General features: G+C 39.0%; 6 protein-coding genes across 7 annotated transcripts in view; all 6 read right to left on the bottom strand.

Moving 5' to 3' along the window:
- Window positions 1-13227: 13227 nt before the first annotated feature.
- Window positions 13228-44488, bottom strand: FGF18 (fibroblast growth factor 18). The gene is made up of 4 exons (XM_036749747.1): window positions 44450-44488; window positions 41695-41875; window positions 22832-22938; window positions 13228-13534 (listed from the first exon to the last, which is right to left on the bottom strand). The coding sequence occupies exons 1-4, from the start codon at window positions 44486-44488 to the stop codon at window positions 13268-13270; spliced, it is 594 nt and encodes a 197-aa protein (XP_036605642.1). The 3' UTR covers window positions 13228-13267.
- A 22985-nt stretch (window positions 44489-67473) lies between these two features.
- Window positions 67474-78640, bottom strand: NPM1 (nucleophosmin 1). Its single transcript, XM_036750688.1, has 11 exons — window positions 78355-78640; window positions 76900-76979; window positions 76394-76513; window positions 74805-74898; window positions 74344-74450; window positions 74194-74255; window positions 73233-73293; window positions 72764-72847; window positions 71819-71920; window positions 69608-69682; window positions 67474-68521 (listed from the first exon to the last, which is right to left on the bottom strand). The coding sequence occupies exons 1-11, from the start codon at window positions 78410-78412 to the stop codon at window positions 68483-68485; spliced, it is 882 nt and encodes a 293-aa protein (XP_036606583.1). The 5' UTR covers window positions 78413-78640; the 3' UTR covers window positions 67474-68482.
- A 57109-nt stretch (window positions 78641-135749) lies between these two features.
- On the bottom strand, window positions 135750-139185 carry TLX3 (T cell leukemia homeobox 3). The gene is made up of 3 exons (XM_036752711.1): window positions 138606-139185; window positions 137814-138057; window positions 135750-136423 (listed from the first exon to the last, which is right to left on the bottom strand). Exons 1-3 carry the CDS (start codon window positions 139162-139164, stop codon window positions 136213-136215), a joined length of 1014 nt encoding a protein of 337 aa, XP_036608606.1. The 5' UTR covers window positions 139165-139185; the 3' UTR covers window positions 135750-136212.
- A 10126-nt stretch (window positions 139186-149311) lies between these two features.
- Window positions 149312-498848, bottom strand: RANBP17 (RAN binding protein 17). The gene is made up of 28 exons (XM_036752901.1): window positions 498823-498848; window positions 488090-488236; window positions 468465-468555; window positions 464796-464962; window positions 451950-452015; window positions 448691-448795; window positions 445998-446163; window positions 445255-445328; window positions 442738-442857; window positions 438212-438358; window positions 437826-437998; window positions 437245-437438; window positions 405291-405396; window positions 401480-401615; window positions 258740-258813; window positions 257551-257631; window positions 243575-243638; window positions 243380-243488; window positions 230889-230992; window positions 224759-224847; window positions 209851-209958; window positions 206961-207043; window positions 193772-193986; window positions 191404-191542; window positions 177244-177410; window positions 154243-154341; window positions 150611-150738; window positions 149312-149548 (listed from the first exon to the last, which is right to left on the bottom strand). Exons 1-28 carry the CDS (start codon window positions 498838-498840, stop codon window positions 149452-149454), a joined length of 3267 nt encoding a protein of 1088 aa, XP_036608796.1. The 5' UTR covers window positions 498841-498848; the 3' UTR covers window positions 149312-149451.
- Window positions 498849-503809: 4961 nt separating this feature from the next.
- LOC118842113 (kazal-type serine protease inhibitor domain-containing protein 1-like) lies at window positions 503810-526097 on the bottom strand. Its single transcript, XM_036749746.1, has 4 exons — window positions 525662-526097; window positions 508747-508907; window positions 505361-505508; window positions 503810-503949 (listed from the first exon to the last, which is right to left on the bottom strand). Exons 1-4 carry the CDS (start codon window positions 526095-526097, stop codon window positions 503810-503812), a joined length of 885 nt encoding a protein of 294 aa, XP_036605641.1.
- Window positions 526098-563573: 37476 nt separating this feature from the next.
- Window positions 563574-576716, bottom strand: part of LOC118844887 (gamma-aminobutyric acid type A receptor subunit pi) — a 22438-nt gene continuing 9295 nt past the window's right edge. The window contains exons 5-9 of one of the 2 annotated variants that reach the window (XM_036752896.1): window positions 575455-575537; window positions 568263-568400; window positions 566002-566154; window positions 565149-565336; window positions 563574-563876 (exon numbers count right to left, since the gene is read on the bottom strand). In XM_036752896.1, the coding sequence (XP_036608791.1) occupies window positions 563574-563876; window positions 565149-565336; window positions 566002-566154; window positions 568263-568400; window positions 575455-575537 (865 nt within the window). The remainder of the gene's footprint in view (window positions 563877-565148; window positions 565337-566001; window positions 566155-568262; window positions 568401-575454; window positions 575538-576716) is intronic. The other variant, XM_036752897.1, reaches the window with a different exon arrangement.

Raw genomic sequence — 576716 nt, 5'->3', positions numbered from 1 at the left:
GAATTAGAGATCATCTGGTACAACTCCCTACTCTACAGATGATACAACTGAGACCCAAAAAGGTGAAGTCACTGACCGTTTTCTCTTACATGGAGAGTAAGTCATAGAATCAAGATTCAAGCCAAATTACCCTGACCCAAAATCAATTTTCCACTATGCCATACTGTCTTGTTTGGAAAGCCAAAAAATCTGTATGTCAAGTCATGTTTTTTCATTTCCTTCTTTCTATGGAAAAAGTTTTGGTCCTCAGAATAAGAATCTTAACATTTACTTCAAGGAGTTTTTCTCTTTCCTTCCTTCCTTTCTTCCTTCCTTCCTTCCTTCCTTCCTTCCTTCCTTCCTTCTTTCCTTCCTTTCTTCCTTCCTTCCTCCCTCCCTCCTTCATATGAGCCCTTAAAGTCTTCCCCCTGAGGGCACAGAGGTAAGGAACCCAAATCCACAAGAGTTCCACCAAGTATCCTGAAAACTATACTTCATGTGAGAAAATTTCTTACCTCATTTTCTTCCTCATACCAACATCTTCAGGGATCTTGACCAAGAAGGGACCTTAGAGACTAATACAACTCACTTATTTGATAGATAAGGAAAAAGACAGGTTTGCTAATTTGCCCAAGGTCATAAAGCTAAAAAAAGACATAGCTGGGATTCAAACCTAGATCCTCTTACTACAAATCTAGAGTTCTTTCCTCATGCTGGTCTGCATCCTCATCTTCCTCTCCTCATTCTTATTCTCTTCAGATAATTTTATCTTTTCTGCGAAGACTTATATCTGCCTAGTGTATCTGACATCTCCAAGCTTCGTACTTTTAATACTGACCCTAACAGCATCCCTTTACCTCAGAACATCTCAGATCTGGGAACTATGGGTGTGAGGGGAATATGTGTATGTGTGTGTATGAAGTCAGTCAGGCTCTGCCTGTGAGCACACAGGTGTGGGGCTCTCTGGGTGGGTTTGTTTTTCTCCACATTTGGAATTGTTCCCAGTGGCTGAGAGTGTGAATCATTCTAAAGAACTAACAGAATCACATGACTATGTTTATGAAATTCCAGAACATCTGTTGCAACTTTTTTTAGGGGGGGAGGTGGTATTTATTCTCTTTGTATTTCTTCTTTTTGTGGGGATCAAATGAAATAATATTTGTAAGATATTTAGGCGGTGCGAAATAAATGCTAGCTATTATTCTCATGTACTCATTAGATTGTGAGCTCTTTGAGGGCAGGCATTGTCTTTTACCATTCTTCGTCTCCCCAGCACCTGGCATATAGTAGGCACCTAATAAATGTTTATTGATTGACTGACATATATGTCCTTGTAGTCTCCTTTGGTAGAATGTAAACTCCTTTGAAGAAGGTATTGTCTCACTCATTTTATTTGTATCCCCAGCACCTGGCACACAGTAGGCTCTTAAAAAATACTTATTCATTGATTGATGCAACAAACTGTACTATTGGGTAGGAATCAGAAGCTTTTTGGTTTTGTGCTTTAGGATCCAGAATACTCCTGGTTCAGATGGAGATCCCTAATATTCTGATTCTGGCTTTTTGATCAATCATTCAATCAGCAGTCAACAACGATTGATCAAGTGTTCCAGGCACTGTGCTAGGTGCTGGGGATGCTAGTGCAAAAGAATGAAATGATTCCTACTCACAGAGAGCTCACATTCCAATGAGAAAGAGCACAAGTATGCATAAAATGCATAGCAACATAAATATGCATTGAATAAATCTATGCAAAGTAGCTTAATGCAAGGTAGTTTGACAGGGAGGGTTTGAGCAATTGGAAGGAGGGATCAGGAGAGGCTTCATGCAAAAAATGGTGCTTGAGCTGGGTCTTGAAGGAAACGAGGACTCTGTGAGGAGAAGGTAAGGAGAGACTGCATTCCAGGCATGGAGAATGGTCATCGAAAAGGCAAGGAGATGTAAGGAACAGAAAGAAGGCCAGTTTGACTGAATCAAAGAGTGTGAGAATGGGAATAAAATCCAAAAAGGTTAGAAAGAGAAGTTGTGAAGGGCTTTAAAAGCTAAATGGTCAAAGGATGAATAGACAGTTTTCAAAGAAAGAAATCCAAGATATATGAAAAGGCTATGTTTTTTAAATAGCCCAAATCACCAAAAATTAGTGAAATACAAATTAAAATAACTTTGAGATTCTACTTCACACATTGGCAAAAAGAACACATAATTCAAAAAAATTTATAAACGTCAGAGGAGCTTTGGGAAAACAATCACTCTAATGCATTGTTGGTTGAGCTGTGAATTGGTACAGACATTGTGAAAAGCAATTTGGAATGATGCCCCAAAAGTCACTAAACTCTGAATATCCTTTAACCTAGCAATACTTCAAAGAGACCAAAGAAACAAGAAAAGGCTTTGTATGTACAAAAATATTGGTAGAAGCTCTTTTTGTAATGATAAAGAACTGGAAAATAAGGGTTCATCAATTGGAGAGTGGTTGAATAAATTATAGCATATGAATGTAATGGAATACTACTGTGTCTTAAGAAATGAACCCTAGAGAAAACCAGGAAGATTTGTATGAACTGATGCTGAATATTTTGAACAGAACCAGAACATTTTATACAACAAAAACATTGGAAAAGCAACCATGACTCCAGAGGAGCAATGATAAGCCATGCTGCCCACCATGAGAAGTGATGAACTCAAGATGCAGAATGAAGTATATTTTTATGAACATGGCCAGTGGAATAATTTGTTTTGTTTGATATGAATATTTGTTACGGTTGTTTTGTTTTAATTTTTTCAAAGGGGGGGGAGGAAAACAATGCTCAATTGAAAAAAGTAAAATCAGTTACATATTTAAAAGCTCAACAGGGGAGTTTATTTTAGAGGTAATAAATGGGAAGCTACTGACCTTGTTTGAGTAGAGGAGTCATATGATCGGATCTGTGCTTAAGGAAAATTACTTTGGTAACAGGGTATAGGATGAATAAGAGAGGTGAGAGGCAGTTTGTATGTGTGCTAGTAACTGAAAGCTACAAATTCAGGATTTGAATCAGTACTGATGTCCTGCCTACAGTAAGCACATGATTGTTAAATCATTTTCTGGATCCACTCCTACCACCGCATCTTTTAAGTGATGCTTTAAGCCATCCTGTGCATCTAGGTGTGAATGAGTATTAGTGCATGATGGTGAATGTAAAACTAAGTATGTGTGAAGGAGGGTATAAACACTGTACTATGAATTCATATGGTGTATAAATCAATAAACATCTATGAAGTGCCTACTGTGTGCCAGGCACTGTAGTAGGTACCAGGAATACAAAGACAAAAAGACACTATGTGGACTCTGCGTGTGTGTTTGTGTGTGTGTGTGTGTGTGTGTGTGTGTGTGTGCGTGTGTAGAGTGGGCTAGATCATAGAATCAGAGATTTAGAGTCTAAAGGGGCTTTAGGGTTCGTCTAATCACCTTTTCCACCTTCCTCACATTACAAGTGAGGAAACAGAGTCCCAGAGAGGCTAAAAATGACTTTGTCGGAGCCAAACAGGTAGGCAAGTAGATGAGCCAGGAAGCGAATGACTTCCAAGGTCCGGTCCAACTTGAACATCTTTGATGCTTTAACTTGAGAGAGTTTGTTCGCCGCGTGAGTGTTCTTAAGACGGAGTGACTCCGGCCTGCCTGGGGGGTGGTGACTGTCCCACAGCCACAGTTGCGGTCAGACCAGTGGGCGGGAGAATTAAAACCCTATTTAAACTTCTCTTTATTCTCCAAGCGGAGAAGCTGGGGGGAAACTCTAGCAAGTGCTAATTAAGCCCATGGGGTCGACTCAAACAAGTGAATGGAATTCTGCTTTAATTACAAGCCCAGGAAAAGGGGAGGGGTGGCATTTTGCGGGTGGGGCCCAATTCCTGCAGCTACCTGCGGTTCCCACTTCATTTCCCGCTGCGGAACTCTCGGGCCGAGCTGAAATCCCAGGCCCTGATACCCGACGTCCCCGGGGAGGGCGGGCAAGCGCGGGGCCGCGAGGCCCGGGCCATCTGTTTCCAAACTCCCGGCCTAATGTTTGTAACAGACACGATACCTAATTAAATAGTTAGAGAACCGGCTTTTATATCTTTAGCACCTAATTTACTATTGTTTCTTTGAAAGCACCCGCTTCCCCGCGGCTTTGGTGCCTAGGTCCCCCCGGTTTTATGGTGGCTTTCAAGTCTCCGCGCGTTTTTTGCGCCCGGGATTCCGGGCGGCCGGAGGCCTCGTTAGGACCCCGGCTCTGCTCAGGCCGAGGGAAGCTCGGGTCCATTTTATGGGGGCTCACGCTGGGCCAGTTACCACCGCTGTGCTAATTGTGTAATGACCCCCGTTTTAACGACCACTGCCTGGCGCTTTATGGGCCTCAGCTATCCCTTCCTTCCGCGGCCGCTCTGCCCGGAGGCTAGCTCCAGCCCGCTGACCCACGCACGGCGTCTCTCACCCCCAGGAGCTGCGCTGGGGGACCATCCGTTTCCACAGAGGCTCCACGGAAACCCGACACCTCCTGCTCCAGGCTGACCAACTTCCCCCACCAAGTACCTCGAGGAACTCGGGGTGGAAATCGGGAAAGATGCTCTAGTGCAGGAGTAGAAGGTTGGAGAAGTGTTGAAAACGCACCCTCCCGCTGCTTGGACAGAGGGGACCGGACGGCTGTGAGAGGGAAGAAGGTTGCAAACTTCTCTTGCCCTTGGTCCAGTTCTACCAGGCCCAGCCCCTCACTCGGTCTGTTGAGGCCGGAGAAGCCCGCGGGCAGAACCGGTGGCCTTTCACCCAAGTGTCCAAAACGCCAGACTTCAATCAGCCTTAGGAGGAATTGTAACAGTTCACACCCTGAAGAGTTAGAGGCGCGTGTGAAATGCTTATCTGCCGTGACCTCTCTCTTAGTTGGGGTGGAAGGTGGGGAGTTTAACATAGCATCATATAAATAAAGGTGAAAGGGATCCTAGAAGTTTACAAATAAAGGAATTGTGGCCCAGAGAAAGGATATGATTTCCCTAGTCCCAGGAGCAGATGCGCTTTTCAACCCAAATCCTCTCTTCCCAATTCTAAGATCCTTGCCCTTGAGGTTAGAAAACAGACTTAGTAATATCTACAATGGTGATAACTTGCATAGCCGCATTCACACAGTTCTGAACTGTGTGTGGAGGGAGTATGGGCATGGAGGGGTGATATGTCTTAGCACTTAAGTTCACCCAGACTACTGTAAACCAAATTTTCATTCTGTGGAAGGTGGGACATACTGGGGCGTTGGAAAGAGGAAGGAAGAGGTTTGTCTCCAGGACATACACACATGCAAAGACTCGTCTACAAAGACTTGTCTGAACCCGCAGCTGGGGAGATTCGATCACACCACCGCAGGGGTGAAGAAGGAGCGGCGAACGGGTATCTCGAGCTGCCACCTCCCCTTCCCCAGTAGCTCTGTGCTCAGTGGTTAGCGTCCCATTTGATGGTTGCTAGGTAACTGTCTGGAACAGCTCGCTGCCCCCATTACACCCAGGTGATGAAACCTAGTCCCTCGGGCAAAAGGGTTAGGCACCCGCTCCCTGCATCCCCCCTCCCTCTATCATCCTTCTCCACACTCTTTCCCCTCTTCTCATCCCATTCCCTTCTTCTCAGTTCCATTTCCTACATTCACTCCACTGTCCTGCATTCTCATGCTCTTCTCCCTATACTTTCTGGATCTCCTTTCTGCCTCCTAGCTAGTGGATGCAATCTGTTCTGCCCACCTGTCAGCCTTCAGATGTGGCTTTCTCAAATTTAGGTCATCCTTGCTTTCCCGACCCCTAGAGGAGGCTTGGATTGAGCAGGTGGGATTGTGACTCCGGGAACCTGGCCCTGTCGCTGAACCCTGGGAGTAGAAGTCCTGCTATGATCAGCCCCGACGCTTCTGCTTTCCTGGGTCTAATCTAGGGTGGGAAAGAGCACTGGAAGAACCTTAGTGCCTAGGATGCAAAAAAGAATCCAGGCTGGCCCCACTTTAGCCCAATCCTGAGGACCAGAGTGAGGGTAGTGGGAACCCTGAGGATGAATTAAACCAGAAAGGTGATTGAAGCCGAAGAGCCCCATTCCCTTGGAGAGAATCCTTCCCCGGGGCTATTCCAATCATCTGAATATCATTGAGGGGGCAGAAACACATCGGGAGCCAGGTTTGGGCTTTTCACTCCAGTGAGGTACAGCTGGGCCACAGGGCAGACTGACGGTTGTAATACAAGGTCGCTTTCCTTATGTTTATATTACTAATGGAACATCATTTACAACTGGGAAATATTCCCACAAGAAATATGCAACTGGATATAATTAAAATATTTCTCATAGCTCAGGAAATTTCCAGGAAGGTCTACTAGTAAACAAAATCATGGAACCACATTTTCCAAACCGATAGCGCCTTCATTTGGGGGCCAACAAAGCAACACTGTAATTGAACCCCACCCCATCCAACCTCCAAATTTTCCTGAAATTTATGGTTTTTCCCAGAGAATAAGGAAACTAGGAAATGTTTACCCCCAAAGCACGAAGGACTTAATCCTGATGTGAGGGTTGATTAGATGAGAGGAAGAGGAAGGTAAAGGAGGAGACAATGAGGAGAAAGCAGGATTGGGCCAAGGGCATGCCCTAGTTGTAGGATCATATACTTTAGACATGAAAGGATCCTTAGAAAACATCAATACAATCCCTTAAATGTGTAATTGAAGAAACTGTGGTCCAGAGAAGCAAAAAAACAAAAACAAAAACAAAAAACCAACAACTTTCTCCGATGTTGAATAGGTAGCCTGGTGTGTTGATAGGGTTTGGTATCAGAAAGACTTACATACTAATTTTCCCTCTGACACTTAATAGCCGATGACTTCTCTTAAGACTCAGTTTTCTCACCTGTAAAATGGGGATTATGATATCTGTAGTGCCTTTCTCATTGAGTGGTTGTGAGGCTCAAATGAAATAATGTCAGTACAGTGCATTTACAAACTTTAAGGAAATTTATAATATGTCAGTAGTTACTGTAGGTAGTACATTATGAAGCCTGCATTGTAGTGGTTAGAGCCTTGGAATTAGAGAGGTCTGGGATCAAGCATTGCCTCTGACTTGTACTCTTATACTGTTGGCATGTCCTAGAGCAAAATGATTCAACCTCCCCATGCTCCAAGCTACTCTCTAAGATTGTCCATTACAGATAGTTGCTCATGCCTCTGAGAAGGGAGTTTCCATATTTAGGAGTTCCACACACCAATAAACGAACACACTTGGACTCTATTGATCTTCTATCCATTCTACCTATCAGTATAGAAATCAATACATATACATATATTAGAACATACACACACATATGGGGTGTGTGGGGTGTTCAGGAGGACTAGCACCTCTGGTATTATGGCTTGCTGAGCCCTTTTCAGGGCTGCTCGTACATCTTTGGTGTCCACCTCCACCCAACTCTCACCTGTGGCTCCAAGAAGTTGTACCATTCAAAGTAGCCAAACCCCAGTAAAATCATCTGGGCAGATGGGCTAACCCAGGTTGAGGCCTCAAACCCCTTGGTGAGTTGCACACGAAGACTTCCCCCTGTGGAATGGGCTAATGGGAGTTTGTTCCAATGGCCATGAAGCAGGCACTGTGGAACACTTAGAGCTTGGTCAGACATTGAAAATGCCAAGGTCATCCACTGCATTCTGGGCCTTTGCCAGTTGTCTTGACTTTTGTCTTGCCATTGAATTTGAATGACTCTGGAAAATCAAGTGAGGCTGACAACTTTCTGCAACTTTGCCTTACTTAAGTCCAATTCAGGAGCAAGTCAAGACCTCACCCATGATGTTATTGGTTCTCTTTGAGAACGAAGGAGGAACAACAACAAAACACATACATACATATACACACACACTATATACGCTACTATATATATATATATACATATATATATATATAAACACTATATTTATATATTTATATCTATCTATTGGAAGCAGGATTCAAACCTGGGTTTTCTGGATCCAAATCCAAAGCACTTTACAATGTTCTTTAGAAAGAGCCAAAGACCCTGAGGACCCAGTCTAGATGTGGTTGTGTGGTTTATCCTTTGTTCTCGAAGAGGACAGTGACATCAGGGAGATGATAACATGACTTTCAATTGACTTTGATTTGAGTGAGGGAGGGCTGTGCAAGGGCACCAGCCTCACTTTCTCCTCTAGCCATCAGGGCTCAGAGGCACACATAGTGTAAAAGTCTTGAGTCATAGCTGTTTGTTGAGTAGGTTGTTAATATTCAGAGTACAGGTTGCCCCAGGAAGATTTCAGATGGGAAGGGAAAGAAACTGTCCCATTTGCTCTTAGCCTGGGAAGCTACCCCTGTGGAGATGCACCCCAACAACTGTTCCCATGGATGCTCCAGCCACAGCTACTAAAGAGCCAGAAAAGAAAGCTCTTGTCACCCAAGTCCTTGGCCTTATCAAATGGTTCAACATCAGAATCTGATAGAATTTTACTAGTGGAAATGCCATGAAAGAAAAGCCATTGTCATCTGTTTTGTTGCTGGCCCCTAAAGAGCAGGTTTGTATTTTGTATGTTATGGACCTTTTCATGAGACTTGCTGTGGAAACCTCCTGTATGTTTTGTCTCCCTCTTTAGAATAGGAACTCCTTGAGAGGAGGGACTGTCTCGATTTTCCATTCATCAGTGCTTTGGATTTAGTGAGTGTTTAGTAAATGTTTTATTCATTCATTCGTGTTATTCAAAATCCTCATTGAACAGAATTATAAGAATGAGTAAGCAGAACAGTATGGTGGGAGAGAATAGAAGGACCTGGGTTTGAGTCTTAGCTGACATTTGTGACTCGTGTGGCTTTAGGAGAGTCCCAACCTCTCTGGGCCTCAGATTCCTCATCTGTGGAGTGCAGCTGATTGGACTAAATGATCTCTATTGTTCCTTCCTATGGGTCCTAAACTCCAGAATAGCCTGTCATAGGCATAGCATGTGTAGAGTTGCCCCTTTTACAGCAACATCAATATACTGGATTCAATTCAGAAAATTTTCTAAACATCTACTCTATGTAGTTTCTGTACTCTAAGCTAGGGATAAAAAATGTGGCAGAGTTCTTTCTCTCAAAGAGTTTACAGTGGGGGGCTGGGGCGGGGGTAGGGGGAGAAAGACACATGTACAGTACAAATATAGTCCCAAAAGAACACACAAGACAAAATTCTCTAGGAAAATTTAAGGAGGAAGAGATCATTTTTAGCTATTAGGTGTGGGTGGTGGATGAAGAAAGGCTTCATAGACAAGGTGGGCCTTCAAGGAGAAGGACCTCACCCCAAAAGACAGGAAGATAGATTGCTTTATGGGCACACAGCGGACCATCTACAGGGAGTCAGAAGAGGCAAGGACAGCATCAGGTAGTAGTATGGAATAGGAAGTGTATATTTAAAAAAGGAATATGTAACAAGGCTAGAAAGGTTTTTATTTTATCTAAGAGGCAACATGGAGTTCCTCAAAGTGCCACAATGTGATAGAACCCTACGCTGGGAAGATGCCTCTGATAAACTGTGGGGGCTGGCCTGGAAAGGGAAGGGGCCAGAGGGCAGGGAGACAAGTTAGGTGGCTACTTGAATAGTCCACGTGAGACATGATGAGGAACCGTGCTAGAGTAGGGACAGTGGATTGAAGAAGAGGCCATGGATGGAAGAGATCTGACAACTGATTAATTGGCTGGGAAGGATGGGGGTCAAAAAGCAAGACAAAAGAAGTCTGAGATTTTTGAGTTTGGATCTACCTGATATACAATAAGCAAAACTTATCTTAAAATCGGGGTGTTCAGCCACACACTGTTTAACTCCTCATCCCTTTAAACCATTGTTCCCGATGGCATTAACAATCTTCAATAATTTGGCCTTTTGGCTTTAGGCTTTGGATAGGACATGCCTTACTAGGCCAAGTTAAAACAGCAGACATGCCATTTGCTTAGTACAGTGCTTGAAATAGAAAGTATTATTGGCTGTAGTTTCTACCTCTCCCAATTGTCTGCTAGGCTGTGTAAACCAGTCTTTTGAGGAAAAGACTAGATGAGGTACTAAGACAGTGTGTGTAACAAGAAAGAAAAGGTAGGTGACAGCCAAACTGTCCAAGTCCTCAAATGCTAGGATAAGGAGTTTCTATTTTACCGTTTAGATAATTGGTAAAAACTGGAGGTCTCTGAGTGGAAAAGAAGGGGTTACATGGTCAGGCATCTGGATTTTTCCAGCAGTTATGTGTGAAGGATGCTGTAGCACCAGCCCTTAGGAAAACAGGCCCTGGAATGTGCGATATGTTTTTACCTGCTTATAGAATCCAGACCCGTTGTGGATCTGAAATCATTTTTAGCCACATCTCCCAAGAAGCGAATCATCTGATTTGATTATCAGGGTTTTATTCCACTTATATGTATAACCATGGAAAAGAACTCAAGCCATTGAGGTAAAAATGTGGGTTAATACAAGCAGGTGAATTGGAACTGACTAAATGAGTAGATGAAAAGAATATTAATGATTTCAATGGAAACAAAATTTAGGATTTTCATTCCAGAGCTGGAAGGATTCTCCATTTAGCTCAACTTAGTCATGACTAAGGTCCCGGGAGGTTTATTTAGTTTTGGAGGCAGTTGGGGTTAAGTGACTTGCCCGGGTCACACTGCTAATAAGTGTTTGAGGTTGGATTTGAACTGAGGTCCTCCTGACTCCAGGGCCCATGCTCTATCCACTGAGCCACCTACTTGCCCCCAGGGAAGTTTAAATGGATTGCCTCAAGATCACCCAGGTAGTAAGCACTGGAGGTTAGAATCAAACCAACATCTCTTGACTCCAGAGACTATTGGCTGTACTGTACTGCTTTATTGATGTCAACCTAGAGGGAGATCTTTCCTGGTATGCCCTGGACATCTGCCTTTGGCTCTGTCCCATTCCACATTTTAATCAATGATTGGGACAAAGGCATAGATAGCCTGCTTATCAAATGACACAGACTGGAAAGGACAGCTAACAAACTGGATTACAACCAATATTCCCCCTCCTCCCACCATCACTACTAATATTATATATATATATATATATGCATATGTATATATACATACACACATTATTTCAGGCTAGAAGAATGAGCTGAATCTAATAAAATGAAATTTAATAAGGATGAACATGATGAGGTCCAAAAAATGAACTACACAAGTATGGGGTGGGAGAGATGGAGCTGGACCACAGTTGGCATGGCATTTTTATGGGCTACAAGCTCCCTGTGAGTCAACTGTGTAATGTGGAACCAACAATGCTAAAGCTGCCTTCATGTGAATAGAGCACAGCCAGGAGGAAGGTGATAGGCTCATTGTCCTCTGCCCTAGTCAGACAGATGGGAGCGTGGAGTTTGTTTCAGGGCACCATGTTTTAGGAAGAATTTTGACAAACTGATCTGCGTCTAGAGGGCTACGGGATAGGGAGGGGATTAGAAAATGTCTCTGGGCATAAATGGGAAGAATTGGGGATTGTTTAGCCTTGAGAAGAGAAGGGGTGCTTAGGGAGACAAGATTGTCTTCAAATATCTGATGGGCTATCATGCAGAAGAATCAGTCGGCCAATAAGCTATGAGCCAGGCACTAGGGAGGAGACTTGTTTTCCCAGAGGTCAGAACTGGGTGCCTGATGGCTGGCAGAGACACAGATTAAAGTCTGATGTAAGGAAGAAGTATGGAACTCTGTTAATTGTACTTCTACTCCAGGGCACACCCAATACATACAGAGCAGTCATTTGGCGTTCTGATCCTTTTTGTAATACATTTAAAATGTGAAGAAGAAAAAAAACAGCCAGGAAAACCAGTCTCTGTCCTCTTCCCCACCATCCTCACATGTTTCTCCCTTAGTCAGGGTACAGATACTCAACTGCCCATTTCAAGATTTGAGAGCAGCTCATACAAGTCAAGAAACCAGAATTCAGAGCTAGAAGGGACCCTATGGCTTCTCCCTCACTTTACAGAATGTCAAAGTGATTTGCCAGGATTCAAAATTAATACTCTTTCCACTTTTATCAGATGAGGTTCAGAACCCCATCCTCTCAGAACTATACCAGTTTCCATAACTTATTCCAGTCTTCTTACCATGGCTGGGGGTGAAATGGGAGTAGAGGCAGAAGAGGGAGGGTAGAGACAGGTTATATAAGTCAGGAGAGTTTCTAAGAGAGTAATCCTTCTCTGCCATATACACACAAACACCATCCCACCCCCCCCCCCCGCCCCAGCTCCTTCCTCCAGGCTCCCGAGGGCTCACTTCTATGATCCAAGAGCTGGGTATGTTTAGAGATACCTGTTCCCAATCTGATACCTGCATCGGGCACAGGGTCAAAGAAAGGATCAAAGCAGCAGGACATCTATCCAAACCAAATGCTGTATAGGTCACAGAATGAGAATAAGTTGGCCAACCCCAGCCTCCCAGAGCCACGCACCACGTCATCTTAGATAATTTGTTGTTTGTTTTTAATTGTTGAGGCAGTAATACTTGGTTCATGGAACTGCAATATACAGAGAGGTGAAATAAATAGCTTATATATATATAATATATATATAATATAGCTGGTTTTAAAATATTCCCTTATCATTGGTGTACTAGGTCATCTGAGTCACTGAATGTAATTAGCAGCATTCTCCAGAACTGAGAGCGATGCAGGGTCACGGAGCTAGGACGGAGCCGTCTGTCGTCAGAAGGTCGATGCGCTGAGAACTCCAAGGACACGCCATCCCCGCGCGGTGTCGCCATCTTGTCTCTATGCAGCTTGCAGCAGACAATAAATAAATGACTGCAAACCAGAGATTTTTGTTTGATGGAAGGGTGGGACAAGGATGGGGAGAGGAGAAGGGTAGTCTGTGGAGTGTGTGTTTGTTTTTTGAGGAGGGGGTGGGGGTGTTTTTTTTTTCCAGTAACTTTGGAAAAAAAGGACTTTGGTTTCCCTTGCTTGTTGGTTCCTTTAATAAAGTTCTCTGGGGGACCAGCTTAAAGTTGTCTGTTCCGAAAGAGAAATGAGCACCCAGTCCACTTAAGTTAGATAAGTCTTTTGTTGTGGGTGGTTTCAAGTCAACACTAAATCCTTATCGCTTCCCCTAGCGTTTGGGTTCAGTTTTTTTTTCTTTTAAACACAATGTACAAAAATAGAACTTCTTTCCTTATTTTAATGTAAAAATATTTCTCTGATGCAGTTTTTGTGTGTGTGTGTGTGTCGGTGTGTGTGTGTCGGTGTGTGTGGCTTATGGTTGCACCATCCTGGTGGGGCTGGTGGGGCTGGCTGCTCTAGCCAGGGTGCGTGGGCCGGATGCGCCTTGTCCGCTTGGTCACCGTCGTATACTTGAAGGGCTTCTGCAACTCAGCTTGGCCCTTGGGGTAGCGCTTCATAAAGTGGACATCCTGCTGATTCTCCCGAGTCTTGGGGCCCTTCCTCGGTCGCCCCTTCTTGGTGAAGCCCACATACCAGCCTGTGTACTTGGCAGACATCAGTGCTGTGTAATTGTTCTCCAGGACCTTCTCAATGAAGACGCACTCTTTGCTGGTGCCATCAGGCTGCAAAGAAGGGAAAAAAGAAATAAAGAGAGGTAAGAAAAGAGTGGACAAGGTCCTATACACTCCTCCCCTGCCCTCTGTCTGCTGCAGCCAGACGGGTCTCCTTCCTGTCCTCTCAAGCTGCCTGGGCATGCAGATGCTATCTCCCTTCCCTCCCACCTCCAACTAATGTAAAAACTCTCCCCTTTTCTTCTCTAAAGGGACAAACTCTACCCATCACTCAAGGCCCAGTTCAAATCTCACCCCTACATAAAGATTTTTCCAATCACTCCAGGCCACAGGGATACCTCCTACCTCTGAACTCCTGTAACGCCTTCATTTCACTCTCTCATCTCCTAAGGCTCTTGTCCTGTGTCTCTTCTCCCTTTCATAGATTAAGTCCTAGAAAAAGCAGTCTAATACTCTCAAATTGCATCCATTTCCTCACCTCCCCCACTCATTTCTCAATCCCTTCAAATCTGGCTTCCCATCTCACTCTTAACTGAAAGGCTCTTTCCAAAGTCATCACGAATTTATTAACTTGGATTCTTTTCTCATTTTTCATTCTACTATAACCTAACTGTAGCTCTTGATGTTGTCCATCACTGGTTAGACTTGGACATAATCTCTGCCCTTGGCTTCCATGACACCAGTTTCTTGGTTCTCGTCCTACCTGTGTGATCACTCCTCAGCCTTCTTTCACCAGCTAAATGTGGGTGTTCCCCCAAGGGAAAGCCCCAAGGACTCTTTTCTCCTTCTTCTCTACACTTTATTCACTGGTGAGTTCATCAAGCCCCAGGGATTCAATTATCATCTCTCTTCAGATGACTCCCAAACTTATACAGTCCTAAATTTCTCTCCTGAACTTGGGACCCACATTATCAACTGCTTACTGAACACCTCCACCTGGATGTCCCTTAGGTATCCGAAACTCAATGTGTTTAAAACTCTGTACACTTCCCCTCAAACCCATCCATCTGCCAAGCTTGCCTTTGGTAACGACACCTTTTAAAGTTTCACATCCGTGGAGTTGTCCTCAACCCTTCCTGACTCCTCAGCCCTACATCCAATCAGGTGCCAAGTCTTTTCGATAATCCCACCTCTACGACATCTCGTTTCTGTCCCCTCTCCACTCACAAGCCTGTCCCCCAATTCGGGCTCTTACTACCCCTCATTCAGACTACTGCAATAGCCTCCTAATTGATACTCATGACTCCGAACCCCTATCCAATTCATTCTCCACACAGATGCCAAATTAATATTTATAATTTAAAACACAGATGTGACCACGTTTCATACCACCCCCCCCCAAAAAAAAAACCTTCAATGACTCTCTATTGCCTCTAGGATAAAATATAAACTACTAAACCTAGCATTTTAACCAATCTAGCTCTCCTTACCCTTCCAGTGTTATTTCATATTATTCCCTTTCCCATATTCCCTCAAAGTGGCCCATACATGACATTGTATCTCTCACTTCCTTTGGACAAATAGTCATCTATGTCTAGAATTCTCTCCCTCCCTCTTCTGCTTCATCAAATCCCTAGTTTTCTTTAAAACACAGTCCAGGTACCACCTCCTACATGAGGCCTTTCCTGATACATTGTCCCCCATCCCCCTAGGTTTTAATGTTCTCCTCTCCTGAAACTCCTCTGTACTTATTTTTGTCAATACGCTGGATTCCCAAGTAGAACATAGGTTTCTTGAGAACACAGTTTCATTTTTCGTCTTTTTACTTCTAGCGCTAAAATAGTGATTTGTACATAGTAGGCAGCTAGATGGTGGGGTGCATAGAGCGTCGGACCTGGAACCTGGAAGACCTGCGTTTGAATCCGTCCTCAGACACTTACTAGCTGGGCGAGCCACCTAACCTCCCTCTGCCTCACATTCCTCACCTGCAATATGGGGATAATGACAGCATCTTCTCATGGTTGTCCTGGGGATCAGATGAGATATCTGGAAAGTGCTTAGCACAGGGAGCTTAATTTCCACTTATCCCTTTCCTTCCTTCCTTCACATCCAATACCTGATCCAATGCACCTTCTACCAACTACTGCTTCTCGTTTATTATCCTATTTTAATTCAGTTTTTGAAAATAATACACGTGTACGAAGGCAGCCCTTCAGTCTCCTAACATTTCTTTGCATCCCATAAGCTTAGCTCATGCATTGACTGACTAGACGTTTGTCAGACTCCTGCCACATGCACATACATGATGCAAGGATGACGAGGATGCTGTCCTGCTCTCATGGAATTTACGGTCTAGCGTACTGTAACACGTGGCACACATTAGGAGATCGATGAACATCTGCTCGGTGTTCTGCTCACCTCCCTCTTTCCTACGACTTCTCTCTGTTCTGTTCAGGCTAACTATTGCCAATCCCTAAGGATTTACTGAAGTAAAGATCAAGTAAGATAATATATGTAAAGTTCTTCATAAACTTTAAAGTGCTATACAAACGGACAGAATGCAGGGACCGGAATTCAAATCCGGCCTCGGACCCTTACAAGTTGTATGACACTGAGCAGTCATTTAACCTCTATTTGCCTCAGGCTCCCCATCTGTAAAACGGGAGTAGTAATAGCCCCTACCTCCCCTGGTTGCTATGAGGATCAAATGAGGTATCTGTAAAGCACTTAACACAGTGCTTGGCACACAGTAAGCATTATAGAAACATTAGTTATTACTACTACTACTACTACTACTACCACCACCATCATTATAGACCTCTGTCCTTGAGTACCAGCTCCAAGGTGGAATAGGACCCACCCAGCCAAGGTCTCCTTACCTCAACTCCCATGCTTTTTCCTCAATGCCCACATGCACCTGGGGTCCATAGGTCTGGCCCAGTCCCCCCCTCTCAAATCCTCCCATTGGATCTGCTCCTTTGACAACTTCTCTAAATCCTCCCTGCTTCTCTTTCTCTCTCTCCTACCCTTATTTCTCTCCATTTCCCCCATTTTCTCGGTCCCCTCTCTCTCTCATCCTCCCGACATCTTAGCCTTTACAGGGGCTCCATTGTTTTTTTAATACACTGCACCCAAAGACTCCAAATATGCCACATGACCCTCTAGGTGGGGCTAGAAAAGAGTAATCGAGGGGGTTTGGAAACAACAGAATGGCCATTTAAGGCCAACCAGGGTTTTTTCCAAGTGACTTTTATGATCACTCCCTGGGTCTGGGCTGCCTCTGGCCTCATTCTAGCTATTGGAAACAATTCACTAGATTATAAGCTCCTTGAGGACAGGGACTCTTTTTGTATCTCCAACATTTAGCACATAGTAGGCACTTAATAAGGTTTATTGAATTGAGATGCCACACAATCTGTCTGGCAAGGAAAGAAGGGGATCTGTAGGAAGGAAGAGCCCCAACTTTTCATCTAACAGGCCTGCCCTGACCCTATTCTCCCAGCAGAAAGGGCCTTAAATCTCCCTTTTCCAGAAATCCTAGTCAGCCCATTAGGGGCCTCTGCACAGCCCTGACAGAGATCATTGCAAGGTCGAAAAAAACACAAATCCCAGGCTGGAAGGACATATTAATATTGCTTGGGTTTCCAAGAGCTTCTCCAAACTTAGCCAGAACATACTCCTCGTTATGGACCAATTCTCAGCCAAGTTGGAAATCTCAAGGTCGGTCTGTTTTTTTTGTTTTTTGGGGTTTTTTTTAGATTAAGTAGAGAGTTCCAACCTTTTGTTTGAAGTGGGAAACTGTAGAGTTTTTTTTTCCCTTTCAGGTTTTCATAACTTACTGATGACTCCAAGAATTTCTCCCAAATGCTTCCAGTAACATTCACCTTTGAGTTGAGAATGAGCATGGGTACTTCAGAGTGCCGAACTTTTTGAAAACTTATAAACAAATACAAAATGCTCTTCCAAGATCAAGTGTTTCATGGAAATTGCTGAGAGTTCAGGGAGTATGTGGTAGGGGATGTTTGTATGCATGCGTGTCCCTCTGTGTGAGTGTTTGCATTCAGTAGGAGGAAAAGAAACTGGGAAAGAAGTTGGCCATTGTAGAGGGAGCTTTCACAGAGGACTCAGGAGGTAAATAATAATGACCCACATTCAAAGGTACCCAGATTCTTGGGGATGCATTAAATGTTAGAAGGAAGAATATGGATATTAAGATCCCAAGGGACATCACATATGACCTAAGGCCAAACAATTCGGTCACTCAGGAAAATGTCAGTGGTGTTAAATAACCTAAGGAAAGGCCAAGAAGTTCAAAATTTAAAAAAAAAATTACCAATTCCTGCTTCCATTAACCATACTAAAGGAAAAGGGAGAGATACTGACTAGATTCTGGAAGAAGAAAGGTCTGGAGCCTTGTCATCAGTTCTTTTCTCTCGCATTGCTTAACTGAATTCCTATTCATCCACTTAAAACTCATCTCAAAATCCCCCGTCTCCAAAAAGCTTCCTTTGATATATTCTCATTCTCCCTCCTCTTTCTCTCTCTCTTCCTCTCCATCTCCTCTCCTCCCACATACCACCTCAACCTGATTCAATAACAACCTTCCCCGACACACGGACCCTTCTTTGAGTGTGCCTCCTATAGCATTCTGTTTTGTTGTATAGGTCTTTCTAACACCAAGAGTGGAGCTGGCAGTGCCTGGCAGACCCCACATCCCTCCCTCCCAAGGGTAGTCCTCTCCAGAACAGGGACGGGGGCTTCAGAGTGCTCTAGTCAAAGCTGTCACATTGTGCTCTTGGTGGGTTACTGGCCCACTGGAGGTTGTGAGCCTTCAATTAATCAATAAACATTGATTAAGCTCTGACTACCTGCCAGGCACTGTACTAAGTGCTGGGCAAACAAAAAGAGTTTGTAAAAAACCATCCCTGCCCTCAAGGAGCTGACAATCACTTCTCAGTTTATCAAGAAACACCTATAAACCATAGAGAGCAGAATTCTCTGGCATCCAAAATAGGAGATTATAAAACGTGTCACGTATTTCACTGCCTGTTGACATGTTGCACCCTTAAGAGGCTATCTAGCTTTCCTACCCTTAGTTCTGTCTCTAGTCTGCCCTCAAGTCCCTCACCATGCTCATTTCTCTTCTACTGAGTTTTCCCCCCAGGAGCGATGGAAGCCAAATCTTCTCCAATAAATGCAGGCTCACAGGCAGCCCCCAGTTTACCTCCTGCAATGGAAAAGGAGCTGCACTCAGATGGGGCTTATGAGACCCAGGGTGAAGTCCCAGCTTAGATGCTCACTAGATAGCTGACTCTAGGCAAGACAGCCTCAGTTTCCTCTTGTGTAAACCAGAGTTTATCAATAATATCTGCTCCACTGACTTCAGAAGGATGGTTTGAGGGAAGCACTCAACGGAAATAAGAGGTGTTGTTATAAAGCAGTCCTGAAGAAGCCTCATTGGTTCCTTCACCAGCACAAATAGGGCAGAGAGGTCAGGCCCAGGTGTGCCCCTCAGATTTGTCTCTCCCTTTTCACTGCTTCAGCCACCACCCCAGCACGGAACACGGTGACTGCTCGATGAGACCACTGCCAGCAGCCAGCTCCTCCCTCACAGCCGCCAGAGAATCTCTCTCAATGACTTGTTTGTTCCCTTTCTAAGGTTCATATATTTGAAGCTACAAGAATCAAAGCTAAACTCAGCCTAGAAGCTGCTCCTTCCACAAACTTTAGACTAAAAATTTAAAACAGTTACGGACTTCCCAGAATATCTGGCCAGAGGCTCTCATTTTCTCCAATCTCAGCTCTTGTTACCCCCCACTTCCCTTCCTCCGGTCAGGTCAAAATCTATCCTTCCCTTCCCACCCCACCTCCATCCCTCACTTCTCCTATTTCTCCTCTGCCATTCCCCAGTCTTGTCCTGCCCTCTCTCTACCTCTACCCAGGCCATTCATCCTCCATGCCCAAAACACGCTTCTTTCCTCACATACACAGTTCAGAAAACCTCTCTTTCCTCAAGTCTGCCTAAGCTGCCTACACTAAATATATATATATATATATATATATATACATACACACACATACATGCATATATCTATTACTGTATATATATAGTACTATATATGTAAATGTATATACACACACATATCTAATACACAATATTGACACATATTGCTACATATCTGTAACTACTGCTGCTCCTCCAGTTTTGCAGCTCACTTTCAATTTCTACTTTGCTGTTCTCATTCATCACTGAATCATATTTAGATATGTATATGTCTTATTCCTCCCCTCCCCTTGTCAGACTGGAAGCTCACTGAAGGCAGGGAGTCTATAATTTTCATTTTCATATTCTTGGACCTAACATAGGGCCTTGCCCATAGAAAGTGCTTAAGAAATGTTTATTCGACAATTTAAATGAACTTGTTGTAATGTTAAGAGCACTGGATTTGAACGCAGGTCTTATATTCCACAAGGAAGGATAAGGCATGTATCCAAATAAGTATGATGCAAGTTGAGCTACGGATTGGTTAAAAAAAAAAAAGGCATTTTCAGGGATTTTTCTTCCTCCCTTCCTTGGGTCTCAGGCACCTCACCTGTAAAACTGGGGAGGTTGAACTGGTAATTTCCTAAAGTTCTTTCCAGCCCTAAACCCCATAATCCTTTGGGATCTTTCCTTTGTCCTTACTCATTCTACCTGGCTTCAAACTTATTGGGGTTCACATCACACACTCTAGATTATCTTATCCGTGAGGAAAGAAGCCTTTAGGAGGCAGCCGGAGTGGTATGGGATGGAGGGAGGTTTCTTCACAGGGCAAGACCAAGACAGGTGAATTTTTGGAGGATGACTCATTGGCTGAGAGTCAACATCATGCTACTGAAGATTCTGCCAGGAGCTGGAAGAGGTGACCCAGGAGGGGAAAGTTGGGGGAAGAGACTAATGAAGAGAAGGAGAGAAGCTAAAATGGAAGAGGACCCCGTCTGGGAGGAGGAGAGGAGGTTAGGAGAGAGAGAGGTACCTCTGAGGGGTGGAGGGATGAGGGGTGGGAAGGGAACAGTGATCCAAAGTAGGTGCCAGCTGTACAGTCACCAATATTAACGAACAGGAGAGAGGGTGAGAATGCAGGAAACAGAAGACGGGCTCCCGTGGAAGGGGTGAGTCAGCCAGTCAGGCGGGAGGGGTTCAGCCTGGCGGGACTGGGGCTGCTCTTTTGACCCCGTGGATGGCTAGCCTTGGCTGGAATGGAGCTGTACAGGACTTGAGAGCAGCTCCTGCCTGGCCAGGTCCCATAACCGTCCCTGTTGGGTCTAGCTCTTTGTAGGTGATCATGAGAAACAAACAAAAAAAATTATTATAATAAAATAAAAAGTACTAAACTCAAAGCAGGTTTGTGCCTGGGAAGCATCCCAAGATGCTGAGTGGGAAGGAGAACAAAGCAGGAGTAAGGGATTATGCAGGGCAAAGCAACAGGAAACAATTGGAGGAGAGACACAGTCACCACCCCCAGCATCCCTCGGGAGTTCCTCCAGTGGCTGTGGGACCAACTGGGGCTAGGTCCCCAGGAAACTTGGGCCACCATGATCTACTATACCCCTTAGTTTAGAGAAGTACCCCTCCTCTGACCCCCCCCCACACCCAGCCACAAAAACAGTGGAAACTGGATCACTAATTAAAAACACTCTCTTTAGCATCAAGAAGACTTACTATGATTTTTTTGCTCTTGAGAAGCTAATGTGGGCAATGTGTCTGGAATCTTTTCCTTCCAAATACAGTATTGTACAAAGCTAGTGAGGATCCTTCCCTCCTCCCCCTGGCTCTGGCCTCCTGCCTGCTACACATTTGTCATCCACCTACACCTACTCTATCAGGACTGTGAGGGGACCCCAGGGGCTAGGGGGGTTAGTCCAGCATCCCCTGAATGTGTTAAGACCCACTGCTGGGCAAAAGCATTACCACCTAACCATTCAAAGGCTCTCACTGCCCTTGGAGATGTGTGGCTGGAGACCCAGACAAGTGCTTCAGATCTCCTCCCCCCAAAAAAACTACTGGAGGCCTCTTGAGTCACAGGATCACATAACTGGGAGCGAGGAGAAGCTTTCAGACTTCATCTAGCCTTAACCTCTTCATTTTTGAGGCCCAAGAAAGTACAATTTGCCTGGGGTCACAGAGGTGGTGTTTGCCATAGCGGCTATATGGGTTTAGCATCTGGTTCTCCTGTCTTCAGATCCAGTGCTCACACCTTCCCAATCTATATTCTAGAAGTGTATCTTCTAGAATCCAGCTCCAGAACCCCTGCTCCTAAACCAGGAGGTGCCAGGATGGGGAAAAAAGGGTCCAAGGTGGGAGGGGGTGTCTTAACAGTGCATGTGCCCAGGGAAGGATGACTTCACTCAACATGTAACCATCGGCACTAAGAGGTTGCCAGAGAAACCAGATTGTTAACAAAATAATAAATAATATTTTTCAAAAATATTCCCTTTTCCTCTCCCTCATAAAATGAAAAACACAATAGAACATTTTTTTTGGCTGGGGGGAGGGGGGGGGTGGACACAAAAGCTCACCACCATCAGTAAAACCCCAGTGTGCTAACCCAGCAAACTTTCTCCCTAGTCACTTTGCTCAAAATAATTTCTTTCATTTCACTATCGTGCAGGGATCCTGCCACTGACCGGTAATAAAATCTCCCTGTAATGTTAGAATCACGAGGCCCCAGTGCCAATGTAGACATTCGGACTGCATTGTTCTGCAGTCCCACCATGGTTATTAAAACAAGCACTGAGCCTCTCACCTGCAGAAGCTCCCTCTCACAATCTAAGTGAAAAAGGAGGCCAAGTCACCTATCCTAGTCCTGACTAGAAACTCCCTTACTTTGGAAGGGGACAGCCCATTGGTCAGCCAGGTGGCGTCATAAATAGAGCCCTGGATTTGAAGTCAAGAAGAGCCGAGTTCAAATGCATCCTCAGACACTACTGGCTAGTAACCCTAGGGAAGTCACCTCTCTGACCCCAGTCTCCTCATTCGTAAAACGGGATAATAAGAGGATTTATCTCCCAGAGTTGTTGGGAGAATCAAATTAAACAATATGTGCAAAACCCTTAAAGTCCTATATAATTGTGAGTTATTTATCATCTTTATCATCATCATCGTTGTCGTCATCGTCATCACCATCTTGCTCAGAGCCGCCAACAAACCAGTCCTAATCAGTAACAAACCCTGGCCAAGGTGTCCAGCTTTACAGTTTGGGGCAACGCCACAGATGATAGAGACAAGGCAGTGAGAATTCCCCACTCCCCGCGCCCTGCTTTTCATTTGGGGCTGACAGGCAGGGTCCTGGACACACCATTGTGGTTTCACAGTCATCGCTCCGAGGTGATGCTCAAGTTACAAATGAATTAATAGGAAACACTTACCTTGCCCACGAGCTTGCCTTTCCTATTCATGCAAAGGTAGAAATCTGTCTCCTTGCCTTTGATCCGGACTTGACTGCCAAATGTGTCTGTTTCCACTAGAAGCTGAGCTTAGAAAGGGAGGGGGAGAAAGGGCATTTTTTACCAGGCTGTAGGAACACTGAGGAGAGAGATCCTGACCAGGTAGTTCTTGTTCCCCTCCCTGTCCCTGTCCCTCTTTCCTTCCCCCACCCCCCTTTCCAGGATTCCCCAGTGGGAAGGGGATGGGAGAGGAAGGGTCCAATGTGGAATCTCAGGAAAAGCATAATTCCAGCAATGCCCCCAACACCGCTACTATTTATGAATCACAGAGGGAGAGGCCCAATCCTTGGCCTCTTCCCCATGGTCCCCACCCTCTAGAGAATGGGGTCCGGGGCTTCTCCCCCCATCCCCAACTGAAGCAACTAAAGCTAATTCAAAAAGCTGGCTTGATCGGCTCCTCAGAGATGAACGGCAGCACCCAGTCCTCTCTGCTTCCTCCTGACTCCAGTAATTCTTTCTGGAGGAGTGAGGAGGGTGGGAGGGAGGGTAGATGTATGAATAAATAAATCAGGGCCGCCGAGAACAGGAGAACGGATGGACTTCAGGGATAGATACACACAGGCACACACCTTGCCCTCCCTACGCATCGTCAGAACAGCTGGAACAGGCCCCCCAGGGAGAACATCTGGAAGCTGGAGCACCTGCTAGTGCCCCCCTCCTTTTTCCCCTCCCGAGGCCCTAATGGCCAGGCCAGGGCCACGGGGAAGGGAAAGGGTGGGAGAAGGGAAACATGAGGACCCTGGAGGGAGGAAATGGGGTGGGGCTGTTCCGGAACAAGGAGTTACCCCACCCCGAGTCAGTCCCTGAAGCTCTGTGGTCACTAAGATCATGAGTCCCAATGACCACATTCAAAGCCAAGACCTAATAAATAACCTGAGGGGGCAAGGGAGAGAAAGCCTGCTCTCTGATCGCCTGGGACCCTGATCCAAAGTGAGCAGTGAAGTGACAGTCACAGAGGTATCGAGAGAATGGAGTGAGAGGGAGGGCAGGAAGGGAAGGGTGTTCGGGGCTGACTACAACAGGGCTTGAAGCAGGTCTGGGGCCTGGGAATCCAGAGGGTGAGTGCTCTGAGCCCATACCCTCCTGAGCCTGTCTAAACTTTACCTTTCTTCCCTCCTCTGGCCCTTCTGCCTCCTCTCCCGTTTTCTCTAGTAGCTGTCCTTTCTCCATACTGCCCTCTCCCATCTCTTGTCATCCCTCTTCTGTTCCCTTGCCTTCACACTTCATCTGCCCAAAGAAATTTCATTTCAGTGATAAGTAACTTGCTTTTCCTTAAATCACTGCCTTGCATTCCTGAGTGCAGTATCCTTGGAGCTATAGCAAATGGACCACATTGCCCCTAAAACACACCGGGGATGAATAATATCCAGTCTGATTTTAATAAAAACACGCACACGCACATACACACCTTAGGAGATGCCAGTGCCCTGCTGTGAAAATTAAAACCATCTGGAACTCGTGATTTCCAATAATTAATCTAGCCCTACTTTGACACCACCACTAATTAAAATCCGATACCCTCCTTTACACACATATACACACATACACACACACACATACACACACAGAATTTACATAAAATTCAAAGATCTAATGAGAAAGTAGCAGTTCCAGAAACAAGTGGAACCTCATTCTGCCTTCTTCCCTTCCTCCAATACTCCAAGGGTCATGGACATCCAGGAAAACTCACAGTAAAACAGGCTAAAAGTTCTGACCCCTTAACCTCCTCCATTCTATTTCCTCTCCGAAGGCCCCCATCCCTGAGGTTATAGGACCAAATCTTCTCTGCTCCATCCCTGAGGTTATAGGACCAAATCTTCCAAAGTCACTGAGAACTGTCTAGCCTCTTCCCCCAGCCCCACCCCTGGTCCCCGGGCCCAGGACATCTGACTCAGTCCAGGTGCCAAATAGAGGGGACGTGGTAAGGGGAAGGGAGAAGTGCCAGCCATGACTCTTACGCAGGAGGGTCTTCCTGTTCACTGGAAAGGGGGTCTGGAAAGGGGACTTCTGATTAAAATCCAGAGTAAGCTGGGGAAAACCTAGCCTGAGAGATCTCAGCATTTAAGTCAGAATCAGCTAACTCAGTTATTATTGTTTAAAATTCCTTAATGACTACATAGTCCAACATATTTTCCTAAAATGAAAAAGAAAGAGGTGTGTTGGGGGAGGAGAGGGGTTGGAGGGTTTTCAGCTGCTGTTCCTAGCCCAGACACCTAGACCATTCACCCTGAAGCCGATGAGCTCTCCATGGATAGACAAAAACATTTCACATACCCACATTACACTGCATGTACGGAACCCTGGACTGGGAGCTGGACGTTCTAGGCTTTAGTCTCAGCTCCACCCACTCCGTAGCTATGTGATTATCTTGGAGGCATCATGGAGGAGTGGGGGAATGCTATATTTGGAATCAGAAGACCTGGGTTCAAATCCTAACTCTGCCTATGTGACCTTGGGCAAGTCAAATCAACAAGCACTTATTAAGTGCTTACTATACCCTAGGCACTGTGCTAGCCGCTCATACTCTATGGGCTTCGGTTTCCTCCTTTGTAAAATGAGAGCGTTGTGTTAAATGATCTCCAAGATCCCTGTCACTTCTAAAATTTGGCTTTTTTTTTTCAGTTGAACATAAGGAACAACCTCCCGAGAGGTGGGGCCATCCAGAAGGGGAATGGGGACTGCTCCAGAAGGGAGTGGGGCCTTAAAGCAGGGGTGGGCTAACCACCTGTAGAGGGATTCTGTGGTCCTGTATTGCTCTTGGTACAGAGTACACACACCAGCAAACAGAGATGCCAAGGAAGCCTCTAAGAAGGACACACAGACTTCTCTTGCTGGTTTGGTGAGCAACATCAGGGCCCACCAAGGAAAAGAGGTGAAGGAAGGAGAGTTTGTCCCACAAACAAATGATCTGTGGGGGTTGCAGCCTGGGGTCTGATGGGGTGAGGGAAGGCAGGTTGGGAGGATTAGGGAGGAGACAGATAAAATATGAGATTTACAGTGGAGAAGAAGTGGGTGTGTGAACAGCTGCTGGGATTTCTTGGTTTGGGCTCGGAGAAGACATCTGGGGAAGTTTTCCTAGGTTGGTGTCCAAGGTTTACAAATCTGACCTGGCCAAGGGTTCAGAGTCCAGCTAAGAAGAGGCTGAGACTTGAGAGCCTGACTAAAGGAGGGGGTGAAGGGGCAATAGAGAGGCCTCCTGGGTGGGGGGGGGGGCAGGTACTGTCAGAGGACTATAGGCTTTATGCTTGGGTGATGCCAGCAGGGCAGAAGAGCTCTTTCACTCTTTGAGGTGAAAAGAAAGAAAAGAAAGTCTGAGAGAGGAAGAAAATGGCAGTAGCCTGAGCCCCTGGAGACCCCTGAAAGCCTTGCCCCCAGTCAAGTGCCTCGCTCAGGGTCACACAGGCAGTAAGTAGCAGGGATGAGAGCCAAACCCAGATCTGTGGCTGCCAGGTCTAAGGGGGAAGGGGAGAGAATCAGCATTTATCTATAGCCCCTACTATGTAGGAACTATGCTAGGCATTTTACACATATTACCTCATTTGATTCTCATAGCCACCCTGTGAGGTAGGTGCTATTTCTTATCTCTATTTTACAATTGAGGAAACTGAGGCTGACAGAAGTTAAGTGACTTGCCCAGGGTCACACAGCTATTAAGTGTCTGAGGCTGGATTTAAACTCAGGTCTTCCTGACTCCTGGCAGAATGCTCTATCCACTTCACCACCTAGCTGCCAATCTAGTCCTTTTTCCTAAATTGAAACCAATTCTATGTCCCCTTAGTAGACTATATGCCCCCTGAGGGTAGTTACATCTTAAAATCTGTTTTTGCAGTGGCTACCTAGCACAATGCTCTGGTACAGAGTAGATGCTCAATAAATGCTTGTCTAACTGGATTGAGTACCTCAGCCAGTGGTCTGGAGTCATGGGGACTAGTCAGCCTGGATTAAGTTGGCTCTGTGGATGCTAATTCTTCAGTACTATGAACCCTGAAGATGATGTTCTCTCCACAGCCAGGGCAGAGGAGAGGGTGTCAGCCTCCAATGTAAGCAGGAAAAATTCTGCTTTGGCCTGACTTGTCTAGAATGACTGTGAAGACTTGACATCCTCCTACGTTTCCAAAACCCCCATCTTTGGATCCCCCCTTAGACAAGACCCGGCCTCCTCCACACACACCCCAACCACAAACAGTCTCCAGCCCAGGGCCTGAGCTAGGTTCAGGGAGAGCTAGAAGAGGCCACTTTGCCAAGGGAGGCCGCATCCTGTTCCCCCACCACCACATGGGATGGAATGACCTTGACTCCAACTCAGCACTCATGACATCATGGGGAGGGAGCTGGGCCAGAATTATGTAAAGTCTTTGGGGAGTAATATCAGCCAGGGCTCCAAGAATCCACCCTGAGCTCAGTCCCGGAGCCGGCACGTTTCTGAGCATTCCCGAAGCGGGTCCTTGGCTAAACCTGCTCCCCTGCCCCCTCACCCTCTCCTTCTTCCAAGTGAGATCAAGATGCCAAGTGTCGCTCAGGTTCCCATCACAAAAACAGGGTATTTGCAATGACCTACTTACCCCCGAAGACGCCCGGAGGGTGGGTCAGAGTATAAGGTAGGGGCTCTTAACCTGGTTGATGCCATGGGGTCCTTTTGACAATATGGTGAAAGCCTCTGAACACTTCCGTTGTTGAACGTATAAAATACATGGGATCACAAAGGACACCGATAGTGTTGAAATAAAGTTATCATAATATTTTAAGAAACAAGTTCACACGACCCCAGGTTAGAAACGCCTGGGCTAAAGGAAGACAGGAGAGTCAAGAGCTAAGGGAAGGCTGAGTAAGATTACATTTCTGCTCCCAAGGGTCCAGAACAGAGTGTGGGGTCTTCATCTCTTCTCTTCCTCTACTCCAGGATCTCCACATACCTTCCACTGCCCCTGCCTCGAAGGAAACTATCAGCCATTCTAGGTCAGGGCTGAGCCTCCAAGCTGTTCTCACCCCCTGACCTTCCAGAGGGGTTCTGGGTGACCCAAGCCAGGTATAGTCCCCTGCTCCAGAGTGCTCATAGGATAAACATACCGGATAAGAAAGCCTTCCTTCTCTCAACCCATCTCCACCCTCTGATAAGCAGTCCTGGCCTGCCCCAGGAGGACTGAGTAAGAGACTGAGATAGGAAAGGAACTCCAGGTAACCAAGGACCTGACCCAGAGAGGGTCAACAAAGAAGCCCAAAGATGAGGGCAGCAGAAAGTTAGCCTTCCTAATTTCCTTCCCCTCCATCCCCCCACTCACATCTTTTGCATTTCTCCCCCTGTGTTGGGCCAGTCACCAGCTTCCCTCCCTTAGCCACACTCCTGGGGCTCCTTGGGTCTCTGCCATTTCCCGGCCAGACCTTGGAGAGCGGCCTCTTTATTACTGAGCAAACTGACCCCTGGGCCTCTCTCCCTTTCCCCCTTCCCCCTCCTTCCTCAGCCATTAAGTGCTGCTAATGCATTCTACATTAGTGCTCCAGGGCAGGAAAACACCACTTCCAGAGCCAAGGGGTTAATTAGCATTTATGCAGCAGGCTAGTTGCTTTCTGCTAATTAAGAGGTAAGTTTACCTGGGAGGAAGGGAATCTTTGGTGCCCAACCAGCAGGGGTTCTGCCTGGATATTCTCGTAGTCCCCTTCCATTGAGCCACTTCCCACTCCCCTCAAGAAAATAGACTCCTACTCTCTTTATCCCCATCCCCCACACAGTGAGAGCTCTCTAAGGATGAGGCCTCCTCCACCTCTCCCTAGCAAATTAGAAGCTCCCTGAGGGTGGCAAATGTCTAGTCCATCAGACTGGGAACTAAGGAAGAGGGGCAGGGGTGGGTGGAAGGAGAGGAGGACATGATTTCATCTATACACTGAGGGCAGAAACCTACCTGATCCTCCCTCCCTTACCACTTTTTGCCAATGCCCTTTCCCTCATTCAGGAACAGAAGAGATAACAGCATTTCACATTTATTAACCTTCCGGAATATTTCTCATTCTCTCAGGGGAAAAAATGGAACGAAATTAAAAACTCCAAAAATTATCTGAAATACCCCTGTATGTACCCCATCCCTCAACCCCTAGCCCCTGAGGAAAGTCATGAGCTTGGGCACCAAGGAAAATTAGATGCTTCATGTTTAACTGTGTAGGCACCAAACAGGTCAGAGGGGTGGGGGGAGGCGGATGGTCTTCTTTAAGTGACCTCCTCTTCCAGAGGGCAAAGGTCGCTGGGTGGACATGCCTGAGAGACCTGGGACCAAAGATGGCTAATGTTTCTGCCTCTCATGTGATGGTTCCTGAATTGATTTTAGCTCCTCCCCCTCTCCCTTGCTGCCAAAGACTTCCCCCATCCCACACAGAGCTCTTCTATATAATCCTGGGGAAAAATTGGGGGCTTAGAAGAAAGCCTCTCGGACCAGGTAGCCCTTTGACTCCAGGGTCACACCCTGGAACATCTCTAAGGGGGAGGGGGAAATGGTCCAAAAAGATGTTCTTGGGGGTTTCCTGGTAAGATGAATCTTTGACCAAAATCCAAGGATGATGAAAATCGTTATTATATGGCATGTTAGGAAGGAGTTTCAAAGAGCCAGTTGTAGGGGTGGAGAAAGAAGGAAATGGAGGTGATATCTCTCCCCTCCCTCAAAACACACACACACACACACACACACACACACACACACACACACACCCTTTAAGTCCTATCTTGACACCTCATCTTGGTCTGGAGGTAACCTGGATGGAGGCTGTACCTAGGAAACAGAATCTCTCAGAGGTCCTACACCAAGTCAGAAAGGCTTTTAATTCAGGCCTGCCAACCGAAGGCACACCTGCAATGCCAGGGCCTCTTCCAACTCTAAATCTATGGTCTCATGAGCCAAACAAACAAACTTCAGAGATACTAATCGTCAGAAGGTTGGCCACAAGGTATGGAGGAGACACAATATTCACTGCGGATTACCCACACCAATGGATCTCTGAAATGGTCATAAAAACTCCTATTTCTATAATGATTTAAGGTTTGCAAAATATTTTTAATCATTCCATTAACAAGCATTAATCAAATACCTACTATTTGCCAGGTACCATGCTAGGCAAATACAAATACAACCAAGAGACAGCTGTGCCTTCAGGGAGCTTGTGTTCTATTCTCCTCACAAGTCTAGGTAGTACAAGGAATACCCTTATTTTACAGATGAGAAAAAAAGAGTTTCTGAGTGACTTGCCTAAAGTGATAGTCATAAATGGCTGAAGGCGGGGAGGGGGGTGGAATCTAATGCAGGTCTGCTGACTCCAAGTCCAAGGCTCTTCCTACCCTATCACACTGCTTGCCCACCCTAGCCCCCAAGTTCTAAAATGCCCTTTTCTCCCTCCGACTCTATAGAGAAGAAAAGTATGACTGAGTATCCCAGAGAGGGACCAATGACAACATTTTTAGGATCTCTTTCAGGAGGGGGGAACAGAAGAACAGAAGGTGGCCAGAGTCTTTGTGCCAGGCATATGGATAAGTGGTTCAAGACAGCAATTTGGGCCCTCTCCCTCAGGTTCCGCAGCCACAGCTCCACGGATAAACAGATTTCCACAAAATCATAGGATTTAGTGCCTGAAGGAACTTACAGATAAGCTAACATCTTTATATGACAAATGAGTAAACTGAGGCTCCTAATTATCAGAGGCAAGATTCAAACCAGGGTCCTTCTGACTCAACCCTGCCTGTTTGAGAGAAGAAAAACAGATAAACCTAGGTCTTAACTGCTAGAATACGGGAGGTACATTTGTCCCTTTCACCTTCATCCCCTCCCTTCCCCCACCTTAATGGGAGGTAGCCAGAAGACTGACTTGGATACAAGACAAATGCTGACATGATGCTCTAAGCCACTTTCCATGCACCATCCTCCAGCAGAGAAAATATCCCAGTGGTGAAGGAGCATGGAGGTCACACCAAATCAATCCCTCCCTAGTGGCTGAAGGGCTTTCAAAGACAGTGGGAGGGGAGGAGTAGATCGTCACTCAGTAGGAGTGAAAATGCACCCACTCTAAATCTAAATGGTCCCCTCATCCTCTCCCAGCCCCTGGCCCAGAGGTCCCAGAGGACAATCCCACTCACCCTGAAGACTCTGGGGCAGAACTCCCAGTCTGGAATCTGATTAAGGTAATGAGAAATAAACGGAGAAAAACCAATCTGCTTTAGGCTGGCTGTGGCTCTAGACCTCAACAATTTCATCCCAGAGGTCAGTGTAGATTGGGTGGTCAGCTCCTGCCATGGGCAAAAAAGAACCTGACTGCAGCTCTAGGGGATCAGCAGACTGCTCCCCAAAGTCACCTGAGCCCAGGAAGGATGGTGTCAAGTTCTCCTGTCACTCCTTGAGAAGATCACATCTGTTAGCCCTGTTCCCTCCCACTCCCCAACACCCATCAGGCCAGCAGTGTGGGTGGCCAGCAGGCTGCAGCTCAGAAGGCCCAAATGATTCACCGGCTCATAGGATGTTAGAGTTATGGGGCACTCTAGAGACCACGTAGTCCAACCGGCTCATGTTATGGAACAGGGGCTCAGAGGTGAAGTGACTTACCCAAAGGACGCAGGTATTAAATAACAGAGCCAAGTCCACATACACAGCTCTTTCCTGTATACCATTTAGTTAGTCCCTCGTCTGGGATAGAGGATTAATTCAACTCCAGAGGTGAGCTGAAATTTCTAATCCAGATGTGCTGAATCAGGCCTATTCTGGTGTCCCTCATCTGCCCCCATCCACAATGTACAGGCAATAGAGGGCATCGAATGACAAAGCAATGTCCGCCCCTGCCCTCTGCCCCTCTGGACTGCCAGACAGGAAAAGAGGATGCCTGCCCTAGAAAACCTGAACAGATGGATGCAAGGTGAGTGGAGTCAAAAGAACTGATGACCGAAGTCACAGGATCTGGAAGCTGGAAGGAACCTCGGTGATCACCTAGTCTATCCCATACCTGAAGATGACTCCCCTGGGGCCTGGTGGGCATAATTTAACAATAACAACAACCATAATAACAGTAGCTAACATTTTGTATAGTGCTTTAAGGTTTGTAGAATACTTAACATCTGATCCTCACACAACAACCCTCTGAGGTAAGTGTCATCATCACCACCATTTTACAGAGGAGGAAAACTGAGGCAGGTGGAGGTTAAATGCCTCACCCAGGGTCACATAGCTAGCTAGGAAGTGTCTGAGGACAGATCTGAGCTCAGGTTTTCCTGACCCCAAGTCCGACATTCCATCCACTAGGCTGAATTTATTCAGTGCCAGCTAAAAATGCCAAGACACCGTTCAAGATGATGGGGATACGGGGACAGAAAGTAGAGTCCCCACCCCCAAGGAGCTTACATCTCCAACAAGCAGCCATCAAGTCGCACCTTGCAGCCCTCCAGTGAGAGGAAACTCAGTACCTTCTTGGGCAGTTCATTCTGCTTAGGGGCAGTTGTATTTATTAAGAAGGGTTTTTTTTTCCTCCTCATAGGAAAAGCACAGAGCCACAGATTCTGAGCTGCAAAGACTCTTAAAGGTCCTTCAGTGCTGTACCAGATGAAATCTGTCTCTCTGCACCTTCTCCCAGGGGTTCTTCATGTTGCCATCTGGGGCCAAGCAGAGAAATCTACAGTCCCTCTTCCACTGGAAAACCCTTCAGATACTGGAAGAGAATCATCCATGAGCCCACACCCAATTCTTTTCTGCACCAAGCTAAGCATCTCCAGGTGTTTCAAGCCTTGACTCATTGCAGTCCAATTAAATCCCACAAATATTTACTAAGCACAGGTGGAGAGGGCCCGGTTAAGAACTGGTGGAGGGAGGGAGCCCGGATAGGGTTAGATCCAAAGCTTCTACCAAGTCCTGAGCCCATTGGGGGGCCTCTGTCTCCAACAGACCACTCCCGGCTCAGCAATGACCCAACTCTCAGAAAAGGATGATTACAGCAGAGGCATGAATCAAGTCAGGGAGCCCTCATATCCCCAATCTAATCTCAGCAAAAGCAATGTGGACCAGTCCAATGAGAGCAAGAAGACACTGTCCTAAATGTTTGGCATACGTTCCTCTTAATTCCTCGAGGATGGGAATTGTCTCTCATCTTCTATAGTGCTGCGTGTGTGGTATTGGGTGCGTAGTAGGTTCAAAGTTAATGACTGATCAACTGACTCTGGCTTCCAGTGGAACTGGCCCACAATTCCCCCTAGCTAACACTCCCTCTTCCATGTCATAGATATCCTAGGCTGTGTCCTCCAGGCCTAGAATGCCATCGTTCCCCTCCTCTCCTCTCCTTTTTGGAATTCCTCTCTCTCCTTCAAGACTCAGATGAAGGGCTGCTTCCTGAATCTGGGAGGCCTCTCCTTATTCTATGACAACTCCCTCCCCCCTCTCCCCAAGTGGTTGGTCTCTCCCTCAGTGTAAATCATGTTGTATTGATTTGGTTCCTATTTTGCTGTTTATATGCTGTTCTCCTCCCCCAGAAGCCTCTTGACCACAGAGCCTTGTCCCTTTGGGGGCGGAGGTGTGGTTTGTATCCTCTCTGAATTCAAGGGCACACAGTGATCACATCGGCTCAAATCTGTCCTCAACTGCTGTTTTCTTCTGAACTTCCTAATCATAAGCAATTGGGAAGGGGTGGTATTGACTGAGAAGAATAAAAAACCTGCTTCTTCCGAATAATACGGTAAGACGGTCCCCGACAGAGAGCAGCTCCAAGGGGGTGCAGCTGATCGAGTAAGTGCTGGACATGGAAGTGGGAAGACTCAAGTTCAAATCCAGGCTCAAGCAAATCAATTAACTTCTCCCAGACTCAGTTTCCTCCTCTGTAGAATGGAGATGAAATCAGTGCCCCTCTCTCTTTCTCTCTCGGCTACAGTAAGGATGAAATGAAATATTTCCAAAATGTTTTGCAAACCTAAAAGTTTAGCTATTATTGTCATTAAGACAAGCCCAGGGAAGAAGTTTCCCTCATTCTGGATTCACTGGATCAGGCATCTCTGATTTGTTAAAAATCAGCCACGGAGTTATTTCACCATAGACCTCCCCCCATGCAATTATGTTGTGTTTGCTTTGCATCTATTTTATTACTATAAATTATATTTATCACATTCTCATATACTTTGTATCTGATAAATTTAATCTATTATATTAAATATTTAATTTGGTTATACATATTTCTTAGAAATTTATTATGAATAAATATATTTTAAATCTCTTTATATTTTATTTATCTGCGTACATATTGTTTCCCTCCAGTAGAACGTAAGGCCCTTGAGGGCAAGGACACTCCTGTTCACCTAGCACAGTGCCTGGTACATATGGAACAAGAGCTAGCCTGGAGGCAGTGTGTCCCCGCTCTGTCCATAATCAGCTGTGTGGCCTTAGACAAAGCCTATGACTTGTCTGGGCCTCAGAGCTATAAAATGGAGAAGGTCGACTAGATCACAGATGTCCAGCTGGAGACGTATGGGTCAACTGTGACCTGCTTAGGATTCTTCTCTCCCCCCCAAAATATGTGCCTAGTTGGCCATCATCCCTGATTGGTAGGTCAGTAGAACTTAGCCCTGACAGGTGCCTGCTACTTACTGTTGCTGCTGTTGGGTCTTTCTTGCAAGCCTCGATCAATAAGAAGCTATAAAAAATTCATTTGGCACGAATGCTTGGATTTCTGATCACGAGGCACACAACCCAAAACAGATCTGGACACCCCTGGACAAAGGTCCCTTATACCTCTACCTTCTATGATCCTAGGACATGTGAAATCCAACTTTGACCACCTCCCTGCCATCTCGGCAAACTGCCTCTAACATACCAAGTGTCCATGGATGGACAGGGATTCACAGGCACACAGGATGGAACCTGGTATAACCACTCTTAGAAATGTGTACACCTAGGATAGATCCTGGGACACTAAGAGGCCATTGCTGGGGAGGAGAGAAGGGTGGGGCTGGACTGGGGCTGTCGCTTGGGATGAGACAAAGTGGGCAGGAAGCAGGCCATTTGGCACCCTCTAAATTCCATCCCCAGTGCCAAGGCCACATCAACCTGCCCTAGTTACAGGCCTGGAACCTGGACAAAACGATTTCTTCTATCACAGCTGAAGAGGTATGAAGGATGGGAGAGATGGAGAGGGCAACAATTTAAGTCTCTTCTCTCATCAAACAAAACTGCCAAATAATGGAAAGTCCCCTTCCTCGAACAGTCAGAGCTGGGAAGCTTCAGAGATACCAAGAAACCAGAAATTTTTTTTTCTTCCCCAGGAATCTCCTGTGCCTGATAGCCTGAATCTCCTCAAAGGGCAACGGGATGTCACTCCGTCTTCTCACAGGCCTCCTTCCCTCAAAACAATGGGACATATGCCCGGGAAAGGAATTTAGTGGAAAGGGAAAACCCAAACATTTCTGGATTTGGGGGCAGGATGGAAAGGGAACAGTTATGGTTTGACTCCCTAGGCTCTGGAGGGACCGTCCTCCAGTCCTCTAAGGCCACTAAAAAGAGGAAGACCTAGGCCACAGAGAGGCAGAGTTGATGCACTGGGTTGAACCCAACGATCTCTGAAATTTCTTCCAATTCCATGATTTTCTTAGGGGTACGGCTGGAGCTGGGGAAACCACAAGGAACACCAGAGAAGGGAGGAGCTGGTAATTTGGCCACCACAAAGTCCCCAAGGCGCACCACCACCACCCCCCCCCCACCGCCCCAGACACCAGATGTCAAGGACGGCATAGCAGAGATGGCATCGGATCATTGCATTGGGATCAGGAGGCCCAGGTTCAAACGCTGGCTTAGACACTCACTAGCTGACATGAGAATGGGCAGAGCACTATTTGTTCTGGCACATCACAAACTCTCAACATTGTCTTATCTGTGAAACGGAGATGATAATATTTGTGATATCCGCCTCCTAGAGTGGTGGTGAAGGAAATGCTTTGTTAAACACTAAAGCAACACAGAAATGTGAGGTATTATAATTCTGTCCAAGGAACTGGGATCTCCAGCCTGAGTTAGAAGCACGGTGCCCCCAGCTCTGTCACTCAAGAGATGGGCCATGGGGCTCTAAAACACTAGACTTCTTTCCCTGGGATGCTGGATACGCCACACTCTGAACAACGCAGTAAGCACCCCTCACACCTGCTGAAAACCCACTATGAACAAGGCATGTAGGAATAATAATTACAGCTGACATGTACATGTAGGTATGCATTCATATACACATATACATACACACGTATATATGCCAGCGATGTACAGATCAGTATCCCAGCCGTAAGTCCCCATCAACCTGCCCTCGGTGCAGTTCTGGAGCCTAGACAGGGAAATGTCTTCTCCATAGATCTGTATACACATGTAGATATATATTTATATAGATTAAAAGACACAGGTGTATATAGAGATAGATATCTATCTGTACCCGTACCATAGAAGACAGAAGAATGTAGAAAGCAGGTCGATGGGGGCTTGGCACTGCAGGATGTAGATGCAGATATATAGATATGTATGTCTGTATACGCACATATGTGGTAAACAGTACACATGTGTGTATTTGCTAGCCTCACTACCACCCTGTAAGCTTCTCCAGTCACTCAGCTACCAAGTGTCTGAGGAAGGATTTGAACTCAAGACTTTCCGACTCCAAGTGCAGGACTCTCTCTTTGGCACCGGCGGATGAATAAGACACTTCCAACCCCCAAGGAGCTCACAATATAAAGGAGAGACAAGAACAGTAGCTCACCTTTTTGACGGCCTTTATAGTTTATAAAATGCTTTCCTCATAACTGTGAGGTAGGTGGTGAAAGTATTTCATAGATTGTATTTCATAGTATTTCATCCATTTCATAGATGCAGGAACCGAGGCTGTACGAGGAGAGGTGACTTAGTCCCAGAATGGTTGGCCTCCAGGTCCACCATCCTTTCTGCTAGTCATTCTCTCCACAGTACAAAAGAGCATGGGATGAGGGTTCAAAGAAAGGCACAAGTGCCAGGGGGTTCATAAGGAGGTCTCTCTTTGCTCTAGAACTTTATACAGGGAAATCCAAAGCCAGAGCAGCTTCCCTGGGGAACAGAGGCTGGAAAGGCTGTTCCTGACTCTCCTGCAAGACACTGTCCCTTTTTTGTTGTCATTCAGTTGTCAGTTGTGTCAGACACTTTGTGACTCTATTTGGGGTTTTCTTGACAAAGACCCAGGAGTAGTTTGCCATTTCCTTCTCCAGCTCATTTTTACAGGTGAGTAAACTGAGGAAAACAGGGTAAAGTGACTTGTCCAGGGTCACACAGCTAGTTAAGTATCTGAGGCCAGATGTGAACTCACAAAGACGAGTTTTCTTGACTCCAGGCCAGGCACTCTATCTACGTAGACAGAGCTGTATCCCCACTGCTTAGTCTAACACCTGACACAGTAACCACTTAATAGACGCTTTTCCATTAACTAATTTATACCTACCTCTAGCTCACCTAGTGGCCTGTCCCCAACTTTCGTGCTCTAAAGAAGTATCCTCTGGCCCATTTCATTCCCCCAGAACCCTGAACACAGAAGGACATGACAGCACAGCTCAGTGGAAAAGGCACAGGATTTGGACTCAGAGGACCTGGGTTCAAATCCCAACTATGCCACTTCCACCAGCCTGGGTGACTCTGCGTAAATCATTCCAGCTCTGTGGGCCTCACTTCCCTCATCTGTAAAATTTAGAGGCTGTGCTTAAAGCCTCCCCAAGGGTCCTTCCTGCCTCTGAATATTCCACCTACCTGGCATCATTGAGGACCAGATCTCAAAGGAGCCTTCAACAATCCAGGACAAGCCCAGTGCGTGTGGGGCCTAGGAATGGAGCACAAAAGCCCCAAAGAGGAGAGAAGAGACAGCCATGTCTTTCCTTCCCTCCCCCTCCACCCTTTTGCAAAGGGCAAGTCAGGTGCGAGCAGCACCAGGCTGAAATGCATAATGCAGTATCGACTTGGGCATCCCCATCTTCCTGCAGAGCCTGGCCACATAAATCCCCATCCCAATAATATTTGTATTGATTAACTGGGTTGGAGCATCACTGGGCTCCAGGTCTCACTTCCCTCCCAGGACAAACAGATGGGGTCTCAGCTCCTCATCTGCATTTCTAATGAGACATTTAAATGGAGCAGCAGCACGGAGGCTTCCTAGCCCCTCTGCTGCCCTGGAGGGGCAGAATCCTTCTTTCAGAGGCTGGGAGGGAAGTGAAAGGTGAAATGACCAGGGTGTTCCCTTGGGGAAGGTGAGGAACTGTAGGAAGTGGGGGAACATGGGGATGGTAGTCTTGGCACTTAGAACTTCCCTGCCTCAGTTTTGTGTCTGATCCATACATCCACCCAGGTCATCTTACCCTCTGTCTGCCACATCACCGGGTGAATGAATCCTCTCCTCCTTTCCCTCCCCCTTTCTACCATCCCTTCCTGGTCACTGCTCCCTCTAGGTGTGGTCTTATCCTAGTAGAATGTAAGCTCCTAGAGGGCAGGAACTGTGCTTTTTAAAAGAGTCGTATCCCCATTGCTTAGTCCAACACCTGACATGGTAACCACTTAATAGACGCTTTCCCATTAATTAATTTATACCTCTAGCTCTCCTATTTTCCTAGAGCTGGGGCAGTTCCAGAATTGGCCAAGGCACAGATGGTTCAAATCAGACCAACCCTCACATCCCAGTGTCTGCCAGACCCCGGGCCTCAGCAACGGCACACCTGGGAGGACCAGGAACAGGGCGGCTCATAAGCTCACCCACAGTGGGCAGCGCCCCCCCCCCCCCCCGCCCTAGACTTATTTAACCCATGAGCAAATTGTACAAATATCACCTTGCTGAAAGAAGCAACAAATATGAAGGATACAGAGAAACTTGGGCAGACATGTGGGCCAATGCGGAGCAAAGTCAACAGGACCAGTAGAACAGCTGACGTGATGACCACAATAATGTGAAAGAAAACAACATGAAAATGCTCATCGAGGGAGTGACCAATTGTGACTCCAAAGGATCACAGATTCAGAGTTAGAAGACACCTTATTTTACATATGAGGAAACTGAGGCCCAGAGAGATTTAAAGTGATATGTCCCCCCTAATTTTATAAGTGACGACACTGAGGCCCAGGGAGATTAAGTGACACAGCCTAAGAATCAGAGGCAGAATTCAAACCCAGGCTCTATCAATGACAAGTCCATTACTCTACACACTACACCAGAGGTGTTAAACATGGGCCCACAATACTCATGAGCATGGCCTAAACAAGATTAAAATGTAATCGGGAAATATTTAACAAAATATGTCAAAGTAAAATTTTAAAAGTGTTAATACATGTTTTTCTAAGCCAACATGCCACCCACAGGCATCCCGATATCCAGGTTAGCCACCTATATATAGCCTCCGCACCATGCCAAGCTGCCCTCGCCTGCTGAGGGTCCGTTATGCTTCCTGCCTTGTTAGAGAGTTGGTGGACTACAGGTATGAAATGAGGGACACTGTGTCAGAGGGGGCCGATCTGTCTGTCTGAGCTAACTATACTTCTTTTCCTTACAAGAGAAGATTGTTATTAAGAAATGACAACAATGTTGAATTTTAAAAGGGCATTAATTAAACATTTTAAAAAGATTTGTTTAACCCACTATCCTGCCCATCACTCTCAGCCGTCCTCCTAGAGCTCCAAGGGAAAAGTGCCACCCAGGCCAAAGGGAAGGGAGAGACTTGGGGGATGGAGGGCTAGGGGAGAGGGGAAGACAGAGGGAAAGAGAATCGCAGAATCACAGAATGTTCAACCTGGAATGCACCTTAAGACCACTGAGTCCAGCCCCTACATTTTACGGAGGAGGAGAAGTGACTTTCCCAAAGTCCAACCAGAAGGGGCAGTCAGATTTAAAAGCCTGCTCTCCTGACTCCTAATCGAGTCATTTTTTTCCCAGTGAAAATAAAGGGAAGAGAAGCATAAAGGAGAAGCTGACAGGGATGGGGGAGACAGAGAGAGGAGAAACAGGGTATAAGGATAAGAGATGAAGAGTAGAGGGTATGGGAGAAAGACAGAGAAAAAGAGAATCACAGTGAAGGAGAGGCACGGGGACCCACAGAAATCGAGCTCCCGGGCAGCTGGGCAGTGCAGGGCTCGGAGCTCAGCTTGCCCAGCCCAGCTCCCGGTGTCCGTGCAGCTGCCACACTTGGGGATCCTGGGATGAGGTCAGCTCTGCCCCGGGGCTGAGTGAGTGAAAATAAATGGAGTCCAAGATAAAAGGTCCAAGAAATTATTTGTCTTGTTGTCATGTCACAACTGTAACGGGCAGGGACTGGGGGCCCGGCAGGCCAGGCATCCTGCTGTTTCAGCTGGAGAGCTCCCAGGGCACTACCGCCCTCCCCCCCACCCCCCATCTACCCACATACATACACAAGCCCCTAGTCCCTGGGCTCCCAAGCCCTGGTCCACCTCCCCCAACAGGCACACGCAGCTTCCACTGTCTGAGCCTCCAAGACTGTCTCATCTCAGGCGACAGACTCCCCTCCCCACCCCCGGCTCTTCCCCAAGGATCTGACTCCCGGGAAGAAGCAGATCATAAAGTTAGAACATTCCTTCCCTACCCCAGACTTAAAGGGCAGGACCTACGAAGAGGGACTAGACAGTCTCTAAGTTCCCTAAATTTTATGGGTCTATAATTCTGTGACCCTTTCCTATAGGGACTGCACACCTAAATTAAAAAAGAGAGAGATGCTAGCATTTCCTAGGCTTCCGCTCAGGCCCAAAGGTTTTCCCTTTGGAAAACAAGAAGATAACAATGAGATGAGGGGTTGGGTTTTCTGTTTTTCCATCTTTATAGAAGGAAGGGATGGGGCAACAGATTTTCCTTTCCTCAATATCCCTTGAGCCAGAAGTAATCTGGAGGTTCAGGAGTCCCCAAACAACCTCACAGTGTCATCCCTAGAGTTTAAGTAGGACTCAATCATCAAAAAACTTCCCTGAGGGTCAGATAGCTCATAACAGGGTATGGCAACTTGGGCTTTGTCACAGGGCAAAAAACTCAGAGGACACCAAGAGACAGAAACAACAGAGCTGAGTTGCAGTAAGAAGCTAATAGACAGTACGCTGGGGCGGGTCCCTCTGCTACCCCCAGAGGCCCCTCCCTCTCCAGCAGTGGTCTTTCACCAGTGTCCCAAGGTCTCTCTTCTAAACCCATGAGGTACTTTCTTCTGTCCCTCAGTTGGGGGTGCACTTCCTAGTTACAGCTCTGGGATCAGGGAAGGGAAGAGAAGGCATTGTACATCACCGTTGCATGCTGAAAGCTAACAGGGGTACCCATGCACTTACACACACACACATCCATGCCCTGGACACACGCCACCACAGAATCTCAGAGCCAGAAGGGGCCTCAGAAGGCATCCTGGAGACGAATCCCCTCTATGCCACCCCTTTCCAGTGGTTATCCGGCTTAAATACCTATGGCAATGAAGAAGCCAGTACAGCACCCCGCACCCCACCCCCACCAAGAGGTCCATTTGAGACGGCTCTGATTGTTGGGAGGTTTTTTCTGATATTTAGCTTAAATCTGCCTTTTTAAAAGAAGGACTGTCTAGCTGGCAAAGATCCAGAGAAAGGCCTCGCCCCATTCAGTTTCTGGGATAAGATGTTGGTGAAGCAACAGATCAAAGCATTTGACCTCTGCCCAGGACAGAATTCTGTATATCCCCTGTATCCCCATAGCTATTTCAGCTGCTGACCCCCCAGCCCCGGCCCAGGAGCAATTTCCCCAGAAGGAAAGCGGGCTGGGAGAGAAGGACTGAGCCCAGTGAAGTCTCCTACCATATTTGTCTCCATCTTCCCCTTTGGCACTAATCCTCCGCCCCAACACCTGGATATGCTTCCCGCTCGTCCGGCTGTACAGCTGGTACAGCCTCAGTTGCTTCCTGCTCACATCATCCCGAGCTCTCGTCTGGTTCTCCACATGGATACGGAAATCCACGTTCTCCTCGGCTGCCAACACCTGTAAGGGGGAAAAGGGAGGAGGGGAAGAGACAAGATGACTCCTGAACAGTAAGCTTGGGGTCCTGTGTTCTCTTCCGTAGAAAAGGCCTCTCACAGGGAGCAAGGGTGGGGACGGAGGAACTGCCGGGGGGTGGAGACCAAGGCGGAGCTGGTGCTGATGGCCCAGAGCCCCTGTCTGCTTTCAGTTGTGGTTTGGAGCAATTGTGGGGAAAAAATGTGTGACCCTCAAATGACAGGGTGGGAGAAGATTAGGTTTGGGAAAATATAATAGAACAATGGGGTTGGATCCCTAAGTCTAGGGCTAGAAGAAGGCCACTGAGACCAGCCCCCTCATTTTTATAGACGAAGAAACTGAAGCTGATAAAGGTTAAGTGACTTGCCCAGGGTCACACAGCTAATAAATATCTGAGACAGGATTTCTGCCAGCTGCTCCTGAATCCAAGCTCAATGCTCTATCCACAGAGCCACTTAGATGCCTCAGAACTGAGGAAAGAGAGATCAAGTGACTTGCCTAGAGTCTTACAGCTAGGAAGCATCTAAGGCAGGATTTGAATCCGGGTCTTCTACACTCCAAGTTCAATGCCCTACCCTTTATATCACACTGTTCCTCACAGTGGAATCTGCAGATTTGGGTTTCAGTCTCAGCCCTGTCACTGACTTGTTGTGTGGCCCTTAACTTCACACTGCATCGAATTTCCTTCTCTATAAAATAAGAGAGATGACATCTGCCCTCCAACCTCACAGGATGGTTATAAGGATCAGATGGGACAATGGGTGAATAAGAAGTATGATACAAACACAACACAGTGTTATTCCAGCCTTCAGGAGACAGAGGGGAAGACCGAGGCATGGAGCAATGGTGTCCTCTTGCCCATGTTGAGGCAGATGCAGAATGGAAAGCCGGATTCAGCTCCTGACTCAAGATTCTGGGACCATGAGACGAACTCTCCTCCCCCCACCCAAGGCTCACAGAAAAAGGAGCTTTCCTAGAACCAAATTCCTCCCCTGCCCTCCCAGTCTGGCCAACTTGAGGGCTTCAGGGTCGTGTGAGGTTGTCACCATGAGATGGGATTCTGGATCCTATTCTAAGGGAGAACAGCTGGGGATCTGTCAAGAATTTCATCAGGAATGAGAGTGTCCACCTTTATCTCCTCACTCCCAGCTCAGCCTGAACTCCAGTCAAGTCAACAAATATACCACAAGCATCCTAGTCTCTATGCCTTCACCACTGGTATGAATGAAGGGTGGGCACAGTATACCAGCACCCCTGGTTGTGCCAGCACGCTAGGCCCATGCTTTATGCACCCCTATATCCTACACTCATAACATGTGTTCCACCTGCTCGATTCAGGACCCTCCTCCTTCTGACCCTCCACATCTAAACCTTACTTCAAGATCCAGATCAAGCCCAACTTTCTCCTTGATCACACCAACCCATCCTGAATCATGTACAGTGGAAAGAGCCTGGGTTCAAATTTCATCTCTGATGCTTACCACCTATGTGACCTTGGGCATATACTTAACTTCTCTGTATCTCAGTTTACTTGATTATAAAATGTGGCAGCTAGACTGGATAGCCTTTGAGGTCCCTAAAATATTCAGTCTGCACTCTGAACCTCACAGGGTGACAAGTTCTGTTTAGTATCATTGGCACGAAATTACAGGACAGTGTGTTGTGAGCTTTGCATGCCATCCCAAACCAAGGTTTCTCCCCTTTCGAGTCAAGTCTCCACCAAGGACTAACCTTAGGTCCGTTGGGCATTAACACACAGAGACATATCTCTAGCAATTTGCAATTCTACTTTGAGCTTAGGAGCCTCTGAGGAAACCGAGATTCAGTTTGGCCTCAGCCCATCTTGCTGATGCTAATATAGAAATTTAACCCATTGAGGGAATCCCAGACTTTTCCAGGAACTCACACTCGATTATGTCACACGATATTTGCTGGCTTTTCTCTCCTCTTTGCCCGTCTCTGTCTCTCTCTGCCTCCACCTCCCCCCCCCCACCCCAGCACAGCCACCCCGAGAGAAAAATATGCCATAATTTATACTCTAAGTTTGCTAAATGGATTTAGATTGTAGTTCCTCTTGGGTTTAGTTGGATGAATGGTAGCCTATTTATAGAATGAGCCTGCCTACCATACCATCCATCTCTGAATCTGAATGTTGTCAGTATTTTGCTCCCTTAGCAGCCCAACGACTCTCTCCAGCTCCTAGGAACAAGTCTCCAGGATTCCTTATTCACCTTCAGACACCTTCTCACACTCACTAGGGACCTTATTGATCAGAGGTCAAACTAATCTCATGACCCCACATCCCCCACAGATAAGCAGGAAGCCACTGTTCCCCAGAAGCCAACCCCACATTAATGATTTTCTTCCTGACCCCTCCGGACACAAAGTGAGTGACCTGAGGTCATCAGGAGGTATTGGGTGGAGTTTCTTCCCCAGGATGTGGAAAAGAGTAATCCATCTCTCACAGCTTCTACCACCTGAGCCAACTCCCAGCTATCAGATAAATCAGGAAACACCCCAAGGTAATGTAAGGGGCAGGGATGACCAGAAAGGTGGCACCATATAGTCCTGAGATTCAAGGTCCCAGGCACCAGGCATGGCTAAATCTGTTATTTGCATCTCTAGATATACGATAGTCAAACATATCATCTTCTCTAGAACCATGGCTCAGGGTGGCTCAAAACTGCGGTTGGGTGAGCACCTCCAGGACCTCCCAGATAACTCATAAGGCAGCTATCTACCCAACTCTTCCAGAAAAAAAGCTTTCTCTACTGGGATCTTTGTTGCAGGACTAAGTAGGATATACACTGAGTTCTACACATACACCCATCTATGTAAATGGGTCCCCTGCGGCATGCTGGGGAAGCCTCTCAGAATGATGCCCCAGAGAGCATCTCACCACATGCTCAGCATGTGGACTTGGGCTCTTTCCCCTCCCACCTCCTTCACTGAGCCAAGACAGGGGCCCTTTTCTAGGCCTCTGGCTCTGTAATCTGCTGAGGTAGTCCAGCATTGCTTTTTTTATTAGTTAAAACCCTTTACAGATCTGCAAAAGACGTAATCCGGAACAAGAAATCACTGTTTTTCTGTAAATTGACTCATGCATGCAAAGGGCTCATTATCTTAAAGGATTCCTACCTTTACATAAAGTTAATGACTTTCCCTAATTTGTCTTCTAGCACAGAAACATACTGTCCAAAGTCAAGTTTTTTTAATGGGGTACACCCACAATCAAAAGTAACTTGCTTCCCCACCCCCACTGCACCCCCAAACTTCATCTGGCTCCAGGCTGAAATGTCAGAAAACATTCTCCTGTCTCCCTGTTCCTTGAAGGTTAATATGTATAAAGAAGCAACCAATAGGAGAAACAGCAACACATTATCTTGTTGACCCAATAAGATTAAATCTCTTTGCTGAGCCAAGGTCACAAGACCATAGGATTCGCAGCTGAAAGGTACCTTGGAGATTTTTTTTTAAACAAGAACTTGTTTTCTCTTTATTTTTGATTTTTACTCACTGGATTGTATTTTAAGATGAAAACAACGTGCCCCTCTTCTCCCATAAATCACACTGTTCCTAAGTTCAGAAGCCTTTCCTTGATTGGTGAGTGTCTGGCTGCAGTTATCAATACTTCACTATAACTGTAACCTTCAAATCAGGAGCTTTGCATCAGGGTTCTCATTTCATAGAGAACAAAACCTTTGACTAAATTCAAAACAGGGGAAGATTTTAAAGAGGGGCACTAAATAAAAATGTGCATTAACTGGGTTCAATTTCCTCATTTGTAAAAAATTGAGGCCCGGAGAAGTTCAGAAACTTCAGTTTATCAAATATTTTACTATGTAACTAGGAGGTAACAAGCCATTGGGCTAGCTACAGCAGGCAGTAGAGGTACAAAATTGGAAAATATGGAAGGCCACACAGGTGACCAGTAACAGATTTGGGATTCAAACCCAGGTTTTCTGATTATGCATCCCATGCTCTCTGGACCATAGCACAATGTCTCTGTCCAGCACAGTGTAGCAGCTAGTGTGCTGAACCTGGAGGCCTCCAGGCTGCAGGGCATGGAGAGTCACACCCTCCAAAGTGTGTGTGGGGGAAGACAGGGAGGCAGAAACAATGGGTGGGGGGGAGAGGGAGAAGAGTAAGAGGAAAGAGGAGAGAGACAGTAAGAGGAAAGAGAAGAGGAGAGAGGAGTGGGAGAGAGAATAGAGAGGGGAGGGGAAAGAGGTGGAGAGAGAAACAGAGAGAGGGGGAGAGGGTGAAGAGAGAAGCGGGGGAGGGGGGAAGAAAGGAGGAGGGGAAGGGGGAGAAAAAGTCTAGAAGGCCCCCTTTTCCAGGCCTCTTTCTTCTACCACCTTCTCTGACTCCAGGACCACTGAGGATTCAATGATGTACAGGAATCACCTACTGAGTGGTAAAGACAGACCAGCCCTTATCTTCACATGGCACTGCTGACTTAGTTTCTCCTCAAGGTGACCGTTCCCTTGGTATACTGTATAGTACAGAATAACAATGTAGATACAGACAGCTGCTGAAGGTTGGTCAAGCACTTTACACACACCGTCTCATCTGATCGATGCTACAGCTCACAAGCGAGGTTCAGAGAGACTGAACGACGTGTCCGTGGTCCCATAACTGGTAAGTGTGAGAAGCAGAATTCAAATCAAAGCCTTCAAATCCTGTGGAATCTGCACTCCAAGGACCCAAGTTTGAATGCTGGATCTTCTCCTTTCTATCTGTGTGACACTGAAACTGTCCATTTCAGTTTCCTCACTGGTCAAAGGAGGAAACTTCACTAGGTGATCTCTAGGGTGGCTTCCAACTATAACTTTTATGGGGGTTTTTGTGGCTCCCTAGAGAGATTTCACGGCCCCTGGGACCTCTCCTCTCTTCCAGTGTCTGTCTGTCTGTCTGCTAATCTCTCTGTGGCATGGTAGCTGAGGACTCGGTGAAAGCAATCGCTGAGTCACCTGATTCTCCGTCCCTCTTTCTCCTTCAGCCGCTTCTCTTTCTAGGACCTAACCCTCCGGGGCTCCTGCCCTCAGCCCCTCCTTCCTCCCAGGGCTCACAGAGATGGACAGGGCCTCACCAGCTCCACCTCCAAATGGACAGCGTATCTCAACCTATCCTCTCTTTGTTAGGCTTCCAGTTTCCCGTGTTCTTTATGAAGAGTCCCTGACACCCCAGGCTGAAAAACACCATGACCGTCATCCTGCCATCCTGGAAATCACCAAGGAAACCCAGGACAGGCAGGACTGCTCCCTTATGGTGAACAATAACTGACTGAAGAAGACTTCAGAGGTACTTTTCAGTTTATAAAGCCTTGTCCAGACATTATCTCATTAGTTTTCTTACTGCTCCCCTGTAAAGAAGGCAGTGCTTTCTCTCTACCCAATAGTAGGCTAGTATGTTCTCTTTTACAGATAAGGAAACTGTCATAGAGAAGTTAAGTGAGGAACAGAGCAAGGAGGAGATCCAGGATTTACATACTCTGAAGTCAGATCCACAGCTGCCTCATGGACACCCTGAACCAGACTCTGGAGGGAGGTCCAGGAGTAATGGGGAATGAGGGGATTTCTCCACTAACTAGCAGTCACCTGACCAGAAAATGGAGGATGAAGGTAGAAAAAACATTTCTGTTGAAGGCAGGCGATACTCGGACACCTTGGAGCAGAGGCTCTGGCACCTGCCCTTCACCAACACTAAGCCCTCTCACACTGGACACATCAATGCTCCCACCTCACATGCCCTTCCCGATTCTCTCCTCTTCCTGTTTCTTAGACAGAAACGAGACAAAGTTTCTAGGGGTGAGAACCTGAGCCTGCCTTTTGCTGCCTTATTTCATGGGATGTTTAAGGCTGTAGATGAGTCTTTCTCAAGAGCCATCTTCTAAAGACGTCTAAAGAGGGCCACCTCCCCCTAAGTTACTCAATGATATTCCCCAAATATCCTCTCCATCCTCTGCTGGCCCTTCTGGGAATCACAGGATTCTTAGAGCTATAAGAGATCTTAGAGATCTTTTGGTTGAACCTTTTCATTTTCCACGGGAGAAAACAAGCCCAGAGAGCTTGAAGTAACTTGTCCATGGTTACTCAGGTAATGTGACAGAGCTGGATTTGAACTCCGGTCTCATGACTCAAAATCCACTCAACTAGAAGTCATTCCCCTATGACGTATCATGGGAAAAAGAGAGGATTTGGGGAAAGAGTGGATATGCCACTGACTAGGGATAGAGTCAAGAAGATAAAGTTTCCCAGAAAAATCTCTCTCCACCTAAACACAGCTCTTAGAGATAGGAGCAGCTAGTCAATCTCCTACTACCCACAACCTTTATTCCACTACTTTCCACTAACCCATAAATAGAACACACGTGTGTCACCAGCGGACACTGGGTGATTCTCATGTGCCATGGGCTTGGGAAAACACGCTAGGGAAGCCTCCCTATTTCCTCCCCCTGCCTACCCACAATCTGGGACCCCATCTACATGAGAATGCACATCCCAGAGAAAGAGCAGAAACACAGGGATCTATTATATGTATACACAGAAACAGAACAGAGAACGTTCACATTCACTAGCATATTACCACACATCACACCCAGCACATATCATGTAGACAGTACACACACACATTCCTTCTCGAGGAGAGAAAGGAATGTGTCTTTATTTCTATAACGAGACACAGAGTTCTGAAGCATGGGTCAAAGAAGAGTGGAGAAGGAAGGAGTGGTGCCTCATCTCTGGCGTAACAATACTAATTATGTTTGCATATGTATTTTTCAACAGCGAGGATGGATAGAGCACCAGTCCTGGGGTCAAGAAGATCTAGGTTCAAATCCCACCTCAGACAGTTGCTAGCTATGTGATCCTGGGCAAGTCACTTAAATCTGTTTGACTCAGTTTCCTCATTTGTAAAATGAGCTGGAGAAGGAAATGGCAAACCATTCCAGTATCTTTGCCAGGAAAACCCCAAAGGGGGTCACAAAGAGTGACATGACTGAAGAACAACATATAGATACATAGATTACAGATAGAGGTATGGAGAGGGGGTGGGGAGGGGAGAGAGAGAGAGAGAGAGAGAGAGAGAGAGAGAGAGAGAGAGAGAGAGAGAGAAGGGTTAGATAAATAGACAGACATGGCTAGGTGACCTGTCCAAGAGCTCAAGTTCTACACTAAAGGTCTACAAAGCATTTTCTTTAGAACATCCCAATTAGGTAATGTGAGCATCATTATGCTCATTTTACAGAGGAGAAAACAGAGGCTCAGAGAAGTCTGAGCTGACTTGCCTATGGTCACACAATTAGTAAATGTCAGAGCCAGGATTTAAACTCAGTTCCCCTGACTTTAACCCAGTGTTTTTTCAACCTGCTGTTTCAGCCACACCATGCTACTGTCAGGAGGCATTTCCTATATCCTCTGACTAACCCTTCTCTTTGTTCCAGGTTTTCCAGGCAATGAACAAAGAAGAATAAGATTTTAAAAACAAATGGGTTGAGAACATGGGAAGGAGAAGGGAACACTTCCCAGATGCTGGGGCTAGGATAAGATCATCCCTTCTGAGTTGCTTTTCTTAAAGAACTGGTCACCCCCTCCTCCTCCAGGATAGGGCCTTACTCTCTGGGGAACATTCTCTGCTTCAGCTCTTCCAGGAACAATATGAATATTGGCCAAGGGTCCTACCCTCCAGAGGTCACTGTGTACACTCCTATTACCCTAATCCCCATCCCATCCACCCACCCAACTGTCCTCTGGGAAGGCCAGGCCAGGCAGCAATCACAGGGAAGAGAGAGATTCTCTTCAGGACATGTGTAGTCTTAGGGGAAGGGAGGAAAACAGACTTTTAAGAAGGAAAAGAAGTGAAAGAAGGAAAGAGGAAGAGAAGGAGAGAGATCTGGACACCAAAGGAATCACCTTTGGCTGCAGATGGGATGAAACAGGCAGTAAGATGGAGAGAAATAGATTCGCATCAGCAGGAATGGGAACACACAAGCACGCACGCGTGTGCGCGCACACACACACACACATACTCTCGGAGACATAGAGAGACATGAACAAATGAAAATGGCGGGGGGGGAATGGAGAAAGGAAGAAAGGAAAGAGAATGGGGCTTAGGCTCTTCAGAATCCCACCATCAGATTTAGCCCTCCACTAATGAGAGCTCCCCTTCTACCTCAGGGCTAGCTAAGTAAGGTACCTGTGAGTCCCTAAGCACGCCTGGGAAGAGCAATCCTCCTCTATGTGTTCTGATGGAAAAGGAAGAAGAGAAGTCATCAAGAATCCCATGCTTCAGGATCTCCTTGTCTTCAGCAGAGGACGAAGCTGGTGCAGCTGAATGGGTACCCCAGCCCTGCAAGGCTAGGCCTAAACTCCAGAGCTCATGAGGAAAAATCCTATCAGCACAAGTATAGCTTCTCTGGACTTCCCAGACCACAAGCCATTGGGGAAGATTGAGAAGACCATATGATAGCTCCCTTTGAGGGGGTGCCTGGTCAAATGCTCCCCACCCCAGTGAATAGACAGCTCCAAGACAAGCATAGGGAAGAGGTCTCCTTCATTTTGGCACTTATTGGACCGGGCATCTGTGGTTTGGTCAAAATCAAATCCTGTGGTCACAGGACCACATCCCTCCCCTTACTCTCAAATTACTTTATATTGATTTCATATATATTGTGTACAAGTTGCTTCCTCCAGAAGAAGATAAGCTCCTTGAGGACAAGGATTTTGGCGGGAGGGTGCTTGAATCCCTAGTGCCTTAGCCCAGGACCCACTGCAGCTACTTAATGCTTGTTGAGCTGAAGTCTCAGGGCAAGGCATCAATTGATCCTCTACCCTCCAGGAAGGACAGCTCTTCCCTCCACTCAGACAGGTAGGGCCTTGATGCCTGTTTTTACCTGCTGCTAAGGAGAGATGCTCCACATTTCTTGTCACAGTCACTAATCTGGTCCCTTATCCTCTTCCCTCACCACTGCAGGAGGACGAGCCAAGGTAGGTAGATAGACAGACTGATCTCAATCTATATGGAGAGGTGTGCTTCTTGTTCAGTAATGTCTGACTTTTCATGAACCGTACTGTCCATGGGGTTTTCTTGGCAAAGACACTTGGAATGGTTTGCCATTTCCTTCTCCAGTGAATTAAGGCAAACAGAGGTTAAGTGACTTGCCCAGGGTCCTGCAGCTGAGTGACTGAGGCCAGATTTGATCTCAGGTCTTCCTAGGCAGCTACGTGGCAGCAATGGATAGAGTGCCCACCCTGGAGTCCCTAGGCAAGTCACTTAATTCTGTCTGCCTCAGTTTCCTCATCTGTAAAATGAGCTGGAGAAGGAAATGGCAAACCCACTCCAGTATCTCTGCCAAGAAATCCCCAAATGGGGTCACACAGTGTCGGACACAACTGAAACAACCCAACTGACTTCTTGAGTCCAGGATCAGAACTCTACCCACTGAGCCACCTGGCTGCCACCACATGGACAGACATAGGTATATCTTTATATAGATACATAGGTATATGGATGTAGTCAGAATCAGGGAGAGAACAAGGATGATGTATGAGATAGAATTATATAATAAATAACATACATATGTATAATAGTTTATTTAATACTAGTTACTATTTAATATTAATCATTCAATAGTATTCATAATATAAATATATAATGGCTGTATGTATCAGTTATATATTATATTGTCATAGTTTTGTATATAATACGCATTATATTATATGTAACATCCTCCTTGGCTCTGCCACAGTTCCAACTGCTTCCATCCTTCTGGTCAAACACTGACGAAAGCAAAGGTTCAGAAGATTATAACACAACACAGTTCTCTTGACTCCATTTATCCAAGGTCCTTACTACTCTTCCTAACACACTTCTTTAAAGAACTCTGAAACCCTTGAGTCTCGTGACCAAGCTTCCTCCCCAAAGTGGCAGCTGGTCACTCAGTGGGATAGACTGCTGGGTCTGAAGTCAGGAAGACCCGAGTTCAAATCCAACCTCAGACACCTAATGGCTGTATGACCCTGGGCAAGTCATTTAACTTGTATGCCTCAGTTTCCTCAACTATAAAATGGAGATAAGAAGACCTACCCCTCGGAGCTGTGGTATGCGATAATTATAAACATCGTAATCAGATGAGATAATATTTGTAAAAAAAAAAAAGTGCTTAACAGCACCTGGCACATACTGGGGTCCACATAAATATTTATTCCCTTCTCCCCTTCCTCTTCCTCCCCCTACCCTCACTAATACCTATCTTGCTGACATAAGGCCCACGCTAAGAAAGAAATACCCTGTGCAGTGCCCTTCCATCTCAACGGACAAAAACAGAGCCTTGCACAAAGTAGGCATTTATTTAGTAAAGGCTTGCTGAACTGAACTGAATGACATTACTTGCAAAGCCACAGATCTCATTTAGAACAGGGTTCAGGTGAGCATCTATTCCTACTGCCACATACAATCGCTCACCTGGGTTGCCGCCTTTGCCTGGGTCACATTCTCTCCTCATCTTTGACTGAAGTCAGGCGCCACCTACTCCCTGAAGCCTTCTGAGATCTCCTGTCCCGTCTTCCCCAAATGAACATGAATTCTCCCTCTTCAAAGTATACTAGAACATAGTGGAGCCCTTGTTTATCTACTCCTTCTCACTAACTACCCTGCAGCATACTAGCGAACCGTCCCATCCCCCCTACTAAGAACAGGAGTGAACAAGACTGATTATTGAACTGCTAGAAGGCAGATACTATGGGATGTTCCTAAAGTCTGGACACATAGGCAAAAATGCATATTTTCAAGAAACGAAATGAGTGAAATTTTCAACATTTTATTTAATTGGAATATTAACAAATGATATCTTCAATATGATTTCCATCATTTGTGATGCAAAGGCGCTTTGCAAGATTCACGTGAACTCGATGCAATAACTTAACTCCACACTGCCGTCAATTTTAGCACATTCACTCTTGGGATATGAATATGAAATCATACGATGTTTTTTGAAGTTGAAGATGTTATTTGTTAACGTTCCAATTAAATAAAATGTTGTTGAAAATTTCAATCATTTCATTTCTTGAAAATATGCATTTCTGTCTATGTGTCCAGACTTTAGGAACACCCTGTATGTCACTCTTCATCTTTGTATCACCAGAGTCAACTACAGGACAGTGCACACGGAAGGAGCTTAAGAAGTGTTTCTCGAATGGAAGTGAATTCTCCAGCTACCAATGTCACCCACCAGTCTCTACTGCTACCCTGAGAGAAATCTCAAGCTCAGAGTCTCTGTTCTCACCCTTCCACACTGTCCCTTTCCCCTACCCCAAAGCTCTCTAATCTCCCTTATTTTCCCTCTCTTCTCTCATCTAGACTCCCTTGTCAGACCTCCCCCAACACCTCATATAGTATTACAGTATTATTGATATATTGATTGGCAAAAGGTCCTGTGACCGGAGCTGTTTACTGATCTGATCTCAGCTGGCAGGAAGTCTTGCCAATCAGACTAAGTTTGAAACCACTGGGTCACCCTCTCACATCCTGTGTATTAGTCTTTGACACACAGAACATCAATACCAGGCTACAGGCCCTGGTGTCTTGAGGCAGCCCAAGAGAAAGTTGCTCAGCTTGGCAGGTTCAAAGATGGGAGGGAGAGAGACAGAGAGAGAGAGAGAGAGAGAGAGAGAGAGAGAGAGAGAGAGAGAGAGAGAGAGACAGAGAGACAGAGAGACAGAGAGAGATAAAGAGACAGAGACAGACAGACAGACACAGGGCAAGGAGGAAGGGGTGGAGGGAAGAGGCAGAGGGCGAGGCAGGATACAAGCATCATGTATGAAGGGAAGGGTCAGAAGGCATTTCAAGCGATAATAAATACTCTTCTCTTCTCATCTAAATATCATCCCTCCTCTAACGCCCAACTCAAATCTGACCTCCACTGTGAAGCCCTGTCCAATCATCCCAGCCCAGGGTGATGTCTCCAGAGGTCCTTTGCTCCTCTCATTTGGCACTCAGAATATCATGCCTTACATTGGTAATTAGCCTTCTAATGTATCCCTGCTTAAAATGTGGAGTTTGGGGGCATCTAAGAAGACCTAAACAGCTAGAAAAGGAAGTAGAGATCAAAGGAACCAACGCGGCTTCATCGAATGCAGGTCTTACTGAGCAGGATTCCTTCTATGTTGGGGGGACCAGACTAGTAGATAGGAGAATGCCATCTGTAGAGTCTATCCAAAGGCTCTCGTGTTATTATTTTTGTGCAGCAGGTGCGGTGATGCAGGCTAGATGGTACAGTGAGGAAGTCTGGACCTGGTTGATTGACAGGGCCCAAAGAGTAGTCACAAATGGTTCATTATGATCTCGGAAGGTGGTCTCTAGTGGACTGCCCCAGGGATCTGCATTTAGCCTTTTACCATCTAAGAATTTTAGCAGTAACTTGGATAAAGGCATAGAAGGCACACTGATTCAATGTGTAGGCAGCAGAAAGCTGGGGGATGGATGACCAAATCAGAATCCAGACAGATCTCGACAAGCTAGATTGCTGGACTAAACCTAAGATATCGCTTGAATAGGAATAAATGTTAAGCCTTACGCTCGGGTTCAAAAAATCCACTTCACCAATATGACACGGGCACGTGTACAGCAGGTGGCAAAGATAACAAAGCTTTGAACCTGGAGTCAAGAAGACCCAAATTCAAATTCAGCTTCAGACTCTTAGTAGTTGTACGACCCTGAGGGAGTCTCTTTAACTTCTAACTCAGTTTCGTCATCTGTAAAAAGAGGATAATAACAGCCTCAACCTCCCTGGGTTGTTGTAAGGATAAAATGACATATTTGTAAAGCATTTGGGAAATAGAAAGTTTAATATGGACAGCAGCCACTATTAATACTCCTACATGGCTAAACCAGAATTCATCTGAAGAAGTTCTAGGGATCTCAGTGGACTACAAGCTCAACAGGAGTCAAAAGTATAAGACAGCCAAAAAGGCTTATCCAGAGCGTCTGGGACTAGAAAAATAACACTCCAGCAAGACTCTATCCTAATCCGTGTTTGACCATCGTGTTGAGTTCTTGGGGTTACACGGCAGGACGGACACTGAGAGAAGCGCCTTGGTAGCGCAGGCTGGACCTAACTCCCAGGCTTGTTTGGAGGAGCAAATGAGACACCTGTAAAGTGCTTAGCACAGTGCCTCTCATACAGCAGGTGCTATATAAATGCTGGCCATTTTTATTACGTTTATTACCTACAGTGGAGAGCATCCAAAGGAAAGCATCTAGGATGCTGAAGGGGCCGAAGATCCTACTGTACGAAGACCACTTGAGGAAAATGGAGATGTTGGCTTGGAGAAGAAAAGACTTAGAGGAAATAGAATAACTAGTTTCAAGGGTATGAAGCAGGAGAGGAACTAAAATTTGGTCTGTTTCATCCCAGAAGGAAGCAACGGGGAGCAATGCAAAAAGAAAAGAAGCACAAGTTTAACCTGGGAAATACTCCAAGAGCTGGCAGATCCGTCCTAAGGGGGGAACGGGGCAGCCTCTGCGAGGAATGCGTTCCCCCTCCACGGAGGGACTTTAAACAAAGGCTGGATGACACTCGCACCTATGCTACAGAGGAGGCCCTGGGTCAAACAGCAGTTAGATCGGACGATTTCTGAGCCTCCTCGCCACTCAGGAATCCTATTTCTTCTGTCATTCTTTGAGTGCAGAGACTGAGTTGTAGGTTGGTATTTCCCACCATCGAAGTGCTAGATACAAAGTGGGGACTCATTTAGTAGGACCAGAATTGAAGACTACCTCAAAGGATCAAGGCAGAGCATTTTTTTTTAAATCCATAAGGCAAAGAAAACAGATACAGCAAGTAAATCTCAAACTAAAATTATGTTATCTGCTCATAATTATTTGTACTTAAAGTACACTTGCGCAGATAAGAGAAATTATAGTAAAAATACTAAAAATCATTTTTTACAATTCTTATGCTGAAAGCTGATGTAATTGACATGCCTGTCCTTCTAGTGTTAAATAATCATTAACAGGAACCCAAATACCTCGTTTCACTCCTAACATGAGAAGTTAACCTAGCTACTGCTATCTAAGAGCTATATCCAAAAAGGGCCGACAGTCACCCCCATCATCCTTTGGGGGAGTCTAGCCTTGCTGATTATTTCTTGAGGCATCTGGGGGCACGGCTACATATCTATCATAACCTGTAGAAGGGCAGAAACTTTGGTTGGAGCCAGGGCAAAAGAAACTGATTGCCCTCTTTTTTAAAAAAATATCTTGACCTTTTCCCATCACCTTATTTCTCATACACTTCAGACCGGTACATTGGTGTTTATCCCATGTCTGAATCAAAGCTAAAAAAAAAATCAGACTGTAAAGAAAAAAAAATATATAGCCTTGTGGCTCCTCCCATCAAACCTAGGTAGGAGACCCAGGTTCCTGCTGAACAGCCACCTGGGTGAAGACTGGTCCTGTGGACAATTCCTGAGGCAGGATCAGGCTGACGTTGACCGCACCAAACCCAAGAAATTTTTAAAAGACTGATTTGTTATCTCAGCATCTATGATTCTGACTCCAAGAATGGCCAAAGTCCATGTCTACCCTCTCTCTGGGGTATTAGCACAAGGAATGTTGCAGAAGGGACAACTGTTCAGGAAGGAGATGAGATACGCGGCCTGAAAGGTCCATCCAATTCCAAGAATCTGTGATTCTTGTATCATAGGGTCTGAGGATTTTAATCTAGAAGGGACCTTATCAATCCTCTAATCCAGAGGTATCAGACGTATAATTCCCAGCCCTGCCTAAACCAGATTAAAATGTAATTGGGAAATGTTTAACAAAATAAGCTGAAATACAATACAATGTAGGTAATGTTAATTTGTGGTTTCCTAAGTCAATAGACATTGGAGTTTGACAACGCTGCTCTAATTCAACCCTCGAATTTTAGAAATGAAGAAACCAAGACTCTGTTCTCTAAGGTTAGGATTTGCCCAAAGTAGTAAAAAACAGAATTTGAACCCAGGTCTCTCCTGTGTTCATTCCACTTACCACACTTTGATTCTGTGGGTCCAACTTTTTGCAATAGTACATTCTAGCTCTATTACGTAGGAGCCCCCATAGAATAATGATACTGGACTTGGCATCAGAGGACCTATGTTCAAATCTTGGCTCTGTCACTTACCCATCAGTGTGACCTTGGACAAAGCACTTAACCTCTCTCTCAGCTTCAATTTCCTCTTGTATAAAATGAGGAGGGCAGGACTAGCTGGAGGCATCAACCCTGCTCAGAGGAGCACACACAAAAAAGGAAGATTATAGGTTGAGAAGTCCAATAGATCTAAATAGATCGAGATTATAGACCTATTTAGATCTATAAAATCTAATGGATCTATATAGACCTATTTGGATCTATTAAGTCTAATGGATCTAAATAGACCTATTTGGATCTATTAAGTCTAATGGATCTAAATAGATCAAATCTAACAGATCGAAAACTCGTCCAGATCTGGGAGCTGGGAGACACAGCGGCCAGACATTCGACACCATTCCTACAAAGGAGTTTCTATGGGTTCTAAGAGGCAGGTCAGAATCTTAGTTTCTAAGAAGATCTCAGTAGGATCTGCCTATTTGTGCCTCATTTATTCCTTTCTTACTGGGCTACACCCATCTATAGAGGCTCTGCTTCAATCGCTCACAGAGAGTGCTAGACTGGAGTCAGAAAATCAAGCTGCTTCCTGGACACAGCTCTGTGTAATCTTAGGCAAGTCACTGAACTTCTTTCTGTGATTCCATTTCCTCTTCTGTAAAATGAAGGCAATTATACATGCCCTAGTTCCCTCAGCAGGTTGTTGTGAAGATAAAGTGAGATTAGAGATGTGTGAACACACTTTGGAAAGTTAAAAGCATCGCACAAATAAAATAAGCTGCTCGTGGGGGAAGGTGTGGAGAGAAATCACAGGGACACCCTGAGAAATCTTCACCCTTTGGCCACCCAGTGAGCCCTGGTTTCCTATCATCGACCAGGAGGGCATTGTCTCCTGACGGGCCCCCATATCCTGGCCCTGCTTAAGGAGGGTCCTGGGCCTCAAGGAGGAAGCAGGTCAGAAAAGGGGTGGGCTAGGGGGTGGTGGTGAGGGAGATGAGGGATTCAGGGAACATTCTAACCTTCCAAGTACCATGTTGTGAGGGAGGAAATGAGCCAGGGAGACGAGAGAGCACACAGGAGAGAGGTGGAAACAAATCATCAGAAATCTAGATGGAGAAGCAGCTCCCTACATAGCAGCACCTCCTCTCCACCCCCCCCCACTCCCCCAGCTTCAAGAACTGCAGCCTCCCTCCCACTTTGCTTTCCACATTTTCCAGCCTCTCTCTGTCTCTGGCTAAGCCCCCATTGCTGGAACCGGACAGGGAACAATGTCAGGCAGGTGCCGGAGAAGCAGGGAGTGAAAGACCCAGGCCGGTGTCATTGTCAACGTTCAGCCAAGTGCAAAAAAGCAATTTACTTGTCACGGTTTCTGCTCTTTGCTTAAATTTTTAAAATTCTTCCAATTTTAACCATCCGAGGTGTCCTGAGTTACTTGGATAAGGGGTTTTATTAAATTCCAGGCTTTCATTCAGTGGGGTCCTGGCCAGGGGAGGGAAAGAGAGAAAGGACATAACTGAAACCCCCCAGTTAACAGGACAGGACAGTGTCCTCCTCTGGATGTGCTCCCAAAAACATGGCTCTGCTTTCAGGGTGACAGACAAGGGTCCTTGCTGGGTCACCCTGTGGCCTGCATAGGTCTGTGTCTCTTGGTGACAGGAAGACATTGAAGCGCAAGTGGCCTGAGCCTTGTGGTATCTATAGCAGCATGACGGGAAACCCCAGAAATCACATTTTTAGATTTGAAGACACCTTTTAGAGGGGAAAAAAAGGCAAATAGGGAAGACACGGGTTTTTTTCTATTTTGCAGCAAAACTGCATTACTCACTGCATGGATAAGAGATGAGAAACAGAGATGTAAGGAATGAGAATTTTATGCTAGGGAGAACCCTAGGACATAGATTCTTTGAGCTAGGAGGGGACTAGAGATAATTTAGTTCAACTTCCTTCATTTTACAGATGCAGAAAATGAGGCCCAGAGAAATGGGACTCGCCTAGGTCATAAAGACAGGGACAGAACTTAGGCCAGAGCTCCATCCTTCTGCTGAGGCTAAGCTCAGTCTGCCAAACAGCACCACATTCCACCTGTCTTGAATTTTTCCCAATTACTAGCATGAGGCTATCCAAAAATTTAAAGAAAGCCAGCAAAACATCATCTTCTCTTCTCCTCAATCTGTCTCCATTGCTCTCAGGCTGATGCACCTCTCCTTGACATCTTGGTGTCTGATAAGTGCCCAGCACCCTTCACCTTCATCTTTCTAATTTTTCCCACAAAGCCACTGTGCGACATGGATGAGAGATAGCTATACAGGTCAGCTTCGGATTAGTACCTCAAAGTACTTCTTTCAGGGGAGGGGGAATCCTAGAATAATAGCCCATAACCCCTTCAGGCATGGTTGTGAACTCAAGACTTTTCTTCATCAGAAGGGAGAGAGAGAAGCCATGCCCCTTCACCCTGGGATGCTGGGGGTAGGGCAGAGTATGGAGGTCAATGTCCTCACTGGAAAGGCTACTAGATTATAAGGTTCTATCTCTAAGGTTACCTCACTCAGACAGACCACCCAACAGCTCCCCAGAAGCACTAGCTCTTATTCTAGTGGGGGGCGGGAGGTGGAGGTCAGGGGAGGAGGAAAGAGGCTCAGCTTCTTACAAACACAAAGACACAAAAACAAAGACCACACACAAAACCTTCCTGGGGCCCTACTTCAGGAGGCTTGGGCAGTGGCCCCAGGCAGGTATCCACATCAAAAAGCTGATGGTGGCACTACTACATACCACGTCCCCTCCCTACCAGAGGGCCCGGTTACTTAATAAAGATTCAATGTGATTGCACTACTCAAAATGAATCAGACTATTAGAGCTGGAAAGGATCTCTAAGTCCAACCCCCTCATCTCATAGTTAAGGTCTAGCCCAGCAAGGAAACACAGTACTGAATATAGTCCTTGCACTTCAGGCCCTGACCTCCATCTCTGACCAAGGATCTCGCCTCCTTCTTCAGAACCCCCACACTCCTTCTCCCATGGGACTAACATACAGGGTCACATCTGCTCTTGCAAACGGGCTTGTCTTAAGTTACTGGCTCCTGCCTTATCGATCGGGGGGAGTCACCTGGGACACCAGCCACCGACCCCAGACAGCCATGCAGGAGGAAAGGGCAGTCTGTCCAACCCCAGCCCTGCAACCCAATCATCTGGCAAGCCGACCCTAATTGCCCAGCGCACTTAACTTCCAGAATTGTCGCTAACGACTCCCCAAAGGGGTGGGGGGTGGGAGCAAACAGCAAAGGCATCTGTCCCCAGGACCTGAAGAACAAGTCTTCCCTGGGGCAAAGGAAAGTGATTAGAAGGCGAGAGGACAGGGGAGGGAGGAGGAGCTGAAGTCCCCCTACACGTACCCCAGGGACCCTAAAAAGCCCCACAGTAGTTCTTTGACACTTCTGCAGTCTCTAGAATGTTATGGATGCCTCTACTAAATGTGACAATTATCCAACACACAACTCCTGGCATTCCCACTAGAAAATCTAGGAAACTACAGGTTTTCCCCCAACTCTCTAATCATCCCTGTCTTTCAAGTTACCTGGCATTGTAAGGGTCCAGTACAAAGGGCCAGCCTCCCCGGACATATTCCCACACCTGCCCTCAGTCAAGTCAGGGGGAATGGGGGAGGTGCATAATCCCCTTGGCTGGAGTCCAGCTCCCCTCACTGGTCTCCTCCCTCCCTGCCCCAGGTGGGTGGGGGCCCCAGCAGCTGGGGCTTCAGGCTTCCTCCCTCCCTCTACCCCCCACCCCAAGTGCAGAGGCCGCCCCTGGTCTGGTTCTAATCGTAGCTGAGGCGGCTCTCTCTCTCCTTTTTTTCCTTCTTTTCATTATTTCATGGTTTTGGAAGCCGGCGCGTTCCAACTGTCTGCATGCCAATAACTTCCCCAAGTCTGAAGGCTGCTGAAGTAAGAGATCAGATTTTAGCAAGTGCTTTCCAGGCGGGGCGCCAGCCCCTCTCTTGATTCACTGAGAACTACGAAGGGGAACAAGCCGAGGTCTGAGCAACCTTCGGCGGATGAGTGAGGATTCTCAGTTCATCCTGCTGCCCCCGAAGGGTGCCGTCCACCCAGCCCCGCTAGCCCTCACGCAGTCAGGGTCTCTCCCCCTTTTTGTCTCTTTCATCCTCCTCACCGCCCCCTCCCCCGCCCCTCTCTTCTTCCTTCTCCTTTCTCTTTCCCTCTCTCGAAATACAAGCAAACGCCTTTGAAACCACAGAGTAATTTACAGCCGAAGGTTTCTCTCTGGACTAGAAATCAGCTCTGCTGAAATAAGGAGGCTTTTTGTTTTTACAATCTAGCAGCAATTTTCAAGGGAAATATGTCAAACTCCTCGCATGGGTCTTGGATCTGGTCATATTTCTGCAGCCGATCAGCATCTCCTGACATCAAACAGTCAAGGAGAAAAGAGAAAAAAGAAACACACACACACACACACACACACACACACACCCCAAGTGGAGATACACAACGGAGACTCTGGGGGCGGCAGGCTCCGCCGTGTCCCCCACCTCAGGCCCACACTGACACCCCGTCACCCCAGAGCGCCTCCGTGCTTTCTGCCCCTCCAGTATCCCAGGAACAGGTGCATTGCCAATTCTGCCTCCCTCCCGGGGCCCGTCTCAACCCCGCTGCCCGGGGCCACCAGGAAAAGAGGAAAGCGAGAGGCTGGGGGAAGAGGGGCATCGGGCTGGATGCTGGAGGGAAAGTGGGGGGGGGGGCGGTGCTGGAGAAGGACTCCAGCAAGCGGCAGGGACACGGAAACCTGCAGCAGCTTTAGCGCACCCTCCACCCGGGAGACTATTAGGACTGGGGACAGGTCAAGCCACCCGGACGGGGGAGAACCAAAGCGGCCAGAGCCCTGGCACCTGCCGCCGGGGAGGGTGGGTCCGCGTCCCCCGGTGCCCGCCCGCGGAGAGAGCCCAGAAATGTCACGTACCTGTACCTGTAAGCACAGCAGCAGGAAGTGTAAACATCTGCAGGGAGGAGAGAGAGTGAGAGCCGGTCAGACGGGGTGCTGGGTACCCGGGACGACCGCGGAGGGCAGAGGCCACGGGGTGGGAGTGTGAGTGGGGACGGAAAGCGGCAGACATCGGGGGACCGGACAGACGCTGGGGATGAAAAGGGGGTGGGGCGGGGGGAAGGGTAAAGGGGCACCCGAGGACCCAGCCTGGGAGGCGCGGCGCTTACAGGCAAGTGCAGGCGGAGAACACTGAATACATCGCTGAGAAGGGAGGAAGGCGGCGGCTTCTAGCCCGAGGTCACGTCACTGCGCCGGGGCCCGGGTCCCAGCCTGGACATGAGAGGCGGCGAGATACAGCGGGCGGCGCCGCGCGGCTCTGGGGGGGCTCCAGCGGCTCCGCTCCGCGGGGCTGGGCTGGGGGCCGGGGAGGACGAGGACGGGAGCGGGCGCCGCCGCCAACGCCGCCGCGGCCGCTGCTGCTGCTGCTGCTGCTCCGCTGCCCTGCCGGCCGCTCCCTGCGGCATCAGCGCCCCCCGCTCCCGCCGCCTCCTCTGCCGGGGCCCTGCGCCCTCGGGGGGTCGGAGGAGCTGGCGCTTCGGCTGACCGGAAACTTCCGAAGCCCGGGGAAGGGGTGCCCGCCCGTTCCCAGCCTCCCGGGGAAGCTCCGGACTCGGCTCCCGGGCGCCGCGGCTTGGGGCTCTGACCCGCTGCCGCTGGAAGCCTAGTCTCGTCTGCGGCGCAAGCAGGTTATTCCGGGGACAGCATGGCCGGCCGGGCGGAAAGGTCGGGCGGGGCTGGCTCTTTGGGGGGTGGCGCGGGGCTGGGGGGTCAGGGCGCGGGGGCCGGGGCGCACTGCTTCGGGGAGGCGTTAAGGCCGCTCCGTCTGGGCTCCCGCCGGCTCATGTTTCCTCCTCGCCCCGTCTCGGTCCGTCCGCATCACCACCTCCCACCACAGGCGGCGGCCGGGGCGTTTTCAACGCGGGCGGCGAGGGAGGGGGGCCGGGGGGGGCGTGGGGTAGGGAGGGCCGGAGCGAAGCCGGCACAATGAGGATGCGGGGCTGGGGGGCTCCCCCCTCGGGGCGCGGCCGGACGGGAGCTCAGCTCAGCGGTGTGCACCGCGCCCACATCAAAGGCGGCTCTGGAGCGGCACCGGCGGCGCAGCCTCCTCCTCCTCCTCCGCCCGGCTCCTGGCTGAAAAAAGGGGGGTGGGGTGGGGGAGGGGGGCGGTCGGACGCTCGGCGATGGTACCGGCTTCTCCGAGGGGCAGGGCGAGGAGGCGCCGCAGCTTATTCAACAGGAGAAGTCAGTCTCGGTCCGCTGAGCCGGGTCCGGGGAGCCGTCGGAACTCGCGGGCGCAGTTACGCCGCGGCCAAACTCCAGAGCTCATTTCCAGCCCGTCAGGCACTGAGCGTCCTCGCACTCGCACACTGACTGGCGCTCAGGCGGGGAGGGGGAGCGGCGGGGTGAGGGGGCGGGACAGGCCCAGCCCCCGGGGCGGCTCCGGGGAGGAGGGGAGAGGGGGAGGCGGTAACACAGCCCGCGGGCCCACGCGAGATCGCGCCACCTCCTCCCGGCAGCCCCCAGACGGTCGCCGCACTCCAAGCTGCCCAAAGCGTCAAGCTTTGGCGCGGATGCTCCACGGTCCACATGTGTCCTTGTACCGCCTTTGCACTCCGCCTTACCAACGAACTCTTAGCAACTCCCCGAACCCCGACCGGCTTCTTCTGCCGGCTCACAGGGCTGAGGCAATTCTGCCTCCCGCCATTCTCCGTTTTGGGGGGCCCGGGGACGCTCCTCCAGGGTCTCACAGCCTTTGGCCATTACTTTAAGTCCAAATGGCTCTGGAAACGCACGGCTGCCACCTAGTGATCCCAAAGTGCTTGTGCGCCGTAGTACCCTAACATCCTAACAAGCCTGACCCCAATCAAGACTGGTCAGGGGCTCAACTTCCTTCAATCCTTTAATCCCTTTCCACCCCCACCCCCACCCCCATCCCTCTGCCATCCTCACCCTCACCCCCGTCATTCACAAACAGTTGGGGCCCTGAACCTTTTATTTTCACTCTCTGTAGATTCTCAAACTGATGGTTCCTCTTTACAAAGCGCAGCCTTCCCTCCACATGTGCAAAAGTTCCCACAGTTGCCTCACCCTCTCCACCTCGTCAGACTGGCCTAGAGAGCTCATGGTCACAAGGAAAAAAAGGAGAAAGCAGATTTCTGAGGGTTTTGAAATCTACGTTGTTTTTGGTTAATAAAGAAAAATCAAGATATAGAGCTGTTCCCATTCTGGAGCATAGTTAAACATGGTAGAAATTGATCAATCCGGAGGGGTGGGGTGGTGCTTTAAACCAGAAAAGAAAGCAATGCACCCAAGTCGGGCCTACAGAATTACCGTACAATCATACTAGGTCAGGTGTCAAGCTGTTAGGGTCTAAAATAATTGTTTAGTATAGCTAAAGTAACATCTCGACTTTGATTAACAAGTGACAATGCAGAAAGAAGAAAAACTTACAGGATCTAAACTTAGAGGCCCACCTACGTCCACATTGAAATACATACAGTACCTGGTGACAAGGTCTTGACCCACAGTGGCAGATAAATCCTACAAGAGGGGACCACTGGCACCACCCCGGGTTAGGGATGGATCTTAGACCTCAAAATTGCAGTGTTCAACTAGATAAGACTGAAACTTGCCTAAGCTTTTGTGGCAAGTGTCACTTCTAAGTAAGCCCCAGCTACCAATTTGCATTTTTCAAAGTTTCACAACCTTTGATGATCTTGTACCAATGTCACTTGATTCCCTTAGTATTTAATTCCCAGTGTGCAAAATTGCCTCACCCTATTTGAGGTTAAGTGACACCCATGGTCACACAGATTACACATAACTTCAACCAGCTTTCTTCCAAATGCCAGCCTTTATCCATTATGCCACGCTTGCCCCCTCACAGGATCAGAGCTATTCTATCATAAGTCACAATATTCCTCCCTCCATATAGCTTGTGGACTCCTATAGTCAAGGTCTTATAGAGTGACATTTCTCTAAAACTCACCCAAATCCATAACACTACCAATACCCTTCTATTTTACCCCATCTTCTCTGTATCAGAAAAAGCAACTGCTCCTAATTCTTAGGATATTTGTACTGGTTAAAGAGAAACTTCAAGATCTAGGAAGTAGATGCTGGGCTTTCAAAACAGCATTGCTTGTCAAAACACAAATTTAACCCCACCCTCCGGCCTCTATCCCTCCAAGTATTGCTGGCCCCAAATCACTTCCAACCATCCATGAGCACTCTGGGTCAGTTTAGGTAAAGGGTTCCTGGTGCATTAGATAGTTTGTACCTGAAGTCGAAGAAGACCCTCAGACACTAGCTGTGTGACCCCTGGGCCAGTCACTTAACCAGTATACCAAAGATTCCTCTCTGTAAAATACTATTAGGAGAAGCCACCTCACAGGGTTGTAAGGATAAAATATGTCGAGTGGTTAGCAAACTTTAAGGCACCATACAAATTCTATTATTAAAAAAATAGCCTATTGAAGTATTGTTAGCAAAAAAAGAAACTTCAATTTTGATGAGAAAAGGGAGTTGGCAGTGACAGGGTGGGAAAGCGACAATGCTACTTGTGCATCTGAAAAACAAGAAAATTGAAGGGACAACTTCTGAATAAAGCCCAATGAATGAATTTTGGATATGAAATCCTTTCCATTGAACTAGAAAATACCCCAATGTAAGATGACCTACTTGATCTCTAAAATCACCAAACTGATTTCCAAAAAATGAATGAAATTAGACAATTTTGTCATATCTTTGAAGCATTTCTTTGTGAATTCAATCCTGTCTAAATCCAGACTGAGAAATTATAAAGTGAATATGCACATCTTTCAAAAATCATGACAACTTGTTGGTTGACAATGAACAGAATCAAGGTTCTAACCTGGTATGACAAATGTTTAGTTTTGGCTCTACCAAATGGTACATTCATGTACATACTAAGCTCTGGAATTTTTCTTCTTCGATATTAAGGAGTACAGAAAAGTTTACAGAATGCTGGGGAGATGCAGGCAAACAGCATCACTGCCTACTACTCGATAAAATTCTTTTCAGTGTTTTTCTTATTGTTTTATATTCTTAGCAAAACTTTAAATAGTTAAAATTAAATTCCACTTTTAAAAGATACTAGGGGAAGTAACTTCATGGCTCAGTCAATACTCAAGGCTGCAATAAACTGTAAAGACAGGCAGAGAAACACCTTTCAATGGATTCCTGATACCTACTCTGGGTATTCCTTCCAAAGAAATCCTCTGCAATACACTGCTACCTGTCTTACATAAGTCCTCCAAAGCTGATATGCCAAAATGCCCCAGCAAAGCATTCTATTTCCACCCACCAGAGCCAGATTAAAATGTAATTGAGAAGTATCTAACAAATACAAAACTAAATCATAATATGCAGCTTGTGTACTTTTTGCTGTTCCCCACCCCCTCTTGCTTGGCACTACTGCTGAAAGGACCTAACCAATACCCTGCAAGCCAGGTATTAAGTTAGCACTGCCTGGGGCACACGGCACAATTTGGGCTTAGATGTTACCTCTAGTTCTCAGTACCAGATCTTCTCAACTTTTCTTTCTAAATGTGAATGCAGCACTCCAAGCTACTGTTAGGTAATATGCTGCACTCCATTGCCATTTGGGCCACAGTATACTCCCATCTTTTTATCTGGTGCTCAGCAAATAGGCACTTGAATTGCTGTTTCACATCTATACCTAGCTTTACTATTCATTTGGCCCTTTTAAACATTGCTGTTAATTTATTGACTTTTTTTAAAAGCTGAATGTGCCTATGGTCACATGTCTTACAAACATGCCCCCATTTCTCCCTTGATGTTTCAATCACCAAAGATCCATGAAAATATTAAAATTATTTCCTCCAAAGTAGAAGCTTTTGATATCTGCTTTATGAATAAATGATTTGTTGTGGGCTAATTAGCCTGCTGGGAAAGAAATGTATAGCCACTTAACACTTTTATGAATAAACCTTCACAAGCTTATTTTGTTCAGCAAGTCTGTGTTCAGTAGTGCTTGATGTAACAGTTCTGGTTATTAGCATTTCCCCAATAGGCCAGAAAAACCTCACCCTAGAAATCTTTTTAAAGAGCAGTTTTTTCCCAGTGTACAACACTGAACTTTTATAAAGACTTTACAGCATGCTCTTAAGTATCATTGTCATCATCACTTGTGCGTTAATACAGGTAGAGAGAGCTTAAGAATGCTTGAATTTGTCCTAAACTCAGGGTGGATGTACCCTGGAATTTTAAAAGGAATTCAATTTCAGTTTTTTTGGGGGGGCACAGTGAGCCAAACTCCCTCCCCCAGATAAATTCGCAAGGCTTCAAGTGTTCTGCCACAAAATGCCCTTCAGCTAAACCAAAGCGAGGGTGACTGCAGGGAGACACAACAAGGAACTCAATAGTCAATTGCAACTTTATATTTCAGGCATTCAAGTATAATATTCAGATACAGTTCCATTTCTAAGAGAAACCATACCAAAGATCCCAGGAAACAGAAAACATTTGCTACTATACTCCTAACATAAGCCAGTTCTGTATGACATGCATCACAAGTATCTGGGTAAGGGAGGAAAGAAGACTGGTTATACTGCTTTAGAACACAGAATTGGCAATCTCATCTTAACTAGTGAAATGTGAAAGTTAGTTGAAAAGATAAGTTCCAAATAAACAATAAAATCTTAACCAAGTTTGCATTACTCAAGCCACTTTTCCACTGACCTTTAACTGTTCCACCTAACGATTAACTTTAGCTAATTAAATTTGAGAGAGGCAGCAAGGAATAGTGAATAGAGAGCTGGCCTTGGAGTCAGGAAGCCCTGGGTTCAAGTCCTGCCTCTCAGTTGCTGAGTGACTTTTTGGAAAGTCACTTAACCTCTCAGTGCCTTCAGGCAAATAAACAATAAATTAGAGAAGGTGCAGAACTACATTGTTAGAGGAAGTCCCTCACTAGGAGCTCCCTATACCAATGCAATCACAAGTCCCATAAAAAACAAATGAATTCAAATTGAAGCATTACATTTTTAAGTGCCCTTGCATAATCCCAAATCAAAATGGAGATATTCCTTCCCATCCACAAAATAAAGAAACAATATTACTTTATTAAAATACTGAATTTATTTCACATGTATACTTTGTCTCCCCACCATTTCCATTTGTCTGACCACCACTACTACTATGCCCTATCATAACATTCCATACATACTTAAATGAAGCAAAGGGTGGAGTTCCATCTTTGAAAACTAAACAGGCATTTTGGACAACACATTCTTGGCAAAGTAATCTGGACGACATTTATCAGACACGGTAGGGAAAGTTCTCACTCTGCATTATAAAAAGGACAGCCAGATATCAACTGTTACAGAAATAAGACGGAAAATTTTAACAAACTGTTCAAACTTATTTTCTTAAAGAGATTTCCTCCACAGCCAGAGATCTTGAATAGCCTGAAAATGAAAAGAAATGTGGTCAAAGAACTCAACACCGCATAGACATTAATAAATTAAACTTCTTTGCACAATTCTTAATATCTTTTTCCCTTCTCTGCTGTTAAGGTTCACAACTGCAAAAGATAATGAAGACCAAATATTAGGATTAAAAGCTTAAGAGACTTACAATTGGTTCACAAAAAATACTTCAAAACTTCTAAAAAAGTAACTAATAAAGCACTTCAAAGGGTTTTTTGAAAAGTCTGTTACCTTACATACATCAAACTTTAAAAATCTCATCTATAAAAGGATTTTCAGCAAAGGAAAGCAAGAGGAAGGGTGGGGACCAGTTTGGCAAACACTGGCTGAACTTCATATGCCCCTGACTTATGTCAGATCAACTTCAGTAGTGAAAGCTAACTGCCTTCACAACATTTTCTCTCACAAATTTGTGATTGTTGATCAGATACTTGGAACAAGTCAACTCTAAAACAGCGAAGAGAGTCAGGAAAACAAAACTTTCTTCCAGTGACAAAATTATTTCAGTTACAGGAATTGAGAGAAATTTAACACAGTTTAACCTAATGCAAGTTGAGTAATAACTAATTCAGCAACTTGCTTCCTGATTCCACCTTTTGGCTTAAACACTTAAGTTAGTTGACTTTGGGAAGAAGGTAATATAGTTCCCATAAGGTCTAAAAGAGCAGTCTCCCGCCGCACCCCCCCCCCCAACTCCCCTACCCCCCAAAAGAAAGCTAAGACCAGACTGGCCCAAGTGGCCAAATTCAGCAGCAAGGAAAACCACAGCTCATTTCCTTAGCCAATATGGTGCCAAAAGTAAAGTTCTGTGGGTTTAGTAACCAAGAGATAATTTACCAGCCATACAAAAGCTGGAAAAAATGTACTAAAGTATTAACTTCTTTATCTCTGCCAACTAAATCCCTAAAACAACTTCCATTTATTTAATCTGAAGTATTGTCTGTGGTTAAGAACCTTTTTAAATAAGCCAAAACGTGGGAGATTAAAAGTGTAAAAGGAGAATTACAATAAATCATGATGAAAAACTTATTTGGATTTTGTCAAGTTCCCAGAAAATTTAGTTACCTCCTGATCAGACATCCGGAAGCAATTCTTTACATAGTTGATGAATTTGCCTTCCACTTTTGGGAGGGAACCACCCTATAGAGACAAAACCATGAAAGGTTAAACACAAAATATACCTCTAAATAGTTTATACCAAGATGCTATTAAGTACAAGCCTCCAAGATAAAGAGCCAGGCTGCTATTAATCAAAATTAACTTCCTCCCTGTTATTGAGGTAACCATTAACTAGAAAATTATGTATCTTTTTGAGGCACACTCATGGAAGCTATAATTACTTAAGGGGTTTTTATGTACCTTACAAATACCAAAAGTGCCACATTAATTTCAAGAGTATTGTCCAAGTTCAGCAATTCTATCAATGTGAAGCTGGAAAACTCAGCCAATATCCAACCCTGTGGGAGTATGTCAATTGCCCCCAATATGAATTAGATTTAAGCCCCTGGCACTAAAATTTGCAAATGATGGTCCCTGACAGAATTCCTTTGTTCTCATTTGATCCTCACAAAACCTCTATTATCATTTCCATTTACTATTACCTAAGAGTGAAGGCAGAGTTTGAACTTAGGCCTCCCCATCTCCAAGTCCAATGCTTTTAAGCCACTGCACAACACTGTGGCCTCAAGCAGAATCAGTCATTTTACTCAACATGTAGCACCTACTAATTTTGTGTGGAGCCCATCTCCAAAAGAGGAAAACACTTGGACTCAAATCTCACCTGAGAGATACCGGCCATGACCCCAAGTCACAAATGAAGTGCTCCATGCAACTTTCTAAGACCATAAAGTTTTGGAGAAAGTGTTAACCTGCAGTGTGCTTCCTCACCTGGAAGATCAAAGGCCCAGTCCCTATCTATGTGCAAGGTATCATTAAGACACAAAGGCCAAGACATGTTCCCCAGTTGGAGGAATCTGAGATAAATGATATTTAAAGTTAACTACAAGGCAGAATTTTAAAAGTCTGAAAAGTACTGAGTGCAATGAAGCAGTTATGACCAACTGGGACTGAAGAACCACCTCCTGAAAGAGTGATGAACTGACACACTCACACACACACTCACTCTCTCTACATATACATATATATCCATATATATTTTGGACATGGCCCCATTTAACGTTTTGCTCAATTATGCACATTTACATGGTTACCAAGGTTTTGAGGTTTTTAAATTTTATTTATGTTTATTTTTCAACATTCACTTCCATTTTTTAAAATACAGAGTTAGGGAGAGTACAAAGAAAAAAACAAATGCTTGTTAATAGAAATAAATTTAAAGCAAACAAACCAGGGATCCCCTCAAGGTTTTTGAAAAGAATGAACTTACTGTCTCTCAATACCTGAGAGATAAAGAAAAAATCTCAGGTTAAATTTGCCCAAATGGCAAGAACCCCAAGTTCTTTTTATTCCTATTACCACTATACAAAATCTTTCATTTTATCTGTTAAGAATTCATGATTTCACAATAGAGAGAGAGAGAGAGCTACAATAGTGTTAATTCTCATTAACCTTTGTTTTCAAGTTCTTACAAGATGCTTTCCTACCCTGTTCCTGTGAACCACTGGCCATAAATACCCTAAGCATCAGAATCTTATTGCCTATAAAGGTTTTCTGTTGGGTATAGATAAGTTACTTTGACTTATTTATAACCTAAAGATCTTTCAACTGAGATAATGCCCAAGTGTTTATTAACCTCTTCCTCTGTTGTGGAAATTTAAATGAAAATACTTGATTGACTCTACATCAAATATCTGCAAGGCAAAATGTGAATTCCAAAGTGAAAACATTTCTAAATCCCAATTTATTTTCAAACTACAAGGATCGAAATTTTTTTTAATTCAGCTATAGAACTAAATAAATACAAAGCTATGCAAGTTACAATATAATATTCAAGTCTCATTCTTTAGTCAAGATTGTTACTCAAGACTTAAAAAAAGGTACTCATCTAAGTGAAAGAAAAAAACAAGTTCATGGCTGTAAGTGCTTTAAAATTCTAAAACTCCAACGCCCTCTGCTGGCTTTTCTGTATGCCTTTCAAATACAAATGGAAAGGGAAGAGATCCATTTTGAGTTAGAAATTATCTCCAAAATAACCAAATTCAGTCTTTTACCTAAGAACAAGGAAAATTCCGAGGGGAGCCTCCACTAATGCGTGTGAAAATGCCTAAGGTTATTCTTAATTCCTCCTTAAAACAAAAACAATCCATGTACACTCACCTTTTCAATGCTTGCCTGCATTTTTGCTTTAATATCCTCTAGAGAAGTGGGTCCTTTGGGAGTCTTGGGAGTCTTGTCCTGCTTTTTGAAGGATTCTTGACCCTAAATGTTTTTGGAGAGATTAAACTTCAGTTTAAATTATATGATGTTTTAAAATACATTAAGTAAACATTCCTTCACCTACCACAAACTGAAATCCTCCCACTTAGCAAAATCAGTCTAAAGGTCATCACGCAAGCTTTCAAAAACTGAAAATGATTGAAAGTCCTTTCTCTGGCTTTACAGTACTTTACACAACAGAACCTGCTAATCAAGTAGATCTACAGGAGGACAAGGCCCTAAAATTTTTTCCCAGCCTAAATCTCTTATAATCAGTGGTATAAGAGTACAGCCTTAAAAACAAGGTGAACAGATAACCACAGTTGCTTTCCTTCCTTTATACTTACTAAGTATAAATGTATGCTTTTGTATTGGAGGATTATAGAGTTCAGAACTGGACAAGACCTTAGAGATAAGTGCAATTTCCTAAAATTTAGTTGAGCCACAATAAGTGGTAGGCACGGCTGGTATTCAAAATAAAGTCTCTCTCCAATTTAAAATTCATTACTTTCCATCATACCACTCAAAACTACATCCCCATTACCCACCTTTATCGATCAAAGGAAAGTGGTTTAGTAGAGTGGATAGGACTGAGGATGGCCCTCAGTGAGAAAGACTTGGGTTCAGGTCTGGTCTTTGTCACATTCTAGCTGTGTGGACAAGTCACCTAAACTTTCAGTGCTTTTGAAAACTGTAAACTACAAAAGACTGATAATGGGAGAGGGAATTCCTCTTTATCAATGAAATCACAAATCTAGTCCCTATGTCTTGGATTAGATTAGTTCTTTATTGTCTCTGAAGTTGGTATATTATTACAGTGCTACTAAATTGTTTCTGATTACTTACTTTTGATTTTGGTGTGGATGGCTTTGAATCTTTTCCATTCTGGTTTGATTTTTGTGCATTTTTTGCTGCAGCATCACGAACGGACTACAAATACAAGTTCAATTATTTTTAATAAAGACCCCTAAAGATCTTGTTTGTAGAATTTTCTCAAAGGCACACAACACATATTAGTATAAGCTCCTCTGTCCTAAGCATAATTTATGTTTTCATGATATATTCCAATCCTCATATAGTGCATTGAGTTCTGTCCTGTTTAATCCCACCCAACTCGTTTTACAAGTGCCGCCTGTCACGAGAGACAACCCTGGTTAGATTTATTCTATTAGAACAGATCTGCAGGAAAATGCAAAGGTTTTCTCTCGTAGAGCCTAGTTTCATGTTTAAGTATTAAGAACACCAGAAATTTCACCATTAGAGATGAGAGGCAAAAGTTATTAGCTGTAATTCTATGTTAAGAAAAAGCACTTACTTTCTTCACTGGAGGGGTCTTTTCTTCACTTTCCTCGTCTTCAAAGTCATCATCATCGTCACTATAAATGTAGACAGTATTACACCGATCAAATTACATGTACTTAAAAAAGACCCTGCCATTTTTGCTACCTTAAGAAATCAGCACTAAAAATTAGGCACCCACCCTAAATCACTGATTTTTAACTTACTATTCTAAAACTGAGTCACAAAGCTCACTATTTTGAATCTTCTTTTGAATAATAAAAGGCCTACTGTACTTTTGCCTGTTGTCAGGGATATGAAGGTTTGCTTACACTTTATAAAAATCCACTGCCTGTTTGCCACTCCTTTTTCTACCACTTTTGTCACACTAACCTTTTTTTTCCCCTTTCAGTGAAAACTTTCTTTCTGGTTGTTAAAACAGACCCACTATACATAGTTACAGCTTTACAACTGCTGTTCATTGATAAGGTTGTTTAAGACTGACTCTCTGGATTTGTTTCTGAATGTCCTTATAATTGTAGCCTAGTCAGTGTCCCGTTTTTTGATATATAACTAGCTTTAAGACAGTATTATGAAAATATCTACTCAACCTAGAAGAGACTACAAAAAGTCTGCCAATTTTGATGTTCTACCTCAAGACTATCCCTCTTGTTGCTACAACTTAACCTCATTACATGATTACGAACACTCAGCCCAATCAAATCTTTTGCAGACTTCAAGAAAAAAAAATTCTGACTATACATGTAAAATTTGCCTCTTATAAGACAGGAAGTCAAAATTAATAGAACTGAAATTTCTCCTGAAATGCTAAAAGGCCAGGGATCCACATAACCTTCATTATACAGGGTGCCAAAAAGTCTTAATACAGTTTTAAGCTTTAATAGCTCATTCAACAATTTTTTTCCACATTCAGGGTTATGAGAATGCAGAACTGAGAAGAATTCTACTTGGGTTTCACATGAATTAAAATTACTTACTCTTCATCATCATCATCTTCTTCATCATCATCTTCGTCTTCTTCAGACAGTTTTACCTTTTTCTTTAAAGAAATAAGGGATAGAAATAATTATCCTAATTGGCAAATAACAGCTTACAAAACATCAGAAAATATCAAGTTGCATTTATACCTGTGGAACCTTGCTAGCAACTCCAGGAGCAGATCGTTTGCCAGACATGTTCAAGAGTTTCATATCATCTTCCTCTTCATCATCTGATTCTGCATCTTCCTCCAGTGCTAAGACAAAATTGTGTGTTAATTGTGGCTAAATTCATAGCACTTTTTCATCTTAAACTCGAGTTCAGAAGAGGGAAAAAACTGAACACATCATAGCAATAATCCAGAGCCAGATCTCAATTCTCTAGTCACATTGGTGCAAATAAAAAGCAATATTTAAGAAACTAAGTTAAACTGATAAATTGAGCTAATTTTTAACTAGAAAACAAACCATAAGCAATCCTCACTAAACGTATCACAATATCCGTCATAAGACTGTCAAGTTCACATCTAAAAATATCAACAAAATTTTAGACAAGTTTTTCCTGACAAATAAATTAGCACCATTTTTAAAGAACATGAAAGACTACATACCTACTAGGTGCTGGCCACTCACATGTACAGGGCCCGAACCACATTTCAACCGCAAAACTACTGGCGGTGTAATCTCAAAGCCACCTAGAGAAACCTGGGAGAGAAAAAAAAGGCCAATTTATGACCAAATACTATAAGGGGGAAATAACATGGAAGAATTAAGACCCGTGTAAACATTTAAGGTGTTTATTTTCACAAACAGAAGTCAAACCTATATTAAGCTACTTAAAAAAAAAAAGCTAAAGCCATTAAAGAACCATTTTTCATATATTTTTTACCCTTTTCTTTCAAACCATTACTAGAGCTAATTAACCATTGTCAATTTGCAGTCTCTGGACCTCTTTGATAAAACAGTAGTAACTCATGAAATTGTATTTATATGCAAAGCACATACATGCATAAGGACCCCTCACACCTCAACATCTTGTGACATGATTGACACTGGATTTTCAGGGACAGCCAGGAAAAGTTCAAACTGTCACAATCTGAAAAAGGCTTCAGGTATAGGCCTGATGATCATGTCCAAGGACTAGGCTAGATGAATTTAAGAGGTTTATAATGCCACAAGATTGCACACCAGGTACTAAATGTTTCTGGCTATATTAATCCACGAAGGACAATCAAGTATAATATTAAGTACTATGCGCCATACACTGGGACAAAGATGAAAATATCTCTATACTTAAACTTACATTTCACCAGGAAACTAATTGCACTTGACTGCACAAAATGAACTCTAATGAGATAAGGTACCACCAGCTAGGAATGAAAAACGACTTCATGTAAGAGTTCACTTGACCTGAACTTTGAAGGAAACTTAATGCTATGAAAGCAAGGTGAGGAAGTATGCTGAAGATCTGAGGAACTACTACAGAACAATGAAATCCTGTATCTCTAAAAAACTGAATTATGAGCAGGTACAATTCCTTACTTGGCTCTACTGTTTATCCACTAAAAGTATTAATTTAGCCTAAGTGAGCAAAACCAGGAATATACTACTTTCCCAACTAGTAAAGCACTTGAAATTTGAGTAATACAAATACCCTTGAGACGCAATTTAATCAAAATTTATTCATTGTCTAAATTATAAAGCATATCAACTGAGGGATAATATGTAATGAATACTCAAGACTTGGAAGTAGTACTTGCAGTACCTACATGAGAAGAGGAGTAGTGTCTCAGTCAGAAGACCCAGCATGACACATACTGGTTGTGCTAACCCTGGGCAAGTCACTCACCTTCTCAGTGCCCTAGGCAACTCGTAAGACTAGGTTGCAAGAGAAAATGAGGACCTGCATTAGTAAACTGATAATTATACTTAATCCATACCTAACTATCTCACAGGGTGTAAAAGGTTTCTTAGACCTTTAAAACATTATACGAACACCAGTTACCAATTTTGGCTGTGAAAAAAAAATGTATCAAAGCAGAAATCACAGAATATTGACTGTTATGAACCCCTAGCGGGGATATGTGGTAAGAATGGCACCAAGCCCTAATCTTAGTTGGACGGCAAAAGTGTGAATTATGTAAGATTAGTATCAATGGATTTACTATTTATCAGAAAGAAAAAAATTTTAAGTTCTTACTGTAGGCTGCACAGACATTTTCAAAGATGCCAGTGTTACTTTAATTGGATTGCCTTCATAGTTCAGAGCCTCTGCTTCAACAATATGCAACTCATCCTTTGCGCCAGCCCCTAAACTCACCTGCAAATGGAGAAGGAAAGCAATCTTTCAGTAATTCAACTTAAAAAGCTCCTAAATCAACTAGTTACTTGGTAAAAGAACACTGAGCACCCAAAAAATTGCTACATGTATCATCACAAAGTTTGTCACTTTTCTTAACTTATAAACACTTGAGAAAATGAAAGCTATGTACACAACACAAAATCTGTGAACCATCACTTTCCTTTTGAATACCCATGTACAAGATGTACTCTCATGAGTACTTAAGCTTATTCTTAACCTACATGAACAGAATAATCGTTATTCCTCAACTAACAGTATGGCTCTCAAGAAACTTAGATTTTTTTAACCTGTTAAATGAACAAAAGGATGCAAAAGGTAAATTTAAATAATAAAAATTTACTTACAGTCCTCAAAGACAACTGGTGCTCATTTTCATCATTATCTACCTTAAAATGATAATCTTTGTCAGCCTTTAGTTCACAACCTGAAAAGGAGGAGAGCCATAAGTTTTAACCAGATACTTTTTAAGTAGCAAAAGACTCATCCCTTAAAATTTGAACATTATGAGGTCTGATATTTGTTCTACCTTCACCTTAAGGATGCATGGAGGAACATGGATTTTAAAAAAGCTCAATGAATACGTCATGTTTTTAAATCTATAAAAGAAGATTAAAATCGAGTCAAATGCAAACAGAAGGACTGGAACAATTTGTACTTGTAATTTTCCAAAAGTGGAATTCTGTATTTGTCTCAGAGGAGGGAGATTCATTCTGACGTACAAACAGGTTGGGGGGTGGGATAGGACCTGAATCTTTTTCATCCCTAGAGCCTTAGTATTTTTTCTCAACTTGTCTCATCCAACCAAGAAGCATTTTCAATGTACCAGGGGATGCCACAATGACCCCTCCCCCCAAAAGGCCATCTTATTGAGTGAGACAGAGAGAAAATGTGCCCATAATGGAAATATAGTTGAGCACAAAAGACATAAATTCAGCAATACATGCCGGAGAACGGTTTTAGCAAACTATACAGATGCAATTAGAACACATATCCATCTACTAATCTGTGCTGTGCCCTAAAACTAAACCACCAAAGCAAAATTCCTCTTGGTGCCATTTCTATCACGGATTGATAACCACAGATTTCTGCATTTACAGCCCCTCCCCCTTAGGCCCTGTGGCGATCCTACATTTCCCTGAGCTCTGCAGCACACCCACGTACAGGGGCCGCGGGGCCTGGATGCTCCAGAGATGCCTTCCGCCCTCAGCCGAAGGCCTCGAGGGCGCCACGTGCTTCCTGCAGGCGGCCCCGTAGCACCGATGTTTTCTGCCCACGTGCCCCACCCCCCCCCCCCCCCGGTAACGGGCCCAGCAACGGTGGCAACCAAGCGGGTCCCTGCAGGGATGCGGCTGCGCGGTTACGCCGGTGGCCTTATTGGAGACGGGAGGAGGCCGAGCTCAACTAGCCTAGACGCAAGACTGTCGCCGACCCCTCCCTAAGCCCCTCCTCACCCTCCTCTGCTCCACAGAAAACCAAATCCGGGCCTCTCGGCCGTCATCCCCTCCCCCCACCAACGCCAGGCCTGCAGCCTTCGCATCCATGGCCCCCTCCGCATCCGTCACCAGCCACCCTACGCCCGGATTAAAACCCCTTCTCCTACATCCGCCTGCTACAGACAAGCTGCTCCCTGGCCGCTGGGCCCATCGTCTGCATTTTAGGGGCGTTTCCAGACCTCACGGCCCATGTAGGCCCCAGCCTCGGTCCCCAACAATCCCCCCCCACTCCACACACAGGCCCAAGCTCGCGGCTGGCCGCCCCGCCCCCAACCCTGCAGCCGCCTCCAAATACATGGCCGTTACCGAAAAGGAAATTCTGGGGCCGGAGGGGGCTCATATCCATTTCCATTGAGTCCTCCATTTGAGTAGCGATACCGAGGAGAACAGAGCAGTGTGAAGACGAGACCGGAGAGGCGGACGGACAGAAGGGCTCTAGCTCCCGAGGGGCTCCGCTCAGGACGGAATCACACAGAGGAAAGGACGCGGGCTCCCTGCGCACACATATAGTCCCTCACAGATCTCGCGAGATGTGCCACCGTGAGCACGTGCACGGCCGGCCGGTCTCGCTCTCCGCGCGCCCTCGTCCGCCAGCCACAGAACGGGTTTGGTGCGCGCGACGCCGCCTGCCTCCTCAGCCGGCGCGCTCCCGACGTCAGCCGGAACGAGCTCTGCGCCGCCATGTCCTCGCCCCGACCACACACTAGCCCACACGGGCACGCGGCCGGCGGGCGCTCTAGACCCTGGCGCGCCCCCGGCGCGGTGAACACTGCCGACCCTGCGCAAAATGGCGGCGACGCCCCCCCCCCCCCCCGCCCCGACTACTCCCCTCCCCCATTCCCACCATTTTAGTATCCTTTTCGAAGAAATCAGCCAGATGTTGCAGAATCCTACTCCTTTCATCCTACTGACCTGGGTCTGTTGGAGAAAGGCTTTCAGCGCCAGCCGGCCATGGCCTCCTTCCTCCAGCCTCGGAGGCCTCGGGGAAGAATCAGGACCGCCTTTGACTCCCGTCGGTGACACAACCTGTGTGGCCGTGGGGAAGTGGCTTGACCTCTCTGGGCCTAGATCCCCCCCATCCACAACAGGAGACAGGGCGATAGTTAGACTAGATAACGTCTCCCCTCTCCCGTTCCAAATCTGCCAGGATGAGCCCAAGGGTCCTTTGTTGTTCAGTCACGCGCGACTCTGTGACCCACGGACCGTAGCGCGCCTAGACTGTGCGTGGGGTTTTCTGGGCAGAGACACTGCGGGGGTTGCGCATTAAGGCAAACAGAGGACTGGCCCAGAGGCTGACAGTAAGTTAAGTGTCCGAGGTCGGATCGGAACTCAGATCCTCCTGACTCCAGGCCCAGCGCTATATGCACTGAACCACCGAGAGGCCTCCTGAGGGACTTTAGGGGCAGCTAACTCCCTCCCACCCCCCATTTTACAGCTGGCAAGACAGCAGAGGGCAGTGATTATCCAAGGTCAACAGGTATGAAGTGGCAGAATCCAGATTTGAACCCCAAGCCCCTGACTCTAGATCTGCTCTTTTAGGCCACCCCAGACTAGATCATATTAGTCATCTCTAAAGGCCAGTGATCTAACTGTATTTCCTAAGATCAGTTTAGGGTTTGAAGGGACCTTGTTGTTGTTCAGCTTCTTCCAACTCTTCCATTTGGAGTTTTCTTGGCAGAGATCCTGGACTGGTTTGCCATTTCCTCCTGCAGCTCAATTTACAGATGAGGAAACTGAGGCAAACAGTTAAGTGACTTGCCCAGGGTCACACAGCTAGTGAGTGCCTGAGGCCCGATTTGAGCTCAAGAAGATGGTTTCCTGACTCCTGGCCCTGCACTCACTCTCTCCTCTGTGCCACTTAGCTGCCCTGAAGGCTTCTTAGAGCCCATTTAGTCCACCTTCCTCATTTCAGTATCCACAGAAGGGCATCGACTGCCCACGTTCACACAGGTAGCAGACCCAGAATTTTAATTCACATTCTGCGATTCAGTTAGGTAGAATCTGAACCCTTGTCTTCTGATTCCAGAAGCGGTATACTTTTCATTGCACTAGACTCCTTCCCCTCTGCCACAACAAGCTCTGGCTTAGCAGAGAAATAGAATTCATTGCATTGAATTATATTAAGAACTACATACCTTTAAAGCAAGCTGTTGCTTACTGTGGGTGAGTTGTATAAACAGGTATGGCTGATAGACAAATGAACAAAGCCAAGAAGTAAATAGTAGGAAAATGGACAAGACCACATTTGGGAAATTATGCAGTGCTTTAGAGTATCCCACTACATCAAAAAGCACATTATTTCTTTAATACCAATGTTCTGGTGATGCTATGAGGCTCCACCATTAGGGAAGAATCAAAATTACAAATAAAGGGGAAGCTAAATGGTGGGTGAAGGCAAGCTGCATGGAGTTAGCAACAATAATGTACCCCAGAAGAGGCCTTGAAGAGGAATTAAAGCCGTTTATGAAAGAAAAAAGTGATGGGACTGGTCTTGTAGTGAGAATGACAGAAAACAGATTGACAGCCTGATAAACTGGTTCCCCTGAGATTCTTTTTCCATGAAGGCCTATAGCATTTAGGACAGACCCTCAATATCTCAGGATGACAGCTTGAAGGAATGGTGGGGTCAAGTAAAGACTTTTTAAGCACATTAACTCTAACATTCTCTAACACTGAGGCAGCTAGATGGCTGTCAGGAAGACCTGAATTCAAATCTAGCCTCAGACACTTAATAGTTGTATGACTCTGGGCAAGTCCTCTGTTTGCCCTAATCCATTGGAGGAGAAAATGATAAATCACTCCAGTATCTCTGCTAAGAAAAACCCTATGGATAGTATGGTCCACAGGTAGCAAAGTGTGTGACTGAACAACAAAGACTCTAACATGTTTGTAAACATTGCGAAAGGAACAAGTAGTCCGGAAGACAAGGAAAGTGACATAAGGAGATAAATTCCCAATGTCTCACGGAGGAGGTGATCAATCAAGAAGCACTTAAGTCCTACTATTCACCTGGAACTGCACTAAGCACCAGGGATACAAAAACAAAGTAGTCCCCAAGGCCCTCAAGGAACCTACATTCTATATATGTGATCCAGGCTCAAGCAGAGGCATTAACCTTTTTAAAAAGGACTGCCTCATCCCTGGAGAGTGATGCACAGGAGGACAGAAGTGAAGATACAAAGAAGTTTTTTTGTTTTGTACAGAAGTTTTTCGATGTGGAGTTAGAGGAGATAAGAGAACTAGTCACAGAGAGTTCCGATTTTCTCAGTAGCACAGGAGGCAAGGTCATCTGTGGAGAGGAAGGGAGTGACAATGACTCTGGGGGTTTGAGAGGAGGTTTCGAACAGCCTTGGCAGGATATGTGATAGTCAAACAGGGAAGAATAAAAGGGTCATTGTGCAGTGGTAAAGGCTCAGTTGAGATTAGATAATGGAAATATGTGGTGGTCTCAACACAATAGCGTGACTTCCTTCAGTACCATCCAGCACCTCGGGAGTAGGAGCAGAGAAAGCAAATGGTCATGGTGACCCAGGGCAGATAACTGGCTGGTTGTAGCTATAGAAGAACATAGGAGAAAGGGATTCAAAGGCACAGTACAGTACATAAGTGAAGAGGTTACTATATAGGGCCAAGACTGGGAAGAGAAAAGAGTGAAGCCAGAACCCTCAGGCTGGGAGATCAAGGAAGGACAGAAGAACTGAAGGTTCAGATAGGTCCAGGAAAATGAACAAGGGAAAGGGGGATTGTGATGAGAATGGTGAATTTCAGACTTTAAGGTCATAGATGTGGCACAGTTTTTGAGTATGAATTCTGCCTCTGCCACCTACTTACTGGGTGACCTAGGCAAGTCACTTAACTCCCCCGGGCTTCAGTTTCTATATCTGAAAAATGAGGGAATTGGACTAGATGATCTCAGAGGCTCCTTCCAACAAAAACATTCCATGATTCTGTAACATTAATGTCAGTAACTAATACATTGTTGGTGGAATTGTGAGCTGATCCAACCATTCTGGAGAGCAGTTTGGAAATATGCCCAAACTCTGCATATCCTTTGATCTAGTAATGTCATTGCTAGGTCTATATCCCAAAGACATTTTTAAAAAAAAGGAAAAAGGACTTGTTTGTACAAAAATATAACTCCTCTTTTTGTGGTGGCAAAGAATTGGAAATCAAAAGGCCCATCAATTGGGGAATGGTTAGGGGCAGCTAGGTGGCTCAATGAGTAGATCACCGGCCCTAGAGTCAAGAGGACCTGAATTCAAATCCGGTCTCAGACACACTTATTAGCTGTATGTCCTTGGGCAAGTCACTTAACCCCAATTGCTCTGCCTTCCCCCCTCCAAAAAAATTGGGGAATGGTTAAACAACCTGTGGTATGTGATTGTGATGGAATATTATTGTGCTATAAGAAATGACAAGCAGGATCATTTCAGAAAAACCTGGAAAGACTCATATGAACTGATGCATAGGGAAGTGAACAGAACCAGGAGAATGTTGGGCATAGTAACAGCAATATTGTTACTCTCAGCAATACAATGATTCAAGACAATCCCAAAGGACTAATGATGAAGCGTATTAGCTACCTCCAGAGGAAGAACTGATATTGATTAAATATGGACTGAAGCATGATATTTTTCACTTTCATTTTTTTATGGAAATGTTTTGCCTAATTGCACATTATAAGCTTTGTCTGATTGCACCCAGTGACCAGAAAGGTCCAATTTTTCTGCTTGTAGAAAGAGAATCTTGATACCATGGGGGGTGGGATGACCTTTGTACTTTACAGGCTTCCCATCCAGTGTTTACTGTTTTATACCTGGAAGTTTTATATAGAAATTAAAATGCTTACTAAAGTTTGTTGTAAACTGGTTTTAGGAACAGTTTCTTTTTCTAAATAATGGCCAAAAATGGAAAGAAAACTGTTCCTGAATTCTTATCCTGTCATGAGATTTAAAACCAAAAGTTTGCACATTGGAACAGTACATAGCTGAGAGTAAGCATTTGTGACACCGCCTTAAATGTTGCCAAATTTTACTTTGTGTATTTGTGTCAGAATGTTGATTTAGTTTCAGAAGACAACCTTATTTTTTACATTGTATTCAAAGCAGCATTTGACCCAAATCAAAATTGCCTTGTGTTAACTTTGGATAATTTGCCATACAAGACTAAGCTAATAGTGGAGGGTTTAAAAAGGGAAAAAAAAAATGTGTATCTTGCCTGAATGTGATTTAAAGAGACCTTTTAATATATTGAAGAAAATGACATTTGAACTTATTTTGGTTACTTTTAATTGTATTCTGACTAAATTCCTATTCCTTGATCATTCCAGTTTGTGTCCAGTTCTAATTTTTTATTATGTAGGCTTAGCTGCCTTTCATACATTCTGCATGTCTTGTTCACTTGTTCACAAGGAGGAGGGAAGAGAGAGGGAGAGAGAATTTGGAACTCAAAACTTTAAAAAAAGTTAAAAAATCATTTTAACCTGTATTTGGGAGAAATATATTTTTTAAAAATTCTAAAAAAGTGACAAAAAACCCATTAATATCAGTATCTGAGAAGTTACAAAACTTGGTCTAGTAAAGAGTGAGCTGTTGGTTGGCTTCTTAGATCTGTTGATATGCTGCTGTCAACATCACTTTCAGGAGGTCTTTTGGCTATGAATGTGGAAAAGGGTTAGCTAGCCCAAACCTGCCCCTTTTATTTCCTTTCTGTTTCCAGACTAAAGGTTCCTTAGGTTTCTTTGACCTTTGTGGTAGTGGTGGGGTGCTTGGACCCCAGCCCTAGAACCATAACTCTTCCCAGCCCAAAGACCCCATCTCTGACAATAACTTATCAGTGCCCTCCACGCAGGCAAACTATCTCTCCCTGTTATAAGAACAAGCTGAGCTCTGTAGAATTTCCCTTGTACGAACAGGACTATCTTATACCAGAACTATCATGTACTGATTCCCACAGTTACAGTATACAATCCAGAGGTCAAGCTATATAGACTTTAACTCCCCAGGCTATCTTGTTACAGATAGTAGTAGACCAAAAACACACGACTTAGAAGCCCTCCCTCCTTCCCCACCCCCTTTCCAATAGTGGATGACACCTGTGGCCAAGGTACAGAAATTATATTCCTTTAAGAGTTGACCACTCCTTGATTCTGCCCTTCACTACCTAATTACCATGCTCAGCACACTATTCACTGAACTTTTTCTGTATAAGCTTTAATAACACCCCCATTAAGTTGCAAGTTCCCTAAGGAACTTCTCCTGCTTTATCAGCATTAAAATAAACTTTGCCACTTGACTGGAAGAATTCATTCTAAGCAACACTGCCCTGCACCTTGACATTTTGGGAGCCCAGCACGCCTAAACCATGTCAGTAAGAACCTGGGGAAGGACTTTGTCTTTTGAGGCGGCATAATATATTGGATAGAGATATATCTGTTTCTGAGTCAAGAATACTTGGGTTCAAGTTTATCTCTGAAGCATGCTGGTGCTGGGATCTTGGGGAAATCACTGCTGTAGGTTGCTTGGGCAGGTGTTGATGTATGTTGGTAGAGGAATGCTTCCTCTTGGAACATTTCCCATACCAATATAATCACCAGTCCTGTTTTCAAAAATAAGAAGCAATTAGTGTCTTACTAACTCCTCTTTGTCTCTAAGAGGGCATGAGTGTTTACTGCAATAGTCTTAGGTTTGGTCCCCCACCTTGAGTCTCTCTCCACTCTAGGCCATCCTCCACTCAGCTGCTAAAGAGGGCTTCCCAAAGTATAGATTTAACCATGTCCACCACTACCCTCCCCTATGCCCCAATTCAATAAACTTCAGTGGCACCCTATTACCTACAGGATCAAATATGGCATCCTCTGGCTTTTAAAATCCTTTACAAACCTGGCCTCTTCCTACATTTCTAGTCTTATACTTTACTCCCCTCTGCTTCCTATAAGATCTAGCAACACTGACCTTGCTGTACCTTGAACAAGACAGAATCAACATGATTTACAAGAAATGTAGCACAAAATGGAGGACAATAATTGATTTGGTTCACAAGATGGAGTCCAATTATAATTACAATTTCATAATTCCCCCTTTTATTCCTTAAAAGACTTGTCTTTAATAGATCATTTCATTGTATGACTAAAGCCTTGGTTACAAAAACAGAATAACAAGGTTAAAATAAATTGAATCATCTAAAAGTCAATTCTATATAGTCATGTTCTGGAAGGTCTTGAGCTAACATAAAATTCTTAGAAGTTAAATTTGAGCAAGCTTTGGTACAACAGATAATACAACATTGAATGCAGTAAGAAAGAAAAACAATTATGAGGATTCAGATAAGGAGACAACATTTGATTATGGTAGTCAATATGCCCCCTCCTGAGAACTAGGAGAATAATCAAGAAAACTAGGGGGAGAGAAGTCCCACTATGTTGTTTAAAAAATTGTTTTCCCCTCTGGGCTTTCCCAAGTTTAACATTCTCATAGTAGTGAAAACATAGTTACAGAAGCAGAAAAGATAAGTCAAAGTATCAAAGGAAGTTCATGAAAACAACCTGAATCCTATTGTCTTTTTTTTTAAAAGTTTGATATAATTCGTGTAAGGAGGGATAGAAGGTCAGATAGCTGGCAATCTTGACTAATCACAGCTTAGGGCTAGTTTATTGTTATTTCTCTTATGTCTTAATAGCTATAAAGACATTTTATTAATCCTTTATGTAAGAATAACTACATTCTGGAGTTTTACAAATATACAGTGAATACTAGTTCACACATAAAATGAATAGTTGGTTCAAGAAAGTAATTTCATTACATACTAATTATTAACAGATAACACCCTCATGATTTTCCAAACGATCTTAGTTAAAATGCAGTATTTTAAGTAAACTTGTAATTGTCCCACTTTGGCTGGGAGAGGTTCCTCAAACTGCAACACTACAGAGTTTTACAATGTGAAGATTGCAAGTCTGATAAGATCTTATGACCCTGCCCAAGAAAAAAGTCTCTATGAACCTTATAGATAAGGATAATTTAAGAGGATTTTACTACTCTAGTCTTCCAACCATAAGCTATTATTATTATTATTATTATTTTCCCAAATTTAGCACAAAATATACCCATTAAATATTTAATAGTTTTCAAACATTTTGACCATATTCATTTAACAGCCAAATTCATAATCTAACAACATCTGTATTAAAAAGGGAAGCTATTTTTGTAACAGTGTGTTTCATAATAGAAGAAAAAGTTCACATATACAATGTTATATATTTAAAATATGAAAACTTATTATCAGTTAGGTGATATTAATTTGATAAAATGCATTTCTAAATTATCTTACATAGTAAATCATTTATCACTTTGGGCATTCTGTATCAATTGCCTTCAAGACCAATTTAGAATATTTACACTAATATTTATATAGTGCTTACCACCTGCCAGGCTTTTTTCTAGTTTTTAAAGCTTAACTTACAGAGTTTCAGAGCATTTTTAATCATAAATCCTTTAGAATTGTCTTAGATCATTGTATTGATCTGAATAGCTGTCTTTCACAGTTGACCATCATATATAGTATTGGTGTTATTGTAGACAATTGTCTCTTGGTTCTGCTCACTTCACTTTGCATCAATTCATGTAAGTCTTCCCATTTTTTTTCTGAAACCATTCTGCTCATCATTTCTTATAGCACAATAGCATTCGTCACAATCATAGACCACAACTTGTTCAGACATTCCTCGATTCATGGGTATCCCTTCAATTTCCAATTCTTTGCCATGACAAAAAGAGCTACTATAAACATTTTTGTACATATAGGTCTTTTTCCTTTGATCTTTTTGGGATACAGACTTCATAGCAGTATTGCTGGGTCAAAGAGCATGCTTAGTTTTATAACCTTTTAAGTATAATTCCAAATTGTTCTCTGGAATGGTTGAATCAGTTCACAACACAACCAACCTTGCATTAGTATTCCTATTTTCCATATCCTTTCAACATTTGCCATTTTCTTTTTCTGTCATGTTAGCCAATCTGATGGGTATGAAGTGGCACCTCAGAGTTATTTTAATTTGCATTACTATAATCATTAGAGGTTTAGAACATTTTTTCATATAACTATTGATATCTTTGATTTTTTCTTCTGAAAACTGTTTGTTCCTATCCTTTGACCATTTATCAACTGGAAAATGCCTCTTATTTTTATAAATCTGGCTCAGTTTCCTATATATTTAAGAAATAAGTCCTTTATCAGAGAAACTTGCTGTAATTTTTTTTTGCGGTTTCCTGTTTTCCTTCTAATTTTGCCTGCATTGGTTTTATTTCTGCAAAATCTTTATAATTTCATGGAATACGAATTATCCATTTTACTTCCTGTGATCCTCTCTATCTCTTGTTTGGTCATAAACTGTTCCCTTATCCATAGCTCTGAAAGACAAATTTTTCCATGGTCCTCTAATTTGCTTATGACATCACCCTTAATGTCTAACTCATGTACACATTTTAACCTTGGTATACAATGGGAGATGTTGATCTGTGCTTCATTTCTGCCAGACTGCTTTCCAATTTTTGAAACAATTTTTGTCAGATAGTGAGTTCTTGTCAAAAAAGCTTGAATCTTTAGGTTTATCGAACCCTAGATTGCTATGGTCATCTACTATTGTATATAATGTACCTAATATGTTCTACTGATCCACCACTCTATTTCTTAGGCAGTGCCAGATTGTTTTGATGATTACTGCTGTGTATTACAGTCCAAGATCTAGTACTGCTAGGCAGCCTGCCTTCAAATTTTTTTTCATTGATTCTCTTGAAATTCTTGACTTTTTTTCCTTCCAGATGAATTTTGTTAGTATTTTTCTAGCTGTATAAAATAATTCTTTAGTAGCTTGATTTGTATGGCATTCAGTAATTCAATTTAGGTAGAATTGTGATTTTTATTATGTTGGTTTGGCCTATCCATAAATAATGAATATTTCTCCAATTACTTAGATCTGTCTTTATTTGTGTGAAAAGTGTTTTGTAATTGTATTCATATAGTTCCTGTGTACATCTTGGCAGGTAGACTCCCATATATTTTATACCATTTACAGTTATTTTAAATGAAATTTCTCTATCTTTTTCTGCTGGGTTTTATTGGTAGTATATAGAAATGCTGATGATTTAGGTGGGTTTATTGTATGTCCTGCAACTTTGCTGAAGTTGTTAATTATTTCAGCTATTTTTTCAATTGATTCTTTAGGGTTCTCTAAGTATACCATCATATTGTCTGCAAAGAGTGGTATTTTTGTTTCCTCATTGCCTATTCTTATTCCTTTGGTTTCTTTTTCTTTTCTTATTGCTATAGCTAGTATTCCTAGTACAATAATGAATAATAATGGTGGAAATGAGTATCTTTGCTACACTCCTGATCTTGTTGGGAAGGCTTCTAGTTTATCCCCACTATAAATAATGCTTGCTCTTTGTTTTAGAGAGATAGTACTTATCATTTTAAGAAAAGCTCTATTTATTTCTATGTTTTCTGGGGTTTTTAATAGGAATGGGTGTGTATATTATCAAAAGATTTCCCCACATCTATTGCTATAATCATATGATTTTTGTTGTTTTGTTATTGATATGGTCAGTTATGTTTATAGTTTTCTCAATATTGAACCAGCTCTGCACTCCTGATGTCTAACATAGTCACAATGTATGATCTTTTGATATTTTGCAGTAATCTCCTTGCTAGTATTTTACTTAAAATTTTCATATCAATACTCATTATAAAAATTGGTCCATAGATTTTTTTCTGGTTTTGCCCTGATTTAGATATCAAAATTATATTTCTGTCATAGAAGGAATTTGATAGGATTCTTTTTTTTTACCTTTCCCCCCCCAAATAGTATAGTATTGGAATTAATTTTTCTTTAAGTGTTTGGTAAAATTCACTTGTAAATCCATCTAATCCTAAGGATTGTTTCTTAGGCAGCTCATTTATGACTTGTTGAATTTCTTTGTCTAAGATAGGGTTATTTCAGTATTTTATTTTCTCTTCTGTCAATCTAGGCAATTTATGTTTTTTAAAAATCTTTTTCTTTTTTAAAATTTTAGACTTAAATACTAAAACTTAAATATACAATAAGAAAAAAGAAACATTATAAATTTAAATATTGAAACAAATATAAAATAAGGTAAGAAAAAAAAGCATGTCATATGCACAGCAGAATGTAAGAGAGGATTAAAAATATATAGCAATAAATTTCCATTTCAAGGAAGCCTATCTAATAAATACTACATGTTGTATTGAGAGCTGTCCATCCTTTCTTTGCTTCCTTGTAAGTTTTCTTTTGTTCTCTACTGCACATTTTTTACTTTGTTATTTTTTCCCCTTTCTCTCCCTGCCCCAAGCAGGCTACAATTAAGCACAGATATATTTATATATAGATATAGGTATTTAACATACACATATAAATATATACACATACATACATATATACATATGTAGACATATACTTTCCCTAACAAATTCTTTTTTTTTTTGGAGGGGGGAAGGCAGGGTAATCGGGGTTAAATGACTTGCCCAAAGTCACACAGCTAGTACCTGTGTCAAGTGTCTGAGGCCAGATTTGAACTCAGGTCCTCCTGACTCCAGGGCCAGTGCTCGACTCACTGTATCACCTAGCTGCCCCTCCCTAACAAATTCTACTCCTGATCTTTGTTTTTATGTTTGTGTATATCTCTTATTTCCTATCCCTCCTGACTCCTCTACTTTATTTCCCCCTCACTACCTTGCCCTCCTATTACTTAACCTATGGCCCCCTTCAAGGATCCCTCCTTTATCCTCCCATTCCCATAAATCTAAAAACCCTTCAATACCCTCCTGTGACCCATTCCCTCACCCTCCCCTCTACAAATCCCTCTCTTATCCTCTCTCCCTTCCCTCTGAATTTGGAAGATTTTTATACTCTTCTAGATATATAGGTATTGTTCCCTCTTGAACCAATTCACAATGAAGGTAGGTTTCCACAACTAAGAGCCCTCCTCACCCATCTAATTCCTCTGTGTCAGTTCTTCCTCTCACACCTCATTTGTATAATTATTCCTTTTAACTGTTCATAAATGGTTTTACTTTTTAAAGTCATATAATGTGCAGGTCTACCCCAATCTTTCTTACAAACTACCCCGTTACTAATAATAATCTTAGACATACATTTTACATACATAAAAAGTAAACAGTCTATCCTTACTGAGTCCCTTGTAATTAGTCTTTGTTATGTACCTTATATTTCTCTTGACTCTTGTATGTCAAATCTATTAAGTTCAGGGTTTTTGTTTTTGTTTTTGACAAAGTTCTGAAAATCTAACAATTCATTAAATGTCCACTTCTTTCATTCAGGATTATGTTTAGCTTTGTCGAGTATGATATTTGCAGTCAGAACTCCAGTTATTTTGCTCTTCATTGTAATGTGTTCCAAGATCTGTAGTCTTTTAGTGTTGCTGCTGCTGGGTCTTGTGTGATTCTAATTGTAGCATCACCATATTTAAATTGGTTGGGGTTTTTTTTTTTTGTTGCTGTTGCTTGTAATATTTTATCCTTGAGCTGGGGTTTTCAGAATTTGACTATAATATTCCTGTGGGTTTTTCTCATAGGATCTCTTTCAGGCGGTATCAGTGGATTTTTTTCTATTTCTACTTTCTCCTCTTGTTCTAATGCTTCAGGACAATTTTCTTTAATTATATCTTGTATTATTGTATCAAGATTCCTTTTTTGATGATAGCTTTCAGACAGTATGATTATTCTTATGTTTTCTCTTCTTGATCTGTTCTCCAGAACAATTTTTTAATGATATATTTCACATTCTCTTCAATTTTTTATTCTTTATATTTTATTTTATTATTTCTTGATCTCATACCTTCTCTGGCTTCCCCTTGCCCAATTCTGATTTTCAAGGAGTCTTTTTCTTCCTTAAGATCTCCTTTTCTAATTGGTTGACTTTCTTTTCATAATCTTCTTGTTTTTCTTGGATTGTTCTTATCTTTTTAAAAATCTCTCTCATTTGACTTTTTTTTAGTCTTTTTTAAGTTTTTTTATGAATTCCTTTTGGGCAGGTGACTCTTTGGGGTGGAAAAGGGTTTCTTTGCTTCAGTATCCTTCTCTGAAGATGAACCTTGGTTTTCTCTATTCACAGAGTAACTCTCTGTGGGAGGATTCTTCTTCCTTTGCCTGTGCTTTCTTTTTGTAGTATTTTAATTTTTGTAATCACCTCTAGCTTTGGGGCATGGAGTGATGGTGCCTCTGGCCTCAGATCCTCCTTCAGTTCTCCCCTCTGGCCTGGAACCAAAACCAAGACCTCCAGTCTCCTGTAAGTGCCCATAGCCAGCAGCTCCCTGTACCACTGCTTCTGCACTCACTGGGTTCCTTCTCTCCAGGCTGTGTCTCTACAGCACTAGCTGGATCTGGTGGTCCTTGTCAGCAGAGGTTTGCTTGATCTTCTCCAGCTCAGACACCTAATTCCTCTCACCGTTCCTGGGGGTTAAAGTTCCTGTGGCTGGACCTGAGGCAGCTAACTCCAGGGCTTGCTGCTTGTTGTTTAAGTGGACCTAACCTGGATGTGTTTACTTTTCACAGGGACTAAACCTCATCATGGATTTTTCTTCAGATCTTCTCCACTTATCCCAGGAGGACCACTGTTCTACCCCTACTCTCATTTATTTTTACTGTTCTATATTCACCCTGAGGTGCTATTTTATCTCTTTTGTGGGGGGAAATGTTGAGAACTTGGAATTTTCTGACCTACTTCACTGTCTTCCCAGAATCCTCCTATTTTTAAAAATCTTTATCCATTTTACTTAGAATGTCAGATTTATTGGCATATAGTTAGGCAAAATAGATCCTAATAATTGCTTTAATTTCATCTTCATTGGTGGTGAATTTACCCTTTTTACTTTTGATATTGGTGATTTGTTTTTTTCTTCTTTCTTTTTAAAAATCAAATTAACCTATGGCTTGTCTATTTTATTGTTTTTTTTTCATAAACCTATCACCTCTTAGTTTTATTAGGGTTTTTTTTTTACTTTCAATTTTATTAATCTCTTCTTTGATTTTCAGGATTTCTAATTTGGTGTTTAATTGAAAATTTTATTTTGTTCTTTTTCTAGGTTTTTTGTGTTTGAATGTAACATTTTCTATTTAGCTCTGCTCTTTTCATCAGGAATGTTTGAAAAATCTCTATGTCATTAAATATCCATTTTCCCCCTGAACGATTTCCTCAGTACGCTATTCTTTTTATTTTGGGGGGTTTTGTTTTTTGGCAGGGCAATTGGGGTTAAGTGACTTGCCCAAGGTCACACAGCTAGTACATGTGTCAAGTATCTGAGGTTAGATTTGAATTCAGGTCCTCCTGACTCCAGGGCTGGTGCTCTACTCACTGTGCCACCTAGCTGCCCCACGATATGTTATTCTTGCTTGTGATCCTAGCTCGTTTGCCTTTCAGAATACCATATTCCAAGCCATCCATTTCTTTAATGTAGCAGTTGCTAAATCTTGTGTGATCTTGCCTGTAGCTTCATGGTATTTGAATGGTTTCTTTCTGGCTGCTTTCAATATTTTCTCCTTGACTTGGGAGCTCAGGAATTTGGCTATAATATTCCTGGGAGTTTTCATTCTGGGATTTCTTTCAGGAGGTGATTTGTGAATTCTTCTGATTTCTATTTTGCTATTTAGTTCTAAGATATTAAATGGTCAATTTTCCATTACAATTTCTTGAAACGATGTCTAGGCTCTTTTTTTTATTGTGGCTTTCAAGTAGTTTAATAATTCTTAAATTATTTCTCCTCAATCTATTTTCCAAGTTAGTTGTTTTTCCAATGAGCTAGTTCACACTTTCTCTTCTTTTTTTCATTCTTTTAACTTTGGTTAATTTTCATTAGCTTCCACTTGCCCAGTTCTAACTTTTAAAGAATTATTTTCTTCAGTGAGCTTTTGTATTTCTTTTCCACTTGGTCAGTTGTGCTTTTTTGAGTTTTTTTTTCTTCCATGAGGTTTTGTACTTCTTCTACCATTTGGCCAATTCTGATTTTTAGTTGTTATTTTCTTCAGTATTTTTGTGCCTCTTTTACCAAGATGTTCATCATAGCTTCATAATTTTCTTGCATCACTCTCATTTCTTTTCCCGGTTTTTCTCTGCCACTCTTATTTTACTTTTTTGCAAGGTAATCAGGGTTAAATGACTTGCCCAGGATCACACAGCTATAAGTGTCAAGTGTCTGAGGCAGGATTTGAACTCAGGTCCTTCTGACTCCAGGGCTGGTGCTTTATCCACTCTGCCACCTAGCTGGCCCTTCTTCTTTGATTTTTTATTTTTATTTTTTGCTCTTTGTTTAACTCTTCCAGAAATTCTTGTTTGGCTTCTGTCCAACCTGTATTTTTTTTCTTTGAGGCTTTGCAATTGTTTTTATATCATTGTCTTCTTCTGACTTTGTGTCTTAATTTTTCCTGCCATCATAGTAATTTTTTGTGATCAGGTTCTTTTTTTTGGTTGTTGTTGTTTGCTCTTTTTGTCAGCCTATTTCTTGACATGGAACTTTATATTAAAGTTGGGCTCTGCTTACCTGGGGATGGAAGGGGGAGCGCTGTCCTAAGCTTCAGCTTTTTCACTGTCCTTTTCAGAGCTAGTTCTGGGGGTTTGAAAGTTTTCAGTGCTTCTAAGGTGTTGTAATGCAAATAGAGGTGTGATCCCTGCTCTCTTGATCTGCTTTTTGGTCTTTATCCAGAAAGGGTCCCTGTTCCACGCACTAGTGCTCCTGCTCCTCCGCCCTGGAACTGAGACCAGGGTACCTGCTCCCATGTGACCACAAGCATTCTTCTCCACCATAGAACTGAGACCTACAACTGAGTACGGGTAATGGTACCCAGTCCCGTGCCCAGTGCTAGTACAGGGGTCCCTTGTAATCTCTTTCTGACCAGAGGAGTTGGGAAAGGCTGGGTGGGATTCAAGTTCGGAGTTGAAGGAAGCCAAGAGGAGGAAGAAGCATTCCAGGCATAGAGAACAGGCAGGGAAAATGCCTTGACTTGAGAACTGAGGTGTCTTATTTGTGGAATAGCAAGGAGGCCAATGTCATTGGATTAAAGAGTTCATGGCTGGGAATAAGGTGTAAGAAGATTTTCAAGGTTGGGGTCGGGGTGGGATGGGGTTGGTTATGAAGAGTTTGAACACCAAACAGAGGATTTTGTATTTGACCTTGGAGATGATAGGGAGCCACTGGAATTTTTTTTTGAGAGAGAGGGGGTGTGTTACATGATTGGACTTATGCTGTAAGAAAATAACTTTGAATCATAGTTGAATGAAAGATGGATTGGAGTGGGGAGAGACTTAAGGCAGGTAGACTCACCAGCTGGCTATTTCAATAATCCATGTATGAGGTGATCAGGGCTTGCATCAGTGTCATGGTAATATCAGAGGAGAGAAGGGGGCATATTTGAGAGATGTTGCAAAGATGAAGACACACATATATTTAATATGACTACGAGCCATCTCCAAATGAATAATTAGTTAAATGATAAGAATAAACAGTTCTCACAAGATGAATTTTGAACTCTTAATAACCATAGATTGCTTCAAATCACTAATAATAATACAAATGCAAATCAAAACAACTCTGAAGTTCTACCTCACACCTCCCAAATTAGCACGAATGACAAAAAATAAAATTAATTAATATTGGAGGGGCTGTAGAAAGATAGGCACACTAACATATCATCAGTGGAACTGTGAACTGGTTTGACTATTCTGAAAGGAGGAGGAGGAGGAGGAGGAGAAAGAGGAGGAGAAAACAATGACAACTAAAGTGTCTTTGACCTAGAGATCCACTGCTATCAATACCTCCTAAGGAGGTTAAAGACAGAAAGGTACATCCAGTAGACACCAAAATATTGATAGCACCACTATATGTGCAAAGAAATAGAAACAAAGTCAATGCCCATGGATTATTCACATAGAAATTAAAGTGATATAAAAATATTTTTGAAGGAACCAAAGGGATGAATAAATGAATACAGAATGAAATAAGCAAAACCAGGAGAACAATAATGATTATGACCTCCCCAAAAATATAAGTGGAAAAAAAACTACTAAAAGGCAGACTCAAAATAGTCATAAGTGGGAGTGGGCAGAATAACGGTCCCATCAAATGGATAATGAAACTTCTCTTGGTAAAGAAGTAGAAGACCATGGAAATAGAATGTTGTGTTCATGGTCAGGTGTAGTTATTTCATTGACTGATTTTCTCAACTACTTTTCTTTGTTATAAGGGAAGAATAAATGGGACAAAGTATATTTAGAAATGCCTGAGTTGCAAATGGTGAAATGCATCAATAAAAACTTTTTTTTCAGGGATAAAACCTTTATTCATATACTTTATCTTGAAGCCTTCTGGAAGGCGTCACCAACTCTTCTTAATCCCAGAGCTTTCACTCTGTTGCTTATTTCTTATTTTTCATGTATACTGCTTGCTTTGTATATGTTCATTTGCATCTTGTCTCCCCCAATGGATTGTACCCTCTTGGAGGACAAGGACTGTCTTTTGTCTCTCTTTTTTTTATCCCTGACATTTAGCACAGTACTTAGAACATAGTAAGCACTTAATAAATGTCAACTGATTGGTTGATTATCTTATGTATTGGAAAAACGATCTAATCTTACTCATAGAGAATTGTGTCAATTCTCTGTATATTTTGGATATCAAACTTTTTTTGAGATGTCATTTTCTTCTTTTTCCATCTTCATGCAAAAAACTTTTAAATTTTGTGTAATTATATCAATTTTATCTTTTATAATATCTCCTATCTCTCATTTGGTTAAGAATTTTCTCCCTAGAAATAGTAGTGAAAGGATCTGCTCTCATCCTCCACTAATTTTTTATAATGCTATGACCTTTTATATTCAGGTCCCAAATCTGTTTTTACTATGGGATGTAAAATGTTGGTGTAATTTTAATTTCTGTCAAACTGCTTTCCAGTTAGCTCAGCAACTCTTGACAAAAAGGGAGTTCTTAATCAAGTAACAAATTCTTGGGTTTATGAAGCACTGGAGCATTATCTTCAATTGTTTCTGTTGCTTGCTTGTGCAGTGTGTTTCACTGACCTACTTTTCTGTCTTTTGACCAAGTACCAAATGGTTTAATGACTCTTGTCCACTCCCTCCTACAGGACACTCTCACTTCCTGATTTCAGAGATGCTGTACTTGGTTCTCCTCCTTTAGTTACTTCTCTGTCTACCTCATTAATTTTTCATCCTCTTCCCAAACCCTTAAGGGGGGTTCCTCAAGGCTCTGTCCTTGACAGTCCTCTTTTTCTACACACTTCCTTGGTAAACTCATTCATATCCACTCATCTCCATAGATTCAGCAACTGACTTATGAAAATGATTCTCAGATATTCATCTTCAGCGTTCTAGACCCAAATTACCTTCACTGGTTGTCTTGCTGCCATCTCAAATTCAACTTGTTGTAAACCAAATTCAACTTACTATCTTTCTCTCTAAACTTACACCTGCCCCTATTTTATTTGTAACATATGGCTCAAAGGCTATTTGCATAAGACTCTCCTTATTGGTGAAGACTACTTAATGTTCCTTACTGCTGAAGGAATAGCAGAAGTCCTAGCTGTAATATATAGTGCTGTGTTGGACTGTGATTTCATATATGGAACCAGGAAGCAGCTAGTGCTACCCAAAGTAACCTCTTCATAGCCACAAATGTTTTACATTATGACTTTGGATACATAGGTCAAGAAAAGGCCCTAGAGCTGGTAAGAAATTGATTTCACTGTCTGCAGACACCACCAAGATGTATGAAACTTATACCAGGTACATACAAAAAAAATTACCAACTCACGTTGCATATTTGGAGCACATAAGTACCAGCAAATGTTTGGAACTTTTCTGTACTGACTTTCTATTTTTGGAAGGAGATAGTAAAACTGTGAGTTATGTCTTGATGGTGACTGACCATTTCATCAGGTATGAACTAAACATTTCCAACCAGAAACCCCAAAGCATCTACTATTACTATGGTGTTATAGGGAAAAAGTATTTTTCAGTATATGGATTCCTTTTCAGGATCTACTCTGACCAACATAGAAACTTTGAGAAAAACCTACTCAAGAAATTGTTGGCCTTGGCAGTTATCGAAGAGTCTAGGACTACTACTTAACATCCTCAAGGTAACCCACAGCCTGAACATTTTATTCACATACTGTTAAACATGTTGAGAATTTTGAGACCAGAACAAAAAAAAAACTCAGTGGAATTTTTTTTGTATGCATATATCATTTCTATTGCATATATACAACTCCACCATGAGTGACATTCCAGGCTTTACACCATACTTGCTCGTGTTTAGATGAGAACCATGTCTACCTACTGACTTGTGTCTTGACATCTCAGATGAAAAAGGTGATGTACTTACATTCAGTTCATCCCTCAGTCAAAGAAGTGGAAAGGTGCCTGCCAACTAGCCACAGCTTCATCCTGAAAGAGTTGTGAAAGGAGTAAAAGATATTTTGATGCAAAAGCATGGTGTCAGGACCTTCAGCAGGAGAAAGAGTTCTATTGAGGAACTTTGATAGTCAAGGGACTCAAAAGTTAGCTGACAAATAGAAAGCTAACCCATACAAAGTTACTGAGAGACTAGAAAACTTGCTTGTTTACAAAATGATCCCAGAGAACGGAGGGATCCTTGCCAGGACTATTCACCACAACTACTTCTTGCCCGTAGGAGAGTTAGTTTGATTTTTTAATGAGCACATGGAGAGGACTGATGTATGCTTACCTAGGCAAAAAGCTGAGAAAAAGAGACTGTCCGCCAGCTGTACAAAGACTTCCTGACCTACATAAGATGTTGAAAGTGATGCACCCAGTGAAGGAAACCATACGGGTAGGAAACCTGAACCTAGAAGCAGTTCCTTTCCTGTCTAAAAGTGCTACGGAGACTACCAGAGTACAGGTTCAACCCACAGAACATAAACAAACTGATAGCCAACCTGGCATGGCTGCCAGTCCAGGTGTAGACAAACAATTGCATAATGATCCTGACCGGCGATGGATACTAACTATTAGCTTGGGTATAGGGACAGAGAGATCATTCAGTGACAAGAGAACTAGATCTATCAGACCCCTCAATAGGCTAAATTATGATGTGACAGGTAAACCTGAAGATACAGTTACACTTGTCTCTAGGTGACAATGACTAGAGATTGCCTGTGCGAAATGTGCCTTGCATGTAATTGCCTATGTTTACTGCTGTGCATGTGAATTACTGCCTGTCGGGGTAGGCTTGTTTCTTATTTTGCTGTTATGTTCATTCGACTATATTTTGTGTTACTATAATGCTATAGCAGTGTCTGTTTGCCAAGAAAACTACTCACGGGGCTACAAAGAGTCGGACACGACTAAAGCGACAAAAACAATGCTTATGGTTAAGCTGTATTTTATATACAGGCCTACTGATGGTGTTACTGTTGCAGCTAACTTCTTAATTAGCCATGCTTGTTGCTCTTGACTAATTGTGGTGTACTATACATATGCACGTACCTTTGAAATGTGCAGTTCTTGTATGTAGTTAGGTGTGTAGTCACTGTAGTACTTTTAAGTGATAGTCTGTATAGTGCCGTGTCTATTGCATGTCCTGTTAATGTGCATTTGTTTTATTTTAGTTTCAACAGTCCCATGCCTGGGATGCCTGGAAAATCATCTTTGTTTTAAAGCATTGACGGCTGCATTTAGACTGTATAAATACAGGTTTTGAGCTTGCCCCAGCTGATCTTTTCAAGGTACTGCAAAGAGTTTTTGGCCCAGGAGAGGAATGTAAGCTATTTGCATAAAGCTCTCCTCATTGGTAGAGATTGATTACTTACTACTCTGCACCTGTGTGAGGGAAAACAGTTGGTGAAAGCTTGAGAAAAGAGGGATCCTAGTGTTTTGGCTTCCAGCTTTGAGAAAGAAGACATAAGTTTCCAGATTCTTCAGGTCCCTAAATGTAGACAAAGCATCTCAGAAGAAATCAACCTGTAGAAGAGGCAGCAATCCCAAGCATATCCTTATCTCCAGCTTACTATGCTAGAGACTTTAGGGAATTTCCTCTTGGGTAAGATCTGAGACTCTGTCTTGGTTGAGTTATCACGCTTCCAGTGGGAGAACTCATTCACCTACATTGTCTAGTATAATCTCATATGTATACATTCTCTGGTTTCTGTTTTGCTGTAGATTTGGATAAATGGGTTTATTCTCTATTGACTACATGTCTTCATTGTGAAATTGATATTTGGTAGGAAGGGAATCAGGCCTTGGATATATAGCTTTGGGCACTCCTCTGTTAAGGGATTGCAATCAGGAATGCAGCTTGAACCTAAAAATGATTTCCCCAAGACTAATAACATTTAAGAGAGCAGATAGTTAACGTTTTAGCCTGATACCACTCTCTCTGAGAGAACACAGTAGCCAGCCTCTGGTCCCAATCCCTTGTTTCCCTTCCTGGCAGGAATCAGTTTCCCTTGAAGAAGAGTGAGGGAAGGAGTCTCCAGATAGATCTATACCTGCTTCCCTTTGAGCCACATCTAGACAGACCCATGTGGACAGACATAACCTAAATGGGCAAAGCAACACAGCACTAACCCACACCTCCTACTTCCTAGTTCTGTCTGGGACACCACCATTCATCTAGATTCTCATATTAGCTGAAGTTATTTGACTTTTCCTTATCCCTCACTTCTTCTATCCAATGGATTATCAAGTCTTGTTGATTCTGCTTCTGTAATTCTTAGTATACCAGATATTAAGAATTTACTATGTTCAAGGCTCTGTGCAAGATACGGAGGATACAAACACGGAAAACATGAGATAGTGCCTGCCCTTGAGAAGTTTGCATTCTACTGGAGGAATACAACTTATACACAACCAAATACATATACAACCATTTCAAGAAAGATAGGGTGCCAGCAACTGGGGGCAGCCAGGGACAATCTCATGTAGAAAGTGGCTCCTGAGCTGTGAGTTAAAGAAAGCTGGGAATCCAATGAGGCTGACATTGGACTCTTTCAACAAAATCCCAGAGGTAGAAGGTAGAATGTCATGTATGGAAAAGTTGCATGAGGACAAACATCATATCTTATCTAAACTTTGCCTTTCTCTCAATATATAGCTTATATATTTTAAGAGCAGATTAAATATTTGTTAAAAGATGAATGAATGAATACCAGTGGTATACTGGAACCATCTCATAGCCACAACTATTTTCAGTGTGAACATTTATACCCCACCTCTCTCATATTCACTTCTTCTTTTATTCTCTCCACCCTAGTACAGGACCATGTTACCACCCGCCCAGACTATGACAATAGTCTTCTAACAGATCTCCCCATCTCTACCCTTTCTTTCTCTAATCCAACCCTCATAACCACTGCCAAAATTACTTTTCTTATGCATAGAACTGGTCATGTCACTGGGAAAAAAAGTCTTTTATGTCTCCCTGTTGCCTCCTAGGTAAAATTCTCATCATTCCTGGAATCCAGGGCTCTCTACACTGACTACACTTCTCTTTTCTAATGTTTTATATTACTAGACTCCAGTCAGTCAAATTGGCCTGCTCTTTTCTAATATCACCGTATACCTTCCCTCCTTTGTGCCTTTCTTCATGCCATTTCTTATTCTTGGAATGCCTCCCCTCCTCTTAGCCTGTTGAATTCTTGTATATCCTTTAAAGCTCAATTCAGACACTGCCTCTTCCATAAAGCCTTTTCTTAGCCTACTCTCTTGCAACTCTAGAATGCATTTATCCTGTAATTTGTATTGATTGTCTGTGTTAAGCCTTATTCCCATACTAGACTGCAAACTGCATGAGGACAAGGATCATATCTTATCTGAACTTTGCATTTATCTCAATACATAGCTTAGTGCTTATTATACCTTAGGGGCAGACTAGACATTTGTTAAAAGAATCAATGAATACTGATGGTGTACTGGAACCGACTCGTAGCCACAGCTCTTTTCAGCATGAGCATTTATACCCCAGAAATCAGAAATGCTACCAATCAAGACTTGATTTATTTTTTGGTTAGTTGGTTGTTTAGACTTAAGAATGTGAAAGAGAAAATGTTCAAAATGCAGATTGAACTTAAAAGTGTGTCAAATGTGATTTTTTTTTTTGCTGAGAGCTAGTTATTAAAGATTTATCAGCACACCCTTGATAGAAAGGAAACATTTACCTTTGTCTATACTCTATAAGAAAAATCAGTTTTACTTTGTTCTACTAGAATGAAATAGCATTTAACATCAGCTCTCTTCCCATAGGTTACCTTAAGTTTTAAGGCCTAGGATAAAGATATCCTTCAACCTAGCAATGCCAATATCAGGTCTATAACACAAAAAAGTAAAAGAGTCCATATTTGCCAAAAATATCCATACCAGCTTTTTTTTGGAGTAGCAAAGAATTGGAAACTGAGGAGTACCTATTAATGGGAGAATGGTTCTATTGTGTCCAAAAAATTATGAAGGGGACAGTTTCAGAGAAACTTGGGAAGACATGTATGACTTGATGCCAAGTAAAGTGAGCAGAATCTGGAAAACAATGTATATAACAGCAACATTATTGTAAAGATAAACAACTTTCAAAGACATTAGAAAGCAAAGACCAACCAAGGTTCCAGAGAAACTCATAATGAAACATTCTGCCTACTTCTTGACAGAGAAGTGGTGAACTCAGAGAACAGACTAAGAAGCTTTATTATTATTATTAATTATTATTTTGGCATGACCAATGCTAGAGTTTGTTTTGCTAGACTCTGTATGTTTGTAACAGGGCTTTTGTTTTTCTTTCTTTTTCAATGGTGTGGAGGTGGGTAGAGGTTGGAGGGGCAGGAGATGGGAGAAGGTAATATATATTTTTGTTGATTGAAAAAAATTAATTTTTTAAAAGTCAGAAGAAACAGAAGGGAGAGAACAACATTTAGGACCCCCCCGCCCTGCCAGCATTTTACCTGTGTTTTTCATCATCTTCTTTTCTTGAGTTGAGATGTTTTATGTATATACGTATGTGCATGTATGTGTGTGTGTGTGCATGTGTGTGTGTGTGTATGGGACAGGAAGGACCAAAACATGTTTAGAATCTGTACTTGAAAATTTAAATCTTTTAGAAATTTGCCACTTACATAAGAAGGATTCAAGCACTGAGGATCTGAGAGCCACTATGAATTTGCTTGTGTTTTGCAGTTGAAGCTGCTTATGTGTTGCACAAAACCAAAGATCTGCCTTAATTAAACAAGGCTGTAAAACTTTCTATTAAATAATTTTTACTTCTGTTCAATGTTATCATTAGAGTCAGCTGAAAGTCCTTACGTGAATAATTTTAAAATGGAAAAAAATTCAAGGGTGAAAATGGTATTATGCTCACATACTAACACCAGAGGGCACTATAAAATTAAGTGGGCCTCGGTAAAGTATAGGACTGAAGGTTTATTAAGTTACTGGATCTGACTACAATATACATTACATATTAAAATAATTGGCAATAGCATATGTCTTGTAAACTATTTTAATGTAAAGCATAACCAGATTTTAAATGCAAGTAAGAAAACATTAGAGAACCAAGTAAATACTGATTTAAATGTGTTTTATGATTGACCATAGTTAAGCTTTCATGAAATAAACCTCACTGTATCCTGCTAGAATTCTCATCTAGAATTCTTTTTGGCCCTCTTTTAGGTTCTCGCCATGAAGTGTGGGTATGTGAGCTGTGGGTATCAAAATTGTAACAAAATTAGCATTTACAAGTCTCCCTGGCCACAAACGCTATGAAACTAAGTGCTAAGTAGTTTAGACAGCACTTCTGTCTGAAACTAGTTATTTACAGGGTTTAACTTGCAGGAACCAAAAGAAAATAAGGACTAAAAATCTTGGCCAAAGTTTAAATACATTTATATTTCAAACTCCCCAAACAATTTATTTGTGTTAACTTTGTTTCTTCCCATGATTACATTTTCAATATCTTTTTTTGAAAATACTTTGCTTCATGGACGGATTTTCAATCTGAAATAGTATACTCATTGGTCTGGGATCTTGGGGATGTAAAAATGCAGGTATCAGGTAGGGGTCATACAGTAAACTTAGCATTTAGAATTCCATACACGTCTTCTGTTTTATTTCCAGTAACCACATAATTATAAGAACTTTAAAGTTCCTTTTATAGGAATCCCCAAGGGTATAAAATTAAGAGTGTATTGTCCTGCTTTCAGAGGCAGTTTGCTTAGGCATAGATCAACCTAGAGACTGACTGTCGCCTTTCTATTGAATGAGAGCTATATTTTTGACAAGTATGGCAGCTGTATCATCACTTTAATCACCAGCAATCCACTGTGTCTCTTTATGCTAATAAATAAAACATCCTGCGTTAAATATTTCCTAGTAAGCAATAGGAGATCTATAATCTCCACCCCTATATGTTACGAAGTAAAATAATTTAACTGTAATAAAACCAAATCAAACCATGTCTAGGAGTTTTATAGACAACTAATAGCAGCGATTGCAAAGTGCACATCAGATACCAATTGAAGGCTACATTTCTCTTTAATATAATGTACTATGCATATTTCACTAACTGTCTCATGATATCAAATGAATTTAACAAGATGATTATGTAGGTCAAATTACTTAGTAAGTTCTTTTCAAAGTGGCTTTTAAGCTTATTATGACTTTTAATGGTGCAATTTGTTAAAAGACTGGAAGTTTTAGAATCCTGACTGCATGCATATATGTGAGGAATACGTGTTATTCTCTAATGATCTATTTTTTTAAACCTCTTTTTGGTTTATGGAAATTGAGAGAAAAACTCTCACTGAAGAGTAACTTTTCATAGCTCATTTCTTATTTTCAGTTACTTAAAAACTGTGGTATAATTGTCAATATTGGATAAAGTTAGCAGTCTTCTAAGTTATTATGGACAGGGAACATGGGTTAGTGACTAATGTGTTGAACTTGAGTTTAGGAAAGTGGGTTCAAATAGTGCTTCCGGTACTTACCACAGCTCAGCCGCTAGGTGGTGCCACAATGCACAGAGTGCTAGGCCTGGAGTCAGGGAGACTCATCTTCCTGAGTTCAAATCTGACTTCAAACATTTACTAGCTGTGTGACCCTGGGCAAGTCACTTAACCCTGTTTGCCTCAGTTTCCTCATTTGTAAAATGAGCTGGAGAAGGACACAGCAAACCACTCCAGCATCTTTACCAAGAAAACACCAAATGGGGAGTCAGACATAACTGAAATGACTGAACAACAAACTTACTAGCTGTGTGACTCTCTGAGCTTCAGGCTCTTCATGAGTAAGATAACAATGAATATAATAGTGCCCACTTCACAAGGTTCACTCTGTGCATTAAAGTGCTTTGCAAACCTTAAGGTACGACATAAATGTTAGCAGCTGATATATTTTATCGCCATGTCAAGAAGGCCTGATGATTTCCCCCCAGATTAAATGGGCCACAGCTTTTTGTCTGTGTGTTACATAGATGTTACATAGATTTTAAACTTTTTAAAACTATAGATTGATTTATTTCTAAATTCCCGTCTCTCAAATGGAAACTTATTCAAAGATAAATAATTGAAAAATATGAGGAAACAAAATTGGGGGTTTAAAATGAAAGTCTGTGAATTAAAATCAAAGCGGTTCTTATAATCTCTGTCATCTATCTTTGCTGATATTGCAGTTTTATATTTCTTGATTAAATTTATTCACTTTGGAAAATTTTATGCCTTAAAGAGTTACCTCAAATAAAATTTTAAAACAAGAAGGCTACAGTATTTGTACTTACCCACTTATTTCCTGGGTGTGTTCATTTTAATTCTTTATAAGGTAGTTTAAAGTTATTTTAAATTCATAATTATCCTTAATTTAAAGACTCAATGTTATTTTACAACAGGGCTTCCTTTTGTCTTACTCCACAACTTTTCCATTGGTATTCAGCTTAATTGAAAAGCAGGAGTTATCTTGGAGTTAAAATAGTGAATGTGGTTTTTGACAATTAAGTCTACTTCTTAAATTTTAATATTCATTTATTAGAAGGTCCCAAGTAGGATAAAATGATTAGAATAACGGCTGGCAATCAGGGAAGCTAGGTTCTGTTCCCTTCCCTGTCCTTGACTTACCAAATGACCCTCACAATGTCCCTTAACCTCTCTGGGCCTATTTTCATAGCTCAGAAATGAGAATAACAACTCTCACATCCTCCTCCTCAGGATTGTTATGAGGCTTAATGAGATAATAGGCCAGATTCTCATTTTCTTCCTGATTGTCTTCAAAGTACATTCCAGGTAGGGGGCAGAGTGAAGGAAGAATCTGGAGGAGTGCTTGTGTTATGATCTCTGGGTGAAAGACACTACAGAATACTGTTATTTAATTTTTCTGCTTTCAGTTCAATGACTGTAACACTCACAATCCTCTCTAAACCCATCAACCACAAAAACTTAATTAGATATTATATCTCCTTGGTTTAAAATAGTATTTAATTTTACATAATGTGTTCAGCCAAAATATTAAGATTCCCCAAACAGAAATGTTCCCTCTATTTTTTCCCCAGGGCTTTTATTTCAATTTTTGGGGAGGTTTTTAAAAAAAATATTCTCCTTAAAGTATGATTTCAGCAATTTCCCTTTGTGAAACATCACTAACTCCCCCATTACCATTACTTAATTGAAGATGTAATCCCTACTTAGTGACTTTGCAGTCTCACAGATATCAATTGCTGCAAACAGTAAATATTAACATTCCAGTTAAATGTGCACTGACTCTTATTCCTTTCTCCCCACAAATTGTCTTCATGCTCCTCGGAGTGTCGTCTGAAGTGAGATTATATTAACTGTGTCTTATATGAGACTTTGAGAGGTTGAGTTGAAATTAATGTGCAAAATCTCCTTTTCACTTGTGGGGAAGCGAACATCTGATCTTTGGGCTATAGAAAGGTACAGCAGAAATCCACAGATGTGAGGGAGAGGGACAAATAGGGAAGATCCAACGTGTCCACAATTAAAGCTCTCATTGCTCAGAGGTTCTCACCTTTTTAGTGATCTGCTCCCCCAAGACACGGGCACATTGAGCAACAGCAACCTCCAAAACCCAGCTTCCAAACATTTTGAAAAAAAAATCAGTGGTTGGGACAAAAAGTGAGAAATGAGACAATTCTGTGTATGAATCCAAAAGCGGATCAGATGCTCCCATCCAGAGACAGGAAGTCTTATTAGAACTATAACCCAGAGTCTATAGGTTCCTTTCATTCCATATAATACTGGAATTTGGCTGTTCTTTTTTCCTGTGTTTAGGAAATTTGCTTTTGTCAAAGCTTTCAGCCTCCAAGGTGAATACTAAAGAGGGGTGCAACAGGATACATTGAAGCATCCACCTGGGAAAAGAGAGAGGAAAAACCAAACTTCTAAGAGTCATGTGGCTACCCTGAGGATGATTTTGGAAAAACTAGAGAATAGCGAGCAGGTTCTGGGGTTCTCTTTGGTTTGTTGGTTTTTGCTGTTGGGGTTTTTGTTTTTTTGTTTTGTTTTTGGATGGGAGATGTTAAAGACATCCCCACAAGAAGCTCTCACTTTCCAAATTACAGCAGAGGGCACTAGAGACTGTGTCACCACCAAGCCAGTGCGAGTTAGACTGTGGAGACGGGGAAAACCTTGGTCTTTTAGAAAAGCTTGTGTTTTGACTAGTTAGCCTCTTAGTACAAACATCTGGCCTAAGAGATCTAGAAAATCTCTCCAAGGGTGCTTTTTTTTGTAGGTCAAAGTACTTCTTCAATGATTTTCTTTCTGTAACACATAACTAGTTAAGTTATATTGCCCTAAGAATATAGCCAGCACCTTTATATTCTAAAATCTGGAACACATGGGTTTAACCATCCATATATCCTCATAAGTCTACACACATTTATATAAACGTGTGTACATGTATCATTTTAAAACAAGACTAATGAGATTAAACCATAACATGATAATAATCTCACAACATCTATAGCACCTGTCCTGATGATCCTGAGGGGCTTCAGAAACATCTGTTTGATATCAACACCCCATGAGGAAGTTAGTATTATTTTCATTTTACAGATGGGTAAACTAATGCACAGAATGGCAAGGGTATTTGCTAAAGATCACAAAATAAGTGATAAATGAACTAATCTTGAAACTCGGATAATAGTTTTGGAAGTAGAAGGAAATATTAGAAGTTATCTAGTCCAATCCTGCTGGGGCAGATAGGTGGTGTAGATGATGCAGTGGAGAGAGTTCCAAGCCTGGAACCAAGAAGACCCCAGTTCAAATCTAACCTTAGATACTAACTAGCTGTGTGACCCTAGGCAAGTCTCTTAACCCTGTTGGCCTCAGTTAGAAGGAAATGACAAACCACTTCAGTATCCTTGCCAAGAATACCCCAAAAGGGGTCACAAAGAGTCAGACATGATTGAAAACGACTAAACAACAGCTGTCCAACCCCTCTCGTTTTAGAGATGAGGAAACTGAGGCCCAGAACATGGATTATATTTTGTCTTTCTATCTCCACCCCGTGACACAGACATTTAATATACTCTTATGGATTGGTTGAAGTGACTTACCTAAGGTCCCAGGTAACATCAGAGATAGGATTTGAATGCAAGTCCTGTGACTCTAGGGATTCTTCTTTCCACTATGCCATGCCCAAGGCTCTTTTAAAGAAAAAAAATCATCATAAAGTCCTAGAGCTGGAAGAAACCTCAGAAATCATCTTGTCAAACTTGTTATTCAGTGGTGTCTGACTCTTTGTGACCCCTTTTAGGTTGTTTTTTTTTTTTTTGACAAAGATACTGGAGTAGTTTGCCATTTCCTTCTCCAGCTCATTTTACAGATGAGGAAACTGAGGCAAGCAGGGTTAAATGACTTGCCCAGGGTCATACAGCTAGTAAGTGTTTGAGGCTGGATTTTAACTCAGGAAGATGAGTCTCCCTGACTCCAGAAGCTCCAGAGCTCTAATTCACTGAGCCACCTAGCTGCCCATCTTGTCAAACATCAAATGCCCATTATAATAATAATAAAAGCCAGGAATCTTGACACCCAATCCCTTCCTCTAATCACTAGAAATGAATTATTTTAATTTGTTAGGCAAAATAACATTTAGCACTGACATGAATTAATAAAATTAACTATTAAAGTGCCACAGAGTGAAAATTATGAGATCATTATATTTTGTAGAGGAAATTCATGTAGACATCCCAGAAACTTGAGAATCACTTATCAGAAAATCTTTTCTACACCCACCATGCCAAAAAGATTTGCCCAAAGAAGGTCCCTCCATTTTTAGTTTCTTTAGCATGTGTTGGTCATACATAGAAATATAATGATTCGGATAGTCTTTGGACTTATCACACACACTAGGCTAAGCTGGCTCTGTCCAGGTCCTAGAGGCTTGGGTCCAGATAGAGAAACCATGTCCAGGGAATCCAAAGGAGGCAAGTCCAAAGTCAGTCCTGGGACTCCGCTATGTGACAGGGGTAGGACACCGGTAATTATAATAACTAGCATTCATATTGGCGCTTTAAGGTTTGTAAAGCACTTTTCCTTGTTTGGTCCTCACAGCAACCCTGGAAGATGGGCTCTATTATTATCCCCATTTTACAGATGAGGGAGACTGCAACTGAACGACTTGTCCATGGTCACACAGCTAATAAGGGCATTAGACAGTGTCTGAACTTGGGTCTTCCTGCACTATCTAGCTACCATGTGAACCGGCTCACTATTAGCTAGTCTTTGTTGGTGAGGGATTTATCTGAAGACAAGGCATGTGGCCTTGTGGCCATTGCTAAGATCCAGACAGGAAATACACATTAGCTTTCATTAATCCAGTTTGTTTCTTATGGGAAAAGCAAGTGAAGATCTGGAAAGAAATAGAGACAACCAGGCTGTGCTTACATTTTCCTTTCTAAATATATATGTGTGTGTGTGTGTGTGTGTGTGTGTGTGTGTGTATACATATGTATGTACATGTGTGTATGTGTGAGAGAGAGAGAAAGAGAGAGAAACAGAAAGACAGAAAGATAAAGAGAGAGAGACACAGAAAGAGAGGCAGAGAGAAAGAGAGACAGAGACAGAGACAGAGAGATAGAGAGACAGAAACAGACAGACAGACAGAGACAGAGAGAGAGAGAGAGAGAGAGAGAGAGAGAGAGAGAGAGAGAGAGAGAGAGGGAGAGAGAGAGAGAATGATGGAGCTATCTTTTGACTTGAACTCCTTGGGAATGCCCATGCCTTTCCTGCAAATCCTACAACGGAGATTAACAAAGGACAATTACTGAATGTGCTTGGTATTGGTAGGGTCAATAGATAAAATTTGGGGTGTGGGCAGAGTAACTTGGAACTTTAAAGGAACTAGGGGAATTTTCCCAGTGTTGTCTGGCAGTGTCTTGCAAAGAGGTCACATATTATACAACTTGGGGGTTTTATTTGTGAGGATTTCCCCTTTGTTGAAAACTGTATTTTCTTCAGGTTGAGATAAAACATGTCTTGGCTTCCTCTGGCCCAAAGAACCTATTTCATTGACTCACTCAAGGAGAGAGATGGGTCCAGTTGAATTTCAGAGCACTCTTGTTCTCACCAGCCCATTAACCACATGGTGGATAATCAGAAGTCTCAAGGGAACCCCTTAATATTTTCTCCAACTTTTCCATTGTATCAACAGTGTTATTCAGTGGAACTGTACCCGTCTGTGGATAGCAACTAAATTTCACAATGACCTAAATTTTGGTCAGATATACAAAATTTTCTGGGTTTTTCTTCATAGGAAATATTGGATACTGAATTTCATTTAAAATGTTATTTTTTTTTAAACTGGGGAATATCCCCTTAGAAGCCTTTAAGTATAGACTATATTTAAATCAATCAAAAAATATGACATTAAGTGTGAAGAGCTCTGGACTTGGGGTCAGAAAGACTGAGTTCAAATCCAGCCTCAAATACTTCTTAGCTGTAAGACCCTGGGAAATTCCCTTACCCTCTGTCTGCCTCAGTTTCCTCAACTGGAACATAGAGATAATGATAGTACCTACCTCACAGGATTACAGTAGGGATCAAATGAGTTAACTGAGGTAAATATTTTGCAAACCTTAAAACACTATTCAAATAGTCTCTCTCCCTCTCTCTCCCTCCCTCCCTCCCTCTCTCTTTCTCCCTCCATTTTCTCCCCTATCTCCTCTCTCTCTCTCTCACCTGTCCCTCCATCTCTCTCTTCCTCTTTCTCTCCTTTTTCTCTATTTGAAATATATGTATACACATATGTAGATAGATTAGATTAGTATCTGAAATCGTCAACAAGGTACTTTCTATTTCAAATGTTTGTGGTGACTTAGATCACCATCTGACCCATTTGTATTTTTTTTTAAATTTCAGGGATAAATAGAATTTGAGCATGAAACAGCCCTTTCTAAATATAATCAGCTCGATCATTCACTGGTATACAACAGGCCTGAATCATCTGCTGGCTCTTTCTAGCTATTGCTAATAATAAAGCTAAGAATGATGTGTCTATGTGAACCTGGAGGGAAGTAGCTAGAACTACAGAATACATCTGTGGTCTCAGAATACATTTGTGATCTTGGATGTTTTTGCCAAAAGTACCACACCAGGCAGGACTCAGATCTTTCTTAAGGTGCCACGAATACAGGGTGCTAGGAAACTTATACATAGCAGATATCTTCCATTAATTTCACTTGGAATGCCTTCTCTTCCTTTTGCCTTCTAAGCCACCCTGACCTACTTCAGGAAGCCTTCTCTGATTAACCCCACACATTGCCAATCATACCATTAATGCTGATAACTTATAAACTGCTGTTTACATGTTTTTGGAATTATTTTTAATTTTTACGCTTACTCCCTTAAGCCTGCCAGAGATGCTTGCCACTGTCACGGAGGATGGCTGGATAAAAGTCCAAATGGAAGAGAGATTCCCTCTCGTTGGCGAGGCCCTCTAGATGATCCTCTTTGGAGATGACTGTGTCAGTTGGCCAACCCACCTGGACAATTGTAGACAATCTGCAGTCCTCTGAATGAGATCTACAATCAAATCCTCACAGAACAAAATAAAACAAGTAGATGAAGAATGCCTATTATTCAGATTATGGTATGTAGTTGGATGGCTAGCCCTTTGAGCTTATCCATCAGTACATTTATCTTGGGCAGACATGCAGATAGTGAGCTGTAGCTGGACCCATAATTGAAAAGGGGGAAGAGTGCAAATTGGATTCCATTAGAAAGTTGCAAAGCACTTTGAAAAAGAAAAGCCCATTTTTCTAACAACACTATTCTTCTAGAGATATTATAGAGCTATGAATCATGGAATACCACAATATTTGAGTAATTCAAAATTGCAGGTCATCCAAAGGTCAATGGAGAGATGCATGGTGGACGTAAATAGGCCGGATCATATTAGCAATGATAAATGGTGTATGGGAAGCAGTGTAAAAGATATCGCCAAAGAAATAGATGACTGGAAAAGGAGGTGGGCCAGTCGTGTAGTGAGAGTAAGAGCCAGAATGCTGTACTGGTATTCAGCTAATGTTGAGGCCTATCAGAAGGCCAGCTGCTAGGTGGTACAGTGGATAGAGTGCCAGAGTTCCTGGAGTCAGGAAAACTTAAGTTCAAATCTGACAGTTACTAGCTGTGTGACCCTGGGCAAGTCAATTAAAACTGTTTGCTTCAGTTTCCTCATCTGTCAAATGAACTGGAGAAGGAAATGGCAAACCATCCCAGTATCTTTGTCCAGAAAATCCCAAATGGGGTCACAAAGAGTCGACTGAACAACAACAATCATCAGAAGGCCTCCAGAATGATGACTGGACCCCTGTAGAAAATTTATGGGATGACATGGACAAGAGTACCACGGGAGAGAAAGGCACGGATCTATGCCAATCGAAGGAGTACTCAATCATTCAATCAATCAGGCAACGAGCGTTTATTAAATATTTATTATGGCAAATCTGGGAATACAAATAAAAAATGAAATTAGTAAGTTAAGAAGCCAACAAGCATTTAAGTGATTTCTTCCTGCCAGGTAGTGTGCTAAGAACTCGGGATACAAAGAAAAGCAAAAAATCAGGTACCTGTCCTTAAGGAGGTCTCATTCAAATGGGGAGATGAGACACAAATAATTATGTACTTACATATGCAGAGTAGATGAAAAGTAATCTTGGAGGGTAGATGCTGAGTGGGGAAAGGGGAGTTCCCAGGGATAGCCTCCTGCAGAAGATGGACTTTGACTAGAGTCTTGAAGAAGCCAGGGAAGCTGAGAGGTAGAAGTGAAGAAGGAGAGCATTCTTTGAATGCTGGACAGACTGTGCAAAGACATGGAGGTGGGAAATGAAGCATTATGTGTGAGGAACAGAAAGTAAGCCCCTGTAGCTAGGATGTAGAATATGTGGAGGAGAGTAATATGTGTGACTGGAAAGGTAGGAAAGGGCCAGGAGACTTTATATTTGATCCAGGAGATAATTAGGCAGCTATTAGAGCTTATTAAGTGGGGGAGGGGGACATAGGAGCTAGGTGTCAAAGTGGAAAAACTGCCAGGCCTGCAATCAGGAAGACCTGAGTACAAATCCGACCTCAGATGCATACTAGCTGTGTGATCCTGGGCAAGTCACTTAACCGTGTTTACCTCAGTTTCCTCATCTGTAAAATGAGCTGGAGAAGGAAATAGCAAACCACTCCAGCATCTCTGCCAAGAAAACCCCAAATAGGGTCATGAAGAGTCAGTCACAACTGAATAACACCAACAAAGTGGACGTGGTAAGACCTGTGCTGTACAAAAATCACTCCGGCCACTGAAGGGAGGATGGATTGGAGAGAAAAAAGACGTGAGAGAAAACAATAAGAAGGCTGTTCTAATAGTCCAGGAGAGAAGCTACTGGGGCCTGTGCTAGGGCAGTGGTTGTGTTAGTGGAGAGAAGGGCATGCCTACAAGAGCTGCTGGGAATTTCGGGATGATGAGACCTGACAACAGACTGGATGTATGGGATGAGGGAGGGTACCAGAGTCGAGGACAACCTTGAGGCTGGGAACCTTGGTTCCTGGGAGGATGGTGATGCCCTAAACAATAACAAAAGAGAGGCGAGGGCTTGGTGGGGGGAGACAATGATTTCTCTTTGGGATATATTGAGTTTAAGATGTCTACAAGACATCCAGTGTCAGAAAAAAGGCAGTTAATGGAGGACTCAGAAGAGAGACTAGGGCTGGATATAGATGTCTGGGATTCATCTGCTTGGAGATTGTCTTTGAACCCATGGGAGCTGGCAAGATCAGCAAAAACAGTAGTATAGAAGGAGAAGATAAGGAGATCATGAGAGAACTTTGAAGGAAGTGGGTGTGATGTGGATTGAGAACCAGAAAAGGAGATGGAGGAGAGGTCATACACGTAGAAGGAAAACCAGGAGAAAACAGCACCGTAAAAATCTAGAGAAGAGAGACTACCCAGGAGGAAATGGCGATCAACAGTGTGAAACCTAAAAGGTCTGACAAAAGGCCATTAGATTTGGCAGTTAAGTGAATATTGGTAACTTTGGAGAGGGTAGCTCCAGATGAGTGATGAGGTTGGAAGCCAGATTTCAGAGCGTTTAGAGTCAAGCAAGAGGAAAGGAAGTGGAAGTATCTAGTGTCGATGGCTTTCTCAAGGAGTTTAGCCAAGAAGGGAAGGAAAGCTATAGTAAATATCATAGCTAGCACAGAGACTTGGATTCAAGTGAGTTTTGTTTTGTTTTGTTTTAAGGATGGTGGAGACTTAGGCCTACATATAAGTGGCACAGAAAAAGCCAGTAGATAGAAGAGATTGAAGATTAGAGCCAGAGTGGAGAAAACATCTCCTGCCCTCAAAGAGTTTACATTCTGAGGGAGATAAGAAGTACCTATGTATGTATATAAATCTGACAAAGTAGGTACAAGATAATCTTAAAGGAGAAGGCTTTAATAGCTGTCTAGGGGAGGAAGGGAGGTTAGAGGGGGAACCAGAAATTATTTCCTGCAGAAGGAGGGATAACCACATCAATGAAATGATACATCCATGGAAGTGTTTATATATAAATATATAGTCACACAAATACATGCGTATGTACATATGTATATGTATGTGTGTGTATATTAGAATATAAGTAATCTCCTTGAGGACAAGGACCGTCTCTTGTATTTCTTTTGTGTTCTTCTCCCTCCCCGTCACCCACCAAGTGACTAGTACTGAATTTCTTTCAAAGAGGATGCTCAGTGTTGTTAACTGACTAACCACTGAGGGGGAATTGCTCCGTTTCCCCGTCCTCAATACGTGAGAATAGTTGACCCTGACACAGTACTTTATGGTTTGCAAAGTATGTACGTTCATTAGCTCATATGATCTTCACAGCAACCATGTGGGATAAGACATGCTTATCTTTGGTTTGCAAATGAGGAATTAATGATACCCATAAAATAATACCTATGTGAACACATAGATACTGTTATCACCCCTCTTTCGAAGATCAAGAAACTGATTCCCAGAAAGAATAAGTGATTTGCCCAGAGTCACCCAGCTAGTATGTAGAAGAGGAAGAATTTGAACCATGTCCCTCTGGAATGTTCTTTCCACCATGCAACACTGCCTTCTGCTTTTTGTTGTTGGTGGTGATTGGTTGGTTCATTTGTGTCTGATTCTTCATGACCTCATTTGGGGTTTTCTTGGCAAAGATACTGGCGTGATTTGCCATGTCCTTCTCCAGCTCATTTTACAGATGAGGAAACTGAGGCAAACAGGGTTAAGCGACTTGCCCAGGGTCACACAGCTAGTAAGTGTCTGAGGCCAGATTTGAACTCAGGAAGGTGAGTCTTCCTGACTCCAGGCCTGGCTCTCTATCCACTATGCACTTAGCTGCCCTCTCTGCCTTATACTTTGCCATGTTGCCAAGATGTAGTTTTGGCTAACTTGCTAAATTTGAAATAATGGAGAGAAGGGTACAGACAAAATGCAAATGCTTTCTACAACAATAGGTCGCAGTGCAAAGACTCTTCTTCTACCCCCTCCTACAGCATTCAATAGCTGTCATATCCAATCCTTTGCCATGTCTTTCAGGCTCTACCTCCTCAACACCTCTCCCATTCATCACCTTCTCTACGCTCACTAGGCCACCACCCTAGTTCAAGCCCTCATCACATCACATCTGGACTATTGCAACAGATTTCTAATTGACCTTCCTACCTCAATCCCTCCTTTCTCTAATCCATCCTTCTCACAGCTGCCAAAGTGATATTCCAAAAAGTCCAGGTCTGACCTTCTCACCTCACAGATTAAAAAGCATCACTGGCTCCCTCACGCCTCCGGGATAAAATATATTGCTCCTTCTGTTTCGCATTTAAAGCCCTTTACAATCAGCATCTAGCCTATCATAGCAAACAAACACCTTAGTTCCCTTCACACTCTGCTTTGCTGCCACACAGTCCTATTGAGATTCATCGTACAAGACAATCCATCTCCCACCTCTGGACCTTTGCTTAGGCAGTTTACCCATGCCTGGAATCCACTTTCTTCTTATATGCTTCTCAGAATTCTAAGCTTCCTTCTAAGTTCAACTTAAGTGCTACTTCCTAAGTGAGGCCTTTCCTTCCCCTTCCCTCACAGCTCCTACCCTTCAAGGCTCCATTCTCAAAAACACAACCCTCTTTCGAATGCACCTCTTGGAAGAACTACAGAAACTAGTCCTACAGTTTTAAAGAGCTCAAATAAAAAGCTGAAATAAAATTGGTTTTGTCCTGACCATTTAAAAAGTCTGTTGAGAAACGTCTTAATATATTTCCAGTTGAGAAAATGACTTAATGCAAAGTTCCTCTCCCTATGAAGTCAGGGATAATCTATGTTCTATCTGTGATCCATGAAGATATGTGAAGAATCTATGAAGATGTTACAAAGTATTTCTAGGTAATCAAGGAAAGGGTGTATGTTTTATCTGTGACCCATGAAGACTTAAGAGAGAATCTACTGGACACAGAGAAAGAAGGTGAGGATGGATTTCTTTCTTGTAAGAGTTACTCTAAGTGTTGTTTTAATGAGGAAGTCCTATAAAGAGGAGCTTACAAGAAATCTACAAAGAACTGGAGAGAAGCCAAAATTTGTTTCCTGCGACTGTTGAAGAGAGAATAAAGAGAAAGAACTAATTCTGAGGGAAATATAGAGAAGATGCTTTAATTATTACCTGGATTGAGTGGAATGATTTGATTAAGACTCTTTTCAGGCTAGTGAAAAGGAGCCATCTACTGATAAATCGATGACTTGGGGTGACTCGGGCTGTGACATTTGTCTTAACTAAAATATGATAAATTAGTGTAGCTATTCCTTCCACATCATGGGGTTTAGGGATGACTTGCCCCTGTGAGCTGGAAAATCTGGATAAAATTTTTTGGCCTTCCCTTTGTACCAGAGAAGAAGTCTGAATTTTTTTTCTTTTTATTTATGGGGTGTTCACAGCACCTTACTGTAAAATTGGGGCTGATATTTTACAATGCTATACATATATTTTATGCATTTCTGAGTTTCTAAACTTTTCTGTGTCCTCTGCTGGGCTTCATGTGTCATCTAAGGCTTCTGCAAAACTCCCAATTTAAATTTAAAACTTCCATTGAATTTCTTATGCTGACCCTTGATATAACAAAACCACGATGGGGAAAGTCATGATGTAGAAAGGATAACTGTATATGACCTTATATTTATTATCAATCCCATTTGTAAATAAATTATGTATTCAATAACTTTAATACTTAATATATATATATAAGTAAAATAATTAGTAGTGGGAGAGGATTGGTGGATTGAACTAATTAATTAATGAGAAATTCAGACGAAGATTCCAATTTTATTCATGAGAAATGACCCATGAAATTGTTTGTTTTTGGTTTTGTTTTTTGGAAGGGGGAAGACAGGGCAATTGGGGTTAAGTGACTTGCCCAAGGTCACACAGCTAGTAAGTGTGTCAAGTGTCTGAGGCCGGATTTGAACTCAGGTCCTCCTGACTCCAGGGCTGGTGCTCTACTCGCTGCGCCACCTAGCTGCCCCATGACCCATAAAATTGATACCGAACTCAGAAGGATAAAATTAAATATAAAGCAATGAATCAAGTGGTTGGCTGAGATTGGGTGACCTGCTAGTAATTAGGGTCACTAGACCGTATATTCTTCTTACCTATTACCTGTGGGGGCATGCTATTTTTCAACCTGCTATGCTTATAGCTATTTTATATTTAGTTATATGCATATACGTGGCCTTCTTTTATACAAAGCAAGCTTATTGAAAATATGGCTAGATTTCACCCATAGCAGATACTTCATAAATATTGTAGATCAATTCGTTGACTGACTATCAGAAATACAGGCAATACCTCTTTCATTGTGTTTGTAACTACTCTAGAAAAAATAAGAATATAATGGTATTTGTTGTCATTGTTTAGCTGTTTTTAGTTGTGTCCAACTCTTCATGACGCCATTTGAGATTTTCTTGGCAAAATTATTGGAGTGGTTTGCCTTCTCAGCTCATTTTCTTCTCCAGCTCATTTTACGGGTGAGGAAACTGAGGCAAACAGGGTTATGTGACTTACCTAAGGTCACACAGCTTATCGGTGGCTGAGGCCAGATTTGAACTCAGGTCTTCCTGGGTGGTGGTGGTAGTGGTGGTGGTGGTGGTAGAACAGGAGGCTGCTTTCTTTCAACTAAACCAGGGGATTGCTCAGACATAGTCTGAGTTCGCCACTGTTATTAACTCACATGTTCTCCAGACAGAATGTCAGCCATCGAGTCTTCACCTAAAAAAAGCTCGAGAACAAACCCTATGAATAAAGAACAAATTTTGATCTTCAGAGAAGGCCTGTATGTGATTTTCCCTCATTCCCTTCTATCACTAGGGCTAACTAGCCCCAGTCAAAACTATGAAGGACATGAAGTCTGTCTTTGAGCTTCCTGCTTCCCCACCCCTCCAAAGGATATCATAAAGTGAAAAAACAAAACAGGTCTTGGATTTTGAGCTCCGAGTTCAAATCCCAGCTCTGACATTTCTCAGATATATGATCACAGGTAAATCACTTCTCCTCTCTGCATCTCAGTTTCCTCAGCTGTCAGATGAGACCAATGATATCCTTATGGCCCCCAGGAAATAGCGCACCTTGTGCTAAGCTTGTTGTCTCATCAACCTGGGTTCTAATCCCACTTTTGACACTTACTAGATGTGTAAGTCACTTGTCCACTCTGAGATTCAGCTTTCCCATCTGTCAAGTGGGGATAATAATGCCAATATTAGCTACCTCACAGGGTTGCTGTTAGGCTCAAATGAAATAATATGCATAAAGTACTTGGCAAGCCTTAAAGCACTGTAGAAATGCGAACTATTACTATTGTATTGCCTATTTCGAGGGGTTGTGATTAAGTCCTTGAGATATTATGACTTCTAAGTGGATGAATGGTGTAATTTCTGGGAAGATTCCAATGCCATTCCAAATCTTTCCCTGCCCCCTAACTGAAATTCCATCAAGAACATCATCTGTTGGGGCTACGGTTTGGATGCCTGTTAAATTGCAAATACTCCTGGAACATCTGAAGCTATTGTCAGTCACTTGAAAGGAAAAGAAATGAAGGATAGAGCACTGGTTTTAATAACAGAGGTAGAGGGGAGGAAAGCAAGAAGACACCTGGAAGGGGAGTCTTAGGAAAGGTGACATTGTAGAAAATGAAGAATGAAGAACATGGTGGTTGGGAGCACTGAAGATAAACACTGAGGATCAAAACGCTGTTGAGGGCTCACCCTACCTCCCGTATCAGCCTGTCGTGTTGTGATCTCATCCCTGGAGGTGTACTCATCCTGGTCCCTGATGTCCTAGAGACCCCCCCAAACCCCGCAATGTACTGCCCCACTCAGGCTTATTAGTAGTGTACTAGGCTTGTAGGAGTTAATAATGCCCGATGTTCTCTGGGTCCTTTTTCTCTCCCCTGGGATTGACCTGCACTTACTATGCTTTGTTGCAGTCGACCCAAAGAATGAGCAAATATATTCCATGCTTAACATGTATCTAAATCCATTCATTTCTAGAAAAGCTATCAGTTGTGACAAGCAAGGGACATCCATTTTAATTATGGAAAGAGGCTTTCTTATCAATTATTTATTAACTACAGAAAACAATATACACATAAAAAAGAAAAAATTATCTTGTTCTGCCAGTTCATCTGTACAAGGCTAAACTCCCACAGCATATAGACCTTTACTCTCATTCTGAGGATTTGTGTAAATACTGTGTGTATATGTATGTACATGTGTATATATGTGTGTATAAGTATATATGTATACACTATAGCTATACTTCTCCACTAGAGTGTATAGGAACAGGAAATATGTCTTAATTATCTTTTTATTTCTACCAGCACATAGCACAGACCTATACACACAGTAGGTCTTTAGTAAATGTTTATTGTTCAATGAGTATATTTAATTTGAAAAAGGACATTTAAAAATAAACAAATACATTGGCTGAGTGAACAAAACAATTGAAAAGCAAAAAAAAATGACTTAAACAGTTGATTTGGCATTATGTATTTAAAAGGTGTGAATCCTATTTTTAAAAACTAAATTCAATCTGGTTTATAGAACCAAATGAAATGAACTGGAGAACTGAGGCAATAATTCAAATCAGGTTACAAAACAGCAATACCAACAAAAATTCTCCTGAAATATGCAAATGATCTAGTCTAGGTAAAAGATTTGTTTTGGATTTGGATTACCCAGAAATTGATTCAAAGGATTTAGAGCTGGAAGCACCTTAGAGGTTTACTTCAAATGCATTATTTAATAGATGAACTAACTTTGAATTAGAGATTTTTAAGTGATTTACTCAAGGTCACTCAGGGCAGGTTTAGTCTTCAAACCTAGATATCCATGCCAGCCCCAGCCCTCATATGAATTCACTTTATTTTGCATATGTAGATAGTATTCCTGTCCTTCAAATCTGTTACATGTGTAGGGCTATATGTCCATAGACCTCAGGGTTCCACAGTGCTTGGTTCTGAGAGAGCTTCACTCAGAGGAAGTTCTCCCTGGATTATAACTTCCAGAAGCCCGTTCATGAATTCCATGGTGTGGGGATATCATTCAGCACATGTGTACTTTAATTGGATAGGAGCAATTTCAGGAAAGGAGGGATGGCAATCTCACAAGGTATACCAAGACACAATGGAAGCATGGGTTAGGGGTTCATAGCTAAAAGATATGAGAATAAACAGGGGAGATGTGGAAAGAGGCAGATGTAGCCAGATCATGCATAATGTATACTTCTGCTGTGTTATAGAGACAGAAGAGTTAACTGGGAGGTGTTTTTGGGGAGTGTCAACCATTTGTGAATAAATGCCAAGAGCATTTAGTATTTTATCTAATTCCTTTTTGTTACTCTGCCGGTGTGTTTTAATTAAATATCTTTATATTGAATGAATATGCTATCTGAATTGGTCTAGTCAGGGCTACATTGGTGGGGGCTCAGAGCTATGACTTAAAATAAAACCAGATATAAACAGTATCCTGAAACTGATCATGACAGAGATGGGGACCTCATTAAGAGGACTTCAGGTTATACAGGCAACAATTTATTTCTCAATTTAGAAAAATTCTAGGAAAATTTAAAAAGTTTTCAAAGGGGAAAAATTAATCTAAAAACAAGACAGATCTCAAGCTGTCTCATTAAATTTGGATAAAGCACTTTCTCTTAACTTTTCCCTCATAGAAATTAACAAGGTTTAGAGTATGGGGTATAGAACACAGTGAAAGAGTCAGAATGAACTTCTGAACTTTAGGCCATATACCACTTTGGCTGAAAGAAGGAAGCAAGACTGCAGCTTCACTGCTGTACCACTACCATCCCCCTACCCTGCCCCCCTATCCCCCAGTACCCTCCCTTCTCACCCACCCCACCCACCCTTGCCCTATTCTCCATTTCAGGTTATTTTCCTCAATCTTTTATTTCATTGGATGGCAACCATAGAATTTCTTTCTTTTTTTCTCCTTCCTTCCTTCCTTCCTTCCTTTCCTTTCCTTTTTTTTTTTTAAAGAAAAAGCAAGGAATAAAGGAATCATTAGCTAGCTTTTAAATGGAGCAAAAGTAAAAAAGAAACCATTTTGACTGGTTTGGAAATGAGATCTTACAAGACAAAGATGAAACTACAGCTGTGTATAATACTTGTTGCTAGAGAAAAAATTCTACTCCACCATACAAAAAATACTGGTTGTTTTCAAGACCCTCCTCCACATACAAAACTGAGAAGGTAATAATGCTGCCTTCTACTTAATTCAGTGCCATTAAGCTGAGGATTTCAAAGCATTTCCCATCAAAAGAGGAAAAAAGACAATTCCAGGTCTGCTTTTCTCCTGAACACAGTAAACTGAGGCTGTTTACAAAATACAAAATATTCAGTTGAAAACTGATAATATTCACCCTCCACATAGCTGCCAAATCCTTCCTCTGCAAAGCAGCCAAAATAATTTTTCTCTAGCACAGGTCTGCCTGTACCTCATTCCCTTGCTCAAAAACTGTCAGCGACTTCCTATTTCCAGAATAAAATACCCACACCTCAGCCTAGCATTTAAAGCTCTCTATAATCTGGCTCCAAATTACCTTCCCAATCTTATTTCATAATACTTCTCTTCAAACATTATATTACATTATATTACAGTTAAATTGGAAATGCAAAGACAACTACTGCTAATAGTAAACATTTACATAGCACCCACTGTGTGTTAGGCACTTTTACAAATACTATTTCAATTGAACCTCACAACAACCCTGGGAGGTGGGTAGTATTATTATCCCCATTTTACAGATGAAGAAACTGAGGCAGACAGAGGGGGTGACTTGCCCAGGGTCACACAGCTAGTAAGTGCCTAAGGGCAGATCTGAACTCAAGTGTTCCTGGCTCCACACCCAGTGTTCTATCTACTTTGCCATGTTTCTGCTGCTGTTGCCACGGCCATTTCTCCACACCCACCCTCCCCATCTTTTCGCTCCTGCCTTTGAGCATTCATTCTGACTTATGCCCATGTTTGGCACGTACTCCTTCCTGTTCTCCACTTTTCAGAATCCTTTTCTTTTTTCATGGTTTGGCTTAGGTACCGCTTCCTCAATGTACCACTCCTTCGTTCAGTGTTGTCTCCTTCCTCCCATGAATTTGTCTGCATGTTTGTCTTCCCAGTAGAACTCTTGTCTCTGATCCTCAGCGGTCAGCCAGAACAGTGCTTTCCTATTCGTAGCTTGTGTTTAATAAATGGTTTATTGAATTGGATTGAATTCAGAAAATCATGTGGACAGTTCTATGTGATGTTCGGCCTTATGTAGGCAAGGTTAAGCACAGTGTATATAACATGTAGTAGGCACTTAATAAATGCTTGTTGACTACTTGGCTAAGGTTTTTTATTTTTCATTTTTACCTTTTGCCTGCATGTTTTCTGAGATGTAGAAAGATAGAGCACTTAAATCTCTCAAGTGTTTTCCTGGATAATTTTGTTTCCTTGGAGACTGTGGGCTCAGGACTTCTGAAAATGGACCTTCAATGTAAAAAAGTGACCTTTTTTGCCTAAGAGAAAGACACATAGTAGGTCTGTCCATTTCCCAATGTTGGCATATTTTCAAAGACTTTTGGTGGAAGGTGTCCAAGAGGGGTGGAGTATTTCAAACGTGTTATAAGTCACCATATGGGGAGGAAAAAGCAACAACAGCCCAGTTTTGTCCTGTGTTCATGGCTTTGTTTTTCATAGTTTCATGCTTTAGTTTCAAACATAATCCAAATAATTGGATCCCTAAAGAAAGAACATACTTTCAAAAATCACAGATTTTGAGGTACAAGGAACCTTAGAGTTCATCGAATCTGACCTATTCACTTTGTAGATAAGGAAGCAGAGGCCTAGAGGGGTAAAGCCAGTTGCCCCAGGTAGCATTTGACATGACAGCCAGGACTCAAAACCAAATCCTCTCTGAATACAGCATTCTTTCCAAGGTACCCAGCTCCCTCCCTTCTGCATAGGCTTTCTTCAAATTTACCATTCTTAGTATGGACTTATTCAACTGAATCCCCCCCCCCCCAGCTTTAAGCAGGAAGTTCCCAAATTAAAACATATAGTTGTAAAAGAAACAACAATTTCCGGGAATCACACACACCCACACACCCACACACACACACACACACACACACACACACACACACACGCACACACAGAGGCTACAACAAGACCGCTTGGTCTGTGCTATTATATTTTATTTTTTTTTTGCTGAAAAATTGAGCCTGAAGCCTTTAAGATCTTTTTTGTTAGAACTTTCTAACTGTATCATAAATCTTTTATTAACATTTGGTATTATACTAATTAAAACTGTTCTCTGTATGTATTATTAATTTCCCTAGCACTTCTTGCTGGGGTGACGTTTTTAGCTGGCTAAGCAGAATGTACCACAGTAAATAAGGAGAAACTCATTTCCAGACAATTAGGCTTGCAGAAAAATAAGTCTGTTAATGGAAGGCATGATGATTACAAATTTTACCTAAATAAACAGGGTATCTTAATGGTAACTCTTCAAGCTAAGTAAACAGATTGGTGTGATAATGTCCTAAGCAATACTTAAGTGTAACGGTTTAATAAATTGGTAAATTACTCATTTCATCTTAGAACAAAATGGTAATACTGTAGTAATAACCTAGTATATATTCTGTAAATATGAAGCATTATCACTTTCGCTCTGCAGAAATCATCACAGTGATATGTCAGCATTGATCTAAAACTGCAGCATTTTATCTCAAGTTTATTACCCATTTTTGAGAATCGCTGAGATTTTCAGAGCATAATAGCAATAAAAGAAGAATTTAAAAAGCGCTTAAATGTGCATAAGTTAATCAGAGGTATCCTCGGGGGGAAAAGGAAATTTGGTAAAACATGAATTATAAGCATCATTTAAACTTACTTTGGACACTAGAGATAATAAATGGCACCATAATTTAGAAATAGCTTTTAACATCAATGACTGTAAGTACCACTTTACTGTTCATAAGAATTGCAAAGCAATGGTGCTGAGGCCAATTTTATTAGCCATTTTTTTCTTTATAAAAGCAATCCAACCATTTCCACCACTGAGTAGACAGGAACAAGAGTTACGTGCTAATATGCAAAATGCATTTAAGTTTTTTGAAATAGAGAATAATAAATTGTACCAAAAGATGCTGCCTGGAGACAAATGAATGATCATTTAAAGAGAATAAGGCTTTCTCAGAGTTTACATATTTGGGGAAACTTGATAAAAAAAAACCCAACAAATTGTTCATACATTTTCCCATTTGCACTAGAATGCCTCTGTGCTTTCAAATCAGGAGTATGAAGCTGTAAATTCTAACGATTGTGAGATGCTGCAACAAGAATTTTTTTTTTCAAATTGCCACCATTGACAAATCATTTCTAAACTATATGAAGTACATGATCAAGTTGTCCTCTAGAGTCTCACTGTAACCATTCCCGAGCAACTTTAGACCCACGAACCTTAGGAACTGCCATAAAATAGAGTTGGTTTGTGGGCAGGCAGGTGGTCAACTTTTCTCCAACAACATAATTAAAATTCAGAGGTTGGGGTGGAGAAGGGGGAAGGAAACTAATAAGAGAAATGAGTTTTGCAGTCAGAAGACCTGAGTTCAAATCTTGGCTCTGCCATTTACTGCCTGTGTGACCATGTGCCAGTAATTTAACTTTTTGGGGGCTGTTTCTCTTCTAAGGGTCTTTCTATCACTAAATCTAGGCTCTTTTGTTCAACTAATCCTCACTATTTAATCAAAACCTATTATGTGCTCGACACCATTATGCACCAAATTTGGGGGTGGGGTGGGGGGAGAGAGAGAGAGAAAGACAGAGAGACACAGAGACAGAGACAGAGAAAGAGAGAGAGAGAGACAGACAGACAGAGAGACACAGAGAGAGAGAGACAGAGAGAGACAGAGACAGAGAGAGACAGAGAAACAGAGAGACAGAGAGAGACAGAGAAACAGAGAGAGAGAGAGAGAGAGTGAGAAAGAGAGAGAGAGAGGGAGAGGGAGAGACAGAGACAGAGGAACAGAGGAGAAAACTATTCCTCGGTCTTGAGGAATTTACATACAATTTAGTTAAGAGTTGGGGGCAGGTAGATAAAGTTCATGAATAAGAAAATAGTCTATGATGTCAACTCAAAGGTATTGTTCAGAATTTAATTACAAGATTCAAGACCTCAGGTTTTAATTGCTATTTGATTAAAAAATACATTATCTTCTGTTTTATTTTGAAGTACATTTGCAGCAAAATCTAGTCAGGGGTTTTTGCAGACACAATTTCGATCTCCCCCTCATCTCAAAAAAATTAAATAAACTTGGAAAATAGCCTTGGGTGTCCAAGATTATCCTCTTTGTTGGTCCAAGAAACTAAATTGACAGAGACTAGGATTATTTTATTGAGGAACCCTCCAGTAGAGCTACACTCAGTTCAATTACTACAACAAATCATGCCAGGAAAAACCATGAAACATTCACTTACTTGAGGTGGGTAGGGAGTCAGGAAGGGCCATGTGGTAGCTTCCTGTTTTGACTAATTATTGTTGCTAACAAGTCGCTAAACTATTTTCTATGCTGCGGAAGGTTTACAAGTGTTGCCAGTATTTTCTAAAACTAATGCCCCCACTGTCCTGTTTTACTTATGCCTCTGCACTCCAAGAGATTGGATTGGAGGGAGAAGACACATCCATGTTCTTTTCTGAGATTCCTTAAGTCTGAAAACTGTTAGCTCCCTGCTATCTGCCAAATCACCATGATAGAGATAATTTGTTCTCTCCTGACATTTGTTTTCTCCCAAAGACGGCCCCTTTCTTAAGCTCCTACTAATCTGGCTGCATACTCTTTTCTTTATAACCATGAAGGATGGAATTCACTGGACATGTCCTTCCATTCAGAAGTGTGAGTTTTCAAATGTAGAGGATAACTCTTATTCTCAGTACTTTTAAAACCACCTGCAAATTTATATCAATTATATAAAGATCCTATTATACTTAAGGCAGTGTGCTATATTTTTTGTAATACCTTCTTTCCAAAGAACTTATATCTCAATCATTGATTCCATGGAACATCAGCATGCATAGGCATAGATGAAATCCACGTGGGTGATAATACTCGGCTCCTTAGCTTGTGCCTAATAAAGAAGTGGTCCCTCAATCCCTCTGGTTCTGAAGAGGAATAAATATCCATGGTCCATTTTAACATTGTCCAAAAGATAAAGGATAAGGCATGATAGCAATAATAATAAAAACAACCCAGGGACAGTGTTCTGTGGTTTATGCCTCAAGTTACCTTGGACACTGCATTTAAATTCCTTCTGAGGGGTACATGAATAGAGAATGCAAGAAGCTGCTTGGCTAAATAACTGGGAATTCCTCAGGGAAAATTTTCCCATCTTAAAAATGACCAAATGGGGTTAGTAGACCAACTACTCATGGTTATGAGGCAGTTGACCCAGAGAGCATGAGGCCTTAGAATGATGATCACACAGGGGTTTGGGGTTGGGGAGGATGGGAGAGAGAGCTGAGTCAGCCCTGCCCTTTCCACTCACTGCCTGGAATATCTAGGGTCTAATTTCCTTAAGTCTGTTAAGGGCTAAAGAACAATGGACCTAGGACAATTCAACCATGAGGAACAGATTCCATTTATCACAGCTTCCAGCTACGTAGTGGGGAGAACTTTCTTAGCAAATGGGCTGATTGAAACGATTTGGGCACTAGACAAAGCTTGTCGAATGTCTGTCTGTTCACACTGGTGGCCTTTCTTCTTTACTTCTGGACGCCATTGTGGATTGGCTTTAATGTGTTCAGTAATCTTGATGGCATTACCTAGTGCCAATTCTATTACCAACTTGGAAGACACTCAATCTGTAGAGAGGCAGCCTGTAGAATGGTGGAGTCAGAAAGACCTGATTTCAAGTTCAACCTCTGGCATCTACTGCCTTCTCAAGCCTGGGCAAGTCACTTTTCTGCCCTGTCCCCTGGGCTAAGGTCATATTACAGCTGCCAATCTGCATTGGTAGAAAGAATTCACTACACCAACGAAATCATAGATTTGAACCACACCTGAATAGCATTTATCAAATGTCAACACTGCTTTGCTCCTTTCTTTTCCATTCTAACCAGCCTCAAGGTTAACAAAAAATAAAAATAAAAAAATGACAAATGTTGAAAAGACTGAGGGTGGGATGGGGAATTGTCCACTGTTGGTGGACCTTTGAACTGATTCAGCCCTTCAGGAAATTAATTTGGAAGTGTATGCCAAAAGTTATTAAACTGTGCATATCCTTTAATTCAGTGCCCCCAAGATTACATATAACCAAAAGAGATAAAAGAAAGAGGAAAAGGACACATATGCATAATATTATTTATAGTAGCTCTTTTTGTAGAGACAAAGAACTAAAAACTGAGGGAGAGCCTATCAATCAATTGGGGAATGGCTGAACAAGTTATGGTGTATGATTGTGATGGAATAGTCTTGTGCTGTAAGAAATGATCAAGGGGACAGTGTCAGAGAAACCCAGGAATATTTGTATAAATTGATGCAGAATGAAGTAAACAGAACCAGTAGAACATTTTATAGTAACAATATCACAAAGACAACTCGAAAGGCTAAGAACTCCAATCAACGGAATGACTAACTATGATTCCAGAGGACTTATAATGAAATATGCTACCCACCTCCTGACAGAGAGATGATAGACTCAGAGTGCAAATTGTGACATTTTTTTTTTGGACCTGTCCAATGGGGGAATTTGTTTTGCTTGACTATGAGTTTTGTTTTTCTTTCCTTTTTGAGGATGGAGTGGAATTGGAAGGGAGAGAAGAAAGGATCTCATTAATTGAAAAAAATACTGTCCAGCCCATTTTCTTGCAGTTTTACTTCCCATGGTCTGCCATAGTAGCTGTTTGTTTCATGAACAGCACTTCTAGACCTTGCTTTTAATCCTGGGATTAGGGGAAGAAAGGGGGTTTGATAATTTTTCTTTAGTACATTCTGCCTCCATAGCAGCTCCATTCCCTCGTGTGTCTCTTCTGGAGAAAGAGCTACGGTTCTTTTCTAGGGTGGGTTGTGGGAGGAGACAGAGAGCCATTGAGTTCCTTTAGAAACTGGGGGGCGACTATGAGGAGAGAGTTTGAATGGGTTCCAGATCTATCAACGAGACAATTAGTTTGATAATTTAAACACTTCACTTTGAAAATAAAAGCAACAAAATGCTGACAGCCTGTTATGTATTATTATCTGCAGAGGGTCCAAAGGCCATTTAAGGAAATCAAAATTCTCACTTTTGATTTAAGAATTTGAACTGTTATTGTTTTTAAATTCAGGTGGGAATCCTTTAGGAAGTTACAGTATAAATATCTCTAACAAGAATTTAGTACAAAGAAACTTCTCCAACCTAGCAACCTCTAGGATTGATCAGACAATTTATCAAATACCCAGACACCCAATTCCTGCTGGCATTGATGCCATTTACTGCTTCTCCAAACATTTTTTTCCACCCACCCCCACACAAGCCTCCGTCAGCCTTTGCAAAATGTGTTTAAGTTTATCCTCAATAACTGCTAGGCAGAACCATTATAATCTCTAGTCTCTCCAAAAAACAGAGGAAGCCGCTCTCAAGGCTCTTCTCCCCAGAGTTTTAAGCCAGCAGAAGGCATTCAGGTGTTCTTTCCCCATTACAACTATTATAAATTTATAGTCCCAAAGAATGTTAGAGCTGGAAGGAAACTTGGAAATCGATCACTATCATCCTCCTAATTTTAAAAGTGAGAAAACTGAGCTTAAGTGACCTGCTGAAGTCATACGGCTAGTTAACGACAAAGTCGAGACTAGAAAGAAGCTCTAAGTGTCCGAATCCCCAATCCAGCGCATTCTGTAACACAAATTTATAGAAGAGCGATTTCATGGAGTGGGAAGGGACCTTAGACATCATAGAATTGCAGGGTTGGAGTTGAACTGAGCCTGAGTCTCACCCTTTTAAAAATGAGGAAAACAAAGTTCAGGTATCGAAGTAACTGGTTGAAGTAAAATCACACGTCTACTAAGTGGTGGATGGAGTTGGACAGGAACCCAGATCCATTACCTCCAGGTCCAGTGTTCTTTCCCAGCTCCCCCCAGGGTACATATAGACACAAATACAGTGTGTTCCTTATTGCCCAGCTAATACTTTTTTGTCAATGTCCGGGTGAGAAAGTACTTCTGCCTTTGGCTTGGACGTGTATCTATCTATAGATATTAACAGCTGCCCTTGGGAGGTGGGGTGGGAGGCTAAGAAATTTGAGCTGCAGAATTCCAGGATAAGTGTCCCAACCTCCGCACTCCACACTTTCAACTCTAGGGTCCCGGCCCGACATATTGACTTGCTGGAACCTAGATCACTTCCCCTGTTTTCTGGTTCTGATGAGATTTAGGACGCCTCTAGTTCAGACTCCTCAGGATTTTAATGAAATAATAATTTTCCCTATTTTGATGTTTTTTTTTAAATTAAGAAAACCACTAAATGATGACTGCTCTATTCTGTCTTTAACAAAGCCCGAAAGATTTAAAAGAGAAATAAGCCAGGATGCAGCATTACAAATTTCCCCGAAACAAAACGGTTGATCAAGAAACCATATACATATTGCTACTTGGAGAAGCAGTCACCGGACATACTTCGTGACGGGCGGGTTGGGGGAGGCTGTGTTCAGGATGGATTAACAATCTTCGTTTGTGGTAAAATTTACCACCTGGCGATGCCTTTACGGAAAGTTTTCATGCAAATTCCTTGATTATTATTATTTTTTTTTAAAAGAAAACTGAAGCCAGAAGACTCTAGGTGGTTGTTTGCCCAGTAATGACTACTTCCGTTATGCTTTTCTAGCGATTGGCACTCTAGCATATTTTAATTTACTGAACGAGCCAGCGAAGTGGCTCTAGGAGAACCATTTTCGCCCTGGGTTCGAGCAGTTACCCTAAGAGCCTCTAATATTGCACCCAGTTCTCCTGGTCCTTCAGTCCTTCCTTCCGAAGTTGTCCCAAAGGCTCCTTGGCTTCTTTTCCTGAAGCCCCAAATTAGAGTCATGTGGGCGCATCCAACTGGGGTGGATGGGGAGAGTTAACTTGTCTCTCTAGCACGGACCTCCTTGGGGTCCACCGCTATTTAAAGAGGCAAAATCCGCGAAGCTTTTCTCTGCCCCGAAAACGACTGGGTGGTGACGGGTCGCCAGCATTCCCAAACAAGACTTGGAGGAAGATCGACTTGACAATTTCTCTTCTGAGAAATTTCAAACAAACAAACAAACACCTTACAGAACCGAGATGGCTCCAGGGGTGCTTTCGGGAGCTCCCGAGCTAACACGCTGGAGAAGAGCTGAGCCAAGGAGCAAGGAGCCAGAGAGTTAACTCCGCACGTGCCATTGGCACGTCGAGGCCTGAACTGCTTAAGGAACTGACAATGCCCTTCCGGGTGCGAGGGTTTAAAGCGGGAAGCCGAGGCAAATGGAGTCACCGAAAGTGACTTGGCCGACAGGTGGAATCTAGCTTCCTCTCCTTTGCCTGCCTAGGGTCGGAGAAAAGCCGTAGATGAAAACAAAGTCCTTTCCACAAGCTCAGCCGCGAACACCGGATTCCGGGAGCCTCCTCGAGGTTTCTATAGTTCCTCACTGCCAGGGCAGCTGGCATGAAGCAGGTGGGCGGTAGCGTTTGCCTTCGTGTCCTCAGCTCCAGGCCAAACGCAGCTTCCAGCGCTCTCTGTAGTGCCCGCTCTGGCTGGGGTCGCAGACGGCTTAGAGTCCAAAGCAGCGTCCCAGGGGACTTGGGCCTCTCAGCGCCCAGGAGCAAGTGGATTGTGAAAAAACTCTTTGAGCTTTTCTCTGCCCCAGCTTTCTTCATTTGTAAAATGGGGGTGGCCTTAGGGGAGTGGAGAAACTTCATTAAGAAACTCAGTAGGAAGAAGGCATAGGAGGAAAGGGAACGGACTAGGCAGGGGGCTTTATCATACTGCCTCTCTCCCCTCACCCAGAATTTCGCATCCTTCCTTCGCATCCCACCACCCAATGATAACTACAACAAACACACAAACAAACACCACCAACGCTTTAAACTGGCTTTCGCAACAGTTCGCACTGTATATGGAATGGCCGCAGTAAGCTCTGATTAGTAGGCCACTCGCTGATGGCATTACCCCTACTGCTTCTTTCATGGGAGGATTCTCTGTGTGAGCGCTCAGATGGGACCTTAGAAATGTCCTTCACCTGAACCCCTTCTTCCGGGGAGCTTAGTACCAACTGCAAATACAAGAGGGCTTTATAGACTACGCGGGTAGTCTAGGAGAATTAGTAGGATAGGGATTTGGGATGAAGAGGAGGCTTCTGACAGCTGAGGACTGCCACTGCCTGACACGCTTCCATTTGCCTAGGCACAGTCCACCTAATTTCAAGCAGATCTCATCTAGGTGCCTTTGCTATCTAGCTTGGTCTAGTTCTCTTTCCTGTAAATTCCAGGCCTGTGGAGGTGTGTGTGTGTGTGTGTGTGTGTGTGTGTGCCCGCTAAGGCATACCAAGGGTTATAATAGCTAGGAAAAATAGAAGGAATCATAGGCTATGTACTAGGTTCTCCAAAATCTCGGGGGGGGGGAGGGGGGAACAGGTTCATCCCTTATCCCTCTACCGTCTTTGCTCCTGAATCGCCACCACCTTCTCCCTCCCAAAACATACATACACATTCCCTGTACCATGTCTGCTTAAGGAAGGAAAGAGAGTAGAGCAAAGAAGACCGCCTTTGGCTATACTAAAAGACTGGGTAAATGGAGGCCCTACAGAAAAATGCCACACTTCTCGCCATACGTGTCACTCCCGGGTTCTTGCCGGGCTCCTAGGAGCACCCTAGAGCACACTGAAAAGAAACGAAGGCCCCAGAAATTCTCAGTAGCGACCCGGGTTTTGCCTGCTGCTCCCTTCCACTCTGGGAAGCGACGCCTAATTCCGAGAACCCTCCTTAATCTAAACTGCGGCTGTAGATGCCCAGCGAGTCTCAGCTTTATTATCTATCCCGTTGGGGACTGTCAGATCTCAGAAGCTGGAGGAGTGGAAATTCGGGGAGACTACGCACAGCTCTATTTTTCCCCAAAGCATCACCACCCCCGGAATAATTGCAAAGAAATTGCGAGTAGGGGGTAGTAGTACGGCTTGGGAAGTGATGGAAAACCGGTTCCATCTGGTCCAGTGAAGTGCGAGACAGCAGGGTAGCTAGTGGCGAATACCCTCCGCTTTTCATGAGCTGGAATCAGGGTTCTTAGTGTGTAACCCTGAGCTGAACACCACCCTTGATTCTTCTCCAATCAGGCAGTCTTTCTCCCTGCCTCTCCGCTGTCTCACCACCAAATGCCTCCTCCCTAGTGAACCTCCACTCTGCTCTTTCCCCACCTCCACTTTCTAGGCGTACTTGGGAGAGATCCACTTTGAGGGAAGCTCCTCATGGGGGTGGGGTCCTTCAGTTATTACAAATCGACGTCGCGTCTCCTCAAGAGTTTCTTGCTCCAGGTAACTCGGAGTTGGAGCGTGAGCAAGGGATTTGGAGTTAGGGCGATTGAGATTTAAGCACACAACGCCATCCCTGCTTCCCTCCTGTGGCAGAACCCTATCAGTGAGGGAAAGAGTGGGCAGTGTCTCGACTCCCGAATGTCTGGCTCCTGGAAAAAGCAGGTGACTTCTAGGGACCCCAGCCTCGAGCAGGCCTCCGGACTGACCCTGAGATAGAGTTGCCCCGCTTCGCATTAGCTTGATTTCGTTCCCCGAAGATTTCACATACAGCCAAGGTGATTGTTAGGAAAGGGGAATAAGTGAAATGAGCCCCGTACACCTCAGAGAGAAAGGGAAGAGACAAATCAACCTCAAGAAAAACGATGGATAAAATACGAGGCCCTCAAGTCCACCCTCCCCACACTGAATTCAACTGGACGCTAAATGCAGTCTGAATAAGACGACCCTCTCCAGAGACCTGGGCCTCAATTGCCTTCGTTCTCAGAGGCAGAAGGGTGAGGCCTTGGGATTTTTTAGGGAAGTGGGGGCGGGCAAGGGGAAAGCCATCGTTTTGAGATGTTAATGACAAACCTCGAAGACCTTTCAGTCGTTTTCTATCTAGAGTGTGATGATGTTTTTTTAAATCGCTACTTTAATCGAAGATGAAGGAAGTCCGTGGAGACTGGCAGAGGTGGAGCAACATGCTACGTCCGGCTCGGGCGTTGTCCTCTAGTGCTTTAGGATTTGGGTTCCTTGGGATCTCGTGCCGTAGTTGATTTCTGATGCTCGGCCTGGAAAGAGGGTGTGCCAGTGGGAAAAGGAAGAAACCACTTCATTCAATCATCTCTGGTGGATGCTCAGAGTGAATCGCCCCGGACGCGCCCAGAGTGTAAATGTTGAAGGAAGGCCATACCATTTTCCCCGGTCTAACGAAAGTCAAGTACCCGAAGAACACGGGATCGAAGACAAGCGCGGAGTACTAGGGAAATAGGGAGCGGTTTTCAAGAGGAGAAGGGTTGAGAAGCCAGGAGGCACCACCAGAGGGCCCGGGAGAGGCCCTGACCCCCAGTCAGGGTCTTCAGGAGAGACCTTTTAGGGGGCAGTAGAGCTGAGAACCCAGAAAAAAAGAGGGGAAAAAAGAAGGGGCGTAGGGAGAAGAGAGAAGGAAAATAAAAGAGAACAAAAGGGAGAGGGAAAAGGGAACAAAAATGGAAGAAGGAACAAATAAAAGGAAGGCAGTCCCCGAGACCTCGGACATAGTACCCTGTGAATCATCTGAAACTATCCTACACAAAACGGCAATAGCTAGTTAACCGAGGTTAATTCTGGTTCACCCAGTTTCTGAAAGATGAACCTGACCTCCTTCGTTCTCAGGGGAAACAAATAAACAAAAAACCTAAGTTATGGTGACTAGAGCGACCTTTCCGGAAGCCTGGCATCTCCCCCACCTGTTTAGCGAAGGTTCTTCAGGAGGTGGTGTGAGGTTCGGCAGCAAGCTCCAAGTGCAAGAAGACATAATTCTGGAGAGTTTGCAGATTCCCCACGCTTCTGTGCTGCCTTCCTTACGTGTCCAGAGTGTTTGGGACTTTGGGAATGCAACCAGCCATCTAACATCCATCCACATTCGAAGATCCTGCCGAAGATTGACCGCTTTGATATCCTGGGAGGCGCAACTGCTACTTTTCTGTTAATCGATGACCGCGGCCTGATCCCCCCTAAAGCGGCCAGACGGAGGAAAGAATGAAGGGAGAGGGAGAAATTGAGAAAGGAGAGGACGCTTTCTCCCGCCATCCTCGAGTCCGCTCCTGGAAGCAAGGAGGACAAAGGCCAGAGAGGCACTGACCACTCCCGGCCCAAGACTGGTAAAGGAGAAAAGACACTAGACACTTTGATCCCCTCTTTCACCAAGCCCTGAGCCTTCTCCACACTTCCCCAGACTTGGTCACGTTTTGGGGATCGGTGTCACGAGAGGGTTTGTGAGGTTTAGGTAGAGGATTCTTGCTGCTCCTAATACGAGACAGAGTCGCTGAGCTGGGCCTTAACACAGAGAACTGATCAGATTGGTCCTTTTAACCAATGTTTACACAAGAATCTTCCATAAGTACTCTAGCTCCATCTCAGTCATCCAATTCAGCGGTCCCACCCCACCTCTCCGAGGCGCACCCAAGACTCTAACATGCTGAGGAAGGAGGAAAGATAACCGGTGATTGTCGGACTGGGAAACTAATCTGAAGAATAGATCCAGGTACTCTCACCCTTACGTCCTGGTCACATCGGAGCCAGAGAGTAGACCCCATGGACAAAGCTGCTTCTTCCTTGGACACCCCGATCCCACTACCATTTCTTGACTTTCGGCCTGGGGTCCACAGTGGAGAGCTGCACCAACCTAGACCTAAAATATACTCTTTCTACACCATCCCCTCCCTCCCTAGTGCTCGTTCTTACGCCAGGGTCCAGGCCTGCCCGAAAGTTCCTGCACTATCTATAGCACGGAGTCTCTCCCAAAATTTCTCCCAGGTTTCTTTTTCTTTCCAGTAACCTCTGAGGACACCAGGGACTCTCCAGCCTCTGGCCCCATCCGAGCCTGAGCTCGAGGGAAGGAGGGAGGTGGTGCAGTGGGCACTCACTGACCTGGGGCAGGATCCTCCGGGAGGGCTGAGGTGGCGGCTCCAGAAGCGAGCTCATGTCCGTCCCCGAGTCCTCCCGGGGTCCGAGCTCTAAACAGAACGTTCTAGTCCCCGGGGAGGCTGAAATGTAAGAAAGGGGCCGAAGAGACCTCGGGCAGCTGAGTCCCTCTGCCTTCACCGCCGCGCCCCCCACCCCAGGCCCCAAGCCAGGAGGGGAGCAAAACTATGGGAAAATGAACAACATGAAAGGAAAAGGAAACGAAATGAAATAAAGTGAAGTAAAATTAAATAGCTAAATTTTATTAAATAAAATTAATTAAATAAAATGGATGAAAATTCAATAAAATAACGGAACAAAAGCGAAGGGCTCTGCCCCCTTTATCTCCCCAAATCTGGGGTCGCCTTGACCTCCCATTCCCCCCAGCATCTGACATTCCCCCACCCCCAGCTCTTCCCGCCTCCCGGGGGAAGCAGACTCAGGGCGCCGATTCCTAAAGAAAACTTTTATTTACACGTTTGGGCAAAAGTACAAAGTATTATACAGGCGCCCCGCCCGGGGGGGAGCGGGGCAGGTGAAACCTAAGGCGCTTTGTCGGGCCCGGGGCATGGGCAAGGGCGAGGAGCCTGCAGAGGGAAGGGAAGGAAGGCCCGGATTGTGCTGCTGCGCGGAGCCCTCGCTAGCCCCGGGCCCTGCGGGGCGAGCGCGGCCGCAGACGGAGCGGGCCGGGTCGGGTGGCGCGGTCCCAGCTGCCCTGCGGCTTGCCGGCCTCTTTGGGAAGGCGGCAGCCCGTGCCCCTCATCCCGTCCCCTGCCCACTCTCCCCCCACCCTGGCCCGACCCGGCCCGGCCCAGCCCCGCTGGGAGACCGCGGTTGTGGGCCCGTCCCTAGTCCCGAGGCCCGGGCCCGGGCCAGAAGCGCTCTCGGGGTGTGGCGGTCCGGCCGCGGCTCAGACCAGCGAGGTGACGGCGGGAACCTTGGTGCCTTCCTCCTCCCAGGGTTGCAGGTTCTGCAGAGCAAACAGCGACGAGTTGTGCAGACAGAGCGGGTCCGGCTGGATGGAGTCATTGAGGCTCTTTTGGAAGGCGTCATGCTGGAGTTGCAGCATCAGCCGGCTTGCCTGCTGCCTCTCGGCCTCTCTCTCCTCTGCCGTCTGCCGCCTGCACGGGGTAGGGGAAAGGGGTGCACACACCCGCAACGACTTACTCCATTTCCGAGGCATTGGCCGGAGGAGAAGCCCAATGCCCTTCCGCAGCCCCCACCCCTCAGCCTTTCTCTCGCCCAGGAGTCTTCTTTCCCTTAATCCTGAGGTCACGATTTTAAATTTGTCTCCAGGGCCGGTTACGGCCAAGAGCTAGAGACCCGAGTTCAGGCGGCTGTTTGGAGAAAGACCTAGTGGCCTCGGTGGCTAGGAGATTAAGGAGGAAGGCGGGGCTGGACTGGATGGGGACAGGAGGTGGGGTCCGATAGTAGAACCTGCCTGGTCCCAGGAAGCAAAATCTGAAAGAAGTCGCAGAAACCTGTCCCAGGAAAACAGATTCCACCCGTCTGGGCCTCCTCGACCCCACGGAGAAACCCCTACCCCCTCCCCGAACTTCTCCCTTGTTTTTGGTTTTATTCGTAGGTTTTTCGATGATTTTGCTTTCTCCGAGGGAGGATTCTCCGCCAGGCTGCGGTTGCATCTTTATTGTTATTTAGACAATAAAGATAGCTTCGATTCAGTAACAATAACGGCCAAAAATGGTCTGTTGGTTTTAGAAACACTTCTTATAATTTGAGTGAGATGTCCCTCCCTCAGTGTCTCTCAGAAACCTCTCGTTACCGATTTATTCCTCAATCCACTCTCCTGAAACCCTTTCCTCCCAAATCAGAGAGCCCCCCTCAACCCACGCAGGCAAGATGCTCTGGGAGATGGGTAAAAGAGGACTGAGGTGGGGCGAGGAGGCTGGAGAGCATACCAGGGAGAAAGAAATAAAGAAATGGGGGAAGAGAGAAAGACAGAGAGAGAGAGAGAGAGAGAGAGAGAGAGAGAGAGAGAGAGATTTAAAAGACAACGAAAGCAAAAACAAAAACCCCACCGAAAATGAGAAGAGCACAGAGAGAAGACTAGAAAAATAGAGGAATAGATAGAAAAAGAGAAGCATGGAGGAGAAAGAGGAGATAAGCAACCGGAAAATGAACTAAAACAAGGTAAAAGAACAAGACAAAAATGAGAACAGGAATTCTAGAGATGGACCGAGGTGGAGAGAAGGAAAGACATGGGAAGGAACATTTGGAGAGGAGAGGAGAGGAGAGGAACGAAGAAATGCAGGAAGATCAAGACGGGGAACAAGAAGGGAAGAAAGGTAGGAAGGAGAAGAGGAATAAAGGCTGTGCAAGGTGATAGGGAGCAAAAGCTTAACGCTGTCGGGCCGACATAAAGAAATGAATGGGCAGGGGGAGATAAAGAGCCAGAGAGACTGAGAGGAGGGAGACGGAAGGCAGGCGGGAGGGAGGAGTGAATCAGGCCAGAGTCTAGGACGGGCTCCAGGCCTGGCTGGCTTCTCTCACCGCCACTTGGTCCTCCTGTTTTGGAACCAGGTCTTGACCTGCGCGTCGGTCATCTTGAGGGACTTGGCGAGCGCCGCCCTCTCGGCAGAGGCCAGGTACTTCTGGCGATGGAAACGTTTTTCTAGCTCGCAGATCTGCACCCGTGAGAAAGATGTGCGTGGCTTCTTCCTTTTCGGGGGCGTCCGGTTCTGATAGGGGTGTCCAATTCTCCGAGTTACGGTGAAGGGAGTGAGCGCGGCCGCTGCTATGGAGATAGATGGGACTTGTTGGAGCCCAGTCCAATGCCACCTTTCGCTGGTTGGGCTTAGCCTGATCCAAGACAGGAGTACGGGGACTCCCTGGGACCCCCGGCCAGGCCCAGCCTCAGGCTCCCCTCCAGATGCAAAACACTTAGTTATTTCATTTGGTTTCGTTTGTTCCCACAGCTCTGGGGCCCGACTAGGGCCAGAGACAACCCCCCCCCCCCCCGCCTCCACCACCTCCTGCAACCCCGCCCCCGCCTAGCCCTCCAGGAGCCCCGATCCCCAACCCCACCCCGACGCCGCGGGGGCCCCTAGGGGCTCAGGGCTTGGAGGCCTCTGCAATTCTCGTTATTCCGGGATTTTTTCCCAGGGAAGCGACCTGGGCCGGCGAGCTGCGAGGTGAGTGGTTTGGGGGGAACGAAAGGCAAGAAACACAGAGGCCCTGACCTTGGGAACACACCCATCAACTGGGCTGGGGAGCGAGGCAGCGGTAGGGCCCCGGGAGCGATGGGGCGCGGCGGCGGGCCGCGGAGCTTGTTGGATGGCTCACCTGTGAAACGATCTTTCACAAAGCGACGGCTGCTTTCCATCCAGGGAAAGTTGAGTCCGCCCAGGCTTGGCACAGCAGGCACCGCAGGCATGGCAGGCAGCGCACTGGGCAGAGGCGGTGGCACGGCCCCCGGGAGCGGCCTGTGCGCCGGAACTCGTATCACCCCGGCGGGTGCCAGGCTGAGGTTGACGCTGTAAGATCCCGCGTCCTCAAAGGGCGCGCCGAGGCCAGCGAAGGAGGCCGGCAGGGACGGGTACGCGGCGCCCGGCCGGCTCCCAGGTCCCCCCAGGTAGCTGGCGCCGTCGGGGCCCCTGGGGGCGGGAGCGCTGTCCTGGTCCGGGCTGTTGAGGATCTGGTCTATGCCGAAGCTGATGGGCTCGTGAGGATGCGGGGTCTGCGCGCTGGCGGGCGCCTCCATCCTGGGCGGGCGGGCGGGCTGGGCTGGGCTGGGCGGGGAGGCGGCTGGGTCCCCGTTACGGCGCAGCCATGAAGGGCCCGGCGCCTCTCCTCGCACTGAAACTTTGCCAAGAGTGCGCGGGCCCGACAGGCTCTGTGTCATCTTTCTTGAACCGAACCTGGAGTTTCCGCTGCTAATTTCTCTCCCGCCGCTGCCATTGGCTGCGAGCAACAAGCCTCTCTCTTCTCATTGGCTCCCGGGTTTCAATAAAGGGCTAATTCATGGAAATCGGAGCTTAGGGACTGTTCCAAGGTGACATCATTTTAACAAACGAACAATAGGTCAAATTTATTAGCCGGGATAATGGGCGGCGGATATTAGCGCTCGAGCCTCAGCCTCCGAAACTCGAAATCTAACGAAGCCGCAATTAGGAGGCGCTCCCTGTTCCGCCTCGGGCCCGGGGCCACACATATTTTCAGCTACAGGCCTGACTTCTTAATATCTTCTGTTTTTCTCTAGTTTTCCATTTTTACCCGTTTGCGCAAAAAGCAACAAACCAACCTATAAAAACAAAAACAACAAAATCCCTCCAAAGCAACCCTACAAAATCTGGATTCTCACAGGAGTCAGGCGGCTATTCCTTCTGGAGGTGAAGGGGAAGCCGGGTGTGCAGGGCCCAAAGGCTCCACAGATGCCGCGCTTCTCCCGCGGATTCCGGCCCAGACAGCTAGAACTACGGACAAGTCTGGGAGCGAGCGCGGCGGAAACCTTTATTTCTTTTCGGGGAGATGCCGGAACACTCAGCCTGCGCGCGGCCCTGGGACGCTTCTACAATCTACTGCTCCCATCCCGCGGAACCCACCGGCCCGGTCCCCACGCGCGATGTTTTCTCCCAGGCTCAGACTGGCCCTATGCTCGCTTTCCCTGTGGAGGAGAGAGAAAGAGTAAGTGGGGAACAGGAGCCTGAAGAAGGAAGGAGAGAGAGACCGTGTTCCTGAGCTGCGCGGCGCCGCGCAGTCAGTGCGCCAGGACCCGCGTGGGATGAATTCTGTCCAGAGTTTCGGCCGCAGCTCGCGCAGTGAGTTTGGAGACGCTCCCTGGCGTTGGAGCGGGACCGAAGGCGCTAACAATTCAATCAGGTCCAGACGCATTTACTTAGTCCAGGGTTATAAAGGGAAATGAAAACGGGGAAGCGAATTGTTCTTAATGGGATGTAACGGGGTTTGATCAGTACCCGAGGGCGGCGGAGCCTGGTGTCTAGGGGAACAGGGGAACCCCACGGCTTGGGAGGCCGGAGATACGGGGACCCTGGGTGGCTTGGGCAAAAAACGAAATCCGTAGTTGGGACCCCGCGTGTACCGCGTGGGTATTAGAAATGGGCACCTGGGGCTCCTGGCGGGAAGTCAGGAGGCTCCTTATGTGCCCAAGTTCCCCCCAGTCTCGGTTACCGCCGGCTCAAATGTGGGGCCCCCTCCGGGTCCCCGACTTCGTCACTGTCTCGGCATGATTTCACATAGAAGCTCCGGAGATTTCCCGAGTCCAGCTACTAGTTTTCCTCGCCTGGGTGTGTCACCCGGAGCCTAACCCGAGGTCCCCTTTCCAGGGGCAAAAGTCCGGAGACCAGGGCTTTCTGGGTCTCGCGTGAAGACCCAGGGCTGCGTTGGGACTTGGGATGGGGGAGGAAGGTTGAGAGTCCGAAGGCCCCAGGCAGAACGGGACACCGAGGGGTCCAGCTAGAGGAACAGAGGCGCAGCAGGAATAGCGGCGACCAAGATAGGTCCTGTGGACCGGAGCAACCCTCCCGACATCCCCTCCCGTCCCATCTCCTCCCTAGGGACTAGAGAGAGGCGGGGACACCGCTTTGTTAGAGGAAATTGCAGGTTGATCTGCATAATGGGCCGGGCGCCCGGGGCCATCTCTTTATTGCAGACGAGCCTAGCGATCAATCCTAGGGGCGAGTGACCCCCCTCACTTTCCTCCTTTGCTGTCTGCCTGACCTTGGGGGCCGCCCCCAAGTGATGAGGGTAGGGGAAAGGAGGACCTGGTCCGATAGGTGGGGGGACTTGAGGCCCCATTCCCTGTCAGGCTCTCCTGAGGCGAGCCTGCAGCAGGATTGGGAGAAGAGCGTGAGGCCCTACCCCTAGCAAGCCCCAAGACTGTGGGAGGGAGGAACACTTGTCACCATAGTAACAGGAGGTATAGCCGGTAGGAGTGGGGGGAGAACTGTGTCTTCCTCCCCACCCCGCTGCTTCCCTAGTTGAAGGCCCCACCACAAGGTTACCTTCAGTTTCCAGCAGGGTCAAGGCTGAAAATTAATTCAAGGAGGATTTATTAAGCCCCTACTATGTGCCAGGCACAGTGCTGGGCACAGAGTTTACAAGGACAACAGTAAAGGAGAACACAAGTTCATATGATTCAGAGCTGGAAGGGACTTTTGGGTTCGAATCACTTTACTGATGAGAAAAAATGAGGCCTGGCTTTTGAGGGGGACACAAAGGCAACTGAAAAGATAACTTTAAATGCGAAGGTATACACTGTCTGTCTTCCTTTTAATCACATCTTCTGGAGTACAAACCATTCCTCCTACTTAAGTTTGGGAGTCGAGATAGGAAGTCTCTGTATCTCTTGCTCTGGGCCCTGCACATTTCCCAGGCCCCTTCCTTCCTTCCTGCCTCCACCTGCCTCCTCCCAGGTGTCTGAGTTTAGACAATGTGCCCATTCCCTAACATTTGCAGGAAACTGGCCCAATGTCAACCCTTGCCCTTCTTGCCTGCCCCCTCCCTTCATGCCAGAGAGAAGGGCATTTATATTTGTTTATGAAATGTGATTTCTGTCCCTCTGATTTCTTTTAAGCACAACTATAAATGAGGCTGAAATGCACGCCATCTGTGCTCAGGTCCTCTAGCTGTGGGAAATGGGGGCAGGGAGAGAAAAGCAACCTCTCTGTTCATTTAGACTCCTCAACACTGGGGGAGGATGGTGGTGGTAAGGGAAGACATCTGGTTGGCACAATGACTCCATTTGCCCTTTGGTGTTACTCTATACATCTATATACACTGGGAAGCCTGGTGAGTGCAGGAGTGTATACATACAAACATACATCTATGTATCTGTACACCCTTGTATGTATGTATATACGATACATACATACAAATATACGTACACACATACATGCACACAGATGTATGCAAACATGCATTCCTCTCCTCATTTTTTGGGCTGCGTGGAGGTGCTGAGTGGGCATCAGAGAATAGAGTCACAGTGTTCAGGAGGTTAGTTGAGCTGGATAGGCAGCTTTTCTCCCCAGCCTCCTATCCCTCTAACATTGAAGTTATAGCACAGACGGCCCTCTCAACTCCCTGCATGTACACATGCACATGTACACATACATGTACACATGTACACATGCACACATGTACACATGTACACATATACGAATATGTATATACAGGGTGCTGAGGCGCTTATCTGTTTATATAAATGTGTGTACACACATTATATTCACACATATATGCATAGACATATATATATATATATATACACACACATACACATGTGTATGTACGTGTATATATGCAGGATGCCTAGGGGCACTGAGCACAGTGGGGCCAATGTACTATGCTGCTTCCTTTCTGAACTTTGACCTTTAAATATGACTTCCCAAGACGTTTGACTTTCAAGGTGAGAGGGCGGAGAAGCCAAAACAAAGCTACTTGGGTTACTTCCTCAAATTTAGGGACTTTGTGCAATAACGGAAGCTGAAATGAGTTTCGGGTTCTCTTGAAGCCAACATGGCCTCCCTCTTTGCCTAGTAAGTGGTCATTCTAAAAGAGGTCAAAACACCTCTATGCTTAGAATAAAAGAATCCTAGAAAATTTGAACCAGAAGGAAATTAATCTATTCCAACCCTTCATTTTACAGATGAGGCCTGGAAAGGTTAAATACCACCTAAGGACAAGGCAGTTAGTGTGATACCTGTTTCTTGTTCTTAATGGAGATCTAGCAAAGCCACAAAAGTGACTGCTGAGGGAAGAAGGGTAAGGGGACAGGCTTTTTCTCTCCTTCTCCAGAGCCTGCTTACTGCAGCATCTGTGATGAAACTTCGAGAGAGAAGGGGATTTCAGAACATTTGGAAGTGCCTGTTTTGACCCTTCTGTCTTGGTTGAATTCATCTCTTGCATTAATAGTCTTAGCTCCTTTTGAACTTTTCTCCCCTCATACCTGTTCCTTTAAGAAGATCCTCAAGCTAACCAATCACCTGTCCACTTCCTCCTCAACCCCCAGCAGGCTGCTCTTTTTGCCCGGTGAGTTTGTTTGTCCTCCACTCCCCCCACCCCCGCCCCCCCCAACTTTTCACTTTGGGCAGGCTGACATAAAACTGTCACAGGGGCTTCCTGGGAAGGCCTCTGGGAGTCTGTGGAGTAATTAAAGGCGAGTGACACATAAGTGTCTCAAAGACTGTCATTCCCTGTTGTTCCCCACATGCTATCGACCAAGTGAAGAGAGAGGAAGAAAAATAGCAAAAGGCAGGGACACAAAGATTCAAAATAGTGGGTGGAGTTCACATGGAGTAGCATAAGGAATCCTATGGGATACAGTTGAAATATCCTGAGCTGTCTGGGAAAGAAGGCCGAGTATATTTGGGATCAAATTGACAGTGGCTACGGAAGTGTCCAGGCACCAAGACCAGCCTGTTCAGGACTCGATCAGCTTTAGGGACACGTCTGGTCTAACAGTTATTCGGAGCTTTCTCCTTGTGTCAGCTTCCTAGTCTGTAAAGTGGGACTGGACAAAGCCTGCTGGTCCCTGTCACAGACAGGGAGGTGACTAGAAGGAGGGGCTTTGACAGAAGGGATAGGAATGAGAAATTGTTCCTCCTAAACTGCCTGCTGGACTTCAGGGAGAGGCACCAGGTACAAGATGTTGAGTCCTGTGAGCTGAGATTGACCATTCTTGATTCCAAGGGCTTAAGGAGAGGGAGGATGAGGAGGGATGGCATTGGGGGGAGGAGCAAGAGTCAAAAGCAGGAAGCAGGAGTGGGAGGAAGAGGAAGGGCAGGGGAAGTGAAAAGGAGGGAGGAAGAATAACATAGTAATGCCAGATGCAGGGAATAAGGAAGAAAGGGGCATTTTCAGTTGGGGTTGGGGCTAGGAATAGGAATGGGTCAAGAAGGCATAAGAGACAGAATAAAATAAAAGGAATAAGAAGGGTGGAGGAGAAGGACAAATAGACGTAGGAAGAAAGCCTGTATTTATAGGCCTATGCCTCTAGCACAGACAAAGTATGATGTGAATATTTTAAGAAGTGATAGAGCCATTATAGCTTAGCCTCCACTCCAGTCACTTTCTTCCTTTAAGGCATAGCTTAAATGCCATCTTTTGCATGAAACCTTTTCTGATCACCCCAAATGAATGCCTTCCCAATCAAACTGCCTTCGAGTTTTATGTATTTCTATTTATTCATTTTCTATTTCTTCTATACATTTTTATATATACTTCTTGTCTCTCTCATTTGAATGTAAACTCTTTGCAAGTATGAATTATTTCTTTCTTTGTATTTGAATCCTCAGAGCCTAGCACATTACCTGGTACATAGTAGGGCACTTAATACTTGTTAGTTGATTTATTTGGTGATTGGACTTTTTGGAGCTCCAAGGGTAACAGGTTAGTGGATGTTTAGATGATAAACCAGACACACCAAAGATTGACCCCTATGTCCCTCTGACCTTCATGGAGGAGAAGGGCATTTTTACTCATATTTAAATATTATCTTCAGCAAACAAAGGGGGAAGACTGTTGTTATCACTCCATTTTATAGACAGAGAAAATGAGAACAGATGGATTCATTCAGGAAGTCACTTGAAGGAGTAAGAATTATATTTCTTAGTGTCTGGTTTCCTGGGCTTTGGTTAAACTGGGCCTTCCTCTGCTCATTTTCTTCTTTTCCATGTCCCAACCTGGACTGTACTAAAAAAAGGCATGAGTTATAAAGGCATATATAGTGCTTTGGTTTCATTCATCTGTAAAATGGGAGAACAGGACAATAAGTTCCCTAAGGTCTCTTCTGTCTCTAATGGTCGGTGGTCTGTTGAGCACAGAAAGCGAATCTCCTCCAGTGGTCAGGGGCCTCTGGGAGCACAGCAGGGCAGGAAGGGCCACCTTAAAACCTTCCATAACAATCATACTGTTTGCTTCCCAGATCTGGCTGCCATTTTTCCCATTTTGTGTTATACAACTTTCCTTTCCTCCTGACAGATTTTTCTACTAAATTTGACTTAGTTTCAACAGTTTTGTTGGGCAAATTACATTAAGACGGATGTTGCAGGTATCCTTTATGGTTTATTTATCGTGATACTGTTTGTATCTCACGCTTATAAATAACTTATGTTATGGCTTTTGTTTGTGGAAATGTAACTTACATATTTTATTACGCTTTCTGTAAACCTCAAGAAGAATCTTGTCAAGGAAGCGCTCTTATCAGCAATCCAAACTATGATGCGTAAAACCTACTCTAACATTACTCTAACATTATTTTTTAATATGCCAAGGAGGCATGTTATTTCTCTGTAGTTTGAAAGGTTTGCTGTCATCATAAACTTATACCTCAATAAAACATTAAAAAGTCTGAAGAATTATTTTATAAAATTCATCGCTATGTGGAACCTTCATATGCAAAGCACGGCCAAGTCTTAAGCCTTTTCCGGGAGACTCCTTCATGGAATCCCAAGCTTTCCATAAGCCACACCCTCAAAGTCCAGGCTGGGAAAGAATACTTTTGATCTCATATTGCTTTACAATTTACAAAGCTCTCTCATATGGTAACTTACTCACCACTCAGAAGTAAGAAAACTAAATTGAAATCACAGAATATTAGAGCTGGGGCCTTAGAGACTGAGTCCATTTTACAGATGAAGAAACTGATGTCCACAGGGGTAAAGTGACTAAGTAAGATAGGGAACCATATCATTGCATTCCATTTTTGTGTCAGTAGAAGTCTCTAGTACTTTTATGCCAAAAGTAAGACCAATGTGGAAATTTCAGCAGTACCATGGCTAAATTTTTAGAAGCCTATGTGTGAGGGCAGCTTTCCATGTTCTTCAAATCACAAGCAACAAGGAACCCTGATACTTCTCCCTCTTCCTACAGAACCTTCTTACTAATACATTTCTCATACCGAAGGACCCAGGAAGCCTGACCCACTGTTTCCTGTCCTACTCTTCCCATGAACCCTGACTCTAAGCCAGGTTCCTGACAAATAGGCATGCTAATTTAGACTGTGCTTCAGATTTTCAAGGAGGTGGTCAGTTTTTAGATCTTGGTTTGTTCAGCTTTTCAGAACTCACTTGTGAGGCTATCACCAGGAAGTTTTTGTTTCCCCCCATAATTTGAGCAAGAATTTCTCTCCTAAGAATGGAGAACAATTCTCCTGGAAGCTTGTAATGGGATCCTCACTCTTCATTGACATTCTGAACTCTACTGTGGGCACTTCCTGAGGAAGGAAAAGAGAGTAGGGAGGCTGGGATATTTAAAAAGCACATTGAAGTCCATGTAAACAGATTAAAATAAGGCACGAAGCTTGGGGGCTCTAACAATCTTACCGGAGTTGCTCTAACAATCTTACCGGAGTTAGCTTCATCATTAGACAGTGTTGATTTTTGAAGAAAAAGCTGGAAGCCCTCTGAGGCAATCTTCTCTTTTGTGTCATCCATTTATATCCTGGAAGCAGCCACATAGACCTATATTCTAATCATTTAATGCTAACTGAGGTAGAGGCCCTTGCTACATTTTATGGAAAGCTACTTTGCTTATGAAGTATTTCTAGACACTGTCCTAAGGTTCCTAGGAACTGACATTGTGTATGCATGATTTTACAGTCTGAATGGGTGTGCATCACTTCAAGATATGCAGGAGTGATTTCATGCGGATTTTTTTTGGCAGCAGTGTGTATTATCCTGATTTATGTGGGTTTTTTTTCAGTTGTGTTGTTCTTTGATGGGTAGATGTTTTTTCAGTGGGTTACTGACCCAGTATGGTATAATGGGAAATGAGGGTGCATCTGGGTTTGGATTCTGATTCTGGTTCTGACTAGCTGAGTTCTAACCTTGGAGTCTCAGTTTCTCTTTTGTGAGATGAGGATAATAGTATTTTTATTATCCACCCCACTAGGCTGTCGCAAGGACTGTAAATATTTGGAAGGGTTTTGCAAATATTAAAAGTGCTGTATAATGTGTGTTATGACTTCTCTATCATATGTGGGTATAATCTCAGTTTCTTAGCCATGTGTGAGAATGAGCTCACAATAGGTGCTTTTAGTAATGCTTCCCCAGATAGTCTTGCCCAATAACTAGCATTTACATATCACTCTAAGGCTTGCAAAACACTTTAAAATGTCACATTCTCATCCTCACAACCACTCTGGGAGGTAGGTGCTATTATCACCATCTTACCATCTTCATATTTACATGTAAGGAGACTTAGGCAGATAAAGATGAGGTGACTTGCCCAGAGTCACACAGGACTTGAATTCAGGTCTTCCAGACTTCCCTTCCAGTGCTTTCTCCACAGCACCATCCAGCTACCTCTAGCTAGGGAGGCATCTTGCCCTGGCCAGGGCCTGTTTCCCCTATCAATTTGCAAGATCAAGCCAACTTCACCTTCATTAACTGGTCTGAGATTGCTAGGGTGGGTGGGATGGTGAGGTTTGGCTCATGTGAATCCCTTCAGGGTGATAAAACCAAGGGCACCTTATCATTTTCATCTGAACACTTTAATGCAAAATTAAGATGCTTTTCCAGGACACTAAACTGTTTTATAGCAAATATGCTGCCATAAATAGGATTATGACTTCAAGGAGATGTTCTGTGGGCAAAAGAGTTCATGTGAACAAAACCCCCAGAAAGATGAACTCCTTAACTAAGCCCCTTTGAAGGAATTGGTGTTTTACAAAGTTCCTAATTCACTTTATTGATGCTGATCACCTTGATGCCTTCAACAAAAATATAATGTGACTGCTTTACAAACTGTTTCTCATCCCTTAATTACCAATAAAATAGAATCCTTTGTATGCTTTTCCCTGTTCCCCTGTGCTTACATCAGCAGAATGTGGATTTTGAGAGTTATTGAAATGATTCTGCTGTTGTATGCTGTCTGTTGCAAATACTGAAATATTCAGAAAGGTTTAAAGAAATACTATTTGGTAAGAAATAATTCCAACATCAACCTGCATAGTTACCTTTTGTTTGAAGACAATGAGAGGTTGTTTCTTTTTTGTTTTATTAAGGTGATGAAAATATTACTAAGTTGGACCATGAACATGATGACAATAAGGTGCAAAATAAGGTGGGAGCTGCCTCCCTTGAATTAATATCACATGTAGTGCACAAAGTGAAAATGCATGCTTCTTTAGTTTCCTGAATTTTGGCTAAACCATCCATCTGCATTTCCCTTCTCTTGGAAAAGTAATCAGAGTGGTCATGTAATAGGAACAAACTGTTCTTTACCTACTACAAGTTTCCATCCCTTTAAGTCTTGAACTTTAACCCCTACCAGTACACACTGTCTTTGGCACCAGCAAAGCCCATGGCAGGCCCGTGAGCTTGCCAAGATGGATATGCTGCATCTTCTATTTTAGACATACCCTTTCACAATCACTTAAAGCCATATGGGAGCAAAAGGGCTTGTGCTGGGCAGTGCCCAGTGCTTCAGGGGCTGGCCATCTCATTCCTTTTGAAGAAGTGTTCTTGCATGTAGCAACTGCATGGCTTAATTCTTCTAGACTGAACCATTTCAAATTTATGCTAGTGAAAAGAAAACATCGTTTGTAAGTCATTTAATTGTATTACTGTCTCTCTGCTTTATCAGATGCCATTGTGTAGGAGAGCTCTGTGAGCAATCCCATGGGTCACCTCAGAGAGCTCCCAGCCTTGTTCTAAGTGCCCTTATCTCAGCGTCTCTAACATTTAATGTTCTATATTCATAGAAAAATAATGAACTTTATTAATTTAACAAGTTTAAATGGCATTTGTCTCAATCTCTGCTCCTCTGTTTTAGTTAATGCAGTCCATGTTGAAGGCTGAGTCCCTAATTTTTCTTCTAAAAATATTTGTGAATTCTCTGATTTCATAATTATTAACTAATACACATAGTGGAGCAAACCTGGGTTTATTTTGTTCTTTGGTTAAGTATTGTTTTTACACCATTTTACAGCAGTACAAGAACAAATAGAAAGGTTCAAAACATTTCTTCTTTTTTTTAAAGCAAAGACTGTGATTTTACATTTTTCTCACGCTTATAAATTCTTACAATTAGGCCAGTATTATAAAAATGCGGATATTGTTTAAGAAAAAAAAAAACAATTTCCACTGGGCCAGCCAACATCAGCATACTGAGGCCCAAACCTTCCAGAGTCTATTCAAAAACATTATTCTTCATGGGAGTCACTGAAACTGGGTCAGCTCATCATGTCCAAACTGCCCGTTTCTATGCTTCCATCACTGCGCAGGGCTTCAGCCATATCTCTTCTGAAGACCGACAGATTTTGAGTAAATCTGTCAGAAAAAAGAGAATGAGAGTGTGAGCTTGCCTTTCTGAGTCAAGTTCTTCAGAACCTTGGACAGATCTATGCCTTTAAATGTTACTGTCTGACTGACCTAAAAGTTAAACCCCTCTGATCCTCCTAAGAAGGAGACAGCTGAGCCTGGGCTGCAGGGGTATATAAGTCTGACTGTCAACATTAACACATTATCTACCATTGTATTTTTTTTGGAGGATTGTTTCTCTTTAATGATTTTGTTCAGTGAGATCATCTGGCCATGGCATTGTCCCCTTTATGGGCACCTTTAGATCAGTCGTCCTATTCTCCTTTTTCTGCTTCACATTTAAAGAACCGTCTGGGGCAACAACTTGCCAGGCCAGCAGTAGGTCATATTTTCTATGGGCCATGTCAGAGGCTCCTGAATAGCCTCAAACCCAGCCTCATGGAGACTTTTCCCCATGAAGCAAGTGTGCAAGTGAAAACGCCTGCCAGGATGCACATTAGTTTTACATCACAATATTAATTCTCAAATATCAGATAATGACTGCATGATTTAGTTGACATACTTAAGGCGTTCTCGTGCTGGAGCTGTACCATATCTTAAGAATAAAGATTGAATTTTTTTAAAAAGCATTCTTTCATTGTGTATCATTTACACTTGTGACCAATGTAGGCCTCTTTTGCTTAAGATTATGGGAGCAATTCAGTACTATTATTTGTGGTGAAGGATAATCATACCGTGCAACATCACCGAATTACATATGGGGCACTTGCTTCCCACTGTGCCATGCTGAAAATTACAGGGAACAAGAAGAGTCTGTGCAGTGTGTTCTGGCTGAGGGGCCATGGGCAAGTCATTTTACTTCTTGGTGACTCGGTTTCCTCAGTTGTCAAAAGGGAATGATAATGTTGTACTACCTATCTTGCAGGGCTGTTGTGAGAAGCGTTTTGTCAGCCCTAAGATGCTGCAGACATGATTTCTCAAAGCCAGCAGGTAAGCAGCTCCAGGGAGTTCCTACCCAACCAGTTGACTGAAAGACATTGTAAGCAGCTGTGCTTTTTGGGAAATATTTACCTGTCTCTGTTCTTTATCAGCAGGTTCTGTTCCACACCCTCCATCAGGCTCCTGAAACACTGGGCCAGGACTTCATGTTTGCCAATGGGCTGGCTGTTTATCAGATTCTCCCTCAATTCACTGAAGTACTATTAGGAGGCAAGCATTTCAGAAGAAAAAACAAAGGGCTCAGAATCCAGTTCTGGGCCCCTCACAAACCTAGGACAGGGGTGGGAGAGTGCTGGAGGTGGGCTCCCTCCCAGCCCCCCAGGACTTCCTCAGGTGGCCCCAGAGCTTTCTTTTTGCATCAGTGCCTGGCTAGTGAGCACTTGCATGCCTGCCTCCCAGAGAAGGCTCATCCTAGCCAGAGCTGTCTTAGGGGGAAGCTTGAAAGAAGTGGAGACCTTCTTAACTGCAGGTTAAACTTACCAGTGGCTATCAAACCTCTCTTCAGTGCCATGCCATGGCTGCTCAGGAGGATGGTGTTCACCGTTCCTCCCTAGGAGTCTCAGAGCTTTGTTCCATGATGTAGAGGGAAGGGTACTAGACTGAAGGTCAGAAGCCTGGGTGTGAACCCCCTTCCTAATCTTTGTGACCACAGGTAAGTCAACTCACCTCTGAGACTTAATTTCCTAACGTTTCTAAGAAGGAGATAATGATATTTATAGTCTCTCGCTCAGTGGTGTTGTGAGCAAAATGTCTTGTAAATGTTAACACAATATCTACGTATTGTTGTTGTTATCTGCAGGGACTGTTTTTCTTCATCACACCACACATTAGCAGAGGGTGACGGCACTTTTCTAGGCTAAGAGAGAAGTTTACTCAAATGTTTTAGTTTGGGATTAACTCAGAAATAGTGGTGATCAAACACACTGCTATGGATGGAAAGTGAGCATTGTGCAGTGGAAACAAAACCAGAGGCAGAGTCAGAAGACCCGAGTTCATGCCTGACTCTGCTACTTACTATGTTGGGCATATGACTTAACATCTTTGGACCTTTACTTTTTCATTTAAAACAACGGAGTCAGAAGAGATGATCTAGTCCATCTAGCAGATCAATTCCGTCTCTAGATCCTATGAAGCAGTTAGGTGAGGGGCAGAAAGCAGGGATGGGCCCCAGCATATGGAGGTGCCACAAGATCCCTAATGGCAGGGTACTTTGTCAGGTGAATCACTCCCCCAAACAACTATAGACCAGAGGTGTCAAATATGTAGCATGCAGGCATCATGCAGCCTACACCCAATATTGCTGGAACCAGATTAAAATATAATTGGGAAATATTTAACAATATAAATAAAAATACAATAAAACACAGATGATATTACATTTTAAAACCAAGTGAATATGTACCCCACAGGGATCTTTGTGTATGGATTAGTGGTATTCATTTCTATGTAAGCTTGACACCACAGCTCTGGACCACATTTTGCAATCACTGTCATAAAGGATGGCACATGGTGTGTGGTAGTGATAGAGGGAGAAGGTAGGGAGATCAGGTGTTGAGGACAGAGAGGAAGAAGTCGGTGGTTCTTGTTCATTTCTGAGAGATCTTTTTGTGGCACCAAGTGAAATATTTGACACTCCCGGCCTCCAGACAAATAACAACACAGCCTTTGTCTCTCTGCTGGGGTCTGTTGGCTTTTACATAAACACAAACCTTTATGCTAAACACAGCTCCTAATCATTGGAAACAGTCTAATTTTAGCATAAAGGTAACATTCTGCCAGGTATATGTTTATTCTTTTGAGCCCAAATGGCATGATATTTAATTTCCATCATACACTAAAGCAGCTCACATCAAAAATACACATAATTAATATGTAGTCAGACTAATACTTAAATACGATATATCAGAGACATTACACCTAAACTACAGTGTCTTCCTGAACAAGATTGGGAATGCACAAAACTACTTATTTTTCTCTTTTATAATGATGCAGTGACTCACACCAAATAGAAAATTATTAGTTTTTCATCCCAAACCATGAAATATTGCCTCCATCAGTAAAGTATAATATTGTGATGTCATAAGCTTTTTCTAAACACTGAATTTGCCCTTATTCCCTCTCAATCATTTTAAAAGAACTGCTCTCTTTTATAGAGCTTGGATTTAAATCACAATAACACTGAGGGAAGATGAATGACAGTGCTATTGGATGTGGCTAAAATTGGATACTTCGGCACAGGTGAATGATGAGACAGCTCTTCTCTTTTTGATATATTTTCTTCTTCTATTAGTTTCCTTCCATGGCTGGGATTTCAGTTTGAATTTTAATGTATGCGGCTGCCTCTAATCTCAATGTCTTTTTTCCCCAGTACTATCTTATTGTATAGACAATTCATTCTCCATAGCAGTAATATACTGCTCCCAGTGATGGCCTGAGCGACAGAACCATCATCAGCAGGAGACACAGTGTGGCCAGCTCACTTCAGTAGCCACATATACTGGTCTCCCCCACCCAAAACCCCTGAGTACCAGGCCCTTTTCTTGCAGAGGAGTGTCAGGAGTTTCTATGGGGATTTGACACAGACTCTTCAAACACAGAAGATTCTACTGGGGACTGGCAAGTGTTTGCCTTAGATGTGGGCTGGGAATTTTTGAGCCTGGGATAGTCCAGGATCAAAAGGCACTGGACACCAATAAATGGGCCCATGGGTTGCAGTCTCAGGTTTTGTTCTTCAGTCTGGCTATAAAAGCTGCCTGGGACCTCCTAGGGTGATGGGGAGAATTTAAAAAAAATTGTTCTGTGTTAATGTTTCATTTAAATAGCCTTTAGTTTAAACCAGCAACAAAGGCTGGCGGGGAATAAAACCCATTCTGCCACACAACAGGTATTTCTCATACCAAATCAGGGAGGAGAAGCTCTGGACCTGGGGAGAGGTACAGCACACGGGCCCTGGGAGAAGCCAGGCCTGGGGGTACAAGAGGAAACCTCCTGGCCTTTCCTCAGGGCTCAGAGCTGAGGGGTGGTTCAATAGGGACCGGTTCCTTCAGCACTAAGTCTCAGTGTCCTTCTCTAAAATGAAGATAATGCTGCACTACCCACTCACAGAGCTGCTGGGGGGGAAAGTGTTCTGTACACCAGGAAGCACTAGGGAAATGCGTTGTCATCTGCAGACGGGCCTCAGGAAGAAAGAGGGCACTGTACTTGGATTGGCACTGGCCTCGGATTGCTGAAGCCTGCAGTGAGCACCCTGAGCAATGTGAGTCAAACTCCTTGAAGGGAGTAGATTCCTATGCCTCCCTGCATCCTGTGCCAACCCATGTGAGGCTGATTGTAGGCTGGGAACTGTAGTGTTTCTTTGGCCAAAGGACATTGAAACCAGCTAAGAATGACCAGCACCTTGACAGTGCTTGAAGGCGGGTGAAGCCCTTCCCTTATAACCACCCAGTGAAGGCAGAAGGGCCACTGTCTCACTATTGTATGGAGGAGGAACATGAGACCCAGAGATGTGAAATGGCCTCCCTACAATTGAGTGTGGGAGCCAGGAGCTGCCCCCCAAATCTCCCCACTACAGCATTCTTCGGCCATACCCTATCACCTCTGCAGGAGGTGATGACCACTGTCTCTTCCTCGCTCCCTCCTGCCCCACCCCCAGACACTGCCTATTCCTGAGGTCAGCACCCTCAGCACTCCTCTGTGACACTTACCTTCTCATTGAGTAGTATAAGGCCCAGCAGAGGCCTTGACACTGACCACTGGTTCCGACAGTCCTCAAAAATGATGGTGTTCATGAGGATCGACATCATCTGAAAGAGAGTGATGTGCACAGACTTGGCACTGTGGGCTTGGGGTCGCCCCAGATCAGTTTCTTAGGTGTCCCCTCACCTGCTTCTGACAACAGCTATGATAGCTTCTTTTGGAAAGTAGCTCAATCCGTGTAAACCTGTACACTTCATAGAGAAGCGGCCAATTGAGGGTGGAGGGCAGTGCAATCACCCAGTTTCAGAAGCATACCTAAAAAAACAGTATCCAAAGAGGACCAATGGGCACCAACAAGGCTAAAAAGGAACCGATTTCCATGTTATTCAGCCAAAGAAGAATTAGGGGAATAAGCCAACAGTATCTACTTTTCAGTCAGAAAAACTAAACGATGGGGACAGCAAAATTTCCTTCCTATGAAACCCAGGAAAGGCAGAAGCACTAAAGAGGAGAGGACTCAGCTAGGTTCTGGAAGTCTTTGAGCTCACATGGAATTCTCCATAGCAGAGAGACAAGCAAGACCTAAGACCATGTGTTGGATGCTTCACAGGCCCCATTTGGGCATGGGACTCTTAAGTGCAGAGGAAATTTCAAATCCTTGCCTTTCCTGCCCTAGCATATGGCCCTAAGAATCAGGCACGCAGAAACAGGATAGTCAACCTCTGTTTGTTTTGGCTGCTAAGCCTGCTTCCTGTGAGTCTCACTGGGTCATACTAGGATATTTCCATATATATATCCACCCCAATCCCTGGGGCTGCTTCTCAGACCCTGCTCCTTATCTCCCCTCTAGTCTTGCCGTTTCCCCAACTTCACCTTCCCTCCTCTCCTTAAAGGGGGAGAGGCTGTAGGTGGTGGAAGGATATGTCCAACCATGTTCCTAAGATTCCATATACCCTCTGTCCTAAGTCTGAGTTGTCATTTCCCTTATGAAAGCAGTCCAGCTTTGGTTGTTGGCAGCTGGGGTCTTATCTTTTCTGATTTCCATGTGTGATTTCAGGCCAATTATTTAACTTTCATGTGTCTTAGTTTTAGTATCTGTAAAGTATGAATAAGAATAAATACTTCCCAGGGATGTTGTAAGATACCAATGGAATAACACATGGGAAAGTGCTGTGAAAAGTGCAAGATTTCTAGTCATAGTAATAAGGTACCTTCCAGCTCTACAATTTTGTGCCTCCCTCTCTACTTTAATAAAGCAGCTGTGACGTCATCAGCACAGATACATCTTCTGCTGGCATAGGTCATAACTCCTCATAAATCCTCCATGGGGCTCTACCCATTACAATATAAGGCTGGTGATTTAGGAAATCTTTAATACAAGTTGGGTAATAATTGTCTGTCCAGCAACTTTGGGGACAGTTTGGGTTTTAAGACCAGAATTGAGAAGAGAATCTGCACATACAGAAGAAACTGCACGTCTGCAACAGGGACTGCATTTCAACAAGCTACCCAAAGTCATAGTGCCACAAATTAAAATGACAAAAAAACTAACAGATCCACTGAGGCAATCTAAAATATTATAGGCTTCACAATCTGGAGGCAGAATGAATATTTTCATGGAAAGGATTCAAGTCAGTGGCACCAAAACTCCTTCCATAAATGACGAAGCATCCTGAAGTGATGTGCCAATTACTTTATACAGTACTCTTGTGGATTCATTTCTCTGAATGCATGTATTTATGTCTGTAATAAGCAAGGGAATGTTTGAATAAAATACTTTTCTAAAAATAAAGTTGGCTAAAAAGAACTTTTCTTCCATTCTTGGGGAAAAATTGAAATTAGTGAAGCAAATCTGCTCAATTTATATTATTATAGCATTCCATTTCCAGAAGACTTTTTCTAATAATTATGAGGTTGACCTGCAGCAGGACCTAGAAAACAAACATTCTTCCCAGAAAGAGCTGAGGACCAAGAATCAGAATCTCTGAGAATAAAACCACATTCAATTCAGTGGGAGAGTTTTCGTGGGAAGTTTCTTCCACATGTTAGTGAAATGCCTGGTGTGGGTAGTCAAGATGCTCTCATGTACAATTCTCACTCATCAGCCAATAGGTGAGAAATGAAGGGAAAAATTCATGGGGTAGGGACTAATCATTTGGAACATTTAATGTGAAGAAAGTGAGCATGTTGGCTACGGGCCCATCTCAGAGTCTTACTACCATCCTGGAGATAGCAACCATGTGAAGTTGAAAGCTCATTTTGGCATATTGTATCCTAGAACAGTTATTTTAACCTATTGTAAAGGGCCATGCCTTTAAACAATTTTTAAAAATGTACTTAAAAACATTCCTGTTGCAAATAAGTTAAGTGGGAAGTCTAACAGGTAACTAACTGTACATTTTGTGTGACTTGATCCATCATTTATGCAAAGTGAAAAAGTTTATGCAGAAACCAAAGTCTTTCAGTACTGCTGTAGAGATGCTCCTCCAAAGCATACTGAACTTGGTATGCTGGGTTTAGGGAATTTCATTCTAATAAGAAGAAGCCAGATTACCTGCTAGTCTTGCTTTTGGAGGTAAAAGTCCTAATTTAAGTATACTTACCTGCCTTCTTTCTGAAACAGCAGCTCTTGACAAGTGCCCCATTTGGAGACTAGGATCAAACTAATGGTAAGGCATTACCGCAACCTCTGAACTACCTGCCCTGAGGACAAGAATGGCATGGATACACCAAATCAATGCACCATCTAAATCTCCCATATCTGGCTTTGGCATGTGTTTGGCTACCGATGTTCTAACAGACAGGCTTGTGATGTTTTGGGAATTCACAACATTTCAAACAAAATATGAAGCCACTCTGAACCTATGATTCACAAAAAGATAAGGTTACTCATAGCCTCATTCATATACAACCCTCAGTCCCCATGAACCCCGAATAAAGAAAGATCTTTCTTATGTCAACAATGAATTGCTAGATAAAAAGTGTTACTCTTGATATGATATGCAAAGTAGAGGCTTGATAGGGTTGAGGCCAGGTCCGAATGAGGGCTGAATAGGAGTGAAAATGGTAGGCAGCGTAGTGGTCATGTAGGGGTTAGGAGGAGGAAGAGCAATGTAGACATTAACAGGGCAGCAGTAAGGAAATCTGATAAATCCTGACCACAACCGGCCACCTAGCTTGTAAATGTGTGAAGATACAAAGGAATGAAGGCTCTGGACCTCTTCCAAAAGTCAGAAAGCTCTCCTCGGATGTCTGTCACTAAGGCACATGCACATCAACCAGCACTGATCTGACGACGGCAGTATTGTTGCCTCACAAGGTCACGGGACCATAGTTTGGAGCCAAAAGAGACCTCATGGATCACTTCGTCTAACCCCTTCATTTTACAGGTGAAGAAACTGAAGCTCTTATTAGTTAGGTGACTTGCTCAAGGCTAAATAGGTCCTCTGACTTCCAATTAAGTACTCCTTCCATTGCATCATGATGCTTCCCTCATAAGTCTCTGTCACCAGCTTACTTACACCTTCAATGCTTCAGCCCAAGGACAAGATGTATAGGTTATAGTTTATAACAGAGATAGTTGTTTTCATGTCTGTGCGACAGAAACACTGACATTTGACCCCTATTTTGAGAGCTTTAAAAAAAATCCCAAGAAAAACTTCTGTATAGACCTCTGTGGTACCCATAAGGATAAATGAAGAATTGGGCTCTCAGCACCCTCCACAGTCAGTTTGCTTCTTTTTGGTCTTCTGTCACTACTCATTCCTTTCTCCCACCACCTGCCTTTTCTGGCTACCGCTTCGGTCCCACCATCTGCTGATTGGCTAAGGGGCCCCTGAGGTGTCTGGAAAGAGAACCCAGAGTTGGTGCCTCTTGAGAGCTCCCAGCAGACTCTGCTATTTTTCATCAGAAGTTTTTTCTTTTTTTTTTTACAAATTTGTCGAAAATATTTTTAGAACTTCTAGATGAACGTAGATACGATGAATTCAGAAGAAATGCCTTCTTACTGGAAGACCAGCAATATATCACAATTTAAATTAATTACAAACATTAAAAAATGTCCTCATCTATTTTGTCCTATCAGACATCCTTTGAAAAATGAGCATTTAATAATATGAGCAGGTGGTTGTTATTCCTTTCCCATTCCAGCTCCTGGACTTTTGAAGATGATACCTGAAGAGATCCCAACAAGTTCCGAAGAGGAAGGTAAGAAAAACCTCTAAAGTGACTCCTAAATCCATGCCTGACACTGACTTACACTGATGAATTAAGCCGTAAACTGCTGAGAAATGTTTGCCCTGGTGCTCTTTGTTTTTGTAAGTGTGGGGATGGTAGCCTATAGAGTCTGGATTCTTAAGGGAGTAACCTTCCCCTAAGTATCCTCAGGAAATTTCCCCTGTACTCTGAGGCTAGTGTGGGCTATAACTGCTAGAGTACAGGAGAATCCAAAGGCTGCCACTTGAGGAAAAACAAGACTTAAATGGCTAGCACTCTTTAAAGCCAGCCAGTGGCTGTTGTTACAAAGAGCTATTCCTGAGGCCACATGCACAGTAGATATTGAAATGTGATCCTGCTCAAATTAGATAATAGTCATCATTAGGGAAAAGGAATCAATTGTTTTCTTCGTCTGCTGTCTACCTCTGTGAATGATATGTAAGATGCGGAATGATATGTAAGATGACAGGAACAGACAAATAAGCACATATTTAGTTATTTTTACCTACCCAGCTTAACCAAACTATGGTAAGCATGTTATGTTCAATCTTTTAACATTGGGTACATATTAAAAAACATTCTCAAGTGCTTAGCATCTCTACAGTCTCATAAGAACAGAAAGCATTTAGCATTTGAGATGAAAATTCTCATACTCACTAAGTGCAAGATGACGTTGGCCTGTTTTTAGGAAATGAGATGGTACAGTCAATTAGCGTGTGGCCCATTCTCCTTTGGAAAATCACTTGGAGGGACGCCTACTTGGCCTCTGTACAATGTCGGAAAGAATCAAAACGACAAGGGCACTGGCTGAGCTCTGCAGCTTGGGGCTGGCCTCAGCCCTGGGCGAGGAGGGAGCATGCAGGACAGCTCTTCCAAACTAACTGCACTCACCCGCTTTTCACAAAGTCCAGCGCTTTCCCAAGTGAGGGATGGCAAAACTATTTAAAACCTGTTCCATCCATTGTCAAACTTAAGGAAAGACATAGTGGAATTTTGCTATGGCATCAATTTTTTCCGTTACTAACAATGCCCTTGTTCTTGAAATGTTTGCTTTAATCATGGTTTATTTGAGAAGGAATTACCTGGAAGTGTCCTAGCTTATCATAGAGAAGATAAACTTAGAATGGAACTTCAGAATTAATTAATTGAGAGGACTGCCTGTAATGTGTCTATTCTGAATGTTACCAAACACATCACAGGGAAAAGTTTTATTTTCCACTGTTGAAATAAATTATAATAAAGAATTCATTTCAGCAGCAGAAATGTACTGTAGAGCAAGAGCACAAAATTGAGTATACTACCCTGCAAGTCTCATTCCTGTATCTTCATTATCTATTTGAAACTTTTTACGAGTAGTAAATCATATTTCAAGGGGCTGAAGATACCATAAAGCAGGCTTGCTGCATTAAAATAAAACCAGGAAAGCGAGGGAGTTGGAGTGCTTTAGGATTTGCCACTCAGCCTGTGAGCAGATTTCTCCACACTGCCGACCCCCACCCCCGTCCCCTCCCCCGGCCCCCAATCCTGCCAACACTACCCAAAAAACTCCTCGATTTAATGAGGAAATTAACCATTGTTAGTAGAAATACCACCTATGCCCTCCTTTGAGATAACTTTGTATTCCCACCTCTTGGGGAAATTTAGTACCCCATTCTTCCATTATTGAAAGAAATAGTTTTTTAATTACCTACAAGGTAGAGCAAAAGTAGTTTGGCAAGATGTCCCATGTCTAGAACATATTATTGCCAACCTGAATTCTACCCAATGTCTTCTGGGAGAGTTTTAGATCCTCTAGGGGCCTGGCTGGGTCTCTAGGCACCAAATAGAAAATGGCAAATCTACACATTCTTATCAAATCATTGACTGTTAGATCTGGAAGGGATTTTAGAGATCATCCAGCTCAAGCTACTCAGTACCAGGAAAGTGAAGCTCTGTACAGGGAGACACAGCTTGCTTGAAGGGAAGGCTCTCTAGAGGAGGATGATAAGGGCACAGGGAAATAATAAATTTTAACTTAGACTCTCTCCACTTTTCTAGTGAGGTAAATTGGAAACCTGTTCCACTTGGTTCCCATCATCGCCACTCCACAAGTGGTCAAAATAACACTCCTTGAGTTCTACCCTAAGTCTCCTCTAATTTATGGATTTTTAGAATCTGGAGTTGGAAAGGACCTTAGGCATCATATAAGGCATCCCCCTCTCTGAAGCACCAAACCTCCTCAGCAGCATTTCTGACTAGGGCTCATCCAGTCTTTTATTTGAAATCCTCAGCTTTTTAGGAAATACACACTCTCTCTCTCTCTCTCTCTCTCTCCTCTCTCTCTCTCTCTCTCTCTCTCTCTCTCTCTCTCTCTTCTCTCTCTCTCTCTCCCCCCCCCCCATACTGATAATGTCAATAAATTTAGACCATGAAAAACATGAGCACCAAATTGGGGTTTTTAAATAGAAAGAACAGTTATGATGTCAAATGGCCCCGGTAATGCCAGAGATGGGCCCGAGGAGCCTTCTGTTTGGCAATCTAACAATGTAAACAAACTATTAACTTCCCAAATCAGGAGCAATGAAAAGGCTACTAACCAGCTTCAATGTATTTGCATGACAGAGCTGACTACAAGCACATGTTTACATTAAATATTCAGTGATAAACTAAACTCTAACTGAGGCCATTCCAGAGAGAGAGAGAGAAGGGGAACAGCATGCTACTTTAGTGAACAGTCATCACAACATTTCTCAATGAATATCATATTTCACAACAGAATAACATAAAGGATAATGGCATGAGGGCATCTGATGCAGTCATCAAAGCAGAGTGCAATGAATATTGTATTTCATAATAAATATATTACCCCTGCAGAAGGAGGTTCAAAGTTTCATTGCCTCTCATCTGTCACAACACTCTCCTTGATTTCCTGTAGGGATTCAGTTAGATGGACCTAAAAATCCTCACAAGCTCCAGTGGGGGATTATTTTACATGTCACATTCAAAATGTTTTCATGTGGGAAAAAGCAGCATTTATTCGTGAAACTCACAAGACATGTCAAAAACATTTTCCATCAAAAAGAATGGCTATTCCAAGGTTTGGACTTAGGTTGCCTTTTTTTCATATTTGCTTGTTTTTTAAAGGTCCCACAAACAGTATCACTCACATACCCCCACAGAAAGATCAATATGGTGGTGCAACTGTTCACACAAACATAATACCAAGATTGAGGATGTTAATGCTCTCTATTTATTACTTTAAATACATTTTGGAAAAGAGCAGAAATGTGAATCTAGGTAGGGCCTTTAAGGCAGTGTGCCATACTAAAAAAAGGCCAGCGGATAAAGGAGTCCAAAAAGATTTTGTTTTGAGTTCCAGCTTTGGCACTTGTTAGCAGTATGACCTTGGGCAAGTGATAGAAACAGAAATCACTACTTAACCTTACTTGGCCTCAGTTTCCTTATCTGTAAAATAAAGGGGAGTACTTGATGACCTCCGAGGTCCTCTTTAGCTCTATATTTATGATCCCCTAGAACCCATAAATAATATAATAAAGTTATTCAAGAGACAGCCTGGAATGGTTAGAAGCCGTCACAGTCTGGCTCCAACCCAGAGTTCCAGGCATTTTGCACTGTTTTCACCTCCGCCTCCAGGCTTCCTAGTTTCCTTCTCAGGTGCCCCCTCCAGAATAAAGCCTTTCCTGATCCTTCAAGATTCCCTTCCCCTGCCTCCAACCGCCTCCCCTGAAATTACTGCACACTCACTTTGCATAAATTTTGTACTTACTTACCTATGTTCATGCAGTTTTCCCCTATGAGCTCCCTTAGGCCAGGACTGTTCTATTTTTGTCATTGTATCCCCAGCACATAGCAGATAGCTGGGTACAAAGCTGTCATTTAAAAAATACTTGTTGAATGAATGATTGAAAGGTATGGACTTGGAATAAGGAAGAACTGGGTCGGAATCTTGGCTCTGCCATTTATAAGTTGGGCAACTCACTTCAACTCTATGGGCCTCAGTTTTCTCATCTGTAAAATAAGGGGGTTGAATTGAATGACTCTTAAGGTCTCCCCCAACTTTAGATCTATACTCCTAGTTGTGCGAGTGTGGGTAAGTCATCTAAGTTCTGTGATCCTCAGTTTCCTCATGTGTAAAATGAGGAACTGCACCTACCTCACAGGGCCATGAGGCTCAAGGGAGATAATGTGCATAAAATACTTTGCCAAATCTAAAGAGTTACATAAATGTCAGTGATTATTATACCTATTCTCTAGATGGCCCAGGCCTTTAGCAAACACAGTTTTATAAGTAATTATTTATGGAATTTTATAGAAAACATCCCTATTCCATCCAATGAACATTATAGTCCAAGTAGCCATGGGATTTGCTACTCTAGACAACTAGGCTTCTTGTTCCAGGGCTCTGAGAGGACATGGATCCTGCTTGATTTCCTGCCTTTGGGCAAAATGATTCTAAGTCCTAGTTCTTCCTTCTCTATTTGCCAGCATCTTGAGATCTGAACCCTCCATCATTTCCCTTGGCACATGATACATAACTTAATGGCGTCCATTGTCAGCAACAATTCTTATTGTTTGGAAGTTTGTTTTATATTGATACTCAATGTTTTATTTTTTTCTTTTCTTAATAATATTCTATTATACTGATCTTCCATCATGCCATGCTAAGTAATTCCTTTCTCTCCTTGTCATTTACATCTTTGAGTATTTATAGATTTATCAGATTCCCCATTTAGCTGTCATTTGGGCAAGTTATACATATTTAGCTCCTTTAATTTGGACCCACATGCCAGCCTTTCTATTCCCATTAATTATTTGAGTTACTCTTCTTGAGGATTCCTCCAATTTGTATTTATCTTCTCCAAGATGCTGGATGCTCAGAAGTCAGGGGATAAGGGGTTTCTTTTTTTCTGGTATGGTAAATAAGGGACTAATATCTGTCTGGGTTAGGACCCCTGTTTCCCAAAGTTCAGTATCCTCCCAAAAATGGGCAGGCCCTTTGAAGGAATAAAAATTCTTCTGGAAGTGTTCTATGTCTTTCACATTTATAAATCTAAAGTCAAGTCACCAAGTATTTTTAAACACCTAAAGAGTGCCTTGAACTTTCTGCTTCCATTCCTCAAGGTCACTAAAGAATCTTTCCTAGAGCAGAACCAAGAGAACATTGTACAAAGTAACAGCCACAGTATGCGACAAATGATGTTGATAGACTCAGCTCTTCTTAGAAATGCAAGGACCTAAAACAATTCCAAAAGACTCATGATGGAAAATGCCATCCACATCCAGAAAAAGAAATATGGAGTCTGAATGCAGATCGAAGCAGACTATTTTCTTTTTGTGTTTTGTTTTGTTTTATGTTTTTCTTTCTCATGGTTACTCCCATTTGTTCTAATTCTTCTACACAACATGAATAATGTGAAAATACATTTAATAAGAATGTATATGTAGAGCTTATATAGGATTGTATGCCATCTTGGGGAGGAGAAGAGGAGAGAGGAGGGAGAAAATTTAAAACTTATGGAAGTGAATGTTGAAAATGAAAAATAAATAATTATTTTAAAAAAGAATCTTTCCTAGATGATTAAACTCTAATGTTAAACACCATCTCCGCCCCCACTACCTCACATTTCTAATTTAAAAAAAATTATGAAAAACTGGACTTGGAATTAGGAGACCTGATAAAATCTTGTTCTGCTTGCTAGCTTATGTGATCTTTGACAAAGCACAATGTCCCCGAGCCTGAGTATCCCTATCCGAAATAAAGGTAATATGTGTAATACTTACATCACCAGGTTGTTATAAAACTATAAACAGTAAAGCACTATACAAATGTAAGGGTTTAAAAATTATTACTATGGTTGTACTGGTATCTATATAATACTGAAAAAACTAAAAGAAGTTATCTGCTGGATTGGGTAGATCCTCTACAGAGAACTTACTAAAAGGTACAGAGAAGAATCACAGGATGAGGAATTATGGATTACAGTCTGTATCATTGTTTGTGCCAATGACAATACACATCCATTTAAGTGTTGAAGTTCAGGGTTACGGAAACCCAGGATGAAGCCAAAAAATATTTTTGGTTACACATTTGGGGAATTGAAGATAGATGTGAATAGGCAGGTTGGAAGAGTGTCTTAAAGAATTAACTAATAAGCTTTGGGATTATTTCACATAAATTACCCTTGTATAGAATAGCAATACTTCAAGGGTTTGTGACTTTGTCATCCTGGTTACTATTGCCAATGGCAGATGCCAATCTCTTCATACCATAGATGATTTTCACGAGTTGCTGTGGCTGAAAAAAATCATCAATTAGTAGTAAATTTTTTTAAGAATGAAAATGCAAAATGTTTTTATTTTCTTCCTGAAGGATACTTAAAATATTGACATAAATGAAGACTACAAAGCACTCCTCATAAAGTTAAACACAAGATTACAGATCTAGAGGAGGCAACAGCCTTAGAGGCCATTTAATCCAACTCTTTCATTTTACAGATGAGGAAACTGAGGCCCAGAGAGGATAAGTGTCTTGCAATTTTTTGAAGACAAACCTCTTTCAATGTAGGTTTACTGGTCCTTAGAAGACAGATGCAGCCCACTACTGAGCTGACTCTTGAAGTCTTTTTTAGCTTGACGAGATTTGCTAGAATTTGTACTCTGCTAAAATAATCTTTGAGAACCAGGGTCACTTCTGGTTGGTGGAATAAATTTGGTGGAGGGCGAGCTAAAAAATAATTAACACTGAATTTATACAACACCCTTCTCCCGGAAAAGCTGTATGGTTTAGTGAAAAGAGCATTAGACTTGGAGTTGAGATCTGGGTTTTAATCCCATTTCTGCCACCTACTAGTCATATCTAGTCCAATATAACAAGCATTAATTAGGCACCAAGTATGCACAAGACATCGTGCTACATCCTGCTAGGTCATTGGATACAAGGACAAAATGAAAAACAAAGTCACTGTCATCAAGGAACACACATTTTTCTGGGGGATCTACCATATACACAAACTATATGATCATTTTAGGGGAGAGAATCTTGATAACCAAGGGGAATAAGGAAAGGTTCCTCAAAGGAGGTGGCATTCAAGTTGGGTCTTGAAGACAAATTCGGGATTCTGAATGGTAGAGGTGAGGAAGGTTAGGGGCAGCCTATTTACAGACAGGTTATAAAGTGTAAAATCTGTAGAACAGCAGGTAAGCCTATTTGGCTAGGCATAGAGCACATGAAGGGGAGTAATGTGAAATCAGCCTGAGAAGGTAGGTTGGAACTAGGTGGTGCAAGGCTTTAAAGGTCAAGGTAAAGAATCAGCATTTTATCATGGAGGCAATAGGGTGTTACTGAAGCTTCTTGAGCAGGAGGATGGAATGGTCAGATATATAGGAAATTAATTTTGGCAGCTGTGTGGAAGATAGAAAGGAGAGGGGCAAGATTAGAAGGCCAAAGCCCAATCAGGTCACTATTGGGATAATCCAAGAATGAGGTCATGATAGGTCTGAAATAATGAGATGGCTTGTATGAATGGAGAGAAGGGAATAGATATGAGATATGTTGTGGAGATGACACTGGGACACTGATTGATTGCACTCAGTGAAGAATCCTCTGAGGTGGCAAGCCTGGGTGGTTAGAAAGGCGCTAGTGCTTACAGTAGAAATTGGGAAGTTTGAAGGAACGTTATGTTTAGAAAGGAGTTCCACATGATAGACTGAGATTTCTATCCAGGTAGAGATGTGCTACCAGTTTCTGGTGATGTAGAAATAGAGCTTAAGAGAGAGAGTGATCAGGGTTGAAGGTCTGGAAGTAGCCTGTGTAGATGATGGAGATGATCACTGAACCCTTGGGAACTGATGAGATCACCTAGAGACAAAGTAAACAGAGAAAAGTGAAGAGGGCCCTCAACAGAGCTTTGGAGGATACTCACTGTTAGGGGGCTAGACATGGATATGATGATTCAGCAAGAGGGACTGAGGAGAGTTGGGTAGGAGGTGGAAAAATGTAGAATATAAGTATTTGTGTTCAACGACTATAAGCAAGTCACCTAACCCCTATTACCCTATGTTCTTATCTGAAAACGGGTATAATAGTATTTGAGTCTTTTCCTCATAAGGCTATTTTGTATGTTTTGTATATTGGAAAGCACAGTATAAACGTGTGCTCTTATGCACATACTATTACAACCAAGAAAGCAAAAATGCTTTTCAAGCAAAAAACATCCCAAATTCTCTGAAAGAAAAGAAGGTAGATGATATGTACCTCTTTTAAACCTGGTTTCTTCAATTATGAAATTGGGATGGTGTAATTTGCCCTGACTCTCTTTCAGGGAGGCAAGTGAGAAAAAAAAGGCGAAACTGTAGATGTGTGGGGAAGAAAGGCCTGGCTATAATAAAAAGAATATGGCACTTGGAGTAGGGAGACCTGTGTTCAAGTCCTTCTAAAATTTACTAGCCATGTGACTGTGAACAAGTCAGTTAACCTCTCCTGAGGCTCAGTTACTTCATTTGTAAAATGGAAGTACTAGTATTTGTGCAACCTAAATCACTGGATTTTTGGGGGAGAGAGGAAGCGTTTTGCAGATTGCAAAGGGCTATGTAAATGTGAGCTATCACTATTATGTTTTTTGTCACTCTTCAGAAATATCTGAAGATTAGAGGCAGGATTTCTGACAGCTTATCATCAAGGAGGATAGAAATAAACCTATATCTCATACCTAGTTGTGCCTTTTATTTAAACTTCAAGAAGAAAAATAAAACATTGATAGGAATAGGAGAGAAACAAAAGATATTTAATTCGGTCATCTTTTGAAAAAAAAGTCAAGAAATTATATGACATTAAGTCTCATCTGAATTAAATGGATAAAGAAACATTGTGACTTATTTTTAGGCCTGTGTCTCCAGGAGCCTGTACAAGATCTTGGGCCTGGGCAGTACATTTTATGGTGCTAGAGAAACAAGTATCTTTTTAAATGATGGCAGCAAAAATGCAATTCTGCATATGTTTTTAGAATACTGGTGTGTGTGTGTGTGTGTGTGTGTGTGTATTCTTTTTTTCCTGGGCAGCCAGACAAGAAGTGGTCATTTCAAAATCTAATTCAACAGCTGAACCTATGATGCTTAATCAGGGATGGGCCTTCCAGCCTTGCCTCCTCGATGAGCAGCTCCAGAAACCCAGATAACACCCCTGTAAGAGGATGATAGAAAAGGCTTGAGAGTGACGGGGCTTTGGAAGTGTCCTGGTCTGGTCCTAGCTGAGCTTGAGTGCCTCTCTCTTGAAGGATGCACACAAACCCTTCGGTGGGTCCTGACACTCTCTGGGGGACCATCATGCACTTCCCACACATGTTGCACCCTACTGAAAAATACTGTATCCATACACCAAGCCCAAATTAAATCCCCAATGATGTCCAGTATAATTTTCCTTGAAATTTGGAAGGGGACAGAAATAATACTATATATGTGTCTTCAGTATAAGAACGCAGATGGAATTGATATGAGAAATCACTCACAGTTGGCAGACAAATCTATACCCCTCGAATAAAGATTTTGAAGTATTGCTTCAAAGTTAGCTACAACATTTAGCTCACGTGTCTGACTCTTCAGACTCTTTTTGCCAAAAGATGCCCTGAACTATTCCTTTTTATTCTTTATTTTCCAATAGCAGCTAATTGTCCTGATCACAATTATGGAAGAGAACAATATTAAACTCTGAAGTCAAATAAGATTTCTGATGCCATCAGATAAGATGTTGCCACAAAACACATTGCTGACTATTGTGGACCAAGATGATCTTTCCCTTTCTTATAATTTATTTACTGTCTGCTTTATATAAATCCACCCAAAGGCACAATTATCCACCCACTTTTATTGTTTCCTTATATTCCCTTGGTGTTTTGAAGGCAGAATAACAAAGATAATTCAGAAATTTCTAATGATAAAGAATAGCTAAAAAGATCTATGAAGGAGAACGGTCACTTTCACACACAGATAAAACTCTTAGGACTTTTGAGAATGCCATATAAAACCCTGGGCATCCACCTACTTCATGTTGGCTTGCAACATAAATAATAGCATGTCTGTAGTTTAAAGAGATGGTAATGGGAGGTTATATGACTTTCCCATTTAAAAATCTTTTTTTCCTTAAAGAATTGCCTTTTTTTCCAGCCCCTTGGAAAACATTACAATAAACATACAAATATGATTGCAAAATGACATCATTCTGTTTTCATTTAATTACCCTTGAAATGCTTTCTATTTAATATTCATTACTCAAAAGCTAATTTAAAAGAGAAAGAGATGCGACTTATTCAAAAAGATGTACTGTCATTCACAGCAATAGTTATCTAATATAGAGAAGTTAATAAAGCAGATTAATCTACAAGTCCCTTTAAGCCATCACTGAGTTTTGAACAACTGCCTCTTTGACCTTTAACCTTCATGCTGTGCACCCGTAGCAGGTGCCAGCTGTACTAAAATTATGGCTGACGTGTTTTAGCGCAAAGTCTTTTCTTACTTTGCTTCTGACCAGCAGCTGACCCTGTAGGAGTGATTGTTTCTTGTGCTGGCCTAAAGGCTACATAAACCAGTAACTGATAAACAAAAGCCTACATGTACCAGCTGCCTCGCCTAAGGGTACTCATCTGACATTGACACCTCCACTAGTTTCTCCAGCATCCCAAATTGCTCCTTTTTGTTTCCATACGTGCATTTCATACTTGTTACTTTGGGGAAAGGAAAGGGGGGATATCCAACAACAACAAAAAATTTACCCATCCTTTCAACTCTACTTTTGAAAATTTCACATCATTAGGATGATAATCTAAGCCTGATTTAGCAACTTTAATAAGGGGATAAAATCTTCTTATAATTAGATAATAAAATTTTATTACATATTTTAATATTAAAAGTATTAAAATCAAACTTGAAATCATACATGAGTATCATACTGAGGAACTTAAATGTTGTATCACCAGAAAAGAGGACCTGGGGAAGCACATGGTTGCTAATTCTTCACACCCAGAAATGTAAACATGGAATTCCTGTGTGGTAGTGGCCAAGGTTCTAACATTTAATTATGTGTAGGGAAGAAAGAATCTAGTCAAGTATAAAGCAAAATATACCATTTTCAACACCAAGATGAGATGGCTTTGACAGTTATTTCTCTGATACAAATTACACAAGGACCAAAACCAATCCCAGTAATGATTAAATGCAGTTATGTACATGGGAGAATACCAGTGCAAATGGTAACATATTTAAATGGTTTTCCTTCATTAAAAAAATTATATATGATATTAAACCATCAATCAATGCTGAAACACTGGAGTCTAAGTGTATTGTCACTGGCGGAAATAAATGACTTGGAGACTGGATTTTGGCTCACTCAATATGGTATCTTTTCTGTTGCTTAGCCACCCAAGTCTCTGCTGGCTCAGGCTACATCTGGTAGATTTCCATTCCTTTCAATTAATAAGGCAAGTTATGATACTCCTGGATCACATCTTTAAACTGTGCTTAGAGGTAGAAAACACATGGCCCAGTAAAAAATCCCTCTGCTCTGATAAACATTTAGAATGAGATTCAGGTCACTTTTCATTCTCTATCTGTATTTGGAACAAAGTTTCCCTGTGGAATTTTAATGGTTCAAAGTGCATTATAATGCAATCTCATCTTGATGTTGCTGCTTAATTTATTATGTCAAGCCTATATCCACCTGCTAAGATGACTTCTGCCATCGAAAAATGATGATTTAGAGACAAATACGCTCTTTCCTCCAAAGCAATCTCTCCTTCCCTTTACCTTTCTTTTGCCAACAGTTTCAATTTCATGCCCAAGGTCACTGTTTGCAGACTGAGCTCCAGGACACTGAAACTGGAAAAATTATGTTGGCCCCTCATTCAATGTTTTGTTTTTTAAGATATGAAATATTTGATGCAAAACATCACCTCAAACGAGCATATTCTGGCTATGTCTTATTCTCATTCTCTTTTTAAACTTGGCTCTTTCTTGTTTCTAGGACTATTAGAGGCCAAATGAGATAATAGGAATGAAGAGTTTTGTGCAATTTTTGAATATAGGCACTATGTAAACATTCAGTATTGTTATTATGGTTATGACCTATTATCTGAAATTTCAAAATCCAAGAATTCAGTTAGTTCTCATTGAGTTTGGCATATTAATCTTTTGGTCGTATTTTAAATATGAAAAAAAGTAAAAAGGCAAAACATTTTGAAATTAAAGATTTAATTTACAGTTAGGGAGTCTATTGTTGGAGAAATTTGGTACTGCTTTGTAGCATTACACTATGTGTGAACAGGAAATAATCAAGTAATACCATATGCCACTAGTTTGGTTAATGAAAGTAAGGATGAAATTTTCTCAGTTTTTAGTTATAAATATCCACTTTCCACTGCTGGGTCTCAGTGTCCTCATATATAAAGTTTATCTGTGTATTTTTATGTGTGTCTATGTATATGTGTATGCATGTGTGTGTGCGCGCGCGTGTTATGGTTATACTCGGTGACTAGGTTGGCACAATGGATAAAGTGCTGGGAACTGGAGTCAGGAAGACCGGAGTTTGAATCCTGCCTCAGATGTGGAACCAGCTGTGTGACCCTGGGCAAGTCATGGAGCCTGTTTGCCTCGGTTTCCTCATCTGTCAAATGGGTACAATAATAGTCCCCGCCCCCGCCCCCCCCAAGGAGCTGACATTTGTAACAGTCTGTAAAGCGCTCCGTAAACTTTATATAAATGTTATATACATGCTAGTGATGATCATGGGTGACCTTTACAGGCTCATGTAGCTTTCCTGCGTTTCTTGTTCTGGCATCACTGGCTAGGTATGAAAGTGTAGCTGTGAATATCCTTTGATGGTCAAGGATGCCACAATCCTTGAATTGGTTAAAATGAAGAGCAGCACTGAAAGGCTAAAAAGCCATAGAAAGGCAACTTACAGCTGCGGGGGGAGGAAGGGGAAGGCTGGGAGGTAAAATCCAAAGTCTCTGCCATAGACCTAGGGCTGGAAAAGACCTGAGAGAGACCCAGTTCAGTCTTTTTCTCCAGATAAGGAAACTGAGGCTTCACAAGATTAAGTGACTTACCCAAGGTCACGTAGACAATAAGAGGTAGAGCTGGGATTCGAACTCAGGTCCTGTGACTCCAGATCCAGTATCATCTCTGCTATGATACGTTTGCCTCTTTGCGGTTTATGGTAGCTAGGCAGTGCAATGGCTAAAGCACTGGGCCTGGAATCAGACGGACCTGAGTTCTAATCCAATATCAGGCACTTACTAGCTATGTGACCTGGGGCAAGTCACTTAACTTCTGTTTGCCTGAATTTTCTCAGCTGTAAATTGGGAATAATGACAACACCTACCTCACATGTTGTTGCAGGGTTTAAATAATATTTTTAAAATATTTGTAAAGTGTCTGGCACATAGTAGGCACGACTATAGAAATGGTTGTTCCTTTCCCTTCCCATATGTATGTATATATGTATATACACTAACTGTATGCATGAACCTCAGATCTCTTTTTTACTCAGTTGGTAAAACAGACTCTTCTTTCTTGGCCTTCTGATCTCCTGTAGCTGTATATGGTTCCCCAAAGCCAAGGGGACTAGGGTGTTTGGTTCCCATTTGTTATAGCCTATGGATTATATATATTTATTGATTATAAATATTTGTTGGATGAAATGACTGCAGTTACCTTTAGAGGCTCTATGTTGGGGGATTTCCTTTCTTTTCTGGTGGGGAAATCCTCAATTTAAGTACCCAAACCTCATCTCTTTGGTCTGGATGCATAAGAATCCATTTTAAATGGCTTCATTTTCCTAAAAATTGATATCTATTTTACTACATGGGGTTGTGAAGATAACTGAGATGGTAGCAGTATACAAAATTTTTTATTTTGCCATGAAACTTCTGAGTTCCTATTTTCTACTTTCAGCTTTTCAATGATTTATCACAGGCATTTACCTCTTCAAATGAGCATTGTCTTCTGTCTGAGGCTGAAGCCAAGTCCTACTCCTATGCTCATGACATCAATCTGCTGCTATGAATTTGATAATAATATCACAAATCAAGCAGAAGGAGCTGATGGGCTGTAAGGGGACACTTCTTGTTTATGGATCATTGGAATGTCTTTATTAATATGAGCTAAACTGGCTAATTATTTTTAAAAAGGAAGGGGTGGGAGAGTGGAAAGGAAGATGGACTTATGAACATATTTCATTTGCCTAAGTGTTTTGCAGTGTGAAAATCCCACTCAGGATCCACGGGCCAAAGTCTCAATATCAGTTAAATGTGCTGGTGCACTTTCTTCTACTTAGTATTATGGAATGGAATCTTAAGTGTGAAAGATGTATCATGTAGTATGTCAAAATGTTGAGCAATATCACTTCAATCTAAACGCAGAAATGAAAAAAGAGCTGCTGATTTCCTTTTTGCTGTAATTCACTTTGGGATGCATGTCATGAAAAGCACTATACAAAAGCAATTTTCATTGATTGACTGATTGAGGAAAAGGGTGAATGTTCTTTCAGCTTAAGTCTCTGCTGAAGTATGATCCTTATAGCCTATGACAGCTTTTCACAATATGTAGTTAAATGCCATCTTAAAAAGGGAAAAACCAAACCAAACCGGGAGAAAATAATAATTAGAACATGTTTGGTTTTTGCTAAGATTAGCTTGGGTTAAATAGATTAAAAAAGCATATGAACTGAAAAGTAGAGGCTGTGATTCCACCATTTGATATTGTTCCCTTTCAGATTATAATAGCAAAAATGACGTATTGAATTAATTGTGCATTATTTGTTAATCTGCAACACCAATCTCAGATAACATATACTACTCAAATGAAACACACTGCTACAAAAGGTACTCTAGTCTCTAGAGCAATTCATTCATTTTAACAGCAATTTCTATTTGGAGGAGTAGTAATATCATTTTATTCTATTCTCTTAATCTCAAACAGAATTAATCATGGCTAGGAAATATACCTTCAGTTTCACAAAACACGCCCCTTCTATGCTTAATTTAGACAAATTTTTCACTCTAAGGCATAGCTAAACGAAAACCCATTTATGGATTACAGTTGTACTAATGTATAATGTTACTGATGAGCAAAAAAAAAATTGACCGGGAAATTCTATCCTCTTAATCAAATGACCACTAACAGATCAGTGTCTAGTGTCCTATTACTACCTCTATTTTCTTTGATTTCCATTTTGTCTTCTTAATGACATAAAACTACCTGAAGAATTTTATTTCTTAGGTGGCTGTGCTGCTCTCACTGGTCAAGCAAGGGCAATGCTGTTTCACTCTCTGCTACATCCAACATGAAACTATGACTCTTCTGATCATAATTACACAGGCTTCTCAAACAGGTCAAATTTTCATATCAGTATGTGTTATAAAATATAGAAGACTGCTTGTTTGGAGAATGTCTTCAAACATACAAAAAGCTAAAGGAATACGTAAATCAGCTCAGAAAGAAACACATTTCCCAGTGAGAAGCACTTAGAAATACTTTTCTTGGGACAATAAAGGACTTTTCAATTTCCTCATGTAGCCCCCACATTGTTTACTATATAAATTTATAGAGATACTTTCTGCATATTGGAACAAACACTCAGTATGCAATTATGATTCTAAAGCAAAATAGATTCAAGTTGAAAAAACAGCTCCAACTAGCAAATAATTGCAAGATCATTGCATCAGTTTAGTTTAAAGAGCTGACAAGACCTCTCTAAACTCAAGGCACAATTAGTCATTAGGGTCTAGTTTTTCAGCACTCTTAAGCAATTTGTAGCCCGTTCCTTTTAATAGGGTTAGGCATTACTTAACCGACACAGATGTCTTGAAAACTGAAACCTCTAGTTATGAAGCAGCAACCTTGTTCATTACTTTCCATGATAGTCAAATCATCTATAAAACCAGTGTTTAATGGGCAACCAATGAATAATCAATGGCTCACTTTTCATCTGAGTGTGAAAATGAGAATAATCTAATACAGTGTCCCCATGGTAAGAGGCTGGGCCTTGGGTTCTGCTGCTATTCAGGGCTGATTTATAACCCAGTGGAAACCTGATGTAAACATATGATCAATGAGTCCCATCACTGCTGATAATAACCCCCAACCGGCCCACTCCCTTGTCTCAGAGTCCATCCCTTTAGGCTATTAGCTTCGTCCAGCTAATCCTTTCCACTATTCCTGCCTGCTGCTTTTACCCTGGCCATTCGTTCAGTCCAGCAGACTCAGAAGTAATTTTATACACAGCAGAGAGCGGGTGGAATTGATTTTTCACTCAGCGTTCAGTTCCCATCTGAATAATTATCAATTTTACTGCCTCATAAAGGGAAGAGTCAAAATTTCAAATCAATTCAAAAGAGCTTCTGAGACGACAGAAACTGTGCAAGAGAATAAAGGTCAAAGTTGTCAGTGACCTGAGGAGATGATGTCAGATATTACCATGCCCAACAGTTGACATCAGAGGCACTCAATATGATATAACCTAGTGCTAATGCAAATCATATTTATGCTGACTATCAGAGACCAATCATTAATATTTAACACGGTATCTAAAAGCCTACATTCAAAATAAATAGAATGTATTCCGCTGATAATGAAGTTAATAAAGATATATCACTGCTTAGTCATATGCTATAAATTGAAGGATTACCAAGTATTATTAACACATAAAAATTGCTTAAACCAGTAAACAAACACATAGCAGTTCCAAATCAACACTAAGTCTCAGAAGGAATTTTATTTCCTGGTTTTACGATGGTATCTTGCAACTGACATTACTTGATCTGACCAATCCAAGTAAATTTGGCTTCTATGATTGGATTCTATTGATTTTTGCTAAAATTTTCTAACAGTTTGAAAGTTGCTGCCAGATCTTATAGGAGGATACTGTGATTACAACATCCAATTACTATCTGGAAATATTCTCTGAATGATGAGTCACCAACATGTAGGCTACAGTCATGGCATTTCATGAAGGGTTACAGGATGACAGTTTTGCCCATGTTATATATTTTTTCCTAAAAAAAAAAAAGCCAACAAAGGAAGTAACTTGAGACCCTGAAGCCAAGATCCATGTAATTTCCATCAAATATCAGCATCTGCTGGCAGTTGCTAGAAGTATGGGGAAATTTTTTTTTCCTAGTTTGAATATCCTTTGAAATGTTGCTTTCCCTGGAATGAAGAAATTCTTATATGTGGAATACACACCAACTCCAAACTTCTCTGTTGATTTTTTCATAATCAAATGCCAACTCCTCCATGAAGCCTTTCCTGATCTCCCCATATCCCCTGCCCTCTCAGATCTTACATGGTATTTTATTTGCATGTGTTTTATGTATTCATCATACATTGTCATTATTTATGTGACATATCTTCTTACTAGACTCTAAAAGACTCTTAAAGAGCTAAAAGAGGGCAGGAAGAATGTTTCACACAAATTTTATACTTCTCCTAATGTCTAGCTCTGTACACAGTACGTGTTGAAGAAATATCTGATGAACTAAACTGGTAATTGTTTTAAGCATAACAAAGAAAAAACATGCATTTATTAATCTGTGAATCTCTCTCAGTGTCTAGCACAGTGATCTGCACTTAGTAAGCCCTTAGTGAATATTCGACAAATTGAAGCCATTTAGCTTTCTGTACCTCAGTTTTATGTGTAAAATGAGGGTATTAGACTAGTCATGGGTGGTGAACCTGCAGCCTCGAGGCCACATGTGGCCCTCTAGGTCCTCAAGTGTGGGTCTTTGACTGAATCTAAACTTCACAGAACAGTTCTATTTGGATTCAGTCAAAGGGCTGCACTTGAAGACCTAGAGGGCCACATGTGGCCTTGAGGTTGCAAATTCCCTACCCCTGGACTACATAATAGTTTAGGTTCCTTCCACTTCTCTCTCTGCATTTCCCTGGGTGACACTTTTCTGCTAATTGTTGATTTAGTCCAACATCAGCACCAAGTGACTTATTTGAAGGCTCATAATTTTGTTGTGATGTTAACACTTGTAAATCACAATATATGATACACGTGACTTAGCAAAATAAAACAATTAAAACTTTTCAGTATACAAGTACAACACTCAGGCATAATTTTGCAAACTTGCAAACACCTTGGAGAGCTATCCTAAAGAAAAGAATGATGGTGTCTACATGGATAAATGTTAGTGCTCTATTTGAAATATTTTTGATATATGTATTCATTTTTCTATCTATTTTTTATGTTACGCTGTGTTACAGTGATTTGTACGAATGGATTTTATACATCAGAGAGAAATAAGAAAATATTACATTTCCTCATGAGCCAAATTAAAATACCTTAAGAAGTATCCTAAAGTGTGAATCTCCAAATGATGTGCTGTATTAAATTAGAGCCCAGCCCATATCAGCTAATGAGAAAACATATTTGAAAACGAATGGGAACTATAATGGCCTACCATCCACAGGACAAGTTCAAGATAATAATATTGGGAACCTAAGAAGGAAACTGGGGACCAAGGGATCACCAGCTCTACCTTAACTTCTAATATGTCTCTGAGAAAGTCATCTTCCTCTTAAGCTTAAAATCTCAGTGGGAGAAGGTATTCATGGCAATCACTCTGATACTCCTTGAGGGGGAATGAGGGCAATGTGTCATCCTGCTTCCAGGGGATAATACTTACCAGTTAACACTTCATTAAGGCCCCTCACAAGGTTACTTGTTTTAGGAGACATTCAGGAACCTTTTCCCATTGCTGAAGGCTCCATCACTTAAACCCAGAGAGCAGCGACTCTACCTGTTGTAGGACATCTGGATTTTGCTGCATGAAATGGAGCAGCCTCTGACCATCCTGGGAAACTTCTCGGCACCGAAGTGATTTCTTGCCTTCTTTTGCTATGTGCTTGAAGAGGTAGGTCACAATGTAATCCAAACTTGTACAACAGCTAGAAGAGACAATTGTATCTGCAAAATGACAAAAAAGCAACAACAGTTTGGTCTTATTTGAAAAACGTGTTCCAAATGACAAATATCCACGTCCATAGTCATAATGATGATGATAATAATACCCTTTGCACTGTGCTAGGGTAATCCCTCTGATTTTCTGAGGGATGTGACATTGTCTCATCTGTCCTCCCAACAATCTAGGGAGTCTGGAAGGTCGGCTTCAGAAACTGAAACCCTCAAAAGTAAAGGGGCTTGATGAAGAGTAATCACACAGCTAACTAGTCACTATGGCTTTGGCTAATGACAACTCAGCATGATTATTCATCTGTTGTACTAATACTGAGCTCATACACCACAAGCAGTCACTCTTAACCTGGTCTTGCATACTAGTCAATAACTTTCATCTGTCTGCACTTAAGTGCGTGTGCACGCAAGCACACACACACACACACACACACACACACACACACACCCAACATAATACAGGTTATCATTAAGTTCTTGAACTCTTCATAATCTTCACTGTATGGAGAAGAAATTGAGGCACCATGAGATTAAGTGAATTTCTGATGACTTCCAATAGGTTAGGGAGAGAACGACCATGTACATTCCTTGCTCTTGGGGTTCTACTCTCTTACCACCTCTCTCCATAAGAGAACTTTGTCCTGATATTGGGAGTCATTCTGCTCCCTGCAGGGAGAGGTCCAATCTTTTAGTGCTGACTGCACTCTGGTCAATCTTCTCCCCATCCCAACTCAGACTCTACCCCAGGGACAGGTAAGTTTTCATTTTACCTTGCTCAGAATCAGGACACCACGAAATTTCCAAGCCCTGATGTTTGCTCTGGTTCCTCCTGTTTTTCTCATTAGAATGTAAGTTTCTTTAGGGCAGGGGCTGTCCCAGACTGGCCCACAGCAATGGTTCAATAAGACTCTCAGAACAACCTTGCATTCTCTCTGTGCGCAGGGTTATATCTTACTCTGACTTCTCAACCTCTCAACTTTTTGTCTACTTTTGCCTTTTATGTTTTGGTTTTGCTTTCCATCTGAACTCTTTCTTCCAGCTTCCAGTTCTTACCTCAAAATGTCTCTTTCTTCTGGAGCAAATTTTTAACAAGAAGCTCTATTACCAGCACAATTACTTAAGACATAACTTTGATCCTAATAATAATAGCTCACATTTATACTATACTTTAAGGCTAGCAAAATGCTTTCTTTATAGAAATCCTATTAAGCAAGCAGTATCAAAATCATTATCCCCATTTTAGAGGTGATTAAATAGAAGTGTTGAGAGTTTAAATGACTGCTTGTGATCAGACAACTTATACATAACTGGAGCAAGATTTGAACCCAGGGTCATTATGGCTCTCCCATGCCTTCATTCATGCTTTTCTCTTCTTGGTTTACCTTCTGATTCTGAAGCCTTAATAGTAGACATTTTGGGCATATTACACAGTTCATAAGAAAACTAATTAGCTTATCATTTATTTCAAGTGTACAGATGTAAGCTATCCATTATATATCACCCAAATATCACATAAAGTATTCATGAAAGTTTTCCTATGGTTGAGTGTTCACAGTGGTTTGGAATAGGCAAAGGGAACAAGATTTTTCAGAATTCTGAATAGATCTCCAAAACCAGAAGTGAGGGCCACCCAATCAACTCATATTTAATGAGCACCCACAGGACATATGACCCATGTATCGGAAAATTAGGTATTACCCTGCTTTTAGGGAGAGAAGCCATGAACATCATAGAATTCACAGAGATAATGTAGCCCAAATTAGATTAGTCATAGTTAGAGGAACTAAGTTGGGATAGATCCTAAAGGTCATCCAGGCCATATCTCTTAGGAAGATGGAGGATGATGAGGAAGATGAAGGGACTTATCTGAGGTCACAAGTAATAAGCAAGAGAAATGGAATTCAAATTCATTTCTCCTGACTCCAAGCCCAGGTGACATCAGCATAACCAACTTGGGGGACAGGTTGTGACATGAGACTTGCAAATGGGCACATTAACCTGGAAATACTTTCTGGAGGAAGTGAGCTCCAAGCTGTGATTTCAAAAGAATAATACATGTAAGTATGGCAAAGAGAGGAAGAGAGGGAGAGAGGGAGGAAGGGAGGGAGGGAGAGAGAGGGAGAGAGGGAGAGAGGGAGAGAGGGAGAGAGAGAGAGAGAGAGGAGAGAGGAGGAGAGAGAGAGAGAGAGAGAGAGAGAGAGAGAGAGAGAGAGAGAGAGAGAATAAGAGGCATTATTCAAGGCAATTGGGTAGGTATTTAAGTATTTAAAGGAGAGACTGAGAAAAGAGGATAAGGGAAGTTTAGGCAATGTTAGGCATGGAACATGGATAGGAAACAATGATGGGCTAGTGTGCCATGTAACCGGCAGGCTCGGAAGACAAGAATTCCCAGGAATTAAGACGCAAAGCCACCAGGTCCATCTGAACCTCAGAGGACCTCAATCACATAACGGTGGGTCTTATAAATGATCTCAATAGACAGTCGATTTACTTTTACGTATCCTAAAGATGCTATGGAGTGCATGGCAACTTTCATCGCTAGAGCATAAAAAGAGAGAGAGGGACTTGTTGAGCCAAGCGGCTTTGATTTTTCAATCACTTCCCCCAGCATCTTCCTTTGAAGCCCAATTGGGAATGGGAGCCCAGTAACTTAACATCTACAAAAGACAGCAAAAAATAGCATGGCTCTGGTTTCTCCTCACCAATGAGCAGCAATATGCTATCAATCATATGAAAATTATAAAGACTTCACATAGAGTTTAGTGATCACATGCCATGCAGGTTGCATTAAGAGGTTCCAATACACTGAGTCAGCTGTGAAAAAGCCATGTAAACACTTTAGACAAGAAGGCTGGAGTGTTTATCCTTGCAATAAAAGCAGAGGAGAGCTTCCATTACAGCTGATTTATAGTTGGGGGCTTCGAAAGGAATAAATATTATTTCAGGGGATATTATAAAATGTGGAATCAGAGGGAATATAGGGCGTTTGGTCAGAACTAGAATGAATAGTGCTGAGAAATGAGTATTTTTGGCCTTTTTCATCCGTGGCTCAAGCTATCGCATTAGATTCAAATGTTAACATTCCCAAGCCATAAAGGGAGCGACAAAAAGTCATGAATCTTTATATTCTGCCCAAGTGAATAAGTCAGCTCAGGGGATTTAATTTTCTAAATAAAAGGTTAGGTGCTTTATTTTTATAATTTGGAGAATGACATATAAGTTCTAATAGACACTCTGCCCTTTCCAACAGCATGCAGTTTGGCAGTTCGTCAGGGAAGCATGCCTTTCCTGGCTGCCAGGTACCTCTCCAAGGATAGCTCTGTTAGTCCTGCTCCCACTTAGCCCCATCACCACAACTTGGGGACAACTTTCAAAAAGTTAACTACATAGGAATCAGTGGTTTTTAGTCACGTTTGATTCTTTATGACCCCATGTGGGATTTTTTTGGCAAAGAAACTGGAGTGGTTTGCCATTTCCCTCTCCAGCTCATTTTACAGATGAGGAAACGGAAGCAAATAGGGTTAAGTGACTTGCCCAGGGTCACACAGCTAGTAAGTATCTGAGGCTGGATTTGAACTCAGGAAGATGAGTCTTCCTGACTCCAGGCCCAGCATTTTCTCCACTGTGCTATCTAGCTGCTCTAACTACATAGAAAAGAGTTGCCTAATTCGGATTTAAGGAGGATAATATGGCTGAGTTCAAATTTGGCTCTGGCTCAAAACTTCTCAATTATCACAGCAGGGAGAGAAATTTGGGATGGAAGGGTTTGGGGAGAAGGTTGGGGTTTAGGGGAAAGACGTGGGGAAGGAAAGACTAGTTGAGCTTAAAGATAGATATAGTCTAGGTAAAACTTCCCAGCAGGACAGGGTTAATCTGGGACTGATATGAGAAGTAAAGGGTCAGCAGTCTATGGTCTATAAAGACAGAAATAATGGGAGGCATGACTTAGTAAACTCAGAAATCACTCTGGGAATCCATTCATTCATGTAAGGACCATTTATTGAAGGAAACAAGGTTTTATTAAGCATTTCCTACGTGTCAAACACTATTCTAAGCACTAGATACTGGACACTGGAGATACAAATACAAGCAAATAGACAGACAGCACATACCTTCAAGGACCTCATATTTTAATGGGGGAAGACAATAAAAAGGAGATAAAAAGCAGGGGGGAGGGGAGAAGAAGGCACCTGGTGCAGAAACATGATTTTCAAGTCCAGAAAGTCAAGAATAGGGTAGGGACAGGAATGAAGGCAGGCCAGCCTGGGCCCCTCCACAAAATGGTGAGGGAGAGTGGGGGTAGGTCTTGCTGAGGGATATTTGGTGGTGAGAAGGCTGCAGAGGTAGTAGGTAGGATATTCCAGAGGGAGGGGGCCCCAGGTGTTAAGTGAAGTTCCAGGATGACACTGTAGTAGAGGCATGGTTTTGAAGTCTATAAAGTCAGAAAAGGGGCTAAGAGGGCATCTACTGTGTGCCCAGTATTGGACCAGGCTCCAACCCAAGATAAGTGAAAGACCATCTCTGTCCTTGAAGAAATTATGCACCAAATGAAGAGACAAAAGTTAACATGAAATGAACTGATGGCAATTGTGAGATAATATATGAATGAGTACAAAGCAACTTGGATAAAGCTATGCATACCGTTATAGTACAGGAGTGATTACCATGGAGTAGAAGGGGTGAATCCCTGAAGGCTTGTTGCAGGTATTTTGAGGTGGATATTGAAAAATTACTGGATTTGGTGGTAGAGGTGGATTGGAAGAGAGGCCATTTTAAGGAGAAAAAATGCCAGGCGGGAATTATGAAGATGTGACTATCAGGTTAGGGGGAGGCAAGTAGATCTTCTTGGTTGAAACAGAAGTTCTGAGGGACTAGCAAGAGATGAAATAGGAAATGTAAAGAAGAGTTGCCGGTGGCCCTGAATGCTCTACTGAAGAATTTAGATTTGGCAAAGCAGACCATGAGAGGCAGTATGGCATAGTAGATAAAGAGCCTGTTTCAAAGCTGGGAAGACCTGGTACAAGTCCAGCTTCTGACATATACTACTGGTTGTATGACCCTGGGTAAATCACTGAAACTCTCAGTGCTCAAGCAACACTCTGAGACTAAGCTGCAGAATGGCTGCCCATCTGCATTGGGAGAAAAAAAGACCACTGGTGATAACTGGAAACTCCTGATAGCAAGCAACTCTAAGAGGCAGGTGTCATAATCTTGAAATGGGGTAAAGTAGTCCTGGGATGTGGGAACAAAAGCATGTTGTTATCTGTCCTTCATTTTTGAAGAGGGCCAACGACATCAACATTATGTTGAAATAAAATGGTGGATGACAGGTGATATCTTGATATGTATGTGAATTGAATGTAAATGAGGCAGAGTTGCACAAAGCTGTCGGCCTCACTCTCTCTTCCAGTCATCAAAGCCCAAAAGCAGGACAGGACTTAAGATGACTGGTGATGGCCTGGGATGCAGCAGATGGTCTTGGTATCTTTGGTCAGATCAAGCTCTAAGTACTCCACAAGGCCTGATTCAGCCTCACTCATGGCTGTTTGAACAAATTGTTCTCATCTACCCATTCCTTTGGGCGAAGTCTTCACATGCTTGGGGTAGACACTCTGCCCCCCAACTGTGCCCAGGCAGTCTACTAGGGTGTGGCCACTGCACATGCTACAGCTTGAATAAAGAGATACACCAAATCCTAGACATAAATCAAGAATCAGTATGACTTGGTGATTGAGTTGATGTGGGGGAGAAGGGAGAAAAGTGGAAAATAACTCATGTTGTGAGATTGGGGGAGCAAAAGGATGAAGAGGCTATTGACAGTGATGAGGCTTTAGGGGAAGATAATGAATTCAGTTTCCTCAGTTTCATAAAGTAGCAAGAGATCCACATGGAGCTTTAGAAGAGGTAGAATAGGCTAGAGGGTCAGGGTTAGAGAAACAGAGGTGGGAATCATGTATGTTGAGAAATAGCTGAAATCATGGGAAAAAGTGTGATCTTTTTGAAGCAGCTAGTAAAGATGAAGGAGAGCACAGGCATAAAGACTGAAAATCAAGCAAAGGAAGCAAAGAAGTGTAGGAGAAGCATGAAAACTAATATTACAAAGGCTCAACTGGGCAGTTTCCAACACAACTGGAGCAGCCCAAGTAAACAAGATGGTATAGCTTTACCACAAGCCCTTTCAGTTTACATAGTGTTTTACATACAGTTTCTCATTGGTTCCTCAGAACTCTGTGAGCAACATAATAAAGCTATTATCATCCCTATTTTACAGAGGAGAAAACAGAGGCCCAGAGGGATTAACTCCAGACACAGCTAGGCAGAGCCAGAACTTGAAATCAGGTCTTGTGAGCCAGCCCAATGCTTTTCCCACTGGACCACGCAAATTCTGAGACATAGTTTATGTAATAGTGAAGAAGATCCTGTTTTTACTTGGCTCAGCAATTTATTTCTGTGCATTTTCCGTGAATGTTCCCCCCTTTACTATGAATTCAATATTTATTGAGTGCGGACTATGTGTAACAAGGGGAAAGGGGATTCTTTCCTGTCACCATAAGAGGTTCCCAAAGTGGGTGATACTGCCCTCTATGTGGCACTGGAATGATGCCCTGGGTGCAATTAGGGGATGTTGAATAAAAATAAGTGGGTGGTGGGAGCATAAGGAAAGAAGAGAAGATAAGAAAATTTTGAAAAACCGTTCGTATGTTTCATCCGCTGTGTAACAGAGTTAAAGTTGTAATGATTACATTGTTTTCCAAATAAACACACAAAACGGCAAGTTATAACCATTCAATGGTCAAGTCCGCGACAGGTCTTAACAAGCAAGTATTAACAGGCGAGTGTGCATCAGCAGGAATATGTGCGTGTTTATAATATGATACTATATGATTATATGATGCAATATTGCATCATCAAAATTCCAGTACAGGAAAATCTCCAGAATTTACAACAAATTATTCATTTAAGATGTGTCATTTAAAAATTATATATTTTTTGAAGTGACACAAATTAAAAAAACCCCAAAGAAACCATGACAGGGTTAGAGAAAGTAGATTTCTGAGGGGAGTGGTGCTGGGTAATTTGTTTTGAAAAGGGGATGGTAGGCCAAATAAGTTTGGGAACCTTTGCACTAAATGGAAAGATATGGGCTTGCTTGCCCTTACTTTTCCCCATTCTTTCTTTCCTTTTTCCTTTCTCTATACTGCATTTTTTCCTGAAGTTAATAAAATCAAATTTCATCTTTAATCAAATATCTGGACAATGATCCACTAAAACGTTAATGAATGATAGTCAATTACAAGACTACTGAATTTTTTATACCACATTGAACATACCAGACTAGTTACTTTCCTATTGTTGATTCAATTACTTCCCCAACCCCTCCCTCTACAATTCTTTCCACTGAGAATATGCTCCTAATCCTATAAAATCTAAATAGGTTTGTGACCTGAACAGTATCTACAAGCATCTTCTTGTAATTCATAAGCACCAAAAAAGAATACCAGTATTGACCTTCCTACATACTTGACTATTGTCTCTAAGACACTGCTAAGGTGATGGCATAGTGGATAGAGAGAAGGGAATGGGTCTGGAGTCAGTAAGACCTGGGTTCAAATTTGGCTACTACCTGGGTATGGCACTTAGCCTGTTTATCTCAGTTTCCTCATTGGTAAAATGGGGATAATAATAGCACTTAGCCCCCCAGGGTTGTTGTGAGGATCAAATGAGATAATGTCTGTAAATCACTTAGCACAGTGACTGGCACATAGTAGGTGGTCATACAGATGCTAGCTATTCTGATTCTTATTGTTACTAGATAAAATGGATAATCCACATGCTAGTGTTTTTCTCTTTAGTGAATAGAAGTCCTATCATTTTTCATATCAATTTCTTAAATAGTAGTATGAAGAAAAAAAGAGCAGGTAAAAGCCATTAAAACTAAGATTCTATATAAGAAAATTATTTCCATGGCCAGAAAGACAACATGTAACAGTTACTTGTGATGATATAATTAGAGAGATTTTAATCAAAATCAAACAGATTTTATGGTCTCTGAGGTGAGGGACTATAGTGCCTTTTGTTAGTGCCCTTCCTCCCTAACTATCTTGAATATGTACTTATATACACATTTTCTCCTCCCAATAGAATAAAAGCTCCTTGAGAATAGGGATTATTTCATTTTTTTGTCTATATTTCCTGCATTGGCACAGGGCCCTATACGTAGTAGGCACCCAATAAATGCCTGCTGATTGATTCACAGTGCTGCTTATACAATAAGCTCTTAATAAATACTTCATTTAATTCTTTGCAGCCTTATTCTAGCACAGTATATACTTTTCTCAGTTCTGAAATAGTCATAGTCTATAATAAATGTACCTGTGGGCAGTTTTCACTGTCTATGGAAAGGGGCAGGAGGTTATTCAAAGCTCTGTTGTTCTAGCATCCAGATGCAATTGTTTCTACTTAGAACCTCAAATATTACAACCATGTGCACCTAAAAATGGATTCGACCTCTCAAATCACTCACACAAACCAAAGAGACAAAGATCTCAGAACTTAGAAAAGGAATGGTGCATGTGTTTCAGCTCTTTTTCAGTCTATAGGGTTCAGCAGAAAGATTTCATTCAACATTTATTGAACATCTGTTATGAGTGAAGTAAAATACTTAGAGGATGTGGGACTCAGACAATAATAACAGTGACAAATGAATTTACATAATATGTTAATGTTTACAAAGTACTTTGTTGCTATTAGTCATTTCAGTCATGTCAGACTCTTCATGACCCCATTTGGGATTTTCTTGGCAAAGATACAGGAGTGGTTTGCCATTTCCTTTTCTAGCTCACTTTATAGAGGAGGAAACTAAGGCAAACAGGGTTAAGTGACTTGCCCAGGGTCTTGGCCTACCTATGAGCAACTTATATTTTTCCAATTGTTTAGATCTGACTTTATTTGTGTGAAAAGTGTTTTGTATTTGTGCTGATATAGTTCCTGGGCTTGTCTTGGCAGGTAGATTCCCAAATGTTTTATATTGTCTGCAGTTATTTTAAATGGAATTTCTCTATCTCTTGCTGCTGGGCTTTGTTGGTAATATATAGAAATGCTAATGATTTATATGGATTTATTTTATATCCTGCTTTGCTAAAGTTGTTAATTGTTTCAAGTGGTTTTTAGTTGATTCTCTAAGTATACCATCATATCATCTACAAAGAGTGATAGTTTTGTTTTTTCATTGCCTATTACAATTCCTTCAATTTCTTTTCTTCTCTTATTGGTAAAGCTATCATTTATAATACAATATTGACTAACAGTGGTGATATTGGGCAACCCTGTTTCACCTCTGATCTTACTGGGAATGTTTCTAGCTTATTATTATATAATACTGATGGTTTTAGATAGATAATGCTTATCATGTTAAGGAAAACTCCATTTATTTCTATGCTCTCTAGTGTTTTTAACAGGAATGGGTGCTGTATTTTGTCAAAAGCTTTTTCTGCACCTATTTAGAAAATCATATGATTTGTTAGTTTTTCTTATTGATATGGTCAATTATGCTGATAGCTTTCTTAATATTGAACTAGCCTTGCATTCCTGGTATAAATCCCATCTGGTCACAGATAAATTGCTTTAATCTCTTTGCTAATACTTCATTTAAAATTTTTGTATCAATATTCATTAGGGAAATTGGTCTATAATTTTCTTTCTCTATTTTGGCTCTTCCTGATTTATGTATCAACACCATAATTGTGTCATAAAAAGAATTTGGTAGGATTACTTCAACTATTTTCTCAAATAGTTTATATAGTATTGGAATTACTTGTTCTTTAAATATATGGTAGAATTCACCTGTAAATCCATTTGGCACTGGAAATTTTTTCTTAGAAAGTTCATCTTTGTTCAATTTCTTTTTCTAAAATGGGGTTATTTAGGTACTTTATTTCTTCTTCTGTTAATCTGGGCAATTTATATTTTTGTAAATATCCATCCATTTCACTTAGATTGTTGGATTTGGCATACAGTTGGGCAAAATAGTTCCTAATTATTGATTTAATTTCCTCTTCATTGGTGGTGAATTCACCACTTTCATTTTTGATACTGGTAATATGTTTTTATTTATTTTAATCAAATTAACCAAAGGTTTATCTATTTTATTGGGTTTTTTATTTCACAAAACCAGCTCTTAGTTTTATTTATTAGTTCAATAGTTTCATTACTTTCAATTTTATTAATCTCTCCTTTGATTTTCAGAATTTCTAATTTGGTATTTAATTGGGGATTATAATTTGTTTTTTTCTAGCTTTCTTAGTTGTATGCCCAATTCATTGATCTCCTCTTTCTCTATTCTATTCACGTAAGCATTTAGAGATACAAATTTTCCCCTAAGAATTGCTTTGGCTGCATTCCATAAGTTTTGGTATGTTTTCTCATTATTGTTGTTCTTTTTGATGAAATCATTGATTGTTTCTATGATTTGTTGTTTGAATCACTCATTATTTAGGCTTAGATTATTTAGTTTCCAATTAATTTTAATTTATCTTTCCATGGCCCTTTATTACATGTAATTTTTATTGCATCATGATCTGAAAAGGATGCATTTAATATTTCTGCCTTTCTGCACTTGACTGTGAGGTTGTTATGCCCTAATAAATGGTCAATTTTTGTGTAGGTGCCATATACCACTGAGAAAAAGGTATATTTCTTTCTATCCCCATTCAATTTTCCCCAGAGACCTATCATATCTAACTTTTCTAAAATTTTATTCACCTCCTCAACTTCTTTCTTGTTTATTTTGTGGTTAGATTTACCTAGTTCAGAGAGAGGGAGGTTGAGGTCCCCCATTAGTATAGTTTTGCTGTCTATTTCTTCCTGTAATTCACTTAACTTCTCTAAGAATTTAGATTTTATACCACCATATACATACATACATACATATATATATATATATATATATATATATAAATATGTTCAGTATTGGCCTTTGCAAGTTTTAAAGCAAGGGAGTGACATAATGAGAGTGTTGCACAACTGGGAATTATGCCAAAAAGTGACTAAAATGTCCACACCCTTCATCCAAAGATCCCATTATTAGGCATATATCTCAAGAAAGTCAAAGAGAGAAATTATGTGGATATACAGAATCATAGCAATACTTTTTTGTGGTAGCAAAGAACTGGAAACAAAGCAGATGCCAATAAAGTGGAGAATATAATGTAATGTAATGGGATATTATTGTGTTGTAACAAATACTGAATATGAAGAATTCAAAGAATCATGGGAACTCCTATATTAAGTGATAAGGAATCAATTTAGCAGAAGCAGAAAGACAATCTACACAATGATGACAATATAAATCAAGCAAAAAAAAAATGAACTGAACATTTTGCAATTATAATGACCAAACTGGAACCTAGAGGAAATTTAAGAAAATCAACCCTCTCTCCCTTCTTTGAGGAAGTCAGGTTGTGGGGGAGACTATGGATGTGAAACACTGCCTGTATAGTCAGACATGAATGATGTGATGAGCTAGTTTTGCTGAACTAATCCCTCTTTTAAAAATATTTTGTTAAAAGACACTGGTAGGTGAGAGCAGGAGGAGATATTTGAAAGTGAAAGTACTGTGAAAACAAAATGTATCAATAAAATAAGAAATGGATACTTTAGGAAGATTGATTTAGCATTGATGTGGATGAATTGGAGGAAAATAAGAGCTAGCAAACTCATTAGGAAAAAAAAATTCACCTTGAGAGAAGAACCACTCAACTGAAGAATGTTGGAGCTATTAAGTGACAGAACAAGTCTTAAGTTCATGGTTCTTATGGACTTGGAGTTAGAGAACCCGGGTTTGAATCCCTTTTCTGCCACCAAATCAACTGTATTAACTTGGGTCATATAAATAAATGGGTTGGACTAAATGTGTTAAAGTACCACAGTCCTATGTCTCAAAGAGCATATAATAACGAGATTTGATCTATATGGGACAGTTTAATAAACCAGTGAGATTAGCCAGCCAGTGTTAAACAGGAATCAGATCTAGAGACAAGCTAAATTAATTGAGGTCAGTTTGGAATGGTGGTAGGATCTGTTAGGCTTGCTGACAATAATGGGTTCCCTTGGGGTTTCCCAGAATATATCTGGTGTGTTCCCAACTCTTACAGTGATGTCTCTGTATAGCCATTGCACCTAGGCCAATTTAATGACTCTTTCTAGATAGTTTTCTCCTCCCTTGGTTTTCATGACATTGATTTTCTTGTTCTCTTTCTAACTGTCTAACCACCCCTTCTGAGCCTTCTTTGCTGGATCATCATTCATGACCTTTCCCTATCCATGGGTGTCCTCCAAGTGTCTACATTGTGCCCTCTTCTCTTCTCTTCTCTTTCTATCCCCTTACTCTTGGTGGTGTCTGCTCAGCTCTCATTCAGTTCTCACCTCTCTGCAGATAACTTCCAGATCTATATACACACAGCCCTAATTTCTCTCTACTTCTGCATCACCAACTACTTCTTAGACACCTCCAAAGGATGCCATATAGGTATCTGAAACTCAGTATGCTAAAAAACTTATCATCTTCTCTTTTAAACTTGACCTTCCTCCAAACTTCCCTATTTTTCTTAAGAGTACTGCTGTCCTTCTAGTAACTTAAGTCTGTAGTCTCAGTCATTCCTGTCTCTCCTTTCCTTATTCTAATCAGTACAAAGTCTTGTTTAAACTATGTCCACAGGATATCTCATATGCATTCCCTTCCCTTTACTGACACACAGGCCCTCACCACTTCTCACATGGAATATTGAAAACAAAACAAAAACTATACTCACGGTTTCTACTCTCTCCCTTCTCCAACATATCTTGCACACAATTACCAAAATAACTGTCCTAAAGCACATATCTGACCTTGTCACTCTCCTGTTCCAGAAGCTTCTGTGTCTCCCTATTGCCTTTTGGATTAAATAAAAATTCCTCAGTTTTGCATTTAACATAGTTCACAGTCTAGTGCTAGCCTACATTTCTAGGCTTATTTCATGTTTCCCTTTTATGTACTGTGTCCCAGTCAAATGGTTTATTTGTTGTTTCATAAATTTGACCTTCCATATCTTGTCTGTACCTTTGCGCATGCTGTGCACCATGCTTAGAGCGCACTTGGTCCATACCTCTATCTTTGAGATGCTCTCAATTTCTTCAAGGATCATTTTAAGTGCCACCTTCTAGTTAGAGGCAGTCTTTCCTTATCTCCCACTTGTTAGTGTTCACACCCTCCTCAGTTTTTATATACACACACATATATATTCACATGCAATATATACATGTATATATACACACAAACACACACACACATACACACGATGTATATACTTTCCTATTTATACATTGTATCCCACCAGTTGAATATAAGCTTCCTGAGAGTATGGACTTTTGTTTGGTCTTTATATCTCCAGTGCCTATCATATATGTTTCACATAATAAGTGCTTAATTAATATTTGTTGGATTGGAATTCTCCTCCTTGCCTCCCCCATTCTCTTAACACACACACACACACACACACACACACACACACACACACACTTTCTTCTCTTGTCATATCATATTGGATATAACTTTGCCAGGTAGACAACCCTCATTTGATGCTTGACCAAAGGTAGACATAATGAAGTACTGTATATATGGCTGGCAAACAGTAAAATCATATTCATATCAAATCTCACTAGAAGATAAACAATTTTGCAAATTCTTTAAATTCATCAGAGCAAGGAGACATAGGAGTATCCAACACTAACCACAATTAAACAAACAAACAAACAAAAACACATCTCAATGTAGAACAAAAGAAACATTTCCCACCAGCTTGCATTTCAGTTATAAAACCACCTTTTGTTTTGGATTCATGACAACTTATTTTTCCCCTCTGATTTTAAGATGACTGTTGAAAGAGCACATATAGTAAGCTGCCACAATTACATATTTCATCCAAAAACCGGAGTTCTACGTGATCCTTACCAAGAGCAGTTAGTCCCTCAGAGATAGACGTGAGAAAGTACATGAGCACCTGAGGCTCTAAATTAGTGATGAAACTCATGTGATCCTGGGTGAGACATTCCAGGAGAGGGTAATAAGACTGGCTCAATTTCCGATATTGCTGAAACAAACAATGACAAGCCACAGGTAAGAAAAATGAAAACATGCTACAGCCTGGTAAAAATGGTAGTTTATAATGTAGGAAATCACACGGCTGTTTAAATGAAAGGTCAATAAATATACAGAATAATGACTTAATAAGTCCCAATTCAGCATTTAAAGGATTTTTTGTAGTAGTCTCTGATCTCTAGAAACCATTATTTATGAAACCAGCCATGTAATATGTAATCTCAGTTTCAGCTTATTATGTTCTGAGTGCTTAAGTACAGGTAAAATTTCTGTTGAGTAAATACTGGCTGGTTTTCCAAATTACTATTATTTTTAAAAGATGTAAATTCTGAGCCACTGAACACAGCTTGAGATAAGTGGCCTATTTGCTAAGGCTTGCCAATTTTTAACTTCTTCGTGGATTATTGCTAAAATGGGAGCTTACCTTGACCACTGGGCTACCTTTTCATAATCATTGGCTATCATTGTTCCTCCTCCCAAACTTGTCTTTAACTAATTTATACATATGAGTATTTATTCAGTTTGTATTCATGTTACATACATTTTTATATGTATTTGATTGTCTTTCCCAGTGGAATATAAGCTTCATGCAAGTCAGGATTGTTTTTTTCTTTGTACTTGTATCCCCAAAGCCCAGCACAGTGCCTGGCACATAGTAGGGACACAATAAATACTCCAGTGATTTGATTGGCTCTGCTTACATAGTGCTGACAAATCAGACTGAATCAAAAGTTAGTAAGTAAATGGCTTGGCACTCATAATTTGCTAACATGGACAAAATCTTAAGATAATTCAGCTCTCACATGCCATTCTTTGATACACCAAACAACAGATACAGAGGGGTAGAGTGCTAACCCACCAACTCCATTTGTGAGCTAATCAGGATACAAGTATGGATAAATTTAGAATAAAATCTGTTGCTTTACTGGGATAGCAGTCATGGAGAGGGAGTTAGAGTAATGTTGTCACCAGTTTTATCAGGACTGAGGCAACTCATGGCCTGACAGACCATATTGAAGATTCCAATTTTCAGGTAGTCTTGTTTTTTATATAAGATACAATCTTATATATATATATATGAAGGCTAAGTCAGAAAGTCAGAGGATGGTACTTCTAATGAGCTCAAGGCCATCAGGGTCAGGTCTCCCACAGGTGAACTGGTAGGAAGCCTCCCTGAGTTCCACTCTTAACATGAATGGCTGAAGCACCACCTGGGTCCAGAAAGTAAACAGCTCTTTGTGGCACTTTGGGAGACATATTAGACTCCAAAACAGAGGCTGATAAGTAATTGTTGTTTGTCCTTTGGGAAAGGGCTGTGCAGAGTCACCAGCCTCACTTTCTCCTCTGGAGCCATCTGGATCCAGAGGCAAGATATAGATCAGGATGCCTGGAGATGGCCCCAGATGCAGTGGGAGACCTTGGCCATTTTAAGCTAAGATCTTTCCCAGGTCTCAGTTTGTATGAGCTAAAGCCCACTCAGTAATCACGGCTAGGTAAGAAATGAGGCAAAGATTGGCCTCTTTTACCTAGTTAAAAAAATCAATCTGTTAAGTAATAATGAAATCAAAGAATCACAGAGCTAGACAGGGCCTCAGAGATTATTTAATCTAACTCTTACATTTTATAGTTGAGGAAATAAGAGGATGGGATTAAGAGAAAGTGATTTGCCCAAATGTCACAAAGCTAATGAGGGCCAGAACTGAACTTAAAACTGAGGTCTAAGTCTAGTGCTCTTCTCTCAACACCATGATTTAAATGGAGTGAGAGTATCAAAACAAGGAGGGAAAGGAGTCTAGCAGGACCGAGTCCAATCTCAAATTTCCCACCTCAGAAAGCACATCATTTCTGGAGATCAGAGCTCTTTGCCACCCAAACAATGCTCTACTCAAAAGGCAGAGCTGAAAACCACATAATTACAGGTACAGTTGTCAAGTAATTAATCTGAATTGCTAATTATGCTTTTTCTTGATGCTGGACTAGGGGCATTCTGGGTGTTCAATTTGTTACAAGGAGAGATTTGCATATTTTCAAAATAATCTTTAAAACATACAGAGTAACTCTAATATTGTGAATTGTATAAGATAAATCAGGTAACCTGATTGAAAATATAAAATATTCTGGCACTGTTCTAGCTCCCCTGGCCTCATCATAACAATTCTAAGCCTGTGGTGGTGTTATTTCATATTTCACACAAAGACTCCCACGATGAACGATTGCTTACTAGCAAGTCACTATGGGACACTGAAAGCAGCATTTTGACAAAGGCCTGGAGTACGTTGTCAAAATGGTTGTCCCCATACAACTTGAAGACGCCAAAGCTGACATAATTTCCACATAAGGCAGACTTGAGAGCAGAATAGCAGATGGAAATGCCCTTGAGTTTCATTGGATAAATCTGATCTTTTGAGAGGCTCCCAAGGGACAGGATCTGATTACCTGTTTTAGAGTAAAAGAAGAGAGAGAAAGTGACATAAGTAGATGCAAATCAAGGCAGTTACAGAGGCATGTCATTTAACATTTTCATTTCATTGCTAATTTTCACATTTCATCCCTATTGTTCCAAGAGCTGTCCATTTGGATGCAATTAAAAACAATTAAGAGTGGATTACCTTGAAAATGCAATGGGCCCTAGGAGCACAAGTGTAATCAGAATCCAAAAAGCAAAGGGCAAAATGAAACTCTGAGATAGAAATTATTCCAAATGCAGGGGTAAAGCCCCAGCACAGCGCTAAATTACCTTGTTCTTGATTTTTCTGCTGGAGATCTCAAGGGATGGCAGTTTGTTATCATTGTACTCAAATACAACATTGGCCATCAAAATACAAAGGGAACTCTACATACAAACCTCAGTATTTTCTCTGTAGTGGTGATACCACTTATAACAAACACTTTCTGTTTCTAAGATGACTGATAGCAAGGACCTGTGCTTGGCTAGGCAATAACACAACAGAGTTTTTATGAATTCAGAAATATTTCTTTAGCACTGTTTTTTTTTTTTAAATTCTGCTTCCACCTCAAAAAAGTACATATAAAATGAAAATTAAACTACATAATTGAAAAGAAAGTTATGGAAACTATGCACCCACTAACATGAAATGATGTGGTAATAATGCACTATAGGCTGGCAGGACATAGGGATAGATGGGACTTTAGAGTCAAATCTGTTCATTTTACAGACGAAGAACCTGAGGCCCAGGGAGGTTAAGTGACTTGGCTGCAGTCACAGAGGTAGGAAGTGGTAGGTCTTCTGACTCCTGAAGTTCAGTACTTGATTTCTCCTACATCACACTGCTAATGTATTCTCTTTCCTTCTTAGATGAACATCTATGAGTTTGTTTTCCTTTGTACACTCTTTCAGACTGTGTGGCTATGTGCTTGAGCGTCATGGACTATAAATGAGAGAGCCTTGAAGGACCTGACTCTGTACCTTCTGCCTAACCCTGCCCAGCTGCCTCTAGATGGTAGTACACCAAACTCAACATAGGCAGATAAAACAGGCCTCTTTTTATAGATTTCTGGAACAGAAATCTATAGATTCGCAAGACTACAGATCAAGAGCTAAAAGAGACCTCAGAGGCCATCTACCACAGTTATTTCACTTTACAGACTATGAAACGGTGCCTGAGGGTAACCAAGCCACGTCCCCCCACACCGGTAGTAAGCATCAAAGGTACATTTTGAAGCCAGGTCCTGTGACTGCTCTTTCCAGTGTGCTGCCTCCTCCTTATTCCACTTGGTTTGCACTAAGTTGGATATTCTTCCTGCAGAAAAGAACATCTTTCCTGTGAAGTGGAAAAGATGTAGGGGACTTTCAGAACCTTTTTTTTTTGAGGGGGAGGGTGGAAAAGCTTTAGATTTGGAGTGCTACTGCTACTACTACTACTACTGCTACTACTACTACTACTACTACTACTACTACTACTACTACTACTGCTACTACTACTACTACTGCTACTAGTACTACTACTACTGCTACTAGTACTACTACTACTACTGCTACTGCTACTACTGCTGCTGCTGCTACTACTACCACTACTACTACTACTACTACTACTGCTGCTGCTACTACTACTACTGCTACTACTACTACTACTACTGCTGCTACTACTACTGCTACTACTACTACTACTACTACTACTACTGCTACTGCTACTACTACTACTGCTACTACTGCTACTACTGCTGCTACTACTACTACTACTACTACTTTTTGTCCCAGCTGTGTCTGACACTTCATGACCCCATTTGGGGTTTTCTTGGCAAAGATACAGGCGTGGTTTGCCATTTCCTTTTCTGGCTCATCTTACAGGGGAGGAAACTAAGGCAAATAGGATAAAGTGACTTGCCCAGGGTCACACAGATGGTAAGTGTCTGAGTCTAGATTTGAACACTGGAAATGAGTCTTCCTGAATCTGTGCACTATGGCGCCACCTAGCGGCACCACCCCTACCAGCAGCATTTATAAAGCACTTACTATGAGCCAGGCACTGTGCTAACTGCTTTACAAATATTTTCTCATTTGATATTTGCAACGATCCTACAAGGTACATGATATTATTAACCATATTTTAAAGTTGAGGAAACTGAGGCAAACAAAGTCCAAGTGACTTGCCTAAAGTCACATAACTAGGAATGTCTAAGGCTGGCCTGGAACTTAAGTCTTCTTGACTCCAGGTCAGGCACTCTATCCATGTGCCATATAACTGTATAGGTAAATCAGAAACGAGAATAAAGGTTTCAATGGAGCTAGGTTAGAGTGCTGACTTAAACAATCAGTTAACATATTAGTCACCTACTATGTGTGGAATATTGTGTGTCAAGCACTTTGCTAGGTGCTAGAGTACAAATACAAAAAAACAAAATAAAATTACTTTCAAGGAGCTTATACTATTGCAGGAAAACAGTATAAGTATATACGGACAGGCATTGTGATTTCTTTGGTATGAGGAACTTCTTGAATGAGGACTGCCCCCCCCCAGCATCCCCCATCAATGAAGGTCAATATCTTCTCTGCAGCTCAGGAGTCTTAGAGAGTTACTCAGAGCGCTGAGAGGTTAAGGGATATACCTAGAGTCACACTGCCTATATGTGCTAAGAGATGGACTATAACCCAAGGTCAACTGACAATCCACTATATTATGCTGCCCCATATAAGTATATACAGAGTAAATATTGTCTGAATAAGTATAAAGTAAAAAAAAAAGATGTTGAATACAAGATAGGGAGGGATAGCACTAGCAGTTCATAAGAGATGCCTTATATTTTCTTCTATTTTTCCAGTCTTTAGACTTCAATATACCTCATCTCATAAAGTCATTAATTTCTGTTTAGTTCATTCTAATTTTTAAGGAGTCTGTTACTTGGCTAAAGTTTTATACTTTTTGTACTAAGTTATTTATTCTCTTTCTAAGCCTTTCTTCTGAAGGTCTCATTTCTTTTCTAATTCCTTCCTCTACCATTCTCATTTCATTTACAATATCATTTTAAACTAAACAACAAAAAACAAAACCCTCTTGCTTCATTTTTTCTAGGAATCAGAGTTGACCTTGCATCCAAGCTGTGCATGTTTTTCTTTTGAGGCTTTGATTATAGATATTTGGAAGTTATTCTCCTCAGGCATTCCTGTGACCATAAGCTCTTTATAGTGAGTCTTTTTTTTCCTTACTTGTTATTTCAGCTTTACCTGTCAGATTGGGACTTTTTGTTAGGGGCAGGCTCTTTGTACTTTTGGGAGGACTATCATGGCGTTGTATGGTCCTGGTCTGTCCTCTCTGGGAGCCTGACGCTGTTTTCTTCTCATAGGAGTGGTTCAGGCTAGGGAGATATGATCTGATTGTTACCTTCATGGACTTTCCAGGTTTCAGATTCTGGTTTGGGTATAAGAAACACAAGGACAGACTTACCTATGAGAAAAGCTGCTGTATAGAGTTGCTGGTCCTTTTCAGCTAAATGGAAGGCTCTGTCAGTTATGAGCCAGAGATCTGTAGATCTACCCTGAGTCTGGGGGTTGAATCCTCAATCCTACTCTGGAGTCAGAGTGAGAACACTGCCAGATTATTCCCGGTCTGAGTCTCGGGGTTGAATCTATAATTCCTCTGTGAGGTTAAAGCAACAGAGCTGCAGGCCTGCCCTTATTCTGTACTGCATTAGTCATTTGCCTATGGGTGGAATTTGTGATCTTGGGCTGGAAAAAATGACCCACTATGGTTTCTCCTTAGATTTTCTGATCACTCTTTGGTCTAGTGCTCTTCTTAGATTACTAGAGTAGTTGTGGGGAGAGCTGAGCTGTACTGCTTCCTCCTCCTCTACCATCTTTGCTGGCTGGTCCAGGTACTAGCAATTGTGGGGATTAGGAAAGGCTTCAGAAGATGGTACTTCTTTGAGGTGGAGGTGATGAGGTAGTGTATGGGGGTTGGCCAGCACAAAAGGCACGGAGCTGGAAGATGGCATGCTGTATGTGAGGAAGGGAGAAGGCCAGTGTGGCTGGACTGCAGAGAAAGGGGAGTAACATTTGAGGCTAAAAAGAGAGGCAAGGCCAAGCTGTGAAAGGCTTTAAAAGCTACATAGAGAAGGCCATATTTTATCTTAGAGGACACAGTATACCACATACATCATCTGACTCTAAGACTAGTATTCTTTTCAGTTCACTCTACTGCTTCCATTGACAGTTATGTACTAGGACTTTTATGAGGAAAGCACTTTGTAGATCTTACACTGCTATGGCTGCAAGTCACTAACTAGTCAATCGACAACATTTATTAAGTGCCTACACTATGTGCAAGGTGCTGTGCTAAGTGCCAGGGATACAGAGAAAGTCAAAAGATAAGTCTGCTCTCAAGGAACTCACAATCTTATTGGGGAGAAAACCGAGGGGAGCTATGAAGAAACAAGATAGATGCAGGATCCATTGAAAATTTCAGGGGTAAAACAAGCATTTCTGCCACCCCAGACATTCAACCATATGCTACTTTGATAAGTATTCTAATGGGATTACAAATACATGTCATGGCAACATATTGTATCATGGTCATCACTGGATAAGGAGCAAGAAGATTTGGGTTCTACCTCTGCCACTTACTAGAATCTTGTTTGGGTGAAGTTAATTTCATTTTTTCCTCACCTATAAAAATTCAGGTAAATAATGCCTTCCATTCATATCTCACAATGTTGTTATGGATAAAACAGGTCTGACCATGGCAGTCCCTGCTCAATAAATTCCAGTGGCTTTCTCTCCGTTACCTCAAGGATCAAATACAAACTCCTTTAGCAACCTGGCCTGAATCTACATTTCTAGTTGTTATATATACCACTCCTGTCCCAACATTTTTCCTTCCAGCCAAACTAGCCATCTTGCTGTTCCTCACAATTAATTTCCCGTAATTAGGCTATCCCCTTGGCCTAGAATGCTTTCCTTCTTCTGCTTTTTGGAATTCCTTCTTTTCTTAAAAGCTCAGAAAAAATGTCACTTCCTTACCTGTGGGCCTTTCTTGATCTCCCTATCTGCTTGTGTCTCACCCTTGAAAATTACATTAACTTTGTATGTATTTTATCTATGTTGTCCCCTCCCATATTTCCTTGAGGCCAGGAATTATTTTATCTTTGCCTTTGTATCTCAAGCACCTGGCACATTTCCTGGCTCAAAGTCGTCATTTGGTAAATGCTTGTTGTTTGATTGACAGATGTGAATCACCGGATGCTACAACAGATGGATGAGATGTTAGAGATAATCAACTTTAACCCCATCATCTTATAGATAAGAAAATGGAGATTCAGTAAGCAGTAAGACTCCAATTTTTTTCCTTAAAAAGCTATTGAGACATTCCTCTGGATTTGGTTGGCTCTCAGAACTAAGATCTCAGTTTGTTAATGTCATCTCCTCATTATCAGTGGGCAAAAAGGCCACGTGGAGGAAGTGGTAAAGCAGGCAAGGGAGCTCTGCTTAGCTCAAGCAAGTTGGGATGTCCTCAGGGTCTATCCTTGTTGAATATCCTTTTCTTGCTTAGCATAGTGTCATTGATATTACTAAGTAAACGGGTTTGTTTTGAACCACTGAATAACCTACAAGTGTCTTACTTGGTTTCAATGTTGAATATAACCCCACTGCAGGACTAGCCTAAGTCAGGCCTTATCCAGAACAATAGGTGTAGTGGGCAGGACTGGAACATAATGAGCTCTTTGGAGTGAGAGATGGGCAGGATGGGGATGGTAATCCCAGTTTGGCTTTCCTACTTCTGGTAGTGTTTTTTGGTGATGCTTCTAGAAAAGGTGGTTCTTTACCAAGTCACTCCTCATTTCTGGGAGATTAAAGAGTAAATTGTCAGTGGCTATTTAGCAAGAAAAGGGCACTATGAACATACTTTGTGTCCTTAGGAACTGTACGTTGACTGAAAATAAATAAATATTTTTTTTTTTTTTAAAAAGAGGGAGTGGGGGAGGAGAGGGAAGGGGAAAAAGTTTGGAACTCAAAAGCCTGTGGAACTGAATGTTGTAAACTAAAAATGAATAAAATTTTTAAAAAAGACCTGTACCTTGAAGATAATTATAGTAAACACCTATTTTAGGTTCTCCAGCTTTTTTGGGTCTTCTGGCCCAGAAATTTGAGCCTCCTCCAAGTTCTACTAGAGGATCTCTTCAGAATTTATTCTACCTTCAGAACAGCTTGGAGGGACTAAATTTTGGGGGAGGAAATGACTTTCCATGCTTCTTTGAATTCTTCATTGTTTCCTGTACGCTTGGTACATTTGTGAACAATTAGCTGGGTTATTATTTGTTCCATTTAATTTTTACTGTAAAAAATATTCTTATTAGTATTTTGGTACATATGGGACCTTTCTTTTAACCTCTTTGGATTATGCCCATGGACATTTTAGTCACTTTCTTAGGACAATTCCAAATTGTTTTCCAGAATGGTTAGAGTAATTTGCTTTTCAATATTTTCAATAATGACTTGAATAAGGTATAGATGTCATGCTTATCCAATTTTCAGATGCAAAGAGTTTAATAGGTAGTAAAGTCTTAGGCTTGGTTTCAAAAAATCACTGCCCTAGTCCAAGATGGAGGATGTGCAGCTAGATAGCAGTTTATCTGAAAAAGATCTGGGAGACAATGGGCTGCCAAGTGATAGTATTACCCTGCACTCAGCCCAGGTCAGACCATTTATAGCATAGTTCAGTTCAGTGGTCCATATTTTGGAAGAAATGTTAAAGAGTTGGAGAGCATCCAAAGACTTGGAAATCCAAGATGGTGAAGAGTCTTGAGATACTGGCACATGATGACTTGTTGACTTGTGGAACTAGGGATGTTTAGCCCAGAAAGACAGTCTGGAGACATGATGCTTCAAGGATTGTTATATGGAAGAGGGATAAACTTTGTTTGGCTTGGTCCTAGAGCAACAGGTAGAAATTGTAGAGAGGAAGCTGGCACTCTGAGCAACAGGTTGGAGTTTCAGAAAAGCAAATTTAGTTTAATGTAAGGAAAAACTGCTTAACAATCAGTGCCATCCAAAAGTGGAATAGGCTTTGTTGGGAGGTAGTAGACTCCTCATCTCTGGAGGTTATCAAACAAAGGCTAGACAACCTTGAAATGAAAACTATATTCTAGGCAGATTGTAACGGAGATTTCTGTCCAGGTATGGGTTGGACTAGATATTATTGAGGTCCCTTTCCAACGCTTAAGATTCTATGTTTCTTTTACATTTTCCTTCAAGTAGCATTTGTAGCAATAAAAATGATTAACATTGATAAGAAAATGAATCTTTTTTTTGAGTCCCAGGTACAGGTATACAATAGAAACGATTTTTTAGAGTTATATACCAATCTATTTTTTGTAAACTCCTTGAGGACAGGGACCATTTTGTTTTTGTATCTCTGGTACTCTGCACAATGCTCTCCACAAATAAATGTCTGATGAATCGAAATGAATAAAATTTGAATTCACGAGGGGAAGACCCTTACATGAAGGAACTTGGATTTAAATTCTTTTGTACAGCAAATAATCATCCCTAATAATAGTTTTGTAAATTGGGATTTTCATTTATTAGATTTTTTTAATGTCAAGGTCCATGCCTATTCCCAAGGAGGGAATAATGGTAGGTCTGCACTAGCCAGTTTCATGAAGAGAATTATAATTTTCCTTTCCATGCACTCCTCAACCAACAGATGTCACCAAAGATGCCGGTACCCAGAGGGTAGCAGGAAAAGAATTAGGCAAATGGAAATTGAGCATAAGAAACATTCAGTTCTTAAAACTGAGGACTAGGTTTCAAAAGTAATAACATTTATTACACCGCATGCAACATTTTAACCAAAAATTTAAAAAAGAAATGTTCTTTTATTAAGTTGCTCAGGCTGAATGGATTACAACACTAAGTTTTGAAATACATGCTCTAGAAGCAATTTAAAACTCATTAGAAATAATAGGCTCGGGCTACTGGAAAATGTGGTAAAATTTAATCCTCATCCAAATGTTACCTGGGCTGTGAGAACAGGAAATTGTTTTGTGCTACTGTGGCTAACCTCACTGCTGACCCTGAGCTGTAACTGCTACAACAGCTGAAAGCTGAAGCAAAATTAAAAACTTACATCAAAGTATATCATGACAGAATGTAGATAAATAAAAAAGCATATTGAAAGTATTATTTTTCTGCCAGTCTCTCCTAGCAGAGAGGCAGAGGTGTTGCTAAAAATGTAAAAACAAACAGTCCACTGGCATATAAAGAAGACAGATCTCCTCCCCCCTCTGTATTACGAACCAATGACTACAAATATTGCCTGTGGAAAGAGAGGTAATTAGAGATGAAACACAGTGAGTAAGGAGACAAAAAGGATTATATTCCCTCTACCCTACTAAATGGCACTGGTCCTCTCTCTTCCTTGGCTTTCTCCTTTCTTCATCTCAGTAGAGGCTCCCCTGGCCTCTCCCCCAAGCCCACCCCACCACTCTGCTCATTGTTCTGTTTCCTCCCATTCAGTACATGCCACTTGGCACTACCTCCCTACTCCTGATTCAGCTTCCAGCTCTTGTATTTCATGCAAATCACTTTGTCAGAGATGCTGATGTCTAGAACCAAAGGGCTTTTCAGTACCTGGTCTTTAACTTCTTCAAGTCTGAGTTGGCAAATCTTACAGAGTCCATGTTTACAATACTGCCTCTATCCATTCCCTTCTCTCACTCACACGGCCACCACTTGAGTTCTGAAGTTTATCACCTTTAAGCTGGACTATAGATATACTTCCCTAAGTGGTCTGCTTCCAGTTTTTGCTGCCTCCAATTTGTCCTCCATACAACTGCCAAAATAAGCCTAAAATCAGATTTAGAACTAAAATAGAACTTATAAACTATCCAGTCCAACTTCCTCGTTAAAACTGAGGCCCAGAGAGGTCTGAGTTGGGATTTTAACCCAGGTTTTCCATACTCCAAAGCTGGTGCTCTATCTAATTTACCACACTGCCTCTCAAAAAGAATGAGTGAATAAATGCTCACATTTATATAGAACATTAAGATTTGCAGAAGACTTTATACTCGTTATTTAATTTGATCTTAACACAACACTATGTAGTAGGATTGTTATTATCTGACCATGTTCTCCCCTTGCTGAAGAACCTTCACTGGTCCCTCCCTCTGCTTGGCATTTAAAGCCCTCCATAATCAGGCTATAGTCCGCTTTGCTAGGTGTATTTCACATCACTCTCATTGACATTTTCTTAAGTTGTAGCTTACTGGATATTCCTTAAATCCAGCATTTCATACCCCGCCTTCGGTCTTCTCACAGACTGTCCCCTCTGTCCACAATGCACTCCTTCCTCATCTATCTCATCTATTCTTGTCTTCTTTCCCTGGAGGCTCAACTCATATTCTATCTCCTATGGGAAGCCTTTCTGGAATCCCCCTAATGGTTAATGTTCTCTTCCTCTTCAAATTAGATATTTACCTATTTATACACATCTTATATCATACGTAGACTGTCAGCTTCCTGAGGGAGGGCCTACCACCTAGTGCCACGGCTTGCAATAGCAGGTGCTTAACAAAGACTTGTTGAATTGAATTACATCCGGTGTCTGAGTTTTTAAATCATCATGCGCTTCTCGTTGTTCTCCCTAACAACAACTTCCAGGGGAAAAACAATTTTGTCCTGATTCACCCCTTCCTTCTCTGCTGGCTCTGGTTGTATTCTCCCTAGGGGGTTTTGGTTCTACCTTCTAGGGCCACATCAATTACATCGATAACTTCTTCCACACGAGAGCCTTACAAATATCTGAAGAGCTATCACGTTTCACCCGAGTCTTCTGAGACACCAAACCGGTTGCAGTATTATGAAACAGTGAAAATAATCACAATCCAGCTTCTATCATCGAAAGAACTTTGAGTTTCATGAATTCAACAGTACTTAATACTCTGCCATGAAGAGAGCTTTTGGAAAAATCATGACTCTCATGTTACATGTTAAGCAAGGGAGGAATAAAATGACAGACTTTCCCAACACCCCAAACAAGCCTGTAAAAATATTCTTTTTTTTTAAAAAAGTCAATGCCTCAAGATACTTTCCCTCCCAATTTTTGGGCAATCCATATTCTTTCTCCAGAAAGTAGGTCCTCTTTGGGAACATACTCTATAGTCTATAGATTACAAGGTTTATACTATGATATTATATAATTATATATTAATAATATGATAATATACTAATAATTATAGTATATTAAAAGTCTATAGTCAAAAGGAGCTTCTTAGTCTTGCACTGATCTTAGGATAGGCATTGGTACACTCCTAAGTAGAGGTTTTCCTACTGTGCTGGTCAGCTTCACACTTTCAAACTTCATCCTTTCCAGGCCTGTTTTTCCTCTGTGGGTGACAAGACAATTTTTAGAAGTATGAAGCCTAAAGAAGTTAATTTTATGGAGAAAGATCATAACAAAGAAATAGGCCTTGGCTGTCACCATTTGAGGGCTTACAGTGTTAGCTCATCCCAGTTCTCCAGTTTCTCTCCTCACAGTATCATGGAACAATCAGAATTGGCTTTTAGATCTGTCATCAAAAGTACTTCTTTGGTTTTTCTTTGCAAAGGTAATTTTCCAGTAGGATATAAGCTCCTTGAAGGCAGAGACTATTTTCATTGTCTTTTTATCTCTAGTGACTAGCATATAGAAGGTGTTTAATAAATGCTTGTTAAATTAAACTGTATTTTCTCTCCATGTTGAATCTTCCTTGTTCCAAGCGATACTGTCTTACTTTTTCTTCCTAGTTTTTGCTGGTAGACTTTTTGAGGAAACACTGACACCTTAATGGCTGTCTGCCTAGTTTTTGGTACCTACTTATTTGGAACTGTTCTATGGGACATGTCTTGGTATCCTGTGCTCCTGGTAGGGAAAAGAGGTTGCTGGCTTGACAGGCCCATTACAATGGTTATCAAAAATTGACAGTCATAAACAACTGAAATCAACTTTAGAAAGCAGTGGTAATTAGGGGAGGTGAGTTGAGAGGGAAAGAATAATAGTGACAGATTAGTTATTGAAATCCACTAGCAGAATGAAGTATTGGTGCCATCCCAGAAGGAAGCAACGATAACTTAAGTTCTGTGGTCAATAGCCCAAGGTGGGAAATGGGAGCAAAAGTCTACAATGGATGTGGTGCAGTGGAAGGAGTTCAGCCACTAGAAATCCTAATTCAGCCACTCACTGCCTTAGTGACCTTAGCTAGTTGCTTAACCTCTCTGGGCTCTTTATGTGTAAAATGAAAAAGGTTGGATCTATAAGGTCTTACATACTGCTAAAGCTATATTCCAATGACTTTTGGATTGTTTTGTTGGGAGGATAAAATAGGCTTGTGGTCCAAGCACAGTTTAATTCATCTTTTTGTTATAAGGAAGCTTATGATTAAATATAAATTGAAAACACAGCTAATTTTATTCAAGATGTATCCATTTCTAGCATTAAGAGGTAAAGAGTTTTTTATTGTTTAAGTCATCTCCTGAGTATGCTTGAGAACAGATGCAAAAGTTGTGGCCACATACTTGTTTGTACAAAAGGAAATAAGAGAGAGCGACAAGTTTATTAGAAAGTAGATTTACTTTGAATCATTTGCTCCTGTCCTAAATAAAGGCTTTCTGCAGTCTTCATACTCTGACTGCCTCTATACACTACAAATCAAATGTGTAATTACTTTTAAGCATCTTTTAACACACAGGCTTGTAACACATACAAATTCAAGTCCCAGAATGTGTCTTGAACTGCAGTAAAAACAATTTAAAACATTTGTTTTTCTTCTAAAAACAAAGTAATAGCATTTTTATGGTTGTTCCCACTCACATGCACTTAAAATGGGTTTACAAAATTTTTTAAAATCCTTTTCTAAGTATTCTGAAAGAAATAAAATTCTGAAGATGGCTTTTGAAATTCAACTTGATTATCTGGAGTTGCCTGCTTCCTTGTGAGGATGTGTGCATAGAGTGAGTGACCAAAGAAGATGGAGACAAGATGACAATATCATTTTCTTTGCAAAAACTTCTTTTCCATCTTGTCTAACACTAAGATGAAGCTGATGTCCCAATGGTGCAGAAACAACTTGCTGAGATTCTGACTGATGAAACTGTATGACTTGACAAGTGGTAAGGATCATGATATACAGCTAAGGACCAAAGGCTTATAAATGTATTATATTCCTGAAGTTCCAGACTATATGTGGTTAGACAATAATCTCTAACATACAATCATCTCTGGGGGGGAACTGTGATAAGACTGAATAATCTACTATACAAGGGTGTCCCAAAAGTCTTAGTGTAGTTTAAAGCCTTAATATCTTAAAAGTATACTAAGACTTTTGGGACACTTTGTACAATGCTCTTTGAAGATGGGTAGTCATTGGGTTTTGTGGGGAGATTACAGGACTGGGAGTCCAGAGTTCTGGGCTCTAGTCTTAGCTCTGCCTTCTTGCTAGGCAAATCATGTCACCACCCTTATCCTTTTTTTCCTTCCAGAAAATGAAGGGCTTGAACTCCTTGACCTTTATGGTCTCTTCTAGAGTTTTCCCATCATTTAATGAAATCTTTTATTCAAATTTCAGTGCTGCTGGTGGTTTTTGTATCCAGTGCCCCCTAATCCACCTTAGACTGAAGAGTTCTGAATGTCCCACTAACTTTTGGATATTATATCCAGTGCATTCCCTTGTCCAATAACACTGCCATTTTATCCACAGGAGATTCAGTATGTTGGCCTGGCATGATTTGTGGTTAAAGGCAAGCTGCTTATTTCTCCTGATTCCTAAATGATGGCCACGCCACTTTTTGCACTCCTATTACCCACTCCACAAATCCATAAAGATGCGAAGGTTCAAAGAAAAAAGATAACTAACATCTTTCTTTCCTCCAAAGAGAGATAAAGAGTTATACTGCCAAGACAAATATGGAAAAAGATACTCACCATAAGTGCAAATCATTTTACTAGCCTCTCTGAAGAGAAGAATTCCATTAGGAGATGATACATCAAAATTCAAACGCTGGGACCTGAAAAATAATGTCTCAAAATTAGGCTACATGCAAAGACAAAGAAAAGAGATATGGGTTTTAAAAAAATCCAACAATTTCATCTATGAGAATACTGCAGTAACAGCAAGGATACATTTTTTAAAAAAAGTGTCTGAATAATACATGTAATACCTAGTGCAGTGCCTTGCACATATGAGGTATGCAATACCAGTCTTTATTTGTTGAATAAAGGATATTGACTCTCCATTGAACAAGCACTGTCAAAATTTTGAATGCTAACTTTTTCCCTAAAGAAAAGGGAGCAATTAAAGAGAGAAGCTGGCTGCATTTATTTGTTGGTTCAGTGGTCAAATTCTTGTCTGTCCCTTAATTTGGATGTTGAAAGAGTGGTGTTTTTGATGACCACAAACACTGCCACAACTACAAAAACAAAATCTGAAACTTTTTATATCCCAGAATATTTCTATCATTTTTAACCTTAAGAAACACTTGCCTCTAAAATTCTCAGATTCCCAAATTGCCAGAGTCCCTTCTTCTCCCAAATATTTTCACTTTGTTACAAGGACAGAACACTAAAGTTTTCCTTTAATGCAATGATTCAAATTCTGTTTTTATTCTTTACTTGCTGCACTACATTGGCTTCTTTCCACTATTATCACCTTTGGGAATGTGGACACCCCCAGTTTAAATTGTATGCAAATGTTTTGCAGTTAATGAATGCAAACAGGTGTATGTGCATCTAGCCACGAGTGAGAACTATATGCTGTGTCTTTATTTACCTTGAATACAATCCACACTGCATACAACATGTGTCACTTTTACAGATCCAAATGTGACAGATGTAAAACTCAAATCTCTCTTCAATACTGTACTTGCGTAATGAACCACTTGATATCTAGTAATATACTTTAACCATGTCAGACTCAAGAGAAGACTGCAGTCTAGGCTGTACACAGCTCAAGAAAAGAGTACTAATATCAGAAGAAGTTCTCTAAAGAGAATAATGTCATTTCCCTTCATCCCATCAAGTGAAAACTGGCTTGAATGTGGAAAGTTGCTCCACACGCTGCCCTGGCATGCCCTTTCCTTATTTTGTATCACTTGGTTTTGGGTTGCTTTGAATTACATTCTTATATTTGTTGGCCTTTAACGAAAACATTAAACTTTTAAATACATCATTAATTAAAATGAAGAAATCAACCAAAAGGAATTTTTACAGTCACTAAGGCAAAAGGAGAAACTTTTCTTAAAAATGACATTGGCAGGAGATCCCTTAGCTGTTCTGTCTTTTGTGTATTTATTAAATTCAATGGAATGAAATAATATATGTATGAATATGCATATATATGTATTTGCAAATCTTTTTTAGTTTGACTACAAGATGAAATTTCTTGTTAAAGAAAAGATTCATGTCTGTATGTATTTTATTTCTTTCTTCATTCTATCCATCTATCTCTTCAGACTACAGACTTACAGTCTGACTTAGCCTCATTTAATATTTTTTTGAGAAAATCTACTTCTATCAGCTATCCAGGTCTTAGAGCACCAAGATTATATAAATTATTTCTAAGCACAAATGCAAGTTCAGTACAATATGAAGCAATTATTTTCCCCCTCAATGAATACAGATTTTATATAATTTTACATGTTAATAACAAGTAATGGAAATTATTTGATTGAACAAACTACTGAGATTTAATTGAGGACAAACATTGGTTAGGTTTTACAATAAAAAATATAGTCAATTTATCATGAACATTTGTAAGAAATCAATGAAGCTAGTTTTGTTACATGAAAGCCTTAAAGGAATTATACTTACATTTTGTTGATTTTTTTTGCTTGTTTCAGAGTTAAATATTTGAGTTATTGCTCCAGACAATCCAGCGTCTGATAGAAAATTAGAGCTCCAACATAAGCTCCTTCCTTGTCTGCACATCTCCTTTCTAACATGCAGCTCACAAAGCGGAATTGATGAAACAGGATGGCTAAGTGACAGGTAATTTGGTGCTTAGCCACATTCACAATGACATAGTTTAAAGTGGTAATACCAATTATCATGTTACATTTTTTTCTTTCCTGTTCATTCAGCCATACACTTTGTTGGTATTTATACTGGCAACATTTGAATATCTGATGGGCTACATAAATTACAGGATAGGTCAGGGGATACTAAGAAGAGTTACAATTGGCTATTTAAACAAAAACTGTATGTGTGGCTAAATCACCCAAATGTCTGAAGCATGCCGTCTTGGCTCTACTCCCAGCTCTGTCACCCTGTGACCTCAGGAGAATTATTTCTTTTTGCTTTAATTTCCTCATTTGTAAAAAGAGGAGCTTGGATTTGAGTATCTCTAAGGTCCTTTCTGGTTCTGAAATTCAATTTTACATGTAGTAAAATAGTTATGGTTATTTTCACCTGTAGTGTTTATACACATGTCCATTTTGAACTTCCTTGGAATCATATTACCTCTATGTAACCTTCCTTCCTTCTCTTCCTTCCTTTCTTCCTTCTTCTCCTTCCTCCAGTTTTACATCTCTATATTAACCCCCTTCCCCCCAACAAAAACCTCTATACCCTGGAAAATGTTAATGTTCACAGTATAAAGGACCTTTTTGGCTATCTGTTTAAATGCTTATTAGAAAAATTAATATAATTTAATTAGCTAAGGTATTTCTTCTTAATAAGTCAAAGACATAGGAAGGAGAATATGCTAATCTTTCATTCCAGAGCACAAGTTAAATTTCAGCTTTAACAAACATACAAGATTGAAAAGATTGCCTGCCAGGCTGTGGATTACAGTCATTCATTTACTCCTGCTTTTTACCTGTTCTGCATTAGTTCTGCCATTAGTTTCAGGATGGGAGTTGTACATGCAGGTTCTTGGTACCACTGCTCAATAGCCTTCTGAAGAATAGGAAGGTATGCTGAGTAGCTTTTATAAAATAAGTTAAAGAAATACCTGCGTCAAATAAGTATCATTACCTCAAATTAAATCACTTTTTAAGGGGGACAGAATTTGTTGCACTCAGTTTCTTTTTTTTTCTTTTTTCCGAGGGGGGAAGGCAGGGCAATTGGGGTTAAGTGACTTGCCCAAGGTCGCACAGCTATTAAGTGTGTCAAGTGTCTGAGGCCGGATTTGAACTCAGGTCCTCCTGACTCCGGGGCGGGTGCTCTACTCACTGCGCCACCTAGCTGCCCCACACATCAGTTTCTTAACTACAAATGATACTGTGTACAATATTTATTTGGTTTGGGCCTACGATTTCCTCACTCACTCAATCAATTAATTACATGCCAGGCACTGTGCTAAGCGCTGGGGAAACAAAGAAAAGCCAAAAAAAACCCCAAACAAAAATTCAGTCTTTGCTCTCAAGGAGCTCACAGTCTACTGGGGAAGACAATATGTACAAATATATACCAGATAAATGGGGATAATCTCAGAGGCAAGGACCTCAGATTAAGGAGGCCTAGGAAAGGATTCTTGCAGAAGGTGGGACTTCAGATGAGGGGGAAAGGAAGCCAGGGAAGTAGACAGCAAGGATGAGGAGGGAGAGAGCCATTGAAAACACTTGGATTGTGAGCAACTCCCAGTATGGAGCCTTCCTCTGCGAATGCTGCTCTCTGTGACGTACAGTCTTAGAGCACACTGCTCAGTGCACTGAGAGGTCCTGACTTCAAGCACCCACTAAACCATGCTACTTCTTCACTGCAAACTGTATTTTCTTTTATTTTCTGTATTCCGTAAAAGATATTGTTCTGGCCCATCTTTGGCAAAAACGCTCCTATTCCAACTACAATCTAGTAAGGCATAAAGTGAGTTTAAGTTTTCTACTATAAGAAAATAAATTTAGTTCAAATTTTGCTAGGAGGGCAAACAAAAACATGTCTGGATTATTAAAAAGAAATGAAGCATAACTTAAACTAAAAATCAACTCATCTAGCAATCAGTCAGGTCTACTCTATGAATAAACTCATGATCTCTATTACCATCAAAAGAATTACTAAACAACAGATTGATGTGGATGAAGCCTATATGTTTGCTAAATGGATCATGCTCTGCCCCACTGGAAGCATACAGTCTAGGCCAAATAACACTCATGAAAAAAGATAAACTAGTGAAGATGGAGATCAAAAAAGTGTACCAGTTAGGTTGTGTTAATAATTTCTGGGAGTATGTATCTGCACAGCTGAAAGAAAAATCCAAAGAAGGTTTTGTTTTCTGATTGCTTTTGGTGGAAGTGTTGATTTGACTTAGTTCATGTTGTATGAGATCACAGATCACTCTAGTAGGTGGTAAAGGTATAAGAGACAATGGAGAAGGCCCCAGAGATTTTGCACAAACCTTCGTTTCATTATCTTAAAACCTCAAGATTAGTTTTTTAAAAAATTTCAATGATCTCAAGAATAACTTTTTCTTGTGAATTGATCAAAACACAATTCCTTTTTACCCTGCCATCTTGAAAGAGGGGCTTTGTATCTTTGACCAGATCTACTGACTTATTTTGTTCTTTTTAACTATGTTCTTCAGTATAAAGACACAGGACATAACTCACATAAAAATACTTCAAATACAGAAAAAAACTAAATGCTCAAAAGCAGCACCCTTCCATAAAAAAGGACAGAGGCCACTGTCTTTTATACTTGTGGTTGGAGATGACAGACTAAGATTGTCTCCTTTTTGTCAGAACAAAGAGCTGCAAAGTGAAAAATTCAATCAACATGGTTGTTTTGTGTATTTTATGTAATGGCAAACATATTAGTGCTGGGTTGATTTTTTTCCCCCTTGAATCGACCAGTTGCTTTATTAGACATGTTTCATTCCCTGATAGCCAAGAATCTGGGGGCAGTGCTATTTAAACACAGGTGGGGAAAATGTTTTACCTAGGTCTGTGGAAGCACAAATGCAGCAATCATCAGCAAGAACGCATCTCAATCTCTCAATCAACAAACTTTTATTAAGGACTTACTATGTGCTAGGTTCTGGGTATACGTGCACAAAGAATGAAACAATTAACAAGGTGTGTTTAGAGAGGGTCAGCTCAGAGGGGACCCAAGAGATTGAGATGGCCACACCTAAAAGGAAGACAGGCAGATACATGCATATTTTCAAGATATGGAAGGAATTAAGGACATCATCTTTTCAGTGAACTCTGCATTCACTATGGGAAAAGGCTGGTGGATATAAGATATGCTATCCTTTCAGTGAGGAATGAGACTGGTGCCAATTCTAATATTCTTCTGACAGAGGTGACTGCCACTAAGAAAATGACTGATTATTAGAAAGTGGAGTAGAGACCTACTAAGCAGAGAGGTCAAAAGGGCTTCAGTGTGAATGCCAGACTCAGGTTACAGGTTGGGGATCTGAACGCATTCTAGCAGTTTAATTTTACAGTTGCCTTTAGAGAACTAAACTTGTGATATGAGGAAAGTGGAGCCTCCTAGGAAGATGCTGATGTACACACATGTAGCACAAAAATCAACTTGTGAAACCTGCTCTATCCAATAGGAGCCTTCCTTTCAATGGAGTGGAAGCATTGGATTTATAATGAAGAATCCTGGTACTATTTTACATACCAGCAGGTAAATACAACTGCTGTCGCCTGGATCTACTTAAAGAACTGAGCAAGTCCATATCAGAGGATTGCAGGCCAAGGTTATCCAGGGTAATGAGGGTACACTCTAGTTTAGGTCCTCAGAGCCTGTCACTTGGACCATCACAATAGCTTCCTATTTGATCTCTTGACCTCAAGTCTCTGCTGTCTCTCTAATCTATCCTGACAACTTCCAAAGTGATATTATTGAAGCACAGTTCTGATCATGTAACTCCCTGGCTCAATAAGCTTCAGTGGCTCCCTATTCCCTTTTGGATCATATACAAACTCCCCTGTTTGTCATGAAAAATGCTTCACAAACTGGCTTTAATTTCCCTTTCTTTCCAGTTATATTACACTTTCTCCCTTTCAGACACTCCAGAGTCAGTCAAATTTGTCTTTTTTTTTTTTGCTCTTCCTTACACACACCTTTCCATCTCCTGTGCCTCTCCTACACCTCCTTAACTCTGCACAGACTATCCCTCATACCTGGAATGCATTCCCTCCTCACTTCTACCTTTTAGGATCCCTGGTTTCCTCCAATGCTCTAGAGGCTCAACAGCCACCCATTCCCTTCTAATCACCTTGTATATACTTGGCATATGGGCAACATGTCTCCTCTTATAGAAGGTAAGCTTATTGATGGTAAGGACTATTTCATTTTGTCTGTGTATCTCAAGCCTATTTAGCAAAGTATGTAGCCATTAAATAAATTCTTGTTGATTGATTTTCACATTAATAATGTTATGCCATACTTACAGGATGCTGTGATTGGAACACCAAAGGAATTACTCAGCATCCAGTCAGATTAGACAAAGGAAATGGAATCTTTAGAGGTCTAAACCCTTTGGTTTGGTTCTTTTGAAACAGGTAACCCTCTAGTCATCACTTTCGGGTCTCTTTGGCTAGAAAGCAAAATACTCAAGGAAAGTACACTAAGTAATAGTGCTTCTTGAGACAACACAAAGTTTGATGATATATAGTTTTGCCACTGACTTTCAATTCTCATCTTCTCTGCAGTCACATTTTCTTATGTAGGAGGTGAGTTTTGCCTCTTCAACTTGTAAAGTTTATTGGCAAAACATCTAACTTCTCACTGAACAGTTGGAAGATTTGTTTTGCACCACTTATTATGTAACTCATTATGGCTTGAAGGTGGGATCTTGAAGGTTTCATCAGAAAAAGCCCTGCTTGGTCTTGCCAATCTGGAAAGACTTTGAGTATTGGTCTGGTAGGCAGTCTGCATTTATAATACACCTCCTATGTACAAGGCACAGTGCTAGTTACTGGGGATACACATATAGAAGTGGGACAATTCATGTGCTCAGGAAGCTGCTTACATCCTACTGAAGGAATGCAACATGTTAAAAGATAAGTAAATAAAAATATATGATAAATACAATGTGATTTTGGAGCAGGGGGACATTAACAACTATGGGATATAGGAAAGGGCTCTTGAAGGGGATAGTACTTGAACTGTGAAAGGAACTAAAGGTTCCAAGAGGTGGGAAGGGAGAGCATTCCAGGGATGGAGAACAGGCTATGCAAAAGCAGAGATCTATACAGGGAATTTTGTGTACAGGAAACAGCAAGTAGGCCCCTTTGGAATATACAGGATGTGAGGGGGTGCAACATGTAATCAGCCTGGAAAGAAAAGTGTGAGATTGCGAAAGTTTTTAAATGTCCAACAGAAGGGTTTATATTATATCCTTGAGGTAATGGAGAGCCACTGATGCTTCTAAAACTGGGGAAGTGACATGGTGAGATCAGTTCTTTAGGAATATTGATTTGGTAGTTATGTAGGATGGATCAGAGAAGGGAGACTGGATATAGGGAGACCAAATCTGGAGAAACTGCAGTGGCCCCAGAAGGAAGCCATTAGGATCTGGCCTAGGGCAGTTGTGGGTATGTGGGAGGTAAGAGAAGGGGACAGATGTGAGAGATGTTGGGGAGGCAGACTAAAGCAGATTAGGGAGTGAAAGTGAAGAGCTGAAGACGACTCCTAGGTTGTATACCTGGGTGACTGGAAGAACGATAGTGCTTTTGACAAAAAGGGAATTTGGGGGAGGGATAAGTGTTTTTTAGTTTTGGATATGCTGATTTTGAGATGTCTATGGGGGCATTTGGGTGGAGATGTCCAGAAGGAGGTTATGGAATCCATAATTTGTGACAGAAAAGAGAAAAGCCAGGCTGGCCTGGGCCCTAGATTTTGGCAAAGCAGATTTCAAAGGGTGCAGAGGAAGGATAGTTTGGATCACATGGACTAAAATTCCAGAGGAAAGGTCAGTCCAGGAGGGATGGAAACAAAAAAGGAAATTGTGAAGAAAGGGAAACAATTTCAGTAAGAAGGAAACATGGGAATTGTCTGTAGAAGACACACAGGAAACTCATTAGTAACTTAAGAAAGTAAAGAGATATGCATAGGAGATAGGATTTAAGGGTAGTTAATATGAAAAACATCAGATTTTGGTCCAGTACTCTAAAAACAGTGTCAAGCTAAGGACAATAAGTTATTTTTAGCTGTATTTTGGGCAAGTGGGGGGTCAAAGAAGGGACAGAATCACTGCTTGGGATGGAGAGGATAATCCTCAACCACAGAGAGATGGGAGAGCAGTTTGGTTCTTTTTGGTGTGTTTTTTTTTTCTGCCAAGGAAAATGATCTTCACTTGAAATGACAGAACAAAAATGGCTAAGAGGGGCTGACACTCAAGATCAATGAAAAGCACCTCGTTACTCTTGATAAGCTCAAGTCACCTGGCCCAGATGACCTAAGCCTTCAGGTACTCTAAAACACAGTAGACATAAATATTTTAAAGATCATGGACAACAGGACACACTGAAGAAGTGGAGAGGGGCAAATGTCCCAGTTTTCCAAACAGGCAGAGGGCAGAACTGCTGAGCTATGGGCCAGTAAGCCTGGCTTTGATTCACAGGAGACTTGTGGAAGGGACACATGCTCATTGTCTGTGACCAGACTGGTTACTAGGTGCGCCTGAGTGATGACTTTTTGGCATAGCTACTCAGGAAGATGGGTGACACTCAATTGCTAGGATGTTACAATCGATTGTAATGGAGGGAGTACCCACGCCAATGAGAGCTGTGATCTTTAAAGTATTGAAGTAATTACTTTGCTCACCTTATTCATTAACAATGTTTTTCACTGACTTGTGACTTTACTGGCATAGGGGACCTCTGGTGAGAGAAGTCCTGCTCCTGATGCTAACTCTGCCAACTGTTCTTCAACCTGCTATCTAAAGAAGGGCTTCTTATTTTTTCTTGTTTCATGGACCTTTCTGGCAGTCCGGCGAACCCTATGGATAAATATCTTTCCTGAATGATGCTTTTAAATACAGAAAACAAAATATATAGTATTACAAAGGAAATCAATTATACTGAAATATAGTTACCAAAACATTAAAAAAAACCTTGGTCTAAAATGCTACCTGTGGTATTGAAAGATTAAATGATTGGCACATAGCCAGTAGTATCACAGGTAGGCCTTGAACCCAGATCACTCTATTATGAGCCCTCTTCTATCTACTGTACCATTCAAGCCTTGTTATATACTATCTTGCCTCTCATACTAAAAAATCATTTCTTTTTTTAACTACTGTATCCTGGAACTAGATCTGTATTTGTGATTTTGAGGGTACAGAATCACAGAGTCATAGGATATTAGGGCTAGAAAGGGCCTTAGAAATCATCTAATACAAGTTCCTCATTTTTTTTTAGAGGAAACTGAAACCCAGGAATGAAAGTGACTTGCCCAAGGTTACAAAGTAAGTAAAATCTCATTGTAGCCAATGTCTTTATAAGAAAGACTATATACACAGTAGATGTTCACTAAATGCTTATTAAGCAAATGATAGCATCATCTCCAAGTGCTAGTGATGGTTAGTGCAGTTACAAAGAAGTTTCTACAATGTTTAGCGTATCACAACACAAGTTTTCTTTGGCCACTGTCCTTGTAACAACCTCTTTCTAAAAATAAAATACAACCTGACAATACAACTGAGTGAAAAGTAACTTTCCCTTTCCAATTCAAATATCCTAAGATATACAAAACCCCCCCACTCTCCTCCATTTTCTACTTACTGCCAAGCACTCAGGTCCCTGGAGCACAAAATGTCTTCTCTCTACTATGTTCAGAGGTCCTCTTTTCAGAGAGCTGATAGATATCTCCTCAATGAAGGTCAAGCACTTGATTTCTAAGTGTATTCATTACAAAAATTGTAACTATAAAAAATAATTCAGATTCTCTCTGAGGTTAGTTTATAACAGAATAGATCTTTGAAAGCACCAAAAAAAAAGAGTCAATGAGGTCATGGACTTATAGAACTTGAAGTGTAGTTAATGAAGCAGCTATTTTGGAGGCAGAAAGGGAAGGGTTGAAGGCACATGTTCCTCTATTGCTGCTGTCCCTACCTTTTCATCCTGGACTCCACATACTCATCCTGCTCCTTGCTGCCTCTCTGCTGTCGTACCTTCTGTATTCTGCATCTCTCGATCTAAAGCACACCTCCTTTCTCTTCTTTAAAGGCCAATCTCAGATGGTACTCCTCCATAAATCACTTTCTGATTATCCCAGATGAAAGTGATCTCTCTCAAAATCTTCCTAGTATGCCTTTTCTGGAACTTTTCTTTGCCCTGTCACATTCTCCCTTACATTATACTTATTTGTGTATATTTGACAATGTCCACATAGACTGTGAGTTCCTTGAGGTCAAGAACTCCCTCTTTTAAAAAAAATCTGTAGCTTCATAATCTGTATCTTCCTTGCACAGTATATTATCCTGTACATTTATTGTCTAGTAATTTTTGAGTCTTGTCTGACTCTTTGTGACCCCATTTGGGGTTTTCTTGGCAAAGATACTGGAGTGGTTTGCCATTTCCTTCTGTAGCTCATTTTACAGATGAGGAAACTGAGGCCGAGTTAACTGACTTGCCCTGGGTCACATAGCTAGTGAGTATCTGAGGTCATATTTGAATTCAGAAGATGAGTCTTCCTGACTCCAGGCCTGGTAGTCTAACCACTGCACCACCTAGCTGTCTTGTACATAGTAGATTCTTAATAAATATTTCTTGAATTGGAAAAAAAAAGCCTTTTGAAAACAGAAATAGTTTGCCAGGTCAGATATATTTTAAAGCTATTTTTCCTCAACGAATCTACTGAAGTTAATGGATGGCTGATGTCCAAGAGCCAGAGACTGCATGTCACATCACAGAGATGACCACCTGAATGGGTGGCACAATCACTGCTCCTGCTGCTCTTCTCAGAAGGTATGGGATCAGTGAGTTATTTGGCCTGAATGACAAAGTCATTTTGTACCCGTGTTCCATATGTCAGAGGGAAGACACATTTGGCACAATAATCAGCCTATGAAATAAACAAAAATTACAAAGCAAGGTCATTACCAAGCAGGGGGATTTATTTCCTAAAGGAGGTAGCACTTGAGTTAGGCTTTAAAGGATGGGTAGGAATTCACTTGCTGAATGGAAAAAGGGAAGGCACTCCAGGCTTTGGGAAGAATATGAGTAAGGGTATAAATGTTTGAGAACATAGTGTGTGTTTGTGGGACATGGTTGTTTAGTTTGTCTGGAATACAGAATGTATGGAGGGTAGCAGTGTGAGATGATTTTGAACTTGACTCAAAAGGAAAAAGGGAGTTTGAGACCTTTGGGAAGGTGTGAAATGATCATATCTACATATGAAGTATTATTCAGCATGAAAGATAGATTGGAGTGGGGAGAGCAGAGGAAAGAAAACCTATTAGGAAACTATTGAAAAGCTCCAGTTAAGTGGTTATGAGGGTGTGTACTAAGATGGTAACCATGGACACAGAGAGAAGAGAATACATTTGTGATGTTGTGGAGATGGAACTGATACAACTTGGTAAGTGGTTGGGAGGGGGAAGGGAAAGAGAAGTGATGCATCTTAGTCTTTTAAAGATTTGGATTCTGAACTCATGATGAAAAAATCCACAGCCTAAATTTTACATACAAGATCAATACATCAATAAACATTTATAAAGAGCTTACTATGTGCTAGGCCTTGTATTGGCACAATAGGATATTATAATGATATAGATAAGTATATGTGGCTTGGGAAATTTATCTCCTTATTTTACGTAGTCATATTTTGCGCACAGTGTATTGGGCTACGTTCACCAAAAACAAGGTGGGTACTCATAATAAGTGTTAATAAAAAGACAAGGAGTTAAGTGTTTGACACATATTAGGTACTTGATATGTTTTTTTCATTCACTCACTCATTGAAAAATCAGATTAATTATTATAACAATTATTCCATTTTTAATTGTTCAGTTCCTTATGTCTTACTATCATCATTAGTTTGGTTTCTTCTCTCTCTCCTCTGAATTCCGAGAGCACTATATTTGAGTTTCTCTTATACATGTCCACATCCACAAACCTTACTCTGATGTGTCTTGTAGCCTGGAGGTCACTCTGGATTCTCAAAGGTTATGCCAGTGGAACATAGACTCTGGCAGGTTCTAGCTGACTGCTGGATTCTGGAGTCAGAAGACTTGAGTTAAAATCCTGCCTTAGGCACTTACTAGCAGTGTGACTATGGGCAAGTCACATAACCTCTCTATGTTTCACTTTCCTCATCTGTAAAATGGGGATGATACACACACACACACAAACACACACACACACACATACATACAGAGAGACAGAGAACTACATAGCACTTCTCTCACAGGATTTTTGTGAGAATTAAATGAGATAGTGTACATCAAATGCTTTGCAAATCTTAAAGTGCTAAATGTTAGTTGTTACTATGTTGGAAAGATTTCGAGTTCTGTCCCAGGAAAAGACTACGTCTACTTTTTGGGAAACAGCCTAATTAAATATGAAGGGTTCATAACTAATAGGCTGGCTGCTCAGTGATAATTTTTTTTTTGGCCATGGCAACTCATGAAAGAAAGAAAAATACAAAATGACTCTCAGCAGTGTGCTGCTTTTGCAGTATGGCAGAAATAAGGAGGCAGAGCGTACTGAGAATCATTGTCTTTAGTCTACAAATATTAGCTTAATTTTCAGTACACTAAATGTGAAATCCTCATTCAGGTACCAAGGTGTGGACATAATACTGGAGGAACTGAATCATATCATGACATTTTCAGTGTAAGTGAAACCAGAAGACAAAAGCTAAATAGAAAGATGGTTCACAGGCTCTGTTTCCAAAGGCAAATAAAGAATTTGATGGAGTTAGTTTTATTGTGCATCTAAAGGCAACAAAAGATATCACTTCATGGGACACTCTTGTCATTTCATATTTTAATGCTCATGATAAGTATTTGCAAAAAGATCAGCATGAAAAGAGCTGCAGCTTTTAAGAGCCAATTTTTGTTGTAAGGTTGAGGAGGTAGAGAAATTCTAAGATATCAATAAAATCCTCCAAGTTAAATCAACATATACTTTAATACTTGTCAATTCCAATGCGATAGAGTATATGAACGTGGACATAGAGAAAGATGATGAAAAATATGTTGGAAAACATACTTCAGAAGTAAGGAAAGAGGCCAAAGCTAAGAGAGAAACTAGAAACTTCATGACTATTTGTTATGAATACTTTCCTCAAGAAAAGAGCTAGAAGGCAACGGGTATACAGAATACCAAATAACAACATAGAAAAATAAATCTGATTTTAACAGAAAGGAAATAGTTACTGATTTTGATGTGATAGCTATATCAGTTATTTGTGTTCAGTCAGACCACTGACTTGTTAGAACATAGGAGAAAATATTTTTAGATGAATAAAAATGAAAAAATAAAACTGAGGCAACTCCAACCTGACCTGCTTAAACAAACTCTTGATGGGAAATGGATAAAAGAATAGACACTGACACAGAATATTGCCATTTCCTTTGCAGTTTCACTAATACAAATCAATTGCCATAATAAGTAAACCAAAAGAGCCTAGAAACATCAAAGTACTAAAGTCACATTTGGCCTTATAATATTTGATATTTGTGTATATGTATTATTTCTGTTCCCCCTGTTAGATTTTTAGGGTCCATGCCTTATTAATTTTTGTACTGCCTATACTACCACAGGTACTTAATACACACTTGTTAAATGAATGGGTATTTTTTTATTGTAATATGTTCATTAGTGTGTACCCTATCTCCTTACTATTTTGTGAGATCTTCTACTAATACAGAAACCCTATCTGTCATTTCTTCTTTATCTTTTTATGTGGGAAGTACTTATTAAATATAGAAAAGTATACTAAGTTGGTCAATATTAATAAATGCTTATTAAGTACCTGCTATGTAAAATGCACTGTGGGGAGGATGCATAAGATAGCCCCTGCTTATGATTTAGTGTAGGTGATACACATGTAAACAGATAAATATGATATAAATCAGAATGTAAGTACATAGATTAATTTTTGCTGTACCTGCAATTAGCGCATTATAATTTGCATTCTACTTATCTGTGTGCATGTTTTATCTTTTCAAGGAGAAAGGAGGTGTTGAGCAAAATCTGGAGAATGTAGGGCACTCTTTATAATAAAAGAAGGGTTCCAAATGACATAGCAGAAGAAGCTTCTAGAAAGAAGGCAAGGATGATGTGGAACTGAAAAGGGCAAGTCTTGGTGGAAAGGGGGAGGGATGCGAGTTCAAGAGAAGGTAGGAAGTATATAGAAGAGTTTGCTGAGAGACATGGTATAAAATGATAGGAATATGGGAAGAAGGGTCAAGGGTGTATTTGATAAAGTGGAGGGGGAGTGATCAGTCGCAAGGTTCCAATTAGAATTCTGGTATAAGGCCAATTGGGGAATGGCTAAAAATGGCTAAATGGTAAGCATGGTAGATGAACACAGTGGGATATTACTTTAAGAAACAATGAACATGATGAATACATTGAAGCATGGGAACACTTACATGAACTGATGAAAAATAAAGTAAGCACAACTAGTAAAACAATATATAGTATCATGGAAATATAAATGGAAAGACCAGTAACAAAACAGCAGAAACCAAATGCTATAAAATTAAGTCTTGCTCTAAAGACATTATGAGAAAGTACTTTGATCAGTCTCTTTGTAGAGGGAGGGACAATGGGTAAGGAATACTGCATATGCTGTCAGATGTTGTTTTATGTCAATTAGTTTTGCTGAACTATTATTTTTCCTCCTTTTAAATTCTTAGTTATAAGATATTGCTCTGTGGGAGGGGGAGAAGAGAGCGATGTATTGGGAAATGTAAGTGATGTAAAAATAAAAGATGTTAAAGTTCATTTTTAAAAAATTGGCTAAAGGGAATATGGATGCATATCTCATAGTGGGAGAAAGAAGAGTTAAAGAGCCTGCATTCTGATTTCCCCAGGTGGTCCTGGAGTTCTACTGATGGTGATCAAAACTTTTGGTAGAACTGGCTGTTCTCATAACCAGATTCTAAGGATAAAAAAAAGATTTTGGTGGTAGGAAAATCCACTTCTATGAACAAATATTTTTCTTTCTTTCTTTTTTAATTTCCTTTTGATTCTTCATTGCCGCAGTTCAACTATGACCCTGGAGAAGTTTATACGAGGCTTCAAGAGAGGTAAGACTGCAGTGTTTCATTTGGGAGTCATGGAAGTTTGTCAGCTATTTCATACTTATTGAGCTGTGTAAACAACTTATCAAGATGGTGCTTATTCAGTTTCAAGTGATTTAGATTTGGAAGGACAGAGCGAGAACAGTGTAGTTTTGTGCACACAGTTAGTAATCTAACATTTCTAGAAATGTTTTTGAATTAAATAGCTTAACCAGCATTTTATCAAATAACCTCCATTAATAAAATGTCTTTCGATTTTACAGTAAGATGACATGTTCTGACAGGATGCTTCCTCTGCATGCTAAAGACTGCATAACAAATTAAAGAACACACATTTCTGTGGATAAAAGGCAAATAAACTTTCCATAGCAATAATGTGGGAATCATCATTGACGGTTTGACATATCAATATTTCAGGAAGAATAAATGACTTTCATATCCAGGTGGTGCTCTTTTTTATCATATACTTATTCATTTTGCATTACTAGAATACTTTGGGCAGAACCTGTACTTTATCACCTGAAACTGCTTAAAGTATTTGGAAATATTTTAATAAAGCTTTTCAAATCATCAAATAATATAACTTTTAAACAAATTTTCCTATTATTATAAATATTTGCTCTTCATCCCTTGCCCAAAGGAAAACTATAAATCTTGTCTCAACTGAATGAACACCATTTATCATATTCATTTTGTTGTCAATACAATTATGAAAAGCCTTTGGCCTTTTTCCAAGGAGCCTGATTTGCCACTGAAACTCAATTAGTAAAGCCAAGGCAGGTTCAAAACCACCCATTTGGCAATCTAACACAGCTCTCTGCATAACTGACACTTTACCCTTGACCCCTAACCCTAACAACTACAAATATATGACAACAAAAATATGGTAAAACTGAGAAACAATGGTTTTCAGTCAAAAAACAACACACCAAAGTATTAAGAATCTCTTTCTGCTCATGTTTGCCATCTGCTGGACAAAAGCTAAATTTCAAAATGCCACTGTAAAAAACCAAAAAACAAAAAAACCCTCCAACCTTCCCCCCCACCCCCCAAAAAAAACCTAAGTGAGGAAATCAAATGCAAGCTTAATTAAAAACATATTAAAGCACATTATCACATATTATGGATAAAATTTTGTCTGTCATGAGATATCTTTCCACTCTTAAAGCTTAAGGGAGGGATCTTACTATGTACAAATATTTAATAGCTTTTTAGAGGTCCATTTGTTTGAAAATATGCCTCTTGGCTAATGATGCTGAATAACCAACTATCAGTATTAGATACTTTGTGTCCGATTATTTTAGTTTCAAGATCAATACTAGTTCCATACTTGACACAACAGATTTAATATTCTGAAGTAAATGAAAGTGTTCATTAGTTATTAAATATTAAGAATGAAGATAGTGGTAGCTGGCCTACTTAGGGAGACTGAAGGAATAGGAGAATTTAAAGGCATTCCTCATAGTCAAAGAAAATATCATAAGCTTCTCCGTATCAGAACATACATTCTCTGTATATGCATAGTATGTGCCCAAACATACATGATATCTCAACGAAAGGGAAAATTCTTATCATTGCTCTTCCTATATGAATATAATGCTTCCAAAATATTTTGATAACAAGTGAAAAAAGTAAGCCACATATTTACATCTAGTGTGAAATTATTTTTAAAATGTGGAGTTTTTATTGAAACACAGCCAGAATATTAATAGTCCTTTGTCATTTATGTGCTTAGCAACGACTACAACTACTATAGTCTGTGGCTGAAGATTATTATTTTCTCTTTAAGTCAAGTATCTTCTTTTGTAATATGGGTAATCAGAGAAGTTTGGGGAGGAGTGTTTCGAAAGTATAAATTATGAGCATACACATCAAAACACTTTATCTTTAAAACTACAGAACTATTGTATATATTTTTTACTGATGAGAATATTAATATATACCAAAGGTATATACATCTTTATATGATTGACAGTAAACTATCACTTATTTTTGGGATTCATTTATTGGTTATTGTTTGGAATTTCTGCTGTCTTTTTTTTTTCTTTTTACAAAACTAATGCTGGGAACTGGCAAAGGAATCCAGTGGAATTCCTGATGATTTTCTTTTCTAATTCCATTAATATTTTTATGGTCATGAAAATCTTAAGCATGACGAGCTAGTACTTAGACAGTCATCATTAGATAAAACGCTTCCTCCCAGGCCTTCTGCTTGAGATGAAGTAGAGATATTAATCCTTTTTTTAAAAACCAAGTAGTGGTCCTCTTTTTTCTGTGTTACATGTACCAGGCTTTCACATAATACCCATGTAAACCATTATTTTTTGGTGTGATTTCTAAGTTGTCAATGTTAACACCACAAAAAAAAGTGACTTCTCTGTGCTGTCTTTCCAAATGCTGTATTCACAGTTAACTGCACTGCTGCCACTGTGCTGTAATTTTTAGCTGATTACACATTAGTTCATTTAGCTTTGTTTCCTCTTCCCTACTGTGCCATACTATTAAGCTAATGCAAGGGGCCTGGTACCCCTCTGTGCACAGAGCTGGTATTGTCATAGGGTAATAAGGATACATCCAGTCAAACAGCATGGTGTAGCTGGTCTTTGTGTTCAGTGCAAAGGCAATCCCTCGAAGATCTCTTGCCAGCCCGATCAACATACGCTGTCAGTGGGAAAGAGACACAGTAATTGATTTTCACGTTAGCATAGAGCAGATGGAGTAATAATCAGCCAATAATGACCACATATCTGATTTTGATTCATTAGCTAAAATGTCTTGCTCAGATGCTTTTCTATAGAAAACCGTAGACTCTTTACACAATCAACCAATCAAATGCACTGAACAATTTCACCTCCCTCTTGACAAATTTAGCCAAGTAACAATTCTATTGGCTTAGGAACATTTAGTTACTTGACATATTGCATTTTTGGATTGTGCCAAATGGGAAAAAATTAGCTAATAACACATATAAAAATGCTCACTGTCTAGACATTATTTAATAACAATAAGTGAAAACTACTTATGTGAGGTTGATGACACAGCATTAATGACTGAATTATATGCATCCTCTTACATGAAAAGAGGACCACAATATAAATTTAATTCCACATGGGAAACATTCTGGCATTTAAAGGTATATGGTAAAGGAGGATGGATGCACATATTGTACTTCATGTTATTAATGAGTAATCATGGCAGTTCAGGACTAGAGTAAGGCTGGCCAGGTGACTTGCTGATCTGATACCACCACATGCATTTTAGCCACTTTTTTCATTTATTAGCACAGTGAGGAGGAGACACCAGGACAACTTTCTCTAAAGGGAGGAGACTTGATACTTTGGACCTGTAATCGAGCTATGCTTGAGTTGAGGCTGGGAATAGCAAGAGAAAGTCCCTGAACAGATGCCTGGTGTGTCAAAGCAAGAGCACAAGTAAACCCCCCCCCCACCCCAAACATGGAGGCTGGCTTATTGCTGGCAGCCCACGTGCTTTCTGAAGCCATTGTTTCAATAGGAGTGTTCTGCCTACTGTACTACCAAAGCACTTCTGTCTTTATGGCATGTGCCATCTTCACTAGTCATATGGATTCTGGAAACACATGGAAAGGTTTTTTAGATAGGTAGTGCCTGCTACCATTAAGGATGATGCTAATTTTCAAGGTAAATGTAATTGTTATGTTTGATATATCCCAATATCCCAATTCCTTTCTTCAAGGAACTCAATTCTTTAATCTCATTTTAATGTCTGAATAACATATTTTAGGGCTAGTAGGTGACAGTTCTTTACTTGCTTAAATTAACCAGCTCGCACCAGCAATCATACTTTTTCATTTCTTAAAATATTATTTTTATATTTATTTTCATTGTTGCATGGAAATGATGAGCTAAAATGCTAACTAAAGAAATGCTTGTAAAATATTTTGTTTCTATGGTGTCATTAATTGAAAGAAGGATAATCACAAAAGAATGCTTACTTTTTGTTCTTGTTTCTCTCAACCAGTTTGACCCTTTCCTTCTCTCTTCTCCCCAACTTCCTTTTTTGCTGTTTCCCAGTTGGCTTGCTCTCTTGCTATTCCCTTATGAGTGACTCCTTTCCACGTTTATATCTTTATTCGTGCTATTCTTCTTACCTGATATTTCTCCTTCTGATCCCCTCTTCTGTCGGCCATATCCCTATAGTTCTTCCAAAACTTACCTCCTGCAAGGAGTCTTCTCTGATTAATCCCACCCAATTTTCTGATCACTCTTTTCACTTTTATTCTTATGGTTCTTAAGCATCTGTTCACATTATATTAATTTGCAATAGTTGCATATGCTATTTTCCTCCTTATTTGTATACTCTGTAGGTTAGAGACTTCATGTTTCTGCTTTTTCAACTCTACAGCCAAACTACTATTTCTGATAATAGTCACATAAAAGGATACTGATGATTGGATTGGGTGATCTCCAAGACACATTTTAGCTTGAACATTCTATGAACTTTTTAATGCAACTCTTCTCCTTACTAAAATATGCCAAAAGTTATTCAAAGTGATTATAAGGTGACATAGTTTTTAATGTGCTGAAATATGGTTATAGTACAGCTCTACTGTTTTTTTTTGGGGGGAATAATAAGAGAAAATTTTAGAAAAGAGAAAATTGGGGGGAAATCTAACAATATTTCAAAGCAACTGTGCTTTGAAAAACTTTTAAAATATTGATTCGATTTTTAAAAACCATATATCTCTACATATATATATATATATATATATATATATATATATATTTTGACTCAAAAGTGTGGTTCAAATGCACTCAAGTGGGTAGAAAAATCATAATAGCTTGTAAAGTATTAGTGCTTTTTATCTCAAAGTAACAAACTATTGTAGGATGTGGGATTAGAACTTAACAGCAAAATGAAGATGAAGAATTCAAAGAATCTTGGGAAGATTTACATGAAGTGATGCAGAATAAAGAAAGAAGATCTCAAAGAACAAAATATACTTTGACTACAACAATAAAAACAAAGATATTAAATAGTAAACTCAGGTTAAACACAGTGTTTGATCAGGTATTATCTTGTTAAAGTTAAAAAGAAAAAAGCCTTATTTATTTTTTGACAAATGGTAAGTAATAAGAGTGCATAGTGGCATTATAATTAGTCTCAATCAATATTTTGTTTTGTTCTGCTTAGTTGTTTTGGGGAAATACATTTTGGTTTTTTTTTTTTTTATACATATATGTATGTATATAGTTAAAACAAAAATAAAATCAATATTTATAAAGTATTTCAGGGCAAAGGTTTTTTTCTCCTTCTAAATTGTAGATAGTTGGCATTTGATTAATTTGAAGGCTGTAAGTGACCGATATTTTCAGCACAGACATTTTGGAGATTTTCAAATTCTAAGTATTCCTTTTCAGAAATTTCAATAAAAAACGGCTAAACACTTAATACACTGGGCCCTGAATGGCAGCCAGCATGCCAAGTGCCAGACAAATGGGCTGAGAAATAGCTGAAACTCAGCTCCTTCTCTTCTGACCCCCCAAAACAGGGTTTCTAATGGAAAGTCTGACAGACCCTTTACTGTAGTGGCACTACTGGGTGCAGCTATAATATTATCCTCATAATTCTACTATATAATAACAACAAAGAAAAAAAGGTGAAGGGTCATTGTGCTTTGTCTTTAGAATTAAGATGGCTGTCTTCATCCTTACAGCATACTCTTAATTCTGGAGACACATCTTAATAACCTCTAAATAGTTCCAACAAAAGAGCCGTGTCAGAGGAATGAGCAGGCCCCAAGGTGTTTCAACTGGAGTGTTTTCATCTGCCTTTATTGCTCTATCCCTCTCCAGAATTAAGGCAATAACCTGTGATAAATTATTCAGGAACTGCTACAGGGATCAAAGCAAAATCATTCTGTTAAAGTGCTGTTTGCAACATTTGGCACTTAGTGCGAAAACTTTTAATGTGCGCATGCTGAAAATCAAGGATTTTAAATAATTTAACATGGTGGAGTGGAGTTTTTACGAAGCAACTAAAGATAGCATGTTGCTATTTAACTGCTCTTCTTCCTCAGAGAAGTTTTTCATTCATTTTCATTAAAACCGATGATGTCATACCTAAACTGAAAATATTTTGGAGGCTTGGATATATCAGACAATATTTTGTACATAATAATTTTTTTTCCAGAAAAACCCACATATCTAAAAATAACGTTCTTTGGGATTAGCTATTTGTCACAAAGGTTTTTTCCCCCCTTCAAATTTCCTCTCCTTATTCTGTAGAGAAAACCCCCCCAAGACAAATTCAATGTCCTCTTCAATTCTATTACGATTAAGTGGAAACCGGAGCTATAAATTTAAGAATTTTGCAGCCTTCCTCCTCCTACAACTGTATTTCAATATGGTAATATGGCTCATCAGTGTTTACTTTCATTCTGAGATCTAAATCCAAAAAATATCTAAAAATAGTGAGTTGTATAGGTTGCAAATTAAATGAATTTGGCAGTCCTGGGGCATTTTTATAGAGATATTTTAACAGCATCACCTCCTGTGGATTGGAATACTAAACACTTTATTGAAGAACAAAACAAGACCGTTTTTATCTCTAGTACTAGCAAAATGAAGTACCTGAAAGCACTTTTGCATGTATTATTTATTCATCGTGATAGAAAAATAGCCTTAACCTAATAAATTACACTTAAAAGCATTTAGAGCAAAAGTTTTGTTTATGATAAAGCAACAGATTTAGTTCTTTATCGGTAGCTTAAAGCACCAAGTTTTCTTTATACAAATTAGACAGATGGTGCTTACTGTAGAATTTACTAAAGGTCTGTCACAACAAATGCAGCCAAGCTGCATATTTAATCACTGCAGAACCTTGTCTACCTGCAGCTGCCAACTGCTAATCCAATTTCCCTGATAAATGTGGCAAGAGACACGATCAGCAATAAAGAGCATCTAACTCCATTTTCCTGCAGGGCGTCTTTTGATGAACATTTAGGACGGAAGCACGGAGTGCACTGTGTGGCCCTGGTTTGTGGCAGCTGCATGCATTCTGAGGCACGGTTCTCAGGTTACTCACTTAATTCTGCCACTATCATTATGTTGCTATTGATCTCAGTAGCTGTTGCCTACACAGCATTACTCTAGATGAAGCTGAATCAGGCAGTTATCATGCATCAAACTTGCTCAAAAGCCTGGAGATTTCCCCTTAATTACTTGTGATTTTATTTGCAAATACCGTTAAAGTGTAATCAAGCAGTCACTTTCCAGGGTCGTTAAGAACTTGCTGGTTTAGGGATATAGCCTTGGAACTCCATTAAAAATGACTCAAGGAAGATGGTTTCTATCAAACTAGACAGGGTTACATCAAAACAAGCTCTGAATGTAATGAAATCTTCAAATGAGACAAATGCAATCTTTAGAAAGCAAGTTCTCTTCAACGTCTCCACTTAGTTTTGAGAAGCTTCACTGGGTGTTCCCTAGTGTACAGGATGGTGCCCAGCACGTTGTAGGTGCTTAATGTTTATCAAGAAAGAACATCAAAAGCAACTTTAAAGTGACAACTGAAACAGATCTCTTCAGTCTTCTAAATATTTGGAAAAATATCATTAAAGTAAAATCTAGCTAAAGTGTTAAATGAAAACTTAGGGGACTTGGTACAATTGCTAAGAATGAGATTAATGGCTAGACATAAATTTCAAAAGATTCCTAACAGACATAATAATTTTACTAATTCTTCTATGGCAGGAGGAGAATCCTACAGACAGTTTAACTGTCAATGGCCCAGTAACATCGATTATCTGTTTACAGTTAATTTTGTGGTGAAGTGGTGAGGGGAATGAAGCTGTATGAAATTATTGGTAATATTTCTGATACATTTCAAAATAGTAATAAAACGTGACTCCATCTTCATCTACAAAGGTGCCCACATTCTCTTGAGTGCATTTATTGGCCATTTTTAAATAATAATCAGAGGCAATCTATTTAATGTAGCTCTGATACATTATCATTTCCAAGGATGTGATTTCTATTAGAAACTCTTCCCCATCTTAAAATATGCTCCTGTTTTGATACAAACAGCTTGCTACACTTAAGGATTTTACTAATAAAACATAATGTTGTCTTAGATAGTATGACTGTTGCCACAGCTGAACTGACTTGTCAAATCAATCCTAATATGGCTCCCACAGGCACATAAAAACCTTATTTAGCTATCAGTTATCCTAATCACTTTGTTCAGTTTAAGAATGCAATACTTCAAGACCAGCTCCTATTTATACGTATATGCCTAGCCATTTAATAAAGTCTTGATTTATATAAATTCCTGTTTAAAAAAACTTTAGGGATGCCGTGTTTTAACAAGTATATTATTTTGTGTTCCTCCAAATAAATATACTAAAACATAAAATGAGGAGGGGGGAGTTGAGCATTGGAGGAAAATGGCCCAAAGAAATAATCTAGTAAAAAATAAGCCAAATGCCACAGGAGGGAAATTTGAGCCATCTGATCATAAACTGACTGAAGCCATTCTCTGGCCTCAATCAAGGTTGCTTTCATGTGAGATGTCATGGTATGCATTTACATGAAAAATATCACTCACTAGTATGTGCAATTGTCACAATAGGAACATCTCGGCACGAAATGAAATCATGTATGCAAAAACCACCTTCTGGCTCAAAATCTAATGTATTTTCACATTTGCCAAAACAAACTCACCTTTGTTTCTTCCTGTTTAAAGTTGTTGTTGAACATCTGAGCTACTTTTTCAAATGAAATTGTGAGAGGAAGCATGAAATTTTCGAATTCATCCTCATCTTCACCTAACAGAGAAACAAAAGGGTCACAGTAGTTTGAGAAGCATGTTGTGTGCATCAGCCCAGGCAGCGAGTGCACTGTCCACCCGGAGGAATCCATCCAAGAATAACGCAAAGGGTCATCAGACATTCACATACAGGCCAGGCTTGCACGCCTTACATATTACGTCTTTAGCTCAATTTATAGTCTGATGTTTTCCTTTTTCTTTTGGACCAAATGAAATAGTAAAACTACTTAGTAGCAGGTTTTTTTTTTTCTTACTCAGTATTGGCTCAAACAGACTCTTGCCTTAGGCAGTGGAGACCCTGAAGCCTTTCAGAGACCCCAAGGGAAGATACTTCCAAAGCCTCAGGGACAAGAATCTATCCTCTTCTCAAAATAACCAAGAGTGGCTTTTTTTTTAGGTGCCAAGCCCCTGAAGGGTTCTCAGACCCAGGTGCCCAGACTGTTGGGCAAGTTATTAACCTCTTTTATTTGTGTTTCTTTTAATTAATTTTTAAAAAAATAAATGGGCAAGAAAACTTTTCTTTATTTATCAAATAGAACATGACTCTGGATGGACTCAGATTTTAAAAGAATTTACTACAACTACATGGGAGACTTGATCTAAGCTTTTTCTCTTTATATAAGGAAAGCAAGGGAAGAAAGTAAAGCCTGAAGCTCACCTCTAAGAGTAAGCAAGTGGTCCGGAGCCATTTTCAATTCATTCTTATTTTAAAGGTGAATACAAAAGTGTCTGCGGATCTAACAAAGCAGCAGTGGTAATAATTACCATACACATAAAAATATTTTGTACAATATCATTTAAAACACCTTGATATACATTATGGCCTTATCTGAACCTTTCAAGGATCCTTTGATTTCAGGTGGGTGAAATATAATTGTCCCTAATTTAAGAAAGTCTAAGTGACTTGCCCAAGGTCACATGATAATCAGTGACTACAATGGGATTGGAGCCCAAGTATTATAATTCCTTGTCAAGTGTTCTTTCTATTATATCATACTCTTAGCTTCTTTTTCTAACCCAGTTTCATACAACCTGTAGCAGAAAGTTGCTGAGGGGTTCAAAGGAAAAGGGGCTCATATTTTTATCAACTTGTAGAGGAATGAAACTAATGCTTTGGCTATTAAGCAGTTCTGTGCTCTGCTGGAAAGAGGACAAGGTGAAGGGCTGAAACCTGGTTTCTAGTCCTGGATCTGCTGGTAACTAATAGTACGAAAAAGAGCAAGTCATTTGTAGACTCATAGACTTTTGGAGCCAGAGACCTCAGAGCAGAGGAGATTATGCTTTGTGTCCTGGTCCCCACCTTCAGCAGTCTGGTGAGGCCTACAGACAGCTTCTCAGAATAATGTTTTTAAATGCAAAAAATAAAATATATGATATTACAAATGAAACAAATTATATTGAAATAAAGTTATCAAATTTTTTAAAAAAAAGTTTAAAAACCCCTGAATTCCTGCCTCAGAAGTCTTCTAGCCCACGCCTTTTCTCTCTCCCTCCCTACCTCCCTCTTTCTCCCCCACCCCCTCACTCTCCTTCACTCTGTAACTCTCTCTTCTCCCCAGTCTCTAAGTCCTACTAGACATGCCATCTGTTAACTAATGATAACATACAATGCAATCTTAGTCAGATTTATAGTTGTCATAACAATGATTGAAATGGACTAATGGATTAATATGCACTCAAACGTTCTCTAAATTATAGAACAAGTATAATTTTAAAAACCACAAATGAGCCACTGAAATCATACGCTTCTTTGATGAAATACTTTCCAAAAATGATTTTATTATTCCTTTTCATAATTTGGAGAAGTGAAACATAAAATATCTTTCTTCACAAAACCTACAGAACATAAACTAAAAACATGTGGTCTGAGCAGGGGCCTTATTAGTAACTTACTGTACAAGTGTCTTAAAAAAGGATACCTAAATATTTAGTAAGAGTTCTATATTACAGAAACAAGAAGATACTAGTTTATCACTACATTCACTAAAGAAAAGATATACATTACACTATGAAGAAATTAGGGGGTCAGAAAATGCCTTACTCTTGTTATGAGAAATGGCAAGATAGGAGATATAGGAAGAAACAATAACTATTTTTGTATGCTGGTGTCCACCACTTAGGACATGTACTCTTCACTCTTTTGTGTATCCAATGAACAAGTATTTATTGTGTCTACAATGTACAAGGCACCATGCTAGGTGCATTGAGGTGTCTCACACACACACACACACACACACACAGCAGTATCTTTCTCTCAAGGAGCTTGTACCCTATGGAGAGAGACAACATATACATATGTAAGTATTTAGAAAACATACACAAAATAAATACATACATATAAGATAATTTTTGGGGGGGCAAAGCACCAGCGGCAACAATATTAATATATATTGTGAGTGAATTCTAAATACTCTGGTCCATTTCAATCATTTCATTGCCAGGGTTCTCTTCTGAGTCCTCTTCTCTTTCCTCTTTACACTCACTCTCTTGATGATATCATTAATTCCCATGGATTCAATTATCACCTCTATCAAACAACACAGAGCCAGTGTCGGATGGTGGCTAAAGTTGGCCCTGAAGCCAGGAAGACCTGAGTTCAAGTTCCACCTTTGTCACATACTGGCTGTCTAATCCTTTTAGTGTTCTGGGCCACTCTCTAAGACTATAAGTTATAGAGAGGGTGTTGACCTTCAATGGCAGAGGGAATTTCCTTAACTGGAAGTACCAGATGCCAATTAAATTTAAGTCCAGTCACTTCTCCTATCAGTTAAGCACTGTGTTAGATACTGGCTATACATAGTCAAAAATGGAACAGTCTCATATTTGAATGACAAATACATATAATTAGCTCTAATCTCTCCCCTGACTTCTAGTCCTGCCTTTCAACTTGCCCCAAAATAAACTCATCACCTTCCCCTCTAAACCTGCTTCTTCCTACATTCCTGTTGATGGCAACACCACTGCTGCAGGCACGTGGATTTTAAACTCTTATCTGTATCATCTCCCACATTAATCAGGACCGAGTCCTATAGATTCTATCTGTACAATAGCTCACACTGTTCCCTTTCTCTCCACGCAGGCTGCCATGAGCCTCACTGAGGTCCTCTCCTCACCTCTCACCTGGGTAACTTCTTAATTGATCTTCTTATCAGGATCTTGCTTCTCCAAACCAAACAACCTGCACATAGCTGACAAAACAGTCTTCCTAAGAACACATCTGACAATGTGATCACTCTGATGAAAACCTTTCAGTGGCTTCCCTCTGCTTAAAGAATAATAATAATTACAAATTCCTTAGCTTGGCATTTGAGGCCTTTGTAATCTTTCTCTAAACTACCTTTTCCAGTTTTATGTCATTACCCCCCTCATGCACTCTACCTTCTAGCCAAGCTTGGCTAAAAGTTGTTCTATGAACTTGACATGCCATCTCTTGCTTCTGCGTATTTCTGTAAACCATACCGCATGTATAGAATGAATTCTCTCATCATCTGTACTTTTTGGAATCTTTCTTTCCTTCAAGATCCAGCCTAGCTATCACCTGCTTCATAAATCTTCCCTGATTCCTCCTGCTAAAAGCATTCTCTCCCCTTGTCTCTATCACAACACCCCTCTTTGTATTATATTTATTTACATACATGTCTATCTCCCTTCCCCCTCAATAGACTGTGTAAGCTTCAGGGCAGGTGCCATAATTTTTTATCTCTATATTCCCTGCACAAAGTAGACACTTAAGTGCTTACTGAATTAAATGCACATATTTTGGGGGGTCCTATTTCTTCTAACTCTAACCACAAAAGTATATATATCCATAATATACATATCATATATGTATACATATACACATATACAGTGTGCCACTCCTTCCTCCCCCAATTCTAGTACATGAAGATTAACTTTCGAGAGATTTATAGAAACAAGTGGGATTAAAAGCACTTTAAATATATAGACTCCTTATTGCTAAATCATTTAAAATTGTGTATTGTTTTTGGCTTAGCCAACTTCTCTTTGAAAGGAAATTAAAATTCAAGAAGCAATTACTGAGTGTTTTCTATGTGAAAGACACAATGCTACAGTCTAGCAGGGGAGATAAAACACGTATATAAATATCCACAATATAAAGTTGGATATGTTACATGTGACACAAATTGGCATTTTATTATCTATTGCCTTATTCTCTGATTTTTCTTGTGTTTTCCTGAAAAGCCCCTAAGTTCCTACGGGGCAAAGATCCTGAATTATACCTATACCTGTCACTGCCCAATATAGTTAAAGTAGTGCTCAATAAGTACCTGATGATTGACTGTTCACTGGGGACAGACATTAGAGTATGCCTCTTCAACAACACAATGTTCCACTTGCATTCATGCCTGAGCAATTTATACTTTGGAGCAAAGGTGTCAAATTCACCAACCACAAAACTTCCAAGTTCTTTAGAAACATTAAAATGTAATTGGGAAATGTTTAACAAAATAAATATACAATACAACAGAGATAATATTAATTTGTGATTTTCTGAGTCAATATGTGATTGGCAAGGGATCCATTTCCATCTGAGCTAGACACCACTGCTTTGGAATATAGTTGTTTTTTGTAACTAGTAACTACCCACATGGCTAGAGGTCAATTTCTAGAGTGGCATGTGGTTCCCTCTCCCCTTTGTTCAAGGTATGATACAGATCTATTTTGCATCTTTGAGATAAAATTAGTTTAGAATGTCACATTTCCTTTTATTTACAGATATTAATGGTTGCCATTCCTAAATGTGGGGGAAAGAGATCTAGATCTGCCTCAATTGTTAGATTTTCACTTCTAAATGGATTCCTTCAGTGATATAACATCAGGAGTAAGTCAAGAATAATGCTACTATGAAAATGCCCCTGGTCAGTAGGAAAAGGATAAGGATGGCAATATACAAATTGTCACCACTTGATATATCAGCTTTGAAGAATCCTTAAGATAGAATGGAGAGGAATATTGTGATCCTGCTATGGTCATTAAAACTAGTGATTTGGGCACTAACCTTTAATAAGGTCTTGCTTATAACATCATGGAATGGAGTCTAAAATGTGTTTGTTCTAATATAACAGGTTATAAATGAGAATTGACTGAGAAAAATCCTTTGGAATTTGTGTAGGGAGATTGTTGGCTATTTTGGTGAAGTAGAAGGGGCGAGTTAGAGTCAGGAGTACCATGAGGAAACAGAAAAGGGACTGAGTAGAAATGACAGTCCATTCAACATGTGGAAGGGAGAGAAATGCAAGTGGAACACTACATGTACTCTTAGAAATGGTAGTGAACCATTCCTAAGGCAGGAGGGCTGATCTTCAAATCAGAAGGGACCTAGGTTTGAATTTGTCCTCTGACTCTTATTACTTGTATGACTATGGATAAGTCAGTTCCTCTTCTACAAGATTAGGATAATTTAGTACCTGTAATATCTATCTCATAGAGTTGTTGTGAGGATCAAATAAGATAACATATGTAAAATGCTTTGTAAACTTTCAATGCTGTATGAATAGCAGTTATTATCTTCAACTGAACAGATATCTTATCATGTGCTACTGGAAAGAGGAAGTTTTTATTCTTGGTTTCAAGAAAACTTTCATTTGAGGGAAAAGAAGGTTGTTTTTTTTTTTAAGGTTTAGTTTAGGTCTATGTGATTTATCATTATGGGCCCTCTCATTAGACTGGCAATTTTAGAGCTCTAGCTGACAGAGATCTGACAGGAATATATTAATAGTGAGAAACAATTGTTTAGTGCAGGACTATTCTTAGTAACTTGTCGCTTTCATTTCATCATCCATCAAAGATGCCTGGCACATTCAAGTGATGGCTCCAGCTGGCCTTAAAAAAACTTGAGTGAAGGCGAGATGGTTCTGGCTTGTGCAGAATCACAACAGACAAGAGAGTTAAGGGCAGTGAAGAACACTGATAGGACCGAGGGTTCCTCAGTCTCAGGTCTTCATGTATTGTACACTGCCTGTTGCCTTGTACGCAGTAGGTGATTAATAAATATTTGCACATTCATGGAGGTACAACCAGAGAACTGGCCAGTACAAAGATTTCTAATCATAACATATAGAAGGCAGAAGGACAGCTAGGTGGCACAGTGGATAGAATACCGGGTTTGGAATCAGGAAGACTCATTTTTATGAGTTCAAATCCAGCCTCAGATACTTACTAGCTGTGTGACCCTGAGCAAGTCACTTAACCCTGTTTGCCTTAGTTTCCTCATCTGTAAAGTGAGCTAGAGAAGGAAATGGCAAACTACTGCAGTATTTCTGCCAAGAAAAGACCAAAATGGGGTTATAAAGAGTCAGACATGACTGAAACAGCTGAACAACACAAAGGCAGAAATTTCCTGAAGGGATATTTTCACATATCTCCACATCATTTAGTATGTCACAGTGGAAAAAAAGAGTATATGAACTAGAATTCACAGGAGAACATTGCACACAGTAACAGCAACATTGTGCTTTGATCAACTATGACAGACTTAGTTCTTCTCAGCAATACAGTGATCCTAGACAATTCCAAAAGACTCGTGATAGAAAATGCTATCCACATCCAGAGAAAGAACTCTGGTGTCTTAATGCAGATCGAAATATACTATTTTCACTTTTTTGTTGTTTTTTTGTTTTTTCTTTCTCATGGTTTTTCCCGTTTGTTCTGATTCTTTTTTCACAACATCACTAATGTGGAAACATGTTTAATTTGATTGTACATGTATAACCTATATCAGATTGCTTGCCATCTTGGGAAGGAGGGAGGGAAGGGAGAGAGGGAGAAAAAATTTGGAACTTAAAATCTTATAAAAGTGAATGTTGAAAACTTAAAAAAAACAAGTGCTACAAAATTATGCCTCTTCCATGTTATAAAAAAAGAAGGAATTGAAGTTCAAAGATTTGGCTTCAAGTCCTAGCTATGCCATTTACTCAGGGGCAAGTGATGCTAACATAAAAAAAAGAACATGAATGAAATCTTGAAAAATAGATGAGACAAGGATAATATTTACATTTCCTATTGCAAAATGATGTTATAGAAAACACTTTGAAAAACTATAGCATGAATATGTAAATGTAAGCTGATATAATTACTATCACTATCATTATTATTCTGTATGCAATTGAGGAGGTACTCTGGCACATGACCGAGTATTTAAAGCAGGTGTTCTTGGGGTCTGTGAACTTTAAAAATTCTGATAACTATATTTTAATATAATTGGCTTCCTTTACAATTCTACATATTTTATTTTATATATTTAAAAACATTATTTTGAAGAAGAGGTCCAGGGCTTGACCAGATTGCCAGAGGGGTCTATAACACAAAAATGGTTCAGAATCCTTGGTGTAGAAGCTGGGTTAAAAGAGCAATGAAAGCCTATGTTTACAATATTTACATCCAGGATTTGCCAGCTGCTGGAATGGGGTAAATTGCAATTTGATACAACCATCAAAAACTTTCTTGTTTTTATACCCATTTTGTAGATGTGAATAATATTCTAAATTCTCTCTTAAGAAACTGATACATTGCATTCAACAAGTATCTAAGGAACCAAAGTTGTTAGTTTCAATTTCTAGGGGAAAAGTTGTTGATGTACACCTTTGCTGCTTACCCCTTTTCAAAAGCCCAGTTCAAAAAGTGCCATCCCCAAAGTTTCTTATTCCCTTGAGCACAGTGAGCTCTTTACTCTTAAAACCAGGTAAGTTATTAAATCTGGATCTCAACTTAATGGGCTATCTTATGCCTACAGGGCCAGCTAATTAGTCTTAATTATCTCATTATAGATTCTAAGTATCTCCAGCTGTTTCTCTACCTCTTCCCCCTTACACTGTTTATTTTGCAGACAGTCTCAGCCAACTGATGGACACAGGTGAGGTGTCCATATTGAGTCTTCATATCTATCGACTTCATTTACTGTTGTTGACCAGGATTCTTATTCTCTTAGTTTTACAGGGATAGAGTTTGGGAACCCAGATGGTTCTTTATCTTTTATTCATTGCGGGGGAGGTTAGGGCTGGTGGAGAGAGAGAATAAAGGCAAAACCTTTAATTTAGGGCACCTTTTGGCATTAGTTTCCATAAAAATAAAGCCTCAAATTGTATTGGACTCATATTTTCCCATTTTTACATTTGAGAGTATGACTGTGGTATACTTAGAGATGTTAAACAGTAATCAGGAAATCTTCTCTAACTTCATAGCCCTGAAAGTCTGGTTTTCTCCCTCTCCACCCTGACCAGAAAATGAATCAATCAAAAAACACAGGACAACATTTCTTCTACAATGAAAAAAAGAGGGAAATTTGTTAATGATTAAGAAAGAAGAAGAATACAGAGAAATATTGGGACAAGAAAAGAGAAAAGTAATTAAAAATGGAAACTTTCCCCTACTTTCTTTACTTTCTAATTTCTACTTTTCTTTATGTAATAAGGTCACTTAACCCTACATCTGCTTCCATAAATATAAAATAGGAAGAATACCAAGTGTCAATTTTTTGTGACAAAACAAAAAGTTTTTGGAATACCTTCCAAAAACACAAAGATAGAGATATCACTAGTCACTCTAAGAATGTATTTTTTTTAAAGAAATAGTACTGTTTGGTCTTTTTCCAAAATTACCAATTGCATAGAATTTTATTTTCTGTGGAAAACACTAGTTCTACCAATTCTAAACATATGTTCACACTGCGATCACTCTGACTCAAAGTGCAATCACATAATGTCCACGCGATAAAAAGTTAATGGTACCAATCAATACTAAATTCACAACTGGTACAACCTCAATTCACAATCAGTACTATTAGGTTCTCTATAAGGAAGAAGAGCCTCCTTGTAGCTATTTTCATTTTTCCCTTTGCCAACTCAATTCACCCTTGTTCATATTAAACTAAAAAAAAATGTTTCTATCACATTGAAGAGTTTTATACTGAACAGCACCCTAGAGATTCTTCATTGACTGGCTTGGGTAATACTATATTTCCCTTAGTTTATTAGTTTGACAAAGTTAATTTAAAAACAATCTAGGGAACCTGAAGTGATTCTTGGAAGGGTGCATGGATCTGCCCATGGGGTTGGTAGCCCTGCTTGGTTTGCATACACAGTCTCCAGAGACAGTGTTTGGCTTCCTAATTGAACAATTTCTCATAGTACAGAAAAAGAAGAAAAATGGAAATTGTTGAAAACACAAACATTTTCCAAACTTTGAAAAGGGAAAATATCATGATGACATGTGGTAGCAAGAGTGTTGATGGTTCTGCTCTTTACACAAGTGGGTAGTTCTTTTCATTTAGCCAAGGACCAATTTGATAAAGTGGTACGATTCTTTATCGCCAAAAAAAAGCCCATTTTCATCAGAAATATAACCTCAGGCACATCAAGTGTAATTAAATTCATAGAAAGTACAAACTGTTGAATAAAAACCAAAATGCATTTCAAAGTAAATACCAATTAATATGACACCCAATTTCTTTCCCCTTTTCTAATCACTCCAGTGAGCATGGCTCAGATATAAAACATATTCAATCTATTTGTTTCAAATTCAATTAAAACTTGTTTTTCATTTTAATCCAAGAATCCAATCCACTGATTAACTAATGGGTCAGGCAAAAATTATTTTGACTTGCTTCTGAAAAAGTCAATCAGTAATATGAAAAGGCTACCCATCTTTTTTTTCTCTTAATTTATGAAGGCTTTTTGTCATCTATTCATTCAAATGAACATTTTAATACTTTAACTTATTCTGTTCAACTCAGTTACTCATTCTGTGTATGAATAAAGTTTCCATTCAAGAGGGTTATTTAAAAGAATAGGTTGTATTGTTTCTCATTTACTATTTAAATAAAACTGTAAAGTTATATTGCCTTGCTTAGTAATGTAGAGAGTACTGTTATATTCAGCTTAGTAGATGAGACAAACTCAAATAATAATATTTGTGTTCAACACAATTTCACAAAACAATATATTTTGCATAGAGTTTTTAAAGCAACGAATAGTTGAACATTCAAGTGACTTGTGGAAAGAATTTGGTCCTCATTCCCTCTTTGAGATGCCTATGGCCAAAGCTGTATGCTTCTGGGTATTGGCAGGTACAGCTGGTTCCATGGGCCATAATGATGGTATGATTATGTACCACTTGACTATATTCTGTAATTATTCTGAACAGCCATGGCAGCTTTGGGCCTCAATGCATGTGTAATGAAAAAGGGAGGAGTTCTGACAATATCCATTAGGAATCAATAATGCAACTTCATACCTATAAAAGTAAGCATTAATAGCTTTAGCACCTTATGTTTAGATAACACTTTATTGTTTATACACTTATGCATTTTCCCATTTGATCCTTACAATAAATAGTTCTGTGAGGGAGGTAGAGGGAAGGGATTATTCCCATTTTCTAAGTAGGGAAATTAAGCAAAACAAAGTTGAAGTGACTTGTCCAAACTCACACAAGTAGCAAAAACTCAAACCCAGATCTTTTATCTCTAGTATAGTGGAAAGAGAACTGGATTTGGAGTCAGACAACCTGGGCTTGAGTTTGCACTCTGTCACTCACTATGATGTCATCCCAGAGAAGTCACTTGACCTTGATAGGCCTCAGTTTCCCCCTACAGAAAATGAAGAAGTTGGACTAGATGATCTCTGAGGACTCTTTTCACTCTAAAATCCTATTATTCCAAGCCCTTTGCAGGAATAAAATGTTTAAGATGAAAAAAAAGATACTATCAAAAAGTAAGATTTTCCTTTTATCACAAGGTAAGCTCTGTGAGGGCAGGGACCATCTTATGGTTCTTGGTATCCAGCAGGGGGTCAGCTCTGTGCATATTCCTGGTGATGAAGGTGATGATGAATGACAAAGAATATGGGGCTGTTCTGCTCTCCCTGGATACCCCACGCCCCAGATGCCTGGAATCAAGGCCAGCGGGGGGGCGGGGGGGGATGCCAAACTGTCACTCAGTTCTATCGCCGAGGGGGACCAGATGATCAGGTTTTGCATGCCTGGTTTACACTCTTCAAATATTTATAGACAGTTCTCTTTGCCTCCAGCCTTGGTTGTCACTTAGCCAAGTTATACATACATAGGTTCTTTTAATCTTTCCTTAGAAATCAATCCCATTCAGCTCCTTAATCATTCTGGACACTTTTCTCTAAACTTTCTGCAGTTTGTCTTGTAATTTATTCCACTGAATCACAGTGAAATGCTTCCTATGCAGAAGCACTGTTGCCTGTATGCGTGGCTCTGTCATGTTCCCATTACATGGAACAATGCCTTTACATCTATGGCACCAAGTTGTTCATCATTGTTTTAGTGTGACCACATTAAAAATTTCATATTTAAGCTGAAAGATCAATCAATATATGTCACCATGGAAAGGAAGAACCAATCCCCATCATCTGCACTGCAGTTTAATGGAAAGAGCCTTGATTGTAGTTGTTGCTGAATTGCTTCAGTGGTGTCTGACTCTTCATGATCCCATTTGTGGTTTTCTTGGTAGACACTAGGGGGGTTTGCCATTTCCTTCTCCAGCTCATTTTGCAGATGAGGAACTGAGGCCAACAGGGTTAAGTGACTTGCCCAGGGTCACACAGCTAGTAAGTATCTGAGGCTGCATTTAAAATCAGGCCCTCCTGACTTGAGGGCTTGCATTATGTCAAAAGAGCCCTGGATTGTGAGTTAAAAGGCCCCAGGTTGTGTTCTCAGTCCTGGAGTCTTAGGCCACTCTCTCCCTGTTCTGGGAGTGATTCTGTGTCTGACAAATGAGGGCACTGAATTAGATATCTTTAGGTTCTTCAGGCTCTAAAATTTTGAGAGCTTTAGCTACAAATGGCACATTCACTGACCTGCTCCTCTGATTCAGCAAAAACTAACTTACATTCATGCAAGTTGCAATGCTTCCTGGGAGAGCACTAAAGAGACAATGACCCAGCTGCTATCTTTGGGAGACAAGAAGGGTTCTGAGCTTTGGTTTTCTCCCCACCTATTAGCTTCTTTTGTTAGTTCCAAAGTCCTGATTAGTAGGTGCTGAGGTGAGAGGTGAATGAAAGGACTCCTGGAGAGGATAAGCATAAGCTACCTTTCCAAGATCTTTCTTCTGGAATCGATTATTAGCACGTGGAAACCCAAAATTTCAAGAGCTCCTAGAAATGGCCTAAGATGGCCAAAACTAGCAAGTGAGATATCATATCACAGAATCATAAATTCTGAACTTGAAGGGAGCTAAGATGAGGAAAGCTAAGGCCCAGAGAGTTAAGCAACCTCCTTCAAGTCATACAGGAAGTAAGTAGCAGAGTCTGGATGGCTAAGTGTTCTACTCATGCATACTTTGATTTCTAAATTCAGACCAAACTCTCTCATTTCCTTATTATCAAGCAGATGTTAGTAATCTTACCTAGATCAACCATGAGGAGGCGAGTAAGAGCTGTGTAGAATGTTGTTCGACATCTGAGGTCACTGAGATTGTAGCCTTCACTGACACCCAGAAAAGGGAAGTGCTCACTCTAACAAAAACAAAATGGCATCCAGAGTTAAAATGCTGCACTGAACTAGGAAGAACACTGCATTCGCTGATGAGAATAAGACTTACAGTGTGATTTTGAAGCATGAATTTCACAGCCTCTATTTTCACCAGTTTTTTTAAAAGAATATAAGTAATAGTAGTCAAGGATTTTTTTTTGAGGGGGGAGGAATATAGTTTTATTTTATAAGCACATAACCAAAGCAACATTCAGCTGTATAATACTAATTTTTTTCTTATAAAGGATAAACATTAATCCTAAAAAAAGCAGACAGTATAGAAATGTCTTTCACTGTCAGAGTAATAATCCATTATTAACCAGTGCAATTACTTTTCATATCTCATATAGAATTCTAGTCATGAAAAAGAAGAATGAATCTTATAATTAAGATAAGAATTCTCTTAGTATTAAAGTCTTGATGGTGGAAAATTAAAACTGACCCCTTTTAAATTTTGGATGTTACTTTAGACTTTCTTTTTACTTAATGTGATTTTATCATAAAATAATTATCAACGAGCCATAATGGAGAAAAAATTACTCAACTCTAAGAAGCAATGAGTTCTGCCAGAAGAATTATAAGAAAAACCTGCTCAGAGGGGGGATTAGAAAGCTCTCCAGAGAGCTCAGTACATGATGTGCCATCTATTGACGAAGCAGCTCAGTGTTTCTGGGCCACTGTGCTTTGAGCACTAAGAGCAGAGGAAAAAGGGGGCAAAGAGGAGAATAGAAAGGAATCTTTGACCAAGAACTCTGCTACTCTCAAAAAGTGGGCTAAATGTGGACTCTTGAATTCACCCATAACTGACTCAGTGTTTTGCTTTTATCTTTTAAAACACCTCAATTTGTTTTTGCCTTTTTATAAAAGGGAAATCTACTTGTTACATCTTCTATATACTCCTGAGCCCTTTCTTCTACTTGTGATTTTTTTCTCTCTTTCTCTGCCAAGGAATATAAATACAGCATATAAGCTTTTATACCTTTCAAACTTGGTTTAAAACACTGTCCAGACTCAGTCTACCTGGTTCCATTCATTTCCCAAAGGTCCACTCTTCCAGTTCTTCCAAACTCTCCCAGAAGTTATATTCGTAGAAAAAGAGAATGTCAGACCTAAAAGGGACCTCAGAAGTTATGTAGTATATAACCTATATCTAAACAATAATTTCCCCTTAGGAGAATCTCTTCTCTCTCACATTTCCCAAATATTGAACAGCCATGGTCATAGCTCTCTATAACTACATTAGTGTTTCTAATTTTGTATTTCAGACATTTATGAAGTAGTATGGTGAATCAATCAATCAACAATCATTTATTAGGAGCTTACTTATGCTAGGCACTATGCTAAATGCTGGGGATACAAAGAAAAAACAAAAAAGATTCCCTACCTATGAGGAACCTACATTCTAACAAATAGCTCAGGAGTCAGTAGACCTTATTTCTATTTCTGGCTCTGCCAGTAACTAGCTCAGTGATTGTAAGTTCTTAGACTCTATGAACTTCAGTTTTCCCATCTGTAAAATGGGGATGACAATCCCTGCTGATTTACCTCACTCAGAGGGTTTTTATATGGCTCAAAAGAAATAATGGACGTGAAAATGTTTTTTTCAAAGCATTATGGGCTACATATGGATACGGCATTATTGTTACTCTTGTAGGGATCTGTAGTATTTATAGTTTGTCTTATCCATTATACTTAGAGGTCAGTTCATATACTAATTTCTCATAGAACAATGTTTTGTTCATAGTGAGTGTTGATATCAACAAGGTTTATTGATTGACTGACAGGCTGATGGGGGCAGAAGCAGTGCTGATAAGTTGAAAGTCCTTCGTTGCCTACACAGCATGGAAATTGGATGACTTTACAGTGCCGCTCACTGAATAGAGGAAATGCCACTCAAGCTTCATTTGGCTAATAGGGGAAAGAATCAATAAACTAAGAAATAACTTAAGTAATTACCATATACAAATTTTTTTGCAGTCGCAAAGTTAAAAGTGACAGGGTCTTTGGGAAATAAGAATGTTGCCATTAATAGGAATCTTTCCGTCAGTGCTGTTAATAAACAGCAAGTCATGTTTTGACAATAGAATATTTATGGTAGCAATAAAAAGAACATTCACAGGAAGAATCTACTCTGCCAAAGACACATTTGCTGCAAAACTGCATCTGTGCACTTTGTACCAAGGCCAGCCTTAGTGCCTTTTAATTACGTTCTAAAGAAAAAAATAATTAAGAATGTATTTTTTTTCATTTTGCCAATAAATAATAATAAAACAAGTTCATATGCATAAATACCATAACTTTATAATTCCTCTCAGGAACCCAAGGCTGGCTATGGCCATAAAAGGAATGTATACTGAATCAAAGCAAACAAATAATACAAGAAGAAAAAGAAAGAGGGGCAAGACACAAAGTCTTCACTTCTAACTTATTCTTTTCTGGGTAAGTAGGCTCTTAGAGTTTCCTCCAGTCATTCAAGCCGATCAGTAAATAAATTATTATTAAGAGCCTATTATATGCCAGATACTGTACTAAGCACTGAAGATACAATGAAAAAGAAACACAACTCTCTGCCCTCAATGAGCTTATAATCTAACGGGGAAAGACAGCACACAAAATGAAGCTGGAAAGGAGAGGTACCTTGCATCAGTATTAGGTTACTGGCGAACCAAAAAGGAGAATAAAGGAGGCCCATAAATGAGAACTCAATTGTACTTGCTCTGTCACTGAATGGAGAGCTTCCTTTCAGTAACTGCCAGTCAGATCACAGAGGGGCCATATTTCTATAGATGAAATAGAGAAAAAATAGAGAAAATAGTGTACTGATAGATTCATGTCCTGGCAGAGAAAGCTTCCTAACTTTTTGCAGCAGGAAATAATTTACTAAGAGGATACATAGGAAGGTTTCCAACCTGGCTTCCAGTTATATGGATAAATTTGGCTTCATGGTATAGACAAACATCACGCAACTGGATTACTGCAGTAAAACTGCCAAAAAGTTTCTTTTTCTAGACATTAGGTTATGAAAAGCTAGGCAAGAAATGCAAAGAAATGACAAATTACTATTAGATAGGGAAAGACTAGAGAGAAAAATGTTGGAGGAAAGAATGGGGGAATCTTATGAATATTGTGAAAATAAGTAACAATAGTGGTAGTGATAATAGCTCATGTTTATATAGCTCTTTAAGGTTTGCAAATCACTTTCTTCACAATAACCTATGAGATACGTGGCACAAGCATTATTACCTCCATTTTACTAAATGGGATGAGAATGTGTTGGTCCCTTAATGTAATGGAATAGCATATTGTTCCACAGAGCCTAGAATACTTCTCAGTGAGCAAAAGAGTAAAATAAGTTAATTAAGTACTGAGTAGATTATGATGATGGTACAGTTAAAGTTTAAAGTATACACATGAAGGCAGAGCCAAGATGATGGAATAGTAGCAAGGAGCATGGCAAGCTCCTTACTCATAAATTCTAACAAGTCTAGAAGATATACCAGACCAACTCCTCATTGGGAAATTCAAGAAAAAATTCACAGTGAATATTTTATCTATCTTAGTGTTGACAGAGGGAGAAAGATAGAGAAGTGTGTAGACAATGGAGATGGAATCTGGCTGGAAGTGTGCTACACAAGACCATTCCAGGAAAGGGAGAGGCTGTATTTCAGGGCCAGAGGTCCCAGATACACATAAAGGGACCTAAAGCTGCATAGTTTGTAGGAACAGGTGCCAAGCTCTGTAGCTCATTACCTAGTTCTGGGTCACAGATCTAGCGTAGAATACAATATTCTGGAAGAGAAAGGCTGTAACCTTACAACCAAAAACAACTTACCCAGCAAAACTGAGTATAATCCAAAAGGGAAAAAAATAGACTTTTAATAAACTAGAGGACCTCCAAACATTCCTGATGAAAAGACAGAGTGGCATAAAAACTATGAAACACAAATAAGGGAGTCAAGAGAAACATAAAAGGTAAATATGAATGAGAGATCATATGAGACAAAGCAAAGATAAACTGTTTACTTTCTGTCATGGGGAGATGATGGGCACGTGAGTGCCCTCATTCTAATATGAGCGCATAAGTGCCCTCAGAACCCTACCATCACTAGGGGCTATAGGGAAGTTTAACAAGAAAGAGAGACTAGTAGTGGTTTTATGTTCTGACAATCTTAAAAGAAGAATGGGAGGTGTGGGTCAGATGAATATACTAGAAAGCAAAAGGGAGAGGAAGGTTAGGGAAAATTATCTCACATAATCAGGATGTGTAAGCAGAAGTCTATATAAACAAGGAGGAGAGGCAGATGGGGAGCTGCTGATACCTGAACCTAACTCTCATCTGAACTAGTCAAAGAAGGGAAGAATACAAAAAAAATCACACACATAGCTGGGTACATACACTTTGTTGTTCAGTTGTTTTTAGTTGTGTCCAACTCTTCATGACCTTTACAAATGAGGAAACTGAGGCAAACAGGGTTAAGTGACATCACACAGCTAGTAAATATCTGAGACCAGATTTGAACTCAGGAAGATGAGTCTTCCTGACTCCAGGCTTGGTGCTCTATCCACTGCCTCACCGGGTGGTCCCTGGTTACATAACTACATTTCACTAAATAGGGAAACAGGAGAGAGAGGGGAGAAGGAAGAAGGGGGAATAAGAGGGAGTAGGATGTACCAAAAATGTTTACAGCAGCTCTATTTTGCAATGGCAAAGAACTGGAAACTGAGGGGGTGCCCATCAATGAACTGGGGAATAGTTCAAGTTATGGTATATAAATGTGATGGAATATAATTGTGCTATGAGAAGTAGCGAAAAGGATCATACTAGAGAAAACTGAACTTGTATGAATTGATGGAGAGTGAAGTGAGCAAAGCCAGGAGAACAATTTATACAATGACAACAGTACTGTAAGGACAAACCACTTTGAAAGATTTAGGAAATCTGGTCAGTGTAATGACCAACCACAATTCCAGAAGACTCATGAAGAAACATGCTACCTCTTACCTGAAAGAGAAGTGAAGGACTCAACAAGACAGTGAGACACAAATATGTATGTTGGGACATATTTGGACATGACCAATGGGAAAATTTGTTTTCCTTGATTCTACATGTTTATATTAAGGGTTTTGTATGTCTTTCTAAGTTGGGTGGAGAGAAAGGGAGAAAAGGTGGATTTTTGCTGAGAGAAAAAAATTTAACTAAAAAAATAGAGAGAGGGAGCTAAGGGGCAGATAGAGTGCAGGACTTGAGTCAGTAAGACCTGAGTTCAAATCTGGATTCAGATGCTTACTAGCTGTGTGATGCCTGGCAAGTTGTTTCACCTCTGTCTGCCTCAGTTTTCTCAACTATAAAATGGGGATAATGTACCTACCTTTCAGGGTGAGGATGCAATCTGATAATATACATAAAGTGCTTTGCAGATTTTAAAGTGCTTTATAAGCACTAGCTATCACATACACATTTATGGATAGTATTTTGAGGACAACTAATGGGGTCAATTTAGTCCTAAGCCTTAAGTAATGTGCCATACACTTTGCCAGGGACCAACCCATGCAAAAGCCTGGTAAGCGTGTATCTGAGTATGAGTTAATGGAGGGGCTAGGATCCCCTTGCTTGAGGACATGCAGCTCTTGTTTCTTGTCAGTTTATTGTGTTGTGATAAAGAGCCTTTTAATTAGCTGCTGGGATAGAGATAAGTCCGACCAAAAGTTTGGAGTAGAGATCTTCCTCTTCCCTGATGGCAAACTAGGCCAGGACTACTAACCTCTAGGTTAGAGGGAGGGGCATTGAGCAGTTCCTGCCCCCTGGCCTCCATGTGACTGTGAACGTGAATGCATAGTGCCTTCTGTTTATTCTTTCCTAATCTTAGGTGAGATGGAATGATCCAGGTAATCTTGTGAACCTCAGAGGGCAGAAAAGTCATCAAAGGTCTCCTTAGCAACTGAAGCTGATGGCAGTAGCAAGAGACAAGTCTAGTGTGAAGGAGCCTGTCCCAGGAGTTACTTGCTTGACACAGGCCAGCAGAGAATCAACCTGGTATCTGAGATGTTGTGTCCTATAAGCACTTTACTATGGGCTGTACAATACCCAGAAGTGAATTTGGTGGGGAATTTGTGAAGAAAGGAATCCCAGTGCCATGAAGTATCTCTCTTGATTGGATATCATGGGAAGGAATGCTTCATAGAAACCACTTTAATTTTGAGTTCACTTTCTCCAGGGACTGGGTATGTAGAGGGGAGGATGCATCTCAGGGTTTGGGGAGATGCTGCTGTACTTCAGCCATTGCTATAACTTCTCAGTATATACCTCTTTGTAAAAATGTAATTAGTTAATTAATATTGGGGGGATGTTAATTGGTCAAATGGTCTTTATTGGGAAATACTGAATAGGGACCATCCCTGAAATAATAACCTCACCTAAGGTTATTCCTAGAACTCAGTAAGTAGAAAGAACAGCTGATCTCATGGAACCCAACCTGCTGGTCCAGGTAGGGTCAGAAGAGTGAGTCCAAAGCTTATGCTATGTTCATAGAAATGAATTTGTTATCAAGACAACAATATGTTAGAAATCACTGAGGGTGAGAATGGCAACAAATATGATTGATTGGGTGGCCATTGTTGTTGTGACTAGGCTTGGGTTTTCATTAAATATAAGGAGTGCCTGGTTAGGAATGTCCTCTTCTAATGAAGATCAGCACCTTTTTTTATAGCTTCCAGCCCTAAAGTCTTGCCTAGGTCACTAAACTAGGATGTGCTAGATTCAGGATTTGAACTCAGGTCTTCCTGCTTCTGAGGTCAGGTCTCTAGTTACCACATTGCTGCTTCAGAGAGCTTAAGTACAATGACAAAAATTCCAAAGTTCTAAGATTTCCCTTTATCAGATCAGGCTGAATGTGTACACAAGCAGGAACTGGAAAACAAGGATATCTTTCATTCAGACTTCTGACTCACTAGAAATTGTGGTTTGATGAAAAGACTTAGTCCATAGCTAGTCCAAAACCAACATGCATTGAGCTTCTACTAGTTGAAGAACACTATGATAGACCTTGTGGAGATTATGCAAAAAGAAGAAAAAAACATGTCCTATCCTTTGAGAAATTTATAATGTAATGCAAGAATAGTTCATTCTACTAGAAAAAGATAAATACTTATGTACTAAGTATTCTGAGAAGTAAGGAAAAAATAGTAAGAGAGCATACCACAAATGAGATGTTTTTTAGTCAATACATATTTTTAAAAAAGGAATCATGGGGTAACTCTGGAAAGGATTTGTGAAGGAAGTATCTTTAGTAGAATTTTGAAATCTAAGAGGGACTTACCAGAAAAGACATTCCAAATTAAGGGAATGGCATGTGAAGTCTCACAGTTAAAAGATGATAAAGAATGTAGGATGAGAAGGAAAGTATATTCAATAGAGTACAAAGTAGGGTAGAGAGGCAGATTAGGAAGTTAGTTATGGGGATAATGGTTGAGGACCGTTTAGTCTAACATACATGGTTGGAAAAGGAAGGTAGGCTATGTGTGTAGTAAGAGAAAGGGATAGCTGATTAAACAGCATGAAGGTTGCACTGGTACCCATGGAATATTTAAAAAATCTGTAACAGGGGTTCTGAATCTGGTGTCTGAGAACTTGTTTTTTTAAAAAAATATTTTGATAATATAGTATGTATTCCATTATAGTTGTATGTATTTCATTATGGGATATATTTCATAATATCTGGTTTTCTTTGTAAGCCTATGTATTTTATGCATTTAAAAATATTATTCTCAGAAGATTAGATATATCTTAAATCTTACTGAGTCAGGCTTTACCTGACTGCTAAATGTGTCTGTGATACAAACAAGGTTAGAAGCCCTGATCTTGAGGAAGGCTGCTAATGCGTTGGGCAGATCCTCTATTGTGGGTTTATAGCAGTGCTTGGACAAGAATTACACAGGTTGAGGCAGGATTCCAATTAACACAACTGGAGGGACTACTGACACTGATGAAATAATGGATACATTAATGTACTCAAATCCAAGATGAGAAATTTTATTTTGGTATAAAAGCTGATTGGAAGTAATTGTGAGCTTTTGCAAAATGAAAGTGACATAACAGAACTAAGATCTAAGAGAGGCAGTCCTTACAGAGCAGTAGGATGCTAACTAAGAATGGAGATGAATGACAAAGCTGTGAAGGAAGAACTGGCAGAACTTGGCTGAAGGACAGTTAGATGATGGGGTTCAAAGAGAGTTAGCAATCAAAGCTGATTTCTACCCAACATTCCTCACTAGAAAAAAAGAGAACTCATGGGAATGTTTGTCATGGTCAGACAAAGCCAGGAAATAAAAGGTGGGACACATGAATTATTCTCTGGAGAGGGAAATACCAATATTTAGACAACTGAAGGACCTGTGCTGAGATAATTTTCAGAAATTAAGAAAGTACATTAGTAAAACCAAGTTTGCTGATAATGCTAAGACTTCCATGTGGTGAAATCTTGAACTAATGGATAATCTGCAGGGAGATCTCATAAAGCTGTATGTGGGCAAGATGAAAAGTGATAGGTTAGCTTCAATGTGGGCAAATATAAGGTAATAATACATCAAGGTAAAAACAAGATGGGTTATGCTTATAAAATCACAGACTCTGCTTTAAATTGTAGCCCAAGAAAATTAGAATCATGGTTGATTTTCCCTTGAAGATATCAACCCACTGTACTGCTGCGTCCCTTTAAAAGGTGAAGAAAATGTTTTGTTTAATCAAGAAGGCCTTTGGAAACAAAGATGGTTTTTTATCTTTTGTTTTTTTTTTTATTGAAAATAGAATAGTATGTCATTCTACTTCTCTTACTTTAGGATAAAATAAAGCTGGATAAGGTCCAGGAAAAGACATCGAATAATCAAGATAAAAAGGTTTTCATGAAGATAAACAAAAGGGGTTAACACAATATTGTTTACCAAATTACAATGTAGTAGAACTAAGCAATATTCCTTTGAGTTCGAAGAAGGTATCTTGAAAGGAAATAAAGATTCTTTTTCATAATAGAATATCATAGAAATGGAAATATAAATGGCTTAAGAAAGACTTAAATAAGTACATTCAGTGACCAATGACTCATGTTGGAATTTATTAAAAGGAAGTTAAGAATGTTTCTCTTATACTCCTAGTCTCAGAGGATAAATCAATGGTAGGCTACTACAATACTCTGCAATAAAATTCCCAGATATAACTGAATCAGAAAATTAGGCTACTTGAACTAAATGTCTAACCATGTATAAGATCTCTTATCTTAGTAGGAGTATGAATTTTGATGAGGAAACTATGAAAAAAATTCCATTACTTGTTTAAAACAACAACAACAACGGAACAGGAAGAGAAAACGCAAACAACTTTAGATGAAAACCAGCTCTTTTCTTCTTTTCCCTCTTTCTCATTAATTAAATGAATTAGTTTATTTTAATAGCTCACATGCTACTGAGTCTCCATTCCCCAAAACGACTGCCTGTGTTAACCACCGCAACAGCTTTGGAGATTCCTGCTGTAGATAAGATAACTTTTCAAAGAGGTGGAATCTAGTGATCTTAACTGGTGTACCACAGAGAGGAAATTTCACAGTGACCCCTCCCAAGGATGCTATTCCTATCAATATACTTGAAATATGCAAATCAAACATTTGGTTCCACAAATTCCTAAAAGCTAGTTTTGAAATGGCGAGAGCAGAAAAAATTCAAATGTATGATAAATACAATATGATAAATAAGCTGGGGAAACATAACACTTTCTTTCCAGTGGTCACTAGACTTTAAAGATATTATAACTTGACCAATTTGGAGAGTTGCACACTTAGCAAAGAGTAGCCTTAGGGTGAATATGATTGGCTAGCTGCAGTCTATGGAGTTCTGAGGTAGCAACCTCACAGATGTAATTATTTAGTGATATTATTTTATTGTCACTGCAAAAGTCAGTTCAACTATTTTGTAAATAGGAAAAAATCCTTCTCAGAGTACCAATAAACATGCAAGTGCATTTGGGGCACCTGACTTTCTGCTTTAAGCCAAATAACCCAATGAGATTCTCTAGTTTCCTTAAAGCTGGTAGCCCTTCCTAAAAAGAAAGATATCTTTTGAATTCTCAATATCTAAAGGGCAGATCAAAAACCAGAAAATTGAAACAAGAAGATACCAGAGGTTCTTAACCTTTTTTGAGTCATGGACCACTTAGATAGTCTGGTGAAGCCTCAGAATAATGTTTTTAAATACATAAAAAATACTAAATAAAGGAACCCAATTATACTTGAAATATAATGATCAAAATATTAAAAAAAAACCTAAGTTAATAGACTTCAAGTTAAGAGCCCCTGGAATATGCCATAATATACAGATTAAGGGCAATTCAGAAGCAGGTAAAAATGACAAGAGTAGAAGCAACTCTAAATATCTGGAACAATCCATATTGTGAGCGATAAAATTTAAGATTTCATCTTAGACTTCACTATAAGCCATCTGCCCTTTTGAAGAGGTCATAGTCTAGGGAGGTTATTTTTCACTTATTTACTGTTTTATTATTTTATCTTTTAAAGTTAGTAATATTTTCAATATTACTATTTATTTATTAACAGGATCCAATTAATAATGGGCCTGTAGCTGGTGGTTTCTACCTTAGTGTGTTTTTTTTGACTGTAAAATGAGGCCATATTTTTATAAGCCAGATAGTTGTTTATTGCTCTAAAAATAACCCAATTAGGATTAAAAACACATTACAGTAAAGATAATGATTGGAAACAACTAAACACGCATTAGGGAACACCATGACTACACTGACATAGCTGCACCAGCCACATATTCCATTATGTAAATGAATTCAAAGATATTTCATGACTGATCAGCTGGAAGCGACATAATGATTTATAATTCAAATAACTGAGCATTGAAATCAAATTGAGCTAATATATATTTCTAAATATGCAAACCTGAAATAATTGTTAAAATAACGTAAAACAATGCACACTAGTGGAAATCATTTATATCCCTTTGTTAAAGATGTCATAGTTTCTTTTAACTTTTATATAATGAGTTTTCTGGAATAATTTTTAAAAAAAACTTTTAGAAAACTGGTCAAAAGCCATGAACATTTTGTAAAATAAAAGGCTACATTTGATGGAAAAATCACCTAAATGGTATACATGAGTAAATGGACAATTGCTAAAAACAACAATGCAAGTCAAATTAATTCTACTTTAAAATTAAAATTTGATTTAAGGCATGGAATAAATTCAACCCATAAGGAACATTCCATAAAATACCTATTTCTTTTAAACAATTTACACAAATATTTTAAATAAATTAATTCACTGTGAAAAGGCCAAAGTTTCAAAACCTAGGAAGTACTTATAAACCACTTCATATGTTAGAAATAAAAAGTATTTCAGTATTATTATTAAAAAAAACTATTGCGTGAGTTTTTTAATAAGAAAAAAATACATATCTTTAAAAGCCAAAATGACCATAGAAATTGGGTTGTACATCACTTTCCAGTAAAAAAGAAAAACAGCCTCGACAGGTGTAATTTATCATTTTTCTGATTTAATACCAAAGAAATATATTAAAATAATAAAAAGAATCCTGAAATCCTCAAAATTTGTAGTGATAAATAGCCCTCCCTGTCTTTATTGCATTATACCTACTAACAGAAATATTGCATGGTGGATTTTGCCAGACAAGGACGATTATTTTCCAATAAAAAGTTGCATATTAAATTCCAGCACAAAAGTGGGTGTCTAATACTTTGGAAATCTTTTATGGTTTGCCAAGGAACACAATTTAAAACTTAACTAATACAAACATATTACTGAAGTGAACCTATGTTAAAGGTTTCTCCATATAACCCCAACTATTGCTAGCAGAAGCTACTATCTTCAGAATGTTACACTGAAATTAAAATATCAACTAATACTGAATACTTAACTAGACCAATGCTTTTCATGTCTTCTACATTTCTCATGGCTGATATGCAAAATAGTTTATATGTATTTAGCTCACATGTGGAACATGACAACATCAGTAAAGTATAAATTAACAAAATATCTAATTCTTAATTAAAAATAAAATATTAAAGATATTTGTGCATTTGACATATTTGACATCTTCTATTTAAAAAAAATCTAGGGGGTTGAGTTTGTGAGGGTTAGAATTTCAAAAGTGTATAATAAAGCTTACACTTTGATCCTGTCTTTTCATTATCCACTCTTTCTTCATCCAGTGCTCATTTGTTTTCTTTTATTAGACAAAGGGATGATTCTGAAGAACATTCAGTGCACTTGTCTGTATGACTATGGTACAATATTTTAAAACATTGTGATATTTAAAAAATAAAGTTGTAATTTCTTTAAAAAACCAAAACCAGCTCCTTGACATATTGCCAAGAATCACATATCAGTTACCTAGTTTATTGTGCATGGGTTTACTTGTACAAAAGAAGCCTTCAAAGAAAATTGTGCATTAGGCAGCATGGTAGAGTAGAAAAAGTCATGCAAATCCCACCCTCTGCCCCTTACTGCTATATTACCCCTTACTTTACCTCCCTGGACCTTAGTTTCCTCACTTGTAAAATGAAGAGACTGGACTAGAAAGAGGGTCTCTGGGATCCCTTCTAGGTCTAGAACTATGATGCTGTCTGTGATCTTGGCATTTTCCCTGCCCCTTCTGCTACCTGTTTACTGGGGACTACAGGATCTGGAGTGAGAGGCCCTGGGTTTGAATCTAGCCATGCCATCTTGAACAAGTCATTTCTCTCTGGATCTTGATGCCTCCTCTGTATTAAAATGAGGCAGCTGGACTAGATGCTTTCTAAGTTCCTTTTCAGAAGCAATTCTAAGTACAAACAACGAGGGAACCTATGCACCAATCTACCTTGCTGGGACACAGTGCCCTTGCATTAAAATATTTTTTTCTACTCTGTATTACAGGTGTGTGTGTGTGTGTGTATAAACTACATCATTCTTTTTATTAGATAAGAAGCTCCTTGGTGACAGGGGCTATATTATTTTTCATCTTTCAATGTATTCCTAACACTGAGCTGTGCCTTATATTAATAAATGTTTGTTGATTTAGTAAATGGTCCTAAAATGTTAAGAGCCATATAGTTGTAGATTTGGAAGGTACTTCAGAATTCGTCTAGTCCAAATATTTTCTGAAGAAAGATTATGGTGCTAATTGTGATTAAAGATCTTCCCTGCCCATTTAATAGACCTTAGTTGGAGCTAGTTAAGGGAAGCTTGATATTAGGTGCTAAGCTCCAGGCTCACACCCTTTTGCTGATTAGGTATATATATATATATATACCCTGAGGGTAACCATTAAGCTTAGAGTAGAGAGAGCTGAGAAGACTGAACTTGGAGAGAAGAAAGAGCTGTGAGAGACTAGAGACGGAGAACTGGAAGAGATGGAGAGACAGGAAGAGAGAAAACTGGAAGGGCTGAGAGACACAGAGACAAAGAGAGAATTGGAAGGGCTTGGAGAACTGCAAGGGCCCTCAGAACTGCAAGCTCTCAGAACTGTGGGAGAAGAGGACACAGGCAAGCAGACAGCTAGGGTTTGTGAGTGAGTGTTTACAGGAAAGCACCAGCGGAGAGGAAGGTTACGGGATGGCTTGGCTCCTTGCTGAAATATTGTGTTTTAATTTCCTTGCTGTTACACTGAAGTAGACTTACTAGTTTTGGGATACGATTGTTGTTATGTGGAATTGGAATTATTGGTATTGAGATTTGATCCTCTGGTGTCTGAATAAATGTTTTACTTCTTCTGCCTTCTATATAGAGAGTCTCTTATATTTTGCAATTCCAAACTACACAGGCATATTCATGGTCACTATCGATATCATGAATCTTGCTTTACTGATACAAATATCCCATGCAGTAACCCTAACAAATGATCACTTAGTTTCCAATGAAAACTTTCAGTGACACAAGACTGCCATTTTTTGCAGAGTTAACAGTGATATTAAAAGTGCCATATATAATGCATCATGCTACAGTTTATACTCTACCAGATACATAGCAAAAAGGATATCCAACAGAAAGATCATTTAGGAATTGCAGAGTTCTCGCTATCACACAGTCACAGCTTCCCCAATATTTAAGGTTTGTAACACTAGAATAAAAAAAATTGATGATAAGTGATATATTTTTTGTAGGAGAAACCAATATATGCAGACTTTTGACAAATTCAATTAAGAAGTTAGATGATTATGATTACCACACATTTCACAAAATGCAAAACTGTCCCCCCAAAAATAATTGAATGTTTTCCACTCCATTCTTCTTCAGCAACATTCAAAATCTCAGTAATCTTACAATGTACACAGTCATTATAAGTTGATTTCTGTACATTCCATAGCTATCTTAGTTTTTAATAGAGTAAACTAGGTTTGCATAGACAATATACCCATTAGGGTGAATTAAAACTTTAAAGGAATTACAATAAGCTAGCTCCACAATTCAAAATTCCTGGAAAGAAATTATTGTATCTATAACTACAAACCCCTTTCCTCATGAACATAAATTTTTTAGATATTCTCTATGGTAAAACCATAGGGAAAGCAAGGGAAGTTAGGTCTACTGTTATATTCATTCTAGAATGTTTAAGGGTACCATGAATTTGTTCCTTCAGGAACATACAGAAAGAACTCTAACGCTTCCTTGCTTTTCTTCTTTCCATAAATAGAAATCTTTCTAATAGGTTTCCACTTGGGGTCCTGATATTTTTTCAACTATTCTGAATTATTGTATAAAAAATTAAAACGCATCAAATTAAGAAGTCACTGGCATTTGTAAGCTAAGCTACACCTCATAGCACTTAACAATATCACAGACTTTATAGTTCAAAGGGAACCAGTTAGTATGATAACTTTCCTTTTATGGAGGAGAAAACCAAGGCCCAGAGAGGTGAAAGGGACTTTCCCAAGGTCACACAAAGCTATGAGACAGGATGGATTTGATTAGGGCTCCTAGACTTGTGTGCCCTTTCTTGTGTACATCATCATCTCTTAATATATGGATAATTTGACATAGCAAGATCTTCTATATGATTTATGGGTTTAAGAAATGACCCAAGTTATAGACTGCTGTGCTCACATAGAAACCATAATAGGAACATTCTAGACACTAAAACAGGTTTAGTTATAATATCAAGAATTTTGATAAAACAGCTATATTCAAAAGAAAGAATGATGGCTTAAGAAATCAAAGTATTAACTCACATTTTTCTCATAAATGTTTCTAGAACGTGATTGTCATCTGTTATTCCCAAGACCTCAGACATTCGGGCATACACCTATAATGGAAACATTTCTATAGTCACAAAGGGCATTACCTAGAAATATTCTTAAAACAAATTAGCAAAAGGACCTGTTTCAAATTGTAATTTATTTTCCATTTTTACAATTATACCAGAGGAAGAGTAACAACTAGTGAAAGCTTGGTCTTTCTGGGGAGGCAGAGAATTTCATGTTCCCTCAATCTTTCAATTCCTTAGGGCATTTTTGCCTAGTCATAGCGCTCCCACTCAGAAAGTAGCATCCCCTGTCTACCATCTATGCTATTGTTAGTCTGGGTCAGGAAACACAACAAAGAAAAAACAACAATAGTAAAAACTCAACCAAAGACTCATGTAACATTTTCTGGCACCAGAAGTTGTTTCTTGTTTTTAGAAGCGTACTTGAAATAAAGGGCAGTGCAGTGGTGCAGTGGATAGAGTGCTGGGCCTGGAGTCAGAAAAACTGAGAAAACTCCTGAGTTTGAATCTGGCCTCAGACACTTACTAGCTGTGACCCTAGGCGAGTCATTTAATCCTATTTGCCTCTGTTTCCTCACCTGTAAAATAAACTGGAAAAGAAAATGGGAAACCACTCCAGTATGTTTGCCAAGAAAACCCCAAATAGGTTCACAAAGAGTCAGACGATACTGAAATGACTCTCAACAAGAACAACAAAAACTTGAAATGACTTATGACTATGATATGCTCCATACTGAATTTTCTAGGAACATGTGCAAAACCCACAAAAACAATGATTATGGTAAGTACAAAAAGTGGTAAACCATTTCAAGGAGTTCTCTTCAACCAGCCCTTGCCTATGTCCTCCTAAATAGAGATATGCCTTGCTTGTTTTGTTGAATCTAAATTCTAAAAATGCAGGTCCCTCCTCTGAGAACACCTGGAGCCTTCGAACTCAACTTCACTGTGGGAAAGTGAGATGAAGAGGCTTGAGGTATAGCTCACACTCCCCATAATCCAAACCATGCCAGGCTTTATAAACATACCCTATGGCTAACACCCCAAGTGGGAGAATTCCACAGATGGCCAATGGAATGCTCTCTGTAAGGCTGGCAGAGCTAAAGAGGTGGGCTAACACCTCCACACGCTCTGACACTTTGGTGTGATTCCAGGTTATCCTATGTTAATCTAGGCCATTGCCAGACACCAGCTCTATGGGTGATTTCTTGCCTGTGATTTGATTCCCTCTGACTGTTTATTTGTTGCCTCAATTTCTCTTGGTCTGTTCCTTCATATGGAATGATTATTTAGCCTATGTTTTCTATACCTTCTGTTGTTCATGTGGAAACATCAACCTAATGTATTTCCACGGGTCATGAGAGTAGCATAAAAGTCACGGGGCACCACAAATCACCCAGAGTTATGGAGTGATACAGGGGAGGTCAAGCTGTTCATTGCAGAAATCTCACACTGGGGTTTTAAACAGAATTCAAACCAAAGAGTCTCCTGTTCCAGGGTTTTGAAACTAAGTTTCCTTTGTCCAGATGGTTCCTACAGCCTGGAAGAGTGAGTCAGAAAATGAGAGAGGGTGATGTTTATTTATATTTCTTTTGTCTCTTAAGCTAGCCTCTAAACCACTGTGACAAGCTTTCTATACTCCTTAAACTGTTCTTGGTCTGCCTTCCATTTTCAACTTCTCTGAAAGAAAATTCTAACTATGAAGCTCTGACTATTATTACAAATGTAAAAGACCCTTGGGCTGTGCCCTACATTCAACAATATTGAGAACCACTCATTGCTAGCCCTTAATAAGGGGAAGTTTTAACACAAGTCACTACTTGTGGAGATGGCAAAGGGACAGAAAATAAACAAACAAAAACCAACGCTATTTTTTTTCCATTTCCTCACAACAGTCCTTCTGTGAATGAGGCTAGGGCTATTGCTTTATGAAAGTAACACAGTTTAAAAGCCAGTAAATTTTAGTATGTCCTGCAAATATTCACTATACACTCAGCCCTGGCTATCCACTTTAAAAATAGTTCTACATAGTCCTATAAGGGTAAGAGGCCGGGTTGAAGAGATCCATGCAAGTTCATCCTAGCTACAAGTCTTATCAAATAGCCTATTGATGGTGGGTCATAAGCATCATTCTTAAAAATGGACTCTGTTACTAGAAATCTCAATTTCTGATCAAGCAGCTTATGACAAGGATATAGCTTTTGAGGGTCCATAGCACCACACATTACTACTTTTTCTTACTCAAGTTTCTTGTCCTGAACAACTTCAACACTTCAAGATTTTACCAACTTGTAAATCAAGAAAGCAAATTTGGATCTTTTTGGAAAATAATTCATATTCAATTTAAAAATAATCTTCACTACAGCCTTGACAACAATCAACAAACATGAATCTTAAAGCAATAATAAGCATTAAATTATAAACTTCCATCATTTAGTTTAAAAATAAAGCACATAGATAAGCTTTAATGAAGTAATCTTAAATTTATCCTACTTATTTACGTCTCCCCTAGTTTTTGTATATTTTCCAGATTTTTACTATTATTTTTTATGCAGTAGAAATCAGAGTACACGCTATCTTTCTTACTTTATTTTCTTGTCTGTAAGCAGAGAATTTTGACAATTACCACTTTATAATATATTCTAAGATCTGACAGGTAAAGAAGTCCTTCTTTCCTTTCCTTTTTCATGATTCACTTTAATATTCTTGACCACTGGTCTTTCTCTATAAACTTTTAAATTATTTTATGTAATCTTTGAAATATCCCATTGGTACTGCAATAAATTGGTAAATCAGTTTATGCAGAAGTGTAATTTTTACTATGCTGGCTTAACCTAGCTATACATATGAGATCTTGCTAATTATTTATTGCTTCTTTTTTGGGTAGAAATATGTAGAAATGCTGATGTTTTATGGATTTATTTTATATCCTACCATTTTAACTAAATTATTATTTTGGTAGTTTTTTGATGTTGAATTTCTTGGGTTTTCTAAATATTTGCAAATTGATACATTTTAAATTTTCTTCTTTGTAAATGACTATTTCCTTAATTTCTTTCTTTCTTTTTTGCCTTATTGTTGTAGCTAGCATTTCTAAAACTATTTTGAGGAGTAATAGTAGGAGTGGAATCCTTGCTTTCTATTTGTTTTAAATACCTTTGTTTTTCCATTATATATAATGCTAGTTCTTGGTTTCAAATAAATAATCAAGGAAAGAGATCATCACAGTCCTATACTTTTTAATGTTCTTAGCATGAAGGATTATTGTGTTTTATCTATGCCTACTGATAAGACAACTTGATTTCATGAATTTCATTATTAAGCTTACTGTTTTGTTATTTTAATGGTAAACTATTGAATTCTAGGTATAAAGCTTAACTGATCATAGGCATACTTTTTGAATTGCTATTATATTTGAAATGCCAGAATTTTGTTAGATGGAATGTTTTTAGATGGAAATTCATTAACGATATTCAATATTCACCTCTGCTTCTCTTTCTTTACCTTACTATTACCAGGCCATATTTGTTCGATAAAAAGAGTTGGGTAAAATGCTGTCTTTCTCTATGATTGCAAATAATTTTATATTACAGGGATTATTAAGTCTTCAAATGCTTGGTAAATCAACATTAATTCATTCAACCAACTAATTAAATAATTATGTTCAAGGAACTGTCACAGGTGCTGGGATGAATTCAGAGATAAATAAGACATGATTCTTGCCCTCAAGGAACTTATAATCTAGTAAAAAAAAAAGACCTTGTTATCTTTTTATTTTAATGTTCAGATATTCTTTTTTTATTTTAATCAAGCTAATTACAGTCAACAACATGTGTCTTTTATAAAAATATGACTATTTTCCTTTTTGATGAAAGACTATACTGGAAAAACTTTTCTTGTCATTTCTCTGGTGGGTAACAGGGAAGAAAGAATAAGATACAAAAAGCTTTTTACTATTATTGTGCTCCATTGTCAAAACACTTTCTCACTGCATCAGATTTTACCCAATAAAATAATGGAAAAACAGTCAACACTGCCACATGGCAGAGCTTTAATCCACAGCTACCTCTGTAACCTATACTCTTCCTTTTATCATCCATTAGCTTGGATTCTCATCATCCCATCTAGAACCGTGTCAATGCTTCTGTCCCTGGGGATTCCTCTCAACTACTAGGATCTGACAGTCAAGCTTCAGTACTAAATAGGATCATTACCTCTTAAATCCACTTATCTGATCCACTGAATAGTAAATTGAAAAGCTCATTAACAGCAACAATCTGATTTGTTTTCACGTGTGACAGGGTCATTTAAAATCAATGTATGACTAGAGTGGTTCTTTTAACAGACTCACACACTTTCCAAGGCACCCTATAATTCATGAAGCATACAGATAATATGAAAATGTTCACAAACACTTGAAATTTAATGATGTCTCAGATAAAACCATCGTGGAATAATTTGGGGTTGGAGAGTGATTTGTTCAGGAAATATATATCTAATAGATGAATGTAATCAGTTCCCTCAAGGAGTTCTAAGATTTTCTATTATGGAGAACATGTCAAAAAGACACTTTTCTAAAGACTACATACTGTTACAAAGCTATTTCAATTTCAATTCAACAACTGAACAAGCATTTATTAAGTGCCTCTGATAGGCAAGGCAATTTGTGCTCAGTTTGGGCTACAAAAGCAACAAGAACAATAAAAAACAGTGCTCTTAACAAGCTTACGTTAAACTGGGAGATACAGCAGAAAGAAATAAGTAAATAGAAGTTAACTTGAATGAGGTGGCAAGAGTACTAGCAGCTTAGAGGAACTGGGAAAGCTTCCTTTTAGGAGCTGTCACCTAAGATGAACTTTGAAAGAAGCTAAGGATTCTAAGAGATGGTGGTGAGGAGGGAATACATTCTAGAAAGGGAAGCAGCCCTTGTAAAGACCCAGAAGTGGAAGATGAAATGCTGAATCCAGGGAACAAGTATGCTGGTTTGGCTGGAGCATAGAATATAAGAAGGGAAAGAATGTGAAATGAATCTGGAGAGGTAGGCTGAAGCCAGTTTGTAAGGCTTTAAATTCAGAGTAGTTTGTATTTTATCTTAGAAACATCAGAGAGCCACTGAAGATTCTTGAGAAGGAAAGCAACAGAGTCAGACCTACGCCTAGGAAAGGAAAGGGAACAAGCATTTATTAAGCACTTACCCTGTGCCAGGAACTGTGCTAAGTTCTTTACCAATATAATCTTATTTGATTCTCACAACAACCCTGTGAGGTAGGTGCTATTATGATCCCCATTTTACATCTGAGGAAAATGAGGCAGACAGAGACTGAGTTGCTAGTGACATAGATAGTAAATGCCTGAAGCTGGATTTGAATCCAGGTCTTCCTGACTCTGGGCCCAGTGCTCCATCGATTGCACTGCATAGCTCTAAGACAGTATTATTTTGGCAGACTTGTGGGAGTTGGATTAGTAAAGGGAAGAGAGCTGAAGTAGGGAGACAAGTTAGGAGTGTACTGTATTAGTACAGAGAAGAGGCCTCAGTGAGATGGAGTAAGTAGAGAGAAAGGGAGAAGTGAGAGAGGGAGCTTGAAAAAAACTTATGATTGATAAGATCCAGGAGTAAAGGAGAAGGAGGAGTCATAAATGACTCTGAAATCATGACGCTAAGGGTGCTGAATATTTTTTAGGGCTCCTTTTCTCTTTTCTGTTGTTTGAGGCAGCAGAAAGGGCCTGTAAGGGTCACAATGGACATCAGCACTGAAAAGGTATCAAAGGAAAAAGGAGTTAAAATTATTTATATCTTAAATTGTAAAAGTCAACTTCACTTTTCATGTGCTTGATGCTCCACAGAAATTGGACTTTGTGCCAGTCTCCAAACACATCCTGTGTTTTCTTGCCTTTTGCTCTCACAGTTCCTCATGCCTGGAATCCCCTCTTGTGCACACTGAATCCTCTGCTCATCCTGTAAAAACCAGGTCAAACGCTGTGTTGCCATGAGGCCATGCGTGATCTCCCTGATCCCCTCCAGTCAGTAATGACCTTCCCCCTTTACTTGCCATACATTGAACTTGCGCCTCTCATGTATTATTTTGTTATACGCTTTATTTCTAGATATCATACCCCACCATTAGCCGCTTAAAGGCAAAGACTGTTTTACCTAAATGTTTTGCTTTCTTTTTTTTAAATTTGCTTAATATTTTTAGTTTTCAGCATTGATTTTCACAAGAGTTTGAATTACAAATTTTCTCCCCATTTCTACCCTCCCCCCCACTCCCAGATGGAATATTCTGGTTGCCCCGTTCCCCAGTCAGCCCTCCCTTCTGTCACCCCACTCCCCCCATCCCCTTTTCCATTACTTTCTTGTAGGGCAAGATAGATTTCTTTGCCCCATTGCCTGTATATCTTATTTCCTAGTTGCATGCAAAAACTTTTTCTTTTTGAACATCTGTTTTTAAAACTTTGAGTTCCAAATTCTCTCCCCTCTTCCCTCCCTACCCACCCTCCCTAACAAGGCAAGCAATTTTACATAGGCCACATATGTATAATTATGTAAAACCCTTCCACAATACTCATGTTGTGAAAGACTAACTATATTTTGCTCCTTCCTATCCTATCCCCCTTTATTCAATTTTCTCCCTTGACCCTGTCCCTTTTCAAAAGTGTTTGTTTTTGATTACCTCCTCCCCCTATATGCCCTCCCTTCTATCATCCCCCCTTTTTTATCTCCTTCCTCCTTCTTTCCTGTGGGGTAAGATACCCAATTGATTGTGTATGTTATTCCCTTCTCAGGTCAATTCCGATGAGAGCAAGATTCACTCATTCCCCCTCACCTACCCCCTCCTCCCCTCCTACAGAACTGCTTTTTCTTGCCACTTTTATGTGAGATAATTTACCCCATTCTATCTCTCCCTTTCTCCCTCTCTCAATATAGTCCTCTTTCATCCCTTAATTTGATTTTTTTTTAGATATCATTCCTTCATATTCAACTCACCCTGTACCCTCTATCTATAATTATCTCTCTCTCTCTCTCTCTCTCTCTATATATATATATATATATATATATATATATATATAAATATATATATATTCCCTTCAGCTACCCTAATATTGAGGTCTCATGAATTATACACATCATCTTTCTATGTAGGAATGTAAACAAAACAGTTCAACTTTAGTAAGTCCCTTATGATTTCTCTTTCTTGTTTATCTTTTCATGCTTCTCTTGATTCTTGTATTTGAAAATCAAATTTTCTATTCAGCTCTGGTCTTTCCACTGAGAAAGCTTGAAAGTCCTCTATTTTATTGAAAATCCATATTTTGCCTTGGAGCATGATACTCAGTTTTGCTGGGTAGGTGATTCTAGGTTTTAATCCTAGCTCCATTGACCTCCAGAATATCGTTTTCCAAGCCCTTCGATCGCTTAGTGTAGAAGCTGCTAGATCTTGTATTATCCTGACTGTGTTTCTACAATACTCAAATTGTTTTTTTTCTGGCTGCTTGCAATATTTTTTCCTTGATCTGGGAGCTCTGGAATTTGGCTACAATATTCCTAGGACTTTTCTTTTTGGGATCTTTTTGAGGAGGTGATCGGAGAATTCTTTAGATTTCTATTTTACCCTCTGGCTCTAGAATATCAGGGCAGTTCTCCTTGATAATTTCTTGAAAGGTGATATCTAGGCTCTTTTTTTTTGATCATGGCTTTCAGGTAGTACAATAATTTTTAAATTATCTCTCCTGGATCTATTTTCCAGGTCAGTGGTTTTTCCAATGAGATATTTCACATTGTCTTCTATTTTTTCATTCCTTTGGTTCTGTTTTATAATATCTTGATTTCTCATAAAGTCACTAGCTTCCACTTGCTCCAATCTCATTTTTAAGGTAGTATTTTCTTCAGTGGTTTTTTGGACCTCTTTTTCCATTTGGCTAATTCTGCCTTTCAAGGCATTCTTCTCCTCATTGGCTTTTTGAAGCTATTTTGCCATTTGAGTTAGTCTATTTTTTAAGGTGTTATTTTCTTCAGTATTTTTTGGGTCTCCTTTAGCCAGTCATTGACTTGTTTTTCATGTTTTTCTCACATCACTCTCATTCCTCTTCCCAATTTTTCCTTTACTTCTCTAACTTGCTTTTCCAGATCCTTTTTGAGCTCTTCCATGTCCTGAGACCAGTTCATGTTTGTCTTGGAGGCTTTTGATGTAGGGTCTTTGACTTTCTTGACTTCTTCTGGCTGTATGTTTTGTTTTTTGTCACCAAAGAAAGATTCCAAAGTCTGAGTCTGAATCTGAGTCTGTTTTTGCTGCCTGGCCATGTTCCCAGCCAACTGCTTGACCCTTGAGTTTTTCTTTGGGGTATGACTGCTTGTAGAGTCTAGAGTACTTTGTCCCAAGCTTGAGGGGCTGAGCTGTTGTTTTCAGAGCTACATAGCAAGCTCTGCCACACCAGTGCTACTCCTCCCCCAAGTACTGCCAACCCGGACTGGACTCAGATCTAAGCTGGCTCTGCACTCCTGCTCTGATCCACCACTTAATTCCTCCCACCAGGTGGGAGCTGGAAGCAACTGCAGCTGTAGTTCTGTAGTTCTGTAGCTGCACCACCTCTGCTGGAAGCAACTGCAGCTGTAGTTCTGTAGTTCTGTAGCTGCACCACCTCTGCTGCCCCCAAGCCGGTGGCTGAACCACGAATTCTATCACCCTGTCCCCAGCAGCTTTTCCCACTAACCTTCTCTGTTGTCTTTGGTGTTTGTGGGTTGAGAAGTCTGGTAACTGCCACAGTTCACTGATTTCAGGGCGCTACGGCCTGTTCTGCCTGGCTCCTGGTGTGATTGGTCCGCTCAGCCCATGCTGGGCTCTGCTTTGCTCCGCTCCCCTCCCAGGTCTATGCGATAGACCTTACCCCGAGACCATCCAGGCTGTCCTGGGCTGAAGCCCTGCCTCCCTCTGCTATTTCGTGGGTTCTGCAGTTCTAGAATTTGTTCAGAGCCATTTTTTATAGGTGTTTGGAAGGACCTGTGTGGGAGCTCATGCAAGTCCCTGCCTTCCAGCTGCCATCTTGGCTCTGCCAATGTTTTGCTTTCTTAGCACAGTGTTTATGAACAATAGGCTCCCGATAAATGCTCATTTAATTGAGCACAATTATGGTAAGAAAAAATCTTACAAATACTATTTTATATTGTAAGTATCCTGAGGGCAACTACTACTTTATTTTTCTCTTTGTATTCTCAGTACCTAGGTGGTGCTTAATAAATGCTCGTTAAGTTGATTAAATACATGTTACAACCTAGCCCTGGTCTTCCTCTTGAGTCCTAGTACATTTCCAACTGCCTCCTGGACATTTCTACCTACATGCTCTGAAAGCATCTGAAACTAAACATGTCCAAAATTAATGTATTATCTGTCTTCCAAAACCTGTCACTCTTTCCAACCTCTTATGTGGATGGTACTACCAATTCCTACCATCCAGGTTGGAAACGTTGTTATCCTTGATTTCTTACTCTTCCTCAACCCTAATATTCAGTAATTTATCAAAACCTATAATTTCTATTTTGGAAATATTTTTTCCATTTATTGTAGACTGACTGGGCCTAACTCAAATTGGTCCAATGCTTTAGATCTAGGACTGGAACAAAACAAGATACTAGTAGGCCATCCTAAAGTTAGTTGGCCATAGCACAGAAAGCATTCTATTCAAGTCTGTAACTCTAGTTCAGGTCTCACTGGTCTTCATATGGAATGCATCTAGTCAGCAGGCCATATTTGGGTGTGGTAATAGTGGAATATTCACCAAATCTGAAGGGAACTGACTCTTCATGGGATGGCCATTTATGCCCTAGGTAACCAGGAAGGCATGAGATATAGCTTATACCACACCCTCCAAACCCATTCCTTTATCCTTATACTACCATTTTCCTACTTCAGGTCTCACTACCTCTGCTTGGACCACTCTAACAGCTTCCTAACTAGTTTTTCCATTTCAAGTCCTTCTCTTTTCCAATCTATCCTTCAGTCAAAATAATGTTTCTAACCTATGTCTTATGACAGCACTTCCAAATCTTCATTGGCTTTCCGGGGCTTACCAACGAAGTAAATAAAACCAAAGTTCTTAGCTTGGTATCTAAGGCATGCCCTGGTTGCAACTGACCTTTTCAATCTTACTTCATGGTAATTCCTTTCTTGCACTCCGTGTTTCAACCAAACTGGACGACTTGCTCTTCCCCAGTCTTGTTTTGCCCTCTCCTAAACTGCCACATCTGAACATGCCATATTCCAGGCTTGAAACAGATTCCCTTCACCTTCACTGATATAGAAATCTTTCTTCTTTAAGGTCCAGCTCCTCTACCACCTGGTCTATGATGTCTTCCAGCTAGAATGTCTGTGATGGGTTTGCTCTCCTGTGCAATTAATTAATTCCTAACTACTATTACTGTTGCTTGTGTATCTGTTCTGCACTACTACTAGGCTGTGAGATTTCTAAAGTTAGGGCCTGTTTGTTTCATTGTTGCATTCCCCATATCTAGCATAGGGCCTTGCATGTAGTATGAATTGAGCTGAATCCTTTAAAAGCAGTTAGGAAATGCAGAAGTGCTGTGTAAATTTTGCCATAACAATCAAATGGATTTTCTGAAGACTCATAGGCACAGTTTATAAAATGCCAATTAAAGAATGGGAGGATATGAGAAGGAATATATACGAATATAAACATTTTCACCAGTATTTTTTCATTGACTCTCTACACACAAATGTCATAGTGGTAGGTCTGGTATTTATGGCCTGCTGCTATTTAATATCACTCTACTTTTCTAGCCTAATCTCATATCATAGTATGGGATACTGTATGTATATATATGGTATATTCTTTCACATACACTATCATATTCTAGCCAAACTGTACTACGTGCTGCTACGAGTACATATCCTATGTTTTCTCAAATGTGTGATTCTAATGTTCTTTCCTCCTTTACCTCCCTTGTATTTCTGATATTTTGCATTTCCCTGATGTATTTATGATGTATTATTTTGTATAGCTTGTATGGGAATGGTGGGGAGAGAGGGAGACTATGTTTTATCTAAAAATATCCTCCAATGCTAAGCAAGTGGTGTGTATACAGCAGGAGCTTAATGTTTGGTGAATTCAGCTGGTATCCTTGTGTTAAGTCACATTATATCCATCTTTCTACTTCCACAGTGCTTACTTAGCTCAGTAAATAGTAGGTTTTTAATAAAATTTATTGAATACATGAATGAAACCCTAAAAATTATAGTCTTAATGCTAAAATTCCTCCCCCTTTATTATGTCTTTCCTGTTGCCCCCGCCTGAAGCAATCTCTCCCTCCTTTGCTTCTTATCTGTACAGCTAGGTCATGATCAGTATGAAAGATGAATCTTGTGAAGTGAGTGAATTATTCAAATTCACATCACATATTTCCACGGGCTGGAATCAATTACCAAATTTTACATTACTATAACTTCAAATAAAGCTAATTTGAATACATATGACCACTTTATGGGATTCATTACTTGCATTAATCAGGACCTATCACTCATTTGTCAGTTATCACATTTTCTCCTGTAAATATCCTGGTTTCCCAAAATGGATTGCAAATTAAGCTCCTTGAGGTCAGGGACTATGTATTTACTTAACAAAGTTAAGGTGTAACTTTGTACAGCCCCCACTTCCACCTAGAAGGAATTTGATAGCTCACATTTAATAGTCTGCATTTATATGGTTCTTTATCGTTTAAAAAACTTTCTTTGCAGCATATTAGGCAAGCAGTGCTATTATTTTCTCCATGTTAGAGATGAGGAAAATAAGGCTGAGGGAGACTGAGTGACTTGTCCAAGACCATGCAGCTGGTGGCAGAGGCCAGACTGTAGCTTGAGTTTTCCAACTTGAAAACCAGCACTCTTACAGCTACACTAGTCATGGTGGTGGTTTAAAATCTTCAGGATACAGAGCCAACACAGGTATAAAGCGAAGGGTACTTATTTTAAGGACTTTTACGTTATGTTATATAGAAGGAATATGCCTTTAATAATTATGTTACAGTTTTCAACTTCCACTCTACCCTCCTGCCTCAGTATGCTGTGAAAGTAGTTTTGAGTTTGAGAGTGGGCCTGGAGTATGAGCTCTGGTTGGTTCTACCTAGCTGGCAAGGCTTTGTTTATATCTGGACCTTGTGATGGATTGAGGATATTTAATGACCAGGCCCAGCAGGTATAAAAATTAAGAGGGTTGGCCATGAGATGATGAATTATTTGGTCAAAGCAACTTGTGGTGATCATCTACTAAGGCCAATCTGGGTTGTCATGCAAATTGGTCCATATGTATGAAACCAACTTTTTTTTAAGCACTAAAACAAAGCTTTTGAAATTTATTTATGTATCTCAGGTTAATTAATATATTCTATTTCTAAGCAAGGGCAAGTAGGTGGTACAGCAGATAGAGTGCCAGGCCTGGAGACAGGAAGACCTGAGTTCAAATCCAGTCTCAGACACTTACTAACTGTGTGACCCTAAACAAATTACTTAGCCCTGTTTGCCTCAGTTTCCTCATGTGTAAAATGAGTTGAAGAAAGAAATAGCAAACCACTCCAGTAACTTTGCCAAGGAAACCCCAAATGGGATCAACAAAGAGTCAGACATGGCTGAAATGACTGAACAACAATAATAATTTCTAAGCAGTCGAAAGTGTCTTTGATTTTAAGTATAACCACATAAAACAACTGCTTAGAAGATTCACATTAAGGGACCAAAAATTTTAGAAGAAGAAAAATTATTTTACTTTTAAAACATTATGCTTTGATGCCGCTAAATGTGTCCATTATAATCAGTCACTCAACTTCTAACAGAGGTAATAGTCATATAACAAATGTGTGTAGAATTGGATTTAAACTAATTTTCCATTTCAACTATAATACCCTCAACATGAAATAGTGAATGTGAAAGCACTTAAAGAAATGCTGGGTGAGGTACAAAGGTTAGTTATCAATACAACTTTGAAGATGAATGGTAAACCTGGTGAAAAAGCCTCAGAACAGTTTTGATTTGCTGGCGATTCACGAGCCTTGGATCTCCACGATATGATCCTTTCATCAGCACATACTTCATAGCCACGGTGCTTACAAATGTACAGAAAAAAAGCAGCTGGCTACATGAGTAGCCCCTCAGTGACCCAACAGATACAACTAATCAGGTAATAAAATTATGTAATGCCGTATGTGCATTTGCAGGTAGCTTGAATTATCTTTATACGCTGCATAAGAGAGAAAACAGATGAGGAAACTAGACAAGGGAATAAATACAGACAAGACAGAGCATTTGATGCTGCAGGTTTAATTTAACAGAAAAAGAAAGGCATGAGCTGTAATAATCCAATTTTTATTGTTCTATTTCTCCAATCCTAATCCTCAGCCCTGGGTTTTTGTAGCTTTGTTCCTGACACTCTAGTTATAACTTTGCAGAAGCTAATTACGTCAATTCTTAAATCTGAAGTAGATTATAGAACTGGGAAACCCAGAACATTAGTTCCTAAAGGTTGTATGGATAGATAATGACAGTCACAGAAATTCAATAACGACACTGTATGAAATGCACTCAAAAGCGCCGCATGAAACAAATTAAAAAGAACAACGAATCTCTCACACTGTGCAAATAAGAGAATAAAAGAAAACGCTGCTTCTATACGTTTTCACGAGAGCTGTTATAATGAATTAAGGATTCTGATAATGAATCTTCAGAAAATTACAGTAAAGTTAACACCCTTAGGCATACTATAAATGTTTAAGATCTTATAACTCCACAAAAGCTTCATGCAGAAAATTAGTACTGTTGGAAAAATCAACATTCACATTTTTACTATCAGATATATACAAATATCCCCAGGGCAATTTGTTCTTAACAATTTACATTTATAACTGCAAATTTGTGATACTAAATTAAAAAAAATAAGGCTGATATGCATTTCAAAGTATTATTTTAACCAATTGCTATGAATCATAGCTTGTTTTAAATTGGTCTTGATTTGGTCAGTAAAATGTGGAACAACAAAGGACCGTATATAAATCTGCCTGAAAACATTAAGATTTCTTAGGAAGAGAGGTTGGGAAAAAGAGCACAAGTTCCCTTATTAAGGGTAGGAGCCTTATTTTCCCACCAATTTTGTCTTGGGGTTCAAGTGCTTTTGGGGCCAATGGAACTCCTTAAGTGAAAGAGAGCCCTCAAAGAGGCAGGAGAATAAGGAGGGTATGAGAGGGAGGTAATAGCGCATTTAATGACTTGGACCTAAACTATTTGGAACTAAAGATCCTGGGGCCTATTAACCTTAGCAGGAGAATAAAACATGATTATCACCATTAACTTATTGTCATATAAATAGGATGGAAGGCATAAACATAATGATGCACATTAAATACATTTCAAACTTAATGACACTGAGTAAATTCATGCTTTTCTTGGATGAATAACTTTTTCCAAATTCTAATTTAAAATATTAGGAAAATTCAGGATTAAAATTATGTAAGAGAAATAGGCAGAATTTTATTATAAAACAAAAATTTCCTTTTGAGTCAAGTAATTTAAAATGTTAGAGGGTTACAAAATAGTAAGACAGAAAACTTGATACAGAGGATGTGGGATTGAAAGCATGGAATAAATATTAGGTACACTTAGATTTCTGAATCCCCTACATGAATCCACAGTCATTTTGCATACGGTCATCTATCTGTTTGGTATAAGAAAATACTATTATCCAGACTCTAATTTGCTATAATATTCAATTGTATTCATAAGGAAACTTTGGCCCCACTTTTCATTTGTTCCACATCCTGTGGCTCAAGGCAAAAACCCGGCAGGCTGGAGCCCAGGGTTGCCGGCTGCCCTGTGATAATCCCCTCTCCCAGTAGGGGCCTCCACTGATGCATGGCTAAGAACATGCTTCCTCTTTTTCCTGCAAACAGTGGGGTGTCCATTCTTAACTTGGGATCAAATCCAGACTACTGAGTAAGGTGGAAGTTAGAAGGTTCCAGAGGCTGCCAGAGTTGTATCCCTACCACTTTATCCGGAAACTTTTGTTTAAAAGGGAAGTTAGGAAAACAGTGATAGTTGTCAAGAATAGCAAAGTTTAAGCAATTTTTCACCCCAACCAGGGACCTAATTACCACCTGTTCAACAGAAACTGGAATCCTGCCCCGATCCCCTGTGGGGAGCCACTAACTAAGGATCTCCACCAATATGAACTTAATGTCTCCCGACAGGCCTTCACCGGCCAAGAGGGACAAGGGTCCACTGCACAAGTCACTGGTCATAGGATATACAGCCCATCTAGTGTCTCCTGTGGTGCAACCAGATGAAATCTAACCAGAGAAGATGGCACGTGTGTATCTACATACATTCAGGCACAGCTTTGCTCCTGCAGGCTGCCAATTTCCTCCATGCCTGGGTCCAAACTTCTGTTATTGGCCTACCATGGATGTAGTAGAGGTGGCACTCTGTATAAACAAAGCATCTTCCCCGGACCTCTGCTTCCTTGTCTGTACAATGGGAATAGTAACCCTGACCTATGCCCTAGAATAATGAAGAGCAAGACTTAATTCATTGTGGCAAAATGCTCTGGGGCCTTGGCTTGGAGGGGCATTCCAGAAATGCAGCCATCTATTTACAACCACCTGAAACAGAAAACCAAAATATATGAAATAAAGTAACTAGGTTTAGTAATGTCCAAAGCAGGGTGAAATATGGGGGAAAGATGGGGTGTACTGGTAGAGGTTAGGAATCAAGGTTTTCTGTTTCTTCTGCTTCCCCATTTACACAAAATTATTGGTTGTTTTTGTACCACTGATGAAGTTCTTCAAAGACACAGAATAAAAGGGATAAGTATGCTCCAGATACTCCTCAACAGCAGGATAATGTTCAGTGGTTTTTGTATCATGGTCATTATTCAGGGGAAACTAAAAAAGAAGAAAATACTCTCCCTTCAAATGTGAGCAGTTTAATTTATCACATTAATCAAATAAGAGGCAATAATCAAGTTAAGATACAATTATATATGTGCTGTTTTCTAGTGCTTTCATTTCAAAGTCACTTTGGCTCAAAACTTTAGAGTTTTCTTTGATCCATTCTTTGTCATCACCTTTGCATTCAATAGCCAAGTCCTGCTTTTAATCCAACCTCTAAAGTATCTCTTTCACACATCCCTTCCTCTCCACTCCCATGACCTACAACCATAGTTCAGCTCTTGTTACTCATGCCTAGACTATTGTAATGGCCTTCCATCTCCTTGACTCCAAAATCTCTCCTCTTTAATCCTGGCCAGATCTGGCCTAATATGCCTAATGCATAGGATTATCACTGTCCTACTTGAGAACCTGGCACTTAAGAGCTGCCATAATCTAGCTTCACTTTACCTTTCCAGCTTTATTACATTCTATTTTCCTTCATGTACTGTATATATTGGTCAAAGTGGAATGCTCATTTTCCCCTGATCCCATCCTGCCCTCTCCTGCCTTTATGCATTTACGCAGGCCATCCTCCATACCTAGAAGATATTCGCTTTTCATCTCTAAAGGTTAGTCACATTGTTTCCTTCAGGGCCCAGCTCAGATGCCACTTTTTTTCAAGCCCTTATTTTCCCTAGTTCCAAGTGATCTCTCCTCTTCAGGATGAAATGATGCAATTGAGATACAGCCAGACGTAGTGGCATGTGTCTGCAGTCCCTGAGGGTATAGAAGCTAGAAGTTACATTCAAGAGTTCAGGTAGTATGCAGAAGAGCGCCAGAGCATCATACTTTGATGTAGAGAAATCAATCTGCATAGGTAGGAAAGGAGAAGCAGACAGGCATATGGTATAAAGTGGTCATGCAGAATCCATAGTGCAGAACGTATAAGATAAACAAGAATCAGAACAAGTAGGTCAGTACAAAGTAATGGCAGAGATCATTGATCCTAGGACAAGGCTGTCTGCTGAAAGGCAGCATTATGCATTAGAAAGACTATTGTATCTAGAATCAGTGGACTTAGATTCAAATACTGACTCTTTTTTTTATTTTAAACCTTAGGCAAATCATTTAACCTCTCTGGGACTCAGTTTCCTCAACAGTAAAATGATAAACTTGGACTAGACTAAACTTGGACTTCTAAAGTCCCTTCCAGCCCTAAATCTAAGATTTATCAGCCCCAGTTCTATGCTCCCCATAGTACACGGAATCAAAGGCTCACAGTAATTGTCCTTAGGGAGATTCAGGCCTCCAAAGGTATTGCTAGCTTCTGGGGGTTGCACCAGATCGGGGTGGGGAACCTGTGGCCTCAAGGTCACATGTGGCCATCCAGGTCCTCAAGTGCAGCCCTTTGACTGAATCCAAACTTCACAGAACAAATCCCCTTAATAAAATGATTAGTTCTGCAAAACTTGGCACTCAAGGGCCTAGAAGGACACATGTGGCCTAGAGACTGCAGGTTCCTTACCTCTCCACTAAATAATTCCAAAGATCCATTCCAACTCAGATTCTTTAAAATTCTTTACTTTCGTAAAATATAGTTGGTGGGCTTAGACATTGTTCTAGGCCCTTTGGTGAGGTCTTTGTTTGGGCACTGATGTCTTCCTATACAGTGAACTAAGGCCCTAATAGCATACGGATTCTGGGCTCTTCAGAGAAATGTAAGGTATTAGGGAAGGGATTCAGGATGGAGGACAATACTCCATTAAATGATCAGGCTGACACTGTAGAGCCTTCCAAACACTTTTTTATAATCTGTAGGGAATGCACATTTGAAACTAGGCAAGAGTATAGTATAGCAGGCATTGTTTTGGTTCCTTGCCTTTTTTCTTGCATTGATGATTTCCCCTATCTAAGAGGCAGAAATACTCATGTATTCATTGGTGATGACTTTTTTTGGGCATAAATGATAAATGACTGATTTTCAAAGCCCTCTACAACCACGTCCCAATCTATCTTTCTAGCCTCATTGGACATTACTTCCCCTTCCTTATTTGATGATCCAGCCAAACTAGGCTCCTCTTTGTTCCTTGTATGTGGCTATTTCCTGTCTCTGTGCCTTTGTTCTTCCTTCTCAAATGACCTTGCATTTATTTGTATTTTTTATATTATTCTGTATATACTTTTTTGTTTTATTTCAGGACGGAGTCTCCCAATCTTGTCCAGGCTGGAAATTTATTGGCCACTCATGGGCCTGATTCCAATAGCTTTGACTTGCTCCGTTTCCAGCACTGATTTAGTCCTCTTAGGCAACCTCCACGCCCAGGAACTCACCATATTAGGCTAGGTTTAGTGCAGACAACTTGTCATCATTAGCCATACTGCAGTTCAGAAATTCCAAATTCAAACTATCCATTAGTGTCAGCCTCCTAGGGAGTAGGAATTAAAGGGGTGCATTAGCAAGTCCAGTCTGTACATATTTATATGTGTTGTGGTCTCTCCCATATGAATCTAAGATACTCGAGACAGGAATTGTATCTCTGGGCAGCCTAGCATAATGCCTGGAACAGTTTATTGACGGATTAATTGATGATGCTTCAAGGTGTGAAATTCCCTTGTCAAACTTAATTCTTTGATAAGGTGTGAACTCTCCTGATACTACTTGTCTTTTTGAAGTCAAACTGATGATGACTGATTGATGGTTCATCCAGTCTAACCTGTTCATAGTTCATAGACTTGGGGTATAGTCTTGGGTACAGATTTTTAAAAGAATGTTGGAGTTCGGTTGATTGGAAAATCCATCAATTACAGTCCCTTCAGGAACCAATGTACCTCAGGGATGGCAATGGGAAGAAAGAGTAGTGGGGTAAGAAGATCTTAGACCAAGTGAGGAGTTCAGGAATACTAGCTGACAATAATAGACTGACAGTGGCAAAACAAGGAAGAGATGGAAGTTTCTGGTCTAGGCCTCTTGAACCTAGGACAGGAGTTCCTGGATCCAGCAGAAGCTAGAGCTAAGAAGCAATAACTACAAGGTGGAAGAGAAAACCAGCACTTAATTCATCATTCTTGAGTTGTTTAAAGTGTGAAGTTTCAGAAAAACATATATTAAGTCTCAATCACTCCTGGATGCTAATCCTTGAATGATGATAGTAGGACACTCAAGGTAATATTACAAATCTAGAGCATTATAGAGGTCTTGATAGACACAGTTTACCAGGGAGGTTTTACAAGAAGAAATTACTTTAACTGTTTATGGGTCTAGGTATGAGCTTTTTCAATTTTTGTCAGGTTAAATAAAGCCTGTTCTATACTCACATTTTGTGAGCCAGAGAGTTTATTTACATGGGAAATGATGGCCCTTTCCCTTTATATAGACTTAGATGCAAGCCAAATTCTGATACCCCCAGGAGAACACCAGGTGGGAGCAAACATGAGCCAAAAAGACAGACTTTTGTGAGAAGCTTCCAAGACTGAACCTGGTCTTTGGGAGCCCAGAGCTGTGGTTCTGGGATCTAGGTTACAAAAAGGAAACTTAAGTTGAAACTTCTCTGGAAGACTTTATTTTAGGGAAGTTAAGAAACTCTAAAACATGAAAAGTCACACTAATAATAATAATGCCAGTAATTTTTTTGTGTGTGTGGTTAGGGAGAATTTGACCTCCACTGACACTGGTTTAGGTGTTTGTACTAGATGACCAGCACACCCATGGTCAGACTCCCAAAAAATCTCCTCTTCCATGACTGCATGACTCTCTTTAACTTTTTAAAAATCATTAGAAAATATCTTCTTTATGCAGCTATTTGTTTTAATTTGTGTTATATTCTAGTCTCAAAACACAATTTCCCTGAAGTCGGAGATTGAAGTCCATTTTCTATAGGCGTGTTAACTTTTTAAAATCACCATATTCATTTCTGTGCTGTTTTTAATCATACTACAGAAAACATATAATGTATCTACATGCCACCCTAAAATTAACCAGGACATTTCTAAAAGTTCATTAACTTTTTCAGCTAACTTTAATAAGACTATGATAGGGAGATACAACACTGATGTCGGTGGATTACCTACCCAAATGAACTCACGGATCTTTTGAAGCATTTTTTAAAAAGCAACTGTAATCTCCAAGTAGAAAGGAATTACCTAGGTGGGAAAAATCAGTATCTAAAGTCATCCCCAATTATTTCCTTCCCAGGTCCCCTAGTTTCTGTTTGCTCTAGTTACACTGGTCTTTTTCTGGATTGCAGAGGTGGAGTGGACCTGTTGCTACCACAGTACCTAGCCTTAATCTTACCTATCTTTGATCATTGAATGGATATTGCCTCACACAAACAGAGACTTGGGAAAGCCCTTAGCTCAAAAAAGGCCAAGGTCTCCCACTGCATCCAGGGCCATCTCCAGCCATCCTAATCTGTCTTGCCACTGAACCCAGATGGCTCTGGAGGAGAAATTGAGGCTGGTGACTTTGCACAGCTCTCCCTCACTGAAGTGTAATTCACTTGCAAGTCAAGACATCTTTTTCCTGATGTCATTGGTTGTCTCTGAAAACAGAGGACAAACAACAAACAAAACACCATCGTATCTGGCCATAGGAGAGCCATGATGTCCCTACACATCAGGCTGTTAGTGCTCATTTTTCCCTTGTTTTACAGATGAGGAAAATGAGACCCAGAGAAGCTAAGAGACTTCCTCTAAGGTTCCCTTTGGTCAGGGTTAGTGGTGTAATATGCAGATGTAGAAGAGTTTTTCTACGGGTTAAGTGAAATGGTTTAATTCAGAGACCAAGCCCACAGCTTTGGTCCAATGTAGGCATCTTTCTCTAAATGAGCCAACTGGCTAAGACTACACTTAAGAATGAAATATAGTCTCTTATGACAATCTCTAAGGACTCGAGTGAGTCTTTTCATTAAAAGGTACACTTGGTATCTGCAAAGTAGGGGATTAGTTTTAAATAAAGTAGAACTGTAAACTTGAGGAATTAAAAGACTAGATAACATCAGGTAATTGGCAACAACATCTACTGGTAAAATAGAAAGCTCAGTGCTAGTTTTTTTCCCTAGAAGTTAGAGATCAGGTAAAAAGGGATGTAGAGTTACTGGAATGTACACCTATAAAAGTAACTCTAGGTATTGGGTCAATGTTTGGGATAGGAGCTGCTGAATCATGAGAAAGTGGCAGGAGGCAGAAAAATGTTATTGGAATAGCAGATGTGACCTCAAGAGTGGAAAATATTGAAAATAAAAAAAATAAAAAACTAGGTGATAATTTCAAATCACAAGAGAGATATAACATAGGTAGCTAGGTGGCACAACGGATAGGGTGCAGGACCTAGAGTCAGGAAGACCTGAATTCAAATTTAATAAGCGTGCGACCCTGGGCAAATTACTTAGTGTCTCTCATCCTCATTTTCCTCATCTGTAAGGTAAGCAGCACTTACCTTCCAGGGTTGTTAGGATAAAATGAGACATTTGTAATGTACTTTGAAAACTTTAAAGGTCTATATGAACACTAGTTATTATTATCATCATCTCTATAAGGTTTACAAATATCTCTCATATCATAGTATTGGCCATCATTGGAACATTTCCCTCACCCCCAATTTCTAACTCAATTTTTTGGCAGATATTTTCTATGGGAATATATCTTCAATTTTGCAATGTGAGTCAATGGGAAAATGTGGTTCACTTTGCAGAAATTCACTTAATAGTCAACTTTGCTGGAATGCATCTGTTCTGCAAAGCCAGGGAGATTGGCACAGGGGAGTAACTTGGGCCTAGAGGGAAAGCAAAACTCAATAAGTATGCTGAATGTACTTTCGAGAATCCTTCCATAGAAATGCTACAGAGAGATAAAAATTAGGAAAACACTGAACTTAACTAATTCAACATGTTGAAAAGAGATTTTGCATCTAAGTTTTATAACCACGTACTTTTCCCACATTTGTCCCAAGGCAGCAAATGAGGCGCTATATCCACCATTGCTAATACTAGCAATTTGAACACACTCTTTGGCAAGCCAGAAATAAGATAATTGTTCAACATAGGCTGGCTTTCCTGAAATACTGGAAGCATTGCCTGTAATTATAGACATCTGTCACTGCTAGCCACTCAGTAGTAACCCTGACATCAATATACAACTATAACACTAAACTGCCTGCAGGCATAGCAATGGAGACCAGATACGAGAGGCAGGCAGGCAGGCAGGCAGGCAATCATCTGCTTCATCCAAACTATCTGTCAAAGGTTTCCAACCACAAATAGCTCTTACATTTTGTATCCTTAGGATAATATGTTGATTTATTTTAGATTCTCTAATATTTACAGTCCAGGCCATCTACTAAAATAAAGAAACAAACCTTATGGCTAATGGAAGCAGTTACTGTTCACAGTCATCACAAAAGGTCATAGCTCAACCCTCAAATGTTAAAAATTGATGGCTCCTTTAAAAACGTCCCATTGTACATATGTTTCCCTTTGTATATGCAATTATTTTCAGCTGCAATTCAAAATGGTAAATACAATCTTTCATCAGCAAGCATGTTGCCATATTTGCCCAATAGAAATGTTCATATTTTAAGCCTTTTCTGTGAAGCTGATATAAGTTTCATGTGGAGTACTTAAGAATCCAGCATGTCAGATTTGGTTTAGCTTTGCATGTAACACCTGATATGTGGGCGTCCTTTACATATAAAAATAATGTGATAGCTCAAGACTCGAAAATGATATAGAAGGATAAAAGACCTGGTTAATATACAAGGAGGCGGACATATAATTTCACTAGGTGTGGGCTGATAGAAATTTGCATGTGCAAGTACATTCAATATTTTTTAAAAGCTCAGCCACTCAGAACCTTCTCTCTCTCTCTCTCTCGTTCTCTCTCTCTGCCCCCCCCAAGCATCCTGAGAAGACAAAAACTGTTAGAATTTTAAACTAATTGGAAATTAACAACCTCACAATTATCATAATTTGTTACCAAAAAGCCAGGTATTTCTTAGTATGATCACAACAGCCTATGCTGAAGAAAAACTATTAATTACTGACAGACAGTTAGCTTACAAGTGAGCTGCATTTTAAAAACCTCCTTTAAAATACAATTGCTAAATGCCTTACAGTGCTGTAATGTGAGACAGGTTCAAATCTTATTACTTCACTGAAATTAAAACCTAAGTTTTAATACTGTTCAAGTCGAACAATGATTCCACACTTTATTGCTTTTGAAATCCCTTGATGATCATAGGGAAAAATGCCCCCGAGAAAAAAAGACTCTGTTTTCGATAAACAGAAAATACAGTTTGCACTCTTAGCCTCTTTGTCATCACAAAAAAAGGATTTAATGCCAATTCTTTAAAAAAAGACTTTTTTTCACAAAATGTGCACCTTGTGTGCCATTTGTAAAATCAGTTCACTTTCTTTTATTTATTACTGTAGCGCAGAAAGGCAATAAAGCAGCTACCAATAGCTAATAAATTACATGCCTTTTAAAACAATTCTCTAGCTACAAAAACATGTAACTACAAAGGTTTTCATTTACATGGTACATCACACAAAATGTCTATATTTGTGTCCTATTAACTATTTTGGCAAAATGTGGTCCTTTATCAAACAGATGAAGGAAAAACAAAGCTTCATGCACACTCTATAATGTGTACATACAAAAACAAATAAAATATGTATAAACACATGTATATGATAAAAGACTTCAAGAAAATTCTTACACTGTTTTTCATCCTGTAAATGTTTCTCTAGAAGTTGGCATTTAAGTTATGATTTGTATAAATAATCTGTTGTTACAAAAAAAAAAGTATTCAAGGAAGTTCCATTCAATTAGGAACATCCTAACATTAGCTTAACAGATGCTGATAAATAAAAATGCATCTCTTTTACTGGTCTTACTTATGATCCTTTTAACGTGTAGCCACTTAGAAATCATGGTTGCTAGCAGGTTTTCAGGGTAAATTACAATGCTGATAGCTTACATTGCTATAACACTTTATGGTCACAAAGCACTTTCACAGACTAGTGGAGTGGATTCTCACAACAAGCCTATAGGTAGGTGGTACAATACACAAGCCCATCAAATGAGAGTCAAAATCTCCCACAAACTCAATGACCATCAGAAATACTGCCATCTTAGAAAGAACTTCAAACATGGTTTATTTCTTTAAAAAATGTGTATATCAAATATATTTTCATTAGTTGATACATTTCTTTTAAAAATGTTATCTCTTCAAAACCACAAGAAACTGCTTTAAAAACCTGAATACGGGAGAGTGAAGTATTTTTTCCTTTGTTGTTCTGGCTATTTACAAATGAATTCTTAAACATTTGTACTTTAATTCTAGGATTAAATTGTCAAATTAATCAGGGTGTTCTCTTAGTGCCTTCACTCTTGTTCTCATGATAAGGATGTATTTATGAGGTCCTGTACTTGCTTTTTATTATTAATTCCCTCCATTTCCTGTAATAGCTATAATAGCTGTGGCTTTGGTACTTATCTTTCCTTTTTTTTTTTTGTTTAATACCTACAAAATATCAGCTTGGTTCAATTATGCATGACGAATAATGCTTCTATTTCCCAGATACAAACAACCTTGTATTACATCTCAACTTAACTTTACGTTGATGACCTGTTATCCAAACAAATAGCAATGCCTCACTGTGCAGGTCACCATCTCTTTCCCTTCACTTAAATTCACCTTCTTCAGAAAATCTACCCTGATTATTAGTATTAAAGAAAAAAAACTGCATATTTCCCTCTGAGTTCAAAGACTCTTCACGAACAATTTCATTCACCTTCAGAAATGTTTATATTTGAAAGATTTCAAGATCATATAAAATCAGGTCATGAGGAATAGCATATCTACACTGGTTTATATACATATACATATATATATATATGTATATATGTATGTATACTTTTCCAAAATTAGCATTTTTCTATTATTTTTGGAAACTATTATGTTTATAGAACCATTGTCTTAAAAATTCTAAATTTGCCAAAATAACCCCACCTAAATTACAAAAATGCCTACCATACCCTGTGACCTTTTTCTATTTCTTCATGAAAATTTTATTTCTTTTACTCATCTTCAATTGCTTGGATTACTCTTTTGGTTGGTTAATTTATTGTGTTTTTCCTCACTTATTGAAACTTCTAGTGGTTTTATTCTCAGAATGTCCCTGTGAGATACTGTTACTACTTTGTAAATTGTAGAGCACTATATACATGTGTACTATTATTACTGCTATGGTTATTGTTTTTATGTTCATTTCTTAAAATGTGGAAACTGGACAACACCAAGGTTACGAGATTTATCCAAGCAAGTTAGCTTCAGAACTGGTACTAGAGCTAACTCTCAAGATTCCTGGCTCAGGGATCTCACTACTTGACCATGTTGTCACCAGGCTCTTGAATATAGGAAACATATCTTTCATGTGTGATACAGCAAGTCAAATCATAACAAAAAACCTAAACATGCCCCATCTCCAAAATAAAAATTATGCACAAGAAATAAAAGCAGTTCTGTCTTCATAGTCTAGGAACTGAAATAGCAATTTAATGAACTAACTGATAACAGGTGGCCAGTGAACTAACAGAGATAAGGAGCTCATTCAGCACCCCCTTCCCCAACTCCCACTAGTCACGTAAGTGGGCTGCATAAGCTAACACATTAACTTTCAACAGATCAACTCTACCCCTCCTCTCTCCTAGTGCTGTTGAAATCCAAAGGACAGAAGAAGCTCGTTTGGGCTGTGATAGCAGTGGGACAGTGCTGTGTGCCACAACAGAGCTCATCCAGAGAATTAAGAAGCAGGTGGAATTGGGACAGGACTTATGTGTAGTTGTATGGCCCTCCACTAAGCCTGAGGGGAATCAACCAGCTTGGGCCAGTTCTGAATCCGCAAAAGTCAGTTTGGGGCAGAGACCAAGACTAATGAACCATGAATTGTCAATTGTGGGAGAAGACTGAGACAACTTTGAGGCCCAGCTCCCAGAGAAAATGCCACCAAAGGGGAAGGAGTCAAAAAGGGAGGAAGATGGAAAAATAAAGCCTAAGGTTACTCAGCTAGTAAGCATCCAAGGCTGGATTTGAACTTAGGTCTTTGTGACTCCAGGCTCAGCACTCTATCTACTGTGCCACCTAGTTGCCCAAAAGATGACTCGACACCTAATGAGGAAGGAGATCCTGTGGATTCCCAAGATAGTATGGAACCACAGCAGGATGGTTTAAAGACAGAAAAAAAGCATTGTGAAAGCAGAATTTATGGCCTGCATAGCAAAAAATCATTGGTAGAAAAGAAAAGACTTGAATCCATTGTGGCAAGTCTCATGAAGGAAAACAAAAGAGAAAATACCGATTGGGAATGCATATATATGGAAGTGAAGGTCAATCTGGAAGAAGAGAAACAAAAAGTAGTAACATTAAAAGAAAACATGATAAAACAAAAATATATTGATCTTAAGGACAAGATGAATAGAAGCAACTTGAGGATTATAGGTTTTCCTGAAGAACACAAGTCAAGAAACCATAACACTGCGATGCCAGAGATAATATAAGAAAACTGCCCAGAACTTCTGAACAGAGAAAACAAAACACCAATTGAAAGAATATACAGATTGCCTGCAGAAAAAAAAAAATCTATGCTACAAACTCCAAGACGCAGAGTGCTTAAGTTTAACACACTAACGAACAACATATTCTGCAAGCAACCAGGAGAAAAACCTTCAAATATAAAAGAGGGGAAATTCAAATAACATAAGACTACCCTACACCCACCAGAAAATGCAGACGAGAAATGAAACAATGTATTCTATACAGCAAAGGGGCTGAAGTGCACCCCAAGTTAACCTACAAATTTGAGCCTAACCATTACAGAAAAAAAGATGGGCATTTTATTTAAAAAAGGGGGTTCAAAACACACCTAGAAAGAAAACTAGACTTGAAGAAATTATTTGTTTTTCAAAAACCCCATAAATTCAAGAAGAGTAAACAAATACAGCTACCAAGACAGCAAAAATAAAAGAACAACAGAGAGACCATTACGAGATTTCTTTCTAAATGCACACAAGGAAACAGGTGAAAGCAAAAGTCAAATAGAAGTGATGGTGGAGAACAAGCATGAAACATCATGGATACAGCGTGGGTTAAATCCTAACAATATCTTGCCCCAAAGGGAATGTGTGTGTGTGTGTGTGTGTGTGTGTGTGCGCGCGCGCACGCGTGTGACTAAATTACAGAAAGGGAAGGTGCCTAAAAAGGAGGAAAGGAGGAAGAAGATAGAGGGAAATATGTAATGTACCCATATCGAGTTAAAGTCTAGAAAACAGAGGGAAATATGTAATGTACCCATATTGAGTTAAAGTTGAAGAATTAAGAAAAAACTAACTCCTTTAGTGTCTTAGGAAGAAAACAGACTTCTGGAGAATGGATGAGGTAGCAAACGGGGGGACTGAAAATGGAAGAAATTAAATGCAAACGAACTCTTCTCTCTTCCTTTGCTCCAAATGCTCAAGTCCTGTTCTGGATCACTTCCACTTCTTCTCTACTCTGTTGCCTGTATAAAGACAGGCTTATGATAAGAAACCATTGACATTGTGTTCTGGACCAAGGTATCTCTGTTTCAACTAGTGGAAAAACAATTTTACTAATTCTTCCTGAATTACATTCTCATTCACATTGCTATGTACTGATTTTTAGCCCTTGTCTTAAGATTTGGTACTTACTTAAGTGAGATGACTGGGGTCATCATATGGCATCTCTTCTGACTGCTTTATTACAACCCAAGAATACAACAGAAGAACCAGGACAGCACATTGTCTTAGAAACCTGGGGAGTGAAGAACGTCTACCATGCTGTGGTTAACAATGTCAAAAGCTTCAGACGCCAAGAAAAATGAGGACTGAGAAAAGCTCATTGGATTTTTAGCAGGTAGGAGATAGCTAGAAACCTTGGAGAGAATAATTCCATAGGATCATAGGTTTAGATTTAGAAGACACTTTGCAGACCAGTTGATTTGATGCCTTCATCTTACAGATAAGAAAACTATGGCTTAAGGAGGTTAAGTGACTTGCCCAAGGACCCCCAACTAGTGAGCAGCAAAGATGAGGTTAGAACTCAGTCCCTCTAGCTTGAGATCCATGGCTATTTCCACTGTATTGAGCTGGCTCTGCAGGAGAGGGTCAGGGACAGACTGCCAAGACCTCATAATTATGTGGAAGGTGGGAAGGTGGAAGAAGAATATAAACAGTTTTTTTCTAGAGTTTGTAAGCAAAAGGAAGGGAAGATACAGGATAATATGTAACTTGAGAAGACAGCAGGGTCAGATGACAACTTTTTAAGGATAGGGAAAATCTGGAAATGTTGATGGGGGCAGGAAAGGAGACAGCGTATGAAAGAAACGAAAGAATACAGTGTGTATGATTAAAGGGAGAGAGAAGTTTCTGGAAGAGATGGGCATTTGCCAATTTGATCATTACCATCCACTCAATTCAATTAATGAATTAACTAATAATTATATTTGTGCAATCCTTACTCAGTAAAGGACTGGATCCAGAATTCTGCTAGATAACAATAGTGGGATATGTAAGAAACATAAGACTAGGGATAGAGATAGGGATTGGAACTATTATTTCAATCAATTCCAGGTGGGAATATTACCTTTACCAATGATAGTAACCTAATCACTCAATTGAAATAGCTGTCTCCAAAGTTAACTTTGGTCTTTAGTTAACTAATGGTCTTTTCTTAGTCTGACCACCCTCTTCTCCTGGATATTCTCTTTTTTCTGTGTTTTTGAAACACTATTGTGACACTATTCTCTCCAGATTCTCCTACCTGTCTAACTGCTCCATTTCACTCTCCTTTTCTAACTCATCCATTTCATGTCCCATATCTGTGAGAGTTCATTAAGGTTTTGTTTTAGACCTACATTTAATTAATTACATCTCTAGATAGTGACATTTATCTGCCTATCATCTATCCATAGTCATCCCTAGTCTCTCCTGAGCTTTGGTTCTGTATCACCAGTTGCCTACTAGACATTTTAAATTGGATGTCCTCTAGACATCTCAAACTCAATGCATCAAAACTGAACTTGTTCAACTCTCCTCTCTTCTAAATGTCCCTGTTTCTGTTGAAAGCACCACCATTCTCCCAGGTTCATAGCCTTGGTTGTTGTCCTTTGACTCCTGACTCTCAGTCCACATGTCTAGTCAGTGGCTGAATCGTGCCATTTTTACCTCCACATTATCTCTCACATCTGATGCCTTCTCTCATACAGCTACCTTCCTTAGTTAAGGCCCTCATCATCTCTCACCCAGATTACTGCAATAGCTTTCTAATTGATCATCCTGCCTTATATGTATTTCACTACTACAGTCCATCCTATGCAGTACTACTACAAAGTAATTTTCCTTAAGAGCAGATCTGACCATGTGACCCATTTAGTCAATCAATTTCCCACTGCTTCTAGGATAAAATATAAACACCTCTGCTTAACTGTTAAAGCCCTTCAAACCTGGCCCCAGTATCTTTCCACCCTCAGAGGCTACTGCTCCCTCTCCTACATTCTGTGGTTCAGTAAAACTGATCTATCTGTTCCTCACACATGACATTCTATTTCCTGTCTTTGTATCAGCCATCCTCCATGCCTGGAATACACTCCTTCCTTTATTGTTCAGTTGTGTTCTACTCTTTGTGACTTCTTGAACCACACTTTCCCTGGGGTTTTCTTGGCAAAGACACAGGAGTGGTTTACCATTTCCTTCTCCAGTGGATTAAGGCAAACAGAGGTTAAGTGACTAGCCTACGGTCACACAGCTCGTAAGTATCTGAGCCCAGGTATGAACTCAGGTCTTCCTGATTTCAGGCCCAGTGCTCTATCCACTGAGACATCTAGTTGCCTCTACTTTTTCCTTACTTCCACCATACAAACATGCCCTCTATTCCCTTAAAAATGCAGCTCAAGAACCATCTTCTGGATGAGGCCTTTCTTGACCCTCCTAATTGCTAGTGCTCTTCTTCCCAAAACTGTCTTGTATTTAACTAATTTGTATTTATATGCAATTATTAACTTTATGCTATAAATGTATACATATATATGTGTGTATATATATGTATATATATATAATATATATGTGCACATGTATATACACACATGTCTACTTGCTGTCTGCCATCTCACTGGAGAAGACCCTGATGCTGGGAAAAGTTGGAGGCAAAAGGAAAAGGGGACAAGAGAGGATGAAATGGACAGTATCATGAAAACAATGAACATGAACTTGGACAGACTTTGAGAGCTATTGGAGGACAGAAGGGCATGCTATGGTCCATGGGATCACAAAGAGTCAGACACAATGTGCTATATCTTTCTTATTAAAATAATTACTTATCCCTACTTTGCTAACTTTTGGTCACCAGTTATAAAATCATTTGAATAATTTTTGATTCTTAACTCCTCATTGTACTTCTAAATATTTAATTCTACCTTACTTCTACTTCTGGCTCACCTTTATCCACTAAAAGTTTTCTGACCATCACCACCCAGATCTACCCATCTCAATCATCCTGCCATTTCTGCTTGGTTAGTTCTATGATCTCACTAATGTGGGGAATCCCTGCAGTGACTCAGATTACCATTCATCCATGGTCTCTCATCCTGTGAGATTCTTGTCCATGCCTTCCCATAAATTCTATCTAAGAGGTTCAACCAATACGCTGTGGCCCTTCCTTCAGTTCCACTGATTTTGTATGGATGGCAATGGAGTACAAAGATATTGTCCAAATATCAGCTCAAGTGTGGAAAGGTTCGTTACTGGAAGGTTGGTTGCTAGAGGTGAGTTTTTATTTATTTTTGCCACAGCAACTAATAAAGATTATTTCCTAAAGTGTGGAAAGGCTGTAATACGTGTTGGCAAGAGAAATAACCTGAGATGAAGTGATGGATCTTTTGAAGCGGAGATGTAAAATGTAACTGTCATTTAGCTCACCTAAACTCAATATGTTGAAGCTTCAAGGGGACACACCTAGGTCTATCTTCCATACCACAGTCTAAGCAATCTTCTACCGAGCATAGCACTACTCTATTAAAAAAAACTCAGAGTTGCTCCCTCTTGCCTACCAGTTAAAGCATAAACTTCTAATACTTAGCGTTTTCAATAGTCTGGCTCCTTATCTATCTTTCTAGTTTTATCTCTTACTTCCCTTCAAGCATTCTGCATTCCACAGGATTATAGTTCTAGAACTAAAAGGGACATTAAAAGGTCATCTACTACAACCTCTCATTTTAAAGACAGGGAAACCGAGGCCCACAGGCATTAAGTGACTTGCCTAACATCACGATGCTGAACTGAACCATTATTATCCTCCCTGCTATTGCTCCCTGCATGCAGAATAACGACTTCCATAACATCTCTCAGATCTCAGGTGAAAGTAACCTCTTCCTCCTCAAATTTCCCATAGTACTTTGTCTCCTTGGAACCTATTTCAATCTCTCTTGTACCTCAATTATTTGTATTCTTCACTCAAGAGATCACGAGCTCCTTGACAGCAGTTTGTTATATCTTTGTTTCCATCCTTAATGCCCAACATAGTACTTTGAATATGCTAATTGCTTAATAAATGCTTGTTGAACTGAATTCAAATAATTCAAAATTTACTGCCTTTGATAAAGTTATATATTGTCTCATTTTATTTCCTCATTTGTGAAATAAGGTGATTCTAGCTCTAACATTTCATGGTTCAGTAAATTATATTTATCCTCTTAACCTTCATCTTACCAGCCTGAAAATTTTTTTTGTTTTAATCAATCATGTCTATCTATTAAAGGATGCATACATAGTCAATTCTAGGAAAGTAGCTGGGTAAATATGGATTGTGACTATTAATACAACAAAGGAGCTGAGCCTCTGTCTATTGTACCTTTAGCTTCTGTCTCGCACCTCCCACATCTTTGGCTATCAATGAAGGTTAAACAAACCATGACATAGCCATTCAATTTAACTACAATATCCATCGGTCACTGAATGTTTCTGGCCCAGACAATTCTAGTAAAAATAGATAATGCAAAAAAGAAGCAGGATTGGGGGGAGGGGGCAAACTATTGAAAAGACATTTGGTCATCTTCTTTTCGTCTTCTCAAGTTAGAATGCACAAAAGAAACCCTGAAGATGGAATGTGGAAGAGAAAAGGTCATTAATTCCTATTCAGTTAAATTCACTAAATGCCAGGCATTGGAAGATGCAAAGACAAAAACAAAAATAAAAAAAGGACTTGTGCTCCAAGACCTGGCATTTTGCTAGGGCACCCAATTAAGAAATATAGGGAAAAGAGCAGATGGAATCAAGAAGATCCTCATACAGGAGGGAGCACTTGAACTTAGGCTGGAGTGGTCAATAAAAGCTAGGAAAGTTGAGAAGGGTCTTAGAACATAATAAATGAAAAGTTCTCATTTTAAGGTCTTTTCCTAGACTCACTATGAATCAAAACTTTTGGATCTCTACTATTTGATTTAATAAGACAATATCCTAATCATTGGACCAGATCTTCTGATATGATTAGACAACATTTATAACTCAGACATACAGACCTAAGTACCCTTTCTGAGTGCCTAGAAAATTATTTGGAGGTGATATAGAATGGTGAATTTTCATGGTTTTTTTCCAAATAAAAGGTTGCTAATCTGTCATTTACATTTGATCATTATGCATCTGTTATTAATGTATTTTGCTATGGCCATGTATCTATTTGAGCAATTTAAATTTTGATGTCTGGATAAATAATTGGGAAGAAAAAAAAGCATTTTAATTACATATCACATACTGCACCTAAATTAAAAAACAACAATTCTCTTGATGATTGAATAGGGATACCCTAAAAGCACAAGTTTATTAAAAGTGAATTGGATTCCTAGCTAACTGTGAAAAATTCCCAAGTACTTTTTAAGCTATGAAATGGCTGACAGTCGATAAACAGAATATAAAAGCAGATGGTTCAGATGGTCTAAATACAAAGCAGGTGGTTATCAAAACATGAGTTTGCCAGTTTGCCAACACTGCTGCCTTTTACTCACCCCAAGCCCCCCAACATCTGTTTTCTTGATGTTCATGTAATACATTTATGTAATTTGTAGGATGTAAATCATCAAACTAAAAACCAAAAACATACTGAGAAGAGAAGCTCTGTATTTTTGAATGAGATGCCTTTCCAGGAGCTGCCATTCTACTTTGCTCATTTCTCCCATATTTGTGATGTTGGAAAGCTGGAAAATTAGCTTTCCTCAAAATTAACACAATGGGTTATGTTTATCTTTTATCTTCCAGAGCTTAGGACAGTGCCTGACATATAGTAGATGCTTAATAAATGTTTGACTGATTGATTTTGCTTTAAAAAAATACCTAAACTAGTGACAGTTTTGAACATGAGACGAATTCAGAACATGCCACCAGATTTCCTTATGTACAGTTTATGCATAAAGAAAAGAAATCATCACAAAACAATTAGTTCCCTGAACCAGATGGGATTTAAATACTGCCGAATCTTTGCTGCTCACAGAAGTAAAACATACGTTGTATTAACTCTCACAAAAGTTGGCACTTTCAATTTCTCTCTCTTCTCAGCCAAAGCATGGAGTGATCTCAAAGGATGTTGCAGTGTAACTTAGGAGCATGCTGAAAATAAAATTTAAAGACTAAAATAACAACAATACCACTAAATAGATAAAAAAGAACTAGAGTTTTCATTCAGAATCTGTCACTGTTGTGAAATAGTACACCTCAGGAAAATTATCAACTTTTGTGGGATTCCGTTTCCTCATTTGTACAAGTTGAAGATTGAGCTAGAGGCACGTGTTCTCTACCTTAGTAGAATGTAAGATCCTTGAGGGCAGAGCCTATTTCATTTTTGTTTTTGCATGTCCAGGCATTTAATAAATGCCTGTTGATGAGTGACTGATTTACGGTCTTTACTCATTCTAAAATTCAATGTAACTATGAATCAGTGAATTTGTTCATCATTCCTAGTGTTGGTCTAGTGTTGGCTATCTGAGATAGTATTTTCCTAAGGGGTGGAGCATATGAAATTAATTATATTTCATACATAGCAATAATCCACGTATACTAAACTCCTTAAGAAGTTGCATCTCGATTCCAAAACACTGGTTTGTGGGCATTTTAGAAAGAATAATTTTAGGCACACGACAACTCTCATCACAGGAGGAAAGACATGTGAACCCCAAAGCCATATAGCTGCCAGATAAGTATGCTTGATGTAATCAGCGACTTATATTGCAAATTTTAGCATGTTTTGCTGACATCTCTTTTCTACCAAATTAGATAATTAAATCAATATTTATGTCAAATACTACAGAATCAAGAAGTATTAGTAGATGCCATATTGTCTGAAATCACATCTGATTCTGCAAAGGAGCAGGGTTTAATTTTTAGGCTAGGATCAGGTGAATAATGAGGTACCACAAAGTGAAGGCAGGGAATTAATGCTTCAAAGCTGGTCAAATGCCTCTTTAGGCCTGTTATGTTCTAGCTTGTCAGTCTGGGTAGCCAGAGTTGCTTTCTCTACTCCATTTAATTTTGACCTCCAGTGTTCCTGACATTGGTTAGCTTGAGTTTTCAAGAACAAAAATATGTGGAAAAGGAAACATGTTGCCTAATCCCTGAGGCTGTCAGGGTAAAAAAAGAAAGGGATAGTAGTTAGTGAAGGACTTGAAACCATCTAAAAGGTGATTACACGAACAAAACATCCAAAGTTCCTACAGCTCCTCACTTTTATCCTACTGGTTCCTCAAATCTTAGTTCATAGGCCACTGGAAACTTGTTTTCTAGGCCATGGGCACTACCATCAATAGTCTGAATCTGGAGAAGTCCTCATTTCAACTGCTACAGGAGCGGGTAAACTGGGCAAAGCTGATTCCTCAATCCCGCATGGTGTCCCCCATTGGATTATAAACTCCTCGAGAGTAGGGACTATTTTTTGCCTATTTTGGAATGACCAGTACTTCACACAGTGCCTAGCACATAGCAGTTGCTTTGAGATAGCTGTGTGGTCCAGTGGATAAGAGTGCCATGCCTGGAGTCAGGAAGACCTGATTCAAATCCAGTCTCTGACTTACTGGCTATGTGACCCTGGGCAAGTCATTTAACCTCTGCTTGCCTTCGTTTCCTCTTGTGTAAAATAGGGATAGTCATAGCATTTATCTCACAGGGATGCTGAGAGAATTAAATAAGATAATAATTGTGAAGTGCTCAGCACAGTGCCAGGCACAAAGGGCTGTACAAATGTTAGTTACTATTGATGCATGTTTATTGATTGATTTATCTTGAGACATAGCTGTAAAGGTAGAAATATGAATGCATTTTCCTATAGAAATTTTTTTTACACATTTGATGTAATGGAAATAATTCTGGATCTGGAATCAGAGGAGCTGGTATGAATCTGGAGTCTATATCTCGATTTCTCTGGGCCTCAGTTTCTTAATCTGTAGAATGAGGACTAAGTGATTTCTGAAGTCCCTTATAACTCTAAAAACCTATGCTCTATGATTATAGTGTCTTAGTAATAACACTACTATTATTAATAAGAATTATGTAATAATTGGTTTATAAACCATTTTCATCACAATAATTCTCTGAGATGATGGTAGAAGTATTGTCATCCCAGTCTACAGAGGAGAAAACTCAGATGACTTGCTAACAGTCATACCGCTAGTTAGGTATCAGAGTCAGGATTCAAACCCAAATCTTCTTATAATAGAAGGAAAAGATACTTTAAAAAGATCATGAAAAGTTAATGAAAATGACCCCTATAGAGATAATATAAAAACTTTTAAAAAATCCATAGAAACAATGAACAAAAGGTTTAACCCAATAGCACGCAATACAGAACAACTAAAAACACTTTTTAAAGAATAACCTATAAACAATGGGGAATCATGGAGATGCAAGTAATAGACCTGGAGGACGGGTCATAACAACAATCTAAATGTAGGAAAATAAATGAAAATTACTATTTCATTCTGGGAAATAATCAAAGAAACCTTTCCAGAATTAGAAAAAAAGTGGCAATGAAGTATACATAGAAACAACCCATTAAGACTCTAATGAAGAACTGAAGACTCTTTTTGTCTTTTCACAATATAGTACCATTCAAGTATAACAATATGGGAAAAACACTACAAACTACCAGAACACAGAAATCATTCAAGGAGAAATATTAGGAAGGTGCCAGCCTTTTCAAGGAGGACAAGGTACCATAAGTCTGACACATAAAAAATTAAGAAGCTTGGGCAATGAACCCAGAATTATCTACACAGAACAATTCAGTATGCTTTTTCAAGACAAGATATGGATGACTGACAAATATTCAGACCCTAAAACATTTGGAAAGGCAGGTATATGTCAAGAAGTCTTTGAACAAAGCCAAATCTCCCAGACAAAAAGATAGGTATTGAAAAAATTCATACTTCTCAAACCAAGATAAACCAGTTGCTAACACAATGTGAATAGCCTTAAAGTCCTGGATTGCTTAAATCACTAAATTTTAGAGGGTGTTTCAGAAAAATCAATTAACAAGCATTTATTAAGCACTTACTATGTGCAGAGCACTGTGCTAGGAAAGGGGTAAAAGAAATTGGGGGGAGGATTTTTTTGGACACCTTTAACTGGTTCTCCTACTTATCTAACTGCTCCTTCTCTGTCTCCTTTGCTGGATCCTTCTCCAAATCAAATTATTAGGTAGGCGTCCCTCAGAGTGCTATCCCGGACCCTGTTCTCCCTCTGTACTACTTTACCTGAGGATCTCATCAGCTCCCATGGATTCAAAAACCATGCTGATGATTCTCAAATCCACCTTTCCTACCCCAAACTCTCTGCTGACTTCCACTTTCCCATCTCTAACTGCCTTTCAGAGATCTCAAACTGGATGTACAGTAGTCATCTTAAACTCATTATGTTCAAAACAGAACTCGTTATCTTATCCCCTAAGACCTTACCCTGCTACAGTACAGGGCAACACCATCCTCCCAGTCCTTCTGGCTCATAACCTAAGAGTCATTCTGGACTGTTCACTATTTCTTTCTTTCTACCCCGCACCCTCCCCAATCTATCGCTAAGGCCTGCCAGTTTCACAGCTTTTGCAACAGCTCTGGAATAAGCCCCTTTCTTTCCTTTGATGCTGCCACTTCTCTAGTGCAAGTCTTCATCACCTCATGCCTAGATTATTGTAACAGCTTGCTGGTGGGTCTGCCTGACTCAAGCCTCCCCCCACTCCAACCCATCCTCTATTTGGGCACTAAAGTGATTTTCCTAAAGTGCAAGTCCCCCCTCCCCCAACTCAATAAACTCCGATGACTCCCTATTGCTTCCAGGATCAAATACAAAATGTTCTGTTTGGCATTCAAAGCCATTTATAATTTAGTTCTCTTTTCCTTTTCCAGTTTTCTTAGACCTATTAAAAATAATTTTTTCAGTTTCAAATTCTCTCCTTCCCTCTACTCTCCCCAACCCATTAAGAAGGCAAGAAATTTGATACCCATTATACATATAATACCGTTACTCCCTGACACGTAATTTTTGATTCAGTGACACTGGCCTCCTCGATGCTCTGCAGACAAGACACTCCATTTCTCAACTCCAAGCATTTTCCCTGGCTGTCCCTCATTCCTGAAATACTCTCCTTCCTCCACTACTGACTTCTCTGGCTTTCTTTAAGTCCTAACTAAAATCTCAAATTTTACTGAAAGCTTTACCCAACTAGTATCTTCCCTCTGTTAATTATTTCCTATTTATCCTGTATATAGCTTGCTTTGAATATATGTTTTCATGTTGTCTCCCCTACGAAACTTTAAGCTCTTTAGGCCAGGAACAGTCTTTTCCCTCTTTTTGTATCCCCAAAGCTTGGCCAGTGCCTGGAATATAGTTGGCACTTAATGAATGTTGACTGACTGATGGACTGAAGGGAAGAAAATAAGAGAACAAGAAAGGAAAGAATGAAAAACGATTTATTAAGTGCTTACTACATGAGATAATCACTATTCTAAGTGCTAAGGATATAAGCAAGATAATTCCTCCAACTTTCAAGGGGCTCTCATTCCAATTAGAAGAGACAAAATATATAGGAGGGTTTAGCTGAAAGGCAGATGGCTATACCAAAATGGAAGCCAGGTGGTACAGTAGATTAAGTATTAGGCAGGAGTCGGGAAGACATGCATTCAAATCCCAACTTACATACTTAATAGCTGTGTGACCCTGGGCAAGTCACTTAATTTCTGTATGTCTCAAGTTTCCTCAATTATGAAGTGATAATATTAGCACTTACCTTTCATAGTTATTGTGAAGATCAAATGAGATAATATTTGTAAAGCACTTAGCACTGTGCCTGGCACATAGTAGGTGCTTAATGAATGCTACTTTCTTTCCTTAGGGTGTAGCAGCAGAATAGATTACAAAACCTGAGAGTCCTTAGGGTACAATGACCAGTCAGTTGGCAGTGCTTGGGGGTTCAGAGGGCATAGTGGCAGGGAAGAAAGGAAGGCCCAACGTACCTTAGGAAGCAATGGCAAGCTGATGATAAGCATTAGGGCATCTACTGTCTTTACAGACAAACTGCAGTTGGTAATGCCCTGCTCATCCAAGCAGTTTGAGCAATCATGTTCTTGAATGATGACTTGGGAGTGAGGCTGCTAGCCCAAAAGCTGGAGTGAAGGAGAGAAAGCAGAGAGAAGACTGGCCAACATGGAGCTGAGAGGGAGCATCCAGTGGGACTCAGAGAGCAATGCCTGGTTCTTTTCAGTTCTTAGGCTGCTCTTTGGGATCTTGAAGTAGAAGGGGTAAGGTAATCCCAAAGCAAAGCTCCTGCCATTAATAACGGGGAAGTTTGTGTTAAAGAAACCTATATATTTATTGATATAATATAGGAGATTTGTTTAGAGTAATTTTTGCTAGGGTTTTGCTAGTAACAAACAAACAAAAAAGAAAATGTATTCCCTTTTGCTAGGGGATTAAACAAAATACAAATCTAACAATCACAACAAAAAATGTAAATGGAGTGGTCTCTCCAATAAAATGAAAAAGTCAGAACAGATTAAAAAACAGAATTGAAAAATGTTGTTTACGGGGGCGGAGCCAAGATGGCGGCTGGTAAGCATGGACTAGAGTGAGCTCCGTACCCGAGTCCCTCCAAAAACCTATAAAAATGGCTCTGAACCAATTCTAGAACGGCAGAACCCACAGAACAGCAGAGGGAAGCAGGGCTCCAGCCCAGGACAGCCTGGATGGTCTCTGGGTGAGGTCTATTCCACACGGAGCTGGGAGCTGGGAACGGAGTGGAGCAGAGCACAGCCTGAGCGGCATGGACCATCCAGACCAGAAGCCGGGCGGAGGGGGCCCTAGCGCCCTGAATATGTGAGCTGCAGCAGTTACCAGACCCCTCGACCCACAAACACCAAAGACTGCGGAGAAGGTTAGTGGGAAAAGCTGCCTGGAGTGGAAGGAGTTCGCGGTTTGGCTTCCAGCCCCGGGGGCAGCGGAGGTGGGGCAGCTACAGCTGTTGTTACTTCCGGCTCCAGGCCCACCTGGTGGGAGGAATTAAGTGGCAGATCAGAGCAGGAGTGCAACAGCCTGCTGAAGATCTAAGCCCAGTCTGGACTGGGGGTTCTTGGGGAAGAAGGAGTGCGGCTCTGACAGAGCTGGCACCTCCCCCCCAAACGTAGAACATAGAACTCGTTAGTCTACAAGCAGTCATACCCCACTGAAAAACTCAAGGGTCAAGTTAGTTGGTTGGGAATATGGCCAGGCAGCGAAAACGCGCCCAGATTCAGTCTCAGACTTTGGATTCTTTCTTTGGTGACAAAGAAGACCAAAACATACAGCCTAAAGAAGACAACAAAGTCATAGAGCCTACAACAAAAGCCTCCAAGAAAAACATGAACTGGCCCCAGGCCATAGAAGAACTCAAAAAGGATTTGGAAAAGCAAGTTAGAGAAGTAGAGGAAAAATTGGGAAGAGAAATGAGAAGGATGTGAGAAAACCATGAAAAACAAGTCAATGACTTGCTAAACGAGACCCAAGAAAATACAGAAAAATACACTGAAGAAAACAACACCTTAAAAAACAGACTAACTCAAATGGCAAAAGAGCTCCAAAAAGCCAATGAGGAGAAGAATGCCTTGAAAGGCAGAATTAGCCAAATGGAAAAGGAGGTCCAAAAGACCACTGAAGAAAATACTACTTTAAAAATTAGATTGGAGCAAGTGGAAGCTAGTGACTTTATGAGACATCAGGATATTATAAAACAGAACCAAAGGAATGAAAAAATGGAAGACAATGTAAAATATCTCCTTGGAAAAACCACTGACCTGGAAAATAGATCCAGGAGAGAGAATTTAAAAATTATTGGACTACCTGAAAGCCATGATCAAAAAAAGAGCCTAGATACCATCTTTCAAGAAATTATCAAGGAGAACTGCCCTGATATTCTAGAGCCACAGGGCAAAATAGAAATTGAAAGAATCCATTGATCACCTCCTCAAATAGATCCCAAAAAGAAATCTCCTAGGAATATTGTCACCAAATTCCAGAGCTCCCAGATCAAGGAGAAAATACTGCAAGCAGCCAGAAAGAAACAATTTGAGTATTGTGGAAACCCAATCAGAATAACCCAAGATCTGGCAGCTTCTACATTAAGAGATGGAAGGGCTTGGAATGCGATATTCCGGCGGTCAATGGAGCTAGGATTAAAACCTAGAATCACCTACCCAGCAAAACTGAGTATCATGTTCCAAGGCAAAATATGGATTTTCAATAAAATAGAGGACTTTCAAGCTTTCTCAGTGAAAAGACCAGAACTGAATAGAAAATTTGACTTTCAAACACAAGAATCAAGAGAAGCATGAAAAGGTAATCAAGAAACGGAAATTGCAAGGGACTTACTAAAGTTGAACTGTTTTGTTTACATTCCTACATGGAAAGATGACATGTATGATTCATGAGACCTCAGCATTAGGGTAGCTGAAGGGAAAATGCATATATATGTGTGTGTGTGTGTGTGTGTGTGTGTGTGTGTGTGTGTGTGTATGTTTATGTATATATACAGGTGAATGTGTATGTATGTATGTATCTATGTGTATATGTATGTATGTGTATATATATATATGTGTTTTTATATATATGTGTTTATATGTATGTGTATATATATGTGTATGTGTATATATATATATATACACATATATATATTTACATATATATATATATGTAAAAGAGAGAGAGCAGACACAGGGTGAGTTGAAGATGAAGGGAAGATATCTAAAAGAAATAAAATGAAATTAAGGGATGAAAGAGCAACATAGTGAGAGAGGGAGATAGGGAGAGATAGAATGGGGTGGATTATCTTGCATAAAGGTGGCAAGAGGAAGCAGTTCTGTGGGAGGAGGGGAGAGGGCAGGTGAGGGGGGAATGAGTGAACCTTGCTCTCATCAGATTTGGCCTGAGGGGGAATACCATACGTACTCAGTTGGGTATCTTACCCCACAGGAAAGAAGAGGGAGGAAGATAAAAAAAAAATAAAAAGGGGGGGGGATGACGGAGGGGAGGGCAGATGGGGGTGGAGGTAATCAAAACAAACACTTTGGAAAGGGGACAGGGTTAAGGGAGAAAATTCAATAAAGCGGGATGGGTTGGGAAGGAGCAAAATGTAGTTAGCCTTTCACAACATGAGTATTGTGGAAGGGTTATACATAAAGATACATGTGTGGCCTAGGTTGAATTGCTCGACTTCTTAGGGAGGGTGGGTGGGAAGGGAAGAGGGGAGAGAATTTGGAACTCAAAGTTTTAAAATCAGATGTTCAAAAACAAAAAAAATTTTTGCATGCAACTAAAAGATAAGATACACAGGCAAAGGGGCGTAGAAATTTATCTTGCCCTACAAGAAAGGAAGGGAAAAGGGGATGAGAGGGGAGGGCTGACTGGGGAACAAGGCAACCAGAATATAAGTCATCTTGGAGTGGGGGGGAGGGTAGAAATGGGGAGAAAATTTGTAATTCAAACTGTTGTGAAAATCAATGCTGAAAACCAAATATGTTAAATAAATAAATTTAAATTAAAAAAAAAAGAAAAAGAAAAATGTTTTTTACAAGAAAGACATTTAATCCAGAACAATTTAAATAGATTGATACTGAAAATGGGTTCTAAAATGTACCATGCTACTGCCAAATCACAAAAGTGGGAGTAGCACATGTCAAAGCTGAATTCAAATTAGGAAGCATTAAAAGAGATAAATGAGGACATTATGTTATGTGAAAAGGTTCTATAAAAAATGAGGATATTTATTTAGTTATTTAATTTTAACTTTATTTTTAGCATTCATTAAATTTTTTTTTGAGTCCCAAATTCTCTCCTTCCCTCCTTGCCCCAATCCACTGAGAAGGAAAGAAATTTAATACAAAGTATACATGTGAAGTCATGCAAAACACATTTCCATAGTAGTCACATTATAAAAAACAAACAAAAGCGACAAAAAGGTGAAAAAATATGCTTCAAACTGCATTCAAAGTTCATTCCCCAGAAGGTGGACAGCATTTTTTTTTTTATCATGGTTTCTTTGGAATTGTCTTACATCATTATCTTTCTTTCTTTTTAACACTTAACAGTATTTTTTTTTTCAATTACATGTAAAGATAGTTTTTAACATTCACAAAATGAGGGTGTTTAAAATATGATAGATATTTAATAATTTTGTAACAAAATAAAGGAAAACCCTGTCATAAGTCATAAGAAAAATAGCTTAAAATCAGAACTACTATAACACATAAATATCTCAATATTAAAATATGATAAATTCATTTAAAAGATAAATAATAAACTACATAAATGAAAAGAGTAATTGTTGGAACTGTGTTGTAACAGGGACACTAATGGGTTTGTAGACTAGCAAAAATACTTGTTCAATGATGTAGCAATATATGGTAATATTATATATACTATATATTGTATTACATTATGTATATTATATAATATATAGAACATATATAATAACGATAACACCTCAGTAACAATATAATAATAATCATAAAACCATGTTTTGACCCAATGATTCCATTAAGACTTTTACAGCTTATAAATATCATCAAAAGAAAAAAAGACCTTGATGTATAAAAATATTCACAATAACCTCTTTAATAACAGTCCTCAATGAGAAATAATGGATATGTACAAAGGCTGAATAGATTTTGGTATCTATACACTTATGGAATGGAAACTTAAGGTGGCATAAAAACTATAAATATGGAGAATATAATCAAACACGGAAAGGCTTATACAAAGTGAGATCAGCAGAACTGTATAAAAGACTACAACTATACACACCCATCTGTGAGTATGTGAATACATAAAAACCAACTCAAAATTAGCAGAATTTAAGATAGATTTGGAAAGGAACACAGAGTGAATGAATAGTTTTGATTAACAGATGATTCATTTGGTTTTATTTTGTTAAATGTTAAGGATTTGTACAAGATTTCATCTCATGTATATCTGATTAGACTTTTTGATGATCATTAAATTACAATAAGTTTTGAAGAGTATTTAATTCTTAATGTACCTGATGCATAGTACTTATTAGCTGTGTGATCTGGAACAATATCCTTTACCTCCCTGAGCTCAATTTCTTCCTCTGTAAAGTCTAGAAAATACTTATACCTCACAGGGATGGTATGAGGAAAGCACTTGGGATTCTTTTTTTAAATTTGAGAGGCACTGTGTTGCAGGGGACAAAATGTATCCAAGAGGAGTAAGGAGTCCTAGTAAAGTTGAATAGACTTTCAGAAAGGTGCAAATTGTTTATTGAAAGTCCTACATCTAATGAATTTATAGGCATTGCTTCCTGCTACACTTCCCTCCCTATACATGGCCATCACTTTACATAAGTCAACTTCACCATCTCCTTCCTGGAAGTCTATTCACCTTTACTAGACAGAATCGTTACTCCTCTTGGCTACATTTTGTCCCCTGCAACACAGTGCCTCTCAAATTTTTAAAAAAAGAATCTAAGCTTTTTCATGAGCCACTGCTAAAGCTACTAACTGAAATAACTCAAGATGAAAAATCTTGCTCAACTTTTAGCACCAGGTAGCAGTGATGTTTAATGTTACAACTTACAAATTATGTGCTAAACACCTTCTGATAAAGAGTAGGCCTTTATTTTTAATATCATGCAAGCACTATACAAATCACTTAATACTATATTCAGTCATAAAACAAGTCAAGTGAGACATAAAACTGTTCTCCTGATAGGCTGCTTCTCCACACATCTCTACGCCTGGAGTCAAAATCTATCACAAGTGAGAATACTCAGGAGAAATAATAGTCTAAAAATCATGTGTCCTTCCTATTCTTAGTTTCTCTAAACCAACTCTGAGCACTCCATGGTCTATGACATCCAAAGAAGATGGTGACAAAAGGAACTACAAATTATCCTGTCTCACAGTAAGTCATAGTGTCATATCAAGTGAAACAAAACATAAAAAGGGATTTCAAGGAGAGTCAAACATTCTGTATTAACAGGTTCTCCAAACACAATCTATGTTCTACTGTGGCAGAAAAGTTATAAAGTGCAAACATGTTTTCTTACAAACCAAGAAGACATATCAGAGGCTGGATATCAACCAGAGTTGGTTCTGAGGGAACTCTGGGTTCCTGACACACTTTATTAGAAGCCAAAGCACTGTTCTAGCATTGGGACAGAAAAATAGGAACCTTCTGCTCTTGGAAATTTCGATTAGTAGGTACTCTAAGCATTTCTGAATCATTTCCTCCATGGAAAGAACATTGGGCTATTTGCCAGGAGAGCTGGGTTCTAATTCTAAAACTAACTAGATGTTTGATCATAGGCAACCTATTTTGCATCTGATTATGCTCACCTGTAAAATTCTATAAAATGACAGCTCTGAACTAGATAATGTCCAAATTCTTTCCCAAGTCCAATATTTGATAACTTAACCCACCATTTCAGTGTGTCAAGAAGAAGGAAGACAAGTAATGGAAACAAGAACATTTATTTTATTTTATTTTTTTGTGAGAAAAAAATTCAGGGCTACATCTTCTTACCTTTTATGTGCATATGTATTTTTTATACACATACACACACCATTTCTACGGTCAACAAGATTAAAACAACTGAATGAACTATATTACATATATATCACTGATAAAGAAGAGAGGCTGGTCACGTGGTATAAGGAATAAGTTGTGGATGGCCTATATCCTCCACTTGTATCCATGGGTTGTTGGAGAAATGTTTTAAAATTAAATAAATAAAATCTAGTTCATTAACTTGTGTGTGTGTGTTTTAATAGGCTAAAGCCATGTAGGCAGCCATCTAAGAAAGCAGATGTCTAAATACAGTCAAGTTGTTTGTAACACTCACCAGTTTCAAGTACAAAAAATTGCATCTGAAAAATAAAATGAAAATTAAAAAAAAAACAACCCTTTATAATCACACTCCAATATACCAGTGGATGTAGTGATTCCTTCCAAAAATGCCTGCCCATCCTGTGTGATGTTTATTCATGGCCTCCCATAAGTTCATGGGGATCTAGCCAAAATACTGGAAGCACTTTGCAAGTCTTCCCAACATCCTGAGGATAACATCAGAACATACAGGCCAGTGACCAAACTACTTCCTCTTTGGATCATTCATGTAGATCCCCAGTGACATTCGTTATACTGCCTTGGCTGGAAATTTAAATTCCCATCTCCAAAGTTTCAGTTCATGCACCTAGGTAGGAGAGGTAGCTAGGTTTTTTTAAAGCACAATGTTAATGTGACCAAAATTAGAGATGTGATTTTTATTAGGCAGCTGATTTTGTCCTGAGGAAAAAAAATAAACCAGTTTCACGACAAGATTGTGCCCTAGCTAGTAGTCTTAGTCTTGATCACAGAGGACTTAACCAGAGAGTATACTTACTTCAGTACAAACCTCTTACTGCTATTGGAGAAATGAATTAAGATATACGTCCTATTGTTGGTGAGCCTAGTGACATTTTCATATAATGAATGACAGACTTTTTATAACTGAGAACCCTTGATGCATCATTGAAAGGTTGTTATAGTTTCTGAGTTCTTATAGCTTTGGCATCTAGTGGAAAGAACACTGGTATGGTATAATCATGGGTGGATCACTTAACATCTCTAAGACTCAGTTTCCTTACCTGAAAAATGAAGATAATAACACTTTTCTCATAGATGTATGGCCCAAATGAAGAGCCTCTAAAACATTCTGCAAACTTCAAAATGATTTACAAGTAAATGGTAAGCTCATTAAAATTTATCAAATAAATATTTAACTTTTGGTTTTGTTGATTCTTGAGAAACCTACCCTGCTATAAATTCTAAGTTATCCAGTCTGGGTATAGGGGAATACATTTCCAGTCTTTGAGAGATGATCTCATGTTGGTTCAAAGGACCTTTGATCTGGGGGGTCACTTTGTAGATGAAACAAAACCCTATTCCTGTAGGGGTCTTCTTCTCCATGACTTTCTTTCAAAGGATAGAAAAGAACTCCTATGCTTATTTTTCTTCATTTTCTCTTTTAGAACCCTACAATCACTCTTAATACCACACTCTGGCTAGGGCTCTACCATAGCAGGCAGTCTACCCCCCAGAATTACCCATGTGGCCAAAAGTTGGAGTTTTTCTTTTCCCTGGGAGATGATCACATAATAACAGTAAGAATGTAACAATGTGGCAGTTAAAAACTGGACCTCTGGGGTCATGAAAAGCATTGCAGTTTCCAGACCACTTTCCTTCTGTAATTCACTTCTGGGTCTGTCTAAAATAAATGCATTAATGGACTTGTTCTAGAGGTTGTCAATCCAATTACATATCAAAGTTGGGACAATGGGCATTCTTTATCTGCTTACGTTTTCCTAAGTAGATACTTAGGTTGAACCCTTTTGAGTGACAAAGGATATGATTTAGAAGACTCTGCAGTGTTTTGGGGTGTGATACAACTAGCATAATGCTGTAATCATGGAATAAAATGGTCCCTGAAGAATTAAAGTTGAAGGTCACTCAAAAAACAGTGAAGAGGTATAAAGTGGGCAGAAGGATGCTGCAGCAAATTACCATATTAGAGTTCAAGAGAAGTGATTGATATCAGAGAAAAATATTACTGGAAAAGAAAGTGACCTAATCATGGGGTAAGAACAAGGGATACCCATATGCTCCACTGGCATCCATGAAACGGCAGACATCTAAGAAGTGACCCTGGCCCATCAGGAAGCTACTCGAGGGAGAATTTATAGGTGGATACGGACAGGAGTTGTACATGTTGGAAGGCCATAGATGGGCTGCCTTTTTTCGATAAGAAACCTGCACTGATACAATTAGAGATCCATAAAAATAAGGTTAAAAGGCATTTTCACATGAATCACCCCATTTAATTATCATAACAACCTTCTTTCCACTATAAATAGTATCTCTATTATAAAAAGTGACTTAAGAAGTAACTATAGTTATAAGTATATTATTTCAGCAGATTATTAAGTATGGTCTAAATGTAATATATCACTGGTTATATACCTCTAAGTGAATCACAGAGCTGTCAGGAACCTTAAAGATAATTTAGTCCAACACCCATATTTTGAAAATGAGTAAACTGATCATATTTTCCTATAAAACAGATTTCAAAGGCATATAAACTATGTAAGTCCTTGAGCCTCCCTCGACTACAGTGAGTGGTTTGGACTAGAAGGCCAGTGAGGTTCCTTCTAGCTCGAGATCTATGGTCTCATGAACATGTACAAACACATCTTGTTCAGTTCTGCAAACAGAATAGAGAACCTCTGTAAAAAATCTTTGCTTTATTTTTCCTTTAACATGAACAACTGTAGTATAATATTTGCTAAAGGCTGATCTTTGGACAAACAGTTTAGTTACTCAAAGTGTCAAAAGTACCTAACTTAAAACAATCTCACTTAAAGTGGATGACTGTGGAACTCTGTACACTGAGAACTCTGTCATGATGAAGTGCTTGGTAATTTTTCTGGAAGAGGTGAAAAGAAAACCCCAAGTAAAGGTACTTTGGTGAAAAAGAGGATAGATTATATCAGAATATACACTGCCATTCAAAGTATGAATATTTCTTGAATATGTTATTTGTGGAACTGAAAAAGTATAGCAGATAATTTTATTTCACTGGCATAGTGTGAGACTAACAAAATAAGTGATTATTAAAAATGAAATAAGAATTTAAAATTTTAAAATATGTGATTATAAAAACTGAAGTATAATTATTTTATTTAGTGTCCAAGTTTATATTTCTTAAAATAAAATAAAATTTAGGGATTTATAAATATAATTTACAAACCTACTTCAGATAGGATATTGTTTGATCTTAACACTAGACAGAAACTAAATCGAAATTAAGACTAACATAACTGTGTGAGAACAAAATTAACTATATGTGGCAAATGAATCCTCCATAGCACCTGTCCTCTCATGTAGAAACGAACATCAGCCTTTGACTGATGATTTCTTTTTGACATGATTTATCGCCCAGTATTCTTTAAACTTGATAAAGCAAATTAATCTTTGATTGCAAGAGCCACTGGAGGTTGTCATTAGTCATGTAGTTTGGTGAGGCTGCTTGTGCTTCATTTACCAGTCGCGCGGCAAGGGGAGCCCAGCAGCAATCGCTGGCAGCTTTGGAGGCTGTCCTGATCCACCCAGGAGAAATGATCAAAGAATTCAATATATAGTATTTTAAATTACTTCTCTAGAACTGACCAAGAGGAGAAAAAAAATATTCCTGCCTCTCCCACTTCCCTTCCTTTTCCCTCTATAATAATAATAATTGTTATTGTGAACAACATATGAAAGCATATGTATCTAGGCCTAAAATTCCCAAACAAATCATGGCTGCTAATGTTTTTCTTAACTGAAAGAGGGAATTTTATTCTAAAAAGGATTGTTGTGAGGAAAGAGATTGGGAAATCATCTCTATGCAAAAACTAAAAGAAAGGAAATAAATATTTAATTTTCAAGGGATTCTTTAAGCTCTACTTCATTAAAACTGTCTTTCTTACCTATTATCCAGAATAAGATCTACTGGAGTAGTAAACATTCCATTCTAATGCATTATCTAAATTTTGCAGATGCCTTTAAAAAAAATCAATTCACAATCAGGGTGAACCTATCAAACTTTTTTTTTTTAGTGTCTTCTTTTTGGTTTCTGATGTTATTATTTAATATGCAGATAACATTTCCACGTTTTATTCTCATGATTATTCACTGTAATATTTCGTTGTGTGAGAAAAAAAAAAGAAAAAGACTTTTGTGGGGAAACCGAGCTACTGAGGAACAGTGGCTTTGAACTGTAATTCAAAGTTTTTGATTTTCAGTAGTAGTTTTAAGCCAATGTTGCCTATCAGCATGAAGAACTAAAATTGCCAATTTTTTTTTTTTAAATATATATGTCCCTCGATATATATGCTCTCTAGTTTTTTTGGGTAATCAAGGTTTGTCAAATTTTTATTTTCTCAGTTGGGGTTGTACTGGCTACAAGTTTAAATATGCTGAAATACAGAATAAAAACCTGTGAATAAGAGTGGAGCATCTAATAAAAATGTTAATTTTTATGTTATCCTCAGTTAAGTCTTATAACTTCTGAATTCAAGCCATTTCCATGGCTGAAGGTGGCTTGAGAACAAGGAACACTATTCAGGAGAACTACTGTCAATTTTTAAAAGAATGAGCATATTCAAATTTAGCCTACTTTGTATTTATTAAACAAGCCTTGATTTTTAATATATAACAACTTCATTCAAAATAACTAATCTCCACAATATGCAGCTAAGTGTAACTAATCTTATTTTTAATAATTTTTCAATTTTAATTTTAGAGGAGTCTTTTTTTAAAAATACAAATCCCTGCACACAGCCCAAATATGAAAAGAGGCACAAATAGCTTTGTCTTATAAAAATATAACACCAGGACAGATCTAAACATGTTCTAATAAACACATGACCAGGAGTCATACCATGAACATAAAACAAGTTCTAACTAAAAACAATTCTTATCTAAACAACTTCAAGCTAATTTAATTCATTCACCTTTTATCATGTTCTTTTGGGGGTATGTATGTGTATACACATATATATGTATGTATACGTGTGTGTGTGTATCTTTGCACTGCTGTGCCATCATTGAGAAATAGGGGCAGGGGAATGTACCTTTTCGTAAATAAATATCTACAGTTTATAATAGTTTCACTTAGCATATGAAAATTAACTGGACTGGGTAAATGTTCTGAAAAGAGTGAAAAGATAATTTACCATTTAAGTTAAAGTATTAGAATATACATTATTAACGATTAGATTAATATTTATTTTTACTTTGCTAGCTCAAAGTCGTTTGTTTAAAAAGCAGGCATGATAAATTATTTATAATTGACACATAAGTTACAGTTCTTCAAATTATCTATTTTCTTGTGTAAACATTATTAGAGAGAGAAGGACATAGTGACCCAGAAGTGCCCATGGTTTTTTGGAGTTCCCTGAATTTTAAGATGTCAGGCATGAATCTTGATAAATTCTATGAACCATTTGACTTAAAAATTTTAGTAAAATTTGTTTTCATCTGGAATTCTTAGTAATGATAATATTTTGGAACTACTCATTTAAAGGAGAATTGGATGAAAAGCTATGAGATTGACAAAAAGAACTTTCAATATACTCAATGAAAAAGAGGTTACTTCTATGCAGATGTTCCAAAGAAAAATTTAAAAATTAAATCAAATCAGTCCAAAAGGCTAAACAACCAAACCATTATAAAGATTTAAGCGTCTTCTGTATTAAAGATACAGATTTCAAGATTTTGAAGTCACTGTACTCCATGAGATGTTTAAAAATATCTTTCGCCTTAGTTGTATTGATAATTGTATGTTTATTTAAAACAGAGATACAAACACAACTTACTATTTATATATGAATATACACTTACTGCTTGGCTCCACTGAGAAACTATAAATTTCATCTATTGAACATTAGCAAAAAATTACATGTGTTTATCATCTGGATTATTCTCAGATTAATAGAGATAAATGACAAAACATAATCAGTAGCAGCTCTGCAACTTAATCATTGCATCTGAGCTATAGGAAGCACTTAATTACTCTCATTTACTAGGTTCAATCTAATGAGAAGGCATTAGCCAAATGAAAAGAATGCAGTACAAACAAACAAAATAGTTATACCATCATTAAAAAGAAACTCTGACAGTGCAGGTGACAGCATATGCAGGATAAATTACCATAATGTCCTAAATGCTGAGCTGTCAGCATGCTAATGCAGTGATCAGATACCCAGGGAATCTCTGCACTATAGCTGTCAAAAACAGGTATCATAAATCACCTCTCTCTACTGTACTGCTCATTATCACAGTTCCCATATACATGTTTTTCAGCACACTTCAGTACTGATCTGAAGGCAGCACTCATTCTTATGTGAATCTGTTTACTCTCATAGACATTATAGATAATTCCTGCTCAATAAATGGAGACCTGATTTTATAATAATTACAATTTTCAAACATGTTAGGGACTCTGCTTTTAATAGCAGAGTCATGAGAGGGCATAAAATCAACTTCCCTCTATTTATACAAATATATTAGCAATAATTTCAGTATACTAAAGTTGCTTTTTCCAAATGGACATCCTTTCTAACTATTTTAGGGCTTAAAAATAATAACAATGCAGGTACAAATTAGACAGTTCACAATGCCACCCACAAATGCTTAAAGCTTAGTCCACTGAATCGAAGAAAACACATACGTCCAGGATTCCTTAATAAGATGGATCTAATATTTTTAATTAATCAGTTTTTTGTTATAAAGTTCTTTTATAAATGTTTAAATAAATAAAAGAAAGCTTATTGTATGAAAACAAAAGTTTTAGTACATAATAGTTTTCAGTATAAAGGAAAAGAAGCCAAAATATTAATTTCCATTATATTTAAAGCCATAGCTTGGTGGAAAACTGGCTTTTATATATCATGATGTACCTTGTAATATAATCCAATTCTGTTAATAAATCATTGACATTTCTATATTCCTAAAGTGTTTTTCATTAACAACTGAAATAGTTTTCATATAAAATATTTTGATTGAACCTATTAAAACCTAGTTTAGTAATTTAATTACTAAATATATGAGCTACTTGGAGAGAAAAACACTATTTCTAACAAAAGTCAGGATGATGGATGACATTTTCCTCTAATCCTTTGTTATAAAGTTTCATCTCTGCTGATTTCAACATACACTCATATACTTGTAGTTTCTTTTTACCCTTTCCGAGGGAATCAAGTTATAATGGTTTTAATGATCTTCCTAGAATCTAATTTCATTACAGACTGAAAAATCTTGACCTGTTATTTTATGATAATAAGCCATGTTTATTATTTTGTAACTATAGTTCTTGTTAAAATTACTGAATTACAGGGATAGGCACTATGGACTAAACTTGTGATTTCACTGATAATAGGAGCTCCAAAATGAGGAAACTCCACCTTTCAATGTAAGTTGGCATTATCTTTGCAATTCATAGTCTTTGAGAGTTGCCTAGATCACTGAGGGATTTTGTGACCTTTGACCAAGTAGCCACAGTAAGTATCAGAAGAAGGACTTGAGCCCAGGTCTTCCTGACTCCAAGGACAGCTCTCCCTATCCCCTTTGCCTCTATTACTGAATCAAACAATCTATAAGCAAATTTTTCTCCTTAAAGAAGGAAAACACTTAGAACAACTAGATTTGTTTACATGCATTATTTCTAAAATAAAACTTTTTAAAATAGAGTTGAAACAGTAATTAATATTTCAATTCAATTAGTTCACTGAATGCTTACTATGTACAAAGCATTGTTGTTGGGTTTTTAAATTTTTATTTATTTATTTTTAGCACTGAAGGGCTTACAAAGAAGAATAAGACATCAGAATGGAACTAGGAGGAAATCATGAAACTGCTAACTGAATCCACTACAAATTTATGTTGTCTCTGCTGTACCAAGGCAAGTATTTTCCCCTCACAATTAGTTCAAGTATTCCACTTTCCAGCAGTTCCTAACATTCCTGTCTCTCAAGAGTCCTGTGGTATCTCCTCCCCCAGCCTTCTCAGCTGAGGACCTTGCATCATATTGGACAAAAAAAATTTAGTCCATTCACTGAAGGCTCTTCTCCTCTCCATCTCATGTCATTTAGACATTTTCCTCCACTCTCTCCTCCATCATTCTGGTCTCCAATGCAAAGGTGGACCTTTGCCTTGACAAGGCAAACCTGTTGACCTTGATCCCATCCTTTCCTGTTTCTCCAGCATATTGCCCTCTATTCTGGCTCATCCTGCTGCTGACAATCACACCCATCTTCCCCATCTCCTACACCACATCTGTGAAAAACAACTCCTACACACTCTTGTCCACTCCTCCCCTTTGTGTCTAAACTCCTTTAAAAAGTATCTACACTTGCTTCAACTTCCTCTCCTTCACTCAACATTAACTGCTCTCCCCAAAGTTACCAATGATCTCTTAATTGCCCCATCTAATGGTCTTTTCTCAACCTCTATTTTTATTCTCTGCAGCATTTGATTTCCTCCTGGAGAGTCTTCTATTTAGATTTAGACTTTTAGATAACACTAATCTCCCCTGGTTCTCTTCCTATCTGTCCTCAGTCTTTGCTGGGTGACTGAATTAAAAACCATTTAGTAATAAGCACTTATATATGCAAAGCAGGGTGCCAAACATTGGCAATACAAATAGAAAAGTAACATTCTAATGGGGGAGAGAACACATATAGAAAAGTTTTAGATGGTGTCTGGCACTGACTGACCAAGTCAAAAAGAAGGGCCACATGGTCCTTAGGATACAACAGAAAAGCAAATGGTAACAATTCTTCTTTGATGTCGTATCCATTGATAAAATCATATTACTTTCTGATGGGGAACCAATCAAGATGGCCTTTGAAGGAGAGAACTTTCTGAGTTTTCAGTAGCTGTGGGGCTGTAACATCTGCACAAACAGTTACCAGAGGGACTTACCAGTAGTCTCAATACTTCTGTATTCAGGGGCTCTTGGGTTCAGTGGATAGGAGTTGACAGTTGGTATTTGTGACAGTGAGGAAGGTGGGTCTCCTCTCTATAGTGACTGTTCCTCTCAACAACAGCCAAGGTACCTAGGCTGGAAGCATGTCCAGTGGTCTGGGGTATTGGTGGTGGGGGACTGTCACTTCCAAAGTTCCAAGGCACAGGGTCCTGGGATATTTCTCTCCATTGGAGTCTGAGGATCAAGGTATTGGTGGTGGTCTGACCTATCTGGTACACTCTGCCTCTTCTCTCCCCTCCCATTTCCTCTGCTGCTCCACCTAGGCTGGCCTGTCTGCTCTATAGGCAGAAGTTGGTTAGCAACTGGGAGGAATGGCAGGCCCCTTCTCCAAAGGAACTGTCTCCCCAGACTGTGCCTCCTGATGGACTGGACTAGAAGCAGGACCAGTAGTTGAGGGTGGGTGGCCACTACTAGGCTTTCTGGATTTTTTTGCCTGGCAATGGCTGCTGGTCAGCAACTGATGTTGGTGGTGGCAAGGAAGGTGAGTTCCTTGTCTACAGTGAATGCTGCCCTCAGTGATAGTTGTGGGGCTCAGGATGGAAGCAAGGCCAGTGGTTTGGGGCCATTGGCACTCCTACAGTTCCTAGGCTATCTACACCGGGACTTGAGAGATGGGATGGACGAGGTAGAGGTGGTGGTTTGACTTGCCTGACTCAGGGCATCTTGCTGCTTCACTTAGGCTGGCTTACTTTGTCCTTTATCCATGTCGCACTCATTTGTGAGTGCCTCCAAAGTTCTTTTCTGGGCCCTCTTTGCTTTTCCCTCTAAACCATCTCAATTTGTATTCTCCTCAGATCCAATGGGTTCAATTATCATCTTTATACAAATGATTTACAGATCTGTATTCAGCCCTTGTTTCTCTTCTGAACTACAAAAAAGTATCACCAAATGCCTTTTAGATATCTCAAACTGGATGCTCTACTGGAACTCAAAGTCATAATGTCTAAAACAGAACTCATTATCTTCCCACCTTACCTCAAAAAAACCCCTCCCCTCCTCTGAATTTTCTTATAATTGTTGAGGGCACCACAAGAAACCACAGTGTCATTCTGAACTCTTCATTTTTTCTGATCCCACAGTCAGTTCTGCTCTTAAGGAAAATCTTGGACACTTAGACACAAGGAAAATCTGCACACTTAGCAGTGTGTAGGATGGATTGGAGTGGGGAGAGATTTGAAGAAAGGGAAATGAATTAGGAGGATACTACAATAATCTAGGCAAGGAGTGATAAGGACCTGAACCAAGGGTGGTAGCTTTGTGAAAGAAGGGGTAAGATGTGAGAGATATTGTGGAGATAAAAATGTCATGATTCAGCCATTGATTCGATATGTGTGGGAAGAGATAGAGTCAGGAGATAAGAGATTATGTGGTCGAACCTTTTTGTTTGGAAAAGAAGAAAATTGGGGTTCAATTTGTAATTAAGTGCACTTTCCTTTATGTCATAGTTATCTCTATAGCATTCCTTCTCAATCCTGACACTTCTCTCAACCCTACCCTAAAATTTCAAGCAATTTCATGGTCCTAAGTACAACTCAAATTTTGATAATTATGACTAATAGTTTTTCCTACTTTGTCTTAGGTTGAAAATCCTTATGGGTGTACTACACTGAATGAAGTAGATATAACATCTCATTTTATTTTGAGGAAAATTAGACAATGGCAATTGAGTCAATGGTTTTGAAATTAAATCCTAATAATTTCCATTGCATATTATGCCATAAATCCGGGATTTTAAGACTGGGAGACAGATTTTCTTGGCAGTTATATAATACTTCATACAGATAATCTAAGTCTTCTATTCACATTAAACCAATAGCAGATATCATTCAAATGGAACCAAAAAAAAATTCTTTCAGAAGGATCTTTTCCACAAGGCAAAAATCATTTGAGAAATACTATATGTTCTTAGGAACACATTTTTAAAACTAATGCTCCTAAAATGCTATCAAACATCATATCACATATCTGAATACTTTTTTCCTATTAAGACATTTCATTAATTTCACTGAATGACAGAAAAAAATATATTTGCTTACAGGTAAACAAACTTTCACAGAAGCCAATGTGTATCTAGTTGGAATGCCAAATATATTGTTCAAAACACGTTGGAATAAGATGTTTTGACTTAAATATCAACTTCTTCTCACCCCTGTTAGTCACCATAAAAAGGAGCATTGTCTAGTGCTAAGTAAATCAGTTAGTGAATAAATAAGTATTACTAAGCCCTTATTACGCGTCAGACACTGGGTATGCTAAGAACTGAGGAGACAAAGAAAGGCAAAAGACAATCTCTGCTCTCAAGAAACTACTAGTCTAATGAGAGGGACAACATATAATCAACTATATACAAACAAGTTATATGTAGGAGATAATTAGCATTAGGAGGGGTTGGGAAAGGCTTCCAGTATAAGGTGAGATTTTAGTTGGGACTGGAAGAAAGTGAGAGCCAGGAAATGAAGATGAGGAAGGAAAGCATTCCAGGAACGTGGGACAACAATGAAAATGCCTGGAACCAAGAGTTGGAATGTCTTGTTTGTGGAACAGCCAAGAGGCCAGTATTACTGGATTAAAGAGCACATGGAGAGGGAAAAAGAAGACTGGAAAGGTTGGAGGGAGGGGCACTACATTATCATTATTATTATTATTATTATTATTATGGACTTTGAATACCAAATAGTGAATTTTATATTTGATCCTTTGAGTGGTAGGTAGGTGGGTGGGTAGGGTGACAGTCAGATCTGAGTTTTAGGCAGAGCACTAGGCTTGAGGAAAAGAAAGTTTTGTGTTCAGATTTGAACTCAACAGATAAACTTTGTGATGATAGCAAGTCATTTAAACTCCCTGAGTTCAATTCCTCATATGTAAAATGGGGATAATAATACTTGTATTACTTACCTCATGATAAGGTATCGAATAATTTATACACTTTAAAACCTTATATAAATGTCACCTACCATCATTACAGTTGTTTATAGGTAAGCAAACTTTCACAGAGGCCAGTGTGTCCAGTTAGAAAGTCATTTGGAAAATAATTCAAAATTTTGATTTTATCATTGCCAGTATTATGACACCCAAACAACTGTGGATACCTTACAGAAGTTAGGTTGACTCAATTATATAAAAACCTCAGTGTCAAGTACTGCTAACAATTTAGTAGAAGGGACTTTTATTGATCAGAATTAGTTGATTCAGTCTCTAGTATTGAAAAGTTAAAGGTTGTTAGCATGTACTTTGCATCCTAACAGTTCAAAGGAACATAGGATTCAGAGCTGTAAATTACCTTATTATAGTTCAACCTCCTTCTTTTGCAGAAAAGGAAACAAAGGTCAGGGAAATGATTTACCCCACATCACAGCAAATGAGAGAGCTGAGATTTTTATCCAAAGTTCTCTGACTCAAAATCTGACCAATTTCTGTGTTGCTAGAAATAGCATGGGGGTCATCCTCACCTGATCTTGGAGCCTCCTGTTCTCCTTTCATGCGTCAATAAGCTAATCAATATTATGCTGATTACAAGCTATTTGGGAATAGGGAATATGTCAGCAGTAATGGTGCATGACAATAGCTGTGATTTAGTGGCCATGGTGCTGGTTTGGGGATCAGAGTGCCTGCTTTGATCTAGACTCCTCAGCTTAGTATCTGTACAAACAGAGCAAGTCACTTCCCTCTCTTCCCTCAGTTTCCTTATTTATGAAATGAAGAATAATATTTGCGCAATGGACTACATATGGTTGTTGTGAGGATCAAATGAGATAATTTATAAAGAATTTTAAAACTATAAAGTGCTACACAAATACCACCAATTATAATTATTCTCCAGCACAGATTACTGATTGGATTAGTAGCATTCAAGGGATCAGGTGATCATCTTTATAGAGCTAGAAGAAGCATAACAGGCCATTAAGTCCAACCTTCTCATTTTATAGATGAGGAAATTGAAGCCCCAAGAAGTTAAGTGACTTGCCTAGAAAAAATTCAAATATGGAGCTGATAAAAGTACTTAAATATTAGTTTCATATCCAAGAAAAAGTTCTATAGCCATGTGATGGGCAGACTGGCATAGCAATAGGTGAGTGGAAATTATCTAAGAAGAGACTGACTAGTCTTAAATTGTTAGCATCATTTACACTATCTGGATGCCACTATGTATAGCAATCATGGGAAAGATTAGAAAATGCCCCTATTTAAGTTGGCAAGATTATAACACCTGACACATTACTCTGTTTGAGGACTAGATACTTAAAATAAAGTAAAGTTGCCTCATATTTTACAAGGAAAACATGACAAATAGGACAGCAGTTAACAGGGGTCTACATATTGCATATGAACCCTTCTAGGAGTAGATACCCACTATCATCCCACTAGCTTGAGTAAGACTAGGCTCAATAATGAAAGGAAAGCAATGAAAGCTGCTATAAATTCCAATGTATATTTTCCTAAAGCATTCTGTTCAATCTCCGAATTATGGTGTTCAGGTGAAGGCATAGAGGTTACAAATCATCATATTTACTATTTAGAAATCTGCTTAAAAGAACTATCAATAATTATTACTGTGACTTCAGTAATTTATGGTAAACATGGTAATTATCATTATCACTCCTATCAGCTCATGACTTCATTATGACTAACAATTACAAACCAAAGAAAACTAAATAGTGAATTCAATCAACACAATGAGATGAGTTCACTGTTAAAAGAACAATGACTATGTGTAGTGAGGTATTTGATAGGCTTGTTGGATACTGTGAGAACAGTAGGATAAATTTCAATAGATAGTTGTAATGTTATAATTGTCATAATTGCTTGCTAGTATACGTCTACTTATTTTACAAGAGAAAAATGTTACAGATGCAATTAAGATGAAAGCAACGTATTGCCATTTTATACTAACAAGGGGATAGCAAGATGTGATAGTTCTGGTGTAACAACATAGTATCTAACGCATGTGAGAGATAAAAGCTGTTGATGTTTTGCAGTAATAAACATGGAGAAGAGATTCCGGAAGTTAAAATGTCCCAATTGATCTTGGAAAGTTCCGAACATCTTCAGTGCAAAATGACCTTTTTGGATGGGACAGAGTCAAAATGACAGAGGGAAAGGTAGTATTTCTGCCTTAGCTCTTTCAGAACAATAAAGAAAGTGTATCAGACCAGATTATGATTGGAAAAGTCAAGAAAAAATCACAGAGAGTCATTTTTCCAGCACAGGGCAGAATAGGAAGATAGAGCCAATGGGGGCTGAACAGGAGTTAAATGGCAGTGATGGCAGCAGTGAAGTATTCTAGCACTCAGGGACAGTAAGAAGCTGAACATCAGGGCATAAAACAACTATCCTAGGGGACCCCTATATAAGCAATGAGAACAAAGAATAGGTGCCATCTAACAGCTTTGTTGCCAACCCAAGCCCAGGTCATAGTTCCAGGGTGGAAAGGAGTGGTTCCAGTCATGAAGGAGCAGGGAAGGAGCAAGGAACAAGATCCAGAAACATAACTGTGGTTTTGACCTCAAGAGCACTATGAAAATTTTGTTCCAACTGTAAATCCCACATGTAAGCCTGCAGTGGAATAAACCAGGGCAGTAGACCAAAACCAAGGGGGAGCCAGCAGTTCAGTCATTTTGAACCTGCAGAAACTTCCAGGAGGCTAACAGTGACTAAGTCCAGCAGCAGTCTATGGAAACTCAGCCACACACAAGCTAGGAGACCCAAACTTGGGTTAGGAACTTACGAAGTTCAGACCATGAAGGTAGTGAGCAGATTTCTCCCCAGATCACACCACCTTTGAAGCACCAAAAACTTACAGGTCCCCAGAATGAGTTGTGCAAGTGTCAGAAGGACATAAAAGCACAGAAGCTTGGACCAGACCCCCCACCTCCACTCTGCTCAGAGGTAAGCAGAGCCCAATACTAACATAAAATCTAAAGTCAAGAAGTAGGCTGGAAACATGAGCAAAGAAAAAATAATTTGACCATAAAAAGCTATTATGCAAAAAGGGAAGCTCAAGACACAAACACAGAAGACAATGATTTGAAAACATCTACAAGTAAGGCCTCAAAGAAGAATGCAGATTGGATAAAGCCCAACAAGAATTCCTAGAAGAGGTAAAGAAAGATATTTTAAAAAGACAAAAAAATTTAAAAATCAAATAAGAGCAGTAGAGGAAAATGAGGAAAAGAAGGGGAGAGCTATGCAAGAAAATTATGAAAAAAGAATTAACAGCTTGATAAATAAGGTATAAAACAATACTGAAGAAAATAACTCCTTAAAAATTAGAACCGACCAAGTGGAAGCTAATAGCTCAATGAGACATCACTAACAATAAAGCAAAGTCAAGAGACTGAAAAATAGAAGAAAATGTGAAATATGTGATAGGGAAAACAGCTGACCCAGAAAACAGATTGAGAAGGGATAATTTAAGAATCATTAGACTACCTGAAATCCATAACCAAAAGATCCCAGACATCATATTTCAAAAAATTATAAAGGAAAATTGCCCAGATGTTTTAGAGCCAGAGAGCAAAGTAGAATCTTTGGATTGTTTTCTGAAAGAAATGCCAAAATGAAAACTCCCAAGAATGTTAGACAAAATCCAAAACTCTCAGATCAAGGAGGAAATATTGCAAGCAACTGGAAAGAATGAATTCAAACACTGTGGGCCACAGTCAGGGTCACAAAAGATTTAGCAGCTATCCTTACAAAGAAACATAGAGTTTGGAATTATATTCCAGAAGGCAAAGGAGTTAAGATTACAACCAAGGATAACCACCTAGCAAAACAGAGTATAATCCTACAGGGGAAAAATGGATATTTAATGAAATAGAGAACTTTCAAGCATTTCTAATGAAAAGATTAGTGCTGGACAGAAAATCTGACATTCAAACACAGGATTCAAGAGAAACATAAAAAGATAAACATGAGTGAGAAACCACAAGGGACTAAACAAAGTTAAAGCTGTTTACATTCTCATATGGCAAGATGATACATGTAACCCCTCAGAAGCTGGCCATTAACAGAGGTCTAAAAAGGAAGTCTACTAAGACAGAAGGCCTGGGTATAATTCTATGATGTTGCAATGATCTTAAAAGAAGAATGGAAGGGTTATAAAGAGGGCTCCTTGGAGGAAGGAGGAAGATAAATAGGGAAAATTATCTCAAGTAAAGACAGCATGTAAGGAAGAATTTATACAGTAGAAAGGTGAATGGGAGAAAGGAGTGAGGCAATACTTGAATCTCATTCTCATTTGAAATGATTCAAGGAGGGAAGAATAAATATACACACAGTAGGATACAGAAATTCATTTTATCCAACAGGGAAATTGGAGAGAAAGTGGTTATGGAGAACGTAATTTAAGGGAGGCAGTGGTCAGAAGCAAAACAGGCTTTTGAGGATGGGACAGGGTGAAAAAGAAAAGTATTAGTATAAGTAAATAGAATGGAAGGAAATATTGAATTAGGAATCATAACCTTGAATGTGAATGGGATATATTCATCCACAAAACCGAATAAGATAGCAAAATGGATTAAAAATTAGAATCTAACACTATGTCATTTACAAGAAAAACTCTTGAAAAAGGAAAAAAGAAAGAAGTTAATAAGATGAATAGAATTTTAGATAAGTTAGATATGATGGATCTCTGGAAAACACTGAATAAGAATAGAAAGAAATATACTATTTCTCAACTGTGCATGGTATCTTTACTGACCACATATTAGGGCATAAATACCTCACAAACCTCAGAAAAGCAGAAATACTAAATGTACTCCTTTCTGGCCACAATGTGATAAAAATTACATTCAAGAAAGGACCCTTGAAGCACAGATTAAAAATTAATTGGAAACTAAATAGTCTAATTCTAAAGAATGAGTAGGTCAAAGAACAAATCAAGGAAACAATCAATAATTTCATTAAAGAAAATGACAACAATGAGACGACATACCAAAATGCGTGGGATGCAGCCAAAGCAGAACTTAGGAGAAAATCTATATCTCTAAATGCTTACATCAATAATATAGAGAAAGAACAGATCAATGAATTGGGGCTGCAACTAAAAAAAATCTAGAAAAATAAATTAAAATTCCCCAATTAAGCACTAAAATAGAAATCCTGAAAATCAAAGGAGAGATTAATAAAATTGAAAGTAAAACAAAAAACCCTACTAAATAAACTATGGTGTGTTTTTTTTTTAAAACAACCAAAAAAAAGAGAGATGAACCACTGACTAATTTGATCATTAAAAAAGAAAGAAAACCAAATTACCAGTATCAAAAATGAAAAGTGTGAGTTCACAATTAATGATTATGAAATAAAAGCAATTATTAGGAGGTATTTTGCCTAACTATATGCTAATAAGATTGATAATCTAAATAAAATAGATGAATATTTACTAAAATATAAATTGCTGAAATTAATAGAACAGGATGTAGAATACTTAAAAACTCTATGTTAGAAAAAGAAATTGAACAAACCATAAATGAATTCCTCAAAAAAAAAAAGTCAGTAGCAGATGGATTTACAAGTAAATTCTACTGAAAAGTTGAAGCACAATTAATCCCAAATTATATAAACTATTTGAAAAAATGGGCACATGAGTCCTACCAAATTCCTTCTATGACACAAATATGGTGTTGAAACCTAAAACCATGGATAGCCAAAACAGAGAAAGAAATCAGACAGATTTCTCTCTGACCAATTTCCTTAATGACTATTGAAGCAAACATTTTAAATAAAATACCAGTGAGAAGATCACAACAATATATTACAAAGAACATACACTGTGACTGGGCTAGATTTATATGAGGAATGCAGAGCCAGTTCAATATCAGTAAAACTATAAGCATAACTAAGCATCATAATCACAATCACAATAACAATAATAATAGCAAAACAACCAAAATCACATGATTATTTCAACAGATTCATCAAAAGCTTTTCCCCCAACAAAATTCAGCCCCTATTTCTGTTAAGAACAGAGCTTTTCTTTAAATGATAATGGGATTGTCATAAAGATTGACTACATATAAAGGCATAAAAATCTCACATCCAATGCAGAAAAGCAGAAATATTAAATGTACCCTTTCTGACCATAATATAATAAAAATTATATTCAATAAATGGCCTTTGAAGCATAGGTTAAAATTAATTGGAAACTAAACAATCTAATTCTAAAGAATAAGTGGGTCAAAGAACAAATTGTAGAAAGTGATTCCCATTTTTATAGAGATTATAACCTACAAAAGATCTCAAACTTTTCAAACTTGTCATTTGTATATTAAGCATTTAAATAATCTTATTTAAATAGTTTTAAAAGAAAGGGTCAATTAAAACATTCATACTTTTATATGTTATGATATATAGAATTTCCCCACAACCCCAGCATTAGAAGATATTGCAAGACAATTTGGAACTACACCCAAAGAGCTATAAAACCGTATACCCTTTAATCCAGTAATACTAATACTTGGTCTGTATCCCAACGAGATTATAAAAAAGGGAAAAGGACCCACATGTACAAAAATATTTATAGCAGCTCTTTTTGTTGTGGCAAAGAATTGGAAATTGAGGGGATGCTCATTAATTGGCGAATTGCTGTACAAGTTGTGATATATGAATGTAATGGAATACTACTGGGCTATAAGAAATGATGAGCAGGCAGATTTCAGAAAAACCTGGAAAGACTTACATGAACTGATGTTGAGTGAAGTGAGCAGAACCAGGAGAACACTGTACACAGTAACAGTAACACTGTGCGATGATCAACTATGATAAACTTAGCTCTACTCAGCAATGTAATGATCCAAGACAATTCCTAGGGACTCATTATGGAAAAAGCTGACCACATTCAGAGAAAGAACTATGGAGTCTGAATGCAGATCAAAGTATACCATTTTCACTTTTTTGGGTTTTTTTCCTTGTCGTTTTTCCCTTTTGTTCTGCATCTTCTTTCACAACATGACTAATGTGGAAATATGTTGAATACAATTGTACATGTATGACCTATATCACATTGCCTGCTGTCTTGGGGAGGAGGGACAAGGGAAAGAGGGAAAAAATTTGGAACTCAAAATCTTAAAAAGATGAATGTTAAAAACTATCTTTACATATAATTGAAAAAAATAAAATACTACCAAGTAAAAAACAAAAACAAACCCAAGATATTGCTAGAATACCTAGTGAAATTCCTATGTGATAATAATTTTACAATGATCGTGCTAATACATTTTTAAGAGGAGATTAATTTTTTTTGGTATCCATAGTGAATGGTGAAGGCAAGGATCAGGAGAGTGAGGAAATAGTTTTAGCAAGAGAAATTTATTAACTTATAAAGTAAAAATTTTTAAAAGAAACATTAACTTTACAGTATTCTGAATATTCAGATTGGATGAAAGAATAAGAAACAAGTAACTGTCCTTTTCTCTGGGAAAAAAATGGATTCTGAATGGTATTCTACTTTTTATTGTCATTGCCCAACTTTAAAGTACTGGGAACTGATACTATAAAATATTACACAGTAGAATGTATTTTATAAAAGGATTCTAGTTATTCTGGAACAATTATTTTCCTAGCTGCAACATGTAAGAGTATAAAAAACAACCTAAAATGCATTCAAAATCATAACTAGTTTTTTTTTCATATGGACTAATACACTCATTTGGCTTCATCTCCTCGATTCTATTTTACTATGCTTTTATCAAAATACAAGTGAAACTGTGACACAGTCAACCATAAAGCAGAACACTGTCAAGCAGACTAATGGACAGGAGAAAGAACATAAAATTCAACTGAAAAAAATATAGGCAACAAAAGACTTTCAACAAAATCACTATTTTTTACACTTTAAAAGTCTGCCCAAGATGCATGTGAATATAATGAGTATCTGTGACTTTATATTTTTCTCATCTAAGGCATTTATTTCTGTATGCCACTATAATAAACTTGTGGCTTTGGAATTCTAAAATGTAAAGCCATAACCAAAATTAAGGCAGATCAAAATTTGGCAGAAGTATATTGGTGATACATATGTATTTTTACTAAAATTTACTCTCTCTAAAAGTGCAGTGTAGCATGTTGCAAAAATCAGTATGTTGTCATATCTATTCACAATAAATGTTCTTTGCAAGAATATCAATTGACTCTGGCTGTAATTGATAACCTAAGCCAATTTTACATTCTGTTACAATTCCAAGTTCAAAAGGTTAATTACTGCCTGGCCACAGGCTGATCCGGAAACATGAAACTGATTGCTATATGCTTACATAATGAAGATATACTACATGTATTAGAGGAACATACTGACCAATGATTGTAACTGCTAACTTAAGGTAACAAGTATTAACATTCACTATGTCAATTTAACTGTCAACTTCATAGTTTATATCCCACTAATAACTTTCATTCTATACTATAGAAAATATAAGATATAATTTGTTCTTTGCAATGGCAACATTTGCATTTTCATTCTGATGAACAGATTAATAATATTGAGTCAATCCAAACTATATTATGAATTAATGGACAGAAAACTAACAGCAGGCGGAATGATAGTGGGTGTTAGTATTTGTCACTGAAATCCTAAATCTGTATGATAGTCAACCACCTCAATATAACCTTAGAACAGATCAGTACAGAAATAATGTGGTCTTTTCCTTCGGAGAGCCATAACATCACCCTACATGTAAATCATCTAGCCTGGTGCCTTGTATGCCACATGCATATAACAAATGTTTGTTGAGTTGGAATGATCATTCCATTTGGCTCTTTGATATTATTTTACAAATGAAAAGTGCTTTATAATGGCAACTTATAAGCCTTTTTGGCTATCACTCTATTACTAGACAGTCTTAGTGGGGTAAAGATGTCACAGGTCAAAGCAAAAAAGGGATTGAGAGACTGGAAATATATGAATGTCCACCCATAATATGAAACAGTTACTCTCCACTCATGGAGAGAACGAGAGCCACTAAATACGAAATCAGTAAGGACAAAGGATATGTCAATGTAATTTTACTAGAATAACCATTTTGACTAAACTAACTAGTTAGTTTAGCAAAGTAATTTAAAAAAAAAGAAAACTTACCATACACAAACTCTCAATGTAGAACTGACTGACCAATTTCTTAATTGGTTATAAGAACTATGATGCAGCAGATTTGCAGTAAATATTTAGGTAGGACTGGTCTGTTTCAAGGCTTCTTAAACTTTTTCCACTCACAACCATTTCAGGGCTTCTTAAACTGTAAGTCGCAACCCCAATGCGACTCAAAATTTAAGAAACATTGGTCTATTTGACCTATAAAATCTCCTGTAATTCCAAGATTCTATGATTCTGTAGGTTCAGAAGAACACAACTCCTAGTCTCAATGAACTCAGTCTAATGGAGAAGATAAAAAGTACATATATATGTATAAACAGAATAAATAAAAAGAGTAAACAAAAATAAATAGAAAGTGGTTAAATATAAAGTAGTTTGTAAGAGAGGGCACTACTAATTTCAGGTAACAGGAAAAGTAGAACATGGTGCTTGAGCTGCCTCGAAAGAACAGAAGGATTTAAGAAAGTATCACATTCTAGGCATGAAGGATGGCAATTGCAAAAGCACAGGGACTGGAGACAGTATTATTATGCATGAGAAAAGAGGTCTGTTTGTCTGGCTCACAGAGTGAGAGAGGGGAAATAACATCTAATGATCTTGAGAGGCTGGGGTCAGCTTGTAAAGAACTTTAAAAACAAAAAGAAAACCAATGCAGTTAAGATTAGGAGGGAAATTACAAACTGCAGGAAAAAAAATCTTTGCAACAAATTTCTCTGATAAAGATGCCCTTTGCAAGATATATAAGGAATTGATTCAAATTTACAAGAATAAGTGATATTTCCCCAATTGAAAAATGGTCTAAGGATACTAAAACAGGAGATTCTCAAGGAAAGAAACCTAGACTATACATAGCCGTAAGAAAAAAAATTATTTAAATCACTTTAAAATAAATTAAATAATTTAATAATAGATTGATAATACTCTTTAATTACAGAACTGAAAACAAAACAAACTTGATCTTCCACCTTATATCTATTAGATTGTTAACACTGATAAAAACAGAAAATGACTAAAGCTGGAGAGGCACATTGATGTGCAGTTGGTAAAGCCATAAAGTAACTGATATCCTGAAAGGCCATTGGGAACTATGCTCCCTAAATCGGCAAATTATAGATACTCTTTGATCTAGGGATACCTCTACTAGAAGTATAACAGAAAGAGATCAAAAAGGGAAAGAAATCACAAATACGAAACTACAGTAGCTCTTTTGTGGTGGTGAATAAGTGGAACCTAACAGGTGCCTTTTAATTGGGGAACTACTGAACAAAATATGGTATATAACTGTAATGGAATATTATGGTGGCATAAGAAATGGTTTCACAGAAACTTGGAAAAACATTTTATCTTTTCTTTTCCCTTTTAAAATTTTTTTTAACATTTAAAAAAAAAATTTAAGTTCCAAATTCTTTCCTTCCAGTTCTCCCCCACCCACTGAGAAGGCAAGCAATATGATATGAATTATACATGTGAAATCATGCAAAACATATTTCCATGTTAGCCATATTGCAAAAAAAGTAAAAAAAATAAAGTAAGAAAATTATACTCAATTGGCACTCAGAGTTCATCAGTTCTCTCTCTGGAGGCAGATAGCATTTTTTTTTATGATGAATCTTTTGGAATTTTCTTTGATTATTGTTTGATCAGAGTAGCTAAGTCTTTCACAGTTGATTGTTGTTACAATGTTGCTGTTACTGTGCACAATGATCTCTGGTTCTGCTCAATATAGTTTGCATCAGTTCACATAGGGCTTCCCAGGTTTTTCTGAAACCAACTTCTTCATTATTTCTTACAGTGCAATAGTATTAAGTCACAGTAGTATACCACAACTTGTTTAGCCATTCCTCAATTGATGGGCATCCCCTCAATTTCCAATTTTTTTAGCACCACTAAAAAAAGGCTACTATAAATTTTTTGGTACATATATGTTCTATTCCTTTTCCTTTGGTCTCTTTCAGATACAGACAGACCTAGTAGTTGTATTGCTGGGTCAAAAGGTATGCAAAGTTTGATAGCCCTTTGGGCATAGTGCCAAATTGTTCTCCAGAATGGTTGGACCAGTTCACAATTCACGAATGGTTTATTAGTGTACCTATCTTTCTACATCCTCTGCAGCATTTGTCATTTCCGATAGACGTGAGGTTGTACCTCACAGTTGTTTTAATTTGCATTTCTCTAATCAATAGTGATTTAAAGCATTTTTTCATGAGACATGAGCTTTGATTTCTTCTAAAAACCACCTTGTCATATCCTTTGATCATTTATCAACTGGGGAATGGCTTGTATTTTAAAATATTTGACTTGGTTCCCTATCTATTTGAGAAAGCATACCTTTATCAGAGATACTTGCTGTAAAATTTTTAATATTACTTCATTGTCCAGGGTACCTTTTTAGTCAAATGTAGTTTCCCTGCTTATCTCTTTTAATTAGGTCTATTTTTGCTCTTGCTTTAAGGTCATGATTGCTATCTCTCCCTTTTTTACTTCAGTTGAAGAATAACAGATTCTGTTCCACTCTCTTATTTTAACTCTGTGTATGTGCCTTTCTGTTTTGAGAGTATCTCTTATAAACAATATATTGTTAGATTCTAGTTTCTAATTCATTCTGCTATCCACTTCAGTTTTATGGGTGAGTTCATCCTATTCACAATTCATAGTTAAGCTTACTAACTGTGTATTTCTCTCCACCTTATTTTCTTCTGTTTATAATATTCTCTCTCTTTTTCATTCTATCCCTTCTCAAAAGTCTGTTTTTTTTTTCTGACCACTGCCTCCCTTAATCAGCACCCTCTTTTATCACCCCCCCTTTCTGATTTCTCTTATCCCCATCCCCTCCTATTTCCCTGTAGGTAAGATAGATTTCTATACCCAACTGATTATGTGTACTTTCCCTCTCTCTCTCTTTTTCTCTCACCTCTTTGAACCAATTCTGATGAGAGTGAGGGTCAAACATTGTTTACCAACCCTCCCTCAATTCCCCCTCTACTGTAAAAGTTCTTCCTTGTGTGCCTCTTTTACATGAGATAATATTCTCCATTATTTCTCTTCCTTGCCCTTCTCCCAGTGCATTCTTCTTTCTAAACCCTTCATTTTTTTGAGAGCATCCCAACACAAATCAATTCTCACCCACACCCTCTGTCTATGTAGACTCCTTCTAATTGCCTTAATAATAATAATAATAAAGTTCTTAAGAGTTACATGTATCATTTTCCCATGTAGGAATGTAAACAGTTTAATCTTACCAAATTTCTTATGATTTTTATTTTACGTTTACCTATTTATACTTCTCTTGAGTTGTCTGAATGTCCAATTTTCTATTTAGCTCTGGTATTTTCATCAGGAATGCTTGGCAGTCCTCTATTTCATTAAATATCCATTTTTCCCCCTTGAAGGATTGCACTTAGTTTTGCAGGGTGACTGTTGTCCTTTGTTCTCAGAGAGGATCAAAATGACATCATTATGCTAGAGTCAAGTTACAGTGTGTCTGACTGTGGCTGATCAGACCAATACAACAGGTCAGGCACAAATAGTCCATGTGAACTTTTGGGGTGGAGTCTCTAAATTTGCACATCTCATGTTTCTTTTGAGCTACCTCAATTCTGCTTTGCTCATAGAGAAGCACTTTCTCTGATGAAGGCATGCTATGCTGGGTGGTCCTGTGCCAATGTCTCCCATGTCACATGATCAATTCCAAGGTTCTTAAGAGAGACCTTGCGATTGTCCTTGTATTGCTTCTTCTGACCACTGTATCAGCACCTGCTCTGTGTGATTTCTCCATAAAATTGTCTTTTTGCAAGTGTGCATTTGGCACTTGAACAATGGGGCCAGCCGCTCAGAGTTGTGTTCTCTGAAGTAGAGTTTGAATGCGTGCAGTTTAGTTTGAGAAAGGCCCTCCATGTCTCGTATCATCATGCCAGGTGACCTTCAGAATCTTCCTAAGACAATTCAAATGGAAGCAATTCAGTTTCCTAGCATGGTGCTGGTATACTGTCCAGGTTTCATAGGCACACAACAATGAGGTCAGCACAACAGCTCTGTAGACCTTCCATTTGGTAGTCAGTCTAATACCTCTTCTCTCCCACACTTTCCTTTGGAGCCTCTCAAACATGGAGCTAGCTGTGGCAATGTGTGCGTCAACCTCATTATCAATGTGTACATCCTTGAAAAGTACACTATCAAGGTAAGTGAACTTATCCACAGCATTCAGAACTTCTCCATTTGCTGTAACCGATGGTTCCATGTATGGATGGTGTGGTGGTGGCTGATAAAGCACCTGTGTTTTCCTGGTGTTAACTGTTAGGACCAAATTAGCACAAGCATCAGAGAATTGATCCATACTTTGTTGCATCTCAGCTTTAGAGGCTGCATTCAGTGCACAATCATCCGCAAACAGAAAATTATGCACCAATACTCCTTCCACTTTGGTCTTAGTTTGTAGCCTTTTCAAGTTGGAAGAATTTACCATCAGTGCGGTAACTGTCCTTGATGCCACGTTTGTTCTCATTGAAGATGTTTGACAACATGGCTGAAAACATCATGCTAAAAAGCATGGGAGTAAGCACACAGCCTTGTTTCACTCTATTGGGGATTGGGAAAGCACAAGAGTACTGTCCATTATCCAGAACCCAGGCAAGCACGCCATCATGACATTGACATACAATGCTGATGCACTTCTACAGGCAACCAAATTTTGACATAATTTTCCATAAGCCCTAATGACTGACAGTATCAAGGCCTTGGTTAGATGTACAAAACATTGTGTACAGACCTCTGTTCTGCTCCAAGGAGCATTTCTGGAGTTGTCGGGCAGCAGACATCATATCAACCATTCCTTGGCCCTTTCTGAAGCAACATTCAGTTTTGCAGGGTAGGTTATTCTTGGTTGTAATTCCTGCTCCTTTGCTTTCTAGAATATCATATTCCAAGCTCTCTACTCTTTTAACATGGTGGCTACTAAATCTTTTGTGGTTCTGATTATAGCTCCATGGTCTCTGAATGGTTTCTTTCTGGCTGCTTTCAATATTTTCTTTTCTGACGTGGGAGCTCTGGAATTTGGCTAAAATATTCCTAGGAGTTTTCATTTTAGGATCTCTTTTTGGAGGTGATCAATAGATTCTTTCAAACTCTACTTTCCCCTCTAGTTCTAGAATATCAGGGCAGTTTTCTCAACAATTTCTTGAAAGATAATGTATAGGCTCTTTTTTTGATCATGGCTTTCAGCTGGTCCAAGAACTCTTAAATTATCTCTCCTGTGTTTATTTTCCAGGTCAGTCGTTTTTCCAGTGACATTTTATATTTTCTTCTTTTTTTTTAATTCCTGTAATTTTTTTGTCATTTGCCTGAACCTACTCAATTCTAATTTTTAATGAATTATTTTCTTCAGTGACCTTTTGTACCTCTTTTTCTGTTTGCTCAATTCTGCTTTTTAAGGGGTTCTTTTCTCCAGTGAATTTTTGTGCTCTTTTTACTATTTGGCCAATTCTGGTTTTTAAGCTGTTATTTTCTTCAGTATTTTTTTTTGGTGTGCCTTGTTTACTAATTGTTAATTCTCTTTTCATAATTTTCTTGCATCACTCTCATTTCTTTTCCCAATTTCTCCTCAATCACTCTTATTGCTTTCTCTTGAGGAATTCTTGTGGGCTTGTGTTCAATCGAATTTTCTTTAAGGCTTTGTTTGTAGCTGTTTTCAGTTCCGAAGAAGATGCCTTCTGAATTTGTGACTTGGTTTCCCTGCCACCCTAGTAGCATTTTATGGTCATGTTCTTTTTTTGCTGTTTGCTCATTTTTCCAGCCTTTTTTTTTTTTGACTCTGAACTTTATGTTAAGATTGGGCTCTGCTCACCTCGGGGTAGGGAGGCACTGTCTCAAGCTTCAAGCCTTTCATGATGCTGTTTTCAGAGGTATTCTGGGGTGGGAGGGGGGCCGGGATGTGTCTGCAACTTTTCAGTGCTTCTAAGGTGTTGTGACCCAAGGCGAAGTGTGGTCAATGCTTTCCTGATCTGCACTCTGATCTTTACCTGGGAAGGTCCCCTGCTCTCCTATAGGTACAAGTGCTAGCATTCCTTAGGGTCCGAGAACTGCAACCAGGTCCCCTATTCCCCTGTAGTTGCAAATGCTAGTGCTCCCTTCTGTCTTGGTAATGCTACCAGAGCTCTTGCCCCCTTATGACTAACCACAAGTGATCCTCTCCACTCTGAAACTGTGACCCAGAACCACATATGGGCAACAGAGTTACCAAAGAGAGCCAGGTTTTGCACTCAATAACAGCAAAGGATCCCATATAATCTATTTCTAATCAATTGTCTGAGCCCCTTACCATCTCTGGACTGAGAGGTCCCAAAGCTAGTACTATGGCCTCCAAGGCCAGTCATTAGTGCTGCCATCCTGTGTTCTCTGAGCTGGCTCCAGTATCACAGACCTTTCCTGCCAACCTTCTAAGTTGTCTTGGGTTGGAAAAATTTATCACTCTAATCTTCTGTTGGCTCTGTCACTCCTGAATTCAATTTGAGTCATTATTTTAAAGACGATTGGAGAAGAATTTTGGGAGAGTTTGGCTGGACTATTGCCTCTACTCTGCCATGTTTGTTCTGCCTGAAACCTGGGAAAACTTGTACGAACTAATGCAGAGAAAAGTGCTTAGAACAAAGAGAACAATTTATATAACAACACTAAAAAGACAAACAACTTTGAAACACTTAAGATCAATAATCAACTATGATTCCACAAGACTGATGATAGTCAGCTACTCACCTAACAGTTGATAGATATAGTACGTAGAATAAGGCACACTTTTTTGTACATGGCCAATGCAAGTACTTGTTTTCTTGACTTTGCATATTTGTTACAAGAGTGTCCGCTCAGGATCAGAGGTAAGTTATGGTGCTCAACTGAGAAAAACAAACTTTAAAACACTACACAAATGAAAAAAAATCATTATGATTATTTTATTCACCGATTCAGCCAAATGTTTTTGGTGCTGTGTACCTATAGCCAAAATTTTCTCTCAGTCTCTTGACATCTTCATGCATTTGACCAAACTGCCTAATCAAATTTAGGTCAGCAATATTAAATATGTTCAACAGTTTGTTCTCCAGGCTCCTTGAAGAGCAGAAAAGCACAGTTTGACCTAAATCAACTGCTTAAAGATCCCTTTAAGTGAACCAAAGGTAATGGTAACTATTTAGTAGATAAAATACAGAGGGATGCTAGAATGAATAATGAATACTAATAACACTTCTTCCCCCCCCCCCACCCCCCCCCAGTTATCACCCAAACAGCAAAAAGCTAAGCTATAGGGACTTCTGGATTCAGTATCAAGCTAGTACCTGAGGATAGTCATTATGTAATATAAATTATATTAAATGTTATTTCTAGGTTTTCTTTTAAAAGTTATAAAAGAAAAAATAACTAGGTTACAAGGCAAAAATTTTTTAATTCCAAAATTTTAGCCTTGTATAAAATGGCTGATTCATGTGCAGAGTCATAGCAATGAGCATCCTATTACTTAAAAAAAAAACTGCACTTATTAAAATAATACTAGTGAGTCTGGAATACTGTCTCTAATTCAGGGGACCACTTGGGAAAGACAATAAATATATTAAAAGAAGACTATTTAAATAGCAAAGGGAATGTTACCAACAGGTTGCAAGCCCTTGAGTTTTCACTCAGCTATTCATATATAGCAATTCTAGTCTTAGACTGAGAAGATAGAAATATCAAATGGACTTGAGGCTTCCTACCTGTTAGAGAAATATGCATCAAAAGTAATTTCTATTTTTACTTCATTACTACTGTGATCATCAAAGAAATAATTAAATACTTAGACAAACTTTAGCTGAAAACATGGGCCTGATGAGGGCACAGTCTCTGGGAAACCCTTGAACCCTTGAACTCTCCTTGAATCTTCCCACTTGATCTGGCCTTGGCCTGAGGCTATAACCATTAGGCCCAAATGCCTACCTTGCCCAGTCCTCTATTGTCCAGCTGTTTCCCACCCTTAATCCTGTTTCCCATCCTTAATCCTGATCAAAGTATCTATACCCTAGCTCTGTTACCCTAGCCCTTTATTGTCTGTCATTTCCATCACCCCAGACCACCCCTCAATCCCTCCCACAATCTTTGTGTATATAATCTCCATCTTGCCTCCATGAAGTTGGTCAGATCCAATCTAGCTCAGATTGATCTGGCCCGCTTTCCTTACAGGCATCACAAGGGGTGGGATCTCTTGGGGCAGGCCTATTTGGCTAACTCTTAATAAACTTTATCTTTTCCCTTGGCTGAGAAAGCTTGAGTCGAATTCTTTCGGCAGGACCCGGTGTGTCGGTACTTTGGGGTGTCGAGCACCCCTCACCCCAAACCCTCTTCATTATGGTTCCCTGACCGGGAAGAACTGCTAATCTCAAGTTCTTCTCCAGCCAAGACTGAAGGTATGTGAGCCTCCCCCTCTCCCAATTCCCCTCCTTGCTCTCCAAGCATTTTGGATGTGCTTCTCGGGCCTGACCTCCACAGGTCCCAGTGGGTCAGACAGCTGGCCTGTTCAGCCTGATGCTATCAGGTGGTTCTCGGTCCAGTGGTCCCAGTGGGTCGGACAGCTAGGAGCCTGTCCTGTTCAGTCTGACGCTATCAGGTGGTTCTCGGTCCAGTGGTCATGTCGGAGGCCATGAACCTAAGCATGGCTTCTGAGGCATGGAGGACATGGACGGATGCTCCATCCAGAAGCATGTGCCAGATCCTTTCAACTGTTGCGGCACTGGGAATTTGGGAAAATTTCAGGTACCTTTTGTATATTTTGTTTTCTTGTTTTATTTTGTTTGTCTCCCGACAATTACTCCTAACTTCTCCTTTACTAAGGAGGAAGGAATTTCCAGCCGAAGGGACCCCTACTCAGGTTTTGGCCTCATGGCCTGCCTCTACTGCAGGCCCTGCAATATCTATCACCATGGGCCCTACCCCCAAGGCAATCCCTACTCAGGTTCCAGCCTCGGGCCCTGCCCCCACAGCAATATCTCCTCCCCTAGCCCCTCTCTCTGAGGTAGCACCCACTTGGGTCTCTGGGTTATCTTCCCCTCTGACCTCTACCCCTCCTCAGGTATCAGCTGATATTCTCCCTTGTCAGCCTGATCCCCTGGCCTTGCAGTCCAATCTAGTTCAGCCAGCACTGCCCAGTCCCTACCTCACAAGAAGTGGGACTTCCTATATCCCTCCCCAAGCCTCAGTCTCCACAGCAACTTCAAGGCTTTTTCCCCTGAGGGAAGTGCCTGCCTCCTCTACGGGGATGATCAGGGTACACGTTCCATTCTCCATTTCAGAGATCATTCAGGTTAAGGAGAAGCTGGGGAGATACTCAGAAGACCCCACTAAGTTTACTGAGGGTTTTAGGGATCTGTCCCTACAATTTGAAGGGGCAGCAATCCTTAGCATGTATTTCATTAATCAGTCTGCCCCAGATATTAGGAGGAAACTGCAGAAATTGGCCATGGGACCCCAAACACCTCAGGTCCAATTGCTGGAGATGGTCTTTGGAGTTTTCAACAATAGAGACCTGGTTGCAGCAGAGGAAAGAAAATGCAGGAAAAGGGCTAGAGACAGAGAACATGCTCTATTCTTGGCTGCTGCCATGGCCAGGAAAAGACCCAAGGAGCGCCCCTCCAGGGAGTCCCCTTGGAAGCCCATTGGCTTGGGCAGTGGGGAAACCTGCCTTCGATGCCACAAGGAAGGTCATTGGTCCAAGGAGTGCCCCTCTAGGGTGCCCCCCTGGAGGAAGCCCCCAGGATCCACGCCCCCAGGACCATGCCCAGCATGTAACCAGGAGGGACAATGGAGGAAGAATTGTCCCCAAGGTTGGAAAAGTGGTAGAGCCTCCTCCCAGTACCCTGTCCTCCAGTCTTCTGAAGACTCGGAAGGAGGGGAAAGCCTGGCGCTTGGCAGTGCTCCCACTTTCTCCACCTCTCTCGCGGAGCCCTGGGCGAAATTGAGGCTGAAGGTAAAGTTACCCACTTTATCATGGCTATGTTCTCTTGTTTTAACTAGTTGCTCTGGCCCTACATGACCCTCGACCCATCGGGTCATGGGCATCAAGGATCTGTTGTTTGAACTCACCCCTCACCCCAAACCCTCTTCAGGCCCATAAATTAGCTATTAATAAAACAAAACAAAAAAACCCAATTCTTAGTCTTGTGGTTTTGGTTTTCCCTTGAGAGGTGAGTCATAGAAATGTAAGAAAAAGCTTGTCCCATCCTTCATATACACATAATCCAGTGTCATATTCAACCAAAATGCATGATACAGCAGATAACACAGAGGTGAGGAAGAAACAATGAAGGACAAAACCTGGGGTGATAAAGCTATGGAAATTCTGACTCTCTCCAATACCCTAATTCCTTATGTGACTGAAAGTTTTTGCATGTGCCCCTGTAAGTTATTAAATAGGAATTTTCTGCCCTGCAAGTCCATGATTTTGTTCGCAGTAATGGCTTTGTGAGTCTCCCCACTGCCCTGCCCCCCCCAAAAGTACTGGTGAAGACTGTAGTATTTCTTGATTCTGTGGTTCACAAGACATATCGACTATCCTCCTTAAAGCAAGAAGTTAGAATTAAGTCTAATTATACTTAAAATTACAAGACTTGGAACACCTTGTACAGTGAAACTTCCTCAACTACATTATGACAACTTCCTCCATTTTTTTTTTTCTACTTTTTGCTTCTAAGAATTACTCTGTAAATGGCCCTTCATAGCTTGTGTTTTTTTTTTTAACTGTTTGTTTGAATCCTTTGACTACTTATCCATCAGGGGAAAATTTCTCTATATCTGAGTTAATTAAGAAACATTTAATATGTGCTTATTATAAGTCAGGCACTGGACTAAGTATCAGAGATACAAAGAATACAAAGAAAGACAAAAATCATAGTCTCTGCCCTCAAGGAGATGACTCTAATGGCTAAATTACAATGTTAATGGAAAATTACAATGTTAATACAAGATATTTACAATGTAAATAGAAGGCAATCTCAGAAGGAAGGCATGGGAAGTTGTGAGGGATGGGTGGGAGGAAGGGAAAAATCTCCTATAGAAGGTGAGATCTGAGCTGAGAATTGAAGGAAGCCAGGAGGTGGAGTGATGAAGGAGAACATCCATGGAAAGCCATGTAGAGGCATGGAGTTTGGAAACGGGAGTGTTGTGTGTGAGGAGCAGAAGAAAGGCTTGTGTATCTGGATTATAGAGGATGTAGAAGGGAGTAAAGTGTAACATGACTGGAAATGTAAGATGGGACCAGGTTGTAAAGTGCTTTAAATGCCAAAGAGAGTATTTTATATTTGATCCTGGGGATAATGGGGAACCACTCTGACTTTATGAAGTAGGGGAGTGATGTAGTCAGACCTGTGCTCTATGATCATCACTTTGGCAATGAGTAGAGGATGAACAGATGTGGGGAGAGACCTGAAGCAGAGAGAACTAGAATCCTATGGTCAGTGAAGTGATGAGAAGTGGCACCAAGATAACAATTGCCCAAGTAGATAAACTACCATGTATCTGGGGAATGCCGTGAAGATAGAATGATAAGATTTGTGAGTGGGGAGTTAAGTGTGATACCTGCTGACTGGGAAAATGGTAGAAGATGTATTTCTGTAGCAGTGGTATCAATCTCAAATAGAAATAGGAGGATTTTAGCTGTGAGTTGGACACCTCTGCTTTACAGAAGAGAGAAAGGTTATAAAAATCTGAAGAAGATAATATTCAAGAAACGACAGTGATTAATAGTATCCAAGGCTACAGGAAGGTAGGGAAGGATGAGAAAGGATTAAAAAACCATTAGAAATGGCAATTAAGTGATCACTGGTAACTCTGAAAAGAGCAATTTCAGTTGAACGATGAGATTAGGAGATATTGCAGAGGATTTAGAAGTGAGAGGAGAGGATATGGAGCCACTTAATATAGATAACTTTCTCAAAGTTTATCCTTCTCTTTATAAATTTGATGGTCTTCATTACTGTAGTGTACAGTAGAAGGAAACTTGATCTGAGGTCTGAGGATCTGGGTTTAAGTCCTGCCTTTTTTTACTATGTCTCTTTTTTGTGACCTTGGCCAAGCCATATAACCCACTCTGAACTTCAGTTCTTTCATTTCTAAAAGGGGGATAATACCTATACTACCAAATCTCACAAAGTTATGGTAAAATCAAATGATAATGAATTTTAAGGTACTTTGTAAGTAATCAAATAATATACACAAATAGAATATCATTATATTTAACTTTTGAAGGACTGTCATGTAGAAGAGAGATCAGGTGTTTTCTCCTCAGCTCCAAAAAGCAGAATCAAGAATGATGGGTAGGTATTCTAAAGTGGCAGATTTAGTTTTGATGTCACAATTAAACAAACAAACCTCTCAACCATGGCTTTTAGCTTGATATTGGAATGATCTGCTACGGAAGTAGAGGAGCTCCCCCTCACTAAAGGTCTTTTGGCATAGACCAGAGGCCCACTTGTTAAATATGTTGTAGGTGAAGTATTTTTTAAAAGGTACTCATTAGAAGAGTTTGACTTTTGGAGTCTTTTCTAAGATTGTGTTGTAAAGTCCTATTGTGTAAGGACTGTGTCTTCTTTTTTAGTTAATTATTGCATAGTTGAAAGCACAATAACATAAAAGCCTTAGACTGATGAGAAAATCTAAAAGATGTAACTACTGCCATAGAAGGAATAGATAACCCACTTCTTTTGCCCTCATAGCCTTTACTTCTCCATGAACCATGATAAAAGTAATTAAAGGGATCACTAATGAAGACAAAGGGATGAAGAGCCAAGATTACAATCTCTATAGCATTATGAACTATTTAGGGTGAATGGATTCAACATTCACAGAGCTGACCTTGTTACAGTTAAAGGATTCAGAGAGACTGATAAGGGAAAGTAAAATTAAACAAAATGAATCCAAGGAAAAGAAAATCAGAAGCTGAATATGGAAATTTAGCCACAAATCAACATCAGTGTACTATGTCTGTTGTTATTGATGAGGGCACAGTCTCTGGGAACCCCTTGAACCCTTGAATCTTCCCACTCGACCTGGCCTTGGCCTGAGGCTATAACCATTAAGCCCAAATGCCTACCTTGCCCAGTCCTCTATTGTCCAGCTGTTTCCCACCCTTAATCCTGATCAAAATATCTATACCCTAGCTCGGTTACCCCAGCCCTTTATGGTCTGTCATTTCCATACAGCCTTCAGCTATTTCCCCCCACCCTGGAGTCTGACCTCATCCCAGTTCCTTCAAGCTCCTCCTTAGACTCCTCCTTAAGTCCCTCCCTAGACCCCTCCTCTGGTCACCCCAGACCACCCCTCAATCCCTCCCACAACCTTTGTGTATATAATCTCCATTATGCCTCCATGAAGGTGGTCAGATCCAATCTAGCTCAGATTGATCTGGCCCTCTTTCCTTACAGGCGTCGCAAGGGGTGGGATCTCTTGGGGCAGGCCAATGTGGCTAACTCTTAATAAACTTTATCTTTTCCCTTGGCTGAGAAAGCTTGAGTCGAATTCTTTTGGCAGGACCCGGTGTGTTGGTACTTTGGGGTGTCGAGCACCTCTCACCCCAAACCCTCATCATTATGAGTCAAGCTGAACTGACAATCAGATAAAGACAAGTAGAAAATATTCCTTTTGTTATAAAAATTACTAGACAACTTGGCTCTTTTCAGCAATACAAGGTTCTAAGACAGCTCCAAAACACACATGATGGAAAAAGCTATGCACAGCCCGAGAAAGAATTACAGAGTCTGAATGCAGATTGAGGCAAACTATTTGCTCTCTTTTTTTTCCCCCTTCTTTTTAATTTTGTTTCTTCTTTCTCATGATTCATTCCATTGGTTATAATACTTCTTTACAACTTGACTGTTGTGTAAAGAAGTTTAATGCGAAGGAATATGTAGAACCTATATCAGATTACATGCTGTCTGGGGGGGGCAGAAGGGGAGGAAACTTGGAACTCAGAAACTTCTTGAACTGAGTGTTGTAAATCAAAAAAAAAAAAAAAAAATTAAAAAAAATTACTAGACATAAGATCATAGATTTTGAGCTGGTAGGGACCTTCAAGTTCAATCTCTTTATTTTTATAGATCACAAGAAGAGTAAGACCTAAAGAGATTAAGTGATTTGCTCAAAGTCATATGAAGAGTAACAATTTAGAGCTATCAGAGTCTAAAGAACAAATTGTTGCTCACAAATATGTGAGAAACTCTACTACAAGCAATGTGAGCTATTTGTAAAAATGAAGAGGTTTTCGGTAAAAATGATGATGATTAGGGGAACTATAGGTTTCTAGGGGTGCTCGAGGCCCCAAAATACCTACACGCTGGGTCCTGCCGAAAGAATTCGACTCAAGCCTTCTCAGCCAAGGGAAAAGAGAAAGTTTATTAAGGATTCACCATAGTGGGCCGTCTTAAGAAATCCCACCCTTTGTGATGCCTGTTTCCACAAGCAGGCCAGATTCAACCTACTGAGCTAGATTGAAACTGAGCACCTTCATGGAGGCAAGATGGGGATTATATACACAAAGATTGTAGGAGGGATTGAGGGGTGGTCTGGGGTGACTAGAGGAGGTGTTTAGGGAAGGACTTGAGGGGACTGAGATGAGGTCAGACTCCAGGGTGGGAAATAGCTGAAGGCTACATGGAGACATACAGACAATAGAGGGCTGGGGTAACAGAGCTAGAGTATAGATATTTTGATCAGGATTAAGTATGAGAAACAGCTTGACAATAGAGGGCTAGGCTAGGCAGAAACTTGGGCCCAATGATAATGTGAGGCTTGTGGCCTTAGGGGAAGGCCAGATATATTTGGAAGATTCAAGGACAGTTCAAGGGGGCTCCCAGAGACTGTATTCCAGATTCAAGGGGGTTCCCAGAGACTGTGCCCTCATCAAAACCAAAGGCATACTCCTTGCAAAAATGTATTTTACCTTCTTTAGAATCATAGTGTTTTTGAGATGGGTGGTACCTTTGAGATCATACATCATCTACCCACCAATCCTGACTGTGAAACAGCCAGCAGGGCAAAAAATAAAATCATCTGAATGGAGCTTACATCCCAAAAAGAAGAGTGACTGGTAATTCTTCTATACCTTAGTGCTTTTTGGTGCTTGATTTATGTTTTTGGTAGTCATGTTACAGGGCAAAAATAGGTACTTTATGTAGTGTATTTATTATTTTAGTAATAGTAAATTGTAATAGTATTTAATATTTAATACAAAGTAAATACTTGTTTTTAAAGTCTTTTTTTTAAAGGTGAAAAGACTTGCTGTTTGGTTTTTGATATTTTCCCTCACTGGCTAAATCAGTGACCAATTACCTATAATATTTTGGAAATAAAATAAAATAAAATTACAATTAAGTTTTTGAAACACTAAATCACAAGAACAGCCAATGAATTGATTAACTCCAACTTTCTTGCCTTTCCCTTGGACCAATCGGTTTTCCAAGTGAAATAAGATTGACAAAATTTTTTCACATAGAATACCTAAAAAAAACCAAAGCACAACTGAGATCTGCAAAGCACTATACTAGGGTCAATGATTTGCCCAATGTCACATTGATAGGTAATGGCAAAATCTTTTGGGAGATTTACCCTGATGCTTGGGGTTCCCTGAGATCCTCTTTAGTCAAGTTGGGGAGGGGAATTAAAAATTACCTAATTTTCTTCTATAATAGTAATTATATAACATTATGTAAGAAAATGTGTTATCATTAGACATTAGCCAAGATTATAAATATTTCTGTTGTAATGGCATTTGCTGAAACAAGATTTACTTAGATATTAGTTTGTAAAATATTTTTAGCTCCTCAAAGTAACTTATAAATCCATGAATAAGCTTTAATTTTTTTATCAGCAAAGTTAGCTACAATTTTATACACATAAGGAAAAATAAATTTTTGGTGGGAATTGGTGAGTTTTAATTAGATCATCTTGGCAGGTGTTTTAAGTACTGCAAATAGCTCAAGAGGAATATTCAAAAATAAGTGGATTAGACCAGACTAAGATCTTTCTAGCACTTACATTCTTTGATTGTAATGTACCAGTGTTGATGCCAATGGGTTTCAATTCTAGAATTTATTGAAGAAACAGAAAACTTGAATGTGTTTTAAGAGGAAAACATATAGAGGGTATATAAAGTCTCTCAGAGTACCAACCCACCAATAGTAACCACAACTAAGAGAATTTTGTTGGTCTGTTGTGGTAAACAAGGATCTCAGCATATGAACATATAATCTATTGAGCATAAATTCTTGAATCTTTTGCTCAATTCTTTCATTCAAGGGGATACTTTGGTATATTGGATTGTAAATATTTACCTTATATTACAGGATAAATGTATCCTTGAAGATTTTATTCTAATATGAATTTCTGTTTATCAAAATCTATTTTCCCATGGATTTTCATTCATATGTGCGGATATATTCCTCTGGAAATAATTTTGGAACCAGAGTGTTTTAATGTCATACTTAATGGAATAAGCCTTTTAAAACTGCATATTTAAAGGATAATTTCTATCTTAAAAATAAATATTGCAGAATAAAAATACAAGGTAACTAAGATTATTTTTATGTTTGGCACAATAGCTTAATGTCATAGAGGAATAACAAAGGGAGATTAATGGAAAAGAATACCTATATAAAAGTCACTGGCTTCTATCCTTCCCTCCCACAACACCTCCACCTGCATTAGTCTATAGGACAAGAATATGCTATTCTATTTAGCTGCCCAGACCCCATTTCCTTTCACTTTGCGAAAGTGGTTGTCTTTTAAAAATTGATAGGTTTATCTAAGCTGAAAGGAGGAGGAGATATGGAAACACAACAAAGGCAATGATTTAAACTGCAGCAGAGGATGAACAAATGAGGGGGCACAATGACTGCGACATGAGAGGATCTGACAATTTATAAAGTGAGTCTTCAAATCTCTGAATGTTAAGATCTATAGTAGTGAATTTGTATAAAATGAGCTATACCTATATGATCCTTTTTATGCCAAAGTAGGGTTCATATTAGATATTAAGATGTATATTTATAGCATCTATTCAAGAGCAGACGGAAAATTATTTGCAAACTTAATATTTCTCTGTGCATTCATAGCAACTCTTTCATTCTTAAATTTTCTAAACAAATCATGCAATGGTGGTATGTTCGAAGAACAGTATCATGAAAAGATCTTTCCTTTCTCTTCTAAGTAATATCTACAATTAACTTTCATACAAGCATAGATCTTAGGGCTGCAACAGAGCCTAAGAGATTATCTGGTCCAGTCTGCATGGGTAATATATTATTGATTTCTTAGGTGAGATAACTGAAGCCTTGAGGAAAAAAAAGAAACAAAACCCTTTCCTTCTGCTTTTCCTAGTACTGCCTTTCTACATTTACAGACTCCTCTCATTCTATAATAGTGGTGAATGTTTCACAAAGGAGATATGGGCCCACAATATTTCTCACAGATTCTTTTGTTGTGATGGTAATACAGTCCATCATTTGAACAAGTATGGTGGTAGGTAACTTTTTGATGATAAGCAAGTTATTCTCCTAGCAAAAGTTTCTAAACTTACTTGTTCATCAAACTAAGAGTCAATCAATCTTATGCCTGAACACTCTAGTTTCCCCCCAAATAGAGAAAATATACTACTGATCAGTCATATTTGTTGATTTCCAAATAGTTGGTCTGATCTATTTCAAAATGCCTACTGTGACAAGAATTTCATGGTTCCCTTATAGAAGATGTCTCAAAAGTTTTAGTGCAGGTTTGAACTACAGTAAGCTTAAACCTGCAGTAGGACTTTTGGGACTGTGTGTGTGTGTGTGGGTGTGTGGCCTCACCACTACTGTGGAGAAACAAAGGGATTTTCTAGATCATAGATCTGCTAAACACAGCATTTTTGGAGTACTTTAAGATGTTATTTAGCTAAATGAACCACTAGGACTGTTTTCTGTATTCAAAGTGAGGGCTGAAAATATTTCAAAATATTCTCAAAGAGGAATTATATTAAGCCTTTTGCAGTATTTTCCTTCAATATGTCTAATGAAGTTAGATAAACTGGTAAAGATATTATAATGGATAATAAAAATCCATTTCAATAATTAAGAAACCTGTAAGCTTAAATTTAAAATCATTTTTTAAAAAAGGATGTCTTTGGGGACAATTTCACTTCCCAGTATATATGTCATACTTAATTATTAAGAGAAAACTAGAAATGCTATGCTTATCATTTCTAACTACTGTCTGTCTACAAATCACAAATTAAATTCCTTCTCTCGATTCAGAATAAACAGCAGCACAATGATATAGACACATTGCAGGAAAGTCAATTGTTACATAATAGCAAATTTACTATATTTTAAAATAATTTATAATAGGCTCGTCTTTTAAAAGTGGAATCCATTACCACAGCCAATAAAATAAACAGCACACTACAGGATGTGTAGCAAGGTTAACGTTTGAATACTTTGAATCAGAATGCAGCTGTTTGTGAATATATTGCTAAATGCTACATCAATTTAAGATCTAATAAATCATTCATGAAAAACAAAACTGTGGAATATCTTGTGAAGCAGATCTAAAGCCTATAGCCTGTATCAAAGATGCTTGATTCAATGAAGTTCGTATAGCTCTCAGCCTCCATTATTAAGTGATGCTGAGAACTGTCACTGAAGTCAGCTCTACTAAAAAGGGGGAAAATAGAAAATTGAGAAAATCAAAAAATGGACCAATCATCTGAAAGAAGACAAAGCAACAATGGGTAAGTTTTCAGGAAAAAGAAATTTGGATCATGTCCTTCATCCATGTTACTAAAGCTAGGAGGTAAGTCTTGTTTTTCCAGCACAAAAATGCCCCAAAAGGCCCTGCATTACCATAGCCAGCCCTATGCAACATCCACCTCATAATAATGATGAAGAGCATTCTATGCAGAGTGTTCTATTTGCAGCAGTGATTCATTGTGAACATGAAAAAATTGCTGACACGTTGAGAAGATATTTTCCCGTAAAAGGTTGAAGTCCTTAAGCAGCAAAAAACACCAACGTCCATCATCTTTAAACCCTATTGATTTCTGGTGAAGATTTAAAAGGCTGTTTACTTATTTCCCATCATTTCTGTCAGAGCTGTAACAGTTCTCTTCCCACTGAATAAACCTCTCATGATCCTCCTGGTGATTAAGGTCAGACAAAATGTCAAACTCCTAATGCTAAGTGCTTTCACATTAAAAATTAATATCAAATCACCAAGTAAAATCCAAACAAGAAGTCAGACATGTAAACAGTACACAAAAAGGGTCAGAGTGACCATTACAGAATACAGGCACAGAGCAGGCATGGAAAAAGATTTGGCAACAGGTAAGAAAGAACCCTTCTCTTTACTCTGGCATTCACACCGCCCTTCTGTCTTTTAGAGAGGAACTAGCCTATGCTTGGCTTGAATCTCTTAACAAGAATAGTTTGCAGGAACCTTCTAAGTCATGAAACAGATTCATCCCATATGACTGACAGCATTATGATTGGTCATTTGGTGTTGTTAATTAGCCTCAAATTATTGAAGAAGATAATTACACAGATATAAATACGTGTCCTTTGTCTAGATCCACAGGCAAGTCTGTAAAAAATTGGTTCAGTTGATAGGCTTGGGCAGGTAGGTGATAGCCTTACTGTAGAAGGGTCTGGTATTTAAGGTGGAAGAGCAAAAGGGACCCTATGAGCCTTTTGGTTGATCTAAGGAATAGGAAAGGAAAATAAGTATTTATATAATGCCTACTATGTGCTAGGCACTGTGCTAAACTCTTTACAAATTTGATCCTTATAATTACCCTGCAAAAGGTAGGTACTGGTACCCCGATTTTATAGTTGAAAAAATTGAGGCAAACAAAGGTTAAGTGGCTTGCTCAAGGTCATACAGCTGATAAGTGTCTGAGGCTGGATTTGAACTCAGATCTTCTTGACTCCAGGTGTGGCACTTTATTGCACCACCTAGTTGCCTCAAATCCTGTTATGTTTCTTTAAAGCTAGTCTTTCTTTAGGAGGGCAATGTGTAAGAAACATTTAGAGGACTTACATTAAAAGTAATAGCAGAGAATATACTCTAGTTGCTATTTAAGGTGAATAAGTGCAGAGATCTTTGGCTTCTATGCTTTACAGTTACTTATTTTGTTAGTTGTTAGCAGGTAGGTAGCCCAGTAAACTGAGCGCTGGACCTAGGGTCAGGAAGATCTGAATTTAAATCCAGCCTCAGACACTTATTGGCCATGTGACCCTGGGTAAGTCACTTAACCTCTCCTAGTTTCAGTTTCCACATCAGTAAAGTAAGGATAACAACAGTACCTACCTCCCGATATTGTTGTGATTGCAAACCTTGAAGTGCTATATAAATGCTGGTTGACACAGTTGTTGTTATTATTATCTTGAAAAATGAAACAATTCTGTCTCCTAAGCAGGGAGCAACGTTAATGGCAAAGAGGCTGAGTAAGAGATTTGTTATACTACAGAGAACAAAGGAATCAACTGGACCAGCATGGGAGGCTATTGTTGACATTCATATTTACCGAAATTGATAGGCCATTTAAGCATACTCCAAATATCCTTTTGACCAAGACAGTCTTCACTATTGGTGGTACTGGTAGTGCTACATAACATAACTTCAAGGAATCAGGAAGAATTCTTACTACAAATATATTCTCCCTAGACATTCCACCTGCTTGTAAGATAACCTCCTTTCATTTTTAAGGAAACTAAAATTAAGTGTAGTTACCAACTAACTATCTCCCCTGCCTATGCTTAAGCATCATCTTTTCTGGATATCCTCCTTTAAAATTTAATACAACTCATAATACTATTGAACTAAGGAAACCTAAAATTAGAAGGGCCCCTTAAAGATGATATAGTCCAACCTTTTGCTTTTACAAATGAGGGAAGAGAGATCTGGAGAATTAAAATGACTTGTTCAATGTCATACAAGAACTAAGTGGCAGAGATTGTCAGCATCATCACTTTTAAGGACAAAGGACAATTTGTTTTAAAACAAATATAGATGGGCAGCTAAGTGGTACAATGAGTAGAGAGCACCGGCCCTGGAGTCAGGAGGACCTAATTTCAAATCCGGCCTCAGACACCTGACACACTTACTAGCTGTGTGACCTTGGGCAAGTCACTTAACCCCCAAATGCCCTGCCTTCCCCCCTTTCCCCCAAAATAATGAAAATCAAAAAACCAAAACAAACATAGAAAATGTATGGGGTGGATAATTGTGAAGACTTCACAGGGTATGTCTAGTGGAGAGCTTTTGGGATTTGGCCTTGTAATTTTAGGAAGTCATGCCCTTCTCTCTCTCTCTCAGATGTTAGAAGATAATGAACTTCCTGTGAGCTATTTGTTCTCTGCTCCAGGAAGGGTCTCTCCTTCCCCCATCCCATTTCTCCTCCTAGACTTTCAGACGCCAACCTGGCAGTTGAGTTCTGATAGGGAAAAACCTAAACGAACCGGATCAATCTTGGTCCTCTGTGTAGTTTTCCGGCCTAGATTGTAAGCCCACCCACCCCAGCCAACGGTGAGAAGGGATAGAGGTGGGTGGGAATCTTCTTCATTAAGAGTATAAATTAAGGCAGGTTCTCTTTTACCTTGCCTCCTCCATTATGGAGGTGTGCCCGAATATTGCAAGGTTTACAAATTGCAAGGTATAATAAATTTACTTTGTTTCTCTTAAAGATGTCTCTCCTATTATTTTAAAAATTCTGTCCCATAGAAAAAGAACAAGGTTTTAATGGAATATTGATTGTAAATGTATATCAGATTATTCTGATATTATTTCTACAATATTCAAATCTACATATGAATAAATGAATTTGAGGATATCATTAATTAGCAAATACTGAATTATAATTATTATAGTTTCAAAATTTAAGAGAAAGTATATGCCACAATATAATACGGCATAGCTGTATTCCACTTTATGCAATAAGTTGGACTCCTAAAAAGTCGGGAGCCATTTGACTTTGTATTTTCTCTGTATACATTTTGTATTTACTTGGTGGGGGGGGGGGGGGGAGGGTGGCTAGGTGGTACAGTGGATAGAGTGACAAGCCTGGAATCAGGAGGACCTGAGTTCAAATCCAGTCTCAGACACTAGCTGTGTGATCCTGGGCAAGTCACTTAACCCTCTTTGCCTCAGTTTTTTCCTCTGTAAAATGAGTTATAGAAGGAAATATCAAATCACTCCAATATCTTTGCCAAGAAAACCCCAAATTGGGTCACGAAGATTTGGATATGAGTGAAACAACTGAACAACATCAATCTAGCCCATGCTATCTTCCTCCCTTCCTCTCATCTCTTAAGTAGAATATAATAAAGTCTTGTTTCTGAATTCCTAGTGCTTAGCACTTCCTTGCCCATAGAACAGTTTCACAAAGTGTTAAAGCAACTCCCACATAAACACATTTTTTTCAATGAAAAGAAAGTTCAAATAAAAGTCAACAAAAGTAAGACTAACATAAAATTTACTTGAACTGAATGTAAATACAGCACAATAAGGGTTGAAGCAGTTGGCAATTCTTTGTTAACCTATTCAATGCATACCAATATGAATGAAATGATATATCTTTTAAAACAGTCTACAGGATTTTATCAAAAAATAAATACTTGTGCACATTATGTTATTTTTTTGTATATTTAAGATGCGTACCTAGAAAACAAATTCTTAATTTTATTTTAGTAAAATCTGAGCTAAGAAATTATTCACATAGATTGTTGTATAAAATACACAAAGTTCGTAAACCAATATTAAGTGCTTAATAAATGCTTGTTGAATTAAACAAGAGCTTGTCCTTTCATCTCTGAAAAATATCTTTAGGTTATTGCCTAGTTTCCTTACAAATGGACAAGTATGTTAAGTAATTATCATGTTTCAGGAAGAGACCCAACTACCTACTTTTTGAGGGATACAGAGCTGCCACCTGTACTGTGAAAATATTTAAGAGAAATTAACCACAGGGCTTTGGAAATCACCCTTTTGTCCCTGATATTGCCACCATTCAATCAAAAAACACAAAACAGATCATTCACAGAGAACAGAACTTTGTTCAACTTGGCTTTTCTGACAAAGTTTTTGGGTTCAATATTATCATTGCATGGAATTTTGTGTATACTTTATATTCTAGCCATCCCTAGTAGGTTGAAAATTTTGCATTATAGTCATTTGTACACGTTTCATCTTCTGTACCAGAGAGTAAGATCCATGAAGGCAATTACTCTATTTCATTTATATTTCCCTTTGTTCAATAAAGTCTTTTGTACATAGCGCATGTTTAATATTGGTTGAACTAAAATGAATACAATATGGCTGAAGTAGCCAGTGCTATTTTGAGGGACAGATAATGTCTCCTTGTAGGGAAGAATTCAGAGAGTTCTAACCCTACTACATAAACTTATAAATGTCAGTTCTAGTTTGGAACGATGAAGAAACAAAATAATTTCACAGAATTATAGAATGTTAGAGCTAATAGAGACTTACAAAAGGTACTAAATTCTCTGTCTCTTTTTTAAGGCCACTTGTCAATATCTCCTTCTCTTCTGTTTGGCATTTAAAGCCCTTTACACTCTGACTCTACCTTCCTTTCCAGTCAGCCTTATTGTTTACATATACAGACAAACTAGTTTCTTGCTATTTCTCACCCATGACACTCCATTTCCCATCTCTGGGACTTTTCATAGGCTGACCCCATGCCCGGATTGCACTTCCTCCTCATACGTGCCTCTTGGAATCTTTAGTTTTTTTTAAGTATAAACTCAAGAGCCACCGTCTACATGAGGCCTCTCCTGATGCTCTGACTGCTTGAGACCTCCTCTCCACACTTATTTTGTATTTAGACTGTGTGTGTGTGTGTGTGTGTCTATGGATACAGTACACGCACACATGTAGATTATCTCCTCATGAAAATTTATGTCCTAAGAGCAGGAACTGTTTCACTTTTGTCTTTGTATGTCCAGCCCTTACTAGTGATTTAACAGGCGTTTAATAAATGCTTACTGGCTGTTTGACTGATTTTTTTCCCTATGTGTACGGTAGAGTTGAAAGGATATTTTGTACTTGTAATATTATAGGAAACAGAATCCCAACATTCATAATACTCTGGATGTTATTTTAATTATAAGCCTCACTTTTTTCATCTTTCAAATGGGAATAATATTTTCATCTTTACAAAACAAAGTTAATGCCAGGAAAGAACTGTATAAATTGCTTGAGTTATTTTTTTATATCATGATCAGAGTGGCAAGATTTTTTTCCTCTTTACATCACTGAAGACTATATTCCTTTTACTTTTTTGTAGCCCTAGCTTAGGCCCTTATTACCTCTTGACAGGACGATCATAAGAGCTTTCTGTCATTCATAGTCCTAGTCTCTCCCTTTTCCAACCTACCACTGAATAAATAATTTTCCTGATGTACATCACTCCTTTGCTCGATGGAGTTGCTTGAGTGCTATTTGAGTCCTATTGCTCAATGAATAAAATATTCCTAAGTTCCCAGCCTTCCTTTCCAGGCATTTTCACATGTACATTCTAGGACCAAACTCGGTTTATTTGTTTTCTGCTCTTGCCTGTCCTCTCCTGCTTCTTGTCCCTGTGTGCACATTCTCCACACTTGGAATAGATTCCACTACTCACCTCCTAGTCCCTATCTCTGTCCAACATCATGGCATGTACACAGTACTTACTTTACTATGTTGGCTGAATTGAAATCCGCTTCCCTTTGAAGCTCAGCTCCAGTGTCACCTCCTTCATGATATCTTTCTTAATCATTCCCAACTAGAAATGGTCCCTCCCTCTGTGAAGCTTCCATGCCACTGTCTGACCTCTCCTTTTCCAACCTGATGACTGTTATTTGTATACACATCTCACAGTATTCTGGTGCCCTCTCTTCTCCATCTAGACCTCTCTGAAGATAAGGAATGATTTTTGAACCCTCTGTTTCCAGGGTCCAGTATTCCTCACACAAACTATCAACAAAAGCCACCACCACCACCACTGCCACTTTTATTCAACCACAAAAACACATAATTTTTGTCAATCTGAATAACAAAAGTATGAGAATAAATAGCAGGAAAACAATAGGCCAGACCGTATATCTCTGAACACCATCTTAAGGTGATAACAATAACACATCAAAAACTTTTCTAACTTTCCTGGATTCACAGACATAAAATCTCTAAACTACAAATACAGACCACAAAATATTCTAGAGAAATTAATCAATAATCTGCATTGGAACTGGACCATTATCATAAACTGTACTCTTGCACACTGTGGCCTAGACATAACATTGGTTCATTAAAACAAACAAGCAAACCATGAGAACAAGGTTATTATTACATGACACTGTACTAAAACATCACAATCTACAAGCTACATGGAATGAAAAGCTTCAAAAACACAGAGACTGAGTAGAAAAGATTAAAACCACATAAGAACAAGATGAAGTATGTTTATATATAATCTCAGTTGTTCTATCTTCTACTGGAATTTTACCAAGGATTCTTTTGGTGGGCCTACAGAAGATGAATTTATATCCTAATACTTTTACTCACTACAAAAAGAAGTCATTTTTAACAACCTATACAATAGTATATAGAACATTAAGTACAAAACAATAACAAGAAAGCAATTTATTCCATAATTGTTCTTTATCTGAATCTCATAAAAAAGATAAAAAGGAGGAAATAATAATATTGACAAACATTCTAGATAACTTAACCAATAAACTACCAGAAACAGATCATTATCATAGACCAAACTATTGTACACAGTTATCTGTACATAACATTGATCCATAGAAAACATTTCTAATAGATAAGACCACATCAAATAGTCATACTCTCCAAGCTACATGAAACAAATGCCTTTGAAATATAGAGATTTAGCAGGGGACATCAAAATCATGTTGAAATAGAATGAGGACAAGACCATCCCCTGAAATTGTACTGAGGGTGCTTTCATTAAAGTTACAGAAGATTGGCTTATATGAAAAATTTTTTACTTAAGTAGAAAGAGCAATTATTCTACCCAAGATGCAAAAGTCCATATATAACATTAAATATAAAAAAATTATAGCAAGGCAGTGACTTATTCTAGGGCTGTTCCTATTTGAACCTGATCAAAAAAGATGAGAGAGAGATGATAATGTTAATAATAAACAACTGTATTGGAAGCAGACCATTATCACAGATAACACAGAACAATGACCCATAATCACCTAGACATATAACATTTATCCATAAAACTTAAGAACAATAATAGATGTTGCCATACTAAATACTCATCATCTTACACAATATGTGGAATAAAAAATTTCACAATATAGATCAAAATCATGTGTAAATAAAATGAGGTATATCATCCCAATTATCCTGTGTGTTACCCAAGTTATCTCAAAATACTTTCTTTGAGCCCAAAGAAGACAATATTACATTCTAATACTTTATTTAACTTAAAACATCAATTATTTTATCTATTTGTGCAATGGGGTAGACTAATGTTAACCACAAAAGGTTAATAGCAAGAAAAGGACTTGTCCTTGACTGTTCCTATCTGAACTCCATTAAAAAAAAAAGTGAGAACAATGTAGTAACAGCTGACATTTAGGTAAAATGTTAAGGTTTGCAGGTGCTTTAAATACATCATTTCATTTGATCCTCACAACAATACTATGAGGGCTATGAGCTATCATAATCTCAATTCTATTAATAAGCAAACAGTTTTAGGAAGGTTAGTGCCTTGCCTAACATCACAGAGAAACGAAGAGTATGAGGCAATAACCTGGCCCAAGTCTTTCTTTAGGTCAAAAGCTCGATTTCCTATATCAAACTGCTTCCAATACACCAGGGAAAGCAACCCTTTCCCTAGCATGAGCCAGGGTGGCCCAGAAAATGGAAGCCAAACTCACCTGAAGGGAAGAATAAAAAAGAAGGAATATACCAGCAAGGCCCAGCAAAGAGAGGCTCCCATCTTAAACACTATCCTATAAAGGTTGTGTTATTGCTATCTGGCAACATCTCTGACAAAATGTGCCCTTGAAACTCCCCTTTCATTAGAAGCAGCAGTCTTACATCATTGTATTGATATGTTATGCACCTGCCATTTTGTACCTTAACTTTCGACGTGTCTTGTCTCAACCAGATTAACTTCTGGAGGGCAGGGACAGTCTTTAGTTATTTGTATTTTCTGCAGAATGTGAAACAGTGCCTCGAAATGACTAGGTGCTGAGGACCGCATTATAGCAGAATGGTCTGATTCCCAGTCGAGTGCTTTTGCCTCTATACCACGCTACCTTCCTATTAAGTTTATTTCATGGAGTGTAGGCTAATTAGCTCAGATTTAATCCATTATCTCAATAGCCTTATACTGTAACAAACACATATGACACAGGTAACATCCCAAAGAAAATAAAGTCAGATCCATAGCAAAAAACTGCCCACCTACACTCTGGACTGGTCATTTTGCAATATTTACCACTGATCTCAAGGAGTATTAGGGAAGAAAGTGTGAAGAGCATTGCCCCTTCTGAGAAAGCTAATTCAAGGCAAATGTCCTATTTCCAGCAGATCAATGACATCATTTCTTATAACACTACACTTCACACAATTCTTCACATGGACTCCAAATGAAATCCTACAAATCCTTTATAATCCCCCTCAAGTTCCATCTGTTTAGGAAACTAGTTATTATAAAATCACCAATACTGATCTCCTTTCTTAGCCTACACTATATTCTTGATAGTATTTACTTAAGCATTTTAACATATCATATGACTATAAGACAACAGAGATGACTTTTGAAAAAGAGTGGGATGAACTACTTGTACTAACAAAAAAATTAAGAAAAGAAAGAGAAAAAGCTCTCTATAAACACAGTGATTCAGAAGCCATCATCATCCTTCTTTGCTGGGTGCAGAAAGAAGGCTTAGAGGAAATCATTGTTAATAAATGTTTGCAAACCTTAAATTAATCTTTTATTATCTTTTTCCTAATACAACCACCAAAACATTTCTTCAGAACTCTTTAGTGATCTACTCTGAATTCCATTTCCTTTTGTAGCTTTTCAGGAGTTAGTCAACAAACCTTTTATCAGAAGGCCTAATAAGTAGCCAAATAAAATAGTTTGAATTAAATCTGCTTTTATATCATCTGCCTGCCTAGATGGAGGTGCTAATGAGTTGTGAAATGAGAGATGTGAAATGTCAAAGAGAGACAGGCAGCTGGCCAACCAGCCAGAGGAGGAGAGACAAAAGACCTAAATAATCAAAGACTTGACTATATTAGGGAGAACTTGATGTCAATGAAAAATACTGAATGATGATGAGCCTCCTGGGGAAAGTGGTAGAAACTCCATTACTTAGAACATTAGAAAGTCAACTAACTTAGGCAATACTGCATAGTGAAAGATAGTTTCCACTCTCACGCAAGGCCTGTAGAACTAATTTTTATTTCTGTTTCTCCTCTGATTTCAATGATTGTCTGAATATTATCTGAATAAACACTTTTAACATATACATCAAAGTATATGTTTATGTGTATGCAAACACACAAAGAGGCTTAACTGTGACATATAACATTAAGAGTTGGGAAGATACAATGACTTTGCCATTAGAAATAAGCCTAAAATTTTGGAACCCAGCGTATAATCTCATAACGTAGTAAACTGAGTACTTTTGTTAGGTAAACATAAGAAAACATAATTCTTTTTTTATCCTAAATTTTGTTTTTCCTTTTGACAATGCCTGAATTTTTAATTCAACAAAATTTTATCATCAATTTATGATTTGCACTTATTTTTTGATAAATTAGAATTCTTAGCATTTACCAAAAAAAACCCCAACCCCAAACCCACCCATGAAGAATCCCATAGAACAAAACCCCCAAGCTCTTTATAAATAAAAATACAAAATACTTTTCTGTTATAGAACATAAATATGCACATAAAGCTTCTAAACTAGGACAAATACTCAGGTTAAACTTTTAAAATAATTAATGAAAAGAAAAACAGAATGTAGAAATGGTCGTGTTTAATGTTAGCATAAAACAAAATTCAAGCAGCTTCTTTTTCACTCAACATAAGATGATACTTCTATTAGATATTACTCTTGAAGTTCTTATGCCCATTCTTTTAAATGCATAGGATATTTATTAATATTGTTACAATGATATTAAAAAGTGGTATTTTAAAACATACAATGCACCTATCATTATACCAACAGTTATCTCTTTTGTTCTCATCTATTTATATGAATACAGGGAAATTCAAATTACCTAGTCTGTTACCAAAAGAAATCAAAAGTATTTTATACTGCTTTTGTACAGCAATGATTTCACTTTAGTGTCCTTTGCTATATACTCAAGAACTATTTGGAAGATTCAATCAATAAGTATTTATTGAACACCTACAAAGTACAAGGAGAAAAATAATACGTTTTAAAATAAAATGTATTTATTCTAATGTTAGGGGATGCAGGTAGAAGCAAAAGAAGAGTTCAATGTGCACTTTCTTTCTGAGGAGAGTTACTGCTTATCCCACAAAGCACTAACTTGGGGGGTCTAGTGATTATTAATGCTAAATTCTTTGTTCTGATTCAAAGACAAATAAGGAAATCACAAAATGGTGTGCTAAGTGAATCTAGATTAACTTCTTTTTGACATTCACAGTAAGTTATAATCTTTATATAAATGCTACATATAAATGCTTGTGCCATGCTCTAATAACTCATATGTGCACAATGAATACCCTTTTATTTCGGAACGGAAGAAGCACACAATCTCTGATGCTGTATTACCTCTTCAAGTACCAAGTGAACTCAACATTCAGAGGATAAGTTAATGATCCACTGATCTTAAGACTTCCTAAATGAAATCAGTTCTTTTTTTCCAGTATAAAATCCTGTCAGATACCACGTTCAGATTGTTAGTGGTTTTATTCATTATTTACCTAGGACCAAAAAAGCCCCAACAATAACCCATAGGTCTTTGCTTGTTTTTTTTTCTCTGAATCTGTGCCCCAAATTCCCTTTTTTGTGCACACATCTGCAAACTAGAAATTATTTTCTGCTTTGCACAAGAGAAGAGAACATTACAGGCATTACAGAACTGTTCAAATTGTTTGTTAAGTTATACATTATAATTAGTTTGGCAGAGCTAATACAAATCACATTTACAGACTAACAATAATAAAATTGAAGTACCAGTTAAATATCCAAAATAATTAAAGGAATCATTTTTAGCCTGGCATAATTAGCTAATTCACTTTACAAGCATTTATTAAAATGAATTCACATGTTATTATTCCATAGGTAGTTACACAATAGTGTTTATACAGGAAAAAAATAATGAACCAAACTCTTTGTATCCAGCCCTCCACAATTAAAACGAAGACTCCCCAAGTAATATCAATCTAGGATAGACTAATTAAGTTTGGTTTGATAACCATTCATTTCTTCTATTGCCTCTGAGCAAATTGTTTATTAGAGAAAGTTATTTTACACAAATCAAATCAAACTGGGTAAACCATTATATTTGAGGGAAACTTTAGCCATCAGTCAATTAATCCATCATTTTCTCCAGACACTATTGTTTAACAAGCAGATCATATTATCAACAATTTAGATATCATATGATTCAATTATAACAGTAAATTTATTGACAGTTTCTCTAATACTTTTATTATGAGTAAATTCAGAATTTTCTTCACCTTATGTGAGTAAATCCAATCCAATCTTGGTCTTAGAGCTAAACATCAAAGAAGTATAACACAATATACTACACAAGCACCACTGGTTTAAAATATATTTTATTTAAAATGAGAAATATGCCAAGCCAATTAAAATGTGTTAATATGATAAAAGAAAATTTCAACATGTCAAGGCAGTACATAATAAATTTCTTTTCTCTTTGAAATACAGAAATGTAATTTGACATGTCATAAAAATTACCTTCAAAAATTCAAATATTTAAGTGTTTACTATGTACAAGATACTAAGTGATAAGCAGTATAAAGATATTCATCTTTATGACAGTCTGCCCTCAAGGAGGTTATAGTCTAGTAAGGGATATAATTCACACTAACAAATAACTAGAAAACAAAATAAAATGTGATGAATGCAAAATAGATGTCATGAAAATTCAAAGGACGGAATAACTGGACTTGCTAGCAAGTGGACAGATTGGGCACTTATATACCTGGGCATTTTTCAAAGCAATAAGAACAGGATGTATTGTTCAAAGTATAATTTGACTTATTAGGTTTCTAAAAACAGAAGTTTATAAGATTTCCTGCAGTAAAAATAGCATATGTGTATATGTATACATATAAATGTATATATAGATAAGTAGGAAGGAAATAACTGCAACATCTTCCTTTAAAAGTATGTGTGTGTATATACATATATGTGCATGTATATGTACTTACTGATCATAGTTGAGCAATGAGATTATTTCTCTAGTCCCAGGTGGGCACTACATTATATGATAAATCTTTCTAATACCTGTGACATAGTATATCACATGAAATCCCTAAATTAAATGTGAAATTCTGTATTTAATTTCTAAATAAATATCAAATATTTACTTATGCATTTTATAAGCCTGGTACTTATAAATCTGAACCACAAAATTTAGTTTTTGAGTACTGTGTTACATTTTTATTGTTTAGTGTTTACCAGTCTTATTTTCCTGATCAAACTATACATTCCTTGAGGGCAAAGCCTGTAGAGTCTTCACAGCTTTTAGCTGAGTTTTGAGCATATCGTAAGCGCTCAAGAAATTCTTAGAATCATTGAATGTAGACCTGAAAGGGAGTCCAACTCTCTTGTTTTATAGATCTTGTGACCTTAAAAGGTGAAGTGACTTGTCTAGGGTCATACAGCAAGTTAATGACATAGACTAGAAGTCAGGTATCCTGAGTATAATTAAATATCCACTTTCAGTTTAGCATAGTAAATGAAAATTCATTCAGTCATTCTAACATTTAAGTTCCTACTAGATACAATGCACTGTGAGAAGTTCTAGAAGAGATAGATTCAAAATAAAAAAGGACATAAGACCAAAATCATAATTTCTACGAGGCCAATGGGGATTTGTGTGCTATTGCTGTAAACACCACCCTCCTAGGTGCACTTTATCTCTGTACTCCATGTCATAGTTCTCTGGATATGTGAAGTACATATGATGTCAGGAAATTCTCTTGGGAATGAATTGTCTCCTTTCACCGCCACTACACCCAAGAGATGACTGTCCTCTGCTTCACTGCTTTTTGCCTCTTTCCCCATCAGACAATCAATCCTTTGGACCACTACATATATGACCAAATAAAACCCTGCTTAAAGCTACCCTATGGCCAACTAAATGGCTAGAGCCTGGCCTATGTGATGAGACTAGAGGGACCTGAGAGAGTACCTTCCAACATCCAAACAAATTAATATGAATGATATAATACATAATTACCACATCTTCATGATAAGACATTCTAAATGAGGAAGAAAAATATTGACTTTTGTTTTCACTTTGTTAACAATGATGAATAGATCTGCATCTGACAAAGTGGTCTCAGAAAGTATTCCATGTTGCAACATTCTTAGGAAAAGATATTTTTTTATTCATATAATGTAGGGCAATTTCCCCACAGAACAAACTACTTAGCACTAAATACTGGGGAAAGCCATCAACTGATAATGAGGGATCAGTTATATTCTTTTTTTCTGAAGCTTTCACAGACATATTTTATTATGTGTTCAATTCACTAAATTCTTGTATTTTGACACAGCATAATATGGAAATGGGTAGAAAATATCCTGTTTTCAAACATTTGAATATAGAATGTTTGTAAGCTACTCCTTAAAACTTCATGATCCTCTATAATGCAGACTATCTTTGAACAAAACACAGGTTTGTTGGAATTTTGGTTATCTTTTTGGACTTAGTTGTCCATGACAAAAAGATGATGCCCCCTCTGGAGTGGGTTATTACAATCATAAAATGGCTCTTAGAAAACATTTAGCCTACTGTAGTTTTACAGGCATTTTATTTATAGTTATAATTAAGAAAGGCAATGTAAAAAAGGACACTCATTTTGAACCTTTTAATCCAAAGAGAATTCAAATGTGAGTGCTATGGAGTAAAGATAACTGCTCATGGTAAAAATCATTCTGTGTGTTTTTGATCATTCTTGTGATGTTAAAAAGAAGGTTTTTCCCTTCTGCATAAGCAATTCACCAGCTCTAATCAACCATTTTCTAGAACATTTATTACAAATATGCTTCTGAGCACTAAAAATTCATTAAAATGGAAAACAACAAATGTATTTAAGACCAGTATCTGCCTAGGATGATTTATTCCAAAATTTATTTAAAAGGAAATGCCAGGGGAACTCTTTAAAAGGAGAAAATATTTCAGCATTACAAAAGATAGAAGGTTTTTTTTTTTTAAGCTGAGAGCTACCATGTGATATGTCCAATCCCTGAAATAAAAAACAGTGCAAATACAGGCAACTGTTGAAACAATTTGCTATTCCACACACACTAAGTAATATGACCTTAGTTTTTGTAATAATTTTTCTTATAAGAACTAAAAGTTCTTCACATACATTATCACATTCTTCCTCACATTTCTATAAGGTAATAGGCATTTGTTACTTCATAAAAAAGGAGGGGAGGGCTGAGTGCACAAACGTCAAGGTAACCCAATCAGTTGTAGCAGAATTGGGAGCAGAATCTTGGTTATCTCACTCTAAGACCAGAGCTTTCCTTAGATCAGTCCAGTACCTTCACTCAATTATCCAACAACTATTTACTGAGTGTCCAATATGTATATAACACTATGTTAGGTGCCATGGGAATAGAAAATATAAGATTTTCTAAGAGAAAATTTCCTCAAGTTGATTCCCCCTCCCTCATAGTCTATGTTCATTAATAACAATCACACTCTAAGAACCAGTATGGTCCTGCACATCAAAGAAGCATGTATCGGGACCATCCTCAGATTAGATGTGATAGATAGGCTATTTGAATATATGTCATAATGTTTTCTAGTAATATAAATAAGGGTTTTTGGTGAAAGTATGGACAAAGTAATTTCCACTGAATGGGCAAAGAAAGCATTTTGAATAAATAAGGAGAGCAAGATGCATAAGGCCAGGAGGCCTTAAAGTCTCCCTTAAATGCTGTCTTGTAATCAGATGATCTGGGTTCAGGTCTTATCTCTGACACATACTGGGGTGACCATGGGGAAGTCACTTAATCTCTCAGTGTCCCAGGCAACTTTCTAAAACCATAAGTTCCAGAGGAGTTGCTGATCTGCACCAGTATAAGGAATTTCCACACTATGAGTTCTTCAAACCAGTGAAGTCACATGTCTGAACCAAAAACAAAATAGGATGTAATCTAATTCAATTCTAAACTTTCTGTCTACTACTCGTGTTGGTGTTGAGTTTTTGATGTATATCTTCTTCCTTACTCTTCTATCTGCACCTCCCTTTGTTTCCTTCAAATGGTGAAAGTGCTTACAAGTAATAGTTTATAAAAAGATACTTTTTGAGGATTGGAATTTTGCTGATATATGGGAAAGACAAATAATAATAGCAAATGAGTCTTGTATCATCAACATTACTATGAAAAGCACTTAATTATTTGGGTATGGCACTGTCTGGGACAAATTTAACATACTATCTCTAGGAACATATAATTAGAGAGGGTTAAAAATGACATAGACTCAGTGAGTATATAATTTACATATGTATACATATATATGCATATGTGTGTGACAGCCTTACCTTTACCTAACAATTTACAATTAACAAGATGTTTTCTTCACAATAACCCTGTAAGGTGTGCAGCCTAAGTATAGTATTATCCATATCTTAAATGATGAAACTAATGGATACAAAGGGAAGGTGATCACCAACAATAACAGAGCTAGCAATTATTGGAGCTATGACTTGAATTCAGGCTTTCTGATTTCAAGGCCAGAATATTCTTTCTGCCTTTACCACTCCGTCTCCTTCTCCCTCTTTATATTTGCTAAATGTTAATAAAAATGAAAAACAAACAAAAAATCTTTTATATGATAAACCTAATATTCAAATTGTATATAAATTTACATACATAGTTCATTTCACAAGGCCAAAATGTGTCTAAGGCAAGACTTAACCCCAGGTCTTTCTGACACTGAGGACAGATTGCTACAATCTATGCCACACTGACTTTGCATTAAATATCAATAAAAACTTATATATGACATATGTATGACATTATTGTACACAACATATAGGCATATGCATACAGCATAAGATAGCATATATGAGATATAAAGATTACATATGAGATAGATAAGATTTGGTAAGGAACTACTATAATCAAAATTTCTTCAATCAGTCTTTTCACAGCCATGTTTATTAATAATAATCATACTCCAGGAAGCAGTATTTTATATAGTGCTCGTGTACATTAAGCAAACATTATATTCTCCATTAATGATGCCTATCTGTGTTGTGACCTTGACTATTTCCTACAAAACCTGAAAGGCTTTGAGTATGGGTTCTATAATGGACTAAAAGTTTGTCATCCAAGGACCAGCGTAACTATAAAGGTTCACTACTAGATTGGCAAGGATGAGGAAACTTTTGGCCACAGCAAAGTCTAAAGACACTATACTAAGCAAAGAGTTGTTGTTTTCTGTGGGGGTGGATTGCACCAATGAAATCACAGGTAATTGAAGCATGTTTATATATACGTATATTATACACACATATATACATATAAGTTATCCGTAACATTTCAGTATTTTTTAAATACCAAAGAGTATGTGTGTATGTATAATATGTATATATGTATACATATATCACACATACATATATATAAATATAAAATATATATCACATATAAAGCGTTCTTTGACTTAAAAATACCAAATTATACACATATTCTACACTTTTTGAGGAAATAGGATACTTAGGCAGAATGGGACAGGAAAGACTTAGATAGAAAGGTAATACCTTTCTTTCAATCAGTCAAGGAACTAATTTGTGGTAATGGAATTTCAGTAAGGGTTTGAATGAGAAAAGGTCAAGGTTTTGATAACCTTAGCAGAAAATTAGATGCTGAAGTTGGGAAAACTACTTTCATCCCTTCTTACTCTATTAGACTGGCTTCCAAGTCCAAAGTTGCAGCCTCCAAGAAAATGGTGGAGATCAGGGGTTGGCAAACTACAGCGGAAGGGTCAAATCCAACCAGTGTCTGGTGAGATAAGAATGAATTTTACATTTTTAAATACAATAAAACTTTATTGTAAAATGCAAAAAACATTCTTAGCCCAAGGGCAGATGTGGCCCACTGGCCCTAAGAAAGGAAGAGCTTTAGTCTCTTTTATCATCAATCTTTGCTATAAATTTGCTTCTCCTTTCTACAATTCAACTTCCACTTGCTTCCCTTGTCTATTTTGACTTCCTCATTATCTTAAAAGTAAATCAGCTCTTTTAAAAACTTTTACCAATTTATGATTTACTCTTCTACAGGATTAAGGACCTCAAAGTCACCTACTGAAACTGACAAAAACAAATTAAAAAAAACTCACCAGAATTAATGGAATAAGTGATGTTGCTTTCAATGAACCTCCAAATGGGGTGGCATTTGTTTTTTATTGACTATCATAAGTAAATTACAAATTCATGCCAGAGGCAAAAATATACACCATCGTTCTATAAATATTAATGTTATATGGAACCAGTTCATGCACTATAATTTGTGATTCACTGCCATAAAATACAGACTCAGAAGACAAATACAAAGACACAAAAGGTTAAAAGACACTGAAAAATAGGAACACTCACAGAGCTCTTATGAGAGAACTTTTAGCAGATAATTTTATTTTGATCTATTTTTTCAAAACTTAGCTGAGTAAGAGAACAAACTGAATACTGGATAAAGGTTGCCACTTTCCTAACTTTGTTGAGATAAAATATACATATATTTACATATCTGACATACATAGTTATCTTTAACATTTTAGGATTTATTCTGGATTGGATCTGGAATCACTGATGTAGAGAACTCCCATTTTGGAAATTTCCTTTATCAATGTAGGTCAGTATCTTTAATTTCCTTTATTCCTCACTTTCTAGTTTCATTCAATGCGCTAATGAGCACTTCTGAAATGAATCAAAGGAAAGTCCTCTGGAAAGAAGTGATAAAGTTCACAACTCTCATAAGAATTTATATAGACACTGGATGAGGTAAATCACAAGAAAACTTATGGAAACCCCTTGAACATGTCGATTTCATTCTAAAAGTCTCTATGTTTGCATCTTTAAATTGAGGCATCATGAAGAAGTTCTACCTTGAATATTCTATGAGTCTATGGCTTCATGATTCTTTCACTAAAGATTTTAAGAACATATTTGTTTCAAGTGGCTTAGACACAGATAGGACTTGAAAGAAATGATTACTTCTCTCCTATATTAATAGCCAATGATTGAATTAGGACTAATTGTTCAGAAATCAGCCCCCGTAGGTTATTCAGGCAGTCTCTGAAGTGCAGGGCTGGCAATGAGAGGGAAAACTCAGATCTGTCCAAAAGGTAAAGAAATTTTAGTTTAGGTGAATTGATGGGTTCTTGCCCATACTGTTTTACTCAGACAGGTCTGGGGAAAAAGGGGATTATCCCTTTTGATTAGATTACCCTAGAAGGGGATGATATAGTGTAGTGGTAATCAGGCCGGGGCTTTTTGCTGTTCTTCTCTTAAATGCCTTTAATAATTCTGGCCTTTGTTTGAATGGGACTGGTAAAGTGGGGTCTTGTCTTGGAAGGTTTCTCAGCACTAAGACAATTGGGAGTCACTGATTGGAAACCCTGTATATGGTGATACTAGGGATTAACTAACTTTCCCACACCCAAAATAGGACTTTTCATTGTTCTTTGAATGCTTCTAGCAGGGAGGTAATCAAGTGCCCCAGTGCCCTGAGGGGGGTATATAAGATCCCAGGTTGGTGTTTGACTTTTGGGGCTCACTCATGGAAGAAGTGTTGAGACTCTGGGCAAGCCGGTGTTAACTGCCCCCAGGTTTTGCTAACCCAGACCCATTGGTTCTTCTCTGGTAACTATGAATTGTGATTTGAATCAGACAAGGTCTGTCTGTTGATGTTTGTAATTTCTGTTGGTATTTGCCTTGAAGTTCAGAGGGCTGATCTTTTCCCCCTGAACTAAGTGAATGATATATGCATGTTTAATTAAACTGAAACTGTTAACCCCTTAAAGTTGTTTTCCTTAGAAAAGCTGATCAAAGAACCTGTGTTAGCAGTCTTTTTGTTGTTGGTCTTGTGTTGGTCTTTCACCCTCACAACCAGCTGCCAGCCAAATTGTTGTTACATATGGGCATATATATATGTAAATCTCTTTGACCAAGACTGAGTGATCAGTCATATCTCCCACACCCTCATTAGAATAAGCCCATCTCTCATTATAATATACATTCTCTGATTACTTGTTAACCAATCAGAGTTAATTGTCACACTCAGGAACACCCACTCTTCCAAGGGCATATAAGTATTGAGTGGGTTCCATGAGTGTTCTTTGGCATTCGAGAGTGCCATTGACCCTTTTATTATTTTTTTGCTAGCATGATTAATAAAATGATTAATTACCCAGAAACTATGTATCTTGAACTTTTGTACATCACAGACCAGAGTACCTTGCACAATGTTTGGCATATAGGAGATATTGAATGTATGCTTATTGACTAACTAGAGGATATCACAACTCCTCATCACTTTGGCTAGTCTTAAAATTTCTCTTTACATAGAACTTACCATTGTAGTAGGAAAGCAATTTAACAAGTAGGCAAATTTCATACCACTATAGGGAAGGGCCCATTTTCAGTTATAAATAAAACATAATACCTTTGTAGAAAGATTCTGATAACATCAGAATAACCATGAGCTTAATGCTTAAGTGGTTGGCGTGGAAGGTATATTATAATCTGAGAACAAAGTATCCTTTTTGAGATTACTTTTTTTATAGGGAGTGGTTATTATTACTGTTAAGAATTTATATACAAAGTTAATAATCATTAACAGTTGCAAATGGTTTTAAAAAAATGGTCTACTCACTTCTAAAACTTGTTTTTTTCCCATTCAAATTGACTCTTTTCTAAGTAGCATAAAGGTGGAGATCAGAAAGCTAGTTTTCATTGGAAAAGAGAAATGAATCTAAGTATTGGTCCCAAATGAAAAAGTACACTTGACCTTATATTATGCTGAAGACTTCTGAAACTCATCGGCATTTTAATAAATGTTTGTAGAATAAATGAATACATCGCCATCAAAATGTCTTTATAGAAAAAAAAAAAGCCTTACACTGCTGTCCAAGTTTAGAAGCTTTTTTCAAAATTTCAAATTCAGATCTAGAGGCAATTAATATCATTCTCTCAATTGTTTTGGGGGCATCAGAAGTATTTCACAACCAGGTTTTGGGGTAATTGCTTCTTATTTTGCCTTTCTTCATTGTTTAGAAAATACCGGTATTCATGTTTATTATTCTAATTGAGGAGGTAGAGGGTCATGGCCCTATTCACTCTTCCAACAAAGTACACACAAGTCATGGAAACAAAAGTGTTCCCTATTCAGTAATCATCTTACCTCAGGTGTTTAATTCTATGTAACACTTAATTTGAGGAGTAACGAAAGTCTGATGAGAGAACCTACTCTAGATGTGCTAAAAGTGAAAGCTCTATAGACTTTAAAAGCTTACGATTAAAAGTCAGTAAGACTTATCCAAAATATTAAGAGACTATGATTCATGAAACAAATAAACAATAACCTGAGCATAACAAATATATTTGACCTCTAAAGTAATAAAAGCAAATGTAAAAACACTCCAGTTTTCTATCACTGCCGAGCTTATTTTCCTCCTAAGTTTCTACCCATTCTGGTACAATCATCCTTCATTACTGCAGCCCAATAATGCACAGGCTACGTTCTACCTATAGTTGTCTCGTGTCTATTTAGTTTTATAGCAAGCAAGCAATTTGAGAATATGGTAATAAAGCCTCAATCACAGTAATGATGTATGATGGGCTGTAATTTCTCTGTGCTAATGGGTTACAAACAGTATTACAATGATGACGGGAATCTCATTGATTCATTATATGACTGCAATAATATAAAAATGACTTAATATAGATCACTATTAAGTCATGCACATGCTGCTAACAACTGCTATATTTCACTATATAGATACATAGGGAAATAAAATTAATATTAGTCTTTCTATATAAAAGTTCACACAGCACAAAACATTTTGTGTTGAGTACCCTAAATCAATGTTTAAAGTTGGAATTACTGCATTGAACTGGTTCTTTGAAAAGAAAACCATTGATTTTAATCTGCTTGAAGCAATCAATTACTCCCTGTCCTCTTTATTCCAAACTGTAATGAAAACTAAACTGCGTTGTCTTGAAAACTAAATGTGAAGATGATCATAAACAGAATTTAAACTCCATGGATTATTCATATCTACCCATTTAGATTTGCCATTTCCATTATGAGTACATTTGCCATGAGCATTTAATGGACATCTAAAAGGGAATTCATTAAAGCAGGAGCTGTTGGCAGCACTTATGGGCTTCAGACTGCTTTATGTTTGCCTTTAATAGCTCACTATTATAAAAGTGATATATTGTGTTCATCCCATTAGTAGTTTGCAGAAAGGTCTGCAAGAGATAACAAATCCTTTTGAGTATTGTAGGAATGGAAAGTAAATCATAGTTTGTTTGTTTGTTTGTTTTAAAAAGCAGCATATTACTATTCTAACAATTTACCATTTTAGAAAGTCGACTAAATTTAGTTGTTCCAAGGCAAATAAGATTTTAGCAACCACAAATACATTCTAGGGAGCATAAAGAAACGATTAACATAAGAGTTCAAAGAGATTGCCTTTTTACAATACGCTATGGTTATTAGCTTCAAATAATCTGTAGCAGTGAGACATTCTAACCCACGACACAAAGGAGGATACAGGTTCCCACTGGCTTAACAGCAAGACATCTATGAAGATAAGATAGATTCTCCTGGAGTGTGGTATGTTGCCAGAGCTCAAGGGACTATGATGGAATTGTGTTTTGGAATCTGGAATTCACTTAAAAAAAAAGGCATCTTGAAAAAGAATTGAACTCAAGAGCCATTCTGTGTACAGAAGTATATATAAAAATGTAAAACATGATTTTAATACCCATCCCTATTAGTATCAATGTATTGACCATACATGCTAATAAGGGACCGACCAGATGGAAGACAGGTGCCTTCCATTGGTCACAAGGGATGGTTTGTAATGCATATAACACAACTGGAAAGGCAATGCAGAGTTTATACTCTACTAATGATGGCTTAGTGGCACCATGTTCTTATACAAAAGAACAATCCAAAACACTGGATAATCCAAAGGGCACATACTTTTTTTTAAAGAATGTATTACCTGACTCCTTATTCATTCATTTTATAATTATGCTTGCTTGCTTGCTCTCTCTCTCTCATTTCTCTCTCTCATCTCTCTTATTAAAATGTAAGCTCTTTTCAAGTAGGGATTGTTTGATTCTTTGTACTTGTATCCAGAGCACCCTGCATAATGCATGCACATAGCATACTCTTAATGAATGCTTGTTGACCGATAGATGTTAATACTCAATAGCAAAATCAATTTCTATAGTCCTTAGGAAACAGACACTGGGCAAGGGTGGCAGGGAGCTTAATTCAGAAAATGTTGCTGGCCTAGGATGGGAAAATTAAGATGGATAATACACAAAATCAACTAAACTCAATGTTTAAACTCAAGAAGTACACAAAGAGGGCAGAGTTTTCAAGCACCTAATATATTTTGGTTTAGTTCAGCGAAGAGTTCAAAACATGTTATATGTACAAAATTCAATTCTATTCCAAAAATAATTATTAAACAGGTATAAGGAAGACAAGTCTCAAGTTCACATTTGCACAATAAACTGCAAATTATTCAACAAAAACAACTCCAAAAAGGACATAAGAGAAAAGAGTAAATAGAAAAAAAGAACACTTTAAAAAATCTCATGCTAAAGTCCTGAGGTTTACTGTACAGCCTTGGGCAAGGCACTTAACTCCTCTGGGCTCCAAATTTCCTTCTCTGTAAAATGAGAGTCAGACTAGATGACTTCTGAGGTCCAGTCCAGTTCTAAATCTATGACCTATAACCTAAAGTGAACTACTTTCTATTAAACTGCATCACCAACATGATGCCTATCCTTTAACTACCAAAGCAGAAATGTCCCACTTCAAAGAGCCTTTAGAAAGTCTGCACAATCCACAGCAGTCAACACAGCCTTTTCAATATGCTCATAGTGTTCATGACTGTGGAGTTTTGAATATTTAATAACTGTCTTAATCCTCATGCCATTCTTGGTTTTGCAAGATAATAAGGATTTCTGGGTATTTAAATTACTTTATTTTTCTCATGATTTAGTTAGTGTATGTTTACATACCCATATAGCAACCTAATAATCTTAAAGTGGTTATGATCCAGAGGGAAATGGTCTTCTAACAGATTCTGAATACAGTTAAATACCACTTCCTTTTCTAAGGAAAGTACAAAGGGAAGTTCCACTGAAAACACAAATAGTTTCTACTCTTCTATAGTTTACTATAAATATGGGATAAAATTACCGAACAAATCTGAAATCTATGCAGACACAATTAAGCTAAGAGAGAAGCAAGTAGACAACTCCTCCATTTACTAGTAAAATATGATGGCCTGTTAACAAAAACCAAATTACATAGAATACTTCTATTTTTCGGTAGACTAATATTTGAACTTTTGAAAACTTACACTAGTCAGAAAAGATTTTTTAGTGTTTGAAAAGGAACATTCTAGCCAATAGACAGGGAAACAAATTATTTTTTAAATCTTACTGAAAGATTATTGTGGATGTGCTATTAATAACTGTATTAGGCTTATAACCAGTTTGTTCTTTCAAAAGCTTATTGTAAAAGGTGATACATTTAATAAATCTTTCATGGTTTCATAGCAATTCAGGATAGGGCAAAAATTTAGTAGGCTCAACTCTTCCCAGTAAGTTTTCCCATAGTAGTCATTTTATTGAAGAATATTAACTTTATCAGGTCCTTTGATGAACATTCTTCCCCAAACATTGGCTGCCTTTAGCAGGAACTGACTGGCAAGACTTGGGCCTCGTGGCCCAATCCCTGCTTCACCGTGCTGGACTTCAGTTTCTGCATTAGGAAATGAGGTTAACAGCTGTAGTAGAAATCTAACAGAGTTGTGATGAAGAAAGTGCTGTGTGGACCTTAAGGCACTGTAGTAAAGCTACTATTATGGCAGGATAGTAGAAAATGCTCTGGTGCTCGAGTCCCTATGCTCCAAGCCCAGCTCCTATTCTGAATTAAGGAGTTAGTCACTTAATCTCTCTGAGCCCCAGTTTCCTCATCTCTAAAATGGGGATGATAATACTTGGACAAATCTAAGCCTCACACAGTTGTTGAGAAGAAAATACTTTGTAAATATTTAAAGTACTAAATAAGTGGGAGTTATTATTACATTCTTGAGAAAGGAGAGACCTGCTCATTAATAAAATTTATCATGGTCAGGAAAAGGCTATTCTTGGTTTCCTTACAACTAAATGTTTACATGACTGTTGTTAAGCTGAAACAAATCTTCCTTCAAAAACAAATTACTTATATGCTAGAGTATTCAAGAGGCTGCCTAAAAGAGAACCATCAACTGAAGGTGTATGACTTCATGGCAAAGGACAAATTACCAAATTCTGACAAAATTAAAGAGGCAAATTTTTGCCAAAAGAAAAGCTCCTTCAAAATATGCTGTTTAAAAGTTACACTACTACTTTGCTTGTACTGTTAAGAGATGGCATCAGGGTACAATGTTAACTGAAGAATATTTGTTGGAGGAGCAATTATTAATCCCATATAGCATCTAGAATTGTCAGGTGAACTACTAGCTTGGGGTCAGGTAAAATCTCATCTCTGCCTCAAGAAACTTTCATCATTCAGACCATAACAAACAACAGCAGGAGACCACAGGTTAAATATTAGTTCTGGTACTATTCTATGTGCTTTTGGCTTTCAAGCCGCATTTCTATTAGATGAAGATGACTGAAATCACAATGTCCAAAGATCAAAATTCTGGTCTAATTTTGAATTCTTCCTCAACTAGTGGAATTATCAAACAAAAATTAACTTCTAATTCAAAATGTATCTAAAACATACATTTTTTAAAAAGATCTTTTTCACTTAGTATCTTAACTTTGTGGCCTTGAGGTTTACAAGTGTTCTGAAAAGGAGGCTAATGAAGCCTAAAGAGAACTTTAAAATGTTATTATTCTGGGTAGTTAGGAGAATTAATGGACTGATAAACATAGTCAATTATCTGGGACTAGGAAGTTTTCAAAAGCTGAAACTGGCTAATGTCCACTGAGATGGTGCCTGCACGTGACTTACCTGACCACAAAAGAAAACATTTTCAACAACAGACTGACTTGCCCTCACCTGGACCCTTACGAGTGTGGTCCCTGGTTCAGAAGATGGCGGATCAGATCTTCCTCAAGGAGGAGGGACCCAACTTGTATAGGTATGCCACAAACCCTTCACAGGAAGATGTCAGTCTTCTGTGCAAGACAAAAAGAAGAGAAAAAGGTACAGTGGCAGTGGATGAATTCTCCTTTCTTAGGAGAGAAAAAAGCCATATGCATATTCTTCAGCAGCTGTCTTGTATGCAAGATCTCTACAAAACTTGGAAGAGATAAATTATTGAAGATTCTAAAATTACTATACTTCCAAGATAAAGCATCTTCTTTAGATGAAGTTGACAATAGTGGGCCCCATAACTATATTTGATCATCCTCCTGGCCCCCTGCAATCTATGCATTGCCCATTTGAGGAAGATAAATTAAAAAAAATTGGTTTCTTGGGAAAAAAAATTTGCTCTAAGATATCAAAAAATTCTTGTAAATAACATTAAACTTGGAATATCTGTATCCTGGTACTGAGCCAGACTTCCTTCACATATTCTGCCTATTCTATATTTTTACTCCAAATCATGATCACATCTCCCACATCTCCCCCAGCTTCCCAAGTTTTCAATTACAATTGCTTAGCCTCAATTCAAGATAAGAATGTGAGCCCAACTTATTACAATCAGCTTTTCCAAAGACATAATTAAAAGTATTTCAAGGTACAGTGCCACTATAAGTTTGTTAAATTTAGAAAGTCTCCCCAAAAGAGTCCTAAGTAATGTAACTGGTAGCAACTTTTCAAAAGTGATGAATATCCTCGTTTAATTATTAACAGAATCTATATCCAGACATCACGTTTATCTTATTTGCAGATGGCATGTTATTCATATAGAATAAGTAAATAATAGCATTTAAAATACATTAATACTCTCTGCCAGCCCCAGTGCCACTTTTTTTCTATGAAAAATTTTGTCTATTCATTTGGAGTTTCTTCTAAGCATTAATATTAAAACTTATTCCTTTGTGACAACCTCCATATAACTTTGCTTTAAAATATTTTCTAAAATTGTTGGGCAAATCTGACAGTTCTGCTGTTGTGTGTATGGTATTTTCAAATGATTATCTTAAAAATTTATAATTCTACAAGAAAAAAACTTTCCTAGGAATCTATATTCAATGTTTAGAAAGTGATGTGGTAAAGGGATGATTTAAGATGTTAATACTATTTGTATAAGTTAGTAGTATTGGGAACAAGATAAGGGCTGAAAATTGTCCAGTAGTTTTAAATGACCAGATCTTTAAGTTATCTCTAAGAAAAAATAATCTAAGATCAACATCCTTTGCCCCATTCCCATTTCTTACCTTCCTACCTATCCAATGATTAGGAACCAATTGTATCAAACTGCAATCCAGCATTAAGTTTACTGGCAAACCTTTATCACAAAGAAGAACAATTATTTCTTATGGACACAAAATGTAAACTTCAAGAGGCAAGCCAAAAAATTGACCTCTATTAAAAAAAAATCACCACCCCAGGCTATCAGCCTTAGTCATTACCAATGTTAAAAGGAAAATGATTATGAAGTAAGTTTTGGGATATTGCTGTTTTTCTTTTTTAAACTTGGTGCCATTCCTTGGGGTCAGTTCCAATGCTTAATATACTTATGCTGCACACCTAAACAGATGGCCCTTCATGAAGGGACTCTATGTTTCTGAAACAAATGGAAGTTCCAGAAACAGCTATAGCATTGTCAGTGTTGAAGCGTCCTGCTCTCCCAGAGCTTCTGACAAGCCTAGCACACAGGAAGTCTGTTACGTTCATCAATTTTTACAAAGAGACAAGTTGCTTTATGACAAAAATGAGAACTAGCCAATGCAGGAAAAGACTGAAATGCATTTTTTTGTGGTATTAAGCTATCATGGGAATAACTAAACCTTTTGACACATGAAGCACACAGTAATTACAGAATGAAACTAGTTCCTACTCTCTGACCTAGGGCAGCACCTCACACTATGTGGGGGTTGAAGCTACATTACAAAACAGACTCTCACCAATTCATCTGAGCCTCATTGTATTTTCAGGGGAAAAGAGAAGATGAAGCACTCCATTATTTCACTTGGATTTGTGGGTGGCTTCTCCATCTGGGGCCCAAACTTAGAACCTCCGAGATACATACATCTGAAACAATTTGGCCCACACCAAAGTCCTACATCTTGGTAGAATGGAATGGGACATATGCATCTGTAAACTAGATGTGGTCATCCACTAAGGCTATGAGAGATCAGTAGCCAAGGACCTGAACCAATGTACTACATTTCAGCATTACTGTCCTCAATTAAAAATATGAATTCAGTCACTCATAATCCAAGGTGAAATTTTTCTACTTTTTTAATGTGAAGGTACAGCACTGTATAAATATTAAAAGACAGGAAATATAGACAGTATAATGTTTCATTGGTGTGGCACAAAAAAGGCAGGTGGAAGGGAAAATAAATTAATTGTGGAAGGAAAAGGAAAGCGTGCAATTTAAGCCTGCATTTTCCATGATAATCTGGTCTAGATTAGGCTGTAGTTAACTAGTAGCTGAATTTAAAGATGATTCTCAAAGGACAACAACTTAGGATCACAGATTTATATATGGAAAGCACATTAAATATCATCTACTACAACCTATCATTTTACTGAAAATGAAACTGAGGTCCAGGAAGGTGAAGTGACTTGGCCAAGTTAGTAAACAGCAGAGTTTAGATCTGAATTGAGGTCCTTTGATCCAAAGCCAGGCTACTCCTATAATTTAAGGTATGTACAATCTCTAATCTGGTTTCACAGAAATGTTTTCTGAGATGTGCCTATAATAAAATACATATACATATTCATACCTACTGACATAAGCATTTATAAAGAGCCATCATTTTTTTTGGCTATCATACACTTGTGTAAAGATAGTGGAGTCTGGGGACTCAAGCTACTTTAAAAATTTCCATGGGAAAGTAACTCCATTAAATAGTAATCATTCTCTAATTTAATCCTATCTTGGGTAGGCATAAATTTTTGAATTTAGAGTTTTTAAGGACATATATGACAATGTTAGGATCCTAAGGAAAAGGTCCTGATACTCAAAATATCATAGAAACCAAGAGGTAACTGACAGATGAAAAATAACTAACACTTCTTTTAAAAATAAATTGACCTTTTATCACAACTTCATGGGCATGAAAGTTGGGAAAGGCTCATGATCATTCCTCAATCAATCAATTAATGAAAAAAATTTATTAAACACTTACTATGTGCCAGGAAGTGTAAGAAATGGGGACACAAAGAAGGCAAAAACAGTCTCTGTCTTCCTCTCAGGTCTAATTTCACAGAAGTTGCCAACTTACGTTTTCTTAGAAAGAAAGGCCCTATAGCCTGAAGATTTCTTTCTCTCACTAAAAAACAAGAATCCACTCCAAGACTGCTCTCCCAAGACTCAAAATAATCACTTTAATAGTAAGATTTCAACAGATTACAAGAAGGGGAAATTCTAAATTTAAATAGAATTGGGGTTTGGATAAATTTGGAAGGTAGTTTTCTAAAAATTAGACCAGCATAATGACATATGGGGAAAATGATGGAACAGTGCTATACATTTCGCAATTTCAGAGTAATTTGGGAAAATCAGAGTCAATAGTGTGAGCTTTATATTTCAATTATATGATCAGAATGCTCCATACACTCCAACTCAGCATGCTTCAACACTTGGCCTCAAGTGTGTGGTTTTTGTGGTGGTTGTTTGTTTGTCTGGTTAAAGAAACCTTTATTCACAAAGAACTTAGATTGGGGGTGAGGTGAGGAGATGTGGGGACCCGAAATTCAATTTCTTCTTCATGAAGAATACCAAGAAGATAAGCACCAGAAAATGAAGCTGTCTAGTTACAAAATGTTTAAATCTAATTAAATACGTATAAGTTGATTTGTCCTAACATACTATCTTTTGACCACATTTCTGTTTCTGAAATTCCTTTTAAGATTTATCAATTAAGAATTGATGAATATCAATGGTTGTTTGAATTCTTGTCTACAAGGATATTAAGGTAATCAAGATACTACAAACAATACAGGATGACTACTACTAAAAGACAGTGATGGAACTGGTGTCAAATATCTTAGCACATGCTATTTTTCCAGAAAACTTATTTATACCCTGAAATCATATAAGACAGAAAAAAATTGGATTCCAAAAATCCCATGAAACATTGGGTTTTTATAAATCAACTCATTTAACTAGAACAATGTCAACTTAACATTAAAATATTTTAATCTAGGTGTTACTATGTCTTTTCAGGGTTTAAGAATTAACAAGAGGAATAAACATTCTGACAGTTTAATAATAAAAATTATATTTACTTTAGGTTTGCCATTTTGCATTTGACAGTATGGCAATATATTCATTTTCATTAATTCATAATGGAGAGTACATACGTAAACTTCACTAATCACATAATACAATTTCCATGAAAGCCATCATAAGCCAAAGTGTTTTTAGAATAGTGATACAGGTGCTACCAGATATGTTTATTATAAAAATGTCAGCATATCTGACAGCTCAAAGTAACCTCTGAAATGATCTACTTAATGTCAGCATATCTGACAGTTTTTCAAAGTAACCTCTGAAATGATCTACTTAATTTATTTAATGGGTATATATACCATTGAATAATCTCTGAATTTATAAAAGTAGTTATAACAAAAGTTAGGACAATGAAGAGAACTAGATAATTTAATCATATAAAACTTAGACTCTAATTGGTAGATCATAATTTATAAATTTTTTCTATCTTAAAGATGAATCTTTAAAACATAATTCTGACGTTTAGATTTACTACCTTAAAAACTCCAAGAGGATAAGGGCTACATTTTATGTCTCTCACAGTGCTAAACACAGGTCATTCAATACATTTCAACAAATCTATACAGCTTCCCCCCAAATTGCTTGCATTTTCTAACTACTCTAATGACTAACTGGTAATTACATTCATAATGTGTTCAACTTAAATAGTGTGATTTTGTAGGTGTTAACTGTTGTCAGCACAACAAAGTTAAATTTTCCAGCTCTCAAGAAAAAGTTTCAGAAAGCATCCTCTAAACTTGTTAATCATTAAATAAAAATATGGTTGGGGGACAAACATCCCTCTTCTCTGGTTCCTTTTCTCCTAGTCATACTGGGAATGCTTGGGTACTGTATAGGCCATTAATCCTGGAAAGGACTTTTGAGATAAACTGGAACAGGGGTCGATAATATATTTTGATAACTGTATTTAGGTCCAGCAATGTATATTTCATTTTATCCATTTAAAAACACTACTGTGAAAAGGGATTCACAGGCTTTACCAGACTGCTAAAGGTGTAAGATATAAAAAAAAGTTAAGAAGCCCTCGTCTTGTTCAACCCTTCTATTGTACAGATGAGGAAAAATCAAGTCTATCAAGGTTAAGTTACCTGTCAAAGGAAATAGCTAGAATTAACACAATTAGTTACGTCTTCCAAATCCTCTTTTTAAGTGTACTTTCTACTATCACACAAAGTTTTTCCATAACTATGCATATATTTATTAAGCCTAATTACATTCAACTGATAATTTAAAAACTTAAAGTTTGATAAGCACATGCATGTATAGTCACATACTCAAAAGAAAGTAGGAAGACACTCTCTAAGTCATTATGAAGCACTAGAATTCCACAGATATTAAAATATTGTTTCTGCATTGTGGTCATGTTAAGAGAAACTTATGAATTGTTAGAAAGTGAAGAATCATTTCTATATGCCTTCTTAGAAGAAACTATCCTCAAAAATAAATATTTGGATTTTTGAACACCGAATATTTCAAAAATCTGATGTCATTATTACAAGCACTACCTTTACCAATATTTGCTGCAAATCATTCCACATCTTAGTAGTCTTTCTTCACGAATTGTTGAGGCCAAAAGGAAAAAATAATCCTCTAGTTAGCAGCCAGCCTACCAGTTAAAAGAATCTTCATACTTAGCTAAAGGAATCCAAAAATGTACCTTTGTCAGTTAGATTGTGCTATCCTAGAATAGCCTTTAAGAGAGGAGAATAAATTTTAATCAAGTAAGATAAATGGCCAGTTGAATTATAAAACCCAAAGCATCTACTATAGGCCAGGAATCGTGCTAAGTGCACTACAAATATTATCTCATTTTATTCTCACTAAAATGATGGGAGGGGGGTGCTATTATTATGATCCTCATTTTATGGCTGAGGAAACTGGGGCAGGCTTCTAGAAGTTCAGTGATTGCCCAGGGTCGCACAGCTAGTAAGGGTTTGAGGCTGTATTTACTGGGTCTTTCTGACTTCAGGCCCAACATTCTATCCACTGCACCACCTAGCTGATTCAAAGAAATAAATGATAGCTAGTATTTATATAAAGCTTTAAAACAAATAATATTTAATTTTATCCTTACAATAACCCTGGGAGGCAGGTTCTATTATTACGCTCATTTGGGGTAGATTATAGAAGTTAACTCACATAGGAGGCAAGAGAGTTTATAGGAAAGAATAGTGACTCAGGGATGAGATGGCCCAGGTTCTAGTCCTTCCCCTGCTTTCGACCTTGTACAAGCCAGTCAATGTCTCTAGGGCTCCAGTTTCTTCATTTCTTAAATAAGTAGGTAAGATCAGATGCTTTTTCTAAGAAGCTGGGCACACTTTAGTCTTAATGTTTCTGCATTTTGCATTAGGCTGTTGCTACCATATTAGAAAAATACTCTTCTCTTTCAATTTATACATTTCAATAATGTGTTATACACCAGGTATGTCCTGGGATCTCCTCCCACCCTCTTTCCACCTCTTTTTGTCTCCCCTTGTTAGATTGTAAACTCCTCGAGGGCAGGGACTATCTTTCTTTTTGTTAATTGTATTCCCAGAGCTTAGCAGGGCCTGGCACATAGTGGGCACTTAATAAAAGTTTATTGGATTGGACTGGAGTGATCCCACATTATTTCCAAGCACTCAAGAAAAGTCTATCACCAAATGCACATGGTGTTCGTTTTTAAGTCTGTAAGAGATTGTATCAATTCTGAATCACTTAAACATTAGTTTACAAATATTGCTTATAGCTTAATAGCATTGTAGATGCAGCTTCACAAAGATATTGGCTCTAGACAGTAATTATATACTCAGCCTAATGTAGCAGTTAATGGACACACACATTTCAGTGATAATTGCAATGCCTGAACATGATAATGTGCCTTTATTAGCAGCTATAAAATAAAGCCAAGTTATACCAATGGCAAAACTGAGCTATGCTAATTATTTATTTTTCTAATTGCTCAATTTTTATTATAAAAATATTATCTAATGATAAAAACTTTAGTGAACCTAATATTTTTGTTACAATTACACAAATATACTTAACTATTTAATTATGTAAACACTGACAAAAGACTATAGTCATGAAGAACTATCTGAAGAATGATGATTCTCTTCCTCCCTCTTCCCCTTTTCAATGATTATCCACGAGGAGGCAGAAGGCCTGGCTTCTAGTTCTCCCTCCACAACTTCCTAACCTTTAGGTGACTCAGCTGCTTCATTTGCAAGATGGGGAATAACACCTTACCTGTCTCAAGGTGGACTCCTCGACCAGATGTTCTTTTGAGGTCTCTTCAAATTCTACGATATAGGATTCTATTATATTGGTATATATAAAAGTGAAAATAAACTTTCCCAAAATATAATTCTCAAGCTATGGTTCACTGTTCCTCTTCTACACTTAGAACAAATAATCATAAATTGTAACGACTGAAAAAAAACAGAAATTCACTTAGTTATTTTGTATATATTTAGGCACATGCACAGTGATAAACTTTTCCCAAACTTTACATAATTCTAAGCAATGCTACTAAGGAACGGAATAGCATTGACATCTGAAGGTCACCCTTTGGTTTGTAACATAGCCAAGGGATGAGACAATTTGATTTCCAGTCTTCAAAATCTGAAATCTAAAGTGTGAGCAATTTTATTTCAGCAGATCTTAATGTATACCAGCGTGAGGAATAATGTTTCTATATGAATATTCATACTATGTACAGATAGTACCTTGACAATGAAAAATAAGGTCTCCAATTGCAATCGTTCATGAAAAGCAAAGGAAAGGCATAGGTTAAAAAGTTTCATTGATAATACAAAAAGGCTGAAACAGCCAGACAGTTATTTGAGCTGTGCTATAATAGTTCGAACAACCAACAGCATGATTTAAATTAGTGACATTTCACAAAGACCACCAAAAACGAGAGTAGACAGTGTGACAGAGAGGGGAAAACACTGTGTCGGAGACAAAAGGTGTAGCTCTGGATACTATTGCTGCTGCCTATGGCCTGTGAGTTGCTAGACAAGTCACTTAACTTTTTCTGTGCCCTAGTTTCCTCCATCTGGAACATAAGAGGTTAAACTAGATAACCTCTGGCCATATATTTTTTTTCTTTCTAGCATTAAATCTATGATCCTATGACTTTAAATGCTGCAGTGAAAGTTTAACTCACTTCCAATTCACCTGTAGTAACATTTATTTTCTAGTGTTGAAGGAATGAGCTCTGATGCTTCTACCTTTACGATTGTTGTTTGTCCTTTGTTCTCGAAGAGGACCATGGCATCAGGGAGGTGATACCATAACATGCAAGTGAATTGGATTTAAGTGATGGAGGGCTGTGCTAAGTCACCAGCCTCGCTTTCTCCTCTACAGTCATCTGGGTCCAGTGGCCAGATATAGATCAGAACAACTACAGATGGCCCAGGGTACAGGGGGGCAGCTGGCTAATGAAGGGATAAAGCACTGAACTTGGTGTCAGGAAGAACTGAGTTCAAATCTTGCCTCATATACTTATGAGCTCAGTGACCCTGGGCAAGTCAGTTTCTGTCAGCTTCTGTTAATGTTACCTTAAAATGGAGATAATAAAAGAATCCTCCTCATAGGGATCTGGCAAGGACCAAATGAAATAATATATGTAAAAAGCTTTACAAAACTTAAAATGTTATTAAAATATTATTTTAGCAGCCATATCTTTTGTTCAAATGTAAATTCTTTATACACTTACAGAGAGGCAAAGAAGAACAAGAGGAAACATTTTATTTAACCTGTTTTCCAGAGATATTCTTGGTAATAAAAACATCCAACTGACAAGTTGGTATTTCCTCTGTAATTTCTAATCTTCTGAAAACTTCTGATTTACACAGTTTTGTCAATGAAAGTAATTCAACTGAACAAACACTTATTCAGTACCTTATCTGTGTGTGTCAAACATTGTGGCTGGCACTGAGGTCTGTGAAAAGAAGTGTTGAATGTTGACAATTATGTTCTAAAAGGTATATTCAAGAAGTTATACAAGGGATAATGCTGCATGTTGCATGCTGCATGCAGATAAGCCTGAAGAACACTATAATAGATTCCATTACTGTTATATATGAACGATATGTATGATAATGGTGCACATTTATATAGTACCAAATGACATCACAAAAAAGTAAATGATTTCATTTGAACAAACAAGAAGTATTGGTTACTTATGTTCTATATACTTCTTTGTGTCCCTAGGGCTTACTGCAATTATTACCACATAATAAACATTTAGTGAATGCTTGCTGAACGGCTCATAGATTGACACTGCTCATGATAAACATATGCAAGAAGACCACCACAAAGATAAGGCAGCTTTGTGCTCTAACATCTGCTAAAGAGGGTAAGGAGGAAGAGAAGTCCTAGAAAGGACATGATGAGACACTCCAAGTAAAATTAATATGTACTTTAAAAATGATATCAATTAAAAGGTGGGCATATAATAGAAGAGGACAGTAAAAAACATGGTGGAAGATATGATTAAGGAGTAAGAAGCAAAAGTCTTGTAAACTTTATAGAAACCTTACACTTAATATTAATTTCTTCAAGAAGATATTTGGGAGTCACCAGGTATGGCCTGCGCCAAAGAGTATCACAAAAAAGGGCAATTTATTATATTCAGACAGGAAATAACTGGTTACTGAGGTAGGACTAATTTCTGAGTTAGCTACCTATGAACAGCTAAATAATTTTTGTTAGACTAAAAAAATCAATATCAAATTAGATATAAAATTACATGTATGTATGACATGTACCATAATACCTATGTGTGTGTTTACACGTACACACTGAGACACATATTCTGAGGTGTAGAAAGGATGGTTTCTCTTTAAAAAGAATAGGAATGACAACCTAAAGTATAGCTTCAGCCACATCTTCAGGTTCTACATAAAAAAGTAATGCAACACGCCTTATGTGGAAATTGAGGCAATTGAACACAATACATATACCAGCTACAACTATGAAACCAAGCCATATTACACACACACACACGCACGCACGCACACACGCACACATACACATTTAGATACCATACACAAGTGACTTATATAGAGCAATTTGACTGTAAAGTAAAAACTCCTCAAGAGAAGAGAAATCTAAATTTTCTCAGCATTTCTTTTTCTAATACAGAGGTCGAAAATATGCTACCTATTTAAAACAATATAAATGTTAAGTCAAATAGAACTCTAGGTTTTACAGCAAGGAAATGGCCTTAGGGATCATAATAAGGGCAGCAATAAAGATAAAAATAGTACAGTACCTTTATTTTACAAGTAAGAAATTTGAGGCCCACAAAAATTAACCAACTCATCTGAGATCACATGATGAGTTAGTGGTGTAGCAGATATGAGAATCCCAATCTCCTGATGCCCAGTTGGGTGTTCTTTGTACAGTATCATGTTGCCTTTCCCAACAGTTTCATCAGTTTCTGATTATTCATGAATATATACAGTCTGAAGAACATCCATGCCTTGAATTCTTTCTCATAGACACCTCTGACAATTAACCTGGCACCATGACCCACCACGGTTAAGACACTGATGTGAAGAGCAGAAACTCTTTTCAATCCTTAAGGACAGTGTCCAAGAAGGAACTAAGTAGTGACTATTACTTGGGAATGCTAACTTCAAACAGTATTTTAATATATTACAGCTTTTTCTTTGTACAAGATACCTATGAATGTTACTTCAACTTCTCTTGGGGCAGAAGACATATTGTTAGACAAAAGAAACTTATGGCAGTTTGGACATCCCTCTCTCTAAGCCAGAAATGGTCTGTATATTAGATAAATGTTAACTAAATAAAACTATTTCTGGGTACACTTGTGGCTATAATATAGAGTATGGTATTAGCATTTTTTCTTCCACATGGCTAATCGACTGCGCCCTTAGGAGCTGATCCACAATTATCAGATTAATAGATCCACAGAAATATACAGAGCCTTGTTTTATAACAAAAGTCTATGTACTGCTCGACTTTACCTTATGAATTAGATGCATTTATGAAAAGTTACATGTAAAGCAGTTATCTTTCTAGGAAATAATTTCTCTATAGCCTTTAATTATAATTTCAGAAAACAATTGGGCATTGAAATATTGAGTTGAAATTAATATTGGGCTATCATGACTATTCTTTTCAATGTGCAAGAATGTTTTCTGCTTCTCAGAACATATATATGATATTATTATGACAGAACTCAATTTAAAATACAATATCCTTTTCATAAAATTTTCTCTCTCTTAATATAAATTTAATTTTCAAAAAAATCTCAAAAAACTTTAGTCAAACAGAACATACAAGATGAGAGGGATAGCTCACACATTAGATGACAGAACTGGATTCCAAAAATATCTTTGACAGATTAGAATAATGGATTGAAGTCAATAAAAATGAAATTTAACAGGAATAAATGTAAAGCTCTATGGCTGAATTCAAAGAATCAATTTCAAGATGGAGAAGGTAAGACATACAGTCAATAGTTCATATGAAAAACACCTGGCAGTTTTTGGCAGATTAAGAGCAATATCAGTTAACTGTACACATTATATAGCAGTAAAAACAGGCAGTATGATTTAGGCTGCATTGAGAATAAGGGAGTTGACAGTTCTGTTGTCCTCTGTCCTGGACAGACTATGTCTGGAATATTGTGTTCATTTCTGTGTGTCACATTTTAGGAACTATTGACAAGGTTGAGTGAGTCCAAGAGAGCCATCCAAGAAGTGGATGAATGTATAACATACCACACAGTAGGGATATTTAGCCTGGAGAAGAGAGGACTCTGGAGGGTAGGGGGTTGGGGGATGGGGCTGGGGTTATGTCAGTCATCTTCAAGTATTTTATAGATTGTCAGATCGAAGAGAGATTAGATTTGTTATGCTTGGTCAGAAGGCCAAACTTTAAAAAATGGGTGGAAATTATTGTTGGAAGACTTAGATAACAAAGAAAAAACTGCTTAACAATTACAGCTGTTCAAAAGTAGAATAAACTTCCTCAAGAAATATTAAGTCCCCCTTTAATTGGAGATCTTTAATCAGAGTTCATAGTTTATAGAATTAGAACCAAAAAGACTTTAGGAAGCCATTCAGACTTACTCCCTCACTTTGTAGCTGAGGAAATTGAGGGCCAGAAAAGTTAAATAACTTGCCCAGATGCTGTTTAAGAAAATTATTGTTCAGGTACAGGTTGGTTTACATGACATCAGAAGTCCCCTACGACTCTGAGATTCTATTATCCATTGATCATGCATACTTAAAAGGCCAACAGTTAATTCTCATTCTAAATTCTAAAGTCACAGAATCCTAGACTCCAAGTTGGAAGTGACCTCAGAGATTATCCATTCCAAGCCCTACTTCAACAGGAACCATCTTTATAACATTCCTGGTGAGTGGCCATCCAACCTCCACCTAATGACCTCCAGTGAGGGGAAATTTGACACCTGTTAAAGCAATGCATTCAACTGCTTTCAGATATGTTGAGTTGTTAGGAAATATTTCCCTTACGTACGGCTGAAATCATTCCTCTGCAGGTTCTAGTCATTATCCCCAATTCTGCCCTCTGGAACCAAGTAAACGAACTAAGTATAATTCTTTTTACACTTGACTTTAAATATTCGAACGCAGCTGCCACACACCCCTCCTTCTCTAAGTGAAACATTTCTTTCAGATGGTACCCACATGGTAGAGATTTAACCCCTTCTACCATCCAAGTAAAATTTTCTCACTAGACCAACAAAAAGGAAATGGTTTCCCTCCTCTGCCTGATAGTTTCAGACCTATAAGCAGGCTGTCACTGGCATTGTCTTTTCTGTTTTACCCTCAGTGTCTCCGATGCTTAGCAGAGTACACTGCAGATAGTAGGCACTTAAGAAATGCTAGTTAGATTATTTTTTTCAAGTCTCTTTAAGTTGGACTCACCTGAAAAGCAATAAGTGACTTAAATCTCATCACTTACTAACTGATTTTTAAGTCCTTAATATACTGGATAAGAAGGTTTATAGTGTTGAATAAAAGGAGTAGTGTTATCCAACTCTATAGCTATTCTACTGGGCACATTTCTGTAATCACTTCAGGCAAAAGCTGTCATTGGATATTCAGAAAGGAGACAGATGTACTAAGTGAATCAATATTAATGATGAAGTTGGCAATGATGACAATTTTGTCTAATTTCCTTCCCCATGCCCATTTTACAGTACAGCAACTGAGACCCAGAGGGGTAAGATAATTTATCCAAACACAAAGCCAGCTATGGGAAAACCAGGATAATAGACCAGGTCTACTAAATCCCAACACCAATGCATTTTTCACAACAGCATGTTTCTTATTTAAAACTAAATTCTTCTTTCCTGGTAAAACTAGCACCTTTTCTAATTTCTCTATCAACCAATGTATTTCCTAGTCATAAAGCTCAAAACCTGGAAATCATCTTTGATTCATCACTTTGTTTCACACCCTAATTCCAATCAGCTGTTAGGTTATACCAACTCTTCTTTTTTTCCCAAATATTTTATTTTTTCCAATTATATATAAAATTTTAAAACAATCATTTAAAAAATGTGAGTTCCAAAATCTCTCTCTCCCTCCTTCTCCTCCCCACTCAGAGGCAAGCAATTTGATATAAATTATACATATGCAATCGTGTAAAGCATATTTCTGTATTAGTCATGTTGTGAAAGAAAACACAGACTCCCCTCCCCACCACCCAAAAAAAGAAAAAGAAAGTTAAAAAAAGTTTCCTTTGATCTGTATTCAGACTCCATCAGTTCTTTCTCTGGAGGTAAATGGCATTTTTCATTATAAGTCCTTTAGAACTGCCCTAGATCACTGTATTGCTGAGAATAGCTAAGTAATTCACAACTGATGATAGTACAATATTGCTGCTATTATGTACAATGCCCTCCTGGTTCTGCTCCCTTTATTTTGCATCAGTTCATGGCAGTCTTGTCATTTCTCATAGCATACTAGTATTCTATCACAAATCATATCCTATGACTTGCTCAGTCATCCCCCAATTGATGGGCATCCTCTCAGTTTCCAATTCTTTGCCACTACAAAAAGAGCTACTATAAATATTTTTGTACATATAGGTCTTTTTCCTTTTTCTTTGAGCTCTCTGGGATACAGACATAGTAGTGCTACTGCTAGGTCAAAGGGTATGCACAGTTTTATAGCGTTTTGGGAATAGTTCCAAATTGTTCTCTACAAAGGCTGGATCAGTTCACAACTCTACCAACCATTCATTAGTGTCCCAATTTCCCCACATCCCCTCCAGCATTTGCCATTTTCCTTTTCTGTCATATTAGCCAATCTGTTAAGTGTGAGGTAATACCACAGAGTTGTTTCCATTTGCATTTCTCTAATCAGTAATGATTTAGAGCATTTTTCATATGACTATAGATAGCCCTGATTTCTTAATCTGAAAACTATCTGTTCATAGCCTTTGATCATTTATCATGTGGGGAACAATTTGCATTCTTATAAATTTGACTCAGTTCTCTATATATTTGAGAAATGAGGCCTTTATCAGAGAAACTTCTGTGAATTCATCTCCCCCCTTTGCCCCCCACTCTAGTTTTCTGCATTCCTTCTAATCTTAGCTGCATTGGTTTTGTTTGTGCAAAACTTTTTCATTTAATGTAATCTTCTTTTTAAAGTTATTTTTCATATTTTTTTTTCCTCTCATTGTTCACAGCCATTACTTCAGTTTCAACTCTCCTAATCCATTGCTGGAACACTAACTTACCTTCAGCTAGTGTCTCTAGGCTTTCCTAACCCCAAATGGGGTACTCCTGCCCGCTTCCTCCCCATCCATCCTACATATAACTCTCTGATTCATCCTCTTTAAAACAGCTTCAATTAAAAAACTTTCAGTGGTTCCCTATTTCCTAGCCTAAGTCTAAACTTTATAAGACCCACTATAATCTGCCTCCATACTACCTATCCAACCCTATTTCCCCATAATCCTCTAATACACACATTTTGATTTCTTGAAGCTGTCAGTACAGTGTAGTAGGCATGCCATAGAACTTAGAATCAGGCAAACCCAGATTCAAATCCCACCTTAGACAGGTACTGATTGTACGACCTGGGAAAGTCACTTAACCTCTATATGCCTTAGCTTTCGTATCTATAAAAATCTATAAAATGAAGCAGCTAGACTTGATGGCCTGTAAGAGCTCATGCAGCTCATTCAAACCTAATCTGCAAACACTTTACTTTTTAAAGCTTGGAAAACAACAATTCTGGAATTATAGGAATTCTTTCACAATTATGTAATAAGTAAGCATCACTATACTTTGAAAAATATCATGATCCACATATCTAACATATAAAGTATAGTTTTCAAACAGATGTACATAAATGGTGAACACCTTTAAAATGTTTCCCTTCAGTTATTTCTTAAAAAAATTTAAAATAAATAACTATCTTTTCATGTTGTAATCTAACAGTGAGGTTACACCCACTTCTCATTATGATGCTTTCTTAACAAACTCTAGCTGCTAAACTGAAATGAGAGGCATTTCATGCAATCTGAAAAATATTCAGTTCAATTAAAAATAATTGATGCATGGTGAAATAATTCTTCCCAAAGCTGCTGTAAAATCTTCAAAAAAATAAAGCTACTTAATAATTTTCATCTCCTACAGGCTAGAGGAAGCATTATTGCATATTAAAAATTGGAGTGCAGTTTTCCCAGAGGTAAAAGAAAGTTATTAAAACAACCTATTTATTGTTGATATAACTATCCATTTGTGCCACACAAAAAGTAACAAATTTCAGTACATTAAAAGAAAAGCTAATTAAGGCATAATTAGTATTTTCTGTATTTTGATAATTAGGGGTTAGTTGGCTATTCCTTTTCAAATTTCTATTTGATGCACCCCGACAATACCTTTAATGAGCAACTAACACTATTGAATCCCTGAAGGCTGAGGAGTTTAGTGACCACTACTACATTATGTCCATTTATCACTGCCTCTTTACCTATAAATTAATCTAGCCCTGTAGCTATGTTGATCTACTTTATATCAATTTCTTCATCCATATCAGCTGAATATGTATGGCATTAACCTCATTTACTAGTTGAGAAAAGCTGAATTAAAATGAGATCTAATTTCTAGCGCACAGCACAATTTCAAAACTGCCTGCTAATTTCCACCACCTGTCAGTGTAAAGAGCCTTTACTTTCTTGTAATTAAATAAAACAGTATATTTTTTAGCAGCTCTGAAAAATGCTCATCATTCAAAAATGTTAAACTATCATTAATCATTAGGACACTAAAGAAGCCTTCTTGTGTATGCTCATTTATCCTCCATTTTGGCTAAAATCTTGCAGTTCCAAGGGGAAGTAATCAAAAATGTGTGCCCATGCATTCAAGCAATAATCCAAATTAATTGTCAACATAAACTGATATGGTAGGGCAACATGTCATACACTGATATGATCTGAATACACCTAGAGTTAAATGACATGGCATTAGAGGAAGAAAGCTTGATAAAACAAAAGTAAACATGTTCAGTCTACAGTTCCCTATGACATCAGCAAGCCTTCTCATAAGCACACAAGACAAATCATCTCAAGGCTCAGTTTAGGCTCTAAAATTACTCAACTTAAAATGAGGGCTCATATAGATAAAAAGCATAACCACAAGGATCACATTCTACAATGGCCTACTATTAAATGAGGCAAAAGGTCAAGTGACCAGGATCAACTGACTGATTAAAATTACTATCATCATTAAAGTAGCATTATAAGCCTGTTGAAAAATATATCTGCATATTATATTTTAACAAAGAAGCATAATCAGTAAAATCTTCTTTCTGGATTTGCACTGCCAAAGAACACTAAAAAAAAATTGGAGAAAAAATACCTTAAAAAGATCACTTCTTTTTTTTCAGTTTCTTTTTTTTTATAATTAAGATTTTTTATTTTTAGTTTACAACGCTCAGTTCCACAAAATTTTGAGTTGCAGATTTTCTTCCCCCCCTCCTCCCCAAGACAGCATGGAATCCAATATATCTTCTACATATAACTTCTCATTGAACTTATTTACACCATAGTCAAGTTGTAAAGAAGAACTATGACCAATAGAATGAATCAGGAGAAAGAAGAAACAAAGCCAAAAAAACAAAAACAAACAAAAGAGAAAAAAAAAACAAAGGGAGGAAAAAAAAGGAGAGCAAACAGTGTGCCTCAATCTGCATTCATACTACAGAGTTCAAAAAGATCACTCCTTAAAAACATTTTTTAAATTAATGGAAACACTGGTTACATGATAAGGGTTGTTGGGATCGTGAAATGTAGTCTTCAGATACTAATTTGCCATGAGAGAGATAACATCCCATGGTTAGCGAGGTTAGCCTATAAAAAATGCACAAGTTACCACATTTATAAATGTTTACAGTACAGAATTTATTTATAGAAAATGTGAGTTACCATGGTACTGTATCACATTGGAATCTGAAACCACCTTTTGACTTTGTTTAATCATACAATGCTACAGCTGACTGCAACCTTGGCAATCATCCACTCCAAACTATCTCATTTGACAGATGAGAAAACTGAGGTCTATAGAAGTTATTTCAGCTGTGTCTGACTCCTGGTGACCCCATTTGGGGTTTTCTTGGCAAAGATACTGGAGTGGCTTGCCATTTCCTTTTCCAGCTCACTTTACAGATGAGGACATTAAGGCAAGCAGAGTTAAGTGACTTACCCAGGGTCACACAATTAGTGTTTGAGGATACATTTGAACTCAGGTCTTCCTGATTCCAGGCCTAGCATTCTATCCACTGTACTGCCCAGCTACCTAGTTAACTTATGTGTTGAAGGTCACAAAGCTGGTAGTTAGCAGAACTAGGATTAGAACCCGGTCTACAAACTTCTAGCTAGTCCAGTATATTTTCTATTATACTGTATTATCACTCTATGAAATGTGCACATATACAAACTCCTTTCATTCATTCAACAAACTTTTATTAAGTATTTGCTGTGTGCAAAGTACTGTTTGTAATAGATACCAGGAGAGATACATAATATAGTTAAGAGTTAGTCTTTGCCATCACTTAGGAAATAAGACACAGTTAAGTATAATATACAATATTATGTGATAAGTACATCAGAAAACTGCAAAACAAGGTGTTATGTGAGACTTAAGGGGGGAAGACAGTACCATCAACAGAATCAGGGAAGGTTTTGTGGTATAGGTGGCATTTGAGTTGGGCTTTTCTAAACTAACCAGTTAGGATCAGTAGACAATCAATTTACAAGTCGTACTGAAAAGTTGTTTAGTAATACCTGACATGAGGAAAAAAGGAAGCATTCTATGTACTCTAAAGAAACAGAATCCCTGAAAAAGAATTAGTAAGAATCCAGCCTTGTGCCATTCTATTTCATGCACAGATGTTAAAACAATAGCCAAAGAAAACAAAGTATTTCTAACTATGTTAATATTTGAAATGTTTAAAATATTTTGAATGAACCTTGGCAGAGTTGTTTGAATACCCATTCAAGTTTTGCACACCTTTATCACTATAATGTCAAAGCCAGGACAGTGCTTAGAATAGATGGTTCTTCATATCATCATGTGGACTTTCTTAAAAGAGCTCTAATGTTTTACATAATATTTAACTTAACCTCAACTTGTCTATTTTGGTTAGGTTATTCTTACCTTCCTTTGAAAAATGAGTCACTGAGCAGATACAATAGATGGTATAAATGTGCACATACTGAGCGCTAACCATTACCAGAAGATAGGAAATGATTTTTCAAAATAAATAAATAAATAAAAGAATCATGCAGAAAGCTGACAGCACCTTAAGGCTTCTATTTTTGATTCAAAAAGGTACAGAACATCTTCCACATGACCTTGAGAAACCAAATAGCAAAGACTAGCAAGGTTGCTATTAGAAGAGCTTAGTAAATTTTTAACTCATCAAGAAATAAAAAGAGTAAGGTCCTTAAAGTAGTTAAATAAAGAGATAAGGATTATAGTTAGATCATCGGTTTCACAAGATGTTTGAAAAACTATATGCTATGGGTAGCAAGTATAACAAAAATTGTCGAGAACTATAAATGTCATTAACAAGTTAAACTACCTTAACTTCATAGCCGACTCCCCTACTGCTAAAAGCTATTCCCAGTGATCACCTGATTTACATAACATGTATACAAGCCTCAGAGCCTCCACTCACAATATCTTCCCCACCTGAAATGTTCTCCTCATTTTCTGTCTACTCCTCTAACTTCCAAACACAATTTAAAGCCTACTTAAATCCTATCTCCTTTGTTAAGCATTCCTCATTGGCACTAAACCATCATGATCTCTCATTCTTAAAATTCCTTTTTGACCTACTGGTTATCATGAACAATTAGCACCTTACATATTGTTTGATAAACTTCTTATACTGTCCTTTCCAGCTCTGCTTAATGACTTAAATCCTTTGGAAAGCAACTACATAAAGAAAACTCAATGGAAATAGTATATTATAGTTGTATATAAAGGCCTATAGTTGTCATTTCAGGTATATCTTCTCCCTGTCTTACTCCCCTCTTTCCACCTACCCAGAACAAAATACCCCATTTCTACTCTTTGCATTGTCTTCCTTCATTAGAACGCAAGTGTCTAGAGGGCAGGGATTCTTTTTCTCTCTTTAAAAAAATGTATCCCCAGAGCTGAGCACAGTGCCTAAGACATAATAAAAGCTAAATAAAAAGTCTTCATTCTCTCAAGACCATGTCTTATGATTAATTTTTAGCCTACAGTAGGTTCCACTCAGTAAAGCACTTGTTTGATTGAGGCTTTCCTAGTATAGTACAATTCATCTCATTACAGAGAGGAGAAGCAAGATCACCTGACTTTTATTGGCTGATATAAACAGAATCCAAGAAAAACCTTAACTAAAATCTAGTCTTTATTTCAAATCTCATTGTTCTTACCAAGCAATAGTTTCTCAAAAGTCACATAAAAATGTTTCTAGCTTTTGAGAAAGAGGCAAAGTAGGAAAGAAATACACTGGCACTCTAGATAGCTACCTGACTTTCTACCTATCTCAATGCTACCCTGCATGGAGACCTAAGGCACTGGGACCTTAAACAAAGATCATGGCCAATCAGTGAACAACATCGCTGAAGCTCTTCCCTCTCAAAACGAAGAATGAATTATCTGAGATTAAAAAAAAGTAATAGAGAATCTTCCAAGATTCCATGGATTCTTATGGTGTTCCATGATTCAGAGACAGGACCTTTGCAGCACTGAGTAATTCTAAGATCACTTAAAACATTACGAAATATGATACAACCCAATATCCTCTAAGTCAATTCTCAGGATAGCTCTTTGTCTATATGCAGTGGCCATCCAATACATATATCTATTCATGGGCTAACAACAGCATGCTCATATAACTGCAGATCTTTGCCTTATGCATTTTCATTGTTTTTCTGTTTTTTTAAGGTAGACAGAAATATTATAAATATCAAAATTAAATTGCAACAATTATAAAAAGGGGGAAAAGATTCATCACAGACCTATATAGTAAACTAGGTGAACATTTTTTCATTTGCATTACCTTATTTAAAACTATAAGAAATATGTAACAAAAGACAAAACATGTTGCAAACAATCTGTGTTTGTATAATTATTCTTATTTTGAAAATCTTTTAAAATACTCTCTTTTGGCATTTCAAATTTCTTTAGTGCTACAGAAGCTCCAATGATTTAAATACCAGCATGAATAAAAAGAAGCAGAGACAGCAATGGTAGAGTGGATGGTGAGCTGGTCTTGGAATCAGGAAGATCTAGATTTGCATCACACCTCTAAAACATATTGGCTGTGTCAACCTGGGGAAGTCACTGAATGTCTCATTGCTCCAGGCAACATTCTGAAACTATAAGGTAAAGAGAACCTGCACTGGTCTTTAAACTAAAACAATGACAGGTCCATTCCATATCCTCATCCATATGAATAAGGTAAAAAATGAGGTAAAAATATTGGGATGTAGGTCCAGGGTAAAGAAAAGATCTAAAGAAAGAACCACTGAGGTAAAAGAGAGCTCCTCAACTTGATTTGATCCTCAAAGCAGGGGAGACCTAGAACTCAACTCTGAGGCCTCAGTAACCAAAATGAAAAACAAGAGAAAAGACTTTTATAATGCCAGAGTACAAACCTGGAAGAGGAAAATAACTCAAAAACATCTATAATCTAAACCTCAAAGAAAAGAAAAGCACCTTGTCCCCAGGAGTAATTAGAATTCTTCAAAGAAATAATGCAAGAGTTTAAAAAAAGATATAAATGAAATGACAGCAACGAAGAAGAGAACTGAAAAGAAGATCTTTAACAGCTTCACAGAAAGGTACAAAGCTTTAACCTAGTAACAAACTCCTTAAAAATCAGAAATGGACTAAAAAGAAATTAATGACTCAAGGAGACAACAAAAATTCTTAAAACACAATCAAAAGAATGAGAAAATAGTGGAAAATATATGTTAAAAATAAATGAACTGGAAAATGGATCAAGGAGAAATAACATGAGAATCAAAAGATTACCTGAAATCTAAGACAAAAAAAATTGTGTATTGTATTTCAAGAAATCATTAAAGAAAACTAAAATTACTCACACACATTAGAACAAAAGGGCAACATGAAAATACAAAGAATCCACTGATCATCTCCTGAAACTCCCAGAATGTCATTGCCAAAATCCAGACCTTTCAGACAAAACAAAACAAAATACTACAACCCCCTTATCAAGGAATCACAATAGGGATTGCAAAACATCTATCAGTTATCACTGTGAATGAGAAGAGAGCATGGAATGAGCTATTCCAAAAGGCAAAATACCAAAGTCTACAACCAAGAATCAACTTACCCAGAAAAAATGAGTATCATCTGTACTAGCAATTAGATTTGAAGATCTTTCACACCCATTAATAGGCCATGTGACCTGCTTATGTCACAGGAAGCCTAAGTTACATGTGGTGGGAGGAGCTTCTGACAGGAAAAGGAAGTTATGTCATGGGAAATGGATAAAGAGAAAGAGAGAGAGAGAGAGAGAGAGCGCAGTTATGGCTGCTAATGGATACTGTCGTGATAGAGCTGAACAGGCTGACTTAGCTGTACTGTGAGTTTGTGTGTGGGGAAGACCCTAACAGGGGGTCGGGGAGGTTTTGGGCTGGTGAGGCTCCATGTTGTGATATTGTGTATTGAAAGTTTTACTGCTCTGATAGACTGGATAAATGGCTTGTGGGATATGGTTCTCTGGTGTCTGAATGAATGGTTTACTTCTTTTACCTTCTATGTGGAGAGTCTCGTATACTTTGTGAAACCGAACTACATATGCATTTTGACAATTATCAACTATATTGTTATTATTGCCTTACTGTTTCATCATCCTACAAGTAAGATTTTCAAATATCCCTGATATTAAAAAAAGCAGAGCTAAAAAGTAACAATGAAATACAAATATGCAAGTCAAGAGAAAAAAAATAAGGTAACTGCAAGTGACCAGTCAGAAGGCACTTTATAAGGATGAACTATCTATATTTTAAGGGAGAGGGTAGACTTTAAGGGTTTTTTTAAAGAATCTTAACATAAATAAAATAAAAAGTCAAGCAATTCCAAAAATTCTCTTAAAAGTCAATTCTGCTATAATACATGTTTCAAAAACACAAATTTGTTCCATTGCAATGGATAGATTAGAGAACATTTTGAGCATAATTCAAATTTTGGGTTTGCATCTGTATCATTTCTTCCCTGAAAAACCATGAGAATGCAGAAAGAAAACTGTACCACTTCACAGTAACTCACAACCCTTCTGAGGTGTATTTCCACAATCAAACTTCTAATCTTTGTCAAAGTCCCATATTTACTGTATATCTTCTGGTGCAATAGGAGCTGTGACTGGAGAAGTAGTCCAACTCCCTTTCCCTCCCTTTCACCAAGGCAAGGAGTTGTGGCCTGTCCAACTTGCTTGTATATCCTGGGGTACAGGCTGAGCAGCAGCCCTAGGCCAAGGAAATAGCATGACCACTATTTATTATAGTATTTATGTACTTCTTAACCGTTAAACATGTATAAAAGTGTGCACCATTTTTATTAGGTTCTTCTTTTTTTTTAATGTGTCACTGACAAAGTTTTTGAGTGTTGTGCCCTAACAGCATTTTCCTTATGACCTCTCTGGTTTTACTGCACAATTTTGCATAATGTTGTGCTTTTTTGGGAATACCTATGTTGTGTTATGGCAAAACTACCAGAATAGGCGAAGAAGTACAGGTGAGCTTCATTTTATATCATAAATGGGTTTAAATTACTATCTCTATGGATATGACTCTCAAATCTTCATATCAAGTCCTTCTCTCTCTCCTGAGAACCAGTGCCCCATCACCAACTCCCTAATGGACATTTTGATTGTCCCAGAGACATCTTAAACTCAATATGTCTAAAAGAGAACTAATCTTTTCTCCCAAACCCACTCCTCTTTTGAAAGTCTATTTCTATCAAGAGCACTGCAATCCTTCCACTCATGCAAGTTCACAACTTTGGAGCTGTCCTCCATATCTCATTTTTCTCACCCTCTAAGTCTGGTTGATTCAGTCTCTCACACTAATCACCTCTCCATTAACATGACCCATTGTTTAGTTTAGACCCTATCATCTCCTGCTGTAGTAGCTTCCTAAATGGTCTCTGTCTCAAATCTTTCCTTTCTCCAATCCATCCTTCACATAGCTCTTAAATTGATATTCCTTAAACACAAGTCTAACCAAGTCATTCTCCTGCTTAATAAACTCCAGTGCCTGGAACACAGGAGGAACATGACAAATGCCTTGAGTTAATAATTCTTGAGAAGTTTTAAGTCAAAATTTTCTGTGTAATATATTTTCCCACAATTTACATTATAATTTCAGCCTGGCTTATCTTAATTCCTAATTGATTACTAATTAGTAGTGATCACTTTAGTTTTAATTTCACTTGGGCATTCTGTTTGTAAAAATAAACATTTTTAATAAGTATAATCACCCCCAATTTGTCTGTTTGCGAATTAAGATTTTCCTAAGTGAGACACTTCTATAGTTTTGGTTTTCTTAAGGTTAAAAATATAATATGACAGGACCTGATATGATATGATGTAAATAATATAACATAAGCTGAGACACTCCCTAACATTTTCCTGGTTATAAACTGATAAGCATAGATCATGCTAGTCTGAAAAATGATTTTCTACTTAAATAAACACTCTAAAAACCAACTTGGACAACAACATAAACCAAAAACCATGTAGAAAAAACTAATAGTTAAATATCATTCTATCTTATATAAAATATTTGTACAGTGAATGCTATGTGCTACCAGTCAGTCACAAAAGTGCCCAGTTAAAAACTTCTTAAGGGTTTCCCAGCAGGGTCCAGAAATCTGGAAGAACTTGTAGAGCATTATGTATCAAACACACAACAAAGATAAATTGAATTACCCAGTTCTTTCCCATACATAAGATATTTTCTTTCGACTGAAAAATTTTAAATAATTTAGGGAAACTTAGGGAAAAAAATTTAACTCAAACTTGAAAGAGGAGATTTCTGTATGCATTAAATAGCTATACTATCTTCCCTAATCAGGAGTTAATTCTCATGCCAAGATGCATTTCACCAATATAAATCGAACATTTCCAAACATGTGGAAACTAAGCAATAAATACATTTTTCAGCCAAGGTAAGAGATTGCATAATTGGAATGGTAGAGTGGAAGAACTATTTTATGGGAGAGACTGTTTTCTTTCAACATCTAAGTCATTTTCTCCTGGATTTACAGATAACTGTTAGCAATATACCATACCAAAAAGCTTTACAACTGTAGGGAGAGAATGCCATCTGCTGCTTTATATGTGTACTCAACTGTAGCAAAGAAGCTGGAGAATAGACAGGTACAGTAATTATTGTACCACGAAATGAAATTTGGATATTTAACAGGCAGCTATGGAAAGAAGGAATAAGACTGATGAATGAAATAGATACTGCTATTCAGGGGGAATGAGCACATTTTTAATATAAACTTGTGAAATTCCAGGATAGATTTTATTTGTACATTACTCCCATAGATTGCTCATAGACACTGTTTACGTATAAAGTCTTTATAAGGGCCAGACTGTTGAAAAGGAGAGGCCTGTTTACTTGACCCTTTACATGGGTACCCACTGCCATTTCCCAATTACAAGCTAATACTAGCAGTCCCCCATAGTGCAAATCCAGTATGAGGCTTTGAACTGAAACTGGAGGCTTAGAAGTAGAGCAAGGTAAGAAGCTATGGAAAGTGGAGAGTTTAGAGGAACTTGCCAAAGGCAAGCATTCAAAAAGAGTTAGTCAACCTATGGAATGACTTCCTTTGCCAAGATAGCTACCTTTACACCAAATAAATTTATCACTTCATTGTTATGTTGCATGAAATTCCGTCAAGTCAATATTCATCTTGGTTAGCAAGCAGTCTCTTTTAAAAATGAAAATACCTATGGGAGTGTTAAAGAATGATCAGTCATCCATAGTAAGCATTACCTAATTTAATCTCACTGGATTGCTTTCTTCCTAACATCTTTGGCCAGCTTATATATCAGTACCCCTGTTCCTTGGGATACTCCTTTCTCTAAAGATCTAGGTTGTGACCTGAACTAGTTGAATGGATACTTCACCAATTTTAGTCATTTGCTCAAGCATTTAAATAACAGTTTAAATTACAAGCTGCAAAGTGATAAACCTGGTTTTCTGTTCCTTTCCCCAACTCTTAAATATCTACTTCCCAAAAATAGAGTCCTAACATTTATTTTTGGTCCAGACCAATTATTTCATTAATGTAGGGAATTCCTGGTAAGAAAATTCCTTTCATCAATAGTGAAAGTAGCTGATTTGTAACTTAAAGTCTTAGCTTCCTGGGTCACCAAGAGATTAAGTCTCTTGCTCAAAGTCACACACACACACATTCACACATATGTGCCTGCGTATGAATGTATGCACACACACATATATCAGAGGCAGAACTTGAACCTAGGTTTTCCTGATTTGAAGGCTATTTATCCCCTTTGTGAGGCTGCCTATTATTTTAAAAAGGAACATATTTACTTCTAACTATATTCTGAAAGAACAATGTTATGAGAACTAAAAGTAACAAAGCCAGAGAATAATCAAATAGTAGCTATTTGTTATTTATATACTCTGTGCTTATATCCCTTAAGTGACTATCCCAAGTTCTCAAAAGAATAGAAGGCTAAATCTTGATGCTAGATCCTTTGCTTACCTTGTCAAAACACATATCAAACCCTTATTCGATCCCTTGTTCCCTCTACTAAAAGGTATCAGATGGTTTGCATTAGAGTGGAGATGAATTCTTGAAGGGGATTGGCAGGGATCATCCTAACCAGTTGAAAGAGGATGAGACTAGCTAAACTCTGAAAGGCCCGTGACTAGACAGTTAAGCAGAAGGAATAGTTTTATTTTTTGTCTCTTGTCAAGGAAAGTCATAAAGACTGCCTATTAAGGCAAAGTACAAGTACTAATAATGATGAAAACAGAGATCTTAAAAATTTTTAAGTTTTAAAAGATCAGGCTTTGCTTATTAAAGGCCTCTAGTGACTTTCATCCCAATTCTATTGACCATGCTTGATCCCATCCCCTCCCATTTTCTCCAACAGAAACCTGAATCATACCCCCTCTTACTAATTTTCAACCTCTTCCTATCCAGATTCTTTGCCTGCTTCCTTCAAACAGGCCCAAGTCTTCCCTATTCTTAAAAAATCATTAGATCATATAATCCCTTCAAGTCATCATTCTGTATCTTTCCTCTCTTTATCAGCTAAACTCCTTGAAAAAGGAAATCTATATTCAATGTCTTCACTTCCTCTCCTCTTAGTCATTCAATACTTTGTAATTTGGTTTCCAACTGCATTACTCAACAGAAATTGCCCTCTCCAAAGTAATCAACAATCTTAGTTGCCAAATCTTATCTTTCCTCAGTCCTCAATCTTCTTGAACTATTTGACACTATTGGCCACCCACTCCTCCTGGATATTCTCTCCTCTCCAGGTTTTCATGACCCTACTTTCTCCTGTCTCACCACTCCTTAGTCTTCTTTGTTGGCTCATCATCTATACTGTACTCCCTAATTGTGGGTGTTCTCCAAGGTCCTGTCCTAGGCCCTCCTTTCTTCACACTTTCTCTCTTGGTAACCTCATCAGTTCCCATGTGTTTAAAGTTATCCCTATGCAGATGACTCATAAATTTTTATATCCAGTCACAGTTTCTCTTCTGAGATTTCTCATTCTATACATCCCACCAGTTGCCAAGTCCCAATGATTCTACCTTCACAACATCTCTCTGATACTGCTTCCATCCAGGTACAGGCTGTCATGACCCCTCACCTGGACTATTATAACAGCTTTATGGTTGGTCTCCCTGCTTCAAGTCTCTTGCCACTTCAGGCCATTCTCTACTCACCCATCAAAATGACCATGTCATTCCTCTATTCAATAAATTCTAGAGGCTCTCTATTGCCTTCAGGACCAAATGTAAATCCTCTGTTAGGCTTTTAAAGCTCTCCTGCCCATTTTTTACTGGTACTGCCTCATGCCTAGAATTCTCTCCCTCCTCATCTCTACCTCCTAGTTTCCCAGAAGTCCAATAAAATCCTATCTTCTTCAAGAAGACTTTCCCAAATCCCCTTAATGCTAGCGCCTTCCAATTGATATTATCTCCAATTTAACCTGCATATATCTTGTTTGTACACAGTTGTGTACATGTTATTTCAACTATTAGACTGTAAGTTCCTTGAGGGCAGAGGTTGTCTTGCTTTTCTTTGTATCTCCAGAATTTAGCCCCATGCCTGATACATTGTAGGTACTGGATAAATGTTTGTTGATTTGACTTGACTTACCCTTCAGTCCCACATCAACAATTATCTACTGGACACTTCAAAGCGTATGTTCCAGAGACATTTGCAACTGAAAATGTTTAAAACTGAATTCATTATATATTTTCCTCCAAACCTCCTCACTTCCAAACTTTCCCATTTTTGCTGAAAACACTATCATTCTTCCAATTTTCTAGGTTAGTAACCTTGACATTATTCCTAACTCCTCACTCTCTCTTCATTCTGTATATCCTATCAGTTGCCATTTCTACCTCCCCTTATTCTCTCACATACAACTCCTCTCTCCTCACATGGCCACTTTCTACCTGAGTTCAGGCTCTCATTCACTTCTCACCTAGCTTATCATAACAGCCCCTTAATTGTTCTCCTCTCATTTCTTACCACTCCAGTCCATCCTACTACACACCACTGCAAAATTGATTTTCTTAAGTACAAATCTGATCATATGAATTTTCTACTCCATCAACTCCAATTGTTCCTTGTTATAAACTTCTCAGTTTACCTTTTAATCCCTTTCACAACCTGTCCCCAACCTATATATTTAGCTTCCTCCTCTGACACTCTGCAATCCAGCCAGCCTGGTCTTTCTGTTTTTTATATACAATATCTCATCTCCTGTCTCTGTGCCTGTGCTGTCCCACATGTCTGAAATGCACTCCTTCCTCTCTCCCTCACACAATCCTTCTCTTCCTTAAGACATAGCTTAGGCATCTGCATTGGTAACTAAGGTGGGGCCAATGAAGGGAGGTCTGATTATATCTTCGCTCCCAAGTAGGCCCAAACCCCCTAGCTACTAGGTGCACAGCAGCTGCTAGCTGGATTGCTGAAACAGCATCCTTTTTTGAATGAAGCCTTTCTTGATCTCCCAACTGCTAGTGTGCTCCTTTGAGTTGAAATGCTTTGTATATATCTCTATTTATTCACTTTCTATTTAGGCTGTATATATTTCTATACACACTTGTTGTTTCCCATTAGAATGTAAGCTCCTTGTGAGTAGGAATTGTTCCATTCTTTGTACTTATAACCCCAGCACAGAGTGTCTGGCACATAGTAACAATAAATACTTGTTGATCAATTGACCCAATGAAGCCTGAAATCACATTAGGTGTTTTGGTTGCCACATGACATTTGACTTAAATTGAACTTGCAGTCAAGCTTCCTGTGGCCGCTTCTTGACATCCATATCCCAAAGACAACAATTCTTGACAAGTAACCAGACTCCTTCATAATCCATGAATTTTCAACAAGTCTAAGTTTAAATTAGCTATTGAAGAAATTGTGAAGTCAGAAGTGTAGGATTGACTAGCAACTTGGTAATGAGAAGGGAAGCTTCTTAGAGGAAGGACTGCTTCATTCATTTTACTTGGATCCCAAGTGTTTACTACAATGCCTGGTACACTTTTATAAATGATTGTTGACTGGCTGACTGATGCTTCTCTCCTCTGGTCCTGCCTCTGCTCCTACGATTGTATCTTCAATGCTACTCCTCTCCCCACCTCCTCTACATAGCCTGTGTCTTTGGAATGAGGTATACTCTTCCAGAGGCATATTCCAGGCAGGGATCTTATACTACCTATGATGTCAAATGTTTCTTCTTGCATTAGGATCTCTAGTTTACTTCATTTTAAACCTATTTTTATTGTTTATGTACCTGAGGTCATCAATTTTATTAACTGGCTATTTTCTTGGATTTTGTCACCTACAAATTTCAGGGCATGTCAACTACAATTCTTTTTTTGACATCCCAGCTATTCTCTAGGTTGTCTTTCTTGGTGGCAAGACACAGGCAGCTATCCCCGTCTGCCTCCCTCTTTAGTTTAAAGCTCTTTTTGCCTAGATTCATGAGACTCCAGGCAAATTCATGTTCTTCATGACACAATTGAAGTCATCTCAGCACAAAGTCCATTAGTACTTCACTAATTAAATTTCCTTAGACTGGGTCTACTGTAATCTGAATTTACTCTATCACAAAAAGTAATATAGCAAGTATCTAGTGAACTATGAGAAAAAGAATCAAAAGCAAAATTCAGTTACTTCATGATTCCCTTAACATACAAAAACCATCATCAAACAAAAATGAATTTGTTTGGCATGATTACTTTTTTCTCACAAACGCACACTAGTTGCCAGTGACAAGAAGTAAGCTCCTTCAGGGCAACAATTATTTTCATTTTTATCTTTGGTGGTATCCCTAACATAGTGCCTAGCACCAACACTTTTAGTGTTAAACAAGAGTCTCCATTTTATAAAAAGGATTTCCCATAGGATTCCTTTTAATGAGCTTTTCCAGGGCATTTACAAGGTTCAACTTATCTGGCAGTGTTAACAAAATAGTACCAGATTTGGAGTCAGAAAACTTGGGTTTGTGTCCTAGATCTACCACACACTAGTTCTGTGTCCTAAGGTAAGCACTTCAGTTTTTTTATCTGTAAAATGGATATCAAGACCCACCTTTTGAGGATCAAATGAGATAATACATGTGGAATCTCTTTATAACTTATGAAGTGCTATACAAAAATTACTTTCCTCATAATTCAGTTTCAAGTTAATCTTTGAGGAACACAACTTTTGTATAAAGTAAAAAGCACATGTATATGTACATTTGTACCTTATCTTCATTTCTGTCTAACGTAATCTAATTACTCTTAATGACAAATAACAATACACACTATGAGCTTGTCCTGTTCCTTCCTTGGTGTATCTTTTAGTGACAATTAAATACTGAAAAGTAATCCTAATGAACTAAAGGCAAAGATGTTTCAAAATACAAGGGCAGAGGCCATCCCAAACTGCAGATAAGTTTGGTTGAAGTGATTCAAACAATGATGCTAGGAGAATTCAACAGATACATTTTTCACTTCAGAATAAAATCATTCTTGTCTAAAAGTCACAGACGAACTGAAGGTAACATTAAAATTCCTTGGGAAAAGGTCTAACAGCATAATGAAAAGCTATGTCTTGAATTTTCAAATAAGAAATTCTTTGACATTGCTAAAGCACAAACTAAATCTTAAAAAGCTAAAAATATCCTTGGGACTGCTTATCATAGAGGGGTATTGAAAAGAGTTACTGCACCAGTAAGAAAAAAATCCCAGACACATCTTACTCAATGTCATAAGACCTACTAAATATTGGCTTAGGGCTCATATAAATGCCTCTGATACTCTTCAAGATCAATTAATCTGGTCTTGCTGATGCTATTCTTACAATATCTAGACAATGAGTGTCCCTTACAGTTAAGGTGATTTAACTGCTACTTCTAAAAGATGCTGCTAACTCTCCTAGTCCCTGCTATTTATCATGCAGAAAAGCCAAGTAATGTGAGAAATAAAGTACAAACCACATAAGTGAGTAACTGTCAAAGGAACAGAACTATTAAAAGAATAAATCTTTTGTTCTCACCCTTGAAATATAACACAATATAACAAAATCCATTAAAACATTCAAAATAATCTTAACTATTTAATGAATACAACTGTTAAAAATATTCATGGATTACGCACTAATCCTCAAAGAAAATGGCAAGCCCAAGCATAAATCAGGAAAATGAACTACAGATCATCTTCAATACCTCAAGGTCTTGAATTCCAATACATAATATATTCTCCCAAAGAAATCAGGCAAGCAACTTTTCTTTATTCTGCCTATCAGTCACCTTTATACATTCACATGCACCTTTTTCTTCATCTTAAGTGACAGTGGTTTAAATTAATTATAAAAACTTACCTTTGAGGTTCGTTGAAGTTGGTCACCCACATATGTTTTACGAAACTGATCCAAAAACCAAAGAATTGCGAGTTCTATTTTTTCATTACTACACCGAGGCAATCGGGCATCCAACAAAGATATAAGCTGAAAAACTCTTAAGATAAAATAAAAATATTTTTAGGTAAAATATTGAAAAAGTAACACCATAACAGCTATTTCTATGGCAATTATTTATAATCTTCCTATATCAAGTTACTTATAGGAAGAGATTACTTAATTAGGTACATACCTTCGACATATTGATAATTTGTTAAGTTGTACCTGCTAAATACCAAATTTGAAAACTGGTTGACTGTAGCCAGGGTTTTTTCTATTCAGAATTACTGCATATAAATCATTTTCCCATTTTTACAGTAAATGTCCATCACACTACCTGATACATAGTTAGACATTAATAAGTGCTTGTTGAGTGATATAAAAATACAAAATTGAAAGTTCTAAATTTTCCACAGGTAGAATAACCAAGGCAAAACTTGCTTTCAAGTTTTTTAGTATGTTAAAAAACACCCCAAACAACAATCCCTGTAGCTCTTTGCTGTTGTTCCCACCTAAGCCTGAAGAGAGCTTTCAAATCAAAATGCAATTTTTCCTTCATGTTTAACATGGTGCAAACCACAAAGAATGAAAAGTGAAAGAGGTGGTAGGGTGAAAAATTGACTTATGCTGATGCACCAGTCTGAGAAGCTACATAACTTTTCCCCCAACATCAACTTGGGGGCAGGAAACAGCTAAAAACAAAGTCACTGGATCACTTTCTGAAGGTACTTTTATAGTTCTGTTCACAGTTCACAAACAATCAATTTTAAATAAAGTGTAAAAGGTCACTGAAAATCCAAATAAATGACTATCGACTATATTCAAATAATGTTCCCAGAAGTATAGAATTTCAAGAGTTGGAAGGGACCTCAGTAGCCATCTAGTCCAAATCCCTCAAAAAGTCACACTAACAACACACCTAAGTGTGTTGAATCTAATCTTCAGTTGAGGACTCTCAGTGAAGACCTCAACACCACTTTTCACTTTTGGATAGCTCTAATTATTAGGAAGCTTTTCTTTATACTGATCAAAATTACCTATATTGAAAGTTCCATCCACTGCTCCTAGTTTCACCTTCTAAGCAAAGGAGAAGAAATCTAATCTGTCCTTCACCAGATATCCTTTACATACTTTAGAAAACAAGCATTTGGTTTTGGGTTATCAAGGATATTCAAGAGTAACCAATTTCATCATCAAACTATCTTTATTCAGGGTTTTGTTGCATCATGAGGTGCTCATGCACTAGGCTGGCTAATATTTCCTCTTTTCAGATGCATGCTATTTTCATAGATCTAGTTTGTATATGCTGTATTAGGAATAATGAAGGACTTACACTGATCCAAGTTTTTAATAGTCTATCTATTATGTTCAGAGCACTGTGTTAGATGCTAAGGGAGACACGAAGTTTATTTCTTTAATGACCCCTGTCCTTTAGGAGTTTTCAATCAAATAAGGAAAATAAAATATGCGTACAAGAAACTATCAAGTAGGAAAAAAACACCCTTTGCATCAGTTATCTCTGATTAGGGTCTGAATATCGAAGATGTATGAGGAATTAACAGAAATATGTAACACTAAGAGCCAATCCCCCCAAAATAAGTGGTCAAACGATATTTAAAAAAACTTCACAAAACAACTTCAGACTAGTGGACAATGACTCCAAATTGTAATAAAAGACAGCACATCAAAATAACCCTGAGGTTTCATTGTGAAAACTGACAAAGATGTCAAAAGATGGAAACAGTCAATACTGGAGACGCTATGATGGAAAGAGAAGTATACTAATATACTGCTGCTAAAGCTATACATTTGTACAACCTCTCTGGAAAGCAATTTGCTGTTACGCTAAAAACATTAATTAGGACCAGAAATGGTGATACATGTTATGGCTGGTGGACTGCTTGTGTTTGAAAGTTTTGAGCTGCAACAGGGCTAAAGTTGATTTGGCGTCTGCACCAAGTCTGGAGACAATATGGTGAGCCCTCAGGACTGGAGGGCTATTAAGCTGCCTTAGGTAGGCTAAGCTGGTCCAGGTCAAAAAAAAACAAAGCAAGTTAAAGCTTCTGTGCTGATCAAATATTGGGAGAGGGACTGTGAGTGGCCACTGTATTTCCAGTCTGGATGAGATAGGAAGAACACAAACACACGAACACACACACAGACACACACGCACACACCCCACACCAAAAATGTTCATTCTGTTCGATCTAAAGATCTCAGTGCCAGGAATATTCACAAAAAGAGTTAAAGAAAGACAAAAAGAAAAGTCCTATATACACTAAAATATATAACAGTACTTTTTGTAATAACAAAGAACTGGAAACACTATACCCACTTGGACTGGAGAACAGCTAAATGAATTGTAGTATGTGAGTATAACGAGTAATACTGTGCTATATGAAATGAAGACTATGAAGAATTCAAGGAAGTACAAAAGAGTTATATGAACTGTTGCAAAATGAAATAACCAGAACTATGAAAACAATATACACCATAATTACAACAATATAAATATAATGGTCAACAGCATGCAACTTAATGTGTAATTAGAATGATCAAGTTTGGCTCTGGAGAAAAGCTGAAACAATATGCCTCCCTCCCCTCATTTCAGGAGAAAGGGATGTGTGGAATAATATAAGAAATGTCAGCAAGAATTTTGCTGAACTGCTTTTTTATTCTTTTTCCCCCTAATCTTTGTTTGAAGACAGGGATCATTAGATGGGGATTGAGAAGTGATAAATTTGGAAGTGAATATGTGGTTTAAAATAAAGGGTAGTAATAAAAAGTACACAAATAACTAACACTATAACCTTGCAACACAGAACATAAGTATATAAGTACAAAAGTACTATGAAACTTCCCAGAAAGGAAAACTCTTTTCTTCCTAGGGCATATTAAGGAAAATTTGCTGAGTCAAATAAGAGAGGTCTTGAAGGATAAACAGGATTTTTGGCTTGAAGGTAAGGAGTGGATGGAACAATATATCCTTACCTGCTCCCAAACTTTGCTGCTTCAGGGGACTAAAGACTCAGGCTGCTACCATCACTTCTTGCTCATCTGAGTACAAAAACAGTGAGGAGGAGCTCCAGGGACCCTTCTGATGTTTGATGGATCACAATGGACAACTCAAGCAAGAGAGACTCACTAAGATGAATAAACTAAGTGTTCTTAATGCCTGTCCTAGTTGCCTATCCTCCTACTATGGATAAAGTAAATTTCCTTTTGCTAACTGTTGAATTTTTTTCTAATTGTCTCATTTTGTTCCAAAATTGACTCTAAACTACCAGAGAACTGGTTTGAGTCAGGCCTGGCCCAAAACGCTAGTTTAAGGAGTTTGGACTTTATTAGGCAGTGAGGAGTCATTAATGATTTTTAAGCAATAAAATGATTAGACACATTCAATTAGAAATAACAAAAGGAGGGAACAGAGCAGAGGAGGACCATCAGGTCTCTATTATCACTATTAGAATACCTGAAGCTGAGGTTGGTGAGGATAAGGGAAAAAACAAGATATATATCAAAGAGGTAGAATCTGTATAATGGCGCTACTGATTAATTGTGAGGGGAGAAGAAAAATAAAGAGTCAAGAGAGATGCCAGAGTTTCATAAAGGTCTTAAGGCAACAGTGGTGCCATTCATAGAATGAGAGTATTCAAGAGGAAAATAAGGAGGTTTTGGGGAAAAGGTTACATTAATTTTGCATATGACATTCTTTAATTAACTCAGCACTCACCGGCAAGATAATTCTCCATCCATTGCATCATGTTCATCTGTACTAGTGTAAGTGAGTCTTCCTCCTACAACCGTACCAACTAAGTATACCAGCCATGCAAGACGTCCTAACATTGAAGAAAAAGAAAAGAAAGTTAGAAAAAGCAAATTCAAAACCAAAGCTGAACAGAATAAGTTGGTCTTCCCAAAAGATGACTTTAATAACCTATTTATAAAATTAGTTCTTTGAGGATAGAGACAAGTTGCTAGTTTTTATATATTTTCCAAAATATTTGTTTCCTTGACATTTAAAATGATTGTTGTTGTTGTTCAGTCATTTCAGTCATGCCTGACTCTTTGCTGACCCAATTTAGGGTTTTCTTGGCAATGATACTGAAGTGGTTTGCCATTTCCTTCTCCAGCTCATTTTATCGATGAGGAAACTGAGACAGAGTTAAGTGACTTGCCTAGGGTCACACACTTAGCAGATGTCTGAGGCCAGATCTGAACTCAGGTCTTCCTGACTCCAGGCCTGGTGCTCCATCCATTGTACCAACATACTAAACTGGCCAAAGACTTTCAAAGTGCTAATTCATGAAGTCTGAAAATTATTTAAACTTTATTTTTCAAAAATGGCTAATGATTTTGGAATCTTGTACTGGTGGCTGAGAGCAATATACTGACATCACAAATCTTTCCACTGAAATTCTTTCAATTTCAATTTCAAGAGGCAGCAGATATACTGCCATAGCAATAAATTTAAAGATTGAAGAATTTCTTCTATTAAAAAGATAAACATCTGGTTTTGTATCTGAATACACACATAAATTTAGCCATTATTTCATCAGTTTCTCCAATTTTAAATGACTTATGAATAATTCATGGAACACACAAAAAATCGAAAATGTGCTATCATTGGTGTGCTGGCCTTTTCAAAGTAAACTTGAGAAAGATAAGAAAGCTATTTTAGCAGGGAAAAATCAATTGTTTTTGTGCTGATAAAAAATGTTAGTGATCCGAGTGCTTCAAAAAGGTGTCAAATTTTGGAAAAACTGTGTTTTAATAAATAAGACCTAGAAGGAGTAAAGGCAGAAGCATACAATTTCTCTAATTTTCCTGTAAATAGTGATAGTCATCAATATATAAACCTTAATCATTGTGTCCACTATGTACCTTGGTGTAGTCTCTGAGCAATTGAGGTAGAAAACTTCCTGGAGGGTTATAAGTATTTACATTCTGGGGATATCACATAGCAGAGCTGAATAAAACAAATTAAATTAAACCGAACCTTTTATGCAGGCCTGCTTCACACTATTAGTGAAGGAAATTGATTGGACAAGACACCATCAACTCTAATTTGACCTCATAAAACAGAACCAAAATAATGAGCATGACAGAGAAATAATATATGAAAAAACTTAACTGAAGACAGTACAAGTAGAAACTAAAGGCATTTCAAAAGTCACCTTGTATATTTGGAAATATTTTATGGTATGTCTGAATATAAAAGCTCGTAAAACAGGCAAGAAATCATTAAGGAAAAAATATAGCAGGAAGAATGTAACAGGAACATAAAGAGAAAAAAGGAAGCTGACAGTTTTATTTCAGCTTAGCAGTTATTAAAACCTAAAATCATCATATGAGATGAATATTAGTGGAAGTTATTTTTCTAATATATGAAGTTACAAGATCATAGATTCACAGTGGGAAAAGATGTTAGGTCATGGTGTTCAGCTTTCTCATTTTACAGATGAGGAAACTGAGGCCTAAAGATGCTAAGGTCTACTCTATTGTTTACAAATAACAAGATAGAAATAACTTATTCTCGAAGTGACCACAATATAAAATGAAATGCTCCATGGAATTTTATGTAAACAATATTTCAAAAATAAGCTGAGAATAAGACTAGATGACAAATGTAGCCCTGAATAGTTGTCTGCACTTCACATCCATAAATCTACCAGATCACTTTACCAGTACTCCAATGTGTACCCTTTTGTAAAGTGAATAATGCTTTTGTAATGCAAATAGGCACCTCAATCTGTTTCACTGGTTTAGATTTTTCCAACACTGATTTTTCACAAAACGGGCACAACTATGGCAAATTGGTTACACAGGATCTTTAAATAATATAGTTAATTCTTATTTCAAATGACAGGCAGGCTCTAATTATACAATCATTTCTTGACCACTTATTGTGTCTACCACACATTTTGACATTTGACCCTGCATTATTTTCTAATTGCATGATACTCCTTGTCTCTGCAAACAGACTGGCTATTCCCTAGAGGGTTGGTACAGTGTCTCTTATTCCTTGTCTATCACTCATATAACCTAAACTGAATACATATTAGATGCCTAATGAATGTTTGTTGAATTAAAAATGAATGGACTAACTTAACTTATTTGGTCACATCAGTGATAGAAATACAGCAGTGATATAAAAATTAGCAGAAACTGATTTTTACCTTTTCAAGAATTAGTATCAGAACTAAAAAAGAAGGATGGTTATTCAGAGTTCTATTCTAAAGCAGGGGTCATGGCTTACAGGTCACAGTTTAAAAATCACTTTTATCTCAAGGCTATACAGAAGCAGGCTGTGAGCTAGATTTTTGCCCACAGGCCATACTTTGCTGACCCTGATGCTAGAGAATGGCACCAAAAAGGTCAGATAATAGTGGTTCAGAACTTCTAAAATAGTACACTTCTTAAAACTTCCTTTATAAGCAATTTGTAATTCCACCACAATCAATTTCTGAAGACTATTGCAAAAATGGCCCAAATGCAAAGCCACTAAACCTAAAAATACCTTTAGGTAAAAGGCAATGACTTTCCCAGTAATAGAAAAGATTAGGAGATTATTTTTTCCATTCCTTTAAATCATTTTATTATACATAACACCAATGATCATATAAAGTTATTTAATTCACAGAAAACCATGCAAATCCAGCTTGTAGTAGACTGTCATTGCTTTTTCTTAATTTTTTTTTCCTAAGGAAAAAAAAAAAACACCTAATGTTTTATGAGATGTATTCACCTAAGAAAAAGGACAGTACCTATCACCTTTCTTCCTATCAATCATAACTCATTTTGATATAAACGTAGAAATAATTCCTAGAAATATTTTTCGAATACTAGTTTTCCAATGATGCAAACAAATGAAGTTAATATTTAAGGAGATACTAATTTTCTGTTTTCCAACTTTCCATTTTGACCCAATTTTTTCTGAAGTAGTAAAAGGAAATATCAAATCTAGAAAAGAAAAAAAGCTTTTTATAAAAGTTTTGTAAGGCATAATAAAAGATCTTTTTAAAAAATTTAAAATGTCTGGACAAATGCAAAGAATTACATTCAAAACCTTCTGAGAATCAAAATATGATGAAGTATTGATCACAATATCTTATCTTCAAATGATATTTAAAACACATTTCTGTACTAGTATGCTAGGAAAAAAGAGGTAACATGGCATAGTGGATAGAGAGCTGTCCTTGAAGCCAGGGTTCAAGTCTTGCCTTAGATGTATATTAGCTGTGTCACCTGGCAGAGGTCATTTAAATCTTTGAGTGAGTGCTCTAGTCTAGACACTACAAGATTTTATAAGTTCCAGAGGCAATGCTGATTTCTACTGGTAGAGGGAGTTTCCTTACCTGTGACATAAATATATCAAGGAAATCACAGGTTTGGTCTCTATCGATAATCCACCTATTTAGTTTTTAGATATGCTTCATAAGTTCATAAAACACATGTTTAGGTTAACATTATTTCATTGGTTTTTCTTGTACATTTTTTTTTTCATTTTCACTTTTGCTGCCTTAGAAAAAGTAATGAATTGAAAAGGCTGGTCGCAAATTGGGGATTTCCAACAAGGTATTCAAAGATGACATTACTCTTAAGAATGTGTCTGAAAAAGGCCCAATGTGAATAGTTCTTTCCACTACATATAGGTGAAATTTTTACTTTTAGCTGGTTAGTTTCAGAATGTGTCATGTTACAGTTCTCTCTCTTATACTGTGTCCACATTGAACCAGAAGAAATCACTGAAAAATGAAAATTTGATCAACTAATCACAGTACTTCAAAAACTAACATTATATACTAAGATCTTCCAGAAGAAGTAATGTGCTAGTAAAAAGAGAATTGATCTTTGACTTAGAAAATTTAGATTCAAATCCATACTCTCACACTAACTCACTGTGTGATTATGGGGAAATCATTTACGTTCTCTAGCCCAAATAAAACAAGGAAAATACTTATATTACTTACCTTACAGGGTTGAGAGGAAAATCCTTTGGAAACCTTAAAAAACTATAGAAATATCCTTCTTATGGTTGTTAATAAGTACAGAGATGTCTGTTTTTGATGCTCATTATAGAGCACCAGACTAGAGAGGGCTAAATTAGAAACTTTTTCTGAAGGATGTATAGAATATATGTACAACGCATACAATCACAATAGATTTTAAAAATAATTCCTTACAACTGATGAAGAATACACAGAATGGTTCTCTAAAGATGTGTGCATCTGGGTAAAAAAGAAAAAAATTTAGCTAGCCACTTAGAAACTATGCCTGTGATGCCCTAACAAAATATTACTTGTGATTTCATACCCATGAAATATATACTATAGCTAAATTAATATTCCTTAGTTCTAACTAATTTACTAACTAGCTATGTGATCTTGGGTAAGCCACTTAATTCCTCTCAGTCTTAGTTTATTCATATGTAAAATGAGAGACTTAGACTAGATGATGTCTTTTATTTGATGTCTTTTATTCCTCTTTTGTCCAGAGGAAGACCGCTGAAATTTGATAATTCTATGAATAGATGATATTTGCAAAATACTCTCAAATCTTAAACAGATGGTATTTTAAAAGACAAAGGATATAACTCCATTTAGAAAGCACACAAAAAAATGCTTTTTATAGAACTATGGAAGGGAAAAGACATAACAAAATGTTATTGAACAATCTTCGGCCCTTGAAATGCAAGGTATTCTTTCTTCTAAAAGTCTAAGCTTATTTTATGTGCAGCTTTCTTATTTAACTGAATGAATAGTGATATTTCTCATACTTAAAACATTCAGTGAAATTAAAGTATTACGAGAAATTTATAACCTTCAAAGGGATAAGCTCTTATTATAAAATGCTGCCACAAAATTAAAGGATATTAAAAAAAAAATTAAAGGGTGTTTCCATGAAGCCATACATCTTAGACTATACCACCTTCAAAAAAAAGTACTTATTGAAGGGCTTTCACTTGATCCCTATGTATATATGTGTAAGGGTATTTATTAATTTTATGAGGCAAAATTTCCCATCACAATTTTCTTTATCCTCTGATGCTCCTGAAATGTTCAATGTACTTGTTTTTTGCAGCCTCTCAAGCAGGGAACATTTTTTTCCTTAACAAAATAATTATTGCTGTAATAATCTGTAATTATGGTTTATAACTGCAATAATCCCAAAGAAATCAGTCATTACCATAGATCACAAGTAATCGTTAACTACTGTTAATGACCTATTTCTTGGGGATTATTGTTTTAGTAAACCATGACCGTATCACTGCAGATATGGAAGAGCAAGACAATATAATACAAATGAGATCATAATATAATAATAAACTTATTTTGTAACATTAAAAGCCATTAAGCATCTAAATTAAAGTACATATAACGAGGGGATATAATTTTCATTGTTCAACACTAACTGAAGTGTTTAGCCTGCACAAAAGAAATTGAATACTACTACATGGTAATACAAATTAAAGCTACATTAAGTATTTGCGAATACAAAATAATTTCAAAGGATTGATCAGACCACAGATTTCCTGAAAAAAGTGCAAAAGACCTCATGGGGTCCACCAACTGACTTTCTGACTTGAGACAGACTAAAAACCAACTCTAAAAAAAAAAAAAAGTTCCTAGAATACATTTTCCTCCCTCCCTCTCCTCCCCTCCCTGCTCCACCCCTGTCCCAATGACATATAAAAGGAGTTGTTGTTATAAGAGCCTAAACATAGAGGGTTTGGCTTACTTTAGATAAGAAGTGCATCTCTAAAAAGTTATATGCAAAATGAATCATGTTTTAAACATTCTACAAAATTTAGAATTTGGGGACTTGGAAGGGACCTTAGAGATCATGTTATTTGGCTCAGAGGAATTAAGTAACCTGCCTATGTACATGGCTAGTTAGTTGCAAGGTTTAGTCTCCTAGACTAGTCTTTCCACCATTCCGTGAACCTCCAAAGAGGTTCTTTTGGAAAGGAAAGGTTTTTTGTCATAAAGCAAATAATTATTCCCTAAGTTATCTTCAACTGAATTTATTCAACAAGGATTTGTTAAATGCCTGCTATGTGCCAGGCACCACATTAGGTAGTGTGGATACAAATACAAAGCGAAAATGCTCTCTGTCCTCAAGGAACTCACATTCTACTATAGGAAACAACATGTAGACAGACCTACAGTGAAGAGACCAACCCAATTTCCTTTTCTGGTAGGGGTTACTAGATTGGCCTATAAAAGGAAAGGTATAGACATATTGTACCTGGATTTTAGCAAGCTATTTGATCAAATTTCTCCTGTTATTCTTGTGAATAAGGTGTAGAGTTTTAGGCTGAATGATAGTGCAGTTAGGTAGATTAAAATTTGCTTTAATGAGAGGACCTCAAAAAGTAATAATTCATGCATGGATCAACATAAACCTAGAGTGAGATCTATAGTGGTTTGGCCTAGGCCCTATGTTTTGTTGGATAAAGCATACATGAAATGTATGCAGATGATCTTAAGCTAGATCTAATGACAGAAATGGGTTCCAAGAAGATCTCAACAAGTTAAGAGACTGGTCCAAATTTAAAATGATGATGTTTAGAGATAAATATAAAGACTTGTTTGGGGTTGTGGTGTGGAGGAGACATGAAAACTGTCTTTAAGTATCTGAAAAGCCACCACATGAAAGAATAATAAGGCTTGATCTACTTAGCCCCAGAGGGCAGAACTAGGAGTAATGTGCAGAATTCAAAAAGAAGTACAGTTAGATTTATATAAGGAAAAATTTTCTAACAATTGGGGTTAAACAAAAGTGGAATCAGTTGCTTTAGGAAGTAGTGGATTCCTGTTCTTTGGAATTCTTCAAGAAAAAACAGATGACCACTTTATGGCAGAGAAGATTCTTATTCAAGTATATAGACTAGATGGTGTCTTCCAATTCTGTGATCCCCATACTTGGATATAAAAATTAACAGCAAAAGCACAGGATGGATTCCCTCACTCAAGAAATTCTAGGCAGAGCCAAGAAGGTAGAGCAGAGAAGCACTCAACTAAGTTCTCCCAAATTTCCCTCCAAACAACTCTAAAATAATGCTTCAAATCAAATTCTGGACCATCAGAACCAACAAAAGGTGGGGTGAAACAAATTTTCAGCTCAAGATAATTTAGGATGTCAGCAAAAATGGTGTGTCTCAGATGTGGTGGTAGGCCCTGGGAGCACAGCTCAGGCAGCTCAGGCCATGCTGTAGGAGTGGCTGCGTTGGTGACAGCAGCAGCATCTTCCAGAGTTCTCAGCCCTCACTCAGGGGTTGCTGGGGTCAGAGGCTGAAGGAGATTGCCGAGGACCCTTTACTGGTGCTGGGTTCAGAACCCTATTGCATTGCTCATAAGCAGTTCTGAGTTGCAGCCCTGGGACCAAAAGCAGCAATAGCACTTGTGGCCAAAGGGAAGCAGGGGCCAAGGTCATGGTTTCAGCAGGAAGAGGAATGCTTATGGTGGTTCACAGTGGTGTAGAGTCCCTGATCTCAATGTGAAGACAGGGGAGCACTAGCAATCAAGGCTGCAGAAGAGTGGGGGCCCTAGTCACATTCACAAGGCCAGGAGGAGGACTCATGCTGATGGCTACAGGGGATGGCTACCCTTCCTGGGTAAAAACAGGAGCACAGGCCAGGAAAGCAATGATCACAACTATTCTTAGATCATACCACCTTGGAAGCATGGAAAACCTACAGACCCCCAGAGCTAGCTCGAAAAACAACAGCAAGAAAGAACTGAAGCTTGGACAGTGCTCTTCTATTCTAGGAGCAAAGCCTAACTTTAACATAAAGTTACAAGTTAAGGAATAGGCTAGAAAAATGAGCAAACAACAAAAAAAGAACCTGGCCATAACAAGTTACTATAGTGACAAGAAAGATCAAGACACAAACCCAGGAGAAAAAAAAAAAAACAAAATCAAAGCAATTACAAACAAAGCCTCAAGGAAAAAAAAAAGAATTGGTTGTGGATCCAACAAGAATTCCTACAAGAGCTCAAAAAGGATTTAAAATCAAGTAAAATGGTGGAAGAAAAATTGGGGAAAAAATGAGAGTAATGTAAGAAAATTATGAAAAGACAGTCAACAGCTTAATAAAAGAGGCACAAAAATACCAATGAAAATAACACTTTAAAAAACAGAATTGGCCAAATGGTAAAAGAGCACAAAAATCCACTGAAGAGAATGCGTTGAAGAGCAGAACTGGCCAAATGAAATGAGAGATACAAAAATTCACTGAAGAAAAGAATTCCTTCAGAAATAGAATTGGTCAAATGGAAATGGAGGTACAAAAATTCACTGAAGAAAATAATTCCTTAAAAATTAGAATTGGTCAAGTATTAACTCTGTGAGACACCAAAAACAATAAAACTAAACTAAAAGAAGGAAAAAATAGAAGGCGTTGTGAAATATCTCACTAGAAAAACAACCAACCTGGAAAATATGTCCAGAAGAAATAATTTAAGAATTACTGGACCAACCTGAAAGCCATGATAAAAAAAAAGAGCCTAGCTATCATCTATCAAAAAATTATCAAGGAAAACTGCCCCAATATGTTAGAACCAGAGGGTAAAATAGAACCCACCAATCACATCCTGAAAAGAGACCCTAAAATGGGAAATCCCAGGAATATTATAGCCAAATTCCAGAGCTCCTAGGTCAAGGAGAAGATATTACAAGCAACCAAAAGAAACAATTCAAATATCTTGGAGTCAGAGTCAGGATCACACAAGCAGCTTCCACATTAAAAGATCAGAGGGCTTGGAATATGATATTCTGGAAGGCAAAGGAGCTAGGATTACAACCAAGAATAACCTAGCAAACAAAATTGGGTATAATCCTTCAGTGAAAAAAATGGATATTTAATGAAATAGAGGACTTTCAAGTATTCATGATGAAAAGAACAGGGCTAAATTGTGAGTTTCAAACATAAAACTCAAGATGAACATAAAAAGGTAAAACATGATAGAAAAATCATAAGGGATTCAATAAGGTTAAACTGTTTATATTCCTCTATGGAAAGATGATAATTGTAACTCCTAAAAACTTTATAATTATTAGGGCAGTTAGAAGGAGTATACATAGACGGCATAGGAATGAGATGACTATGATGGGATGATTAAAAAAAAATTAAGAAGTGAGAAAAAGAGATGCACTTGGGAGGAGGAAGGGAGAAGAAGAATGGGGAAAATTATCTAACATAAAAGAGTTGCAAAAGGAAGAGCTTTAACAATGGAGCAGGGGGGACTTCTGTGGTGCAGTACGCAGTAAATCACTGTGACTTTCCCATATTCACCTCCAAGCAACCATAAAGTAGTACCCCAAAATGAATCCTGGAACCAGCAAAAAGATGAGATGAAACATTCTTTTAGCCCAAGAAACTTGGAAATCAGTAAGAAAGGTCTGTCTCATTTGGGTAACAGGGGAACACAGTCCAGGACAGAAAGCAACCCAGCAGCAAATCCCAACTTAGCAAACCAGTGGGAGATCCTGAGCCCCCAGCACAATGGAAAAAGTAAATGCCAACACCAGGACCCCCCCCACACACACACCCATCAGCCTCAATATAGCCAGGGAATGGGTAGAAACCAGCTCCAAGAACCTCCACATACTTCAGCATAGCCCCAGGAAAATAGGCAGCCTCTAGCAGTTGGACCTCCATGTGCTTCACTGTAGCCCCCAGGGAAGCACAGAAATACCCCATCAGCCACAGCACACACCAGACACCACCACTAGGACCCCAGCTCAACATCAAGTAAGCTGCCAGACTCCTATAGCCTCCAGCAGTGCCAGCCACCCCCCCCCACCTCCTCAGCCCAGCACCAGACATGAGAGTCTCCCAAGGGCCTCACGGTAACATCAGTGCAGCACCAGTTAAACAGCCAAGGCCTGCAATCTCTGGCATGAGAAGCCTAAGACATTGCTCCTTTCACCCTGAGAGCAGAGCTCAAATTTAAAAGAAAGGAAAAAGGCAAAAAAAAAAAAAAAAAAAGACAAGGGAAAAAGCAATAACAAAAAATAAAACAACAAGAAAAGAATCTGACCACAGAAAGTTATTACGGTGACAGGGAAGATCAAGACACAAACTCAGAAGAAGGCAGGACAACAATGCCAAAACATCTATGGGCAAAACCACAAAGAAAAATTGGAAGTGGTCTCAAGTCCAGAAAGAATTCATAGAAGAGCTCAAAAAGGAGTTTAAAAATCATATAAAAGAGGTAGACGAAAAATTGGGAAAAGAAATGAAAGCAATGCAAGAGAACTACAAAAAAAAAGAGTCAACAGCTTGGAAAAAGAAAAGAACTGCCTAAAAAGTAGGATTGAGAAAATGGAAAAGGGGATACAAAAATTCACTGAAGAAAACAACTTAAAAAGTACAGTTGGCAAAATGGAAAAAATAGTACAAAAGATAATTGAGGAAAACAACTTCTTCAAAGTTAGAATTGGGCAAGTGGAAGCTTATGACTCTACGAGACATCAAGAATTGATCAAACAAATTCAAAAGAATGAAAAAATAAAAGACAACGTAAAATACCTCATTGGAAAAACAACTGACCTGAAAACAGATCCAGGAGAGACAATGTCAGAACCACTGGACACCTTGAAAGCCAAATTAAAATCACACTTTTGAGGAGTATAAAAAGGGAAAAAGAGAATAAACAGGGGGGTAGAAAAGGATAAAGGGAAATATACAATTAATAATCCTAACTGTGAATGTGAATGGGATGAACACACCCATAAAACAGAAGTATATAGCAGAATGGATTAGAAACTAGAATCCCACAGTATGTTTTTTTTTTTACATGAAACACACTTGAAACAGAGTAAAAACAAAGGAGCAGAGCAGAATCTATTAGGCTTCAGCGGAGGTAAACAAAACAAAAAGACAAAAACCAAAAAAAAACCCCACAGAGGTAGCAATAATGATCTCAGGCAAATCAAAAGCAAAAATAGAACTAATTAAAAGAGGTAAACAGGGAAACTACATTTTGCCAAAAGGTGCCATAGACAATGAAGTAATATCAATACTGAACAGATTTGCATCAAATGGCATAGCATACCAGTTCTTACAGGAAAATTTAAATGGGTCACAGGAGGAAACAGAGTAAAACTATACCAGTGGGGGACCTCAACATCCCTTCAAAACTAGATAAATCTAACCATAAAATAAACAAGAAGGAAGTTAAGGAGATGAATAGAATTTTAGAAAAGTTAGATATGATAGACCTCTGGAGAAAACTGAGTGAGAATAGAATTATATGGGAGTATATCTTTTCTTCAGCTGTACATGGCACCTTCGCAAAAACTGACCTTGTATCCAGGCATAAAAACCTCATAACCAAACACAGAACAGCAGAAGTATTAAATGCATCCTTTTTAGACCATACTACAATAAAAATCATATTTAATAAAGGGCCATAGAAACAGAGATTAAAAATAAGTTGGAAACTTAATAATATAATTCTAAAAAATGAGTGGGTCAAACAACAAATCATAGAAAGTCAATAATTTCATCAAAGAGAATGACAACAATAAGACAAAATACCAAAATTTATGCAATGAAGCTAAAGCAGTACTCAGGGAAAAATCTATATCTCTAAATGCTTATATCAATAAAATAGAGAAAGAGCAGGGCAATGAATTGGGCACATAACTAAACAAACCAGAAAAAGAACAAATTAAAAACTCCCAATTAAGCACCAAAATAGAAGTCCTGGAAATCAAAGGAGAGATTAATAAAACTGAAAGTAAGAAAACTATTGAACTAAAAAATAAAACTAGGGACTGGTTTTATGGGAAAAAAGCCAAAGAAACAGATAAACCATTGGGTAATTTGATTTTATAAAAAGAAGAAAACTAAACAGTATCAAAATGAAAAGGGTGAATTCACCATCAATGGAGAGGAAATTAAAGCTATTTTGCCCAATTACATACCAATAAAACTGACAATATAAATGAAATGAATGAATATTTATGAAAATATAAATTGCCCAGATTAACAGAAAAGGAAATAAAATATTTAAATAACCCTTTCTTACAAAAAGAAATTGAAGAAGCCATAAATGATCTCCCAAAGAAAAAATTCCCAGGACCAGACAGATTAATGAGTGAATTCTACCAGACATTTAAAAAAATAATTCCAATACTATATAAACTATTTGAAAAAAAAAAAAAGGTAAATAAGGAGTCCTACCAAATTCCTTTTATGACATTTATTTAGCGGTTACCTAAACCAGGAAGAACAAAAACAAAACAGAGAAAGAAAACAATAAACCAATTTGCCTAATGAATATTGATGCAAAAATCTGAAATAAAATACTAGCAAGATTACAACAATATATCACAAAGATCATATACTATGACCAGATGGGATTTACATCAAGAACACATGGCTGGTTTAATATTAGGAAATGTAACAATATAAGTGGCCATATCAATAACAAAAATCATAATTATCTCAATCGATGGAGAAAAAGCTTTTTAACAAAATACAAAACTCATTCCTACTAAAAACACTAGAAAAGATAGGAATAAATGGAACTTTCCAAGATGACAAGTAGTATCTATCTAAAACTATCAACAAGTGTTATCTGTAATGGATTTAAGCCAAAAGGCTTTCCAATAAGATCAGGGGTGAGGCAAGGATGCCCATTATCACCACTATTATTCAATTATTGTACTAGAAGTGCTAGTCATAGCAATAAGACAATAAAAATAAATTGAAGGAATTACAATAGACAATGAGGAAACAAAACCATCACTCTTTGTAGCTGATATGATGGTATACTTAGAGAATCCTAGAGAATCAGCTACAAAACTAGATGAAATAACTAACAACTTTGGCAAAGTTGAAGGATATAACATAAACCTATGTAGATCATCAGCATTTCTATATATTACCCACAAAGTCCAGCAGGAAGAGACATTTAAAATAACTGCAGTAAGATACTTGGGAATCTATTTGTCAAGACAAACCCATGAATTATATGAACACAATTACAAAACGCTTCTCAAACAAATGAAGTTAGATCTAAACAACTGGAGAAATATTAATTGCTTATGGGTAGGACAAGTCAATATAATAAAAATGACAATTCCACCTAATTTATTTATGCAGTGCTATATCAACCAAATTACCAAAAAATTATTTTATGGGGCTGAAAAAATAGTAACAAAATTCATCTGGAAGAACCTAAGGTCAAGAATATCAAGGAAATGGGTGAAAAAAAATGTGAAGGAAGGTAACTTAGCAGTACCAGATCTCAAACTGTGTTACAAAGCAATAATCATCACAGAATAATATGGTACTGGCTAAGAAGTTGAGTGATGGGTCAGTGGAATAGATTAGGTATACAACATACAGAAGTAAATGACCATAGTAATCTAGTGACAAGCTCAGCAATCTGAGATTTGGGGAACAAAAGAAAAAATCACTATTTGGTAAAGACTACTGAGAAAACTGGAAAGCAGTTTGGCAGAAATTAGGTATAGACCAGCACCTTATACAGTATACCAAGATAAGGTCAAAAGTAGTACATGAGTTATACATAAAGGGTGATATTATAAGCAAATGAGGGGAACATGGAGTATTTTATGTGTGAGATTCATGCTTAAGGGAATAATTTATGACCAAATAAGAGATAAGAGAGCACTACAGATGTAAAATGGATAATTTTGATTACATCAAATTTAAAAAGTTTTGCACAAACAAAATCAATACAGCTAAGATTAGAAAGGAGGCAAGAAACCGGGAAAACATTGTTACAGTAGATGGCGGGGTGGAGCCAAGATGGTAGTAGGAAAACAGGGACTCCCTTGAGCTCTCCCCCAAATCCCTCCAAATACCTGTAAAAATGACTCTAAACAAATTATAGAGCTACAGAACCCATGAAATGACAGGGTGAAACAAGTCTCCAGCCCAAGACAGCCTGGAAGGTTGCTGGGAGGGGTCTATCGCACCTTGCTGGGAGTGGGGCACAGCCCAGCTTGGGCTGCACCAGGAGAGAACAGGACAGAACAGACTGGGTGGAACAAGCCTCAGGGCACTGAATCACTGGCAGCTGGGGAAGTTTCCAGATTTCTCAACCCACAAACGCCAACAACAGAGAAGGTCAGTGGGAAAACTGTTGGACCTGGGTGAGAAAAGTGCGTGGGCTGGCCCCAGCCCCAGGGCAGCAGAGTTGGCTGCAGTAGAGGCCGCAACAGCAGCAGCGGTGGCAGCAACAGCAATTGTGGCTGCTTCTGGAGCTCCAGGCCCACAAACTGTGGGACAAATCAAGTGGCTGATCAGAGCAGGAGTGCAGGGATCTCTCTGCTGGTGCTGAGGCAGGGTTCTCTCACTTTGCCCTGCTTGGATGTGGGTCACAGTCCTCATTGGCAGTCCTTGGGGGAGGAGCGCTGGGGTGGCAGAGCTTGTGGTGGCTGTGGAGAGGAAGTCCTCCTAGTAGTTACATGGCAGAAAGGAGTGCTTGTACTCACAGACCAGAGCACAGGCCAAGAGAGTAGTATCATAGCACCTCAGAATAGAATTGGCTCTGAAAACAGTGGTATAAAACCCCTGAAACTTTGGACAGAGCACTCTCCACTCTGAAAGCAGTCATACCCTGACAAAGAGTTCAAAAGTCAAGTAATTGGCTAGAAAAATAAGCAGACAGGGTGAAAGGACTCAGACTATAGAATCTTACTTTGGTGAGAATGAAGATCAAAACATACAGCTAGGAAGGGCGGAGCCAAGATGGCAGCTGGAAAGCAAGGACTCATTTAAGCTCTCCCCCAAATCCCTCCAAACACCTGTAAAAATGGCTCTGAACAAATTCTAGAGCTGCAGAACCCATGAAATAGCAGAGAGAATCAGGTCTCCAGCCCACGACAGCCTGGATGGTCACTGGGAAGGGTGTCTTGCATGGTGCTGGGAGTGGAGCACAGCCCGGTGTGGGCCACACCAGGACCAACCAGTCCAGAAGTTGGGTGGAGAAGGCTGTATGGCCATGAATCACTGAGTTGTGGAAGTTACCAGACTTCTCAACAGACAAACGCCAAAGACAACAGAACAGGTTAGTGGGAAAACTGCTGGATCGGGGTGAGAGTAGTCTGGCCCCAGCCCTGGGACTGGCAGAGGTGGCACAACAGGAAGCTCCAGTGGCAGTTGCTTTGGGCACCAGGCCCACCCGTGGGAGGAATCAAGCAGCAGATCAGAGTGGGAGTGCAGGGAGCACTTTGCTGGCTCAGAGGCAGGGTTCTCTTGCTTTGCCCTGCTTGGGTCTGGGTCATGGTCCTGGTTAGTGGTTCTTGGTGGGGTGGGGGGGAAGTAGTGCTGGTGTGGCAGAGCTTGTGATGACAGTGGAGTAGAAGTAGCTCTGAAAACAGCAGTGCAGCCCCTAAAGCTGGGACAAAGTACTCTCTACTCTACAAGCAGTCATAACCTGACAAAAAGCTCAAGAGTCAAGTAGTTGGCTGGGAACATGAACAGGGAGTGAAAATGGACTCAAGACTATAGAATCTTTAAAGAGCCTACATCAAAAGCTTCCAAGAAAAACATGAATTGCTCTCAGTCCATGGAAGAGCTCAAAAAGGATTTGGAAAAGCAAGTAAGAGAAGTAGAGGAAAAATGAGAAGAAAAATGAGAGTGATGCAAGAAAACCATGAAAAACAAGCCAACAACTTGCTAATGGAGACCCAAAAAATACTGAAGAAAATAACACCTTAAAAAGTAGACTAACCCAAATGGCAAAAGAGCTCCAAAAAGCCAAAGAGGAGAAGAATGTCTTGAAAGGCAGAATTACCCAAATGGAAAAGGAAGTCCAAAAGACCACCAAAGAAAATACTACCTTAAAAATGAGATTGGAGCAAGTGGAACCTAGTGACTTGATGAGAAATAAAGATATTATAAAACAGAAACAAAGAAATGAAAAAAATGGAAGACAATGTGAAATATCTCATTGGAAAAACCACTGACCTAGAAAATAGATACAGGGAGATAATTTAAAAATTATTGGACTACCTGAAAGCCATGATTAAAAAAAAAAAAAGCCTAGACTTCATCTTTCAAGAAATTATCAAGGAAAACTGCCCTGATATTTTAGAACCTGAGGATAACATAGAAATTGAAAGAATCCACCGATCAGCTCTTAAAAAAGATTCCCAAAAGAAAACTCCTAGGAATATTGTAGCCAAATTCCAGAGTTCCCAGGTCTAGGAGAAAATATTGCAGGTAGCCAGAAAGAAACAATTTGAGTATTGTGGAAACACAATCAAGATAACACAAGATCTAGCAGCTTCTACATTAAGGGATCAAAGAGTCTGGAATATGATATTCTGGGGGTCAAAGGAGCTAGGATTGAAACCAAGAATCACCTACCCAGCAAAACTAAGTATGATACCTCAGGGCAAAATATGGATTTTCAATGAAATAGAGGACTTTCAAGCATTCTTGATTTAAAGACCAGAGCTGAATAGAAAATTTGACTTTCAAATACAAAAATCAAGAGAAACATGAAAAGGTAAACAAGAAAGAGAAATCATTAATAAAGTTGAACTGGTAACATTATTACGTAGAAAGATGATATTTGTAACTATGAGACCTTTCTCAGTATTAGGGTAGTTGAAGGGAATATACATACATAACATATATATCTATATATATATATAGATATATATATAGATATATATGTGTGTGTGTGTGTGTGTGTGTGTACATACATACATATATATTAGATAGAGGGCACAGGGTGAGTTGAATATGAAGGGATGATATCTAAAAAAATAAAATTAAGGGGTGAGAGAAGAATATATTGGGAGGAGAAAAGGAGAGATAGAATGGGGTAAATTATCTCACATAAAAGTGGCAAGAAAAAGCTGTTATAATGGAAGGGAAGAGGGGTTAGATGAAAGGGAATGAGTGAACCTTGACTCATCGGATTTGGCTTAAGGAGGGAATAACATACACACTCAATTGGGGGAAAGTAGGGGGAAGGGGATAAGAGGCAGGGGATGATAGAAGGGAGGGCAGCTGGGGGAGGAGGTAGTCAAAAGCAAACACTTTTGAAAAGGGACAGGGTCAAAGGAGAAAACTGAATAAAGGGGGATAGGATAGGATGGAGGGAAATATAGTTTTTCACAACATGACTATTATGGAAGTGTTTTGCATAACAATACATGTATAACCTATACTGAATTGCTTGCCTTTTCAAGGAGGGAAGGTGGAGAGGGAAGAAGGGGGAGAATTTGGAACTCAAAGTTCTAAAAACAAATGTTACAAAAATTGTTTTTTACATGCAACTGGGAAATAAGATATACAGACAAAGGGGTATAGAAATCCATCTTGCCCTACAAGAAAATAAGGGGAAATAGGATAAGCGGGGAGGAGTGGGGTGATAGAATGGAGGACAGACTGGGGAAAGGAGTAATCAGAATACATGCCATCTTGGGATGGGGGAGAGGGTAGAGATGGAGAGAAAATTTGTAACTCAAAATCTTGTGGAAATGGATGCTGAAAACTAAAAATAAATTAAAAATTAATTTACTGCTGAAAATAAAAAAAATTTACAGCAAATTTCTCTGAGGAAGGCCTCGTTTTTCAAATATATAGAGAACTGAGTCAAATTTATAAGAAATGAGTCATTCCCCTACTGATAAAAGGTCAAAGGAAATGAAATGGCAGTTTTCAGAAGAAGAAAATCAAAGCTACCTCTAGTCATTTGAAAAAATGCTCTAAATCACTACTGATTAGAGAAATGCAAATCAAAACAACTCTTAGGTACCAGCTCACACCTATCACATTGGCCAATATAACAGAAAAAGAAAATGACAAATGTTGGAGGGAATGTGGGTAAATTGGGACAGAAATGCACTACTGGTGAAGTTGTGAACTCATCAAACCATTCTGAAGAGAAATCTGGAACTATGCCCAAAGAGCTATAAAGCTGTGCATATCCTTTGACTCAGCAATAGCACTACTAGGTCTGTATCCCAAAGAGAGCAAAGAAAAAGGAAAAGGATCTTTATGTACAAAAACGTTTATAGCAGCTCATTTTGTGGTGGCAAAGAACTGGAAATAGAGGGGATGCCCATCAGTTGGGGAATGGCTGAACAAGTTGTGATACATAATTGTGGTGGAATACTACTGTGTTTAAGAAATGATGAGCAGGATTCTTTCAGAAAAACCTGGGAAGACTTATATGAACTGATGCAAAGTGAAATGAGGAGAACCACAAGAATACTGTACACAGTAACAGTAATACTGTACAATGATCAACTTGTGAATGACAGCTATTCTTAACAATACAATGATCTGAAATAGTTTTGATAAAAAATGCTATCCATCTCCAAAGAAAGAATCGATGGAGTCTGAATATAGATTGAAGCATACCTTTTCTTGCTTTCTTTATTATTCCTGTTTTTTTGGGTCTGCATTTTCTTTTGTAACATTGCTACTATGGAAATGTTTTGCATGACTACAGAGGTATAATCTATCTAAAATTGCTTTCCTTCTCAAGGAGGGGAGGAGAGAATTTGGAACTCAAAATGAAAAAAAAAAATAAACGTTTAAAATGTTCATTTACATTTAACTGAGAAAAAAGCACAGGATGGAGAAATATGACTGAACAATAGTTCATATGAAAAAGATATACAGGCTTTTGTGGACTGCAGGTGAGACATAGTAGTTAAAAAATAAATTCAATCTTGGACTAAGTTAATAAAAGCACAGGATTCAGAATGAGGGAGATAAACAATTTTGCTATAGTTCCCTGGTCAGAGCACATCTGGAGTACTGTATTCAGCTTCAGGTGCCACATATAAAAAAACACTGACAATATGAGAAAGTCCAGAAAAAGATGATCAGGATGTGTGTGTGTGTGTGTGTGTGTGTGTGTGTGTGTGTGTGTGTGTAAGAGAGAGGCTATAATTATCTCAAAACTGTGCCATACAGGGGTCATTTGACGGAATCGGGGATGTTTAGCTTTATAGCTACCCTTCAGGTACCTGAAGGGCTGTCATGTTAAAGAGAGATTAGATTTGTTTTGCTTGGCCTCAGGGAACAGAACTATGAGCAATGGGGTGAAGTGGCAGTGACAGATTTTGACTTGATATAAGGAAAAACGTTCCTAATAATTTGTTCTCGGTTTCCTCCTTTTTTATTGGCCGGTGCCTTATGTGATTTTTTGAAGTTCATTTTATGATTAGATGTGCCATTGATAAGTGAAGGACCAAGTCCCTGTGTAGAAATGAATCCATTTATTGCTTACTGTATACTGAAACCAACAGTGTGAATCCCACTTTGAAAGATTTCCTTTCTCAGTGGAAGAATCAATTGCATTAGACAGTTTATTTAAAGTCAGTGTTTCATAGTGGATAGAGAACTAACCTTGAAGCTAGGAAGACCTGGGTCCAAGTCCTGTCTCTGCCATATATTGACTGTTGATGCTGGGCAAGTGACTTAACCTCCGAGTGCCCTATGTACTTGTAGAGAAAGTGCCAAACTGTACTGGCAGAGGGAGTTTCCTTACCAAAGACGTTCTTATACTTTTAACTATTAAGGAATATCTTTTTTTGAAGATCATAACTTTATAATCTCTTAGCTTTTTTATGAAAATATCAGCTTTTTTTCCCTTTCTTAACTTTGTGAGAAGACTTACTGTACAGTTTTATTTCTTCCCCATGAACTATTCAAAGCACTATTCCTAACTTTCTAAAATATGGTGCTTTTTCTGAAGTGCTTGCTCTGTTCCTGGGCTCAAAGTCCCACCACTGCTCCTTGCTTCCGAATTTGTTCCTTTCTGCCTAGGAGCTGAGACAGCAACTTATATGGGAGTGTCATTCCTGGGCATAGGTCTCCTACTGTATTACACCCTGGATCTGTGACCTAAAACTGGGTAGCAGACAAAGCATCCATCAGTTGGTACCTGTTCTAACACAGAATCCCAATGTGGTTCTTAGGGTGTCCTGGAATGGGTTTAGGTAGGACCTCTTCTTGTCTGGTGTAAAACTTCCTTTTTCCTTGGTACTGGAATGCTTCAGCTGCAGTGCACTTTTGGCCAGGCTCCATCCACAGTATCTGCAGACCTTCCTATCTGTTTCCCTATGCCAACTTGGAAAAATGACTTGTGACTTTTTTAAAAAAAATTACCTATTAAGATTAAATCTGGAATATTTGCTAGAACTGTTTGGAGGATTTAAGTGGGGGGGGGGGGGGCTTCACTATACTGCCACTTGGTACTTTGCAATCTTAGCTCTACTTCCCTTTCTAGTCTTTTTATATATTACTCTTCTTGCTATATTCTACAGTCCAGCAATACTGCCCTACTTGCTGTTCCTAAGACAATTCTCATATCCATGCCTCTATATTGGCTGCTCCCCATGCCTAGAATGCATGCCCTCCTCATCTCCCTTTTTGGAATTAATGGCTTCCTTCAAGACTCTGTTTATTTTCCACTATCAATATGAAGCCTTTCGCAAATACCCACAGTTACCAGTGTCCTCACTCCTCAAATTACCTTGTATACTTTTTGTATATTTTTATACATGTGTGAGTGTGAGAAAGTGTGTGTGTGCATGCATGTGCTACCTGCCAGTTGAATGTAAGCTCCCTGGGAATAACACACACACTCAATTGGGTATGGAAATCTATCTTGCCCTACAGGAATAAAGAAGAAAAGGGAATAAGAGAAGGGGGGTGATAGAAGGGAAGGCAGATTGGGAGAAGGGGGTAATGAGAATGCACACTGTCTTGGGGTGGGGGGAGGGGAGAGATGGGGAGAAAATCTGGAACTCAAAATCTTGTGGAAACAAATGTTGAAAACTAAAAATGAATTAATTAAAAATTGTTTTTACATGTAATTGGGGAAAAACAAAATACTAAATTAAAGCTTAAAAAAAGAATGTAAACTCCTTGAGGGCAGGGAGTATTTCATTTTCCTCTTTCTATCCCCAGTGCTTGGTACAGTTCCTGGGAAATAGTGTGTACTTTGTGCTTGCTGATTGACTAACACTTTAAATCCTTTAGGAAAAGTGCCAAAGTGAAATGGGATACTGCAAGTTTTCATCACTTAGATGTTGTAAAAGGAATTCACACTGAGATACAGGTTGCCTTGGATACCCTCAAGGATGTACCTTCCAATGCTTGAGTATATGAATTTAGAATTCAGATTAGAGTTTTTATTATCCTTTTAAGGCAAGATGTACTTTTTGTGGGTTTGAAGGTCTCTTTATGCTCTAGAAACTATAGCTTTGGACCTCTGTCCTAATTGAAGGCTACTGCAATGCATCAGGGCTCCATTTATTACTAGAACACCTAGGCTGGTGGTGGGGTATAAATGAACACTAAGGATCCTAACCCAGCACCTAACATCTTTTGTTATCACCTGTTTTGGAAGAGTGGCACTATATCAATTGCTGCTCTCAGACTATAATCTGTAAACCTTTTTGATCCAGAAAAATATTGAGATTGCATCAATTTACCTTGTTTTGCCACGACAATGCTAAAGTCCTTCCACGTCAATGAGGGCTCAGACACTAGATTTGCAAGCTGGGACATACTGCCATGTGTAGATACACTATCTACTATGGTTGGCTTCACTAAGCTATATGAGAAAAAATATCTCAGCCCTCCATAACCATAGAATGTACCCTAGGCACTGTAATGGCAAGCAAAGTGGGACTTTTTGCTGTTTTTTCTTTTGGAATGCTTCTTTGCACTAAGGCAATCAAGTGTCTTTGACTGAGTCTTTCATTGACGCAAGAGTCTTTGATAACCTGCTTAAGTCATAAGAAAGCCTAAGTCACATGAGTTTGAATCACATGGTTATGACACACTTTGACCCTGAACAAGTGTATATATACATGGAGGTTAGCATTTTACTTTGGGGCTCAATCATTGGAAGAGCTTTACTATGATTTTGTCAGATGAGACTCTGGGTAACTGTTAAGGAGCCCCACTGCAGGCCACACACACACACCACACCACCCCCCCATCCCCCGTTTGAAAACCCAGATGTTGGTGCTTCTCTCTCTGGTAACCATGTATGTACTGCTATGGACAGAGAGAGGCCCTGTCTGCTGATTTGTGTTACATGCTTTGTTTATATAATTTCTGCTTGTAATTTCTGTTTGTGTTTTCTCTGAAGTTCAGGGTGCTGACTTTTCCCCCTGAACTAACTGTGTATGTTTAATTAAAGTGAGCTTGTAAACCCCTTAAAGTTGCTTTCCTTGGAAAAACAGATCAAAGATTGTTTCAACAATCTGGCTAGCAGCTTCTGTGGGGGTGTAAGATCCACCAAAAACCAGCACCCAGAAAGCTGCCAACACGCTGCAAAAGTACAGGTTCTTTTGATCTGCTTTAGTAAGCAAAGTAACATTAAGGGGTTGACAAGCTTACTTTAATTCAGCATACAAATATCATTCACTTAGTTCAGTGGAAAAGACCAGCACCCTGAATGTCAGAGCAAAATATAAAGTACAAACATGGACAAACAGACCTCGTCTGGTTCAAATCCCAATACATAGTTACCAGAGTTTAACAAAGTCTCAGCAACCAGGTTACAAGCTGGAGGGCTCCTAGCTACAGCTGCCCAGAGTCTCCACATCAGCACACCAGCACGAGTGAGAGCCCTAAACAAGTTACAAACATCGATAGATAGACCAAATACAGATTCATAGTTACCAACATCTAAGTTCAGCCCGGGAGCTCATAACGTGGGCTGGCCTAGAGTCACTCATGCCACCACTGCTGTGGGAAAGAGCTCCGGGGAAGAGAAAGCCAACCCCTGGTTTTATATCTTTTCCAGGGTCAAGGGTGAGTCACACATGTGACTCACCCATGTGACCTAGAATCGTCACAAAGAGACAACTTAAACCCACGTGGTCTAAGAGCCTCTGATGTCCCAAACCTATCACTCAAACTCATGTGTAAACTAGGCCCTCCCTCAGTCAGCCCCACCTGGGGCCCCACCTTGGTTACCAAGTCACGCCCACATAGGTTTAGCACCTAATTGGGGTTTGGGCCTGGGGCTTAGCACCTAGTAAGACTCAAAGACACTTAATCATTTTAAAACAGTAAGAAAGTCCCGACTCAATTGATATTACAAAGATCCTGTGCTAGCAGCCCTCCTGTGTGCTGGTGTTATTGGTCTTACACCTCCACAGCAGCTGCTAGTTACAGACATCAAGCTTCTTGACACTAGCACATCAACAAGGAATAGGCCCTCAGATACTAGGCCAAGCTAGGAGCCAAACAAATAAAAAGAGGCTGCTGCCGCTGCTGCTGCTGATGATAGCTAGCATTTATATAGTACTTTAAGGTTTGCAAAGTGTTTTACAAATATTATTTCATTGTATCCTCACTACAACACTGGGAGGTAGACACTATACTATCCCCACCTTTCAGATGAGAAAAATGAGGCAGTAAAGGTTAGGTGATTTGCTCAAGGTTACACAGCTAGTGGGTGTCTGAGGCTGGATTTGAACTCAGGTCTTTCTGACTATAAGTCCTGTGCTCTACTTACAGTGTTGTATTTCTGACTGTACATGATCTTCTGCCATCCTGGGAAAAGGAAAGCTTACTGCTGCTACGAGGCCATCATAAGACCCTCGAGTGTGAGAACCCCAGTCCACTGGAAATTTCCAACCTATGGCTAACAAATTGCCACTTAATCCTTGTGATTCTAAGCTTCTGGCTGCTCAAATGAAAGTCCTCTTTCTCTGTTATCATCCCACACTCATTTATTTCCATTTACCTTGGCCCAAATCCTTCTCAAGTCCCCATTCTGCCCTGCCCTCCCTTTGTACTCTGTTTTTCCATTAACACATTCTCTCTTGAAATCTCATACTCCTTCCCTTTATACTTTCTTCTATCTTCATATAGCCACAGGAAAAAAACCAACAAAACATGCCTCCTTCCCAGAAGATATTGCAGCTCCAGTCATCTTCACTACTAGGCATGCATTCTCTCATGCCTCACAACACACTGGGCCAGGAGCAGACAAATTCTGTGCTCTTCACTGCCACATACAGACCTTCCCTATCCTATTTTTACAGAGTAAACGCTTTTGTTTTTGAGGGTCATTCGGTTTATATCACTCTATCCAAATTCTTCTTAAAGCCACATACTGGCTTTTAGGTCATTTCCCTCCTTTCGAAGAAGTTCAGTATCTGACTTATGATCTTCTTCTATGTTACAATCCCTGTCCATATACTTGGGGACTTCAATTTTGTACCCTCAGACAACCTAACCTCCTGATTCATCAACCTTCTTAATTTTTATGAGGTGATCTTCACTCTATCTCAGCCATACACAAGCATGGTATGGCTTATTTGTACATAGTTTGCACATGGTCTCTCTCATTAGACTATGAAATCCTTGAGAACAGGGATTGTCCTTTACCTTTCTTTGAATCTCCAGGGCTTGGTATAGTGCCTGTCATATAGTAGGAGCTTAATGTTTGTTGACTGTCCTGATTTCACCATTACCCATACCTCTTAGACTACTATGTTCCAAAATTCTGTATCCTAGCACCTTTTTCTCTGCCTCACTATTCTGTAACGTCATTATGACCTTAAGCCACTACGCTCATCCTTGCTCTCCCAATCCAGCATTTCTACTTTGGTCTCATCTCCCCTCCTTCGCAGTCTTCATACTGCTTTCCACTCCTGAATAACCTGACCTCTTTTTCTATAATATTTTGCTAACTCCCAACCTTGAGTTTTCCTTACCATCTGTCTTTTATAGTCAGTTAAGTGGCCTAGTGGATAAAGTATTGGACTTGGAGTCTGGAAGACCTGAGTTGAATCCTGCTTCAGACACTGGCTATGTGACCATGGGAGAGTCACTTACCACCTCTCTGCTGCAGTTTCCTTATTTGCAAAATGGAGACAATAACAGTAACTAATTCACAGGTAGCTTGGGGGATCGAATGAAATAATATATATAAAGTGTTTCATAATTATGTTCATATAAGCCCTGGGTTTGTCTTGCCAGATAGACACTTTTCACGCAAATGAAGTCAGATCTAAATAAATGGAAAAATATCAGTTGCTCATGGTTAGGCCAAGCTAATATAATAAAAATGACAATTTTACCTAAATTAATCTATCTACTCAGTGCCATACCAATTGAACTACCAAAAAATTACTTTACAGAGCTGGATAAAATAATAACAAAATTCATTTGGAAGAACAAGAGGTCTAAAAGATCTAGGGAATTAATGAAAAGAAATGCTAGGGAAGGTGGCCTAGCCATACCAGATATTAAACTGTATTATAATGCAGCAGTCATCAAAACTACCTGCTACTGGCTAAGAAACAGAGTCATGGATCAGTGGAATAGGATAGGTACACAAGATGCAGTGGTTAACGACTATAGCAATCTACTTTTTGATAAACCGAAAGAATCCAGTTTGTGGGCTAAGAATTCGCTATTTCACAAAAACTGCTGGGAAAATTGGAAAATAGTAGGGCAGAAACTGGGCTTAGACCAATATCTTACACCATATACCAAAATAAAGTCAAAATGGGTTCATGATTTAGGAATAAAGGCTGATAATATAAGCAATTTGGGAGAGCAAGGAATAGTTTACTTATCAGATTTATGGAAAAGAAAAGAATTCATGACACAACAAGAGATAGAAAGCATTACAAAATGCAAAATAGATAATTTTGATTATGTTAAATTGAAATGTTTTTATATTAAAAAAGCCAATGCAACAAAGATTAGGAGGGAAGCAGAAAACCGGGAGAAAATCTTTATAACCAGTGTCTCTGATAAAGGCCTCATCTCTAGAATATACAGGGAACTGAGCCAAATTTATAGGAATACAAGTCATTCCCCAATTGAGAAATGGTCAAAGGATATGAACAGGAAGTTTTCAGAGGAAGAAATTAAAGGCATCTATAGGCATATGAAAAAATGCTCAAAATCACTACTGATTAGAGAAATGCAAATCAAAACAACTCTTAAGTACCACATCTCTCCTGTCAGATTGGCTGAAATGACAAAACAGGAAAATGATAAATGCTGGAGAGGATGTAGGAAAATTGGAACATTGTTACATTGCTGGTAGAGTTGTGAACTGATCCAACCATTCTGGAGAGCAATTTGGAACTATGCCCAAAGGACTATAAAAATGTTCATACCCTTTGACCCAGCAATACCACTTCTAGGGCTGTATCCCAAAGAAATCACACAAGAGGGAAAGGGACCCATATGTACAAAAATATTTATAGTGGCTCTTTTTGTGGTAGTGAGGAGTTGGAAATCAAGGGGATGCCCATCAATTGGGGAATGGCTGAACAAGTTGTGGTATACGAAGGTAATGGAATACTATTGTGCGATAAGAAATGGGGATGATATGGACTTCATAATAACCTGGAAAAACCTACCTGATATAATGCTGAGTGAGCGGAGCAGAACCAGGAGAACATTATACACAACCACAGATATATAGATTCTGTGATGACCAACCCTGATAGACTCTGCTCTTCTCAGTAATAAGAGGTGCAAAGACAACTCCAAAGGACTCATGATGGAGAGTGCTATCTACATCCAGAGAAAGAACTATGGAGTCTGAATGCAGATTGAGGCATACTTTATGCTTGCCTTTTATTTTCCTTTGTTTTTTTTTTCCTCTTTTTGTTTTTGGGGTTTTTTTTTTGGTTCTATTTCTTTTTTCTCATGATTCATTCCATTGGTCATAATTCTTCTTTACAACTTGACTACTGTGTAAATTAGTTCAATGTGAAGATATATGTAGAAGATATATTGGATTCCATGCCGCCTTGGGGAGGAAGGGGTGAGGGGGGGAAGAAAATCTGGAACTCAAAATTATGTAGAACCGAGTGTTGTAAACTAAAAATAAAAAAATCTCACAAAAAAATAAAGGAAGAGAGACAAAAATCGCTAATAAAAAAAAAAGAAAAAAGAAAGAAAAAACTAGAATGGGAGGAAGGGGTGCTGATCAATTGGGTATCATGGCTGAACAAACTGTGGTATAAGAATATAATGGAATATGATTGCATTGTAAGATCATTTCAAAGAATTCTGCTTCATAGGAGCTGATACAGAGTAAAAGCAGCAGGAGAACAATCTATAGGACAACAATATTATAAAGAAAACCTGACTGAAGAACTCTGATGGAAGTGATGACCAAAAATGTTTCCAGAAGACGTATGATGAAACATGCTACCCATCTCCTGAGAAAAAGGTGAAAGATTCAAGGTAAGGGAGAAGAAATACATTTTTGGACATGGCCATTGTGTGGATTCATTTTGTTTGACTATGTTTATTTGTTATAAAGGTTTTTTCCCCCCACTTCTCTCTGTTTTTAATTGAGGAATTTGGAGGAGGGATATCAATGGTGATGGAAAAAAAAAATATAGGTCCATTGAAACATTTTTTTAAAAGCACAGTAGAAAGTAGAAGGAAGTTCAGAAAGAAGCACAGGCAAAAAGACAGTTTTGGAAGTAACATGTGCAATGTATATATCCTATTTTTTTAAAAAAATGAGGATGAAGAAATGGAGAGTTACAGCTTCATATACAAGCTTCTTTTTGTGTTCTGCATATGGAATACTTTTCTGTTTAAGTTCAGAATAAAATTTTTTAAAAAAAATTTAAAAAGGGAACTCATTATCTTCCCTTCTAACCCTACTCCTCCAAACTACCCTATTTTTGTTGTGGGCACTATCATCCTAAGTTATTTAGGTTTAATACTCAAGTGATCTTCAACTTCTCCCTCTCCCTCATCCTATATCCAATCAATTGCCATTTCTTGTCAATTCTACTAGAGGTGAACAACAACTCTTGTATCCATCCCCTTTTCTTTACTCACTTGACCACTGTCCTATTTCAGGTCATCACCTCTCACCTAGATTAGTGCAAGAGCCTCTTAATTTGTCTTCTTGACTCAAACATTTCCCCTCTCCAATCCATCCTCCACATAACTGCCAAAATAATTCTCTTAAAGCAAAGGTCTGACCCTTTTGGAGGGGCAGTGTGGTTTGGTGGATAGAATGTTGGACTTGGAATTATTTAGGCCTGACTTCAACACTTAGCAGCTAAGCGAACACGAGTAAGTCACTTAACCTCTCTGAGCTCAGTTTTCTTACCTGTAAAATGGAGATAATAATAATACCTGTAACATATAAATCATAGACTTGTGAGGCTCAAATGAGAAAACCTATGTCAAGTAGTTTGCAAACTTTTGAGTGCTATGTAAATACATTACTTAAGTTCTGTGTAAATATTTTAGGTGCTTTGTAAATATCAGCTATTATTATTCTACTTACCTGATCAAGAATCTTCAGTGGCTCCCTACTGCCTCTAGGATAAAATACAAACTCCTCAGTCTAGAATTTAAACCCTTTCAAATCTTGCTCCAGCCTACTTTAACAGACTTTTCATCATAATTCCTTTCATGGTCTATCAGCTATCCTACAAATTCCAAATTGGTCTAATTGCTGTCCTACAAATTCTGCATTCTATCTCCTATCTCCAAGTTTTTGCTGAGACTGTGCCTGGAATGCACTCCCACCTCTCAAAATACTAAGCTTCCCTCAGGGCTTAGCTCGTGACACATCTTATGGGAAACCTTTCTTGATTTCTCTAATTGTAAGTGCTTTGTCCTGCCTCAAACTATTTATCTACAATTATTTTCATATGTGTTGTATCCCCCCAATAGAATGGAAGCTCCATGAAAGCAAGGACTGTTGTTTATTTTTGTCTTAGCATCTCCAGTTGCAATTAATTGTCTTATACACAGCAGGCACTTGACATGTGCTGAATTCAATTACTGGCAAAGAAAGAAAACAGGCAAAGCAAATATAGAGTGAATTAGAGAAATAAAGTAAACTTACTATATTATACTACGTATTCATTTAATCTCTTTACATTCAATATTCCAGTGTTACTATCAGTCTCTTCCCTAGCAACTGTTGAGGATAGTGTTCTCCTTCCTCTTCAAATATCCTAGAGAACTCTGTCTGGATTTCTCTTTTTCTACTCTCTATGATATTTTGCTCTTTACTTGTTAGAACCTCCTAGTATAATGTAAGCTCCTTTTGAAGCAACTGTTATTTCTATCCCCTAATCTGCCCTAAGCATGGTACCTGCCATACATTGGATAGATAATGACTGTAACCAGAATGGCCTTTGTTTTCTTTGAATGACTCAGCTTACCTCATTGAGCCTCTGGATGCTGTGGCTTGCTCTTCCAGGGCAGGCAGCCCAGAGGGCATGTCAGGAAGCAGAAAACTTCCTGTGTGATGAGTCATGGGGCTGGCTGAGGGGAGGTGTTAACGTCTACCCTAGGGGGAGGGGCCAAGTCAAGAACCAATCAGCCCTGGTCATTCAGGCGGTGCTTGATGATGTCAAAAACTCTATAAGAGGGGAGAGGATAGTTTGAAGCTCTCTCTTTCCCCTTCTGGTTGGTGTGGGAAGCAGCGGCAAGCAAGCGTGACTCTGGGCCAGCCCTTGCTCTTGGGCCGAGCCCAGATGTTGGTAACTATGAGTTGTGTTGGGTCTGTCTGTTGATATTTGTAACTTGTTTGTATTTTGGTTTTGAGGTTCGGGGTGCTGGTTTGTTTTTTTCCCCCAAACTAAATGAATGTTTTGAACCTCAGGGTGCTGGTTTTTTCCCCTGAAGTAAGTCAATGAATCTGTATTTGGTCTGTCTCTTGATGCTTGTCTGTATGCTCCCCTGAACTAACTGAATGCTGGTGTTTTCCCCTGAACTAAATGATTGCTGTCTGTATGCTAAGTGAATGCTGGATTAAAGTAAGCTGGTCAACCCCTTCACCGTGCTTTCCTTGTTTAAGCAGATAAAAAGAACCTGTTCTTTCCCCTCCCTCCCCCCCCCCCCCCCCCCGCAGCCTCCTGGGTCCCGGAAGCCCCCTGGGTGCTGGCTGTGGGGGAGGGATCTTATGCCCCCACCAAAGCTGCTAGCTGGGTTGTTAAAACAATGACAAATGCTTATTGATTGACTGCATATAATAGACAGCTAACAAATGTTTATTAAATGTGAATTTACTATCTTACGTTATTTCACTTATCATATTTCTATACCTTAGATTATTTTTCCCTTTTATTCAATATTCTTTTGAAGAGGACAGGTCTTTATTTAATATTTATTATTTAATAAGTACACATTTTTGGAAACTCAAAATATCAACTCCCTATGCAGTTGGAAGAAGTGATATTCTTTAATTAACCTAGGAATGAAGATAGTTGAGGAAAATTGCACATCATTTTACTGCATATGTATACTATGCTTAATATATTTCCACTGTTAAATTAATATTTTATCACAGGAACCAGGAAAGATATAGTATAAGGCTGCCATGAGATCACTAGACTAAACATTGGAATATCAATAGAAAATAACAGTCATTTAAAATATAGGAGTGAGATAAACTAACAATAATTTACATATTTAATGACAAAAAAGCTGAACTACAACTGTGTAAATGAAACAAATGGATCTTGTGGAGAGAACTCAAGTTTCTAGGTTTAGTTCCAGCCCTGCCACTATGTACTTTAAGCAAATCATTTAAACCCTTGAGCATCAGTTTTCTCATTAACAAAATGAATACAATAGGCTTACCTCCACAGTATTTTCTAGCCCACTCCCCTCAAAGGTTATTCCAAACTTTCTTTACTCTGGCCTTCAATGTCTTCACACACACTTCAGCAAATGACCTCTCTACTTTACTGACATCTTCTGTCAACTCTTTCTTTTATCCCATTCCATGCCTCAGAACCCCTCTCTGTATCCATCTTCTCCTTCACACTGGCAGCCGAGGAAAAGGCTGCCTTTCTTTTCAACAAGAGCTTCTACCTATTCTTACTTAATTTCCACCTGTACCTGAAAATGAATTCCTTCTACATCATATCCAACAAGAGGTCATCCAGCCTTTCCTTGAAGAACTCTGAGAAGAGGGAACTCGATACCTTCTGGGGAAGCCCATTCTACTTTGGGGCAGCATTAATTGTTAGGAAGATTTTCTTTATATCAAACCTAAATTTTCCTCTTTGAAACTTCAACCCACTGCTGCTAAGGAGCCAAAGAGAAGACTTCTAGAATGAGACAGACCTTCAAAAACATGAAGATAGTTCATGCTCCCTCTAAGTCATCTACAGGTTAAACATCCCTATTTCCTTCAACCAATCACCATATGTCATGAACCTGAAGTACTTCATGACCTCGGCTGCATTCCTCTGGACACTGACTTATCAAGATCCTTCTTAAAATGTGTTCTCACTCCCCAATGAAAAAATTTGCTAAATCCAGTGGATTTTTCTCAATCTTCATCAAATGAAATCAAATTGGATAATGGATATCAAATGTTATGAAAAAAATATGTAACATTGAGATGAGAAGTAAGGGGACACACACAAATTAACATCATCTACCTCTCTCAGAACTTACCCCCAAGCAAATGACACAGAAACAAATAGGAGAAGCATTCCTAAATTAAAACCAAGGGCCCTTTGTCATAAATGTAAAGGAATGGTCCAACTATACTAGTTGTTCCACTTAGAATTATTGAAAATCAGTTATTTTAAGTGGTGGCTCATCAAAACAGTAGAAAGCTTAATACCATTTAATTAAGTGACTTAGGATAACTAATTTGTTGTGAAGCCTTATAAACAATTAAGTAGCTGACAGTAACCTAAGAGTCAAATCAAATGATACTCACCTTCCTGGACTGCTATATCTATGGGTCTTCTGGAAGGTAACTGTATCAGTTTCTGATAATTCTGTGCACTTTGGTCAAATAACTGTACAAGAAGAGCACATGTCTTTTCATAGTCACATCTGCTGACAGTGCACAACTGTTCTAGTTGCTGAAATATAGTAGCTGTGTCATCCAGTGGATCTTCCAAACCATCTCTGAAAATGTACCAGACCAAGTTAACCAAATACATTAAAGCACTTTTTATATTTATAAACAATGCAAAGCCTTTAGAGGATTCCGAAATAATAATAGTTAACATCTACATAGTGCTTATTATATGCCAGGCACAGTGCTTAAATGCTTTACAATTATAAACTCATTTGATCCTCACAGCAACCTTAGGAAGTAGGTATTATTATCACCCCCATTTTACAAATGAGGAAATTGAAGCAAACAGAGATTAAGTGATTTGCCTTGGGTCACATAGCTAGCTAGTGTCTGGAGCTGAATTTGAACTCAGATCTTTCTCACTGCAGGCCCAGCACTCTATCTACTGCATGTCAAAGGTAGGCATGAACTAAAAATATTTAATTTTTCAATACCTGATGACTATGGAGACAGATTCCAATCGGGAAGTAATATATGCCTTTGTGATTTCTGGTGCATATGTATCTAAGAGATGAGGCTCGGTTGATTTCACAAAAGGTACAGATGCTACCATTCTCTGCCACAGAGTTAACAAATAATGAACACTGTTGGGTGCAAATTCCCAATGCTATGAAAAAACAAACAAACCAAAGCTCATTTTAATTATGCTCTATGTTATCCCATGATAAAATGAAAATATTCACAATTATGCTAATTAGATGGGTACTTTTTGTGGGGAAAAAAATCAATATCCTCACAAATGTGCAGCACAAATTAAGCCCCCAGATTACTTTTTAAAATTTTCATTTAAATAACATTGGTATATTAAATTGTCCCTTACCTGGAGGCTAGTAATGGTAAAATTAGCAATCAATCTGATAACTTCTGGATACTCCTTCACCATTATTAATTCTCCCAACTGGTAGTTAGTCTTTAAACGAGCCAAAAATCGACAGAATTCATGGTAATTTCCTGGTTCTGCCAAACCCTAAATCATGAGACACAAAAGAAATACACTTTACAACTGTACAGTTGATAAACAATGTGGTATAGAAGCAGAGGGGGGACCTGGAGTGAGGAAGACCTGACTGCCAGGTCAGTGGCTGGGTGGCCTTAGGCAAATCCCTTTAGTTCTCAGTGCCTCAGGTAACTCTAATGCTTTGAGTTGCAGAACAAGGGTATTCCCACAGTTGGAATTCTAAAAGAGTAGCACATCTTAAATATGAGAATCCATGAAAACCTATATAACTAGTGTGTGTCTAAGGCTGTATTAGAAATCAGGTCTTCCTGACTCCAGGTCCAGTGCTCTATCCATTGAACCACCTAGCTACCTCTCTTTAAGAATAATACAAAGTATCAAATACAGGGCTTGGCACAAAGTAACTACTAAATGAATGTTCTTCCTCTCTGATGGTGACTTGTGTAACTAAAAACTGTTAAAATATTTCTTGTAAAATTCCATGATTTTGGCCAACTTTATAAGTTTTACTTTGAAAAGACAAAGCAAGCACATATTTCTCTGATAGCACATGAAAAAATATGAATTCATGAGTAGAAATATAAGGTTGGATAAACACTACCATTTTACAATATTTTCTTTCTGTCCAAAGATCTATTCTATTCCATCTGTTCTATCCCCCAAACATTGGTAGCACATTCACTGAAAGAATTAATGAATATTTACTAAAACTCCAAAGTACAATGTAACCTTTAAAAGTTTTATTTTAATAATAAATCATTTTTTAAAACAAAAACATCACAAGTGAAAATGAAACTTGTAAGCACACCACACTATTCACCCACAATACTTTCTTTTATTCTGGCACTAAAAATTGCAATGGAAACTCTGCAATGAATTCAGGGAGCTATAGTCTGAAAACTACAAAATTGTATCTGTCCACAAGAGGGCAAAGGGGATCTCTTCTCAAATGGAAACTGCCACTTACTCAAATACTAACATTACAACTGATGCTAAGTGGTTTCTCTCTCAACATAAAGAGCTAGATAAGATGGATATTAAGTTACATGCATCACTTTAATAATATTAGTATGGAAAGTCAATATGATGTAAAAGGAAGATGCAAAAATAGATTGTCACTTATTACTTATTATACAGTTAATAAAATTCAAATGATTGAAAAATGAAGGGAATAGGAAGGTCTGTGTCAGGAAAATACTTAATTTTTTTTATAACTGCTTTAAGAGAACATTAAGAAAACAGATACATATTAACTAATACACAGTTGGTGACCTATTTTCAGATGCAAACACCCTAATCATGACTGACTCTACCCAGTTTGCCTAACTTCATATTCCCTACCCTACTCATCTAAGATATATAGAGAAGAAATTTATGGGAAAATTGGCCATTCTTGTTTAAAAAGCTCAAAGATATAATAGTACCTTTGTTCTAGTTTTTAACTAAAAGGAATGAAAAGGCAGTCAAATTAGAATTTAATTGTATTTGGATCACAGTGTTTGACGCTAATTACTCTATTTTCGTATAAAAAATTATGTGGGCATATAATAGCAGGAGGAGGAAGAAGGGAACACATTACTGCCCTAAGCATTGCAGCTAGTATCCTCCAAGTATTCTTTTGGATCCTAACTGATCTAAAGGTTCTCAATAAGCAGATGTACAACTGACCAGTCAATCATAAAGCTAAGCCTAAGGTCGGTCATGGACCAGCAGCTGGCATTATATTTTCCCTTCCCTACTCATCTACATCACTCAGAACCTTCCGCAACAATAAACTCAGGCCCAAATCCCTCATCATCTCTAATTGCAGGCTGTTGGCCAAATAATCTTCAAGATTTAGGGGTATTATAAGGTTAGAACTTATGCTTTAACCCATTCTCTACATTTGGTCAGTCAACAAACATTTATTAAGCCTCTATTATAAGCAAGGCCTGGCAATGAGAATACAAAGAAAGACGTAAAACAGTCCCTCTGCTCAAGAAGCTTACGTTTCAATGGAGGATATGATATATAAATATCTAAGTATATACAACGTATATTCAGAATATGAAGATAATTTGAGGAGGGAGGAACTGGCAGCTTGGAGGAAGGGTGGAGGCTAAAGACTAAGAAAGGACTCCTGTGTAAGATGGAATTTATACTGAGTCCTGAAAAAAGGGAAATTAACATGAAAAGGTAAGGAGGCATTCATTTCAGGCATGGGGAACAGTTGTGCAAAGGCATGAAGATGTAGCATCACATTTAAGACTGGGAAGGGATCAGATTTTAAAGAGCTTTAAATGTTCAACAAAAGACTTCATATTTGATCCAGGAAGTAATGGGGAGCCACTGCAATTCACTGACCAAAGGTCTGTCACATGGTCAAACCTATGCTTTAGAAAAATCATCTTGGCCGTAACTGGAGGATGGACTGGAGTAGAGAGAGACTTGAGACAGACAGACCAATAAGGTGATTGTAGAAGACAGACCAATAGGTGAGAGGTGATGGGGGCCTGAATGAGGGCTCTGGGTTGTATGAGTAGAGAGAAAGACATACATAAGAGACATTGTAGAAGTAGAAATGATTAGATCTTACAATAGATTTGAAATGTAAGTATGTGGGGTGAATGAGAGTTTAGGGTCAAGGATTACACCAGGGTTGTGGGCTTGGGTGACTGGGAGGGTGGTGATCCCCTTAAAAAAGACAAGGAAATTTGAAAGGGCAGAAAATTTGGGAGTAAAGCTAGAGAGTTCTGTTCTGGACATGCTGAGTTTGAGATGCCTATATATCCAGTTCAAGATAACCAAGAAGCAGTGAGATATGTATGCCTGCAGCTCAGCAGAAATATACAGATCTTGGATTCATCTTCATAGAGATGATAACTGAATACAGGGGAACTGATGAGTGAGTGAATATAAAGTGAAAAAAGAAGAGTGAGTCTTGGAGGACACCCACAATGACAAGGCATGACATGGCAAGGAAAATGTATGTACATTTAATCCTCTACTGCTCCTGTCATTGCTTATGCTATACTTACTGATTGGAGAACCCTCTCCACTCCTCTATTCTATCTTATGTCTCTGCCTGCTTTAACATCCTGCCAAGATGAATTTCCACCATGAAAACTTTTCAGACCATCCTCATTACCAGAGGCAGACTATTGTATAAGAGTGGTCCTTTAAAAAGAGTGAATTGTCAGGCACTGAAGATATTCAAGCCAGGGGTACTTTTCAGAGATAATTCAAGTTTGGGTGAAAGTTAAATTAGATGATAACTGAGGTCCTTTCCAATTCTAAGTTTCTATGATTCCACTTCACAGGATTGTTGGGAGGCTCAAAAGAGATAATGCAGGTAGATGTACTTTGCAAACTATTATGCATCACAGAAATTTAGAGTGATATTAATACTATGTTGAGCATTGTAGGGAGAAACAAAAGAAGAAGGCCTATCCCTCCCTTCATGTATCTTATTCTATAATTATAGAGAGAAACAGAATAGGTTTGCACACATACATGCACATAAATACTCACAAATATGCACAAAGGTAAACCTATCTACGCTGAGCTGGTAGGGCAGGTGTCATATTTTCATTTTGCAGATAAGAACCAAGGCTAAGGGAAGTTAAGAAATTTGACAAAGATTATGCAGTTAGGATATGCAGGAGTCAAGAGGAGAATACTACTTTCTTTACTCCAAGTCTAGTGGTCTCAAAATATAGATGGTGTTCCTTCTAAAGCATACATTACCAGTTAATGTGAACTTATAATAACAATTGACACTTACATACCACATTAAAGTTTGTGAAGCCCTTTACATACATAATCTGGAGTCTCATACAACCACACTATAGGTATTAATTCATTTTACCGATGAAAAAACTAAGGCTCAGTAATTAAGTGACTTTCCCATGATCACAAGATTACTACATATCAAGAGGCAGGATAAAACCCCAGGTTTTCCTAACTCTAAGTCCAGTTTGCTTTATATTAGTGCCTAAAACACATTTTGTTCCTATTTATGTTAAAACTCATTTTTTTCAAATAGCAATATGCTAGCATAGCTCTGGGTTTCTGTTCTCTCTCCTTCACTGTCCTTTAGATTTCCTTGACAGTGGGATAAAGCGTAATAGCTGTGATTTCCTAGAGTCTCTTTAGATGCCAAGGGGGTAGATGGGCTTGGTGGGGATTTCTTCCTTTTGAGTTTCTCCTTGAAATTAGCAAGACCTTTGCCAAATCACACCTCTAAGTTCCTCAGGCAATTCTAAGTTGTATGTAAGTCTCTAAGACTCTAAGAGCAAAACAATTTTCTGGGTGTTCCTTACATCAGTGTAGGTACATAGGTAGAGATGGGGGATTCAAAAAAAAGTCTACATAACAAGTTATCAACAAACAATTTATTGTATAAATACCTGAGGATTTTCGAGTATCCTTTTTACTCCTTTAATTAAATTACCAAGGTACTTGGCACGTTCTGGACTGCTAAATAAGGATCTCCTTGCAGATGCAAACTGAACTAAACAAGAAAGTGCCTGTAAAAGAAACAGAGAGTATCTTGAGTCATTAAAAGAACAATTATAATCACATATCATGATGTTTATGTTCCCTTTACATTATAGAGAATATCATTTCACTCTCATCATTGGTAAATACTGTAACCAAACAATCATTAAATATAATTTGCAAGTCCTAATCAGAAACAAAAATTCCAGTGTCATACTTAAGAGGGAACAGAGGGGAAAGCTTGATTAGTTTCATTAAAAAAAAAAAGACCAAGACACCTATATGAAATGTGCAGACACATCTACCAATAATGACTTTTTTAAGCTAAAGGCCTGAAACATTATTGAACTTGCTTCTCTCAGTACAGGTTTCTATTGTACAATTAGCTCTTCTGTTGTATTTCAAATCTCCTAAAGCCATTTTGAAGTAATAGGTGAGGGAGTAAATTCAGGGTATCCAATCACCAAAGAAGTAAAAAAAGAACATAATCAATACAAACAGTAATTAACACTGCAAAGAATACTCTCTGCAAATACCGGAACAAGTAAGGTTGAAAGGGTTTGGCCAAGGACTAGTTGTCACGAATTACTAAATCTATTCACTCAATGGCCTGTTCTGGCTTGTCATGGGTTCTTAGCCTTACGGTAAAAATACTCAAGGAAATAACACCTACCAAGTTCAGAGGTGATAAGAGGCAATCATTCAAAGTGAGCATTAAGAGTTTATGAGGCTGGTAGTTATGGCATTATTTTAAACTTTCTATACATGAGACGTATTATCACTTGTTGGTTTTCAGTCCTTTGTATTTGACCTCTCATAAAATGGATATACTAGCACTGAATAATTCTAATTATATTCCAACTATTTTACCTTTTTGAAGTGCTCATATAAGTACTCATTTTAAAGAAAATAAATAATAATGCTTAATTTATTTCCTGAAATAAATAATATGATATCTATTCCTAGAATACCGAAGAGCTAAACTAACTTAGGATAAAAAGAAGGCAGTTAGGAAGCAAAACTAGGCATCTATTCTTCAGGAAGCACCATTTCTCACATACCAAAGGATTGTGTAACCACCTGTCTATTTGCAGATCTGTCCATTTCTTTTAATTGGCATTTCTAAGTATTACACTAGAAGAAAATCAAAGTCCAAAAGTCTCATTCACTCATTTTAATTATTTATGAGAGTGTTAACTATGTTTTTTTAAAATTTCCATGTTGTTTCTGCTGTGAAAAAAGTTTCCATTAACTTATATTTGTTAAATATCTACAAGTTAATAACAGGTGGTTGTACAAAAATTTTAAATGTGGAGGATAGCTTCCCTGTTAGCAAGTGGTCTTTTCCATGTTATTGATCCCCAATTCAGTCAATTATCTCTATGTATAAGTTGGGGATTGGTTCTTGCATTCCTAAGGCCAAGTAAAGGATTAGTACAGAATCCCTATTTTCTTGCCGAGGGTCATATTGTTACCAGGTCATCTTGCCTGGATTGCCACTAACTTGTTGCAAGATCTCTTTATCTGGGTTCTAAATCCCTGCTTCCTGACCACCTGTATTTCAGGGATAGTGTCTGGCTCTGACCTTCAGTATTCTCATTCTGAATTATTCATAATCCCTGCAGCTCTGTCCCACTGGTTTACAATGCTTTACATGGGTAAAATAAATATGTTTGAATTTTTGCAAATACATTTTAATTTGACATGTTTTGCACTTCACAATAGGAAACTTTGGTCCTAATATCACTAACTGAGGCATTACTTCAATAAATGATTTGCCTGGACAACAAAAGAATAAACACATAGAACAATTCATCAAACTGTCCACTGTTGTAGTTTTCATCTCTAAGGTTCTTTGAAGTTCAGACAGTCTGTTATTTTATTCTCAGAATGATGATTAAATACACAGTGATCACATGCACAGTTTCACTCTTGAAACATTTTTCTCAATATACAAGGGAAAAACTATAATTGTCTAACTGAATATAAATATACATACATGTTATGTGCACATTTATAAAATATAAATGTCTTAATATTCAGTTCTTTATGTACATGATAGCTTCTGTATATTGCTTTTGTCTAGGCCATGCTTTAAGTTCAAATCAACAAATACCTGTCTTTCAGAGACCAATAGTCCCATTACCTAGTATGGGAACACCTTGATTACTCATTAAAAATAATCAAATAACAATATGAGAGAGAGTGGATGGGCAGAACAAATTTTTAAAATCAGCACCTTCCCTGAAAATCAGTTAAATGATCAATTTAAACATGTCCCAGGAGATTAAGAGCTTCTGGTCAGTCGGATACCTTAATAAAGGTGGCAAAAAACAATAAAACAAATACATAGAAGAGTACATTTTTTCAACAAACAGATATCATGCTTTAATTTTAGATAAAATTAATAACTAAATTTTACTTACTAATTGAGATAGTAGAGGAGGAAGGGCATGATATAAATCGAAGAAAAGGTCCAAAGTTTCTGACTCCAGGAAAACTGAAAAAAAAAAAAAAAATTCTTCTAACCCCACTACTTTGAATTCATGGAGGGCTTGTCTTCCAAGGAGCTTAAACTACTGAATAAATAACACCGTAAAAATAATTGTGGCACAGTACTTGGCAAAAAGTGCTTAATAATTACTTTTTCATTCATTCAATTGAAAATCTAGCAAGTAGAAACATCTTTACAGGTAAAGACAATTTCTAGTTCATGGTCTGGGTGTTTTGGGGGAAATATTTTTAAATGCAAAGATAAAAAATGAATTATACAAAGTAATTTTCCTTTAACATAACAGGTTTTCTAGTTAATTTTACTGGGAAACTCCTCAACATTTCTACAATATCAAATGCTAGGAGCTGAAGCACTGTTTATTTTCCAAAACGGGTTTTTTTTCTTTTGTTTGTTTTAAAATAAAATATCTAGATCACACTGTGGTCAGGATTTCAAAAAATAATTTTAAAGTTTAGATAAGGCTGTGGAGTAGGCAGGATCCTGTTAAGTTCTATTATAGATATTTACGTAGTGATATCTTAGCTGTATCAGGAAAAAGTCCACTCAATCCTTCTATGGATGTGCCAAGATAGAAATACAGTTAAAAGTGAGTTCTCATTGTTTTTCTTTGAGGCCTTAATGTTCACCATCCCCACTGCTAGAACTTATTCTTACTTGTTCTCCAAGTTGTTGGAATCTGTACTGTGCAAAGATCATCTGAAGATTCATCTGCTGAACTGCCAATGAAGTCAAAATTAAGACAGTTGAGGACAAGTTTCAAGACCTGCATTACCAGATTTTGTTGAACTTCATCCTGAAGATTTAAAGGTTTTGCCAACACCTAAAAAAATTTCAAAATTATTGAATATCTTACTTAAAACAGATGAATATTTTCTGTCAATTAACAGTGTTTTAAATCTTCAATCTAAAACTATTCTTTAATTTCATATTAAATTAATGAATATGGTTTCTAAAGATTACATACTAGTACTTTGTTCTAAAAGACAACTTTCTAAGTACACCAGGTATAAAGGGGAAAAACCCACAATGTTAAAATCATTATTCTTCAACTTCTACTGTAATATCCTGGATTTTTTGCTCTTTTATTTTGGCTCTTTAGGAGTGACATCTTTCATGCTTGATCTCAAACTGAATTAACTTCAGTTCTGGAATATCAGAACTAGCACCCCTTGAAGCTAATAAAAAAAGGTAGCTTTGGGACAAATAAAAGAAAGTACTACTTTTCACAGCAGGTTGCAAATTTATGGAACTCATTACCTTCAAGAGTACAGGCTAAAAATATAAGTTCAAAAAGAGTTCAGTTAATTTCATGTATGATAGAATCATAAAAAGAAAGAATAAAGAAGCCCATTCTTTGTGAGGTTCTTAGACACAGAATAGGCTGGGGCTCACTGATATAGTCATTGCTCACACTCCTGCCAATGGATGCGGAGAATGGGTAGCAGAGTCTCTCTAGCTTACTTGTCTAATCTTCTAGGTAGGATTCACTTTAAGGCTAAGCAACTCTGGCACCTGGGAACTCATGTTAACTCTACCTTTCACTTTCAGAAAAATGTTCTTTCCTTCCCCACCATGTCCCTGGGCTAGGAGAGGACAGAATGAGATAACCACTCTCTCTCTTTCTTTTAGGGGTGATCACCAAGTCTTTGGGCTCTGTTTGCACTTCAGAACTAGGTTGAAACTAAGTGGCCCTGACACGTTATTGTTCCCCTCTTCCTTTCCCCTATATTAAGGCTGTAAGTTCCTTGAAGGAAGACTCTTTGAATTTGGCCTTTGTGCCTCCAAAACAGTAAGAGTGCCTTACACATGAACATTGCAATTTAATTGATCCTTTAAGAGAATCCAAGATAGCTTGAAGAGAAAAGGGGGAGGAGAAATGCTTAACCTTTAGAGATAACTGGATAAAAACTATGCTCTGCCACTAAATGTCCTCAGGTGCCACTGTCAGAGATAAGAGTATCAGGCTGGAGCATTAGTCTAGCTCTTTGTGACAGTTCTTATGCTATCACAGTACTGACACAAATTAAAAACATTAAAAAAAACTTCTCAGCATGCTAACAACTAGCACGAGACTTCTTAAAACATCTGAATATCATAGGGCAATGTAATTATGAATTATATCAGCAAATTTTACACAATGTTATTGCTTGTTCTTTGTTTTTGAAGAGGACCAATATTAGCGAGGTGGTGTCTTGCTTGTGAATTGGAATTAAGTGAGGCAGAACTGCACAAAGTCATCATCCTTTCTTTCTCTTCCAAAGTCATTAAAGTCCAATGGCAAGACAAAAGTCAAGACAACTGGCAATGGCCCAGGATACAGTGGATGACTTTGGTGTCTTCGAAGTATGACAAAGCTCTAAGCACTCCACAGCACCTGCTTTAGCTGCCTCCACGGCCACTGGAACAAATTGTTCTCATCTGCCCATTCCACTGGGCTAAGGTAGATATTCTGCTTGAGGTAGATATTCTTCTAACTCACCAACACGTTTGCAGCCTGTCAGTTACTCTCAACCTGGATTAGCTTGTCTGCTGAGACACTTTTGGGTCTGGCTGCTGTGCCTGCTATAGCTTCTTGAAGTCATAGGTAAGAGTCAGTAAGACAATATACCTAAGAGATTTTTCCATTTTCTATCACAAAACTTGAATGGACTCCACCTATACTGGAAGTCAGGTGATACAGTAGACAGAGGGCCAGGCTGGAGTCAGGAAGACCTGGTTAAGTCCAGCCTCTGCCACTTACTGGCTGAGTGACCCTCAGCAAGTCACTTAGCCCCAGTCTGCCTCACTTTGTTCATCTGCAAAATGGAGATAATAATAACATCTATTTCCCAGGATTGTTTTGAGGATAAAATGAGATAATGTTTGTAAAGTGCTGTATAAATGCTAGCTATTAGTGTTATCATTACTATAATTATTATTAAATGAATCTTGGTTTGCTAAATAATTACTACGAGAACCCCTAACACCATTTCACTACCTTTTAGCACTAATCCAAAAGGTGACTAGGGGAATCTGAAAGCAGGTGAAACCTAACTCAAGTACTTAGTAATTGTTACAGCAAAAAAAAAAAAAAAGAAAAGAAAAGTTTCTGGTAAGAAGCAATTGCAAGTTAAATAAATTATCTATGGATTTGATATTTATCTCTGTTTCTAGTGTCACAGCCCATAGATAAGATGCAAATTATCAATCTAGAAATCTTAGGGAAAAAGAAATGTCATCATGCTAACACAAAAGTGTCCTGACAGTTGCAAAGGTTAGAAATGCAAAATTAGACTTTAAATGGGAATTGCAAATATCCAAAATACACCAACTATATAATTTCTGCAGAAAATTATGAAATGTCTTACTTCTTTTAGGAGTGAGCATGCCAGTACTAAAATGTCCTTGAGAGATGTGTCCCTGAATGAGGTAGCTATTTTTCGGTGTTTTGCTGAAGGTCTAGAATAATCAACCTAAAGGGACCAATACAAACAAAATTATTTAAAGAAACAAAAAAATAAAAATACAAATTAGTAGTTATAAAAATGCTAATCTCAAAATTAAATACAGAGGCTGGCAAATTCAAATTATCTAGCAACAATTTGATGTTTGTGAAAAAAACATGGTATAGAATATAAGAAATATACAAGAAAAAATAAACTATGAATCATGATTTATATTGTACAACTTCTGAAATGGGTGACATCTCACTGTGTCTAAGTCTATTCATTTGCAAAATCCTCCTCTAACAACTTGATAGGAATCAATTCACCCATTCATCATTCATTCCTTCTCTCATTTACAAAAAAGGAATCCACGAACTTCTGATGTTGTCTGAAGTAAAGTACAAGGGAATTCTTTGTAGTAAGAAATACTTCTCAACTAATAGATTCAAGTTATTATTGGCATATTAATAAATACTGTGGTAAAGATTGCATAATTTCAACAAAGCATCATTTTCATTGCTTATAAGTGTCTAAACATTCTTCAAAGCTCAAGAATATATCTGCATCCTATCCAAAATGTACAAAAGTTTATTACAGTGGAAGAATACCATGAAAACAATTCACTGAAGATATTAAGCAAAAAGGCTAGAAATGAAAGTTCTCCAAAGGAAGGGAAGTTTCCAGTGTGTGCTTATGTCACCTTTACATTAACTATGCTCTAAAGGAAATATTATTTCTGCCTTATGTAGGGGGAAAAGAAAGTGTGTATTTGCAGAAAATCTATGGTGGGTTTGTCCTAAGAGCTGAAAGAGAAGGTTTTTTAATTATAGAAGATATACTTCTATAATAAAAAAAAAATCCTTTGCATTTAGCTTGAAAAAAAAAAGAATGTCTAAGTGAATAAACCAAAGTGGTGTGACAGATTAAAAACAACCAACATACTTTTATTGTCTTAAGGACACAATAAGCATAGTGAGTGTGATTATAAAAGAAGTTCATACAAAATAGAGAAGAAAAATGAAATCTGAGCAATTTCTTAGGTATATTTATAGTTTTGTAAGGACTTGTGAGGAAGAATGGTGAGTCTAAATTTAGAAATTTGAAACTGGCATAAGCAAGGTTAAATGTTGTTAATGCACTGGATTGGGAGTCAAAAGGCCCAAATAGTAGTCCTGGTTCTACTGAGAAAGCTCCATACCATTTCGTGGACTAATTCATCTTTTCATCTGTAAAATGAGGAGGTTGGACATAATAATAATAATATTGGCCTACATACTGCCACGCATTGTACTAAGCACTTAAAAAATGTTATCTCATTTGATCCTCACAATAACCTTTAGGTGCTATTATTATCCCTCTTTTTCAGTGGAGGAAACTGAGGCAAACAGGTTACATGACTTGCCTATGGTCACACAGCTAGTAAGTGTCTGCAGACAAATTTGAACTCAGGTCTTCCTGCCTCTGAAGCTCTATCCACTGAGCCACCTAGCTGCTCAGTAATTACGAGAGGACTTCTCAGTTTTTCTCAAGTTTTACAGAATAGACCTAGCAGATGCTCAATGAATGTTTGTTGATAACAATGAAGTTCTAAATTTGGTATGAGCAGAAAATGCCTCAAAGAGGTTATATTACTGAATTTGCAAAATTGATTCAAATGCATCCCTTTTTGAAAGATGATGGCTTATTCATGGAAACCACTTCTATTAACAACCCATTTCCTATAAACTGATTTATTTGGAGAGAAAATACATAGTATAATATGGTAAAAGACTACTTGCTTAGTGATAGCACCACAGAAACCTGAATACCCAGTCAGAGATTTTACCACTATGAGATGAAACATGATAGAAGGAACATTATACATACAGCCAGAAAACCTATGTTTGAGCCTCTTCTCTACTACTCTCTGACCCTAGGTGGGTCATTTACCTTCACTGCTTCCTATTCGCACTGTGTCCTTCACTATTTCCTCATCTGTGAAATGGGAAAAAATATTTTTACTATATCCCTCATAAGGTGGTTGTGTGGAGAGTGCTTTGAAATGAACTGAATTACTGAAGTATCATGGTCACCATCAACAACAACAACAACAACCAGTCACTAAACTCTGCTACCTGCCTTATGTTTTAAGGACCTATTTGATCTTGCTGTGCCAGATAAAGGAATAGGAAACAGAAACAAGAAGGCAGGTCTTTTAAAACACTCAGAAAAACTGTGGCAGCTGTGTGGCCCTGGGCAAGAGGGCTAGACAAGCATCAGCTTTCTGGGGGTCAATTTCCCCACCTGGAAAACAAGGTCATCTTCAGGATAGAACACAGTATTTGTCTTAAAACCAGAATGACCACTACTAATTTTTGCAAATCTTTTTACAAATGTGGGATAATTTTTCTAATGGCTAGGTCAGTCTAAATAAAAAATATAGCAAAGTAACTTGGTTGTGGTTCCAGGCACACAGGCTGTGTATTCCACTACAAAGAGACTTCTGGACCACAGAAATGGCCCCAGGCAACATTCTCTTTAGGAGCCCAATCATTCCTATGTCACATTGCTACGTTCCCTTTTGTTACAAGACTATTTTCTATGAAACCCGACTCTTGCTTTTGTTCATGGTATAACCAATGTAACAGCAGAAGTGAGCAGGAGCAGGTGACTGTATGCTCAGCTGCTGTGCGAAGCACTGCATCTAAAAATCCCCACTGCAGGGTGGACAACCCTGCCTGTGCGTGGCACTATTCCAAGTGGCCTGTGCTTTGATCAACCCTGCTGGGTGGGCATTGTTGAGAATCAATTCACCAAAACCTTTTTCCCTTTTATTTGTAAAAGAATAAGCAACATGGTGGTTTGCTTCTCTTGAGCATTTAATTTTCTTATTATGGTTACTGTATTATTATATACAAAGAAGATAATAGGATGCCCATGGGGCACTGACCATGTCTAATTCTATGTTCTGGATAGTACCACATACTGTTGTTGGTGTTTTCAATAATATTGAAACAGTTCCAATCTCTAATTACATCACTCATTAAATAAACAAAGAATGTGACATGAATACTCTGTAGTTTTCTGTTCACTAAAACTATCCTGACAAAGAGGGATGGAAAACATTAGCCACAAATAAAGTCAACAAAGGAATATAACTATGATAATAATCTTATAGTTCCCTTAAAAGGAAAAAGCTTACCAGATTCATTTCTTGAGTCAATTCAGAAAGGATTATCACCCCTATTACATAATGGTCCACGGTACCCTTGGAAGAAAATAAATTACAGATCTCAGTACAGGTAGAGATGAAAAGCTGATTCACAAATGTGTAAAACCAGGCCATGTTAACAAATAAAAGTTATACTTAGCATTGTACAACCCACCTAGAAATACAGGTTTGTGATCACAATGTAGGAAATTCACTCTTATGGATTTCCCAGAGCCAGCACCAGACAATTCAGATCCATTCTCCCCTGAGGTCTACTTCTGTCTCCACCTGAATCTAGCTGAAGGGGACTTTGTTTCCCTGAACCTAAGGTAATATTAGCTCTTTGCAGCTCTATAGTTTATGATTCTATTTTGACAGCATATGGATTGGTAAGGGAAAAGCTGTTAAACAAAGGCATAAGGATAATCTACATATATTTATGGTACTCAGGACCCATACCAAATTGAACTTTAAAATAAATTAGAACCAAGTTTAATGTTTTATACAAGACTGTGAATAAGAAAAAAAAAATTCCCTTTAGCTATGTAAATATATTTGGAGGCTACTAAGAGAGCTGTGTCCAATAAATAATTAATAGTTTGGTAAATGAAATTAAGTTCCTGGATCTAATTCTGTATGATCACTTAAGCTTCTTCAGTATTATTAGCTCATGTACATTTATTTATAATATACCTATAATCAAGGCATCTAAATTTCCATATACACTAGGGTAACTACATAGCTATGAAAAAGTACATAGTTTAACTGCTTCCATAACATGTTTAATTTAATCAGCTTTCAATGTAACCATGACAACTTCCTCCAAATCAAAATTTTTTAAAATGCACATCATTAACACAAGCTACCCACTTCAAATTCATAGTAAAAGCATGTATATAACAAATATAAAATTCAATTATAGCAAAAGCATAAAAATCACTGCTAACACTGATAATATACTTTTCAGAGAATTCACAGGCTTTACTAGTCATTCTGCATTGACAATATAAATTACCTTTGGGCAAAAGAAACAATGCACAGTCCTGGGATTTTTGCTGCTTAAATTAATCCTCAAACAATTCTTGACATAAGAAAGCAAATAATATCCACCATAGGCAACCAAAGAGTAAAGCACAACTTCAACTGAATCTAATCCTCTGACTGATACTACCCAGGACAGTGCTATGTCATTCATTGAGAAGGTGGGAGCTTAATGACCATTCTGTGATACTGTTGACAGGATGGGGCTACTGGCTGAAGAGAAGGCACATGAAGGAGTTCTCCTGGCTGTCATAAGTACTGAAAGCTATCCTGGAGCATGCACCAGAGACTCCTCAAGTTGAAAGAGTCACTATTCAGAAAAATTGTGATTGGCAATTCAGTCAATGTGCACTCCTCCTAGCTGCTAAAAAGTGAACTAGACAAATAGGCCTTAGTTTCCCTATATATAAAATAAAGGAGTGGATAAGATGATCTCTAGAGAGCCTTCCAGCTCTGAGTCTACATTCTCTGAAATGTTGGCAAATGGTAACGTATTTTTTACATTCTCTTTGAAAAAAGGAAATACCTTTGTCATTTAAAGGAGAAAAACTCCACTGGTTGCTTTTGTATATCTGGGAACAGCCTTCTGGAATTTTTTGTAATTTTAGATAAACAATGTCAATGAGAACCTATTTATCTAGTCAAGCTATAAATGTCAAAGCTCATCCTTCCCTAACAAAAATGTAATTCTGCCTTTGGTGTCATAATACTCATCTTGATGAAATGATAACCAAAATAAGAACTAGAATTCCTAAGATTCCAGGCTTGGAGAGCTGGGAGGGAACCCAGAGGTCATGTGGTCTAATTATATTTTTAAAATAAGGAAACCCAGGCCTTGAAAAGTATCTGATCAATTGCTCAGGGTCAGACAGGTTTGACAGAAAAAGAATTTTTAAAAATTTATTTTGAACTTAGATACAAAAAGACCAAAAAAAGAGAACATTTCTACATACACAGCACAACAAAAAAAGAGAATTCAATATAAAACCACAAATTTCCATTTCAGTTTACTTTTTTTGAAAAACTATGAAAAACACTTTACAACATTTTCAAAGCTACCCTGTTTTTCTGTTTCCTTCTATGTTTTCTTTTGTTCTCTGTTGTGTACTTTTGATTTTTTTTCTCCCTTCCTCTCCACTTCACCCTAGAGAAGGCTACCTTAGACACAAATATGCATACATACATAAAACCGTACTATACATACTTCTATTTATCAGTTCTTTCTGTGGATGTGGATAGCATCTTCCTTCATAGGTCTTTGTAGTTGATGTGAGTACTTATAATACTCAAAATGATTTAGTTGTTTAAAGTTATTCTTAGAACATTATTGCTATTACTATGTACAACATTCTCCTGATTCTGTTCATTTCACTCTTCATTGTATTGTAAGTATTTCCATATTTTTCTAAAATCAACCAGCTCATCATTTCTTACAGCACAGTAGTATTCCATCACAATCATATACCACAACTTGTTTAGCCATTCCCCAACTGACAGGCATCCCCTTAATTTTCAGTTCTTTGCCACCACAAAGAGAGATGACATAAATAATCTAGAATATATAAGTTCTTTTTCTTTTTTCCTAATCACCTTGGGAAACCTAATAGTAGCATTTCTGGGTCAAAGGGCAGACACAGTTTTATAACTTTTGGGGCATAATTCCAGATTGCTCTCCAAAATTCTTGGATCAGTGTATAATTCCACCAATAGTGAATTACTGTCCCAATTTTTCCACATCCCCTCCAACATTTGTTGCTTTCCCCTTTTATCATTTTAGCCAATCTGAAAGGAGTAAGACAATATCCCAAAGTTGTTTTAATTTGCATTTCTTTAATCAATAGTGATGTAGAGCATTTTTTCACATGACTATGTATAGGTTTTGATTTCTTCATTAAAAAAAAAACTGCCTGTTCATATCCTTTGCACCATTTATCAAGTGGGGAATGCTTTTGTATTCTTTTTTTTTTATTTAATTTATTTAATATATTTAGTTTTCAGCATTGATTTTCACAAGAGTTTGAATTACAAATTTTCTCCCCATTTCTACCCTCCCGCCCAGTCCAAGATAGCATATATTCCAGTTGTCCCATTCCCCAGTCAGCCCTCCCTTCTGTCACTCCACTCCCCTCCCATCCCCTTTTCCCTTCTTCTCTTGTAGGGCAAGATAAATTTCTGCACCCCATTGCCTGCATATCTTATTTCCTAGTTGCAAGCATAAACTTTTTTTTTGTCTTTGAACGTCTGTTTTTAAAACTTTGAGTTCCAAATTCTCTCCCCCCTTCCCATCCCTCCACCCTCCCTAAGAAGGCAAGCAATTCAACATATGCCACATGCATATTATTATGTAAAACCCTTCCACAACACTCATGTTGTGAAAGACTATGTTTTGCTCCTTCCTAACCTATCCCCCTTTATTGAATTTTCTCCCTTGACCCTGTCCCCTTTCCAAAGTGTTTGTTTTTGATTACCTCCACCCCCATCTGCCCTCCCCTCCATCATCCCCCCCTTTTTATCTTCTTCCCTCTTCTTTCCTGTGGGGTAAGATTCCCAATTGGGTATGTATGGTATTCCCTCCTCAGGCCAAATCTGATGAGAGCAAGATTCACTCATTCCCCCCTCACCTGCCCTCTCCCCTCCTCCCACAGAACTGCTTCCTCTTGCCACCTTTATGCGAGATAATCCACCCCATTCTCTCTCTCCCTATCTCCCTCTCTCAATATGTTCCTCTCTCATCCCTTAATTTGATTTTATTTCTTTTAGATATCTTCCCTTCATCTTCAACTCACCCTGTGTCGGCTCTCTCTCTCTCTCTCTCTCTCTCTCCCTCTCTCTCTCCCTCTTTATATACATATATATACATATAAATATATATATATATATGTATATATATATGTATATGTATATGTATATACATACACACACATAGATATATACATACATACACATTCACTTATATATATATATACATATATATATATATATGCATATTCCCTTCGGCTACCCTAATACTGAGGTCTCATGAATCATACATGTCATCTTTCCATGTAGGAATGTAAACAAAACAGTTCAACTTTAGTAAGTCCCTTGCAATTTCTTTTTCTTGTTCTTTTTCTTGATTACCTTTTCATGCTTCTCTTGATTCTTGTGTTTGAAAGTCAAATTTTCTATTCAGCTCTGGTCTTTTCACTGAGAAAGCTTGAAAGTCCTCTATTTTATTGAAAATCCATATTTTCCCTTGGAGCATGATACTCAGTTTTGCTAGGTAGGTGATTCTAGGTTTTAATCCTAACTCCATTGACCTCCGGAATATCGTGTTCCAAGCCCTTCAATCTCTTAACGTAGAAGCTGCAAGATCTTGGATTATTCTGATTGGGTTTCCACAATATTCAAATTGTTTCTTTCTGGCTGCTTGCAGTATTTTCTCCTTGATCTGGGAGCTCTGGAATTTGGCGACAATATTCCTAGGAGATTTCTTTTTGGGATCTATTTGAGGAGGCAATCGATGGATTCTTTCAATTTCTATTTTGCCCTGTGGCTCTAGAATATCAGGGCAGTTCTCCTTGATAATTTCTTCAAAGATGATATGTAGGCTCCTTTTTTGATCATGGCTTTCAGGTAGTGCAATAATTTTTAAATTCTCTCTCCTGGATCTATTTTCCAGGTCAGTGGTTTTTCCAATGAGATATTTCACATTCTCTTCCATTTTTTCATTCCTTTGTTTGTTTTATAATATCTTGATTTCTCATCAAGTCACTAGCTTCCACTTGCTCCAATCTCATTTTTAAGGTAGTATTTTCTTCAGAGGTCTTTTGGACCTCCTTTTCCATTTGGCTAATTCTGCCTTTCAAGGCATTATTCTCGTCATTGGCTTTTTGGAGCTCTTTTGCCATTTGAATTAGTCTATTTTTTAAAGTGTTGTTTTCTTCAACATTTTTTTCAGTATTTTTTTGGTTCTCCTTTAGCAAGTCATTGACTTGTTTTTCATGGTTTTCTCGCATCACTCTCATTCCTCTTTCCAATTTTTCCTCTACTTCTCTAACTGGCTTTTCCAGATCCTTTTTGAGCTCTTCCATGTCCTGAGACCAGTTCATGTTTTCCTTGGAGGCTTTTGATGTAGGCTCTTTGACTTTGTTGACTTCTTCTGGCTGTATGTTTTGTTTTTTGTCACCAAAGAAAGATTCCAAAGTTTGAGACCGAAGCTGGGTGTGTTTTCGCTGCCTGGCCATGTTCCCAGCCAACTTACTTGGCCCTTGCGTTTTTCGTTGGGGTATGACTGCTTTTAGAATAAAGAGTACTTTGTTCCAGGCTTGAGGGGATGCACCGTTGTTTTCAGAGCTATTTCTACACAGCCAGCTCTACCACACCAGCACTCCTCCTTCCCCAAGAACCACCAACCTGGACCTGACTCAGATCTTAAGCAGGCTCTGCACTCCTGCTCTGATCTGCCACTTAATTCCTCCCACCAGGTGGGCCTGGGGCTGGACGCAACTGCAGCTGTAGTTCTGTAGCTGCACCATCCCCACTATCCCCGGGGTAGTGCCCGAACCTCCAACTCTTTTCACTCTGTCCCCTGCAGCTTTTCCCACTAACCTTCTCTATTGTCTTTGGTGTTTGTGGGTTGAGAAGTCTGGTAACTGCCACAGCTCACTGATTCAGTGAGTTAGGGCCTGTTCCGCCCGGCTCCTGGTCTGGTTGGTCCTGACACCCACACGGGGCTCCCCTCCCCTCTGCTCCCCTTCTGCTCCCAGCTCCGTGTGCGATAGACCTCACCCAGCAACCATCCAGGCTGTCCTGGACTGGATCCCTGCTTCCCTCTGCTATTTTGTGGGTTCTGCAGTTCTAGAATTTGTTCAGAGCCATTTCTTATGGGTTTTTGGAGGGACCTGGCCATACCTTTGTATTCTTACAAATTTGATGAAGTTCTTTATATATTTGAAATATGAGACCTTTATCCGAGAAGCTATCTATAAAAAATTACTCCCGATTTCCTGTTTTTCTTCTAATCTTGGCTCCATTGTTTTTCTTTGTACAAACTCTTATTAATTTAATGTAATCCAAATTATCCATTTTACATCTCATGATGCTCTCTATTTCTATTTATTCATCAGTTGTTCCCTATTTATAATTTTGATAGGTAATGTGTTCCAAATTCTTCTGATTTTCTTACGTGATCTCCCTTTATATCTAGATCATGTATCCATTTTGACCTCATCTTGGTAAATGATATAAGATATTTGTCTATGCCCAATTTCTGACAGACTGTTTTCTAGATCTCCCAACAATTTTTTTTAACCAAATAATAAATTCTTATCCCAAAAGCTTAAATCTTTACATTTATTAAACACAATGTTATCATATAATAATTTGCTACTGTGTATTATATGTCTACTCTGTTCCACTGATCTACCTTTCTATTTCTTAGGCAGTACCCAATAATTTTGATAATTACTGCCTTATTGTATCATTGTAGATCTGGTATTGCTAAATCTCCTTTCTTTACATTTTTTTTATTAATTCCTTTGATATTCTTGACCTTTTGCTCTTCCAAATGAATTTTGTTATTATTTTTTCTAGCTTAGTAAAATAACTTTTTGTTTAGGTAAAACTGTCACTTTTATTGTATTGGCTCTGCCCACCCATGAACAATTAATATTCTCCAATTATTTAAATCTGACTTTATTTGTATACAAAGTATTTTATAATTATGTTCATACAATTCCTGGATTTGTTTTGGTAGGTATACTCTCAGGTATTTTATATTCTACAGCTTTTTTAAATGGGTTTTCTCTTACTATTTCTTCTTGCAGCGTTTTGCTGGTGATATATGGAAATGCAGATGACTTATATGGGTTTATTTTATATCCTGCTACTTTACTAAAATTGTTAATTGTTTTCACTAGCTTTTTAATTGAATCTTTAAGATTTTCCAAGTATATCATCATATCATCTGCAAAAAGATATAGTTTTATTACCTCATTGAACCTTTTTAATTCCTTTAATTTCTTTTTCTTCTCTTACTGCTAATGCTAGCATTTCTAATACAATACTGAATAATACTGGTGATAATGGGCATGCTTGTTTCACTCCTGATCTTATTTGGAAGGCTTCTAGCTTGTCTCCATAACAAATAATGTGTGCTAATGGTTTCAGGTAGATGGTTCTTTTCATTTAAGGAAAAATCCATTTATACCCACACTTTCAAGGGTTTTTAATAGGAATGAGTGTTGTATTTTATCAAAAACTTTTTCTATATATATATATCTGTTGATATAATCATATGATTTTTGTTACTTTTGTTATTAATATAATCAATTATGTTAATAGTTTTCCTTATGTTAAACCATCCCTGCATTCCTGGTATAAATCTCACTTGGACACAATGTATAATCTTTGTAATATATTGTTATAGTCTCCTGGCTAGTATTTTATTTAGGATTTTTGTACCTATATTAATTAATAAAATTGGTCTAGAATTTTCTTTCTCTTTTTTGCTCTTCCTGGTTTAGGTGTCAGTACATATTTGTTTCAAAAAGTGAGTTTGGTAGGAATCCTTCTTCACCTATTATTCCAAATAATTTATTTAATATTGGAACTAGTTGATCTTTAAATATTTGAAAAAATTCACTTGTAAATCCATCTAGTCATGATGTTTTTTTCTTACGAAGCTCATTTATGTCCTGTTCAATTTCTCTTTCTAAAATAGGTTTATTTAGATATTCTAGTTCATCTTCTATTAATCAAGATGGTTTATATTTTTGTAAACAATCTTCCGTTTCACTTAAATTGTTAAATTTATTGGCATGTGACTGGGGAAAATAACTCCTTATAATTACTTTGATTTCATCTTCATTAGTGGTATATCCACCTTTTTATTTTTAATATTAGTGATTTGGTTTCCTTCTCTCTCTTTTAAATCATATCGACCAATGATTAATCTATTTATTGGGTTTTTTTCATAAAACCAACTCCTACTTTTATTTATTAATTCCATGGTTTTCTTATATTCAATTTTATTAATCTCATCATCAATTTTTAAGATTTCCAATTTGGTGTTTAACTGGGGAATTTTAGCTTGTTCTTTTTCTACTTTTCTTAATTGCTTACTCAATTCATTGGTTTGCTCTTTCTCTATTTTATTAATATAATAAGCATTTAGAGATATAAATTTTCCTCTGCTGCATCCCACAAGTTTTGATATGTTGTCTCATTATTGCCATTTTCTTTAACGAAATTATTGTTTATATGTTCTCTAACCCTCTCATTCTTAAGTTATTTTATTATTTATATTGGAATGCATGCCATCTTGGAAAGGGAGAGGGGAGGGATGGGGTGGAAATTTAAAACCTATGGAAGTGAGTATTGAAAACTAAAAATAAATTAAATATTAAAAAAGATTAAGGTATTTAGTCTCCAATTAGTTTTTAATCTATATTATTGAATATACTTTTTACTGCACTGTGATCTAAAAAGGATGCATTTAATATTTCTGCCTTTCTGCTTTTAACTATATAGTTTTTATGCCCTAATATATGGTTAATTTTTGTAAAAGTATCATATACTGCTGAGAAAATAGGTGAATTTCTTTCTATTCCCATTCAATTCTCTCCAGATATCTATATACCTACCTTATCTAAGATTCTATTCACCTTCTATTTTTCCTTCAAAAATTTAGATGCTATAGCATTTGTTGCATATAGGTTTAGTATTGATATTGCTTCACTTTTATGGTCCCTTTTATCATAATGTAGTTTCCCTGTTTATCTCTTTAAATTAAATCTATTTTAGCTTTACCTTTTTCTGAGATCATACCCTGCTTTTTTTTTAACCTCAGCTGAAACATAATAAATTTTACTCCAGCCCTTTATTTTAACTCTGTGTGTATTTCTCATTTTAAAATGTATTTCTTATAAACAACATATTGTTGGATTCTTATTTTTAATCTATTCTGCAACTTGCTTTTGTTTTATGGTTGAGTTCATTCCATTCACATTCAAAGTTACAATCCTTAGTTGTACATTTCCTTCCATTCTATTTTTTCCTTAACATTATCCTTTTCACTCTCTCTTTTTCCCTATCTTTTCTCACAAGTCTGATTTACTTTAAACTACTACTTTTAATCCACACCCTTTTAAAAAAACCCTCCCAGAGCAAGGAATAGTTTACTTATCAGATTTATGGGAAGGGGAAGAATTCATGACCCAACAAGAGATAGAATGCATTACAAAATGCAAAATGGAGAATTTTGATTATGTTAAACTGAAAAGTTTTTATATAAACAAAGCCAAGGCAACAAAGATTAGGAGGAAAGCAGAAAACTGGGAGAAAAATCTTTACAACCAGTGTCTCTGATAAAGGCCTCAAATTCAAAATATACAGGGAACTGAACCAAATTTATAGGAATATAAGCATTCCCCAATTGAGAAATGGTCAAAAGATATGAACAGGTAGTTTTCAGGGGAAGAAATTAAAGATATCTATAGGCATATGAAAAAATGCTCTAAATCACTATTGATTAGAGAAATGCAAATCAAACCAACTCTTAGGTACCACATCTCTCCTGTCAGATTGGCTAAAATGACAAAACAGGAAAATGATAAATGCTGGAGAGGATGTGGGAAAATTGGAACACTGTTACATTGCTGGTGGAGTTGTGAAGTTATCCACCCATTCTGGAGGGCAATTTGGAACTATGCCCAAAGGGCTATAAAAATGTTCATACCCTTTGACCCAGCAATACCACTTCTAGGGTTGTATCCCAAAGAGATCACACAAGTGGGAAAGGGACCTGTATGTACAAAAATATTTATAGCAGCTCTTTTTGTGGTAACAAAGAATTGGAAATCAAGGGGATGTCCATCAATTGAGGAATGACTAAACAAATTGTGGTATACGAATGTAATGGAATACTATTGTGCTATAAGAAATGGGGAAGATACAGACTTCATAATAGCCTGCAAAGACCTGCATGATATGATGCTGAGTGAGGGGAGCAGAACCAGGAGAACACTGTACACAACCACAGACATATTGCTTCGGTGATGACTAACTTTGATAGACTTGGCTCTTCTTGGCAATACAAGGTTCAAAGATAGTTTCAAAGGACCCCTGACGGAAAGAGCTATCTACATCCAGAGAAAGAACTATGGAGTCTGAATGCAGACTGAGGCAAACTATTTGCTCTCTTCTTTTTTCCCCCTCTTTTTTTGTTTTGTTTCTTCTTTCTCATGATAATTGGTCATAATTCTTCTTTACAACCTGACTATTGTGTAAATAAGTTTAATGAGAAGGTATATTTAGAACACATATTGGATCCCATACCACCTTGGGGGACAGGGGGAGGGGAGGAAGGGGAAGAAAATTTGGAATTCAAAAACTTGTGGAACTGAGTGTTGTAAACGAAAGATAAAAAAATCTAATTAAAAGAATGCTTGTAAAAAAAAACCCTCCCATATCTTCTCCCCTTACCCTCCTATTCCTTAAACTACTGCCCCTCTAAGAATCCCTCCCATATCTTCTCCCTGCCACCTTCCTACTTCTTGATCTACACACCCCTTCTAAAAGTCCCTCCCTTATCCTATCCTCTCACCCTCCTAATTATTTATAAATTTAGAAGACTTTTATATGCTTCCAGATGTATATGTTAGTCCTTTTTTAACCCAGTTCCAATGAGAAGCCTTCTATCTTCGTATGTACTTTCAAACTCCCCAAGTAATTTTGACATTCTTAAGAGTTCAGATAATATTTTCTCATATAAGTAGTAAACAATTTGACCTTATTGAGTCCCTTATAATTAATGTTTACCTTATGTTTCTCCTAGATGGCAAATTTTCCACTGAATTCTGGTCTTTTTATCACAAATATCTGAAAGTCTTTCAATTCATTAAATATCCTTTTTTTTTTCATTCAGGATGATATTCAGCTTTGCCAGGTAAGTTATTCTTACTTGCAAACTAAGCTCCTTTGCTCTTCAAAATACAATGTTCTGAGCCCTTTGGTCTTTTAATGTAGAAGCTGCTACATCTTGTGTAATCCTAACAATAGCACCATAGTATTTAAATTATTTTTTTCTCTTGTTGCTTGTAGTATTTTCTCCTTAAACTGAGAGCTTCAAAACTTGGCTATGATGTTCCTGTGAGTTTTCATCTTAGAATCTCTTGCAAATAGTGATCAATGGATTTTTTTCTATTTCTATTTTGCTCTCTTACTCTAGAACTTCAGGGCAATTTTCCTTAATAATTTCTTGTAATATTGTATCTAGACTCTTTTTTTATCAAAACTTTCAGGTAGTCCAACAATTCTTATATTGTCTCTCTCCAATCAATTCTCTAGGTTACTTGTTTTTCTAACGGGTTCTTTGTACTGTTGTTTTCTGAGCTCTGTTTGGAGGTCCAACCTCAGACATTCTTCTCCACCCCAAGCCACTGCCCCTAGCCATGCTGTCACTCACTGCAAAGGCTCTTGCTCCCTGTGGTCCCTCTAGTGGCTGCAAACTTCAGCTCACCCCTTTGCCCTAGAATGGGAACCAGGGACTCTGCTCTCCTGCAAGAGCTCGCAGGTAGCAGCATCCATACCCCTCTGCTACAACACTCAACTAGCACGTGCTTGTTCATCTTTGCCCACAGTGGTCCCTTGGACCAAATCTGGTCAGCACAACTGGGCCTGACATCCTGCCACAGTGAAGGGTCCTTCAATCTTCCCCTACTCAGTTGTCTAACCGCTCCCACCCCATACACATTGCTTTGAGGTGAAAGTTCTAGAAGCCAAGACTGCTGCCTGACTCAGCTGCCACCAGGACTTGTTGTTTGATAATTCACTGGAGTCTGCCTGGAGGTGTTTGCCCTTCAATCAGCCAAACCTCCATCCCTGAAAGCCAGGTCTTTCTTAAGATCCTCAGATTGTTCTGGGAAGACAACTGCTTTACCCTGACTTTTAATTATTTCTGCTGCTCAAAGGTCACTCTGAGGCAATACTTTATCTTGTTTGTGGGAGAATTTTGGAGAGCCAGTATTTGCTGTCCTATTTTGTCATCATCCCAGAATCCTCTCAGAAAAAGAATCTAAGTCAGGTTTCCTGGCTCAAGTAAAAAATTCTTTATATAGTACATTTACCAATAAGGTGTATCAGATGACCAACAATTGGGCTTAAGGCTATGTAAAAATGGGAAGTAGTTTGGCCTACTTCAAAAAAAAACTTTTCAAGGTTTTTTGTCTTTTTAAAGGTATCAATGGATACAGTAACAAGAACACTAGCTATGAAATTATAGGAGCTGTATTTCAAATCTACCTCTGATACCACCTGTATAACCTTTGGCAAGTGACTTAACTTCTCCAGGCCTCAGTTTCCTCATCTGTAAAGTAAAGGTATCAGACTAGCTGGCCTCTGAGATCCCTTTCAGCTCTAAATCTATGATCATATGACATTATCATTAGTCATCCTCAGAACATAGTTCCCCCATTAGATATTATCATCTACATTTTACATTTATATTTAAAAGATCATCACCTACATTTTAAATTTATATTTAATATAAATAAATATTTTAAGTTATACTGAATATTAAAATTGTTAGTTTTTATATACTCTTCTCTGGTTTGTAAAGTTGAAAACCCAAGTTTACTACTATAGAAAATAAAAACACTGCAAGAAATGATCATTATTAACCCAGTAGAATCAACAGTACATAGCTGTACATAATAACAAAACAACACATAATAGTATGTGTTGCATTAGTCAACAACACTCAATAAAAAGAAAAACCATTTATTTCCCAAATGTATATGAAGAATGAGTTCTTACCTGTAGAAACTTTTTTACATCAGCAATAATGTCTCTGAAAACAAATTCATCTTTCTGAACCTCAAACCATCCTAACTTGGTGATTTTAGCAATGACTTGAACAAGAGCTTGAATGACAAAGGGAGCCAATTTGGGTTGGGATGCTATGTAGTTCAGAATGTAATTCCCTGTAAAGAAAATATTCTTCATCATTATTAGGATTTTTCAGCACCATATATTTCAGCAATCATGTTATCACCAAAACTGAGTATCTCACGACAAGTTTTTCCACTGAAAAATTACTATTTTTTTCCTTCAGGCATTGCATGTGCAACCATCTTCTATTTCAATGGACAGACATAATGAAAGGCTAAGTAATTTTCCTAAATACAAAGCAAAATCTATTTTATTTACCATTTAGGTTTTGATTTGATATCCTAAAATTATTTTACTAGTTCAGAGGGTTTAAAATTGCTACCTGAAAGAATGCTTAGCAGGCAGTGCATCACTGGAATGATTCAAGTAAAGAAAGGTAGAAATATAGGGAGTTATGGTCAGCGGAACAGTATAGTTTCTAATTATGGAAGTGGGAAACTTGTGGGCAATGGTAAGATCTAGTGTTTAACATCTTTGAGTGACCTGGTAGAACTAAAAGAGACTTAAGAGTCGTGGGACTTAAGGAAGCTGAGGAATTAGAAGTTTAGGGAATTTGAGGGAACCTCTATGTAGATACTAAAGTCCTCTAGTACTTTTAACTAAAAGTACTAGGGAACTTTAACATCTACAGAGATGCCTCTACTATAAAGGGTAGGAGCTGAGGGGAAAAGGAAACAGTGAGCTATGTGCCAAACTCCTTGAGAAAGGAGGGATTCTGAGGTCCCATCTGATAACCCAGACTAGCAAAGTTGACAAAAAAAAAATGACAAATGTTGGGAGTCTCCTGACTGAGCATTTTCAATAGCTATCCCACATTCCTGGAATTCTCTTTCAATGGTAACTTTGGAGAGAGTAGTTTCAATTGAATTATGAGGTCTGAAGCCATATAGCAGAGGGTTTAGAAAATAGTGAGAGAAGAAGTAAAAGTAGCTAGTGTAGGTAGATTTCTCAAGGGACTTAGTTAAGAAGGGGAGGAGAGGTATAGGACAATTAACTATAGGGATCAAATGAAAGTTTGTTAAGGATGAGGAGATACAGGAATGCTGGTAAACAGCAAGGAAAGAGCTAGTAGACAGGAAGAAAATGAAATGTGAGTGAGGATTATAGGGAGTATCTGTGAGAGAATCAGAAGGGGATGAGATCAAGAATCAGTCAGTAAATAAATATTTATTAAGCACCTACAATGTGCCAAGCACTGTGCTAAGTGCTAAGGATACAACCAGAGGCAAAAGACAGTCCCTGCTCTCAAGGACCTCTCAATCTAATGGGGAGACAACATATAAATAGGTACAAACAAGCAATATACGAGAAAAATAGGAAATAATTAAAAGAAGGAAGGTACTAGAATTAAAAGGGGTTAGGAAAAGCTTCCTGTAGGAGATGAGATTTAAGTTGGACCTTGAAAAAAGTCAGGGAAGCCAGTCAGCCAGAGATAAGGAGGGAGAGCATTCCAGGCATAGGGGACAGCCAGAGAAAATGACTGGAGCCAAGCAATATCGGAATGCCTTGTTCCTGGAACAGCAAAGAGGAACAGTGTCACTGGATCAAAGAGTATGTGGCAGGGAGTAGGGTGTAAGATTGGAAAGGTAGAGGGGTTAGGGCAGGAGTGGAGGGTGGAGGAAGGGACTAGGTTATACAGAGCATTGAACACTAAACAGAGGATTTTGTATTTGATCCTAGAGGTAGTAGGGAGATATTGGAGTTTTTTGAGTAGGAGGGAGACATAGACCTAAGCCTTAGAAAAATCACTCTTGTGGCTGAATGGAGGCTGGATTAGAGTGGGGAGAGACCTGAGGCAGACAGACCCACTGCAATAGTCCAGGAATGAAATAATGAGAACCTACACCAGAGTGGTAGCAGTGTCAGAAGAGAGAAAGGGGAATATTTGAGAGATACTGCAAAGGTGAAATCGAAAAATTCTGACAACAGATTGGAAATGGGGGTGAGAAAGTAAAGAGTCAAGGATGATATTTAGATTTAGATATTTAGATATTTAGGAATTGGGAGGATGGTGTTGCTCTTGATCATAATTGGAAAGTTAGGAGAAGGGAAGAGTTCAGGTGGAAAGATAATTAGCTCTGCTTTGGACATACTGAGTTCAAAGTGTCTACTGGACATCCAGTTCCAGATGTTTGAAATGGTGCTGAATGTGAAAGCAAAGTCAAAAGACCGATATACACAATGACTACAATGTAAATAAAGTCGAAACTAAGAGACGACAAATTCAGATTAAATACAATGGATGATGTTGGCACCATACTATCAAAGTTAAAGCACATGTGCAGTCTGTTAACAATTAGTAAATGACAAAAGTGTAAAGTGACATACACTATGAGTTATAATCATGTTATTACACAGTTTTACATAAATATCATTAAAAAGTATATCTTATAGGTAGAGTCTGCTTGGGTATCTGTTAGCAAGTTTCTATACAGTCAAAACAAAGTATTAATATATTTTTCAAAACTAAAAATAAAGTGATCAATTTTAATTAAATAAATATTCAATATAGGCTACTATGTGCTAGGCACTGAGAACACAAAGACAAAAATGAAACCAGCTCAGCCCTCAAGGAGGCGACATTTTACTGGTAGGGAACAACATGTACACAAATATGCAAACACAAAAGATAAACAAAGCAAATACAAAGAATGAGGAAGGGACAGAGAAAATAACAACTGGACTAGATCAGGAAAGGCCTCTTATCGGAGGTGGCTCTTGAAACTTGAAGAAAGCTAGGAATTTCAGGAGGTAAGTAGAGAATGCTCTTCCTTTACTAGAATGGGAAATAGCCTGGCCAGAGAGGGACAGAATATTTCATATTCATTTATATTGTAATATTTACCTGTAGTGTAGAATGTACTAGGGGAAGTAATATGGAACCAGCTTAGCGCTGTAGTGGATGGAAAGTGGAGGGCCTGGAGACAGGGAAACCAATTAGAAAACTATTACAGAAGTAAAGAATAGAGGTGGTGAGGGCCTGAAGTAGTGTGGTGGCTGTATGAATAGAGAGAAAGGGACCAGTGTTAACCGTTTTAAGGAGGAACAAGAAGGAATCAACAAGACTGGCTATAAGAGTGATAGAAAATAAAGAGGAGATGACAACTCTGAAATTGTGAACTTGATGGCTGCAAGAATGGTGAAATCTTGGACATCAGGAAAATCAGAGGTGTGAGTTTTGGGGTAAAGATAAAGAATTTTGTTTTAGATGTAGAGAATTTGAGATGTCTAAGGTAAGTCAAGGTGGATATTACTTTTTAAAAAAGCCAAAATTTTGGGAAGGTGAATCTTGTGTGCAATACATTATCTACTCTATTCCAAAGCAAAAGAAAATAATTTTTCAATCATTTCAGAATTTCGCACCACTGTTCACCCCCATCAGGGAAGACAATCCATCTTAAATCCTCTTTAAAAATCAAGAACCAAAACATTTTAAAACAGCATCAGGAACCACACTTCTGACTTCAGCAAAATATTTAGAGAAAAACTACCTTTTAAATTGCTATTTTGTAAAGAGCACAATAAAGTACTTACGGATATCTATCCTTTGTTCAATAGGTAGAGGAGTCACTCTGCTGACAAGTTTTGAAAGGCATGTTGCTGCAAGTAGCTGAGAATAGGATGTCTGCAAAAAAATTTTTTTTTGCATTTTTAATTAACTTTCACTAGAGCAAATGAAAGAAGAAAGAACAGATCGAATTATTTGTGTTTCAAATCCCAATGTTTTGGAATGCCATTTTTTTCTTTTCCTTTTCACTTTGGTTGCTCAGAAAAATTTTAACCATGTTACAGTCATGCTATGATCATCAAATTTCTAAGAAAGAAAAGTGGTGAGATATGCCACCTCAAATAACTACAAGGAATCACAGGAACGAACTACAGAATCAAAGAAAAGTAGAGCTAGAAAATATGAGAACACAGACAAAGAGAGGGGCAGCAACTCATCCAAGATCATAAAGCTGATCAACAAAGAAGCAAGAATAACCAGTCTCATGATTCAAAAATTAGCCTGTGTCTGGATAGCAGCAAGATTTTCAATCAGTTTATAATCATTTAATAAGAATATATTAAGTACCTACTTTTGGATCCCCCCCCCCCAATTTATCAATTTGTTTTCAGTTTTCAACACTCACTACCATAAGTTTTAAATTTTCTCCCCCTCCTCCTCTCCCTCCCCAAGATGGCATGCAATCTGATAATGGCTCTACACATACATTCCTATTAAACACATTTTCACATTAGTCATGTTACACAGAAGAATTATAAAGAATGGGAGAAACCATGAGAAAGAAAACAAAAGAGAAAACAGTCTGCTTCACTCTGCATTACAACTCCATGGATTTTTCTCTGGATGTGGACGGCATTTTCCAGCATGAGTCCTTTGGAAGTTTCAGGTCCTTGCATTGCTGAGAAGGGCTAAATTTATCAAAATCAGTCCTCGCACACTGTGGCTGTTACTGTGTATAATGTTCTCCTGGTTCTGCTCACTTCACTCAGCATCAGTTCATATAAGTCTTTCCAGGTTTTTCTGAAGCCCGCCTGTTCATCATTTCTTATAGCACAACAGTATTCCATTACATTCATATACCACAACTTGTTCGGCCATTTGCCCAACTGATGGGTGTCCCCTCGATTTCCAGTTCTTAGCCACCATAAAAAGAGTTGCTATAAATATTTTTGTACATGTGGGTCCTTTTGATACAGCCTTAGAAGTGGTATTGCTGGGTCAAAGGGTATGCACATTTTTATAGCCCTTTGGGCATAGTTCCAAATTGCCCTCCAGAATGGTTGTAGCAGCTCATAGCTCTACCAAGAATGAGTTACTGTTCCAACTTTCCCATGTCTTCTCCAACATTTGTCACTTTCCTGTTTTGTCATGTTAGCCAGTCTGATAGGTATGATGTGGTACCTCAGAGTTGTTTGGATTTGCATCTCTAATCAATAGTGATTTAGAGCATTTTTTCATATGACTATAGATAGCTTTAATTTCTTCCTCTGAAAACTGCCTGTTCATATCCTTTGACCATTTATCAATTAACTTGTATTCTTGTAAATATGACTCAGTTCTCTATATATTTTAGAAATGAAGCCTTTCTCAGAGATACTAGTTATAAAAATTCTTTCCCAGTTTTCTGATTCCCTCCTAATCTTGGTTTCAATGGCTTTGTTTGTGCAAAAACTTTTCAATTTAATGTAGTCAAAATTATCAATTTTGCATTTCATAATGCCTCTATCTCTTGTTTGGTCATAAATTCTTCCATTCTCCATAAATCTGACAGATAAACTATTCCTTGCTCCCCTAATTTGTTTAGTATCAGCTTTTATACCTAGATCGTATACCCATTTGGACTTTATTCTGGTATACGGTGTCAGATGTTGGTCTATGCCCAGTTTCTGCCATACTATTTTCCAGTTTTCCCAGTAGTTTTTGTCAGTGAGTCCTTATCGCAGAAGTGGGGAGGTGGGGGGGGGGGGGAGGCATGGCTCTTTAGGTTTATCAAAAAGTAAATTGCTATAATCACTGACTTCTGTATCTTGTGCACCTAATCTATTCCACTGATCTACCACTCTATTTCTTAGCCAGTACCAAGTGGTTTTGATGATCGTTGCTTTATAATACATTTTAAGATCTGGTGTGGCTAGGCCACCTTCCCTAACATTTCTTTTCCTTAATTCCCTTGACATTCTGGACCTTTTGTTCTTCCAGATGAATTTTGATAATATTTTTTCTAGCTCTATAAAATAATTTTTGGTAATTTGATTGGTATGGCACTGAATAAGCAAATTAAAGTAGAATTGTTATTTTTATTATATTAGCTCAGACTACCCATGAGCAACTGATGTTTTTCCAGTTATTTAGATCTGACTTTATTTGTGTGCAAAGTGTTTTGTAATTGTGTTCATATAGTCCCTGGGTTTGTTTTGGCAGGTAGACTCCCAAATATTTTATAATGTCTACAGTAACTTTAAATGGAATTTCTCTTTCTATCTCTTACTGTTGGGCTTTGTTAGTAATGTATAGGAATGCTGAGGATTTATGTGGGTTTATTTTATATCCTGCAATTTTGCTGAAGTTAGTAATATCTAGAAATGCAAATGACTTATGTGGGCTTATTTTATATCTTGCAACTTTGCTAAAGTTGTTTATTATTTCAAGTAGTTTCTTACTTGATTCTCTAGGATTCTCTAAGTATATCATTATATCATCTTGCAAAGAATGATAACTTAATTTCTTAGTTTCCCATGTACCACTGAGGAAAAGGTATATTCCTTTCTACCCCTATTCAGTTTTCTCCATAGGTCTATCATATCAACTTTTTCTAAAATTCTATTCGCTTCTTTAACTTTTTTTTTTGTTTATTTTGAGGTTAGATTTATCAAGTTCAGAGAGGGGAAGGTTGAGGTCCCCCACTAGTATAGTTTTGCTGTCTATTTCTTCCTATAACTACCTTAACTTCTCCTCTAAGAGCTTGGATGCTATACCACTTGGCACATATATGTTTAGAAATGATATTACTTCATTGTCTAAAGTGCCTTTTAGCAGGATATAATTTCCTTCCTTATCTCTTTTAATTAGATCTATTTTTGCTTTTGCTTTGTCTGACATTAGGATTGCTACCTCTGCTTTTTTTACTTCAGCTGAAGCATAATATATTCTATTCCAGCCTTTTACCTTTACCCTGTGTGTATCCCCATTTCAAATGTGTTTCTTGAAAACAACATATTGTAGGATTATGTTTTTTAATTCATTTTGCTATCTGCCTCCATTTCATGGGAGAGTTCATCCCATTCACATTCACAGTTATGATTACTATCTGCGTCTTTCTCTCCATCCTATTCCACTCCCCATTTATGCTTTTATTTCTCCCTTCTCTCTTCTCCTCCTTAAAAGAGTTTTGTTTTTGACCACTGCCTCCCTCAATCTTCCTTCCCTTCTATCAGTCCCCCTCACTTTTCTGTTCCTTTTCCCTTACTACTTCTTTTCTTGCTTCTAACCACCCCCTCCCGTTTCTTTCCCTTTTCCCCTCCTGTTTCTTTCCCCTTTCCCCTCCTGTTTCTTTCCCCTTTCCCCTCCTACTGCCTGTAGGGCAAGTTAGATTTCTACACTTAACTGAGTATGTTATTGTATTGTTAATGTATCTTTGCTTAATTTGAAGATCTTTCCATCCATTAATAGGCCCATATGACCTAGTTAAGTCATACGAAAGCTTGTCACATGTGGTGGGAGGAGCTTGCTGAACGAGTGGAACAGGAAAAGGTGGAACAGGAAGGAAGTTAGTCAAAGAAGTTAGAGTGGTGGGAGAGAGTGGAAGCAAGCAAGGAGGCAGCTAGGATTGTGAGTGTTTGTGGGAAGGCCCAAGCAGGGGGAAGGCTTTGGGATGGAGTTGCTCCCTGCTGTGATAATGTATATTAACTTCTTGGTTGCTATGATGGATTTGGTTTGCTGGTGTGGGGATATGGTTTTCTGGTGTCTGAATAAATGTTTTGCTTCTGTCTTCTATATGGAGAATCTTTTATTTTGTGATTCAGAAGCATGCTGGCCATATTCATTGTCACCATCAGAGCTGTGAATATTGCCTTGACAACACATTTCGCATCACGCACAGGATCGCAAGGTGTCAGATCTCTATTTAGAGGCAGAAGGGCTTTAGAGGAAGAAATGGAGATCCCAGGATAGGAGGATTTGCCTTATTCCTCCCCAGCGAGGGAATGGGCTAAAAGCATGGACCCTGTGAAAACTGGGAACCAAGAAGGGAGAATCTAGAGATTTAGGAAGATGTTTGCAAGGAATATCAATAAAACCAGGGAAAGAACTGGTAGGGATGTATAGGAGAGGCTGGATTTTGCTAACAGGCTATTGGCTTATATGTGAAAGCCGAGACAAACTGTTGTAGGAGAAAATTCAGATGGAAAGAGGGTAGGCTGAGCCTAGTTACCATGGACTGCTAGGAGAGTGCGTGAGTGGAAAATGAAACAATGTTAGGTAAAGCTCCTCAGGCAGACATACATCCGATACTAAGAAGAAAGCAGGAGAACCAGGAGGGACAACACAGGTTAATAGAGGTACTTGAGGATTTTACTCAACAGGAGGTCACAGGTATTTTGAGTTGGTTCACCCAAAGGATGGGAGAATCGTTAGTATCTTGGATGGTGAGAATCAGTAATGAAGGGGCCAGAGGAGTATGGGTAGATAGTATAGACTGCTTGAAATTCATAAGTATTAGTCGGAATCTTTTTGTACAGCAAGCTTTTAGGGTTTACCATATGTAAGGAGGTAACAATATGATTAATCCGTTAGCTTTAGAAGCACAAAGATGCAACAGAGAGTATCCTACTGACTATGTGGCCTAGTGGAGATAGACCCTGGTATTCACTTAGCGACTATATGAGAAAGTTAAAGAAGGAAAAAATGAAGACAGCAATAATGACCAGAAATGCTGAGGTTTATTATGTTTCCCCCTTAGCAGTTTCTGATAGAAATGTAATAGTGAAGATGACTCCTCCTACTTATAAGCACCTAATTCTGACTCTATTAATTGGGGAAATAGGGCACCCTCTTTCGGAGGTACTAGATAAGATTTCACAGTGAAGCAACTTAGGGGACTGGGGAAAAGATAAATTTCCAGGAGAAAGAAGAGTAAATATCCAGCACATTCAAAGTCAGAATAGACTGAAAAGAAGACATATTGAGAGCAGGGGTAGATTTTGGAAGAATAGATGGTATTCCAACTAATGAGCTATACAAAATGTACCTAGAAAAGGGGCTTAACAGTAGACAGAATAGGGAAGTAAGAACTGCCCCTACAGATCCTCCTGAATCCTTGTATCCAAGTTTGTCACACCTTCAGGGAGAGTGGGAAATAGGCTGAACCCCAGCTCAGATTAAAGAAATACACAAACCCCATATCAATTTGACTACATATTGGAAAAATGGATAAAACACTGTAACTAGGTAGTTAATAGTTACTGGGGCAGAGGTCTCCCTTATATATGGAAACCCTGATAAGTTTAAACACAGAACTCCTGTTATCATCACAGGACTGGGAGGCACTGAAATATCAGCCAAACAAGTCAAACTAACGATGAAAACTGGACAATTACCTACAAAATAATATATCGTGGTAATTGTATGAATTCCTGAATACATCACTGGAATAGATATATTGAAAGGTATGACTCTAAATTTACCTGAGGGGAGATACCAATTTGCAGTAAGGAAGACAGGAATTAATACAGTTTTAGTGGGAAAAATAAAAATGGACCCAATTACTTTACCTGAACCTTCTGAAATAATTACTTTAAAGCAGTACTGTGTGCCAGGTAGACAAGATGAAATTACCAATACTATAAAGGAAGAGTGTTAATCCCTACAACCACCTGATGGAATAATCCTATCTGGCCAGTCCAAAAGTCAAATGGGACAAGCAGAATCGCAGTGGATTACAGACAACTGAATAAGGTGACTCTTCCCTTGTATGCTGCTGTTCCAGATACTGTTACCTTAATAGAAAGGATCCAGAAATATGATGGAACTTGGTACGCAGTTATTGATTTAGCCAATGCTTTCTTTACAACCCTAATAGATTCTAAACAATGGTACCAGTTGGCTTTCACTTGGAAAGGCCAACTATATACTTTTACATGCTTGCCACAAGGATATCTGCATAGTCCCACTATTTGTCATAAGAATGTGGCTGAACATTTGGATGAATTAGACCTACCTGGTGTACAGCTTACCCACTACGTAGATGATATTATGATACAAGGAAAGAAATGTAAAAGAAGCGGAGAAGAGCTTTGACACTTTTAACTGAGCATGTAAAATGCAAAGAATGGGAAATTAACCCTGCAAAGACTCAAAGGCCAGCTCAAACCATAAAATGTTGGGGCATATGAGAGAATAAGGGGCTGGGAGAGATTCTTCCACAAGCCCGACAAAAGATTCAGGATTTTCCTATCCCTACCAATAAGAAAGAGTCTCAAAAGTTTATAGGATTATTTGGATATTGGAGGCATCACATTCCACATCTAAGACAGATTTTGAAACCCTTATACAAAGTTACTAGGAAAAAATATGAATTTGATTGGGAACTTGAGCAGAATAAAGTTTTTGAAGAAGCCAAGGCTGCTATATAATTGGACCTAGACTTATGGCCTATGCAAAGTGGCCTGGTGGAATTACAAGTGACTGTACAGGATGAATATGCAAACAGGAGTTTATGGCAAAAACAACAAAGCCAAAATATGCCCTTAGGATTTTAGTCTAGGAAACTTCCTTCACCTAGAGTTCAATATTCCCCTTTTGAAAAGCAGTTGTTAGCTGCATATTGGGCTTTGGTAGAGACTAAACAACTGATTCTGGACCATGAAGTAATACTAAGGCCTAGAATCCCAATTATGACCTGAGTGATGAGTACCCCAGCTTCTCACAGAATTGGACATGCACAAGAGGCTAGAATAATTAAATGGAAATGGAATATTCAAAATAGATCTAAAGCAGGCAAAAGCGGAGTTTCTGCTTTACATGAATATATAGCAAACATAGATACTGAGGGAAATGATACACCCCTGAACCAAAGCAACAGTTGGTATGGTCCTTGGTAAAATGGAATGAGGGATATGATGGATTAACTGAAGAATAAAAAAAACATGCATGGTTTACTGATGCGACAGCAAAATATTTGGGCGATAAAAGATATTAGAAGCAGTAGCCTTTAACCAATGTACTACGTGGACTTTGGAAAGTACCGGGATAGTATGCTGAACTTATGGCAGTACATCAAGCTATCAAAACAGAGAGAGAGGAGGACAGTTTAATATATTCACTGATTCATGGGCAGTAGCTAATGGGTTAGCTACATGGATGCTCATGTGGAAAAATCAAAATTGGGAAATTCATGGCAAACAAGTCTGGGGCAAAGAATTATGGGAAGATATGTGGGACATGTCTCCAGTTACTAATTTGTCAGTTTTTCATGTAGATACTCACGTGGCCCTCACCATGCCAGAATACAAGTACAATGCACATGCTGAGTGACTAGCAAAGATTGCTACTCAACATATTGTCTTTACTCTGACACCAACTGATGATCTGGTACTAACAAAATGGGTCCATCAAACTGCTGGTCATTTAGGGGTCCAGGCCACACACCAGTGGCCACAAGATAGAGGTATTAGTATCTTAAAACAAATAGCAGAGGAACGTTATATACGTCAGGTGGTAACCGGAGAGATAGCAAGGGGAAAAGTTCTAGCCCAAATATGGAAGATAGATTATACTGGACCCCTACTCCAAGATAAAGGATGTAAATTTACATGTACTTGTGTTGACGTCTATTCAGGTGTACTAGTGGCATGTCCTTATAAGAATGAAACCCAGAAAAATACCTGTAAAACTCTAGGTATCATAAGCCTATATTATGGAACCCCAATGCAGATTCAAAGCAACAATGAGTCACATTTCAAAGGTAATGAAATGAAGAGATACTGTATATTAAACAATACAGAATGGATACATCATATTCCATATTATCCACAAGCACCTGGGTTAACTGAAAGAATGAAAGGATTATTGAATGAACAGTTAAGGAAATTAAGTTATAATAATTTGTATCAATATTGGAAGAATATTTTGTTCACTTCTTTACATAATTTCGAATAACAGACCATTGGGAGGAAGTACACCTCCAGCCAGGTGACCCCAAATCTGCGAATTAAAAAACAGCAAACACAAGGGGAGGAGCCAAGATGACCACATGAAAACAGCATCTTACCAGACCTCTCTCACAAGTTCTATCAGATTCCTATAAAAAAGTGAATCAGAGCAGATTTGAGAGAGTTAGAAACCGCGAGCAGTCTGAGTGAGGCAAATTTCCTAGCCGGGAGAGTCTGAAAGGCCAACAGGATGAATCTGTAGGCTGGGAGAGCACTCAGCATGAGGAGCTGCTCCAGACAGCACAAAAGCAGAGGTAGCTGTGGAAATCAATGTGTGAGACAGGCTGGGAGAAAGCTGGACACCTGAAACTGGCGGAGATCCCCAGGCCTCCCAACACAGGACAGCAGTCTGTGGAAGCGTAGAGAGGCAGCAGCGAAATGCCTCTGGCTATGAGACATCAACTCCTGAGGCTTGCAGCCCAGAGGTATGAAATGCAATCTTCTTGAATTTCTGGGAGACATAATGGCCAGGTAAAGGGCTCTAATCCCTACCCCCCCCCACCCAGAGAATTCCTCAGGAAAAAACACTGGAATAGTGGACACAGAAGTGGGGCTTCAGTGGCCAAGCAGTGGGAGTTCCTGAGTCCCAGAAGGGAAGAGCCAGCAGGGGTCAACACCAGGAGCCCAGATGTACCCTTGCACCCCCAAGGGAAGAGGCAGACACCAGCACAAACAACAAACAGCTGAGACCATTGCTGAAGAGCAACAGTGCTGGAGAGCAGCCCCAGGGGAAGAGGAGACATCAGGCAGCCAGACCCCTCCCCCACACCTCAGGAAACTGAAGGCTACAATACACAAAGCCAGTAACTAGACTCACAATCCCCAGAATAAGAAACCTGGGACAGAGAGCCCTGAGCCCCCAAAGCAGAAATTCATTGTAAAGCCAGGAAAAGGCTAACCAACATGAAGAAGAACACAAAAAAACCAAGGACTATTGATTCTTTTTATGGAGACAGGAATGACTAAAATAACAATTTGGAATAGGACAGCAATGACGCTATACCCACATCTGGTACCTCAAAAAGCATTACTGGAAGAGCTAAAGGATGACCAAAACCAAATTAGGGAGGTAAAAGAAAAAATGGAAAAAATGGAAAAAAAAAAAAAACACTGACAAAATCAAGTCCTTAAAAAATAAGACTGGCGAAATGGCTATGGAGATTCAGAATCTAAATAGAGAAAATGACACCCTGAGAGGTAAAATCAACCAATTGGAAAAGGAGACTCAAAAGCAAAACTCTAGGTATCATTAGATACCTCATTAGAAATAGCAACTCATTAGAAATTAGAATTGAGCAAGTGGAAGCTAATGACTCTATGAGGCATCAAGAAGTAGTCAAACAAAATGTAAAGAATGAAAAAATAGAAAAAAAAATGTGAAATATCTGATTGGAAAAACAACTGACCTGGAAAACAGATCCAGGAGAGACAATTTAAGAATTATTGGTCTACCGGAAATCCATGATGAATAAAAGAGCCTTGACAATATCTTCAAAGAAATTATCAAAGATAACTGCCCAGAGGTCCTAGAACCAGAGGACAAAACAGTCATTGAAAGAATCCACCGATCACCCCCCTAAAAGAGTTCCCAAATTGAAAACACCAAGAAATATTATAGCCAAATTTCAGAATTACAAAGTCAAGGAGAAAATACTGCAAGCAGCCAAAAAGAAACAACTCAAATATCGTGGAACTACAGTCAGAATCATGCAGGATCTCTCGGCTTCCACATTAAATGACAGGAGAAACTGGAATATGATATTCTGAAGGGCAAAGGAGCTGGGACTACAACCAAGGATCAATTACCCAGCAAAATTAAGCAAAATTTTTCAGGCAAGGAGATGGATAGTCAATGAAATAAGGGAATTCCAGACCTTCCTGATGAAAAGGGCAGAACTAAATGGAAAATTTGATCTTCAAACAGAAAATTTAAGAGAGACATAAAAAGGTAAATGGGGGAAAAAGTCCCCAAAAACCTTATTAATCAACAAGAGCGGATTATTTACATCTTCATACAGGATTGTGTATGTGTGTGTATATATGTACATGTATGTATATATATACATACATATGTCAATCTTGGGAATAGTACAGCTATTATGACAATGGAAAGGGATACATATAGATTGTGAACGTCTGTACAAAATAACTGATATAAGGATAAAAAACATAATTAAGAGATGTAAAGGGAGGGTTATGGAAGAAGAGGTAAGGAGGTAGTAGAAAAGGGTAAATTACATCAAATGAAGAGTCACAAAACCACATTATAGTAGAGGGAAAGAAGGGAGGGAGAAGAGCAGTATTTGAGCTTTACTGTCATCTGATTTGGTTCAAGAAGGGAATAACATACCCTGATAAGTATAGAAATCTAACTTGTCCTACAGGCAGTAAGAGGGGAAAGGGGGAAAAAAGGGAGGGGGGTGGTCAGAAGGGAGGGAAGAAGTAGCAAGTGGAAAACGGTAAGATAAGGGAGGGGAAGTAAGACAGAGGGTAAACTGAGGAAGGCGACAGTAAAAACAAAACTTTGTTGAGGAGTGGAAGGGGAAAGGGAGAAATAAAAGCATAAACAGGGGGAAATAGGATGGAGAAAAAGACACAGATAGAAATCATAACTGTGAATGTGAATAGGATGAACTCTCCCATAAAACGGAAGCAGACAGCAGAATGGATTAAAAACCATAATCCTACAATATGTTGTTTACAAGAAACACATTTGAAACAGGGGGATACACACAGGGTAAAGGTAAAAGGCTAGAGTAAAATATATTATGTCAGCTAAAGTAAAAAAAGCAACTGTAGCAATCCTAATCTCAGACAAAGCAAAAGTAAAGATAGATTTAATTAAAAGAGATAAGGAAGGACACTACATCCTGCTAAAAGGCACCATAAACAATGAAGCAATATCATTGTTTATCATATATGTACCAAGTGGTATGGCATGCAAATTCTTAGAGGAGAGGTCAAAGGAGTTACAGGAAGAAACAGACAGCAAAAGTATAATAATGGGAGATCTCAACCTCCCCCTTTCTGAACTTGATAAATCTCACCTCAAAATAAATAAGATAGAAGTTAAGGAAGTGAACAGAATTTTAGAAAAGGCAGATATGATAGACCTCTGGAGAAAACTGAATGGGGATAAAAAGGAATATACTTTCTTCTCAGTCTTACATGTCACATACTCAAAAATTGACCACGTGCTAGGGCATAAAAACCTCACAATCCAGTGCAGAAAGGCAGAAGTAGTCAAAGCATCCTTTTCAAAACACGATGCAATAAAAATTATTTGTAATAAAGAACCATGGAAAAACAAGTTAAAAATTAATTGGAAACTAAATAATCTAATTCTAAAGAATGAGTGGGCCAAAGAAGAAATCAGAGAAACAATAACTTCATTCAAGAGAATGACAACAATGAGACAATATACCAAAACTTATGGGATGCAGCAAAAGCAGTTGTTAGGGGAAGTTTTATATCTCTAAATGCTTACATGAATAAAATAGAGAAAAAGGAGATCAATGAATTGGGCATGCAACTGAAGAAGCTAGAAAAAGAACAAATTGAAAATCCCCAATTAAATACCAAATTAGAAATACTGAAAATCAAAGGAGAAATTAATAAAATTGAAACCAAGAAAACTATTGAATTAATAAATAGAACAAAGAGCTGGTTTTATGAAAAAACCAATACAATTGATAAACCTTTGGTCAATTTGATTTAAAAAAAGAAAGAAGAAAATCAAATTACCACTATCAAAAATGAAAAAAGTGAATTCACCTCTAATGAAGAGGAAATAAAACAATAATTAGGAGTTATTTTGCCCAATTGTATGCCCATAAATTTGACAACCTTAGGGATATGGATGAATATCTACAAAAACATAAATATCCCAGGTTAACAGAAGAGGAAGTAAAATTTCTAAATAACCCCATCTCTGAAAAAGAAATTGAGGAAGCTATCAATGAAATCCCTAGGAAAAAAATCTCCAGGGCCAGATGGTTTTACATGGGAATTTTATCAAACATTTAAAGAACAATTAATTCCTATACTTTGTAGACTATTTGGGAAAATAGGTGAAGAAGGAGTCCTACCAAATTCTTTTTAATGACACAAATATGGTACTAATACCCAAACCAGGTGGAGTCAAAACAGAGAAAGAAAATTATAGACCAATTTCCCTAATGAGTATTGATGTAAAAACTTTAAATAAAATATTAGCAAAAAGACTGCAGCAACTTATCACGAGAATAATACACTATGACCAGCTAGGATTTATTCCAGGAATGCAAGGTTGGTTCAATATTAGGAAAACTATTAGCATAACTGACCATATCAACAACAAAACTAGCAGAAACCATATGATCATCTCAATAGATGCAGAAAAAGCCTTTGACAAAATACAACATCCATTCCTATTAAAAGCACTAGAAAGAATAGGAATAAACGGAGCCAGCATCTACCTAAAACCATCAACAAGCATTATTTGTAACGGGGATAAGCTAGATGCATTCCCAATAAGATCAGGGGTGAAACAAGGATGCCATTATCACCTCTACTATTCAGTTTGGTACTAGAAAAGTTAGCTGTAGCAATAAGAGAAGAAAAAGAAATTGAAGGAATTAGAATACGCAAAGAAGAAACTAAATTATCACTTTTTGCAGATGATATGATAACTTACTTAGAGAATCCTAGAAAATCAAGTAAAAAACTACTTGAAATAATAAACAACTTTAGCAAAGTTGCAGGATATAAAATAAATCCACATAAATCCTTGGCATTCCTATACATTACTAACAAAGCCCAATAACAAGAGATAAAAAGAAAAATTCCATTCAAAGTTTCTGTACACACTATAAAATATGTGGGAGTCTATCTGCCAAGACAAACCCAGGGCCTATATGAACATAATTATGAAACAGTTTTCATGCAAATAAAGTTGGATCTAAATAAATGGAAAAATATCAGTTGTTCATGGTTAGGCCGAGCTAATATAATAAAAATGATAATTTTACCTAAATTAATCTATCTATTCAGTGCCATACCAATCAACCTACCAAAGAAGTATTTTACAGAGCTGGATAAAACAATAACAAAATTCATCTGGAAGAACAAGAAGTGTAGAATATCTAGGGTATTAATGAAAAGAAATGCTAGGGAAGGTAGCCTAGCCATACCAGACATTAAACTGTATTATAAAGCTGCATTCATCAAAACTACTTGGTACTGGCTAAGAAACAGAGCTGTGGATCAGTGGAATGGGATAGGTACACAAAATGGAGAAGTCACTGACTATAGCAATCTACTATTTGATAAACCCAAAGAATCCAGCTTCTGGGCTGCCCTACAATAGTAGGGCAGAAACTGGGCATAGACAAATATCTTACACCACATACCAAAATAAAGTCCAAATGGGTTCATGATTTAGGAATAAAGGCTGATGCTATAAGCAATTTGGGAGAGCAAAGAATAGTTTACTTATCAGATCAATGGAAAAGAAGAGAATTCATGACACAACAACAGATAGAGAGCATTACAAAATGCAAAATGGATAATTTTGATTATGTTAAATTCAAATGTTTTTGTATTAAAAAAGCCAATGCAACAAAGATTAGGAGGGAAGCAGAAAACTGGGATAAAATCTTTATAACCAGTGTCTCTGATAAAGGCCTCATCTCTAGAATATACAGGGAACTGAAATTATTGTGACATTCCAAAATTTAGGTGAAGAACCCATACAGTTTTATAAAAATGATAGAATAGTTCAAGTGATTATTATTCCTTGTAAAACAATACCCCTTGTGAAAACTGACTCCCCTTCTAAAATAATTATCAGAGGAAATGAAGCATTTGGTTCTACTGTTAGAATAAAATTGGGAGCTAAAGTATGGGTAAAACGGAAGCCAAACGACGTTTCAAAGGCTGTAGAAATTATAGTACATGGGAAAGATAATACTGTAACTGCTGTTTATTTGGGAGAAGATGTTTAACAGATTGTGCTCTTAACTCTTATATTCTATGGTTAATGAGGCTATGATAGTCTATTCATGGACTCCAGAAGCACAGCTGACCCTATATCTACCCTGCTTCTGGTACTGTCTCCCTGTTTCTTTTTGGCTTTTTGTCTGTTAAACTTGTTTGCTAGATTTGTTTCCTGCAGGCTTAGTATCCTCCACCTGCAGATGCCTGCTCACTTAAGCCAGATGTCACCCCCTGTCCACGACTGTAATGTGTCACCCCTGGACCCCCCATCGACCAAGCTCAGGATGGCAGCTAAAGAACTGACCTCTGGAATGGGACCTCTTGGGGCAGGGATAGCTCTATGTCGAATTTCAGCAGAAAGCAGCAATGGTAGAAGAGACCTTCACCTCTTACCCCAACATTTTGGGTCCCATTCATTTGAGGGGGGAATGATGATATTGTTTATGTGCTTATTTTGTGTTATCCCCATTATATTGTTGTAAAGTTCTATTAACACCAATTGCCCCATTGGCCTATGTAAAGGATAAGAAAGATCTTGGGGCTGAATGTATTGTTAATGTACTTTTGCTTAATTTGAAGATCTTCCCATCTATTAATAGGCCCATGTGACCTGCTTAAGTCACATGGAAGTTTGAGTCACATGTGGTAGGAGGAGCTTGCTGAATGAACGGAACAGGAAAGGGTAGAGCTGGAAGGAAGTTAGTCAAAGAAGTCAGAGTAGTGGGAGAGAGTGGAAGCAGGCAAGGAGGCAGCTAGGATTGTATCTGTTCGTGGGAAGGCCCAAGCAGGGGGAAGACGTTGGGATGGAGTTGCTCCCTGCTATGATAATGTGTATTAACCTCTTTGTTGCTATGTTGGATTTGGTTTACTAGTATTGGGATTTGGTTTTCAGGTGTCTGAATAAATGTTTTGCTTCTGTCTCCTATATGGAGAGTCTGTTATATTTTGCAATTCAGAACTATACTGGCATATTCATAGTCAACATCAGAGCTGTGAATATTGCCTTGGTGACACAGTTATTCCCTCCTTAAACCAAATCTAATGAAAGTAAAGCTCAAAGAAAGCTCATCTCCTGCCCTTCTTTCCCTTTACTATAATATGCTTTTGTGCCTCTTCATGTGAGGTAATTTACCCTTTTCTGCCTCCTCCTTTCCTCTTCTCCCATTACAATCCCTTTGCACCCCTTCATTAGGTTTTTTATCAACACATCACACAGTTAATTTATAACCCACACCCTCTCTCAATGTATTTCCCTCTTAAATGTCATAATAAATACACAATTCTCAAGACTGACAAGTATCATCCTCCCATCTAGGGATGTAAACAGTTTGCCCTTATTGATTAACAAAGTTTTCTTTTCTTTTTTCCCCCGTTTACCTTTTTTATGCCTCTCTTGAGTCTTTTTGAAGATCAAATTTTCCATTAAGCTCTGGCCTTTTCATCAGGAAGGTCTGGAAGTCCCTTATTTTATTGAATATCCATCTCCTTGCCTAAAAGATTATGCCCAGTTTTGCTGGGTAGTTGATCATTGGTTGTAAAATAAGCTCCTTTGCCTTATGGAATATCATATAACAATCCCTCTGATCTTTTAATGTAGAAGCTGCAAGGTCCTGTGTGATCCTGACTGTAGTTCTGTGATATCTGAATTGTTTGTTTCCGGCTACTTGCAGTATTTTCTCCTTGACTTGATAATTCTGGGATGTGGCTACAGTGTTCCTTAGAATTTTCAACTTGGGATCTCTTTCAGGAGGTAATCAGTGGATTCTTTCAATGACTGTGGGATGTGGCTACAATATTCCTTGGAATTTTCAATTTGGGATCTCTTTCAGGAGGTAATCTGTGGATTCTTTCGATGACTATTTTACCTTCTGGTTCTTGGATCTTGGGGAAGTTTTCCTTATTGATTTCATGGAAGATACTGTCCAGGCTCCTTTTTTCATCCTGGCTTTCTGCTAGACCAATAATTCTTAAATTATCTCTCCCGGATCTGTTTTCCAGGTCAGCTGTTTTTCCAATGAGATACTTCATATTTTCTCCTATTTTTCAATCTTTAGATTTTGTTTGACTGATTCTTGATGCCTCATAGAGTCATTAGCTTCTACTCACCCAATTCTAATTTTTAACAAATTGTTTTCTTCTGTTAGGTTTTGTACTTCCTTTTCCATTTGGCCATTTTTTCCTTTTAAGGAGTTGTTCTCTTAGTGAATTTTTTCCATTCTGTCAATTGTATTTTTAAAATAATTGGTCAATTTTTCTTCTACCTCTCTAATTTGGCTCTTAAAATCCTTCTTGAGTTCTTCCAAGAATGCTTTTTGGGCTTGCGACCAGTTCATGTTCCATTTTGAGGTTTCAGATGTGGGTATAGTGTCAGTGTAGTCCTCTTCTAAATTCGTATTTTGATCTTCCCTGTCCCTGTAGAAAGATTCTATAGTCTTTGATTTTCTAATTTACTTCTTATGCATTGTGATTGCCTTTTTCCTGGCTTTTAAAGTGAATCTCTGCTTCTAGGGCACAGGAGGCTCTGTCTCACACTTCTTGCGCTCAGAGCTAGGGGCCTGGTTATTGGCTTTGTGTGCTATGGCCCCTCCTTCTGGCAGCTAGAAGCTATATAATGCTGCAGCTTACCTGGTGCTGAGCTGAAGCTATCTGGTGTGTGCCAAGGCCGAGGCCAGGTGAAGTCTTTCTGAGTTTCCCTGGGGTAACACTGAAGTTCATGGCTTGAGGTGTGGGGGAGGGAGTGTTCTAGCCCCTCAAGGTCTCCTCTTTCCCTAGGGCTGTGCTAGAGCGGGGGTAGGCTCAATCACCATTCGCACTGATGTCTGTCAATTCCTCTGGCTGTGCTAAGGCAAGCCAAGGGTCCTGGTGTTGGGGCTTGCTAACTCCACTTTCATGGGGTTCAGGATCTCCCTCCAGTCCACTGAGGTGTTGCTTGCTGGGATGCCTCTCATCCTGCACTGGTCCCCTTCAGCCATAGCAAGAGGGACCCTTCCTGTCAATCGCCCTAGCCTCCCAAGCTAAAAGGCTGCCATACCCCTTCTGCTGGCTCCACTATTTCAGGATTTTTCCTGGGGCAATATTCTCTGTGTTTTTCAAGATCAACAAAGGAGGGGAGTTGAGAGCACTTACAGTTTATTCCACCATCTTGGCTCCCGGAAGTTCAAGTAGGTGACTTTCAAACATTTAGTCTGTGGGCTGATAGTCCCATCTGTTGCTATTGCCACAGGCCCTGCACTTCTCTCTCACCCAGTTCTGACAGACCCCTGTCCTGCACTGAGAGGTTTGGGAATCACCACTGCTACCAACGATTCAGTCAGCGAGGGCCCACTCCCATGCCGCTATGTCAGGTATAGACCTGCGTACTCTGTGCTCTCCCAGCCCAGTGCAACAGATTCTTCCGGTTGACCTTCCAGGTCGTCCTGGGCTGGAAATCTGCCACACTTGGTCTCCTAGTGGATTCTGTCACACTAAAATTTGCTCAAATTCGCTTTTTAGAAGTATCTGAAGGAATTAGTGGGACAGTTCAGGTGAATCCCTGCTTTCATTCTGCCATCTTGGCTCTGCCCTCATTCTGCCATCTTGGTCCTGCCCTCTTTGGGATTTTTAATTTATGATTTGAAGTCACTTAATCTCTCTGAATTTGTTTCCTCACTAGGTTTGTTATGAGGAACAAATCAGAAAGCTTTTTTTTTTTTTTACTAAGTAATAAACTAATAAAGTTTGTTTTGAACACTTTAAAATAGTGTCAATTATTATTATTAAATCATTTTTTATTAAACAAAAAATGTGTTTTTATTTTATGAATCTCTTCAGAAGTCTCCATTTTAACATGATTCTGATTATAGGTATATTTTCAAATGATTTACGGTTTAGATAAAACTCAACAAGTCTTTAACGTAAAAAATTTATACTTTGTCTTATAGACCTAGCTCTCATGAATTTCAAGTAGACGGTTGATTTTAGTTAGTCAGCTTTTGGCAAAATTTTAAAACTTTAGGAAATAAAATGAATAAAGTTTATCCAGCTCATTTCCCTAGTCCTCACTTTTCACAGTGACCTACCTGTTGCTCTTGACACGGTTGACCATCCTTTCCTTCTGGATACTCTCTCTTCTCTGGGTATTGATATCACAATTATCTCCTGGTTATTCTCCTACTTATAGAACCACTCCTGCTTCATCTCCTTTACTGATTCTTCCTCTATCTCATATCTCCTAATTGTGAGTGTTCCCCTAGGCTAGATATTCTCCTCTTTCTATTTACTATTTCTTGATGATCTTTTCATCTCTCATAGATTACATTATAATCTCTATGATGATGATTCCTAGACCTATATATCATGGACTCCTGAGCTTCAGTCCCATATAACCAATTGCCTATTGGTCATTTTAAACCAGATGTCCCACAGATATCTAAATTCATTTTTCCAAAACTGAACACATTATCTTTTCTCCACAAACTAGCCCTCCTTCATACTTTCTTTTTCTGTAGAAAGCAACACCATCCAGGTTCTAAATTCTGGAATTTTCCACAATTCCATATTTTCCATCACCCTAAATATCCTGTCTGTTGACAAATCTTTCTATTTCTCCCATCACAACCAACTACTTCTTTCCACTCATATAGCTACCACTTTAATTCTGGCCTTCATTACCTCTCATCTAGATTACTGCATCAGATTGCCATTTGGTCTCCCTTCCTCAAATCTCTCACCACTCTAGTTCAACCTACTTAAAGTTGCCAAGGTGATTTTCCTAAGTGTATACTTAGCCAAGTTTATCTGCATGGTCTAAGGATAATATTCTTACTCTGTTAACCAGCTGGATGCATATTGTAATCTCTGAGTGCATCTTCTCATTCTTTTTATGTCTGATTACATTTCCTGGCCTTTAATCATCTTAGGTTAATACAGCAGTCACACAACTGTGGCCATGAAACACTGGCATGAGGTCAGGTAGGAAAGGTTGTTTATATTCTGGAGCAACAGCATCCCTGGGTATGGAGCCCCAGCAGATCTGATGAGTATCATCATTTAAAAAAATTAATCTTGGAATATGGCTGACTTACTCAGAACTCTTTCCTTAAATCTGAGCTTTATTTATTAGTGTTTTTGCTTTCTTTTCTTAATTATTCATTAACATTTTAAAGAAGTTAATAGTAAGCTGGATTCCTCTTCTGGAAAAAAAATTCTGGTTGCCATTCAACCTTTCTAATAAAGGGTAGGTATCATAACCCTTCCAGTTCTATATCTGTGATCTTATGAACCTAACTGTCTAAATTCACCCTCATTCTCACTCAGACTTTTCCTCTAAATTTTCCTATGTCTTTCCTTTCTCACTCTAGAATGCTACAGGTACAAATTAAGCACTGTATAGATTATCTATCATTTTGGTATTATCTGTACTTTGTATCCATTACCACTGATAATGATATTTTAAAATTAGTTCAATCACATATATCAAATATACTTACTGTTCCTTGTTCTAATAAAAGCTGACACTTGCTGAGACAATCTGGACTGTCAATAAGTTCCAGCAGCATTTTCTCAGCTTGTATTCGTTGTGAAAGATCAGTCCCTATGTAGAGGTGATTACATAATACTTCCAGCTCATTCAAACTCTGAAAGAAAAAGAAAATGTTCAATTAGATTGCTTACTTGTAGTGTCCATTAATTTGCTAGTGAAATCATATGCATGTGGAGATGACAAACAGGCAATGGGAAAATCAAGATACTTCTAATTCACATTATCTTTAAAATTTCAGCACTTTGATTTGTCCTGCTATAAAAGAATAGTCACCACCATTACCACAGTGGTATTAGGATAGTGAACTTAATAAAAAAGGTTAGTTAGGTTAATAGATTTGGACCTGGAAGGGACTTCAGAGGTCATATAATCCAACTTAACATTTACAGATGAAGAAACTCACATATTTATTTTGTTTATAATATATACTCTTCTTATCTGAATCAAGAAGGCACAGGGATAGTTTAAAATAATGATAAAGGGGAGTTTATTAATTCAATCATGTCTAATCCTATCATTTTTTCAGAGAGCTCAGAGAGGGGCAGTGATTTATCTAAGATCATGTAGTTGTAGCCATATCTAGAACTAGAACCTAGGTCTTCTCAGTGGTCTTTCCACGAGAATACAGAATGCTCTTGACCAAAAACAGATAAAGTTACTTACCATGAATTTTCCTAAAATTCAGACTGAGAAAGGTTTTGTTTTGTTTTTTACAGGTTTGGAAGGAGACTCCATAGAACTAAAAGGAGTCATGATTCTATTTCCCTAAGAACTCAAATAATAGAATCATTTGCAAACACGGGTTTGAACACCAAATGAGTATACAACAGGTCAAGATAAAATTCTGGCCAGGGAAAGGGCATCCTAGAAGTTTTTAACTTATTTCCTCAGAAGTATTGTTTAAGTGAACCTCCAATTAATTTGACAAACATTTATTAAGTATTTACTCTATACTAGGCTCTAAGAATAAAAAAGTAAATGACATAGTCCCTCAGTAAGTTATTATATTCACTTTTAAAACTATGCAAAGCAATGCACTAGTTTTGAGGTGATGAACAAAGAACACATTTTTGTGATTTTCCTGGACAAAGTAGAGCTTGCTCCACTAACAACCTCCTCCGAAACTTCAGCCTGTCAATGATGTGATCCTGAACACGTTTAGAAAACTAGATGTGATGAGCACAAGCACAGGTAGATTCTGCCAAGGTTGCTTCAATCAGAGCAGGGTGACAACATATATTTAGCCTAGCTAAATTTAGAAAGGTGCAAGGTTAACTATATCATTCATTTCAGCCACAATGACCTGTGAAAACCATCTACTAAGGCACATAGGTTGTGAACTGTGATGGTGGAGGGAGTATCCACACCAAAAAAAAAATCACAAACCCACTGAACTACTATAAAGCTTATGAAGAATTGATATGAAACAAAGACTAACCAACCACTTTCTTCCCATGGTAAACCTCAGAGGTAACTTTCCTCATTTAAGGTTTTGGTAGGGGCTTGAAATGAATAGATGGTGTTAAAAGAATCATTTATTGCTAACCAAATGAAACATGCTGCAGTCCCCAAATGTTTCAAGACCATTTGGATAGGATAAAATATGACTGGAGGAAGCATTTAAAACAGGCAGTAAGAAACAGAAATAGGAGCTTTGGCTCCAATAACTTTACAGTATAAGAGAAAGTCACCAACATCAGTTGGCATGGCAATATTTTTCTTTATTTCACTGATCAAATTTGAATAATTTGGTTCCGTACTGATTGGTCAAAATTGGTTGATAAACCTTGAGACCATAAAATTACATTTTTCCAACCAAACTTAAATCATTAACTAAAGGAATACAGGGGAAAAACAAGGGAAAATGTTCTAACTTGCTTCTTTCAAGAGTCAAGGTGATTTTACACAACATTAAGAAAAGAGGGAGGAATAAAATTATGTTCTCTCATTGGAGTACTAACTTGACACATACTTGGTAAGCTGAATGAAGCTGCTTAGAGAAGAGGAGGGGTATGTATAAGAGAATAAAACAAATGAAAACTACCAAAGACTAAAAACTTAAGGTAACCTATCAATGTTAGAAAATCATTACTAAAAATCCATCTGTATAACTAATAGGTACAGGGTAGGGAAAAAAAAAGCCACCAGATCCCAGATTCAATTATCTTCCATACAGAGATAACAAACAAATCCATTTGCCCATCCCCTAGCTTACTCACTTATTTCAGTCCTGTGCCCACCATGCCTATAATCCATCTTGGATTTGATGCCCTCCCAGCACAGTATGTCATTAAAGATCATTGGCTCTGGAGTCACAGAATCTGGGCACTAATCCACCTGTGAGGCTTACTATCTGTGTAACCATGGGCAAGTCACTTAGCATCTTTAGGTCTTAATTTCCCATTTTAGTAACTCAGGTTAAATGCAGCACTTCTTAAACTGTGGGTTGCAACCCCATAAAAATTTGGCAACAGTAAGAGGTTTCTGAATGTGATGACCAAAAATTAAAAATCAAACACATAATGAATCTGAGGTGTTGCTGGCAGCACTTGCCTAGTTGCATTGAGCAACTTCATTGCAGCCTTGGTTCCGAACACAAAGCATGCCCATTTTGTACTGCACATGACCTCAACCCATACAACTCCAAGGAAGGCTGCTAGAAAAGGAGTTATGAGCAGAAAAAAAGTTTAAGAAGCCTTGAGATGAACTAAGGTTCTAAAGTTAAGATCATATGACCATTATTGAAACTGAATTTGGTTAAGCTGATGATAGTCACCTTCACTTCTTCCCTCAATATAGGCCTTCTTTATTAGGGTCATTCCTACGGACTGACTGTAGGTAAAATCACCCTGTGTTACCCTGCTTGCCAATATTCATATCGGGGTAAAATTAAAGACAACCTTGAAAAGAAAATAAAGGAGCAGAGATGTTATCATGTAAACTGAAGGAAGTATGAGAAAGAGTAAGATGGATTTATGTCAGTCAGAAAACAAATCTTGCCTTAGGAATCATCTTTCTACTACTATCTACTACTTCCCTAGGCTACTAGTCTCTTGATGAACAAAGCAGAGTGGGATCTCCCAAAGCTCAGGGCAATTAATTGGCTCTGAGGATAGCTCTACTCCCTTGTGTCTAAATTCCCCAACCTAACTGGTATTGCCATCATGTCCTCAACATCACGTATAAGGAACCTAGAAGTAATAGGAATGATCTGTCCTTTGCTTGGCATTTCCAAATGGTTATCAAATCATGCTGCTTCTTTCACAGGGGCAAAGATTTAGCACTGGTCATTTTTGTAGTCATATACTTTAATCCCTTCATTTGACAATTAAGCAAATGAGGGACAGAGAAGTTAAGCAACTTAACCAAGGTCACAAGGATAGGAGATAGCAGAGTTGAGATTTGAACCCATATCCCCATCTCCAAATTCAATATACTTTCCTCTAGCCCACACCATGTAGCAACCTCCACATCTGCCCCTTTTTTCTACTACAACTAGGTAGTCACTATACTACATCTATTACAACTTTCTTCTGAGTTGCTTCCTTGCCCCCAACATTAGCATAGCACACAAGGCATAATCAGGGGCTTTAAGAATCCCTGTGAACTGTGAATTTCTATTTATTGACAATGTGGAAAAACTCTCTATCATCACTATGATATTACCTCTAGAAAAACAATTTCTCAGAGAATGCATTTCCAGAAGTTACATTAAATACTATTCTTTTATTCTGGAGATCTCAGGAGAAGTCAGGCCAAACAGTTGCCACATATTCCTGCAAGATAAACAAAACCTGGGGCCTCAACAGCTCCATGATTAGTGACTGGTAAGACCCAGTGAAAATTTCATTCATTTATTCATTCAGCAAACATTTATGAAGCCCCTGCACCCAGTACTCAGTGCAAAGGCTATGAAAGGTCAGAATTACAAAATGTCAAAGCTGTAAGGTGACTTTGGTGACTCTGCAAAGGAGTAATCAAAATTAGGTTGGAGCATTATAGCTATCTTCAAGAACTTGAAGGGTTTATTGTGCTTGACCATAAAAGGTACAGCTAGGAGTAGTGGGTGTAAGTTACAGAGAAGAGGATTTAAGTCCTATGAAAAGAAAAACTGCCTTACAATGATCAGAGCTACCCAAATGTGAGTTGGATAAGTCCAACTACCTTGGAAAGTAGCAGGTTCCTTTGTAGAAGTCTTCAAGCAAAGGTTAAATGGCCACTTTTTCTTTTTGTTGTTGTTAAATTCAATTTATTTTTCAGTTCCAAATTCTTTCCCTCCCCTCATGCCTCCACTACCCACTGAGAAGGCAAGAAATACAGTATTTCTTATACAAATGAAGTCAAGAAAAACGTATTTCTGCATTAGCCATATTCCAAAAAAGGAAAGAAAGAAAGGAAGGAAGGAAGAGAAAAAAAGGGAGGAAGGGAGGAAGGGAGGGAGGGAGGAGGTGAGGAAGGAAGAAAGGGAGAAAAAGAGGAAGGGAAGAGGGGAGGAGGGGAAGAAGGAAGGAAAGAAGGAAGAAAAGGAGAAAGAGAGAAAAATACGCTTCAATCTATACTCTTGAGTCCATCATCTCTATCTGTAGGTAGGCAGTATTTTTTTTATCACGGAATTGTGGTAGATAATTGCACTGATCAGAGATGCTAAGTGTTTCACAGTTCATTATCTTTACAATTTTGCTGTTGCTATGTAAATTGTTCTGGTTCTCCTCACTTCATTTTGTATCAATTCAGATAAATCTTCCCAGGTTTTCTGGAAACCATCCCTTTCATCATTTCTTACAGCACAATAGGAGAGGAGAGGAGAGTTCCTGATATCATGGTCCTCTTCCAGAACAAAAGACAAATCACAACAATACAACAGTGTTTAATTACCACTTCTGGGGATTATTGTCCAGGCACTAGTTGCAATAAATGGTCTGAAGTTCCTTCCAACTGAGATTTTGTGATCTTTCTCATCTCTTTTGTCCACACTGTTCTAGATCAGATTTCTTTCCTCTAATTCAGTTTTAAATTATAAAAGAGTTAATTTATTGAAAGGAGCTTTCCATTTCTGTCTAATCCTCAATCTTACCAATTCTTGAGTTAGAAACAACCATCATTTCTTTTTGTTCCTCTTATCCATTAATGTAACCATTTTTCAACTGGAGATTTTCCCTTTACTATACCACTCTGACCTTCAGAATCAACATAACAGATACTATGTACCCCAAATAGGCAAGGAATTGGAGCTCTTTTCCCCCTTTCCTCAGTACCATCTCAGAAACTCAGATATGAAAGGGACCTCAGACAGCATCTAATCTAGCCCATATTTACACAGAAATCTCCTCAACAACATCTCCAGTATGTGGTCATCACATCTTCATTTGAACGTTCTTATTAAGGCAGTAACCACTACTTTCCAGGACAACACACTCTACTTTGAAATAGCTTCAATTATTAGAAAATAATGTTTTCCTTACATTGAACTGATTTGCTGCTCTAGAAATACCTATTGCTCTTAGTCCTTCCCTGTAGGCCCAAACAAAACAAAAGTAATATCTCTTCCACAGGACAGGCCTTCAAAGAAATGAAAGACAGTTATCATGTTTCCTTAAAAGACTCTGCTCTTTCAATTCCCCGTATTACACCAAAATGTTTATAGAAGCACAATTTGTGGAAGCAAAGAAAGAGAAACAAAGTGGATACCAATCAACCGGAGAAATGATACTGTAAGAAATGATGAATGTGACAAATACAGAGAAACATGGAAAGATGTGCATGATGTGATACAGAGTATAATAAGCAGAGCCAAGAAAGCAGTATGTACAACGAATGAAATAATGTTAATGGAAAGGACAATCATAAAACAAAAAAAAAGTGAATGATGAAAAATTACAAAGAATAAGCATGGCCCCAAAGAAGAGATGAGGAAAAAATCCTCTCCTCCCTCCCCAAACGCGCGCGCGCCTGCGCGCACACACACACACACACACACACACACATACTCCTTTGCAGAGGTAAAAGGTCCACAAGTATGGAATATGCCTATATTTTCAAACTTTTTTTGAGGTACTGATTAATTGTGCTTATTATTTATCTCTTCCTTTTTCTTGAAAAATATAATTTGTAATATGGATTAGCTGTCTGGGAGGAAAGAGGAGGATGAATACTGGGAGAAATTCTGGTGATGTAAAAAAATCAAACAAATTTAAAAGATAAAAATAAAAAGGTGTTTAAAATTTTTCAATAACCATTCTCTTTGTCAGATTAAACACTATGTGGAAAATGGAGATAATAGCTACCTTGCCCTTTTTCAGGGGATCCTTTCCCCTAGCTTGCCCCACCACATCAAAACTCTCAGAGCTGGAAAGAACCTTAGAGGCTACTTAACTGAACATTCGCCTGAACAGGAATTCTGACTACCTCCTCCAAAAGCCATTATGCAGCCTCGGTTGGAAGACCATTCAGACCTCTAGTGATAAAGAACCTATTACCTCAGATAGCTCATCTTTCACCAGCCACACCTCTTAAAGCGGCCCTTTACATTTTCAAACAAATCAGACTGTTAAGTTTTTCCTTACATTAAGCCCAATCCCTCCAGGCACTTCTCCTAGTTCAGTCCTCTGGGGCCGAGTGGAACAAGTTCGAGTCAATTCAACAAACATATATACACTTAGCATGTATAAGGTGCTATGCTAGATGTTAGGAATCCAAAGACCAAAAAAGAAAAAGAAAAATATTCCATAGCCACAGGAATACATTCTACTACAAATTTAATCTCTCTTCAACATGATAGCCTTTTAAAAACATGAAAGCCACCATCATGTTCTCCTGTTCTTGCCCCCTTTTTTTTCCTAAGGGTTAAATGTCAGCATTTTTTTCCCCAACCAATTTTCATAAGCCACAGTCTCCAGTAAGTAGTCACTGTATTCAAGGCCCTGTACTTGGTTCCACAGGGGATACAAAGGTAAATAACACAAGGTCTTTAAACTCAAGAAATTTACATTCTAAGAGATGAAACAATACACACAAACACAAAACTATGCTGTAAAATAGAATGTGATATATGCTAAAATACCAGTACAAAATATATAATATTAGAGTTTGGGGAGAAATACAGTATTTGGAATATAGTAAATGCTTAATAAATGCCTGCCGAATGATATATAATTGAGGGGAATCTGGGAAGGCTTTATAGAGGCAGCATTTATGTTGGTGCCTTGAATGAACAGGCAGAGAATTTGGAAAAATCAAATGAAAGCAAAAGGGTCAGTAAAGATATGGCGTCTTGAAAGCTCCAGTTATATCAACCAATCAATCAATAAGAATTTATTAAATCCCTAGTACGTGCCAGGCACTGTGCTCTGGGGTTGTTATAAGTACAGAGAATGAAATAATCCCTACTCACAAGGAGCTTATATTGTAAGAGGTATAAAATTTACATCATATATATAAAACTTGAAGCATAAATATAAGGTGAATAAATACAAAAAAGTACAAAAAATAATAATACAAGATAGTTTGAGGGGATGGCCACTAGTACTTGGTGTATATGTGTGAAGGAGGTCATGCAGAAGATGGTGTTTGACCTAGATCATAATACAGATTCTATGATGGGGGGGTGGGGAGTGGAGCAGACCAAATCTAATCTCTCTTCCACATGATATCCCTTCAAGTACTTGAAGACAACCATCAATCTGTCCTCTGACCCCAAGTCTTCTCTTCTCCAGACTAAATACCTCTAGTCCCTTTCATTCCTCATGGTAGGATCTCAAGGCTCTTCATCATCCTTGCCACCTTCTTCTGGACAACCTCTAGCTTGTCAATGTTCTCTTTAAAATATGGCACTCAATCATTCAATACTCTAGGCATAGTCTCCTCAAGGCAGAGTAGAGCAGGAGTACCACCTCCCTACTTCTAGAATTATCTTTTCATTTTTTGTTTTGGTTGGCACTTGTTCTTTCAAAGAGAGGGAAAACTCTCCATGAGCAAACTCAACTGAAATTTTCAGTCTTAATAGATTTCCTTGAGAGATCTAGTGACTCGCTCTAAGTCAAAGAGCTAGTGTTAGAGATGGGATTTAAACCCAAATCTTCTGATTTCATAGTTTACATTTGAATTATTATATCACTCTACTTCTCAAGGCACTAGCTGAGACATTCTTAATACAGCCTAAGATCACATTATCTTTTTTGGCTGCCACATCACACAATTGACTCATATAGAGCTTACAGTTGATTAAAACTCCCAGATTTTTTTTTTCAGATATCTAAATACTTCTATGCCATCTTGTACTTATGAAGCTTATTTTTAAACTCAAATATGATTTTATATTTGTCCCTATCAAATTTCATCTTAGATTTGGCCCAATGCTCTAGCTTGCTGAGATATTTTGTGCCCAAGTTCAAATTCTGGGTCAAATGCTTGGTATGTGCCTTTGGCAAGTTGCAATATTTCTAAGAATAATTGTCTCCATCTGAGAAATGGAAATAATGGGTTTTTTTTCTTTACTACATACTTCACGTGGCTATCTTGTACAAAGTACTTTTTAAAGTGCTATACAAATGTAACTAGCCATCAGAACCTACTGAGCATACATTCTCACATCACCCTTATTTTGATCCTATTACTCACACCTCAAGTCAGCTCTCACCCAACAACAAATTCAAAGTCTCTCATACTTGTGATCTTGTCAAGATCATACGGCATTATTTCATCTTTAAGACTTCCAATTTGATAATACTCCTTCATTTCACAGCCAGTTTCACTCACACCCAGCGAAGCTACTTTGACTTCAATGATAACTCAATATAACGCCTCTGAATTTACCCAGACCTTTATTGCCCTCTTTGCTACACAGGACTCCTTATTCTGCCACCTCCACACTAAGTACTCTTACCTTTGACTCCCCAACCTTCTATTGAGTCTCAATTCTGGATGAATTCCAATGTCTAACATTATTACTCTCCTCCATTAGTGGCTAGAAAAAGACACCTGAAACATGAAGACCTATTCTGCTTCAAATGTATCCAGTATGAATGTGATACTAACGTGTTTGACTTTATTCTTTAAGCATTGAAGACCTAGTGTAGGCAGGCGACATGACCAAAACTATGCTTTAGAAAAATTAATCTGTTCCTGTGGGATGACAGGAGGGAAGAGAGACTCACGTTAAGGAAATCAGTTAGGAAGCTGTTACAATAGTTCAGGAAAAGTTCATAAGGGACTTAGCTAAGATGGTAGTAGTGACAATGACCAGGATGGGACATGTTAGCAATATCCCTATAGAAGAATCTCCAGAAGTTGGAAACTGTTTGGACAAGTGGAACCACAGGAAAGGGAGGAACTGAAGATGACTCCCTAGGTTTGAGCTTGTGTGACTGAGAGGCTGAGGTCACTGACAGAGACAGGGAAGTCTGAAGGTAGAAAAGCTGTTGAGTTTGGTTTTGGACATCTGGAGTTTGGAAGTGTTGACGGTAAAGGCATATGCATGTGTGGGCCTGAAGTTTAAAAGTGAGGTGACAATTGCAGATATAAATTTGGGAGTTGGCCTTATACACGTTGAGACCGTGGGAGCCCATGCAATTGTCAAAACCAAGTTTTCTTCTTAAACCTCTTCTGACTTAATACCTCTCTGTGATATAGTGCTTGGATTCACATCGAATTTTCCTCAAAAATGCTGGTGAGTACTCTTATCCCCACAAGGCCTCGGAGGGCTTAAGCAGCCATAGACTGACAGCACGAAGGGATGCTAGAGATGCAGTCCAGTTCCTCCATGTTACAGATAAGGAAACTGAAACCAAGTCCCATTGCCTGCATCTCAGGCCCTGCACAGCAGGCTTAGGGTCACAGACTGCAAGCCAGAAGGGACGTCAGGGGACACCTCTAGCCCGACCTCCCCTTGTTTTACAGACAAGAGAGTGAGGCACAGCTGGGTTACCTGACTCACCTGAGCGCTCGCTCTCGCTCTCTCTCTCTCTCTCTCTCTCTCTCTCTCTCACACACACACACACACACACACACACACACACACACACACACAGCCCTACTTAAGTGGCAGCGCTGATATTTGAACTCAGGCCCCGAGGTCCGAGGCCCAATCCTGTGCTTTGTCCAACACACCAATGGAACCCTTCTACACCCACCTCGCTCCCCTCCTCCTCCTCCCCTTCCCTTAAGGAGAAAACAAACAAACAAACAAACAAACGCCTCACTCCCCAGAGCCAAGGCCGTGCAGGTGGAGCCGGAGGGACCGGCCCCGGCCCCCTCCCCCGCCCCCTGCCGTGGCGCCCCCTGCTGTCACACCCAGCCAGGCCACAGACATCCCCCGACCCCCAGTTTCTCGGTCAAGGTTTTGAACCCAGCCCCGCCTCCCTGGGGGCGGGGAGCGGGGCGGCGGCGGGCTAGGGGAAGGGATGGCGGAGGACAGGCGGACAGGGATGGGGCCGGGATGGCGGAGGGCTCCCGGAGCAGGGACGGCCCCCTCCCCTCTCCTCTACGAGAGCAGGCGTGTTGGGGGGAAGGTCCACAGCCCACGGGCGGGGAAGGGGTGAGGGGGCTTGGGATAAGGGAGGACGCCCGGCCCCGGCCGCGGCTGTGCCCAAGGGAGCTGGTCCCTGCCCAGTTCCAGCCGTTGCCAGCAACCTCCCCTCCCCCGGGGGGTCGGAGCCCCGCGGTCGCGACGGAGCGCGCACTGACCTGAAAGTGCAGCGCCATCTTCCCGAGAGGCGGCGCCCGCCCGGCCGGGAGAGCAGACGGAGGCGGGGCCTGGAGGAGGGGGCGGGGCCGGGCGACTGCGACCCGGCCCAGAGACAGAGAGACTGTAAGGGAGAACGCGGTGGAGGCGGGGCCTGGAGGAGGGGGCGGAGCGCGATGGGGACGGGGCGTGGCCGGGGCGACTGCGACCCGGTCCAGAAAGACAGAGGTACTGTGAGGGAGAGCTGGGTGGAGGTGGGGCGCGGGTCGAGGGCGGGGGCGACTCCGGCCGTAGCCTGAGACAGACTGGCCGGGGGCGGCTGGGGGAAAGGGGCGAGGTGGCTCCGCCCGGGGGCGGGGCGGGGGGCGTGAGGGCGGGGCTTCTGCCAGGGCTCTCCACCCTGTCCCGCTTCGGCCGCAGGGCGGCGCTCTCTCACACAGCGCTGGGGCTGGGCTGGGGTCCGGGGATCCGCAGACTGCCTGAAGCTGTGGGGACCCGACTCTGGCCTCCCTTCCTACCCACCAAAGCCTCACTACTATCTTTGGCCGGCATCCCTTGGTTTCCATCAGGGTCCCTTGGCCTTGTTTATGTCTCGGACCCCTTCTCCCGCAGGCAAGGGAAGCCCATGGACCCCCTCCCCAGTCAGGTTTTTAAATCCATGAAATAAAACCCAGAGAATTACGAAGGGAGCCAACTAGAGCGAAGTACAGTTAGCAAAATAAGCGTTAAAAAAAAATCCCAGCCCCTACCCCACTTAAGACCCCCTTGTTTTCTGTCCTGGTTCTGCTTAACCCCCCCCAGAGGGCAGAACCAGGAGCAATGAAGACGAACTTAAGCTTGACAAGAAAAATCACTCCATGATTAAAACTGTTTTCCTTTTCAAAGGTGAAATGGGCTTCCTTGGGAAGTCGTGAGCTCCCCCCCACTGGAGGTCTGTCATCGTGGCTATCTGGACGGCCACCTGTCCGGGGATGAGAGAAGGGGGTTTTCATCCAGGTAAAGGTCGGACCAAAAACCTTTGAGGTTCCATTCAACTCTGGAATGGGGAAATTCCGACCATCAGTTCGAAACTGGCTGAATGCCCTTTCCAGAACCCAGCCCCCTCCCCACCAAGGCCCCTCAGCCCTAACTGCCCCTAAGGACAGACATGACCTATGATTCTGTCCGGATCTGTCCTGTCCTAAATGCGGGGCTCTGGTAAAGTAAGGGTAAACTTGAGTGTCTAGGCTACCTTGAGAGGTAAAATTGAGCTTTCCAGGGCACTCAGAAGGGAAAATTTCGGTTTTATTTTGTTTTCCTCCTTTAAAAAACTTGAATACCTTCTTTAGGTTTCAGTGTTCAATAAAACTTCTCTCACCTTCCCTTTTGTCCCACAAAAAGTGAACCTGATTCAAAATATTTTTAGTCAATTAATAGTATTTCAGATGGAATTATGTCACTACAGTGGTTTAAATTAATACAAAGATTAGAAAAGATGCTTCAGGACTTTGAATAATTCATTCTTGTTATAAAACTCAATTAAAGGTTGGACTTTCTGAGCCCTTAGGAATGACAAAATTATTTTCATTTCTGGCAACAGTCCATTTTAAAAAGGCGTATGGCTCATTGGGCTCAGAAATCTTGTTGGGGGAATGGGGATTCAGAGGTTTGGGTTTGCTCATTTGGGTTCTGTGTGACCTTAGTCAAGTCACCTAACTTCTCTGGATATTTATAAGATGGGGAGAGAAGAGGATATATTAAATCATTCAAAGAATTTTGCAAACCATATAAAATGGGTACAAATTGTTTTGCTATCATTTGTACTATATTAAATACTGTTTCAAAATTAATGGAATGATAATTTTAATCAGGTAAACTGTCAGTTATCCAGGGCTTGATCCAGTTCATGGATTTATCATCTAATTAGACTTTTCCCGTTCCTGCATCTTCTCAAGCTCTGAGAATTTTAGAGGTGCTAATGATATAGGTGTTTTGGCAGAGTTCTTTTCATATACTCTGAAAACCAAAATTCTCTATTCTGGGCAATATGAAGCAAAATACTTGTTCCACTAGTATCTGATATGTATATCTGGAGTGCAGAAAATCCTGTATCAACATATTTGGCAAAGTTTCAGAAAACATAAATATCAAATCTTGTATTCTTATACACGTATTGCAATTGTAGCAAGACTATACTATTATATTCAGTTTTAAGAGTCCAGCAGAGGGCAGGCAGGGAAGAGCAAGGAGGGGAGAAGCTTATGTAACTTCAGGAACATATCTATAATTGAACTTATTCTTTCAATCACTTAAATATCTTAATATGTTTTGAAATTTTAAATATGGAAGGTACACGAATGGATGTACTCCAACACAATAAAAATTAAATCATTTGGTTTACTCATTTAAATGACATACATTATTTACATATGACTTCTCTTCAAATCGTAATGAACTGTTTATTGTTTAGGGAAAAGTAGCAATTCTTTGGTATGGTGTCATGAATGATTAAACCTGCAGCTATAGGACAGTTACATACTGTATGCTGACCAAAAAAAAGAGTTGGTATGAATAACATTAGAAGGGCAGTCCTCAGCTAATGTCTCAACATGAGGTGGAGGTGACCCTTAGATCTAAAAGCCTGTGGTAGAGGAAGGTAGGCTGTGGCAGGACTAACAAGCAAGAAAACCTTGAAGTATCCTGGCCTGCTTGTACACTATGTGTCAATTATCCAATGATTAGTTCAATTAAGTTCAGAGAGGGTAATGACCAGAAGGTTAGCTGCAAGGCAGTGAACTTTTTTAACCACAGAAAAATTATGAAGAGTATCTACTAAGACATAAAGGGTTGCAAATCTGTGAATGAAGACACATGACTATCTACATTCATGTTAAATATGCACCTATGTATGCACAGATGTATGTATGTGAGATGGAGTCCTGTTTGAAAAACAAAACAAAAAAACCTGAAATTGACTAAGTGACCTGAAATAGAATGGAAAGCATGAACATATGCAAAGGACAGAGAAGCAGGCTAGAGAAAGAGAATAAAACAGAGGCATATTTTATGACCATGGTTGCTTCCTAGAAATAGGCCATATCTAGATGTCAAATGTTTTCTTCTAAATGATATTCATAAAAGACACTTGGGAATTGAAAAGGGAACAATCATGGTTAATTATTTTAAAAACAAAATTAATTTAGATTAAAATTTAAATGAGGTCATTTGTATAATATTGCTTTTAACAATAAAAACCCTCTGATTTTTTCATGCTTGCATTTCTGCTGTCTTATACCTCTGATTTTTCTCTTTTGGGGAGAAAAAAAATGCTTGAGATAGGCTATGAAAGTGCATAGTTAACCAGGCAACATTTTCATAATAAATACCTCAAGGAATGAATAGCCACAATTTCAACTTTCTTTTCTCATCTTTCCAGGTTAGGTTTGTGAAAGTCTGGGGATGATGACAGGGAAGATCTCAATATCATTGCCTATGTCATTTATTTTCTACAGAAAAAACTGTAATTTATTTGATAGAGAAAAGTAGACTTAGTTCATTTACAAACCGGCTACTGGGACACAACACATTATTATTATTTTTTGAAGATTAGCATGTTGATCATCTAGGGTATGAATTATAGGATCATAGATTTAGGGGAGGAAGTGATCTTAGAGGCCATTCCCATTTTATAGATAAGAAAAACTGAAAAGTGACTTGCCCAAGATCATACAGGTACTAAGAGAGAGATGTGAAATTGTAGTCTCCTTAAGCATGGAAACATTGCCTTCAGCTTCCTTATTTTGCCCATAGTACCTAAAAATGCCAGGCATTTAGAGGTGCTTAGCAAACATGTTCATTTTTACTTTTCTCACTTCCAAGGTCAATTAAAGAGGTGCTTAGTTGTCATCTGAATTCACAGAATGCAAAAGTGAGGGAAATATAAATAGACACTCTCATGAATGACTAAAAATTTTAGCTGGTTTAGAAACTGATTGTATTTTATATTCTTACAGGAAATTTTACTTTACTAATTACAAAGGTAAATCTAATGATATAGAAGAAAATACAATGGAATAGAAAACAGAAGACTTGAGTTCTATGCCTAGGTCTTCCATAAAGAACCAGTGTGACCTTGAACAACCCCTTCCCTTCCCTGTATCCTCATTTTTAAAATGAGAAGATTTTACTCAGTGTCCCCAGTACCTATGTGATACCTGAGTAGCCAGCTATTGCTAAAAAAAACCCTGCCCCCAGTTCCTAATTGCAAACTCCAGTCTGCATATAAAAAAAACGGACTGAGTTTCTGCCATTCGGCAAGGGGCCTGGGCCCCTAAGACTCTTCTAAGGAATGTGAGCCAATTACCAAAAATCTAATGCCTAACGAACTTCCTCTGGCAGAGTGGGCTCAGAGATGTCTCTATCTTATGTCAACAGATGGAGCTAAAACATCTCTCGGTCTGTCCATGGCCATTAAGGATGGAAGCCTTGACCCTAGACATTATCTTGAATTATATGACTTTTGCCTTATCTTGAGCCTTCCTAGCCTCAAGAGTTATGGCAAAAGTTGGAGACAGAGATCCTGGGTTGTAAAATTCCAATTGACACTTTGTCAGCTATCTGATATGTTGTATTTACAATCTATTCAGGAGGTTCCTCTAATGTATCATGGTCATAAAAAGTGAAATAACACAGGCTTGCTGAGTCTGCAAAGTAACATATGTAAACTTCAAGAGATAATTAAGCACTGAATCCTGTATTGTCTATATAAACTACCCTCTCGCTTCAAACGTGGTCATTTGATTTGGGAATTTCCCCGAATGACCGCCGGCTAATAAACTTCTCCTTTCAAAACTTATACTCTGTGGCGTGTCTCACTCACTTCTGGTATAACACCTATAACTAGAAGGCATTTTAAAGGTCATCTAGTTCAATCCCCTAATTTCCAAAGTCTCTTTCAGGTCTAACATTCTGGACTGTTTATAATTGAGATTAGAAATGGAATCTGTCTTTTCAAATCAATTTGTTTCCTTCTTCATAGTCTCCAGATTCATATTCTTCCTCTTCTTCTACAGGATCATAATAGTTTCCATAATCTGTGTTGGAACTTCTAATTCTGTTCCTTGTAATGATTTGGTATCTGGATGGTGAACCTATACAGGCAACAGATTAGAAATTTCATAAGTGAAATATTAAACTTGGTAGCAGAAATTATTTAAAATCATCATCTTAGTGAACAGAACTCTGAATGACATGTAGGTCATATTTCCCTAGCTTTGTAAAATAAGTGGAAGTGGATTGTAGACATTTATAATTCGGATTTATATTTTCAAATGATGATCAGCTATCCTGAATCAGTTTCAGTAGTCAAATGATAAACACAATCTGCAGATATGTGCTAATAATCTATACAGACTATGAGTGAATATAATCAAAATAGGTTCAGTATCGTTATAGTAGGGTATGTGTATTCCAAACATGACCTTCATACAATAGATAATTTATTTCCATTTAAGATAGAAGTTAAGGCATATGGAAGGGATGTTTGTACTCTTCACTATCACATCAATGCTATACCCATTCTGTTTTAGAGTCCCTTAGGGAATTTCAAGTGGTTCTCAAACTGTCCCTGTTAACTAACAGGTGATATTGGGCGCATTTGACCAGAAAGGTATATGAGTCACAGTGACGAATACTTACTGAGCTCCTACTTTGTTCAAGACAAGGTGTTGTGGGGGATTAAAAACAAACAAACGAACAAACATATAGGCTTGTCAGTAAGATTAGCATCTAGTTAAGGAAAGGCAATTATGAGATAAAAATTCTGTGCAGTATGAAGTTTTCACAAGGAAATCTCTCATTGACTACTAAACAAAAGTCAGAGAAAGTAAGTACCATAAGAGTTCGGAGATAAAGAGATGATTTTGGACCTGAATGGTGTAGGAAGACTCTGTGGAAGAAGAAAGAATTGAATCGTCTTGAATTTGCAGGATTTGAATAAACTCACAAGTGGATAGGTGATGGGAGAAATTTCAATCTGGGGGAAAGTTATGAACAAAGAGCAAAGACAGCAAAGTACACATTTTATGGGACAGTGAAAAGATTAGTTTAGCCAGAACAGGGAGCATAAGAAGATGAAAGCTATGTTTGGAAAGGTAATACAGGTCTAGATTGTAGAGGACATTAAATGTAATTTAAGGATACAGCACTGAGGTCTATTGATTTTGTTGGTAATAGGGAGCCAAAGATAGCTTTTGAGCAGTAAAGTGATATGATAAATAAGATATTTTAGAAAGACGAATCTGGAGTGGTGTGTGGCATGGATGGAGGCACTTTCTAGGTATGGAAACCAGTTAGAATACTGTCACAGTAACCCAGCTACAAAATGATAAGAGCATGTATTACACTGGAGTCAATGATAAAGGAAGAGAAAGGTGTAAGAAACATTTCAAAATAAAGTCTATATTTGATTCTATTAGTTTAAAGTGGGTTATTTAAAATTATGGAGACCAAATATCGTAAGACTTCTTTTTAAGTTTATCTATTTTTTAAAAGGTCATTTACCAGGATTGATAACTTTTAGTCTGGCAGATCCGTAAGCTGTGCCATATTTGTTTCTGGTATGGCAGATATAAACACCTTCGTCTGATTTCCTTATCCCTTGAATTTGTAGCCATCCTGTCACACCATATTTCTGAGGTCCACCTCTCACCTGTTAGGAGATACTTTTAAATGATTCAGTGAAGTAAATATATAGATGCATAAATGTACCCACCAGAAAAGTCAAGTCAGAAGACAAGTATAGTAGCTATTATGTGTAAGTCACTGTTCCAAGCACTGTAATGCAAAGATAAAAAATAAAAACATTTGTAGCATCAAGGAGTTTCTATTTTATTTGGAGGACAGAACATGTAGAAAGAGACATTTTATATAAGGTAGAGACAGAAGGGAACAATGGAGTTTTCAGAGTGTCCTAGAAATGTTTGAAGGGAAGAATGAAAATAGGTGAGTGAGTCAGGGAAGTCTTCACTGGGCAGGTGGCACCTACCCTTGAAGGAAGATAGGAAATCTGCAATGTAGAGATGAGTAGGAAGTGCATTCCAGGAAGATGATGGTCTGTGCAAATGCCTGCAGGTGGGAGGTGACATATTGAGTTCAGGGAGCCACTAAGTGGTTCAGCATGGCTGGAATGTAGAATTTCTGAAAGGAAGTAATATAAAATAAGGATGGGAAAAATAGAGTGTGTATAAAAATAGAGTGTGTAGAGTCTTTAAAACCAGGCTAAGGAGTTTGTATTTTATGCTATAAGCAATGGTGTGACATTGGAGATTTTTGTTTTTATTGTTTTTGTTCTTTAATCAGGGCTGTAATGTGGTCAGAACTGAAGCTGATACTTAAGTAATTTGGGACAGCAAGGAATAGTTTACTTATCAGATTTATGGAAAAGAAAAGAATTCATGACCCAACAAGAGATAGAGAGCATTACAAAATGCAAAATGGATAATTTTGATTATGTTAAATTGAAATGTTTTTGTACAAAAAAAGCCAATGCAACAAAAATTAGGAGGGAAGAAGAAAATTGGGAGAAAATCTTTACAACTAGTATCTCTGATAAAGGCCTCATTTCTAAAAAATACAGGGAACTGAGACAAATATATAGGAATACAAGCCATTCCCCAATTGAGAAATGATCAAAGGATATGAACAGGCAGTTTTCAGAGGAAGAAATTAAAGCTATCTATAGGCATATGAAAAAATGCTCTGGATCACTACTGATTAGAGAAATGCAAATCAAAACAACTCTTAGATACCACATCTCTCCTGTCAGATTGGCTAAAATAACAAAACAGGAGGATGATAAATGCTGGAGAGGATGTGGGAAAATTGGAACATTGTTACATTGCTGGTGGAGTTGTGAGATGATCCAGCCATTTTGGAGAGTAATTTGGAGCTACACCCAAAGGGCCATAGGAATGTTCATACCCTTTGACCCAGCAATACCACTTCTAGGGTTGTATCCCAAAGAAATCACACAAGAGGGAAAGGGACCCATATGTACAAAAATATTTATAGCGGCTCTTTTTGTGGTAGCCAAGAATTGGAAATCAAAGGGATGCCCATCAATTGGGGAATGGCTGAACAAGCTGTGGTATATGAAGGTAATGGAATACTATTGTGCCATAAGAAATGGGGATGATACGGACTTTGTAACAACCTGGAAAAACCTACACGACATAATGCTGAGTGAGCGGAGCAGAGCCAGGAGAACATTGTACACAACCACAGATATATGGATTCCGTGAGGACCAACCCTGACAGACTTTGCTCTTCTCAGCAACACAAGGTGCAAGGACAACTCCAAGGGACTCACGATGGAGAATGCCATCTACATCCAGAGAAAGAACTGTGAAGTTTGAATGCAGATTGAGGCACACTACATGCTTGCCTTTTTTTCTTCTCTTTTGTTTTTGGAGTTTTTTTTTTTGGTTCTGTCTCTTCTTTCTCATGATTCATTCCATTGGTCATAATTCTTCTCCACAACTTGACTAGTGTATAAATTAATTCAATGCGAAGTTATACATGGTAGTTATATGAGATTCCATGCCATCTTGGGGAGGGAGGGGAGAAAATCTGGAACTCAAAATTATGTAGAACCGTGTGTTGTAAACTAAAAATAAAAATTAAATTAAAAAAAATTTTAAAAAATTTAAAAAAAAAAGAAGATTGTGTTGGCAGCTGTGTATAGGACGGTTTGGAGACAGGACAGGCTAGAGGCAAGAAAAACCAATTAAGTGACTATTGCCATAGTCCAGGGAGTGGCAGAAGTATGAATGAAGAGGATGTGCTTTGACTCAGTTTTTTTGATCCAAGACTTAAAATGTGACTTGACATTCAGTGAAAAGCCTGAAAAGTAAATTAAGACTCAAGTTTTTACAAATTTTAAGCTTATCATATTTCATTTTTTAAAGTCCATAACTGTTAGAGAAGGCTGCTAATGAGACAAATTTGCTAGACGGTGGTCATTTTAGAAAGTTGTTACAAGTTTAGTTCTGAAGATCTTGTCACTTTTCAGTTCAGTCGGGCAAGATTTAGAGTTCATGACTTCCAACTGACTCTACCACTAAAGTGGCAAAAGTGCTCATTTAATTCTTTACCTTTACTATACTAGAAGGAAAGAAAACAGGTTTCTCTGATATGACATGACATTGTGGTACCTTCAGAGATTTCTACAGGGAGCTTCAAGGCACTACAAGTTGTGGGGCAGATTTTAAATATAGTGTGAGAATAGGTCTGAAATTCTTTACATATTATCAAGATGTTCCTACAGTCTCCTTTTCTAAATCAAGTTCAGTGAGGCAGTGGATTTGGAGTTAGAGATTCAAATACCAGCTCTATTTAGTAGCTATGGGACCTTGAACAAGTTTCTTGATGGGACCTCAGTTTCCTGATCTGTAAAATGAGGAGATTAGACTAAACTTACTTCCAACTTTAAACTTATGATCCTATGGTCATATTACCCAAGTCTTTTCCCTGTCACTAGGAAACCTCTATAATGATAATGACTTGGAGGTACAGTGACAATGGTTATAATGGCTTGTAATGTACCTCTTTCTTATCCCAGAGTCAATTTACTGGGCAATTATTGCTTTCTGGGATGGCCTGTGTCACAAATGAAAACATTTTTTAAAAAGCTAGTATTGTATAGTGAAAAGAATGTTGATTTTAGAGCTAGAAGAATTGGACTCTAATCCTGGGCATTTAACTTCTGGGTATCAGTTTCCTTATCTGTAAAATAGGGATAATCCTTATATTAAATTTTAAAGTACTAACAGAAATGTGAGTTATTATTGATGTAACAAACAAGTTTTATAATAGTGTGATTAATTCAAATATTTATTGAGCATATACAGTATGAATGGTACTATACTAAGCCTTAGCCATTACTGTACCTGGGTTGAAATGTGCGCATCATCACCAGGAAGGAAAATTTTATCCCCTTTTTTCTTCCATTCCAGGTATGGTATTGGATAGGCTGAAACTTCACATCTAAAAATGACATCATTTCCCATAAAGTTCTCAGTATTTTGAGGTGCCAAGGAAATAACAGGAGCTAAAGAAAAAAAATTGAGGTTAGAAACCTACAAAATTTTTACTGGCATCTAAAAAACATTTTAAAAGTTGTTTTCCATGTAAGAATACATTTGGCAGAGATCATAATTTATAATAAAATTATAATACTTTAAAATAAAAATTGGCAAACATTGAACTTTTTTTCAAGATACATAATAAATTAATCTTCAAGTGTATACTCTACAAAAATTCTAGTGTGGAATTTAAGTAACATGAGGTTTTATTCCTAAAATGGAAGGAAATTTCAGTGTAGATACTTATTCAAAGGGGAATAACACTGTTTCTTTATGTCTTATTTAGGATTGTAAAGGACTTTGTAAAAGTATTCCAAGAGCTTTGGTGAAAACAAGTTATAAATTATAATGCAGTAATAATAGTAATACTTTATATTTGCATAGCACTTTAAGGCAAAAAAAAAATCCATTTGCATTATTTGTTTGATCCTCACAACTTTAGTATGGGGAGTAGGTAGGGCAAATATTTTTTGCCATTTTTCAGATGAGGAAATTGAAGTTAAGTGATTTGCCAAAAGTCATAAGTGGTAGAGACACGATTTGAACCTTGCAATATTACAGGTCAGAGGAGAGCAAAATGAAGAAAATGGTTCTAAAGCTATAGTAAGGGTGGGGTGAATTACTTAACCCTTCACTTAAAGTTAGTGATAAGATGTCCAACTGATCAATCTCATAGGCCTTAGACTAATTATGGAAAAGTGTTTTGAACAGTAATGATGAAAGATTTGTCTTCCAAAAAGCTGAGGAAATTTACCTCCTCTCTCCCCTCCAAGTTCTTCTACAAATTAACAAACTAGTTAGAACCAAGTGGGAGTGAATATGGTATTCTAGCTGAACTCCTAGAGAAGGAACCTCTTACTAGGGAAGGAAAGGCCTTAGCTTAGGCCTTGTCATATCTCCGTCCCAACACCTTATTTGCACCCCCGACCAAGACTTTGTGCAATTCTAAGATTCTAGAATATTCTGGACTTCCCATTTTCCCATCAGTGTCCTGGAAATAGCCCTGGATCAACTGACCATACTATCTGCATTGCCAGCCAAAGACAGATGGACCAAGATTCACCATACTTAAGGTTAACTTCTTGAGCATCCTACTAAGGGAAGAAAATGACTCCCAGGACTCAGGTGCTGTGAATTACCCATTTGTTAAAAGTATTCAAGTATTTGCTACAATTATACAAAAGAATGGATTTGAGCCCACCCTCTCCTGGATTCTATATGTAGTTAGGGGAGATTGTGTCGCAAACTTGGGGGGATGTTTGTACCAATTGTTTACCCTTTTAATAAATACCCGTTACTAAAAGCTACTTAAGGCAGGCTAACTAAATTGATTCTCAATTTGATTCTTAGTCTTGAGGATAAATACACAAATGGGACTAGAGCTGATGACATTAAAGGAATAACTTCTCAGGGGCAACCCATAGAACCCTAAGGAGAGGATATAGTCAAGCTCTAAGGACTTGTCAATGGGATTGAGGTCAGACAAGGACATTGGAAAGCATACGTGGTCTACAGCTATGATAGGTGCCATTTATATCAGACTATGAAAGAAAGGAAAAGCTAGTCTTCTAAGCTGGTAATTTCAAAACTGCTTTGATCATATAGCACTTAAGCAATAAACTTTGTATGCATCCCTAATACACATATATTTACATATTAATAAATTATATAATATGATGTTTGCTGCCAATAATATATAGAGATATATGACATACATGGCAGAAAATTTTAAAAGAATGATATAAAGAAATAATATTTTGAAAATAACATTTTACTTCATGAGAACATTATGATTATATTTCGTATTTTTAATATCTTGATTTAACACTTTATGAACATTTAGTGATTTAAGGATCTGATTTTAAGTTCTCTTTATTTTGATATTTGGTTTTAATGATAGATGAAAAAGACACCTCACAAAGATATGTTGTTCCAAATGGAAGAAATAAGAAATAGATTTTTGGTTAATTCTTAATACTCATTTTCCAATCTTACCCACTAGTTATAAAGTTTTTTTTTGTTGTTGAACTTCATTTAGTACATTTCTATCTTCCCTAATAACAATAAGTTGTTCTGGCAGAAAGATTCCTACATTTTTAATGAATGGGTTCAAAATCCACTGAAACTCTTCATTTGAAAAAAATTTTAACAGGTTAGAAAAATCTGTTTCCATGTTTTTTAAGTGTATAGATATGAGAAGTTTTTTTTTTTTTTTAGATAGTACATTATTTTCAGCAAAACAAGAAGAAAAGGGTAAATATCCAGGAGGGAGAGGGTAGTTAACAGTGTCAAATGCTTCAAAAAGGTCTAGAAGGATGAGGACTAAGAAAAGATCATCAGATTTGACATCTGGTAACTTTGGAAAGACCAGTTTTAATTTAGGAAACTGCAAAGATATTAATGCTTTTGAGAGAAAAAAGGGAAGTTGGGAAGAAAGTTATATTTTGGAGGAAAGTTAACAAAGGGATCTGCAATGTTAACTCATCCATGTCCTTTCATCTTGTGCAGCTCACTCAATCCCTCTGAAAACAATAGGTTGGGGAAAGGTTCTTACAGATATTGCCAGGGTGACAATGCAGTTTGCCTTTGGGGCTGTCACCTAGCACAGAAGGAGAGAGGTTTTAAGATTGTGCAACTACAGTGAGCCAGCTGTGCAAGGTAGAGTTGACAAGTATAATAATAGGTAAGAGGGGTTACCTTGTGTTGGAGACAAGATGTGTGACTGGAAACACATCTTTCCATGTTCCTTTGGATTACCATTTAGAAGGATAAGATTATCCCACTGGAGCCACAAGGCCCCCACTTTAGAGACGACTACTTTAGGGAATTCTATCACCTCCACGTAAACTAACTTTATACTTTTGTATTCTCACAATAGGGACAAACCTGAAACAGTTTTGAGGTATTATTAGAGAATAGAGAGGCAAGATACAGTAAATGCCATTTACTCTTTCTAGAAGTTTTAGGGAAGTGAGATATAAGATAATATATTGAGGAGGTAACAAAGTCAAAGGAAGGTCTTTTTAGAGTATGGGAAATTTTCTAGGCAAAAGAGAAAGTGAGGAGAGAGGAAGGGGAAGAGAAACACACACACACAGAGACACAGAAAGAGACAGAAAGATAGACAGAGATGGAGAATGAGGGACTGAAACTGAGGGAAAATATAGTTAATAGAGCAAGGTCTTCGAGGAGATAGGAAGGGATGGAATCAAGAAAACAAGTGGAAAGGTTAGCTGTGACAAGGAAAAAATTCATTTAATGCTCTGCTATTAGATAAAAGAGGACAGGATAGGTTAACACAGGTTTGGAGGAGGGGAGATGAGTAAGCTCATGATAAATGGCTTCAAATTTTTCATTGAAGTAGAAATCAAGGTCATCTGCAAAGAGATTATGAGGTAAGGGAATGGAGAAAAAGGTTTGGAACAGCAGCTGTGGAGAATATGATATGAAGCCAATCAGGGATCAATTAAAAGAGTCTGTGCATTGGTGATTGTCCAGCTGAAGTGAGATAGCATGATTTGTAAGACCCAGTCATTATGTTTTTGTGATTTCCTCAGGCAGAGATCAATGACTTGGGAGAAGAAGCAGAGAAAGCAGATGGTAGAAGCAGCCCAGGGTTGAGGATTATTAGCAAGAAGTGGATTCAGGGGTTCCTTAAAATGACTTATTATGGCATCAAGACTTCGAAACGGTGGAAGTGAAATAAAGACAGGGATAATGGATTTGCCAAATGGGGGGGACCAGGGAATCAGAGGTGCTCCATTCCTGGAAACCGCTACTTCTTCATGTCTTCTGAGATGTTTCTCTTCTATGAAGGACCAGCTCAGTTTCTACCTCCTTGAGCTTTCCCTAATTCTGCCCAGCTGAAAGCGATCTCCAATTTCTCAAATCTTTTTTGTTTGGAATGGATCTATCCTTTGCCTATATCACATTCTTCCAAGTGTTATATTTATTTGAGCACAGTTTAGGTTTCCTCTGCCACATACATCTGCTTTCCTCCCTGACCTAGATTGTAAGCTCTGTGGCCTAGGACCCATAGAGATTTTCATCTTTGTATTTCCACTAGCTTACACATGGTAAAATTCTTGATAAATGTTTTCTGAATTTAATTACTAGAATGAATGAAGACAAAGAGCAAGATTAGGTATATCTAAGTGATGCGAGAGATGGAGGAGCTAGCAATTATGCTTTAAGATGGGAATTTCAAAATTCAGGACATTGAAGGTGAAACAGTTTCAGATGACAGTAAGATACAATGTACGACTACCCCTATAAGTGCCTGAGGTAGAATGGATGTGGAGAACATGGGAGCTGAGCAGAAGGATAAACTAATGATGACAGGAGGGTTATCAGCATGAATATTAAAAGCATCATGGCTGATGGTTGGGTGGGAAGGAAGGAAGGAAGGCATTGACAATGTTGCACAGAGTAGATATTTAATAAATTGTTATTGTATAACTGAATCATTGTAACTAATGGCTGTTAAATACTAACAGTGGTCTGTTCTTGATAAGATTTTATATTCTGAAGCTGCAGTTTTCCAATGCTAAGTGTTTTTCATTAGTGCTTATCTCAGGCAATCTTAAGTGCCCATCAGTCAATTTAGCATTAAAGTAATTTTTCTTTTATCCATAAGAAGACAGAAGTGCCAATGCCAAAGAACACCAAATAAAAACTCAGATATCACATAAATTCCTTTTTCAAGAGAAGAAAAAAGATGAAGCATGCTGTATTTCCCTTGAAAGTACTGAGTTTTTTTTTTATATCTAATCAAAAATAAATGAGATAAGACATAAAGCAATAGAATGGATTGTTGTTAAATGTATATTTCTTCACATTAGGGATCACATTTTATGCCAGGAAACTCATAAAGAGCAGATGATTTAACTTGTTTCGAGGATTGCCACAGACCATTGTATGACCAGTATTCTTATTCTCCCATTGGTGCTGTATGATATGAATCATGGAGTATCATGATCTCTGAAGCATAAGAATTACAAGTGATCCAAAAGGTCAATGGAAAGATACATAGAATGTTTTAAATAGGCAGCAGCATATTACTAAAGAGACTTTTATGTAAGAAATAGCACAAAAGATATAGGGAAGGACATATATGACCAGAAAATGTGGTAGGACATATGAAGAGGGGAAGGAACAACTACTAGTCCTAATTGATTCTCTACCTCCTTCCCCTAGGCCTACAAACTGAGGGTCATCCTTTACTTCTCACTCATTCATTCAATATATTTAATGTTTCTAAATCTTGCCTTTTCTTCCTAATACATTCCTTAATACATTCCCTCACCTCCACTTACACAGCCACCACCCTAAGGGCAAGGCATGAACCACCTCTGGCCTAAAGTATTGTGATAGCCTCATTGGTCTCCTTGCCTCCAGTCTCTCCCTGCTCCATCCATCTGCTACCAACATGATTTTCCTAAAGTATAGGCCTTACAATATCACCTCTCTTTCCAACTCAGTGAGCTCCAGTGGCTCCTTATTAACTCTAGGATCAAATATAAAATCCTCTGTTTGACATTTTAAAGCCCTTCACAATGTGGCCCTTTTCATACCTTTTCAGTATGTCTTACATCTCTTCTCACTCTCTGATCCAGCTTCATTGGCTTTCTTGCTATGGCTACATGATACTCTGTTCCCCATCTCTGTACCTTTTCACTGCCTATTTCCCTTGCTTGAAAAACTTTCCCTCTTCACCTCTAGCTCTGAGCTTCCTTCAAGACTAATTTCAAACTCCACCTTCTGCAGGAGGCCTTTCTCAGTCTCCTTAGTTACTAATGCCTTCCTCTCTCAAATTACCTTTCAACTACTTTGTATGAACCTGTGTTCCTCCATTAGAGTATGAACTCCTTTAATGTAGTTTACCATCTTTTCTAGCACATATTCCAGTGTCTGCTTAATAAATGCTTGTTGACTGAGAAACTAACCCAAGTGTTACACTGGTATTTATTAAAAATTTTTAAAAGGTGTAAAGAAAACCATCCAGAACATTACATAGATTCTTTATGAAAGATTTGTGGTAGAACATGGACATGAATCAACAGGTTGAAAAGGTTGAATGAATGGATTATGGTTATCATTGGTGGAGAAGTGATGAGATCGTGTATGCCCTAGTGACAACTGATTTTTTTTTATTAGACTTTATCTTTAAGCTTAAGAAAGATGATATTTATTATTGCTTACAATACCTGCTCTTTTTGGAATTTTACAATACTAGATTTAAACTTAGAAAAATTATGCCATTTTGTTTTTTTTTCTCAATCCTTCATCCATCCGTTGCTTAGCTATGCAAAATTCTGATAATAGCTTTTCTGTTCAGACTAATACCATGTGTTAATCAGGGAGGCTGGTCCTTTAATTGTCTTGGGTATTTCAAGAGTGCAGTTTGATGACTAGAGACTCTGGCAAAGCTTCTCAGTGGTAGATCTTGAGTGATCATGATAATGGCTGACATTCATATAGCACTTGTAAGGTTTACAAAGTAATTTGCATACACTATCCCATGTGGACTTCACGACAATTTTATGAGGTAAGTGGTTGTTATTATTTTTATCTCCATCTTACCTAGAAGGAAACTAGAATTCAGAAGTCAGGTGACTTGTCTATGATCATAGAACTTGTGTCAGAGGGAAGGAAGAATCATCCCAAGTCTCTCCTGACTTCATGTCCTGTAGTTGTTCCCTACATACCATACTGTTTTTTACAAGGAGCATTACTAGGACCTTGCTAGACCAAACAGAAAACCTAGAATTGGGTTACTTACTACTAAAAGAGTGGATAAGCCAATATAATTAATAATCATACTTAGCATTATGGACAAAATTTATACTACCTATATTAAGAAAGTTTAATTAGATTCTCTCAGTAGCTTCAATTCAAATAAAATAAAACTTTAGGCTCTTTAAATTATTAAATAATAATTAAATTAAATAATAATAAATAATAATTAAATAATTAAATTATTAGCTATTGCATCTGATAAATACATGCATATATTAACATAAATGCAGATGATTTTCTGTTAGTGTACAAAAATTATCATTGTCAGAAAGTTTGCTACTTTGTTAAGCATGTAACATAAAATATAATCAAATGTAGTGATATGTTGCCCTGGTTTTGTCATTATAGCATTTGTTTCAAGAGTTATTATATTTCTCAAAAGTCCTCATGACAAAATTAATTCAACAACTTTGAAAATAGGTTATCATATGTAACTATCACTCATAATGGAGCTCACAGTGGAATACAGTTTGAGAAAGCTTTTTTTTTTGAGATTTGAAGTGACCCTGAAGATTAATTGGTATAGCATTAAAATTGCAAATTAACTTTGGTGGTATTATATTGGCATGGTCCAGCCATGATCACTGACTATTCCTCCATCATTAAAGTTGTTCTTTATTATTTTATGCTTTGTGTGCTTTGGTAGATCATTCCCTATATGCATTTTGTAGTTATTTGGAAAAGAGTTTCCCTTTCTATTATTGTTTCTTAGATTTGTTATTGTCTTATAGAAATGCAGTTGGTTTTTTGAGGCTTACTTTTGTAACCTGCAAGTTTGCTAAAACTACTAATTGTGTTGATTAGTATCTTTGCTGATTCTCTAGAATTTTCCAAGTATACCATCATCTTATAAGCTACTAGGGATAGTTTTATCTCCTCTTTACTTTCTTTATGTCTTTATTTTCTTTCTTTTGTTTTATTGCTGTTGCTAGCATTTCCAGAACTATATCAAACAATAATGGGGAGAGTAGGCATCCTTGTTTTATTTCCATATTTATTGGAAAAGATTCTAGTGTATCCTTATTACATATGATGCTTGCTCTTGCTTTTAGGTAGATGCTTTTTGTGATATTAATAAAAAGGCCCCTCTATGCCTATACTTTGTAGGGTTGGGTTTTTTTAAGCATAAATGAGTTTTATACTTTGTCAAAAGCTTTTTCTGCATTTGTTGTTATAACCTACAACTTATTGTTAATTAAATGTGAAAAACTCGGTATTTTTCAAGGGCAATATGTCTTCCTTCATTTCTTTCACAGATGAAGAGATGGACCTTCTCCTTTCTAAGACCAACTTTCTATATGCACTATATTGCTGCAGTGAAGGCCCCCATGAAATTGGATAACATTCATTTATTCTTTTTTCCATTCTTAAAATTCTGAATTTAATGAATGCTAAAAGAAAAATAAAAAGAACATTTTTATATGCAGTGGAATGGAAAAAGAGGATTATATGTGAAACCATGAATCTCTATTAGGTACAACTTGCTTTTAAATAAATATATGTATATAGATATGTGTGTGTATATATACATACATATATGTTTTTTCAAGAGTTTCCCTTTGAGGGGGTAAAAATTGGGCTTTTATTTATTATCTTGTTAAATTTTATATGCATTTGAAAAAAACTTGGCAGCAAAAATTAATTAACATTCATATTCAATCCTCTTTTTTATTCTTTGCATCTGGTTATATTTGTTGATTGTTAAATTCATAACAAAAATGAAAAGAAAATTAAGAGCATTGGATTTGAAGATTACCTGAGTCCAAATTCCAGCTCTACTATTTGCTTGCTTTGTTTTCTTTTATTTTTATATTTTGAGTTCGAATAATTTTTCCCAACTACATGTAAAAACAATTTTAACATTTGGGTTTTTTTGAGGGTAATTGGGGTTAAGTGACTTGCCCAAGGTCACACAGCTAGTAAATGTGTCAAGTGTCTGAGGCCACATTTGAACTCAGGTCCTCCTGACTCCAGGGCTGGTGCTCTACTCACTGCACCACCTAGCTGCCCCTACTTGCATTTTTTTTTAAAAAAAAGTTGAGTTCTAAATTCTCTCCTTCCGCTTCCCCCCTCGCTGAAACACTAAGCAATTTGATATACATGTACAACCATGCAAAACATGTTTCCAATATTAGTCATGTTGTGAAAGAAAAAGCAGACCAATAGAAAAAAAGATCATGAAAAAAAAATGAGAAATATATGCTTTGATCTGCATTCTGACTCCATCAGTTCTTTCTCTGGAGGTGGATAGCATTTTTTATCATGAGTCCTTTGGAATTGTCTTGGATCATTGTCATACTGAAAATAGCCATCATTCAGAATAGATCACTATACAATATTACAGTTACTGTGTGCAATGTTTTCCCAGTACTGCTCACTTTGTTTTGCATCAGTTTATTTAAGTCTTTCCAGGTTTTTCTGAACTCAATCTGCTCATCATTTCTTATAGCACAATAGTATTCCATCACAATCATATCCTACAACTTGTTCAACAATTCCCTAGTTGATGGACATCTCCTCAATTTCCAATTCTTTGCCACCACAAAAAGAGCTGCTATAAATATTTTTATTCGAATAGGTCCTTTTCTCTCTCTTTTTTATTATACCTTTGGGATATAGACTTAGTAGTGCTATTGCTGGATCCCAGTTGTATAGCCTTTGGGCATAGCTCCAAATTGCACCCTAGAATGGTTGGATCAGTTCCCAACTCCACCAACAATGTATTAGTGTACCAGTTTTCTCACAACCTCTCCAATGTTTATAATTTTCCTTTTTTGTCATATTATCCAATCTGATAGGTATGAAGTGGTACCTCAGAGCTGTCTTAATTTTTATTTCTTCAATCAATGGTGATTTAGAGCATTTTTATATGATTATAGTTAGCTTTGATTTCTTGATCTGAGAACTATCTGTTCTTATCCTTTGACCATTTATCATTTGGGGAATGACGTGTATTCTTATAAATTTGACTCAGTTTTCTATATTTTTTGAGAAATGAGGCCTTTGTTGGAGACATTTGCTATAAAAAAATTTTTTCCTAGCTTTCTGCAGGGGGTGTTTTGACTACACTCTCCCACCCCACCCTGGATCAGTGTTGATGAGGGTTTGGGGTGAGAGGTGCTCGACACCCCAAACTACCGACACACCGGGTCCTGCCGAAAGAATTCGACTCAAGCTTTCTCAGCCAAGGGAAAAGATAAAGTTTATTAAGAGTTAGCCACATTGGCCTGCCCCAAGAGATCCCACCCCTTGCGACGCCTGTAAGGAAAGAGGGCCAGACCAATCTGAGCTAGATTGGATCTGACCACCTTCATGGAGGCAAGATGGAGGTTGTGGAAGGGATTGAGGGGTGGTCTGGGGTGACCAGAGGAGGGGTCTAGGGAGGGACTTAAGGAGTCTAAGGAGGAGCTTGAAGGGACTGTGATGAGGTCAGACTCCAGGGTGGGGGGAAATAGCTGAAGGCTATATGGAAATGACAGACCATAAAGGGCTAGGGTAACAGAGCTAGGGTATAGATATTTTGATCAGGATTAAGGATGGGAAACAGGATTAAGGGTGGGAAACAGCTGGACAATAGAGGACTGGGCAAGGTAGGCATTTGGGCTTAATGGTTATAGCCTCAGGCCAAGGCCAGGTTGAGTGGGAAGATTCAAGGAGAGTTCAAGGGTTCAAGGGGTTCCCAGAGACTGTGCTCTCATCAAGTGTAATGTGAGGAGGACATTACAGAAGATACAGCAGGGGACGCAATGTCGTTTGACAGAAGTCAGAAGATGTGAGAACCTTGAAGAAGAGGTCCAAAGTGAAGGGAAATTTAGAAGTTTGTTCATTAGGAAATGAGAATTCCAGAGGGCATTGATGAGGGCACAGTCTCTGGGAACCCTCTTGAATCTGGAATACAGTCTCTGGGAGCCCCCTTGAACTGTCCCTGAATCTTCCAACTAGATCTGGCCTTCCCCAGAGACTATAGCCTCACATTATCATTAGGCCTAAACCTTGCCCTCTATTGTTAACTATAGATATGCATGCCTTCAGTTACTTCCCAACCTTGATATTATTAGTATCCATGCCTTCAGGAACTTCCTGCCCTTAATTCCATTCTCTTGGTTCCTGGACTCTGACCTCCCCTGATCCTCCTTAGACTTCCCCTCAAGACCCTCCCTAAACCCCTCCTCTAGTCACCCCAGACACCCCTCAATCCCTCCTACAATCTTTGTGTATATAATCTCCATCTTGCCTCCATGAAGGTGCTCAGATTCAATCTAATTCAGTAGGTTGAATCTGGCCCGCTTGTGGAAACAGGCGTCACAAAGGGTGGGATTTCTTAAGACAGCCCATTATGGTGAATCCCTAATAAACTTTGTCTTTTCCCTTGGCTGAGAAGGCTTGAGTCAAATTCTTTTGGCAGGACCCGGCATGTAGGTATTTTGGGGCCGTGGCGGTCACCCCTAGAAACCTATAGTTCCCTACAATCTTCATTTTTAGCATTAACCTCTTCAGCATGATAGAAGGAATAGGCAGCGTTGGAGTGGGACATGGGGAAAGAAGAGTTGGAGACAGGAGATGATGAGGATGAGAGAACAGCAGGTGAAGCTTGGAAAGGAGGTAGTTTACTATTAGGCAATCTATGATTACGTATCATAGGGATTAGGAGAGTAACATGTGAAGGGACTTTACTAATTTAAGAGGCAGCTGGGAGTGGGAACTGCTAAACTGAAGCTGGCAGATAATTAGAAGATAGAATGCTCAAAATCTTCATTTCTCTATCTCATGATCGTAGAGCGGGAAAGATAACTCACAGGCCTGGGTGATCAGGGAAGGGGCCATAGGTAGGCTGGCTGATGCAAGGCTAATGGTCAGCACAGTGGGAGAAGGTGAGCTTGTTGAATTTCTCCATTTTAAAGACAGGAGTAAGAACTGCAATTTCACTGGGGTAGGGAGTTCCCAGCAAGGAACTTCCTATATCAATGCTTGTTTTTTCGATACCTTCTCTGCAACTTATGCTCTTGAGTTGTCTAATTTTGTAAAACAATTTGGAATTATGCCACAAAAGTGACTAAAACATTCATACTCTTTGACCTAGAGACTGTGATGAGGGCCCAGTCTCTGGGAACCCCCTTGAATCTGGAATACAGTCTCTGGGAGCCCCCTTGAACTGTCCTTGAATCTTCCAACTGGATCTGGCCTTCCCCTAAGGCCACAAGCCTCACATTATCATTAGGCCCAAATCTCTACCTACTTCCCCACCCTTGATATATCAGTATCCATGCCTTCAACTACTTCCCACCCTTAATTCCATTCTCTAGATTCCTGGACTCTGACCCCACCTTATCCTCCTTAGACTTCCCCTCAAGACCCTCCCTAAACCCCTCCTCTAGTCACCCCAGACCACCCCTCAATCCCTCCTACAATCTTTGTGTATATAATCTCCATCTTGCCTCCATGAAGGTGCTCAGATTCAATCTAATTCAGTAGGTTGAATCTGGCCCGCTTGTGGAAACAGGTGTCACAAGAGGGGAGGGGGGATTTCTTAAGACAGCCCATTGTGGTGAATCCCTAATAGACTTTGTCTTTTCCCTTGGCTGAGAAGGCTTGAGTCGAATTCTTTCGGCAGGACCCGGTGCGTCAGTGTTTTGGGGTGTCAAGCACCTCTCAACCCAAAACCTCTTCAACTGTACTGCTAGCCCCCTGGCTAAAGGAGATCATTGTTGTTTGTTGTTTGTGTGTCATCCTTCATTTTTGAAGAGGACCGATGACATCAGGAAGGTGATGTCTTGACTTGCATGTGAATTGGATTGAAGTAAAAAAGAGCTGCACAGTCATCAGACTTACTCTTTCTTCCAGAATCATCAGAGTCCAGTGGCAAGACAAAAATCAAGATGACCGGCAGTGGCCCAGGATGCACTGAGTGACCTTGGCTTTTTAAAACTAAGATCTTTGCCTGGTCTCAGTTTGTCTGAGACAATGGCCATTCAGTGATTAAGGGCTAGGTAAGAATTGAGACAGAGACAGAGAGACTAGAGAGACAGACAAAGACCCTCAGAGTTTCTGGCCAGACCAGAAAACAATTGCTATTTACACTCCCTCTGAGTCATCAAAATCCAAACAATGAATGAGAGAGGCTTGGGCAGGGACCTATTATATTGGCCATTCAATGAAAACCAGAGGGATCTGGGTTTAAAGGAGTAGTTAAGTAGCTCCATTTGAATGTCAATGGTCTTTTCCAAAGCCTGTTTTTTCAGAGCTATATTTCAAGAAATCATAAATGAAAACCGTGGAAGACAAAGAGTTAATTGGCCCAACTTTTTGAAAAAATAATGATGAAATAAATAAAAAGGAAATTTTTAAAAATCTAGCCCCCAAACTCCAAGATATCTCATAAAATGTGACTAAAAAAGTATATTCCTTTGGAAAGAGTACCCACATGTCATGATGCCCCAAGTGGGGAGAGGGAGCACATGTGGCAAGGAAAAAAGATTAGGAAGAAGAGGAAGAAGAGGAGGAAGAAGAAGGAGAAAGAGGGGAAGAAAGCGGGAAAGAAGAAGAAAGAGGAGAAGAAGAAATAGCAACATTGTCCAACTTGAACTGACAGGTCCCTAGAAGGCAGCTACTACTATTCATAGATTTGACATCATGAGAGTGATGTCTTGACTTGTACGTGAATTGAATTTAAGTGAGGCAGAGCTGCACAAAGTCATCAGCCTCACTCTATCTTCCAGAGTCATCTGAGCCCAGCAGCCAGACAAAAGTCAAGACAACTGGCCCAAAAAGGAGATCAAAGACAAAAAGAAAGGTTCTGTATACACTAAAATATTCGTAGCAACACTTTGTGATAGCAAAGAACTGACAGCAAGGTAGGTAATGTCCATCTTTAGGGAGAATTGTGACACATAAATGTGATGGAATTTACTATGTCATAAGAAATGATGACTATGAAGGATTGAGAGAAACATGGGAAGATAATGAATTGATACAAATTGATACAAAGTGAAGCGAGCAGAACCAGCAAAGCAATATATGCAATGACTATGACAATATAAATTTTTAAAAAAAGAATATGATTTGCTGTAATTGGAATGACTAACCTTGGCTCTGAAAAATAGATGAGACAATGTACTACCCTCAATTCTTTGCATAAGTGGAGGACTGTGAGTGTGGAACAATTGTATAGATGATCAGATTTGATCGATGTATTTTTTAGTTTTGCTGAACTGTTAGGTTTTTTCCTTTCTCTTTTTTAATTCTTTGTTACAAGGCATGGCTCACTAGGAAGGAGTGGAATATATTCAGAAGTGAAGGTGATCAATGAATTGAAAATAACAATAATAATAATAATAATAATATCTCCTTCTGATTGCCTCTTAGGCCCGCCTTTGAAGAGATTTCCCCAGACTTTTGGGTGGAGGCTTGAGTCACACATAAAATGGAAAATACCTCAAAAACCTAATCATGGGCTATAGACATCTCAATACAAGGGTCACAAGTACCTTTAGTAAAGTTAAAGAGGACAATGCAAAATTAAGCAAACAATAATATGGCTCTCCATAATGGTTAGAATTATTGCCATAATGTTCATTCTTTTCAGCCTCAGAAACTGATTCATTCTCATTGAACACTACTTGCACTGCTTAGATAGAAGAACCATGAAAAAGGTATGCTGGGGGAATTGTTGTAGTGGCCTAAGTGTCTTAATTGAAATAGTACCTGATTTTACATTAGAAAATAACAGACACTGGGAGAATAGGTCTTCAAAAAAATACTAATGCATTCTCATCATAGTAATGGCTGCAAGGTCAATACACTTAGTTAAAGTGTAGTTGGGCAAGTGGTCTTTTGATTTCACCTGTACCTTCCAGTGATCCTATTGTGCCAGAGTATACAGTGATATTTTGTTTTCAGGAAACTATATAGAGAATATTAATAATAGCCAGCATTTACATCCTTTATGTCATTTGATCCTCACAATAATTCTGGAAAGTAGGTGCTATTATAATCTTTTTAATAGATGAGGAAACAGCCTGAAAAAGGTTTGGTTGCTGAAGACCGAACAGGTTGTAAGTTTCTGAAGGATTCAAGTGCTCGTATATACTATCTCACCTACCTGCCTCATTAGGAGATTTAAATTTTTATTTGGAAAATGTAGAATACATTAAAAATGTTTCTCTTAGCCGGCTGCCAAAATTCCAAGTTTAGGCATTTCTGGCAGTATGTCATCCCCACTTGTCTCCTCTCAACCTTTTAAACTCCTGAACATCCTACAAGAATCAGCTTAAATATTACCTCCTCCTTTAATCCTTCTACATCAGAAGAGCTGTTGCCATTACATTAACCACCATAACATTGGACACTTAGCTATATCTACTTTGTATTAAAATTCTTAGAATATATTATTATCTTCTCTATCAGATTTCAAGCTCCTTGAGGCCAGGGCCTGGGTTTTATTTCACTTCTTATCTCCCCAGAGCCTAGCATCATATCCAGTATATAGTAGATTCTTCAGAAATAAATTTTTAATAAGTTAGTTAAATGTGCACCTACCTCAGTATTGTTAGATTAAATGGGCATTTGTAGTTTTATAATGGCAAGTTCTATAAAACTGTTAAATATAAGTATCATTATCTGATATCTATAATAGTTTTAGATAAAACAATAATGTTTTAGAAAATGCCAGCAAAAAATTACAATTTAAGGTAGATAGAGTCAAGTCCCATTTTATCCTAGGAATCTACTATTAAAAATTAGCAAATTTTCAACTGCTTGAGGGAAATGTGGTAAGAAAAATTTTATTCCAATGCAAAGGAAGGGGAAATATCAGATATCATCATTTGTATGTAGTATATGTGAACTATTAATACTGGTGGATTTCTAATACTCACGTAATAGCCGAGTTTTTTCCCTCACTCCTTTCACTTCATGGCTTACTAAAAACTATATTTAAGTGTTTCTGTGTAACTTGCAGTTCTGTAGAATATGCTTTTGGGACATTTGAAAATCTGGTCTCTAAAAATAGTACTGCTAATTTTTGAAGGATGAATCATATTGCTACTAGGCTATAGAACTGCTTTGTGAAAGTGACTGACTTAATTGCTTGATTTTTCCCTCATTTTGCTGATAGACTATACTGTGTTCATCAATTGGTTTCTTAATTTGTGCAAAGAAAATGGAATCTCAGAAGTAATTGAAACTATTTTAGTCTGTTGCTGTAAAAATAAATGCAAATGAATTCCAGTTATTTCTACTCATATGATATATGATGTATTGTATAATTTCTTGAGTCTATACACATGGCTTTTTAAGTTAAGTGAATTTTAAACCCTTGTACTGAGAAGCAAACTTTAGCCAAATGGTCATTGTAGATGTTGTGCTCATATTTTAGGTAAACGATATTAATTTGGGAGAATTCCTAAGAGATTCTATCACACAGTCTTTCTATTTATTATGATGATTTTACTTGCCATTCTCCCTTGATTTTTCTTTCTATTGGTCTTTCTAAAAGTATTTTATTTTGGCATAGTAAATATCAATGGGTTCTAGGAACTAATTATTATTATTTTTATGAAACACAAATACATATGTAGTAGTTTAGTGCATTCATTGAGTTTAAATGTTTATATACTGTAGCTAATTTTTGATCTGTATCTGTTGGCCATTTAGAGGGTTAGATAGATTGATTGGTTCCTAAATGACATATAATTACTCTTTCTTCTTCGATTCTGTTAACCCCTTTCTTCGGGGCTTAGCAAGGCATACAATTCATTGCTAACTTAGAAACTCAGTCAAACTGTGATAAACTGTTCCTCCAACCCTTTTATCATTCATCTAAATGTAATATTATGATACTGATAACACCAAAGAAAAACATGTTCAAAGATCAATATTCTTTCTCTCCAAATATATTGTTGAAAAATATAGCTTATTTTTTTACCTGATTCACACGGTCCTTTGTGTTTTATGCTAACATTGGTTTTCTTCTGAGAATAAATCTCATTGAACTGGCAGATATTTTCATAGGTCTTCCCTTCAGGTCCACAGACACTTTCCTGGGATCCACAAACACACTGTGGTTCAGGAACCTCCCCATACTCCATCACCTCTGTATCTAAAATGCACTCCAGGTTTTGCCCACACTGCCCATAGAAATGATTAGTGCCATCCAAGTCACAGATCTGTCCTTCTCTATTCCCACATTCAGAGCAGCAGCCGCAACGGTCTAACACAGTCCCAGCCAGGCAGTTTTCAGGCTGAGAACAAAGTTCTAAATCACATTTTCCACAGCTATCTCCTTCCCTTAATAATCTCAGCCAGCTTCCATGATACAAGGTGGGAAGACTCTGGAAAACTTGTATCAGGACCATCAGCATTGCTGTGCTTACCAGAGGCTTCATTTCTAAAATGAAATGAACACAAGCCTAGGATCTTTGGTTTTAAGCCAAAGAGAAAAAAAAATCGCATTCCTCCTTTTCCTCCTTCAACAAATCTGTAGCAACATAGATTTTAAAACAAAATTAACATCAGATTTCAGGTCTGGAACAGATAAGTAAAATATCCAAATCTGCAAGTATTCTTCTAGGTTACAATTTTGAGAAAGACTTTGTTTTGTATATAAAACAAAACTCTCCTCTTGACAGTAAAACTGTAGCTTTCTAAAATGCCTTTGACTTTTATAGGCTCTGTGAGGCTAATTTGGAAGCACTTGCTATAACAGAACAGAACTGTGTTGTGGCTACTTAATAGAAGCCTCAGTTTCCTTATCTGGGGAATGGTAGAAAGAATGCTGGGTTTTGAGTTGGGGATCTTGGTTTGCATCCTAGCTACACTTTACATATCCCTTAATTCTTAAATGAAGGTGAAATGGGCTTTAAGGTCTTTTATCAGTTCAAATCTGTGGTCCCATGATTGTATGATTAGCTGATCTCTAAAGTCCTTATGAGTCTATAATTCTATGTATTAGTGCTGTGAGCATACATATCATGGGGCTTAGCTATAAGGGTTATTGCTAGAATACCAAAAGACTATAAACCAACCTAATTGACATCAAAGCATTAGGGGTCAAGTGAGATTTTCTACCATTGCTAATATACCACGAGGCCATAATAAACATTAAATAATAATAATTCACGATCATTATAACAATAACAGTATATCTGTGAAATAAATTATTCTAAAAACAATTAATATATTTCAGGACTGTAACCTTTTGGCCATATATTGCTCTATTGGCCTGTCTGTGACTCTTGTTAAATCATGTAACTGCTGTCTGCAGAACAGTGATTTAAATTAGACATATAGATTTCCATCTAAGTAAGACAGATGAAGTGAGATAACAGAGAGGGAAGAGCACAGCTTAAGGAGCAGAGGGAATTGATTTTGGTTTTCTTTGTACAACTGGGGTCATTTTTCTTAGATTCATCATCTGGTATTGATTGGTCTATTGAAATCAAGGAGTAAGGTATAGGAGTAAGATACAAAAGAGGCAGATTTTGAGGAGGATTTGGATGAGAAACAGCTGGGGTGGACAATGAAAAATGAAAGTGACAAATGCCAGACGTGGGTTGCTTTGTTGAACAAGAACTGCTGAAAGGGTAATTAATGATGATGATGATGATGATGGTGATGATGATGATAATAATAGCAGCAAACATGCAGCACTTAAAGATTCACAAAGCACTTCACATACATTATCTCATCTAATTTTCACAACAACCATGAGAGGCAGGTGCTACTATTCTCATTTTACAGAACAGGAAACTGAGGCACAGAGTTTGAGGGGCTTTTACAGGGTCACATGGTTTGTAAGTGTCTGAGGCAAGTTCAAACTCAGGTCTTTCTGATTTTGAATCCAGTGTTCTATTCACTATACTACCTAGTTGCCAGGAAAAGGAATGATCTAGATAGAATGAGGAGGGTAGAACAGTAAATCAGATGAAGTCTTAAGCCCTTTCTTCCCTCTCCCACCCACCCCAACCCATTCCAATTCCAAAGAAAAAGCTATTATATAAATCTCCCTATTTTGTACCAATGAATCTTGGAGAAACTCTCCCTGTCCCCCAGGCTATTCTGGTGGGAATCAGAATAAGATTATACTCATTTAGGAATGGGTGCTGAGATCAATCAAGCATTTAAGTACCTATCATTTGTCCATCCCTGTGCTAGGCTCTGGGGGTAGAAATACGAAAGCAAGGCAGTCCTAGCCCTCAATGAGTTAATATGCTACTGATGGGATACAACAGGTTCATAGATAAATAAATATAGGAAATACACAAACTAAATACACAATAATTTGGGATAGGATAGGCACTAAAAATAAGGAAATCAGGATTTTTTTTGAATAATGTGAGCTGAACCAACATATAATTTTCTATTGTTTTGTTCTGCAAATGTTTCAGTTGAACATTTTACAATTCATGGTCTTTTCTGGTCTCTTAGTATAATGCAGTGGGAATTTAGTTGATCTTAGAAGTTTCCAAGGGTGGGTGGATACAAATGAGCCAGATGACACAAATTATCATCCAGAACACCCCCATTTTAAATCCTAATTTGTGAGTCTGAATGTGAATGACAAACGTACTTCAAAGGGAACACAAACACACAAGGGAAGTTGAGGTAACTAGAGATCCTAAGGCCACACCCTTCTTCCAGACATTGTACCTAGCTACCTTGTTCTGCCATTTCCATTGGGAGGTGGTGCGGTGCATAGCCTAGTGGCAACATGGAATTGTTGGACATGGGATGCTGGGTTTAGAATCAGGAAAATCTGTTTAAGTTTAGCCTGAGATACTTATTAGCTGTGTGATTCTGAGCAACATATAACTTTTCTGGGCCTCAGTTTCCTTTAAGTAAAATGAGAGAATTGCCCTCTAAGGTCCCTCCCCTCTCTAAATCTATCCTGTTATCAAGATCTACGGGTATGGCAAAAAAGACAGTTGGGGAATATCAGCCAGGAGACTTTGGTTCTTTTCCTTTCATCTGTTGCATTCAAGCAACCTCAGTGGTGATAAGAGATCTGTGCCTTCACTGGGACTATTAGTGGAAATCTCTTCCTCTTTCTTCCCCATCCCCATTCCCACAACTCATTTATGGAAGCAGATGGAGCACTGACTGGGCATAATAGGGGAGTTACAAAATTCATCGATGTTGTCTCTGTCCTTAAGGAGATTACAATATAATTAATTCAATACTGCCAATAAATGAATTATAATTCACATTAAATACTTATTAAGAACACACAGTTGAAATCCATGCTGGAGGTGACAACATTTTTAAAGCATTTAAGGATAAATTTTCAATATATTTTAATAAAATAATGGTCCCCCCAAAATGAAAAATAATCATGAATGGTATTATTACCCAAAAAGGCAACTGAGATGACATGAATGATGGAGTCTTTTAACCTCAAATGCAAATGACACAAAAAAGTCCGCAGTTGCTGAGCCAGGCAAATTTTAAAGATGCTAACAGTTCTGGCTTTGCAACCAATGGAAAAAGATTGTTTTCAACTATGTGGTAAGGCAGTACAGAATGTCCACTCATACTCCAGTCTCCCAGAAGTAGATCCCCAACATCTTCCATGTGTATGACAACATCTTAGGTAGTCTAGGCCTGTGCCAACCCCTATTACACATATAAAATCTCCAACAGATTGCACACCCTAGTGAGGAAGGAAACATTCCATAGCCAACTCATTTTCTGAGGCAAGGAAGATTGTATCATGGATAGAGTAGCTCCCTCTCACAGATCCATCACCCAGTAAATACTTGTCCCAAGTACTTCTCTGTTTTGACTCTTACGGCTTTCTTGGTACAGTACTGTAGCTCCCAATGTTCTGCCAATCCACACCGCCCCTCTAGCCACTGCCTTCAACGTCCATAGCTGCTGATAAACCATTTTCCCTGAAGAAGTTTTGGAGATCTCATTTCTTTTTGTAAAACTACAGCAGGTCAACAGCCTCAGGGGCTGGTTCAAACATGTTCAACCATTTTGTCAGTCAGGCCTCACTATACCTAGCTGATAAAAATGAAGACAAGACTTTGCCTCTTTACACACATTCTCTTCCTGTAACAACAATGCTGCTTGCAGCTACTGTGGCTGTATAAGGCCGATAACACCAGCACACAGGAGGGCTGCTAGCACTGGTTCTTTGATCTGCTTTTCTAAGGAAAGCAACTTTAAAGGGTTTACAATCTCACTTTAATTAAACATACATACATCATTCATTTAGTTCAGGGGAAAAAGTAAGCACCCTGAACTTCAGAGAAAACACGAACAGAAATTACAAGCAGAAATTATATAAACAGAGAAAATAACACAAATCAGCAGACAGGGCTTCTAACCATCTCTCTGTAGCAATACATACATAGTTTCCAGAGAGAGAAGCACCAACATCTGGGTTTTCAAAGCCAGGGGGCTCCTTAATAGCTACCCAGAGTCTCATCTGGTGAAATCACAGGAATGCTCTTTCAATGAGTGAGCCCCAAGTAAAATGCTAACCTCTATGTATATATACACTTCTTTAGGGTCAGAGGGCATCACAACCATGCTACTCAAACCCATGTGACCTAGGCCTTCCCATGACTTCCCATGACATCAAAGACTCCCGATTCAATCAAAGACTATTGATTGAAACAAAGGCAAGACTCAAAGGCATTTGATTGCCTTAGTGCTGAGAAGCACTCCAAAACAAAAAACAACAAAAAGTCCTACCCTGTTTGCCATTATGCTTCCTTATAGAAATGGAGTAGAACCAGGAGAAAAATTTATACAATAATAGCAACGTTGTAAAAACAAACAATTTTGAAAGACTTCTCATCAATGTAGTGACCAATTCTGATTTCAAAGAACCAATGATATAGCACGCTACCCATCCTCTGACAGAGAGATGGTGGATTCAAGATATGGAGTGAGACATACATTGTATACAGGACCAATAAATATAAGAATTAGTTTTGCTTGACTGTGCCTGTTTTCATAAGGGTTTTGTTTTTCTTCATTTTTCAATTTGGGATGCATAGGAGGGAGAGAAAAATCAATGTTTGTTAACTAAAAAAAGGCACTAAAAAAAGTTCTGGGTTCTTACCTGTAATTGATTTAAGGAAGGTCAATTCCTTATACCACTTCCCTGTGTGCCTTGCCTTCTCCCCATCCCCCCCCCTTCCCCTGCATGTGTAATATCAATTGAGTTGGGACTTTTATACTGTTTTAGAATGATAAATGATAATTAAGTGTCTTTGACTGAGCCTTACTAGGTGCAAAGCCCCAGGCCCGAAACCCTATCTATTAGGTGCTAAGCCTATGTGGGCATGAAGCCCTCAGGGTCCTAAGGGGAGTTGCTAAGACCAGAGCCAATAGTAGGAGCCTAAGCTCTGGCCGCTCAGATGACATGGCTAAAGAGTATATAAAAAGAGAGAACAGAGCTATTTGCTTGGGGCTCTCAGCCGCAGGAGGAGTGGCATGTAACTCTGGGCCAGCCATTGTTATGAGCTCCCTGGCACTTGAATTCAGATATTGGTTTCTTGGTAACTATGAATTGTATTTGGTCTGTTTCTAATGTATGTTTGTAATTTGTTTGTATTTGCTCTGAAGTTCAGGGTGCTGGCTTTTTCTCTGAACTAAGTGAATGATATTGACATGATGGATTAAAGTAGGATTATTAACCCTCTAATGCTACTTTCCTTAGTAAAGCAGATCAAAGAACCTGTGCTGGCAGCATCCTTGTTGGGCTTGCGTTGGTCTTTCACCCCCACAACAGTTGCTAGCCAAATTGTTGCAACAGCATGCTAGCTTTGCTGAGGTTGGATATAAACCATATGCTATTTTTCATTTGCTCTTTCACCTCCCACAATAGCCTTGGCAGCTAACATCCAGACTGTACAGATTGCCTCAAATTTTTTGAAGACCTACTATGTACCCATTACTGCATTAAGTGTTGCAGGGAACTCAAAAGGTGGGTTAAGACACAATCCCTATTCTCTTTTAACTCACAGTTGCACTGGCTTCTAAGCAAAATGCAGTTTTAGGTAAAGTGGATGAAAGGTGGACTTGCTACATCTCTCTCGATACACAATAAACCAACTCCACTGAGGGATGGTCATTAATACAAAGAAATAGATGAAAAAAGAAATAGAGAGGGTGACTCTAAAGGTATTACTTTTCCACAAAAAAGAAAATTTCTCAGAGTCCTCATGCTCCTCTTGGTTGCTCATGTTGCAGGGGTAACTGAAGACTTTCATTGAATTCAGTCCCAGGAGAAAGAGTGTGTTACTCACAACCCTTTTCTGGGAAAATGGGGCGTTTCAGAGCTCCTCACTGTAGGATATGAGTGGGGAGCATTCTTTGTAACCAAGTTGGAGTTTTTTAAAAAAAAGCTTTGCTAAATGTATCTAGCAAGCATTTCGTCTTCCCTTAAATAAAATAAATTCCCTTAATAAAGCCAATGGAGTCAGCGTTTGGGGGGGGGGGGGGTAGTGATGGTGAGGGTGTTTATGATTAATTACAGAAGAAAGAAAGACTTTATGCTGCTGAACTATCTTCTTGGAACTGCTGGCTCTAAAACCAAGCTGTACATTGGATCCCGTTTTTTGTGCCAATCTTACATTTTTAAAAAACATAACTTTTATGAATATCATCATTAGTGCTATAAGCACAGGGAAGTATAAGTTAATTCTACAGTAAAGTGATTATTAAATCCATTAGTCATATACAGGGGATCCATAATTAACTTATTCTCCAGCATCAAGTAAATGATTCTACTGTGTGCTTTAAGAAAGCAATTGTTCACTAATATGCAAAATACAGCAAGGCTATTAGATCATAAAACCATGCAATCTTATAATTAAATTATAAATTTTACATATTTTAATAATGTGCTTTATATATTTTAATTGTTTTCTACATAAGATTAAAAGGAGATGCCACAATTTTTCTCAGACATATTATATCTAGCCCTGAATAGTACAATGCTTAATAATAAGTGATGAGTATCTACTGGGCATGACAGCAGTCTTTCAGGAATGTAGAATATTTCTTTGGAATATTGCTGAGGATTAAAATGAGAATATGTATTACTTCTAAGTGATGTTAAGGCTGTGCTCCTGGGCTTTCCTTTATTTTTTCCCCTGCTCCTTCATTAGTAACAACCATAGGCATTCAGAGTCACTATTCATATCAACCAGTTTGAGCTAGGCTCATGTCATAGAATTCAGAGCAAGAAGGGACCTTAGAAGTCATTTGGTCCAAATCTTTCATTTTACAAAAAACATCCACAAAGAGGAAATGACATGAGTTCCAAGATTCAAACCCAGGTCTTACTATCAGATTCTATTATTTTAGCTTTAAATTTGAATTAATTAAATTAAAAAAAATTATTGATAATCATACTGACAGCATGAAGATAAGCAATATCTCATATTTATATGGCATTTTAAAGTTTACAAAGCACTCTTCCCATAATAACCCTTTGAAGCAGGTAGTTCAAATATTATTATCTTCCTTTTTACAGATGAAGAAAATGAGCTTCAGAATGGTTAAATGATTTGCTCATGACTACAGAGAGAGGGGGTGTGGGAAAGTATTGGCAATCAAAATGGGCTCTTAGCACTTCATTCAACCAAGTGCCCTTGAAGAATTTGGCCTTTACTTCCTTGATTACATTAGGAGTCCTTGATGACCTCCTTGCCTCAAGGGAAAGCCTAGTTTACATGGGTTTGAGTGACATGTTTGTGACATCAGAGACTTTTAGACCACGTGGGTTTAAGTCACATTTTTGTGGCAATTTTAGGTCATGTGGGTGAGTCACCCTTGACCCTGAAAAAGATATAAAACCAGAGGTTGGCTTTGTCTTTTTCAGAGCTCTGATCCACAGCAGTAGTGGCGCACATGACTCTGGGCCAGCCATTGTTATGAGCTCCCCAGCTGAACTCAGATGTTGGTAACTATGAATTGTTTTTGGTCTGTCTGTCGATGTTTATGATTTGTTTGTATTTGCTCTGAAGTTCGGGGTGCTTACTTTTTCCCCTGAACTAAGTGAATGGGATTTGTATGCTGGATTAAAGTAAGATTGTTAACCCCTTAACGTTGCTTTCCTTAGTAAAGCAGATCAAATGAACTTGAGCTTGCAGTGTTCTGTGAGTTGGTTGTTGCTGGTTTTTCACCCCCACAGCAGCTGCTAGCCAAATTGTTGAAACAAATGGCATAGTCGGCAGGATTCGAACCTGTGTGGGGCTAGCAGCTACTGTGGCGATGGAAAACCAGCAACAACCAGCTCACAGAATGCTGCAAGCCCAGGTTCTTTTGATCTGCTTTACTAAGGAAAGCAACGTTAAGGGGTTAACAATCTCAATTTAATCTAGTATACGAATATCATTCACAGCTCAGGGGAAAAAGCCAGCACTCTGAACTTCAGAGCAAATACGATCAAATTACAAACAGACCCAATACAATTCAGTTACCAAAAAAGCCATCAACATCTGAATTCAGCCAGAAGGCTCTTAGAGTGGCTGCCCAGAGTCCCATGCCTCCAGGAGTGAGAGCCGTAAGCAAATAACTCTGTTCTCTCTTTTTATACAGTTTCAGACATCATCAGATGTCATCTGAGCAACCAGAACTTAGGCTCTGACTATTGGCTCTGGAGTTAGCACCTCCCTTCATTGGCCCCACCTGGAGCCCCACCTTAGTTACCAATTCACACCCACACAGGCTTAGCACCTAATAGATAGGGGTTTGGGCTTGGGGCTTAGCACCTAGTAAGACTCAATCAAAGATACTGAATTAATCAAAGGAAAGAAGGCAAACTCTTCAAGGGCAGTTGGTTGAATTAAGTGCTAAGAGCCCATTTTGATTGCCAATACAGGGAACCAGGATACAAACCAAGATCTTTGGACCTCAAGTTCAATGCTTTTTCCTCTATGATAACAATAATAATTTTTACGCAACATCTACTATATATCAGGTACTGTGCTAAACACTTTATAAATATTATTTCAGTTGATTTTCACAACAATCCTGGGAGGTAGGGGCTATTGTTATCCCCATTTTACAGATAAGGAAACTGGGGCAAAGATGTTAAATGACTTGCCCAGAGTTACATAGCTAGTAAGTATCTGAGGCTATATTTGAACTCAAGTCTTCCTTTCTCTATAATATAACAATTGTGTATAATATAATGTATATAATATATGACTTATAATATCTATAATAATTAGTACTATAATTATTAACAATAGCTTACATTTACATAGTGTTTTAAGGTTTGCGAAATGCTTTACAAATATCTCCTTTGATCTTTACAACAACCCTCTGAGGCAGGTGCTATTATTCCCATTTCACAGAAGAGGAAACTGAGGCTGAGAAAAGTTCAGTGACTTGCCCTGGTCACAGCTAGTAAGTATCTGAAGCCATGTTGAACTCCTAATTCTAAGTCCTGTGCTCTATTCACTGACACAAGCCTCAAAAAATTCAGAAAAACTCAACCAATAAAATGAACTAGAACTGAAGACCAACATTCCAGATAAAATTGTTTCCCATAATCACCCTGACAGAGCATTGATCCATTAAAATTCAAGAAAAACTTTTAAAATAGATGTTGCCACATTAAAAATTCATAATCTCCAAGTGACATTGAATGAATGAATGAGATGATGAATAAAGCTTTTATTATGTGCAAAGTACTGTGCTAAGTTCTGGGGCTACAAATAGAAAAATGAGAGATACCAGGCTCTCAAGAACATCCTGTTCTTTTTTTTTTCCAGCAAAATCATAGAATTGTGTATTTAGATTTGGAAGAGACCTCAGAGACCATATAGTCCAAGTCACCTAATTGTACAGATAAGGAAGTTAAGTTTCTTGCCTATATAACAAAGGCAGTAATATTAGAGACAGGACTTGAACCCAGATTCTCTGACTCTAAAGTTTACGCTCTCTTCATAGTACCACGGTATTTCTTAATGGATTCTTGAAGTAGTTTGCTATTTTCTTTCTAGCTAGGGTTCATTGTGTCTTACGCTTTACTATCTGGCTCAACAAACCCCAGTGGTTCTCTATTACCACCAGGTTCAATTTAAAGTCTTTTGTTTAACATCTAAAGCTCTTCATATCCTGGTCTTTTCCTATCTGTCCAATATTCTTTCACTTTACTGCACTGGCACTCATCTTTGAACTCTATGCCTTTGTACTGGCTGTCTTCTCATGACTGGCATATTTTGACTCTTCATCTTAGTCTTGGCTTCCCTAGCTTCCTTCAAGATTCAGCACCGATAACACCTCCTTCAAGTGGGATCACCATTTCACAGTTGGTCTACTTCACACACACACACACACACACACACACACATTCCTTTTCCTTGCCATTGAGAGTCTGTGTGTATGTGTGTGCGTGTGTGTGTGCGCGCGCATGTGTGTGTGTGTGTGTGTGTGTGTGTGTGTGTGTGATCAGTAATTTCAATCATGTCCAATTCTTCTTGATTCCATTTGGGGTTTTCTTAGCAAAGATACTGAAGTGTTTGCCACTTCCTTCTCATAGATTCAAAAGATCAAATTCTGCCTCAGATATTTACTATGTCTACCTGAGTACTTTGGCTAGCTTTTGTAAGCCTCCATTTCCTCATCTGAAAAATGGAAATAAAACTCTAATGCCTATTACCAACATCACAGAGTTATGATGAGAAAAAATATTTTATAAACCTTGTAGAGTTGTATAAATGTGAGCTATTTTATTTACTAAGAGGTATAATGGTTCCATTTTAATGGAAATAGGCATGGAGAATGCAAATAATGTGACTACTTCAGGAGGATTCATTATTCACAGTAATCGTGACCTAGCTATATCTCTTCTACATATAGAGCAAAGATATTATGAAGACCTTTCTGGGGATCTCTGGGAACATCCCATCATTTTCCTTCTGTTTTTTCTGGAATCTTATTCTTTGTTCAGTGGTGTTTGTTCCTCTCACTGTGATTCCTTGAAAATCTTTAGTAATCTGGAAAGTAGAAAGAATGTAACCATGAATGAGATACAGGCCCAGCAGTATAGAGCTTCATCCAACACTCTTTCAGTTAACAAGAAGAGAATCCTCCAGATTTTAGAAAATCACTATAATCTTGCTAGGTAGTTCCTTATTTATGAGAAATCAAGGAGGTAATTGGAATATGATGTTCTGGAGCAGTTGAGAGGCAGATATTATGTTCAACATCAGGAAAAACTTCCCAAGACTTCTAGCAACATCTAGGTTCAGCCCGGTAGCTCAGAACTAGGGTTGGCCCAGAGTCATGCTGCGCCACCACTGCTGTGGGTAAGAGAGCTCCCAAGAACATCCTGTTCTAATGGAAAAGGTTCTGGGCACAGCTCAGGTGGAAAGGTCCCATGGTCCTTATGGTTCAGAGCAGAGGGTAATGCCTCTTCTTTCATGTCATTTCCACTGATAAAATCATATTAGATTCTGATGTTAAACCATTTCCTGATGCCAAGGATTTGGGTGACAAGGATTTTCTTTTCTGGGTCGTCAGTAGACGTTGCTGTAGCCCCTACAGGAGCAGTTGCCAGGTTACATCTCCACAGAGGCTGATTCCTAGAATGATGACTGCATGCACTGACCCAGAAGGATCATGATGTCAAAGCCTTTTGGGCTCAGGGTACAGATTGTCTCCTCCAGAGTTTCATGGCATATGGTGGTCAAGGTGATGGTGGTGGTTCGACTTGTCTGGCATATGCTGACTACTGACTTTTCCTCAAGGTGCCATGCTTTCTTCAGCTAAGCTGGCTTGCCCACCCTGTGAATGGCTTGGCTGGCAGTTGGTGTGGATGGCTGGTCCCTTCTTCACAATCATTATTACATTGTGAGCTCCTTGAGGTCAGGGACTGCTGTTTGCCTCTTTTTGTAACCACCCTGCTCAGTACAGTGGCTGGCACATAGCAAAAGATTAATGAAATTTATTGACTGGCTGACTGTTCTCCTTAGGAGTTTCTTTCCCAGGTGATGGCTGTTAGGGCTGGGCTGGAAGCAGAACTGGGGCCGGGGGGGGGGGTGAGGGGGCGGTGGGGTGGGGCAAGACACCCAGCTCAGCCACAAAGCAGCCTTGCTTACCTATAGTGTATCATTTATTTCCCTGGGGTTATGGGTTCAGCTGCCCTCAGCAATGTAGGAAATGGAATGTCCATACGAGTCAGGGACAGACAAGTTCAGAGCTAAGTAATAGATCTTTACAGTGATTGAAAATTGTATAGGCATGAATAGCTTTGGAAATAAAGAAGCCTAGCAGAGGAGATGAAGAAAGGAGAGCATCTCATGGGAACAACATGATTACACATCATCTCTGTAGTCTTGTCTGCTACCACGGTAGCAGTGAGCCTGCAGAGAAGAAGTTTATGGTAATTATTTTATTCAACTACAAAAGCTGACATTTCCCCCTCCTCAGGTACCCACACAGCTGGGCTGTGGCTACCAGAAGAATTGAAGAAGTTGGCTGGCTAAAAGGGAAAGGTTCTTCTGCTGAGAGAGACCCCTGGAAAGCAAGAGCCCACTTGGCATTGATAAGGCCATATTCAATGGAAGTGGAATATAATGTGGCTAATTAGCAGTCCTCGTGAAGAAACTGTTTACAAATGTTGCAATGAGGTTTGAATAAAAACCCCTCAACTGATCGTACTAGTTGTAAGAAATGACTGGTTTCTGTTCTAAACATTTTATGATTCTTGATTAATCAGCTTTTATTCAATCAACTGGAATTTATAAAATACCTACTGTGGACCAGACACAAGGTACTAAGACACAAAGAAAGGCAAAAGACAGTCCCCGCTTTCAAGGGGAAGTTCACAGTCTATTTGACAACGTGCAAACAACTATGTAGAAACAGGATATTTATGGAATAAATTGGGAGTAATTTCTGAGGGAACTCACTAAGGTAAAGGAGGACTGAGAAAGATTTCTTGCAGAAGGTGAGAATTTAGCTGAGACATGAAGGAAACCAGAGGACCCAGGAGGCAGAAATGAGGAGGGAGAGCATTCCTGGCATGTGGAACAGCCAGTGAAAATGCAGAGTTAGAAGATGGAGCTTCTTGACTGAAGAACAACATCACCTGGCGTGATTTGAGAAGTCCCATTGAAAACTCATACCTGTATAAATCATTGAGGCCAGAAATTTCTTAACTTTTGGATGTGCTGTGGACGTCTTTGGCAGGCTGATAGTGCCTATGGACCTCTTCTCAGAAGAATGTTTTTAAATAATTGAAGGAAATGATGAATTTCAGTTAGAGGTTATTGGAAATAAAGATGAGGTTTTTTTCCCATCTAAGGTCATGGATCTCTTGAAATCTATGCACAGACCCCTCAGGGGTCTATGTACCTCAGGCTAAAAATTACTGCTCTAGGCCATGACATTACCCTACATTCCCACAATTAGAGACTTGGTCCTTTGGGTTGTCTTTTGAGATACAGCCACTGGCAAGGTCAGGCTAGGAGGTGGTGAGTATATTAGGTTAAGCTAAACATAGGCAACAGGTTCCTGTGGTAGCTACCATTTGGGGTGTATATTTCCCCAAACTGAAGCTGTATACTTCATTATTCAGTAGCTCATGTCTTTCTTCATCTTACTATCAGGATAACATGAAAATAGTCATGGCCAATTCTACTCAGTGCAAATAAATGTGTGAACCCTTGAGGAAATTCCTCGTATTTCTCACTCTCCAGCTCCAGCTGAGGCTCCACTGCTTACTCACACTGGAGGGAAGAGGAGAAAAGAGGAATAAATGGGAAAAGGGAAGAAAGGACCACTGATCTGTACATATGTACAACTCCCTCCTTGGAAGATTTTTTAACATTCCTTGATCTTGAGTGGAATGAAGTCAAGTGCCAACATGCTTCTTTTCTCCCCCTACACTTTTCCTTTCCTTTAAAGCTAAAAACTTCCTCCGGTTCCTAAATGTTAGAACTGGCCATATATATACATATATATATATATATGTATATATATATAAATTTGTCCAGTCTTACATTGGGACTTATTAACCATTAGCATCATAGTGTGAATGAGTTTATCCAAGAGAACCCAACAAGGAATGTTGAAGAGCATTTTTCATAGGGTCAAAGGGGAAGATAATACTCTGCAGGAGTGGGGAACCAGTGGCCTCAAGGCCACTTGTGGCTTTCTGGGTCCTCAAGGGCAGTCCTTTGACTGAACCCAAAGTTCACAGAACAAATCCCCTTAATACAAGAATTTTTTTTCTTTAAAGTTTAGACTCAGTCAAAAGGCCGCACCCAAGGACCTAGAAGGTCACATGTGGCCTGGAGGCCACAGGTTCCCCACTCCTGCTAGAGTGTAGGAAGGACCTGGAGAGGCCAAGCTAGAGAAGGGTGCTGCAGTGGGGAGGGCATTGAATACCTGAGGGAGGGACGTCAAACATAAACTACTATTTACTGTACCTAGGGTCTAGGACTGACCACTGTGACATTTTTTTCCCCAAATGTCAAATGCTGTTTTTTTGTTACATGTGTCTTTTATTTTATTTGAGTATCATTTTCTTCCTCTGGCCCTTAATATAGCAGGTCTCCCCCTCCCCCTTTTGTTTGTTTTTGTTGGAGGCAAACCCTGGAGGTTAGTTATTAAGAGTGTATTGAATGATTCAGGGGCTGCCCTGATCATTGTCAGATTGTTCAACATGGAGGCACCCTCATCCTCTATTCTCCCCTACTAGGTGGGTGGGAACAGGCAGTTTTTAAAACTGCAAGACACAGGAACAGTCTCTCTGTCTCTTTGTCTCTCTTTGCCTCTATGTGTCACAGTTCACCCACAGTGCCATGAATTGACCTAGGAGAGGGAATACCTTCCCCTCCCTTTTAAACTCCATGTCGGGGTTTTTTGTTTTGTTGGGTTTCATTTGTTCTCTGCTTCTAGGTGCAGACTATAAACCCCACTGGACCAAGGATTTGAGCCATGGTGATCTTGGAGCCAGCATTCCAGGAGTGATATTGCAGCCAGGCAGCCCAGCCAAGAAAAGCCAGTGTGCCTGGAGCCGAAGCCTAAAGGGGATTTTGGATTTGGAATGTGGGATGAGGTTCTATAAGAACTACTGAACTAAACTATGAACCTTGTTTACTCCCTAGAGACCAGGGGGCAGGGGTAGGGTGGGATGGCCTGAGTGATTAAGTCACACATGTTGGGGGAGTATGCTGTTTGTATATTTGTTCATATATCTTTGAAGTAAGTATTTCTTTGTGAAAGCTATTCCAAATATAACTGGTTAAATGGAACTGGGGATGCAGAGGACCACCCCTACACTGGGGGAACACTAGTGATGGAAGTAATTTGTAGAGAGCCTAGACACCTTCTCCCCCTTAAAGGTACCCGAGAATCCTGGAGGGGTTCTGGAGGAGGATTCTTAAGTAACACATCTGGCCTTCAGGCAGTGGAGACAGGGCAGTCAGTGATATACTTTTGTATGTGATACTGCATGGGGGATCCCTGGGCTAGGGCTGAAGGATATGATACAGGGCTCCTGTGCTTGAAAAATATATTCTGGTTGGGAGAGGAAAAATGTGCAGATGAAGTGTTTTAGGGACCATTACAAAGAACATGTAACAAGTACACACTATATTTATTCACATATTTCCTACCTGGAGATTTCCGTATATTTTCTGAGCAGAATATAGGTGTTTTCCCCTCCACATGATTTAGCTCCTCACAGGCTACTTTGGTCGTTAGCATCAGAAATCATTATGAAGCCTTAGTTAGAGTAGTTGTTAATCACGTTTCTGGAAAATATAAGGAAGTTTTTAAAGGGGTGTTAATAGTGGTTAACTGCTGTGATCAAGCCTCCTGAAAGGGGGGAAACACAAAGAAGGTAAGCTTGCCTCTCAAGGCTTCCTCACTTATCCACTACTACCTTGTGGCTGCCTACATCAACATTTTGCTTCCCCAGAATGGGCCGACAGAGCAGTAGCCTGTTTAATTTGTGAGTTCTGGACACAAAGTCATTCTTTCTGGCAGCTTTGATATTGGCAGATGGGAGACTTAGCTCTGTCCTGTTTATATAACAGCAGTTGATATATAGTGACTTCATAGTTGGATATTTATGAGAGGTTTCATTTCAAATAATATAGTTTTGGCCTGTGGCAATGCTGAGGCTTTTACCCATTATTACTGAGAAGCTAAATCTTTAGGATATTGTAACTATAACTGCAGGGTCCATTTGATCTGCCCAGAAGAAGTGGAAAAGTTAATATTTTTCAAAGGAATGAAAGCTTTATTATAAAAAGTCTCATTAGCAAGTTACCTGTTCCTAAAACACATAGGCATCCAGAAGGTCAGGTATAAAAAGGCAACTCCTCATACTTTCCTTTCACCTCATGGCTTCTATAGCATAACAAGGTAATTAAAAAACTCCCAGCTTCCATTTACAGGAATGAAACTTAGCGATTGCCCTCCAGTAAGCTCTCTGACACATAGGCTCACTTTTGAGGTTCAGTTTCCCACTTTTCCAGGGCAAACTTCTGAACTATGGTAGGCACCAGGAATCTCCATTGACTGGGAGGTATTGGTCAGGTCCTAGTCTCACTCAAATCCTTTAGAGCAGTAGTTTCTAACCTCTTTAAGTTTGAGGACCTCCGTAAAGTGGGGGAAATATTCTCACATGCCTCCATGTAACAGTAGTCATACCATTATTGAGAGAATACATAATGACAAAAGGACAATACCAGAATAACACCAATGCTGGGTGTAAGGATTCCAGGCCACCTGACTTTTCCCTCTAAGGAGCCCTTAGCTCTGGACCTGTACATCTAGATGGTGTTCCGTCCTGGAGAAGCCAAGTCCTAAAAGAGGTTTCTTCCAGGTCTAAATCTGCGACCTTATGATTCCATGCCAATAATGAAGAGAACATTAGAAAACCTTAGAAAACTCACCCTCTGCCGTACAGAAGGGCCCCATCGTTTCCTGGCAGTTGACTATTACTTGCTGCTTCTCAATTCCACCTCACTTAGCTCTCTCTCAAGGTCCTGGAGCTCCTCTTGCCTCTGCAATTTTATTTCACCTAAGTAAATGCTATTCCTTTCTGCTTCCTAAGCTGTCATTCATTGCTTCTTCACCATGGTGCTTTTGACATCCACTGGATAGCTGTCATGGCTTCTTTCTTGTGGCAGATGGGGGAGAGAGGGAAAAGAAAATGGTGCAGGCAGGAAGGAGAGAAATGGTGTCTTTCTTTTGTGACAATGCCCATATCTTGGGGGCTAATCAATGCAATTTTCAATTCTTTTGTTAGGCCTCACGAAACTTGCCTGACATACAAAGGGGTCAATACCTTGCCAAGCACTTCTCTCCTGAAAGGTCCCTAGTCCTCATCCCCAGGTGTTGAGGACCTGTAGCACACGATAAGATTCTGACCTGAACTTTCAGCTTAATGAACTAGGCTAAGCACTGCCTTCAGAGCCATGGTTTCCAGGGCCATCCTAAGAGCTATCCTCTGCTGCTATGGTTTCTCCTTTCTCATTGTGGGGTGAGAGGTGTGGTGGGAAGGGAAGAAAGAGAGTGTTATCAAATGGAAGTTTTGCCCAAGAAAAGGCTCACAGATGAAGGAGGCAACATGATATAATGAAAAGAACACTGGACTTTCAGTCAAAAGATCAAATCCCAGAGTAAGTCTCTCACATGGTCCATAATACCCCTCAAAACTTTCCAAAGCTATGGCTAAACCTCTGGATTATTTTAATATTTGTCTTTTCAACTCCCATGATGCCGCTGGCAGCTGATATCCAGGTCAGCTTGGAGCTCCAAGAAGTCTCAAGGAAGAAGTCAATGACACTGGAAGAGAAGGGACAAAGTTTGCTTTGTCTAGCATTCCTGTCCTCCATAAGCAAAAATAGTCCCCATACCCAATATGTATAAATGAGATATGAAGGTGTAGCTAGTCCTATTTAAAATCTATTCGATGGGCAGCTCCTGCTTTCTCAGGATTGTGCATCCTTTTAAGATGTTGGGAGGTCCTATCCAGATTAAAAAGTTAACTGCATCTGAAAGAGATGGAGAGGTGAGAGTTAACACAAAAGACTCACTGGTGACAAGTTCTGGGAATTAGTGGAAGAAAACAATGTGGCTGCAGCTCAGATGAAATGGGAGCCAAAAGGCAAAAAGAGCAGGAGTCAAGAAGGTCTCTCTTGGGGGAAATGAACTTATAGCTAAGTTATAATAGGAGGAGAGAAAATTGGACAAGACAGAAGGATGACTGAATATTTGGCAGTGAGGACTAATTTTTGTTTTGTTTTGTTGTAGGGTAATCCAGAAAGTCAAACACTTCTATCGTCTTAAAAACTCTCTGAAGAATATGCTGACATGTAAACGTGGCAGTGCTCTTTCTTTGTAGAAAGCCAATAAGAGGACAAGTTAAATTTTCTTTTAAAGAAAGGCAGAAATGCACAAGGGCATAATTGAATTGATTACTTTGTGTGTCTATATGTATATTATATATTTAATCGATGTTTTTCACTTTTTTTACATTGATTTCATTTCTTAATGATGCCTTCTTCCTCAGAACTCTCTCTTGTATTAAAGTGAAGTGACACATTGTTCACGTCTGGTGACATATGTCTCATTCTGTACCTGTTGTGACTATCTCTCTAACAAGTGAAGAGAGAGAGGTTTTAGTACATGTGATCTAGAGCAGAGGGGCTTAACCTGGGATCTGTGAACTTGTCTGATATTTTGATAACTGCATTTCAACATAAGCAACCATTAAAAAAGTGTTTATTAATTGCCTGCTATGTACCAGGCACTGTGCCGAGTGCTGGGAGTGCAAAGAAAGGCAATTGATAGTCCAAACTGGGGAGACAACATGAAAACAGCTATGTACAAACAAGATTTAGGAAGGTGAATTGGACATAATCTCCTGGGGGGCGGGGCATTGAGGAGGATCAGAAAAGGCTCTTTGTAGAAGATGAGATTTTAGCTAGGGCTTGAAGGAAGCTAAGAAGTGGAAATGAGGAGGGAGATCATTTCAGGCATGGGGGATAGCTAGTGAAATAACTTGAAATCTGGAAATGGAGTGTCCTGTTCCTTTTTAATACCATGTATTTTATTTTATGCATCTAAAAATATTGTTCTGTGTAGGGCTCCATAGGTTTCATCTGATTGCCAAAGCCATCCATGACACACAAAAGAGGTTAAGAAACCCTGTTCTAGAGCCAAGATTGGTCACTGCACTGATATGAATTCAGATATTTAATCTTATTTTCCTTTCCATTATTCTGGTCGAGTCATTAAACACTCTTGATCTGTTTCCTTGCCTCTACATAATGAAGGGTTTTATTAGATGACCTCTAAGAGCCCTTGTAGCTGAAGATCTCCCATCCTTTGGCTTTCTTGGTTCCAGCTTGCCTTGCTCAGTTCAAGGAGTTTTTCTAAATTTTTCGTATTTGCCCTTTCTTAGAGTGCAATGATATTCTGTTACATTAATAAACCACATTGTGTTCAGACTGTCCTTCAATTGATGGGCACTAATTGTTTCTGTGGGTTTTTTTGCACACTTCTATTAGATAACTTCATCCATCTCCCCACTCTTGACTGGCCTCCCTCCCCGCCACCACTACCTCCCCAAAAAGGACAGAAGCCAAACAATAGAAGACAACTCCCAGCTTGGCCCTGGTAACCATGGCTCAGAAGGCACTATTTACCCTGGTCCATTATGCTGAAATCCCAGGTCAACATATGGGTACCATTTATATTTCTGTATCATGTACTACTGGTATATCTACATCCACATTATATTTCTTGCTACTTAGTTCCAAGCCATTTTCGTTAAAAATACAGTTTCCAAGAGCAGAACTAGATTAAATATTTCAGAGAATCTTGAGGAATGAGAATTGGAAGGAACTGTAGAAATCGTTTAATCTAACTCCCCAACCTTCCAGATGCATTAACTGAGGCCTAGAAATGTTAAGTGATGTGTTTAGAATCACGTAGTTTATAAGCAGAAAGACAGAATTTGACTTTGGATGTTCTAACTCCAAAACTAGGACACATAAATCTAAAAGCTTAATGTTAGAATATAGCCATTTATGGCCCAGTTCTTTGGGTGATGTACAGGGAAAATGCTCATTAAGAATAATTAGAGTTTTATTTAGGTTGAATCTGTTAGATTGAGCCTAGTATATGAAATTCTATGGCAGGCTGGGCCTAGGTAAAATTGTGAAGTTGGCAGAGTTGAAACTGGTAGAATTTATGGAATCATAATCATGAGTGTTGGGAGGGGATTATTTTGGGAACAATGAGCTTTTTAATTTGTTTGAAAATGTAGACCGTGTGTATAAGACCCATATGTATAAGATCTAACCCTAACTTTATGTCACATTTTCTGTTTCTTTTATGTCAATGTCTACAATAAAACAAACATTTATTAAACTCCTACTATGAGCAGAGAGCACTGCTAGTTGCCAGGGGAGATACAGAGCTTGGATAAGACAGAATCCCTGACTACATGTAGTTTACAGTTTATGTGTGAGGAGAGAATAGTAATATAAGAAATTTTTGATGAAATTTTTTCTTTAGCATCTAAAAACAAGAAAAGGTATAGACACATATAACAATTAGAATAGCTAGGCAATCAAGTCTTGATCTTTAAGTGAAATAAAATCTGAACATTGATTTCTTTTTTACATCAGAACAGGGAATTTTACAAGATTTATGTCAGATTATCAGACTTCACTTTCATCCAAGAGTGTTGATAATATATTTGCTTTTCCAACAGAAACCTGACAATTTCCACTACAGGAAAACAAAACAAAACAAACAAAAATCCTTGCTAAGATCAGGAATTTTAGCAGAGCCATTTGTTAGGTGCTATTGAAAACCCTTGAAACACTGTGGGTTTCTATAAAAAACCAAACATCTACTTTGGTTTCCTATGGCCATTTTATGAAGAGAACTTTCAGAGAAGAAAATCTTGATTCTCCATGATATCTCTTCACTTTTCTTCCTGATACAGGTAAGTAACTACATCTTAAGATGAAAACCTTTTAGAGAGGTGTATAACCATCTATAGAGTGGTAAGAATATGAAAAAGGCTGTTTGGCCTTACTCCGTACAATCCTGCCCAATGACATTAACAAAGTCTTCCTGACATTAGCCCAGGGTCTTGCATATCAGAAGGACCTAATAAATGTTTGCTGAATGAATGAATCCAAAATAATCTTTGAAATGACAAAATGAAAATGCTGAGGACAGATCATATGGTACTGATTGTTGTTAAGGTTTCTGGGGAAACAGGAAGTTAAGTCAATGTTCAGTTTGGAGAGAACTGTAACATTTTGGCCAGAGAACAGTACTATGATGCTCTAGCACTTACAGCAGCACTATGTGTTACTTTAATCAAGATCTAACTTTATTGCTGTTTCTGTACTGTCTTGGTTAATATAGCAAGCAAATGAGAGGGAATGTGAAATACCTTTACTGCAGTTGAGGTTGTCGGAACATACAGCTTGCCTTTAAAAATGCAAAAGATTCATTACAATCCATGGCAACACTTACACATACAAATGTATTTTTAAAGCAGTTATGTAATCTGCATGTGCAGTACAGAGGGGGATTCATGGCCTAAGATCTTTCATTTCTGTGCAAATGACATATGATTCTCTAGCTATGGTCTGGCAGCTGTTCCCAGAGTAGAGCTATGCTACATGGGCAAAATGACAATGTTTGCTTCATCCCCCAGGGGAAGAAAAGGATGATTAAGAGGCAAAAGGTAGCTTATCCAGGCCAAATGAAATGGACATTAAGAAAAAAAGAAACACCTTCTGGAGATAGTGGTCTGATTTTGGAGACGTATTCAGAGAATTTCTTGGTTCTTTCGGTAGTAGAATAGTGGAAGTTTGGGTAAGCTTGATTTTCACAGAATCTTAGAGTCTGAAGGAGCTTTACAGGCTGGCCAGTCTAACATCTACATGCACAGCTATCCCTTCTGTGGTGTACCAAGGAGTTCATCCAGCTGGAAGATCTCAGTGGAGGAGGAAACCACCACCTCCTGAGGCAGTCAATTCACTTTTGGATAGCTCTAATTATTAGGAAATATTCTTTTTCCATCAAGTTTAAATTCCCCTTTTTGATAACTCTAATGGTTCCATTAAGTTTAAATGTACCTCTTTGCAATTCAGTTCCCCCTTTGAATTCTGTCCTCTGGATCAACCATAACAATTCAATTAAGCCACAAATATTTATTAATCACATACTATATGCTAGATACATGCTAGGGACTGAGGATACAAAGGCAAAAATGAGATAGTACCCGCCCTCAAGGACCTTCTTTTCTACTAGAGTGGTGCACCACATACTCAGGTAAGCAAATACAATGCATGTACAAAGTAATTTTGGAGTGGGCACTAATAAGTGAGGAAATCAAGAAAGGCTTCTAGTAAGTGGCAATTGAGCTGAGTCTTGAAAGGAATTAAGGTTCCAAGAGGCAGTGGGGAGGTAAGAGAACATTCTAGTCATGGGATGATATTTTAATCATAGGGGACAGCCCATGCAAAGGCCTGGAGGTGAGAGATGGGATATGGGGAACAGCAAGTGGGCCATTTGGATGGCATGCAGAGTATATAAAGGGGAATGACATATGATAAGCCCAGAAATTTTGGCAGGAGCCGGAATTGAATTTATTTTTTATTTTTTTAGAGGTAATTGGGGTTAAGTGACTTGCACAGGGTCACACAGCTAGTACTTGTCTAAGGCCGAATTTGAACTCAGGTCCTCCTGAATACAGGGCTGGTGTTCTATCTACTGGGTCACGTAGCTGCTCCCCAGGATTGAATTTAAGTGCCAACCATTTTGGCATTTGGAGAATGGCTCTTGGAGTGTTAATTTCCTATATATCTGGTATAGATAGCCTCTCTTATTAGCCCCTCCCACAAGTGTCCAGGGACCAATGAGTTCCCTGGGGAGTAGAAGTTGATTATTGAAGCTGTACAGAGTTTTAAAAGTAGAGAGTATGAAGTCATGTAGCTGCTCAAAGTTTAAGAACACTGAGAGATGGGCAGTGAGAGAGCAGTAGGGCTGTTATCAGACTGCAGTAAGAGTTTCATCTTAGAGGTAATAGGGAGCCACTGAAGATTCATGAGTGGGAAAATGACATAGATCTGTACTATAGGAATATCAATTTGACAGGGTTATGGATGATATATTGGAAAAGAAGGAGGCAGATTCAAGGAGACCTCCTGTTCAATTATTAGAATAGTAAAGTGAGAGGTTTTAAGGACTTGTACTGAGCTGATAGCTGTGTGAGTAGAGAGAAAAGTGGAGGCCTGAGAACAACATGGAAGCAACTGATTGAATATGGGAGGCAAGTGAGAGTCCAAAGAAAACAAAAACCCCTCATCAACTGCAATCAACCTCATCATCTATGGGTACAGCCCTGCCAAGATAAGTGAACTTATCCACAGTATTCAAAATTTCTCCACTTGCTGTAACCAGTGGTTCCACTATGGATGGTGTAGTTCTGGCTGATGGAGAACCTCTGTTTTCTTGGTGTTGACTGTCAGGCCAAAATTAGTATGAGCAGCAGAGAATTGATCTATACACTGCTGCATCTCAGCCTCAGAGGCTGCATTGAGTGCACAATCATCTGCAAACAAAAAGTAGTGCACCAGTTCTTCCTCCACTTTCGTCTTGGTTTATAGCCTTTCCAAGTTAGATAGTTTACCATCAGTGCAGTAGCTGACTTCGACGCCATTTTCTTCCTTGTTGAAAGTGTCCAACAACCACTGAAAACATCATGCTAAAAAGCATGGGAGTGAGCACACAGCCCTGCTTCACTCCACTGGAGACTGGAAGAGCACGAGAACATCATCCATTGTCCAGAACTTGTGCAAGCATGCCATCATGGAACTGGAGTACAATACCGATGAACTTCTCTGGACAACCAAATTTTGCCATAGTTTTCCAAAAGTCCTCATGACTGACACTACCAAAAGCTTTGGTCAGGTCAACAAACATTGTGTGCAGACCTTTTTCCTGTTGCTGGTATTTCTTCTGGAGTTATTGGGCAGCAAACACCATGTTGACCATTCCTTTGCCCTTTCTGAAACCACGATGACTCTGACATAGATGACCATCTTCCACATGAAGGATCAACTGATTAAAGAGGACTCTGGCAAGAATCTTGCCAGCAGTGATTAAGAGAGAAACCCTCCCCCACCCCATGATTATCACAGGACAATCTGTTTTCTTTTCCTTTATAGAGATGGACAATGGAGGCATCCTTGAACTACTGTGAGATAACCTGTTCTTGCCATATAACCCAGAAGATTTCAGTCAGCTTCTATATAGGCAGTGGATCCCTGCTTTCTAGATCTCTGTTGGAATGGAATCAACACCAGGCACTTTGCCACATGATAGGAGCCTACTGGCATTCAGTACCTCTTCTTTAGTTGGAAATTCAGCTAGGGAGGAATTGACTTCAACCTGAGGTATACAGTCAGTGGCTTCAATATTTATTGATAAGTCTCTTGAGGACACTATGAAACTGTTCAGTTCATCTCTCCAGGACCATGTCTTTACCACTGGTCAGTGGGGCTTCATCAGCACTGATTAGTTGAGATGTACCAAAGGTCTTTGGCTCATAATTTGTCTTCCAGGCATTGTAAAAGCATTTTGGATCATTGCTATTGGTATAAGATTGCATTTCATCTGCCTCCTCACTGAACCAAGAATGCTGCATCTCTCTATACTTCACTTGCACTCCACTTTTGATGGAGTTAAATGCTGCCCTTTTAGAGCACATGAATTGTCCTGCTGGTAAACCCTATGAAGTTCTCATTTCTTTGTTTAGTAGCTTCTGAATTTCGCCATCATTTTAGTCAAATGAATCCTAATGTTTGCAAATGTTTTGCCCAGATGAGTAAATATAATAGTGTACAAGTCTCTAAAAACTGCTCACTCCTTTTCTGCTTTCCTTTGTTAACTGTATGCTGACTCGGCTTTCCCTCCAGGTCAGCAAGAAACTGTTCATACAGTGATTTGAGTCTCCTGACAGTCATCTTGCCTTGGGACCACCACTTTTGTTGAGTTCAAATGTTTAGCTTGGAGTAGAAAAGTCTGATCAGTCCAGCACTCTGCACCTCACCGTTGTCAGTCTCACATCCTGCCCGTCTCCTCTTCTCACAATGACTAGTCTATTAAATGCCAGTGCTTGCTGCAAGGGTACATCCATGATATTTTGTTGCATTTAGGTAAATGGAAGACAGTGTTGGTGATGAGAAGGTCATGAGACACACAGGTTTTCATTAGTAAGTGACTATTGCTGTTGCTATTTTCTACTCTGTTCCTTCTGGATTTCATGTTGTCCATGAGTGCATGCACATTCCATGTACCAACAGTGAGTGGCATTTGCAAAACAAAATTTTTTTTTGTTTTAACTGCAGGGTGGGATCCCCGCCTGCCATAGTAAGCAGGCCAGGGTTGAGTGAAGCGGACAATTTTTAGGGCACTTTTTCTAGCCCCTTCCTCACTTCAGAAGGTGAGCAGTGCAGTCTTTTAAAAAACCTGCTCAGACATCTACCCAGAGGGCTGCCAAATCCCACTGCTGCTTCAGTCCAGTGAGAAGATTACCCTATGGCCTGGGCTGCCTGTGTGCAGGGCTGCGACTACAGTTCCCACTGTTTCCACACCTGCTACTTCATCACTTGCCTATAGTCAAAGGACTTCAAGGTAGGTAAAATAACAAAATAGTTAAGTAGTGGATGGTGGGTGATGTCTTGACTTGGGCATGAATTGAATTTAAATGAGGCAGAGTTGTGCAAAGTCATCAGCCTCATTCTCTCTTCCAGAGTCTTCAAAATCCAGTAGTAAGACTAAAGTGAAGACAACTGGTGATGGCCTGGATATAGTGGATTACCTTGGCATCCTTGATGTCTAATCAACTTCTAAGCACTCCATAGCTCCTGCTTCTACCTTCATGGCCTGTTGGAACAAACTTCTCATCTGTCCATTCTGCCAGAGGAACTCTTCACATGCTTGGGGTAGATATCCCCTTAACTCACCAACAGGTTTGAGGCCCATCATTTAGTTACCCACAACCTGGTTTAGCCTATCTGCTGAGATGATTTTACTGGGGTGTCGCCATTGTGCATGCTACAGCTTCTTGGAGCCACAGGTGAGAGTTGGGTGACATGTGGACACCAAAGGTAGATGAACAGCCTTGAAAAAGGCACAGCAAATCCTCACACCAGAGGTGCTAGTCCACCCTGAACACCCAATACAATCCAATTGCAAGGCCTACAGAGAGACAGACTAATACAGTGTTGGCGGAACTGTGAATTTTTTCCAAAGATTTTGGAAAGTACTTTGGAATTATGCCAGAAAATTGACTATACAACTTCACTTGGTAATCGCTTCAGCTCCCATGGATTTAACTACAATCTCCATGAAAATGATTCTCAAATCTACCTTTCCCACCTGAAAGTCTCTGGTGATCTTCAATCTCACATCTCCAACTGTCTTTCAAACATCTCAAACCAGATGTCCTGTAGACATCTTAAACTCAATATGTCCAAACAGAACTCATCATCTTTCCCCCTAAACCCTCCCCACCCACTACTGTAGAGTTACTATTGTAATTACTGTAGAGGGCAAGACCATCCTCCAACTCTCCTCAGGATAGCAATCTAGAAGTCATCCTGGATTCCTCATTACCTCACCCCCTCCATCCAAGCATTTTCTCCAGCTATTTCTCATCCTGAAACATTCTCTCTCTTCTGCTCCATCTATTGACTTCTCTAGATTCCTTTAAGTCCCAAATAAATTTCCTCCTTTTATCAGCAATCTTTCCAACCCCTCTTAATTCTAGCGCCTTCCTTCTGTTAATTATTTCCCATTTATCCCTTATATAGCTTTCTTTTATATATATTTGCTGGCATGTTGTCTTCTCATTAGATTGTAAGCTCTTGGACGGCAGGGAATTTGCCTCTTTTTGCATTCCCAACACTTAGCATAGTGCCTGGCACACAATAGACACTCAATAAATTTTATTGACTCATTTATTAATTAAAATGTCCACATCCTGGGATCCAGAGATAACACTCCTAGCATCATGCCCCAAGGAGGTCAAAGATAGAAAAAATGTATATATATACACCAAAATATTCATAGTAATACTTTTTGTAGTAGCAAAGAACTGGGAATAATATAGATGCTCATTTGTTGAGAAAAAGTTCAACAAATTGTGGTGCATGAATGTGTTAGAATGTTAATACACTATATGAAATAGCAAATATAAAGAAAACAGAAAAGTATGGGAAGACAGTATGAATTGATACGAAATGAGATCAGCAGAACCAGGAAAACAAAACAATGTAGGTGGAAAGAACAACAATAACAAATGAAATGAAACATTGCAAAATTAAAATAATCAAGCTTGTTATTTGTTGGAGCAAAATAAGAAAATGCACCTTTTCCCTTTCTTTGCAGAGACTAGGGAACTAGAGTGTGAAGCATTGCATATACCATCAGGCCTAACCAACATGTCAGTTAGTCCAGAAGCTTTCTTCCTTTCTTTTTTATTCATTGATACAAGGGATGGCTCACTGGGTAGGGGATGGGGAAGGATATATTTGAAAATGAAGATGACATAAAAACAAAAAAATTTAAAAACCAAAACAAAGCAAAAAATGTGAATTGCTCATTCATCACTTACCCCAATCATCTGTTTCCTAAAGGAACATATACTAGCTTCTAGTAGCTTGAGGGATATTTTCTAATTTCTTTATTTGTTTGTCAAACTATCTAGGTCTAAAAAGCCTCACTTAAGCCTTCCCTTAAAATCAGGAAATTAAACTAGTCTCTGAGCTCACAGGAAAAGGAAGTCAAACGTAATTCAGCCTCTGGATAAAATGTGCAAAACACATTATATGCTATACAGATACAAAGCAGGGAGGTACGCCATGATGAGAGGTGAATTACAGTGATAGGAAAGATGTTCCCTAAGGAAGGTTTATTTAGCTTTGAGAAGAGAAGACTAAAAAATAACAATGACTGTTTTAAAGATTTTTGTAAGAGAGATGTTGATCAGGTTTCTAGGTCCATGATAATTGAACATGAATACAACGAATGATCTTAAATACAAGTTGGAAGAAATAGGAAGGAGTTCTAGTTTGGCAAAATACATTTATTGATATAATTTCACCTAAAATGCCTTTTTCTGAGTTGCTAAGACTATGCATCTAACCGCCTTCAATATTTCCTGCATGAAATACTGCAAACCCACTTTTGTTCCTACCTGTTTCAGACAAAAAAATCCTCTGGTAATTTGGGTCTGTACTTAGATGGTGTGCTTGGTATCCTACTTCTTAAATTCCCAAGAAGTGACTGAATTCTGTAATGGCTATATTGGCTATATTATTATGGCTAAGCTTTGTTGTTTCAGGGATTATAAGTTAGGATGAAGTACTGCAACATCCTTACATCCTTTCCTAATCATAAAACTGTACATTTATTCTTCCTCTCCATCCCCGACCTTGGCCACAGTGTTATACAACAGAGCTATTTGTCCAACAGAAGACATCACATATACCATATACCAGGTTTAGTCAGTGAAGGCAAGAGATTGGAAGATCCTTGTGTGGGAGGTTGAACCATGTAGGCACAACATAGGAATTGAAATAGCTACAAGGGTGTGGAACACTGCATATACAGTGAGACCTGACTGACATGTTGGTTGGTGCATAAACTCAAAAACAACCTCTAACCAGCTGCCAATGAAGGATAGATATGGCCAAGAGCCCTGGGAATAGCTATACTCCTCCTAGAACTTGGACACTCTCTCCCATCTCCTAAAACTATTGTCCAGGGGGTAAATTCCCACCATCAGTACCACCAACTGCCAACCAATTGCCACTAAGTTTTCATGGAAGCCAGCGTGGTTGAAGTAGCTAGACATCATAAAAGAGAGGAGGTGGATTTTGCCCTGGGAAAAACAGAGCCCCCATACACTCCAATCTACTTCTAGTCTGACCCATCATAGCCATCATCCAGTTGAGGAACCCTTATGGAGAAGAGGCCTGCCATATCAGCTACCACCACCACCAATTGTCATCTAAAGGCAGACAAAACCAAGAGCTCACAACATCACAGGCTAATCCAGGGGAACAGCAATCGTAAAGGTGGAACCTAGCAACTACCTCTACAGCTGCTTCAGCCCTCAGCTCCAACAGCAGCCACAGCTACTGAAGAACCAACAACGAAATTTTTACCCCTAACTCCTTAGCACTGTCAAATGATTAAATGAATAATTTTAATCAATCCAAGAGATTCTAAAGATGTATTACCATCTGCTTTGCTCCTGTACCTTCAACTTTTCCATCTGATTTTTAGCTGAAACCTCCCATGTATATTGTTTTCTCCTATTAGAATGTGATCTTCAAGAAAGCAGAGACTATCTTGATTTTCTATTTGTGCACATAAGCTCTAGGGCTTAATGAATACTTTTTAAACTTGTTGTTCAGTAATTTCAGTCATGTCCTTATCATTTCCTCTCCTCTCCTGTTGTGTCCTCACCTCTCCTTTCCTTTCCTTTCTTATTCATTTGGACTTTATTCCTGAGCCAGGCTCTACCCCACCTTTTACTATTTGGGGTTGTTTGTCCCTCATCCTGTCTCCCACTGCAGTCCTGGTGTGGGACGGCGTATTAGCAAGGCAATAAACACAACATCGATGATAATTGTGAATATGCCTATGTAGTTCTGTATCACAAAATATGAGAGACTCTCCATATAGAAGGTAGAAGAAGTAAAACATTTATTCGGATACCAGAGGACCAGATCCCATAACCAATAAGTCCGACCCATCCAAGCAGCAACCAACTCCCAAAATCAGTCAGCCCACTTTATCATAACAGCAAGGAACTTAAAACAGAATTTCAGAGCATGGAGCCTTGCCATCCCAAAACTATTCACCCCACTGCTGGGGCCTTTCCACAAATACACTCACAGCACAGCCACTACGTCTGTTCTCTCCCTCAGCTCTAACTGCTCTCTCTCTCTCTCTCAATTTCCTGTGACACACTTTCCTTTTCCTCTCAGCAAGCTCCTCCCACCACACGTGACTTGGCTTCCTGTGATGTAAGCCGGTCTTATGGCCTATTGATAGGTAGGAAAGATCTTCAAATCTAAATTGTTATTACAGGCAGAAAGTCCCAGTATTAGGTACTTTACCCATTGCAGTCCAGATGCTATTATTTAGATGCCTTCAGTTCTGGATAAGTGACTGGGTTCTGAATTCCTTCCTATTGTAATCCCTGGCTGGGGAGATGCTTGAGATGAGGCTCTTCTTCCTTCCAGTACCCTGGCCTGTGACTGGTATCTGAATTTATATCTGCTATAGCCTGCCACTTCAGTCCAGCCCTAAGGCTAATTTCACTCTAGCCTAAGGCTAATTTCCATATTTAGTCAACTATTGGGAGGGCCTGGCACATAGTAGATGCAATATAAATACTTATTTCTTCCCTCACCCTGGACTTTCCTCAGGAACTGGGATTGTCTTCATAAGCATCCGAAGGGAGGTGGTGGTGGCTCTTTGCCTTGTCTGGAACATGCTGATCTTTTGTCTCCCTTAAGCTGCTTCTAGGCTTCTGCCAGACTAGCTTGTCTGTCTTACTGATGATATTTGGTTAAGACAATGAGTCCCTTTTTCACAGGGGTTGCTCCTCTAAATGATGATTGCAGGGCCTGGGCTGGAAACAGAGTTAGTGATATGGGGGTTGGGGATGTGGAGGTATGGCTATCATACTTCCATTTTCAAATAACTAGTAAGGGGGTGGAGCCAAGATGGCAGAGTAAAAGCAGGGACTTGCTTGAACTCTCCCCCAAACCCCTCCAAATATCTGTAAAAATGACTCTAAACAAATTCTAGAGCTACGGAACCCACAAAATGATAGCGTAAAACAAATCTCCAGCCTAAAACAACCTGGAAGGCTGACAGTAAGGGTCTATCACACCACACTGGTAGTTGAGCACAGTCCAGCAACGTCTGCACTAGCACAGTCTGGGTTGGAGCAGGCCTCAGGGAATTGAATCACTGGCGGCTGTAGCAATTTCCAGACTTCTCAACCTACAAATGCCAAAGACAACTTAGAAGGTCAGTGGGGAAACTCTGTTGGACATGGGTGAGAGAAGAGCGCGGTCTGGCCCCAGCCCTGAGAGCTGCCTTGGTGGCAGTAGCAGTGGCTGCTTCTGGAGCTCCAGGCCTACAGATGGTGGGGGGATCAAGTGGCTAATCAGAGGGGGAATGCAGGGATCTCTTTGCTGGCACTGAGGCAGGATTCTCTTGCTTTGCCCTGGTTGGATCTGGGATCACAGTCCTGGGTAGTGGTCCTGGGGTGAGGAAGAGCACTGGTGTGGCAAAGCTTGCAGCAGCTGTGAAGAGGGAATCCTCCTCACAGTTCCAAGGCAGAAAAGAGTGCTTGTGGTCACTCATAGACCAGAGCACAGGCCAGGATAGGAGTAAACATCTCTCCTTTGACCATACCACCTTAGAAGAACTGAAAATTTACAGGCCCTTAGAAGTATCTCTGACAACAGCTGCATGAACCCTTGAAACTTGGGACAGAGCACTCTCCATTATGAAAACAGAGTCCTACCTTGACAGAACTCAAAAGTCAAGTAATTGGCTGGGGAAATGAGCAAACAGTGTAAAAAATCAGATTATAGAATCTTACTTTGGTGGCAAAGAAGATTAAAACATACAATTGGAAGACAACAAAGTCAAATCTCCCACATCCAAAGCCTCCAAGAAAAATATGAATTGGTCACAGGCCATGGAAGAGCTGAAAAAGGAGTTTAAAAATCAAGTAAGAGAAGTAGAGGAAAAGTTGGGAAGAGAAATGAGAGTAATGCAAGAAAATTGCAAAAAATGAATCAACAGCTTGCTAAAGGAGACCCCAAAAATATTGAAGAAAATAACACCTTAAAAATAGCCTAGACCAAATGGCAAAAGAGGTTCAAATAACCAGTAAGCAACCAGAAGTGTACAACTGGAGCTCAAGAGAGGGAATGGGAGTCATCTGCCTAGAGATGATAATACATGTCAACAAATATATGGAATGAATGAACAAACAATATATGCATCTGGTCCCTGAATTTTGTAAGAATACTAGAGGAGAAAGAAAAAAATGCCAGAAATATTTTTTTCTTGAATCTTTGGCTTTCAAAGAATCCTTAAGCTTCCTAGAACAGGTGAAATAGGGCAAACTTCTGTGCCTACTCACTAAGATTTCTAGCTAGAAAAGTCATACATTCCCTCCTCCCCCCACCACAGGTGTTTTATTATCCACTTTCAGCATTTTTCTACATTAAATTTAACTCAATAAACATATTAAGCACCTGCTATGTTGCAGGCACTGTGCTAGGTACTGTGGATACAAACGAGAAAGATAGTCCCTGCCCTCAAAGAGCTTATTATCTAATAGGGGAAGGCAACATGCAAATGGAAGTTGGAAAGCAGGGGTAGGGGAGACACTAGGGGGGTACAAGGCATCTTGTCCTGTGAAATTGAAACCAAATTGAGCTGTAGATGAAAAGTGAAGTACAATGAAACTTTCTCCTAAATAATTTTGAGCTGTTTTATTCTTGTTGGGCACTCTGAACATTGACAAAAGATCAGCAGCTCCTCAGAAAAACCCTTCACGTACTTAAAGATGTCCTTAGTCTTGCCACTACCTCTTTTCCTTTTCCTCTCTTCCTTGTATTAGATTGTTTCCATGACTTTGGTCCCTTTTGTCATGCTTCTCTGAATCCATTCTAATGCTTGTATGTCCTTCGAAAATTATGGTGGACCAAATTGGACTTTAATCATGAAATGGCTATCACTTGCCAGAACTATTATAATAATTGCCTTTTATCTAGTCTCCCTCAAGCCTCCCATTAATCCATCCTCCACTTAGTCACCAAAGTGATTTTTCTAAAGCACAAATCTGACTTTGTCACCCCCTCAACCCTTGCACATTGAACTCCGGTAGCTCCCTATTCCCTCAAGGATCAAATCAAAACTCCTCTGTTGAGCATTGAACACTCTTCAGAACCTAGCTGCTTCTTACCTTTTCTGTCTTCTTGCATTTTATTCCTCTCCATGCAGCCACGTTGGTCTGCCTGCAGCTCTTGGATAGGATACTCCATCTCTTGTCTCCATAATTTTTTACTTGTTGTCCCCTGTGCCTGGAATATGGCATCCCAACACCTCTGCCTCTTATTTTCCTCCGGTTTCCTTTAAAATTCAGCTAAAATATAATCTGAAGGAGACCTTCCTTGATCCCCTCTGACTTCCTCCCTCCTCTTCTCCCCCTTTCTGCTAGCTACTAATGCCTTTCCCTGCTAAATTCTTTCCTTCAATTTTTGGCATATACCTTATATGTCCCCAGAATGTACATTATTGAGGGTAGGGACTATTTTTGTCCTTTTTTGTATCCCTGGCACTTAGCATGCTGCCTGGCACATAGTATGTGCTTAACAAATGCTTGTTGACTGATTAAAGTGGGATTATTCCTATACTCCCTATAGCAATCTGAATATCATGTTAGTTTTTTCATGATGACATATTCAGCTCTGATCCCTAGGTTGCTATCATTATCATCACAACCATTTTCTTCTTCCTTCTTCCCCTCCTTTTCCTTCCCTTTCTCTTCTTCTTCCTTCTTTTTTGTCTTTGGTATTTCTCTTCATTGAGTTTTATCCTGTTTTTTTTTTTCCAGGATGACTTTTCTTCCCATTTTATCAAAGCCTTTTGAATTTTATTCCTGTGTCCTACAGTATTACTGCCTAGTTTGCATGACTTAAAATGTGATCACTATAAGCTTGATTTCTATAAGCAGAACATTAAAGATATTGAATAAAATGGACCTTGGCACATGTTACATTGGGCTAACTAGCTGCATGTATTCAGGCATTGCTATTGTAACCCTATGATATGAGAAGGTACTTTCATAAACCACTCAATTTTAGAACTCATGCAAAAATACAGAATACAAAATAAAAGAATGGCATCTTTTGCCAAAATGTTTATTTGCAAACTGTAAGAAAATATAATGCAATGAGACCAGAGCATTAAGGAAATGAGGCAATGTCATTCTCCATGAATCTGATCTCCTACGATTCCATCTCACCTACCTATTTGCAAAGGAAATGTCATAATCAATTGGTATCAATGAAAATAGGAATGGTGACTTTGTCTCTGATGTTAACTATTTGTACTGGTAAATAGTTGTCATTGTTTTTTAATGTGTCACAGTGATCTCATTTCCATGCAGGACTGAAAGCATTCATTTAGTTTCTACCAGGATGTGCAGCTTTTCCAAGAGACTTCTCTCAATGCTAATTCTGTTGATGAACACAGCCAAAATCATGTATTTTATCTCTTTGTTTAGCATTGTCGTGGTTTCTTTATGTGATGTATGAATGATGTTTCAGGGCAGTAATGGGTTTTTCTTATTATAAACAGAATTGGACTGTATAACCACATTCTATCTTTTTAATTTTTCCATTTGTTTTTTAACATAATAAAAAATTGTTGGCAATTAAATCCATAGAAATGTAATTATAGGAAGTATTAGCTAAAAATGAATGCATATCCCTGTTGGTGCAGGTGGTTTCGGAAGAACACAAGTGATCTCAATTGATGCCTTGTTTGTTTCTAGAAGGAAGGATAATAGCATGTGTTAATTAAAAAAAAAAAAAAAAGAAAAGCAGGGAGGTTAAGGGAAGATACTTTAAGAAGACTAGGCTGAACTTGAAGGTCTTCTAACCTGACATATTTTCTTCCTTACAGTACAATGAGATTCTGTAAACTGCCTATTCTAATTTAGACAGAATGGAAGGTGCTGTTAAGGAATGGAAGGTGCCCAGTCTGTGGCAGGAAGTTATCTTAATTAACATTTTCTATTGTCCACAAAATGAGGGACCATATCAAAGAAACCAGGTAGAAGCAAATATATGATAACATCCATAGATATTTGAATGTAAGGGGTGTGTCCAGGAAGAGACCTCTCCAGGGTGCTGGTAAAGCCCTCTAGAATCTCTCTCCAATCTCATTAGCTCTTTGATAAAGTGTAACCCCAACTGACCCTGGGTCCTCCCCTTTCCCCTTTAATAACACATCATGGATGAATGATCATGATTGATTTATCTCATAGTTCATGTACCCTAGTTACACCCTTGGACTTTTCCTTAAAAGGTAAACAGAACAAAAGCTGGAGGCAGAAAGAGAGAAGAGAACGGGTCACACTCAGACCCCTGGACTCGGTTTGTAGAAGGCAAAATTTACACGTCTACGAGGCCCTGCCAGGTTAAAAAGAGGCCCTAGAGTTGGTAGTGGATGCGGGCAGTGTTAAGTGTCATGGAGTACCTGGAGTAAGCTAGAAGTTGCAGGAATGTAAGCCAGTAATAGTGGGGATACAATAGAGGAATTCTTGCACCCATCAGAGGGGTCCTTGAAACCAAGCCTCGAGTCCTCTTTCTGTGAATCAATCATCCTCATACAGTGTTAAAGGGGCAAGGACAGTACCCAGGGTCAGGGGTTCACCTAAGTTTCTCAGGGGGATTGAACACCTCTCATTAAGGAGACAATAAAAGGATTAATAAAAATACTCTATCAATGTCCTGAGCATACCCTCTACATGAGTAATACATCATCAACATTTCTGGTCATTAGGATTCTGGTAAAAAAGTCTTTTTGGAAGGCTCAGAGGATAATAGCACTTAGCTGGAAGGGACCTTAGGGACCATCTAAGCCAACTCTTCCCTCTTCCATTTTTTTTTTCAGGTGAGGAAATAAACGCATAGAGGAATTAGGTAACTTGTTGAATGTTACACAGGTAGTAAGTAATAGAGCCTAATGATTGGTTTAATTCTGGAAAACAATTTGAAATTAAATTTTTTAAAAAGTCACTACAGCTTTTTATACCCTTTGACTCAGTGACCCAACTGCTGTGCATATACCCCGAGGATGCAAAAAACCCCCAAAAATCCACACACCAGAAAGTTGCAATATAGACAAAAAAATTGTAATAGCATTTTTTTTTCTGTTAGCAAAAACTAGAAACAAAGTGGGTACCCATTAATTGGGAAATGATGAACAAATAGTTGCATACAAATGTTTTAGAATATCGCTACACCATAAGAAACAACACATAGAAAGAATTCCAGAGAAACGTGGAAAGGCTTATATGAACTGATATAGAGCAAAGTAACAAAACCAGGAGAACTATACAGTGATCTCAATCATGTAAATTAAAACAATCCCTAAAGGTCAATGAACTCAGATTAATTACAATGACAATTCTTGGTTCTGGAGAACAGGCAATGAAATACACTTTCCTCCTTGAGGTAGAGTGGTAGGGGACTTCGGATGCAGAATGTTGTATATACTGTCAAATGTGATTGTTTTGCTGATTAGTTTTGCTTAACTTTTTCTTTATTAGAGCAGTGCCATGAAGGGAGGAGGTATGTTTTGGACAGTGACTATAGTAAAGTGACTATAATAAAACTTAAAAAACAAAAACAAATATAACTCAGACTCTCTGATTCCAAATTCTCCGTGCTTTTTCAACCAGGGGAAAGTATTGCGTTTATGAAGACAGCTTATTAAGTAGAAGATGTGGTTTGTTACACTGCCACTCCTTTTACTTATTAATATGTAAATAAGAGTAGCTAGAAATTTACACTGTATCTGTTACGAAAATGTCTCTTGAGATTTCTGGAATACATGAACTATTTCCATGTTTACCATAGACATTAGGGAGGAGATAGTTGGTTTGTTTTGGGGATGAGATATGTATGCTATATTTTCCTTGTGAGAAGTGATAAGGTCCATGGATGATATGGTCCTTTTGGAATATGGACCCAAGTGTCATTTGGAGGATTCACTGTATCATACCAATACAAAGAGAATCAAGAGAATCTTAATACTCTAAACATTTTTCTTTCCTTATCTGTGAAGTTTGAATGAAAGGAGTTATTTGAAACATTACAAATCTGTTTTACTCTTATTGGTGGAAATTACTTTAGAAAGATTGTTTTTACTTTGTTTTGGGACAGTGATTCTGAAATGGGCTGCCTATGTACTTGCAAAGTAGGGCACATTGTTTGCCAAAAGTTCTGAGACTATGTTATATACAGACAATAATGAACTCTAGAATGTTAGCAAACAATATGTTTCTCCAATGTAGAAACCTCTCTCACTTGGATCACTTAAACAGTTGTGTGTATGGTGGGGTGTGGGGGGCTGCAACACTTGGCAAACCTTAAAGCACTGTGTAGTTAGTTAGGTGGCACAGTGGATAGTGCATAGGGGCCTCAGATAGGGTCACAGAGTCAGGAAGGCCTGAGTTCAAATTTGGCCTCAGACACTTGCTAGCTGTGTGACTCTGGGCAAGTCATTTAACTTCCATTTGCCTCAGTTCCTCAACTGTAAAATGAGGATAATAATAGCACTTATCTCCCATAGTTGTTGTGAGGATCAAATGACATAATATTTATAAAATGCTTAGCCCAGTGCCTAACATAGTTAAGTGCTATTTAAATGTTAGCTATTATTATTAAATGCCAGTGGTATCATCACATTGACAACTATGGCATGGAGTCTCAGGGCACTGGGAAGATGTCCTTCAAAAGAAAAGGAGAGAAATAAGTTGATGTTCTCATCACAAAATATTAGATAATATCAGAAAGGTCATGGCACACTAGAATAAATATCAGGGCCACTTTTCAAGGATGACTACTCAAATGTTATATCTTGGCTACTTTGTAGCACCATAGTAATAGAGTTATTGTGCATGTTAGGACTAAATTGCCAATTATATCATTACTTATGACAAAAATTTTCAAGGTATTTGATTCTCAAAAATACATGTAATATGCCCAGTAAAATACATTGACTAGCATGAAAACCAAAGGAAATAATAGTTTGGAGTAACGATCTACATTGCTAGGGTTTTGAATTGTGAAGTAATCAACAATTCTACCCAATTTATCCCTGAAAATAAACTTGAACTTGTCACTGGTTTTCATTGTCAGGTCACTATAGTTGACGTTATCACTGGAGATCTCAATACTGGCAAAGCTGATCTTTCTCTTGAAGCTGGAGATGGAGCTGTTGATGATGTTGGCAATATTGACTTCTTCTACTTCCTTAGAAGTCCCCTAGTTTAAAGAGAAAGCAGTTAGCTTATAAATACTTGATTCAGAAAAACAATTAAGTGGATAATTAAATAAGGAAGATCTTAAAGGTCATAAACACTGAGGCATAGTGCTTAAATACAAGTTTAATAAATAAAATAGCATCTAGTGCTAAGAAATCTGCCTTGATATTCAGATTATAGGGTGCCATGACTTAATTGTTACATAGTCAGTTATCCATCTCTAGTATGTTGGCATAAAACATGGGAATGACAAGTTTGCCTACATTAAGGAAGATAAGCTAATTAATTAAGAGGGTTAATAGATTATAATATCAGGAAGCAAGCCACATAGTTGACTTCTGACCTGTGTAAAACTCTGTAATGAATAATACCTTTCTTGGGCCACAGGGAAGGACAGGTCAAGGATAGGGGGGCAATCAGGCAGAGGGACATCTGATCTCAGTAACAATTTACTAAGATTAAAATAAACATCTGGATTTGCAAGGTTCATATGATATAAGCATTAAAATGCAAACCCAGAGAATTATTTTAATCAATATATACTTTTTCTAACTTTCACACAGGTAGTAAAAGTAATCAAATCAGTATTCTTGGTCTTTCATATATAGAATCATCTTCTTTGTTAGGCAGCATGGTGTAGTGAATTTAAAGCTTACATAACAACCATGAAGATGTGGGTTCAAGTGCCTTCTCTCATATGTCTGTGTGACCCTTGGCAAATCACTGAATCTCTCAGTGCTCTAGACAACTTCCTAAGACTTTAAGTTGAAAAGAAGGTACCATTTTGCATTAGTAAAGGTGATTTCCTCATCTTGGAGTTCCCCCTGGGTCCAATCCCTATCCTTGTCCCTCCTCCTTTGTTAAAGGATAATGGCTCCTCTCTGTTAATTATTTCCTATTTATCCTGTATACAGTTTGCTTTGTATATATTTGTTTGCATGTTGTCTCCCTCATTAGATTGTAAGCTGCATGAGGGCAGGGATTATTCTTTACCTCTTTTTGTAGCTCTAGCATTTAGCCTGGCAATGCCAAGCACATAGTAGGTGCTCAAGAAATATTGATTGATTGATGACTATTTATGAAATCACTCATGCTAGTAACCAAGCAAGGGTGAAAGTCATTGTGTTATTTGGCCACTCTTGTTCACCATTCTCCCCACCTGGATATAATCTGAGGAGTCAACTGATATTTTGCCAATGTGAGCCTAGACTTGAGGACCATTTATATTTTTACATCCCTGTCAGGGGCTGATTGTTAAACTCAAAATTCTTACCCTGTCTTTGGCTGCCAGCTTCTGTAAAGAGCTATAATGGGCAACTGCATATTCCAACAGGGCCCCAAAAACAAAGCTAAAGCAGATCCCAAGGTATACATCAATGGCCTTTATAAAGCAGTTGGTGTTAGGCAGAGATGTACGGGAACCAATCATCAGTGTTGTCATTGACAGTACAGTGGTGACACCTAAGAAATGAAAGAGGAAAAATATTCTCATACTAGTGAAAAAGACAAATTTTTTTTCTTTCTCCGTATAGATAGAGTTGAGTTCCTTTTTGAAAAAATCCAGGAGCAAGTGAAACAGGGTTACAATCAATTCATTGTGTATAAAAATGGGCCACTTGTTTAAAAAAAATTCTGCTTTGAAACATGCTACCCACCTTCTTACAGAGAAGTAATGGACTCAGATTGTATATTGAGACATACACTTTTTAGGGGGTAGGGTAGGATATGGCCAATGTAGGAATTTGTTTTGCTTGATTATACATATGTGTAATAAGGATTTTGTTTTTCTTTCTCAGTGTGGAGGTAGGAGAATGTAGGAGGGAGAGAAGCTGAATTTTCCTTCATTGAAAAAGAATTTAATTTTTAAAAAAATTAACCTGTTTACCTTGGAGGGCAGATGAAGTGTTTAGTACACAAAATACTGATATACAGAAAATCTAATATTTTCCCCTACATTTAGGGCTTCACTGTTGCAAATATATAATACTATTCTATGAGCCAAACCTATGAGAAAACCATTCCATGAGACCAATGTAATAATAATGGGAATGATATTGACAATGTTAATATTGACTAGTCAGTTGGGATATCCTTTTTTAACCATCATTTACGTGGTGGAAGCTTACCAATGCAGGTTCTTGCAGGCACTGAATCAAGAGAAATCCAGAAGGAAACCCAGGATAAGATGACTAAAAAAGTAGAGGGAACATAGGTTTCCAAAATAAAGTAGAGGACATTTCTTCTAAGTTCAAATTGTAAGACCAATCGGGTGTAATTTCCTAGAATATAGAAAAAAAAGAGATATAAAATAATATCCCCTGGAAATAGAGTGAGTCATATACTAGGAGGATTATAATATGTGAAATTTCATTTTGCAACAAATTCATTAAATTCTTTGACATGATTGGGAAAAACAGTGTTTTAGCTAACCACACAGGTTAATAGAGATTTATCATAGATGGCATAATCAACAGCCAATTTCCAAAAGAAGATGGTATGGCAAAATATAATTAGTACTAAGATTATATTTACCACAATTCAATGCTTCTTTGGCTATAATAATAATAGCTAGAATTTATATAGAGCTTTGAGGTTTACAAAGTACTTCACAAATATTACCTCATTTTGTCTTCACAACAACCTTGAGGTAGTTGCTATTATCCTCATTTTACAAGTAAGGAAACTGAGGTAGACAGAAGTGATTTGTTCACACAATCAGTGTCTGAGACTAGATTTGAACTCCTGTCTTTATGACTCCAATACAAGCTCTATATCCACCGTAACACCTACCTGACTCTAGGCCTGTCTCTTTGATGATTCAAAAAGCACCAACATTAACTCTCGGCCCCCATTTTGAACAATCATTGTATTACAGTCATGAAAGTTAGTTAATTTTGAATAAAATAATGCTGAATAACAGAGTTATCTAGAAAATATCTGCCTCTATATTATAGTGGATAGGTCTAGCCTAAGCAATGGCATACATTCTATTAAGTAACCTCTGCAATTTGTCTTCAAAGGATTGTGAGTGGAAGGAAGGGGATGAAATGAAGGGGATGAGATGGTCAAAGCCAGGAGTAGTAATTGTCAATAGACCACATGGAGAGGCCGAGTTTATACTAGGGGACTTGGAGAGAGCTAAGAAAGGTGTGGCATGGTGGACAGACAGGAGGCTCTGTTTGCAAAAACTTAAACCTGAGAATTTAAACTTGGATCAAGTATCTAAAACACCAGAAAAGTCAATGAAGACATAGAAGCTTTTTATGGAAAATAAAATTTATTAATTGAATCAAGTGACCTTAGAGGGCATCGACTTTGTCATTTTACTAATAAGGAAATCAAGGCCAGGACTCAACCTCTGGTCATACAGAGAATGGTAGAATCAGGATGAGGACCCAGATCTACTGCCTCCTACTCCAGTGTTCTGTGTATTATGAAACACTGCCTCTGGATAGTTGGATCCTTTCATCTGACTTAGAAGGGAGCCTTAAGGAACATTTAACCTCTACAACTTTACGTGAAATCCTGGATCTTTCATGGCTTTAATTGATAATTCTAATTTTTATTAAAAATAGAAGTTACCAGTTGCCAATAATTATTTGTGATATTTAAAATTGAAACAATCTTGGCTCATACTGAAACCTGAAAAACTACAAAATATGAATGGACCTCAGATCTGGAAGATGCTATTTGCCTCATATACTATAGCTTTCATTCCAAGAAAGTAAATATGATATAAGTTTTTGAAGTTCATAAACACGGATGGTAATAAGTATCTTTGATATTACCATAGGCTACTGAGGGAAAAAAAGACTACATTCCTATTTTACACCTGAAAAATTATGTACGTATTTAAGGAAAGATTATTGGCAAACCTGAGACTGGTGGGGTATCTAATTATTGAAACACTGTGAAACAAACTATTTCCAAGTATGGAAGTAACCCCGCTGATGTTGTGAATTTCTGATACCTTCCTCACCTATCACTGCAGCATTAATTTTTGTTGTGGCACAGAACCAATCCTCCAGTAAAACACAGAAGAAATATCATTTCAACAAAGTGATTTCAAGGTGAATTTTATGCATGTGAGAGCCCCAGGGTTTCACCGACTATTAGAAAATGACTTTGGATAAATGTCACTTTGCTTCAGAATTGGCCTAGAAATGTCTTCTATTCCTTAGAGAGTTATTCCACTTCTGTGTTTTAAATGGACAGGGACAGGCCCAATTCTCTTTTTCTCAGGAGACGTTTCTATCCAGGGGGCAGTGAAAAAGTGTAAAAAGGAGAATTAAAGATACATCTAAATTCAGTAGTCCTACCCTAGCTCCACCATCCCTCCTTATTTCAGTTACTTTTCCTTTTATTGAATTTCATCTCTCTCGTTTACCTGTTTCCTGTTGGGATGTAGTGACTAAGGTGAAATACCGCTGCACAGTATACTGAGCCAGTCGTAAATTTTCAAGGCCTCGGACAGAGTCATTCCCCCTCAACCATGAAAACTCCACATCGCTTCCGTCATAACCCCCTGTAAAAAAAGAACCAGTGTCAGTGGAATGTTGTCGTATAAGTCATATCCTATTTATGATTAAGCAGGTCAGAGAATGAATTAACTTCTAAGGGATAAGAGTAACATCATCAAAAGTGTACCTTGGTGGAGTAACACAAAGTAAGCCCAAGGATTCTTCCTTGATAATACTTGACTTATTTTTAGAGTGAAATTCCTGCGCAGAGTTAAAAATGAAATGATAGTTTTGGAAAACATTTCTCTTTGACTATTTAATGTCACATGAAGACCTACAATGTGCCGATCACCATTTAGACCTATATGGTTCTTTTGAGCGGTGACATGTCAGCTATTCATATATTTGTTTGCTATGGGTTTTTTTTTTTATTTTTAGAGGGCAGAAGTGTAGTTACAGTTTTCCTTTGAAAGTTTGGATTAAGGGCTTCTGGGCCATGTAACTAGCAACATGGAGGACCATAAATTTTCCCTGATTCTTGCAACCTTTCATACTTTTCCTAAATAGGAATTACGTGCAAGAGATAAAAACATTTCAATTGTTTCTGTTGTCTAAGATACAAAGAACTTTATCAAGGTAATAACCCAATGGACTAACAACAGATAAAGCTTATCCCTAATCCATAATGGACTCATTCTGCATTCCCTCCCCTAATGGTCACCTTGCTATGGCAAGGCTAGATAAGCAAACCCATGGACTTGCAATAGAACTCGACTCTCCCTACTCTCTAACCCTCTGCTGTGGAAAGTGGGAAGTATGTTCTGCCTGGGACTGCTGGGTAGCAGCATGTTGTGCTGTGATAATGTTCACCCAGAAACTGAAGAATATCGAGAACTAGGGCAGAATGCCAGTGTATGTAAAGGACTCCAGCAGGCCTGAGGGAAAAGTAACTGGCATCCAGATGCAGTCAATTCTAACCCCTCAGAAGTCATGTGATACAGAGGCTGAAAAGTATATTATTCCCCACTGTGGGAGAAAGTGGAGACAATTTTGAGGTCTAGTCCCTGAGGAAATTGCCATTAAATGAAAAGGAGACAGAAAATGGTGATGGGGGATATAAGGAAAAAAGGATTGAAATTACCAAAGATTTGAGGAGAAAGAAACTCAAAGACTCAAATAGATTAATAAACAGAGAAGATATTATCAAAAGAAAGAAATAATATGGCCTCTAGATCATCTAAACAAATCCAAATATTTCTGAAGAAATATTGCCAGGCAAATGAAAATGAATCAATACCTGATGAGGCAGAAGATCCCAAGAAAGATCCCAAGAAAGCTTTAGAACAATGGCAGGATTTTCCCAAATGATTCAAGAGAAAATAATAATCACTTACAGCCTACATAGCAGAAATAATTAGCAGAATCAAAAGACTTGAAACCATGGTGGCAATTCTCACCAAAGTAGCAATAGAGAGAACAATTAATTGAGAATGCAAAGACACAGAAGTGAAAGACAATCTGGAAGAAGAGGAGAAAGTTTCAGTTAGGAATAAGGGTGGCAGCTATCCATAAATTTCCCCAACGCCCCTCCCAATCTCTATAAAAGCTGCTGGAGTAGAAGGCATCTTCACCAGATGTCATCTGGAGACACACAACAAAGGAACACTCCAAAGAGCCGTCCTGACTCTGCCTCTCAAAAATAATTACACTTGCCCCTTTTGACATTTACTTCAGAGGTTGTCAACCCTGAAACGGTACTCAGGGTATGCTCCCTCCTTTTAGTTTATTTAATAAATATTTTTTGTGCCTCTAGTGTATGTATACTATGAGGTTAGGCACTATTCCTTTAGGACTCTCACCTTCTGATAACTCTCTGATGATAGGTCAGTACCCAATTGTTTATGATAACTATATGCTCATAACCCACTCATCAACCTACATGCAAGCAAATCTTCTAACGGTTTTTGATGTCTGTACAACATATGCCACAATTACAGCTAAAAACCATTTTACTCTCACAAAATTATAGATCCATTTTTAAAGGTTGACAGATTCTAATTTTATACACATTGGCTGTGGGAGACACCTTTCAAAGAAAATTGAAGTTTCTTTCCAGCAGAGGGGATAAAAATCTACTTGCTAAATCTCAGAGAATTTCCTGATACAAGTTCCATTTGTTCTTTCCCTTACAGCACTCCTGGTGCATTGTCATCTAGCAAGGTAAGTGGCCAAAGGGTCTCAAAGAAACCAAGGATTGAAGAGAGTCAGAATATAAGTAAACCAGAAGACATAAACCCTACTCTGGAATTAAACTTCTTTGCCCTGCAGATGCTCAAAACCATCAAATAAACCTGTGTGATGACACTATGAGTTGTTGAAAGGCCCAGGGGAATATTTGTGGAGTAGTAAAAAATGTTTCCCGATGGATAGATTTTTTGAAAAAATCTTCTTGGCAAAGCTCCCATTAACCAGCTGCCTGCTGTTGAACACTTAGTGAGTGGCTCTTTCCCACATTGGGGAGGCACAGGTAGTATTTAAGTAGGCAGGCCATCGAGTTTGTATTAAGAATCCAGCCTCAGGGATTTGAGACAAGCTGAAGTAGAGCACATCGAGGGCAATTACTTTTTCCATGTGGGGAAAAAATGAGTTATCTTTTTGATAACCTGAAATTTGGCTTAGCCACCAAACAGCTGCACTGCATCAAGAAAGCTATTGCATTAATTTAATAAACAAGATAATTAATCTGTCTGTCTGAGTCTTTAATTAAATGTCTACCTTTGAAAAATGATGGCTGCTTCATAATGATTCTGTTACTCGAATGCTTGCCCGTTTGTGCCCTTACATAAAGAATACTCAGTGGCCTCCAGTGCTTGACTAATTTTTCATCTCTTACATGTGCTGTATCTGATGCCCTGAGAAATTATCTCTGTTGAGTGGCTGCCCCTGGACACCAATCACAAATGCCACTCTCCAAAGTTTCTGCAGTTTAGTGGTAACTTTCATAGTGGTTGCTTAGGGATGTTTATGATAAATGAAGGATTGAGGTTAATTCTTTTCATATACAATCTCTGGTGTTCATCATGAGAATATCACAGTGTCCTTTTAAATGCAGTGTAGCAGAACTTTAAATAGGGCAAGCATTCTTAGACATGTAGAAATCCACCACATGCTCAAGTCCAGTGACTATTTTAAGAGATAATAAAGCCAATAAGAATGAAATTCCAACTTTGAAAAATGACAATAGGCTCTCCAGGGTACTCATGTCCACATGATGGAATAAAGTGTTGAGAGGCTTCAACAACTGTGTGAGTGGATGGCAGTTTGGCAAGGAAGTTTCACTATTGTGCTTCCAGCACTTAGGACAGTGCCTGAAACATAATAGATTCTTAATAAATGTTTACTGATTGGCTGATGTATGAAGTAATGAATTAATTTAGACAAAAATAAACCAAACAATGCTTATAAGATGATCTACTCAAGGTTAGTAGTTGCAAAGCTGGAAAAGTTTCTTGGATTCACTATAGATTACCAGGGCCCCCAACCTCTGGCTCAGGCACACTTGAGAAAATATCTTAGGGACACACACAGCCATCCTTTGGTGTACCCCTGTGCCTAAGACCTTTGGCAGCTTGCAGCACAATCTAATTCATAAAACTTTTCCAAGGACACATGGGAATACATAGACGTAGAGGAAATCACCCAGGCAAACAGAAGCCATGAAAAATAGATAGAAATAGAATGGAATAGGAAGACTTTAGAAATAAAACAGAATTCGTAATGTTACACCTGCACTATGTCCATATTTGAAATACTTTGTACAATTTTAATTGTTACATCTCAAGATAGTTGAATAGAGAAAAATCTGAGAGAAAGGAAATTTGAATGACCAGAAAAATAGAGTAAGTTCTGAATGAGGTGCTAGGGGTGGGTCTGACCAGGAGTGCGTTACGTAGATCCTTCCAACTCAGGAGCTATACTGGGTCATGAAGCCATGTACTACAGTAAAGAACAATTGTTGGTGCAGCAGAGACTGGCCCAGGCAGCTCTGTAAGAAGTAGGAACAGGAACCCACTGGCAGCTCTGTCTCTTTGACCGTAGAACTAAGTCATAGATCCATTGTGGGCCAAGGAGGGGAACTGAGTCTAGGGGTGGCAAAAACAGATGAGGACTGGGGCAATAGCAGTAGGAAGCCCAAGCTCAACACTGAGAGAAGAGTGGGAACAGAAGTGAGCAGCAGCAGGGTCATTCTAAGCCCAGGGGTAGAGTTTTGGATTCAACCCATATTCAAGTCTGAGGCCTGCAGCAAATTAAATGAAGCAGGATACTAAGACCAAGGAGTGACCTGGCATTTCTGTGAACATACAGAGCCTTTTAGCTAGCTTACAGTTCACTAAAAGTCCAATCAGGCAAATGGTATCACCTAGACCCAGACTGAGGTCAAGAGCTTGCAAGGCTCAGACCAGAAGGGCAATGATTAGCCTTCACCCTGCATCAGACCACTTTGGGTAAACCAAAATTTTGTTAGATTTTAGACTGAGCCACCCCTAAGATGCTTGAAGGATACAGCATTCAATACCTAGAGACAGCAGCAGCAGGAGCCCAGAGGGTGCAAAGCAAGACCAAGCAAGGCCCAATCATTTCCTTCCAAAATATACAGATCAAGGCCCTAAAATGAATCCCCAATTTTATTGGAAATAAAGTTGGGTGAATGAATGAACAGAAAAAAAAAACTACCATGATAAAGAATTATTATGTAGACAGAGACGCTCAAGGTACAAATCTAGGAAAGAATGACTCGAAAACATCTTCAATAACCCCCCAACAAAAAAACCCCACAATAGCCATATGAAAAAAATGCTCAAAATAACTAATAATTAGAAAAATTTAAATGAAAACAACTCTATTTCTGCCTTGTACCCATCTGATGGTCAAAGTTAACAAAAGAGGAAAATAACATGATGGAGGGGATGTGAGAAAATAGCCACACTAATGCACTGATGGTGAAGCTGTGAATTGGCCTAGCTATTCTGGAAAGCAAATTGGAACTAAGTCCCCAAAGTCAGTAAACCATTAATACTCTTTTTTTTAATATGTTTTTTTTTGGAGGGGGGAAGACTCTGCATAGCCATTGACCTAGGATTCCATTATTAGGACTATAACCCTAAGAAATCAAACCAAGAGGAAAAGGACCCATATGTAAAGAAATATTTTAGCAGAAATTTGTGAAGTGAAAAAAAAACAATTGGAGACTAAGGGGTTCCCATCAAATGGGGAATGGCTGAACAAATTGTGATATATGAATGTAACAGAATGCTATAGTACCATAAGAAATGATGAAAAGATTGGTTTCAAAAAAATTTGGAAAGACTTGTATGAAGTGATGCAAAGTGAAGTGAGAAGAACCAAGAAAACAACTTTTATCATCACAATGACACTGAAAGAAGCCCAAGCAAACCAAGTAATTTCAAAAGACTTAAAAACTCTTTATCGATGCAATGATCAACCATGATATAAGAGGACCAATGATGTGGCATGCTGCCCACTTCCTGACAGATAGGTGATAGACTCTAGATGCAAAATGAGACAAATACTTTTTAGACATGGACAATGTGGGGGTTTGTCTGTATTTGTTACAAGGATGTGTCTTTCTTTTATTTTCCAGTGGGTAAGTGGGGGTTGGGAAGGAAAGAAAACAGATTTTTTCTTAGTTGAAAAAAAATCTAATTAAAAAGGAAAATAAAGGAAATTCTGTCATATACAGAAAGGTAAACTTATGGTAACTAAGAGACTATAAATGGGAAAATATAATAATAATAGCTAATATTTATGGTAGGCTTTAAGATATATGAAGCATTTTCATATATTATCTAATCTGATCTTCACAACAACCATGCAAGGTTGATACTTCAGATATTATTGTCTGCATTTAACAAATGACATAACTGGCTTGTACAAGGTCATATAGCTCTGAAGTTTTAAAGGTATAATTTGAACATGGTTCTTCACAAATCTAATATTCTTTCCACTATACGATACTGAAGGAATGGGTAAAAATTCATAAGAATGGTTAAATAAATGTATGGATTTGTAAGTAAAATTGTGGATGTTCAATGGCCTAGATCTAGGCAACTATTATACTATCTCTCAAAATGTCTTTTGGAGAGTTGGTTGTTAAACATTTATTACATACCACTGAAGAAGCCTTTACAATCTTCCTCCTCCTCCTTCTCATGACGATTATAGCTAGCCTTTACATAAAGCTTTAAGGTTTGTAAAGTACTTGATAAATCCATCATATTCTCAGTTCTGTTAAAGGCAGTTAAGTGGGGCAGTGAATAGCATGCTGGGCCTGGAGTCAAGACCTGAGTTTAAATACAGCCCAGACACTTACTAGGCGTATGATCCTGGGCAAGTCACTTCACCCTGTTTGTCTCAGGCATCTCATCTGTAAAATGAGGATAATACTAGTACCTACCTTCCACAGGGTTGTTGTGGGATTAAATAAGATGCTAATAGTAAAGCAGTTAACACAATACCCAGCACAAAGTGAACGCTCTGTAAACGTTAGCTGTTATTTTCCTGTTTGGTCCCCTCCCAGAATTCCATTTTATTCTCAGTCCACTCTAATTCATTTCACCCTCTTTTAATCTCACCCACTTTTCTCATTTTATTTCTTTCCTTTTCTCTGGCTCATAGGGATCCTATGTGGGCAAATTGTTGATTGGGGCTTTCAGCTATACCCTGTCTCCTTCAGTTTCTTAATTTAAAAGTACCATGATTCTATAAACAAATAAAGCGGTAAAGATTGCTGATAGTCTGCCACAGGAAAGTAACGGCATTCAAAACATTTCCTTTGACTATGAGGGCCAGCATTCTCCTGAAAAACTTGGTACCAACACATAATTGTGCTCCAAAGAAGGTCTAACAGTCAAAGGTTGTTATTTCTTTTGTGGTACTTACCCAAATCTCTTGGTGAGAGCAATCAAAGGGGCTCTTGTCATGCTGGATTAATATCAACAGCAGACACTATATACAGCTGATGTTCCTTTTTTTGCTATTAAACAGATTTAAAGTCAGCCATGAAAATAATCTCAAGGGCGCACGGGATATTATACTCACAGCTCTCCAGCTGTAACTTGCACGTCTGCGTGTCCATGGGATATTTAGATAGGTCCATGTTACATGCAACAGTGGTAGTAATTCTGGGGGAGGGAAAGAGCCTGAGTTTCAGAAAGCATGTCCTGAGAGGATGCCTTATAAAGAATGTTTTCTCTTCCAGTAGTGAGGCCCTGAGGACTTTTAGCTTGATTCTTGAAGTGAACATGTGGTTTGGACCCTGCATGGAAAGCACCACTAGGGTTTGGGGTGACAAATGACATTTCAATGCCTCTGCTTGAAGCTTGGATACTATTAAAGGAGCGTCAAGAGAGAAACAGGTCCCAATAGGGGGAAATTGAAGTGTTTCTAATTTAGAAGCAAAGCATTTACTAATATCTCCTGTTTGTATAATGGTTTAAAATTTTTTAAGGCATTTTTCCATCAGCTGTGGTGGTAAGGAAAATGATTATTACCTCTATTTGACAGGTGAGGAAACTGAGGCTCAGAGAAGTTAGTTCAGTTGTTTTTCAGTTGTGTTTGACTCTATGTGACCCCATTTGGGGTTTTCTTGGCAGAGATTCTGGAGTGGCTTGCCATTTCCTTCTCCAGCTCATTTTACAGATGAGGAAACTGAGGCAAATAAGGTTAAGTGACTTGCCCAGGGCCACACAGCTAGTAAGTGTCTGAGGCTGAATTTGAACTCAGGAAGATGGGTCTTCCTGACTCCAGGCCTGGCTATATATCCACTCTGCCACTTAGATGCCCCTAGAGAGGTGAAGAGAATTGCTTAAGGTCACAGAGATGGTTAATGGCAGAGTTAGGATAAAAGCCCAGATTAACTATATCCCAAACCATGCCTCTTCCACCAGACCATGTTGCCTCACTAAAAGTGACTCTAAAGTGAGTTAGACATCTCAAGTTATAAGGCCCAAGGCTTACAATTTTTATTGTCCATATTGTTTAACATGTTTAAGTTTCTATATGGAGTGGAACTCAGGGGAATGTTACAAAATTTTACATCTTCCCTTTTTTTTCCTATTTCTACTGGAAAGAAGGAAATGGAGAGTATAGAAATCCATTTGTTTCTTGGTTCTCTGCAACATGTGTTAAACTGGTACTTCCTATGAAATTCCAGCTTTAATGTCACCTTTCTAGAGCTTGAACTCAGTGGCAAGAAGGGACTGCTTTCTGTCTTACTCTTCTATAATATCTAGACTGAGAGTCAGTATACCCTGGTTCTAGTCCTGCCTTCATTGTTAAAAGAACCATATAATGCTGAGATC

The sequence above is a fragment of the Trichosurus vulpecula genome, chromosome 3 (assembly GCF_011100635.1).
Source record: "Trichosurus vulpecula isolate mTriVul1 chromosome 3, mTriVul1.pri, whole genome shotgun sequence".
Classification (NCBI taxonomy): domain Eukaryota; kingdom Metazoa; phylum Chordata; class Mammalia; order Diprotodontia; family Phalangeridae; genus Trichosurus; species Trichosurus vulpecula.
The sequence above is the reverse complement of the archived record's forward strand: the minus strand, read 5'-3'. Positions and strand labels throughout refer to the sequence as shown.

Coding starts and splice junctions, on each gene's coding strand:
- RANBP17 (XM_036752901.1), bottom strand. Junction 445,329..445,997: donor TCCAACAACTTGGAGAACAA/GTAAGAATAAGT, acceptor TTTTTTTTTCAG/TTTTCCTGGAGTCAGAAACT. Junction 193,987..206,960: donor TAAAATGATTTGCACTTATG/GTGAGTATCTTT, acceptor ACTCTAAAACAG/GTAATCAGATCCTGTCCCTT.
- NPM1 (XM_036750688.1), bottom strand. CDS start 78,412: ATGGAGGACTCAATGGAAATGGATATGAGCCCCCTCCGGCCCCAGAAT. Junction 73,294..74,193: donor GAAGATGATGATGATGAAGA/GTAAGTAATTTT, acceptor CTACATTTATAG/TGACGATGATGATGACTTTG. Junction 68,522..69,607: donor TCCGGATGTCTGATCAGGAG/GTAACTAAATTT, acceptor TTTCATTTTCAG/GCTATTCAAGATCTCTGGCT.
- LOC118842113 (XM_036749746.1), bottom strand. CDS start 526,097: ATGCTGATGGTCCTGATACAAGTTTTCCAGAGTCTTCCCACCTTGTAT. Junction 508,908..525,661: donor CAAAGGACCGTGTGAATCAG/GTAAAAAAATAA, acceptor TTTTTTCTTTAG/CTCCTGTTATTTCCTTGGCA. Junction 505,509..508,746: donor ATGCGCACATTTCAACCCAG/GTACAGTAATGG, acceptor ATCTCCTAACAG/GTGAGAGGTGGACCTCAGAA.
- TLX3 (XM_036752711.1), bottom strand. CDS start 139,164: ATGACACAGAGCCTGTCGGGCCCGCGCACTCTTGGCAAAGTTTCAGTG. Junction 138,058..138,605: donor TGTGAAAGATCGTTTCACAG/GTGAGCCATCCA, acceptor CTATCTCCATAG/CAGCGGCCGCGCTCACTCCC. Junction 136,424..137,813: donor AACAGGAGGACCAAGTGGCG/GTGAGAGAAGCC, acceptor TACCCCGTGCAG/GCGGCAGACGGCAGAGGAGA.
- FGF18 (XM_036749747.1), bottom strand. CDS start 44,488: ATGCCTGGTGCCTGGGACCTTGAATCTCAGGACTATATG. Junction 41,876..44,449: donor TTGAATCTCAGGACTATATG/GTGCCACCTTTC, acceptor TCCCCCTTACAG/GTGTTGGCAGCCGAGGAGAA. Junction 22,939..41,694: donor GGAAGATGGAGACAAATATG/GTAGGAGACTTC, acceptor TCCCTTTCTAAG/CTCAGCTTCTAGTGGAAACA.